General features: G+C 51.9%; 21 protein-coding genes across 47 annotated transcripts; 12 read left to right on the top strand and 9 right to left on the bottom strand.

Moving 5' to 3' along the window:
• Positions 1-44,511: 44,511 nt before the first annotated feature.
• On the top strand, positions 44,512-48,024 carry KLHL30 (kelch like family member 30; the record flags this gene model as incomplete). The annotated part of the gene is made up of 7 exons (XM_080350036.1): positions 44,512-45,300; positions 45,390-45,555; positions 45,762-45,848; positions 46,081-46,236; positions 46,331-46,519; positions 47,092-47,237; positions 47,773-48,024. The coding sequence occupies exons 1-7, from the start codon at positions 44,527-44,529 to the stop codon at positions 48,022-48,024; spliced, it is 1,770 nt and encodes a 589-aa protein (XP_080206162.1). The 5' UTR covers positions 44,512-44,526.
• A 1,066-nt stretch (positions 48,025-49,090) lies between these two features.
• Positions 49,091-50,940, top strand: ERFE (erythroferrone; the record flags this gene model as incomplete). The annotated part of the gene is made up of 6 exons (XM_080350121.1): positions 49,091-49,496; positions 49,668-49,855; positions 49,967-50,075; positions 50,154-50,244; positions 50,371-50,449; positions 50,781-50,940. The coding sequence occupies 6 exons, from the start codon at positions 49,091-49,093 to the stop codon at positions 50,877-50,879; spliced, it is 972 nt and encodes a 323-aa protein (XP_080206247.1). The 3' UTR covers positions 50,880-50,940.
• A 3,646-nt stretch (positions 50,941-54,586) lies between these two features.
• On the bottom strand, positions 54,587-67,302 carry ILKAP (ILK associated serine/threonine phosphatase). 2 transcript variants are annotated; one of them, XM_080350098.1, is made up of 13 exons: positions 67,218-67,302; positions 66,460-66,525; positions 65,994-66,050; positions 64,815-64,937; positions 63,753-63,879; positions 62,674-62,780; positions 62,102-62,195; positions 60,182-60,269; positions 58,817-58,938; positions 56,949-57,068; positions 55,473-55,554; positions 55,116-55,264; positions 54,587-54,949 (listed from the first exon to the last, which is right to left on the bottom strand). In XM_080350098.1, the coding sequence occupies exons 1-12, from the start codon at positions 67,261-67,263 to the stop codon at positions 55,124-55,126; spliced, it is 1,173 nt and encodes a 390-aa protein (XP_080206224.1). In that variant the 5' UTR covers positions 67,264-67,302; the 3' UTR covers positions 54,587-54,949; positions 55,116-55,123. The 2 variants fall into 2 exon arrangements, with proteins under 2 accessions (XP_080206224.1, XP_080206223.1); XM_080350097.1 differs by lacking the exon at positions 54,587-54,949 and having other exon boundaries at positions 54,983-55,264.
• Positions 67,303-71,134: 3,832 nt separating this feature from the next.
• KIF1A (kinesin family member 1A) lies at positions 71,135-103,118 on the bottom strand (the record flags this gene model as incomplete). 10 transcript variants are annotated; one of them, XM_080349341.1, is made up of 48 exons in its annotated part: positions 71,135-71,177; positions 71,845-71,963; positions 72,039-72,231; positions 72,308-72,454; positions 72,596-72,720; positions 73,018-73,095; positions 73,252-73,464; positions 73,748-73,893; positions 73,996-74,057; positions 74,187-74,320; positions 74,567-74,681; positions 77,596-77,622; positions 79,391-79,496; positions 79,848-79,932; positions 80,024-80,090; positions 80,212-80,320; positions 80,820-80,875; positions 81,057-81,175; positions 81,526-81,616; positions 81,959-82,127; positions 82,275-82,413; positions 82,731-82,816; positions 82,897-83,015; positions 86,322-86,549; positions 87,494-87,631; positions 87,711-87,889; positions 88,047-88,195; positions 88,326-88,419; positions 88,671-88,743; positions 88,826-89,006; positions 89,117-89,200; positions 89,799-89,905; positions 90,195-90,274; positions 92,466-92,541; positions 92,881-92,960; positions 93,453-93,586; positions 95,373-95,515; positions 95,792-95,870; positions 95,979-96,054; positions 96,428-96,445; positions 96,723-96,788; positions 97,110-97,187; positions 97,573-97,684; positions 98,042-98,220; positions 98,418-98,483; positions 98,979-99,158; positions 99,257-99,333; positions 103,013-103,118. In XM_080349341.1, the coding sequence occupies 48 exons, from the start codon at positions 103,116-103,118 to the stop codon at positions 71,135-71,137; spliced, it is 5,331 nt and encodes a 1,776-aa protein (XP_080205467.1). The 10 variants fall into 10 exon arrangements, with proteins under 10 accessions (XP_080205467.1, XP_080205466.1, XP_080205464.1 ...); XM_080349340.1 differs by having other exon boundaries at positions 86,322-86,573; XM_080349338.1 differs by lacking the exon at positions 77,596-77,622 and adding an exon at positions 95,013-95,039 and having other exon boundaries at positions 86,322-86,573; positions 93,453-93,661.
• A 7,884-nt stretch (positions 103,119-111,002) lies between these two features.
• On the top strand, positions 111,003-114,622 carry AGXT (alanine--glyoxylate aminotransferase; the record flags this gene model as incomplete). The annotated part of the gene is made up of 11 exons (XM_080349606.1): positions 111,003-111,257; positions 111,405-111,597; positions 111,923-111,987; positions 112,065-112,165; positions 112,395-112,465; positions 112,795-112,879; positions 113,140-113,235; positions 113,480-113,549; positions 113,661-113,756; positions 113,962-114,090; positions 114,515-114,622. 11 exons carry the CDS (start codon positions 111,003-111,005, stop codon positions 114,620-114,622), a joined length of 1,269 nt encoding a protein of 422 aa, XP_080205732.1.
• Positions 114,623-115,280: 658 nt separating this feature from the next.
• On the bottom strand, positions 115,281-120,126 carry MAB21L4 (mab-21 like 4; the record flags this gene model as incomplete). The annotated part of the gene is made up of 5 exons (XM_080349642.1): positions 115,281-115,373; positions 115,609-115,965; positions 117,200-117,353; positions 117,965-118,187; positions 119,643-120,126. The coding sequence occupies 5 exons, from the start codon at positions 120,124-120,126 to the stop codon at positions 115,281-115,283; spliced, it is 1,311 nt and encodes a 436-aa protein (XP_080205768.1).
• Positions 120,127-130,736: 10,610 nt separating this feature from the next.
• Positions 130,737-150,519, top strand: SNED1 (sushi, nidogen and EGF like domains 1; the record flags this gene model as incomplete). The annotated part of the gene is made up of 33 exons (XM_080349788.1): positions 130,737-130,940; positions 133,764-134,051; positions 134,663-134,803; positions 135,495-135,657; positions 136,545-136,670; positions 136,795-136,908; positions 137,648-137,761; positions 138,037-138,150; positions 138,284-138,400; positions 138,684-138,809; positions 139,092-139,196; positions 139,651-139,764; positions 139,899-140,015; positions 140,497-140,613; positions 140,699-140,815; positions 141,046-141,159; positions 141,242-141,415; positions 141,608-141,721; positions 142,607-142,720; positions 143,118-143,231; positions 143,316-143,429; positions 144,030-144,326; positions 145,400-145,583; positions 145,673-145,785; positions 146,309-146,587; positions 147,007-147,157; positions 147,441-147,523; positions 148,264-148,350; positions 148,557-148,673; positions 149,129-149,216; positions 149,713-149,796; positions 150,002-150,039; positions 150,420-150,519. 32 exons carry the CDS (start codon positions 130,737-130,739, stop codon positions 150,036-150,038), a joined length of 4,341 nt encoding a protein of 1,446 aa, XP_080205914.1. The 3' UTR covers position 150,039; positions 150,420-150,519.
• Positions 150,520-151,919: 1,400 nt separating this feature from the next.
• Positions 151,920-153,493, bottom strand: MTERF4 (mitochondrial transcription termination factor 4; the record flags this gene model as incomplete). The annotated part of the gene is made up of 3 exons (XM_080349836.1): positions 151,920-152,791; positions 152,898-153,082; positions 153,151-153,493. The coding sequence occupies 3 exons, from the start codon at positions 153,491-153,493 to the stop codon at positions 152,432-152,434; spliced, it is 888 nt and encodes a 295-aa protein (XP_080205962.1). The 3' UTR covers positions 151,920-152,431.
• Positions 153,494-154,751: 1,258 nt separating this feature from the next.
• On the bottom strand, positions 154,752-174,850 carry PASK (PAS domain containing serine/threonine kinase; the record flags this gene model as incomplete). Its single annotated transcript, XM_080349920.1, has 17 exons — positions 154,752-154,995; positions 156,026-156,172; positions 157,149-157,282; positions 158,742-158,941; positions 161,378-161,512; positions 162,132-162,257; positions 163,026-163,193; positions 164,060-164,241; positions 164,911-165,794; positions 167,423-167,594; positions 168,784-168,883; positions 169,227-169,520; positions 170,181-170,315; positions 170,880-171,020; positions 172,214-172,384; positions 173,425-173,660; positions 174,700-174,850. The coding sequence occupies 17 exons, from the start codon at positions 174,848-174,850 to the stop codon at positions 154,868-154,870; spliced, it is 3,504 nt and encodes a 1,167-aa protein (XP_080206046.1). The 3' UTR covers positions 154,752-154,867.
• A 1,163-nt stretch (positions 174,851-176,013) lies between these two features.
• Positions 176,014-192,994, top strand: PPP1R7 (protein phosphatase 1 regulatory subunit 7). 5 transcript variants are annotated; one of them, XM_080349789.1, is made up of 11 exons: positions 176,025-176,091; positions 176,769-176,846; positions 177,014-177,136; positions 181,295-181,350; positions 182,325-182,390; positions 182,984-183,114; positions 183,932-184,094; positions 187,539-187,655; positions 189,209-189,313; positions 190,228-190,314; positions 192,605-192,994. In XM_080349789.1, the coding sequence occupies exons 2-11, from the start codon at positions 176,804-176,806 to the stop codon at positions 192,779-192,781; spliced, it is 1,068 nt and encodes a 355-aa protein (XP_080205915.1). In that variant the 5' UTR covers positions 176,025-176,091; positions 176,769-176,803; the 3' UTR covers positions 192,782-192,994. The 5 variants fall into 5 exon arrangements, with proteins under 5 accessions (XP_080205917.1, XP_080205919.1, XP_080205915.1 ...); XM_080349792.1 differs by having other exon boundaries at positions 177,014-177,121; XM_080349791.1 differs by lacking the exon at positions 176,769-176,846 and having other exon boundaries at positions 176,014-176,091.
• A 1,508-nt stretch (positions 192,995-194,502) lies between these two features.
• Positions 194,503-200,400, top strand: ANO7 (anoctamin 7; the record flags this gene model as incomplete). The annotated part of the gene is given in 14 exon segments (XM_080350122.1): positions 194,503-194,556; positions 196,672-196,770; positions 196,862-196,964; positions 197,445-197,556; positions 197,939-197,993; positions 198,136-198,233; positions 198,347-198,483; positions 198,702-198,775; positions 198,779-198,907; positions 199,277-199,419; positions 199,856-199,946; positions 200,036-200,098; positions 200,102-200,155; positions 200,305-200,400. Coding segments are annotated over 14 exon segments (1,308 nt in total).
• Positions 200,401-201,141: 741 nt separating this feature from the next.
• On the bottom strand, positions 201,142-242,271 carry HDLBP (high density lipoprotein binding protein). 3 transcript variants are annotated; one of them, XM_080349887.1, is made up of 29 exons: positions 242,113-242,271; positions 233,346-233,516; positions 224,927-224,994; positions 224,269-224,381; positions 223,225-223,379; positions 222,454-222,669; positions 220,602-220,808; positions 219,925-220,140; positions 218,240-218,446; positions 217,934-218,041; positions 217,271-217,375; positions 215,630-215,708; positions 214,824-214,963; positions 214,412-214,516; positions 214,037-214,150; positions 213,654-213,740; positions 213,357-213,488; positions 212,832-213,050; positions 212,070-212,291; positions 211,621-211,839; positions 210,796-210,934; positions 209,919-210,055; positions 209,202-209,306; positions 207,298-207,432; positions 206,615-206,758; positions 206,246-206,431; positions 204,813-204,929; positions 204,221-204,349; positions 201,142-203,506 (listed from the first exon to the last, which is right to left on the bottom strand). In XM_080349887.1, exons 4-29 carry the CDS (start codon positions 224,342-224,344, stop codon positions 203,420-203,422), a joined length of 3,786 nt encoding a protein of 1,261 aa, XP_080206013.1. In that variant the 5' UTR covers positions 224,345-224,381; positions 224,927-224,994; positions 233,346-233,516; positions 242,113-242,271; the 3' UTR covers positions 201,142-203,419. The 3 variants fall into 3 exon arrangements, with proteins under 3 accessions (XP_080206013.1, XP_080206011.1, XP_080206012.1); XM_080349885.1 differs by lacking the exon at positions 233,346-233,516; XM_080349886.1 differs by lacking the exons at positions 233,346-233,516; positions 242,113-242,271 and adding an exon at positions 228,930-228,968.
• Positions 242,272-242,395: 124 nt separating this feature from the next.
• On the top strand, positions 242,396-263,477 carry SEPTIN2 (septin 2). Of its 5 annotated transcripts, none has more exons than XM_080349747.1 (13): positions 242,396-242,431; positions 244,550-244,582; positions 245,212-245,332; positions 248,159-248,245; positions 248,991-249,114; positions 251,343-251,477; positions 251,711-251,828; positions 253,731-253,832; positions 254,113-254,258; positions 256,031-256,114; positions 258,702-258,759; positions 260,078-260,190; positions 260,604-263,477. In XM_080349747.1, the coding sequence occupies exons 2-12, from the start codon at positions 244,574-244,576 to the stop codon at positions 260,180-260,182; spliced, it is 1,089 nt and encodes a 362-aa protein (XP_080205873.1). In that variant the 5' UTR covers positions 242,396-242,431; positions 244,550-244,573; the 3' UTR covers positions 260,183-260,190; positions 260,604-263,477. The 5 variants fall into 5 exon arrangements, 3 of the variants coding, with proteins under 3 accessions (XP_080205873.1, XP_080205874.1, XP_080205872.1); XM_080349748.1 differs by lacking the exon at positions 242,396-242,431 and adding an exon at positions 243,185-243,258; XR_013922517.1 differs by lacking the exon at positions 242,396-242,431 and having other exon boundaries at positions 244,494-244,582; positions 260,604-261,884; positions 262,678-263,477.
• A 16,119-nt stretch (positions 263,478-279,596) lies between these two features.
• Positions 279,597-350,422, top strand: FARP2 (FERM, ARH/RhoGEF and pleckstrin domain protein 2; the record flags this gene model as incomplete). Of its 2 annotated transcripts, none has more annotated exons than XM_080349921.1 (26): positions 279,597-279,800; positions 296,337-296,441; positions 297,848-297,890; positions 303,140-303,218; positions 305,088-305,185; positions 307,184-307,298; positions 314,648-314,795; positions 315,782-315,877; positions 317,245-317,408; positions 317,555-317,623; positions 318,740-318,797; positions 319,850-320,105; positions 331,207-331,385; positions 334,955-335,044; positions 336,276-336,409; positions 337,033-337,114; positions 338,268-338,505; positions 340,002-340,132; positions 340,939-341,007; positions 341,404-341,493; positions 342,155-342,237; positions 343,776-343,894; positions 344,565-344,728; positions 348,022-348,129; positions 349,090-349,241; positions 350,332-350,422. In XM_080349921.1, 26 exons carry the CDS (start codon positions 279,597-279,599, stop codon positions 350,420-350,422), a joined length of 3,165 nt encoding a protein of 1,054 aa, XP_080206047.1. The 2 variants fall into 2 exon arrangements, with proteins under 2 accessions (XP_080206047.1, XP_080206048.1); XM_080349922.1 differs by having other exon boundaries at positions 319,850-320,090.
• A 4,158-nt stretch (positions 350,423-354,580) lies between these two features.
• Positions 354,581-374,905, bottom strand: STK25 (serine/threonine kinase 25). The gene is made up of 12 exons (XM_080350099.1): positions 374,747-374,905; positions 373,832-373,958; positions 366,986-367,216; positions 365,750-365,806; positions 364,541-364,649; positions 363,135-363,292; positions 362,693-362,878; positions 362,344-362,489; positions 361,359-361,473; positions 360,998-361,069; positions 357,547-357,683; positions 354,581-356,616 (listed from the first exon to the last, which is right to left on the bottom strand). Exons 2-12 carry the CDS (start codon positions 373,880-373,882, stop codon positions 356,577-356,579), a joined length of 1,302 nt encoding a protein of 433 aa, XP_080206225.1. The 5' UTR covers positions 373,883-373,958; positions 374,747-374,905; the 3' UTR covers positions 354,581-356,576.
• A 14,958-nt stretch (positions 374,906-389,863) lies between these two features.
• Positions 389,864-410,855, top strand: BOK (BCL2 family apoptosis regulator BOK). Its single transcript, XM_080349607.1, has 5 exons — positions 389,864-390,013; positions 390,885-391,236; positions 395,064-395,192; positions 404,359-404,522; positions 408,907-410,855. The coding sequence occupies exons 2-5, from the start codon at positions 391,014-391,016 to the stop codon at positions 409,030-409,032; spliced, it is 642 nt and encodes a 213-aa protein (XP_080205733.1). The 5' UTR covers positions 389,864-390,013; positions 390,885-391,013; the 3' UTR covers positions 409,033-410,855.
• A 22,901-nt stretch (positions 410,856-433,756) lies between these two features.
• ETV5 (ETS variant transcription factor 5) lies at positions 433,757-444,762 on the bottom strand (the record flags this gene model as incomplete). 2 transcript variants are annotated; one of them, XM_080349838.1, is made up of 12 exons in its annotated part: positions 433,757-433,978; positions 434,150-434,251; positions 435,039-435,208; positions 435,533-435,601; positions 436,023-436,079; positions 436,783-437,042; positions 438,743-438,988; positions 439,121-439,250; positions 444,165-444,215; positions 444,324-444,371; positions 444,521-444,608; positions 444,718-444,762. In XM_080349838.1, the coding sequence occupies 12 exons, from the start codon at positions 444,760-444,762 to the stop codon at positions 433,757-433,759; spliced, it is 1,488 nt and encodes a 495-aa protein (XP_080205964.1). The 2 variants fall into 2 exon arrangements, with proteins under 2 accessions (XP_080205964.1, XP_080205963.1); XM_080349837.1 differs by having other exon boundaries at positions 435,039-435,228; positions 435,502-435,601.
• A 5,776-nt stretch (positions 444,763-450,538) lies between these two features.
• LOC308043664 (diacylglycerol kinase beta-like) lies at positions 450,539-472,858 on the bottom strand (the record flags this gene model as incomplete). Its single annotated transcript, XM_080349859.1, has 25 exons — positions 450,539-450,637; positions 450,988-451,048; positions 451,138-451,258; positions 453,129-453,330; positions 456,487-456,577; positions 457,942-458,006; positions 460,420-460,580; positions 461,476-461,565; positions 461,777-461,862; positions 461,953-462,027; positions 462,145-462,218; positions 462,294-462,407; positions 462,538-462,636; positions 462,755-462,871; positions 463,301-463,389; positions 463,552-463,669; positions 464,710-464,829; positions 464,933-465,007; positions 465,614-465,663; positions 466,000-466,170; positions 467,086-467,325; positions 467,662-467,724; positions 467,984-468,149; positions 469,277-469,353; positions 472,792-472,858. The coding sequence occupies 25 exons, from the start codon at positions 472,856-472,858 to the stop codon at positions 450,539-450,541; spliced, it is 2,691 nt and encodes an 896-aa protein (XP_080205985.1).
• Positions 472,859-493,216: 20,358 nt separating this feature from the next.
• PTTG1IP (PTTG1 interacting protein) lies at positions 493,217-503,156 on the top strand (the record flags this gene model as incomplete). The annotated part of the gene is made up of 7 exons (XM_080350100.1): positions 493,217-493,298; positions 496,650-496,702; positions 498,581-498,689; positions 501,162-501,282; positions 501,372-501,437; positions 501,829-501,875; positions 503,113-503,156. 7 exons carry the CDS (start codon positions 493,217-493,219, stop codon positions 503,154-503,156), a joined length of 522 nt encoding a protein of 173 aa, XP_080206226.1.
• Positions 503,157-511,066: 7,910 nt separating this feature from the next.
• Positions 511,067-514,970, top strand: LOC308043326 (small ubiquitin-related modifier 3). The gene is made up of 4 exons (XM_080349303.1): positions 511,067-511,227; positions 511,963-512,091; positions 513,584-513,655; positions 514,314-514,970. Exons 1-4 carry the CDS (start codon positions 511,207-511,209, stop codon positions 514,374-514,376), a joined length of 285 nt encoding a protein of 94 aa, XP_080205429.1. The 5' UTR covers positions 511,067-511,206; the 3' UTR covers positions 514,377-514,970.
• Positions 514,971-515,014: 44 nt separating this feature from the next.
• Positions 515,015-536,957, top strand: UBE2G2 (ubiquitin conjugating enzyme E2 G2). 5 transcript variants are annotated; one of them, XM_080349299.1, is made up of 8 exons: positions 515,121-515,585; positions 515,833-516,130; positions 520,709-520,823; positions 523,552-523,587; positions 523,676-523,721; positions 529,814-529,932; positions 533,151-533,291; positions 535,039-536,957. In XM_080349299.1, exons 3-8 carry the CDS (start codon positions 520,742-520,744, stop codon positions 535,149-535,151), a joined length of 537 nt encoding a protein of 178 aa, XP_080205425.1. In that variant the 5' UTR covers positions 515,121-515,585; positions 515,833-516,130; positions 520,709-520,741; the 3' UTR covers positions 535,152-536,957. The 5 variants fall into 5 exon arrangements, with proteins under 5 accessions (XP_080205428.1, XP_080205425.1, XP_080205426.1 ...); XM_080349300.1 differs by lacking the exon at positions 520,709-520,823; XM_080349302.1 differs by lacking the exons at positions 515,833-516,130; positions 520,709-520,823 and having other exon boundaries at positions 515,015-515,156.
• Positions 536,958-546,639: the final 9,682 nt, after the last annotated feature.

Consider the following 546,639-nt stretch of genomic DNA (forward strand, 5'->3'; position numbering starts at 1 on the left):
GGGTTTTCTCACTCTTTTGTCACCTAGTTTCAGCTCTATGTTTCCATTTGCCGATCATTCTGACATGTCTCTGTGCTGAAGCCAAACCTTTATAGAAATGGGGTCTTGGACACTTGGCACGAAGTTTCCGTGTGACTAATCAGAGCTTGACCTGGTGTTACAGCTGAGGTGCCACAGCCCAAATGTGCACTGATGCCCACAGCCAAGGGCAGAGCCAGATTGAGCTGGAGCCTGTTGCTTTGGACATCTATGACGTAGCTACCAAGGCATGATGGGACAAGTCACACATCTTGGAGTGGATGGATACAGTGTTTTCATTGGAGACAGGATGGAAAAATCAGGAGTTGGATTCCCTCAAAGTAAAGAAATTACTTGGATGTATGGAGCTCCTTAATAGGGTGACTGACAAGCTGGGTCATTAAAATGCCTCGGGCTGCTCCTCTGCTACTGAGTTGGACTGGGCTCCTGGGACACGGGGAGCTTATAGCAAGCAGCAGCACTGCAGAGAGACAGCTCTGCCCACGAGCAGCTCCTCTGCAAAGCGCAGCAGGGCTGAGGGCTCTGCCTGGGGATCTCAGTGAGACGAGCAAGGCAGTGAGAGAGCTTAAATGTGGTCAGGACTGACAGGATGACTGAGAGCTCACTGGAGAATGGTAAGTTTCTGGTTGCAAGTCAATGCAACTATGGTTCCTGGAGGCATCTCCTAATGCTGCCACAGTCACAGCTTATGGGATCTGTAAGGAGGGGGCTCTTGTTTGGCAATTTTGAACAACTGTGAAGCCACAGAGTGGAGCCAGGTTGCCCAGGGCTGTCCTGCAGAGCAGGGTCCCTGCACCCCAGGGCTGTGTGCCGGGGCAGGGACTCTGCCAACTGCCAGGGTCAGCACTCAGGCTGCCCGGGGAGATCCCCATGGTGCTGTGGGGAGAAGCTGTGGGTAGAAGGAGTGACCCTTGGCAGAACAGAGTCCAGAGGGTATGGCATGAGTGAGGGCTGCTGCCAGCTGCAGATCACTAGAGGACATTTCCAGGGGATGTTTAAAGAAGAATAGTAAGGAGGGGGCTACCTGAAATTGAGGGATTGTGTTCTTAGAGTCTTCTACTCTGAGTTTTCTGGATGGGCAATAGGACACAGAAACAAATGCGTTATTCAGGGAAGGCACTGAAATTCCAGATCCATTTCTCTTACAGGTGAATAAACCAGGAAGTATCAGAAGTCAACACACCATGGCTTACAGACAGCATCAGCATCACTTTCTAGCCTCATCACGGCTGGTCTGATGTTCCCATCAGAGCCGGCCCACACAGAGCTGCCCCTGGGCAGTGCCGGCTGCTGGGAGGGGTCTGCAGGGCAGAGCTGAGCACACAACGGGTGGAATGGGATCTGCAACAGTGACAGGAGGAGACCTGGGGACAGAGACACAGCTGCAGGCAGGGACAGCTCCAGCAGCAAAGCAGGGGGTGTTCAGGAGCTTTTTTGGTCTTTCTCTGCAGATGTCTGCTGGGTATTGTCTGCTGGGCAATGATCTGACTGTCCCTTTAGCGCATTCTGTCTTCAGGAGCCCTGACTCTCTGCTCTGCCTGTCCTGCTGGGCTTGCAAGCTGCCCCCAGAAAGGCCCAGCTCTGCTGTAGGACCCCAGGAGTGCTGAGCCTTTCCTTGGGGGTCAGTACTTTCCTCTCAGAGTCCTTTGCTTCTCTCCCCGAGAGGTTGTGAAGGGCTCTCTCCATCACATCTCTACCTCTGGGCTGGCACAGAGTAGAGTTGGTAGATCTGCCCTTTCATACTGTGCTCCCCCGGTCCCATATGAGTCAAGTTTTTTTTGATTTTTTTTTTTTTAATAATTTCTGTGTGAGGTCATCTTCAAGGAAACAGAAGTGAAAGCACAGGGCAAATGAGTAAAAGATTGATGGACACTCTTTGTGTCTTGATGCTGCACTGAGCCACAGAAAGTGAGCACTTCTGTGTCTCCTCTCACATTTTCAGTCACAAAAATGAGGGTTTCTACCCCTATAAATAACCACTCAGCAGATCCAGTGGTGGAAAATGCAAAGCACAGACAAAATTCTTTTAAAGCCGTGCTAAGTCTCTCATCTGCAGCCCATGCTCTGGAGAGTCATGAGTACAGATAATGAACTTTTCTGTTAAAGCTGGATTACACCTGACTTGCGCTGTGAATGTCAGAGCCGTCACAAACCAGCTCCCATGTTCCTACTACAGCACAGCAAAGCTGGCTGTTTGGCAGCACACAGGCAGAGGTCCTGTTGCTCACAGCACACTCAGCCAGCACAGACCAGAGAAAGGAAATGCATTTCAAATTGGGGGTGATTTCTACGGCAAATGGAGTGGCTTTGCTCAGAGGAGTCTGTCCTAATTTTAAGTTGTCACTTCCTTTTTGGAACAGACCTACCATGTCAAGAAACAGCAAATGTCCAACAGCAGCTCCATCACCCAGTTCCTCCTCCTGGCATTCACAGGAGCATCCTTACACATTAGAGTAATTGCTTATATTGTTAGAAAAGCATTTAAATTGTTAAAATGCTATGATAGATGTGAATTTGGAAGAGGTTGTATTTAAAAGTTGCTAGAATATTAACTGATTTGGATCTAGGAAAATAGAATAATGGATTTATATTTATTATACTGGTTTATACTGTTTTTTGACATCTCTAAATTGTGAAAGGTAAATGGAGCTAAGGAATGTAACTATTGCTGAGCTACTTGAAATTGCATATAAAGTGTATTATGGTTGGAATGAAATGGGTAAACAAAAGAGCAAAATAGGAGGTCATGGGCCACACTTGTATTTGGTCTGATCCTACATACTTGCAAAGTTTTTGTCGATGGTTTTGGGCAGTCTCATAAAGCTGTAGTGGTTTGGTGTGAAGATAACAATTGGCGTCATTCTGTAAAAATTATTGAAGGTTCAACCCAATTAGCAGAACTTGGCACAGCTTTAAATTACTTAGAGCTTTTTAAGGAGGAACCTTTAAATTTGATTTGTGATTTTGAGTACGTAGTCAAGGTCCAACGCACGTATCTGGTTCTGAAGTTTTGTTTGTTTGTTTGTTTGTTTGTTTTACAAAAAAGAAAAAAAAAAGGAGGGGGTGGAAGAAGGGGAAACACCACAAAACCAGTTGTCAAAAGCATTGTATGTGATGAAATACTTTGCAAGTATGACCCAAAACCATGCTAAATCAGAAAGAACCTACATTAGCTATGGTCAAATCACTAGTCAATTAAAAAGGCCACATCAATTGATAACATGGGGAAAAGGTTATGTTTGTGTCATTACAGGCCGAGGATTGAAGTAGATTCAACAAAGATTCAACGGATGCAGATGGGCAGGAGGGAGATAAGTTGTGAGGACTGTTTCAGATGTAAACCATGGATCCTAATTCAGTGTTACAGATGCTCGCAGACCCGGTGGTCTAGAAGCCTATTAGCAAGCAGGTGGCGTACCTTCTGTGGAGAATGGCAATTTGAACAATCAGCAGGAGATCCAAAAGGGTGATATTATGATTAGATAGTTAATGCATAGATAAGGTAAAATTATGAGATATCCCTACCATAGTAATCTAAGTTTAGCAACTGATAAAGTTTTAGAAGGGATATTAAAATTAAGCTATTGATCTTTTAAATAGGTTGAGATAACTTTTAAGATATTAATTCAATTATTAGTATATACTGATGATATTAAGTATGTTACCCTATAGACTGCGCAGTTATAAATCTTTTAGGAGTTTAAGAGAATATATTGTATTAACTTGTCTGGTTATTTTGAATCTATTAAAATAGTGTGATAATAAGGTTGTCATGATAGAATTAAGGTTTTAAGAATAGGCAGGTAGTTGTTTGATCTTATTAAGTAAGGTTTAACTGCATTATATGTAATTGTAATTATGTTGTTAATCACGTGTTCTATGTTGCAGTATATTGCAAAAATGATGCACCGTGCGGTTTAAGGAGCCTGACTAATTCAGGAAAAGAAAGGGGGAAGTGTGGATGGGTTTTGATAGATTAAGATCTGTTGCTGAATTAGTCAGGCTCAAAGGTATTTCAAGGCCGCTTCGAGAAGCTGAGGGCAGAGTCTGCTGTGAGAAAGAGGGGCGTTCCATGGTCGCAGGGCTCCTGGAGTGTCCTGAATCATCAGACGTATCATCAGTGAGACTCCAGAGCACAGACAGCCCACAATACTCATTTAACGAATCCATGCTTGGAGCATGGACGCGTGATTAGAATATAGTTACGTATATAAGGAGACTTGTTTCTGTAATAACTGGCTTAGCGTGATTCACATTGAATCGACTTGTTTTGCTTAGTCCTTATCTCGCTCTTACATGGGGGGGCAGGTGTGTGCAGCCCCTCTGTGACCCGTGGTCTGGTGTCATAGTGGGACAGCCACACGTCACAGTGGTGACAGCCCCCCTTTCCCTCTCGTGACCAGCAGCTGCCCCACTCACCCCGGTGAGGCCGAGTTGACTCCAGGCGCTGGGAGCTGCTCTCGCCACCGCTCTGCTCTGGAGTAGCTGCTCTGCAGTGAGGAGGAGAAGGCGGAGAGAGGGAGCACGACAGCACCAAGGAGGGTGAAGGTGGAGGAGGAGGAGGAGAAGGAGGAGAAGGAGGAGAAGGAGGAGAAGGAGGAGGAGGAGGAGAAGGAGGAGAAGGAGGAGGAGGAGAGCAGAGACGAGGAAGAGGAGGTGTTTTGTGGGAAGCAGGAAAGCCATCGTCCAGCCACTCTCTGCAGTTGTTGACCTGAAGCAGGAGTGGAACTAAGATGGCAGGACGCCTCTTCTTGCAGCCTCACCTGACTCCAACCATTGAGAAGCTGGAGCGTTATGGTAAGGCCTTCAGGTTCAATTTCGTGGGACCAGCGGGTTGCTGGCAGGGGGCTGCAGGGTTTCCTTCCACGGCGTCTGGAGGGGATGAGAACTGAGGTTACCCCAGGGGGCCTGGAAGAGGGAGAGGCTCCTCCTGTGACTCTCTGGACCCATCACGGTAAAGCTCCGGCCCCGCATCGTGGGACAAGGTCTCAGGACAGCCCTGCACCACAAAGGGCCATTGGGACTGCTGGAGGACACCTTCTCAGTGGCCTCCACTCCCTGCTTGTGCTGCAAACAGTGCAAAGCTCTAAGCCTGCTTCTTTCCATCATGTGCTCAGATGTCTCAGAAGCAGTGCCTGTGGAGTGAACCTGCTCCAGCAGCATATGTGTGTGCACGGGACCAGTGCAGCAATCCCAGAGCTGGATTCCCTTGAGCAAAATGACTCCCCTCCCCAGAATGACTCCTGGCGACCACCAGCTCTGCCAGGGAACCCCCTGTTTCAGCACAAGGAGGAGAGAAAGCCACCCAGACAGTTTTCCCCGGGAATAACGATGCACTGTAGGCACGAGGAGCTGGACAAAAAACCAGTGTCAGAACATGCCCAAGACCTGCCAGGAAACATGGCTTTCCTCCCAAGGGATGAAAAGGACCACCTTCCCCAGTGTTAGCACAGCCCCGAGCAGACCCGCACGTCACTCTCCTTGGAACTGGCACATGACAGGCACCCGGTTCCCAGAACAACACCGAGATGCTGTTCTGAAGAATTGTCTCACTTCCCGTTTCTAGAGGATGTTGCCGAGAAGTGCCTCCTTTGTCGAGCAAGGCTTTCTCCAAATCGGTTACCTGCGCTGACTGTGAAGCCGGAGCAGGGTCAGAAAGCTGAGGGGAGTGAGCCTCGCGCCAGGTGAGACACTTGCATAAACGGGTGAGCGTGACCCCCTGCTCTGGTCTCTGTGGGAGCGAGATGTTTCTCCCGGACACACTCCAAGTGCACTCACCCCGTGTCCCACTAACTAATGGTTTCTCGGGCATGGCAAGTGTCTCGCAGCTTCTTGGCAGACCCTGCAGGCAGCACTATTTCTTTCTCTGCTCCCGATGTGCAGATCTGTTGAGTCCCCAACTGCAAATGCTCATTCCGGGAGCAGGAGGCCATTTTGGCTTTCCCTTCAGATTGAAATGAGCCTGACCTTTCTCTTTGCTGAGAAGAGTGTTCTGCGGTTGGTTACTGCAGAGGATTGCCCTGAGTAACCAGGAGCCTCTTCTACGCTGACGCCTGTCTTAAGGAGAGCTGGGTGGCAGGATGGCTTTTCTCATGGGGCCGTGTCCTCCTCCCTTTGACACTGCGTCTCCAGCACCCAACCTGCCCGTACAGCCCATGAGCGCTCTGTGTTGCAGACCCAGGAGCACACTTCAGTGCACTGACCCGGAGGGCGTAGCGCTATCTCCGGGCACAGGACCCCGTTCCTCTGGATGCTCCAGCAAGAGAGGGCCGAGACCACTTGTGCTACTTGGAAGCACAAGGTGCAGAACCAGCTTCTCCTGCACTCCTGCAACACACCCTGTTGTGTCTTTGCAGGCAGCTACCAGCTGTCCAGAGGAGCTGCTTGAAGGAAAAGGAGGAGAAAGGAAAGCTGCCGCCTCTGGTCGGAGCCAGAACAGTGGACTTCATTGCCAGAGCCATTGAGAAGAGAGAAAAGGTACCCGACACGGGACGCTGCAGGAGCGCGTCGTACTGTAGAGCAGCGTTGCTCCACGCACGCCAGTGCTCACAAGATTCTTCACTGAGTGTTCATGGGACCACTGACCAGTTGCTTTGGTGTTTACTTGAAGAGAAGCGAGTCACTGTCATTTGAGAATATACCTGTCACTTCTAGTAGCCTGCAGGGCTGGTCTGGGCTCGCCAGCTGCCGGCTGGTTTGTAGCCCGGTGGTGGCTGATCTCCCTGGTCATTCCAGACGGGCTCTCCGGTGGAGCCTGCAGGAACCTGGGAGCGAACCAGCGTGGACAGCAAGGCAGAAGAGAAGGGAGGGAAGGGAGGAAAACAGCTCAGCCGTGGCAGGACAGACTAATGCTGCCTGCTATTGCATTTTGTTTGACCTCCAGAAGAAACAGGAGAAGAAGAAGAAAGAGGAGCAGCTTCCACAATATATCCGGAGGTTCCTGGAAGAAGAGGAAAAGAAGAAAAAAGAGGCGGCGGTAGGGGAAAAAAGGAAACGGCACTCAGGCGGAGCAATGAAAGCAAAGGCCAAGGCAGAAAAGGAGGCAGCCAGTGTGAAAGAAAAGGGAGAACAACCAAAGGAGATGCAGAGCATCCAGGTACTTGGGATTCCTGCAGGCAAAGAGCACTTTCTCCTGCGGGGCGGCTGAGCTTGCGAAGTACCTCTAGCACCCAAGCCGTCACAGCAGCGTTGCTGCAGCAGAGCCGGGCGGGTGATGCTGCCCTTCCTGAGCAAGAGCGGGGACAGGGAGTTGCAATGAAACCCTGGTGACACTCAGAGGTCACCCCAAGGGCCTGCTGAGCTCCTTCTCCCGGTTCTCCCCGTCCCGTGTGGTCCAGCCAGAAGTGTTCTGGGGTCTGCGTGCTGGGAAGCAGCACCCTCCGGGTGCGGGGCTGTTGTATGAGTCTCCTCTTGTGCAGGAATCCAGCTCCTCCGAGTGCTCCTCAGACAGCTCCCCGGGCAGCGTGGAGTCAGACGAGTCCAGCTATGACCTGCTGGAGATTAGGACGATTATGGAGGACTGGGAAGAGGCTGGAGACAACACCGTCCCCCCAAAGCGGTACGAGTGAGCCCGCTCCAGCCGAGCCCTGGGGCGATGTGGGGTGAGCCGGTGGTGGTGGGTACAGGGAGCCAACCCTTGAGCCACGGGGCAGCACAGGGTGCCTGGGGACTTCTGCAGACATGGGAACGGACTGGGTGAGATCCGACAGCAGGAGCCAGAGAGGGGCTTGAAACCCCTCCTGCCTCCAGGGGGCTGTGGGGCAGAACGGGGCCACGTAGGTGTGGGGTGGGTGTGGGAAGAGGCAGGACGGTCCCAGCTGCAGGGTCAGGGAGCCTTTGTCCTTGCTGTTGCAGGAGCCTTTCCCCACGGACAGACCGTGCCCTGCGGGAGGTGGTGACCTGCATCCTGGGGCAGGTGGCCCGCAAGAGAAGAGGGGAGAGGGACGAGCAGCTGGATCTGCAGGACAAACTCCAGTGGTAAATCTCTACGGACATGGACAGTGCTTCCTCTCCCACAGTCCCTTCCTCCTGCTGCCCGCAGCCCCGCGGGAGAGAGCCGCTTCTCCTGGCACCGGCCTCTCGGCAGAGCCGCTCTGCGGCCGCGGCTGGCGCCCAGCTGGGAGCCCGGCTGGAGCGCGCTCTCCTGTGCTCACACCTCCTCCTCCCGCTGTGCGTCTGCAGCGAGCTGGCAGTGCTGCGCTGGGAACGGTCGGGGAAAGAGGCGGGCAGCAGCCAACACCTGCGGGAAGCTGCACCCCAGGCTGCACCCCCTGCCAGGCCAGGGGAGAGGAGGGCAGGACCGGTACGTCTCAAGGCTTGATGTGGTGGTGTTGGTAATGGCAATGGTGCAACAGTGCTGCCAGGCACTGGGAGAGCAAGCAGCCGGGTTGCTTTCAGCCGCGCGCGGCCTTGGCTCAGGGGTCATTGCAGAAAGGCTCTGCAGTCAGGACCGTGAGCAAAGCGGGGCTGATGGAGAGGCTGAAAAGAAGGGGCAGGAGGGAGGGGAGGCGCTAAAATCCCCCCAGCCCCTGCCAGGGACACTAACACTGCCTGCTGCTGCATTGCCGTGGCCCTGCAGGCGCAGCCCCGCGAGTGCACGGAGGAGGAAAGACGCAAGCTCTGGGACTCCGTGCGCAGAAAGACAGAGCAGAAGTGCAGCCGTGGCACCGCCAAAGGCCTGGAGAAAAGAGCCAGAGCAACGGGAGGCCCAGGTACCGCAGGCAGTGAAAAGCAACTGGGAAAAGAGCGTTCCCAGTTGAGTGTTTGCCTTTTGGAGTGCTCGCCTCTGAAAAAGTGAGTGTGGGCCAGCTTCAGGCCAGAGCTGGGCAAAGAGGGTGTTTTCCTGACAGCCCTGGGGGCACGGAGAGCAGCAGGGTGGGACTGCATCCCAGGGTCCTGGACCTGCCCTCTCCAGACAGAAGCAGTTCCCACCACATGTATCCTGACCAGACTTGTTGCTCTGCACCTCTGTGCATACAAGTCTACTGAGCTTTGTATTCAACTCCACAGCTCTGCAGAGCACATCTGCTCCACGTCAGCCAGTGCCAGGAGACCGTCTCGGGCGCTGAGGCTCTCGAGAGAAGCGTCCAGCAAGAGCCTCCTCCGGCGTGATGAGCACCAGTGTCGGCCAGCCAGGATGCTCACACCAGCTCTTGCCCCTGATCAGTAAAGCCCCACCTGCAAACCGCTGGGTCTGACACTGTGGGTGTTTCCTTGGTGGCTGTGGAAGCTGCGCTGGGCAGTGGGTGAGCGCTGGTGGGGCAGGGAAAGGCCTGCAGGGAAGAGGACTGGAGCTTCAGCCCTGCTCCAAGGGCAGCCCTCCCCAAGGCTCTGCTGGACCAGCTCGGCTGCGGCCCCGCTCTTGGTGCCCCTGCGCCCCGTGTCCCTGGCACTGAGCCTGCCGCAGCTGCACAGCCCTGGCAGGAGCGGGGAGGAGGAGGAGGAGGGGAATGGGGAGGCTGGGCAGCCAGGGGAGCCGAGCTGCAGGGGAACACTTGGGGGCTCGCCCAGCCAGGGCACTGCGGGGCGCCCAGGCCAGTGCTGTCAGGGGCACCCAGAGCTGTGCAGGAACCACCGTGTGCCACGGGGACAGTGACAGCCCAGGCAGGAGCCGTGCCTGGGGACAGGAAAGCCATGGGGGGCAGCTGGGTAGCCGCACTCTGCCAAAGCTCGGCTGGGGCTCCCGAGCCTTCTGTTGGACAGCCCCTGGTAGGAAAGGCAGGCTGGAGCTGAGGGGGGATGGCCAGGCAGGCTTCAGCCGCGAGGGGAAGGATGGGGTTCCGCTGCGCCACGCGCGGGGCTGATCTCAAGTCTTGCTCAGTCACTCTCTTCCAGCTCACTGCTGTTTTTTTGCATTAATGATTCAGACTGTCCCTCGATATAAGGATATTAGGATCCCACCCTGGATCGGCCGAAGGACAATTTTGGCGAGTGTGGCCTCAGCCCCAGGTCCTGGCCCCAGCACACAAAGGGGGTGAGGCCGCATGGCCTGGTGAGGTGTGTCCTGGCCCTGAGCAGGCACCACTGCTCAACACTTGGCAACACCGGCTTCCTGCTGGATGGGGCTTCGTTTCCCTCTTCGCCCTCAACGGTTCTGCACGTGAGAAGCTGGAGGATGTGACTGAAATACATCTTTAATGGGAAACTGGGGGTTATAGATTGCATAACTAAAGTAAATTTGCTAATCACACCAAGAATATGTTAGTAGTTGGTGATTCACTGAGTTGTGTAAATGTTAAACCACCAGAGTTTGCCACATTCTGGTTTTGCAAGTTTTGGCGGGAAAGATGTTGTGTGCTGATGGGGGGGAATGTGCTTTGCTGTGCGGGGAACACTGATTGACAGCAGAGCAGCCCGTCTGACCAATCAGGAAGAAGATCGGGGGCGTGTACTTGCAGTCGGTCTATAGACGCCCGAGTGCTGCAGTTCAGTGTTCGTGCCTTTGGGTGCAGCAGCGACTGCTCGGCCGCCCAGCGCTGCTTTGCTCATTTATCTTGAATAAAAGTTATTCTACATTTCTTTGAGTCGTATTTGACTATAACACTGGGGGTTTACTTATGGGCCTTCTTGAACCCCAGAATTGGACAAGGAAACCATCATGGCTCATCTCATGGCGTCTCCTGTGAACGGGCAGTTCTTTTCAGTGTCTTTTTGAGTCCTTTGGACTAAACTGGCTTTGAACATCATGAGCCATTTTGTTTATTTTAGTGGAAAACAGCACCTACTGGTGTGTAGGAGCTGCCAGTTTCCCTCCCCGCACCTCAAAGTCCGCTGTCAAATTCCAAACCCCTGGGGCCCCGTCACGTCCTGGGGCTCCCGGCTCGGGAGCGGTGGTGCTGGCCCAGACGCCGGTGTCCATGGAGCTGGTGGCCACGACAGGCTGGTGGGGCAGGGCCAGGCCCCAGGCCCAGCCGAGCCCAAGCGCACTGCTCAGGCCAGGGGCCCCGGGTCAGGGTCTTTGTGTGTGGATGACAGTGGGGGTCTCTCCCCACAGGCCCTGAGCCCTTGTCACCCTTTCCCATCCCCCACAGGATCCTCACTGCCCCCTCCCACTGAAATGGAGAAATAACAGCAGAGTCAACGACCCTGTGAAGTGGCATTCTTTATTTTACCAGCTAACCCTGCACCCCAAACCCTGACCCCCAAATGCACATGTGGCACAGTCAATGCAGCAGGTTCATTGTCTTCTCTCACGCTCTGCTATCTCCAGTGTTTTTTCACTTCGTTACACTGTAAGTTCACCTTGAGGTTAAAGTTGTTTGCTCATCCCAACATACGTTAACAAGGGAAACAAGCCAGAGGCCGGGGAGAGCCAATTATTTTCCCTTTGTCATAGCTCTTTGTCTTTGGGGAAGACCCTCCATATGCTGAGGTGTTGTGTCTCCTTCCTCTTCAGCCTCTAAAAGGTATTTGGAAAAGAGCAGAGTTGGAACCAGGGGTTCCCATCATTTGGGATAAACCCTAAAAACTCATGAATCATTTTGGTTGGAAAAGACCCTCAAGATCATGGAGCCCAACCATAACCCACCCCTGGCACTGACCCATATCCCTGAGAAGAATTGTTTCTCTTGGGGTGAAATGCAGAGGTTGTCCAGCAATGTTGCAAAGCAACCCAGGAGTTCGGGGGGGACCCAGGAGTGCCCCAAGGGACCCAGGAGTTCTGGGGGGACCCAGGAGTTCAGGAGGGCCCCAGGAGTGCCCCAAGGGACCCAGGAGTTCAGGAGAGATCCAGGAGTTCGGGAGGGACCCAGGAGTGCCTCAAGGGACCCAGGAGTTCAGGAGGGACGCAGAAGTTCAGGGAGGGACAACTTGGAATTCTAAATGTGATGTTTTCTTGTTTCTAGGTAATAGACAATAAATATGGCTGTAGATCGTCCTCTGTGATCTTTCATGCCTGTTTATCTACTTCAGTATTACTGGAAATTTTTCTGTTTTGAACTCTTTTTAATGACATTTTGCAGTTCTTGGGATTCCGTACAAAACCGAGGTGTTTCTGTCAACCCCACCTGTTGGATATTTGTGTGTTTTTGTTACACAGGTCTTTTGTTGAATATTCATGCAGCCCTTATGCTTGGCAAAAGGAGAGCATTAAAAGCTTTTGCTAGTTGAAATCATCACTGAAATGTCATTTCAAGTGTGGGTCTTCAGATGAGAGAAGTCTGCCTTTCTGTTTGTAACAGGACAAAACTTTTGAGCCTGTTCCCAGGATTAAAAAGAGCACAGGAATTCCCAGGAGTTTCCTGATGGAGCTGAAAGATCCCAATACAAGGGACGCGATGCTGACAAACACCGGAAAATACGCTATACCAATTATTAATGTGTAAGTATGGAATTAATTGGACTGACCTGAAAGGCAATGAGAGAAAACACGTGAGCGTGTGAGCAGCAATGCCAGCAAGTGGCACAGCACCTGTAGTTATGGGAAAGAAGCGTTGTCACTGTCTCGTAACCTGAAAATTCCATCTATTATCTCCCTTTGTTGAAACTCAAAGCTTGGAGAAGCTTTCATTTGCCCATCTTCAACTTTTTGATTTTCCATCTCCCCCTCCAGGGAGAGGGAAGAAGGAAAAACCTTCATTTTTACCAGAGGACCTGCCCTCCTCCTCCTCAAACTACGACCCTGTTCCCGAGGAGTTGTTATGTCTCATTCGTAAAAACATAACGACCGATGCCATCATTATTCCCTGCTGTGGAAACAGTTATTGCGATGAATGTGTTTGTTAATGTCCAGGATCACACCTGCTCTTCTGAAAGTAGAAATATAAGAAGGAAATGTCATTTAAACTATCAGAAAAGAATTTTAAGAAATAAATATAATTTAATCCACATTCTTCTCCCTGAGAGGGTTGGTTCAGGCCTCCAGAACTCAAACCTATCTACTCATGGTTTTTGAGACGTGTTTTATTCGTTAACCTTGAGGTTGGTGACTTCTCACTGGATGAGAAGGTGGAAAAAACACCACTCAAAACATCCAGACACAGCCTCGTCTAATGAGACTAATTAGAACACCAGGACACAGCCCAGTCTACATCTTCAAATGTTGTAAGAACAAAATATCAAAACTCTATAGCTATTTGTTGCGTATGAGAAACTTTTTACACTATGGAACATTTAGAGCTTCCTGCTCTTCAATTCAGACCATATTTACCCATTAATCATCTAAGTGTTCTTATAATCGATTAGAACCCACAAAATGTCCTTAGTTTGGCTAAAAATACTTGGATGGCTCTAATTCTTCACAGGTATCAGGACAGCATTACTGGAATCTGAAGAACATAAATGCCCAACATGTCACCGGATGGATGTTTCTCCTGATGCTTTAGTTGCCAACAAGTTCCTGCGCCAGGTAACGCAATGACTTTTACATACGCTGTTTGTAAGAAAAGTCTGTTTGTAAAAAATATGGATTTACATCTCCTTAAGCAAGGCTGTATTGCTTAAGGCTGAATTTCCTGTTCAAACACATTATCTGTTGTTCCAGAAGGTCACAACTCTAAATTTAGAGGCAATTTGTCCAATTTGGGTTACAGTTTTGTTGAGCGTGATTGCCTCACATTCAAATTCAGCGTTAACACTGGAGGATTTTAAATACCTGTGGCAGAATGCAACCTCCCCCTCTCTCCCCATCTCTGCCCCCACTCTCCCCCTCCCTCCTTTAGTATGGAGGAGTGAGCACATCTCCCTCTCTCCTGGCTACTTGAGGCTAACAGCTTCTTTTGTCTGGCCCCAGAGCACCCTGACCAGGGTCATTAGCAACGGTAGGGAGTGCCGAAGCGACTGGGCGCCCACACCCAGGGTGGGGGATTTTTTGGGAGGCTTCGGGGGCACCCACAGCCAGTGTGGGGGGTGCAGAGGAACTAAAACAATGCCTACAGTCAGGTCTGATCAGATAACAAAAACGGGATTCTCGCTGAAACTCCACCCATTATCGCGGAGTTTCTCGGAGCACGAGCTTAGCCACTGCCGCCAGGAGCCACGGCCCCCCACCCCGGGATGGAGACTGCGCTTGCCTCGCCGCCACAGCTGTAAGTAAAACTTCTCGCAGGATTGCGAGTATATTTATACTTTCTGTGCACATATGCACGTATAACTCTCCGTGCTCCATATGAGCATGTGTAAAATTAATCCTCGCAGAATCGCGGGTGTATTTTCCTTCCGTGCACATATGCACGTGTACTTTAAATTATTTTCCTCGCACAATCGCGACTGTATTTTCATCCCGTGCTTCCGCATAAGCATGTGTAATTTACTTACACATTTGCACATGTAAGTAAATTAACCCTCGCAGGATTGCGAGTGTATTATAAATTTACCCTTGCGGAATCGCGAGTGTACACTTCCCGTATTCACTACAAGTACGTGTATCTCTTTAAAAATAATGCCGCAGCGGGTTTGGGCAAGTGTGTTCTTCTCCGGGACTCGGGGGCGACTCCGGCATTGTTTTGAGTGAAGCCACGTGCATGCACTCTGTGGATCGCCTGTTGTAGTGGTTGCTGCCCCTAAATAATTTTCCTCAACTGATATCCGAACCTTTATTTAAGTCACTTTTGGAGTGCTAAAACCCTGTTTCTCATCGGTTTAATAAAAGTTGTTTTGGACCCTGTTGTCCCTTAAATTAACCTCGGGGTGCATTCTGTGACAGAAAGGTTTGAAGGAATGATTTGGGGTGCAGGGTTTTGGGGGTGCAAGGTTTGGGGGTGCAAGTTTCAGATGTTCAGGACCCAAGGATGAAGGACTGGGTAGTGTAGGGCTTGGTGTTGCATTGTTTGGGGGGACAGGTTTTGGGGATGCAGGATTTTAGGGTGCAGGACTTTAAGGTGCAGGAATTGAACAGGTGTTGGGGGGCAGGATTTGCAGGTGCAGGGTTTCGGGTGCAGGGTTTCATGGTCCAGGGTTCTGGGGTGCAGGGTTTGAGGATGCAAAATTTGAGGGTTCACTGCTGGGGGGTGCAGGGTTTGGAGGTCAGGATCTAAAGGTGCAGGGTTTTGGGGTGCAGGACCTGGAGTCCAGGATTTATGGGTGCAGGGTGTTGGGGAGAAGGATTTGGAGCTTCAGGATGTGGGGATGGAGGATTCGAGCATGCATGATTTTGGGGCGCAGAGTTTGGAGGGAAATATTTTAGGGGTGCAGGTTTTGTGGGGCAGGATTTAGGGTGCAAGGTTTAGGGCTCTAGGGTTTGGGGTGCAGGGCTGTGGAAGGCAAGATCTGGGGGTGCAGCATTTGGGGTTGCAGGATTTGAGAGTGCAGGGTTCGAGGGTGCGGAGTTTTGGGGGTGCCAGGTTTGGGGAGAAGGATCTGGAGAGTCATGATCTGGGGGTGCAGCATTTGGGGTTGCAGGATTTGAGAGTGCAGGGTGTGAGGGTGCAAAGTTTTGGGGGTGCCGGGTTTGGGGGGGGGAATGGCCTGGGGATGCAGGGTTTTAGGGCTTAAGTTGTGGGGGAGCAGGATTTGGGGTATAGAGTTTTGGGGTGCAGGGTTTGGGGGTGCAGGATATGAGGGGGCAGGATCTGTGGGTGGAGGATTAGAGGGTACACAGTTTGGTGATTATGTACATGGGGGTGCAGGAGATTTGGGTGAAGGATTTGGGGTGCATGATTTTGGGCTGCAGGATTTGAGGAGCAGCATTTTGACTGCAGGGTTTTCGGGTGCAGGATATTGGAGTCCCGTATTTTGGGGTGCAGGATTTGAAATTGCAGATTTAGGGGTGCAGGTTTGGGGGGGTAGAATTTGACAGTGCAGGGTTTCGGGGTGAAGGTTTCTAGGTGCAGGATTTAGGGTTCCAGGACCTGGGCTTGCAGGATTTGGGGTGCAGGGCTTCAAGGTGTGGGGCTTGTGGGGCAGAATTCTAAGGTGCATTGTTCTGGGGTTCATGGTTTTGGGGTGCAGGATCCGGGGTTGCAGGATCTGGGAGGGGCAGAGTTTGGGAGGGAAGGATCTTGGGGTGTAGGGTTTGGCGTGAAGGGTTTGGTTGTGCAGGATTTGGGGGTGCAGGGCTTCGGGGGGCAGGATCTAGGAATGCAGGATTTGGGGGTGAAAGGTTCAGGGTTTTGGGTGCAGGGTTTGAGGATGAAGAATGTGAGGGTGGAGGAACTGGGGCTGCAGGGTTTGACAGAAAGGATTTGGGGCTTTTCAGTACTTAAAAGGAGCCTATAAGAAGGATGGGGACCATCTTTTTAGCAGGACCTGTTACGACAGGACAAGGGGCCTGAGCTGTAGCACACATCACACATCCCTTGCACTGAGCTGTAGTGCACATTCCCCATTCCCTGCACCGAGCTGCAGTGCAAGCCCCCCAACCTTGTCCTTGCACTGAGCCCTGGTGCAAATCCCACCCCCTTGCCACCCACACTGAGCCCTGGAGCTCATCCCCTGCCCCTTGGCCATGGTGCACAACCTGCCTCCCTCACCGACCCACCTCCCAGCTCACACTTTGCTCACACCAAGCCCTGTGCCAGCACAGGCTGCCCGTGCCCCTGCCACATCACCCACCACGGCTCTTGCCCCACCACGTACCCACTTTCCCCTGTCACCCCCCTTGCCAAGCTGTGCCATATGTCACCCTTCCCCCAGCGCTTTGCACAGTTTCACCGTTTCCTCCTCATTTTTGGCCCCAGAAAAGCTGCCAAGAACTGCTGGGCTGGGCCCAAGCCCCCTCCATCCCACCCCTTGCTGGCTGTAGTGCTGCTTACCCCTTCGTGGGAGACAGGGCAGGAGCGGGGCCAATACCCACTGCCCCACCAGCCCCTGCAGAGCCCAGGCCAGTGAGTAACAGGACACATGTAATCAAGCCCAAGTTTTTAAGAGTAAATTTTTCTGTGAGCAAGAATGTGATTTTTTTTTTTTTTTGGTAACTTATATAAATAAAATGGGTTTGTTTTTTTCAATAAAAGGACTCTTCCAGAGCTCGAGTCTGGCTGAGTGTGAGGGAAGGGCACAGAGCCTCGCAGAGGGCAGATCCACATCATGATACAGTGACCAGCAGGGTTGGGTGGGCCACACAGCACCCTCTGCTCATGTCCTGCCAGCCACAGGAAGGTTATCGCACAAAGGACACAGGGCACAGCTCCAGAAACAGGATTTAATGACCCGGCTCCAGGGCCCAGGAATCATCAGGGGCTTTGAGGCTGCAACCCTCTGCTTCAGGGGGATGATGCAGTTGCTGGTTTTGGCTTCTTTGATTCTTCACCACCGTCCGAGCCTGTAGATGACAGAGATAGGGGTCACCCTTTATAACTGAGCGTGATCTTATGTGGTACGGAATACTCCTTGGCTAGTTTTGGGTCGGTCTCCTGGCTGTGTCACACCCCCAGCTACCCATGGAAGTTAACCCTATCTCAGTCAACTCAGCACAGTCAGTGATGGGTTAATGATACAGCAATGACAGGTAACCAGCGCACTTCCCAAGGGAGAAGCAGTCAAGAGTGTCACCACATCACCCAGAGCATCCTGGAGATGGCTGCACCGCTCTCCCATCTGGAGATCACTCAATGGTGATGGCTCCACAGAGGGCTGCATTGTGTGGTGTGATCTTTTACCATTGCTCCTCTGACTTCCAACGTCCCTAGGCACCAGCGGTTGCAGGGCCGGTGGGGATGGGTAGTGCAGGCAGGATGGAGAGCTGCCCATCCTGTCGGGGGCACAGAGGGGACAATGCTGCTGGAGCTAGAGCGTCAGTGGCTTTGGAGCTCCCAGACTTGACCATATCATCCTGAGGCAGCGCAGGTTCCTCAGATGGTGGGGAGCAGAAAAAGTGATTTACCCCAGCATGGCCCTGGAGGGAACGCTTCAGCTTCACCTTGGGCTCCAGCTCTGGCTTGGACTTTTCCTTCCCTCTTTCATTGCCCCTTCAAGGACTGTGGGGACAAAGAGCAGAGGTGAGGTGACAGTCCTGTGTGGCCTCCAGGCAGGGCATATGACACCCTGTGACTCCCACAGCCAGGAGGGAGCAGGGGGGTGGGTGGCTTGGCTGGAGGCTTCTGGTCAGGAATAACCCACCTCTAGAAACACCCCTCTTCCCATAGACATGCTGGGAGCAGAGCTCCCCTCACCCATGCTTGAGTTGGGGGGGGAGGGGGCTCCACGGTGGGGTCCTTCCTCCTCCCCCCTGCCTTCACTCACTCTCTGTGATGTACTCCTGCACCTTCCGATCATCTGTCTGCCATTTGATGAGCCCTAGGGGGACATAGCGCATCGGGGACCCCACTGTTGGGGATCCCCCCCGCCCAGCCTGCCTGGCCACACAGCTGCCCAGGAACGGCTGACTCTGGGGTGCAGCATCGGGGAGGGGAGAGGTGAGCCTGCTGCCACCCCACCTGTGCAGGCAGGGGTGGGAGGGGGAGAACGGGTGCCCCATCGCTCCTGTGCAGGGACATGGGGACCACAGGAGAGGAAGGAACCCTGGGGCTCGAGGCTCACCAATGAACCTGACAGCCTCCTGCCGCAGGGGCTCCTGGGGGCTTTTCAAGTACAACTGGCTCATGCGCACATAGTTCCTGTAGTTGTGCTTTTCCTTGGACAGCTGGAGAGAGAAGGGCACCAGGCGGGTGCTGAGCTGCCCCTGGTCGGGCCCTACCCTCGCCCAGGACCACCTTCTTTCCCCCCAGCAGGACATTCCCAGCCCCCTGCTGTGCAGCATCAGGGTCTGGAGGGAGCAGAGGGCTCCCTGGTGACGCTGGGTTGTCATCCTGGTTGCAAGGTCCCCTTTGAGACCATGGGGGCAAGGAAAGCCTGGAGCAGAATCTGCTGTGGGAGGGTGCGTGTTCCTGTGGGGGCACAGCCCTCCGTCCCCAGCACGGGACACGGGACAGCGCTGGCCCGGGGCCAGATCTGGGACGTTAGGACTGTGCTTACCAGGAGCTCACTGATCCTCCACGCCTGCGCAGTCTTGGCCAGCTTCTGCAGCTCTTCCCACTTCAGGAACTGGCCAGCACGGCAGAGGGCTTCCTGGGCGGCCTGGCGAGCAGCAGAGATGCCACCATCACCACCGGGGGCATGCAACCCTATGTCACCCAACTTGGCAGGGCTCACAGCCTGTCCCAGCCCGTGTAGGGAAGATGCACCAGCTGGGGACTGATGCTGCCGGATGCAGCTAGACCTTATGGTGACACACACTGGAAGGGTGCAGTGCCATCATTGCCCTACCCAAAGGACCAGTCAGGTTGGGAATCCCACCTGGGCCACGTTCCTGTCCTGGTCGTACAGGTGGAAGAGCAGTGGCAGCAGGCTGTCCCACACCTCCTGTCTCATCTTCTTCTTTTCAGCACCCACCACAAGCTCCATCGTGTTTTGGAAGAACTGGATGGAGAGCTCCCGCACGATGACTGATTCCTGAGGGAGAAGGTAAGAAGACCTCAGCCCCAAGCCCATGGTGAGCAAGGGGCTGACATGGACATAAACATCGCCAAAATGACTGCAGGCAGGCCTGCTCCAAAAGGGAGGGAACTGCAGTGTGCAGAAGGTCTGCCCGGGGTGGGCTGGGTACCCTGGGGTTGGGGGCTAGAGAGGGAGACCCTGCCGGGAGGGCTGGGGGATGCTGCCGGGGCAGGATGCACGTCAGCGGGGCTCAGTGTGCCTGCTGTCATCTGCCACTGCCGTCCCCACACAGAAGGAAGGCCAAGCTAGGATGAGTCCACGTAGGTGGTTTGGGATGCAGCACAGAGTCACCAAAGGCAGCAGTGAGGTCTGGGGGCTGTGGGGCAAAGCATCCCCCTGAGCAGCACAAGGGCTGTGGCGGGAGGCACGAACGGAGGGGCCCGAGGAGGAGGCACAGGGCTCTGCACCAGCCTTACATTGTCAAAGAGCGGCCGGAGTGTGGGAGCCAGCTGCAGGACTGTGAGGCTGGTTGCTGCCCCCTCCAGCATCCGCAGCATGTTGCTGAGCACACACAAGGCCATGGCGCTGGCATCACTGGCAGCATTGTTATCAGTATCCCGCAGAAGCTCTGCGACATGCGGCAGAAGGACGAGGGTTTTCTTTGCCTGCATGAGACACGCCATCTCTTTTTCATGAAACAGCAGCCAACTGCAGGGGGGAAAGCCCTCTCCGCAAGCACTGGCTTTCTTGCTGGCTTCTCAGAGTAAGGTCCCGTCAGGCAGGGCTCGCCACCATGGTGGTGGGAAGAGCAGGGTGCAGAGGGGAAGGATGGATGGCACTGGCTCCTTGCCAGCCCCTCAGCTGCCCCCTTCTCCACCAGACCCCCTGGGCAAGCTGCTGGGCAACCAGCACTGCCTCAAAAGCTGCCCGAGCTGCCAGCAGCACCCACCACAGCTGCTGCATTTCACCCTGCAGCTCAGCATCCCCTGGCCAGGCTCTGCAGACCCCACGCTCACAACCCTGATAGGACATGCTGGCAGCAGGGGTCTGTTGCTGCAGGCACTGATGCCTCTCTCCTTGCAGGGCACAGGGCCAGACAGGCAGGAGAGCTGGCAGCAGCCAGCACAGCTCCTCGTGCCCAGAAAAGCACCAGCCACTGCGTCACCCACTGCTCCACCCTGGACCGCTGTCCCCTCCTCACCATGCTGGGCTTCGCCAGGAGCTTGAAGATTCCCCTGAGTGCCAGGCTGGGCATATCCAGGCACTTGCTCTGCAGACACCTGGGGAAGATTGTCAGTGCACAGTCCAGGTCTCCTGTTAGGTCAGAGCAGTCCAGCATCTGCAACACAGGCAGCAGGAGCTGGTGTGGTGCGGTGCTGGCTCTGACCATCAGCTCAGGGCAAGGATGCTGGAGCAAAGCCCAGCCTGGATGGAGGCAGCAGGGCTTGTGGAGAACCTCCGTGCCCCCTACCACAATGCACCGCTTGCTTGCCTGCTCCTGCATGGTAGCAGCTGAAGCCCACCCGCCAGCCCAGCTCCCCAGTCAGTGGTGGGCACGGGAAAGCCAAGTGTCTGAGGAAGCTTGGAACGGTGCCATTAGGCTCACCTCAACAAAGACAACCATGGCCACCATCTCCCAGCCAGAGTACTGCACGCTGAGGAGCTCTGTCAGATGGCAGAAGATCTTGGAGAGCAGGGTTTTTTCAACATTCACCATCTCCCTGGCAGGGGGAAGGAGACACTGTCAGGCCTGAGCCAGCCGGGCACACCTCTTCAGGGTTTGCACCAGGCTGGACATCACCAGTCTGCAGCAATTTCTCCAAGAAGTGGGGACCCCCTTGCCATCAACCCCAAGGGACGGGGTGGCACAGGATGCCCAGCCCCCCAGGAGCAGGGAAAAGAGGCTCTTACCTGGCCACAATGCCCACACCCATGAGGTGTCCCTGGGGGCTGAGCAGGACATCCCAGCCACCCTGCGCCTCAATGGCCAGCACATGGCTCTCCAAGCCCACGCTGCAGAGCAGCATTCTCAAGACCTGCACCGCAGACCTGCACAAGGAGAAATGCCCAGCTTGCAAAAGGACCCCTAAGCTTGGATCCGGGCAGCTGGGAAGGATGGGATGACAGGGATGCAGCACCTGATGGGACTGAGCTGAGCCTCTGGATCCTGCACCCAGAAGATCTGCACCTCCTCTTGCGTCAACTCCTCAGTGAACGACACTTGGCACAGCAGTGCCAGGAAAAGCTGGGGAAAAATCTCCTGGGCCTCAGCCTGGAAGGTGGGCTCTGGGAAGATCTTGCTTATCATTTGTGCTGCCTGCAGAAGACACCCAGAAACCGAAATGTTCCTGTGCCCCTGGGGAACTCAAGGCTTGAGGTGGGCAGGGAAGGCAAGCAGTGGCCCCAGAGAGCTGAGAGCAGCCCTGGAGGGTCATCCAGCAACCCACAGCCAGGGAGAGGATGCGCGGGTCATCCGAGGTGGTCATCTTGCGCCACGACTTGTTCCTCAGCCTGCTGAGCAGGTCCTGCAGCACCTTCTTTGCACTCTGGGGCTCAGAAACAATTGCCTTCCACATGACCACAGCAACACTGTGGGGACGCAGGGCTATGTCAGCGGGTATGCTCTGGAGAATGGCTGGGCTGAAGGCCCTCGGGAGGGTCTTGGGGCCCCTCTCCCAGTGTGAGAGGCGCCCCAAAGGCTGGAAGGCCCCATACCAGGTGCATGTTGGGGAGCACTGCAGCAGGCTGGCCACCACCTCTCTGGGGTGCTCATCCATCAGGCTCTGTAGGGCTTTGTTCAGGCTCTCGGAGGCCAGCTCTTCTGTGATGGAGGGCAGGTCCCTGTAAATGGCCCCCACGATGTTCTGCACCTGGAGGGGAGACATCAGTGGGAGCGGGGGTGTCAGCAGGGCGAGCATGGCTATTTCCCCAGTTCCCACTGGGAGCTGCTTCTGTCCCCATTGCAGTCTGCCAGCTTGAGATGCACCAGCCAGGCGTGGAGCTGGAGGAGGAACCATCCCCTAGTGGGCTGGAGCATTGGTCGTGCCACCCATGGGCTACTTACCTGCTCTGAGTAGAAGGCAGAGCCACTCACAAGGGTTTCCACCATGTAGGCAGCCAGGCTGATACTGTGGTCACTCCGGCTTCTCATGTTCTTGATGGCTATGAGAATGATGTTTGCTCGGCTAGAGGGCTGGAGGTATTTTGTAAAAAGCTGCAGGATGAAGAAGAGGAGGGGAGATTTGTCACCTGGAACGTCACCCAGACCATCGTGGCTGTGCAATGAGAGTGAGACACACTTCCAGGCTGCACTGGGGAGGAGACTGATGCTGGGGTCAGAGTCCCGCAGGGAAGCCAAGCTTGCTGTGGGCCTTTGCCTAGCCCCTGCTCAGAAACAGAGTGAGCCTCTCTCATGCCCATGCATCATAGAATCATAGAACAGTTTGGGTTGGAAGGCACCTTCACAACTCATCTAGTCCAACCCCTTGGCATGAGCTGGGACACCTTCACCCAGATCAGGTGGCCTTGAGTGTCTCCAGGGATGGGGCATCCACCACCTCTCTGGGCAAGCTGTTCCAGTATTACAGAATCACAGAATTGACTGGGTTGGAAAAGACCTCAGAGATCACCAAGTCCAACCCTTGGTCCAACTCCAGTTCATTGACTAGATCATGGCACTAAGTGCCATGTCCAATCTCAGTTTAAAAATCTCCAGGGACTGTGAGTCCAGCACCTTCCTGGGCAGCCGTTCCAATGCCTGACCACTCTCTCTGCAAAGAATTGCTTTCTAATCTCCAGCCTAAATTTCTCCTGGCAGAGTTTAAGTCCATGCCCCCTTGTCCTATTGCTGACTGCCTGGGAGAAGAGACCAATCCCCACCTGGCTAGAACTGCCCTTCAGGTAGTTCTAGAGAGTGATGAGGTCACCTCTAAGCCTCCTCTTCTCCAGACTAAACAACCCCAGCTCCCTCAACCTCTCCCCATAGGTCTTGTGTTCAAGTCCCTTCACCAGTCTTGTTGCTCTTCTCTGGATCTGCTCATATATTGTACCACTCTCATTAGAAAAAGTTGTTTCTTCATGTCAGATGTCCCCTCGCTCATGCTGATGCCCCTGGCCAGGAGCCAAAGGTACTTCTTACCTTAAAGCTTTCTCTGGCATAGGTGTTTAGCCAAAGCTGGTGGGAATGTCTCTCTTGCCAGTGCTCCAGGTGCTGCTGCTCCTCTGAATTATCCAACTGAGGCCACCTGCCTGTGGAGGAGCAAAAGCAGGGTGCTCAGAGAGGGGGTGCAGAGCTGGAGGTGCAGTATGAAAGCACTGGGCAGAAAAGTCACTGGCAAAGAAAGAGGGCACCCAGAAACATCTGGGGAGCAGACACCAAGGGAGGGTCCTGGGCTATGGCAAGCCAGGGCAAGGGAAAATGGCTTTTCAGGTTGCAGGCAGGCAGGTTTGATCAGGCTTTCTCTCAGCAAGGAGAGTGGCCCCTGGCTGCCTATGCCTGGAGGGACCCAGCCTGACATTTCTCTTACGTTTCTGCACCAGGATGAATTTGTGCAGGTGAAAGAGAGCTTGTGCAGCTTTCTCACGGGTCCTCTGGTTCTTGCAGGTGCAGCAGAGGGTGAGGTGCCCCACCAGCCTCCCCAGCATGGGAAACTGCTGTGCCTCAGAGCACTGATGTGGCAACGTTTTCCTTTGGATGGAGCAGTGGCATATCTGGGGAAAAAGAGGTAGTGCGGGCACAAGGTGAGCCCGGGCAGCAGCCGAGCCCCAACTGCTCCCAGAGCAGCCAAGCAGCAGCCCAGAGCAGGACAGGGCTGCTGGAGCCAGGTTCCCGCCTGTACCTGGGGCAGCCCTGCCCTGCTCTAGCAGAGAGTGTGGAGAGGACAGGGGCAGGGCAAAGCCCCCCACTCCTGTCCTCCAGCTGATGGGGTACCTGGCTTCCCTGGGATGTGCTGAGGCTCAGGGGCACAGGGAAGGGGGACTGAGGCTGCCCAGAGCAGGAGCCCAGTACCTGTATCAGGGGATGGGTGCTGATGAATTCGAACAGGCTGGCAATCTGCGCCACAGCCCGCTCCTGTTCCTCTGTTGTCTGGGAAATGGCGAAGGGCAGCAGGAGCTAGGAGAGAAGGAGAAAAGCTGCTGCTGTGCCAGGGAGGTGGCACGGCACAGCACGTCACAGCCAAGCTTGCTGTGGGGCAGTGCCTGGGATGTGGCATATGTCCCTCTTGCCCCTCACAGCAACCTGCTGTGGCCAGGCAGGTCACTGTATCCTGCTGCTGCCTCTGCTGCCTTCCACTTCACCCTGAAAAAACATCCCTGCACCCCCACCCAAGCACCTCAAGGCTTTGGGGTGACCACCTTCCTGGAAATCCATGGTCAGGGCTCTGGGATATGGCCCACGGTGGAGCCAGAGGGTGAAAGCCCCAGGGCTGCGCTCCCCTTGGCACACAGGCAGGTCCACCTGTGGTCGGCTGGGGCATGAGAAGGGGCTCTGGCAGCAGCTGGGAGGCATGGCAGGAAAGGAGGGATATTTCCTGCCTCTGTCCTTGCACCAGGCACTGAGCGGGCACCGCTCAAGCAAAGGGTCACTGCCTGTGGGGGTCCTGTGCCAAGGTCAGACCTCCAAGATGTTCTGCAGCTCCTGGAAGCCAAGGCTGCCAGCACTGGACACCAGCACTTTCAGCATGTTGTCCATCGTGGCCAGGGTCTGCAAGGGGGACAGAGTCTTGGGGGCAGCCCTGGCAGCCTGGTGGGGGCCAGCTGTGGCCACGCAGTGCCCAGAAAAGGGCATGGGGGTTGGAAAGCTCCCCATGGTTCTCCCCATGGCATACCTGGGTGCAGATGGACTCCTCGGTGGCCTTCTGTGCAGGCAGGTGGAAGATGCTGCCAAAGCAGACTTGGAGGAGGCTGCTTTTGTCCTCTTGAAGCAGCCTCACTTCACTGCAGGGACAGCGAGGTGCTCTTCAGACCCAGCAAGGGGGAGGCGGGCACCGGGGTTGGAGACCTGGCCTGATCCCCATGCTGCAGGGGCATCTCAGCCTCCCATGACACTGACACTCGCCTTCAGGGGCAAAACCCTGCAGAACCCCCTGCCCTGCTGTTTGCCTCCCTCTTGGAGCCAGGACTGGGGATGCCCCTACCTGGGACTGGTACCATTGGTGCCACCCAGCACCAGGGAGGCCAAGCTCCGGCCTGGGGCAGGTACCTCATGCAAGAGATGGCCAACATGGCTTGCTGCCGCACCAACATGCTCAGCTGGTCAGGGGGATCCTCTCGCACCAGGTCCTGGGGACCAGAGTAGGGTGGGTCGGGTTGCAATGGGGCAGTGTCCCTCATCCAGCAAGAGCTTGCAGGGCTGGCAGAGCCTGGGAGCGCCCATCCAGGCACCCTCTCCCCACCCAGCACACAGTGGTCCCAAGCTCCATGGTGGGAAGAGCTGTGTCCATCTCAGAGCCACACGCGCTGGCCAAGGGACCTGCAAACGTCCTTGGCTCCAAGTCCTGGCGCCAGTCTGGCCACTCCCCGGCCTGGTCAAGCCCTCTCCCACCCCCAGCCTGTGCCCGTTGCCGTTCCCCTCACCACAATCATCTCTACCATCTCCTCCTGGCAGAAGTACAGCTTGGCCCACTCCGTGGATTCAAGGGTGCACATGCCGATGTTTTGGCTGAGGGTGCTGCAGATGGTTATGATGGAGTCCAGGAACTTCATCTTCTGGTCCTCTTGCTGCCAGCCGAGGAAGGTGCAGATGGACAGGACAAACAAAATCAGGGAGGAGAAACAGTTGGGGAGAGCCCAGCACAGCCCCAGCACCTTGTGAGCACGGGATGAGGACAGAAAGATCGGCCAGGAGACATGGGTGCAGCCTCATAAAAATGGCCCCAGATACCTTTGGTCGGTTCTTGAGGAATGCCTGGATGGTGTCCAGGGGGTCTTCCTCCCCGGGCACAGCCAATGTGGACCCAGAGACAGCAGGCATAGCTGCGGGGCAGGCAGGGGACAACAGCTGACCCCTCTGCCCAGCTCCCAGGGATGTCACCAGCCCTGGCTCAAGGCCAGAACACCGGTGTCCCCTGTGCTGAGACAGGGCAGGCAGTCCCTGCCTGCAGCGCCTGCACACTCACCCGCTGGCAGCGGCTGCATCTCCCATGAGTCTTCAGGCTCGGGACTGGACGTGGGAGCTCGGGTCTTGCTGGGCTCCACCCAGGCCAGACTGGGGGTGTTGGGGGATCTCTCCACCATCCTATGGGAGGGAGGGATGCAGGAAAGTGGAGAGGGGCACCCCACACTGTGTGGGGCTGTCCTGCCAGGCCAGTGAGGCAGAGGTGGCTGCATTCAGGGGGGCTTCTCACTCCCACCTGTGAGGACAAGCTGAGAGAGCTGGTTCAGCCTGCGGGGGAAATTACTGTGGCTTGTCAGTACTTAAAAGGAACCTATAAGAAGGATGGGGACAGACTTTTTAGCAGGACCTGTTACAACAGGACAAGGGGTGATGATTTTAAACTAAAGGAGGGAGATTCAGGCTGGACATGAGGAAGACATTTTTTACAATGAGGGTGGTAAAATACTGGTACAGAGAGGTGGTGGATGAACCATCCCTGGAGGCATTCAAGGCCAGGCTGAACAGGGCTCTGACTAATTATGTTATACATATATATATATATTATTGATCAAATTACCATATTATATTATTCATGTTATTATATTAATATATTAATTTTATATAATTTATATTAATATATTAACATAATAAATATTATATTAATATTTAAACAATCCAACTTAAAGAATTAAGTGGGTTTAGGGAGGTCGCGACCAATCAGCACCTTCCTCTCCCTCAGAAACAGCCGCGTGGGGCTGAGCCAATGGGAGGCTTTCCCGCCAGACAGCACCAGCCAATCAGCGGGTGTCTCCTCGTCCTCCTCAGCTTGAGGGGGCAATGGGAGGGGAGGCAAGATGACGGTGGGTTAAAAAAGCTGAAATTGTTCCCTCTTAAATATTAATTTAGTAAATTATCAATAAATACATTTTAAAAGTTTTTTTTGAGGCACAAATCAGCACCAGATCTGGGACCCCAAACTTTAGATACCTTCATTAAAGTGAATCCAGCCCCAAAACCCTCTCAAAAGGCAACAAAATGCCCCTCCCGACTTTAAATACAATAATTTACACAAGTATTTAAACAATTATTTAAATTATTTGAACAATTAATAATGTAAACAAGCAGCTCTACGAGCCTCAAAACCGCCAAAAATGCTCAAAAAAAACCCAAACTCAATTAAAATAAAACCTCATAAATCCCCACTTAAATATAATAATTTCAATTAACAAGCAGTTAAAATAAAAAGCTGGGAAACAGACCCAAATCTCCCCCCGTGCTTGAAGTATTAATCTATTGAATAGATTCAGTATCAACGAGTAGATTCTAAAAGCTTTAAAGTCACAAATCAGCCCCTCAAACTTTAAATGCATTAAATAAACCTCTTTAAAAGCCAGTTTAGACCCAAACAACCCAAAAATGGCACCTCCCAGCTTTAAATAATTCAAGCAATTCAGCAGCTTTAGGAGCCTCAAACCGCCCGAAACTCCCGAATAAGCCCCAAAGAGCCATTCAAAATAGTTATTTACATCAATGCGGTAAAAACGAAAACCGGATTTGGACTCAAAATCTGGGCAAACAGCCCCAACTTCCCTCATCTAAATATTAGCTTGTTTCATCATTTAGCTTTCAATAAATATATTTTTCAATCTTTGAAAAGCAGCAATGAGCCGCAAAGTGGATCTCAAGCTGTAAATACTTTAAACGAACATTTTAAAAGCTGAAACAAAACCCTGAAACAAAACACTTTAAACAAACCACCCAAAACCCCGAACTCGGTAAAATAAAACCGCAAAAAGCCCTGCTGAAGTACAGGAGTTTAAATGAATAAGCCGGTTTAAAAAAATTTGGCTTCAAAACCCCCATAAAAAACGAATCCCCCCGGCTTTAAACTACTCAATAAACAGTTTTTAAAAGTTTTAAAGGCACGGATCAGCCCCAAAGTGGAATCCTCAACTTTAAATACGTTCAATCACCCTTTAAAACACGAATTCAACCCAAAATGCCCGCCCCCCCCGACTTTAAGTGCAATAATTTCAACACTAAGTTTAATAAATCAAACAATTAAATTTTAGGAGCCTCAAACCCACCCAAAACATTCCAAATAAAACCACAAATAAATCCTTTAATCATAATAAATAAGGGCTTAAAATAATAATAAGTAGCAGTAGTAGTAGTAGTAGTAGTAATAATAATATATTAATAAGTAATTAATTATTAATTGGTAGTAATATTAATATATTAGTAATTAGTAATATTAGTAGTAATATATTATTATTATTATTATTATTATTATTATTATTATTATTATTATTATTATTATTATTATTATTATTATTATTTATTGTTATTTATTGTTATTTATTGTTATTATTATTATTGTTTGGACTCAAAATCCTGAGAAAAAGCCTCACATCTCCTCCTGAGCTTTCAACATTAATTCTCCTGATAAGATGTCAATAAACAGATTTTAAAGGCACCATTTGGCACGGATCAGCACCCAAAAATATCTTAAAAAATCTTTTAAAAGCCAAACTCGACCCAAACCACCCCTGATTTCCGAGAAAAGCCCCAAACCGGCTCCTCCCACTTTAAACACAACAGTTTAAACAGTTCAATTGTCTTCAGGAGCCTCAATTCCTGCCCCACCCCAATCCACAAGCCCGCAGCTTTAAACCCCCAATTTCAACCAAAATTCACAAATACACCCAAGCCCGCCGGTCGCTCATTAACGCGCCGAGCCCAAATTAACACCCGAACAATAATTAACGCCCTAACCGGCCCCGGTAACTGATTCCAACCCCGTTCCTGCTGCTCTTGGGGGTCCCTGCGCGTCCCGCAGGGGGCGCTGATCAGCCGCACCCACAGCGCCGGCGGGCGCGCGGGGCCGCTGCTGTCGCCACGTGCCTGGACCTGCGCCACCCCCTTTATCACCTCGTTGTCCTGCCCTCCGGCCAATGAGCGAGCCGTTCACCTCAGCCGTGCTGGCCAATCAGCATCTTGTTGCTGGGGGCGAACATCAGCAGGAAGGCAGCAACCAATCAGCGCCTTCCTCCCCTCCGTGTCGCGTTGACCAATCAGCACCTTTCCCACTCCCTCAGAGAAATCTGCGAGGTGGTGAGCCCATGGGCGGCTTTCGCGCCGGGTGCCGGCAGCCAATCAGTGTGCGGCAGCAGCGATTGAGGAGGAGGGGCGGGGCAGTGGGGGCTGGGTGGAAAAGCGGCGGCTGCTCTGGCCGCGGCCAGGATGTGGCTTCACCAGCACTGAGGGTGCGAGACGGCACGCTGTGGGGCCGGGGAGCTCCAGGGCAGGGCAGGATGGGGCAGCTGTGGCGTTATCTGTGGGACACCTATGGGGCTGCTGTAGGGGCTCTTAAGAGGTGTGTCTGGAGCACTTATGGGGCAGATACAGAGCTGCTATGGGGTCACAGATGGGGGGCAGCTGAGTGTGACCTTTGACAGCCCACTGGGGGTGGGGATTCTGTGGGGCACGCCCAGAATTGCAACCTCAGAAGAAAAAGGAGCTGAATGTCATGGCCCCTCATGAGACAGGACTGGAGAAACAGAGACTATGCAAGTGCAAGAAGCCTCTGCAAGACCTAAAAACTTCAAGATGCTGATAAATGCCAGCCCATTAAACTGGATGGGTAGAGAGCAGAGCTGCCGACACAGCCCAGAACGACACTATAAAACACAACTGACTGCAAACGTCCAAGGCACGAGGACCATCCACACTTTCGGCTCATTACGCTTCATCAGCTGTATATCGCAATCAGAGTTTTTGGCGTAATTATACCAGTCCCAAGGTATCTAAGGCCACCAACATCCCTTTGAAATTCCCCCCAGGAATATTTTTAATTTGTGGCGATAGAGCCTGGCAAGAGATTCCCTCCCACATAAAAGGAGGGCATATGTTCTTTAGGGAGGTTAACCTTGTTATCTTTAAACACATCAAGCATTTAAATGCATAAAAGAGGAAAAAGAATTCATGCCTTTGACAAAGATTGTACGGATAACATAGAATTCTGGGGAACGGACAAAACTGTATTGGCCTCCGTTTTTGCACACGGAGTTGCAGTAGCAATTATATTTCCAGGGCAGAATGAGATGGCATGAAAAAAAGAAAGCAAGAAGAGAGAGAAAAAAAAAAGCATCTCATTAATATTATTATTAATAATTAATTATTAGTATCATTATTGTTAATATTGTTATAATATCATTCCTGTTACCTCCAAAGCCACCCCACGGTGGGACAAACCACAAAAACTTACAAAATTTTTTGAAGAGGAAAAAATGAACATTCTGCCAATGAGATTCTTTTGACAAATTGACCTGGGGTGTCAAAATTTCTACATTTTGCTGAAATTTTGATGTTATTAATATGTGCTGCTGAGGTGCCTAAAAACACCTAAACTGCCCATTTTTGCCCTTTTTTTTATTACTTTTGACAGCATTTTCTTGATCTCTGTCATAACTCACTTTCGTTTTTCTCACAAATTAGTAATAATTTTCTATTAGGTGAAGGACTATAAACTCCAATTAAATCCAGTTGAGGTATACATATTACAAATGTATTACATGAATTACATTATATAAAAATGTATTTGGATTTTATCATATACAAATTTTATTTTATTTAATATTATATTTAAATTAATTAAATTTAATAAATTATCTATATTATAAAATCCAATTAAATTTTAAACAATAAAATGATGAATATAATAATGCCAAATATCATGTAGTGATATAGTAATAACATAGTAATAACACAGCAACAGTTATAATAAAATATATACATGTATAAAAATGCAAAAATATAGAAATAAAAACTTGAATACAAACTTGAGTGTTTCATAAAATGTCTTCCAAGAATAATTTTGGAAGAAAGGCTTAAACTCCTTTCTGTCTTTTCTAGAAAATGTATCTGGAAGGATAAATCTTCAAGAGGCAACTGAAGGATTTAAATATCCAAGGTGATTTAAATCTCATGAAAAATGGATGCAAAACCAAATCCTCAAAAATTTAAGGTTCTTCATTTTCCAAAATTTCCTTTGCCTCAAAATTAAAATAGTATTTTGCTTGGCATCAATGCCCCAGAATCACCTGGATTCTGAAGTTGTCCATTTGCATAACTAAAAAAAAAAAAATAATAATAATAATTTAGCCTAAAATAAAGGGGTTTTTACTTCAGTTGAATTAAGTTCTGAATTTAGTGTCACACTAGCTTTTTTCTTAATGGTTGGCAAAATCTTTACATAACTCAGACTGTTGTGAAATCTGAAGAAGAAAAAATTTAAAAAAATAAAGGAGATTGCATTTTTCTACGTTGTCGAGGTTTAAGATTGCAGGGTGACAATAAAACCCTGGCAGATGTATTGTTAACCCCCTCTCCCCCCCCACTTCCCCCTTTTTGCCCCTCCCTCTCCCCCCTTCCCCCTTTTTGCCCCTCCCTCTCCCCCCTTCCCACTCAGGACAGGCGATCGGGAGGGAAAGAAGGACAGAGAGAAGAGAGTTGGAAAAATTAACAATGTTTTACTAATGCTACTAATAAGAATAGAGAAAATAATACAAAATACACAAAACCAATCTTGAAAGTCTCAGCAACTGCAGAGCCGGCAACCAAAGTCCTGGACTGGACTCTGCAGCCAACCGGAGCTGGATTCAGTCTGTCACTGGCCTCAGTTCGCAGGGACGACTCGCAAGGTCCTCTCCTAATGTCAGCCATAAGCAGAAGGGCAAAAGCAAAGGCAAAAGGGCCGAGATCCTCGTGATCTCCCACTTTTATATGAAGTATTCACGTGAATGGGATATTATACACAGATGGTCAGTTTCTTGGTCACCGGTTTCTCGTCGCCCCTCTGGCGAGATGTCCATCCATGCTTATCAATAAGTTTGCATTCCATTGCTAGGTTTACCAAAACATGTGTCTGGTTCTCCAGGAAAATGCAGTTAATATGAAGGCTTTAGCTGACAGGCAAAATGCACTGAAAGAGAAACTTGTTCTTAACAAAACCAGGACATACATGTAGTCATAATGGTTTGTTACAACTTTATGAAAGAAAAATTTAATTTAAATTTTAATTAATCAAATTTAAAATTAAATTTAATATTTCATTTGAGTATTAAAATTTAATCTCATTGTCTTAATTTAATTATCTTAATTTAATTTAAATTAGTTATTTTAGTTAAATTTAATTTAATTACATTTACTTTAAAATATAATTAATTTTAAATATACTTAAATTTAAAATGTAAAATTAACTTATTTTAAAATCATTTTAAATGAAACAAATTACTATTAAAGCTTAAAAATAATTTATTTTTTTTAAATTATGCTCCTCCCATGCAATCAAATCAACGATTCAAATCTGCAAGTATTAGTATTTGGATTTTCATAATTTCGTCATCACAACAGTCGACTCACCTGTCAATTCTCTGTCATCCCAGAATAATTCCGCAATGGCTTCATTAGCAACATCCAGCATGATTATGAGTCCCAGGGAAATCTTACGGCTATGAGGAAAAAAAAAAAAAAGCCCTTTAATATGATAAATTATAATTCATTTAAATTAAAGTATATTATAAATATCTAGATAGCCCTGAATTTTTTTATTAAGAGTTTAATGTTCAGCAGGGTTTTGAAACTTTGTGAATGTGTGTGGCAGAATGCAACCGCCCCTCTCTCCCCCTCTTTGCCCCCTCTCTCCCCCTCCCTCCTTCAGTATGGAGGAGTGGGTACATCTCCCTCTCTCCCAGCTACTTGAGGCTAACAGCTTCTTTTGTCTGGCCCCAGAGCACCCTGGCCAGGGCCATTTGCCTACGCCCAAGGTGGGGGATGTTTTGGGGAGGCTTCGGGGGCACCCACAGCCAGTGTGGGGGGGGGGGGGGGTGCAGAACAATGCCTACAGTCAGGTCTGATCAGATAACAAAAACGGGATTCTCGTCGAAACTCTGCCCATTGTCGCGGAGTTTCTCGGAGCATGAGCTTAGCCACTGCTGCCAGGAGCCATGGCCCGCCCCCGGCTCCCCGGGACGGAGTCTCTGCTTGCCTCGCCGCCACGGCTGTGAGTAAAACTTCTCGCATGATTGCGAGTATATTTATACTTCCCATGCACATATGCACGTATAACTCTCCGTGCTCCATATGATCACGTGTAAAATTAATCCTCGCAGAATCGCGGGTGTATTTTCCTTCCGTGCACATATGCACGTGTAACTTTCCCTGCACATTTGCACGCGTACTTTAAGTTATTTCTTCACACAATCGCGAGTGTACTTTCCTCCTGTGCTTCCACGTAAGCACGTGTAATATTACTTACACATTTGCACGTGTAAGTAAATTAACTCTTGCAGGATTGCGAGTGCATTATAAATTTACCCTCGCGGAATTGCGAGTGTACACTTTCCGTACTCACCTACAAGTATGTGTATCTCTTTAAAAATAATCCCAAACTGGGTTTGGGCAAGTGTGTTCTTCTCCGGGACTCAGGGCCGGCTCCGGCATTGTTTTGAGTGAAGCCACGTGCATGCACCCTGTGGATCGCCTGTTGTATTGGTTGCTGCCCCTAAATAATTTTCCTCAACTGATATCCAAACCTTTATTTAAGTCACTTTTGGAGTGCTAAAACCCTATTTCTCACCAGTTTAATAAAAGTTGTTTTGGACCCTGTTGTCCCTTAAATTAACCTTCGGGGTGCCTCCGTGACAATGTGTAAAAAAGATTTGACCAGTTGTGGCTGTAGGTCAGATGATACTAAGTGCAGAAATAAGGGTTTAGCTTATGGCCTGAGAAGTTGAACATTTGTCAATTATTTGGGACTGGCTGTGGCTCATTTCTGCTGTTAGGAACCTGTCTCAGGTCTCCAAAATTGTTGTGGTGTTTTAATCAATGCAGGTCTCTGAAAAGGCAGCAGAAACTTCCTCAAAACTGATTATAGGTTTGGGGTTTATTTTCATATTGCTTTCTCAGCTGGCTGAGAAATTAATTGTCAACTAATTGCCTCTTACACAGAACACTATTTGTGAACAACCATCCCTGCCCAAAGCAATTTTGTCTTGAAAAGCTTAATTGTCTCTTTTATAATTGTCATCAGGTGACTTTTTTTCTTCTTCAATCTGGAGCTTATAGGTGGTTATGATGTTAATTTTTTCCCTATCCTAGGAAATTCATAGCACTAAAATAATAAGCTGTTGGATTTATGAATGTTGGTCTTCATTTTATTGCTGGTGTTCTAAGTCAGGCTTAAGTTGAAGACTCAAAGTCAACTGAAGAGTGTGAAAACAACCTATTTGCACATTAGCAAGTATTGGGGCTTCTTTGTCACAAATACAGTAACTCTGTTACTGATGATATGTGTGCCTGGATTTCCTTTTAAAAATTTTCTTTTACAGTGTCAGTTTGTGTCCTGTAAAGCCCCACTTGGCAGTTTGACCTTCTCTGGGGCACTAAGCTTCTGCTGGTTTGTTGGTGCAGGTCAAGGTCCTTCTGGCTTGAAAGGCCCAAGTGCTTTAAAACATGGATGTTGGACGTGGCTGTTCAATATTGTGTGATATCAGAGCAGGGGATTGATCCAGCGGTTCCGCAGTGGTTAGTTCTTAGTGATGTTGCATTTGTAGAGTGATTTGGAGGCTTTTCAACTGAAAAGCGTTAGATGGTAAATTATTGGATGTGTCTGAGAGTGGTGCAGCTCTAACTGAAAATGTCATAGAACCCGTGTTGAAAGGAATAGAAAAGGTTTTGTTTATTTGGAGTTGGGCTGTATTACCAATTCCTTTAAGTACTGAGAAGCTTGTAATCGTGCTTAGTAACTTCTTGTAGAGGTATCAGTAAGTGAAGGAACTTTTATGCTTCAAGAAGTCTAATAAACCTTTCTTAAAATTCTTGATCCTAAGAAAGCATCCAGAGTTCTTGAATGGTTGGCTCTGTTATGAGAAAATGGTCAGTTTAAAAGCCAGTCGTAAGATTACAGCTTAAGCACAGAAACACTTGCCTATTTAAACACAGAAATGTCTTTCTTGTGTTTCAAACTTGGACAATTAATAAAAACAAAAAACAAACAGGCTGTGACTGATGCAGTTCCTTAAATTTCCAAAGTGTGAAGCTTTCGTAGAAGCAGCAAATTTCTTAGCTTTAAATTTAATATTAGACATCAAAGCATGGCAATCATAGGTATTGTTTTTGTCAGTAAACATTGAGTGAAGCTTTAGACTTGAGTCACTACAGTATTAGAAATAAACATGTAAAAATGGAAGCAATCCAGTCAGGAGTTTTGCACAACCTCTGTTGCCAAGATTCAAGGCAGACAGAAGTTCTCCTTCCCTGAAACCAGATGTTCTTGTGGTGCCTGGCAGTGTTTGGGGTTAGGTGAGATTCTGGAGAAGCAAGAGGTTAATTTTTTTTGAGCTCCTGCTTCACAGTCAGCCTTTGGCAGAGCGTGGGGAGCAGCAGGGCTGGGGCTGCAGCCAGTGCCCTGGCTGCCAGACTGGGAGGATCATTCCCCTTCTCTTCCCTGGGGCGTTTCCTGAGGAGCTCCCTCCTTGCCTCTGGGTTGCACTGCGAGTTCTCCAGCTGTGTGGGAAAATCCGAGTAGAAGATACTCAGTGCAATTCCTCAAGAACTCTGTGTGTGCTGAGCAGCCAGCAGAGGAAGAGCAAGCACCCTGGTCCCAAGCAGCTGATCCCAGGGAAGAGAGAAAAAGGAGGCCCAGAGGCCAATATGAAACGGTAGAATGGCAAAAAGCTGAGCTAAAAGAAATTCCCAAATGGAATTCCACTGAAATGGAGGAAAAACCTAGCCAGAAAATCCGATTCTCCTTAGATATGAAGCATGGTGCTAATGGCATGGAATATTCTCGTTGATCAGTCTGTATGTCAGTCACGGTCTGTCCCATCCAACTGCCTCACACATGGAAAGAGCTCAGGAAGACATTGGCTCCCAGACAACAACTAAGATAACAGTGAGTTCTTACATTCTCTTTGTTCCAACTCAAAGCCACAGGAGATGTACTTGGAGAAAAGCATTTAACTGTCTCGGGGTGTTATTTTACTATCCTCAAACTAAATCCAAATAACATCCATGCTAGCTAAAAAAAAAAAAAAAGTTTCTAAGTGCATGTAGAAAATCAACTTGCTTTCAGTCAAACCAGCGCAGTCCCGGGACTCTCCCAAGCATGTCCACGAAGGGGTCTGTGTCTTCTCTCCTGAAGGTCAGGATAAGGGAAGAGGCCGAGAGGGGAGGGACGCCGTTGTCTCCTTTTCTGGTCCCACACACCCCTGTGCTGCAGAGGGCTGCCATCCCACGGGGAGGCTCTCAGGGCTGGAGGAGTCAGCCTTGGCACAGCCCCTGCCAAAGGGCAGCTGCCTGTCCTGCCGGTGGGAGAAGCAGCCCCAGCTGGGGTGTGCCTTGTATTTAGGGAGCCTCTTCAAGGAAACCTGTAGACCTTCTGCAATCTGGGGTATCCCCAAGAGCTGTGCAACGGCTGCATGCCTCAAAGAGTGCCAAGCCCTCGCTGCTGCTACCCTGCTCCATCCGCTTCCATGGATTAGGTGGCTGGCCAGCTCCCAGCACGGGGGCTGAGCTGCTGCCCACACCTGCCTGCCACCTTGGCAGACCTTGCTTCTCAGTGAGCAGAACTAAACTTGTTGCTGAGAGTTTTGGGGGCTGCCTCTACCCCAGCAAGGGTAGCTGAGCATGGGGTGAGGCTGCTCCGTGTGACCACAGCCTCTCAGTGCCTTCTGGGCCCTGAAGATCGATGCAAAGATGAAAGTCTCATGGAGATTTAGGTTGGAAAGTGCTGGCAAGCAGAAGGTGGCTCTTCGGTACTTTCCAAAGGTTCTCTCTGAGTAACATCCTCTCACTGGAGGTCCCAGGCCACACCGAGCATCAAGAATCATAGAATCATTTCAGTTGGAAGAGACCATCAGGATCATCAAGTCTAACCATAACCTAACCCAACTCCAGCACTAAACCATGTCCCTAAGAACCTTGTCTAAACGCCTTTTAAACCCCTCCAGGGATGGTGACTCCAGCACTGCCCTGGGCAGCCTGTTCCAATGCCCCACAGCCCTTTCCAGGAAGAATTTTTTCTTAGTATCCAATCTAAACCTGCCCTGGCATGACTTGAGGCCATTTCCTCCTGTCCTATCGCTTGCTACTTGGGAGAACAGACCAACACCCTCCATGCTCCAACTTCCTTCCAGGCAGTTGCAGAAAGCAACAAGGTCTCCTCTCAGCTCCTGTTCTCCAGGCTGAACAGCCCCAGCTCCCTCAACCACTCCTCATCACACTTGTGCTCCAGCCCCTCACCAGCTTCGTCGCCTCCTCTACACTCTCTCTAGTACCTCAATGTCCTTCTTACGATGAGGGGCCCAAAACTGAACACAGGATTAAAGGTTTGTCCTCACCAGCGCCGAGTACAGTGGCACAATCACTTCTCTAGTCATCCTGGCCACACTATTCCTGATACCAGCCAGGATGCTGTTGGCCTTTTTGGCCACCTGGGCACATGGTGGCTCATATTCAGCCGGCTGTCAATCAACACCTCCAGGTCCCTCTCTGCCAGGCACTTTCCAGCCACTCTTCCCCGAGTCTGTAGCGTTCATGGGGTTGTTGTGACCCAACTACAGGACCTAGCACTTGGCCTCGTTAAACCTCATGCAACTGGCCCCAGCCCAATGATCCAGCCAGTCCAAATCCCTCTGTGTGGCCTTCCCACCCTCCAGAAGATCAACATTGCCACCCAATTTGGTGTAATATGCAAAGTTACTAAGGGTGCACTCAATCTCTTCATCAGATAACTGACAGAGAGATTAAACAGAACTGGCCCCAATACTGAGCCCTGGGGACACCACTCGTGACCAGCCACCAACTGGATTTGGCTCCATTCACCACAACTCTTTGGGCCTGTCCCTCCAGCCAGTTCTTTATCCATCATAGATACACCATCCAGGCCATGAGCTGCAGCTTCTCCAGGAGATTCTGTGGGATATGGTGTCAAAGGCTTTAATGAAGTACACAACATCCACAGCCTTTCCCTCATCTACTAGCTGGGTCACTTTGTCACAGAAGGAGATCAGGTTGGTCAAACAGAACCTGCTTTTCATAAACTCATATTGACTGGGCCTGATCACATGGTTCTCTTGTATGTGCTGTGTGATGTTACTCAAGATCATCTGCTCCATGACCTTTTCCAGCACAGAAGTTAGAGTGATAGGTCTGTAGTTCCCCAGATTCTCCTTCTGGCCCTTCTTGTAGATGAGTGTCACATTGGCCAACTTCCACTGAATTGAGACCCCCCCAGTTAGCCAGGATTGCTGATAGATAATGGAAAGTGGTTCAGTGATCATGTCTGCCAGCTCCCTCAGCACCCTTGGGTGTATCCCATCTGGCCCCACAGACTTGTGGGTGTCCAAGTGGTGTAGCAGGTTGCAAACCATTTCCTCTTGGATTATTGGGGCTTCATACTGCTCCCTGTCTCTGTCTTCCAGCTCAGAGAGCTGGGTACCTGAAGCACAACCGGTCAGACTATTAAAGACTGAGCAAAATAATGCATTTAGCACCTCAGCCTTTCCCTCATCTTCTGTCACTGTGTTTCCCCCCACATCCATCAGGGGATGGAGATTCTCCTTAGCCCTCCTCTTGTTGCTAATACATTTATAGAAACATTTCTTGTTGCCTTTCACAGTGGTGGCCAGGCTCAGCTCTAGTTGGGCTTTTGCCTTTCTAATTTTCTACCTGCATAACCTCACAAAGTTCTTGTGTTCCTCTTGAGTAGCCTGGCCCTTCTTCCAAAGGTTACAAATTCTTTTTATTCCAAAGTTCTAGGCACAGTTCTCTATTCAACCAGGCCGGCCTTGTTCCCCGCCGGCTCGCCTTCCAGCATATGGGTACAGCTGCTCCTGTGTCTCTAAGGTCACCTTCCTGAAGAGAGACCAGCTTTCCTGAACTCCTTTGTCCTTCAGGACTGTCTCCCAAGGGACTCTGCCAGCCAGCCTTCTGAACAGGTCGAAGTCTGCCCTTCAGAATCCAGAGTAGCAGTTCTGCTGACCACCCTTCTAACTTCTCCAAGGACAATAAATTCAGTCATTTCATGATCACTATACCCAAGGCAACCTCCAACCGACATGTTGCTCATGAGTCCTTCTCTATTTACAAACGATAGATCCAGTGGGGCTCCTTCCCTGGTAGGCTTACTAACCAGCTGTGTCAGGATTTGTCTTCCATACACTCCAGGAGCCTCCTGGACTGTTTCCTCTCTGCTGTGTTGTACTTCCAGCAGACATCTGGTAGGTTGAACTCCCCCATAAGAACAAGGGCTGGTGATGAGGAGACTTCTCCCAGCTGCCTGCAAAATATTTCATCTGCCTCTTGATCCTGATTGGGTGGTCTGTAACAGAGTCCACCAGGATGTCCACCTTGTTGCCCTTCGCCTTGATTCTTATGCATAAACACTCAACCCTATATATATGCATAAACACTCAACACATCACCCTCCTCAAGTTCTAGACAATCCAAACCCTTCCGAACATACATGTCTACCCCACCTCCTCCCTCGTCTACCCCTTCTGAAGAGTTTATAGCCATCTATTGCAGCACTCCCGTTATGAGAGTCATGTCACCATGTTTCTGAGATGGTAAATCATAGTTTCTCTGCCTCACAATGGCTTCCAGCTCCTCCTGTTTGTTGCCCATGCCGTGTGCATTTGTATAGATGCACTTCAGCTAAGCCATTGATTCCACTGGGTTGGCAGACTGAAGGGCCTTGTTAGCACTACCCTCAGATGCCCACATGTCACCCCTGGGTGTGCCTCTGCCAAACCTGGTTTCCTCCCCCTTCAAATCTACTTTAAAGACCTCTCAATAAGTCCTGCTAACTCCTGGCCCAGGATCCCTTTCCCCTTTTGAGACAGGTGCATCCCATTTGTTGCTAGCAGGCCAGGTGCCATGTAAGGTACATTCTGTCCTTCCCCAGCACCCCAGGGGAGCACGAGGCAGGATGATTGTGAGTGACTTTCTGGTACCTAGAGAAACATCCAACCCTCACTGGGCTTTCTGCAAAGTCCCTTTTGACCCAATAGTTGGCAAAGCTCCAGCCATCCCCAGCCATGCTGACAATGAGAAGGGAGTGGACTCGTGTCTCGGCTCACAACATCTGTCTGCTTAACCTGAGACGCACGGTGCCTCCGGCACCAGGCCACGTTCCCGTGTTCTGCACAGCGTCCCCATCAATATTGCAGAGCACTGCCCCGCTGCCAGCATGGCAACACAGCAGGGAGACATCAGCTCATCTCCCCACAAGAGCTGCTCTGTGCTGGATGTCAGCCCACTCCAGGGCCAGGGAGAGATCAAGAGGCTGAATCTGTAATGGATCCTCACCAGGCGACTGGTGTTTAAAAACTTTGATCTACTGCTTCTTGATTATATTCCAGCTCCTTGATAGAATTTCTCTTGTGTAAGCGAGCCACACTAATCCATCCTGGCCATATATAATGGATGGCAGCGGAGTGAAGGAAAACAAATGTGGCTGAGTATCGGTAACAGATGTCCGGGAAGCAATGCAGCACATCCTTCTGCCAAAGATCCCCCATTTCCAGTACCTGCCCTCGGTGTCAGCCAGCGCACACCCCCTCCCCAAAACCTGGCCTGGCAGTGTGCGGGGGCAGGCACCATGACCAGCTTCAGCCATTCTCCACTGGTCCGAGGAGTTAGTTGAGGCTGGGAGCCAAGCCACTGAGCTGCTATTTCCAGGACCAGTTGCCAGTGCCACCCACTGAGACCTGGCGCTGCCACTTGATGCTCCTGTCAAATATTAATGCGATGCTCACTGCACTCTCTGCCCTGTCCCAGTGCCGTAGCTGTGGCCCCTGCTCTCTCCAGGGCTGCGCGATCCCTCCAGCCTCCCCTCCTGTGTGCACTGATCGCTGTGCAGGGGTTTTGGGGGTGCACCTGCACCCACCTTTGGGTGTTGTCCAGTCAGTGCAGGGCAGGACCTGGCCCTCTGCACTCAGTAGGAGGCTCCTTGGTGCCTCCTGTCCCCAGTGGCTGGATCAGCCTCCCACGGCAGGTAAGGCCCATTGGGACTGAGGTTGCGGGTTCCTCCATCCCCTGGGGACAGCCAGTCTGTCACCTGCAGGAGAGCGAGGCGGGAGGGCCAGGGGCATGGGGAGCCTGGAGAAGGGCTGGCAGCGATGGGGGCGGCCCCAGGCTTGGTCCTCAGCTGCAGGGGCATTGCAGTGTCCCCTGGGGTAAGAGGGGGCAGCAACACTCTCTGCAGCTCAGTCTTGTTTTCTGAAAGAAAAGCCCACCAGTGGGTCTTTTGCGGGGAGGGTTCAGCACAAGGACTGGGGTGATGTGACGGGCATCCTCACGGGGCAGCCCTCACCCAGTCACGCGTGGGGGATCCTGGAGCTACTGGGGTCCCATCTCCCTTTGCCTGTCCTCCTCTAGGAGGAGGCCTGTGCCTCTTCCCCCGGCAGCGCCTGGCCTGGCAGAGGATGGAGCTTGGCAGGTCAATGCCAGCCGACCTGAAGCTCCACAAGCCCTCACAGCGGGCCAGGATTCCAGCATCCTTCTTCACCCACCCGGTAGGTGGCTGGCTCTGACCACAGCCCCCGGCTTGTCCCCTCATCTGGGCCCCCAGCAAGCCTCTCTTGACTCTGTCCACGCAGGATGGGGTGGCAGAGCCAGCAGACCCCTCCGGGCTGGACTCCACAGAGACAGATGCAGACTCTCTTGTGCCTACACATGACGAGCAGGGCCACCTCATACCTGAGTGGAAGCGGCAGGTGATGGTGCGGCGGCTGCAAGCCCGGCTGGCAGACGAGGAGGCAATGGGCACCCAGGTACAAGGCGTCCTGGGGATGGGGTCACAGGCTGGTGGCCCATGGGGATGCTGACCGCCTCTCTCTGCAGGGCGAGGGCTCCTGGCACTTCTCGTCCTCCCGCCAGGCCTTGCTGGGCCCCTTCGGGGAGCTGCTGACAGAGGCAGACCTGCAGCAGCTGGAGTGGGCAGTGGAGAGCCTGCGGCTGCGACGGCGGGGCGAGGTGTACCAGGGTGAGCTGCGGCGCCTGGCGCGGGAGCTGCGTGCCCTCCTGCCCGCCCCACTGCTCAACATCACTGTGCGCAGCCCGCCGCCTGCCCCCGGGCTACCCCTGCCCCTCTGGTGCGGCCGCCTGGCGGGCGCCGTCAGCAGCCTGACCGCGCTGCTGGCCCATGCAGAGGGGGCACGGCCCGGCTCCCCCGCCGCCGCAGCTGCCGTTCCCCCCGCCGCCGCTCACGGGCAGCCCCGGGAGCCGACAGGCAGCCTGGCGCAGCGGGAGATTCGGCAGTGCGGGGTCTGTGTCCGCAGCCTCCGCGGCGCCTTCGAGCCCGCGTGGAGGGCGGCGGGGGGGAAGGCGGCCGGGGGGAGCGGCGTGGAGGCCGCCAGTGACTCGGGCATCAGCTGCGAGGAGGCATTTTCCGACGGCGGCGGCTCCACGGTGCCGGGGCCGGAGTGGGGCAGCCTGAGGAAGGAGCGAATCGTGATGCTCTTCCTGAGCCACTGGAGACGGTCCGCCTACGGGCCCGTCCCGACGGCAGCCGGGGACCCCCGGGAGGCAGCGGGGACCGGGGACGGGGCAGCAGCCCGCCTGGCGCGGCAGAGGGCGGCCATCCAGCGGCTTCTGGGCGGCTGGAGGGACGCTGCCTCCCGCCGCCCCCCGCCACTGCCGCCCCCCGCCGCCGCCTGCGCCCCGCTCTCCCCGGAGCAGTTCGTAGCCAGGCCGGGCGGGGGGCCAGCCGACTACGACAGCCTGTCCCTGGAGCTCTTCATGCTGGGTTATTTCCGCATCCTTGAGCAGGAGCTGCCCCCCGAGGAGCGCCGCGGCCGCCACCTCCTCTGCTTCGAGGTCTTCGAGCAGCTGGGCCGGCACGGCTGGCGGGCGGTGCGCTCCTTCCACCGCGCCGTCACTGACGAGATCGCTGCCGGCCGACGAGGCTGGCTGGATAGCTTCGATGACATCAAGGCCAGGTATTTTGGATCCCCCCAAACCTCCGCCCGGCGGCCGGGGGAGGCCGAGGGAGAGGGGGAAGAGATCTGCCGCTACATCGACCGCAGCTTCGCCTTCTGGAAGGAGAAGGAAGCCGAGATCTTCAGCTTGGAGGGGTGATGCCCTCTGGCGGGGAGGGCGGAGGTTTGCGTGAAGCCGCGGGCTGAAATAAATGCCTTTTCGGGTCTGTTCGAGCTGAGCGAGGCTTGCGGGGGAGGCGGAGAAAGCTTTTAAGGGGGGCCGCCCCAGCACCCCGTATTCACCTTCCCCATGATCGGTGTCTTGGCCCCGGCTCCCTGCGGCGAGACGGCTGTCGCCTTTTATTTATCGCCGCCGAGAAGTGAGATAACAGTCCTATATTTAACACTCGGCATCGGCGCCACAGCCAGGGGGCGGAGGAACATTGTGAGGACCCCCGGCGACCGATAAGGCAGAAATGGGGGGCGTTGCTGAGGAGAGCCTTTTACCCCAGGCTTGCGGGGCCCGGCTATCACTTTATTAGATGCTTTCCAAAGAGCAGCAAAGCCGCGCGGCGGCGGGGATGGACAGCAACGGGCAGCTTTGCCCGTGCTGTACCTTTAAGAGCAGGGAGCGGTGTCCCGGTGCCACCTAAAAATAGTGTGTCCCTCCCCCGTCCCGGCTGGATCCCGTGTCGCGCCGGGGTGTCCCTTCCCAGTGCCGGGATCGCGGCCGCTTCCCTGCCGGTGGGCCAGCCGGAGGGCTGCATAGCCCAGGTGAGACCAGGAGGGAGAGAGCCGGAGCGACGCTCAGCGGAGCCCCAAAACGACCCCCACCTCCAGAAAACTGGTGGCAGCCCCTGAAGGGCAGCTCGGGATGTGGGGAGGACAAATCATGGCCACCCGTGGAAGTGGGAGTGGGGGGGTTCCTGCCCCTGATTGTGCCTGTAAATCGGGTGCTGGGAAGATGCAGTTGTGCCGGGGGGAGGGAGAAGGAAAAGGATGGAGATGTCATCACCTTTTCCTGTCAGGGACACCCTCGCCAAGCTGCGCTTGGGCTCTGTCTGCCGGCAAGTGTCCACGGCCATCCCCAGCAGCATGGTGAGGAATGTGGATGACTTCGACTTCTGCTTGCCTTCACACGCCCAGGGTGTGCTGGAGGGGCTGCAGCGGCTGCGCACCAACCCCAAACTGGCGGATGTGACACTGCTGGCGGGCGGACGGGAGTTCCCCTGCCATCGCAGTGTCCTGGCCCTCTGCAGCCACTACTTCCATGCCATGTTCTCTGGTGACTTTGCGGAGAGCATTGCGGCACGGGTGGAGCTGAAGGAGGTGGACTCCAGCGCGCTGGAGATGCTGCTTGACTTCGCCTACACGGGGAAGGTGACCATCAACCAGGGCAACGTGGAGGGGCTGATGCGGACCGCCAGCCAGCTCCACTTCCCCACTATCCAGAAGGTCTGCAGCCGCTACCTCCGGCAGCAGATGGACGCCACCAACTGTTTAGGTATCTGTGAGTTCGGTGAGAGCCACGGTTGCCCTGAAGTCTCCTCCAAGGCCTGGGCTTTCTTGCAGGAGAACTTTGAAGCTGTGTCTCAGCAGGAGGAGTTCCTCCAGCTCTCCAAGGAGAGGCTGGCCACCTATCTCTCCAACAAGCATCTGCAGGTGCAGGAGGAGCAGAGCCTGGCCGAGGCTGTGCTGCGCTGGGTGCGCCATGACCCTGGGCCCCGAGCCCAGTTTCTGCCAGAGCTGCTGGAACTCAGTCGCCTCGTCTCACTGCCTGACCAGTACCTGCAGAACCTGCTTGCCACTGAGCCCCTCATCCGTGATTCAGATGCCAGCAAGGCTCTAGTTGCCCGATCCTGCACCAGGGTGAGTATCCCCTGCCCCAAATGTGCCCCCTGAGCCAGCAGGGAGTCCCAGCTCAGAGCCTGACAGTCCTGCCCTGGCCTCTCCATCAGGGGCAGAGAGATGCCGGGGCCCAGAACCCCCCGAGCCCACCACAGAAGCTGGAGGAGGTGCTGGTGGTGGTTGGTGGCCGTGTGCTGGAGGAGAGCGAGGATGAGGATGGGGGACTGCGCATGCCAGCTGCCCCCAGGAACTTTGCCTTCTACAACCCCAAAAGCAGTAAGTGCACATGGCAGGGATGGGACAAGCGCTCACCACCCTCGCATATTCGTTAACCCTCCGATCCACCCCAAAGCCACCTCTTGCCAAATGATCTGGTGTCAGGAGGGGCACTGGGGAAGACGGGGGGAGAGGGAAGAGTAAAATGGGGCTGGCTTAAAAATGTCGTTGCTGGCCGGTCATCACTTGGCTCTTCTGGGTTTCAGGGCAATGGATGGCTCTGCCTGACTTCCCTGATTACAACAAATGGGGCTTTTCCCTGGTGGCTCTGAACAACGATGTGTACGTCACAGGTAGATGCTGGGGCTGCTAGTACAAGGTGGGAGTCCCCCAGGAGCAGGGATGGGAGATGAGGGAGAAAGATGTGGGCGTGGGGTGCTGGCATGGGCCGGGGGCTACCTTTGTCTCTGAGCAAAGCCTTCTTCTCGCTCCCCGCTTGGGTGGATTGGGCTGCTGGCACGAGATGCCCAGTGACAGCTGCACTCAGAGGGTCTGAGCCCGTGTGCCTGACCCATCCCTCCCCAGGCGGCTCACGGGGCTCCCAGAACGACACATGGTCAACGACCCAGGCCTGGCGCTTCTGCCTTAGGGACGGCGCCTGGAAGCCCATCGCTCCCATGCTGAGAGCCCGGACAAACCACACCAGCGCTGTCCTCAATGGTGAGATCTACGTCATCGGCGGTAAGGCTGCAAAGAACTCGTGCATGCTGCTGGGGCTGGGGTTCGTGGGTGCCCTGGAGCAGTGGGGTGGCTACAATGTGCCACCGCACCGCAGGGACGACAGTGGATGTGGTGGAGGTGGAGCGTTACGATCCCTACAACAAGAACTGGTGTGGAATCAGCCCAGCCCTCAAGTACGTGAGCAATTTCGCGGCCGCCAGCTGCTTGGGCAAGCTCTACCTGGTGGGCTCCTGTGCTGTCAAGTACAATGCGCTCACCCTCCAGTGCTACAACCCTGTCCAAGGTGAGAGCTGCCCTGCCACCATGCCCCGCTGATGCCTTCCTGGGGAGCAGGACTGAGGGGGCAGGCACGCAAGATCCTGTGCCACCAGGCATGGTCCCATGGGATGTGAACAGGTGCTAATGGGGGTCTGGTGACAGCTGCAGGACAGGCCTGGGGTCGGCCAGGAGCACGGCTGCCAGTAGCAGGGATCTGAGATGCAGACCTCCAGCACAGCCCAGACCTGACCCTCAGTTTAGCAGGATGCCTGTGGCAGGGGGATGGTGGAGGCTGCCTGCCTTGGGGAGAAACTAAACACCCATGACAGTGCCACCTCCTTGGGCAGCCTCTGTGCAGCCCATGGTGGTCTCCCCCATCCCACAACACCACTACAAACAATAGCACACTTACTTTTTTTTTATGCAAGAGCCTCATCTGGGATGGGGACAGTGACTGTCGCCCTGCCTGGCCGCTCTGTCCCCTCCTTTTCAAACTCCCCCTTAAATAGCCATGGGCTTGGCAATTCTTTTTTTGGTCACTGGCAGCTGCATCATGAGCCAAGGGTGGGACATGCTGCTGACGGCCGCTCCTTGCAGATTTGTGGAGTGTGGTCACGTCCCCCTTCATCCCCAAATACCTCTCAGCCCCGCGCTGCGCCACCCTGCACGGGCTCATCTACCTCATCGGGGACAACACCAAGAAGGTCTACGTGTACAGCCCAGAGGCCAACATCTGGCAGAAGGTAGTGGGATGCGGAACCAGGCGCAATCTCCCTCCTGGGAAGTTGGGGCAGCACCCTACAATGATACCCCACACCCCCTCCCCCTGGGTGCCAGCACCCCCTCTCCCTCTTGCCTGCTCATTCCTTGGTTCTTATTAACCCATGTAGAGCCAAAGATGGCCCAATCCTTCTTTCCCTGCTCCTGTCACACCAGCATGAGGAGCATGGCTTTTGCACCAATTTTAAGTGGCGTTCACACTCCAGAGCCCCACAGGATGCCCCCTTTTCCAGCAGAACCCTCCCACAGGGTGTGAGGGGCTCCAGCCTGTGCAGTCTGGCAGAATTCTGCCTGCCCCATCTGCTCTTCAGACCCCATGCTCCTTGCAGCACCCCCAACCTTTCTATCATACATGGGGATGCTACTAGAAACAAGACCCCCCCAAACCTCGCAGAGAGAACGGGGTGAGGGAACACGCCAGGTAGATCAATGTCTTCTGTGGTGGGAGCGAGAGGTACCCAGAGGGTCCCCACACATCTTGCCCTGCCCCTTGCACAGGTGCAGCTCCTGCACACGCTCCATGAGAATGGTGGGATGGTACCTCTGGGCGACCGGCTTTTTGTCACTGGCGGCCACTGGAAGGGCATGGATGGAGACTACCGTGTGGAGATGGAGGTGTATGACTGTGCCAAGGACCTCTGGACGTGGGAGGGCTCCCTGCCCTGCCTCTGGCTCTTCCACAGCTCCTCCTCCATCTTCATGGACACCTCCAAGTGGACGGAGGCTTTCCAGGGTGACCACAGGTGGTAGGAGAGCCTGCAGCGTCACCTGTCACGCTGCACAGCTGCTCTGCCCTCTTGTCTGTCTCCTTGCTGCCAGTTCAGCTGTGCAGGGCGGAGGTGGAAACCCCTCTGCAAGGCTGGCTGCAGCATCAGGAGTGTGTTCTGTCCCTCACCACCACTGTGGAGAAAAGCCTTTTCCTTTTAAACACACTTTGGCTCATGTTCTCTTTTAGTTTGGTGGACTGGTTTGTTTGTTTGTTTTAAAGAATTGTCTCTTCTTCCCCCTCCAAGACCCTCAAACTTTTAGGGTATTTTGAGGCCTCCTAAAGTGTGGCCCATGCTGTCAATGACTGGCATTGCTGCCTGCTGGCCATGTCCCTTTCCCCCATCATGTTGACCATCCAGCATGGGGAAACACAAGGGGAACTGGGGGAATCTCACTTTCCTGACACCTGAAGCTCTCTGTTACCTTGCTGACCCAGACTGAAGTGCCAGACCCACTCCAACACCCCATGGAGCAGCATGCCACGACATAAAACAGTTTTTGAATGCTTTGCATCCTCAGGCAGCACAGCATTCTGTGGTGGGGTGCTTCATCCTGGCTTCTCTCCTGGGATGTGCAGCACAGGCCCCTGCGATGTGAGCTGAGGGTGATGGTGAAGCAGCCAGCACCTCGGTGGCTCCTGGTGCAGGGACAGAGCGCGGTGGTGCCTCCTGCCCCATACCCATCTCCGCTGGTACTCAGTGGCAAAGGATTGCCCCAGGGCGCGACAAACACCCGGCAGCGCTTCCCCAGCGGCCGCTCCCACCACCGGCACCAGGACGTCGTAGCTCTGCCAGCGTCCTTCGACGGTTAATCTCTTCTGTGTTGCACTTTTTTATCACTTTGGAAGGGTCCCCCGCCCCTCGGAGCTCCGCGCTGCTCCCCACGGGCCATGCGGGGTTTTACACACGGGGGCGGGGATCCCCGCGGGGGAGGGCGGGGGCTCTCCCGAGACCCCCGCGCTGTCCCCGGCGGGACCCGGGCAGGCGCGGCCGCTGGGCGGGCCCCGAGGCGGGGCCGGGGCCGGGTTCGCCCTGCCGGGAGCGACACGATGCGGCTGCCGGAGCTGTGCCTGGCGCTTCTCTGCGCTGCCGCCGGGCTCGGCTCCCCGGGGGCGGCCCGGGAGCGGCCGCCGGGCCCGGGAGCAGCCGTGGGGAGGGCAGTGGAGGCGGGACGCGTGGGGACGGGGGCAGCTGGCGGCGTGGACCCCCGCCAGGCGTGGATGCTGCTGGCCGGGAGCCCCGGGCGGGCGAGCGGCAGCCGGCACCGGGGCAGGACGGGCACGGCACGGCATGGTTCGGGGGCTGGCGCAGCGGCGGTACCGGCTGGCGGCCCGTCCCCAGGAAAATCACCCCGGGCTGCTTTGCAAGTCGGTGCGCCAAGTGCTGCCCCTGCCCCTCCCGCCGCCCCCGCCGCGCTGGAAAAGCTGCTGAGGGAGCTGCAGCTCCTGCTGAAAGGTACCCGCTGCCCCGGGGAAGAACGGGGGGCTGAAGGGAACCCAAGGACAGAGGCAGGGGACAGCAGAGACGAGGCACCACAGGGCTAGGTGACAGATCTGCCTCATCTCGGGTCCAGGAAAAGATGAGGTTTCCTCCTAAAGCCAAGCCCTGGTCGGGTTTTTGTGTCAGGCATGGTAAAGGAACAGGTGAAGACATGCAGGAAGACCGGTGAAGAGTGTGAGGAAGAGGAGGAAAGTGATGAAGGCAACCCACAGGATCAGTCCCATCATCATGTGGAAGCAGCCTTCCACTGCCGGACACGTGAAAACATCTCTGTTGAGAAGAGAACACAGCAGGAGCTGCAATTCTACTACATCGTGAGTGCCCAGCCTGCTGGCTCCTCCTGCCTGCAGCACCCTGCTGCCCATGGGGGCACCTGCCCCGGCACGGGGTTTCATTCTCTAATCCAAGCCTTTCCCCGTGCCCAGCCGGAGGCAGAGCGGATGTTCCACCGTGGCTCTGGGCTGAACCTGACCAGCGGGCAGTACACAGCCCCCACTGCAGGGTACTACACCTTCACTGCCACGCTGCACATCGGTGAGCCCTCAGGCACCCCCCACACGACCCTGCTGGGCGGGGGGTCTGGGCCAGCTCTCACCCTTGCATCTGTCGCAGTGAGCGGAGGACAGCGGAAGAAGGAGCGGTCATGCAGGGGGAATCGTCTGCGGGTGATGGTTTGCGTGCAGTCCCGCTGCCAGCACAACAGGTACGGCAGGGCAAAGCTGGGATGGGAGAGGAACCACCAGGGAGGGCAGGAGGAAGGAGGCCAAGCACCCTTGGGGGAAGGAGGCACATGCTCTCCCCAGCACCACCCTCCCTCCCTCTTCTGCAGCAATTTGGAGACTGTATCCCAGCTGGAGAGTTGTGGTGACCTTTTCACCATCTCTGTCACTGGAGTCCTTTACATGCAGGTTAGTGGTGCCAGTTCCGCTCAGGACCGTGCCAGGCAGGAAGGCGCCTTCTGTGGCCCCAGCTCCCGAGCTGGGCGCCGGGTCTGTTTCTCAGCCCAGCTCCACGCCCAAAGGACACTCGGGGCTGAGGTGTGCTGGGACGCTGCAGCGCGTACCACAGCTGGGCTGCCCTCCAGGCCTTGATGGCATCCTTTACCAGAAGGAAGCAGGGAGCAGCCCCTTCGGCTCTCAGCTGCTGTGTGCAGGGGAGACCTCTCTCCTTTGCTCTGCCAGGCTGCGCCCTGTGGCAGGAAGAGCTGTCCCAGCCCAGTTAAGCCCTCTCTCCCTCCAGGCTGGGCAGTATGCCTCTGTTTTCGTGGACAATGCTGCAGGCTTCACCCTCACCATTCAAAGTGGCTCCGATTTCAGCGCCATCCTGCTGGGGGTGTGAAAAGGCACTGGGCACCATGCAGGAAGCTGAGCCTGTGCCAGGAGCAGCTGGACCCTTCCCTCTGCCAGCCACCAAGACACCTCCTCTGCTTGGCACCAAGGCCAAGACAACCTTTTGCTGCTGCAGGAGCTGCAGGCTGGTCTAGTACTGCTGGTGCTGCAGAACCACCTGAAGCTCGACAAAAGATTGAGGAGGAAAGGATAATAATAACAAAAATAATAAAAAGGCATGCTGACAAGGAGCTAAAGGGGTTCACTTTTATCTAAAGGCTAGGGCTGGAAGTTTATCTTGGAAAATGATGCTGGTTGATTTCTCCACAGGGCTCCGCTCCCACACCTCCATTTTCGCTCTCCGATTTCCCTGCCTAGCATCTCAGCAGCCCGAAACAGATCATCTATATCGCTTTAGCTTCCCAGCAATGTATTAGCAGTCAATGTTTGTGGCAGAAGCAAACAACCTTTACAGCCAATCTTCAAAGCAGGGCAGTGTCCGCACATTTGATTAAAGCAAATTCCTGTCCCATGGCTTTCCCCGCCAGGCGTTCTCTGCCCGTGGCACAGGGCCCAGGCCGTGAGCAGCGCAGATACACTCCTTGCTCGGCTCCGATAGCCGCCCCAGCTGAGGATGGGCGCAGGGCTACGTGCCCGAGCAAGGGCTGCGGGAGAGGAACCCGGGTGGGCCGGGCGTGGGGGCAAGGGAGATGCACGTTTTATTTCTTAGTAGCACGTAGCACTGGGTGAGCTGTGCCAGCAACACAGTGAGTGAACCTGAACTGCAGCCAGCCCCACCTTCCCCAGGAATCTGCACACGTAGCAGGGGGGAGGCAGCCTCCTGGCACTGGACATGGTCCATAGGGGCTTCCGTGGCTCTGCCTGCCCTCCTCCACACGTGGCGTCTTCTCCAGGAGCATCTCAGGGAGCTTGGTGAAGCAGCTGTTGCTGCAGCTCTGTGGGAGAGTGTTTGGATCCAGGGGGCTGGCTCTGACTGCGCAGTGTTAATACCGACTTCTTGCCCAAGGCAAGAGAACTTGGCTCTGAAAGGAAAGACATGCTTTTCCCCTGGCTGAATGGGTGGGCAGCAGGACCTTGGCAGAGACCAGGCTCTGCAGCTCCTGTTCAGCTAAGGAGCTCGGCCCAGGCACGACTGCAAGCCAGAGCAGTCTCACTCGCATCAGCCACCTTCCATTTCTACCAAACACACCTGAGAAGACACAAAAGGACTCACTGTTGGAGAGTGGGGCTTGACAAGCAGGGAAGTCCAGTGCATGTGGACAGAAAACTGCAAGAGCTGATTAAGTCAGAGCTACTGCGGAGCTAATCCAGGTGCTGGGAGAGGGCTGGAGGCTCGGCCAGCCCAGCAGACGGGACCTGCACAGACAGCACCCCTGCCCAGGCCACGCCGGCGGGGTCTCAGAGCTCCCCCAGCAGCAGGGCGCTGCTGAGCAACGAGGCACCGAGAGGTTATTTTCAGGAAACCTCTGGCAGACCCCACCCTACCAGGAAATATAAGCAAACAGTTTTTTGATTTCCACTAAAGTCAGAGTTGAACCTGCTTTTCTAACTGGCTGGCTACTCACAAGCATGGCAAAACCTGTTCCACTGTGCTTCCTTTTCCCCTTTGATCTGAAAAATGGATGATACAATCCATTTTATGGAAATGGATACAGTGTTAACTGTACCATAATGCTGTGCATTATGTTCCTAGCTAGAGTTGTGCTTTCAGTACTCTTTTCTAAAGGGCAGGGAAGAGTTGTAAGGGAAGAGAGGGCAGAGAAGACAGTCAGCGAAATACAAGCTGATATATCTCCCACCAGCTTCTGTGCTGGAATTAAGAGGGGCCTCCTGGGGGGAGCTCCAGAGCGACGGGTGCTTGGCTCAGCTCTCGCAGCACAGCACACAGCTCTCACAGTATCACAGTATGTTTGGGATTGGAAGGGACCTCAAAAGCTCATCCAGTGCAATCCCCCCATGGAGCAGGAACGCCCAGATGAGGTTGCACAGGAACATGTCCAGGCGTGTTGGAATGTCTGCAAAGAACGAGACTCCACAACCTCCCTGGGCAGCCTGGGCCAGGCTCTGCCACCCTCACTGAGAAGAAGTTTTTTCTCAAATTTAAGTGGAACCTCCTGTGTTCCAGCTTGATCCCACTGCCCCTTGTCCTATCATTGTTTGCCACCGAGAAGAGCCTGGCTCCATCCTCATGGCACTCACCCTTTATATATTTATAAACATTAATAAGGTCCCTCCTCAGTCTCCTCTTCTCCAAACTAAAGAGCCCCAGCTCCCTCAGCCTTTCCTCATAAGGGAGGTGCTCCAGTCCCTTAATCATCTTCGTTGCCCTACGCTGGACTCTCTCCAGCAGTTCCCTGTCCTTCTTGAACTGAGGGGCCCAGAACTGGACACAATATTCCAGATGTGGTCTCCCCAGGGCAGAGTAGAGGGGCAGGAGAACCTCTCTGACCTACTAACCACCCCCTTCTAACCCATCCCAGGTACCATTGGCTTCCTGGCCACAAGGGCACACTGCTGGCTCATGGTCATCCTGTTGTCCACCAGGACCCCCAGCTCCCTTTCCCCTACACTGCTCTCTAATGTCATTTCCCAACCTATACTGGAACCTGGTACAAGAGCTGTGAAAAGCAGGGAGCTGAGAAGGGAGGGCAAGTTGCCCTTCTGAGATCAGCCACCAGGGTGTATTTCGCCACAGATTGATTCAATTCCAGGCTACTCTGTCTTGGCTCTCCAAAAGTGGCTTTCAAGAGCAAAAGCAGCAGAGTGTGTTGTTAACATGGGCAATTCCCTTCCAGAGTACGCAGGAACGGCTGAGAGCAGAACAAGCTGGCAGAGGCAAGCACTAACCAAAATACGTGCTGGAGGCCGCTTCCTTCCTCGGTGCTCTGCAGAAGATGTGGAGAGTTAGCACAAGTTAGGACAAGTTAGCCCAAACGTTAGCACAGTTCCACGAATTCAAACTGACTTCTGCTGTAGTAGCAATAGATGAAAGGTGGACAAGCCATTTGTCCCTAACAACAGGAGAGCTTTTATGTGCTCAACAAAACAGATCAGCCAGGATCCAGGACCATCTCCCAAAGCTCCAGGGAACACAGGGAACAGAAAAGAGCCCAGGAAGTCACACAACCCTGCACAGGACTATGCACAAAGCAGCAGGCATCACCCCAGCGATCTGCCCAGCCTCCAGCGGGGACTGCACTGTTTCTCGTGCAGAGCAAGGAGGTGGCACAAGAAACACAGACACACTGACTCGTCTTCCTCACTGCACCCACAGGATGGGAAAATTGCATGATCTGGAGTTTAAGTGTTTTGGTAGCCCAATTCGTTCAGCTTTCACACTGTCACTTGGTCTTAAGCCAAATATTCTCTGGAAAACAGCACACAGACTCTTTGCAGCAACAGCTGGTAGAGGAATGGGGACGGGATGAGACACCAGACCTTAATAGCAACAAGTACCTAGAACCCGAGGTGCCTTCTCCTCAGGTAGCACATAGACAAGCACAGAGCCCGTCCTTATCACGGCTGCCTCACAGGTCCATTTGGTGAAAATGCTTTCCCAGTAAACACCAGGAGGAAACTTCTGACACTTTTGCCATATCAACGAGTGGGATAAAACCCCAATGTTTTCTGCAAGCAGAGGTAAGGTACACTGCAGCTCTGCAGGCGGTGTTTGCATCATTCAGCTGTGTGCAACCTCACAACCCAGCTTTGGAAACAGAAGATTTCATTCCCAGCACCAAAAGGACAGCCCATACAGCATCCCAAGCCTGGTATGGCACAGCCCAACCACGGTTTCCCCTGAGTCCTGAGAGCTCAGGACCCTCCCAAGGCCCCCAGGGACTCATACAAAGCTCAAAGAAACGAACAGCAGAACTGCACCGTGTGGAACAGCTGGCAGAGTTCATGCCACCGATGCCTGCTCTTGCTAGCACCTCTGCCAAATGGATTTATTTGGTTTGCCAAGACATTCATGAGAGGTTGACAGTACATGAGATTTCCACATAAGCTGATCCACTGTGGGAGCCACTTAGAAAACATCGCTAACCAAGTGAGCTAAAACTATTAGAAAAAAAAAAAAAAAACAAAAAAAAAAACAACAAAAACCCACTTTATTTACACTTTAGAGCATCCAGCAGGACCCTCCCTCCCCCAGCCACGCATGCACACGCACTGACTTCTCCCTTCCCTTACACCTGCTGCAAGCTGGGGATCCCACTGGCCGCACCTCATCTCTCAGTGCTCTATCCGGACCACCATGACCGTGACATTGTCTGCTGACCCTCGCTGTACAGCCTTGTTGGCCAGTCTGTTACATGCAGCTTCATATCTAGCATCTGCTTCCAGCTTCCCTTCTCTCGTCTGGATGTTCTTATCCTGTTGGGACGAGGAAAGACGACGCTGATTGCTCCCAGCAAAGCACGCAGGTACAAGAACACGGTGATTTCCAAGCATGGGGAAGCAAAACAAATAAGGACAACTAAGGGAGGACACCCTGACAGAGGTACATGTCTGCAAGGCAGAGCCATTCTACTTCACGCCCTTTGCACTGACAAACCCAGCCACCACACTGCCTTCTTCTCACCTCCAGGCAGGACACAATGAAGTTCACAGCTTCTTCTGGCGTAAAGACTTTGAAGAGGCCATCACACGCTATCAGAATGAACCTGGAAATCAAGAAGAGGCAAGTTCCAAGGCTGAATCTTTGGCTTCCCCCACTACAGCAAAAGCCCTCCAAGCTATTTTATGAGTACCCACACTCCAATCCAAAGGGGTGATGCCATAAAGCTCATATTAAAAGCTCTCGGAAGAACCAGAAGTCCTCTGGTGCTCTGGAACCTGACATTCACAGAGCTGAGGCAATTCAAAGTACAGGCCAAAGAGCCAGGCAAATAGTCTAAGACCTAGATTAGGACATCCTGTCAGTCCTGCTGACACTGCTCTGGTAGGAAAGACCATATACCACACCCTGCTGGAAAGCTTCATTATTTCTCTAGGAACTGCTTCTTTCCTTTGAGTCCTTTTCATTCACGTATCTTCCCTGTCATGTAGCTAATGCAAAGAAACAGAGAAATACAGCCAGCTGAATACCTTACGTGCATCCCTTTAAATCCTTTACTTTTCCATGCTCCTGAGGTATAGCGATAATTTAAATAGAAATATTCAAAAGAAAAACAAGCAGCTTAACCCAGAAAGAGAGGCGTAACTGTGACCAGAAAGCTCTGCCACAAGGTATTGCTGCAGGATGCAGAAGGCTGAGGGGATACAAAGCTCAAGGCAAGGAGAGCTGCCACCAGGGTCCCCACCAGAAGATGGGGAGACAGCCTGCTGTGCACTCCCGCCTGCACTGGGGATTGCGGTGACAAGGAGCCCTAACCAAAGTCACTGGACAAGGAGAAATACAGCCACCCTGTAGTGGTGGCCAGTCTGCCAAAGCGGCACATCTCTGAAGACATCGTTTCAGACCCTGATGCTCAGAATACCTTCAGAAATATTTTGGTGTATCACTTGATATGGAACTCTAATCCCAGAAGACGCAGCAGTACTGGCGTATGTTCTCACCCCAGAGAGCCTGCAGAGCCAGACTGACACGAAAGCTCATACCAATTTGTCACCACCAATCATGTATTAGAAAAGTATCCCAAATCTCCAAGTATCAGAGACAAATGCAACAGTATTCATGGGCACCACCGCTGCTAGAAACAACTCTTGGACACGATAGGAATCCAAGAATTAAAGCCTTAACCAACTGCCTGAACACTGGTGTGTGAACCTATTCAGAGCACAAAGGAAGTCTAAGGCTCATGTATGTTATCACTGCTGCTTCAACAGGAGCCTTCACACTATCCTGGCAGTGAGGCAGCAGCATTATCCCACTACACTGACAAGGAACAGGAGTGAAGAGAGATCAGCAGTAGGAGCATCCTCTGACCCTGGGTGATCAGTCTGAAGTGCCTCGGCCCTCACAACAGAGCATATGGGGTTGTGCAGCTTGTGCTACTCATGCTGAGCAGAGCCAGGACGCAGCCACCCCACTGTGCGTGGGCAATGCTTTCTTTACCTGTCGTTGTGCGTAAGTTGGCAGCGCTTGATATCTGGCACAGAGATAACGCCACAGCGTTTGTACTGGCCATCCCCAATGGAGCGGGAAACCTCCAGCACGCCTAGGACTCTTCCTTCCCTGCACAAGGAAAGAAAACATTGAGAGCCCTCCCCACACATAGACATCTCACTACACTGCCTGATGGGAACACTCTTCCTGCTGCCTTTAGCTACCTTGTACAAATCCTGATCCACCTCCCCAGCAAGTTCAGATCTTCCTGTCAAAGTCTCTTTGCCTTTCTGCACGTTTGTGTGAAGCTTTTGGAAGCAAGTGGAGAGGGGGAGGAAGAAATGAAATCAGGAGAATTTAAGGTTGTTTTCCATCTCCCTTCCCCAAATCAAGCCCTGCTCAGCCTAGCAAGCCAGGAAAGTAACACTTCTATGCTGAGCTGAACTCCTGGAAGCAGACGTTTGAATTCCTGGATTATTTTTTTGGCAAGGTATCTACCAAACTGCATTTCAATGGACTCACAGAGTGGCAGCAGGCAAGACCAGGTCTGAGCCAGCAGCCCCTCCTGCACTCTATCAGGACACCAGCCCCAAAAGACTGGCTCAACTGCGGGCAGTTCCAAGGACTGATAACCACAACACTTTCTCTTGATCACTTGGTCTTTTACTAACCATTGACTGCAGCAACCAGTTACATGAAACCCAAGTTATAATTCTCCTTAAGGAAGCAGTTTTGTTTGCTAAACTTTTCCAATTAGCTGAGAGCTGCCTCAATAGAAGCAGCTTCTCACGCTTCACCTCTCCAACAATCGAGCATCTTCTCCCCACAAAGGCTCTTCTGTGCACCCTGGAAAGACACAAGCTCATTCATCTCATAATCCAACCAGCCCACTTGAGATAAAACCAAGAAGCAAGGCACATCACAGAGAAGAGATCTGATGCCTGCACACTTTGCAACTTATCTCTTGGGTCCAAAATATTGAACTACAAGCAGTGGGAGAGGCTCTCGGGCAGCTGAGGACGTGTTCCCCAGTTCTGAAAAGAGCTAACAGACACTGGCCCCTCTCTTTCCTGTGTGCGAAGATATATGAGTGTGAAGCATAAGAAGCAGCAAGTGCTCTCCAGAGATAAGGGGAACAAGGCCCTCCAGACATGGCAGTGTGACAGAACTGAGCCCACCCTTCCCCACCCCGGGGGGCATTCTGCCTCTGCAGGGACTAAGATACTTCACCTGCACCAAGTCCTGTCTTGTGAGGATGCCATTAAATCAAGAAACAGCCTTCAAAGAAGGGAGAGATCCTAGCCAGGGAAATTGGACACAGGTACCCAAACAGCCACACACATGAACATTAAGATAACCCCACACTGGCTCCAGAAACCTCGCTCCTACTGCAGACTGCCCCAGTGCATCGGCTAACCCGCGGGGAAGCAACACCAACTGACCCCATGGACTTCTCATGCCTTCTCAAACTACCCCCTGCTCCGACAGGACAAGGACAGAGAGGTGGTGCTGCAAGCAAGGAAGTGAGTTATGTTCAATGCCACAGTGTACCACAAATGATAACTTCTTCAACAATGAGTTCCAGCTCTGTAGGTGAAGCTTCAGCATATCCATGGTTGCATCGCACTGCCAGGCTTTCACGTGGGTTCCCGCCTTTGCAGCACAGCCCCCACCCCCACTGTAAGCCCCTAGGAAAACAGCCCCCATCAACCAGCTCAAGCCACCAAATCCTTGGACATCTCAGCACCACCGTGCCTCCCGCAGGCAGCAATAGATCCTCTCACCAGCATGAGCGCCGAGCTGAGGAAAGCCCAGACACTCTAAACTCTGTTGGGCCAGGGTTTAGATTTGCTCACTCACACCGTTTAGGCACTTACCTGACATTTCCCCCAGCTTTCTGTATCCGCATGCGTTCCTCATATTGGGTGGGGTTGTGCTCCTTACTGAGGCTTAAGGCTGCATGTTTCTGACTCTCTTCATTATAACGACACAGAATCGCCTGCGCTGACAAAAGACCCTTGTGAGTAAACAACAAAACTGCAGCAAGAGCTTCTTGAGAGAGAAAGGCAAGTTGTGGTGAACGGGGCTACATCTGGCTGACGACTGGTCACCAGGGGTGTTCCTCAGGGCTCAGGCCTGTGCAATACATTTGCCAGTGATCTGGATGCAGGGGTTGAACGCACCATCAGCAAGTTTGCTGGGAGGTGCTGTGGACTCTCCGGAGGGACAAGAGGCCTGCACAGGGATCTGGACAGACTGGAGCGTCAGACACTCATCAATGGCATGACACTTAAGTCCAAGTGCTGGATTCTGAGCCTGGGAGGGAGTAACACCAGGCACAAGTATAAATGGATCGCTGGAGAGCAGCCCTGCAGAATGGGACCTGGGGATGCTGGTCAGCAGCAGCTCAGTAGGAGCCAGCGCTGAGCCCCGCACCACGAGGGGGCATCAAACCCAACATGGCCAGTCAGCCACGAGAGGGGCTTGTGCTGCTGTGCTCAGCAATGCTGTGGCCTCACCTCGAGCCCTCTGTACAGTGCTGGGCTCCAGCATTTCAGAGAGATGTGAAGGTCCTTGAATGCCTCCAGAGGAGGACAGCAGAGCTGGTGAAGGGCTGGAAGGTCTTGTGAGGAGCGGCTGAGGACTCCGGGGTTGTCTAGTTTGGAGGAAAGGGGGCTGAGGGGTCACCTCATGGCTCTGCAGCTTCCTGAGGAGGGGATGTGGAAAGGGAGGGCTGAGCTCTGCTCCCCAGGATTCAAGGACAGAACGTTCAGGAATGGTTCAAAGCTGGGCCAGGGAGGTTCAGACTGGACATGAGGAAGCACTTCTGTCCTGAGAAGGTGCTCAGACACAGGCTTCCTTCAGAGGTGGTTGATGCCCCAAGCCTGTCAGTGTTTAAGAGGCATTTGGACAACACCCATAACAACATGCTTTAACTTTTGGTCAGCCCTGAAGTGGTCAGTTGTACTAGATGATCATTGTAGGTCCCTTCTAATTGAAATATTCTGTTCTGTTCTAGATACTGTGAGATATTTAGCACCACCAAGAGAGTGCTACCATACACAATTGTTTCACACTACAGGAGACCACACAGAAGTACCCTGCAAGCACCCAAAACAAAATGCTCTGTAGAAGCAGCTGGGAAGCTCATGGCAACTGGGACATCCCACACAAACACCTTTCAGGGCAAATAAAGCTCTCAGAGGAAATGAGACACCAGCAGCTGGCTCAGTTCTGCTTACCCGGCTATCCCCGAGGTTGGCTATGTAGAGAATATTGTCAACAGCAAGGACACAAGTAGCTGTGGAGCCATCCTTCCATGCTGGCTTCCTGAAGGGAACAAAAATGCAATTACTATGGGGAGAAAACAACATTTAAGAAATCAGTCACAGAGTGCTGCTGGGACCTCCAGGAAGCGACATGTGCCAACACGCAGCAGTCAGCTGGCACAAGCCCCCAGGAGCTGCCTGCAAGCATCCAGGGAAACTGCTGGTGGTAAATACTGAGCTGGACAAGGACAGTGGAGATGCACAGAGTTCTGCCTTCTGCGTGCATGGCCAAGTCCTCGCTGGTTCAAATGCTGCCAGCCACGCTGCCCTCACAAAACTTTCCTCGCACTCCCAGAAAAGCTCATCTGCACTGGAACAGGCTCAGCCCCTGTGACTACCCAGAAACTCCAGTGTTGTGAGCAAACATACACCCCACACTCCGGGGAAGGCTCCTTCTTTGCAGCAACAGGCAGGCACAGTGAGGACTGCAGCAGAGTGGTCTTCATTTTTGCTTTCATTTCCCTCCATTTCTTCACAGTACCCCTGGCCCGCCCGCCGCCGTCCTCACCACCCACCTCGGCAACATTACCACTCCTTCAGTCACTCTCCCAATACTTCACCTTCTGTAGTTAAGCTCTAGAGCTCTGGGTAAAATGAGAGGCATTTCTTAGATTAGAGCTGCCAGGCTAGTCCTCCACACAATGCAGCCTGGCTACGATGCCACTCCTTACTGAAACTAGCTTTGAGAGGCTGATTTCCAGACATAGGCCATCCAGTTTTTCCGAACTTTGAAGGTGCAGCTGAATGAAGATCTTTCATTTTGTCATCAATACAGTGATCACTAGCTATCTTTTGTAGCACCTTTGTTGTAAGTCACACTTCTGACCAGAGCCTGGTTTGGGAATGACACTTTTGTGACAGACTCAAGGAAGCTTTTTCTGTTTGCCTGGTCAAGCTTGTTGACCTGATTACGTTAAGAGACTGAGCCAGTTTGCAGTTTACTTAAAATTGGAAGTTTGCAGGGAACCTTAGAATAAGATGCAGTCTCTCCATCTGTGTTAGGTATCAATACAAAACCAAAAAACCAAACCAAACAAATATGTAAAGGACTGGTAACAAAGTGACTGTATTTTAAACACAACCTGCATCTCCCCTAGGCCATATAGTTGGTGTTCAGCAGAGACTGAGAAGGGTGCTTGCACTCAAAACCCAGACCCAGCTGGGAGGCAAGCTGGTATCTATCCCACAGAAAGTAGCTGCTATGCTTTTCAGCTTCATTTTAAAAGAATCTGTGGAAACAAGCTTAAGATGAGGGACATTCTTCATTACCTTTTTTTGAAAATGGAGATGGTAAAGAGAGCAAGATTTAAACTTTCATTGGGAGAGGTACATCTTTCAACACCAGGCATTCAAAACTATCCCAGAGACGTGCTCCAGCCTGGCAAGCACACACTAACTCTAAGAAAGCTGCATGCAGCCACCTGCAAAGTGCTGCTCTATAGGTATCTCCTGCCACACTTTGATGCTGCCAACACAAAGATCCCAAGCCAGGCAGTGTGACATAAGTCAGTTCAGCAACTCGGTAAGCCTTTAAAAGGGAAGGCAAACAAGATGCCCTGATAAAGACAGAGGTGCATTCTTGGTCATGTTTTGGTTCCTTCATTTTCCACAAATGTGTATTTTAGTCTCAGCAAGTCGCACAGACCACTTACCACAGAGTAAGACCAGAACACGGCACAATCCAGCCCTAGCAGGCACTCAGCTGGCAGAGATACCACCTGGCACAGCCACACTGTGCAGGGTTTCACCAAAGCATAGACACAACTCAAGGTTTCCTTGGCCTGCAAGATGCAAGCTAAGAAATACAAACACACAGGCAGCATTTACACTTACTGGCTGGATGCCTGCTTTAGAAACTCATCATCTGTGTGTTTGAAGGTGTCCAAAAGGCATCTCTTCACTGTTTTCTCCACGCTGACTACCTCACCTGTCAGACACGGGAAAACAGCAAGTAAGATCCAGCTAAAATGTATCTGAGCTATCCCAGTCCCTCCATTCACTCAACATCCAATCAGGCAGTGCATCTCTCGGACCCTGCGCAGAGCAGCTGTGGCACATCCTATGCTCACGCTACCAAAAAACTGCGTGGTAGAGCATATGGAGAATTTACGACATAACCCTCTGCCCCATGGATGTATTTTCATGCTTGAAGCGGCACTGCCGAAACTTGCAACAGCACATCCCGCATTTCGCTTAGCAGTTCCCAACTGGCTACTTGTACCTGTGTACTGAAAAGACTCACAGCCCTCTCCCTCAGGAGACAGCATGGTCTCACAGACCCACTGGGAATAAGAGATGGGAACTGCAGAACTACACCCAAGCAGATCAGTTTAACAATCCACTGTCATAATGTCAAGGCAGAAAAGGTGAAGGTTGTCCTACAGCCCTTATTCCATTCCTCTCACCTTTAGGAAATTTCTTAATCAGGTTTTGGTGGAGATTCTGTGCTGCAAATTTTGAGGCTCGGACTCCCCCGTGGCCATCAAAAACAGCAAAGTACGAGACACGTGTGCTGTGAGGGAACAAAGAGTAGCAGAAAGGGGCTAAGAAAGGCTGTTAGCCAGAGGGTAGGATCAAATGTATTTGTCTCTGCAACACCCTGCCCTGTGTCAGCCAGACTGAATAAATACTGCATTCCAAGGCACAAACAGAGGTAACGAGTCTCTAAGCTCACACATTCAAACATTTGCGTGGTTTACATGTGCAAACTCTGAGCTGAGAACTTGTAATTTTCCACCCCTCAAGAAAAAGAAGGGCAGAAGAAAATTATAGACCACAACTTGGCATAAAAGCAGTTAAACATTTTACCCCCGGTGCAGTGCAACCCCCCAGCACCACAGAGACATTGGTCTAACCTATGCTATGGTGCCTTCCATGCCTAAACTTTTTGAAACCATGCTCCAGATGAGAAACTTGCATCCCTTGGCACACAAAGCTCTTGGGACAACATTTTTCAGAAGCTAAATCCAGTATCAGGATGATGCTTGAGAACATTCCTTGCACACTCCTCCTTGCACACACTTGTATGTGTTGATTTGCTAAGAGATTTAAACTTTTCAAATGAGAGAGTTCTGACATTTTCTTTGAGCATTCTCCATTGCCACAGTTAGGGTTTTACATACCATAAAATGCCCAGGGCAAGGCCTGATTACTTATAATTAAACTTATAATTAAGGGTCTCTGAACATTCACACTTACATTTAGGTAACAGAGGCTCAATATCCAGAGTTATCAGGCCCCCACAATCCTTGTGAAGTCAGTGACCTAATCCCCTAAGCATTGCTCCAGGGGATATATTGGTACATAACAGTCCTGTTATTTGCTCAGGAACACAGCAAAGAATTCAACCCAGGTCTCCCAATAACCAGCCCAAACCATGCAGCACCACACATGCGTAGTAAAGAACATCAGCTGCTCAACACAAAAAGGATCTTCTCACAGGCTTTGCACCCACAGCATCACTGCAGCAGCTGGGCCCACTTACATTTGGGAGGGCAGAGGCTGGCACTCCTCGGTGATATCGTTCAAGATGACATGTGCATCCTGCATGTCTTCTCTTTCACCCTTCCTCTCTGCCACATAACCCTTCAATCCAAGAATGCCCACTGACCCTAAAGGGGAACGAAGCAGGCACGCAAATCAAACTCTATCCCCTTGGCTAGACTAAAAACCAATACATCAGCAACCACTTTTCAGCTTTCAGAACCTGATCCTGGCACTGCAGCCAAGTGTGGCTCTCCTCCTCCCACAAAACATCTGGCACCTCTAATAGCTGGACTCAATGATCTTAAAGGTCTTTTCCAACCAAAATTATTCTGCTGAACAGGCTATATTTATCTTGTAACATGGGTTTTAAGTGCTGCCAAGGTCAGTAGCTACAAAAGCTACTTGCCCCCATTTTGGAGGCCGCTGCAGCTAAGCAGCACTGCTGGGCATTGGACAGGGCTCTCACCAAAAAGGGCTGGGGGGGCAGAGTAAGCATGTGGCCTTGAACTTGCAGATTAAACGAAGCATAGCTTTAAAAGGGTGCTAAGGTAGGGAAATCAGGGTCTGCTGTTTCCAGAACACGTCATTTCCTTTGTACCCCTGAACACTTCTTATTCCCAAAGCTGCAACATCACACATGGGCACCTGCACTGGCATCAAATGCCCCAAGTGTAACAGCAAATCTCTCTCTCTGGCTTTCTTAGCAGCCGCCCGGGGAAGAGATCTGTGGATGTGCAAAAGAAACTGGTGTGGTTCTGGCCTTCCAGAGGTCTCACAACCAACTCCCCTCTTGGCAGCACAGAAACTTATCCTGCAAACGCCAGGGTGCTCACTGCTCAGCTCTGCCACTTGAGCAGGGCTGCAAGGAGGCCCAGGTCGGGGAACCAGAGAGTGCCAGGGAGCTTGAGGGGCTTCCACAGACCACCCCAGCTATTTGTTCCCTACCAGAGGCTGAAAATGCAAGCAGACAAAGAACCAAAGCTTAGATTTGGTATGGACTTACTCAGCCCAACATCAAAAGTACAAATTGAGTACATTTGTTTTCAAACTGTCTGAAAACCTTTACAAACTTTCTTTTCCACAAGTTCTTCCCTGCCATTCTTCTCTTCCTCCTCCAAGGACTTTCTCTTCTCCCCCTTCCCATGGTTCCCTCCTGATGAGACCTGCTCAGCAGCACTGGAAGCTGAAAGAAAGCAAAAAAGCAGGCAGCTGAAGTCTTCCAGCTCTGTTTTACTTGCATAAATTCAGCAGCAAGTCCTTGGATGGTGAAGCACAAGCTCCCACACTCACACAGTATTAAGCGACCAGAATTATTACCAAACAAGACACACTGACTGACCACAACCACGCACACACGACTTTGCTCAGCACGTACAACCCGCAGCACACGGCACTGTCTGACCCAGCAAGTGCCAGTTTGATCCCTTGACGTTGCGTGACCCCACCTCAGGCAGAGCACAGCTGCGTTTGGCTGGCAGGCTGCAGATTCTCCCCACCGACCCACAGTTTGTTTCTTACCTACCAGCCTTTTTTGTAGTTAACTGATCAGGAAGTTAGCATTTCAGGTTGGAATACTCATATTTTTTTATTATTATAATTTTTGTCTACAAATTGTGCCTGCAGCAACGCAAAGAAGTGTAGTTTATTACTCTGAACGTGCACGTTTGTTAGACAGTTCAGAACACAGGTTACAAACTAAAACTAGCAAGCAAAATGTGATTCCCATAATAATCAGAGTTCCAGCCTTCTCCTTCCAGAGATTTATTCTTGTATGGTACAGTAAATTATTTCACCTCCTCCCAGGTGCTACCAAACCCTTGGCCACATGCAGAGAGCCCTGCCAGACCAGCAGCCTGGCTCTGAGGACATTTACAGCAGGGAACGAGGCAGTAGCCTCTGCCCACAGCAGGAAAGCAGCAGCAGCATCAGCCCAGCTCTGCCCTTGCTCTGAGCAAGCACACACATCCCTTCACTCAGAAAGTGGGGAGCTTTCAGGCACAGACAACGAGGGACCCCAAAAGATGTCTGACAGATGTGCTTCTGGGAACAGAACAAAATTTACTTTTAAACAGCCAGAATCTCCATTTAAACAATCAGGGCATAAACAGGTTTCCACAACCAGCGGGGGACCCTCGGATACCAGGTTAATGAGCCGTGTGCCAAACACGACAGACTATGCCAGTGGATTTTCCTGAGGGGCAGGTCAGCAGAGGGCTGGTGAGCTGACACAGCTCCTTACCTGTGTCACCACTGCTGGCTGGTGGGAGATCATCGAAAAGCAAAGAGCCTCCTCTTCCTGGAAGACAAAAAGAAAGGCATGAAGAACTCAATACCTTCGTCCCTTCAAGGAAACAGTGCTCCATGTATGCACCTCCTGAGGAAAGGAAATTGTAAAATGGCAGCTTACCGAAGCAAGCCAAATTTCAACCTCTGTTACTAGATGGTGGGGCAAATTCAGGCCTTGCATTTGTTTGAGGGAATATTTGTATGGAACATATTATGGAATGAACATATGTGAAACATCTATAACATTCTGGCTACCAAAAAAAAAACCAAACCACAAGAAGAGGAAACCAGCTGCTCTGCACACTGGTGCTGATAACCCTGTCTAACAAAGAAAAGGATTTACACAAGTTGCATCTCAAGAGATCCTGATGCAGAAAAGACTGGAAGTCAAACTAACGGCAGGAACAAAGCGGCCATACCTGAGCCAACACCGGTGGCTGGCGGGAGATCATCAAAGAGCAGAGGCTCTTTCTGGGCTTCCTTCCCTGTAAGACAGCAGGGCAGAGTCAGCACCCGCTGCAGGCACCGAGCGGGGTTTCTGGAAGAGCCCCCCCAGGTGGGATAACCAAGGGAGAGGCCTGGCCGCCTGCCTTCCCTCTCTAACGCAGGCAGCTCCCACATGAGTGAGACACCCACCTGCCTAGGGATGAGGCAAACATTCCTCTTGAAAACACCTGGGTTTTTTTCTTTGCTAGGAACCCACTCAACTTGTGTTAACACCCCTCAGCAGCCCCACCAAGATGTCAGAGGCCGGGAGGGGCTCAGAAGGCACCAGGTTATTTCAGGTAACACCATTACAGCTCTCCACGGACCCGCAGCAGCACAGGAACGGGAAACGCTCCAGCAGGGCCGGGACCGCAGGTAACACTGCACCTGAGCGGGACCCAGCGGGAAGGAAAACCGCAACAAAACCCAAACCCTGCAATTCGTCCTGCGATTACACCGCTCCCGCCTGCAGCCGCCCCCGACCCGCTGGCTGCCCCGTCCCTCAAGCGCAGGAGCCCTCAGCCGCTGTCCCGCGGCGCCTCCGCAGCCCCAGCCCGCCCTGGAGCGGCCACGCTCCGCAGGCCCGGCGGGGGAGCCTGGCAGCCGTGCCCGGGGAGGCCCCGCCCCGGGGCCGGGCGGGCCCAGCAGCACGGCCGCCATGTGCCCGCCCCGGGCTCGGCGGGGCCCTCACCCGGCACCGAGGAGCCGGGCTCCGGGAGGTCCCCGAACAGATCCATCCGCCGGCAGCGCCGCCGAGGCCGCTTCCTCTCGCACAGGCGCCGTCCCGCCCCCCAGGGCTGCCAATCTCCCCGCGAGGCCAATCAGCGGCGGCGGCAGGGCCGGAAGTAAGCGCACGGCCCGGTGGCGGCGGGGCCGAAGCGGAAGGCCGCCATTGCCCCGCCCCTGGAGGCCCCTGTCAATCCCGCTGGCGGGAGGCGGCAGCGCGGCGTCTTCTCCACCAATCGGAAGGCGGGGCCGTCCGGCCGGTCAGTCCCTTTGCTTCGCGACTGACTCCGCGAGGCTGACCAATCCCAGGGCGGAGTGCCCAGCACGGCCCTCCTGTGCCCACCAATCGCTGACAAGGGGCGTGGCGGGGCCCACCGCGGTGCCCAGTGGGGCGGAGAGGGCGTGCGGCGCCCCCTGGCGGCACCAGCGCGGTAGCGGCCCCGGCGGCGCACGGCCCGACCGCGGTCCCGGGGCTCCCGGGGTGTCAGGGGCTGGAAGGGACCTGGAAAGCTCATCCAGTGCAATCCCCCCATGGAGCAGGAACACCCAGATGAGGTTACACAGGAAGGTGTCCAGGCGGGTTGGAATGTCTGCACAGAAGGAGACTCCACAACCCCCCTGGGCAGCCTGGGCCAGGCTCTGCCACCCTCACCCCCAACAAGTTGCTTCTCATATTCAAGTGGAACCTCCTGTGTTCCAGTTTGCACCCATTGCCCCTTGTCCTGTCACTGGTTGTCACCCAGAAGAGCCTGGCTCCATCCTCCTGACACTCCCCCTTTCCATATTGATCCCCAGGAATGAGTCCCCCCTCAGTCTCCTCTTGTCCAGCTCCAGAGCCCCAGCTCCCTCAGCCTTTCCTCACACGGGAGATGCTCCACTCCCTTCAGCATCTTGGTGGCTGCGCTGGACTCTCTCCAGCAGTTCCCTGTCCTGCTGGAACTGAGGGGCCACCACTGGACACAAGATTCCCGGGGCTTCTCGCAGCCGGTGCTGTTGGTTTGCGGGGTCCCGCCATGCCCACCCGTCCCAGGAAGGAGCTCAGTGGCACGGGGCTGTTTGCGTTAAATGCCACATTTATTTCAGAACCAAACAAGCCTCATGTGCGCGCGGATGGCCGGGACTCGCGGTGCCAGCTCCCAGGCAGCGGGGGCAGGACGGCCCAGGGGCGCCGCCATGAACCAGCGGGCTCCCCAGCTGCAGGGCACAGCTCCCTGTCACTGCCCCCGGTGACATTTCCGTTCTGCTGGGGCTCACGGCCGTGCCTAACCCTCGGGGTTGTGTTCCTTGTCCCGGGCACTGGAGTGGTGGAGGGGAGAGGTGGACAGGGGACTGACCAGGGGGTGAGTGGTGCTGGCGAAGAGTGGAGCTGGTGAGCCGTCCAGGGCAGCTCGAGGGCCGGGGCCAGCCTGTGGGGATGCTGCAGGAGCCCAGCCGTGCCCCCTCGGCCCTGCCGCCCCCAGCTGAGCCAGCTGCTCTGCAGGTTTGCTGGCCTCAGGCAGTGCTGGCTCTGGCTGGAGGACACCAGCGCCACGGCCGCCCCTCGCCCGCAGCACAGGGAGCGCTGCCCAGCTGCGGCCGGTGAACCTGTGTCTGGTGCCTGGCAGATGCAGGTCCTGTGTCCCCCAGAAGCTGCCTCTGCTGCTGCCCTGGAAGAGCCTCCCCTTTCCCCCGGGGCACCCAGTGTTTCCACCTTTAGCCCCTTACACTGAAATTCGAGATGGTACCAAGTAGACCCTGCTCAGGCCACTGCTCCACCTCGGCTGCAGCTCTGCCCCTCCGCATCCCCAGGTGGGCACCTCTCCTGCCATAAAGGGCACGAGTCAGCTTCCAGGTCTCCAAAATGGATCATGGGGGTAAAAATCTCCAGTTTGATGGGCAGCTTGTCCTAGGCAGCCAAGCTGCCACCTGCCGGGGACATGGGGCCGGGAGGAGCAGCCCCGCCATGGCTTTGGGCTGGAGCAATGCAGTGAGATGCCCAAGGAGCTGTGGCGAGGCCGGCAGAACTGGCAAGGGCTCAGGAAGGATCCCAAAGCCCTTTCCGTGACCTGAAACCCAAGCTGAACGGTGTCTGACATGCAGCGAGGGCGTCCCTGCAAGCCTCTGCCCACCGGCCACATCCCAACCCATCCATGCCCCCGCAACATGGGTGTAACAAGAAGACAGCACCACGTCCGACACACATGCGCACACACAGACACACACACACCACAGACAGCGCGGGGAGGTGCGGCAGAGCCAAGGTGCAGCCGTGCTGTGCGAGGGAAGGGCAGGCGCGAAGGTGTGACAGCGAAGCTGGGGGTGCCTGGGAGATGCGGAGGAGGATGCTCGCCTGCTCGCCCAGAGCTGTGCCAGATGCTGCTGGACACTCGGGGAGCCCCGGACCAAAGCATCCCCACCAAGGGTGAGAGAAGGAGAGGAAGAGCTGCTGCTGCAGGAGGATGGAAGCAGTGAGGGTTGGAGAAGAAGGTCTTCTTGGTGAAGCCACCTCCGCCGTGAGAAGCCCCCTGGATTAACGTGCTGACAGAGGCAGGACAGGAAGGAGATGGGTGCTCACTTCTGCAGCAGGGGAAGAGGAGTGAGAAAATGGCAGCTGCAACAGGAGAAAACAGCCCTATCTCCACCCCAATGCCCCCACGCCAGCCTCTCCCCTGCTCTCATGAACTGCTTTGAGCCTGTCATCCTGCTGGGAGGAGAAGGGACGTGACAGCCCTTTTTGGAAAGGGTGACAAGCATCCTGTGGATTGGGATGGTCATTCCTAATCCCGTTTCCCAGAGAACTTCCGCATCTGGCTTTGGAAGTGGCCACCTGAACCTCCACACTCCCCAGGGGGATGGGACCCTTGGCGTCCCGCCCTAAGAGATGGGGAATGCCTTTGGACAAGGCCCCCCGGGGTTCCCAGGCCAGGACAGTGGAGGTGGCCCCGTGCTTTTTGTTGGGAAGGACAGCCCTGTACGAGGTGACAGGCAGAGCTGCCCCCGGAGTCCTTCTTTTCCCTCCAGCAAGACCAAGCTCCAAAGCAAGGTGACCCATCCACATGGATGTGGGTGCCCTGGCCAGCCAAGATGGAGGGCTCCCCCCTTCCAGAGGTAGACGGGGCAGGTAGGAATTGCCTCCTTTGGGAAGACATGGTGCGTTGTCCAGCCACTGCTGAGAGGAGAAGTAGTTTAAGCCACAGGGAGGGTAAAGCAGAGGTTTGGGGAACAGTGGGGAGCGAGGGCGAGAGCACCGCTGCTGCCAGGCATGTGCCAGGGATGTCCCCGGGAAGGCATCTCCAGGACCCCGGCCCACCACCAAGGCTCTCCCCTGCCCAGAGGAGGCTTTGTCCGGGGGCCAGAACCCAATTTATGGGATTTTTGTGACGTAAATAGAAATAAATACTTTATAAATATCATCTTAAGCTACCAACACCTGATCTTACCCTGCCGTCTCTTGCAGAAACATCAATAAACTAGGAAATCCCCATCCCTAAACTACCGCTTTCCATTCACATGGAGGCAATTCCTCCTGCTCTCCCAACTCTGAGCTTTACTGCACTCCCACCTTTGTAGATCAAAGACCAGCTTTCAGCCAAAACTGCCCTCCTTGCTCCCTCCCCTCCAACAGGGACCTTTCTGGAGCATTACAGATGGTGTGACATGAAGGTCACCCAAGGGATAGCAGGCGCATGAGTAATCCTGCACAGGCGGGTCCAGGCTTTTGCAGCTACGAACAGAAGTGAGTTTCCCCCGTGAAGGTGTGAATCAAGACAGATCCTTCCATGGAGCAGACAGCTGGGGCAGCAGATGGTGTGAGAGATCAGACATTAACATGGGAAGTCTTGAGACGGAATCAGCTATCTTGATCCTGTTGGCAGATGGATGAGGTGGAGGGTGTTTTTCAAGTTAGATTCTCATCTGGGCTGTTCTCCTTCTGGACAGCTTGGATCTGATTTGGAAAGCAAGAGACAAAAGGTGTCAGAGATATGGACAATCAGAGGTGTGGTCCCCTGGGTTCAGTGTCCTGGCTCCGGGCTGGTGCTTGAATCCAACTAGAGCTGGAGGTACGTGGGATTAATGTCTCTTTAGCTAGAGCACACAAATTTCTGTGCATTTACTCCTGTTCCCCCAGTCCTGCCACTTGAGATGGTCTCAGGAATTTTGTGATGAGATGCTCTCAAGAACTGCTAGAGATGCTCTCAATAAGTGACGGGCCAGTGTCCCTGCCACCAGGCATCGATGTTGCTTTGAACTCAGCACAGAAATGCCTCTGTACCAGCCGGGATCTGGGCCTAGATCATAGAATCATAGAATAGGTTGGGTTGGAAGGGACCTTCAAAGGTAATTTAGTCCAACGCCCCTGCCATAAGCAGGAACATCTTCAACTAGATTGAAGTACTTGAGTGGGGGAAGGAGCTGAAATCAAGATTAATACAGTCCAAGTTTTGCCAGCAAAGAGCCCATCCAGGCAGAGCTCTGCACAGGAGGTGCTCCCCATGCCTGGCCAAAGGGGCTGTAGCAGGGAGAGCCCTGGGAACAGGGCAGGGAGCCCATGGAGCCCACAGACCCCCCCCGACAGCCTCACTGCACCCTCCTGCCCCAGTTGCCCCCGGTACCTTATGGACCCAGCCAGGAGGGGGTTGAAGGCGTAGAGCCAGTCGTGCATGTCCTTGTCACTGCTTGCCTGCAGCAGGATGCCCCGGTGCTCCGTGCACACCGCAAAAGTGTTGGGAGTCTGCCAGGGGAGAGCTGGGGCTGAGAACCTCGCCCAAGGGGATGTGCAGAGTGGGGCTGGTTCCTGGCGCCCTACCTTGAGCATGGCCTGCTGGTCCTCACTGTACTCCACCTGGGCCTTGGAGAGATTGAGTACGGCCCTCTCGACCGCGTCCTTGTCCGAGTTGTAGATGTAGACGTACGGGCGCCGGACCACCACGAAGCGCTTCACCCACCCACTGGTATGGGGCTCCAGGAAGTGCAAGTAGCCCTTTTTGGAAACGATGGGGCTGCAGAAGGGACCGAAGTCAGGGTGGGACATGATGCCCCCCAGCCCCAAGGCATTCCCTTGCTGGCTGCTCCTACCTGACCCGGATCTCCTGGATGTCAGGCACCAGCAAACGCTGGGGCTCCTTCTCCTCCTCAGGCCGGCGGGCTGGGGACTTCTTCTGCTCTCGCTCTGCTGCAGGCTCCAGGTCAGGACTCTCCACCCTGGAGGAGACCTGGGGGGGCCTGGGGAGGGAGGAGAGGCTGGGGGTGTAGGAAGGGTGATGGCAAGGGAACACCCATCGATCACAACAGTGTCCCAGTGGTACAACTGCCCTGCTCAGAGGACACTGGGGCATCACCTGAACCTCCCAGCCACCTTCTTACCTGACCTCTATGGCATTGTAGCGTCCTTCCACCAGTGATGGGCAGGTCGAGGATGGGGTGAGAGTGGTGACCCCGAGAGCTGGCATGGAGGGGTCTCTCATCAGGGTCACAGACATTTCGGACAGCTGTAGAGAAGCGGAGGTGTGGACTCGAGTTTCTGCCCCAAGGTAGGCAGAGGCAAAGGACCCGGTGCCTGCTTATACAGGGAGAGGCAACACCTCTGGCCAGCAGGGTCTTCTCATGGCACAGTCCTGAGAACCACCAGCTCCAGGAGCACCAGGGAGAGTAGAGGGAGCAGGGACCCCAAAGCAAGAACCACTTGTGCCACGGTGCCCATCTGCCCCCACCCAGCCTGCTCCCCCCTGGTCACACATCCTTCCCAGCCCCTGCCAGCCCCGGGGAGCCTGGGGCTGCAACAGTACCTTGCTCTCGCTGGCGCTAATGCAGACGTGGCTGTGGCTGTACTCCCTGTTGAAGGTGTGCGTGAGCAGGCGCAAGCACTGTGGAGAGAGGAGGAAGACGGTGGGTCACGAGGCACCTTCATCCACCCTCCCGCTCCTCTTAGGCTTTCTCCTGCCACAAGCTCCTGCTGCCCCATGGAAGCCGCTTCCCAGCTTCATCCCCATGAGCTGGCTGGTACCTCCACGGACACATACCTTCACGGCCAGCTCCTTCTGCCTCTCACTGGGGGTCTCAGGGGGAGTGGTGCGGCCCTCAGGGGCTCCGTCAACAGAGAGTGGGGAAGAGACGCAGGAGGTGCTTCGGGACTCGGAGTCCTCACTGGAGCAGGGGGACAGGGTCTCCAGGCCCAGGCGCTGGGTCGTTTCCAGCTTCTCGCGCAGCAACAGGTAGTGCCTTGTCTTCTCCACCTGAACACAGGCAGCCAGGCTCAGGGGTGGCCCCTTCATCCTGCCCACATCCTTTCGGGGACCACGCTTCCCAGGCCTTATTACACTCCTTTGTGCATCAGCTTTGGGTCAGCTGTGCCCCCGGTGAGCAGCGATGCAGCGGAGAGCACAGCCCAACTCTTGCCTTCTCCCACCAGCAGGAGGGCTAAGGCACCCACAGTGGGGAATCCCACCTGCACTGGCAGGGTGAGCGGCTGAGCTGCAAACTGCACTATCTCGGCCTGTTTCTAGCCCAGACTCTTACTTCTTGCAGGAGGCTGAGCTTCTCCAGCTCCCACTGATGGTCGAGGATGAGGCTGTCGCTGCGGGGCCGCCAGCCAGCCAGGTTCTCCTCTCCTCGCACATAGGCTACGGAGGTGTCCAGCACACGCCGACGCCGTCTCTGCATGCCTGTGGGGACAGACACACAGCTGGGGGGACAGACGCACAGCCCTGACCCCAATCACCATGCCGTTCTTCCGGCAAACACCCAGGCAGAGGCACGGCACGCACCTGGGCTGCCAGCATCGGCCACACGGCAGAGGCTGAGCTCATAGACTCCCGTCACACGGTTGCTGCAAGCAAAGGGAGATGAGGCATTACCAGCTCTGTCTCATCCCCAGGGCCTGGCTATTTCGCCCAGGCTGCTGGGGTGCCTCCAGCGATGGCTTTCCTGCCCCAGAAAGGCAAGAGCGTTCCAGTACCTCTCAGAAGCCCGCAGGCTGCCACTGCCAAAAAGATTGCGGATGGAGCGGGAGGCAGGAAGTTTGGCATCCCGGGAGTAGAAAACCATGCTGAAGTCTTTGGTGATGACAGCGGGCTGGGTGCAGTTCTCCATCTGCAGCAGAGCGGGGGGAAGAGTGTCATGGGGGCTGCAGTTTGGCAGCCTAGCAGGTCTCTCCTACCCCTGGTGCCCAGCGGTTTCCACTCCCGGGGTCCCGCAGGGCTCCCAGTCACTAGGTTGAATCCTGCACCCTGTTAGCATAGGTGCCGGCTAAACAGGTGCTGACGGTGGCTGCACCCCGACAGTGGGGGAAATGCCAGACTTTGTTGGTGTTATAATGGCCCCGACTAAGGTCCTTGCCTCAATATAGGCAGAAAGGGTGATGTAGATTTTCTCCCGGTACGGGGTGACACGGTTGAGCAGCAGCGAGTTGTGCATGGAGCTATCCCACGCCGCCTCAAACTGGTAGAAAGTCCTGCCAAAAAAAATAGCAGAGCCAGTAAAACAACCTCCATAGGACCCCAGGCAAGCGAGCAAGGAGATGCCATCGTCCCTCCCGCAGCACTGCAGCACGCCTGCAGGGACACACAGACATGCACACGCAGGGGCACAGCTGGGGACAGCCACTCCAGAAGGCACAGGCTCAAGGCAAAGGGGGACAAGGCGTCCCAGGAGGGGAACGCGGCGCCCTTGAAACAGCCAACAGACTGGGGTTTTGGGTAGGAGGGACCGCGGGAGGAGTGGGAGCTCAGCTGGGGTGCAGGCAAGGCAGGGCAGGCTGGAAAGGCAAAGGAGGGTGCATGCCCCACCCCCATCCTTGGAGCGGGGGGCTGCCACCCCTAGCGCACCCGGGTCAGGTCCCCACCATCCAGTTCAGAGTACGCATCACCTTCTGGCCCCTGCCAGGAGCCACTGTCCCTGTTTGGGTGATGACAGCCAGAAGGGAAAGGAGGGAGGATGCTTGGCATGGGGGATGCTGCCAGCCTGCCCCTGGGAAAGCAGCCCCCCTGCCAGACTGGTGCCCTTTCCCAGGGCTGCCCCCATCTGGCAGCAGCACCTGGGGACCAGGATTTATTTGGCGGCTGGCCCCTGTCGAGCTGTCTCCCCCCTGGCTCTTGTTCTGCCCTGATCGCCAGCCCCATCCGTCCCCATCCCCACCAGGCTGCCTCGCTCCACTCAGTGTGTGTTCCACAGCTCCCAGCCTGCGAGCAGGAGCAGGGAACCCCCGACTCCACTCGCCTGTTGCCTGTGGGGTCCCACAGAGCGCAGCGCAGCCACCCAGAACAAGAGCAGCAACCGCACTCTTCAAGTCAAGCAATCAAGTGTGGTGGAAGCAGGAGGCGGCTCCAGCTCAAGAGCGTAAAGGATCCTCGTCTCACCCTCTGCCCCTCTCCTGGGCTCCCTCCTGGGCCAGCCTTGCGGTTATGGGACACCCACTCCCCAAAGCCACCCAGAGCTGCCCCAGCCCCACCTATTGCCTGAGCATCCTCAGGAAGCTGTGGCTCAGAGACTGTCTTAACATGGATGCTTTGGCAGATCCCCAAAGCAGCATCCAGGCGGCTGAGTGGCTCTTCTAATGAGAGCCAGTGTGGCCAGAGGCAGCAGGGAGAGGGTCTTAGCTGTGATTGCCCCCACATTGGAAGAAGAGGGAGAGCGACGCTTTCAGAAGGTGTATAAAATACATTAAAAAATCCCACATAAGACAGAACCAAGGCGAAGGATCACTTTGCAGACACGGGTCACTTGAGAAGAGAATGCTCCCCAGGGAGAAGGAGGAGAAAAGGAGCCTCAGGGAAGGGAGGAAAGAGCAAAAAGCAAAGGGAGGAGCCAAAGGAGAAAGAGAGAAAAGCAGGAGGGGCAGACCGAGCGGGTGCACGTGAAGTACCTAGTATCATTTCCAAACGAAATGCTATATGTTGAAGGCAACCCAAGGACAAACACACACACGTACACAGAAAAAATGAAAGGTCAGAAAGCATCGTCCATATGGGGCTGTGCGGGAGCAGGGCCGTGAAGAAGGGGAGCCCCTCTTAGGGAGACTTGCCCCATATTGGCACTGCTGGCCAAAGGAGTTCCTGTCTAGCTGGACCCTGAATCTGAGCCCAGCTCAGGGAGGGCAGGCAGGGGTTTACCCACTTGGGTGAAAACCCTCTGTCTCTCACCTTCCTCGTGGACCAGCAGCTGGGAAGTGAGCACGCACACACTCCCCATCCCCTTAACTCTGCCCTTGCTGCCATCCCAGGGCAAGGAGCTCCAGACCAGCGCAGCCCCCCAGGAAGGTGCCCATTAGGGGGAAAAACAGCTGTCCCACCACCACCCACACAGTGGCCGATAATTTCTTGGTCTGTCTCCTGGCTCACAGGGAGAGGATCCATGTGCTAAGGGCCCACAGGCAATGCCACCACGAGCTCACGCGTTCCTGCAGTGGGGACTGGATCCTTGCTGGAGCCACCCCCCCGCACCCTTAGGGGGACAGGGTACTGCTGGAGGGACAGCTCTGCCTTCAGGCATCTCTGAGCAGGGCCAGGTTCTAGCTACTGTAGGGACGGCACAAAGCTACAGAGCCCACCAGGTCCCAGGACACCTCATCCCCTGTCTCCCAGATACACGTGGGGCACAGCAGCAGGACGCCCCCTTCTCAGGGCCCTCAGCGACGCTTCCATCCAGATGCTGGCAGCAGCATCTGGGGCCGGCAGCTCTCGCCCACATGCTGCACACCAGGCTCACCCTGAGGTCCACGCTGAACACCACCCATACCTGAACAGCCACTCCCCCCAGTAAACAGTCTGTGCCATGCCTGGGTGTGCATACCCACCATCGCGCCCACATACAGATGCACACTGCCAGTTCACCACATCTGCACCCACAGGACTACCGTGCACAGGGTGCTGTGCGTGCCAGTGCACCACCCTGCAGCGCTGCCATTGTCACAAGGTGCCCAAGTGAGGGCTGGAGGGGTCCCTGAAGTCTCCACCATGGTCCACACCAGCCCTGCAGCTACTCCAAGCGGCACCGGGGGCTGAGCTGGGGCTGAGGTGGGAGACAATGGGGTATGGGGGGTGGCACGCTTGGCTCTGGATTCCGGAGAAATGGAAGAGCAGCAAAGTCAAAAAGCGAGAAGAAAATTCAAATCAGGCGATGGGAACGCAGGCGTGCGAGGGGGAGCGGCAGCCAGAGAGAGCGCGGCCCAAACGAACAGCAAAAGGGGCCAGGTGAGCCAGAGGTGCCAGGGCAGGGGGGAGGAGGGACGGGGCGTGTGGAGGGATGGGGGACTGGATGTCCAAGTGCTGCCTCCGGTGGGAGTGAGTGCGCCGAGGTGAAGGGGGAGAAAGAAAGAAGAGAGAGAGGAAGAGGGGGTGGAAAAAAAAAACAATGGAAACAAATAATACCTAGGCATATCCGAATCAAGAAACTGCCTGCAAAAACACAAAACAGTTACATGGTTAGTGTGGGCTCGGATGGGCCGCAGCAGCGGAGGGAAGCGAAGGGGGACCCTGGGCGTGGTCCCTCATGCCTCCTCCCTGGGAGCTCGATGCAGAGATGGATGAGTGCCAGGGAGGGAGCCAAACCCGTGCCCTGGTCTTCTGAGTGGCTCTGGGGGACTGGGGAAGCTGGGGAGAGGAGCCAAGGCTGCACTGGGCAATGGAGGCTGCGTGGTGTAAGGCAGCAAAGCAGGGAGCACAAGCAGCCGGGGTGGAGGTGAGGCAGGCCGTGGCTCTGCCCGCCGCCCTCCCTTGCAGGCTGCTGGGGCTAAAGCTTGCGCAACTGCATGCGGGATGGAAGCCGGGGGGGATTGTGGTGAGCGCCCCTCGGCACCCTGCAGCATGCCAGCCGCCCTGTCATCCTCCTGCCCAGCCCCGGACAGGCTCGATACAGGGTGGATACGGGGCAGATACAGTGTGCATACCTGCCTGTGCCCCCGACTCGGGGTTGGACCTGTGGCACAGACCCTCTGAGCGTGCAGCTGAGGTGCTTTCTCACAAAACATGAGCCCTGCCTCCCCATGCCCCGAGCATCCCACCCAGCCCAAGCAGCATCCCTTGCCCTGCAAGACCCGTGCAGGGAAGACAGGAGCAGGAGCCACATCCCTCCTGCCAGGCTGTGCAAGAGATGCTGAAGATCCGATCTGGCTGCACCCAGGACCAACCCACCAGATCAGGAGCTGACACAAAATCGTGCAGCCCCAGAAGCCCACAGGTGACACAGCCACCCAGCTCCCAGCAGTCCAGTGAAATCCACTGCAGCTCTGCTGGGCTGAGCCCTCAGAGCCTGATCATCCCTGCCTGGTATTGCCCTGATGTCCCCATGGCTGTACCAAAGTCTCCTGGTCTGACACGTGCATGCACACTCAACCCCATGATTCGGCTCTGCTGCCTGGGTACTGCGTGCCTGTCACTCCAGCATGCCCAGAAGCTGCCCTGAGAGCACTGCAAGGTGGCACCTCCCATCCAGAATCCCATCATCCCCCCTCAAAAACACCTTGCCTTGGGACAGGCCTCTTTGGGGCAGCAGTGACCCCAAAGAAAACAAGGGGAAAAGTGGTCCGCACTCCCTGCCAGGCTACTCCTACGCCAGCAACCACTACATGTACAGTCCAGGACTGGTCCCACTGCTCCCGGTGCTGCCAATGACTGTTCCCGCCTCATCACAGCTTCCTGCACACACACATTCTGGCCAGGGACCCCCACCAGCCCCCCAAGTTTTGCCAATAGCCCTGGCGCAGAGGAGAGCTCTGTGCTCCGCACCACTGCTTCCCCGCATCGCCACAGGACCCAGCCAGGGATATCTCAGATATAAAAACCCTTTGGTCCCGCTGCTGCCCCACCCATGCCAAATCCATGGTGGGGACACAGCCCTCTGGGACTGGCATCCCCAAAGTCACCCGGCAGCAATGGGAGATGGCTTTCCTGCATCATCTCCATGCAGATAGGGACTGACTCTCTGTGGTCACAGCTGCCACTGCAGAGCAAGACCCCCATCCAAATTCCCTGTAGTGCCAAAGCCTGGTGTGGAGAGGCCTCAAGGAGGAATGGGGCTGGCAGCCCTGAACCCCAAGACCCTCTGCAGCTCCAGAAAAGCCCCCCCAAGGCAGCAACAGGTCGGCAGGGGAGAGAGGGGCTCCCTATGTCCCCCTGCCAGCCCTCATCACAGCTGAGGAAGAACAAGAAAAGAAGTGGCACGCACCGGTCATCCTGGGAGGGGTGGATGTACCCAGAGGAGAGGATGTTCAGGGACAGGATGTTGGGGTCAATGAGAGACTCATCTGCTTCTGGGGTGTTCCGGATCCGACCTGCAAGCGCAGCACGGGGACACCACTCAGGCAACAGGCCTGTGAAGGTCCCCAGGAGGGACAGGGGCAGCCCATCTGCCTGCATCCCCAGCAGCCCCTGTCACAGACAGCAGCCGCCCAGCGCTCAGTCACTCCAGCTCCTAGACATGGTGCCTGGGACCGAGGAGTCCTGCCCACATGGCATGTCTGTGTCACCTGCTAGGCAGCCACTACTTTGCTATTGCAGGGTGGGAGGTGAGGCAAGGCATAAAGCCCCACATGGGAACATGAGCAAGAAACAGGCTGAGAGGATGCTCAGGAGGTCGGCGGGCTGGGTGTTGCTCACAGCCCACCCAACCTGGCTCGGCTTACCTACAACCAGCTCCCGCACCTCCTTCCAGCGGATGAGGCTGCCTGTTTCATGCACCAAGGTGACGGTGATTCTCCTTTGGATCCCCTGAGACCCGTAAGGCCACAGAGAAGGGGTAGTGGTTAGCAGAGCTCCCAGCAGGAGCCAGAGCCAGGATGGCATCTCGAGGAGAGAGTACCTGGTGGAGGAGGAAGGTCCCATGGCATGGCATGCCTCCACGGTGGTCCACAACGGCAGGGATGTAGCTGGAAGAGAGGATTGTGGCATGACGCAGAGCCACAGCAGCCTGCCCACAGGTGCCGAGCAGCAGGCAAATCACCGTGCTGCCTCCCTCTCCTTCCCATGCCTCTTTCCAGCCAGACTTACTCGCCATTTGCCTCCAGCTCACAGATCTCGAAGAAGACCATCAGGTCATACTTGCACTGGCATGGGCCGGCACTGGGCCGAGTCATGGTGCTCAGCTTTGTCGCAGGCACTGTGATGGGTCAAAAAGACAGCTTAAAGGGCGAGCTTGCCACTGACACTTGGAGTGAGGCACACGACAGCTGGCAGGGTAAGGACAGAGCAGGCAGGGACTGCAGGGAGACACTCAGAGGTGGCAGCAAGGCAGAAGAGAGTGATAGAGGGGGACACCCCCATCCGGGTGGACTTCGCTGACCACTGGCACAGCAAATCAAGACGCTCAGCCAAACCCCAACAACTTGGGTCTTGGCAGCCAGCGCACAATGGGGACCCTGCGGGATGGCGGGGCTGGGTGGCCAGCTGAGCTGTCCAGGGTGGGCAGTGTCCTCCCTGCCGCTCCGCAGGAGGTGAGAACAGGGACTTTGCATCCATCAGGTGCTGTGGGAATGGGTGCCAAGGGCTTTTGGGCACGCTGGCCTGCAGTACGTTTTCTGGTGCCCCTGGGGAAGGGGACTCTGCACCCAGCACAGGGACCACAGGTGGGCAGAGGAGTAGGAGGCCAGATTTCCTACCTGGTTTGGAGAGCGGCATCACACGGGGGAAGTGGCGCCGGGATGGCCTCAGCGGGCTGCAGAGAGACCTGCCTTGGTTAAAACACTCACAGGGACCACTGAACTCAGCCAACCCCACCTATGTCTTGGTGCCACCCTTTCCTGCCACCTGCACCCTCCGTTCTCTGGGTCCCCAGGAAGCTGAGGGTGGCCCCCCTGTGCCACCCAGGAGCCGGGGGTGGCCCAGGGTGCACCCACCTCAGGACGTCCTTGCAGAGGGGTGGAAAGGGGTGCTGCTGGTAGTGCCCAAAGACTTCAAATACAATCGGCTGGCTCTTGATGTATTCAATGAAGGACTTAGTCACCTCCACGGCAATCTGGAAGAGAAAGAGCCGGCAGTGGCACAGTTTAGCTGGGAAAGGGATGCAGCCAGCAACAGCACTGGGGAAGTGAGATGGTGCAAGCCTGTCCAGTGCCCTGCATCCCTCACCCATCCCCTTCCCTGTGAGTACTCTCCCCATCATGAAATCCTAGCCTTTTTGGGTAGAGAGCTGCAGCTTTTGGTATTTTTCCCACATATTCATCTTATCTAAGGCTGGCTCAGCTGGGTGCCTGTGATGGGCTGGGAGAGCCAGGAGGAGGCTTCTCCCCTGGGGAGAAGATCCAGCCAATGGCTCTGTGGGCTCTGTGGCAGCCGCAAAGATGTGGGCAGAGAAGGGATACATACATTTTGGACATGATAGAAGCCCAGCGGTGGTCCCCGTCCTGTGTTTTTCAAAGGCTCTGTCGAAAAAGCCTCATCATGGCGATGGATGAAGCTGCAGAGGGAATGAAGGTGGCTCAGCAGCTGCAGGGTGGCGATGTGCAGGAGCAGGGAGGGGAGAGAGGGCAGGGACCAGGAGAAGAGCCCACTCCCCAACTGCACCCTGGACTGGCTCAGCACCCCCCACATCCAACGGCAGCCTCTCCCTGTGTTTCATCAGTGACTGAACAAGGCACCATACAAGCGCGTGGGCTCATTCCGCAGCCTTGGTTTTGCCTCCCCACCCATGGAGGGCTCAAAGGTGGTGGGGCTGGGGCTCCCTCATGTTCACTGCCAGCCCTGAGGCAATGGCTGGAGCAGTGGGAGACATGCAGCCAAGGGGGCACCAGGGGCTCACTTGAACTGGCAGAAGATGTCTGCATATTCCGCAGAGATGCTGGAGGCTTGCAGGACTGTCACGCGGAATGTGAAGATGCTGCCCAGCCTCAGGTGGTCCAGAGCTGTCTCCAGTGGCCCATCTGGCGCAGGTTTCTCCGGGCTGTCCAGGAGAAGGTCCTCTGGGGTCACTGCAAGGAGAGGAGGGTCCTCAGCCCCTCGGTGTCCGCTGGCAGTGCTGCACCGGGGCAGCGGGCCTCTCATGCTTAAGCAGGCGCAGAAGACTGGGTGCAGTAGTGGGGGGGGCACTCCCCAACAGCTTGTCGCTATCCCCTCACCTGCACAGGTGTTGTTGTTGACTTCGTCAGCAGAGGGACCCACGTCGCTGACCTGGCCCTGGCCTTCAACGATGCGCAGCTCTTCCTGGGAGGTTCCCGAGCGAGACATCCCCACAGCTGGGCACGACTCTGACTGGAACTGCACCATGAGTGGGGCTCAGGGATGCTGGCAGTGCCCAAGGTGGTACTGCTTGTGCCACCAGCACTGTCCTGAGCACTAGAGCACCTCCAGCTCCTCCCTCCTACCCCCTGCCAGCCCCCCCCAGGACCCAGCAAAGGACAGGGCGCACCAATGGGTGCTGGAGGGCTGAAGTTGCCACGTGGGCTGGGAGAATGGCCCCTTCAGGATGATGTCTGCACCTCTGGGAGTCCAGTGGTCCCCATGGGGGAGCATCACCATGACAGGCAGGGGTCTGCGGTCTCTGGGCACCCACCAAGCGACAGCCACCATCATACCTTCTCAAAGTGCTGGTCATCAAAGGATATCTTGGCTGTCCCCGACTGCCGCACACCGGAGCCGTAGTCAGGGGCTTCCTCATCCGCTGGAGGAGGGATGGGAGTGAGCCCGCATGGGTGGTGCAGGGGATGCGAGGGGCATGTTTCAAGGGGGTCCCCCTCCTACCTGAGATCGCCTGGACAGCCACGCGCAGGAAGCCCTTCACCTCGCCCTTCTCGCTGACGATGGCCACACGGTGGACCAGGGGCACGGGGTAGAGGAGGTTGCTCAGATAGACAAAGGCCCTGCCGAAGAATGGTGGGGGAGACACAACAGAGGGGAGAGCGGTCACTGCTCCCACCCGTGGGTCTCCAGGCGCGGGTGGCATGGCCGGCGGCGGCCGCGATCCCAGGTCACCGGTCATGGTGCTACCGCGGCGCTGCAAAGCAAAACTAAAGAGAAGGCAGCCAGGGCCAGCCGAGAGGGGTGGGGAGCAGGCAGCGGGCGGGCAGCGTACTGCAGGCAGCACCATGAAGCAGATGGGGCTCGCATACCTCTCCAGCTGTCACCTCCGTGGCGGGCGGGGAGGGGAAGGGGGCTGTGCTGGTGCCATCATGAAGCTAGGAGGGAAGAGGACCTTCTCTGCGGTGGAGAGCCAGAGGACTGGGGCAGGAGGTGCTGCGACATGACTTGGGGGCAGCTGTGGAGTCACCATGGGGAAGACAGGGCAAGGCGGGGGGGTAAGGGAGGGTGACAAGGGAGGTAGAGGCCAGTGGGAGCGAAGGAAGGGAGAGGAGGAGGTCCTGGCTGAAGGTCAGAAGCCTCCGGAGATGAACCTGCCGGGGAAGTCCTGGCCCTGGCTCTGCCTGTGGCGTTGCAGGACCACTGGTGGCTGCAGGTGGCCTGTGCTCGGCTGGGAGGGAGGCTGCACGGCATAGCTGGTGGCATCAGAGATCTGTGTTCGTCCGCCACATCCCTTTGCAAACATGGATTCAGCGGCCCAGGCCACCCATCAGTGTCACAGGGGTGAAACAGCAGGCTGCTCCTGTGGGCGAGGAAGGAGCTGCCCGCTCCCCGTGCGGCAGCTCTGAGCCTCCCTGCCGTCCTCCTTGCGTCCAGGTCACCAACGCTACCACGGCAAGTTGCTGTGCCGGGGCTCGACATGATGGCCGCACCACATCTCTGCGGTACCTCCCAGCAGGCTATAGCTCCCTGCTTCACAAGCTGTTTGCCTCCGCTTGCCACCTTCCTCAACCTTGCTGCCTACCAGCTTGCTGTTCAACATTCCTCCTGGCACTCTGGTGATGGTGGCGTGCTGTGCCCTCAGTGGTGACGAGTCACCTCCACAGCCTTTGGCGCTGAGCTCCCTGCTGAGCAGTACAAACTGCCCTTGCCTGTGGGGTAGCACTGATCCCAGCAAAAGTGGGCGCAGGGTGCCTGGCACCCCTCCCTGGGGCACCCACTGGCATCTTGACGCACAGCATCTTCGGGTGTCAAGGGGCAGAATGGTGCAGGGGCCAGCCAGGACACTTCTGCTTCAGGGGACTCCCATGAGGGTTGCATCTCCAGGCAGCTGGCAGCGCTGCTTGCAATATCCCAGCCTCGCAAGTATCTTTGCGGACATCCAAGAGCACCTGAAAGTGCCCAGGCGGCTCTTGCAGGAGGCTCCAGCCCCACATTTGCAGCTTGAGCCCTGAAGTCCAGAGGTTTCCCTTGCTCTTGTGACTCCCATTTACCTCCAACTGCTTTTTTGTATCCAAAGCATCTCCAAAGACTCCAGTTGTGGAAGCAAAGGCGATGCCTCATCACCCTCTGCAGCTGGGCCTGTCTCACCCCGTCTCTTCCTGGAGGCCACTAGGGACAAGTGGCTGGACTGTGCCAGGGCTTCCCGGCAGGACCACATGCCCAGGGCACAGCCCCATGACCACAGGGGGGTCTCGAGAGCATGGGGGGTCTGGGCACCCCTGCCTGCCTGAAGTCACAGGGAGCCAGTGCTGAAGCCAAGGGAGTGGAGAGGGCAGGAAAGAGGGGAAGAGGGCGAGAGGGGAAGGGGAGGAGGGGAACAAGTGTGTCACTAGAGGAAGGAGGGCAGGGACACTAACCACAAGATTGGTGAGGTGCAAAGATGGCATGCTCAGACCAAAGAAAAGCCTTTCCAAAGGAACACAGAAGTGAAATAACCCCAATTTTAGCTAAAGCTTTGGAGAGATAGAGCCAGCAGCTTAAAAAAAAAATCAAAAAGAAAAAAAAAAAAGAAAGGAAAAAAATCAAAGACAAAGATCCAATCATAAACAAATCCAAGCACACTTCACAAGAAATGTGGCCGGCAGAGCTGCTGCGCGAGGAGCCAAACCCAGGGCAGACTCAAAAGAAGTTGAAAGGTGCCGAGCTCCGGGGAACATGTCCCCGGCATGGAGCGGGGCTGCTGCCACAGGGCCTAGCTTGGGTTTTTGACGTGCCTCCAAGAGTTTTGGAGTTTTTTTTGATGTTTAGTGGTTTTTGTTTGTTTGCTTTTTTAAATAAGGAAAAAAGGAAAAAAGAAAAAAAGGGGAAGAACCCAGCTCTTTCGGTCTGAGGCTGCAGGACTCTTACTCCACCTCCGCCCTCTCTACCTGCACTGGTCCCTTCTTCCCCATCTCTCTGCCTGCACCCTGCCTAGTAGGGATAAGCCTGGCTTAACATGCCAAGGAAGAGGAGCTCCAGCTTCCCCAGTCAGGGCAGCCTCCATGGGGGCAGAGGCTCCTGGACCAGCTCCAGGCACATATTCGCTTGGGAAAACCCCAGAGCAGAGGTGGCAGTACCGCATCCCATTTTGGGAATGGGTAGATTGCAACCAGCTTTGGTGTGGCTGGTGGGATTCTCCAGGCCAAGACTGATGGAGCCCAGGGGCATCTCCTGGCCAACAGATAGGAGAAATCAAAGCTCTTGTGTTTGGCTGGAGCCAAGGAGGAGTTGGAGCCTCCCTGAACATCTCCTGTGCCAAGCCAGCAGGGATGGCCCCAAGCCAAGTGCTGGGCACAGGCGGTCACAGAGCCCTCCTCCCCCTCCTGCACCCAGCTCTGGCCTTGCTGCCCTCAGCTTCATCCCCCCGACTGCCTGCGGACATCCAAGCCCCCGCCTTCGGGGGGGGGGCTTACGCTGACTGACGCAGCCGGGATGGCCAAGCCAGTGCCAGAGGCACATGTGGCTTCAAAGTGCCAGCAGCACCTTTGCGGTCACCCCGAGCTCAGTGGGAGGTGGCCCTCCCGGGACAGAAATGCTCAGGACCGAGACCCCTGTGCAGCTCCCCTGGCTCCTTTGGTGCTGGAGACATGGCAGAGCTCCCTTTCTCGGGGGCTGCCCTAAAGAAGGACCTACACAAAGGGCCTCCGGCCGAGCTGCCCCCATCCGCCTTCCCCTGCTGTCCCCTACTGCCGCTGTGCTGGTCACAGCCCTACCTCGCTGGCCACCTGCCACCCCGGCGGGCATCCCAGGCTTGGTGGCAGTCCCAGCCAGCCAGCCACTCCCTGCGCCTCCAGGACACCCCGGAGGTGGGAGTCGTGTCCGAAAGCAGTTCCCTCATGCGAAAGAGCTAGTTCCTTCCCGGCATGCTCTCCTAAAACCTCACCAACCTTCCTACTAAACTGAACAGGGGGGAGCGGTCGTAAAACGGATCCCGGCCATCACACAGCGGGCACTCCGGAAAGATGTCTTCCTCCAGGTCCTCCGCCTCCTCCTCCTCCTGCCCCTGGTGCTGCTCGTCAGCAGGCTCGGTGATGTCGGAGTCGGGGTTCGAGAAGGTAGGGGAGGGGGTGAGATCAGCCATGCGCTCGCTCATGCATGTGTTGAAAAGAGGAGAGCTGTTGCAGCCAGAGATATCTGAACTAAGGTTAGTACGACAAGATAGAAGACAGGTTAACACCAGCTGTTCCAAACAGAGAGAGCAAGAATAGGAATTTTGCTTTTTTTTGGTTTGCTTTTTTTTTTTATCAGTTGGGTTTTGAGGTGGGATTTTTTTTTTTGCTCAAACCAAGGGATGCCAGGAAATAAAGACCTGCCCGTCCAGTGTGTCCCTAGAGGAAGCCACCAATGGCTCTCGGCTACAAAGGGCAGAGAAAGAGCAGCCCAAGGAACTGGTGCGAACAGTGTGGATTTGCCTCACTGGCTTTGCAGGCAACGTGGGGACAAAGCAGGTGGCATGAGACTCCCCACCAACCCCAGTGCTGAAGGGAATCTCTCCACGTGCCATGGCACGGGTGGGACGCCTCCACAGCACGTGTGGTTGGTTGGGCCATGCAGCTCAGCCCCCCGCTGAGGCAGACCCCTTCTCTGGGGTGGCCCATCCTCGTTGCCGGCACCACATCCTTCCAACCAGCATGTGGGAAACGCACGGAGACAGGTGGCACGTACCATACAGACGGATGCTCGGACACCAACGCGTGCACACGGGCGCGTGCCCACCACAGTAGAAGTGGCAACAGCACAGGCTCTCGGCCCGCCGGACGGCCGCAGCCCCTGCCTCCCGCTGGCGGCAAGCCCAGAGCCTGCCCCGCACAGCACTGTGTTACAGCAGGCAGAGAGAGCATTGCCAGCGGCACACGGGTCCCTCGGGGTCCTGGCAGCCAACACGGAGGAGAGCCATCGCAGGCACAACAGGCCCTGACTGGCACCGGGGGGGCACAGCATCCTCCCACAGTGCAGCCCCAGGGGCCAAACGCCCCGTGCGTGGTGGAGCCGGCAGCTCCTCCTCCTGCGGGGCTGCTTGTGGGTCCCAGCCATGCCTGGAAGGAGCCAAAGCGCTCACCTGCCGACCAGCCTGAACCAGGGGAAGCGGTCGTAGAAAGGATCTCCGCCAGTCACCACGTTGTCGCAGTCCTCAATGACACTAGAAGGCACTTCTGCTGCACGGTCATACATTTCACGCATCAGGTCCAGGCGTTGCCTGCAGGTAGCGGGGGCTATGGTGAGAAATCAGGCTGAGGCCAGCTGAGCCCTTCCCGGCGTGGGCATCATTCACCCACCTCAGCTTCTCCAGGGTCCAGTAATGTGTCGCCCCATTCTTCTGGTCCTGCACTTCTACGGCCACAATGGTCCGGGGAAACGGCCGCTTCTCCCGGTCCTTGGCAGCATCGGGAGGCAGCAGGTCGGGAGGGAGAGGTGAGTACAGTGTGTCCGTCAGGAGCACGAACTGGAACTGAACCTGAGGAGGGGCAGAGGGGGACGGTGAGCCACCCAGGGGACAGTGGGCTCCGTGTGGTGCCTTCAGCGACCCAGTCCTTGGCACATCCTGGCTGCCCAAGCTCGTGGCCTCTGCCATGGGTGCTGCAGCAAGTGAGAGGGGAGCCCCAGGCACCCACCTTCTTCTTTAGCTCCACGCTGATGGCGTTGGCTTCCTTGAGGAAGATGGCGTTGCCCCAGAGCAGGTCACGGAGGGAGGTGAACTGGTACCACTTCCACTTCCTAAAGGCCCAGAGGGCCAGCTCAAACTCCCGCTCTGTCCACTGCACTGTGGGGACATGGAGAGACAGTTACCCCACCGCTGGGATGGAGGATATTGGCACAGAGGTGCCCAGAGGACCCATCGTCCACCCTTATGCAGAGAGCATCAAAACCCTGTGGTGGCACCCAGCCCTCACCTTCATCCTCAGGTTCTTCTTCTTCCTCATTTGCCTCAGGGTAATACCTAGAGTCCATCTGCTTCTGCAAAGCCTCCAATTTGCTCTCGTAGTCCTGGGGGAAGCAGGGAGCAGGATAATGCAACCCACAAGGTATGACCTTCCTCCATGTTGCCACACAGCACTTCTCCCCCGCTGCAGGAACCCAGCCCCCTCCCTCCTCTGGTTCCCTGTTTACAGGGACAACCCCAGGAACAACAGGTTTGTCCTTGTTTTTAGGACACACAGAGCCACCCCATGCAAACATCTGCCAGGACTCAGTCATGCCTGGGCAGCCTGAGAAGGAGCCAGGTCCTGGCCACCTACCAGCCTTTGCTGCTCGAGAAGGTAATTCGCCTCTTCCCGCTCCCTCCGATACTGGTCCTCCAGCTCCTGGAGCCTGGGAGGAACAGGGAAGGAGACGATGACCAACCTGGAGGTAGATACCCAACTCTCCATGGCTCCAGCCCCTGTGCCCTCACCGCTGCTCCATCTCCTGCTTCATGTCGATGCCCTGCTTCTCCAGCAGCTCTCTTTGGGCGAAAGCCCAGTCCACGGGCTCAGCGGGGGTCTCGGCACATGGGGTTCGCTCCCGCTCCTGCCGAGCCTGCTCAGGGTGGTTGAAGCGGAAGACGTGGCTCTTCCCCATGATTATGCGGTTTCCTACAGGGATGGAAAGAGTGTGGATTTAATGTGGGACAACCTGCAGGGCCCTTGTGGGATGGAGGGAGGCAGGCTAGAGCAGCACTGGTGCACTGGCTCCAGGGACCCACCTGAGCGCAGGATGCTGGGCTCTGTCACTTTTTTGCCATTCACGTAGGTGTCAGCACCTTCACAGGGCTCCAGGGTCACTATTACTGTAGAGACAGTGGGAAGGGGAGAGAAGAAGTAGACGTAAGGTGGAAGCTGCTCCTGCAGCCTCGGAAAGGGAGAGCTGCTCCAAGCAGCACCCCAGGCGCAGAGTGGAGGAACACTCACCAGCAGCACCCACACTCTGGGCAACCAAGGGGGCTCAGCCAACCTTGTTAATCAGAGCAGTCCCAAGGACTAAAAGCAGCTAGAGACTGGATGTGAGAGGAGATCAGAGCCTCCAGCATGCATCTCCAGCCTCTCCAGGTGCATCTCCCAAAGCCATTTCACCCCCAGGTTCCTGCTGGTCCACAGGATGGGCTCTGCTTCACATCTTGGGTGGGCAAATCATCTATGGTCTGCTATTCGCTCCCACCCCGATCTCCCTGGCTGGCCAAACTGTGGCAGCTTCCACGTGCCTTGCACAAGGTTCCCTCCCAGCGAAGGGAGCGCCACAGCTTGCTCTGCAAGCAGGGAAAGGCCACAGCCATGTGAGATAGCCTCACTAGTGTGAGGAGGGCAGGCCCCCCGCTGTGAGCAGGTGCTGGGGACATGTAGAGGGACTGGGGTCCCCAAGGAGGTAGAGCCTCTCCAGACAAGGAATACCTTCACCACCGGTTTTGGTGTCGCTGCGGAAAAGGCAGTGCTCTTCCTTAATGAAGTGCCCGCTGAGAACGATGTCTTGCCTCTTCTCTGCATCTTCCCGGCCAACCCTGCCAGGGGGAAACCCAGCTCAATCCTTCCTCAAAGCAGCCCCTCCCAGGGCCTCCCCCCAACATCACTCTTGGGGCTGACAGAAGCAGCCCTTGATGCACAGCAGGACGAACGTCCCTAATGAGATTGCCAGGCAAATACATTTTTCACACGTGGCTATGGTGCTTTGTGGATGCCCTGGCAATGGTGCCTAGCCCAGGAACACCTGTCACCTCCCTGCCCACCCAGGCAAGGCAGGCACTGAGGTGTGGACTTGGCTCCTGCCGCCCTGCCAGACTTGGCCCTCACCTTGTTATCCCATCCTTGATGTAGTAGAGAAGACACTCGGACATGAGTGGGTCCTCGTTCAGGTTGACCAAGTGGGGCGTCTGGCAAAAACAAACAAGTAGTCACTCCAGTGTTGCCCACCTACCCAGACACTGAGGGATGCTCCCGACGGAGGTGGGAACTCGGCAGCACCTCAGGCTGCCCCCTGCTTGTGGATGGGCTGTCCTGCCCTCCATAGCTCCAGGACAATATGCCTAGGCAGGTGCTTTATCAAGGGGACTGCAGAGAACCAAGGAGCCAGATAAGGATGACCTGCCTCCAAAATGCCTCCTTGCTTTCTTCCTCAAAGGGCTGAGTGCTGGGCACCCTTTCCCTGTTGCCTTTGAAAATTATTGTTGCAAACAGGCCCAATACAAAGCTGGACACTTCCCAGAGGGAGTCCCTGATACGATTTAGTATCTCCTGGGGCAGGACCCTGCTTGCCTGCACTGTGTGTCCATAGGTCCTTGTATCCTCATAGCCTCCGGCTCCACTGCGTACAGTGTAGCTAAGGCAGACAGGTCCCATGCAGCAACCAGCTTAGGATAAGAGGAACTAAAAGTGCCTGTTTTCCTACACTGACAGTACAAGGATAGATGAAGCATCCAAAAGAGCGGGTCCAAACAAAAGTAGTGGAGACATGAAACCGTATCTCCAGGCTGAATTTTACTCCCTGGTCTGCTTCCTAACAGTTCCCTCCCATCACTTTCTTCCTCTGGGTCACAAACCACTTTGTTCTTGATGAGAGGGAAGTTTCTCCTCTGGCCACAGACCTCTCCAGTTGCACCCAGCTTATCTCACCCCATTGCAAGCTGCTGTGATTGCACCTTCAGGCAACAGGCAAAGTCCTGGGAGTATCAGCAGGTGAAGTTCTGAGTTTCCCAGAAATGAGAATAGAGACGGTAAGAAACATCTTAGCAGCCCGCTGACACCTAGCATGCAGAGATTTCCACATCACGACAGTGCAACGAGCCCTGGCTGATAGGAGAGACTCACTCCAAACGGTTCAAGGGAAACACAGGCTCTTCTCCATGCTGGCTGGCAAGAAGGAGTTGGCCAGAACATTTACCTCAGGCCCACCTGGGCAAACACAATAGCCCCAGGGTCTGAGACGCCTTTAGCTTGCAGTTTTTCTCCAGATTTGCAAGGCTGATTAGTAGAAGGCAGATGCTCTACCCTCCACTGTGCTATTGGAGAAGTAACCACCCCAGCAATAGCATACTGCAGGACAACATCATGCCTTGCTTGTCCTTAACGAAATGGGGTTTTGCACACTATCAATGCTAACTTTCCTCACCAGCCACTGGAGAAGTCTGAGGAGTTTCCACCCACCAGACAGCTGAAGGGTAAGGAGGCAACAAGACCAGCACAGCAATGCCCCACCTCCAAGACCAACCTGCTTTGGGGAATAAACACCCACACTTTCTACACAAAGGTCTGGGGTCATAACAGGCAGTGGCTGAGATGAGAATAAGAAACAAAGACGACGATGTAGAAATTTATCCAAAGAGCCACAGCAAGGCATGCAAGGGGAAGGTCCCCTTACACCACCTCAGCTGGGGACACACACATCTACTAAAACGTGTGGCCAAGCTAACCAGCATCAGCTGCCAGGGGAGGTCTCAGAGCATCCCCCGGCGTAGTGGGAGAGCCGAGCGAGCGCACCCTGGTCATACCTGCACCTCGGGAGCCTGTGCCGCTCTGTGGGCTTCATGGGGTTGGGGCTGTAAACTGGACATCACTACACTCATGGTTATACAGACAAGTGAGGGGCAGTGATGTGCTGTAGCTGGTGCTTGGCACAGTTTGCTGGCACACAAGCTTTTTGGGGCGCAGCTAGTGTTTTCTTAGAAAATACTTTCCAGGAAGCTACAAGCAGTAGAGTATGGAATGCTCCCACATCCACATTTCTCAGCAAAGACACACTGGTTTCAAGGGCAGCAATTTCAAACACACCAAAGGATGGATTTTTATCAGCTGACACTCAAGTCCAACACAGTGATTAGTCAGCAAAGCCCCCCCTGAATGGGGAGAGCATCCAGGCAATGGGGGTTGGACTTGTAGCCATGTGTTTCAACTGATGTTCATACCCAGCAGGGGTCAACACTAGGATTTCCCCATAGGTTTCAGAGCCAAGAAAAGGCTAGTGAAGTATTTGAGGCTGGCCAGTAGCAACAGGGCAGGCTGTGAGGGAGCTGTGTGGATACACACCAGCCCTCCTTCACCAGGAAGAAGATAATAAGATGATCCTACCTTTTTAGGAGAGAAAACACCCAAGGTGCCTCCGTCCTCCCTCATGGCCACCCCCATTTCAGCCAGCAATGCTTCCCTGAAGGAGCAAGGGAAAGAAGAGCCTGTCAAAGCCCCACAAGCCCCTGGAGCTGGCACAGACAAGCCCAGGACAGGACCTGAGCCCATGGGTTTGCCCCATGGATCACAGCTGTAGTGCTTGTTTCAGCTCTCTCCATGCTGCAGGAGGGTTTCTCAGAGCAGACCACATCTGTGCAGGCTGACATGGTGGCCCTGGGGCACCCAGGAGCAGCCAGGCTACAATTGGATGGTCAAATTGCCAAACTGCCGCCAGGAGCACAAAGTGGAGAGGGGAGATACCTGGGGAACCCCATCCCATCCCAGCCCTACACATCCTATCCTGTACCAACTCACTCACCTCTCCATCCGGATTGCTTCTGTCCTCCGCAGCTTCTCCTCCCACGTCTCGTTCAGCTCCGCGATGATCTTCTCAGTTTCCTGGCAAGTGAGGGGTGAGCATGTGCTACGGGCAGCAGACCTGCCCGTTCTGCGGGCTCTGCCCAGCATGCTGCAGCAGGACACTGTTTGCAGTTTCAGGCTGGTTTAAATGAGCTGCAATAGCATTTCACACGTCTTTCCCTGTCTTCAAAGAGCGAGGCACGAAGAGCAGCCTCTCCATCCCCTTGCTGCCAGCCTGCCCCTGTGCCGTGCTGAGCCAGGAGCACCCACCCCACGGGGCAAAGGCAGCAGTCACCCCACGGGGAGGACGGCAGCACGAGGTGGACCCTACCACAACAAACCTTCTCCAGTATGGCAGCCCAGAGCACTGGGCAGCTCTGGGTCTGTCCATTCTGCAAGCGCACTCCCAAGCATTGCTTCACATAAGAACCATCCATAACGGGTTTCCAGAAAATACCGAGCCCCCTCCACAAGCCTGAGTGCAAAAGCGTTGAGCTGAGCCCTCCATCCTGCTGGGCACCGACCTCTTACCTTGAGCCTTTCAATTGCCTCTTCGCTACCCGGAGCAAACATGATGCGCTCGTGGAGGCTGGCGACAGAGGCGGCGCGGCTGGACAAGGCTGACAGGGAGGAAGAGGGGCTGATCCCGGCAATGGCGTTGGTCACTGTGGAGAGATTGTCATGGCGGTGACTCAGCTCTGCCCCTCTAGCATCATTATTGTTCTCAAAGTCGGACACATCTATGGGTAGGGAAGGAAGGATGGGCCAGATAAAGACACATCGACAGGAAAAGAGAGAGAAAGATAGAGACAAGAAAAGCTGTTGGGAAAAAAAGAAAAAAATAAAATAAAAAAAAAGAGTGGCTGGGTGCAGCAAGAAGAAAGCCAGGAATTACAAGGAAAAGGCACAGGCAACAGCACAGTGGCACAGGCAGCAGCAGGGCAAGGGCACTCATGTCTCTCCCCCAGCCTGGGCAGCTCCCCAGGCACACGGGGCTGTTTTGGGAGCCACAGGAACAGCTCTGGAGCCTTCCCAGGCTACCAGGGATGCTTTTACGCAATACCAGATCCTGCAGCCACCAGGTCTGGGATCAACCATCTTCCCCAAGAGCATGCCGCTGCCCCGGCATCCTCTCCCACCAACACAACCCAGGTGGTTTTCCCTGCCCGGCTGCCCTTGATTAGCTGAATTTGGGGGCAGAGAATGAGAAGGGAAGGGGAGAAGAGGCAGTGGCCCTCTGCCCTACAAAGGGGTCAAGGGGACAGAGCAGGAGGAGCCATGAGATTCCCTTGCTGGCACAGTCCAATCCCTCGGCCCGCTAGAGCAGCACCTGGGAGAGAGCAAAGTGAGGGCAGGGCAGCAGTGCAACCGATACAGGCAGCAGTGCTCGCCTGTCAGCACCCAGAGCATCACCCCCACCAGGCCCTGCAGCAAAGGGACCCAGGTATCAGAGATGCTCCTCCAGCCCTGAGAAGTCACAGGGGCTCAGCGCAGTATGCCAGAGGTGGGCCGGGCACAGGTCAGTGGGAGCAGAGTTAGTCATCCATCTCTATCAGCCCGCATCCGAAGAGCCAAGCCAGGAGGGGACGGGCCAGGTCCCCATCGCTTCAGCAGGCTCGCCACAGCCTGGCTGTGCTGCCTGGCCCAGGGTGGGATGGGGTGATAGTGCTTATACACAGGCAAAAGCCTCCTGGGTGTCACCTCGCACCCCTCCACCAGGAGAGGGCCGTGCCAGCCTGCCCAAGCGCCGTGCCGGGCTCCACTCCCGATGAACCCCAGCGCAGCAGAAGCAGCAGCAGCAAATTATGACAGCACGGAAGAAGGAGCTCTTATGGGGATCAGGCCCTTGGCACAGCAGAAGGGGAGAACATTGGTTCCTCCAAATGCTATCCTGAGCCCAGGTGCTAACTGCGACTCTGCCACCAACCCCTTTGCCAGCTCCCTGGGGACAGCCAGCCTGCTGGCAAGAGCCTCTTCATCAGCTAGGGCCGGCTACAGGAGCCCTCCCCATGCTGCAAAGGTGTTCCCAGGCGCAGCCTGCACCTCCCAAAGCCATGAAGCAACAGAGTACCGGTGATGGGGAATACACACATTTGGATCCTCCTGCAGCAGGATGGGCTAAGAAAGAGAGAGAGGGCAGGGAGCAGGGGTAAGACAGAGAGAACAGAACAAGAGTGGGTTCATCTCAGCAGGATCTCCCGCAGCACACAGAGGAGAGGCCACGGGCGGGTGCAGCCCCAGGAACATCTTCCTGGCACCTCTGCCAGGTGCAGGGGGCTGAAAATGGGAGGTGGAGGGGGAGGAGGGGAGGTCTGCTGGGTGTAAAGCAGCTCCTCCTGCTTACGAGAGCAGGCTGGGGGTTGCGAACACGGGACGCCAGCCCCCTGGGCAGCGAGGCTCCAGCCCACCTCTGCATGGAGCTGCTGTTAGAGAGCACACAGGGGTACCTACTGTCAATGATGTCCCCGAGGCCCTGGGCATAGAGAAGGTCACGCAGGCGTGCCACCTCATCCTTCAGCTCTCGGATGAGCTTGTTGTTGGGGTCCTCATTGATGACGGCATTGCAGCGGATCTGCTTGGCACGGTCAGCGTACCTAGGGACGAGCAGAGCTCTGAGCACTGGCGTGGAGGCAAACCCCCAGCTGCTGGGCAAGTAGGAGTGCTGCCAAGCCCCTCCAGCAAGTGATCCTTTGGAGAATGCCAGCATTGGGACAATCCTTCGGCCTCCTGTATGAGGCTGCAGGGTCCTCCAACAGCACTTCCCCATCCAGGGATGCCACAGAGGTGAGGAGAGCACATGGCAGGTGCTTGGGTTTCAGGGCCACCCCTGCCCTCACTCCCTGTGGGGAGACAAGGGTACTTCTTCCTACCTGAGGGTGCTGAGCGTCTCGTCATAGTTGATGTCAGCAGGACTGAGAGCAGCAACCATGGCTGTCCTGGAGTTGCCCCCTGCCCACAAAGATACACTTGCATCAGGGAGAAATTAATTGCCACGCCAGCTGTCCCCCACCATTCAGTGCCTGCTGCCAGGCCCGGAGCTCCCACTCATGTCCTCACCTAGGTTCTCCCGCAGCAGCCAGGTCAGCACTGAGTCGCGGTAGGGAATGAAATCTGTCTTCTTCTTCTTTTTGTTCTGGGGGATGAAGAGCAGATGGAAGGGCTGTCAGGCTTCCTGCTTGCCTCAGGGGGAAGATGGCAACCAGATCCCAGACACGGGGACTCAGAGGAGAATGGCCTGCCCGACTATTGTGATCTCGGGCAGCTCTGCTCAGCTTCACAGGTCATGCCTGTGAAGTGCTCTGCCTGGGCTGGGTGGGTGTTTAATGCCAGGTACCGAGAGCCACAGGGTGAGGAGGGTGATGAGTATACAGAGGGCTTTGTCAGCCCCCAGAAGAAGTGTGGCTTGGGTCTGGGCAGAGCCTGAGTCCCAAACCATCTGCAACACACTCCCACTCACCTGTGCTAAAAAAACAAACCCTCCTCCCCAGCCTGGCCAGGGTACCTACCTTGTTCGGCCCAGAATCCTGCAAAGAAAGTAGAAAGACTTTAAGTGAGCTGTTCCCTGCCTTGGCACCCACCACAGCTCCCCATCCCCCACGCAGAAAGTGGCTGGCGCAGGTCCCCATGGAGATGGCAGCCTCACCAGCCCTGGGAACAGCTTGGGAGGTGTCTGCCTGTCCCTGTATCTGCCTGTCCCATGTATGTGCCAGGACGCCCCATCCCTTGGTGCTGAGCCCATCCCTGCTGAGTTGAGCCCATTCCCCTGCAGGGCCATCGCTCGTCTGTGATCCAGCTACCTACCATTTCAGCCAGGGCAGAGATGACTTTCCCCAGTGTGGTCAAGGACTTGTTGATGTTTGCTCCTTCCTGGAGGAGAGAGGAAAAGCCCAGATGCTCAGGCCCCATTTCAGAGCGGCACTAAAGCCCAGCACACCAGGAAGATGGGGAAGTCCCAGTATGGGGTGGGCAAAAAGCAGCTGGTCTTACTGGATAACCAATACTTCCCAGCTGGGACTCACGGACCCCGGTGGAAATGGCACTGGGCAGCTTTCAGACAAAATCCTTTGAAGGATTTTGGCAACGTAGTGGGCAAGGAACCAGGCAAGGAAAGAAGACGTAACAGCTGGGGATGAGGGGGCAGGACACGGTGTCCCTGCCAGCAGAAGGGAACTTCATGCCATCTCTCACCTTTAGTCTTGTGCCCTTCGCACCGGTGGAGTCAGCTCGCTCACTCCCTGCCAGGTCCACCAAGCTGATTTTGCTGACCTACAGGCAGAGATGAGGCTGTCAGCCCCAGCTGGCACAGCAGACTGAGGCCAAGCACGTAGTGGAGGAGGGAATGGAAACTTCTTGCAAAGTGATACTGCTCTGAAGGCAGAGGTGTGCTCTGTGGGGCTGCCTTGCCAGGATTTGGCCAGGAGCAGGGTTAACATCCTTGCAGGCAGGGCTGGAGGGCACCAGCTTCCAAATACCCTGTCCAAGGGCCAGTCCCTCAAGGGATCACGAGCCCAGTGTGTGCCTGGGTCTTATCTCCATCCTGTTTCAACCCTCCATCAGGCTGCACCATCCCATCACAAATGCTATTGACAGCATACAAAGCCCTTCCTGGGCCCATGTGGGTTCCCTCAGGTGGTCCAGACTCTGGTCTCACCTTCTCAGTGGTGATGTCTGTCTCGGCATCATGCCGCTTCTGTGTGAAGATGATGTTGAACACGGCATGGGAGCGGCTGCTGGTCTCATTCATGTTGGTGGCAGCCACCGTGCTGCAGGGAGAGGAGGACAGGGAGGTATGAGACCCTGCAGGGGACACTGGAGTGGCTGGCACTGGGGCAGGGCTCATTTCAGGACAGGGTACATGATGGGAAGGCAAGTCTGGAGGACAAGAGAGGACTCTGGGAGGAGATGTACAGAAGTCCAGGCTTCCTCCTGCTGTCCCCAGTACGTTTTGAGAGCAGGAAAGAGGTAAGATGAAAATAAGTGGGAGGTACCCAGCGCTCAGACAGGAGGGGACTGCCACCTCCAGAGCAGCCAGACGGGCAAAGCAAGGAAGTTAAGCAGGACTTCCTGTAAATGTCTGCAGGCTCTCCAAATCCTGGCTATCTCCTGCTCCCCCAACTCACCGGGCCTTGTTCCCAGAGTCCATGAGGTCTTGGATGTCATTGTAGGAGGTCACAGCCAACTTGGAAAGGTCTTCAACATATGGACCCATAAGGGGATGCTCCCTCACACGCAGGTTCCCCTTGTTCTTGGGATTCAGGAGGTCCCTCACACGCTCACAGTATATCTCCATGTAGCTCACCTAGAGCAGAGGGCACGGGCAGGGCTAGTGGCCAGCAGGATGTGGACAGGCAGCATGTAGGCAAAATCAGGCCCTGCCCACCATTCCCACCCCACCCACAGGGATGGGACCCCCCAAAGAGAGGTCTGCACACCAGCATGGCTTGCAGAACCAGGTGGAAGCCTGGAGCCACACTAGGCAGGCAATGGGGTGCCTACCTCCACGGAGTAGGACATGTTGTCGTTCGTTGTGTCATTGATGCGGGAGAAGAGGTCCTCGCACAGCTGTGGACAGAAGAGCCAGAAGGATGCTCTTGCTTGGGGTGCCCAGGTCACAGGGATTTCTACCCTCTCACCCCAAAAAACAGAGCACCTGAGTGCTGGGACAGCCCCTGAGGAGTTGGCAGAACACCCCTCCGCACTGATATAGGTGGCTCAGCATCCCTAGAAACCCCCTGGTGCCCTGCTGGGCCAGCACACAGCAGCTCTCAGCAAGCACAGCCGGTGGGGGCTCGGCACTTCAACTACCGCTACTCACAAATACCAGCTTCATGTGGCCAGACTGGAGTTCATCCCATTTTAGAGGAGTCTGGCATGACCCTCCTTGTCCCCTCACCCTCTGGCAGGCCCTGCCAGCTCGCTGGAGCAGCAGGGCTGTGGTAGACACTGGTAAAGCCTGGCCCCACTCCCACCTTGCTCCCTTCTTCCCTCCACGCTCCACTTTTCCCTTGGGCATCCTGCTGGGACCAGGGAACAAGGCAGCTTTTCACCAGGGGGTACCTGTGGGATGATGCCTTGCTGGTCCTTCTCCTGTTTCCCCATCATGGTGTAGGATTTTCCAGCACCCGTCTGCCCATAAGCGAAGATGCAGACATTATAGCCTTCAAAGGCATGTTGCAACATTTCCTCGCCAATGTCTCGGTACACTTGCTTCTGAGATGCATAGTTGATGTCTGCAGGCTGCATAGAGGAGGGAGACATGGAGAAGCTTTGCAAAGAGGTTCTCCTGCCTCTCCCAGCCCAGTGCTCCAGGCGGGCTCAGGCCCCCTGCTTCTTACCGTGGTGTGGGACCAGTAGGAATAGTCAAAGCTGAAGCTTTTTGGTGTCTCTTTAGGCTGCTTTGGGTTCAGGATAGCTAGGGGAAACAGATGGGAACATGAGGTCACCCAGCTGCCTGTGGTATCCCCATCATCCGCATCCCACTCATGAGGGGAGAAGGGTGATGGGGTGCAGTCCAAAATGGTCCTGGAAAGCAGGACCAGCACCCTCCAGCTCTGCAGATGGGTCCAGAGACCCCAGACCCCAACAGACCCAGCAGAGGAGGCAGGTGCCACAGCCCAGTAGAGCCTGCAGCAGCCCAGGGAGCAGGGCAGAGCCTTGCCCAAAACATCCCGCTGGGCACAGCACGGGGGAAACAGCTCCTTGCCTCCAGCTCCTTCCTGCTCTGGCACCTGCTGTGACAGCTTGGCACCAGCACGGGAGAGGCACAGCTTCCCTCAGCCAGGGAGGCCGTGCCCACAGCGGCACACGTTGGTGCTGCGGGTGAGAGCAGCTGCCATCCCACCGGCCTCCCCCAGGCCCCTTCCAGCTCCTGCCTCTCCTCCCCAGAGGAGGGTGATTAATGCGCTACACTGCCAGAGGAAACAAGAGCCTGCTTTTTCCCATCCCCTGGTGAAAAGGACGTTGCCATGGAAATTGCAGACTGCATCGCTTCTCTTCCTTGCTCACCGCTTCCCCTCACCCCCTGTAGAGCATTTACGATGGGTTTTTTCCTGAAATAACAGATGCTTCAGAAGAAACCCAAACCAGCACAGTAATCACGAGATCCAGCCACCAGCTATGTTAGGCAACATTGAAATGCCCTTGCAGGCTGGCGCAGCACAGCTCCCATGCCCACAGCCCCCAGCTGCTCCCCGCCACTGCTGGGGGCGAGGAGGCCGCGCAGCACCAAGGCCGACGGAGCCCCCTCCACTGGAGCCCCAACCTGCCCTGCCCCAGGGCTGGGACTTGGCCAAGGCTCACGCCCGCTCAGGATTCAAGCTGGGACCCTCCCAGCAGCCCCAGGCATGGCACAGCCTGCTCCCCATGGGCTCAGATGTGCCAGCACATGGCATAATGAATATGGATGCTTTCTGCTCCAAATTCCTTCTCCATTGCCACAATGGATTCTCCCTCAGGAGCGACTTGCCACTTCTGTCCTGAGACCCATCCATCCCTGCCTGCAAAGGCAGCGAGGCAGCATTCAACAGGTAGGAAGGGGGGTCAAGATCCAGCCCTGACCACAAAACAGCAGCATGGTGCTGCTCAAACGCCCCTTTCCGTGGGCAGGAGGCCAGCTCCAGCAGCAAAGCGGGGCTGGGTGCTGGCTCCATGCCTGCTCTCCTGCCTGCTGGAGCCAGCGTGACTCAGGTGCTCCGGATGCCTCCTGCGTCCCAGGCAGACTAATTACCAAAGCCAGAGCTGCTCTCTCAGGAAAAAAGGGCTGGGAAATGACATCTCAGTAGCAATTGCCCATCCCACAGATGCAAACGGAGATCTGGAGGTCTGAAAGGGCACCAGGCCTTTCTGGGCAGCTCAGGCAGCCATAGGGGTGCCCATCCCTGCCCATGCCTGGCTGGTGTGTTGAGTGAGGGCATGTGAGCAGCCATGGCAGAGAGGCAGGCACAGAGGCCACGTGAGAAGTCAGGTGGAACTTCTGTGATGTCTCCTGGCATTCACCTGGCAGCTCTGTCATGCCATCCACCCCTCCCTGCCCTCTCCTCGGGTCTGTCTCTGCCCTGCAGAGGTGGCCCTTGCCAGAGCAAACTGGAGCATCACCCCACTAAAAATGAGTCCAACAGGGGTAAAAGCAGGAGCAAGCAGGATGTGGCTGCACAAGGCAGCTGTTCTGCATCCAAGTGCCAGCCCACACCGGGCACAGGGTGGAGGAGCAGCCGGGGATGGCGCCGAGCAGCTCCGGTCATCCCAGCTGCAGTCGCCCAGCTGGCCCGGGGGGCCAGGGACCAGGACACGGGGGAGAAGGGTGCACACTGAGAGCAGCAGACCTCCCACCCCTGAGCTGAAACACTCTCCCCATGCCCCTTCCATTCGCATTTATTTGCCCCCACATGGCTGGATGCCACTGGTGGGTTATCCTCTCCTGTGACCAGGCATCCCACAGCTTTTGCAAAGCTGCTGCAAAAGATTCATGCTACAACCAAAGAGGATTAAAAAAGCAGGGGTGCAGGAGGAAGACAGACATACAGACAAGAGGGGGAGGTGGAAAACATCTGGAGATGACCCTTGTCTTTGCCCTGAAGAGCCAGTGGCACGGCAGAGCATAGCAAGTGGGCAAGCACCAAGCAGGATGAAACCCAGGACCCACAAGAGAGAAAATAATAGCCGTATTTTAAGGCCTGCAGAGGCACGGCTCCAGCTGGAGAATACTAATGGCCTCGTGGGATGAAAGCCGGGGTCCCTTCCTCGCTGTCCTGGTGGGAGCTGGCAGAAGAGGGGCCGGGGGTGTCAGTGCCCGGGCTGGTCCCCACGGAGGAGGGACATCAGGGAAACAAAGCAGCAGTGTTGGCAGGTGGCTGCGGCACAGGGAGCCAAGGGGGCAGCGGCTGCAAGTCTGGGGGAAAAGGAGAGCGGAGAAGAGCTGACCCCTTCCTGCCCGGGCCCCCACTGCCCACCATGGGGCTTAATGAATTAGGCAGAACAACCTGCCCCACCCCAGTATGTGCAGGGTTCTCTGCAAATAATCCCAGGAAGGGGGAAACTTGCTCTCACTCCCGCAACACATTTATTTTTGGCTTCTATGCAAGGAGCCAGGAGGCCAAGACAGTCCTGCTCTGAGGAGCTGGGAGGGGAGAGCAGCCAGCACCACCAGCATCCTCCTGCCTCCCTCAGCCGGCATGAGAAGCAGGAACGAGTCCCGCTGCACCTTCCCCCCAGCCCCCCAGCCAAGGGGATTAGCCGAGGGCTTGTCCATTCGTGGAGATAAACCTCGCTGTCAGCAAAAGGCTGGCCAGGGCGCTGCCCCTGCCCACAGCCCTGCCAGCCCTCCCCAGCACCAGCAGAGGACAAGGGGCCTGGGGCAGGGCCTGGGGGCAGATTGGTCTGAGCAAACGTGGCCATAGTGGAGTTGGGGGATGCCCGATGCTCCTGACTTGGGCCTGGAGCATGGCAGGTCCCCTCCAGCCCTCACGGCCAGAAGAGAAGCGTCCCTGGTGGCACCCAGGCCCAGGCATGCGTGTAGGTCCTGCTGGGCCAGAAAGGCTCCCTCGCTGTCAGGGGAGCATCCCTGTGCACCCAGGCAGGGGGAGACACCCAGGACCCCAGAGGCTGGCAGATGCTGCCTCCAGACCCTGCTTCCATTCCTGCTCCCCAGGCCTAGGACGTGTGGGGGACCTGGCGAGGTCACAGAGCCACCCTGCACCCTCGGGTGCCCTCCTCGCCCTCCCTCCCACCGGGCTGTGGTGGCCACCTGGCAGAGCACTGCGGGGGTGGCTGGAGCTGCTGCTTCACCCACTGCCACTGGTGACGCAGGAAGCCCCGGGCAGGCAGGCAGGGAGGGAGTTATTTCAGATGTTGTCCCATCCGCAGGCTTCCAGAGCCAAAGACGAGGGATTCAGCTGCCTTTCCCACCCCATACTTCCAGTAGCCATTATTTAAGGAGGGGCAATGCTGGATGGGCTCATACGGGACAGGAAGCCCCAAGCCCCCATGCTACATCCCCCCTTCCCCAAGCATGCCGTTCCCTCTGCAAATCCCACTCCCGCCTCTCCATCCTGACGATGCAGTGGAGCCCCTCTACTCCTGACACCGGCACTCACTGGTGGTGCTTCCCGACATCTGGATAATGCATTTGGATTCCCGGCTCATCTCCCGGGAGTTGAAGGGCCGGACGCGCACCGCCACCTTCACGGATGCTCCCGCCATCGCGCCGGCCAGAGGTGGGTTCTGCTAGCGGGGAGCAGTGGCTGTCCTGCAAGGAGGGAAGAAAAGGGGGTTAGGAAAGCTTGCATCCCAATCCCCATCTCACGGCTGTTACGGAAAAATGAACAGAAAGCCTGTGCAGTGAAAACTCCTGGGAAGACCTTTGCCCAAAAAGATGATGGTTTTTTTCATCCCTCAATCTGCCCACGTTTTGCCTGTCCTGCCTCCCCTTTGTATCTTGGGTCAGAACCCTCTGCTTGGTCCCAGGGAAGCACCCAGAGCCTCTATCACCCTGCAGCATCACTCGCTGGGCACCCACAGCAGGGGACAGGGCTACGCAAGCACTGTCAGTATCAGCGTGACCCCCGAGGAGCAGTTTTTCCATCCCAGGGTGCAGAGGGCACTGAGCAGGTAGCCTCTCACTTGCAAGCAAGCCCACAACCCTCTGCCCATTGCTCAAGCTTCCTGCCTCTGCTCCAGCCCCAGCAGAGCAGGGACTGGGCAGCAGGATTGGGTAGAGGAGGAGTGGAAAACTATGGAATTCATGCTGAGAAAGGAGGCGGCTGTTGAACACAACTGCTGGTATTTGCCTCTCATTCAGCTCCCGGCAAAAGGAGAAGCGCAGCGTCAGCAGGAGCAGCACCAGCCAGCAAGTCAGTGGCGATCGCATTCAGCTCAAGCTCCCAGCTCATGTTCATTTTTCCACTCCTTTTGCTGATAAATTATTAATCACAAACCTTCACAACACAAAACAAACAGCTCTCTAATGTCTCCCCAGAACAGCTGCCCATCCCAGCATTAGTGTCTAGGCTCTCTGCAGCCAGTCCCACCTTTCCCAAGCCCCAGTTAAGCCTCACTAGCATTGGCCAGAAAACAATGCTGGGGTCCTTCCCTTGACTGCTGGGTCCCTCAATATCAGCCCTGAAGACATCCCCTTCCTGCCTTCTAACATCCCCTCTCCTGCCGGTTCCCTGCTCCCTGCCTGCCCACGCTGAGCCTGCCAGTGGAAGAGGAGCTGAGCACCTGCAGCACAGGCAGGCACTGGCTCCTCTGGCATCCCTGCCTGTGGGACTCCAGCTACGGTGTTTGCAAATGCCCTGGCAGGTTTTGAGCTTGGCCTTTGCCAGTGGGATGCTCGCTGTGGGAGGAAGGAGATCAGGAGCGAGCAACGGCATAGCTCTGGCTACATGGACCATGACCCAAACGAAGTGGAGCAGTAACGGGTCCTCAACATGAGATGGGTTTTCCCATGGTGGAAATGAAAAATACAACTGAATTTGTGGAAAAGGAGGAAAAAACAAAAATAACACAACAAAAAAGAAAAAATAAATCCACAGAATGGAAAGTGTCCCAAGAGAAGGGAATGGCTTCAAAACTAAGGTTTGACAGCAATGGTTTCATTTCTAAAGGGAGTGGGAGGAAAAACAACGTATGCTCTACCCAAAAACAGGTGTATTCATGGCACAGTGGAGAAATGCACAGCCAGAAAGTATTGTAAGCTTGGTGCTGTCTTTCAAAAGCACTTCACCTGTTTTAGAAGTGAGCCTGCATCCCTGACAGCAGGAGGACAAATGTTCTCCCACTAGAGTTCCCAAACCCTCCTCTTACCACCCTGCGGAGATGGCTCCAGAGCTCCCACAATTGCAGCCTTAAATCCCACCAGCTCCACAGTTCAAGCATGTGGTCTCAGGCTTTCTTGAGCATGAATTATTTTAAGTGGGCATTTAACACCACCATTGAGTCCCTGAGCCAGCGAGCAGGCCAACCAGCCTCTGTCTTCCCCACTCTGCTGCTTTCTCAGATGGGGGAGAAAGGAAATATTAAACAGGACTCCTTGCCAAAGGCAAATGTAAAAGTTGGTTTTCCCACAAAAGGGCAGGATATATTCCCCGGTGGAAGAGCCGTATCCTCACAAGGCCACTGGCTTGAGCTGCTCCACCCTGTGATACGGCTGGCACTCAGGGACAATGGATCCACCGCTGGGCTAAACCCCAAGCAGGACCTGACAACTGACCGTGTCAAATGCTTCCCTGTCTTCCCCCTGCCTTGCACTGTCTCCAGCTCTCAGGGCTGCACAGAGGTCGGCCAGGTCCACAGGCTCGCACCTTGTGGCACAGCCCTCGGCAAGAGCCACAGGCATGGCACACCCACCACCAACCATCACTTCCTGCAAAGAAGCACCGGTTTCTCTTCTGTCCCGCTTTTCCATGCACCTCGTCTTTCTGTGTGCTCTCCATGGGTGGCTGCCTGCCCTCCTCTGCCAGGAGTGCCCCCCACACCAGCACCCCCCACAGACAGCCCTTGCTGGCTGTGAGGAGCCTCCTCCTCCCCAGCAGAACCTTTCCTCTCTCCCCGCCAACTCCATGCTCACATCCCAGTGTATTCCCAGCAAGCCATCCAGCTTGCCCAGCCCAGCAGCACAGGTTCCTCTCCCTGCCTGCATTCCCTGCTGCAGAGCCACAAGCTTGGCTCCATTTTCTGTCTCCATCCATTTCCTTCAGCTTCCTTGGTTGGCAACGCCCCGCTTCCCTCCTGCTGCTCTGCAGCTCTCCAGTCCCGTCTCTGCCACAGTGACACAGGGACCCCAGACCCCACAGCCCCCTGGGGAACGCCGACAAGCCCCCGGCCCAGCTCCTTCCCCTGACTCTTTACTTTCCCACCTCGGACACGGGGAGGAATTCAGCTCGCAGCCCACGTAACGTGGTAGCACCGCCAGCCGCCACTGGCCACAGGCGCTCAGCATCCCGCAGAGCGGGGCCATGCTGCAGCAGGCAGGCCGCAGGCAGGGGCAGGCAGACGGAGCCCAGCCAGGTCACTCTGCCCGGGAGCAATCAGCCGCTGCCTGCTTAATCCGCCATCGAGCGAAATTCAATAACCCGCTATCAGCCTTTCACCGAGAGTCGGCCAGGACCGCGGCCCCGCTTCCCGCTCCCTCCCTGCCTCTTCCCAGGGCCATCGTGCACACAAGGGACTCAGCAGAGGAGGACAGCAGACTCCCTCGGGCCATGGTGCCAGCAGGCTCATACAGACCTGCCCCCCAGCTCTGCAGGGCATCTCTTCCCCCTTCACCCCGCTGCTCTCTGCCCATCCCTACCAGCACACCCGCCAGCGCTCGATGATGAGCGAAAGGCCTAGAGAGTGATGATTAACTGGATCAGCTAAGATTAATTGGGTAGAGATTAGCTAACAAGAGCTCTCTTAAATACGGGGCTACCGACTGGCAGCTACCCTGTCACTGCCGAGAGGTGACCAACGGGCCAGGGAGCATCATCTCCAAGTGTCACCTGCAGTGAACTCTTCCCCTAAGGATGCTGCAGGTGCACTGGGTGCTGCAGGACACAAGGGTTCAAGTGATGCTAACATGGGTTGGTATGGCCAGGATGTCCCATTCCCTGTCCCCAGCACGGGGCAGGAGCTGCCTTGCCAGGGCTGCAGGCAGCTGTGGCAGATGAAGAGCTGCTTGCACTGAGGGAAATCCGAGGCGAGTTTCTTCTTTTGTCTGCCTGCATCCCCACATCACCTCAGCAGTGAAGGGCTGCGTCTCCTGAGCCATGGTGCTCTCAGCTGCCAACAGGCTTTGTTTTAATAAGCCCTTCCCCTGCACCCCTCGTTGGAGCCCCCGGGCTCCATCTGGGACTGTGGGACCCTGCCGTCCCTCTGGGGACAACGGGGACAGTGGGGGACCCTAGGGGCAGCTGGCCCAGATGACGCAGCACCATTGGCGCCTGCCAGCTGAGCCCGGGGCTGCTCCCCACTCGCCTCCCGCTCCACGCAGGGCGATGGGCTGTGACGGTGCAGTTTTTCCCAGAGCAGCACCCATGAGTGTGGAAGCAGCTCAGAGGACAGCCGAGGGCAGAGGCAGGGCCCCCCCAGCCCCAGCTGAAAGCCCGGCCCTCGCTTCCCTGGCACCATTAGGGGCACTGTGCCTCCTCGCCCCGACGGGGGACATGGCTTCAGGGCAGCGGTTTTGGCTCACTATCAATGCAGATTAAATTTGCAGGTAGCAAATTTAAGGTCCTGGATGAGGGGGTTTGCTGCTGCAAAGGCAAGTCACCTCACACTCTGCCGCCCATTCCCTTCATCCTGTCTTCTGCACGCTAAAACCCCCAGTCGGGGGAAAGCCACACGGAAAAGGCAGCGAGCTCTGTCAGGTTACTGGTATGGCTGAGCACAGAGGGGTGGGCAGCTGGGGCTGGGGGGGGTAACACCAGGTCTCCCCCTGCCCCGGGTTGCGGCGCTGCAGCTCTGCCCACATACAGGGAGGTGGGGCGGTGGTGGCATCTGTGCCAGCGTCAGCTGCCACCTCCCAGACAAAATGGAGGTCAGCAGCGTGTGGGGATGGCACAGCCCACCACACCTCAGGCTGTACCCACGAGGTGGGTTCTGCTGCCCCCCAGCTCTGTGACACTGATGCCGCCTGCCAAGGGGCTGCTCTGGGCACTGGGGTGGGGAAGGATGGCCATGGGGTGCCAGGGGAGATGTTCGGCTGGCTCCTTGTCCTTCCTGAGCCTCACAGCCAAAGCGTGAGACCTGAGCAGGCAGGAGACCCCAGCACAGAGGGGGTCTGCAGGGTCTGGGGGAGGGGACGAGGAGGAGGAGAACAATGAGGCAGGTGCAGGGCTGCTCCCTGGGAGCCAGGGTGGCCAAGTGCAGGGCTCTACACCAGACCCTCCACCCAGGGACCACTCCCTCCTCCAGCCAGAAGCCATTGGTGCTGACTGGCAGTAACACGGCTGCCCTTGCCCAGCCGCCCCCAGGCACAAGGTCAGTAGCTGCAGCTCGTCCTTGTGGGGCAAGCGAGAGTCTCAGCTTTGCTGCGCCTTCACCAGCCACTCCCCTGCGGTGAGAGCCCCAGCCGAGGCACCCACTGCTCCCTTCAGCACCGTTGTTGACTCTGAAGCATAATGATGATGGCGCAAGATGGGTCAGCTTCGCGGCCAAAGCCACCTGCCTCGGCGGACAGAGTCCGTGTGCCCCCTCCCACGGGCTGCGGCGACGGCATCTTCCCCACCCAACCCAGGCTGGAGCCAGAGCCGCCGAAGGGTCGCCCCATGCCCAGACAGGCGCCCCCCGGCGGGATCTTTCTGGAAGCCGGGGTGGCACCCACCAGCCCCCGCCCGGCCCCCCTCCCCCGCGCCTCGGGGCGCCCCGCAAAATGGCTGCCAGCCGCAGCCCCCCGCCCCGCCGGACCTCCAGCGGGGCAGGTCCCGCGTCCCCCCGCCACGCCTCGCCGAGCCCCCGGCCCCGCCTCGGCCAGCGCCCGGGGATGGCACCCGTGTTGCCGCAGCCTCGCCCGGGCGCGCCAGGGCTTCCCCGTCCCGCACGGTGCTCGCCCGCCCCTACCTGTGCCCGTGCCCGGTTCGGCGGGCCGCAGCGCTCAGCCGTGGGCGGGGGGCGCCGGCATAAGGCCGAACCGCGCGGTGTGATGCGATGCGGTGCCGGCGGCGATGCCAGTGCCGGTGCGGGTGGCGGCAGCCCCGCCCCTGCGGTCCCCGCCCCGCCCCGCGCGCTGGTTGGCCGCCGCCGCCGCCCGGGAGAAAGGGGGGGACCGGCAGGGCGCGAGCGGGGATGGAGCGGTGACGTCAGCGCATCCCCCCCACCTCGGTCCGCGCTGCGGAACCGCCGCAAGGGCGCGGGCCGGGGCGGGGCCCCGCGTCACCGGGCAACCGTCGCCCGGCAACCGTCGCCTGGCAACGCCCCCCTCATCCCCGGTTTCCCCGGTTTCCCCGGGCGCGGTACCCCGTCCCGTCCCGCACGCTGTGACCCCTCCAGGGCTTCCCGCCGGCCCCGGCTCCAGCCCCCGGCGCTCAGCATCCACCTCGCTTACACACGGCAGCTGCTGCAGCCCCCGGGCTGCCGAGGCCCGAGCGCCGCAGCTCCAGGGCTGCACAGCCAGCTCCCGGTCCATCTGCACCAGGGAATTTAGACCCAGCACGGAAAGAAGATTATGCCTTTGCCACCAGATGTTTCCAGCAGCGCGTTCTCCTTCCCCCTCCGCACCAACCACAAAGCCATGTGTCCCCTCCCTGCCCCAGTCTTCCCCCGAAATGTTCCTGGAGCACAGGCAGCTCAGAGGTCATCATGCACCCACCTGCCACAGTGGTGCTGGGTCTCCAGCAGGTCTCTCCTGACGGTTTCAGTGATGCTGTGAGCATCCTGCAGCAATCCCAGCAAAGGGCAGTCAGCTCAGCCAGAGGAGCACACGACTGAGACACAGGATGAAGGGGCTGGCTTGGCACCTCTGGGGACACCAGGACTTCTTGTCCTCACTTTGGTAGATAATGACCAGGCAGCAGTACACAGGCTAACTATGGTTTCCCTCATCCAAGTGGTATCTGTCAGAGATGACCATCCAAGCCGCCTAGGCACAAATGTTCTTGGCCCCACATGCCTTCCTGAAATGGCTTCAGCTCCAGCCATTGGTGCCAGCTCTGCCAGGGGAGACTTTCCACCCCATAACCAGCACTGTGCCCTTGTGGCCAGGAAGCCAATGGTACCTGGGGTGGGTTAGAAGTGGGTGGTCAGTAGGTCAGAGAGGTTCTCCTGCCCCTCTGCTCTGCCCTGGGGAGACCACACCTGGAATATTGTGTCCAGTGGTCGCCCCTCAGTTCCAGCAGAACAGGGAACTGCTGGAGAGAGTCCAGCGCAGCCACCAAGATGCTGAAGGGAGTGGAGCATCTCCCGGGTGAGGAAAGGCTGAGGGAGCTGGGGCTCTGGAGCTGGACAAGAGGAGACTGAGGGGTGACTCATTCATGGGGATCAATATGGAAAGGGGGAGTGTCAGAGGATGGAGCCAGGCTCTTCTGGGTGACAACCAGTGACAGGACAAGGGGCAATGGGTGCAAACTGGAACACAGGAGGTTCCGCTTGAATATGAGAAGCAACTTGTTGGGGGTGAGGGTGTCAGAGCCTGGCCCAGGCTGCCCAGGGAGGTTGTGGAGTCTCCTTCTCTGCAGACATTCCAACCCGCCTGGACACCTTCCTGTGTAACCTCATCTGGGTGTTCCTGCTCCATGGGGGATTGCACTGGATGAGCTTTCCAGGGCCCTTCCCACCCCTGACACTCTGGGATTCTGGGATTCTGGGATCCTCAGCCTAAAGCTTTTCTCACTGAGTGGCTCCTCTGGCCAGGAACCTGCAACTGAACCTGCCACGAGCTGGCAGCAGGCAGCTCATTCACATTTCAGGGTGTGAATGGCAGAGAACGTGTCAGAGGATGGACATGATTCAGTGGACACGGGCACACAGGGCAGGTGACAGGCACAGCATATTGAACAGGCACATGTGGCCTGTGGCATCATCAGGATGAGCTGTGATGGCCGTGAGCCAGGCTGAGCCCGCAGAGCACAGCTCGCTGTGGCAAGCGCTGCACCCGTGTCCCACCCCATGGCTCTGCCCTTGTGCAAACCGTACTGATGGCCAACCTCCTCCAGCTGGCTGTCAGTTGGCCAGATGTTCTTCTGTAAGGCAAGTCCCTGGCCAGGGAGACCTGGCCAACAAGAGCTTTGTGCTGCTGGAGTGGTGGTGACTCTGGCAGCTGTGCTGGACCAGTCCCAGCACAACCATGGCACAGAAGCTGTGTGACCTAGAGCAGGGACCTCACCTGCTGGGATGGTGTTGGGAACCATCAACCATGGTGTCCTGGGAGCCATGGGGATGGAATCTGTGTGGGTGCTTGCCAGTCCCAGAGGCTGGCATGCCTGGGGAGCAACCCCCTCAGCACTAGTAAAGGGGACCCCTCAAAATGAGGAGGCTGAGACAGCAGGGACAGTTCTGGTGGCACATTAACCAGATAAGGAGGCGGCCAAGGGCAGAGTCCAGGCAGCAGGGCAAGCACTGAGCCACATGGTCAGGGTCCACGGGGACACTGGCCACTGCTGGCACGGGATGCGCTGCGCTGCGGTGCTGGGCGCTGCACAGGCAACCTCCACTGCTCCTCTCCCCCGTGCTCGGCTCCTGGGGGCGGCAAGGCACACCATGGCCACCAACCTGCTCCACGTGCCCAAACCCCAGGGGCTGCTTCGGCCCCTGGTTGTGCCAGAGAGGCTGCTGCTCGGGCCAGGGCCCAGCAATGTGCCCCCCCGCATCCTGGCTGCAGGTGGCCGGCAGCTCCTGGGCCACATGCACCCCGAGGTGCTGCAGGTGAGCTGCCTGGCCCAGCCTTCCTCCTCTGCCCTCCTCTCCCTTCCTCCTCTGCCCTCCTCTCCCTCACCCCCCAAGAGGGGCTGGGACAGCTCTGCCTGGGCAAAGAGGGCAATAGCAGTGCCTGTTGGGCCCCTGCTGCCGCAGGTGATGGACGAGATCAAGGCAGGCATTCAGTACGCCTTCCAGACACAAAACCGGTTGACCCTGGCCATCAGCGGCACCGGCCACTGCGCCATGGAAGCTGCCCTCCTCAACCTCCTGGAGCACGGTGACACTGCGCTGGTGGCTGTCAACGGCATCTGGGGACAACGCGCCGCCGACATTGCCAGGAGGTTGGGTATGCTGGGGACAGCCAGATGGCAATGGTGGGGCTTGAGGGGGGGATGCCAGAATGTGACCCTTGACTTGCTGCCCCCATCCTGGTGGCATTGACTGGTGACACAACTTCTGCAGCTAGAGAGAGCTCCAGATTTTTTGCAGGGTGACTTCTCTCCACTTACAGTGGTTTATGGCTTTTCCACCGGGCAAACTCACAGGAGGCCAGACCCTTGTGGGTGGCTGCGCTCCTAGTTCATGCATGAGCGATTCCCCCTTGGCGCAGGTGGCTGCCCAGGGAGACTCATGCCCAAACCTCACTCTCCCTCTGCCCAAACCCCTCTCAGGAGCCATTGTCCACGAGCTGTGGAAGCCCCCGGGTGAGTACTTCACCCCACAGGACATCGAGGAGGTGAGTGCTGGCCACAGTGCAGGGCAGTGGGTGTGAGACACCCCAGGAGCCGTCACCTTTCCCTCTGTTCCATGCAGGGCCTGGTGCGGCACAAGCCCTTGGTGCTCTTCATCACCCATGGCGAGTCCTCAACGGGAGTGCTGCAGCCACTGGAGGGGCTGGGCCAGCTGTGCCACCGGTCAGTGCACGCCAGGCACCTGCAGGTGCTGGTGGTACCCCACGGTCACCGCTAGGGACTGGGACATGGGGACTTGCATGCCTGGGCTCTCCTCTGCCTCTGTTGTGCTGCAAGTGGTTGGTGCCAGTGAGATACACGACCTTGGTGTGACCGGGTTGCCAAAGCTGGAGGAAGTGAGGTGGCAGGAGGAGGTGGCAGGGACACCAGGCTGAGCTCTGTCCTCCCACAGGCATGGTTGCCTGCTACTTGTGGACGCGGTGGCATCGCTCGGGGGAGCCCCCATCTTCATGGACCAGCAGGGTGAGAGCCACAGTGCCATCACAGACACCCAGGGGACAAGGGGGCTTTACAGCTGGGCCAATGAGGGAGGGCAGTGGGATCAGACCCACCACCCACATTTTGGGTTGGCAGCACTAGAAACTGGTCTAGCTGCAGCCAGAGAGCCTAATTCCTGCGGGGCACCATCAGCAGCACCAGGGTGTCCCCTAAAGCTGGCCAAACACAAGCAGGACCCACAGCATGTGCCACCCTGTGCTTCCCATTTGCTGCTTGCAGCTGGGCTGGGGAGGCTCAGTGTGGCCTCACTCAGAGCCCCCAGTTCTTAAGGAGCTTCCTCTCCTCTCGGGCAGAGATCGACATCCTATACTCGGGGTCTCAGAAAGTCCTCAACGCCCCCCCTGGCAGCGCGCCCATTTCATTCAGCGAGCGAGCCAGGTAAGGGCAGCCAGGTCCCACTATGGGGAAAAGACAATGGGGCTGGGGGAGGCTGTCACCCCACCCCCCGGCTTTGCCAGCTCTCTGCTCCTGCTCCACTCTGGGGAGCTCACCCAGCAGCAGCTCTATGGGGTTGGAGCCCAACCAGTCCCTGGGCAGTGATGGGCACTGGAGCCAAGCTTGGCATTTTTTTGGGTGGACCCCACCCTGGAGCTGGCAGGGTCAAGATCCAGCTCCACCCCTGCACTCTACTTCTCCAGGGAGAAGATACTGAGGAGGAAGACGCAGCCTTTGTCCTTCTACCTGGATATGGGCTGGCTGGCAAACTACTGGGGCTGCGATGGGGAGCCACGAAGGTGAGGGCCGGCTGTCCCAGGACACATGGATGCAGTCGCCCCCTCTACAGCCTCCACCCTGTTTCGGGGCCTGCCCACCCTGCGATGCTCAGGCCCTGTCTCCCCATTGCCCCTGGTCACAAAGAGGCCCTGGGGAATTTGCAACCCCTCTGCACTGGCTGCAGGGGAGGGAGCACACCGCACCCCGCTCCCCCATCGCTGCGAGCTCTGCCAAATGCACCCAGCTGCCCCTTGGGTTTTGCAGGTACCACCACACAGCACCAATCAACAGCTTCTTCAGCCTGCGTGAAGGCTTGGCCATGCTGGCGGAGCTGGTGAGCGGTGCCGGCCAGGCAAGGGGGCACCGGCAGTGCTGGTGGGGCCTGGGGGAGTGGTGGGTGCCAGGAGGTTGCAGGGACCTTCTGTGTCTTCCTCTCTGCCCACAGGGTCTGGAGAGCTCATGGGAACGCCACCGGGTCAACTGTGCACAGCTGTGCCAGGGTTTGCGGGACTTGGGGCTCGAGCTCTTCGTGAAGGAGGAGGTGGGTGTGGGGCGAGCACACCACCATGGTGTGAGGGCAGGGTGAGGACATGGCTGTGTGTGGCTGGAGATGGGCTTGGGTGAGTTTTGATGCTGCAGAAAAAACTCAACCCCCAGTGATATACTCTTGGCAGGGTGACAGGCTCACCAGGGGACACGGCCACAGGCAGGAAGCTGCATATTTACCCCATTTCTCTCTTCCCCAGAAGGCAAGACTTCCCACCATCACCACTGTCAGGGTGCCCAAGGGCTACGACTGGAAGGAGATCACAGCCTTTCTCATGGAGAACCATGCCATCGAGATCGCCGGGGGCCTGGGCCCCTCAGTGGGCAAGGTGGGCAGCATCTTCCCCCTCCAGCAGCCCCTGGCTGTGCACCAAAGGCAACTGCAGCCACATCCCATGATTAACTTGGTGCGCTCTCACTGCAAACAGCAAACCCATACTGGATGCAGCCCATCACCTGCAGCAATGCATAGTGGCTCCTAACCACACACAACTGACGAATGTAATTGAATAACCGCACACGTAATTAGCAGAGTGACACATCTTTTGGAGAACCATGTGTTAAACAGGAGCAAGCGGGGAGTTGGGCACATGCATTCATGCCTGGCTGTACACGTGGCCACTCCTCGCACAGCCCCTGCTCTATGCCGGAGCCTGCACTCTGCCACTGGCCACTCTGCCCAGAGGGAGATGGTGCTGAGGCACAGCCGCAAAGGTGGGTGCTGCAGGGAGATGCTTGCCCTTGTCCTCTCAGGTCCTGCGAATCGGCCTCATGGGCTGCAACTCAACCAGCAGCAATGTGGACCGTGTGCTGCATGGCCTGCGAGACGCCCTCAGGCGCTGCCACCGCAGCCGGCTGTGAGCACTCCTGCAAATGGGGTGTCCAGACGAGGTGGCGTGGCACTGCCCCCCGTGCCTGGCTGCAGGGAGCTGGCACACAGAGTGGCTGCGCCACCTCCCCGGAGTGCTGGCAGGAAACACTGCAACACCCAGCAACCCAAGCCAGAGGAGGAAAGAGATGTGGAGGTGAGGGCTGCAGCTCAGCACACGTGGGACATGGCTCACAAACCCTTCTCCCTGTCCCCACACAAGGTGACTCCTCACCCTGATGGCCTGCCCCCCCAGCTGCTCCCTTACCCCTGCCCACAGGGCATGGCACTCCACTGTAAGCTGACACAAGGGCTGCATGCAGAATCCGACTGCAGGTCCCTTCCTTTCCCTTCCCACCACTATCACCCTTGGCCATCCCCGCACCAGCCCCCAGCTGTGCAGGACACCAGCCATCCCCTCCTGATTAGGTACCCTGGTACGAAACATCCACCCCAGTACCCAGCTCTACCAGGGGAGCTGAGGGGCTGTCCAACCTCACCCAGCTGCAGCAGATGTGCACTTGCCCCCCCACCATGTACCATCTTCCCTCAATAAAGCAACATGGCAGTGTGCTGTTCCCTGGTCCTGTAGCTTGCCTTGCACCCCCTCGAGTTTTGAGGCACCTGGATGGGGTGGCAGCGGGGTCCTGCTCAGCTTTGCTGGGGGATTTCTTGCCGGATCTTGGAGAGGAGCTGGGACATTGCTGAGTGGCGCACGCTATCCCGGATCCGGTACACCTGGAACTAAGCAGAGGCAGACGGGGAGTGAGGGGAGAAAGGTCCAGCTCTGCTTGAGCCCCACACCCCAGCATCGCCTGTTGCGCGCTGGTGTTGGACAGCACATGCCCATGGCTCACAAGGGCCACGAGGGCTCTGGAGGGCAAATTCCAGCACATCCTGAGCTGCTCGGCCCTGGTGGTTTCTGGCACTGCTGCGGTTTGCCTCACGAGACCAGCTGAGCATCTCTGGTCCCAGTTACCTGGCTGAGCAGGATGTCAAAATAGGCTGTGTCCCAGTAGGACCCATCCTTGTCAGGGAGCTGTAAGAGGGCTTGAGTTCTGGGGTCTGCCTTCCAGCCCTCGGTGTGCACAGGGAGGTCAAAATGGAAGTGGAGAAAGCGTTGGGGGTCCCAGGCAAAGCTTTCCACTTTAGGGTAGAGCGAGGTGAAGTCTGGGTGGTCTCCTTGGAAGAGGTTCTCCTCCGGGTACAGGAAGTGGGGCAGGCGCTGGGTGGCCAGGCAGCGGAGGAGGATCACCAAGAGCCTGTAGACCGAGCCTTCCAGGTCCTGCCAGTCCTCTGGGGAGGGGAAAAACTCCGTGCTCCACAGTAGCACCATCTGTGGGGAGGGAGGGGAGTGTGTAGGATCAGACACTTGCTGCAAAGGCTGTGCCTCCACAGCCTGCCTGTCACTGCACAACCACCCGTGCGGCTAAGCCCCACTGCCATCACGTCCTCAGCAGCCTAGGACTGCACAGGTGCTCAGAGCTGCTGCTTCGGCTGCTGACGGTGTGGCCAATGCCCCACCACCCCTCAGTTTTGAACCTTTGCTTCACTCCACAAAGAGCTCCCATCTCAGCTCCAAGGCAGGTCCCAGCTCTGCAGCAGCTTCAAGACAACACGCCCAAGCTTTCCACATAGCAATAGTAAAAATCCTTGCTTGTGGTTTCCATCAGCCGTTGGAAAGGCAGGTAAAACCCCAGCAACTGCCATGCCAGCTTCTTCAGCACTGTGCTGGCTAACGGCCCAGCATGGTTGCCTTTAGGTGACATGGTGTAATAGGCATTGCACACAGTGGGCTGGAGCAGACAGCGCTTTTGTAAAGGACAGATGCCCTTTAAAAAAAAAAAAAAAAAAAAGAAAGAAAGAAAGAAAAATCAAAGAAAGCAACATAAAGCAAAACCCACAGGATCTGCGGTCACTTGGAGCTCGAGCTGTTCTCTCAGCCGAAGACAACTTGGCCTCTTTCTCCACCCCAGCCTGGAGAGCTGCCACATGGCAGCACCCACCTGGGTTGTGCCACCAGGTGCTGTCCCTGGCATGGCCCCTTTCCCAGCCGACATCACCAGCTGGCATGGGTCCAGAGTGCTGGAAACAGGTTGGGCAGGGAGAGAAGGAGGATTTTTCTCGGAGGAAACACCACCCTCAGCCCTGCACTGGCACCTCCCAGCATGCCAGGGCACAGGACAACGGGTGGCATGGCAGGCACAGCAGTGCAATCCCCAGCATGGCCCCTGCAGACACCAGCAGCCGGTGCCTGGGGATGCCTGGCACGTTGGCACAGAGTCCCAGCTCTTAATGCTCAGAGTGTTTAAGGCTAGAGGTTGCTGGTTCAATCCAGCAAGTGCCCACTGTTTGCCAAGAAGAAGGACTTAGCCCCTCTGATCATGTTCGGCAGCGCTTGTCCTTCCCAGACACAGCCACGGGCTGGTGCTTCCCAAAGCACTGTTGGCACTTGGGTTTGTTGTTTGGGATCTTCTTCCAGCAGTGACTTGGCCAGGGTGGCATGCAGGGAAGCAGCCTTGGCTCTGCCTGCCCCAGGAACCGCTGTCCCACCAGCAGAACCTACATACCTTCAGGTGCTTGAAGGTAAGACCACCTTTCCCACCCTCCTCTCCCCAGTCTTGGCTGCGTATCTGATTGAGCACGCGAAGGCTGTCCAGACGAGGTCCCTTCAGCATGTCCACTGCCTGGAGCAGCTTCAGGATGGGAAGGTGAGAGGAGGATCTGTTGAGAGAAAGTGGGTTCCTGTGACAAGGAGGATGGATACACAGCAGTGCCAGTGGGCTTGTAGTTCCCTACATGCAGCAGAGAGGGCTGCAGGCTGCCCTGGAGGGGAGGCTGAATGGGACCTCAAGGAGTGGCCAAGCATCTGGCTGGACCACATTGTGTCCAAAAGAAGCCTGAGCTGGTCCAGCTGGATGCTCAGCCCCTCCTTGGGGCCAGGTGGCTGAGCTGGCAGGAAGGATGCGTGTCATGCAGTCCCACTCCCTCCCACAGCCCGCCTGGGGAGGCACCTTGTCACCATGCTGCTGCCAGGTGCCTGGGCTCGCTCCTGAAGAGGAGCAGGGATCTGAGAGCTGCCATGTGGCCAGGGTTCAATCTGATAGCTGCTTCTTCAGTTGCATTCCACTCCCTGAGCTGCCCGAAATTTGGCTGAGGTTTTTCCTCCAGCACAGGGCGGCAGGTTTGAGCGCCACGAGGGAGTGACTTCACCCACTGGTTGACATGTCCCTCCACTTTCCCATCCCCTTTTTGCCTACACCCAGCAGTGATGCCAGCCAGGTGGGATCCCCAGGGCAGGGCTGCCCCACTATGTGTGCAGACGAGCTGCTCACCTCCAGCAGTGGGGAGAGGCCGGGACGAAGTGGGCCTCTTGGGTGGCCTTCCGGAGGCTGCCTGCAGGGAAGCCCCTGTCACTCAGCCGCCCCTTGAGCCGCAGCGGCTCCTGCCACTTCCTCACTACAGGGACAATGTCAAAGCGAATAGTCCTCCAGCCGCTGCAGATCAGCAGCGAGAGCTCCATGGCATCTTCCCGCAGATTTTCAGCGCTGAGATCACCTAGGTGCGGAGGGTTTGGCCACAGTTAGAGGTTCATCACAGCCAGTCCCACAAGCTGAACCAGGTATGTGTCACAACGCCCATGGGCACGTCCCACCCCACTCAACTCATCCCTTTCCAATGCTGCGGTTTGGCTGCGGTTCCCTGTCGAAAGCCGCTCTCCAAGCACTGCTGGGGTGATTTTCAGGAAGGAGCATCGCTCCAGCCAAACCCAGGGCCAGGTCAGGGGTGTGGGCACTGCAGGAAGCCTCGAGCAGCTGAGCAGGGCCGTACTACTGGATGGCTGAACGGTGCCAAGAAAAACAACATGATCCAAGAGGAACGGACCGGGAAAGGTCTCACGTTGTGGGGGCAGAGGAAGATGAAGGGCTGTGATTTGGCTGGGGAGGAAGGAGGGAATGGTGGGCTTGCTGGGGCTTGGTTAAGAGACTTTCAGACCTGCAGGTCCTCTCACATCACCTTTCCATCAGGGCTGAGATTTACTTTAAAAAGCACCTTTGGAGATGGAAATGCACGAAGAAGCTGCTAGGACCCCTACAGGCATTCCCAGGGTCCTTTCCCCATCCTGTCATTCCCAGGAACATTGCTCCTAGCTGAGGTCTGTGTGTGCGCAGTGTCAGACCCGTGCCCAAGGGGCCTGGTCCAGTCCTGATGTGCCTCCAGCTCACCCTCCAAACAGCCTCCTCCAGAGTGAAGGACACTCAGAGGCCAGAAGAGACGGGGGGAACACAGTTAGGGTGAGCCAAGCATGTCAAGACCCTGAGTGAACCCTTCCTGGGGACTCACAACAGAATCCCAGAATGTCAGGGGTTGGAAGGGCCCTGGAAAGCTCATCCAGTGCAATCCCCCCATGGAGCAGGAACACCCAGATGAGGTTACACAGGAAGGTGTCCAGGCGGGTTGGAATGTCTGCAGAGAAGGAGACTCCACAATCTCCCTGGGCAGCCTGGGCCAGGCTCTGACACCCTCACTGAGAAGTTTCTTCTCATATTTAAGCGGAACCTTCTGCGTTCCAGTTTGTACCCATTGCCCCTTGTCCTATCAGTGGTTGTCACCAAGAAGAGCTCCTCAGTCTCCTCTTGTCCAGCTGCAGAGCCCCAGCTGCCTCAGCCTTTCCTCACATGGGAGATGCTCCACTCCCTTCAGCGTCTTCACCCAGAGGAGTGGGTGAACCCCACGTGGACCTACCACTCACCATGGAGGCTGCCATCAGCCCAGGGTGAAGATGCCTGAGGATGACCCTGATGCTGCGGGATGGCAGCGAGTGGTTTGCATCTCCCCTTCCTTAGCTGAGGGCAAAGCCTGTCCCAGCACATGGAAGGGCACTGGCTCGCCGGTGCAGCCTTTGGGTCATAGGGACACAGGCACCAGCCTGTTTGCGCAGGGACCGGCACCCAGCTGGGCTCCCCAGCCGCACTGCGGGCAGCTGGGGCAGCGCCCCGCTGGCATACGCACCTGGCTGCAGCAGGAAGCGACGCTGGCACTGCACGATGGCCGAAACAAGAAGCTCTTTCAGGTGCTGGAGGACTTTGCCTGGAGCCAGGCACCCCGCACCACCACCCAACTCCATCACACTCACAGTGCTGGTCCAGTCCTCCAAGTCGGTCCCTGGAGAGGGCACTTCCAGATAGCAGGTGCCCAGCCCTGAATGGTTCCTGGCTGGGGAGTCCCCAGGCTGGCACGCCAGCACCCGCAGGGCATCGCCATCGATCCTCAGGGGAACCTCCACGGTGACAGCATCCTCAGAGGAACAGAGAGCAAATTCGAAGGCTTCCAAGTTCCTGGCATAGTCCACAAGGAAGCGGGGCTCCAGGGCATGCACACCTTCCAGCAGGGTCAGCAGGATGTCCTCAGCCCTCTGGAAATGCTCCAGCCGCTGCCTCTCGCGGGACACGATCACGCCGAGGCAGCTGTGCCAGTGGGAAGCGCTGGCTGCCATGGCAGCCCTGCAGCCATCCCAAGCCTGCTGCAAGCAGAAGTGAAAATATGCGGGCAGGGCGGGCAGGGCCGGGAGCCGCGCAGAGTGGGTGGAGGGAAGCTGCAGCTGGGCGTCAACAAGCATCGCTGGGCAAGAGCCAGGGAGAGGTGTCGGAGCACCGTGTCCCCAAGGGCAGACCCAGGGCAGGGGAACAGATCGCACCGTGGCCCTCTTGTCAACCCAGAAAGATGACAAAGGATGCTCAACCAGCTGGTCACACCAGGACAACGCTGTAGTCCCCTGCGCCACTCCCAGCGCCAGGGCTGCGCGCCGGCAGTGTCACCTCACAGCCAGCGCCACATGAACGGGAACCACCGACCTCCAGCCCTGCCCTAGCTCAGCCCGGCAGGCACCGCTGCCTGGGACTGCTGGGGCAGGTCTGCTCCCACCCTGTGCTGCGCCCACGGCAGCTGGGAGCAGGATCTCGTGCCTGGCCACGCTGCGGGGCTGTGGGCGGGCTGTGGGACACCACCCCCGCCATGCAGGTGCTCGACTCTGCCCGCACCTCCATCGAGCTCAGGCTCAAGCCAGCCAGAAACGCGCGGAGCCGCGCCCCGCACGCTGGCCGCGCCCCGCACGCTGGCCGCGCCCCGCACGCTGGCCGCGCCCCGCACGCTGGCCGCGCCCCGCACGCTGGCCGCGCCCCGCACGCTGGCCGCGCCCCGCACGCTGGCCGCGCCGTCCCCCTCCGCCCGAAGCGCGCAGCTGCGGCCGCCATGGTCGGCGCGCCCACCCCCCTGCCCCTCCCCGGCGGCATGGCTGTCTCGTGACAGTACCGTTCGCCACGGGGAGACCAGCAGACCGGCGCTTTCAGCCCCAAAACCTCTGGGCAGCGGGGCGGGAGAGGCCCGTGGCGGCGGGGGTGGCGTCCCTCAGCCTGGCTGTTGCCGGGAGGAGCAGATGCTGCGGAGCTGAGGGCTCCGTTTGGGTCCGTGCTCCCGTCCGAGTGGTGTCTCGGCCTCCTCCTGCCTCCTGGGAGCTGCCTGGGACAGACTTAGCCGCTGGGCTGCCCCCGGTTAGGACAGCTCCAGCCACAGCAGGGCAGAGCCTGCTGTTGTTTCTGCACAGCCTTCCTGGCTGTACCCTCATACCTGCCCTCAGCCCTCCAGCATCTCCCGCAGATCCTACAGAGGGGCGTGCATGCAAAGTGCTCGCTGGGGCAGCTGCCCCGGTTTCATGGACCCTGTGCCGGAGCTCTTAATAGTTCCAGCCCATAGCAGAAAGCGAGGCTCTCCTAGCAGGACAGCACAGTCCAGTAGTCCCAGGGTTCCCTACAAACCATTCCAGCCCTTGGTCAGAGCAATGAAGGGAGGGCTGGAGACATCATGGCAGTGGGACCCCATGAGGGAAGAGGAGTCACAGCCGAGCGTGGGGCCTTGGCACTGGGGAGGGGAGAGAGACCCACAGGGCTCACAGCTAGTTCTCCCACCTCCTGTGGCTCAGGCTCTGCATGGCCCTTTTATATAGCCCAAGAGACCCCCTTGGGGTTGTTTCCAGTTTGTCCCCGTGCCTCTTTCAGTCCCGAGTGGCTGAGGTGCCACCATCCAGGCAGGGGTCTGTCCCTCATGGCGATCTGTCCTTCCACCAGCTGAGCTCCAGAGAGCCAAGGCTGCTTTCCAGAAGGGGGCAGGGTCAGAACTTGAACCTGCAGAGCATGCTCATGCACCTGGTGTGTGAGCCACAGAGCTGGGCAGGAGCCTGCACCAGGCTCTTCACTGCTCGGAGGCTGAGTATGCCCAGGGTTGTGAAGCCCCAGCCAGATTTTAGAATCCCGACAGTGGGCTCTCTGTCTCCTCACCCAAGCCCTGCACTCCTGGTTTCACCCCACCTGAGCGGGAGGCCCTCAGTCCCCCACAGTGACTACTGTCCCTGCCAGGGCTGCATGTCCAGGTCAGCCTTGCTCTCCCCCATCTTGCAGGGAGGACAAGCTGGCTGGTGTCTTTGTGAGGAGCCGAAAGCAGCAGGACTCCCTGCTCCCAAAGCGGATCTCCTGGGGGCTTCACGCTCCCCAACAGAGGAGTCTGGGCTCATCCTGGAGGATGTTAAGCCCAAGCCAGGCAGGAGAGACAACCACTCCAGGACCCAGTGTGGGGAAGAGAGGACAGAGAGCTGCAGACCATGCTTTCCTTGGCATGGTGCAGCATGGCTCCCTGCTGGCGGGATTGCCGCCTACCTTAGGAGCATCACTTTGTCACAGATTGTGTCCCTGTTGTGGCAGCAGCCATGTGAGTCCTTCAGGCAGTGACTGGCAGGGACACTGTCGGAGGCCCTGAGGGTGATGCAGGAGCTGTAAGCGGGAGCAATGCCATTGGAAGGTCAGGCTCATCAGGGTGGGGAGACGGGTCAGTTCCCCTGGGCAGCTTGGTGCTGGTGGGGGAGCGGTAGCCCCCTTGGCAGGGTGCTGGCTGATCCCGCAGCACAAACCTGGCATCCTGCTGCCATCAATGCTGGAGCACTGCTTCTGGGAGGAGTGAGTGCCAAGTGAACCCCCCGGGCTTTGTCACCTGCGCTTGCCGGACCTCTGGGTGCCACTGTTGAGAGGTGGATGCTGCAAAATGCTGCCCTCTGCCCCTTCCCACAGGCCGGGCCCTTCCCTGTTCCCCTTCCTATTTTTCCCTTCCTCTTTCCCCATCCTCCTTCCCCTTCTCTTTTTCCCCTCCTGTTTCCCCTCTCTCCCTTCCCCTTCCCCTTCATTCCTCCCCTTCCTCTTCCCCTTGCCTTTCCCCTCCCTCCTTCCTCTTTCCCTTTCCTTCTTCACCCTTTCTCTTTCTCCTTTCCCATTCATTCCCTTTTCCCATTCTTCTTTTCCCCTTTCCGATTCTCCCTTTCCCTTTCAATTTCCTTTTCCCCTTCCCTTTCCTTTTCCCTTTCCCATTCCCTTTTCCCATTCTTCCTTTCCATTTCCCTTTCTTCCTGCCCTGTCCCCCAGGCAAGGCCCCAGCAGCAGCCCTGGGGGAGCAGTTACCCCCACAGGCAGCAGCCCCGCTGCAGGCACGGACGGCAGGAGGAGAAAGAGCTGGCCAGGGAGAGGTGCCGGCTGGCAGCACAGCTGGTGACGCAGCTGGTGACACAGCTGGGATGGGTGGGAGCAGCTGGAGACCCCCGGGGATGGGGGGCAGCTGGAGCCAGGGGGTGCTGGGATGCAGAGGAGGGTCCTTCTCAAAGCAGGGGGACAGTCAGCAAGGCCATGCAGGCAGCTCGGGGGTGGGCATGGCCCTGCCTGTACTTTGCCTGCTAGGGGGAGGTTTTTCAACACTGTGACCTTTACCTGGGGGCAGTGGAGTGTGTGGCTGCCCCGTGCCTGCGGGCATCCCTCCGGGCACCAAAGGAGGCAAAGGCAGATGCCACCAAGCAGGAGGGAAAGGGGCTGGTGCAGGTAGGGGCAGTGAGGCTGTGTCCCAGGGAAGCAGCAGAAGCTCTGTGCAGAGCATGGGAGGGTTGGGCCCTGCGCTGGGCTGTGCCCTGTGTGCGAGCGAGCGGCACCGCCTGGCATGGCACAGGGCTGAGCGTTCAGGGCAGCGCCAGAACAACAAACCATACCTGGTGGTAGTCTCAAACACAGCACATCACCGCTGGAGGCAAGACATGGGAACATTTCCTGGCAAGAAGGTCAGCTGGGCCGTGGAAGACATGGCCAGAGTGCACGGTGCTTGGTCTGGACCAGGCACTGGGAGGCTGGCGGGGAACAGCCTGGCACTGGCAGAAGGGCTGGGCTGAATGAGCTAATCGCTCATTTTCCATCCCGGCATTTTATGGTTCTATGAATTTTCTCTCCGTTAGAAACGGGAGAGAGAAAACAACCGCAAAATAAAGGCAAGAACAAGCGAGAGAGAGCAAAAAATGCAGGGGCATGGGAGCACTCGCCATGTCAGGCGCGGGTGAGGGCCGCAGCGAGCCCCCAGTGTCCCTCACTCAGCTTGCCCCTGTGTAGGACACCATGTGTGGTGTCACTGCCAACCCTGGGGACCCAGCGTGTTGCCATTGTCACCCAGGAGAAGGACGTCAGGGGTTTGAGCTGGAGCGTGGAGGAGCTGACGGTGGACAGGGAGACCAGGATCCAGGAGGTGGGTGATGCTCTGCCCAGCGCCCCAGCTCCATACTGGCCCCAGCACCGGCACCTCTGCACCCCGTGAGCCTCCAGCCTGGAGCAGCACAGCCCCTGGCAAAAGGGCTGGGATGGGAAGGGGGAAAGCAGCCAGGAGAGGTAGAGTGGGAGAGTAATTTAACATGACAGGCTGTTTATTTTGGCAAAAAGGGTTTCTTTTCAACAGATTTCAAAGCCTGGCCCCACGGCTGGGGGGGACCACACAGAGGAGCTGGAGAGCAGGGGTGCAAGGGGGGGTTCGATGGAGCACCTGGACTGAGAGCAATGGGGACGATCCCCTGCCTGCTTGTCCCCAGGGAAGTGGTGAGGTTCACGGCCCTGGGTGTGCTCGCGTGCTCCAGCGGAGCCCCCCTCCCCAGGGTACCCCCACGGGTGCCCGTGCACTTCCGCACACACGTGCTGGCCTGCACATCCGTGCACGTTCGCACGCTCCCCCTGCTCCTTCCTCTGGGCCAGGCCTCAGCTGGAGCCTTGGCTTCCTCCAGTGACATTTCAAAAGAGTGTTTATTAAAAAAAAAAAAAAATATCTAGGAAAGAAATAATTATTATAATCACATTAAGAGCTTTGGCTGTAAAAGCCTCGCGAGAGTGCAGGGAAGGAACCGAGGCTGGTAAGGGCAGGGAGCGCAGGGGGTGGTTTTCCTGCCTTGTGCTCTTTTTTCTTTTCAGTCCCCGTCCAACACCCCCCCCCGGCCTTTTCCTCCCCTTTATCCTGGGAAATGAAAACAATTTATTTAATGATGGATCATCCCTTTCTCTGGTCACTGACCTTCTGAGTGAATTTCTGCTGAGCTCGGCGGAAAACAGGAGGCTGGGTTGTGGATCCCATCTGTGAGTGGGGGAGGGGAGGAGAGGGGGAGCCTGCCCTCATCCTTCCCCAAAACCACAGCAACCGTCCTGGGGAGCGCGATGGGGCTAGTGGGGAGGGTCCTCACAACAGCGGGGGCTTTTCTGCAGCCACTGTGCCTGCAGCCCCAACCACAGGGCTTTGCGAGCAGACATGGGGGGCTACAGTGGCCCCCAGAGCCCCCCACCCCACCCCCTTCACTTTCCAGGAGACCCAGCGGGGTTTCCCAGCACCCAGCGGGGTTTCTCAGCACCCACCACCTCTTCCTGACCTGGCCTGGGGTGCCAGGGCTGGGTCCAGTGATGGGGTGGGAGCAGGGGACAGAGGGGCGGTACCCAGGGTGGGAACGGGGTCAGAGGAGTGGGGTCTCTGTCCTGCTGGCAGCCATGTGTCCTCTTGCCAACCAGTGGTGGGGTGACAAAAGGACTTTCTCAGCTCAGAGTAGCCACGGGAGGCATTTTTCAGACCTAGCCAGAGAAAAGGGCTCGGCATGAGGCTGGGCACCAAGCCGGGGGCACGTGTGTGGCTGCACGGGGCTCCCAGCAGCAATGTGCACACCACAGCAGGCGGTTTGGCACATGGACAGTGCGGTGCTTGGTCAGGCTCTGCTCCCTGGGGAGAGGAAAGCTTGGAGGAGTGATGGGAAGGGGCAGGATCACACCAACCAGCCACCCTTTTTTGGGGGGCCTTTCAGCACCCAGTGCTCATTGTCTCGGGGCCCCGGGGATGTGTGCAGCCCCGTGTCCCTCGTCAGTCTGACTCAACCCCCAGCTGACCTGCGAAGTAGGGATGGAGCAATCCAGCATCCAGCCCCCTCCCCTCTGGCCCTTCCTCTGCCATGGCCTGTTGCTGAAAGCATGGTTCTTGTAAAAACGCGTAAATATTTATACAAGAATAATTTAAAAAACATGGTCTGTCAAATAATCAAAGCAGCAGAACATCTGAGGAGCTTTCAGCTGGATTGGGAAATGCAGTGTTGCTTTCCGAAGGCACTCTGCGATGCTGGAGGTGCTTGTGGCTGCCCTAGCCCTGTGGGCTGCCGGGCTTGCCCGTGTGGATTCGCAGAAGGTATCAGGTCTTCATTAATGTGGTTTGGGGACCGCGGTGGGCAGCTTTCACTTGTGTCAACTCAAGCCACCTGCTGCCAGGAGCCCCAGCTGGGGATGGGGCTTCGCCAGCCACCAGTTTCAGCCTCACATCTTGGTTTCTGCACTGTCCCCTGCATTGGGACCGTGACAGGAGCTGGAGAAATCCTTAAATGAAGGACTGCACCCTTGTTCTCCCCCGAGCTGTGTGGTAAGACTGGGAGCTGGTGTGGGGAGTGACAGGGTGGCAGCTGAGCTGCCAGGGTGGCCCCCATGCTGAGAGGTGTCAGAGGCATAGCATCCGTACCCCTCCAGACCTGGCAGCGCCCTCAGCATTTCAAAAGTTTGGCTTTGCAGCAGGGAGACGAGAGCCTTGGGCCAGGGTTTCCCATAAGGAATGAGGTTTCTGTCTGCCTAAATGCTCTTGCATCTCTTTTTGCATTGGTGCCACAAGCTGCCAGCACAGTCATTGCTCCCCTCTTGAATCCTGCAGCACCACATGCCCCGGCACCCCTGAGAAGCAGAGCACCCCAGAGAGGCAGGGCAGCAGCCTTAAAACAGCAGCACCTGACGACCCCCAGCCCCATTTCTTTCTCCTCACTTGGGGCTCCCCTGGCTGGGCCAAGGCGGGGGCACAGCTGCCACTGAGCAATGACCCTGCCACCACCGCTCAGCCAACAAGCCTCTGCCATGTGGCTCAGGGGATCCCACGGTGGTGGGGGCAGGCAAGGGCGTGGCAGAGGGGAAGACGTCCCCCAGTTCCCACGACCCTGTAAAGCCGGAGAGCAGAGGTGGGCACTGCTGTGGGCTTGGGCAGCACAGGGGGAGCGGGAGCCTTGTGTTGCAGCAACCTCCATCCTCCTGGCTGCCCTCCAGCCCCTTCCCACTACCCGCATTTTTGCGCGTGATTCGTGTTCTTGCATTCTTTCGACCTGGGCCAGATAACGAGTTCAAACTCCCTCATTAAAACCTTGTCTTGGCCCCAAAGACCCACACACCTCCCTGGGCTACCTGGCTGCTTCACTGGCCCCAAGGAGGGGGCTCCGGGGCTGGTTTTCCCCCGCGGGAGGTGATGCTTGTGCCGTGCACGTGTTCAGCATCCACAGGGAACCCTCTCTGTGCTTGGCCTAATTAGCTGGGAGGGAGGGGGAGAGCCAAATCCAAACCATGTGCTGACCTGCAGGCCCCTCCGCTCGAAAGCATCCGTGCTGAACACTCTCTGGATCGTTAATTGCTCCTCGGGTCCTTTCTGCACGTCCTTCCCCCAAACACGCGGGGCCTGGCTGGGGGGTGAGTAGGGCTTTGTGCTCTTTCCCCATGGTTCTTCAGGGCTGCCTTTTGTGGGAGGCAGTGGGCAACCCCGGAGCTGTGAGTGGCAGCCGAGAGGAACCGGGAAACAACTGCCCACACACCTGGGTCAACCCTGGTGCTGTCATGCTGGGGAGAGACAGGCTGGGGGTGAGCTGGCGGACCTCTGCCTCCATCCCTCGCTCCTGGTGACAGCATCTGCCTGTCCCTCTGCTGCAGCTTGGCAGTGGGTGAGCTTGTCCCACAGAGTGGCCCGTGCCTGCCAGCCTCCTCAACCCGCTTGCCAGGTCCCAGCTGCTGCTGGGACCAATGCTGAAGTGTTTTGCTGAGGAGCATCGCTGGTTGTGGGTGCTGGGAAGAGCAGAGGAAGCCTGGGATACCCCCAAGACCAGCACGGTCCCCACCCCAGCATGGCAGCCCCACCAAACGCACCCTGAGGTGGGCGCGGTGGTCCCAGCCCCATGTTGGAGCCCACCAAGAAGCTGGACACCCTGAATGCAGCTGTGGGTGGAGAAAAGGGGCATTTGCTCCTTCAGAGGGAGCGGGTGGCAGCAGCCAGAGCTTGGCCAGATGGTGAGGGGAGAGGGCTGTTCCCCCAGCGCTCCTCCCAGCCTTCCCAGCACGGAGCCCAGCTCCAGCTCCTGGCCCAGAGGAAATGGCTGCTGGCCGTGGCCCACAGCTGTTTTCCCTGCTCAGTTTGCTGCTTCCAATTTAACGTCCTGGGGAGCTGGATTGAGGCGATGCAGAGGGAGCGTTGCCGTGCTTTCCCGTGCAAAGCCTGCCTGGAAGAAAATCCTTCCCTCATGCTCGGCATGGCTGCCGGCACGGCTGCTCCCCCCAGCCTGGCCCGCCCGTCCCGCAGAGGGAAAACCACCCACAGAAACCTGGGATGGCCCCTGCGGTGATGTTCACAGCAGGGGGGCAGGTTGGTGCCACCATGTCCCCATGTCCCCTGGGAGCAGAGCTGGCAGTGGAGCCTGGCATGGCACAGCGGGGCTTTTGGGAGCAGGAGGAAGGCTCAAGCCTGGGCACGGGAGCGGGGGGCTCACCCTCGCGTGTGTGAGGTGGTGGATGGCAACAGCCAGAAGGCTGTCTCCCCGAGTTGCTCCCCAAAAGAGATGGCTCTTTGCTGGCAGCCCTGGAGCCGTGCGTGGGCTGTGTGGAAGGGGTGGCAGTGCCCCCGTTGTGTCCCCCCCGTGGTGTCCCCTGGGCCGGGGAAGGGCTGAGCAGCCTAATGCCTTCCAGAAGATCAGCTGTAAATGGCTGAGGACGGTAATTCATATCAAACTCATAAAGCCTTTATTAGTGTCTCAGGGGAGAAATCCGGATGCGGCCGTTTATTTATTTTGGATTTCGCCTTTTTTTTTTTCCCCCCTCTGTTTCCTTTTAACATTTTCTTCCAGGAGATTCTTAAAGGGACAGGGACACCTTGCTGTGTTTGGCAGCAGGGCTTGCCAGGGGCCTGCACCTCATTTGGTCCTGGACCGCTGGTGCCAGCCAAGGTGCCCTGACATCTCAAGGAGTGAGGCAGATCTTGGGCTCCAGCTTTGGGACCACTGCGGGTGGGGGCAGGTGCTGGCAGTGCTGGGGGTGCCGTGCTGCCCCGGGGGTGTTTTGGAGCCCTGCAGCTTTGGCACGGGTGCTGCACCCCTGCTGCCTGCAATGTCGCTCCAGCGTCCAGCCCCACATCTTGGCCCTCCACCCCACACCTCAGTTTCCCCTGCTCTGCAGAGAAACGAGTCCTGCATCAATGCTGCTGCCCTCGGGGCAGCCAGCAGGGCGTGGGTAAAGAATCTGGGAGCACCCTCGCACCCGATGGCAGAGCTGGGGCCCTGGTGAGGCAGACTTTCCATGGCAGTGTCCGCGGCTGGTCCTAACCTAGTCCCACTGTTGTTTGCTCCTCCGCTTCGCTTTTTACATAATTTGTTCCTTGGCCCCTTTTCAGATGTACCTCGCAATCCTTACAGCAGAGGATATTTATGTAGCGGGGGTGTGGAATAACATGGAAAACCTCTGGAACTGAGGACCGGATCCTCACACCATCCCAGTGCCGTGGGCTGGTGACAACCCTCCCTGGTTTTGCTGGGACCCTGGACAGGGCTGGATGGGGTTCTCCCTTGTGTCCCCCCCAAGATGCACTCACGCACCCTGGATGCCTGTGCTGCGGGGTAGGTTGGGTGCAGCCGTGGGGGTGCTGGGAGGTGGGAGGGTGTGGGGTCACCGAGCCCCCAAGTCCAGCTGGATCCATCACCCCAGCACCTGCCCAGCCAGCATCCATTGTTCACTGTCAATTAACTGTCAAACCCCACGGGTGCTTTCTAGCAGGGTCTTCCACAGGGCAGCCCCTGACAGCTTTCTGGGGGGGCTTTTTGATAAAACCATTTGCTGATGATAAATGTAGGGTAGGTGTGTTTGTGGTTTTTTATTATTTTTATTTCTTTTTTTTTCTCCAGTGGAAACAAAGAGGCCTTTGAACCTGAAGCACAACTTAAAACATAGCATTCCTGAAAAGAATTTCCTGATAATATTTTTAGCACCTGAAAAAAAAAGGGGGGGAGAAAAAAAAAAAAAAGAGCAAATAACACCAGTTTTTCCTCTTCCACTATTTTTTTTGTTTCCCCTCCAGCCTTCTGTTTAAAGGAGCAGTGGGCACCCGCTGCTGAACTGCAGCTGGAGGGAGCGGGGTCACGGCTGGCCCTGGAGTGGGGCCTCTGCACCCACGCGTGCCCTCGGCTAGTGGAGACTGTTCCCCCGCGGGGGAACGAGGGGGCGGCGCGGGGTCCCTGCGAGGGGTCCCTGCGAGGGGCCTGGGGAGGAGAGCGCGGCACAGGGGTCCCCTGCCGCCCCCTCCCCCGCTTTATTTGCATGCCCCGCCTCACACCGCGGCACGCTCGCTGCGCCGAGCGCCCATTGGCTGGCCGCACCCTGCCTATGCAAATCAGCCGCGGGGGGCGGGCCTGCGAGGTGAAGGGGTTCGGCGCGGAGCTCCGCACTGCAGCGGGCGCTTGGTGCTGGGGCCGCGGCTCCGAGCTCCGGCCGCCATCTCCGAGCTCCGCGGTCGTCATCTCCGAGCTCCGCGGTCGTCATCTCCGAACTCCGTGCCCATCATCTCCGAACTCCGTGCCCATCATCTCCGTGCCCGTCGGCGGGCGCCCTACCCCCGCCTTGCTGCCATGCTGCGGTGGCCGGTGCCGGCGTGAGCGGCGAGCGGCGGATCCCCGCGGCCATGCAGGGCCTGGCGGGCTGGGCCGTCTTGGTGGCCCTGGGCGAGTGGCTGTGGGCGGGCGGCGTGGTGCCGTTGGCGGATTTTTACCCCTTCGGGCCCGCGCAGGGCGACGCCGCCACGCGGAAGCAAGACGACGGCGGCTCCGAGCTGCGGCCCCTCTCCATCCCCTTCCCCTTCTTCGGCGCAGGGCACACCGGCCTCTATGTGAGTACCGGGATGCAGCGGGGACAGCTTCCCCCGCGGCCTCCGATCTCAGTCGATCTCAGTCGATTTCAGTCCATTTCAGTCGATTTCAGTCCATTTCAGTCGATTTCAGTCCATTTCAGTCGATTTCAGTCCATTTCAGTCGATTTTTAGATATTACTATCCTGCTTGGCTGGACCTAAGTGCATGTTGGTTTCCACAGGTGCTCTTGGTGGTCCCCGTTTAACTCGGAGCATCAGCGGAATAACCGTGTGCTGAGGGTGGGGGGAGGTACGGCCGGGCCCCTGGCTCAGTGGGGCTGAGGCTGCCCTGGGTGCTGTGACAGGGGTCTTGGCCCTGGTGAGGGTCCTGGCCCTGCCATGCTGTGGGTGCTGGATGGAGCTCTGGACTTAGCCCTGGCTGGAGCCTGTGATCCCCACGCTCCGTGGAACCAGCCCGTGCAGGGAGCTGGGCATGGCTGGTGGGTGAGAGCCCTCTGGATTGTGTTGTAGTGGGCTGGGTTGGTGCTTGGCACATCCTGCTCCTTCTGCTCTTCTCCCTGTGCCCGCGGGGCAGCTGGGCCGCTGGGACCCCCACTAACGTGCAGCCCCTGAGCTGCGCGGAGGGGATTATGGCCAGAGATCTCGAGTCATGCCTGGCCCATCATTGTCACTCGTGGCTGTGACCATCAGGCAGAGGAGCAGCCCTAAGTTGCCCAGTTGTCCCTGGAGCCTTTTGGGTGTCTCTGACTACCTGCCTTGTGTCCTTGGGTGAGTCTGTGCTCCCACCTGGTGCAGTGAATCCTCTGGCATACTGGTCCCTTCTCCCTGTTTTGCTCTGGGCTGACTGATGATCTGGACCTGGCTGACAGAGGAGTGGGCTGAGTATTGCCTCAGAGGTGGGCTTGTTTACTGTCCGGCCATCTCAGCTAAATGCAGGAAGTCCTTGGTCCTCAATGATGTTTTTTTTCTCCTGATAAAAGCGCCAGCCCTGCTACCAGGTGGGAGGGACCTGGGCTGGGAGCTTGAGCCACAGTGGGAGGATAGAAGAGGCTGTGAGAAGCTAGGTGATGTGATGGCTGTCCTGTCCGGGATCCACAGCACAGCTCTGGGTCTCGGAGGGGTTTCAGGGGTCAGAGGATGGTACGTGCCCATCCCCTGAACCAAGACCCCTGGATTCAGCAGGGCCAGCTTGCCTGCCCCTGTCAGAGGGGTTCTTGTGGCAAGGCTGTTCCTCCCTGGGGAGCCACTGTCCTGGGGGAGTGGGTGTGAGGTTGGGCTCACCTGGAAACCTCCATCCTCGAGGGCTGCCTCCAACCACCCCCTCCTCCTATGCAAAAACCAGCAACAACAAAAAAGCCCTTCTTGGCTCTGGTTCTCTCCCATCTTGCTTTAATCAGGGGAAGAATGTTCCTCTGTGGACACTGTGGGGTTACAGAGGCTTTGGGAAGCAGGAATCCTCTTCCCCTTAGTCAGAGCAAGGACTGCCCTGGGTTCACATGGAGGGGCTGGGGACCCTCCTCGGGGGTTGGGAAGCCTCTCCAGGGGCTGCACAGTCACAGCCTGGTTGCCCACCCTCAGTCTGGACATATGGGCAGCCGGGACACAGGCACGCTGGCTTCGGCATGGCTCCTGGTGGGATGCTGGCTCCTTGCCAGCACGTGAGCGTGGTACCGCTGCCTGCCCCTCCCTTCTGTGTGCCAGCGCTGCTCCTTGCTCCACAGCCTCTTGCCTGCACCGTGAGCCTGCTTTCCCACTCTGCAGCCCAGGGGCTTGCGGGGCCAGTGCTGCCAGTGTCTAGCCTGTGCTGCTGTGGCTTGCAGGCAGCACTGTGGGCAGGGGAACGGAGTGTGTGGGAGCCCCATGCTCCACTGGGCTTGCCACTGTGGCAGGATGCTGGCAGTCTCCTCTCAGCAGTTTGGGGGCTGAGGACAAGAGCAGTTCCCTTTGACCCCTGCCCCCTTGCTACATGCTCAGGCAGCAGTGCAGGCAGGGGCTTTCTTCCCCTTCTGTACCTGCACTACATCCACAAGCCAGGAGGCAGCACTCCAGGCAGCAGCATCCCCCGTCTCCAGCTGCCTCCCCTTGGCTGAGGGCTGCCTGCGCCATGCATCCTTGGGCCAGGCATCCCTAGACCCTAGTTACCCCACTTAACTAGTGCTGAGGAAGGGCAGTGTCTTGTGTCGGGTGTCTGGCATCCTCTGCTTTAATGAGAGCAGCCAGCACCAGAGGCTTTTTGCATGGGATGGTGGCGCTTGGTCAACTGGGGACCGGAGCTCGTTAGCTTGACCGCTTGTTAGCTCACTTGCATGCCAGCGGATGGACTGCTGCCTACCAAGGCTCCTGTGCTGGTAGCCGCCTGTCTCGGGCATGACCCCCATGCCAGGAGGGTGGCAGCAATGCCTGGCCCTAGACCCCAGCCCTGCAGGCTGCATCTTGGCTGGGAGTAAGCAGGGAGCGAGCGAAACAGCCCCTTGGCCAAGAGCACTGGTGCGAGCCGGCCGAACATGCCGGGCGCTGTTTGTTTAAAGCACTGGGGCCGCTGCAGTTTTCTCAGCTGTTGCCCCTTCCCCTGGCCCAGCGCGCTGGAGAACAGGGCTGGGTTTGTTCAGGCGCTGTGTCCCTGCAGCCGCACTTAAGCGAGCGGCTGGGGCGGGGGCTGCAGGCGCGGGGGGCTGCGGGCGCCCAGACATGTCTCCACTTCCAAGGGCAGGAAGGGGAAGTGCTCCAATATTTGTGGAAAGGGGGGGAAGGGGAAAGGTGAAATGGAAAACGCCTTTAAGACATTCCTGCCAGCGGCAGGAATCAACTGTGGCTGCCAATTTCTTTCCATCCCTCTCTGCAGGTGAACAACAATGGGATCATCTCATTCCTGAAGGAGGTCTCCCAGTTCACGCCGGTGGCCTTCCCCATCTCCAAGGACCGGCGTGTGGTGGCTGCTTTCTGGGCAGACGTGGATAACCGGCGGGCGGGTGATGTGTATTACCGGGAGAGCACCGAGCAGCCCATCTTGGAGAGAGCGAGCAGGGACATTGTGCAGTATTTCCCCGAGTTTCCGGGGTTTTCCGCGCAGTGGGTCTTCATTGCCACCTGGTACCGAGTGACCTTTTTCGGGGGCAGTTCGTTTTCACCAGTGAGTAGCAGGGGCAAAGCAGCTGTTAGTTTAGGGGTAGTTTTTTTTTTTTAAAAAAGGAGCTTCCCCGTGGAGCTCTGGTGCCTTCCCCAGTGGTGGCACTCCTACCGTGTGTGGCACAGAGCCATCAGCAGGCCTAAGCAGACCCCAGTGGCTCTATCACGATGCCTTGTAATGACAGAGCAGTGCCAGCTTGGCAAAACCAAACCCTCCTCTTTGTGCTGCACAGAGGCTGTAAATTGCCAGCATCCCCCTTCCCATGCAGCAGCAGGGTGGCATTTGCTTGCCTGTGTTCGCCTGTGTCTGGCTGTGCTGAGGACCTGGTCACAGACAGGGTTCAGGGCCCTTTTTCCAGGGGCCTGATAACCACATTTCTCCATGTTTTTTCCAGTTCCCCAGGGAGCAGAAACGAGCTGTTCTGCTGGCTGTGGGGATCATGACACCTTAGGCTTAAAATAATTAAATGCAACTGCCTTTTCTAGCAGTGGAGGACTGGGCCTCAAAGAAACACCCCTTTTCTCGATGCTTCCTTTTGTTTTCTGACTGGTTTTTGGCTGGCTCACCTGTTCCTCTTCTGCCTGCTCAGCACTTTCTTCCCCTCTCTGCTGCAGGTAAACACTTTTCAGATTGTCCTCATCACGGATGGCAAGCTCTCCTTCACCATCTTCAACTACGAGTCCATCACCTGGACCACGGGTATGCACGCCAGCAGTGGGGGGGACTTTGCTGGGCTCGGCGGCATTGCGGCACAGGTAAGCGGCGAACGCGGCCCCTGGGGTGTCCAGGTAGCACATCTGCATTGTGAGCTCACAGCTCCTGGTTTGGGTTTTTTGGAGGTGGAAAGCTTTTTTTTATTTTTTTTAGAAAAAACCAAAAATGTTCTTAAATATCCATGTGTACTCTGGCTCCCAAAGCTAAGACCATACAGGGGGCTTTGTTATCCCGAAACTGGAGGTCTTTGCCTTGGCTGCTGCCTCGTAGTCCCTTTTCCTTCCTAACCTCAGCCGTAAGGAGCAGCTGCCACAGCCAGCACAGCTTTCACTCATATTTTTGTTTCATCCTTGTGTGTGTTGTTGTGTTTAAGGGGTGAAAAAAAGCCAACACCTACAAAAACCCCAGTACCTATTCAGATGTGTGAATTTCCCGGCAGCTGATCCGTGCTTGGCTCCCTGCCGCCAGCCTGCGGCAGGCAGGAGATTGCTGCAGGTGGAGAGGAAGCTGATGGGTTTGGAATTCCAGGGGAGGGACCGGGTGGCTGCTTTGCCCCAATGTGCTGCTTTTGTCCCCGCACGTGGGCAGGGCTGAGCGCTGGCTGGTGGCACATGGAAAGGGACAGTTGGTCTGAGCACTGCTGAGTGGCAGGAGAGATGAGCCCTCGTGCTCAAGCCGCCTTGCCCCATGTGTTAGTGATGTCTCTTTACTCTCTTGCCCTTGTTCTCCCAGGCAGGTTTTAACGCTGGTGATGGAAAGCGCTACTTCAACATCCCTGGATCCCGCACCGATGACATCGCTGACGTGGAGATGACGACAAATGTGGGTATCCCCGGGCGCTGGGTGTTCAGAATCGATGATGCCCAGGTGCAAGTGGGGGGCTGCAGCAATACAAGTAAGAGGACAGCAGTTAGGTTTATTTAACTCCCAACCCAACCCCACACTGTTCTCCAGCCCTGTCTTTCCCTGCCTCAACCCCCACCTCTGGGGGTGGAGGGGACAGCTCAAAGGGCTTGGGGAGGGAGGGGAGACAGCCATGGGGGGAACGTCCTCAGTGCCTACTGTGGCTGGGGATGGCACCCACAGGTGCCCGGGGCTGGGAAGGGGCTGGGAGAGAAATGGGGAGGGGAGGAAGACTTTTGAGACAAAAAGAGCCTGCAGGGAATGATGAGGGAGCCTGGGAAAGAGGTGATGGTGCACAGGCAGGGCAGGGCAGAGGGGCTGGCACCCTCGGGGGATGTCCAGCTCCATCAGTCTCGGGGGGCTGGGGCGAACCATGTGGAGGGCTGGATGCAGCCTCCCCTACGGGGCTGGGGCACCAGGGCTGGGCTGCACTCCCTACCGTGTGGGTCCTGACTTGTCCCTGTGGAGCTGCTGGCCTTGCATTCCTCATCCCTGCTCCCCACAGCTGTGTTTTCCCACCCATGATCTGTGTGTGCCTTGCATTACCAATGGGTTTGCTGTGCACGGGCTCTCCGGTCCCACTTTCCCTCTGCCCCGGCTGATAAATAAGGGCACATCTGTGTCCCCACAGCTGGTGGGACTGACCCTGTGCAGCTCCTCCCCCTTGTACAGAAGGCATAAAACTGCCCCCCCAAGTCCCAGGAGAGCCCCGGAGGAGCAGACCCTGCCCTGCCATGAGACAGGCAGTCCCCGTTGGGTTCCCTGAGCACCCCGGGGAGCCGGGCGGGCACAGGGCCGGGCACAGAACCTGGCACTGGTGTGGTGGGGGATGAGCCCTGCTGGGGCACGGGCTGACGGGGCGCACTGCCTGTCCCACAGCCTCTGTCTGCCTGACGCTGCGGCCCTGCCTGAACGGGGGGAAGTGTATCGAGGACTGCATCACAGGGAACCCCTCCTACACCTGCTCCTGCCTGGCTGGCTTCACTGGGAAGAGGTGCCATATCGGTGAGTGCCGGCCCCGCACTCTCAGTGCTTTGCCCTAGGGAGCAGGTGTCGCTGCTGGCATCACCGCTGGCAGTCTGTCTGTCCCTGCGCTGAGCTCCTGCCCCAACCTGGGGCTTTGTTTCAGATGTGGACGAGTGTCTCTCCCACCCATGTCAGAACGGAGCCACCTGCCTCAACGGTGCTGGCAGCTTCAGCTGCAGGTGCCTGCCCGGCTTCAGAGGCACCAGCTGTGAGAGTGGTAAGCACGGGGCTGCCGGCGCGGTGGGGCTGCGGCTCTTTGCTGCACTTGAAGAGTGGGGATCCCAGGCTTGGAGGGCACAGCTGCCCTTGGCAGGGCTCTTCAGGGCCAGGGCTCCCTGTGGCAGCTGCTGGGCTTGAGTGGTTGGTGACGGCCGGCTTGAATTTCAGCTTGCTGCAGGCAAAGGAAACTTTGCTCTGGCCGTGGGCCCTTCCGGCCGCTGGCAGCCTGTGCCTCTCCCACCACCGCTCCCTTAAGTGAGAAAAGCTGGCGGGTAGTGCTTAAACAGAAGGCTTGTAGGCCCTGCTTTTGCTGGGGATGCTCTGGTCCCAAGCCTTGCGAAGCCAGCAGGGAATCTCCCAGTCCCTGGCAGGGGCCATGGTGGCTGGTTTCCACTGCCACTGGCCTCTGCCCACTGGTGAAGTGCCACCAAAGCATTTGGCTCTTGGTGAGCCTCCACACTGGTGGAGAAGGTGAGCAGGGAGTTGACTTTTGGGGAAGGGAGGGAGAAACGCCCAGCACCGCATGCTGGCATCCTTGAGGTGCAGAGGCTTGAAAGGGCTGCCCATGGAAGGGCTTTGAGAAGAGCCGTGGCCAAGAACATAGCTGCTGCGTTGGTTGCTCTGAGCTGTGCTCTTTGCCTGGCCCCAGCGTCACTGTGTGTGCAGAGGATGCCATGTCCCAGTCCTGCACCTGGGTTGATCCCCTCTCTTTCCCTCTTTCTTTCACTGTCCTGCAGAAGAGTTGCCATGTGAGGGCAGGGAGTGCCAGAATGGTGGGAGGTGCCAGGCAGCAAATGGGACGGCAACATGCTTGTGCCAGCCGGGGTACACGGGGACGGAGTGCCAGACAGGTAGGTGGCAGGAACCGGTGCCGGAGGGAAATGGCAACGCTTCACGTCTTGCCAAGCTGCCTTCCTGCCCTGCTGCTCCCCCAGCCACGTTTTTGGGAGAGGAGCACTTGGTGTTGTCAGTGGCACTGATTTTGTTTGTTTTGTTTGTTGTTTTGTTTTGTTTTCTCCTGGCTGTTGTCTTCCTCCTCCCAAGCATCGTCTAGGCTGGGAGGTAGCGGGGGAACTGGCATCGCCTGTGCATGGCCTGACCCCCGCTCCCCGGCCTCTCCTTGCAGAGGTGAACGAGTGCGAGTCCAGCCCATGCCTGAACGGTGGGCACTGTGTCGATCTGGTTGATAACTTCACCTGTGTGTGCCTGGAGCCCTTCGTGGGACAGCGCTGCCAGACAGGTGCCTGTTCCTGCCTGCACACTGGCACGACCCGTGCCAGGGACCGTGTTCCTCGGGCTCCTGCGGTCATCACAACCCCTTTCCCAGGGCCAGGCTCTGCTCATCACTCGCTTCCTTGCTTTCTCCCACCCAGACTCGTCTTCCTGTGAGGATCGGAGCTGCCGGAACCGGCAGACGTGCAACTACATCCGCCCTGGCCGCTACATCTGCACCTGCTCCCCGGGTTATTATGGCAACAACTGCCAGTATGGTGAGTGGAGCCACAGCTCACACTGCCCAGCGCGGGAGTGGCTTGTGGTGGAGCTGTCCAGGAAGGGAGGAATGGCTAAAAAGGGGTTGTCTCCAGTGTGGGTAGTGCCAAAGTGCAGCGTGTTCGGGGGGGGTCGTGGTGCTGCCGGGAGGGAGCTCCTTCCATTGGGGCTGCTCAGCCGTGGTGGGGGCTCCAGCATGAAGCTGTAGCTTTGCCACGGCTCCCCTGGGACAGCGGCTCCCCAGGATGGGGTGGCTCTTGTTCACTTGTGCCCCCCCCACAGGTGGGCCCCATGTGCCCGGTGCCTGCCTCTCCCAGCCCTGCCAGAATGCGGGAAACTGCCTGGAGACGGAGCAGGGCTACGTCTGCGAGTGCCAGGAGGGCTATAGCGGGCAGGACTGTCGTGACAGTGAGTGCTGGGAGGAGTCTCTTCAGTGGGGTCTCACATCTCTAGGGGAGACCATGTGCTCCTGAGAGGGAGAAGCAGCCACCCTGGAGAGCCTGTTCAGGGGCTTTTGAACTGAACAGTGGGTCCATCCTGCTGAGGGATGCTGTCCGTGGGGGTCTGGGGGGCCTCATGGCTGCCAGCCACCTGAGTCCCCACTAGGGGTGGCATCTGGCAAGGCTGCTTGGCTGTCCCAGCCCTGCAAGCAGGAGGGGTCCTGGGAAGCTCTTATTTCCTCTCTTGCAGAGCTCTCAGAGGGCTGTGAATGTCGCAATGGGGGCAGCTGTCTGGAAGGGAACGTCACCATCTGCCAGTGCCTGCCTGGGTTTTTTGGTCTTCTCTGTGAATTCGGTAGGCGAAGGCTTCTTGATCACCATGTTTGTTCCCTCTGGCAGGCAGGCTATTTGGCAAGCCAGGAGACACCCTGCCCATGCCTGAGCCTAGCACAGTACCAGGGCATGTACTGGATTTGAGCCTGGAAATTTTGTTCCCTGCTGAGGAGACAACACTTGCGTCTCCATCGCTCCTCCTTGAGCCAGAGCCATGCCTCTCCCAGCCCCTGGCCACAGCCCGGCTCCCCTACATGGGGAGAGAACCGCAGCCTTCATGTGCTCCCACTCCGAAGCTAGCTGGGCATCCAGACTGGCCATTGCCATTCGCATGGTCTGTGCTGAGGGGTACAGAGGGTCCCTCCCATCTCATCAGACCCTGCAAAGTTAGAAGACTCCCGTTTCTGGCCAGGCAGCTGGCTGTGTGTCCTCCTGCCACCGGCTGATGGAGGTGCGCGCTGGCCATGTGTTTGCAGAAGTCACCACCACCCCATGCAACATGAACACCCAGTGCCCAGACGGCGGGTACTGCATGGAGTACGGCGGGAGCTACCTCTGCGTCTGCCACACCGACTATGGCACCAACCACAGTGAGTCTCCTCTGCGGAGTGCGGAACCAGCCCGGGGGAGGGGCACGTGATGGGGCCCGGGAGGATGAGCCAGGGAGCAGCTCTCACACCCCTGATCGTACATCCTCAGTGATGCCCTGTGATTGGCTTTGCAGCGATGCCGTCACCCTGTGACTCAGAGCCCTGCCTGAACGGGGGGTCCTGCGAGGTTCACGATGACTCGTACTCCTGCGAGTGTCCTCGAGGGTTCTTTGGGAAACACTGCGAGAAAGGTACCCAGACAGAGCTCCCTGCTGGCCCTGGTACCTGGCAGGGGGTGGGAGAAGAGCTTGGACCCTTGTGGGAGATGAGCAGCTGCTTGCTGAGCTGCAGCTGGAAGTGAGTGCAGGTCACCCCATCCCACAGGCTGGAGGAAGGATTGCATTGTTCTCTTCATGGCCTCTGATAGTTGCAGCAGTTGATCCAGTTCTTGTGTTTCCGACACAAACCCATCAGTGTTGGAGGGGTTTTTTTAATGTGCCTGAGCTTCTGGCCTCAGAAGCAGCCACCAGTTCCCTGGCATTGTGTGCCTGAGGCCCTGGCACTCGTCTGCAGGGGTGTTGTTTCCCAGTGTTGCTGAGCCCAGGGCTGAGCCATAGTGCACTCAGCTTTCCTGCATGCAGTGAGGGGTTTGTTGGGGTGCTGGTGGGAGGCAGCGGCTCTCATGGTGCTAGCAGCAGTGGGTGACCGCCGCTCTCGGTGGTCTCTCTGCAGCCAAGCCACAATTCTGCAGTCCAGGGCCCTGTCGCAACGGGGGCACGTGCCGAGAGGCAGATGGCGAGTACCACTGCAGCTGCCCCTACCGCTTCACTGGCAAGCACTGCGAGATTGGTATGATTGGTATGATTGCCCCCCCAGGAGGAGAGGCAGCAGTCATCCTCTCTCTGCTCAGCCCCTGCCTGCCCTGTGCCCCCAGGTAAGCCAGACCCCTGCGCCTCAGGGCCCTGCCAGAACGGGGGCACCTGCTTCCACTACATCGGCAAGTACAAGTGCGACTGTCCCCTGGGCTATGCTGGCCGGCACTGCGAGATCGGTAGGTGTGAGTGGGGTGTGCTGCTGCTGGGGGCTGCCTGGGGAGGTGTTGGGGCTGCCGGCAGAGCCGACAGCTGTGGTGGCAGTAAGTGAGCCTCACTGCTTGCTTTGAGCCCACTTCGCTCTAGTTGAAAGTGCTTCAACTCTTCCGCACATCCTGCTGGAGGAGGTGGCTCTGGTTTCTGGGCTCTGCCAGCTCCACAGCAGATGCTCTTTGCTCTGCTCTTCCAGTGCCCTCCCCGTGCTTCCCTAGCCCCTGTGAGAATGGTGCTACCTGTGAAGACCTTGGCAGGGGCTACACATGCACGTGCCCCGTGGGCTATGTAGGGAAGCACTGCCAGTCCGGTAAGGGCCTTGTGCTGCCCCTGCCAGCCAGGGGATTGGGGTGCCTCCGTGGAACCCCACTCACTTCCCCATCTCTCCTCAGAGGTCGACTGTGGCATCCCCAGCGAGGTGAAGCACGCCCAGGCCTCCTTCAACTCCACCAAGGTGGGCTCGCTGGCTGAATACCAGTGTGAGCTGGGCTACACCCTCAGTCAGCACAACCACCCCCGCGTCTGCAGCTTGCCAGGTGTCTGGAGCGACCCCCCCGAGTGCGATGGTGAGGAGCGCTGGGGAGTGGCTGAGCCCTGGGGTGCTGTCCCAGTGGGCTGCGGTCACAGCCATGGCTTGGTGACCCCAGGACGCGTACTCCGGTCCTCCCTTGCCCCCATCTGTAGTCAGAGCCCCCCGGAGACCCCAGCCCAGTGCTCACATCTCTTGCCTTGTCTCTCCCCTGCCCAAATGCCCGCAGAGATTGATGAGTGCCACTCCCAGCCCTGCCTGAATGGCGGCCGGTGCAAGGATCGTGTTGCTGAGTTCCTGTGCCTTTGTGAGCTGGGTTACACTGGCCAGCGCTGCGAGTTGGGTAAGAGACTCTGCCAGTTATGCCCTAGGGCTGCAGTGGGTGGCAGTCACCAACCCTTTTCACCCTCTGGCTCCCAGGGAACGGCAGCACATGCAAACCCCACAGCCAGAAGCTGGACTGCCCTCACATGTGTGCGCTGGCTTCAGTGTCCTCCTGGTGTGCTCGGATCAGCCTGCAGTGAGGGCTCCTCTCCTAGCGCCCCTGGCCGGCTGTGGATTTGCCAGCGGGGAGATGGTGCTCCCAGTCAGGCAGAGGAGCAGGCAGGGCTCAGGGGCATGTGCACCACTCGTGCCCCCCTGCTGATGGATGCTGGGTGGGCATCCCCATCACTGATGGGGCAGTGACTTCTCCTGATGAGTGTTAAGCCCGTGCAGAGAAGATCTTGGGATCTGGGTGTGGGGTGCTCTGCTTGGCTCCAACGTTATTGGCCAAGTGAAGGGGAAAAAAGCAGTTTGAGTTTGCATGTTTTTGGCCATGCTGAGCTTCTGCTTCTATGTGTGCGCATGGTTGTGGTTGAAGGGGTGCTGGGCAGCATGGTGGCTGGTGGGACTCTGTGGCAGGTGTGAGCCCAGCGCCTGGTAGGAGCTGGTCGGATGCTCACTGTAGGGACCTGTTGGCACAGCCCTGCACTGCCTGCTGTGTGCCCATGGGCATGTCCCCATGCCCAGCTCCTGCTGCAGCCCAATGCAGGGGCAGGTGTGGGGCAGGGGGGTCTCAATAGCCCCAGGGGTGGGGCTGTTCCTGGCTGCTGGACTTGGGGGTAGTGAGTGACCTGAGGAAAGTCTGTGTCCTGTGGGAGAAGCGCTGCCTCTCCGAACCCTCTGTCCCTTGCCTCTGAGCCTGTTGCTGTGCTGAGCCAATGCCTCTCCTCTTGCTGCTCCACAGATGTCAACGAGTGCCAGTCGGAGCCCTGTAAGAACGGTGGGACCTGCCAGGACCTGCCTGGGTCCTTTGCTTGCTTCTGTCCTGAGGGCTTTGTGGGGACCCAGTGTGAGACAGGTAGGGACTTGCCCTTCCCGGGGTGGCAGAAGGCTGGACTGTGGGTGCTGGGATGCTGGTCACTGTTTTGGGCACCTTGATCTCAAGCCATCAGCTGGGCACTTGCTGCCTCCTTGCCTGCAGTTTTGAGGGCAGAGCTGAAACTGCTCCTGGGGAGGAGGATGCAAGGAACAAGGTGTCTGTCAGTGATGGATCCCCTTTTGAAGCCATCTGCCCCCTGCCAGGGGATGTGGCTGCTGCAGTGCTTGGGTGGAATCCTGGGTCCAGCCCAGCTCTGCCGAGCTTTGGGCTGCAAGTCCGTCCTGCTGCCCCTTCAGGGGTGGTTGTTGCTGGCCCATGGGTGCTAGCTGGGCATGCCGGGGGTGCCTGCTCACCGCTGGCCTGCTCCTGCCTCCAGAAGTGGATGCCTGTGAGTCGGGTCCTTGCCGAAACGGAGGGGAGTGCGAGAGCTACAGAGGCTCCTACCTTTGCGTGTGCCCCGAGGGCTTCTTCGGCTACCACTGTGAGACAGGTGAGGCGCGCGGGGCGGCTCGGCGCGGGGCAGCCCCTTGGACAGCCAGCAGCACTAACACTGGCGGCCGGCACCTCTCCACAGCCAGCGACCCATGCTTCTCCAGTCCCTGCGGGAGCAGAGGCTACTGCCTGCCCAGCAATGGCACCCACAGCTGCACCTGCAAAGTCAGCTACACAGGCAAGAGCTGCGAGAAAGGTAAAGGCCCTCAGCAGCGGCACCAGGACGTGATGTGGGGCTCAACGCTGGCCAGGCGGTGACCACCGCCTGTGAGGGGCTCGACGCCATCCAGGACCATCAGCTCTCCTTGAGGCGGGCAGGGCAGGGGCCTCGCCTCTGCAGGGGCAGCGCAGGCCCCAGCGATGCTGTGGGCAGGTGCTGTCATGCTGAGCCACTGCCGTGGGCACGAGGATGCTGGGGACAGGTTTCCCAGGCCTTCTGTGGTGATGGCAATCCCTCGGGTGCGCTTGGGAAGGGAGGTGTGTGAGGGAAGCCTCTCGCTGCTGGCACCAGCCTTCCTGTGGCCCCATCTCACTGATGCCTTAGCCCTGGCATGTGGGGCGAGTGCTCAGCCATGGGTGCTGCCAGGTGGCGGTGGCCGGGAGCCCTCCCGTTGCCCTGGTTCCTGCGCCTGGCAGGCTGGTGGTGGCTGGCGCCTGCAGGGCTCTGCCAGGCACGCTGAGGGGAGAGCCAGGGCCCCATCCTCCATTGCTGCCACTCTGCCTCTCGCTCCCGGGGTCTGTTCTCTAAAGATTCATGGCGTTACCTCTCCCCTTTGCTTTTGCCCACACCCTGAAGAATTGCTGCCACCAACCTCATTAAAGGTGGAAAGGGTGGAGGACACTGGTGTGTTGATTTCTTGGCACCCACCTGAGGACGCAGCCGCCAGGCAACTCATTGACGGCTACGCCGTGACGTACGTATCCCTCGACGGCTCTTACCGCAGGACAGATTTTGTGGACCGAAGTCGTTCTGCCCACCAATTGCGGGCACTAGCCTCCGGCAGAGCCTACAATATTTCTGTCTTTTCAGTCAAACGCAACGTGAACAACAAGAATGATATCAGCAGGCCCATCATGCTCACCACGCGCACTAGTGAGTAGCGTCCCGGGGGGGTTGCGGTAGTGAGCACGCGTGGCCACGCTGGTGCCAGGGCTTGTGCCACCTCTTCCCTGCCACTGGCTCCAGTCCCAGCCCAGGCCAGTGCCAACCCCTGGCAAGGTGTGGTGGTGCAGATCCTAAAATCCGGCCAGGGACCATTGGAAAGCGCTTGGCACAGAGAATTGCTGTTCTCTTTGCTGTGAGTAAAAGGGGGCAGAATGCCCCGCGGCTCACTGGGCCCCTGCCCTGGGAGCTGTCAGTGGGGACCGCTCCTGGATCCTGTTCACCAGGTCACTCCTCACCTGTGGGCCTGTGGCAGCGTGGGTCCCCAGGGCTGGCAGCTGAGCTGGAGAAGCCCCCACGCCAGCTGGGCAGCAGGGCTGGGTGACCTCTGCCAGCAACGAAGCTCTATGAGCGAGCTTCCCCCCATCCCACCAGGCCTGGCATGGGGATGCGCCAGGGAGGGCAGAGGCTGGCAGGGACCTCCGCTCTGCGGGCGAGCAGGGGCACAGTGATGGCATGGGCAGGAGGGGTAGCTGCAGTCATCTATAGGGCAGGCGGGTGAAGAAATCAAGTGCAAACTGAGGATGGAGGGGATTAGACCTTGAAAAGCTGCCCTCTAATGAGGGGGGGATGGTGGTGGGAAAGCCTGTGGGCCACATGCCCCCATGTCAGGCTGAGATGGAGTGAAGCTCAAGGGAGAAGGCTGGCATGGTGCTGTGCACAGCAGGGTCTGCGCCCCTGGCCCCAGCGTTTCTGGAGGCCTTGAGCTGGGGGCAGTGAGAACTGGGCTCGGGATGGCCACCTCAAGTGTGCTGCAGGCTGAGCGCCAGCCTCAGGTACTGTGTCCCATTTGGAGCTGTGGTAGGGGCTGGGGCCAGAGAAGCACCATGGGTGGCACAAGGCCCTGTGGGCAGGCAGGTGGTTGTGCCTCCCGCCTGCCCACGGGTGCGGGTGCCGGCCGGGGGAAGCCAATCCAGAGGGGCAGGCAGGACACCTGCAAGGGTGTGGGAAAGGGACAGGGTGACCCACAGCTGACCGCAGTCCTCTCTGCTTGCTCCGGCCAGGACCGCGTCCGGTGGAAGGCTTTGAGATCACGAATGTGACAGCCAGCGCCATCACGGTGCAATGGGCTCTCCACCGGCTCAAGCACTCCACCGTCAGTAGGGTGCGTGTCTCCATCCGCCAGCCGGGGGATCTGGCAGACCGTACCGTGGAGCTGAACAGCAGCGTGGCCAAGTACACCTTCCTGTGAGTGGGGCTGCAGGCAAGCGCCCAGCCAGCTGGCCCTCCCTGGCTGCCCAGCTCACCCCTTCCCACCCTGCCTTCCTCCCACACAGAGACCTGCAGCCAGGAGAGAGGTACATTGTCCATGTCACGACGCTGAGTGGCCAGGGGACAGAAGACCACCCCTCAGAGAGTTTGGCCACAGCCCCCTTCCACGTGTGGACGAGTGAGTGGGGTTGTCTTGGCCACCCCCTGCAGCTGCAGGGCCCTGGGGCTTGGCTAGCACAGCGCGGCCGGTGGCCAGCGGGAAAGCTGCAAGGAGGGGAAGGTGTGAAAGCCGTCAGCCTGTCTGGCCAGCACGGCGGGCAGGAGACGTGCAGGCAGCCCTCAGGAAGGGCAGGCAAGGCAGCAGTATGTCCTCTCCTGCCAGATGTTGTTCACTACCCAAGACAAACATGAGCTCAGCCCCGTGGGGAGCCTGCATGGGCCTGATTCAATCCCTGCTGTATGGCAGCCGGAGCGGGGAGGGCCAGGCCTGAGAGCCAGGGTGCAGTGAGGCTCTGCCCGCCTTGGTGGGACCCAGTGCTGAGCATGTCCCGGTGCTGAGCATGGCTGAGGCCTCACTGGGGCACAGCCAGGCAAGCAGAGGCCCTGACATGCTTACAAGGTGGGGTGTGAGCAAGTAGGGTGGTTGCCATTCAGGAGTACCAGTGCTGACCTCTTGTCTCCCCTCCTCCTGCCTCCCTCAGGGCCTCTACCCCCTAAAAACCTCACTGCTTCCCGTGTCACCACCACCTCGGTGTCCATGGCATGGGAGCAGCCACCCACTGGTGCCATGGAGGGGTACATCATCAACGTCACCACTGCTCAGAGTGTGAAGAGCCGCTACGTGCCCAATGGGAAGCTTGTGTCCTACACAGTGCGGGACCTGCTCCCCGGGCAGCGGTACCGCCTGTCTGTGACAGCTGTGCAGAACACGGAGCAAGGCCAAGTGCACAGCGAGCCCATGCACCTCTACGTCACCACCTGTGAGTGGCTGGCTCGCTGCGGCTGGGGTGCTGCTGGCTTGCCGCAGCATGAGGCAGGCACTGGGCTAATGGGAACGTGGGGCATGGGGTAGGAAACTGGTTGACTGGTGGAGTAACAAGCCTGTGTGGTCTTGTGCCCTGGACTGGGTGCTTGCAGCTCTGGGGACAGGATGCAGGACTCCTGCAAAGGGAGGTGGGGGGGTTGCAGGGTGCTGCCTCCCTGAGCAGAGATCAGCTGCAGACTCACAGCTCGGTGATGTTTCACGGGGACTGGCACTTGCAGCCCAGATGTGCAAAGAGCGTGCATGTGTCCCCAGACAGCCTGAAATGGCAGCTCGGGACTGAGGAGACTGGCTGGGAGTGGGGTTGCTGTGCTGACTCGCAGCCTGACTCACTAAGCCTAACCCTTTGGGCTGCAGTGCAGAGGGATGGGGCTGGGTCTCCGGAGAGATGGTGGAGCCAAGCTGGACACCCCCGGGTCCTGCGCAACAGGCTGCCCCCAGCTTTCCTGCCAGAGCTCCGCTTGCTAGCAGATCACGACACAGCTGAAGAGCCCTCACCAGGCCCCAGGTATGCACTGTTCCTGTACTCCTGGCTCTTTTACCAGTGCTCGGCCCAAGCATTGGGTTGAGCAAAGCCCTTTTTCCCAGCTCCCCTGTCTGGGTGCGCACAGGCTTAGGACTCTTGCCCGTACCCTGGGGCCCTGAGCCAGGCAGCCCTTGTAAGCAGCTGAGCCCACGGGGCTCGCACTGAGCTTGATGCTGCCAGCAAGGGCTCCTTTGGCCCCAGCACGGGGCAGCTGCGGCCTGCGGTGCCTGCAGTGCCCCATACCCTCATGGCTCTCCTGTCGCAGGTTCACTGAGCTGGTGGATGGCAGAAGGAGGATCAGCGCCAAGTTAAGCACTGCATTGGGCAAATCCATCACTGTGAAGACAGGTGAGTGCTCTGTTGCCCTTCCAGTCTCCTCCTATCACCCAGTGCTGTCTTCTACACCTCCCCCAGGACAGGGTGGCAGTTGGGCAGGCTGCTGTAGGGCTGGGGGAGCCCTAGAGAAGGGCAGAGCTCTCTCACTGGGCAAACACCTGTCCTGCTTGCTGGACACCTGCCTGGGACATGGGGTGATCGAGGAACCCAGAGAGGGCGGTGGCACAGGCTGGCCGCTGTCCCTGCCCACCACACCAGGAGCCCAGGCAGCGACCCTGCACCCCCCCAGTGCAGCCCCTGCCTGCCCAGCAGCCTGAGCCCCCCTGCCACGCACAGCCTCGTGCTTGAGGAGAGCATCTGGGTGAGGAGCCCCTCACTAACCCAGGGCCAGCCAGCCACCCATTTGCCACCTCTGCAAAACCAAATATACAAATCCCAGCCCACAGGTATCTTACCAGGCCTGGGAGCCCCACGACATGGGGTGGGGAAAGGGGCTGGCACACGTGATGGCAGCCCTGGGTTCACACGCATCTCCACTCTGCCCCTGCTTCCCCAGGGCTCCCTGTCCCACAGCCTTCCAGGAAGGCAGAAGCAGTCATCCTAATTCTAGAGGTGCCAACTGGGAAGGGCTAAACCATTGCCTCAGGCCTGACCCACCCCCCTGATGCTGTGGGCAGGGTGGATCCCATCTGAAGGGCTGCCTTTGGGTCTGGCCCCCACTGGCAATGACACTTGACCCTCTCATTGCCCAGACCCAGAGGCTCCAGTGAAGCTGGAGAACGCGGAGGTGTCCAGCCAGGGCAGTCTGGCACTGCAGCTGAGCGAGGTGAAGAGCAAGAGTAAGTCTGAGGGAAGCACACGAGGAGCGGGGACCCAGCCCAGGGCCTGCAGGCGGGAAGGGCACATGGCAGCAGCTGGCCAGCCTTGCTGTAAGGCAAACAAGGGGCATGGCATCCCCCACAGCTGCCCCATCCCTGGGGGTTGCTGAGGGGTGGGACGGGCTGTGCGGCAGCCCTGGGCTCTAAGGGCTGTATGTGTGTTGCAGGTGAGGGGCAGAACTGCTCCACGAACCCCTGCAGGAACGGCGGCGCCTGCGCCAGGGATGCCGAGTCCTACCGCTGTGACTGCCGGCCGGGGTTCAAGGGCCGGCTCTGTGAGCTGGGTGAGTGCTGCGCTCCCTCTGCGAGTGGATGGTGTGTGCCCAGCTTGGCAGCTGTCCCAGCCGCAGGGTTCCCAGGGTGCAGGACACCAAGCGCACCCTGTCAGTACCCAGCTCCTCACCATGCGCAGGCTTCCTAGAGAGGGCTGAGCTGTGCCAACAGCAGAGGGAGGGGCTGGGCTTTGCTTTTTCCAGGTTGGGCAGATCTGGGAGCACAGGTCTGCTCCAGGCCCAGCCCTCTGCCTCTGCCTGGCAAGCCAGGCTCCTGCCCTGCCCACGTAGTTTCTTGGGCCCTGTGGGGCTGGGAGCTCACGGTGGGTCAGCTCTGTAGAGCCCAGGCCTCCAGGACAGCAGAGGAGAAACCTGGGGGGGGGCTCACTGGCCCCCTGCCATGGGGCACAGGCAGCCAGGGCCAGAGATGGGTTCGTTGATAGCTCCCTCTCCTGTTCCCCAAGCAGCCTGCAAGAAGGTGCCACACTCATGCACGCGGCTGTACTCGGAAACCAAGTCATTCCCTGTGCGGGAAGGAGGCACCTGCCACTACCTGTGAGTACTGCCTGCGGGTTGTACTCCCCCCTTCCTCTTGTGCTCGGAGCTGGGGACTGTGTCCCCACAGCTCAGCTCCAGAGAAGGGAGAGCGAGTGTGAGGCCGTCTCAGACCCAGGGTGGCAGCTGCCCCCTCCCCAGGGCAGGCTGAGCAGCCTCGTGTGCCCTCGAGCCCCTAGAGCTGCCCCGCCAGCTGCATTTCAGGGCACGGTCCTGTAGTGGTGTTGCCTCCCTGTGTAGCAGCGAGGTTGGATTTGATGTTTGTGACCCCCAAATAGTAGCGGATCCCCTGCCCGCTGCCTGCCAGCCCAGCTCCTCTCTACCTTACCATGTGCAAGCAGAGGGCTGCCACCAACCCTGCTGCAATACTGGGGCACAGGAAGGAAATACTGCAGCCTGGAAGGAAACTGCGGAGGCCCCAGCACCCTGCTTTGCACTCATAAAGCAGATCTGTCCCTGTTATTCCCTACAACTCCGCCCTCTGCTGTGTGTACAGGTACAGAAGAGTCTACAAGGTACAGCAGGACATCTGCTACAAGGAGAGCTGTGAGAGCACCGGTTCCAAGAGAACAACCAGCAGGTACAACTAGCAGCAGGATGCTGAGCGTGCTGGCCTTGCTGTGGCCTGGGGCAGCAGGACACAGCTGGCCAGAGTCACCCAGCACACCTGGGTGTGCCCAGGCTGGGGGTGGGCTGGGGGAACAGAGCCTGTGAGCAAGGCTCAGGTGCCAGCTCAACGTGCCCTCCCTGCAGGACTGAGAGCACTTTCCTCCCATCTCTTTCAGAAAACCAAGCAACAGTCACACACTGAGGAAGCCGTAGAGTAAGTACCTGCTCCAGGCCCTCCTGCAGCCACGCATGCCCCTGCACAGGGAGTTGGGCAGAAGGGTTGAGGCCAGAGTGCAGCCCAGGCTCCCGCTGCCACAGCAAGGGGCTGAGGGCTGTGCTGGTCCAGCTCGGCATGCGGCTGAGGGCTCCTGGTTGTGGCTGGGGTGCAGGAGATGGCAGTGCTCTGCAGCCCCATGAACCAGAGACCTCTGCACACAAGAGGCCCCAGGCACTGCCTGCCCGTGCAGGGCGAGCCCTGTAAGGGACAAGGCCCCTTTTCTCAGCCTGAGACGGGCATGCAGGGTGGGAAGAGGCAGCTGCAGGGCTTCTGGGGGACTTTGCACACCAGCTCATCCTTCTCCTGCTCCTTCACAGGATTCAAAGCAGTAGAAGCTTCGTCTTTCCACGTCTAAGGGCTTTTGAAACACCAGGAAGATCTGATCTGCTCCCTGGGTTGAACACAGCAGGGGAACCTTCCTGCCTGGCATCAGCCCCTCTCTTTTGTCCAGCCCGCTAGGGACACACAGCCAGATGGGCATGCCAAGCCGCGCTCCCCTCCCTGCACCGCACCAGCACTGCCTTTGCTCGGGCTTGCCTTGCTCCAGCCGCCTCTGCCCCTAAGGAGCTGAGCGCCCGTGAACCGCAGCAGCTGGTGCCTGTCCGCCCCCCAGCCCCTCCGCACGAGTGCTGGGCCCCCAGCTCTGCTTGGGCATGGCTGAGGCTGAGCTCAGTCCCTGCCAACAGCATCTGCACCAACCTGATTTTGTAATCCAAGGGTAGAAATTACCTGTAACCCCTCAATAAAACAGCCTAAAGCAGACCACAACGCCTTAGCTATCACCTGAAACATGGCCCACAACAATCTGCTTAGAGGAGACCTCCCCTATGTAGACAAGTTAGAAACGGTGAGCAGCAAGGCGAGCAGTGGACACACATCCCTGTTTCCTCTGTTCTCGCAGGGGAAACTGAGGCAGCTTCTACTGCCTGTCTTTTTCTTTGCTTTGTAAACAATCCCTGGTTTTAACCAAATTTCTAGCTCAGAAAGCAATAGAGAACCTAGAAAGAATTTTAAAAGTGACTTGTAGGGGAAGTTTGTCAGCTGCCGAGTTAACACCATACTTGTTCCGGTGCTCGTTGCCTCCAAGCCACAGCAGTGGCTGAAGCAAGACATGTACCATCCCCACACGCTGCCCGCAGCATTTGCCTTCCCTGTGGCACCCGCGGGCACCGAGAGGGTGGTGCTGTGTTTGTGGAGGAGAGGACCAGCATGCAGTGGCTGTCCCACCAGCTGCAGCAGGGCAGGCAAGGAAAAAGTGTAGCTTAGAAACGTTCCTAGTTTTTATGAGTTTGTATGGCAACACTAGTTAAACATAGATTTGTGTATTAACGTACACAGTGTATATTATAAATTAATACATACCAGAGATATATCGTAGTTGTGGTATAGAGTGTTATTTCCCCAGCAGCATGGGGGCAGCGGGGCAGGGCAGCCCTCCCCTCCCATGAGCATCGCAGGGGCACTTTTTGTTCAGCCGCATGTATGGAGCTGCAGCCTGGAAGGTGCTCTCGGAGCAGAACAGGCTCAGGAGTTTCAGCACTCCTGGCACCACCCGCCCCCTCCCAGGAGCAGCCGAAGAGCACTTGGCCCAGAGGAGCAGCAGCCTGGGAAGCAGCAGGGACTGTAAAGCCCCAACCAGCTGGCCAGGACCATGCTCCCCTCCTGCACATGCTCGAACTCTCCTCCCAGAGGAGAATCGGAGTTGGAGATGGACGTGCCTCGCTCTCTTCCAAGGCTGCCTGGCCCCGCTGCCCACACAGTGCGCACAGGAGTCCTGTCCTAGGGCAGGAGAAGCCAGGCCTGGTCTGGAAGAGCAGAGAAACGGGAAAACCAGAACAGCCTCTGCTGTCCACAAGGCAGGGGAGGTTTTGGGACCGCACTCAGAATGTGTTTGTACCCCTGCACTGTCAGCCACGAGCCGAGCGCCAACAAGGGCTGCAAAGGTGGAGGCAGCACAGCCAGTGCTGCCCCAGGGCCTGTCCCCACAGCAAAGGGCAGCAGGGCCAGCACAGTATGTAACAGCCAGAAGGTTTTAACCTCGCCTTGGAAATAAATTAGTTATTTTTGGTTTTGCCTTTTTTTTTTTTTTTTAATAAAAACACTTTATGGAAACTGGATATTTACTGAAGTAGTTGGTCAAGGAGGAAGAACAAGGGTTATTGTTGTATTCTGATACATGGAATTTATTGCTGCCCTGCACACAGAGCCCTGCAGCCCTCATGGCTCAGGCCTGTGCGGGCTGGGGGCCCAGAGGCCCCACAAGTGCAGTGCGGCGTGGCAGCGTGGCAGCGCGGGAGGGCTGGGGCACTGCAGCCTCACCTCCTCGCTCTCAGGCTGTGTCGCTTCCTTCGCTGTCCACATCTTCGTCTCCTTCCGCGTATCGTGCGTTCCTGTCCTCTTCGTCCTCCTCCTCCTCCTCCTCCTCCTCCTCCCGGGCCAGCAGCCTCTTGAAGACATCATACTCCTCCGCAGTGGCGCAGGCCAGGCTGGCCAGGAAGTCTTTCTCGGGGAGCTGAAGGATGTCCTTCAGTTTTGGGTTACTGGTTTGGGTCTGGCCTTTGTACGGGGTCTGGTAGAGCCCCCGGCGCTCCAGGAAGATGTGCCGGTTCCTGAGCTCGGGGAAGGGCATTTGGAACAGCCGGGCCTTCACCATCTCCTTCTGCGAGACGCCCATCCTGAAGTACGCGTACTGCGGAGGGACAGGGCGCTTCATGCACAGCCCCGGCCCCGCACTGCGGCCGCGGCCCCGGAGGGGACTCAGGAGCCGCGTCCCCGCGGGCGGCCGGGCCCCTCACCTGGAAGTGGTGGTGGAGGCGGTCCGGCTCCTCCAGCAGCACGGCGGGGCAGGTCCCCAGCACCTCCCGCAGCTGCTCCGCCGTGAAGAGGCAGCGCTCCCGCAGCAGCCGCACCGCCGCCGCCATCCTCCGCCGGGGCGCGCTGAAGAGCTGCGGGCAGCGGCCCAGCGCTCGCTGCAGCTGCCCTGCGAGCACCGGGGTGAGCGGGCCGGGCGCTGCCGCCCCGCAGCACCCCCCAGCCCCGCCGCCCTACCTCCGTCCAGCCCCAGGCGCCGCAGCTCTGCGGCGCGCTCCTGCAGCCGCTCCGTCGGCATCCGCAGCAGCGCCGGGCTCCGCTCCAGCAGGGCCAGGGCGGCCTCGGCGCTGAGTCCCAGCAGCAGCAGCTGCGCCGCCGCCGCCTCCCGGCGCTGCGGGCCGAGCGGGGCCTGCAGCCCCAGGAGCCTCCGGACCTGCTCCTCGCTGAAGCCCATGCCTCGCAGCGCCGCCGCCTCCCCGCAGCCGCAGCGGAGACACGGCCCGGGCGCGGCGGGAGGGCTGCGGGGCACTAGGACCCAGCCGGCCGCCCGCCCGCAGCCGCGCAGCAGCCGCCCCGCCATGGCCCAAACCACGTGGCTCCGGAGCCGCGGGAACCCGGAGCCGCGGGAACCCGGAGCCGCGGGAACCCGGAGCCGCGGGAACCCGGAGCCGCGGGAACCCGGAGCCGCGGGCGTGCTGGGACTCTTTCTCCCCTGTGTACATGCAAATGAGCCCAGTTTAGCAGACGGAGTCGAAATACAGTTAATTATAGAGCTGCCCAAGCCTGGATGCTGGAATAAAGTCAACACGCAATTATAGAGCCAGGTTCTAGAGCCACACCATATAGACCTATTATGAAGCCAGTCTTCTCAGTGACAACCAATGATAGGACAAGGGGCAATGGGTGCAAACTGGAACACAGGAGGTTCCACTTAAATCTGAGAAGAAACTTGTTGGGGGTGAGGGTGTCAGAGCCTGGCCCAGGCTGCCCAGGGGGGTTGTGGAGTCTCCTTCTGTGCAGACATTCCAACCCGCCTGGACACCTTCCTGTGTAACCTCATCTGGGTGTTCCTGCTCCATGGGTGGATTGCACTGGATGAGCTTTCCAGGTCCCTTCCAGCCCCTGACACCCTGGGATTCTGTGATATACAAAACCCTATCACTCTCAGGGAAGCCCTGAAGAACCAGTTGGTTGCACATTTGCATATTGGTTACATAATCATTTTAGCGTCTAATGAGTGACGTTCAGCTCAGGGACACTTTGTCCAACAGTCTCAAGATGTGTTAAAGCAAGACAGTGAATTGTGCAGCTCCAAAAGGTCTAAAGCTGCAAGGTCAGCAGTGCCTGTAGCTCCTGATGAGGTGTTTGCAAGTGCCTCTTTGTCATGTGACCAGACTGACCCAAAGCTGACAGGATTTACATACCTTTAGGTTAGCAATTGCTGACAGGATTTCAACTCTGTACCTCCTTTTCTTTCCAATATCTCTGTCTCACCAAAATCAAGGACAGAGAGAGGACTCTGCCCAAAAAGAAAAGAGGAAAAAAACCCTGCACCATGTAATTATGTGGCTGTTTTTGAGGCCTGTTCGTGCACACAAACTCCAAACAGGCAATCACCCGAGACAAAGGTGTTTATTCATTCACTTTCAGAGTGAAACTACATATGAAAAGTAAAAACAGCCAATAAAAATATATTCTGAGTTATGAACAATTCAAGGAAGATGTTAAAATCTTTGTTCTTACACAGGATGTGTTTTAAAGCTGTGAGGCAATTATAAATGCTTATCTGCCAGCAGCTTTTCTCGAGTGGCCGTGCCCAAGGCTGCCCTGCGCTGGCCATAGGGTCTTTCTCAAAGAGAGAAGCACTTACGATTAATTCCTGTTGGTTCCTGAATGACAGTGCATGTCCCGTGGCCAGGGAGCTTGGCTTGAGGGCTGCGCGGTGCCCCAGGCCTCAGCCCGGGCTCCCTGCAGCTGCAGCTTCCCTGCAGGGATCCACGCGCAGACCCGGGGGCGTCCAGGCACGGCTCACACTGTCTGCGTGGGCGCGCTCACCAGAACTGCTCCTCAATCTGCTGCTTTCTAGGGAGAACAACAAACAGTGAGGGGTGAGCCATAGGTCCCTCTGGACAACAGGCGTATCTTCAAACTGAGCACATCTGGCTGGCAGGAGAATCACAGAATCACAGGGACTGGAAGGGGCCTCGAAAGCTCATCCAGTGCAATCCCCCCATGGAGCAGGAACACCCAGATGAGGTTACACAGGAAGGTGTCCAGGCGGGTTGGAATGTCTGCACAGAAGGAGACTCCACAACCCCCCTGGGCAGCCTGGGCCAGGCTCTGCCACCCTCACCCCCAACAAGTTTCTTCTCAGATTTAAGTGGAACCTCCTGTGTTCCAGTTTGCATCCAGTGCCCCTTGTCCTGTCACTGGTTGTCACCCAGAAGAGCCTGGCTCCATCCTCCTGACACTCCCCCTTTCCATACTGATCCCCAGGAATGAGTCCCCCCTCAGTCTCCTCTTATCCAGCTCCAGAGCCCCAGCTCCCTCAGCCTTTCCTCACACGGGAGATGCTCCACTCCCTTCAGCATCTTGGTGGCTGCGCTGGACTCTCTCCAGCAGTTCCCTGTCCTGCTGGAACTGAGGGGCCACGTCTGGACACAAGATTCCAGGTGTGGTCTCCCCAGGGCAGAGCAGAGGGGCAGGAGAACCTCTCTGACCTACTGACCACCCCCTTCTAACCCACCCCAGGTACCATTGGCCTTCCTGGCCACAAGGGCCCAGTGCTGGCTCATGGTCACCCTGCTGTCCCCAGGACCCCCAGGTCCCTTTCCCCTACACTGCTCTCCAACAGCTCGTTCCCCAACTTATACTGGAACCTGGGGTTGTTCCTGCCCAGATTCAAGACTCTACACTTGCCCTTATTATATTACATTAAATTTTTCCTCCCCTAACTCTCCAGCCTGTCCAGGTCTCTGGATGGCAGCACAGCCTTCTGGCGTGTCACCTGATGAGAAGCGCCTTGCTAATCACAGCTCAGTCTGCTCTTAGAAATCATTCCTGCACGCTTGGCAGGCCCTGGGTGGAGAAAAACGCCTTCAGAACATTTCACCTGGCTCAGCAGAGATGTACACCTCTTCCCAGGTGTAGTCAGCCAGGTTCACAGGCTGCTTCAGCCAGCAATGCTCCACTAACATGGCCAGAGTCATGCGCTGCTCCGGAACAGGATGCAAAAGCCCAGCGATTAGATCCATGAGGCCTGGGGAGAGACAGTGGGCAGAGGAATGGCTCAGGCTGTATTTTAGGTATGTTGGGAATGCAATATATGGTTTATATTCAAAGAATGCCAATTTCAACGACTAATCCTCCCCTTTGATTCCTTGTGCAGTACTGTTCTACCGTGGTGTTGGTCACATGTGCTCAGCTCTGAGAACGATCCAAGATTTCCAAGTTGTGCAAACAGAACTGAGAGCAAGAGTTATCACACTGAAGAGCACCTAAGTGCCACAGAGGCAACCCTGACTCACTGTTTCCAAGCCCAGGCTTATCCTGCAGTTATCCCGTGTTTGATGTGTGGCTAAAGGTGCTCACAAGGGTCAGGGAAAGCTTCAAGGATTTACCAGTCAGCAGCACCCTGAAGCCTTCAAACTGTAGTGCTCCCACAAAGCCCAGAGAACTTGTTGAGGAAGACTTCGTTAGCCTGACATGCCATTAGTTTTCCATACCTCCAACAGAAAACAAGGCCAATGTATTTTACCTGTGAGGTCAAGCCATACTATTAATTCAGAAATAATAAATTAACACACTATGTATCCTCAAAGTGACTGGCAATAGTTCAAGTGAGAAAACTTGGATTAGAGTTGCATGAGTGCCATAATTGATCTTACAGAGTGAACCTTCCCATCAGGCATTATTTTTTTTGCTTTTTTTGGGTATAAACCTTAATGAAGCTTGACAAGCTGATAGGTTGAGTCATTATAATAACAGGAGGCCTGGAATTTGAAACCAATAAAACATACGACAGATAGCTGTATTCATCATAAGCATGAAGAACTGCATAACCTACCCAAAAGGATACCTCGGGTAACTCTGCTTCAGCAAGCAGCTTTTAAAATCATTGCAGAGTACATTTGGAAACAATTTTCCAGTCTTCCCTGTGATTTCTGGAGAATAAATACTGATCAGGCTTTCCCAAGAGGTCTGCTCTTTTAGAAAAGCAAATGAGAATAATTCACCTTTGGAGCCAGGCCGAGGAGGATTCAGGACAGCAGCCACAGCCTCCTCCAGCTCACAGAAGGGATTCTCTCCAAATAGCAGGGTATAAAGGGTGACACCCAGTGACCACATCTCCAACTCAGGGCCATGGTACCTGTGCAGAGATAAACTCAGATTGCAAATATATAATTGTATGCTGAACAAAGTAAAAAGAAAAAAGCCAGCTGATAGCTCCTGTTTCCAATTTTTATTTTAATATAGGAAGTTTTTGAGAATTCCAATAAGGTTCTCATGTGTTTCTGAGAAGTCTGTATTAACCTTCTCCATGAAAAAAAAAAAAAAACAACAACAAAACACAACCAAAGAATGGCCAAACAATTTCCGTTGATGAATATGTATAACATGCACCTAGACTTCCACATGCCTGAGCTGCTGACAAGACAACTTAAGCCTCCTCCTTCTTCACCATAAGCCAAAACTATCAAGTAAATATTTAAATGGAAGATCAGACACTGCAGTGGAATCCCCCTTGACTCTTCCCATCCCTTGCAAAACAAAAGTGATTTGGAAATAAATATTAACTATCTAGATTCCATCTGAGAAAAAGGGACAGTTTCTACACACAGTAAGAGCCTGAACTCCCAGGGCAGTGCTGCTTCATCTTCTATCTCATTCCCAGCAGGGAATTCCTCTCTTCCTTGCATTGTTCCTTCCCCCATCCCGGTTAAGAGGAGCTGCCTGAAGGACCCATGAAAACAGCTGTGAAATGAGAGCAAGCTGACATCCTTGCACATCCAATTAATGCTTAGTACCCTGTGATGGTGAGGCTTCCCTGCAGGAGTGGAGGCGAGACTGCCAGCCTACAGGTAAAGAGTGGAGTGCTCAGAGGAAGCGAGAACAGGGGAAAAACAGCTCAGATGTGGGTAGCACAGCAAGAAAAGCTGCATAAAGAAGAACCTTTGTGTCCAGAGGAGCTCAAAAAATAAAAAACCCACAACAAACCAAAAACCAGGGAGATGAACAATGGTAAAACTGCAAATATTCATATGAGGAAGCAGGTAGGAAAGAAGGGAACAGAGGAGATGAGAGTGGGAGAAGTACAAACCGCAGACATGGTCAGGGGCAGATGCCATACAGCAATACTTGCTTTTACCACCTCTCTAAAAAAGCAGCTTTTAGTAGACACGTTAATGTGTTCATATGCAGGTATGAAGAGAAGGTTAGCAAGCTGATGTACATATGAAAGATTACAGAAAAAATACACACTCAAGTAACAACAAAATTCATCCACTCCTCTAGCAGGCTGGAAATTAAAAGCACAGGCTTGTTCTTGAACTTGGCTCTGCAGTAGGACAGACATTAGTACAAGGCTTTGCAAAACATCTGGCCAGAATAAGAAAACCTGTCGACAGACTTAGTCAGAAACGACTTCGTTTGTATTCAAGCCTTTGCAAATAATTTCTGTCACTGCAGAGCCCTAAATCTCACTGCAGTTTTCTGTGGCTAAATATTCTAGCAGAATAGCAATGGCAAAGCTTCTCTGTTCCAGCCCTGCACACACATTTTTTTTTTGTGCAATGGTCACAAAAATTACTTTTCAGAGAGTGACTTACGGTTTGCCAGACAGCACTTCTGGTGAGCAGTATTCAATTGTCCCACAGAAGGTATAAAACAATTTGCCAGGTTCCAGGTAGGCAGCTGAACCGAAGTCCACTAATTTAATTGTGAAATCTTCAGCAATGACAATGTTTTCATCCTTGATATCTCTGTGAAGGATGTTTCTACAGTGGAGATACCCGACAGCTGATACAAGCTGGAAGAGGAGGAAAGAACTAGGTGTTACTACACAGCGGTGTCCTTCTGGGTAGTCTACGTGACATCACAGAGTTCCAATAGCCACATTTTGGCTTGTTTTGGCACTGTATAAACAAGATAAAGATCCTAATTTTGGTAACTGGAAATGAACACAGGCATGCCTGTCAGCCTTGCTGCAGCGGGTGTCGCAATGCTCTTGGAAGAGACTTAAAAAACCACTTTGCTTGTGTTCCTCTCACAAATGTGCAGGAAGACAGCACACTATAGTCACGGTGTGCTTGTTTTTTGGTTAGAAGCATCAGAGCTTACTGTTACAATCCTGCCGGTTACTCTATTTTTATCCCAGCTTCACTTGGAGGGTTCTTTGATTTCTCCAGAAGGACGTTACCGTGTGCCTCCGATACTGCAGGATGACAAAGCACTTAGACTGGTTTGGTATAAATAATATAGTCACTTCTAAATTCCATTCTTCTTTCTGCACGATTCACCCTACAGTGCTATAAGTAAGAACAGCATCAGAATTATATCACCTTAGAGACAATCGTGATCCCTACCACAATACATACAAGCAAGAAAAGCAAGTGGCTGACGTAGAAGAGTTTCTATTTATAATACAAAGCTCCCTTTGCAGAGGAATACTGTACAGGCCTGCAGTAACAAAGCACCCCTGCAAACTCAGAGTCAGCTCAGGAAAAGGGCTTGTCCATCAGAAGTGTAGAGGGGCTGCAGTTTGTGAATGCACACTGTGGAGCAGACACGGGAAGGTGCATCACTTTGGCTACCAGCTTCCACACAGGCAGGGGGAGCATGGACACAGTGGTGAGTTAACACGTGCAAAGTCATTCTTGCAAACCTTGGAGCAAGGAATTGACTCCAAAATACGTGAGGAGGAATTACTTGGGGACTGCTGTTGTGGTTAACTCAATGAACAAAGGACAATTTGGCTCTCAGGCAATCTCCTAACTCACAGTAACCTACCTTGAGTTATTTTCAAAGAATCACACAATCCCAGGTTGGAAGGGCCCACAAAGGTCAACTGATCCAACCTTTCCTGTCAAAGGCCCAGTCTAGACAAACTGGCCCTGCACACCATCCAGCTGAATCTTAAGCGTGTCCAATCTTGGGGAATCCACCACTCCCCTGGTGATATTAGACCAATGGCTGATTGTTCTCATCATGAAAAATTTCCCTCATGTCCAATCTGTATCTCCTCAGGAGTAACTTGTACCCATTTCCCCTCATCTTTTCCATGTGACTGGTTGTAAACAGGGAATCACAGAATCATAGAATCATTTCAGTTGGAAGAGACCCTCAGGATCATCAAGTCTAACCATAACCTAACCTAACTCCAGCACTAAACCATGTCCCTAAGAACCTTGTCTAAACGCCTTTTAAACCCCTCCAGGGATGGTGACTCCAGCACTGCCCTGGGCAGCCTGTTCCAATGCCCCACAGCCCTTTGGGGAAGAAATTGTTCCCCACATCCAACCTCAACCTCCCCTGGCGCAACTTGAGGCCGTTTCCTCTGCTCCTGGCGCTTGTTCCTGGGGAGCAGAGCCCGACCCCCCTGGCTCCAAGCTCCTTTCAGGCAGTTCAGAGATCAGAAGGTCTCCCCTCAGCTCCTGTTCTCCAGCTGAACCCCCCAGGTCCCTCAGCCGCTCCCATCACACTTGTGCTCCAGCCCCACACCAGCTTCATCGCCTCCTCTGCACTCTCTCTAGTCCTTCTTATGTTGAGGGGCCCAAAACGGAACACATCCCTGCTCTTGTACTGGAAACATTCAGACGATGCCAACCATGTCCCATTTTAACCAGTCACTGACCAGAGCTCATCCTCCAGCCCAAAGACTATGTCTGCTAGGTGCACTTTGGCAGAAGGTGTGTGGGGAAACAGTTCAGGGAGTCTCCATCTTCTTTGTAGCCACATTAAATTCCAAGATAATTTCTTGATTTTAAATTCCTTAAAAAGAGGAGAGCCCTTTATCCCCATAAGCAATCTAAACCAAGCATTGGTCTAAGTGAGAGTGTGGCATTTAGTGAGGCTTGGGGCAACTCCCATGAGCTTCCCTCCTCCTGCAGAGGAACTGTGAGGGCTCCACAAATGGGCATCCTGGTGGCAGGGGCAGTGTGCTGCGACAGGCACAGCCAAGACGGGACGGCGCTACAGGAAATCCTCATATGAAGTAAGGTCCTGTAAAGGCTTCTTTGTTACAGGTTTCTAAATAAACTTTAAAAACGTTTCTGCAGGCAGCATTCCTGTTAGCCAGAAATCAGCCCCACAGCATGATGAGGAAAAGTTCTGCAGGTATTGAGCATGACTCTGATTCAGCATGCCTGCTGATTAACGAGTAATTCTTCTGAGTAAAATAGGGTCCTGGTACTAATATTAACCAAATCTTACCTGCATGCAGCAAGTGTACATTCCCAGCTCTCACCTGTCTGAATATATAGCTTGCTAATGGCTCATCCAGGTTGGGCTGATTATCAATGAATGTAAAGAGATCCAGACCAGATCCATGCTTCTCCATCACCAGCTGGAAGAAGTGTTCATTTTCAAATACATTCAGCACCTATAAATAACAGACTTTTAAAATCATGTTCTTCAACCTCAAACTGCCTTTAAAAAACAAAACAAAACAAACACAAACACAGCTCTCCTCTTGGAAGTTTAATCAACACATATTATAATACTTGAAGGCTCGTTTCAGTGAGCACAGATGTTTCTTGAAAAGACAGCAAAATTGAAACTGAGAGCAGAATTAAAACAAAGAGCAATTCTCCTTCTGGGGGGGAAAAAAACCCAACCAGCCAAAAATGACGCAAACAGCCCCAAAACAAAGAATGGGAATCAAAGTATGTATCCAGATTATTTACTGAACTAGTACACGTTCAGATGTGACATCACATTTCCAAGATATGCACCCTATCATCTTGAAATGATGTACAGACTTTTTTTGTGTGAGAGTCACACCTTCAGATCTATGTTTACACCAATTGTTTGGGGTAAAAGTGTCAAAGCAGGTGATAGTCTGGTGTATATACCCTCCAAAACAAGATGGGATAGATAGGTTGTGTTCTTTCCTGAAGAGGTAAATTTAATACACTTCCTCACTCCTGAAGAGGAAGATGAGATGTGTTCAAAGGGACCATCTGATACAGTTCAAACTGCCCTCACCAAGTTCACTGTACCTTAATAATACTGGGATGCTGCAGCTTCAACAGGATTGCGATTTCTTGAGTAACTCTCCCCAGATCAGGATCATCTACCCAGCAGTCCTGAAGCACCCTCTCCTTCCAGATGAACTTTACGACAACCTACACAGACAACAGCATTCAGCATCACTTGTGAAAGTGTGACTTTAAGTGTTTGGTAAGTTAATTTCCAGGAAAAACGTTAGCGAATCACATTACTAGAAGGACAGAAATAAGCCAATGCACATTGCTTATTGTATTTTTAGATATATCTAAACTAATTTAGTCCTAGAAGCCAAATAATGCACAGACATGTATTTCCTTTTTATTGATGCTCCGAATTCCAAAGGGTTTGACAGGCCTGCTCTCTTATCAACCCAGTTACAGCAGCGGTGATGTCTGGCACAGGGGTCAACAGAGGGAAAACGAGCACTTAACATCCATGCAGAGAAACACCAGAACTTGCCTCTCAACACCCAAAGTACTTCCACTGATAAACAGGAGGGTCCCATAACCTCAACGTGTCTACTCCACATTCTTGAGTCATGGCATGATAAAAACTTTGAAGTTTGTCATTCTCTTTAGTAACAGAAGATTAAAACCTGTAATTCTGTTTAGTATGTACTTCTTTCAACAGGTTAAATCAGCTACATGGTCAGTCTCATTCTGTGCCTGTGGCCTTAGGTAACAGTTCATACACTGCATCAAGGCAAGCATTTCACTGTCCTGTTTTCATGAGGTTAGTGATTTCGAATTTCTGTTTAACAGGAAAACCCCACACTATCAAATAACAGCTTTTAACAGTGCAGTGCTGGCAGTATATGAACACTCTAACCTTTCAGTTTTCATCCTAAATAATCACTGCAATGAGATCTAAAAGAAATATTTAACCTCCTGGTGATCCTTCTTGCCCCTGGCAGTCCAGACAAAGCCAAAAGATCCTTTGCCAATAAGACTGAGAGTGCTGTAATTTTTTGCGTATTCTCCCTCACATGCCCTTAATCCTTCAAGCTCTTCAGCTCTTTGGGAATTCTCAAAAAGTGAAGCTGATCTGATGGCCTAGGTACAGATAAAGAAAAATAGCAAGAAAAAAATTATTAAGACAAAGAATCATGTTTATAAAATGAAGTAAATACTGAAAAGAACAGACACATCTGCAAGAATAGCTAAAAGGAGTGACCTTTGGTTTTGATAGCTGAACTGTCTGATGGTGTAACCATCACCCTACGAGACAGCCACCTCTCAGCAGCTACAAATACTGCTTAATTCAGAGAAAGGTAAAGAAAACAGCAGCATATGCACCTTAGATACTCGCACAAAATTCTCTGTGCAAGTAGGAAAATGAAGTCATTGTGGTCTATGACCGAATTATAATTTTATTTGATGAATAAAAAGTAGGTTACTTTCAATGTTGTAGTTTTTCCAGGTAAGTGTATTCTAGATGGATAGACCTAAAAGGATGCTGCTTTAAGCCCTGTCTATAAATTGGGCCATTTCTATTTGCCTCAGAAACTTTGAAAAGGTTAGTATATAAAAGATATTAAATTGCCAGTGTTTACCACACTTTCTGGTAAGACAGCATTTTAGTTCTGTAGACTGGTTTTTAGCAGACACAAAGAGGAAAGAAGTTTGGGGCATACCCTCCTGAATTTCAATACCCCGGTGTTGTGGTTTATGCCAAGGATGCACAGAGCACCTGGGCCAGTCACAACGGGCTGCTTTTGCCAGTCTTTCCCAGTTAAGCTCAATTCTAATGCAGTCAACTTTTCTTTTGACATAACAATAAGGAAACAAAGAAATAGCATTATCCACCCACCATCTTGTGACAATGTTTTAGTTTTAAAACTTTCTGACCTTAGCTTCAGTTTAACACTCAAACAAGGAAAAAAAAATGCTCAATATTATATAATGGTAGAATTTCTTACTTCTCCAAGACTTTGTGTAGAAAGATCTGCAATAGACTGGGCAGAGCTTGCTAGACTGGAGACCAAAAGCTGAGTCCTTGCTACAGCTTCCCTCTGGCTCTGTAGAAGGTCTTTCACCACATAGACACAGAAAAGTATGGCAGGGTCCTGCAGTTCTACACGTTTCACTTCAAAGAGTACGCCTGTAGAAACAGGTCAGGAACTTAAAATGGTAGAATGAAACTTTAGTGTTGAATGAGACCGCAGACATTTTAGGACAAAATTCTGAGCTCTTAACAAAGTGAATTCCTCCATTATTCTTTTGGGGAACACCTACTCAGCGAGGAACCATCAGAGGGGCTGACAAAAGCAGAGCTATTCTAGAGATACTTGGTGGCTACATCTATAGTTGCCACCCCCAGCAGCAACTTTTGTCAGTGTCCAGTTTTAATTATTGATTTCACGGTGTTATTCTAAATTACATAAAAATGGGGATTTTAGAAAATAAGCCACAGAATCCAGGCAAAGGAACAAAACACATTCCACTGCACAATTTAAATACAAGTTTACAATGGAGTTTATATTTTCTGTTCAGAAGAAGTTATCACATTCAAATCTTTTGATTGTGGTTTAAGAATATTTCTCACTATTCGGTCTGGATTAATTTCTTAGTAACTGTGTATTTTATACTACCTGCTTTCCAGTACCCTCTGTGTAGACTTAAATACCATTTTTTCTTCTAGACAGTAGAGCTTCTTCCTTCCTCTCCACTGCAAACTTCTAACCAGAATTTTCTGCCTTCTGCAAAAATGTGCGTGAAAAAGAGCATCCTGATAAGAGTTTTGCGAAAAGGAAAAATAGGTTTAACTTACTTAACTGTGAGCCATCTCTGTGACAGCAATTCCCAGCATAGCTGCCTTCCAGAATCTCCAGGGTAAAAGAAGCTGCTGGACTGGGCCTTCCTTCTTGTTTCACTGGGGTTGATGTTACTTGCAGCTCCATATTTTGCTGCCCATGCAAGTGACAGTCTTCTTCAGGGCTACCTCTGCTTTCAAGTGGGTTTCTGTTAATGTTGTCCCCCACAGCCTCTGCAAGAGTTTCCATCCTCTCAAGAAACGCTTTGGAGGATTCTTGAGACTTTTCTAAATGCCTTGGGGAGCCCAACCACACAGAACCATCTTCTACAGCAACACCATTCAACAGCTGCTTTTCTTGCCCAGTTGAAAAGGCACTGATTTTCTGAGTCAGCATGTTGCCTGCAGTGGAGTCCACTGCATTAGAGGAGGATGCTCCTACAAGAGCTGCAGTACTACCTGAACAATTATCTGAGTTTTCCTTGACACCAATATTCAGACCCAGCACATCAAGACCAGAGCAAATACAGTTCAGCCCAGTGTCTGATTTATTACCATCTACAGAAGTTGTGGCAATTCCTGGTGCAGAAGCACTGCAACCCATTTTATATCCTGAGCAAACATCATGGATATTATTTCTTCCCTTTGCAAAGAAGGATGAAGTATCATTTAGCAGGCAGTTTTCAATGACAAAACGCTCAAGGCTGGAATGCTTTGTATCAGACAACAAGTTTGTTTTTGACAACTGCCCTGTAACCATGTGGCTTTGAAAGTCTTGCCTGCAGTCCAGTGTTGTCCCAGACCATGGCTCATCTACTGTTGGTGTTCCAGGTGAGTTACACGTAACATCAGAAGGCAGCTTAATTGGGCCACAGGATGCGGTATCTAGATTGTCTTCTAGCCTAGGGCAAACAGGCAACCAGGCAACATTTACTGAAGAAGCTTGTCCCCAGGCGTCAGTGGTGTGCTGATGCTTCAGCATTTCATACGGTAAGCTACAGATCTGCTGACAATTTACTTCCTTGAGCTCTCGATGATGAACTTGTAATTGGTTAGACAAGCTACTAGTCTCACTGGTAGTTTGAGTCTCAGAGGGAGCAGATACTGCATTATCACTGCTTCTTGCTGGAATCTTCATGTTCTGACCTAAATCCAGCTGCTCTGAATCAGATGACATGGGAGACAGCCTTGCAGAGAGCATCTTCTGAGAATTATTTGATGCTGCAGTTTCCACTGTTCCGCACTGTTCCACTGATCTCATTCTATCAAGCCAGGTTTCAGGGTAGGGCTCTCTGCGGTGGGCTGACAGCCCAGCAGTAGCAACGCTGTCTTCACTGCAAGGATTCAAAGTTATTAGTGATATCATGATGACAAAAGAATGAGAAAATCATCAAACTGTATACCACCAACTCTTCTCTTACTATGGCCACTATTTGAAACATGCACCAATTGTTTTATTTTAAGTTTAGAAGAAAAAGGCAGAAAGCTGTTGGCACAGGCATCCAAAATTACAACAAATTCCATCTTGACCAAAGAGGCGCAGGTGCACTCGAACAGGGCTCTTGCTCTACAGATTACTTCCTTCTCTAGCTTAATTTCTAAATATATACATATATAGATCATTTACCACAACAAAAAGCCAATACATGTGGTGAGATGCTTCCAGTCACAAGAACAGAAGATCCCTTGTCTGTCCAACTGAAGATGGATGTCCCCACCCATCAAATTAACCATGGTTCACTGAAGCCCAGAGCACAAGGCATTTTACAAACATTCTATTAGTAAAAATGCAGAGCAGAAAAACAATCCATGCAGCAGAGCACTTACAATCCATGTATGATGTGAGAGACATAAGCCCAGGAGAGCACAAGGAAACAGTGAGACTATCAGTCTCTTTAAAAGGCAGCAAGAGCTGTGCTGTAATATTTTATATATTAAAAAGGGCAGTAAATATTTTCTGAGGGTTAGAATTGTTAATGTGGAAAGCTTAAAATTTGACTCAAACCATGTGCATCATATATGTACTTGTGCAGAATTTCTAACCTTGTAACAGGAAAAAGACCCAGAAAAGCTACAATAAAAATAGCTGGACTTAAGTGACACGGTAGTACTGTATTTTAATGGATGACCTGACAGTTACACCAAGCACCGAAAGGAGTAACATTTAGAATTCATTCCAGGTAACCTGGCTTCAGTGCAACACCAGCTGGTTGATAAACATCCACTGTTTCTGATCTAGCAAAGACAGAGCCTAATTACATTCCCTAGCCTGGGTGAAGCATTTGGTTGCCTCTAGAGATGGAATCCCTGTAGCTTTGCAACTGTAGGTTATACAGATCTAAACAAAAATCTCAGGTAGGCAAAACTCAACCTGCCTTGCAAGTCACACTGATTTGAAAGACAGCAAAGTGTGGAAGGCTCTTGTTACACCTTCCCATGGACATCACAGAGGTGAAAAACAGTTTTGCTACTGATTGCCACCATAGCTCTTCATTTCTCAGAGTGAATATGCAGTCCATGCAATGCCTACCTATTAGAGGGTGTGGATCCTGCTTCAGGAGGTAAGGGAGGAGGAAAAAAACTGGTCTCATTCTTTTGCTTAATCTCATCATGTATTAATTTGCCATCTTTGTGTCTTTGTTCCAATTGCTGCTCTTCATCTCTTGACAGAAGGCTTGCTAGAGATGCAGTCAAGCTGCTGCCTGTACCAAACGAGAAATAAAACCATACCAACTTAGCCTTTTGCGTTCACGCTTCAGAGACTACAGTGATTAAAAACAATCCTGGAACTGCCTTTGTCTGTCTTGTCCCAAAAATTGAATATAAGAGACTTGATTAAGGCAAAGTGGTCCAAATACGAGCACTCCACTCTACTTCGGCTTGAGAAGTCACCACATGCAGGAATCTAAATGTTTCAGATCAAAATCCACAAGTTTGTAAGAGGAAGTGAATCATCTATTGTTAAGGAGTCAACAAATCTCGATTTGAATCTAGAAGAATCCTTCCATTTATTAAAGGCTGAATGCCAACAATGCTCCCTCACTGAAGAACTGAATTAACTCCAAGATTAGAGGCATTGCCTCATCAAAGAATTACCTAAGAAACTGCACAGTCTACTAACTCTCCTTTGTTCCAGTAGTGTGCATAGCTTTCGAGGCAGATGTGCATTTCTAAGCAAAGAAAACAGAAAAAGAAAACAGAAAAAAAGCCACAAACCAACCACCAAGTAAATGAAGGAAACAAAACCAGCATAAAAGATCTCTTGCAAAATGGATGAAAGTATGCACTTGCTTGTGTTTGCTGTTTTGGGCAGAGCTAGCTGGAAAGGCAGATGTGGAGACATAAGGCCTTCTTGCTTCTGTTTACTTTGATAAATTCTTTGTAAATGCAGCAAACTGCATCAGAGGAATATGTGATGCTTCCTAACTGAAACACCACGGCAACATAACATCGAATATTAGCCAGCAGCATGAGTCAGTTCAGAAGAATATTAGAATTTTCCCTTAAAATATTAGTTGTAATCATCTACAGCTCTGCTGCCATGCTATCATAAAAGCTGTATTTCACTCGTCTTAAAATACTCAGAGTTCCTAACAGGGGAGGAAGGGGAAGTGCTCGTTAAGTGCAAAGCATCATCTATTAACAGTGTAATTTCTAACTTGGGATATTCAGCTTCATTTTCTTATCAACAAAGAAGCACAACAAGAACAATTCTGTTCACCTTAGGTTATAGTGGAAATCCAGTTTAAAAACTGCATGGAGGTACATTGCTTTTACAAAGTGTGTTCCCGTGTTCATAGGCAAATCTCTCATCTCTCTTTATTTTACCTTTCTTCCAGCAGCCAGAGCCAGTTGTACAGAAGGCAGGAACACCTTCAAATATGCACTCACTCTCTGTCCCCATGGAGTTGTCAAGAGGAGGTAATGGCAAAGAACAGTCACTGCTTCTCTCCATGTTGTTATAGAAACCGGGGATCAGGAACGTAATGTTCTAAAACACAGAAGGAAACCTCAGAGACCTAAGCTGACTCTCACAGGTTGGGGAAAAATGCTAACAATCCACGTTCATGGACCTGATTCTGATGAGTAACCAGGCAAAAGTGATCCATGTGACTGAACATGTACTTGAAACGCACACTAGGTCCTCAGCACTGTGAGAACTCGCAATTACAGCAAGGGAATTTGTGTATCATCCTACAACTCACTTGCCAAACACATGGAACACGGAGGTTTTGTGATAGACAGAAATGAGTGTGAAAGATGACTGTACAACTCCAATGGATATGCTGCCAGATAGAGCAGTCTTTTGGGAGGGATTCAAACTCCTATCTTACCTTTCCTAAGAGTTCTTTCTTCTCATAGCCAAAGAGCATCAAAGCAAAACTATCCTTGATGCCACAGATGGTTCCATCTGACCGGACAGTAATAAGACCACTGATGGTGGAGAAAACCAGGACTGTAGCAGAGTAATGACAGCCTGTGAAAGAGCTGCCTTCTTCTGTCTGCGAAACACCGTCCTTCTGCATGGCTGCTTGCTCCTCTTCCAGAAGGCTTACTTGCAGCTTTAAACTGAGAGGAAACATGTTACCCTCTCTGGATCGGCCTACAGCTCGCTGGATCCTGAGGTTCTAAATTAAAGAAAAAAAAAAGGACAAACAACCCAGAAAACATCTAAGCTAACCAAATGTTTTGGTTGTATTTCAGTATTCATAAAAAATTACACAGGAACATTATCAGGAAGAAGGAGCAGGAAAAGAAAAATGAAACAATCCTGTGAATACTGAAATTGGAATAAAGTCTGGTTTTCTAAGGATTCCAAATCCAGTGTTGAACTCCTTTATGAATGTCCTGCTGATGAAGACCAGGGAAGTCCACGCTGCAGCTTTTCGCCAAATGAGGCATTAATAATTTCAACTATCTAGCTGTTCGTTTTCATGGCATTGGCAAGATCTGGTTATTTCTTTAGACTTGCACTCCTCAGACAGGCATGACTGAAACTGGCTAAGGAATTCAAAGGAATTTTAGGGAGCTGACAGGGACAGCATGGTTTCCTAAAAAGCAAGGACTGGAGAAAAGTGTCTTTTCCACAGTGAGAGGTCAGGGCTTGGTCTTGTTCTTACTTAGGAAATATTCAGACAGCAGCTCCATAAATAAGCAACATACCCTTTTTCAGGGGACTTATGTTTCTCTCTGAAAAGGCTTTCTTCTGTTAGATGAGGGAAAACAGTATGCACCTGTGTTCCAAACCAGAAAGGTACGGAAGAACATGGTTGGTGTTCATACTATACCTTAGGGATCTTTTTGCCTAGAAGAGGGATCTGGACAGAAGGAATCAGGTCCTTTATGTGGAGCCCAACTACTTCTTCCAGTCTTGGGTAGCCATGGAGATGGGCAAAAAGAAGGTCACATGATATTATCTCTCCCTTGGAAAGAAAATTTACAGGATTATTTCAATTTTAGCATTTTAGCCACAGTTCACTCAATCCTTTCACAACAGTTTCGGCAAATACCTAAGCAAACGACAGGATGCTTCATTCTGTATTGTCTTTGTGGATACAACTACGTCAGCAAAAGCAGACACAGCATGACACAGTTCTCTGAGATTTCCAGGCAGAGCCCGCCCTTTGCCGTGGGGAGAAGCAGGGAAGTCCAATGCTCCCCACAGAACTTTTCCGCAGTGAGCTGATCCCTTCACAAGGGGATCACTGCCACAACTAACCAGTCCCTGCAAAACGGACGCTGCTGAAGTCTAAAGTGTCCCCAGGGGAGAGACAGAGTATTTTAATGTGACTTGGTGAATACATGGAGGTGAGCTGCATGGGAGATACATGCACAGCTCCTGCATGTGCAGTCCCAGTTTTGGGCACTACTATGTACACACTTCATGTTCACAAATGATAACGTGCCTGCTGGCTTTCAGACACGTTTCATTTGCACACAAACTCTCACAAACTGCAGGCTCTTTTGATCATTAGGAAAACACTCACGTCAGCCCTGAAGGAAACGGAAGCTGAAAGTCTCTCCACTGGTTCCAGCACAATCACACAACACTGGTTGTCCTTGCTTCTTATTCGCCTCAGCCAGACTGAGACAGGGATCTTCTCTTTGAGACGGCCTATAACATCCACCTTTCCGTAGGATTCAGAGATGTAGCCATAATTTAGTAAGATTGTGGTTACTTAGTAAGAATTTCAAACAAGAATAAGATATTAAGCCAAGATATCTCCCTGTTATTGTCAGAAAAACATTGGGGTTTGATTACTTATCATTTTTTTATTGGAAGAAACACAGTTTTAATACAGAAATGAAAATGCTTACAAATGATTCACGGATCATACACAAAATGTCGTGGTCTTTTCTCTCTCAGCCTCAAGAAGACTAAAGGCATTTCCTTCAGCATAATAAAAGTGCCCATTTAATACCTTACATTCAGTAAGAAGTACCTTTCTGAGATCCCATGGTGCTAGTGAATACTCTGCATTAGTAACATAGTTCTTACTTTCAGATGCAAAAATAGCAGTTTACCTTCTTACGGTAGGAGATGCTTCTCAAATCAGAAAATGTTTGTTTATCTTATAACCTGCATCATTCATATCAAGCCTTTTATCATTTTTACGAGGTCTTGACAGAATTGGTTTATGAATTACACAGAGATTCCCATAAAGTACTTAGAATGGCTGTAGCTTAGAATTAGTGCCTTTATCAGACTAATTTTAATCTTGGATTTCACCAAATCAATCCTAGATTTTTTTTTTCTCCATATGCAATTGAGGATTTAAGAAGATCAAGCTCTGAGATGCTGACATTTTCAGCACAAAAACAATACACCAGGAAGAACTTGAGCTCACCTTCCAAATATTTTCTAGTGACAACTCACAACAGCAACAAAAGAAAATAATTTTGAGACATTTATCTTATAAACAACCCCACTACAGGTAAAATATCAATTCCACTCTTTTGCACCAACTGGATATTTCACAGTATTTGACTGACTTGTAACTTCATAACATCCACAATGATAATTTTTAATTTTTTTTTTTAATCTAATGTCCTTTAGGTTGTGATTTGGTCAAGTCACACATGCTGGCAGCTGCAAAGCTCTCATGGTTGCCTCCCAAACCATCCTTTGCCCTTTGAATTCCCCCACCTGCAAATTTTTAAACAGAACAGTCCTATAAACGACATAATGGCCAGATGCCCACAAAGTTAAATATATCAGGAATTTATATTGAAAATGTCAAAAACAGCATCAAAGCCCCAAACCAAAGCCTACAAAAGTAATGTATAAGGTGGGGAATATTTGCTTGAACATTTCACGTACCACAGTTCCTGAAGTCACTGTTGAACATTCATCAGTTTCTAAGTACTCCTCTCCCACGGCTTCCCAGACCTCCTGGCTGGATTTGGATATGAAGTGGGACAGCTTTTGACCAATGAGCTCCTGACTACTGCACCCAAGCAGCTTGCAGGCTTTGTCATTAGCCACTAGGATCTAGAAAAGTGGAAAAATCCAAAACAAAACAAATCACCAAAACAAGAATAAAAGCTGTAAGTTTTGTTAATAGATCATCATCTCCTCAGGTTGTTGCTTTAATATCTTATAATATCCCTTCCTCCTGGTGGAAATGGAATGGCTCTTTTAAATTGTGAAATCTTCAAAACCAGTGCACAAAAGCTTCTTATTCTAATATATCCCTTGCACACCTGACTTCTTGGTTAAGAGGGTTTGAGACATTGCTTTCCTTTTAGGTTTAATGCTTTCTTTCAACTGCCAACCCACTGCCGCCTCTTGTATTGTTTAAATAATTACATCCACAGAGACAAAACTACCAAGTTATATTTGCTGGCAAAGACTGGGCAGATGACTAAATTTTATTCACACCCGAAGGCCAGTAATGACACCAGTCATTGAAATGCTTAGGCCTGTGTTACAGACCAAGTCAGGAATTAAATGCCTTTAAGATACGTAAGTCCAAACTGTCGGTTCAAACTAAAAATGATGCAGCTCTCTAAAGTCTTCAGTACTCCATTTTATATTAATGTTTACTCTCGGGACAGAAACAGAGAAATTCACTCCCTCCCAATGCAAAAGGCATATTTACTGAGTCAGATAAAGAGACCTTCTGCCACCACTAACCCATTCCAGGGTTGGCACCTAATAGACAGAAGGCTTGAAGCACATTCTGGATTTCCTTTCTTCCCTCATGCCACGTCACAGCTGCATTCTTCTTTATTCCCTTTTTCAAACAGAAAACCAAGACACCCGTGCTTTTGCTATTGTCTTGTACATTTTGCAAACTACAGTACGCAACGGAAACAAACACATTGTCAGTCTTTAGAGGACTGCTGAGCTCGAGCATACTATGAAATGAATTCATGATGCTCCGATTGCCTGCAGACACATGACAGGCATTTTAGAATCATTTCAGTTGGAAGAGACTCTCAGGACCATCGAGTCCAGTAGCCAATCCAATGTCATACAACCCACACCAGTTACAGCCTGATTAGTTTAGCAGTTTCTTCTGCAAGTACCTCTGTGGTGTTGACATCCACGGTGAAGATGGCTTTGTTTGGATTGCGTGCAGAAGTTGGGAGGTGCTGGCTGGATTCATCCACGGCGAGGGCATGCAAAAAGGAGGAAGAAGCAGAACTTCCAATGGAAGTGGAGAGAGAGGCAGAATCCCACCGAGCCCATGAGTTACCACTTCTGCTGGTACAGATGTTACGGGCCGCTAGTGAAGACAAACAGTAAGAGCTCCATTTCTCCCCTGTGAAAAGATAAAGATCAGCTCTGTAGCTTTAACAGTCTACTACAGGAGTTTGAGAGGAATGAATCAAAAAATTAGTTGTCAGATGAAGTAATTCCAAAATATATGCTCCTACATTTTTTAAAGAAATCAGAAGAAGATAAAAATCAATAAATAAGCTCAGTCCATAGGCTAGAAAAAAATTGCTAACATCCATAAGATTCAACCAGACTAGTCAACTTTTATTTTTCACTTAACTTATCAGAGTTTAAGAGGTTTTGAAATCTCTCAAGTTAAAACTGAAACCATTATTAAATATAATTACAGTAAGTGCTCAAGCCCTAATTAAATACTGCATTAGTCAGAAGCCAGTTAGTTAACTGCACGCAAGATGTGACACTGGAATACCTGAGCCCACACCAATGCTTTATGTTACCAAATTATTCCACTAAATGATTCTACTAAATCTTTCCAAATGATTCTACTAAAACTTTCAAAAGTTCTGCCTGTAAAAAATGTTTCCCTGGGAAGTGGCATCAGCAGCCAAGTGCCATTTCTCTCCTCCCAAAACAGTCCATAGCTTTGAAGGTTCAGCAGTACTGGAAGAAGCATTATGAACATTACGAGAACATTTCTGGACCACACACAGTAGGCATATGCTCACCATGATAAAACAGGGAGACCCATATCTGGACGCATTGTAAACAACAAAGTTCTTCCCCTCCTAACAGAATCCAGTGTAACAATATCTTTCTCCTCACTGGAAATTTCTGATGTTTTAGGTAATAATACAAGGTGGCGGGGCTGATCCAATGGCGGTCAATAAAGGTCACCCAAGGACAAGTGCAAGTGTAGAGCACCCATTCAGCAACGTGTCCCCAGTAAACTGTCCCCACCTGCAGTAATCTATGGCTCAGGTGCTTCTTGAACAAGTGTTTTCTAGCAGCTACTTATTGCTATTGCCTCTTGTTTTTGAGGAGGAGAGGAAGATCTGAAACGGTCTGAAACACATCACCTTCACTGATGACATGTGAACTCAGTCTCAAAATACTGTGCTCACCAGACAGAGATGCTCTAAGCCGGCAGAGTTCAGAGAGCTGACTTTTCCTGCCCTTGCTGGCCCAGGGGTAGGACCTATTGAGCTTATCAGAGTCATTCAAGGGAGCAGGGACTAAGCTCCCTTCAGAGGGGTTACAGGCCTCAGCTGCCATGATCACACTCTGGTTGCCATGCCACACCTAGGGAGCCACCATCTGTAACAAAAACATAGGAAATTCAGTCAGTCTCACAGCCAAGCATTAATGCTTGGGCCACTGGCAGGTAACAATGCCTTCTGACCCAAAGCACAGCCCTGTAAGTTACGGCAAGACTGCTGCTCCTTCTCGTGTCCTGATCAATGACTGGTTTGTGTAGTTAACACAAAGGAGACTCTACTGCCTGTTGTCCTGGCCTGGTGGTACGGGATACCTGTGATCCACAGGACACCACGTTTCTGTTAAGAGCTAACAAACGGCCAGCCAGCACTCTCCCCCTAATCCTACTTGCTTTAAGAGAAAAAGCTTTGCTATTATCATTTGGGAAGTAATTCCTAGTTTTGAGACAGCAAGTGTAGCACAGCCTCCCTCCCACCCAGGGTGCCGTCGCTACCACCCATCCTCCCCGGGCTGCGTCCCTAGTCCGCCAGCTGGGAGAGGAGAGGGGAGTCCAGTCCAGCCCAGCCCAGCCCAGCCCAGCCCTGCCCGGTACGGCCCCACCAGTCCCGGCCCCGCCGCGGCCGCTCCTCAGGGCGGTCACCATACAGCCGGCTGGCGCGAGGAAGTAGGAGGCGGGACTCAGCAGCCGCTTGCCCAATAAGCGAAGGCAGCGGGAGAGCGGCACGGAGGGAAGCCAATGGGACGCCAGCGCGGGAGGCGGTAAAACCGATCTGAAGTCAAGAGAATCTGCCGCTCCTCCTTCGGCCGCCACTACACACGGTACCTGCTTCGAGCCGCCGGCCCCAGCCGGTGTGCCCCAGGTGCCCCTCTCCGGAGGTGAGGGCTGCAGGTGGGACGCCCCTCAGCAGGATGACGGGTATTCTCCGAGGAATTTGTAGGAGGAAAGACGAGGCCAGAAGCAACTCGTAACGCCTCAGCCGCGAGGCGCTGGCGGGAAGGCAACAGGTTCCCCACCGCTGCAGCAGCGCCCGGCACCACAGCGGTTCCCGCCCCGCCGCAGGGAACTACAGCTCCCAGAAGGCCGCAAGGCTGACGCCGCTGCGCATGCGTGCGAGTCGCCAGGGTGCTGCCCCACCCCCTTGGCGCAGAACCTGTAGGTGTGATTGGCTGGGCCGTGTCACCAGCTGTGGGCTCTGATTAGCTGAGACGACAGCTGAGGCCGTTTCCGGAAGTGGCTGGTGGGAAGAGAAGCAATATGGCGGCGGGGAGCGGAGAGGGGCCGCAGGAGATGATGGATGGTGAGCGTCCACCGGGAGCCGGCACGGCCGCTGGATGGGTCGGGACGGCTCGTCTCTCCGCTCGAGAACCGCCGCTCGCGCACCAGCGGTCGGTGGGGCGACTGCCGGCTTTGTGGGCCATCCGCGGCCGCGCAGCCCCCGGGTGTCCCCCCGGGGGAAGCGGAGCCCTGGCCGGGGGAGCTGGGGGTGTTACTGGGCCATGGCGTGATGTCTTCACCCTCCCCGGGGACTTCACGCGTGAGAGGTGAAAGAAGTGGGTTTGTGGAGATCACGGCGAGGCAGAAAGTAAAGATGATGAGAAAGAAATCCCTTGGCATGGCATTGCTTTCCCTCAGCGACCCGTGCAATCGGAGCAAATGCTAAAGGGGGGCCGAGGACCAGTGAGGAGCTTCAGGTCCCCAGGGTCGGGATGGCCACTGGAGTTGTGGCTGGGGAAACCCTGAAGGGAACTCACAGGTTGTGCTGGGGAGACGATTGTTTTTATCTGCAGGGATTTCTTTTTTTTTTTTTTTAATAATGCCTTCACTTCTTTGTGTCATTGGTACTATTGTACATGATACCGATTTTTTTTTTTTTTTTTTTTTCTGAAAGCTTTTAAAATGTAATAGTTCTAATTCCATCTCCGTAATCTTTGGAATTGCACTTCATTGATCTAAGAAATTTCCTTTTTCCTCCAGTCTTCTTCCCAGATTGTTGATTTTAGGAAGATGTGATGGGAGGAAAAAGTGCATCCAAAATCAAAGTAGAAACAAGGGGTAAGAGGCCTTTTATTTAAGACTAAACCTTTAATTTAGCTAACTTAGGATTTTTACTAACTGCATAGTGCTATATGTGAATCCTGGTTATTATGTCTGCTTGCTACTTCTTCCCCCCACCCTACTGCTGAAAATAGCCTAATTCTGCTATTATGTCTCTTATGCAGTTGATAAGCGGATTGAATCGGAGGAATCAGGAGATGAAGAAGCGAAGAAGCAAGCGATTCGCTTAGTAACAGATCTCAGTCAGCAGAGCCTGCGAGACGAGCAGAATGGTGAGAACGCCGCAGGTACCTTCCCAGCCTCGGTGATCGCGTTAGGAAGTCTCGTCTCACCACGTTGGCATATGTGTGTTTCTCCTTTGTGTTTCTTGTGGCTACGTGATGCTTGTATCTGTGGTAGTGAGCAATGTGAATCAGCTCTCGAGCAATCTTATTTAAAAATAAATAAGTGATAGTGTTATCATTGCTAAAATAAAGCTGCCTTCTTTTTGTGGATCTGCTGATATTAGACCTTTGGTTTTTTTCTTATTTATCCCTCCACATTTCTCTTTGAAATAATTAACATCGAAATGCAAGACACCTTTATTGATACTTTTTGTGTGTGTGGAAAAGCAGTGACTTTCTGTGGAAAGATGCTGGAAATATTAATTAGAAATAAACACAAACAGCTCTTCAGAATGCTGCTTTAGTGTATGTAGTTTTTTACCTAAAGTGTTGCCAGATTACATTGGAAAGCAAAGACAACTATTTCTAGATAGACTGAAGAAAGCTTTCAATTTTATTTTTTTTTATTTAAAAATTCTAAGATATATCAAAACTGTATCTGTTTGGATCCTCTTGACTTTACATTTTTGCTCTTATTTTTACTGTTTGTTTTAGAACATTGGGTAGAAATGTTGACGGTGGTTTTTAAGCCTGTGCATGTCAGGTGGAGGGGTTTGCTTAGAATTTGTCGAAGCGGATAGCTGTATGTGATCTGGGCTTCTGGTGCTCACTAACTAATCTGAGGTGTACTGACATCTTTTGGGTAGAGATGTTCATGTGATTATTACTTGTCTGGAAATAGAAGTGAACTAATACAGCAAATTTTCTGCAGCAAATTTTAATCCGTTGTGGCTGTGCATCTGCTTAATTAGAATTTGTGAAAATATTTGCCAAACTAGTAAATAATTGTGAGAATTTAAAATCTCATCTTCTGACTATAAATGAACTCCATCTAGGAATAATTCATTGTTGAGCATAAAAACCCAAGCCTATATATTAATTAAAAGCTACTGCAGTGATGTCTGCAGAAGTATGAACACACACCTCACCAACCATGTGTCTCAAGCCCAAGGCCATGTGATCCACACGTGTTGTCACTCAGTTTGCCTTTGTGTCCCTGTAGCAGTGGGTGTTCATTTGGCTGACATAGTTTGTGTGTTTGAGGTTATATTTTGTATGTTGTTCCCCTGGGAACTTTTAACATTACGGAAAATACTTCAAGTGACACCCTTTTATTCTGATGAAAGCAAGAAAAACACATCCAGATTTGGTGGCTGAATTACATTGGATGCTATTTAATGTCATGTCTGTATCATTACATTTTCTTCTTCCAAACCATTAGGATTCAGAAAACCAATCAGAGGAATACTTTTGGAACATTTGAGTTCATTTCCACAGCCAGCTTTTGAGTTTCTCAGCTGAAAGGCAAATGAAGAGTTTTCCACCATTTTTTTTTTTCTCAGGAAAGATGTAAATAGAGCTCAAGCTGCTGAAATTTCAAATTCATCGTTTAGCTAATTCTCTGAGGAATAGCGCTTCTGTTTAGAAAGCTTACAGCTTAGTTATTTAGTCTATTTTTCATGCATATGCAGTTAAAAAGTGTAATTAGGTTTCTAGTTGCTTGAAGTGCGTGTAGTACTGTGAGCTTAAGTAACTGTAATTCCTGTTCTGTACTGTGGAATTTGGGTTTCCTGAATGTCGTATTTTTTCCTTCATCTGCAAAACTGTGTAGCTGATAGGCATGGGCTACACAAAAAATCACTGAAGTGACTTCACTGCCAGAGCACAATGTGTTTTCCCCTTGAGAAACCCACTGCATTAAAAGTTGTGAACTGAAGTGCTGTTTGCATACATGTGTGCAAGTGAAACTGCAGTTCTGTTTGTAAAGTGATTGTAAAAGTGTCAGTTTAGGATGGTTTATGTCCGCTTAGTTTGTAAATAAAACAATGGTTGACAATTCATAGGCCTGTAAATTTGCTAGGGCAATTTTTGTTTATTTTCCTTGAGAGAAAATATACTTTAACATTTTCATGCCAGTACTGATTTATCAGCGTGTCTCAGACTGCTGTATTGAGAGTGTTGTATACGGAGTACTTAAACTTTATGAGATTTGGCTTTATCACATAAATGCTAGTGCCTCTGTGTTCAGTTTTAAATTACTTTTATTTCTGTTAATTCAGTACACCTACCCTGTGTGATTTGGGTTTGCGCCTTTGGACTCGTGTGCCTTTTCCCCACACTGGCTCTGCCAGGACTGCTCACTCGATCACTGGCAAAAATACGAGGAGGGGATGTTGATGTTCTTGTATTGATGAAGGTCTCTCACTCTGAGCTACCCTTTGACAGACCCCGGAGTATTTAACACATTACCGAAAACTAATATGTATAAATGGTCTGTCATGGGTGCTGTGACCGCATAGAGAAACCTGCCAGCCAAACAAGGATTTTTTTGACTTAAACATCTTTGTTTGAAGATTTTTATTTATTTTTTTTTTTACTAAGTGCATGACTGACTTTACTGTTGGACAACTTTAAAGTCTCAAAAGGAGAAGTTCCTTTCCCATGAGCACTAACTTACTGCCAGTACAACTTAATACAAGGGCAACAGTTTGGGGTTTTAATGTGATTATCTCGAATAACTGTTGTTCCAAACTTGGGCTGCGTTCCTGTTGGCTGTTAAATTCAGCTAGGGTGCTTGTTTGGCCTGGAGCGCTTTGCGTTGGCAGCACTTTGGCCTCTAAAATAGGTCAAAGAGATGCAGCCTTGATAGCAGCAGAGTAGGGTATCACACTGCTGTGCTGAAGCGCATAGCTCCTGATCTGGAAGAAAAATAAGAGTATTCAAGTATTGCCCACTGCTAAAATACTGACAGGTACATGTGTGCCTGTCGGTTTTGGTGGCATTTCTATACCGTTGTGCAATGTCACCAAGCCAACAGCTCATTTCACACCCCCAAAAATAAAATGTATGCTTGTGGCTAATTAATGCTATAAGGAATATTAAAAGATGAGGGACAGAGGATTGCTTTTCAGTCTTAACGTCCATGAGTCTGTGCAGTTAGAGCAGCAGCCCAAATACAGCAAGGTCAACGATGGTGTGTGTAGCTATAAAAACCTTGGAGTTTGATGGCAGTATTAAAAACTGCAGTGCTTGTGCTGTCTGCTCTTGCAGTACTGCTTACAATGCCAAGCATCAGTAGGAAAAACACTAATCGTAGGGGATATTTGGCATTTATAAGCATGTTGTGACTGTGCTGGGCTACAAAAATAGTCATTTCTTCTGGGTTAACAGCATAAGCTTGCAGGATTTAATGCAAAGCCTTTGGGATTTAACTAATTGAAGTTCCTTGGGTATTTTTTGGTAGTACATTCAGAAGCTACTCACATGAGATAGAGTTTGCATGTTGAATGTCTGTCTTGCAAGTTGAATTAGACTTTCTGTGGCAATTGATGCAACCAGCACACCATCCTTCAACAAATGGGAGTTGAGTATGAATTATTCAGCGTGAATTTATCCAGTAAGCTTCACTCCCTCATGTGCTGTGACAGAAGCACAGCAAATGTTGGGCTGTCTTCCAGAGTATAAAGGCATTTCCCAAGAAAATGTATGCAGTGTGATAAACAATGTTTTTAGCGTATTGGTGAGTTCAGTCAAACCAAAGAAGGGAGATCCAGACAGCAGTGCGCACAACATTGACAGAAAGTGCCAGTGTTTATGAACGAAAAACTGAAGGGTGGGATTGCTGAGGTGCTTAGTCATTGCTGATGCTACCCCTAGACAGTTTAGATTCCCACCTGGCAACGTTGGTTTAGGTTGTTGGAGGAGCAGACACTTTGGGTGGTGTGTCTGTGGAGGGATCATGGCCCTGAGTGTAAGGAAAAGGAATCCTACCCAGAGCAGTCTTAAGCCAGCATTAGTCAGCGCAACACAGGCAGGCTGGGGATGGGGCTGTTCTTTCTGTCATTTGCAACTAGGCACGGAATTCTGTTGTTAAGAACGCTTTTTTTCACAACTTGTCGTGATGAAAGCTAAGTAGCTGAAGTGTATTTTTAAAGCAGCAAGCTATCTGAACTGTGTGTCTCATGTTTTTCCCCCATATTGTCTCTCTGGGTGTCAGCCGCTGTAATCGTGCCATTCGCTGTCAGGTAGCAGAAGTTTATAATGTATTTGCTTCTCCTGCAGGAGATGCAGAGACGCCGGTGGACATGGAGACTATTAGCCTGGACCCAGAAGCTGAGGTAAAGCCAGGTTTTTGTCCTTATAGGCTTTATACAGCAGCGAGAAAAGGTGGGCAAAGGCAAGCATTGAAACCTGGTTAAAGATCTGATCGTTCTAAAGGTGCTGGCTACTATGATCCTACCTGCAATTGATTGAGAGCCTTTAGATGAGGAATAGATGTGTTTTATTCTTGATATGTTTTGTTACTAATTTAGAAATTCCAGTTAAGCCTCGAGACACTGAAAGTGGGGCTATGCTGCAAGCATTATATACGGGCTGTCAGCTTTTGTAGAATATAAAGATATGAACAGAACCAATGGCTGCTGTCAGACCTGTGATTTGTAATTGGTGTGGCTGCTTAACCAGCCTCGTGCCTTGACATCAGCAGCCTCAGAGCCTGGTAGCTGGAGAGTTTTTGAGCTTGGGTGGTCAAGTGCTTTATTTCTCTTTGATTGCCTGACCCACAAAACTGGAACATCTGGGGCTGGATGGCACAGATGTGAAGTACATCAGGTGATTGCCAGTGCAGAATTAATGTTCATGAAACCACCAGATTATTTGAACTCTCAGTGGTTCCTGTTCACCTGAGGCCTGGAACTGGAAATAGCATAGTGTGTTCCAGTAAAGCCCTAGCAAAGTAGCTAAGAGAATTTTGTACAACACTGAATTCATACTGGACGTCAGAATTTGTCTGTCTTGGTAAATTCAGAATTTACTGCAACAGTTTTCTGATTGTGGTGAAACAATGCTCAGAGTCAGGGAAGGGCTGTTGCCTTTTCACAGATATTGTGTTTGCGGCAAGCAAGCTTGGGTCACGTGATTCGCCTGTGGTGATAAAATCGTATACCAAATGTGATTTTCACAAGCTCTTTGAAGAGAAGTTTTAAGGAACTACGCATTTTATAAGACTATAATTCTACTTAGAACAAAGTACCAGGTTGGTCTTCGAAAAATGTCTTGAAACAACTACTGAGTCTCTCCATTTCTCTTTCAGGATGTTGACTTGAATCATTTTCGAATTGGGAAGATTGAAGGATTTGAGGTGCTCAAGAAAGTGAAGGTAACAGTCCCAAGGAGCAGAGAATGCCTCCTTGGAGCAGGAGATTGTGCATGTCTGACCTGTAAGAGTCTTTTTTAATGGAGATTTTAACAAGGTCACTTCATGTTTAACTGAAGTAGGCAGTATTGACCATTGGTCAAGGGGTAATAAAAGTCTTGCAGCTTTACAAGTTGGTTTTGGAAGTGGATGAGAGACAACACATCAGGGCTTATCCTAAGAGATACATTCTGTACTTGCACAGCAGGCTTGACAGAGAATAACGTCGATTGGAAAGGACCTCTGGAGGTCTCCAGTAAACCCCTGCGCAAAGCAGGTCCAGTTAGAGCATGTTGCTTGAGGCCGCCTGCAGTCAAGCTCATGAGTATTTCCAAGCATGGAGATTACGTAGCTTCTCTGGCTTGCTGTTCTAGTGTCTGACCATCTTTGTGGTAAAAAGACTTCCTTCTGTAGAGTTGGAATAAAACAAGGCAAGATTCTATTTAAAACAAACAAAGAAAAACTTAACGGGGAAAAAAACCCAAAGCAAAAGGCATGATGTGCTGTCATTCATATCCATTTTCCTCTTTGTTTTTAAACTTTTCCCCAACTATTAGACTCTATGTCTCCGTCAGAATTTGATTAAACGCATTGAGAACCTGGAGCAATTGCAGACCTTGCGGGAACTGGATCTCTATGACAATCAAATTCGGAAGATCGAAAATTTGGAGTCTCTGGTGGAACTTGAGTGAGTCCAGGGGAATCACCAGGATGAGGTTGCGGGTGGTTTGCTGCTCACTGAGTTACTCATGCTTTGCTTACTCTGGTATTTATCACCTAGGCCTTTCTTATCATTCATTTGGGTGGTCTGTGGAGGATGATGTCTGTTCTCCATTGGTATTTAACCTGTGCTGTAAACTGGGACAGTCAGCTGGAAATGAAATGCGTGCAGTATAATGCAGCAAGAGCGACAGGCAGCTTCCGTGCAGATGCAGAAGCGCTCAGACACCCCTTGCTCTTGGCAGTGGGAGCTCCATGTAACAGGTTTTTATTCCTGCAAAAAATTATAAGATTTGAGGTGAGAGTAGGACTTTTTTGGGAGGGTGTTAGGGAAGGAGTGAGGCTCTTCCCAGTACTGGGCACTTGTCTGTGATGGCTCGCAGAGATGCATTACAAAACGGTTCCCACTGAGGCAGGAAGGAACTGACCTGCTTCCCACAGTCACGTCTCGTAGGCATGTACCTTTCCCAGGGAATGTGCAGCACTGAAGTTTGCCTTTCTCCCCTAGCGACGGCTCCACGGCTGGCCAACACCATGGCTATCTTCTGCATGCAACAGATTTTTCATTTTATTTTCCCCGCCTGACAGGCCATAGAATGATTTTGAAAGTTGTATTTGTTGTCATTTCTGATAAGAAGAAATGGCACTTATGACTCTAGCTTCAAGGCCTAGCAGAGTGGCTGATCTCTGCAGATAGCGAGGTTCCCCACCAATTTCCAAATGCCTTTTCCAGAATCATCCGTGCCTGGTGGACTGAAGAGACCTTTTCTTTTGTTTTACCTCAGGATCCTGGACATCTCCTTTAACGTTCTGCGACACATTGAAGGACTAGATCGGCTTATCCAACTTAAAAAACTCTTCCTTGTCAACAACAAAATCAGCAAAATTGAGAATTTGAGCAAGTTGCAGATGCTACAGATGTTAGAGTTGGGATCCAATCGGATTCGGGTAGGCTTGCTCTACAAGATGTTAGCTGGAGAGCTTTTTGCTCTCTGGTTTGGGATTAGCCTTTTCTGGAAGTGTGCTTCATTGACTTTTACTTGCAATTTTGTTTTAATCATTGTAGCCATTTACTGTGTAATTGCTTATTGCTGTTCATGCTGGATCCTTTAATTGTATATGCATGTAGTGCCTGGCTACTAAATTACTTTTTAGACATTTCTCTCTTCAGTGAACTCCTGCATCCACTGTGTGTTGCCTTTTGCAGATGATGGTTTTGTCCTGCTACAGAGCCAAGCCTATCAAAAGTAGATATTGCTGTTTTCTCTTTGCGTTCCTAGGGACTGTGTCGATAAAACCTATTGAATGCAAATTTAGTTCTAGTTTGATTTGTATATGTAATTGATAACCTGCTGCATCAGTCAGTCTCACTCAGGAAAAATATTTTCTTGAGACTTTGCCCTGAAATGCCTCAAAAACTGATACTGTACTGCTGATAACTTTTTTTTTATTGTGCAGTTTGTGACCTCTTCAATTTATGTCATTTAAAATCTATGCCACTTAAAGGAAAGCAGTTCTGGGTAGTCTCTGCTGTCCTTTAGGTATGCTTTTCTGCATTTTGCCCAGTTTATTAAGAGAACTGGTGAAAGATGACACAAAAGACCCGCAACATGCAAAGTAAACTCTGACTTTTTTTAGAGGCTTTTTCCAATCATATACATTTTAGAAAATCCTTGTTACAGGTGAGTGCATTGCAACCTGAATGTTGCCTAAGTTTGCCCTCCCCATTTACGATCTCTGAAAAATTACTTGTGCTGAAAGAGCAAAGTAGGAAAATAGCTGTTGGTCCTCTGTATTTCAAGCCTTGTGGAAGCACAGTTCTCTTTTCTAGAAAGGAGGAAGCTTCAGCTATTATAAACAGCCTTTTACAGCAGAAATGCTGCTGCTTTTATGAACGGCAAAAATTTTATTACGCTCCTAAAACTAAACTGGACAGACTTCTTTCCCATCTGAATGAATTTCTACGTTGGAAATGAAATTACTTAGGGGAATAAATCTGAAGTGTGAGAACATCAGTCAGACCAGATCAGGAATGATCAGGAACCCTGGAGTCTGTGTAGGTTGGAGGAACCCGCCTTAGAGGGATGCACTTTCCTTTATTCGGAAACGTAACAGGCTGAGCACACTGATCCTGACATTTTAAAAGCTGGGTTGAGCAAAACTGTTCTGTATTCTGTAGCTGAGCATCATTACCTCGTGCAAAAAAAAATCCAGCTAGATTTCTGAATTTATACTTAGGCGGTTCATTTGTCATGTTGTCAAGCCAAAGAATATCATTTAAACAATGAGGTTAGATTTATTTTACATGTGTTTTCTCAGTGTTCAGCCTGAGCTTATCATCAGAACAGAACAACCAAAAAACCCAGAGTTATCACTATATGGGTAACACAAGCTTCTTAAATTACTTCATTTTTAGTATGTTTTTCTTTTTTTCCTGTTGGTCTGTTAATTCTGTTCTGGCTTCTTCCAACTGCACTGCTCTGTGCTTTGAGTTGCTTTACTGGAGTGAGTAACCTGTGCCTGGCCTAGGCACAAAGACACACATCTGGTTATTTGGGGGCGGCCAGAGCTCTGTTTGTAGCTTTGTCGGCAGGGCGGCCCAGCCGTGTGCTGTGCAGGTCGGGGTGTGCTGAACCCCTCGCTGTGCGCGCTGTCCAGGCAGCGTTCTGGGCTCCGGGACGCCGCGTGTGCTCACCTCCTGTGTGTTAAAGCTTCTGCTGTCATGCTGGCTTACTCCTTTTGCTGCACATACCCTGGAGTCTGTCATGACTTACTAATCACTTGTAGTTCTGTTCCTTTTCTACAAATGGTGGGGAAGCAGAACTATGCTTGAAATGATGCATTTTTATGCTTTTTTCCCAAAGTTGGACTGAGGCATCTATAAGGCAAGAACTTCTTTATTTCTTGTGGGGCTTTTTTTTTCCCCTCATGTCCATCCATTTCATGCTCTCACTTCAGCGTGACTTTTTTATAGCTTTAAGTAGGTTTTTTTCCCTGATTATTTCTTCTCCGTATTCTTAGAGTCACATGTATTTCCTCCTCAGGGCTAGTGGAGCTGCCAACGAGCAACAAATCTATTATTTTCTTGCTAGGTCAGAACAGGGGTAAGTCCCACAGGCTCAAAGAAGAGTGAATCCAAATATGAGCTGATGCTGAATCTGTTGGCAATTGTGGGATGGAGATTGAGAAGCTTCTTTCCTTTCCAGAGTGTATCTATAAATTCATGTTGTGTGTGGTTGTGTCCGTCTTCCTCTTCCTTTATACACACACGCACACACAGAGTAATCTAAGTGGTGCTAGGACTGTCTCACCAGCACTGCTGGTCTCTGAAACTCTGCCAGGCAAGAAGGATGTGGAAAAGGTGAGATGTCACAAGGTACTTGAGCACAAATTCACAGCTGTGTGTGTATCTATATCATCTCTATCTTTATTAACTGTTCTTCTGTGAGCTGAAGTCTGTTTTTAAAATTCTTGTCTCTTTTAACAGCACCTCTTTTTTTAATTTAGAGACTTTCCTCTGAAAAAAACAAAACCAAAAAAACCCAAAAACCGCATTGTTTTCTTTCTTTCTGTTTCCAGGAGTCTTTTCTAAGCCCACCCTTTTCCCATTTTTTTCCCTTTTTTCTCTCTTCTGTTTATGCTTTCTGATGCCCCTTCCTTTGTAAATAAAGAATATGGTTCTTGATGCATCACAGAAATCTTTATTTTCTGCCACTGAAGACTGAGCTCAGGACCTAGACTGGTATAGCGTTATATGTTCTGCCAGTTGCATGTATATTTAAAACATGTACATCACTTAAATTAGTGTCTGTGTGTTCTACCAGTAGCGTGAATATATAGCCAATAGCTAAATATGTTAACACACACCTCCATGAAACAGTTAACCTTGCTTATGACAGAGAAACTGTTGTGCAGAGAAGCTGAATAGGTTGTCTCTGGCTGTGTTATGTAGTCACAGAATTTAAAAATTATGTTTTCTCCTCCCAGATTCTCTTGCCATTCACTAGTGACATGCTTTTTCTTGCTTCACAAATGAGTATCTCCTGCCTTGGATATACCTCATGGCCCAGGAAATGTTGTATTCAGTGCTCCCTGAGCATTTTCATTCTCTGCTCTTGCCTTCTGGATTGTGGAGGCAACAGCCGGGACAGAGTGATGTGACCCTTGCTGAAAATTGGTGAATGGGATTGCCACAAGCCAGCTGTCACACAGGGCCACTGTCACTGCACAGAGTCCTGCGCTCGTTCTGCCCTTGGGTCAGAAGGGAGCCCCTACCTTGTGGGCACTTTGTGTGCTGGTGTTAGCAGGCTTGTGTTTCTCAGGAGTGCAGCTATAAAAAGGTTGGAGTTTTGCGTCACAGCAATAACAGAGTCTCCTGTGATCCTTTTGCAGGTAATTGAAAACATCGACACCTTGGCTCATCTTGACAGTCTGTTCCTTGGAAAGAATAAAATCACCAAGCTCCAGAATTTGGATGCGCTGACAAACTTGACTGTGCTCAGCATACAGGTACTGGTTCTGCTTTGTACTGTTGAGTTTTGAACAGCCTTGGTTACATGAACCACCTTGTAATTCATTATAGGCTCTTCTGAATTAGCAGGTCTTCAGTGTTTGAGTCGAGCTCCTGTACGGGAAGAAAGTGTAATGCTGTCTGTGCTGTCTTTTCTCATCCTTCCATACTAAAGGAGATTGACAGACACTGTTAAAATGATAAAACAAATGTTGAAGAGAGAACAGGAAATTAATGTTATCCCAAATTTCCTTCCTGAAATGTTGTTTTCTAATATACTACAGTAACATCAAATGAGTTATGCCAGGGAAGTTGTTACAATGGCAGTGGGCTCAGTATCATTGCCTTCTTCCTGAAGAGGGAAGAAATAAAACAGTGTGGTCAGCAGGACAAGGGCAGTGATCCTTCCCCTGTGCTCTGCATTGATGAGGCCACACCTGGAGTATTGTGTTCAGTTCTGGGCCCCTCAGTTCAGGAAAGACATTGAAGTGCTGGAGCGGGTCCAGAGAAGAGCAACAGGACTGGTGAAGGGACTTGAACACAGGACCTCTGGGGAGAGGCTGAGGGAGCTGGGCTTGATTAGTCTGGAGAAGAGGAGGCTCAGAGGTGACCTCATCACTCTCTATAACTACCTGAAGGGCAGTTCTAGCCAGGGGGGGATTGGTCTCTTCTCCCAGGCAGTCAGCAATAGGACAAGGGGCCATGGGCTTCAACTCTGCCAGGGGAAATTTAGGCTGGATATTAGAAAGAAATTCTTTGCAGAGAGAGTGGTCAGGCATTGGAATGGCTGCCCAGGGAGGTGGTGGACTCGCCATCCCTGGAGGTTTTTAAACTGAGATTGGACATGGCACTTAGTCCCATGATCTAATAAACGGACTGGAGTTGGACCAAGGGTTGGACTCGATGATCTCTGAGGTCTTTTCCAGCCTAGTCGATTCTGTGATTCTGTGAAATGTGAACAAGCCTGTGCTAAATGAAATTCATCCTAAATGAGCTATGGAGAGTTTCTTCCTTTTTAAAAACTGGAATAAATGATACTGAACTGATTTCTGTAATTGAGTCTCCTCATCCATATGACAACACTAGTGCATTCTAAAATCTCTCATAACTGTCAGTAGGAAAGTCATGCTTGCTATGTTTTGTAGTACCTGTATGCATCATTATTCTGTAGGACATACAGAATTACATATCACAGAATGTATTTGGACTCAAGTGCTGTAACTTCCCTTCTGCCCGTTCCATTAAGAAACCTATACAATCAATGCTATTAATGTATAGGCATGTTGTTTCCAAACACACCAAGTGGAAAACTGTCAAGCTACAACTTTTGATGGGAAGGTCAGAGTCTGATTCTTCCAAACTTTGGCTCCCATGGAACTTCCTTGAGTGTCGGTGGTACAGAGATCAGACAAGCTGAGCTCATAAGATCAGTGTGGACCCAAGCAGACTGGTTCCGCTTCCCATCCATGTTTCAGAGAAATGGTTTTTCTCCAGTAACACACTTGGGCTTTGGTTTGTTTAGAGTAGACTTAAACCACTGTTCTGCTTTCAGAATAACCGTCTGACCAAGATTGAGGGGCTGCAGAGCTTGGTGAATTTGCGTGAGTTGTACCTCAGCCACAACGGCATCGAAGTCATCGAGGGACTGGAGAACAATGTGAGCAGGTTCTTGCTGACTGTGTGACGGAGTTGTTGCCCTAAGCTGCTCCCGTTAGTGCTTTTCTGGAAACCGTTGTTCCTCAGCTTCCCCAGTTACATGTGGGGTCCTGAGTCTTTTGAAAAGACTGCGAAGATCTTGAGTTAAAATATATTGCGTGGGTGAAACTCCTCCACATCTTCTGGAGTAGAATTGTTTGCATGACCTGGGGGGTGAAGCACAAGACGCAGTTAACGCAGCAGCCTGGCTGATTCTCAGCAATGGGAAGACTGATGGCCACAGCTGGCTGTCCCTGCCACAGCCTACCAGACAGGGCTTGGTAGATAACCTTTTCAATAGGACAACAACTGGAGCTGGAGTAGGAGACAAGTGTGGCACATGGCTTGCCTTCATGTTAGTATACATTTCTGGACAGGGCTGGTGTCACAGAAGCCTGTAGTGTTTTCTTCCTCACCCAGCAGTAGATGACATTGTTAGTGAGCAGAAACAATCTGGAACTTGGCTGTGTGCAAGACAGAAAAAAACTTTTTCCTAAAACTGTGTAGTTTCCTGCTGCAAAAAGCTTGTGCAACTCTGCTGCTTGAGAGGACACTTACAACCTGATTTTTAATGGATTCCTCTTCTTAATCTACTCTTAGGAAAGCTCACTTTTTGAGAGCCCTTGGCTGGCAGTTGCCATCCAGCCAGTAATTGCTTTCATTTTTGTCACATGGCTTCTGGGAGGTCAGTAACCCCACTTAATGAAAAACGGTCTTCCTCGCTATATTTAGGCAGTGAGAGCTCTTGTGCTGTGTGTAAGCAGCTGGCAATAATGTGTCTTTGCTTCTGACAGTTTCCAGCTCTGGGCCTGAAAAAAGCGGGACAGGGAAGATGAAACAAAGTCCAGTCTAATGTTCTTGTGTTTGCTTGTCTAGAACAAACTCACAATGCTGGACATTGCATCCAACAGAATCAAGAAGATTGAAAATATCAATCACCTAACAGAGCTGCAGGAGTTTTGGGTAAGTGCTGACTGGAGCTGTTCCCTGAAATACCTGTATACCAGTGAAAGAAACCCTTCTGATGGAGAGCAGGGGAGGGTGGTGTGCTGGAATGGCTTGGAGTAAACTCTTGTTCTGGTGACCAGCTTTAAGATCTTGATGGTCTGTATGCATAGAGTATGACAGTTTCCCCAAGGGAAAGAGCTGAGCTTAATTTTTTTTTTTTTGCAGGGCTCTGCTTAGTGTTAACAAAGCTGTCTCTGCCTAGAAAATAAGCCTTCATGCTCGTGATAGTTATGAAACAGCCCTGCTGTGTCCTATTTTTGCAGATCTCGTCTTTCTTTAAGTGAGCGTGACAATGTAATGAGGGAAGCTGATATCTCACCACTGCACTGGAACACAGAATCTGCTCAGGGCAGAGTCGCTATGTTCGTGTTGTTAGACATGGAGAAAAGGAAGCCATCTACTGGCTTACTTTCATTCCTATGAAGCAGATAACTGCTTAGGGTTGCTTCTCTTTCTTTCTGGCACCCTAAATAGGTAAACCCTTTGCTATTTCTAAGTCTGGTCAGGAAAAATGCAGCGATACGCCCTCCTGAACCATCAGTGCCCTGCCACGTGGGAGGGAGGTGTGTACAAATCTGCTCACGTTTGGGGGGAAAAAGCAGCAGGTGTTCATGGGTTGCCAGGGGCTTTAGCTCTTGTAGAGTTTCTGCATGTCAAGGCTGAGAATAAGAGCTGTGCTGCTTAATATCCGTCATTTGGAGTTCGGTTATTTAAACTCTTGGGATAAAAGGAGTGGGAAGCAGCTGCAAATGAAACCAAGCTAGATCCTGGAGTCGAGCCTGCTTGGACCATTTTCCTCATCTTGCAGTGTAGCTTGCAGGCAGATAGTGTTATTATCTGGCCAGGCCTATTCCATAATGAACTCGTTAAATAACAGGAGCTGAGAAGCCCGTTTAATGGGGGCATCTTCTGGGTGGTAAAAATGAGCCGGTGCAGCGTGGCTGGTGTGGGACCTGTTGTGATCCTTTGCAGTTTCCTCTCGTCCCTCTCTGCTGTTGCTCTGCTGATAGAGGGCCTTGCACAGCTGTTTCCACTTGTGTGATTATAGAAATAAAGGGGTGATCCTAACCTCATTGGACTTCTTTGCAAAAACACTAGTGTGTTTAAAGAGTCCTTTGTCAAAGCAGAGCACTGGACAGGATCTGTTAGCTGAACCCAGAAAATGCCCTCCTGGCTTTTTTTCCCACTTTAACACTGTTTTTTAAAAACGGTACTTTTTGATAAGGAGCTGGGCAGATTTTTTTTTCTGATGTGAATGAGTGTTGCATCTGCTGATGTATATTTTTTTCACTGCCTGTATTGTTGAAGCCACATAACAAAGTCCTTTAACACCTTAAGGAGGCAGAATTTCACATCCTAGATGCTGTGGGAATCTTGTAGCGCTTTCCCCAGTGGAGGGACTGGGACATCTGATGGCCAAGGGAGTTGCGTGGAGTAACGCTGTGGTGAGCTGTAGCAGAATGGAAGAGCTAGCAGGTTTTCTTTGGAGTTTCCAGTTTCCAGTGGGTGCCTGATGCAAGGAGGAGCAGTTGTTGAGGGGGGCCAGAACCAATCCATTGTTTTTTTTAAGGGTGGCGTTGCTGCCTCTGTATCCAAAAGCAAAGGGTGGCTGACGGCACTGGGCCACCTTGTGTACTTTGCTTCCTTGCCCAGCAGTGGGAGCATTCATCCCCTTGCACAGGGATTCCTTTGCACTCCTGCGCTGGCAGGAGAGGCTGAATCACAGTGCTTGGCGCTTTCTCTAGAGTGCAGAAGCAGTTTTCTGGAGGGAGCGATGTCACTTTTCACATCAGCTTGGCACCTATTTTTAATGTTTTGTGGAAAGTTGTGAAAGTAAAGGTAGATGTCACAGGGGAAGAAAGTCTTGATGTAAAGATTTCCAACCCTTAAATGAACAGCATATGGGCTGTGACACTGTATAAAGACACTGTCCCACTGCCTTACTGGGCCTTTCCCAGCGTACTGCTCGGGCTGGTTATGATGGCTGAAGGGTGAAGCATTTGACTCTTGTGGGGAAGCTGGAAACAGTGAGGGCTGGGGTGTGAGACAGGACAGCGCGTCTCAGAGGTTACAGGGGGAGAAGGATCATGTAGGCAGGGTCGTCTTATATGCCCATGAAGACTGTACAGCACTTTTGCCCCTGGGTGTTATAATCCTGAGCAGCGTTGATGTGGCTGGGCTCCTGCTAAGCAGGTGTAACTTGGGAGTGTCTGTTTGGGTGAGCGTGCCTGTGTGTGCTCTGCAGATGAACGATAACCTCGTGGAGAGCTGGAGCGACCTGGACGAGCTGAAAGGAGCGAAGAACTTGGAAACTGTCTATCTGGAGCGAAACCCCTTGCAGAAGGATCCTCAGTACCGGCGCAAAATCATGCTGGCCCTCCCGACTGTCCGGCAGATTGATGCCACGTTTGTTCGATTCTGAATGTCCTGCTGCCCCCTCCTGCCTGCCCTCCTTGGAGAAATGTCCCTGCTGGGTTTTTTATCCACTTACCACTCCCCAGGTCTTCAGTACACTGACAGTTGCAGTGCAAATGGTCAACAAAAAGCACTGAATACCAGATCTTGTGTACAATGCACTCATTGTTTTTGAAATGTTGCTATTATTATTATTATTATTAAATCTTAACACAAGAGACTTCCTTGTGCTTGCATCTGTTATTTATGGGGGAGATTTTGCCAGACAGTGTTTGCAACAGATTGAAGCCACTTGGAGGTGCTTGCTGGCTTTTGTTGACTGTGACACACCCTCAGGTTAGCAACATCCTTGGAAAAATATCCATCTCCAGGTCCAGGCTTGATGGTGATTTGTGAAAATGTGAAAAGACAATGACTGTGATGTGCAGAAGAATTTGAGATGCCCATCCAGGCTATAGAGTATGAGTCAGTGCTAAAGATCTGCTTGTAAAACCTGGGGGTGGGGGAAGCATTAGCCTTCCTGTAGCAATTTTTACTTTTCTTAAACAGCTACAAGCTCGTTAGAGGGTTGAGGACAAACAGCTTGAGATATGAAAGCAGCTTGAGGATGTACGTGCCTGTGTAAACTACCAGCCTTCGTGGAGCCGATGTTAGTCCTTCCATGTGTAAATAATGCTGGTGGGAACTGGAGAAGAGCTGAAAGGGAGTGAGATAAGGGGCTGTGGGTTCCTCTTGAGTAGGCGAGGGGGGCTAGTCCACCCTTACACATTCGTCGTTGGTTGTGGCTTCGTGTGCCTCCTGATGTCCCATGATTTGCCAGAGCACAGTACGGCAGAGCCGAGGCACTCAGCTCGTCCTTCCTGGGCCGTGCAGAGGCGCTCCCAGCGCAGGGCGTGCTGGATGCAGCCTGCGGCTCCGCCGTGGGCATGTCAAACACCCGCACTGCCCCAAGGGAAGCTGAAAATGGGCTGGACCTACTCCAGAGGGAGCCATTCGTGTAGTATGACTTCCAAGATGCCCTTCATCCTACAAACGTCATTGAGGTCCCTTGGTAGAGACTTGTGCTGAAGTCCCTCTGCCTGGAGTGGCAGGTGCTTGGACAGCGGTTTTGGCAGCGTGAATCTGGAGAGGAACGAGACACAGCCCTTGGCACGGGAGTCAAGTGGGATTGGTGCTGCTGTGGGAAGAGACAGCAAGATTCCTGGGGGCTGTGTGTTGCACTGCTGTACATCTGCCTGTTGTTACTGATCTGATCTCTGCTGAGTCACAGCTGTCACCTTCCAGCTGGCAGTGCCTGCTGGAGCTGGCTTTATCTGTGCTAGGAGTCCCTAAGCACTTCTGCAAATACAGCCTCTTGTAGTATTTGGGAATTAGTCAGGACTGCTGTGGCAAATGTATTCAGCTTTGTCTTAGCATCATCATTTGCTTGTTATTAATACTAAACTAATACAACTGATATTGATATGTTTATACTACGGGTTAGCAGGGTGCAGGTCTGGTGGCACTTTGTTACAGATGGCGTTTACACATGGGAAACGTGCTTCCACTAAATACAGCAATGTGCTGTTGCCATCCCTCTGCACCTGACTGATCTGGGCGACTGAACTTGGTACCTCCAGCGACTGGAAAACCTCCCTGGGAGCACTTGCCATCTGCCGCCGTGTTTGTGCAATGGTTGTGTCACCGCCGCAGGGAACAGCTGCTGCCCAGGCCGGGGGGTCGGCGTCAATGGGCAGATTTCCCCTCGTGCCAGCCTTCAGGAACCTTCTCCTCAGTGAACCTGTGAGTATCTGGGAGACATTTCCAGTGTGGTACAAAGCAATGAAATGTGTATTGTAAATATGAAAGCTGTTCAAGAGATGTGTAGGTTTGCAAGTTGTCGTGTACGTTTTCAAGTTCTCTGGCAAAAGAAGTACAATTTCTGACTGCTTTTTAACTAAATAGATCCCTTCCCTCTGTTAGGGATTGGACCAGAGACAACAGTGATGGGATGCAAGTGTGAGCAGGAGATGTGCTGATCACTGCACATCAGCCTCAAAGGTTTTGTTGGGCCGTTGCCCATCAGGGCTGTGTTCCACCCTGCTGCCCTGCCAAACTACAGAAAACCACTAGAAAAAAAATGGCAGGGGTGTTTGAAAATTTGCTCTTGGTGGTACTTTGATTTATTCTGAGCTGGCATGGGTTTGAATCTTTGAAAGAGTGGGCTGAATCCCTTCTTCAGCAGGAGACTGGCAGTATTGAGTGGCCAATGTGGCCCTGTGGAAGGTTTTGGAGGTTCCCTTTGCAGGCTGTGTTGCTTTTTCTCATCGGGCACAACTCTGCCACTGAGCACAATGCCACGGGAGCTGCTGCAGCGATTGGAGGGATCTGCACCCTGCAGTGCTGCTGAGCCGGGCTGGGTCACCTCATCCTGCCCTGGGTGCGGGTGGTTGGTGGGAAGAGATGCTTTGACCCCTGCACAGCTCCATGAGCTTGCCATGGCGGCTATAAAAGCAGTGTCTTGGCCGCTCAGTGGCTGTCACAACTGCACATGCCCCTTGTCCCCTGGGCTGCTGGCTGGCAGTGTGTCCCTTGGCTGGCAGCACCTGGAACGCAAAAACACAGCTGGGTGTTTCATTTTCGCTCCCCAAAGCTGACAAACCTGGCAGAAACTTTTCTCTTTTGGGTGTGAGGTGAGCACAGTGCTTAAAGTTGGGCCCCTCAGCTCCAGTAGGACAGGGAACTGCTGTGCTGCCATCCAGAGACCTGGACAGGCTGGAGAGTTAGGGGAGGAAAAATTTAATGTAATAGAATAAGGGCGAGTGTAGAGTCTTGAATCTGGGCAGGAACAACCCCAGGTTCCAGTGTAAGTTGGGGAACGACCTATTAGAGAGCAGTGTAGGGGAAAGGGACCTGGGGGTCCTGGGGACAGCAGGGTGACCATGAGCCAGCACTGGACCCTTGTGGCCAGGAAGGCCAATGGTACCTGGGGTGGGTTAGAAGGGGGTGGTCAGTAGGTCAGAGAGGTTCTCCTGCCCCTCTGCTCTGCCCTGGGGAGACCACACCTGGAATCTTGTGTCCAGTGGTGGCCCCTCAGTTCCAGCAGGACAGGGAACTGCTGGAGAGAGTCCAGCGCAGCCACCAAGATGCTGAAGGGAGTGGAGCATCTCCCGTGTGAGGAAAGGCTGAGGGAACTGGGGCTCTGGAGCTGGACAAGAGGAGACTGAGGGGGGACTCATTCCTGGGGATCAATATGGAAAGGGGGAGTGTCAGGAGGATGGAGCCAGGCTCTTCTGGGTGACAACCAGTGACAGGACAAGGGGCAATGGGTGCAAACTGGAACACAGGAGGTTCCACTTGAATATGAGAAGCAAGTTGTTGGGGGTGAGGGTGGCAGAGCCTGGCCCAGGCTGCCCAGGGAGGTTGTGGAGTCTCCTTCTGTGCAGACATTCCAATCCGCCTGGACACCTTCCTGTGTAACCTCATCTGGGTGTTCCTGCTCCATGGGGGGACTGCACTGGATGAGCTTTCCAGGGCCCTTCCAGCCCCTGACACCCTGGGATTCTGGGAAAGTTTCCCTGGTGACCAAAAATTCTTGTGCCTTGGGCAGACACTGCCCCTTGTGTTCTAAAAGGACTAGCTAGAGTTTGACAGCTACTTTGCAGGTCTGGGTCCATGCTCAGGTCTTCCAAAGCCTGCGTGGTTTTAGGCTAGTGCCTACGATTGTGGGGCTGCAGCAGCATCTGCCCACCGTCCGACCTGGGGCAGCAGGACATGGTGGGATGGGCTCCATTTGGGCTAAGAGAGCACAGGTTAAGCTGGGGATGAATACGGTTCTCCCTGGCCTGTGGTGGAATCTGTGTCTCTCTGCTTGCTAAGCCCACACCCCCCTGCTCATACCCCACATGCTCTTTGCAGATTGCCGTGGTGGTGATGTTCCTGGTCTCTGTTACCCTCTACCAGGCAGTGCTCGCCATCCTCCTCTCCAGCTCGGGGTACTTCTGGTTTGTGGCTTCGGTAAGAGGTGGCCAGAGCCACTCCCGGACCTGTTTCACTTGCTGGGCTTGCTCGCAACCCCCTGTGCTCTGCGTGTTGCTTTTCCCTGTAGGCATCCCGCATCGCTAGCATCACTGGCTCGGTCGTGAACCTCATCTTCATCCTCGTACTCTCCAAGATCTATATTTCACTGGCTCATTTCCTCACCAAATGGGGTAAGCTGGTGAGGGTCCTGCAAGCCAGACACTGATGGGAGTGAGCAGTCAGTAAGGGCAGAGCCCCAAATGCAGGGAAAGCTGGCTGACAATCCAGAGGATGATGGCTTTATGGAGTATAGGAGAGCTGCGAAAACAAGACCTTCAGGGAGAAGTGTTTCGTCAGCAGAAAAAAAAAAGAGTGTAGGGTTTATCTTCTAGGTGGTTTTGATGGAAATATCCACGCTAACTTTTGAGGTCTGGGGTAGAAAAGCATATGGGGTATTTTTGTTGCATTTAATGAGAAACGAAGGCTGTTCATATGGAGCAGAACAGAGGAAGATTATTTTTTGGTGCGAAGCAGACAGCCAAGCGGCAGGTGCATTGATTGGTACTGCCCCAGGTCTGGGGACGCTGGACTGTGGGGTGCTGCTTCGAGTCACACCACATGGAACAGCACCCTGGGGCAGCACAGGGCCACATCCCCACACTCCCCCGCAGAGATGCACCGCACCCAGACCAAGTACAAGGATGCCTTCCCCTTCAAAGTGTTCATCTTCCAGTTTGTCACCTTCTATTCCTCTCCCATTTACGTCGCCTTCTTCAAGGGCAAGTAAGGCCTTTGTGGGGAGCAGGGCTCTTCCCCATCTCCTGCAGCCATTGAGGCCTCTGGGCTTTGCAGGGCTGAAGGACGGGGCAGCGCTGCTGCTGTCGTGGGCCAGGAGCACCGCGGTGCGGAGAGATGGTCCCACCAGAGAGCGGAGCCTTCCCAGGGCCACAGGGTAGCGCCAGCCTGCTGTGGGCTAACAGATGCAGCTGGTCCCAGCCTTGACCGGGGGTCTCTCTCCAGCAGAGGCACCCACCACCAGCCCTTTTGTCCCCTGTGGTGGTGGAGACAAGGGCTCTGGGTGAACCAGAAGCAGCCCGTCCTCCCCAAGGGCTGCTCCAGGCACATCCCTGGGTCCCTGCTCACGGCTCTGCTGCGGCTCCTGCCGGTTCGTCGGCTACCCTGGGAACTACGTCAGCTTTCTGGGGGTCCGAAACGAGGAGGTGAGTGCTGGCGGGGAAGGACCCTGTGCCTGTTGCCCCAGCCAGGGCTGGTGCACACTGCAGGGATGCCTGCCCATGCTGGGGGGGCCTCTGATCCCCGCATGCCCGACCCGGCAGGATGAGGGACCCTCTCTCCCTGCAGTGCATCCCAGGCGGGTGCTTCATTGAGCTGGCACAGGAGCTGCTGGTCATCATGGTGGGGAAGCAGATCATCAACAACAAGCAGGAGGTGGCCATCCCGTGAGTATGGCGTGGCTGCCGGGTGCTTCAGGGCACGGGTGTGCTGTGGGGCTCCGCGGTGAGTGGTGCTGGCTGGCTGCAGTGGGGGACAGCGGCCACTCTTGTCTCCCCAGGAAGCTGAAGTGCTGGTGGCACAAGCACAAGCTCCTCTCCACCCAGAAGGCGAGGAAGGAGGCAGAGCAGCCACCCTGGGTGATGAACCACCAGCTGCTGGTGTTTGAGGGGCTGTTTGATGAGTACCTGGAGATGGGTAGGGACTGGCCTCGGGGTTGGGGAGGGCAGAAGCACTGGAGGAGAGAGTGCCTCTGGGGAGAGGCAGGAGGTCCCCAGAGGAAAGGACCCCGAGCATGCAGGGTGCTGGAGGGAGAAGGGCTGCCCCACGCCCCCAGGACAGAGCTGGGAGATGCCGCAGCTGCTGCTGCTGCCTCTCAGCCTGTTCCGCCCTGCTCTTCCTCCTCTTCCTCTCAGTCCTACAGTTTGGCTTCATCACTATCTTTGTGGCAGCTTATCCCCTGGCACCCCTCTTTGCTCTCCTCAACAACTGAGTGGAAATCCACCTGAATGTCCAGAAGTTCATCTGTGCCTACCGGCGGCCAGTGGCCGAGCGAGCACAGGGCATTGGCATCTGGTTCTCCATCCTGGAGGCCATCGCTCACCTGGCTGTCACCAGCAATGTACGCCGGGCAGGCGAGTGGTGAGGGGGTAGGGGAATTTTTACCGCTGTAAGACCCTGAGTGGCGAAGGGAGCTGCAGGGCCTGGGGTGCATCCACCTCTGCAGAAGGTGCAGCTCCAGCCACAGGCAGTGGGAAGCCGTCACCCTCCAGGGCATGTGGCCCTGCCTGGGTTTGTCTGCGGGGTGAGACCAAGACACAGAGCCATGAGCAGCCAGCTGCTGTCTAAGCCCAAGTGGCATTCGTGTCTGGTTTGTCAGGCTGAGGGCAAGGAGAAGTGGAAAGCTGAGGGCACAGAGGAGGTCCTGCTGGTGGGCCTGGGGTGTTCCCCTGGCTGCAGGACCTGCTGCAGCACATCTCCCTGCTCCCAGGCCTTCCTCATCGCCTTCACCTCCGATTTCCTGCCCCACATGTACTATGAGCACGTCCATGACAGCAGCTTGAGTGGCTATGTGAACTTCACCTTAGCGTATGCGCCGTGGGACTTCGTCCTGCAGAGCAACACCACATGCAGGTAGGAGCCCCTCTCCCTCCTTGTCTGCCTCTGCTCCTCATTTGATTGGACTTGGATTTGCTTTTCTCTGCTGCCACCACAGCAAACACTTTGTTTAGCACAGCAGCCTTTAGCCAGGTCCGCTGCCCTGAGCTCCTCAGAGCTCTGGCTCATCCCAGGGCTGAGCTTGTGCCAAATGTGCCCATTCCTGGGGCGATGTGGGAGGTTGTCTGCCCATCCTGACCCGGGGCTAGAGCAAAGCTCTCGAGTTGTGGTGGGAGATGGTTCTGTGAAGGAGCAAGGGAGAAAGTCCCGCCGGTGCTGGGCTGAGGTTGGCCAAGGGCTGGCTCTGCTCCAGCACGCGGGCTGGGGGATCGAAGCTCCTGCGGCAACGCGTGATGGCGATGCCCGCTGTGAAGGGGACAGAGGCAGCAACGGCTGCGCTTTGCTCTCACAGATACAGAGCATTTAGGGACCGAGAGGGCAACTTGACCTTGACTTACTGGCAGCTGCTGGCCATACACTTGGGCTTCGTCATCATGTTCGAGGTACCAGCCGCATGGCCTGGGCTCAGTGCTGGGGCAGGGGGTGAGGACCTGCCACCTTGGCCAACCTGCGTGTTCCCACTCACTTCCAGCACGTGGTTTTCTTTATTGGACATGTGATCGCAGGGCTGGTACCTGACATTCCTGAGTCTGTATAGGTCAAGGTGAAGCGTGAACAGTACTTGGCCAAGGAGGCCCTGGCTGAGAACAAGGTGGGCTGCACCGGCTCCTCCACCTACTTCTCTGAAGCCTTTTTTGCTTTAAACTTGTGCAGAGGCACAGGCTGAGCAAGGTCTGCCCTGTAAGGAGCTGTGGCAGCTCTTGCTAGTGCAAACACCAGCTTCCTTTTTCTGTGGTTCAGGTTCTTTTGGAGAGACAGGAGACAAGGAGCAAGGCCAGCGTCACGGATCAAGCTGCAGGCAGGGACTGGGAAACGGAGCAGCTGGCCAGCAGCTGAGCCGCGCAGCATGCCTGAGGCCCGTGGATGGTGCTGGGACCGAACAGCTGTCCCCGGCTCCCCAGTGGGCCAGCCTGGAGCCGCAGGGCAGCAGGCATGGGCCTGCCCTGCCTGCCTGGCACCCGCGGTTTGGGGACGTGGAGAGGGACGCCGCTGGCTCTGGGTGTTTGTCCAAGCTTGTTGGTAACCACAAGGTAACTCCAGCACCGAGTTAACGACCAGCACGGAATGAAGAGGCCATGCTGAGCTCACAGAGGGCAGTGCCTGCAACAGCTGCACAGCGCAGCCACATCTCTGCTTCCAGGGCAGGGCTGCAGCCTGCTGCTCTTGCCTCTCCTGCCTCCTCCTGTGCTGGCTGCAGCTACAGCTGGAGGGACGGGGTTACGGTGAGAGCTGCTGCTGGGGTGGAAGAGCTCCCATGGCGCCGGTGAGCTGGAGAGGCTGTGACCCCGACATGGCAGCCCCCAAAACTGAGCTTCGCCTCTCAAGGAGCAGCAGAGCAGAGGCTCTGGTTATGGTGGTGAGCAGGAGGGAGCACTCCTCCTCCCCTGCACACCTTCCCTGGGATGATGCCCAGTGCTGCCTCCCTCGGCCCAGCCACTCACCTCGGCACAGGCATGGCCGCAGAAGCTCAGACATGCACGCTGGAACTCCTCCAACTGGGCTAAACCCAGCCAAGCAAGGGCTGCCTTGGATCTTGTCCCACCAGTAGAAATAATATCCGTGACACTCCAAGCTGTTTCAGGTTTTATTTTAGAATTTATAAAATTCCAGTGTCATCCATACTCATGAGCCTTTTTACATGTTTGCATATAGTCTCCAAATTCCAAAATTAAGGCCAAGGGATCATTGCTATGGAAACGTACAATATGGAAGACGTCAAAGAGAGGGAATGGACACATGCCACAGTCTGCTGTGGAAGGAGGGTGGTGGGGGACAGTACTCGGTACAATCACTTCATTATGTTCTTTAGAGTGGAGGGTCGGGCTGTGGGGCACGAGCCCAGCTGGTGGTGCCCCAACTGTAACTCAGGCCGAGCTGTGCGACTGGTGAGGGCACAGGGGGCATAACAGGGGGAGGGCAACAGGCTTGGTGACAGGACAGACCTAAGCTACCGGGGTAATAAACCATTTTCTGACAGATGCAGATGGGGAGTGTCTGACCATCCTGTCCTTCAGGGGCAGCCAGGGGACCTGCAATGTGCTGCCCTCAGCTCCATCATTCTCAAACTTAAAGAGTGCACTGGGAGGTTTTGGTTCAACTTCTGCATATCAGCCTCTTCCAAGAAGAGCTGGCATGGGAAGGAGAAGCGTCAGCACGTCAGGCCTGCTGGAGAGGGAGAAAGGCAAGAATGCCGGGCTCAGCCTGCCAGAGTTCTGGGCCTTTGCTCTGTAAGCAGCACTAGAGAGGGTAGGGACTCCTGCTTGTTCAAGAGCTGAAGCAGCTGGGATAGAGGAATGGCTCAGACTACAACCTCTTTAGGACCGAGGCAGGGGAAGGAGCGACCAGAGAAGCCCCACGTTCCCTGTCTCCCTCCACAAAGACGTGGTTTTCCTCTTACAGGCTGGAGGAGCTTGGACACAGCCCCATTCCAGGAAGCCATGGCAGGGCCGGGCGCAGCGGCCCAGAGCACAGAGCATGGATCACCCTCTGCTGCCCATACGATGGAAGCCTTGGGGAGGGCTGGCTGCACCAGCAGCCCCCGTTGCCAGCAGAGCAGAAGCCTGGCTCACCACTGCTGCACCTACAGCCCTGGGGCCAAGCCCCATTCTAGCTCAGCAAGCAGTCCTGCGGCTCTCTCTGCTTCACAGCCTGACCATCACCACACTCAGCTTCTCTCTGAGGAGCTCCTGCAGCCACTTGGAGACTAAAGGCTCCTCTTGGTTCTCTTCCATGCTTCTGCTCTAGGAGCCAGGGCAAGAGCTGGAACAGCCGCCTACCCACCTATGCTGAGAGGTCACCATCGTACTGACTTTTGAGGTAGAAAGAAGGCAATAGTAATAGGTGTCCCTACCACTCAAGCCTAGATGCTGCAGTGCTAGCAGAGGACTACAGCTTCTCAAGGCCACGCTTCCCCCCAGCCTCTCCTGGGTCGTGCCACTGCAGCAACCGTGGCCAACCCAGATGCGGCCCATCCAGCAATACCGTCACCCGCTGGCTCGCCTGCCTGCTGGCGCTGCTGGGAAGGGTGGACGAGGAAACGCGAGGAACTAGGAGCGGGGTCTGTCACCGCGCGCTGGAAGACTCGTGGAGCGCGCGGGCTGGGGCTGTGCTCGGGGTGCACAGGGTGCGCTCGCTGCACTCGGAGGGCTTTACCTGACCAGGGCAGCCGCACGTTGTTCTGGTCCCTTCGATCTCTGCTGTCTCTACAGCCTAATGAAGATTTTGTTCCTTTAAAAAGCAAGTTTCTGACCTTCCAGATTATTTTAAGCTCTCCCCACAGTCAGCTCTCAGCATTAAATGAATTTTCGGCAGTTAAAAGGAAAAAAAAAGTTGATTGCACTCTACAAAGGTAAGGTAAGGCCTGGGATAAACACAAAGGAAAGAGGGCAAACGTTTTGGCTTTAGAAAGTCAAGGAAATTTATTTCCTGAGGTCATGAGACAGGAAGTAGATTCCTAGCCACAGTAAAGGAGGTCTCCTAATGAAGGCGAGAATGCCTAGTAAGACATGCTCAAGAGAGCGGATTGCTCTGCTAGCGCTTGGGAAGCTGCAAATCTTAGCCACTTTGAGTCAATTATGAAGTTTCTAACAAAAACACACACTTTTAGTGTTTGAATCGGAGTGGAAGTCTTGTTCCAAAGAAGGAAAGAATATCCATCAAGAGATGAGGGTTGGTCCTAGCCACGGTGATAGCTGAGGGGAGCAGGATGGGCTCTAGCACTCCAGACACCATTAGGAGACCTCTTGGGGCAATTGACTTGTGCTCCAGCCGCTGGGTCAGATTTCAGACAGGAAGTATTTGTGGCAGGTTAGTGTCAGGTCAGCGGGCTGGAGGAGATGTTTCTGCTTCCAGGTCATTATCGTTTGGGTCCCCAGGGAAGAGTCTTGGGGGCCACTTGAGCCCCAAAGCTGGGGAAGTCTTCAGAACTGCTCATATCAGGGGCCTAGAGCAAACAAAAAGGGAACAAGTTAAGCTCCTGCCCTGCTGCGAACCTGCACAGTGTCCCCTGAGCTAAGCAGCATTTCTGATGTGCCGTGAGCAGAGACAACGGGTGAGGAATGAAAACAATCGTGATGTCCTTAGGATGGTCCAGGGTGGATGGCTGAGATGTCATCTAGAGATGACATTTAGGAGGGTGCAGACAGGAGCAGACGGCAGCAGATCAGGGGCTCCGAGGGCCCAGTCTCAGTCAGTCAGTCAGTGGAGTGGGGTCAGGCCAGTCCCTCGGCAGCACCGGGGCAGCTGAGGACAGAGCTGCCACCCGTCCCAGCCCAGCGCTCCAGCCACAACAACTGTAAACACCCAGCTGGTTCGAGTGACAAACTCCAGTGCCCCATCCCACCCCTAAAACCAACATGACCTGGCAGGACACTTTCTGCTAAGGGTCCCCCATTCCCCACCAGCTCCACATCGTGGCAGTCAGTGCAGGCAAGAGACAGCAGTCCTTTGGAAGCTGGAGAGGCAGTGTCTGGGTCTGCCCTCATCCTGCATGGACCGCAGGAGAGCAGGACAACCCTCCACTGCTGTCTCTGCTCCCAAGGGAGGAGCATGCTTGGTTTCCCCAGCCAAGGTAAGCGGGCCAGACCTCAGAGCAGGTCCTTGGCGAAGGATGCCACACTCCCTATGCCCCCAGGCCCGCAGCACAAGCTGCACTCACCTTTTCATTGTTGACAGTGGCCCAGGGGGCATCTCTCACCACAAAGCCCTTGGACGGGGCCTTGGACTCTTCATGCGAAGAGGGCTTCATATACACCTGCATTGCCTCATTGTCCACCACATCTGCAAGCTGCAGCAACACGGCCAGGTTAGAGGGGGATCTGGATAGTTCCTTGAGCTAGTATAACACACCTCCTCCCCATATCTCACCACGCTGTAACCCATCCAAAGGTCACCAGCATGTTCCACAATGACCAAACACAGTGTTTCTGCACTAGCCTGAGGGCCACCAACTCCTAACTGATGCAAGTTGCAGGAAAGCCAGCATGTGCACATCCTGGAGGTGTCCTGCATTCACTGTCCCCTCCTGGACAGTGGGGCCAGTCCTTGCAGTGCTTCAGAGAACACTGACTGGGGCTCTGCGACCAGCTGGCCTGAAGGACAGTTGCAGATGAGGACTCACTGCCACCTGCACAGGGCTTGAGTTCTCCAATGCAGTGGTAGAAAACACCACATGGAAACACTTCACACATCCATCTCTGTGGCAGAGTAAATCCTTGCTGAGACCCTGCACAGATATGCCAAACACTTACGTATTCCTCCTCCAAGTTCAGGATGTGATCAATAGCTTCTTCAACATTTTCAGGGAGTCCTGTCACAGTCACACAGTTGGGGTCAGGAGCTCCACTCTGGGGAAAGCGAATATCCACCTACAACACAAGGAACGGGACAGGACTTACACCTGCACACGTGAAAAGCCACAGAGACTCCCCGTGACCCTCATCATTAGCTTCACAGAAGAGAAAAGCCCTGATCTATTCACCGCTGCGAGTCTGTTTAGGACCTCCCTAGTTCAGATGCTAGAGGTTGCACAGGAATATACCTGGCCTTGCAGCTCCCTGTGAACGAAGGCAGAGCAGGGTCTGCAGTAGGGACCCATCTTCCAGAGGGCTGCATGGCCAGTGTCCTTACGCTGCTGCAGGCATTTTCACCATGAAGGCATCAGCATGAAGCACAATAAGCTTTCTGTTCCTTCCACAGAGTCATCCTGGCTGACAAACACTTTATGGAGCTGGCTTGGTGCATCCCATACACAGCCACTGACCTCTCTTGCAGCTTGCCTTCCAGATAGGTGCAAAGAAGCCATACAAGACGGGACCAAAATCAAAGGCTGCTCTTTTGGGAACCAAACAGTTTGTTTCAGCAACTGCGCCCAGCCAAGATGCAAGTTTCCAAAGCCTTAACCGCTCTGGATTCACATTCATGACTGCACCGTAGCAAAGCATGCTGCTCTCCCTGGAGTCAGCTCACTTCACCAAATCTGAAGCCCTGAGAGCGGGCCAAGATTCCAAAAGCCAAAGCCTAGAGAGACAAAGAAATCCAGAGGATCTCCCCAAGTTAAGCTTGAGCTGAGTGCATCTGGGCACAGTCCTCTCCCAGAGCCCCCCAGCAACTGGCCTGACTGTCCACCTGCAGTAATGGAGCAGCTGACATAACCAGCTCCTCCCTTTGAAGACCACGTGGAACCCTGTCTGCAAGAAATCCACTGAAAGGGCTGCACAGTGACAGAGCGCAGTGCTGTCTGCAAAGCAAACGCAGCGCACTGAGGAAGCATTTCCAGGTTCCTCATCTGCCTGTGTTCCAGCAATACAGCAAGTGCTCAGGCTCCCCTCACCTGGCTCGGGGACGGGTGGCGCACAGCTGAGGTCCTTGCAGATGCTTCAGCTGGAGACTGGGTGCGGTGCCCACACAGCCCAGCTGCCTGGGGCACACCAGGGTGCTCTGGCCTAGGGATTCTGCTCACTTGTGGTGACAGAGCTGGAGGTGAGCGGGACAGCACCAGATTTTCTTTTGCACCTGTTCTAGCTGAAGGTGCTCAAAAGGCACAAGATGCAAGGACCACAAGGTGTGAGCCTCACGCTCCTGAATTCAGCTCCCAGCACCAAACTGCTACCAAGCTCTTAGCACAGGAACAAGTGGCACCACTGGCCCAGCCCAGCCTGTGCTGCATCACCCCACCGCTCACCTTGAACTCATCCATGATTTTGCGGATGGCTTTACCACGTGCTCCAATGATGCGTGCGTGAACACGATGGTCCAGAGTCACATCCTCAGAGACCATCTGCTCCAGCTCACCAACGATCTTCATGATGGCATCCCGGGCAGCCTCGGCATTCTTCTCATAGCCAGTGATGGTGATCTGGTCTTGGGCCTGGGGCACAGGCAAATGCATAAGAGACCAGGCTCATAAAGCAGCCAAAGGCATAAAGCCTTCTCCCTGCTAATCACCTCTACCCTCCACCTTATCCAAAGGTAGCACAGTGAGGTCAGAGCCACAGAGAAGATACTGTGCTTCCTGTGCTCAGAGACAACCAGCAGCCCTCTAACTTCTCACCTGGCTTTCATCATCCTTGTCAGGGAACTGGATGTTGACCTCATGCTCTGTGCGTATCTGGGTGATCACTGCTCCCTTCCGCCCAATGATTTTAGGGTGATACTTGGGATCCACAGTGACTGTCAGCTTGAAGCTTCGCAAGGCCTGGAACAGGAAAAGCAGAGTGAGGTATGACAGGGCATACACCACAGCTGGTCCAGTGATGTCCACCTAAGTCCCAGTGTCTCCTTCTGGCTTCTGAGATGCATGGAACAGATTCTGCAGGGTCATGCCAGAGTGTACGTGGCTACAGAAGAGTCTGTCTGCTGGGGCCCTGTGCTTTCAACAAGTTCAGCAAGGAAACTACAAGCAGCTAACAACCATGCAACTAGTTCCTCACCTGTTTATTCAGAGCAGTGATAAGGATTCAATGAGAACAGGTATGGAGACCCCTAGCACAGTAAGGTTCCCACCTGGCAGTGTCTTAGAGGTATGTGAAAGTGTCACAGAGCCCTGGGCAGTCCAAAACTCTCTTATCAGTTCATGTAAAACGGGTTCCATTTGGGTAACTCCACACCCACAGAGTAGCTAAGGGTGCTCTCAAAACGAGAGCGGTTCCAGGAGTCTGTGCAGCTTCTGAAAGAAACACCCAGAGGCCAAAGCTTTGTTTGGCTGCAAGAAAGGAAGACAGGCACAGGCCTTACCCGATCCTCTTGTTCGGCCTGCAGTTCCTTCACTCTTTCCAGCAGCCCAGCCTTGGCACGGTCCAGGTTGGTAGCCAGCCCAGTGATGGTGATGATATCCGACTGCAGCTCAGGAGCAGGGACCTGGATGTTCACCTGAGTAACAAGTACCGATGATTGTTTTGTATCACTGCATCTCGCTGCTCTCCCTTGCCATCAAGATCAGCTCCCACCCAGACAGCCTTAACCACAGTGGAAGGGACCTCTGGAGGTCTCTGGTCTGACCTCCCTGCTCAAGCAGGGCCATTTAGAGTCCGTTGCCCAGGACTGCATCTAGATGGGTTTTGCACAGAACCCTGTTTCTCCAGCTGTTATCTATATCAGATTGCTTTGCTGCAGGGCTTCAGCCCCCTGCAGTCCCTGTGACAGCTTTCTGGGGAGACAGACAGGTGCAGCAGAGCTGTTTCGCCCAGCCTAGGAGAAAAACAACTCTCCCACCGGTGGGGAATCCCTGTAGGCACCAAACAAGCGGTGCAACCTTCATGGCATCAACACCGATCATACAGCTTCAGCACAAAGCCACAGAGCCAGGGACTAAATCAGACAGGTCTTATTTTCTTATTACAGAACCTGTATTCCATGGTCAAGCCACAATGGTCCTGCATGTGTCGCAACTGACTGACATCACCACTAACATGGTTACTTACAGATTCTCCAGGACCGAGGAGATGGGAGGAAGGGCAACACTATGACGTGGAGCAACTACATCAGTGGACAAAGGAAGGGCTATGGATGTCGTCTATCTGAACTTCTGTAAAGCCTTTGACACGGTACCCCACAACATCCTTCTCTCTAAATTGGAGAGGTGTGGATTTGGTGGGTGGACTGTTTGGTGGATGAGGAACTGGCTGGATGCTAAAACCCAGAGAATAGGGGTCAGTGGCTCAATGTCTGGATGGACACCGGTGACAAGTGGTGTCCCTCGGGGGTCTGTATTGGGAATCTTCATCAATGACATTGACAGTGGGATCAAATGCATCCTCAGCCAGTTCGCGGATAACACCAAGCAGAGTGGTGCTGGTGACACACCTGAGGGACAGGATGCCATCCAGAGCAACCTGGACAACCCAGAGAAGTGGGCCCACGTGAACCTCATGAGGTTCAACAAGGGCAAGTGCAAGGTCCTGCACCTGGGTCAGGGCACCCCCCAGTATCAATCCAGGCTGGGGATGGAGGGATGAAGAACAGCCCCCAGGACAAGGACTTGGGGGTGCTGGGGGTGAAAGATTGACCATGACCCAGCCATGTGCGCTTGCAGCCCAGACGGCAATTGTATTTTGGGCTGCATCAGCAGCAGCTTGGGCAGCAGGTCAAGGGAGGGGATTCTGCCCCTCTGTTCTGCTCTGGGGAGACCCCCTTCAGTGCTGGTCCAGCTCTGGGTCCTCAGCACAGGACACATATGGACCTGCTGGAGAGGGGCCAGAGGAGCCACAGGAATGACCCGAGGCTGGAACAGCTCTGCTGGGGACAGGCTGAGAGAGTTGGGGTGTTCAGCTGCAGAAGAGAAGCTCCGGGGAGACCATAGTGCGGCCTTTCCATACTTAAAAGGGGCCCATAAGAAAGATGGGGACAGACTTTTGAGCAGGGCCTGTTGTGATAGGACAAGGGGTGATGGTTTTAAATTAAAGAAGGGAGATTCAGGCTGGACATGAGGAAGGAATTGTTGCCCTGAGGGTGGTGAGAGCCTGGCCCAGGTTGGCCAGAGAGGTGGTGGATGAACCATCCCTGGAGACATCCCAGGCCAGGCTGGACGGGGCTCTGAGCAATCTGAGCTGCTGAAGATGTCCCTGCTCATGGCAGGGGGGGCACTGGGGGAGCTGGGAAGGGCCCTTCAACCCAAACCATCTGTGATTCCACAAACTTACTTCAAACTCATCCATCATTTTGCGGATCCCACTTCCTTTCTGGCCAATGACGTAACGGTGAAGATCAAAGGGAACTTCCACCTCAATGGTGACAGGAACCAGAGCCTGCAGAGGAGGAAGCACAGTTTATCAGTTGAAATACCTCCTGTCTTTCAGCTTGCCATACATTTGCCCAAAAGAACATGTTGTTGAACTGAGGTACTTCCCCTTGTAATCAGGACAGAAAGAAAAAACAACTGTGAACACCAAGATAACCTGTTGGGCCTTAGAGCATTTCTTCCAAGCAAGTAATCTTAAACCCCACCTCTAGGGACAGGCTGTTTTCATATCCTTGGCTTCCATCTAGCAGAGACTTGGACAACAACACTAAAGGAGGATAGCAAGGTCTGCTAAAGCTAGAATGATTCACCCTCAATCAGACTTTCTCTCTTTCCAGCTGTAGGCAGGTCATGCTTTTACGGCAAGTAACTTGGTGCTACCTGTAAGCTCCAGCAATTGCGACATCAAGCACTATGATTCAGGTCATCAGGCTACATGATAGAGCAATGAGAGACTTCCCTTGAGTGGCACACACCACCTTTCCAGTTAGCATCAGAGACCACCTGGATTGCAAACTTGTCTGAGTAGTTTTTATTACCACCACTAAAGCCTGCAGTGAGGTTCTTGCATCAGGGTATCACTACATTACAGGGCCAAGGGGCTCAGAAAGCCACGTACCTGCAGTGCCTCCTTTGCTGCCTCGCACTTCTCCCTGCGGCCAGAGATGATGATGATGTCGCACTTCTTTGGAGAGCTGGGATCCGGATCCTTCCCATCCCTGCCTTCCCCACCTTCCTCGCCATTCTCTTGCACAGCTGGAAGCACAGAAAGTCTCATGTTAAATGCACAGAGCTCCTTCCTTGCTCATTAGCTCCTCAGGCTCAGCCTGGGCTTTGCCACAAGAGGTCAGACACCACAGACTGCTGTGGAGGTTACTCCTAGTATAGGCAGTTTGCCATAGCTTAGCCTGGAATGAGCAGAACAAGATCATTCACTGAGACAGTCTCTTCTCCTCCACACCTCTCTGGACAGCACTGACATCGCCTTTGCCTGCACAGAAAGGACCTGCAGTTGCACTATGGGAGTGGAGGCTGCTCTCCGACATCAGCAGAGGCAGCGAGGCTGGCAGTTTCTTTCCTGGCAGGGAAGTTCAGCAGCACAGCCCTGGATGGTACAGCAGGATAGCTGGTGCTGGGTCCCAGCTGTGCTGAACTCAGTACACCTAGCGACGAGAGCATGAGAGCTCAGAGGGACCTTGGCAAGCCTGTAGAGCCATTTTTGCCAGGGCAGGTCCTCGTACTCCCTGCACTCTGAGGTGAGAACACATCCAGAATAGCCAGGTCTGCGGTTTTACCTCCTAAAACTGTCCACTCTTCCCAAGAGGGCATGATTGATGCTAAACTCAGATTCAAGGACACCCCAGGGAACACCTGGGATCAGTTCTCCAGAGATTGTGAGCAGGACATCTCTGCTGATAGACGCTGTAGGCTACATTACACTATACTCATTTGATTACCCTAACTACTATGAGAGCATGCATCCATGGGTATAATACCTGGGTTCTCCTCCCTGTCAGGGAATTTGATCTGGACACCATAGTCCCGGGTGATCTGCTGGATTCGGGATCCTTTGGGGCCCATAATGGAGCGGTGGAACTTTTGAGGGATGGTGCATTCGATTGTCACTTGAGCTTCCTGTGAGAAAGCAGAGTTGCTCTATTGCAATGCAGCCTCTTTCACACCAGAAAACAGGCTGCTTGTGTATGGTCAAATCCATAATGGCCAAAGCAAGGAGTTACAAAAGGTAAGAGCTGCTGGGAGGGGAAAAACTGAGTTTCCCAGAATCTTTCCTCTCTAAGAGAAGTTAGCAGAGGATTTCTTAATGAAGGCTTCCAAGACCAAAACTCAAGCTCTTTATTACCATGAAGAGGAAGCACTAGAAGAAAGGAAAAATATGAAGACGGAAGGAAAGAAAGAGAACAGGTTTGACAGTTGTCTGCTTCCAAAAGACAATACTAACAGCAGAGGAAACCCCACAGAGCAACCACTGCCCAGGGCCAGGCAGGGAAAGGCACAAGGTGGCTCCACTGTTTTATTTAATGTCTAGAAGTACACCATGGAAGGGCCTCCTACTTACACTCCTAAAAACTAGGAAGATAGTCAGAGGAAGCAATTCCTCCAGATAGCATTGCTATCTTGGAGCCAGCTGTCATTCCTCAGGCTGAGATCTAAAATCTGCAGACCTTATGTGTTGACAGCAAAACTTCAAATCCCACAACTACTGTTGGACTTGTTCATGTAAAGCGTGGCTGTGCAGCGGATTCAAGAAGGGCACTTTTGAAGCAACAAAATATAGAACAAACAGCTTTCCCATAACATACCAGGTCCTCAATGATCTCCTGGATGCGTTTCTTGGCTGCCTCCACACAGTCCTTGGCTCCCTTGAGGGTGACTTTGTCGCTCTGGGTGCCAGAACGCGGGAAGCTAACCATCACACCGCCATACTCATCTGCAATCTCACGCAGAACTTGCCCTCTCCGGATGACAAAGTGGCGGTGGTGCTTGGGATCAACCACCATGGAGTCTTCAACCACATTATCCTGCCAACAGACGAAAGCCAGTCAATCCCACCTGTCTCAGTGATAAGCACGAGTTTGCTGCACACAACAGCGATCAGCTTACAACCTCTCCCAACAACTGATAGTAAGGAGGAGCTTCCTGATCTCCCATGAAGGGCAGTAGATGGTTTCAGGACAAGTGGGTCCTCCATGCTGACTCATTACATCTTGCTACAGTGATAGGCATGGAAGTAGGAAAAGGTAGTTCATACCAGGTTCTTGATGAGGGCCTCCAACTCCTTCTGTGCTTCTTTGACAGCGTCCTCAGTTCCCATGATAGTAATCAGCTCCTGATCTTTGTCGTCAGAGGTTGGGAAGATGATGCGGGCCCCGGTGTTGTCACGCACCTTACGGATGTTGCCACCCCCCTTACCGATAAGGAATTTGTGGTACTCTGGCTTTGCACGGAGGTCCACGGTGTAACTCTTTGTTTGCTGAAAAGAGTCAATTAACCATAGAACATGTCAATATATAGAAAATACACATCAGCATCAACAGCAAGCGTGTAGGTATGTAATCTGCACCCACACACAGTGTTGCAAGAGCAAGGTAGATGCAGCGTGCTGTCCAAGTCAAAAAGGTAAACTGTGTCACAAATTAAAATCACTACCCGAAAGATGTTCTCAGGGCTGGAAGGCTAACTCTACACTCAGCACAGCTGGTAAGAATACGAGCAGAAAAGACATCGCTGGTAGAAGGGTGACACTCCCACAAGGCAGCATAACCATTTGCTAACTGACTGGTGCAAGCCGGGCAGCAGCCACAAGCAACCAATCAGGAGAACGTGTTCACATGCTGCTATTAGAAAGGGGTTTTTTTCTTGCTATTAATGACCAGTCAGTCAGTCCCAAGTCAAAGCAAAGTCTTGTAACCTAAAGTTCTCAAATCTGAATATATGCAGGGTGCACTTCAACCCCAGAAAAGAAACAGCTGGCCAAAACAGTCTGCACCTTCCCCTGCGAGACAAAGCTCACCTTTTCCTCAGCCAGGTGCAGCAGCTGTTTCTTGGCTTTCTCCACATCCTGGGCTGGGCCCCTGATGGTCACAGTGTCACTGCCAGAGCCCTCGGTGGGGAAGTGGATGTGGACTCCACCACACTCCTCCATGATGGAGCGGATGAAGCGGCCTTTGGCGCCAATGAGGGAATTGTGCAGTTTGGAAGGAATAGACACCTCCACCTCTGTGATGTTGGCCTAAGAGAGGACAATACCAGGCTGTTAGTCAAGATGCAGAAACCTGTGTGCACCCACTCTGCTCACCCTCCAGCTTCCCCACTGCTGGGAGCTTTACAGAGCTGCGTGTAAGAAATGCCCAACCAGAGGAGTTTGAGGCTGGCTACTCCTGACACGACCAGCCACAAACTTCAGTGTAAGAGTCACAAATACTGACACATTTGTTTCCTCCCGGCCTTCCCACACTACAAGCACTTTTTCTGTATTTATGTCTTATAGCAACATTTTCAATCCCCTCATCTGCAACAGGCCAGTCATTTAACTTACCAGCTCCTTCTGGATGGCAAGAATTCTGTGCCGAGCAGCCTCACAGTTTGCTTTCTTGCCTGTGATAATAATTGTCTCCGAGTTGCTGTTCTCTGCTGGGAGATCAATTTTGGTGTTGCTTTCTTCACGGATCTGCCAAAAAAAGGAAAAAAAAAAATAGTCTCAGAAGTGTCCGTGTCAGAAAAAAGCCCCTGGATGTCGTATTTGACATCACCACTGAGCAGGTGAGAGCAGCAAGCGAGGTTTGGTTGCAGGCAGTGACCAAAATGAGCACTAGAGATAGTAAAGATATCTCACTTTCTTGATGTTGGCACCTCCTTTCCCAATGATGTTCTTGTGGAATTGTTTGAAGATGGGGACAGAAATAGAAAAGCTGTTTTCAACCTAAGGGAGAAAGGAAGGGAGAACTGAAGATTACACACTGTCAAACGAAGCTCCATCCCAGGAACTTGATAAACAAGCTTACACACAATTAAGTTCTCTATATGAGAGACTTGCAAGAATAAGCAAAGGCAAGCACTTTCTCCTATAGCCCTTAAATAACAGGTATCACTCCCCTGCGCTCCCATCCAGCCAGAACAGCATCTGTAGCTCCCTCATCTTGAGGTGCTTCAGCCTATCTGAGCCTCCAGGGTTGGCCAGGCACGTAGGAGAGAACAGCAGACACAAGTCTCCCTTACCAGGTCTGCCACCATCTTCTGCATGTATTTGGTGCACTTCTCCACCTCATTTTTGGGACCTCTAAGTTGGACGATGTCACTCTTGTGCGCAGGGTCTGGGAAATTGATGATAACCTGCAAGAGGTGGGCATCTATAGTTAACTCAAGATAACACAAGAATTGCCGTGTCAGACACATGCAAAGGTTGGGGGATTCTACACATTCCCTTTCCCATTCATAAAAGGGTAACCATGTTAGCAGCCTCTGGCCAAAAGAACAATCTTCTCATACATATTAGGTATAGAAGACACTAAATTTATTACTTCAGTGACGATGTGTCTGCTACCCAAGTAGGAAATATCCCTTCTGGGTTCCTCATCTCCTAGAAAGCCTCACCTCTGGGAATTTCTCCCGAATTTCCCGGATCCGCTCACCCTTCTGTCCAATGATGGTCCGGTGGAATTTCTGTTCAATTATTAGGTCCTTGGTGCGTTCATTTTCCTGATGAGAACAGAGTTAGACTGAGTGTTCCGCAGGAGGGCCACATACATTTATTTACCAGTTTGCTGCCTGACAGTTTATTTGTCAGCATTGTCCCTCTTTTCTCCTCTAAACAAAATTCACTCCAGGCTGACTGACAGAGAAGGGGTATCCAAGAGACTAGAGGAACATATCTGTGAAGAGGAACTCACACTTGTCATAAGATCCAAGTGCTTGGTGGGCAAGGGGCACACACTTGCACCAGAAGGTTATAAGGGAACGTAAGAGCTCAAACCCTGTGGCCTCCCAGGCACCACATCCTACTCACCATACGGGAAGCGAGTTCCAGCAGCTCTTTCTTGGCCTGTTGGACCCCCTGTGGGTCTCCTTCAATTCTGATCAGGTTGCTCTTCTCATTGTCCGGGGGAATGCGCACAGACACCTTGTAGAGGTCCTTAATCCTGTTAACTTCAATGCAAGGGCCATGGTGACACAGTCTGCTAGGCTAAGACTAGGAAGCAAGGCTTGGAGGCTGTTTATGGAGTAAACCAGCCTCTGAGAAGGGGTCAGTGGGGTGGGGTTGAAGCAGGGAGAAGTGCCTTTTCACCCTGTAGTTCACTGGGAGCAGATCTGTGCCACACAAGAACCCGTACAAGTAAATACTGTGGCATCTACAGAGCAAACTGTTTGTTTGCCAGAGTGAGGCCTTTGTTTCTTCCCCAAAACCAGCACCACATTTAGATTAGAAGATGATAATTCATTTCTAATCCCAAATTATTTTCTGGGGAGAAACTCCTCTAGCAGCTCTCCACCACCCCCAATCAGCTGCTAAAATGTAATTCACATAGAGCAACTTAAAACCAAAACAACCACACAATTCTTCAGCTAAAAAACCAAAAATTTCTTCCAGAACATGGCAAAGTAATACTACCACTGTTCAATTTCCCAAGATTTTCACACATTAAAGCCACCCTAAGGCCTCACTGCCCATTTACCTCCTTGTGCCAACACCCCTTCAGAAGCACAGAGGAAATGTGATGGAGGTGGCACCCTGGATGAGCTACAGAGCCCCTGATACGATCTACTCAAGATGGGGAGTCCAAGCACAGTAAGGATTTGAAAGGCCCCACTTACTGTTAGCTCCATTCTTGCCAATGAGGTGTCGGTGGAATTTGTGGTCAACATTGATTTCTGCATAATCCATCCGGTTGATCTATAAAGAATGACACAGGGCTGGGTAGGGTAGGCCACCACTACTTCTGTCTTGTGTCCAAAGTAACGGCTACTGCCAGCAGTGGCACTTGCTCTCCAGCTACTCGCGATCAACTACAAACACTGCGCACTTGTTCCCCCCAGCCAAACCTGCAGCAGTTTGGTCCAGGCTCCAGAGGAGGCAATGGTTTTACTACTCACAGGTCAGTGGATGAGCCCAGTTCAAGTTCAATATTAATCATTTAGTTTAAGTAGATGCACACCAAATGTAATAGACTATTTAGAGATATAAGGCTGTATGATTTTTAATATACTCTTTGATTCATGTTACTTAGTAGACTAGATTTGCTAAAATTTTAAGCTTGTATTTACCAAAAGCAACTGCAGACTATGCTAAACGCCTGCAAGATAAAGTCCAGCTTGTGTTCTGCTGGGAAAAACGGAACTGACTGGGAAAACAACGATCCAAGGCCAACACAGAGACACCGCAGACATCTGCAGAGCAAGGCCTATTTTGCACTTTGCTAAGAAAGGATTTATCCAGACAAAATGGCACCTGCAAGGTTATGGACCAAAACCAATGTCTACAACTGCACAAAACAAAGGCCCACGTGGAGTCAGGGAAAAAGGGTCCAATGGGGAGCAAAGGACCTGGTGGTGAAATTTTGCTATTGGAATGGATCTTGGAGTGAATGGTTTGTAAAGATATGAAAGTTCCTCATTTTCTATGCTTGGGTGGACATCCCCGCAGGTATCCAGCTTGAGCCAGCCCTTCTGCACTTCTGCTCCATTAAATTTTTATTTTTCTAAGAATTTTGGCTCCTGAAATTCTGCTCTGCATATGGTTATCAGGCCTTGCTTGAAAGTTTGCTACTGGAGTTTTAAAATACAGACTCCAGAGCGAATGGCTATCAGGGAAAGAGGAATCCTGACAGTTTGCACCGCAATGGATGCGGCCTTACCCGAAAGTTTGTCTCTGGAGCCCCAAGACACATACTCTGGAGTGAACGGTTATCAGGGATGGAAGACGCCTGAAGGTTTGCTTTGTGAACAGATATCAGGCTCCTGGAGAGAAGGTCAGCAGCATTCGGCTTGGCATATTTGCCCCATGCAGTAAATAACAGAGTGAACCTGCCACCAAACTCTTTAAGTTACGCTTCTCTCTAAGAAATTTAAACATTGTTCTGCAGCAAGCAGAACCCGGAATTACTCCCCCATGACAAGCACTCTTCCTGCCATTAAGCAGAGCAGAAGCACGACTCTGGTTCAAGCTGAGAGCACCGTGGCTGCGAAACATTTAAAGGGACTTATCTCCCTCTCCAGTTACGACTGAAAGAGAATCCTTCCTTCTCTGCATCAGAACAGTTAAGATCTGCTGCTGTTCTTTTAAGAATGCTATGGATGAGCTTCCTAAAAAAGGGCTTCACCCATCTGCTGCACAACTTGCCTTCTGCAGGCGCTGCTAAGCATGTCAAGACATCATATGTGGATGCAATACACACCTCTGTTGCCCCTTGTCCCCCACTTTCTTCTTATGTACTGGAACTAGTAATACCAACTTACCAGATCCTTGACCATGACTTCAATCTGTTCCTGAGCCACATTCACATCTTCTGTAGGTCCTTCCAAAGTGATTTTATCTTCTCCTTCAGTGAATTCGATGTGAACCTTGAGACAGAGGAATGAATCCAGTGAGAATTTTCCAAGACATAAGCCAGGTCAACGCTGTTAAGTCAGGCTGACGCCATCAATCCCTGCCATTAAGAGATGGTTTCCTTCCCACAAAGTACACACATCATTCCCATGGTTTCAGAAGTGGGGAACTTACAGTTCAGGCCATATCACAATGTCTAGAGCCCAAGGCTTTGGTGCTGCCCTGGATTCTGCAAGGGCTTTGGAGAAGTCACTCACCCAGCCTCTCTCTAGATCTCACCTAACTCACTAGGGAGAAGCCTCATTGAAGTCAGTGTTTGCAGGTATCCTACTACATCAATTCTCAACATAGTACCACATAAATCTTCCTTTGAAGGGCTCAACAAATGAGAACTACAGAGGATTAGTGGTGTTCGCAGCACTAAGAGAGAGGCTCCTCTTAATATTAAAATCTGCGTCACTCCGTCTCTGTTTTTACCCATGCTAGAATACATTTCTCTCTTCTACAAAGAGTGACCTGGACTAAACCATATTATAGATCAGAGGGTGCTAAGCTAACCAGCTTATCCATACCTTTGGCATCTGCTGAGTTATTTTGGCCAGGTTTTGCCCTTTCTTTCCAATAATGAAACGATGAAGCCAAGAGGGGGCAGAGACCGAGGAGACGGTAAAACTGTTGGCCTGAGAGACAGAAAAACAGAAGCTGCTTGATGGACAGACTGGAAGAGGTTTGCACAAGAATACAGTTCCAATTCCCACGTTGCACCCTCAGTACTGGCTTCCAAGCTGCATTGCTAACAGCATAGAGAGCACCCCCCTGCACCTCTCAGCAGTCATGGATGCATCTTTCAAAGACGGCCTAACCCATCTTGTCAGTACCTTTGCATAGACTTCAGTCAATGCTTGCCCAAGCTTTTCAGGCTCGCCTCGCAGTATCACCGTCTCCGAGCTACTGTCAGTGGGTGGGATCTCGACAGAGACTCCAGTTTTCTCCAAGATCTCCTGCAGGGAATTCCCCTTGGGGCCGATGACATACTTGTGCTGGGACTTCTTCACCTCCACCGCAATGGTAGTAGTCTTCTTCTTCTGTAGGGGCAGAAGCACTGGGGCATCAATCACAGGGGGTAGCGAAGGAGAAGAGTGAAAGGATGAGGCACAAGATACAGTGAAACTCTGCACCCAGGGAAGAGCAAAGCAGTACAGGTTGGGGGCAGACCTCCTGGAAAGGAGCTCTGCAGAGAAGGACCTGGGAGTTCTGGTGGACAACAGGTTGACCATGAGTCAACAATGTGCCCTTGTGGCCAAGAAGTCAACGGTACCTGGGGTGCAATAAGAACAGTGTGACCAGCAGGTCAGGGAGGTTGTTCCTCCCCCTCTACTCTGCCCTGGTGAGGCCCCATCTGCAGTACTGGGTCCAGTTCTGGGCTTCCCAGTTTAAAAAGGACAAGGAATTACTGGAGGGAGTCCAGTGGTAGGACACAAAGATGCTGAGAGGTCTGGAGCATCTTTCTGACGAGGAGAGACAGAGAGAGCTGGGGCTGTTCAGCTGGAGAAGAGAAGCTGAGAGGAGATCTCATCAATTTTTATCAATATCTCAAAGGTGGACAATAGGATGAGAGGCAACAAGCACAGGAGATCACATCTGAATATGAGGAAAAACTTCTTTTCTTTGAGAGCGCCAGAGTCTGACCCAGGCTGCTCAGAGTGGGTGTGGAGTCTCCTTCTCTGAGACATTCAAACCCACCTGACCCGACCCTGTGTGATCCACTCTGGTGACCCTGCATTAGCAGTGCGGTTGGACTGAGGGATCTCCAGAGGTGCCTTCCAGCTCTAACCATTCTGTGACTCTGTGGAAGGTGAGCCCAAGGGTTCTGCAGTACCCCAGCACCCTTTGGGCCCCTGCCTTGTGCTCAAAAATTCGCAAGTGAAGTACAAAACCAATATTCTGTGTCAAGCTCCTTGGGACACTACACGGAGGAGACCACATACACACACACACTTTTGCACAACAGGGCTCAACGCCCAGCTATCGCCCAGGCAGAGCTGTAATGCAACACCATGTAGGCTACTGGGCTATAAGCTGATTATCTCTGTTGAAATCCAGAGTGGTAAAAATACAAACCTAACCATGAGCAAAACCAGCTCAACAACATGCAACAAGGATGTTTGCAGTAATGTTGGCTGTGGAAAATAAACTGGATTGAAATTCACTCTTTGCAATTTGTACTTATGTAGCAACTTTGATACTGTCAGCTGGCCACCGCTGTAGACTTCACACTTCCTTCTCTCGCTTAGTAGCACCTGTGTGAACAAGAGTCCAGGGAGCTCTTTGTGCTCTGCTAGTTCCCGTGACACAGAAAAGAGATAAATCTGTCACCTCCCTGGTAGTATCAGCCCAACCTCACTCTGCTGAGTGAGGAAATTGTAAGATCCAGGGCTATGTACTGCATGGGTTGCTGAGCCAGAGCTGACATGAGGAGGATGCAACTAAAGTAGAACAAGAAGGGAAAAGGAACTATGAGGAGGGTGTGGGGAAGACAGGAAGCTTTATAGACCATCCATACCTTCTCCTCGTAGATCTTCTTAACACGAGCCACAGCCTGGGCCAGCTGCTCCTTTTCTCCTGTGAAGACTATCTCTGTCTTGTTGACGCTGGGTGGAGGAATGTTGATGCGTGTCCCTGTGTCCTGCATGAGCTCACTCACCAGCTTGTTGTAAGGACCAGCAATGAAGGGATGGTACACTTTCTCCACATCCAGCCGCTCCACAGCACGCTTATCCTGGAAGAACGCAGAACAGAGCTTGGTGAGAACTGCCCTCCATATTACAGTGTCTGCCGGACACAGCTAAGCTCCCAATGCTGCCTCGCTTCACACTCTGGCCCAAGAACCCTTTTCAGTTTGTAGACTTGTAGATCTCCATCCCTTTCAACCCACAAATACTGCTGTTGCTGCTGATGCGTTACGATATTCACCTCTAATCTCCTGCCTTATCTCAGCTGGCACCTAATATGTTCACTTCAAATACGAAACACGTGTATCTGACTTCAGAGATTGAAAAAATGGAGAACTAGAAGCTGCTGAACTTGGGAGTGGTGCCAATGGCCTAGCACATGTCTCTGTTCAGACTAACACATTAGCCACTGACTGTGGCCGTGGTGACTACAAACATTTAATATACCGAGGAGATACAAAATGGCAGTCCAGCTAATGCCATGAGAGACATTACAGTACTCACGTACCTGCTCAGCAGAGATCAGCAGGATCTCGTGTCGCGCTTTCTCAATCCCTTCTTTAGTGCCGGTGATCTTGATCTGGTTGCTGGGGTCATCTGGGCGGGGGATCTGGATTTTGGTTGCAGTTTTGAGCTCCAGGTCCTGCAGCTTCTCGCCATTCTTTCCAATGACAAAACGGTGATGCTCCTTAGGGATGGCAACTGTCGCTGAAGCCTGCAACACAGGAGCCAAGCATCTGTGAGGACCCTCGCCTGCACTGGCAGATCCACGAGAGCTGAGTCAGGGAAAGCAAGTTAGGTGCTACTTGGCAGTGCTAATGAGGAGCAAACACAATGCTCTCCCAGCACGTTCTGTCTGAGAACGGATACTGCACCAGAACAGTTGATCTACAGTGCCTGTGTACCAGCAGTCTAAAACCCACCTTTCCCTTAAAACTCTTCTGTTTGTACAGGACTAGCACTCTGAATCACCAAATGCCTTTAGGCACAGATGAGGAGGTGCCTGTCCTCCAGGACACTGGGGCAGCACCAGACAGCAACTGAGATGATGGCTCACAGGCAGAGTTTATCTGAACTCTGACATCTGCTACCAAGGCTATGGAGAACAAGACACGCAGTCTGACTCCTAGGAAACAGAAATTCAACACCAGAAACCTATTCCGGCAGGCAGACAGCTAGGAGATGCTTACCACTACTACGTGCTAAGGTGTCTTTAATGTAGCAGATGCTGCTCCTGAGACAGCCTCTACAATGCCCCTCTTGGAAAAGATGTCCCAAGAGCTTCTCTCAATCTACCATTAAAGGGCTGGTTTGTAACAGGGATTCCCAACTTCTTCCCTTTTCACTGAGTTTTTACTGACCTGGTAGCTTATGATTGCTACCACGCTCCTGATCCCTGTGAATACGTAACTACTAAGCATAATTAGACACTTAAAATTCAAGCTGCAACAGAAAAAAAAAAAAAAAAGATCATTTTGTGTGACTTTTCAGCTCTGTGTCCCTGTACTGAAGCCAGCCAAGCCTAGAAGAAGTTGGGACTGCAGACATGCCTTTCTGACCTGGGGCCAGGGCAGTAGGAGGTGTATTTGAGGACAGTGGGTCATGGATCTGTGGCAGTACAACCTGAACTATTTTTTCAGATGCACATTATGCAGGGTTTGTCCCTCTCTCTTCCCTCTGGCAGAGTATGACACACAGGCTGAACAGCACTAGGCAGACATGGTATTAACTATTGCATTAAGTGCCTTTGACATTACACTTTAAAACACGCCATGAGACCTGGCTGTGGTATATCCCAACAAGAACTACCATCTTGATTATGAACTCAAGAATCTGAAGGGAAGAAATCAAAACTAGGGGACTGAAAGGAGAAGCAAATGAAACAACAGGGCTGTGGCTCCTCACCAGTGTGGCTTGAGTTACACAATCCAGCACCCTGACCTGAAGCCTTCAGCTGGACTTCCTCTTCTCTACTTTTCTTTCTCCCATCCCTCTGCGTTCTCCTCTGAAGAACTTCAGAGCAAGCACAGTCCTGTTCTTGCACCCTACTAGCCTGGCGTGAGGGGCCTGCGCCCTCTTGGGCACCAGCACAATGTCACTGTTTGCAATTCAAGTGGTCAGAGATTGCAGACTCCACCCTTCATGTACCACCATGGCCTGTAATTAGCTTTGAACCCTATTTTAAGCCTCATTTCCATTCCAAATTGCCAATTGTGTGCTTTGAAAATATATGGCAAAGCTGACTTAGTCATCTAATAACACCTCTTTGGCTTATAAGCACACACGCCCAAGGGTCTCAACGCATTTGCGAGTCTTAGGGAAGAGCAAAGCTGAAGTGAGAAACAGTTAGATGCCCTCACCTGAGTCTGCAGCCGAGCGACAATCTCCTTCCGAGCCTTCATGACTGCTTCCAGTTTGCCAGAGACCATGATCGAAAGGCCCTGGTCCTTTGCGAGAGACAGCTCCAGGTGAGCTCCTGTCTTCTGCATGATGTCAAGGCAGATCTTGGCCTGCTCGCCTTCTCCAAACTGATTCATGTCCTTGTATTTCCTCTCCTCCAGTGGCACGTGAAACACCTGCTCAGCCACAGAATAGATAAAAGAAGGGCACAGCAAGCAGTCAGTGTGCTTTTGATCACCAGTGCTTCCTTCTCTTATTGCCATACGGGACTCTTCTGGCATACTAAGTTCCCAGGTTTGTGCAACTCATCAGCCTTTCCAGTGGCGACATGAGCTGCGAGCAGAGGAAGTGCGAGAGCACGGCAGCAGGCAGTCTCTCTCACATGAGGGTGTCTTCCTAAACTACACCAGGCAGACAAGAACGGTAAGATATGGGGAAATATTTCAACAGATTAGCGCTCACTACTTGAATTCTCCAGTCCTCCCTTTAGGCCCGTTCCAGCTATGTGTGTAACGGATGCAGAGCTCCTTCCGGACAGTTTTCCAGCACATCCCTCCCCTCCAGAGCAGCTCAAGCTCTCAGCTGCAGTCCTCCTCATGCCCCAGGGTGAAGTATGGCAAAGAGGCCACCGATCTGACACACCCAGCATTTCATGCTCCAGGGAAAGATCCACTTCACCCACTTTTTGGAGGGAGGAAAAGGACAGAGATAAGACACCCACTCCCACCAACCTGAGTGATGACAGAAGCCTTTATGGGTCGGATTTTGCTCCAGGGCCCAGCAGGTTCCTGGGCAGCTTCCAAACATGGTGCTTTCTCAGGGAGCGGAGGGAAGGCTTCCTTGTAGGTTGGAGGATCATTCTCTTCTTCAGAGTTTAAAGCTGTAACTAGGGTGAAGCAAACAGAGTAAATGAGATGCTCTCTCTGCAGAAATGCCCCTATTCATAGACAGTGCAATTGTATTTAGGCACTGCTAACAATGGAGAGCAAACGACTTGGGCGCTACTATTAGTCCTATTATGGTTATGCTTGTGGAGCAGCCAAGTCTGCAGCACAACTGACCTCAGCACAGCACAGGCTGCAGTAGATGCCATGAACAACCAGCCTTGTCTGAGCGGGCACTATGGATGCAGGAAGTGTACATGCAAGTGAACAGTGTCAGCAAACAGCACATTACCCCCAGCTTTGTCAAGAGGGGCTTAATTAGGGGAGAAAAGGCTGGGCAGAAGGAAGTGAAAGGAACAGAGCTAGGCTGCAGGCCAAAAGGTGATAAGACAGACAAACACCCTGGAGGAAGGCAGAGAGAAAGAAGTGCTACAGTTAGGGCTGAGCCGAGGGAAAGCCTCATGTTTGACTCAGTTGTGCACTGAGCCGTGCCAACGAGGCCAGCTCACAGCTGGAGGACGGGCACCAAAACCCATCAGTGAGTCAGTTAATACCGTTATACTGACTTTCCCCAGGACCTGGCTGAGCAAAGGAAAGGGATGCCAGCCCAGCACACTGCTTCCACGAGGCTCTCTTGTAGCCCAATGCCCTGTCCCATGGCTGATGGCACTGCAACCAGAGCTCTGTACGGGTCTGGGGCTTGCCTCCTCCTGGCGCTGCACAGCATCACCACTGCGCTGCTGGTGGTGCCGGTAAGCCAGAGTTTGGTGGGCCACCAGTCTAGGAATGGGTGAACGGACATGCGGACTGAGCTTGGGTAACAGCAAGGAACCTTGCCTGTGCATTCTGCATTTAGAGGCATATCACAGGAACTCAGCTGCGTTTTCTCACCTTTCACCTGCTGCTGAGCCAGGCCGCTGCGGTGTTCAGCGAAGCTCTCCTGGGTCAAAACTGCCACGGAGCTCATTGTCGACTTCCCACCCACACACAATCCGGGTATGCCACTGGAACAGACAAAGGCGGCAGCACTATTACCAACACCATTCGAGATGCACAGAAGTCTCTCCAGGAAGACAAAGTATGTGTTACTGAGCACCGTTCCAGTCTCAGACTCTTGAAAAGCCCCTACAGTGCCAGTCAGTTGCCCAGTTCTCTTGCTGAACCAGACAGGAACTCTGAGGGGATATTTCCTCACAGCAAAGTGGTCACCAAAACCAGAGCTCCTCAGTAAGGAGGCAGAGGATGTTCAACCCAAGAAGGCCACTGGAAAGGTGGACAACAAAAGTTGTTAAAGCCTATTCTAATTAATCTATCCGTTAGTAATGGTGTGCAATTTTAAAATAAGTATCTGAAGGCCTGGAGAGTCAGTCCAAGACCATTGTGTAACCCTGGAAAGAAAACAAAAAGGGCCCTGGATGATGCTTCCTCCTGAAAAAGACTTAACTAGGTGCCTGAACTCCTGCTGACTTACAGGTGCACTCAGAAAACCACTCTGATAAGCAAGCTCAGCAACAGCAAGATCTTTGGCTCTCCCAGAATAAGAACTTACCAGCTAAATGGTCAGTAGCCAGAGAGTCCGTCCTGTAAGCTGCCCGTTTGTCAGCCTGCCAGCTTTTGCTTTATAGGAAAAAAAAAGAAAAAAAATATTTATGTGACTGCTCCAAGACAACAGGAAAACACGACACCCCCGTTACTGTAACTTTCAAAAGAGCAACGCTTGTACCGCGTTTAAAACTTGCACCCTCTCCAAAACTGACTCATACTGAGTCACATGTCAATGTGCTTTACCTGTCATGTTTCACTAGAGCTACAGCAACACCACTATTTACTTAAACTTCACAGCAGGAAGCTTGGGGTAGCGACTCTTTCATCACACTGGCTACAAGAGCAGCCATCCAGTATCAGGCAAAAATACAGTCAATTAATAACAGATGTGCAAGATAGACATGAAATTTCAGGGTTGCAAGCAAGAGCATCAACATCTAGTCAGAGGAAACTAACAACCTGAAAACCTGCCAACACCACTGCCATCAGTCAGAAGTTAGGAATGTAGTTCAGTGGAGCCTGGGTGAATCAAAACAGACATCCTCACAAACTAAGGCAAACACTCAGGGCTAGCAACACACAGCTGCTGGCCAGTCCACCTCTTCATTTTTTTTATTGTAATAAGATCATGTACCAGGCACTGAACTCTGTCTCCAGGCCTAAGTCTGCAAGTCGGAAGAAAAAAACCCACACTGGTTTACATGGACTACTTTAAACACATACACAAGATGGAACCAGGAAAAAAAATACTCTGTTGGTGGGAGCTTTATATCTCCTGTGCCTGGATCTGCAGATTTACTGAGAAAGTGTTTAGGAAACTAAGTAAAAATGTAAAAGATGGTACAGTACACGTTCTGCCAGATGTAAAACAGTTCCTCAGCGCTGGAGCCTCCCTGGCAGCCACGTGTGCTCTTGTACTCTCCTAAAACACCCAGTGCCTCTGACTGCTCGTGGGATGAGCGGCCCCTCGCACACAGTGCTGCTCGCACACTGCTCAGTGAACGGACAGTTGCCATTTCTGACCTCCCAACGCACCAGAAAAGGCTCCCAAAAAACATGGCATCGCTGATGTGGCACCTTGCATCATGCTTATGTTGTGACACAGTAAGGGAAAGCGACACAGTCAGAAGGAAAAGAAGGAAGAACAAGTGATGCAACTGGGCCACACAGGCCCGATCTGCGCCCAGCGAAGTCTGGAATATTTTCCCCTACTTCAACATGCCTCTTATCAGGTGCAAGGCAACACCGTCTGCACTACCAAAGCAGCAGAGCTAATGTTGCAATTAATCCTGTAAAGATCCGCTCCTAGGAGGTGGCAGGCACACGCAGCCGTGCTGTCCGAAGCGCAGCACGCAGTGTGCGGAGGCTCTGCAAGGCATTTGCTGCTGGACACGAAAGGGTGGCTTGTAACCTAATCTCAGAGAAATACCCAAGTTCTTCTCGCTGTCCATGGTTACACCATGGTGTAACATATGGTTACGTGTCCGTGGTACATGACTGCTGCAGAACCAAGGAAAGCGCGTTAGTGGTATGGCACCTGTCCCAGGCTATTTCAGCGGGGCCTGCAGACTCGGCCATTGGCTACTCCAGCCCCTCGCGTCGCTATGGAGGTAGCCAGCACCTCACAGAAGCTGCAAACAGGAACGACGGCAGGAGCGAGAAGCATTCTAGACATCACAAGCAGCTGCCAGGGTCTGGCTGGAGCCTTATTAACAGCATGGATGTGCTTGTAACTCTCATTTCTCAGGGAAACGCCACCTGGCTCATCTTGCACATGCTCTGCTCCTTAGAAGAGGGTAAGAATGAGAAGCCAGTGAACAACACCCAATATAGTGCCTGCCTGTGAGCCGCGACCTCAAGGCACAGCTGCTGGTTTCATCGTGTCCATGCCAGCTGCAGACATCTTCCTTGAAGCCTCCATCTCAGAAAAGAGCTGAACATTCAAAGAGACATCGAAGGGCAACATTTCTCTGTATGAATTTCTGCTTTGTCACCCATACAGCAAGCTAAGAAGAAATGCTCTTCTTCTCCAGCAGCCTCAAACATCTGGTATATCACAAGCCTAAGGGATTCATCTCTGGCCAAAATTGGAGGCAGCCATCAGAACGGTATTTTAAACGTAATGTTAAAACCAGCGGCTCAGGCATTGCCTTTGGAGCCTACATCTCCTTGACTTTCCACTTGAGGTTTTGAAACTAAGGTTACAGCTATGTCATGCTAGCATGTGGCTGACTGGGTCAACAGGTTTTAAACTGCCTAGTTCATACACCGTCTGTAGCACTGGCTTTGTGTGCCAAAAGAAGTTTCAGAAGTCTAGATCGTGCTTAAAATAAAGAGAATTAAATCATCCTAAAAATAACCTCCAGCAATGGCCAGACCTAACCACATGGGAAACATCTGTATGAAGAGAAGCAAAAGCAAAGCCATGAGCTACACTGCCAATAAGATCAGCATTCGTGCACAGGAATATCAGTTACCTGTTACTTAAAAGTACATTTAATAACAATATTAGCATTTTTTAATGGGGGTAACTAAAATCAGATGCAGCTAGGATCGCACCCAGCAACAGGGCCGGGCTGGCTGGGGCATCCGCTGTGCTGTCTGACACCCAGCAGGGCAGGGTCAGCTCTTAGTAATGAGTGGTCACACATGAAAATGTTTTCTGAAAACCAACCAGCTCTCCCAGATAACAAAGGGCAAGGCCCCTGGGTTGTGGAAGGTCACACAGCTGCTGTGTGGCAGGACAGGGTCTTTCATATCACACTGATTCCTGACTCAATACACCTCGTGCCTTACGAGACACAGCCAGGCTCACACCTGACCTGCCCCCTGTGTTTACTCTTCCATTACACCATGGCCCGCCGTCCCTGCCTGCCCTCACCCTTGGACAGAAGCTGGTTTTGGCCTGTCCAGCACACAAGAACCTGCGTCCTCCCACGCAGCCCCAGCGGGACAGGCCCTGGTGGTGCTTCTCACCAGGGCCAGGCTCCCACGGCCACACACCGAGAGGGGCAGCGGCCTCAGGGACCACTCACTGCCCGCCTGCTCCTGGACACCGGCACGGGCAGGCGGGGAGCTGCCGGCCGCTTCCCCCCGCCGGGCCCCGCGGCCCAGGCCAGGCCGGGGCGGGCGGCGCCGCCAGCGCCACCTCAGCACTGCCGGCACCGGGGGCGGGGCGGCGCCCTTAAAGGGCCCGGCTGGGCCCGCTGTCACCGCGCGGGACCGGGGCGCCGCCCGTGCGGGCCCGGCAGCACCAGCCCGACGCGGTTCTCCGGACTGCAGCCCGGGGGCGGCCGCGTCACGCAAGCGGGGGAAAGGTGGTCCCGCGGGAGCCCGGTGACAGCCCCCGAGCACGGCTCCGCAGCCGCTGGGAAGCTGCCGGTGGCGGCAGCGAGCTCGGCATTCGCACCTTCCCGCCGCCCGCTCGTTCCCGCCGGCGGCGCAGGGAGCGGGGCCGGGGTGCTCGCCCCTCTGGCCGCGGCAGGACCCGGGCACGGCTGCCCGCCGCCGGCGCTCCGTGGCTGATCCGGCGCTGGACGAGCGCCCGCCGCCGACCGTTCTGGCTCGTACCAACCGCAAACCCTCCGGCCGCCGGGGAACGACGTGGAGCCGTCTCGACCCGCGCCGCTGCCCGTCTCCTCCCGGCGAGAGGGACCGCGCCGGCCCGGGCCGCCCCTCCCCGCGCACCCAACGGGGCCCAGCGGCCCCATCAGCTCGGGCCGGCGCTACCGGCCGACACAGCCGCGCTCGCACCGGCCGAGGCCGCGCCCGGAGCTTCCCCCCCCCCACCATCTCCCGCCGTTGGCTGCCCCGAGCGCCCCGTTTTCCGAGTCGGCCCCCGCCGGACTTTGCCCGGCCCGGCCGGTGGGAAGTTGGCCCAGAGTTTCCCGGCGGCGCCGACACGTCGGTGCCCGGGGGAGGACGCGAGGCCGCGCCGGGCCGCCCCCCCCCCGCCCCGCCAGCCTCCACGTCGGCACCGCGATGGAGGAGCCGCCCCCGTGACTCACTCCGGCCGGTGCCCGCTCGCCCGCCCTGCTGGAGAACCGGAGCGCTCCTGGGAGAGCGGCGCGGCGCCCGCCCCAGCGCCTATATAGGCCGGGCCGCTGCCAATCCCCGGCCCGCACGTCAGCGGGACATGCCCCTTCCCGGCGGGGCCGGCCCGCCACCCGTGCCCCACGCCACCGGGGCCGCCCCGCCGCGGCGGAGCGGAGCACGGCCCGGCCCGCGGGGCTGCCCCCGGCCCGCGGGGCTGCCCCCTGCCAGCAACCCCCGGCCGCCTTCCCCCACACACCGCACCGGCCCGCAGAAAGCGACTCCCACCCGTGAGCCGGCGGCTCCGGGGGACGCAAGGGCCAGAGCTGCAGCAGAACCGAGTCCCGAGAGTCACTTCAGCTCCCCAGCGATGAGCATTACCGACTGGTTTTGGCTGAGGCCGGTTTCACGCAAGGTTAGCGAGCTAGAGCGGCTCCTGAGGGCCCCGATGAGTCTGAAACCGGAGGGCAGCACCGGAGCACGGCAAACACCCAGGGGGCCGGGCGTTCCTCCCCCCGCACAGCCTGTGCCAAAGCAGCAGGTACCTGATGCTGCAGTTGCAGACGGGAGAAGGGCAAGGTAAGACTACAACAAACCAACCAACCAACCGACCACAACTCCCCTCTGCATCCCAAAAGAGACCCTCTCCTTATTCCAATCTCTAATTCAGAATAGAGTGTAGAATGGGAAAGAAAAGCCAGTAAGCACAATACTCTCCTGCAGAGAGGATGTTTGTTGAAGTTTGTGCAATATAGATGTTTTTAATTATTAGTTCTGCACCCTCAGGGAACTGAGGGGAAAAAAAGTCACATCAGTGTAAAAATACATGGAATTTGAACCGATTTTTGCATTAGCTCAGTCTCTGCCCATTTTCCTACACAGGATTAATTTTCCTCATCCTTCATAACTTGTGTTTAGTGACTGGTTTTCTCATTCACGCCCTGGTCTCTCCTAGACCCTGGCAAACTAAGCGCAAGAACCTGCTTTGTGGAGCTCTGACGACAGAATTTCAAGCTTTTTGGAATAACTGCTTTTGATTACATATGGTAATTTTTAGAGGCATTCATGTGATGTATTTATGGACACAGGGATGGTATTTAGCTTTCAGTAAAATTATGATTACTGAGTATTATTGAACAAGAGTAGGAGGTTTTCCGGTTTTGCTCTGTTGATCCTGTGGGTGGGCAGATATCATTAAAGCACTTGAACTTTTTGACACAATTTATCACTGAAAATAAAAATGCACTTGTGGGTAAAATCAGGAAGTACGTTAAAGGGAGAAGAACAATCATCAAGAGTTCACACACTGCCCAGGCACCACAATGACCCATCTCCCCCGCTCCCACCTCTCCTCAAAAAGTCCGTGAGTCTTTGCAAGGACGCAGGGACGCTGCTCTGAGCACAAGGCTGCCGCACAGAAAGGCAGCGACCGCTGCTGCCACGTCATATACGCTCCAAGAGCTGGCTCAGGCTCCTCCGACAAAACACATCAAGGCTGCGGATACCAGCAGCACCCTGCATGGCACATGTGAGCAGGCTGGTGCCGACCCAGCCAAAGGCAGAGCTTTGGGACCTGCACAAAACACGGCACCTCCAGACTTGGGACACTTCTGCTTCCAGGGGCTGTAGTGTGGCACATGGAGCCCAGCGCCCTGAACCTGGCTAGAGGTGCACGGTGAGCTCTGGTGCGTTCACTCCCTTGTGTTTATCTCCCCAGCGCAAAGCAAGTAGCCTCCTTTCAACACTCTAACTTCACTGCATCCAATTAACTCCGGCAAGGGTAAGTACTGCCATGCCCTGCACCGGGGGACCAGAGGAGCACCACAACCCCCAGACTAGAGCATCTTACTGACACACCAACATCCTTCTCCCTCAACTCCCTCTTATTATCCAGTTCAGCAGTGCCCTCTGTGGGGACACACTGCCTCATGCCCACAGGACAGCTGTACGTAGTAATGCTGCTGCAGTCACTGGGGTTGCTGGGACATTATGGATTTCTAGTTTTTTATCACAGCTTCCTCTCCGGGACTGTCTAAGAGGGATCTTCCCCATGTGTTTCTGCAGCTCTTCCTTTATTTGCAGCTGCAAGGGGTGGGAGGGCAGTCTGCCAGGCCCAGGAGTCACCGGAGCACCTTGCTGCGGGCCACCCTCAAATCACCATTTCTGCTAAAGAAAACCTGTCACAGGCTGATCTCCTTAGAGGAAGATCTTCCATATGGGAAAAGGATAGTGAGGGGAGAGCTCACTTTTCCTACCTCATCAAGTTCAAAAGTGTCCTGCATGTGGATAAAAGCACATCAGGAGGATGCTAGGAGGCACATTTCAACCTGCTGCTCCTCCTGTCAGCACAACATTAACCATCCATGTCCCACCCTGTCCCTCTTCTTCAGTAAGACCTTTGTGCCTCCGCTGTCTACTTGTCCATGAGTGCAACCTCACATCAAAAAAAAAAAAAAAAAGAAAAAAACCACCCATGGAGATGTGTGTAAAATGGCTCCTCAAGAAGCCAGGCATAGGAATTTTTGGTAGTTGAGGAGAAAGGAGACAGAAGGTACCCAACCCCTTGAAAAACAATCTGCCCCTCTCCCTCTATCATCCCATATTTTGGCAGCATTACAACAGATCCTGGTTTCATGACTTTGGAAAACAACTGAAAAGAAAGCCTCGCAAAAAGAGCACCAAAGTGAGACAGAAAGGGTGAAGGCTTGGGCAATATGTAGTTTCCACAGCTTATCAAATTGGCAGCTTATATCACCAGTTTGAGAGAGGACACAGAAATGGGACCAGCAAAAATACAGAATGCACACAGAGTTAAAACCAACGGTGAACAGGTTTGGTTTTTTGGAACATATGTTCACCAGTATGAAAGCAAAGGTTGAGGAGTTAAGAAGTTTTCCATAATCATACCACCCCAGGACTCGTGGGGAAGAGAGAGGAAACTTTCAGCTCCCTAAATCACTGGAGCAAAGACACAAAAAGGTTGGTCTTTCCTGGCACGGTCACCCTCAGCTTAGCTAGGATTTTGCAAAGGATTTCTTCTAGCCTGTTCTTATTTTCTGTTCTTATAAGAGATCCCTATTTTTCCTGCCAGAAACTGCAAGCCTTATTTGGAAAGCAAGCCAAGTATGCTCCAAAGTGTGTACTGTGACTTTATTTCCTGTTAAATATAACTCCATATTTCCAAAACGGTACAAATAAGCACCCTTTTTGTACTCTGGGTGCTTATCCCACACACTGAAGCCAGAGAACACCACAAAATAACTGCCCCTGAAAGCATCTCGGCACATCCTTCACCTGCAGCATGACGAGAAAAGGGGCTGAGGGAATCCCTTCCATCATACTAGAAAAAGCAGTGGAAGAGGATTCAGGACACAGGGCACTTGTATATCAGAGAGAACCTGAGTTCTCAGCCAAAGCAAGGAAGATGTTCTTGGCTCTAAAGCTATCACCACGGCTTGCCATGGGATCTTTCAATACTATGTCTACAGGAAAGCCTCTATTAAACAGAAATTAAGTGTTGAATTTTATAGATCACTCTGCTAAGAGAATGAAAAAAGTTTCATAGCAAAAAAATGGTTGAATATGAGTCCACATCACTTATGTCTCAGTGACTTTGAGACCAGATTTTCTTTATTTGTCATGAGGAAGGAAACTCCCAGGGATGTGCATGTCAGGCACCTGTCTTCTCCATTCACACATCAGTACCAGGAAGAAATGATTCTGTAGGCTAAATTCCGCCTTAATGCAAGCTCACCATCTCTAGAGGCTCACTGTGAACATCCAAGGAGAGAACTGCTGCTAGAAAAAGTCCACCCAAGCCTAGATACTAAACCTAGATACTAAACTCCAACCATTTAGTCATGTTGCGAAGAAGGGAGGGAGGTGGAAGAAACATGCAAGGCTGCATGTGTTTGTCTCATGAGACCCAGGTGGCAGAAATAAGGGGTCCCAGGGGAGTGTAACACCACTTGCCTTTCTTCTGGTAAACCAACATTGTTTGTTGAGGGCAATTCTCTTGCACAAGCAGAAAAGCTGACCAGACTTTGAAGGAAGGTGGCTAACCTCAGCAGGCTGCTCAGGCCAAATGGTTGTTTAAATGACTTATTTATTTCCTGGCACCCTAACAATAAAATTATGTAACTGTCAGCTAGCAAACAATATATACACCGCTCTTCCTAAACTATGACAGGGTGCTCTATAAAAAAGAGCAAGCGAAATAGGTAGGAAGAACAGGAGCAACTTAGTGGTGTGGACAGAGTTCTAGTGTGAACAAGTAGCTTTAAGCTATCTGACTGCAGAAAGAGGAAAAGCTACTGGTTAAGGGGTAGATACGTATGCTTTACACAGAGACACAGTGAGAAAATGAGATTCAGTGGTCAATGCAGACAAACCAGTCAAGAGACTCGAGCTCTACTCTTAGTTTTGCTGCCGATTCGATGAATTGACCAGTGAAATTCTCTCGGTTGCCCTGGCTGTGCACATGCAGCAATCTTGGTATACTCTGTGGACTCATTATTTCATTTCAGGTCGTACAGAATGCTGTGATCCTTGGACGCCAGGTGCTATGACAAAACAAACACCATTTCAGAGATGTGGAAGAAAGTCAATGGACAGTTTAATAAAATCAACCCAAATGCAAAGCAAAAGGAAGCCACAGAGGGCAGCTCAGAGTCTGTATTTCCACTTACACTGGGAGAGAAATCTGATTATTTAATACAAACTTGGCTTTCAGGAGAAGTTAAGATTTCACATAGCCAAGATAAAGTGGAATAGATAAAATGGAATGAGATTAAAACAGAAGTAATACATTCAGACCAAAAAGGACCAAGGCGAATTTCCCACCCGTATTTCGGAGAGGGTTATAGGCAAATTTAGCAATTGTAAAGGTTGTCAAATAGATGCAAATTTCAGGTTCTTGGCCTCGGGGAGCCCATAAAGATTTTGAAAAGGAATACTTTTTAACGACCATGGACAAAGTGAAATAAAGTATCTTCCTGTGTTCCTTTAGAGTTTCACAATGAAGCAGAACACTTAAGGTTTGGAAAACAAAGATTCCCACCGGGTTGACTAGAAAGTGGGAAGAGCACAGAGGTGCAGAAGTGAAAGAAATGCTGGAGGTCCAAATCCCCGAGCGTCCAGCTCAAGCTCCTGCACGACACAGGGTCAGACCAGAGCATTCGGGGATTTCTTCAGAAGGTCTTGAGAACTTTCAGAGCTACACAAGCTTTCTGGGCAACCCATTCCAATACCTGGCTATCCTAACAGCGAACAAGGTTTCTCACTTGCAGTCAGAACCTTTAATTTCAATTTGGGCTCTTTACGCAGATATGAACTTGCTTTTTAATGTCAGTTACCACCTCACTGTGTGCTCACCATCCACAGGTGAGGGAGCCGTGGCACTGCTCTCTGTCCCACCTGCACTACTGAACAAATCTCCCACAAACAACTAGCTCAAAGTTACTCCCCAAAGCCAGCTCTGACACTTGCAGTTCAATATCAGTTACCAAAGCAGTGCGGATTGAGGAGACACTGCAGAACAAAGCGCACTCTATTTCCTTTCTGCTCTTCAAAAGCAAACTTTTGCTTCATCCTCCTTTGGCTACGAAGCTGGAGTTTTTTGTTCACCTTTCAGTGTCTCTTGTTCCCTCTGCCTTTGTAATTGCAATATAAAATGAACATGTGACCAGGTGGGGTGTTCTGTTTTTTTTTTGTTGTCAGAAGCTCTCATGCGCTATGTATCACGTAGCTTGGAAAGGGAAGGGACTTGAAAGTGCTGAACCCCTTTTCACATTAACCATCTTATATATAGAAAATTCAAAGCTGATTGTGTCCCTTAGCTTGGAAGCGTCACCGTGCTTCCCAAGGCCCTCAGCAGGTACTTGCAGGCTGACGCTTCACAGGGCAGAATTTAAGGAACTGCTTATGGCTGTTTATAAAGACGACAACCACTTCTTTGTTCACAGACTCAATTAGGTAAATATACACAGCAAATGGAAAAAATGGGAGGAAAAAAAAAAAAAAAAGGAAAGCAAGGTTGTTCATGGCTCCTTAAAAGATTTTAAAGATTCCTCAGTTACTGGCGTTTATTGGATAACAAAGACTTAGGAGAATGTTGGAGCTTCATTTCTACAAACTTCCTATGCACTCTGATAACTTTTCTCCGAGTTCCAGTTCCCCGGGTCACACGGCTACACAAGACTCTCCAGTTTTGTAGATCTTTTCTCTTTACTTCTACCTTTCAGATACAATAAGCAGCTTGAAAATATGATTCAGAAGAGCTAGAATTATTATGACAAACAAAACCCTCAAAGAATAAAATAATGAAACTTGCAGGGAAGCTAGTGCTTTCTTTGGAGAGGGAGAGAACAATTTTAAATTGGGAAAAAAATCTTCGGTTTGGCAACAATTCCTCTGAAGAGGCATTAAAGTAAACATTTGATTCCAACTGCCACTTGTTAAGAGCAATGACAGGACTCTTGCTGTTGAAGCACAACCCTCCCTTTGTCCTTTTCACAGCACATGCAACAGGGGCTCAGCACACCCACAGACAAACACTAATTCCTGATCTCTACTAGGCCAAGCAAAAGGCTCTTGGTGTGTTAGACAAAATCACATCACGGTGATCTAAACTGACAGTGAAAAATCCAGACGGTCTTCTCTTCCAAATCTGCAAGGCCACTCTAAGCCTGCTATAAAAGAGGAGAGAGATAGCGAGAACTCGGAGTAAAACTATTTCCAATAATTGTTACAAATAATATTACACTTAAAACCTCTTTTCATAACCGAATCATTGGCAGTCCCACCCTGCTCATCTCTGGGCTGAACTAGAAGGGTACATGTGCCATTTTAGGTACACATTTCTTCCTTTGATACCTTGTGCTGTACAGTCCTCCACTCACACATTGTTATTGTCTTTTGGATTAACAGACTAGTGACCTGAGCAATACGAGTTTTCAAATCAAACAGAGGGGTTAGAATTTCTCAAACTTCTCTAAATACTCACTGCTTGCTCTCATTTTTAGCCACAACTCTGACACAATCAAGAGAGCCATCAACTCACTATCTTAATTTCACGAAAGTATTTATGAAAGGAGGTGTAGAACTTCACTTTTAAGTTTCCCCGATGCTACTTAACCAGCTCTGCTTTTAAGTGACGGTCACACATGTACACCTTGCTTCCTCCAGAGATTCCAAGGGTCCTTGTAAGACCACACACCTAAATCCCCACAGGCTACACCAATTGCTGAAGTATTTATTCCTTTGGAAAACAAAAGCCTATGCAATAACAGGCTAACCATAACACCCTCCCATCTGTACTCTCACCCTGCCTGCTTCACGACCTGTTCTCGGCTTCCCTTTCAACTGCTCTGCTGCAGGTTTACAAACAGCTTTATCACTTGAGCAGAGATAACAGCCAACTTTCTACTGCGCAATGGAACCAGTCAGGGACTGGTTTGCAAAGAGCAAAAAGCTCTGGGAAGGGCAGGAGAGGCCAGACAGTCCCCAGTGCCCACTGGAGAAACACAAACACCCTTCTCCTCGCCCAAGGCCGCTCCAAGCAGCAGCAAGTCCACGTCCCCTGGTCCTGCCCTACTAGGGCTTTCTCTGGCTTCCCTGCATTAACTCCAACCCTTTCTCTCTTCCTTGCTCCTAACCTGACCCACATATCCATCCCATGCTCAGCATAGACTTCGTTCATCCCTTATCCTTGGCAAATATCCAGTTCATTTTGTGAAATATCCTGTTTAATTCTCAGTGCCAGAAGCGCAGAGATAGAAACAACAGGGAGAGAACCAGCAGGTGGTACTACTGTAAGCAGTACCACCTGAATTAAGCAATGGACATCAAGGTGTTCAGAGTTCCTCTAAAAAAGAAAGAAAAAAAAAAAAAAGTAAAGTCTTTTTCAGGCAAACCACCGCAAAACCTTTGAAATATCAGTCAGGCAAAACTAGCAGGGATGGGAGAAAAAGGACAGGAGAGCGATGCCCATGCTACGTGCCAAAACTCTAAACCAAGCCTGACCTTTGAATGATGCAAGACTACTCCAATTATCCAGTCCCCAAAGAAAAATATGCCAGAGGTTAGCTTTATAAAAACCAGCCATACCTGCTTCATGACAGTTATTGTGAGATATGACACCAGTAACCTTCCTTTCAAACAGAGCCCCAATACATATGGGTCAGACAGCACCTTCATGGAGACCCCAACAAGCAATTATCAGCTTAATAACACGGGGACAAGCTGGGTCCTGCCAGCTCCACACTGAAATGGAAGAGTCAAAACACCACAGGGCTCCAAGTCCATCCTCCTTAAAATCTAGCCAGTTGCTGGGATATCTGACTACAAAATGCTACAGCAAATGAGTATCAACTGTCATCGTATTAGCACTCGCTTCCAGAAATTTTCAATCACAGCTATTTCTGACGCAGGTACCAGGCCAGGTGTGCACACCAGCTGTGTGCATGGATGCTGTCACCAGAACCACCCCGAGCTCGGATATATGCTTATATGCAAGTCACTTGTGCAATTTGGTTTGTTGGGGTTTTTGTTTGGGTGTTTGTTTTCTCTTCTTCCATTAACGTTAAAACAAAAAAACCACAACTATCAGTTCCATCCCCAACCTTTTCCCAAATGGTTCTTTCTTGGTGGAAAACAGTTCCAGACACTGTGCTGCTGAGTGGAAGAGAAGCTGGTACTACTGCCATTTTGTGTCAACAAGAAAATCCATTTTACTTTACAATTAAGTTAAACAGCGTCATTTAAGGGAGTTTGCATAAATATTACTGTGCTATATTAAATCCTCTCAAAGGCAAAACTTTTCCTGTGAATCATCATTTCTTGGTATTTTACAGCTACTGAACCAAGCCTTTCCCTTCTTCCAGGGCTGTTTTTCCATTCGAGTTAAACTCATGATGATTTCCTCTAACCGAGCCTTTCGTGGTCCGTCTTTTCTCTCGGGTTTCTCCCTGTTTTTTCTGCCCGCTTGACAGTTCTGCCAGATGCAAGATTCAGCAAAACTGAATTGTAAGAAACAACTGAAGTCTACCAGCAAGTTCAGAGAAAAGTGTCTGTATTATATGGTAGCTGCTAGAAAGGATATTCATATTTCTGAGAGACTCCTGTGAAAACACCAGAGCTTGTGTAGGTAGAAACGCCAAAGATCACCTAAATCAAGGAAAAAAGAACCACTTCAGCTTTAACACACATCAGTTTCTTATGAAACAAAATAAACCCAGAACACTCATCACAGCCTGACTACTTTTCCTTGTTAGAATTAAAACCTTAAACACATAAATCTTCTAGCAACCCGAAGTCTTCTATATACCTAAAATATTCTAAATAAAGCAGCTTTTTTTCCCCCTGCTTTGGCTAGAGCTTTTCCTCCTCGTTTATTGATACATCTTCTTTCACGCTGATCCTCTCCTGCTGAAGTCACACGAGAGCTACAGGGCAACGTGAGCTCAGAGAAGGAAGACAATTAAAAAGGTTATTAGATTTTTTAGGCATGCAGGACTTTTCCATTTATGATGGCAATGTAAATCACAAGATCTTAACAGCAGATTTTTAGTCTTTCTTTTAAAGCTAAAGGACAGCTAAATATAAAGCCACATGCTGTATTCTCTCAGGTATAACTCCACCTCCAGGATAAGCCTGTAACCCAAAATTATTCTTCTAAACCTAGGAATTTCTGAAGTGAAAAGAGCTCTTGAAACAAGCCCCAAACCTGGGACACTAGACCCTTGCCTTAATAAGCAGAGCACAAATGCCCAGGGTCCACAGACCTGCTCTGGTGCCTCCTGACCCCATCCCCCACCAACCGCAGCCCCAGAGCCCACAATAAACACCACATCCTCCTGGAAACACGAACTCCACTGCAAGAGCTTCTAGACCAAAGCCCCAGCAAAAACAATAAGCAAACCAGAAAACCACCAGCAAACCCCAGGACGCTCTACAACACAGCCCAATGCTCCCTTCTTGCAAGGTTGGGGTCATCAGGAAGAGGAAAAAAAGGCCACATCCTGCAGCTGGGTTCTGCCTTCCCATCTCCTCTTCATCTGTTCTTATATTTAATACAAGTAACACCTACTTAATTCTTGTGCAGACCCATGTTGCAGAAGTTTTAGAGGTTCTGTGCCTCTCAGTAACATGCTCTTAGACCAGTTACCCTCATTACACCCTGGGCAAACATACCTTTTCCAGCCCCCTTTAAAAACTCCCATTGCAATTTCTTCAGCTGCGCGTGTCTTTGTCAAGAGTATAACAGCATTTCTGTAAAGGTAACACTACAGAGGGGTGTCATTGTGCTAAACAGCATGTATTTCTTGTGCTGTCTGCTACGGACAGGACTGCCTGACCTACAATTTCTCTCTTTCTGGTGGCAAGGAGAGTGCAAAGGCATTTCCAGACCCCATCTGTACTGCTTGGAAGTTTCAAAACACCCATGAGGACACTTGCCAGAGTCTTGCTGTTTTGCTTTAAGGTTCATTTTATAAGATTTGCATAGTACAGCTCTGAGGATTTCCTTCTGTAGAATTCCTGAATACAAAACCAAGTTGAACCATTTTTGAGTGACTTAAACAAACAAACAAAAAAAAACCAGTGATGTTTTCACATAAATCTGATATTCCATAGAAACTCATGGCTCAGATTGTCAGACACCCTCCCAGTCGTGGTGAATGAACTTTTTCAACCACACAGCTGCATTCAGTTTGAACACTCAACACCACTGCCGACTGCTCTGACCATCTGACTAGTAGTAACCCAGGTGAATTACCTACATTCTCACAGTCCTAAGTGCACTTCTAGAGGCTTATCACACTTCTATATGCAAAAGGAAGAGTATGTTTTGGGAAAGAAGGTATCAGCTGAAGTACTGTAACCAATAAAACATCCCAGTTGTCTTTGAAAAGGTGTAAACAACACAGGCTGGCTTGTCTGGGTGGCTCTCCACTGATAACAGCTATGAAATCCAAGGTTACAGATCTCTCTTCTAATGGACAACACTGTCATCAGAAGCAGCTCAATGTGAACTGGAAAAAAAGACTTGCTACTTGACTGAGAACAACTGCCCTTATCCTACCAAAAATAAATTACTATTATTGCCATTATGCTACATAACTTCATGAGGTTATATTCCAATTCCGGATCAAAAGGAAATCTCTTCCCTGATCATCTCAGTCTAGAGAAGTCAGACCAATGAAAAAAATGAGGAACATAATAACCTTTAATACATAAGAAGCAGTGTCATCACGTTTTCACCTTTTTCAGGCAGAACTGAGGGAGATGACGTAAAAAAGGACAACAAGAAATCAGCTTAACTTGCAACAAAGGAGAAGACAGGAGTATGTGTCACCATATCAGGAGTGAAACACCAGAACAATTTATATAGGACAAACACAGAGTAATATTTCTTAGCTGCTTCTTGGAAGACACTTAGAAAACTGTCTTTTGAGAATGATCTAGGCTTACTGTATCTTGCTGCAGTGGCAAAGCTCTTCCACTCTGCATTTACGGGCCTCCAGATATTGCTGCATCCACATCTAGCAAGAGCTTTTCCTGTGCCTGTCACTCCGATCTGTGAAAAACTACACTACTGTGGACTTTTTTGGAAGGAAAAGCTTGAATTTTTTTTGCTGCTTAAGTATGCAGGTGGCCCTGCCTACAATTTGGGCCATGCTGCATGAAAAGTCAATGTACAAACAGGAACATTGCTTTCTCTATCAGCTTAAATCTAAACAGACAAAGGGCTGGAGACATAGAGCTTTAGCAGATGCGTACCTACAAATGACAGTTTCTTTTCCTGCCTTGCCTCTGAGGTATATTCCTCTACCAGAGGGAAGAATATCCAATCCACCTAAGAAACAATACCTGCATCACCACTTTCCAGTCTAGTTTGGGAGGCAAAAAAAAAAAAAAGTGAAAGCTGTTACACTACCCGTTAAATCATCTTCTAAATGAAAACAATTGTGTAGCATTTGGACAGCAACAATAGGAAAAATGGAGATTAAATCATCAGGCAGCTGTTTCATTTGCCTTACTAAACAAAAAGCATGCAATAAAGGAATTCATCACATACCAACGTGCAGAATTTTCTCTGTCATTGCACAACAGTACAGGAAAATAAGCAGCTCCTTCACACTCCTTGGGACTGTGAACGTCTCTAATCTTCACTGAGTTGTGAATTGGATTCAAATTCTAAACTAGAGGCGTGAATTCAAGGACCCTAGCTCTTCTCACTGGTTCTGAGTGAACTGCTGTTGCTATTACCAACATTCCCAGCACAACCTGCTCTCTTCTCATCTTTCAGGGGCAGGAACTGGGAATCCAGCTGGGAATCCTTCCTGCCGTCTGGGGAAGGCCAGCATGGGAAGTTCCCACATGCCAAGCTGTTTTAGCTACAGCCACGCTGGGCCCAAGGATCACAAACTCTCTACACTTAACCCTCGATCGCTGGATTGTGTTCTATAAATAACCTTCAATAAAACCACACGGCAAGTGGGTGAAGAGGCAGAATTTCCCCACTGTCACGCACAGGCGTCTCCCTGCAGAGCCACAGGTGAGGCTGAACCGCTTCTCCAGAGCCCCGGCCTGGGGGGCCACGGGCGGCAGCTCCGACCCCGAGAAACCGGAGCAGACACAGCCGGCATGTGCCGCCGTGCCGGAAGCGAGGGAAGGCGGCCGTGCCCTCAAGGGCAGCTCGGGAACTCCCCCTGGCGGGTGGGCGGCCGCCGAGGGAGGAGAAGTGGGGCCATGACTCATGGGTTTTATGTCCGCTCCGCGCTCCCCACCGCCAGCGCAGAGCAGGGCGGCCGCCGCCAGGAGAGGGGAAGGCCGGGGCGGCGGGGGAAGGCCGGGGCGGCCCAGGCACGAAGCGCGACCCCCGCGCAGCCCCCGCGCCCCGTGCAGATCGGGGCCCGGCGGCACGTGGCCGCCCCGCGCCAATGGGAGAGGCCGAGACCATAGAGCGGAGCCGGGCGCTCGCTAGACATTCCGCCCCCGGAGTCCGTCTCTCTGCTGCCGCCATCTTGTTGGAGGCAGCGGAACCCGCCCGGGCGCACAGCCGAGCCCGCGCCCGCCTTCCGCTTTACCGGAGGCACTCCCCATCCCCCGCCGCCCTCCCCCGCGGCCGGCGCCACTGGGCGCCGGGACCGGCTTTACCTCTAGTAGGCCCGCAGCGAAGCCTATGCTGGGTACGAGGCCGAGGCGCCGGCCGCCATCTTGGTGAAGCAGAGGGATATGCGTGACCTACCAACATACGGGTGGTCCCTCCCCACGTACCCTTGGCCGGCGGGTTGCTATGGGAACGGGGCGGGCGCATGCGCACCGGCCCCAGCGCCGCACCTCCCGGCAACACCCCGGGGGCGGGGCATGAGGGGCGTGGCTTGAGGGGCGGAGCGCCCTGGCTCCTCCCCTTCCCCCTTGGCGGCGCGCGCGCGGGAGCGGCGACCGGGGTCGTCGGTTGAGTGTGGGGAGGCAGGTGAGACGGGCGGGGGACGATGGGGTGCGGGGCGTCCCACTCCTTCAGGGGATCGCCGCCCTCCCTCGGGGGACCGCTGCCCTCCCTCGGGGGATCGCTGCCCTCCCTCGGGCGTCGGGGGCCCGTCTGCGCGGCCCCTTTCCGGGGGGTGAAGCACAGCCCCTTCCCCAGGTCTTCGGGAGACGGCTCTGGGCGGGACGCGTTCGGCGGGCCGGGCCTGAGGGAAGGCGGTGGGGCGGCCGGGAGGGGTGCGGGGGAGGTGCTGGCGAGGAGGAAGCGGCCGATGGCGGTGTCGCGGGGTGGGCGGGCTGGAGCATCCGCAGGCGGGGAGCCGCGGAGCTGCGGTTCCCGCGCTCCAGAGCGGGCACGGCCGATGCCCCGGTTCTCCTAGAAAACTCCAGCCGGGTGGGTGAAACCGGAGGGAACGGAACATGACCGACCAGCTTCAGAGGAAGATCCGGGCTGCTCCGGCCTGCGTGGGAGCGCTCAGCCGCTCCCCGAGGGGAACGCTGTGGGAAAGAGTTTCTGAGAAAGGTTTTCTGTGCTTGGTCCATGTGTTAAAACACAATGTAACTGCAGCCATCTGCATAAATAGCTCTCCCACATTTCATGGTGGCTGTGAGAAACTTTCCTCCGCTCTTCACCCGCCTCCGAGGTGATAGACGAGCTTCGTTAGTTAAAATAATGTTCTTCAGTGTTTTAGCGGGATCTGGTTTTGTTTGTCATTGAAAAACCTTATGGGGAATGGTTGTACAGGGATCAGTGACATCCCTTGGAAGGAAGAGTGGCTACTGGAGCGATCTGGAATGATGATAAAAGCCTCACAGGTAACCCCTTCAGTGGGTGAACACTCCATAGGTAACAGACCAGCTTATTGACTGAAACACAGACCTTGCAGACCCTGTTATTTTATTTTCAGCATGACATTTCATTTGGGAAGTATGTTATCCAGATTTTATTCCGTGTGTGTAATCAGGATGCCAGATTTTTGTCAGCAAGTTCAGCTTCACATGAAATGACACCAAATTGCTTCCGTGTTTTGCACCTTTACTCTGTCCTTCCCATGAAAAACTCCCCTCAGAACTAACCTCTCTCTCTGCAGGTCACGGTGAAGTAATCACGGTGAGCTAAACTTTGGTGTCATTTCATATGAATCTGAGCTCACATTTTTGTCAAAATCTGGAAGATGGAAGAAATCAGATGGTGATAACTTCAAATCCGCAGGATGAAGGTGGGAGCGAGCCAGATAAGGGCTTTGTGAGTGGGAACAGAGACCTTTTGGTGAGAGGGCAGGCCAGGGAGAGACGAGAAGGAGGACTTGGAGCACTCAGCACTTGAACGTACAGGAGAATCTGGCATTTTTATATTGCCATAGTAAATTATATGAACTCTTGAACAAGTTAGCGTGATAGAAGTGTTGGCAGGTCTTTTGTCAAGAGGCTTTTTTGCATAGAGGTGTTAGATGAGAGTATAGGATCTTGTGTTTGGTGTTTTGGTTTGGTTTTGTGGGTGCTTTTGTTTGTTTTGGGTTTTTTTTTCTGTCTGTTTTGTGTTTCAAAGCGATGCAGCCACGTGTGAAAATCTTACCTTGACAACAGAAGTTAAAATGCCTGAGTTTGCAAGCATCCAAATGAAAGAGGACGAGGAAACGTTTCATTTTGAATCTGTCAGCTCGTTACAGACCACTTGAGCATTAAAGGAAATGTTGAGGGGAAGGAGGCTTAAAAAGAAACAATAATACATAGGTTGGTTTTTCGAACTTTGAAAAAGCTGTTTCCTGTAAATAGTGAGATGGCTTCAAGTGCCGTGTGCTTGGTTTGCGTGGTTTCCGGTAAGGATGTGAACTTTTCTTCCTCAGACTTCAAAATGGTTTATCTAGTGCCTTTAGTGCTCTGCGTTCGTGTTAATTGAATTTATTGTCCAATTATCTTAATAGGAACAAAGGCTGCTGAAAATTCTGCTCCTCGTTAATACCAAAGAGTCAATTCAGAATCTGGACATCCAGTCAAGAACGCTTCTTTTTTGCTTTAGTGTGCAACAGTGGGCATTATATTGTTTGGTGTTTGGTTTTTATCCTACAATTTTTAATAAGCTAAAAAACACTATTTTTTTTTCCAGATTTGTTCCTGACTTTCCATAAAAATGTCTAAGGTAAGAATAACATTTCTGCCTTCTGATGTAATAATGTGAAACTGACATTTCTTTTTTAAATATTAATCTGCGAGTGTAGAATGCGTAACTTACCTTGTGTTTCACAGTGCATCCGTATGCTAAATTTATGGGTCATAAATAAGCGAGAATTCACATATATAAGACATAATGTTGAAAGATCGAGTGATGAAAACATATATTAGTTTCCTGCAAGTATAAACCTCTGCAGTTAACTTATACCCTTGGAAGGATTCAGTTTGGTCACAGAGCTGCGTACAAGCTCCCTGTTGCATTTTCATTGAAACTTCCATTCTGCTACTGTGTTTTGAGCAGGAATCATTTACGAAAAGGATTTTCTTAGATTTAATTCCTTCATTTGCTAATAGAAGCAACTGGTCTTCCAGCAAAATCCTTCAAAAACAATGTGGTGACTGAAAATGTTATTGACATGTTGGGATTCATCTAATTCTCGGTCCCTTGCGTTTGGTAGAACAGGTAGAACACCCACGTTAGCTTATTGGAGTGAAATGTGTTTGGAGAAATATTTGAAATAAGTGAGAAAAGCAGTTATACAGACACGTATGTCTTGAATGGTTGCTTATTGTTGTCTTATTTTATTATATTTTTAGCAACAGCCCGCTCAGTTTACCAACCCAGAAACCCCTGGCTATGTCGGGTTTGCAAACCTTCCCAATCAGGTTCACCGCAAGTCTGTGAAAAAGGGCTTTGAGTTTACTCTGATGGTGGTTGGTAAGGAAACGTTTTATTGTCTGTCACAAAATTACTGTTTGCTCACTGGGAATTTGGAAATAAAGTTAATATTAGTTCCGCTATTGTAGGGCTTCAGCTCATGACAGAAAACTCTTCTGTGCTGTAGCATTTAATTTTCTTTTATAGTTTATGAACTCATGCAGCAGTTGGTTTTGACACTACAAGGTGTGTTTGAATACATTAATAAGTTTGTGGGTGAAGAAATTTTGTGTGCTCCAGTGATTGTTACTTCCCTCCTTCTGTCTCATAGGATTCAAGCATTCCATTTCAAATATGCTTTAAAACTGGTTTCTCATTTGAATACAATCTGTTTGCTTGCATGTTTTGGTTGAGAGAATAGTACTGAGGAGACTATTCTACTTAAAATGTTCTTTATGCTTCTGTAGCTCAAAAGAATCTGAACTCTTTCTACCCCTTCTAAATAGTCTTGTAAGAGAAGAATGAGAAGTGGATTAGATGGTTTTCATGTGAGCTGTTACTTTTTACGTTGATCTTGATTTTCTTTTAGCAGTTATAATTTAAAGCTTAATTCTGTTTGATATTTCATTGAGAAGCTGTGTTGGTCTGGAACAGACAGAAACGTCTCGTGTGTCTGCAGAAATACCTCGATCCTCTAAGAAGTTGGTGTCATTTTTGTGAATGAAGTAGGTTCTCCAATCAGGCTGGGGCATCTTTTATCTCTCTCCTCGTCACACCGCTTGGGAGCTGAAACTTCCAAGTTTTGGTGTTTGAACTCTGTGATTCCTGCTTTTAAAATAGGCTTTTGCAAAAAGTAAGCCTAATAGAATTAGATTCTTTATTGCCTGGTGTCACAAAAAGTAAATCTCATTTGTGTGTTAGGTTTGTCCAAGACAGACAGTGGAGATGAGCAGGAGAGCTGAGGCGACGCGTGGGAGCTGGTGTTTAAGTTAATTATTTTGGCCTCTGGTAGTTACAGAGTGAGTCTGTCCTCAAACCTTCCATTAGTTTTGCCAAATGGCAGCTTTGATCCTCTTTCTGGCTTTTGTAGTTCAGTGTCAAACCGTCGGTCTTTATTTTTGTCTTCCTAGAGTTTTATCATAGTTGTTTACTGTATCTTTCGGTGGGTTTGCATAGGATAATATCACAATGGATATCTTATAAAATCTAAGGGTAAAGCCAAACTGTAAGCAGATGGCTCACATTATGAAATCTGCTCTAACTCTTCAGAATGTACTGTTCAGCGATCTGAAAAATCCGAACAGTTCTGGGAAACGAAAGATGTGCTTCCTCTGCTGCAGCTAAACTTAATTTAATTAATCTTTGAGATTAATTGCCAGTAGTGCTATGTGAAACAGTTCTAGCAGAAGGCTGTGTAAAATTATATAGACCAAACAGTTGTTTGTAGCCTCTTGTGAAACAGAAAAGAGGGAGGAAATGCCACATTATCAGAGTAACAGAAAGGCCCATGTCGCGAGTAAAATTTAACTTCACAGCCATTGCCTGCCGGTGTTCTACGGGGTAAATGAAAACTACAGGAAGATAACTTGGAGAAAAGTAATTTCATTAAGATTTGGAGTGATATTTTAAGATACACTGGCAGAGGGAAGCAGCTGATGTAAGATAAAATAAACTGTGCTTCAAACTGTTGATTATTTCAACAGTTTGGAATGTGAATTCTTTCTCTTGAAATATGCATGGGGTTAAAGTATGTGGGCTAGATCACAAGGCCTCTGTTGAGCTATCCTTCATTAGGTTGCCATGCTGCTTAGTTTCTGAGCAGGAGACTGTTTCTTTAAAAGCTCCCGGTGCTGGCATAGTCCTGATCAATGGATTTTCTTCTTCACCTTGTTTTCTCTGCTATTGCTGATTGTGGTTTGTGAAAACATGAGCTGGAGTTGATAACATTTTGGCTGCTTGGCAGTGTTGCTTCCAAAGAAATTCTAACCCCATGTATTTATTAGCAGTTTCGTGTTCCTCTCCATGACTTCATCTAAATAGTTATTTCACTCGAGAGTCGTTAGAATAACTCTGCATTTCATTAATCCTTAACAGCAACGATGAAACCCGGTTTATTCTACATGTGATATTTACCCAGACTGAACATATGGAATGTGCCACTGGTTAGAATCGGACTTTGGTTGGGTTTTGCTCAACAGATGCCGTGTGAGTGGCGAGTTCTCCGGCTGCGTGAGATCTGGAGAGATGCACTCTATGAGGCGCGAAAAACTGGCGTCTCCTGCTCAAATCTGTATTTCAGAACACCATTCCGTCTCTTTCTTTCTTTCCTTCAGGTGTCTGTGTCAGACTCCTTGCAGAACACTCCGTGTTACTCAGTGAGCGGGTACCCTGTCATTTTTTAGATCTGATTTTTAAAATTAATTCTGTCAGCACCTCAAACAAAACAAAAATTATAGAGAAGGATTTTTTCAGTCAATTCAAGTACTGAGCATTTCAAGCTGCTGGTCTTCTTTTATGCAGTTAATGTTTGTTCTGATTAAGATCTTGATGAATTAGCTAATGAGTTGGCTTTTGAACTTTTCTCACGGGTCAGTCTGTAGCCCTAGAGCAAAAATATGTTTGCTAATGCCCAGTTTCATCAGTGAAAAGGTGCTCTGTGTGTGTGCTCTGTAGCCATTCCGTTTCCCTTGGGTTCTTGTTTACCATTTTGACGTATAAAAGCAGAGATAAACCCGCTTTCTGATGGCAGGCCACGCAGAAGCTCCACAATGCCTTTTGCATTGGTTAAGTTGATTTAGCGTGAAAAAAAAGGTTTAGTCAGGTGGTACCGTCTGGATACAGTTGAAATTAATTATGTCAATATGTTGACTTTATTTTGAATCATAGGTGAATCTGGACTGGGAAAATCTACATTAATAAACAGCCTCTTCTTGACAGATCTCTACCCAGAAAGGATAATCCCAGGAGCTGCTGGTAAATGAACATTCATTCGAGTTTCTCTGTTCTCAATGCTTTTTGGAGCTGAATGCTTTTCTATTTGGATGTTAGTAACAGCCAGTAGTGATTTCTAGCTGTAATGATTTCTAATGTATTTCCTGATACCTGAACTGATAGAAATGGTTCCCTCTGTAGCCTCTTTGTTGTTTGGTCCTGGGGTGAATTCATATTGGCCCCTAGAAAGTTGATCCTTTCTGCTTAAAAAAAGTCATTGTGCCGCAGCAAGACAAACAACCAACTAAACCCATCAGGAACTTTCTTTAATTTTTCGGCTATTACGATTCCAAGCGTATGCATTGTTTATGGCTGCTTGGACTTGCAACTTGATTCCTTTGCTTAGGGTTGATATTTAGTGAATCTGAACTTCACCTGCTTTTCTTATTCAGTCCCTTGTCCCTATTTTATTCTGTTCACCAAGGCATCCAATAGTCCAACAGAAGGTAATATTGTAAGAAAATAGAGGACAGTGGTATTTTTTCCCTCTTTGCTACTTGTGGAATGACTTGTGTTAGTAATTTATCGTGTTAGCTGATGATTACTTATCACTTTCAATGTTAAGAACAAATTCCATTACATATAATTTAGTATTGTTCTCCAAATTGCTGATTACCTCTGTTTTTTTCTCAGTCCCTTTTGCCTTAGCTTCTACATCATATATATCTCTCAAAATTACGTAGTCTTAGAAATTCTATTCTGAAGGACCGTGGTTATTGTCTTTTAGAGAAGATTGAACGCACTGTGCAGATTGAAGCCTCAACAGTTGAAATTGAGGAGAGGGGTGTGAAGCTCCGTCTGACGGTTGTAGATACACCAGGATATGGGGATGCCATCAACTGTCGGGACTGGTATGTACACAGCGGATCTGTTGGCCTAGAGATATAGATATTGTTCTGGGGACAGATTAGGGAGGGAATAAGTAACTGAAGTGGGGCTCTATTATTAATGATATACAGCTCAAAGTCAGAAGGTCCAAGTAGCAACTCTATCTCTTTTAAACATTTCTATTCCAAAAGTGATGGAAACTGATTATACTGCTAAGTCATTATCTTCCTTTTATTTTTTATTTGGTGTGTTATGTGAAGTGCTGAACTTGAAGTGTGATTTTTCAGAGATGGGCATGTTTTCTAGTTTTGAGGAAGCTTGATTTAAGTTTTAGGAGTTCATTAATTTACCTGTAAAGAGGCATCAATAACAGACAACTTGAAATAAATTCTGTGACACAGATATTTTGATTTATCCTTTTTCTCAGTTGACTTTATTAAGTTTGGAAGGGTTTTAAGTGAACAGCGTCCTGAACTTTTTTATAGTCGGAAAGCTATGGAACCATTGGGACACAAGAAATTCAGCAGTACTCTGATAAAGCAACTTATCTAGTCTTTAGTGCAAGTAAAAATCCGCCTTTAGATCTTGTCCACATTCATTTGAGCATTCTCACATTCTGCATTTTCATCTTTGGGTTTGATTATTTGGGGTTTTTTTTGAGAAATTTACATTATAATAAGTACTGGGAAATAATCTTGAAATCAATGGCAGTCAGTTTTTGATGGTAATCCCTCTTCCCACATCTCTTAAGACCCTGAACCTCAAGGCAGGAACCGAGGGAATGAAATCCCTCTAATTGTAAGTAAAGATCAGGTTTGAGACCACCTGAGGAACTTGAACTTGATAAGGTGTAAGTCCACGGCACCCACCAAGCTGCATCCCCTCTTGTCGGGTTATCTGTGGCAGGTGTGGTTGCCAAGCCACACTCTACCTTATTTCAAAAGTCACAGCACCCAGGCAGAGACCACGGTGGCTGGGAAACGGGAAACATCATGCCGGTTTTTAAAAAGGTGAAGAAGGAGGATCCCAGGAGCTGCCAAGCAGTCGGCCCCACCTTCCGATCCTCCTGGGAGATGTTGTGGAGCCTGGGAGGTGATTAGACGCAGCCAGTAGCACCTCAGCAAGGGCAAATCGTATCTGACTAATCTTGTGGCCTTCTATGATGGAGAGGATAAAGGAAGAGCTGCTGATGGACTGGGAACTTGCTGAAGGGAAGAAGCCAGAGAGTTGTAGTCAATGGGGCAGAGTCCAGTTGAGGCCTGTATCTAGTGCAGTGCCTCAGGGGGCAGTGCTGGGGCCGGTATTATTCAATATATTCATCAACGACTTGGATGAGAGAATAGAGACATTCAAATGCAGACATTCCAACCCGCCTGGACACCTTCCTGTGTAACTTCATCTGGGTGTTCCTGCTCCATGGGGAGATTGCACTGGATGAGCTTTCCAGGTCCCTTCCAGTCCCTGACATTCTGGGATTCTGTGATACTGGGGGATGAAAAATTGGGTATGAGTTGGTGAACGCACATCCCCGAAAACCATTCTTATCCTGGGCTGCATTAAAAGCAGCATGGCCAGCAGGTCGAGAGAGGGTATTTTCCCCCTTTACACTGCTCTATGAGACCTGGGTCCTCAGCACAGGACACACATGGATCTGCTGCAGAGGGGCCAGAGGAGCCACAGGAATGATCTGAGGCTGGAACTGCTCTGCTGGGGACAGGCTGAGAGAGCTGGGGTGTTCAGCTGCAGAAGAGAAGCTCTGGGGAGACCTTAGTGCAGCATTTCAAAACTTATTACTAGGGCCTATAGTAACAGGGCAAGGAGCAGCAGTCTTAGACTGAAAGAGGGGAGATTTAGATGAGATTTAAGGAAGAAATTCTTCCCTGTGAGAGTGGTGAGGCCCTGGCACAGGCTGCCCCATCCCTGGAAGAGCTTAAGGCCAGGCTGGACGGGCTCTGAGCAACCCGGTGCAGTGAGAGGGGTCCCTGCCCATGGCAGGGGGTTGGACTAAATGGTGTTTGAAGGTCCCTTCCAACCCAAACCATTCTGTGATTGTAAATCAACTTGGAACAAGTAGCTTAGATTATCTTGAGTGTGTGTCATTAGTACTAGTCAAAAGATAAATACTAACCCAAGAGAAGTTTCCTGTATGAGTTAAGATGTGTGTTACATGTATGTATATTTTATCTTAATACTAAAACTATTGACCATTTGGGACCGAACGTCATTTCTTGAGTCCGTATTTGTTTTACAGTTTTAAGACCATAATATCTTACATTGATGAGCAGTTTGAGCGATATCTTCATGATGAGAGTGGTTTGAACAGAAGACACATCATAGATAACCGAGTTCATTGCTGCTTCTATTTCATTTCACCGTTTGGTCATGGGTAGGTGTTTCTCTGTCATTTTGGTTTTTAAATGATATTACTCTGAGGAGTTGGTTTGCGCCTGTTGACTTAAATGTTCACAATCAGATTGCCATTACTTACAGAAGTACTAGAATGCTGGAATTAATTCAGTGTGTTCTTTCTGTGTAAGGAGAGAAATCTACATTGGTGTGAACATAAATTGGTCATTTAGATTAAAATTAAATGTAACTTTTTCCATATTTTAATTTTAGCCTTAAGCCTCTGGATGTTGAGTTTATGAAGGCCATACACAACAAAGTAAATATTGTACCAGTGATTGCAAAAGCTGACACTCTTTCTCTGAAAGAGCGAGAAAGGCTAAAGAAGAGGGTGAGTATTCTTCTAGCTTGCAGAAAAGTGTTGTACTTTGATTCTAGCAATAGAGCCATTCTCATTTGGCCTTGCTGTGGCCTAGCCAAGAAAAAGATCATCACATGCACAGTGTAACATCATTTAACATGTAGTTTGATGTCTTGTAAATTCTTGTATTATGTATTTAACTGAGAAATTGTCCTTAAAAGGTTGCCTGCAAAATGGCGGATTGGCAACATTTACGATTATGTCATGAGTGAATTTTGAAACTGTGGAAAAATACTTAAATGCTTTTGCTACTGGTAATTACTCCCTTACTCATCCCAAAGCAGAGACACTATCTGCATCTATAACGTGCATATATTTTGTTACCCAGTCAGAATTCTGATGATTGAAAACCAGGATTTTTAGAGATTTTTCTGATTTGGGGGTTGCTTTGCTTCCTCTCTGTCACCCTCTTCTAATACATGGCAGTACTTTCTTCTACAGGCAAGACCCCATATCACATTGAGTCTCACAGAAGTTGATCCTGTATTTGCTGAGAGGGGAAAATCGCAACAAACCATCATGAGTGAATAACAGTTATGGAATCTAGGAAGAAGTGTTAAATTAACTTGCCAGAAGGCACACTAGATCCAATCTTGGCTGTTATATTTAAAACTTTATGTCGAGGGTTAAAATTGCGGGGTGACAATAAAACCCTGGCAGATGTATTGTTAACCCCCTCTCCTCCCCCACTTCCTCCTTTTGCCCTCCTCCCTCCCCCCTTCCCACTCAGGACAGGCGATCGGGAGGGAAAGAAGGACAGAGAGAAGAGAGCTGGAAGAATTAAAAGTGTTTTACTAATGCTACTGATAAGAATAGAGAAAATAATACAAAATATACAAAACCAATCTTGAAAGTCTCAGCAACTGCAGAGCCGGCAACCAAAGTCCTGGACTGGACTCTGCAGCCAACCGGAGCTGGATTCAGTCTGTCACTGGCCTCAGTTCGCAGGGACGACTCGCAAGGTCCTCTCCTAATGTCGCCATAAGGAAAAGGGCCGAGATCCTCGTGATCTCCCACTTTTATATGAAGTATTCATGTGAATGGGATGTTTGGTCAGTTTCTGGGTGCCCTGTTTCTCGTCGCCCCTCTCGCGAGATGTCCATCCATGCTTATCAATAACTTCACATTCCATTGCTGTGTTCACCAAAACATGGATCTGGCTCTCCAGGAAAATGCTGCTGATATGAAGCTTCAGCTGACAGGCAAATTCACTAAAAGAGAAACTTTTTTTAACAAAACCAGGACACTTATCTATGATTTTTTCCAGTTATTCTGAAAATCCTTTTAGTTATCTTCCGCACCTTGCAATAAAAATAGAGAAGGGTACTTTAGTTTGTACATATTATGTTTGAATTCTGCAGAAATCAAGATTTTTTTTTTTTTAAGAGCAAAATTTTGGTTCATGGCAAATGGGTTCCAGCTGCAGATTTCATTCTTAGAGGTCATGACATAGAAACAAAATTACTTGTCATGTCAGTAGCTCTGTAGTTTAAAAACTTCTACCCCTGCTCTCCAAACTGCAATTCAGAGGCAAGAGCAAGGAGTTTTAGGCTATTCAAATTATGACTTCTGAGTCAATGTTTGATAATTAAAACCAAAATGCAGATGTTTTAAAGAAACCTCAATTTCTTATGTGTAATTCACAGCGGACAGTGTTTATTTGAGCTCTGTTTATTGTCTGGAAGTCCATGGCAAGTAGTTGTTGGATATCACAAAGAAATAAACAAATACTTGCTGAGTAATTTGGATCGGTAAGACAGGCCCAAATTTCTCCAGAGATTGTGTATAAGTGATTAAGTAATTTTACCTTCAGATTTAAAAGTATTGACTTTACCTGCGTATTGTCTCAATTTCTTATATTATAAATCTCAGATTCTGGATGAAATAGAAGAGCACGGCATCAAGATTTATCACCTCCCTGATGCTGAATCAGATGAGGATGAAGATTTTAAAGAGCAAACCAGACTCCTGAAGGTACGGCTGGCGTCAGGGTGTCCGGACTGCAGCTTTTTGGGCTGCTTGGGTGGCTTTGGAACAAGACACACACCGAGACCTTGAGTGAGTCACCATGTCTCTGCCCAGGCTTTGCGGTCTTGAAAGACATTGGTGACGGTGCCATTCTTTTTTAACAGCTTCAAATTACAAGCATTACAAACTTATTATCATAATATGCAGTGCTGAGCAGAGCAAGAGTTGTTCTTGGAGTTGTTTGTTCGGGTTCATTATTAGTAATTTTTGCATTCTTGGGTTTTAGGCCAGCATTCCGTTTTGTGTAGTGGGATCCAATCAACTCATTGAAGCCAAAGGTAAAAAAGTTAGAGGTCGACTCTACCCGTGGGGGGTAGTTGAAGTGGAGAATCCGGAACATAATGACTTCCTGAAGCTGAGGACCATGTTAATGTAAGTTAGAAAATTCCAATTAAATTGTAGTTTGAAAAAACAAATCACCAGGAAGCTACTCCAACAGTGAAAAGGGGGTTGGAGCAGCTGTGGAATCCCTGGAGGCATTCAGGTTTTTTCTGGAGAAGGCTGTGAGCATCCTTGGCCTAGCTGGCCTAGGCCTAGGCCAGGGTCAGGACACTTAGGCTCCATAGGTCCTTTCCAGTCCAAATTATTCAGTGATTCTGTGAAAATAATTTTTTGTCTAATTCTTTTGTTGAACACAGCACTGTGTGGTTATTCAGATCTCCAAGAACATAAAATGGGTTGCTTCTCACCTTGTGTGCTTGTTTAAATATATCTATCTGTAGATATATATCTTCAAAGGACTGGACTTGGAGAGTCCACTGGTTGATTTTTTTTTCAGGCTTTGCTACTCTGCTTCCCCTTAAATTAGCTTCTAAATTAGCATGTTAAATGGGTGCACGCGCTGAGCACGATGACCCAGTCCAGTGCTGAATGTGAGAGTTGGTTAAGCAAACTGATGTGACCCAGCCATGTTTTCTCTTAAACTTATCACAGACTTTTATGAGGGCATAACCAGGTGGATAGATGATGGCAAAGCAGTGGATGTGGTCTGCCTTGACTTCAGTAAAGCATTTGACACAGTCTCCCACAGCATCCTCACAGCTAAACTGAGGGAGTGCGGTCTGGATGACCGGGTAGTGAGGTGAACTGGGAACTGGCTGAAGGGAAGAAGCCAGAGAGTCGTGGTCAATGGGGCAGAGTCCAGTTGAGGCCTGTATCTAGTGCAGTGCCTCAGGGGGCAGTGCTGGGGCCTGTATTATTCAATATATTCATCAATGATTTGGATGAGGGAATAGAGTGACTGTCAGCAAGTTTGCTGATGACACCAAGCTGGGAGGAGCGGCTGACACTGGAAGCTGTGCTGCCATCAGAGACCTGGACAGGCTGGAGAGCTGGGCGGGGAGAAATTAGATGAAATAGAACAAGGGCAAGTGCAGAGTCTTGAATCTGGGCAGGAACAATCCCAGGTTCCAGTGTAAGCTGGGGAACGAGCTGTTGGAGAGCAGCGTAGGGGAAAGGGACCTGGGGGTCCTGGGGACAGCAGGGTGAGCATGAACCAGCACTGGGCCCTTGTGGCCAGGAAGGCCAATGGTACCTGGGGTGGGTTAGAAGGGGGTGGTCAGTAGGTCAGAGAGGTTCTCCTGCCCCTCTACTCTGCCCTGGGGTGACCACACCTGGAATATTGTGTCCAGTTGTGGCCCCTCAGTTCCAGCAGGACAGGGAACTGCTGGAGAGAGTCCAGCGCAGCCACCAAGATGCTGAAGGGAGTGGAGCATCTCCCGTGTGAGGAAAGGCTGAGGGAGCTGGGGCTCTGGAGCTGGACAAGAGGAGACTGAGGGGGGACTCATTCCTGGGGATCAATATGGAAAGGGGGAGTGTCAGGAGGATGGAGCCAGGCTCTTCTGGGTGACAACCAGTGACAGGACAAGGGGCAATGGGTGCAAACTGGAACACAGGAGGTTCCACTGAAAGAGGAGAAGCAACTTGTTGGGGGTGAGGGTGTCAGAGCCTGGCCCAGGCTGCCCAGGGAGGTTGTGGAGTCTCCTTCTCTGCAGACATTCCAACCCGCCTGGACACCTTCCTGTGTAACCTCATCTGGGTGTTCCTGCTCCATGGGGGGATTGCACTGGATGAGCTTTCCAGGGCCCTTCCAGTCTCTAACATTCTGGGATTCTGTGATCTTTTAATTCTTTTCCTTCTCACAGCACACATATGCAAGATCTTCAGGAGGTGACCCAGGATCTTCACTATGAGAACTTCCGCTCCGAGAGGCTCAAACGAGGCGGCAGGTTGTCATCTGCTCACATGCTGTTCTTCCTCTTCTGAATGTATTTTTTGGTTTCTCTGTCTCTCCTACTATTTCATTGCTAGGATTTGATAGATCATGGGCAGATCTGTAGCTCCAGTCAGCACCAAATTCCGTCCACCCACTCACACTGAGTAAGAAAAAGTATTATCCAAGTCTGAAGAGACATTTGTGCCGTTAAAAGGATATAGTTAGACCTCTCCTTTGGCTTATGACTCTAACATTGTTGTATTAGAATGCTTGAGGTACATAAGTAGAGCAGATGTCTATGATAAATGTTGTCTTAGATCTGGAAGTTAGGTCAGTGTTGATATGTTAAAAAAGTGGATTTTTTCAGAATTGACTGAATTAACTGCTGGAATATTTAGACTGTGTCTTTAATAAGAGAAACTCAAGTCCTTCTGCAGTGCTTTGCTGAACATGGCAGTCACAGGATAATGCCTTTCAACCCTGTTTTGAGCTGTGGTGGCTCAGGTACAGCTTTCCTGATAAGGGATATAGGCAGAACACCCCCTTTGTAACTCAAACAGCCAAGCTTGTGAAGTTGAGTTTGTGAGTTCCTTGTTGAAAAGTGGTGTTTCGTGGTCTAGATTTTTGAGTTGCTTCTCTTATTTCAGCCACTAGAGGGTTTCATAATTGTACATTTCAGCAGGTTTGGTATTTTTTGCAGAGGTTTTCCCATCCTGCTGTTGACGTAGGTTTTGTCACGTGCCCCGTCAGCTTTCAGGAAAAGGAGTTTGTCTGTAGCGTTGGCCCACGAGTCCAGTTTTCCCTTCGGCAAGGTGACGTGCTCTGCCCCTTGATTTTTAAATCCTGTCTTCTGACTTTCAAGCTAAAAAAAATCAAACTTGTGCCTGTTATCCAACAAAGGTCTTAGAAGTAAAGTAAGCTAAGGTCGTCCAGAGCTAAAATCATGTTTACCGATTTTTAGAGGATTTAAAGTTGCCTCTGCCAAGGCGCTGACAGTGAGTTGCTGTCAGGTTGGGGTACCTCCCTATGGGAAACTAAACCACAGGCTTGTGTCTTGTCTGGGCAAGTGGCCTATATCTTTATTGTCACGTTTCTGAAGTGGAGCTAGGTTGTAGTTCAGTTTACTTATAGTAAGGGCAATTTGTGTGTGAATTTACTTCAAACTTGCACCAACCCCACCAGCAGCACTTGGGCCCGTATTCACTAACGGTAGAGGCTTCTTGGCACAGAGGATTTTTGTACCATCTGTTTCTCTGTTAACCTTTTAGCAAGCGTTGGTTTGCTCGCTTTGCACTTTTGATGGCACTTGTGTGGTTAGATTTGTTAGCAAATCTTCCCCATTGCAACATGGGATGGGAGAAATCTACTAGCAAAGTGGTAGGTAATCTGGAGAATACAGTAGGTGAAAATATTCTTACGTTGGTTTCTCAGTGTAAAACTGGAAGGTTCCAATTAAGCAAGAGTTTGCTGAGATACTGATTGAAAGCGTTTGCCTAATTTTGACAGGAGTAATTAATGCTGGTGCTATAACAGGTTATACAAAAGAAATCTTTTGGACTTGCAGAAAAAAAAGAAAAAAGGTGACTATATTAGAAAAATAAACTTTGAAGTTTGAAATGAAGCACAGGATAAAGGGATCCTCCAGCTGGAAGGATTCCAGATGTGGACAGTGGGTTTATGTTAGTTTTATGGGTTTGGTTATGAGCCTTTCAGAAGTTTGGTAGCCAAACACGGTTTGTGAAGATAGAGCTGGGATAGAACTGCGTCAAAGGAAGGTTCTGCCCGCGGGTAGCCGGGTTTCCAGCACAGAATTCCTTAGAACTCTGGTTATTTTAAAGGTAGCTCCCATATTTTTCTGAACATCTTGACCAGCATTACCCTGAACTTTTCATTTAATTGTATTGATCTCTTGCACCAGTGAAAGAGAGGAATGGAGTATGTCTTTGCAGTATTTCTCAATTTGCTGTATAGGACAAGGGGGCATGGGCTTCAACTCTGCCAGGGGAAACTGAGGCTGGAGATTAGAAAGCAATTCTTTGCAGAGAGAGTGGTCAGGCATTGGAATGGCTGCCCAGGGAGGTGCTGGACTCACCGTTCCTGGAGGTTTTCAAACTGAAATTGGACATGGCACTTAGTGCCATGATCTAGTCAATGGGCTGGAGTTGGACCAAGGGTTGGGCTTGATGATCTCTGAGGTCTTTCCAACCCACTTGATTCTGTGATTCTGTATGTGATGCTCAAATTGCAACCAATCAAGATAACATTATGCTCAGGCAAACGGCTGGACTCAAGTACTGCTCAGAAACAGCTCCTGTTGGTACCTACACACAAAGATGTGTCAGATTTTCAAGTCACAGCTAGAACTCATTCTTGGCAGAACTTTGTGAAGGAGTAAGGGATAAATTGGTGTCTTAAAAATAACTTAAAAACTTGAATTGCAGCCATTTGGGCAACATGTTTCAATGAATTTAGTTTGTATTATGAAACTGTGGCATACGAGATGTGTTCTAATAGCCTTTGGTTTTTTTAACAAAACATTCTCTGGAAGTTCAAAATGCAGAATGCATGCATGTTATTGAACAATATTCCTTTTCTTTTAGGAAAATAGAAGATGAAGAAGTAAATAAAGACCAGATTCTACTTGAAAAAGAAGCTGAAGTAAGACGACAGAACTCTGTACTCTTGCAATGGGGGAATTTTTATTCTTGTATCACTACTTTAGGGCAAATGATTTATATGATGTTGGTAATTGTAAAGGAAAGATGACGTTAATGTTCCCATTGGGAAGCAGATGATAGAGAGGAAGGACATAGTGAGGGGTTTACATAATCACAGACGCCAGGATGAATGGGAATCTGCTAGACAAGGAACAGGTCACGCTTCATGAGATTAATGGGTGGCTGATTTCAAATAAGAAAGATACTTTTAAGATTGTCTGTAAATTGTGGAACTCATTAGCATGGAATTTTGTGCATAGCAAGAATGCAGATAAGCTCAAAAATGAATGCAGGTAAGCGCAGGGACTGGAGAGTTTGACTTTCTCCATGAATGTGCTCACTAAACACAAAGGTGGAATTTTTTTGTTTAGGAAGTTCAGAATTGACAAATGGATAGAATTTGAGAGCATATGTCAGGAAATACTGGGTGTGTGCACATGGCTGCGTTTGCTAACAGGCAGCATTGGAGAGAGGCTGAGTTAGGCCGGGTTGCTGGTCTGCCCCAGCACAAGCAGACATGCAGCGTTCCAGTGACTTTAGCTGGAGTCCCAAAGGGCGACTGGAGTGAAAGTGGAAAGGGTCATTGTTTCAAGGAATATGGAGAAAAGAACGGTGTGAGCATTTCACACGTTTAACTGGTCATTGCTAAGCTGAACAGTTTAGTTTGAGTTTAAAGTGTAGGCGCAGAGAGGCAAAGACATCCACGAATATTTTGGTAGTGAGGTTAACTTCCAACCCGACAGAGTTGGGTACAATACAAATTATAATATTGTACATGCAGCATGGCTGAATTAATCTTATTAGCTCAGTTACATGATTACCCTGTGTGGAAAGGCTCTAAATGCTTCAATGCTCTGAAACAGAGCTGCGACCATTTTCAATAATGGTTCTGTCTCCGTGGGTAGTTTGCTTGTTGGACTGGCTGCCGCCTGCTCATCCCCAGCAAGGGAGCTGGGAGGTAATCCTGACCATTTTTGTTAGTGACAGAGACAGGTGGGTTTCTTCTTCGCCTTTAGTAATTGTTTGTTCAGCACTTCAGCACCACCCTCTTTAACTTCCAAGGAAGTAAAGACTTCCATTAAGGAAAATCTCATCCCAAATTACAGCAATAAAGTTTCTTTCAGTCAGTAAATTTCCAACCTCTTGGTGGATGAAGAAGAAAGATGCCATAACCTGAGATCAGGATAACGCAGATGTGTGTTCCCTCTCTGATATAAACAATTACTAATGTGGTGGATTTGCCTGTGCTACTCTTGCAGCTCCGGCGCATGCAGGAGATGATTGCGAGGATGCAGGCGCAGATGCAGATGCAGAGGCAAGGCGGAGAAGGGGACGGCAGTGCCGTCCACGGACACCACGTGTAAAGGCTTTGGTATGATGTTCCCATAGCCACTGAAAGGGCTTCTCTTTTAACCGGTGGTCATTGTGGTTGGTATTAAGAAGTTTTGTAAAAACGTTTGCAGGATGGGTTTGCATAGCTTTCAATCTTAATTTTAATTTTTAAGGTTTAACTACTGTTTGTGAAGTTAAATGGCTTAGAGCCATATTGGTGTGGTTCTGGTGTGTGTATATCTCTATGTCTTTGTCTATATTGAAAATTTCCAGAAAGTCAATGCAATATATGTTGGCAGGAACCATGGCAGGAGTCTTTGACATTGTGTAAACAGGTGTTTCTCACACTCCTCATTGCTTCGTTGTGCCTTTTAAAATGCGTGTGGTTCTGAGCGGTTTCTAACTATAGGGAGGTAGCTGATCTCAAATTGTATTTTGCTGTCTTGTTTCTAGATGACTGTGCACCCGGATCACAGGAGACCTCCTGCCGTTCAGTTTCAGCGCTGTTGTACCAGCCTTTTGCTCAACATGTGACTTGGAGTTTGCTTTAGAGTTTAACATGGAAATGCATTGTGGTAACTCGTGTGATGCGTATTTCATAACATGTAGTCAGTTGGTATTTTGTGTAGTATACACATTTGACTTCAGTTTTGTTTAGTAATTCTTCTATTGAGCTTATTTTTGGTTTCCCATTGTACTAGGGATACAAAATAGACGTTGAAACTTTTCGAGCCTGATATGGCGTTAGATAATAATGTTTGTTTTGGTTTGGTTTTAATATGGCTTATTAGTTCCCTGCTTTTAACTTTGTATTAGGTGTAGAAATAAGCAGCTGTCAGTGGTATCTTGTGCATGGCATGTGACAGTCACCTCACCAGGCAGCCCTGCAAGGTTAGCCCTGCACTGTTACACCAGTGACAGTGTGACAGATACCAGGCAGCCCTGCAAGGTTCCTTTGCTATTTTTTGCAGTGTTTACAGGTGTGTCTGTGGGACCTTCAGCCCTTTTCTGTCTCTGCTCAGTGTGGGTGGTTTCCTTGGCCTCTGCAAGTATCACATTAAAATTCAAGCATCCCTTGTGTCTTAATGAAAGAAATAAGAGGAAGCGCCTCTTTCAGAGGTACGCTATTTTATGATAGGCGTTATTTCCTTCAGATTTAACCTTGAGGGACATATATTCTTTGTTGTTTGCCTGAAGTCTCTTACTCTATTGCAGATAATTTTAAAGAGTTGCTTGTAGGTCAGCACAGATCAGTCCTGCTATTTTCTGGCATTACTGTAGCCAAATAAACTTGAATAATGCTGATATTGTTAAATATGGTAAACCCCAGAGAGTAGTTTTCTATGCATGGGTGTTTCCTATATCCAAATGCACAAGCAATTCTATAATTCCTAATGAGTATTTTCATACTATTTTTAGGGCATTGTAAACTGTTAATTGTAGTATAAAATACTAGCACACTTTTCTGGTTTTTTAAGTGATCTGTGCCTGACAGGATCAATGCAAACCGATATTTAAGGTCTTGCTCCGAGCCGCAGTTTGCAGTATTACTTTGGAACTGACACCGTTACGCATTTTCTCTTTAGGTCGAGGTCCCTTCCCTTGCCACTGGTAGTAAAGGGGGCTGGTGTGGAGCTTGGCTGGGCTGGTGCTCCACGGCCCGCCTGGTGCTGTATTTACTGTATCTGCGGAGCAAACAGCTGCGCTGGTGTCCGTGAGCACTGATACACCGAGGTTGGTGTTTCTACCGCTTCTGGTAAAGCCATCCATCATATCTCCTGATCTCATCTGTTACAAAGCGCTACCTAAGCAGCTAATATAAAAGACAGAATTGCAACTTTTTTATCTTCTTTGAGCTCAGGTGCAGCTGTGGCTTTTATAACTTTTTTGTAGCGTTTCTTTTAAACAGTTAATGGGATTTCTACAGCTAGTGTATGATTCCAGTGGTCCTTGAGAGGCTGGACTGCATGTAAACCTGCTAAGCGGTGGAAATTTTTACCTGCCTGAAACTACTGTTATCAATGGTTTTCTATTTAAATCTTTCTAAAGATGAGAAGTTAAATCCTGCGTCGTAGCCTTTGCTTGAGAGCTCCAGTTTTCGTCTCAAAAGCAATTATTGTTGAAGTTCCGCACAACTCGTTTGCCCTTCCCTATCCTTGACCAACGTGAAAACGAGAACCTTTTTGTGCACTGAGATGCACAGAAACGTCAAGTCCCATTTTGTCAAATATTGACGTACAAAACTTAGATGGAAAAACGTGCACTGCTGAGTTCTTGTCTTGCTTTTTCAAAATAAGGCGTAGCAACAAAGCAACATGGCTCTATTGTCAGAAGACGCTCCGCACCACCTTATCTGTTTCTAAATCCGATGCATTTTTGTGCGTCGGTCATCATAAATTTGCCAAAAGAACTTAGCGTGAACTCACATCCCTGAACTCTGTGCCGTCCCAGGCCGTTCTGCAGTTGCCACAAACGTTTGGTTTGTTGGGTTTTTTTCTCAGTAACACAGCATTTGTCTATTTTTAAGCTCTTTGTCTGATGTCTGAGCTGCAGCAGCACTGGGGACCCCGACTTGAAGAAATACTGTGAAATCCAAAGCGTACGCACAGGAGACGGGTTGAACGCGTCACTGTCTCTCTGGGTATGTTGCTGTGATAGTTTTTTCCTGTATTTTCTAAAACGGGAACACAAGCAGATTGTCCATGTATTTAGTGCTGTTCGGTCACTACCCGTGGAATTGTTCTTATTCTTGGAAATATTGTGTGTCTATTAAAATACACGATCAGGATAAAGTATTCCGTCTGGTTCTTAGGCAAAGAATTTTTCATCTACAAATTCCAGGAGGAGAAATATTTTTGTATGTTTGTTTTGTTTTTAAACAGGTAAAAGCAAGTTAATGGCACTTGCCATTTTAACTGAAATACTTGAGACGGTTAATTGCTTTTTCTTCCCGAGTGGGACAATCATTCATAGTGTGCCTGATGTCTCTGAAGGTCTATTTCGCCTTTTCTTGTGATGGTCTCGCAGTTAATGGTTTTGTGGTAAGACGGGAAGGGTGAGATCATCTTCCTCAGGTTCTGTTCCACACAAACTCAGCCACAGGTAGAAGACTTGGAGACAAGAGGTCGATGTTTGGTGGCTCGCTGAACTGGCCACAAGTGTTTCTCCATTACAGTATTGTTACGATTTTTATTTGAAGAGTCAACATACTTCTGAATTTTATAGTTGGTAGCAAAAATGACTTGCTTTTGGTACAAAAATCTGTTATATTCAGTTTTATGTACTGCCACTAGCCAAACTGTAATAAAAAAATGCTAAAATACCTTATATTTTTTGCTATGATTCTTTATTACAGTCAGCCCTGGCGATATAAATTAGTTTGTGGTTATCTATTTTAAACATAAAGGGGGAATGAAGCTGTGGTTGGAAGAGAACACGTGGATGTACTTGTGGGAGGTCTGGTCATGAGGAACGGGGGCGCCAAGTGTGCGGGTCCAGCACGTGTCCCTGGGGATCTTGCTTTTTCAGCAGCCCTCGGCAAACCCACCTGTCCCTTATTTGTTGTGGTAGCACAGAATGAAGCCACTTGTTGTTAGGTGCTGCTTTAAATAGGAAGGGTCCTTGTTTTCTCCAGCGAATCGTGCTTCATTCCTGGAGCAAGTGAGAATGCGTTTGTTCTAGCTATTCCAAAACAACTTAGGGCTCACCCTCCTGTGAAACAACTCGAAGGAGCCCAAGGCTGTTAGCGATGGAGAGCAGCAGGCTGTGTCCTTGCTTTGGGTTCTGGAGCCGACTGGTAATGCCGGAGGGTTTTCCAGCAGCGCTTTGAACTTGGAGTGTGTTGCTTTTGCACGTGGTCGCTGTCCCGATCGCTCTGTGTGGACATGCATGGTGCGGTCAGACCTCTCCACAGGGTAAAACCTCTGCAGGTTGTGCTTTCAGAGTATGTTCACGTTTCATTTATCACAAGTATTTAGTGTGGAAGTGGCGCATTAAAGGGAGATTCACATTCAGGCTCTTGTGAGAGAAGAGGTGAGGAAGCAGCCTGGGTACGTCTGACCTGCTTTTGCAAGGCGGGCGTTTCGTACGGACCGATGGTGATTTGTGGGTGGCGTCCTTTCTGTCAGCTGTAGAAAACCCAGAGCTGCACAACTAAACAATTGCTGGAAAACTTCTTATAAAAAAATCTTTCAGGTTTGTTAGTTTTGTGCGTATAAAGAAAAAGATGGTAATTGTGGACAGGGACTGGAATAGCGCGTCAAAACCGACGCGTGATATACCTTGCCAAATGGGGTGAACATACTGTAAGCTTTCTATGCAGAACTGTGTTCTAGATATTCCAAAAGAAGTGAGAGCTCATCTTCCAGGATTCCTGTGGCTGTTGGAGGTGACGAGCACCGCGCTGCGGCCTTGGGCTTGGATTAGTGTCAGTGCTCTTCTCAAACCTTTCTATTATACACTGGTATGTAGGGAGAAAAAGGAAGATTGGGATTGGAAAAAAGTATGCTGTTTTAGTAGAAATATTCTTAAAATAATGATAAACCTAACTATCCCCATTTAAATGCCCTTTGTAGGTTGTTTTGCCGTTGACAGGGCCAGAAGGAATGTAACACTCATGCATTTATTTTAAGCAGCATGTTGACTTATGCGCTCACATGCTGGGACAAGTTTTATTTCACTTTAAATCTGCTTAATAAAGCTGAGCTATGACATTATTTAGGAGGAACGGGAGTGCATTGTTAGTAGATGGCTATGCAGATAAACTCGTATGGTTTTTACATGCAGTAGCATAACACAGCTGAATATATTTGGATGTAGGTTTTCTATATAACTGTATGTGTATCTTTTTAAACCGTTTTCTCCAAAGGCATTTCTCATCCAATTTCTGCCTGCCCTTCTATGAATATTTCTCTTCTAGTCCTTCTTGCTCACTCATGCCGCTCCTCAACACACTTAGGGTTTACTGTCTTTTGAGCGTCTCTTTGCTATTCAGTAGATTTCTCTTTTTGCCCCTAAATTCCTGCCCTTTCTTTGCTTCTTCCGTTTGTTGTCCTGCGAGTTCCAGCTTTTTTTCTCATGTTTCCTCTGTAACTTTGGGGTGACATTCCTGGTTCCATTTGTCCCAGCTAGAGCGGGTTGTCTATGGGGGAGAGTCATTGGAACTTGCTCCCATGAGGAAGGGGATCCTTGGGCATCTTCCATGTGCCTGTTTCAGGTCCTGCTGATCAGCCGGCTGGGCTGGAGGTCACATTTCCACCACTTGTTGAGTTGACAGCTGGGAGGAGCTGGTCACGCCTTTCTCTTCACGAACACGCGAATGACCTCGGAGAAAAAGGCTGTCTCGCGATGCCAGCAGGAAAGAATGTTTGGCATTTCGTTAAATTCTGCCCAAAGTGACTATAGTCAGCCTTTCTCTTTAACAACGTCATGTCGGTTTACTGCCTTGATGTGGGAACCAGCACAAGAACAACCACAGGCCACGAATGCGATTGCAAAGAGCAAGTTCTATTTTAGTTACCTCGCTACCGGGGGGTCTCTGCTGCAGCACCTGAGCTCCCAGGCAGAGGTGGGGCCGCAGGCACTGGTCAGTTCAGCCCTGCGGGAAGATCCTGGTTCTGCTGCGCTCACCTGCATTTTAAGGCTTCAAGCAGGCGCAGCCTTGTGCTTTCTCACTACAGAGCAGGAATCTCAGGCACAACAATAAGTTGCCTTAGAGTTTCTCACAGGCATGTGTTATTAAGGGCAAGTGCAGAGTCTTGAATCTGGGCAGGAACAACCCCCAGGTTCCAGTGTAAGCTGGGGAACGAGCTGTTGGAGAGCAGTGTAGGGGAAAGGGACCTGGGGGTCCTGGGGACAGCAGGGTGAGCATGAGCCAGCACTGGGCCCTTGTGGCCAGGAAGGCCAATGGTACCTGGGGTGGGTTAGAAGGGGGTGGTCAGTAGGTCAGAGAGGTTCTCCTGCCCCTCTGCTCTGCCCTGGGGAGACCACACCTGGAATCTTGTGTCCAGTGGTGGCCCCTCAGTTCCAGCAGGACAGGGAACTGCTGGAGAGAGTCCAGCGCAGCCACCAAGGTGCTGAAGGGAGTGGAGCATCTCATCAATTATTTCTTAGTATGTCAAAAATTTCAAAAATTGTAACACATATGAAATAATTATGTGAAGATAAGCAACGCAAGAGCATCCAGTGTTTGGAGCACTTATGGAGGATGACCCCCAGCACTGGTAAAGAATGACTCTGAACAGTATAATTGGCCCTGCTATTAAGTTTGTTTCTTGGTTTCAGAGGGGTGTTAGGAAGGGGTTTGTCACAGGATGGTTTGGTGGCCGGCGTGGCAGGGCTGCCCAGGCCCGACTGTGGCCCCGCCAGGGAGTGTCGGGCTCTCGGGCGCACTGGGGAGTTTCTGCACCATCTAGCAAGGCTGGATCTTCTGATGTAGCTCCAGGCTTGCAAGTTGAGTTTCGGTGCTCGAAACACGCAGCAGACAAACGAAGCCGACTGCCACCCACGGGAAGGGGAACCTGCAAATCTCGCAAGGCGGAGGAGGCGCCCAGCGATCTCAGACAGGGAACAACATGCTTTTTGGAAATGAGCTCTGGCTGGAGCAAGGGCGCCCTGCACACAGCTGCTGCGCTCGTGAGAAACAGGTCTCACAAAGTGCAGCACTTGGGTTGCGGTGGAAAAGAGAATTTCTTGATAGGAAAAGGATGAGGAGCACTGTGGACTCTGCCAGCATCAGTGCGTCAGTAGGACAGGTGCAGCTCATTGTTTGTGCTCTATTCTCAGCCCTCCTTGGATCCTCAGTGTTCCACACATCTCCTGTATTTGGCACGTCACAGTTAAGCTGTGGCTGTGTTCCAAGAGCGCTCCACATTGCCAGGTACAAAATTCTGCTCAACTGCTTAAGTCACATAAAGGAAGATCACAGAGTCACAGAATGTCAGGGGTTGGAAGGGACCTGGAAAGCTCATCCAGTGCAATCCCCCCATAGAGCGGGAACACCCAGATGAGGTTACACAGGAAGGTGTCCAGGCGGGCTGGAATGTCTGCAGAGAAGGAGACTCCACAACCTCCCTGGGCAGCCTGGGCCAGGCTCTGCCACCCTTACCATGAAGAACTTTCTTCTCAAGTTTAAGTGGAACCTCTTATGTTCCAGTTTGTACCCATTGCCCCTTGTCCTGTCACTGGTTGTCACCCAGAAGAGCCTGGCTCCATCCTCCTGACACTCCCCCTTTCCATATTGATCCCCAGGAATGAGTCCCCCCTCAGTCTCCTCTTGTCCAGCTCCAGAGCCCCAGCTCCCTCAGCCTTTCCTCACACGGGAGATGCTCCACTCCCTTCAGCATCTTGGTGGCTGCACTGGACTCTCTCCAGCAGTTCCCTGTCCTGCTGGAACTGAGGGGTGATATGGTAAAAAGATATGGCAGAAGGTCAGAGATAGTTGAGTTGTAAGACATGCCAGCCATTGGCAACTTCACCGTGCTGAGGTATCATGCTTGCAGTGCCCCAGGCTGCCTGGCCTCCTGGTTTTGACTGAGACATGAATTGAGGCTGGTAGGGCGAAGAGAAGGAATCACTGCATTTTTATAAGCAGAAGCCAAAAATTCATGGGAAAGTTGCCATGTAGGAAACAGAGGAGCTCCCAAGTTATGTGAGGATAACTTAGTGTGTTCTGTAGAATAAGTAAATAAACACACCCTGAGAGCTAATGCAAAACACTCATTAAAACAGATGCTGTGCCGCTCCAACAGTGTATTTATGAAAAAAAGGGAAGGGTACTGGCTAGTCAAATACTTTGTTCAGAACATGCCCACTCCTGTGTGTCGTCATTTGCAATTCTACCCTTGTTTTAATGCTTTTGATTCATTTTTACTTCTAAGAAGCTTTTGCACAGAGGAAAGCCTAAAACCTAGGCCAGGCTGTTCCTGCAGCGGGACTTGCTCCAAGTTCAAGCTTTTCGCCCTGAGCTGAACACACGGTTTGGTTCTCCGGTAGTGTTCTGGTGAATAGTTACCTTGCTCTGCCTCCTGGCACAAACAGCTGGAGTAAAGTTACCTTGCTCTGCCTCCTGGCACAAACAGCTGCAACAATTGGTTCGGTTTTGCGGGCAGAGTGGGGAATCTGACAGTTTACTGTTTTGGGGACACTGTACCGCTGTTTTAGAAAATAACTTCATGTAGCACAGTCCCTTGGCGTCATCCAAAACCTCAAGCCAGGCTTATTTGGCAGTGAAATAATCACCACGCTTATCTGTGCTTAGTGTTTGTACATCCTTGTTTTTTCTGTTTATTCTGAAGTATGCGCTAGGACTAGACCTTTTCCTCCTTTATATTTAAGATACTTGAAACATATTCCTTACTACCTGTGCAATTCTTGTTGACTGAAGTTTATCAGTATGTGAGCCAGCCACGTGAAAAGGAGGTGATCTTTTTTCTTGTTAAAACACCAGGTTTGGGAGGAGCGGTGGTTTCTGTTTGGTGGTGTCTGTTTTTTCCCCCAAAACACCCAGAGCGGTTTTGATGGAGATCTTTGAAGCACCATACAAGTTGTGACTGGATTGAAACCTTGTGCTCTCCTCTGAGGTAACAAACACCAGCCTGATTGTATGGATAGGGAAATTAGATGAACATCAGCGAGACTTAAAATAAAAGAGAGGGGAGGGGGCGAAGCTTCTGACACTCCCAATTGTATGGGGGCTTTTCCAGGCCTTGCAGTTTCAGACATTTTTGGTTAACCTCACTGTGCAGATTGTGTTCAGTTAAAAAGAGAAATAACTTGCGTAGCTGTAGAAAAAGCTGTTTCATATCTGCTAAATGTTTAGGGTGTTACAGTCAAAGAACATTATAACATCTATCGAAACATATGAGGCTTCAGTTTAAACACAAACATAGGGGAATTCTGTGGATCTTGATGCTCTTCTGCAATGGGGGGTGAAAAAGGTTATTAGGAAGGCGCTGGAGAGAGACTCGAACTCTCGTGGGTTACTCTGAGCAGTATCTATTGTAGAAGATTCGCAGGAACAGCAGGGTTGGATCACCTCCTCAGAGAGTGACAATCGTACAGCAATACAGCTAGACATTATATAGGGTTCTAACAGGTATTATGCAACTAAGCAAAATTTATCACTGTCTATCACTGTCAATGTCTTTAGGTTCCTTCCGTCCCAGTGGTCTGCAGGTTTCACTTCTTCCTTCATGTTCCACTTCGGCAAGTACCGAACAAAAAGTCCTCGGGTTGCAGGGCTAGCTTTGAAGTTCTACCTGTCTCATTTGTTATCCATAGTTCATCAGTCTAGTACAGAAATCAGCAAACCTGAGAATAGCATTTATCAATGTCTAAGGGTACAAAGCAAGCATAAGGTAACCACACTCGTGGTTCTGGGCAAGGGCTATACAGGAGACAAGCTGAGACTTGCAGCCTTAGCAGCACAGCTTATAACACTGATATAGGCCTAAAATCCTAATTCCCTATTTTCCTACAACAGGGGGTTTGCCACATGGGGGCAATATGTGACGGGACTGTGTCCGTTCTTTGACGTCTACCTATAGATCAGGCAGCACAGCTGGCAGGTTTTGCCTGGACTTCTGTTTTGGCGCAAGTGGCTCAGCAGCCGTATTTCTTTGCAGCTCGTAGCTTGTGTGTGCTCAGGTTCCGTCTGTCCGTCCGGCTGCAGCCGGGGCGTCCTGGGCAGGCAGAACGTGCTCGGGCAGGCCGGGCGGCGGATGGAGCAGAGCTGCTGGGCAAGTGCCGGGGGGTGTGTGTGCACAGGGACCGACATGGGCCGGGCTTCATGTGTTTGTTGTAATTGCCACTTTCACCGTGAAATGCAATTGTGAAAGGCCGAGTGGGTGGTTGCAAAAATCGGTTGCGTTCTCTCGTTTTTTCAGTTCACCAATGAGCAGAAGTTTTTCCTGTACAGAAGTGCCCACACCTGTTCTAAAGAATTAGTCAATGTCGAAGGTTTAATTCTAAGTCATAGTCTGAGGCGAGTGGACTTTGCACTTTATACAAGACAATGTAATTGCTAAGTAGACTGCGTGTAGAAGGGCTCCTGAAAAATCCTAGAATCATAGAATCCTTTGGGTTGGAAAAGACCTTTAAGATCATTGAGTCCAACTGTAAACCCAAGTCCACCTCCAACCCACATCCCCAGGAACCTCATCTCCATGTGTCCTGGAGGGGAACAACCCGAAAAGCCCTGAGGACGAGCCCTGTAAGAAGAGCCATAGCATGGCTGCAGGGGCAGGAGGCACGAGGGTTGGAAGTGGAAACCACCCCCCATGGAGTCTACACGTTCCTGGAGCTTGGAAATTAGTTTCTCCGGTTGTTTTTGCAAGATGCTGCTAATGGCGAGTGCCTTTGACATTGTATTTCTACCAGCAGAACAAGGTGCGCTCTGCCAGTCTTTGAAGTGTCTTCATTCATCGCTATTGAAAAACAGGATTTCTCCTGTGCCTCCAGGTCAGTGTTAACAGTAAGCAAGCCTGCTATAAGAAAGTAATTCTGGAAAGTGGGATGTACAGGTGTGTCTGTGTTATTCATTCTTTGTGCTGATCATGAGGATCAAACCTCTGGTTATCCAGCAATTCCTGTTCACTTGGCTTGAATCTTTTGCCCTTTGCTTGTGACAGTCAGTGTGTTAATCAGTTCTGTCATTTCACTGCCTTTTTTTGTTGTTTTCCTGCCATTTCTGGTACAAGTGGCCTGTAAGTAAAGAACAACACCCGACTATAATTGCTGAAATTGGCTTGGTTTTCCTATTTGAGATGCGGTCTGATGCAGTTCTGAACTGTTGGGTAGATAACTTCTCGCCGATGAGACAAGTTGAGGAATGTTTCAGCAATCCAGAGCGTGGGTTGGTGACAAGGCAACTTGGTCTCCTGTCTGGTTCCGCTGCACAGACCATTACAAACTGCTGAGTACTCGACAGAGCTCTGCTGGGATTAAGCACTTTCAGATCAGGAATATGACCAGGGGAGTCACGATTCACCTAAGATGTGAACACATTTGTGGAAATGAGAGTTTTCCTCTTGGTGGACGCCAGAGGTCCTCAAAGGCGGTGGGAAAGAAGAGCGCTCATCCTGTGGAGAAAGCCAGCAGCCCTTGCGGTTAGTCCTTACTCACACTAGGCTTAGGTTAACAATGTCTGAAGCAAATTGTTGAATCCAGGCAGTACCTGATGGGAGAATTGTTCCAAGCTCTCCCAGGGTTCTGGTGCTTTGGTTGGCCTGTGATGCTCATCTTGTGTCTCAGCCTTGGCACGTCCTCACGAGCCGTCATTGCAGAGCCGCAGGGTGACCCACTGGAGAGGTGACCGTGGTGTAAAACACTGCCTTAAGCGGCTGTACCTATCTCTGTTCTCAGTTGTACCCATCTTCTGCTACAGACAGAAGGGGGAACAAAATGTAATGTTTTGGAATTGCTTGCCTCGTTATTATGAGATAGGAGACCTCTAAGAAACAGAACTTTGTAGTATGTATTTGGAAAATATGTGCTAACAAAGTGAGCAGTTGGTATAACTTTTCCATCTGCAGAGTTTCTCTTTGCTGTGAAGAAGAATTTGAACAGGAAGAGCTTATCCAGTTGCTGTTTTTCTTGGTTGATAAGAAGTCTGCTTTGAAGAGCTTCCTTCACCCTCATCCAGAGTGTGACTATAGAAGACGACATCATAGTGCAGTAAAAGGGTAATTCTGTTTGTCCCACTCATGCCAAGACGTGAATGTGGTGTAGATTATCTGTAATATTAGTTGAGTGAAGTGAACAAGTTACACCTCATTATCAGTTTTTATCTCACAAGGGTGAAGTCGTACTTTGTCCTGACACTGCATTCTTCCAATAGCAGCAGCTGACTTTCCTGCATAATGACATTCCTCTTCTCCCAGCTTGGTTCTGCGGGGGATTCAAACACAGCACCCAATGGGCAGAAAGTTTCCCTTCATGGGGGCTGATTTGGGGCTCTGTGTGGGTAGCTGTGAAAAACACATCGCTGAATGTGTGTGGTGGGTTAGATAACCACCCATTCCACCTTTTCAGTTCCAATTCACCAGATGCCGTGTCTCGAGCACGTTTTGTGTGTTCCAGTTGTTTTGTCAGTGACAGAGTGTGCAGAACAGAGGTTCTGTTTGATAAGGCCTTTCCTATTTGTCCCCTGGGAGTAGAAGTCACATCACCCGTTCTTTGTATTAGAAAGCAATGCTTTGCAGAGAGAGTGGTCAGGCATTGGAATGGCTGCCCAGGGAGGTGCTGGACTCACCAGCCCTGGAGGTTTTTAAACTGAGATTGGACATGGCACTTAGTGCCATAATCTAGTCAATGGGCTGGAGTTGGACCAAGGGTTGGACTGGAGGATCTCTGAGGTCTTTTCCAACCCAGTCGATTCTGTGATTCTGTGATTCCCTGCCAAGCGATTCAGTGAGCACAGGGCTGTCCCCAAGCTCTTGTCTTCTAGCTGGTACGAGTGGAGTCTTGTCCCTTGTTGTCCCTTCCCCTGCCTGTGGTGGAAGGCCCTGAAGATGGCAGGTGGTGCCGTGTCCCTTCGTATCCTGGTCCTAAGCACACAGGTGGAAATGTGAAAATGTGGGGTGACTTGTCTGATAGGGAAAAGTCACCTGTTACAGTGACTGATGTGTATGTTATAGTTCTCTTATGTACACGAGAAAACCTGTTACAGAAAGGTTTTAGCATGGAGGTACTATCAGCATGGATGGGATTGTCTGCCCTGAAGAATTGGCCAGGCGGGCATGAAAAGAAGAGACTTGTTAAGGCTCAGGTTCACGGCAGCAAACGGCTCTCGCAGGGATACCTGTGCATCCCGCCCGCATCCTCATGCGGTGATGGAAAAGAACTTTTTGTTTGTGGTGAGTATAAAGCGCAGAAATGAGCTGCGTGTAGAAACAGGCACTGGGGATGGGGACACTTGAACACTTCAGTGCCTTTCATTGCTGAATTGTTTTATGTTTTGTGTGAACGATAGACAGCAAAGCATGGACAGCAGGGACTACACTGTTTTCATCACCTATGGAAGTACAATGCAAATGGCAGGCAAAACAGGTTGCTGAAACATTCATTTCAGTAGTGAAAGCACTTCAGTTTATTGGAATCACAAACATTTTTACGAATGGAGTTACTAAAATGCTGCATGTACTTTTACATCTTTCTTAATTTTTGTGTATGCCTGAGATTCTCCAGCTCCATTTCCCTTTTTAAGGAGAAGAAATAATGGGACATATTATTAAAACATTCTGTCTAATTTCTTTTTAAGGAATGAGAATGTTGCTAGTCAGGAAGTACTCATTGAATTTGTGAGCTCCTTCTTTCTGTGGGTGAGAGTGGTGAAGCTTCTCCCAGTTCAAAGAGCTGTTCTGCATGATTTCTGCATTTCGTTAATACAAAAGTCATATGCAATGCTAATATTTTGCTTTTCAAATGGTTGTGAAAAGGTCAAGTTCTCAGAAACAAGGTGGCTCTTGGCATTTCTTGTGCTACCGGCCATCAGTCCTTCCCCAGAGAAATCACAGCGTTTCTCCCATGCCTGTTGCAGACTCCAGTGCGGGGCTGCCGGGTGCGATGTTGCCCTTGGTGCCCCCGGATCCGTCAGCCTTGGTGGCTGGTTTTGAGCAGACTTGGAAGGCAGGAGGTGCAGCATTCTGCTCACCCCATGCTCCATTTCCTACAGTGTTTGGTTCTTGTCTGTGCTCCCGAGGGAGGAGGATGAGGAGGATTTTCTCATGGTTTTCAGCCCCTGGGCCATGGGCAGTGGCCGGTGGAGCTCAGCATGGAGATGTGGTACCTGCGGCTTCTCTCCCACTCCATAGTGCTGTGGCCCCTTCTATCCTTATTTAAAATTTGTCTGTTGGTGAGAAACAAAGGCAGACCTGCAATGATCGTTATTCAAAGCAAAACGACTGAGACTTTTTGCCTTAATCTCAGTGGCTGGTGAAGAGGCTGGTGCCCCAACCACAGCAGCATTCACCCCCGCAAACAGAGTGTGTTGGTGTTTGCTCCCCTGGACAGGACACTTGCGGGATTTTGTGTTTCTTACTTTGAGGCAGGACGACAGGACAGCCCACCTGGGAGGCAACTGCCCCACAGCTCCAGCACCAGAGGGTTTGGCATCCATGTTCTTCTAAAGCTCCCAGCGCCCTCCTCATGCTGGAAGAATACACTTTGGGTTTTACTTTATTTTTGGTTTTATCATCCTAAAAGCCCCAGGGGGACGGGTAGAGTATGGGATGCTCTCCCGTCTCTCTGCCGCTCCGGATGCCCCGTGCGCAGGGGCCTGGAGTCCCCTGGACCCCGCACCCGGGGCACGGGCTCCTCTGGTCACACCGTTTGCTGAGGCGCTCACACTGCGGCAGGAGCGGGTTGGGGTTCCGGGCTATCCTGGGGCTCCCGTTTGTCCCGGGGCTCTGGGCTGTCCCACGGTTCCGGCCTGTCCCGGGACTCTGGGCTGTCCCGGGGTTCTGGACTGTCCCCCAGCTCTGGGTTGTCCTGGTGCTGCGGGCTGTCCCGGGGTCCTCGTTTGTCCCGGGGTTCCCGTTTGTCCCGGGGTTCCCATTTGTTCCCGGATTCCCGTTTGTCCCATGGTTCCCGTTTGTCCTGGGTCCCTGTTTGTCCCAGTCCCTGTTTGTCCCGGGGTCCCCGTTTGTCCCGGGGTTCCCGTTTGTCCCGGGTCCCTGTTTGTCCCGGGGTTCCCGTTTGTCCCGGGTCCCTGTTTGTCCCGGGGTTCCCGTTTGTCCTGGGTTCCCGTTTGTCCCGGGTCCCTGTTTGTCCCGGGGTTCCCGTTTGTACCGGATTCCCGTTTGTCCCGGGTTCCCGTTTGTTCCTGGTCCCCGTTTGTCCCGGGTCCCTGTTTGTCCCGGTCCCTGTTTGTCCCGGGGTTCCCGTTTGTCCCGGGGTTCCCGTTTGTCCCGGTCCCTGTTTATCCCGGGGTTCCCGTTTGTCCCGGTCCCTGTTTGTCCCGGGGTTCCCGTTTGCCCCGGCTTCCCATTTGTCCAGGTCCCTGTTTATCCCGGGTCCCTGTTTGTCCCTGCTCCCCGTGTCCCTCCCGCCGCCGCCGCCGCGCGCGGCCCCGCCCCCGCCCGCAGTGGCCCAATGGCGGCGCGCGGCGCGGGGCGGGGCCGGCGCTGGGTCAGTGCGCGCGGGCTGCGCGGGGCCGGGGCCGGAGTGGCGGCGCGGCCGCGCGCTGAGGTGAGTGAGGGGAGCGAGGAGTGGCGGGGCAGGGGGTCCCCGAGGGGTCCCCGTTCCCGGGCGGGCCCCGCACCGGGGTTGCCGGCGAGCGGCGCTCCAGCCCGGTGGCTTGGCCCGGCCCGCCTCGCCGCTCGGCCCGCCTGCGCGTCGAGCTGTTCCGCCGCCCGCGGCCGCTGTCGTGTGGTGCGGCCCCGGCCGGGGGGCTGCGGATGGGGCCCGGCCCTGCCCGCGCCGCAGCGCTCGATCCTCCAGCCCCGGGGGCGGGGGCTGTGGCTCTGGCTCGGCCATGCCTCCCGGCGCGCTGCCGGAGCCCGGCCTGGGCGGCTTCGCCACATGGTCCTTAGGCCGGGGTGTTTGCGCACCTGCGGCCCGGCCCCTCCGCTCCCCGCGGGGACCCGCAGGAGCCCGCCCTGCGAGGGGCCGCTGCTGCGCCGGCCCCGCGACCCGACCCCGCTCACCTGCGGGACCCGCCGCGGCCCTTCCCCGCCCCGCGCACCGGCTCCTTCCAGGGGCCGCGCTCCCTGCGGGGACAGCCAGGAGGGGCTTCCCCTGCCCAGGGACGGGGCCGCTTAACGGGGGCGAGGGGTCCGCGTTTCGGGGACAGGCGTCTCCCGGGGCGGCGGGGGCACTCGTGGTCTTCATCTGTCTTCATTGCGGTTACATTGCTGATGTGTGAGTTGGTGCCAGTTTGCTGTAGCGATGTTAACTGTTGCCTAGCGAAACGGGTAAAAGAGGAAAGATTGCATCTGGTGGACTGAAGGGACCTGATCTGGGAGCTCCTGCTGAGAGTGCTCCCGTGCTGCTCCCTGTGGGCTCTCACCACACACGGGGGATCCCCTCCCACGGGGATCCCCCTGCTCACTCCAGGAGCCTGACTTCAGAGCAGCCTTTTGCATGGGTGAGGGATGGAGTGTCATAGTGACCCTGTCAGGGACCAAAAGAAACTGTACTTGGAGGAGTTCCTTTGAAAGCCCTGGGTATCTTGCATGAGCATATGCTCAGGTATAAGCTGCCTTTCCAGGTTTGCTGCTAGCTGAAAAAATGCTGTCTTTCTTTTGAAAAATAAGTTTGTTCTGTCCCGTAGAAGGTAAAACTCATTACACCCTCAAAGCTATTTCAGAAAGGCAACAAAAAGTACATAGGTGCCTTATTTTTGTAAGTTATTCCTGCCTGCTTCTTTAGAATCCCTTGGGGCTGAGAGCAACAATCATTCTGTCACTGTGCTTCAGGGAGCTGATTTAGCTTTGGTGCTTGGTTACTTTATAGGAAATTATTGGGACGAGCTCAATGCAAAGAAGTTCAGAGTGGCTGAATGCAAGGAAGATTTTGTTTTTCTTGAAACTGCTAATATTGCAGTAACATTGCATTTTAGTTTTGCATTGGCGAGGAGGTAAATGAGACCTTGTTCTGGCTCTCCTGGGCTGGGAGGCTCCCTGTGCTGTTGGATGCTTTCTCCCTGCTGCCCATAGAGCCTCTGGTGCTTGCAGCCTGGCTCATGCTTCATTCTTTCCTCTTCCTCCACCTCTCATTTAGTCACCCCTTGACTGGATTGCTTTCTCAGTCATGGCTTTTTGTTTTTTGTTAAGTTTTTTGTTAAGAAACATCATGTAGTCAGCTTAGGTAAAACCTAATACATAACTATAATCAGTGGTGAAAATGGAAATAGTGCTTGGCTTGGTTAACTCTCCTCACGCTTTTGTTTTTTGAGGCATCTGGAGCAAGCCAGGCTCTTTGGGGATTTTTAGTAATTGTACCAGCATTAGTGGTGTGCAGCTGGAGGGTGCTGGATGTGGCACAGGTAGATGCTCACAGCTGCCACAGGGTAGACAGGGCTCTGCTTTCCAGGGAAACACGTCTTGCTTCTGCTCTTGGTGACAACCAGTGACAGGACAAGGGGCAATGGGTGCAAACTGGAACACAAAAGGTTCCACTTAAACATGAGAAGAAACTTTTTCCCGGTGAGGGTGGCAGAGCCTGGCCCAGGCTGCCCAGGGAGGTTGTGGAGTCTCCTTCTGTGCAGATATTCCAACCCACCTGGACACCTTCCTGTGTAACCTCATCTGGGTGTTCCTGCTCCATGGGAGGATTGCACTGGGTGAGCTTTCCAGGTCCCTTCCAGTGTCTAACATTCTGCAATTCTGTGTGTGTTTTCTGCCCAGGTGCTTGTTAGACCTTAAAAATCTGCGTGTGTGCTGGCCAGGGACTAGTCTAGTGGTACATATTTTTAGGAATGTCTTAGCAAGATGTGAGGCCAAGCCCTGTTGAGTTCATTCTTCCTGTTAACACTTGTGAGGAAGGACTTTGACATCTGCAGTTTCTGTTTGATGTGACTTTGGTCTCTGCTGGCCAGTAACCAAAGCTTGTAAAAGCAGCCGCGAGCTCCTGGTTTGGTCTGGGGTGGGGTGGCCAGGCAGCCTTGCCCTTGGGCACTGGCTGGAGGGGACGCTGCATCGGCTGTCGCCACGTATGGCTTTTCCTTTTTGAGTAGCTGCAGTGTCTGTCCCTTCCAGTAGCTGTTCTTTCAGATCAGGATGATTGTGTTCATGAAGTGCTAATTTTAAGAGCGGTTGTCTAATAAATAGCCTTATGCGGAGTATAACTGATTCTGGGCAACTTCAGTTGCTCGTAAGCTCCTGAATGGCAGTAACAAAACCCTTCCATAGGGTTAAGTTATAATGGACACAATATTGAGGGGATATAGGTGACACCCACTTGTGGTTTCTCTTGAGCTTAGCAGTTAGTTGTGTAACCTGGGCAACTGTCTCTGCTGATTTTTGCTGTTGTGTTGGTTTTAAAATCTGTGACCTAAAAGTTTTTCTCCTTGGCTGCGTGATCACACAAGCTGGTTAAGTTTAGCAAAAGCGTATAGACAAAATGGTCTGAGAAAGAAACTTGCTGCTAATATGTCACCTAAAACTGGTAGGTCAGGTACTGGACATTGCACGGACACTTTCATGGATCTGCAAGCATAAAGAGAAAAAAGAAGAGTGATGTTGAAGCAAGCTGGTCTAAAAGCCAGCAAAATGTTTCGCCAGTCTCAGTGCGTGCAAGGATTAAAACCGAAAACCTCTCCCTAATTTTTAACAACATATAAGGCTGGCTCCATTTAACTCCCCAGAGCAGGCTGCCTACCTACTCAAAGCACAGAGGGACAAAGGACCGTTGTCATGATCTGCCTCTCTCCTTTCGAGACAAAACACGTTTATTACAACACAATAATCTAACACTTCATTGAATTGTTTGTAGTGCGGTGGCCACGCAAAGGCCGTCCCAGCGGCAGGATCCGCATACTTTCGATTGTTCAGACCTAGCGTGGTATTTGGGAAATGCAACCAGCAGCAGCCAGGAGCCTGGTGGTTTCCATGTGCGTTGCTGCTGAACGCCTCGCACGTTGTTGGCAAATACTCGGTGCCTGTGGTGAGCGTGGGGTGGTGGCTTTGCTGGGCGCGTTGTGTCCTGTGATCGCACAGACCCTGCTGCAATCCCCCCGCATGCACCTTGTTGGTTTGGGTCTTTTTTCCCCATGTCAAATCAAACATTTTCTCTGCAACAACTGCCACCAGACCATGAAAGTAAGGATTGAGATGCAGGAATCGGCCTCCTTGAGCTAGTGTAGATTTCTGTGATTGAGATTTTTGCCCGCTGACTTAATCTGGGTACAGCACCGGTTTGTTAAGAAGGTGAAGAACTGTTATCTGTGGCACAAATCTGTTATGAAGGCTCCAAGCTGCCAGCATTGGTTGGAATAGTTACGGTTTTGTGTGAGTCATCATTTTGGGGAATGAAGAAAGTTAATTGTTCCTGTTATCTCAGGGCGCGGTTTGACGTTGAGCAGAGTCAGTGGCATGGCTGGGTACTGGTGAGAGTCTTCCCTTAGCTCTCCCTGCCAGTGGCCTTGCTCCTGCTGCCAGTGGTGCCTGATTTAGGGAGCTAAATCAGCAGAAAAATTAATCAGAAAGGAAAATGTCAGTGTGTAAGGAGGGTGGAGGGCACAGGTTTTACTACCCTGTTTCCTAACCATGTTTCAGAATATCTTTGGGTTTTTTTTGCCACCAATTTTTCTTTCCAGCAGCTGGATTTTTGACCAGACTTTTATCAACTTTAGTACTGCTTTTGGTAGTGGGATGAAGAGCATTAAATAAGGACTTTGTTTGCGATTGGGCTTCAGTAGGTAGTATTTTCATATGGGATATCAGTGGAAAACTATCTTTCAGGTTGTAATCCTCTGTTTTCTTCCAGATTTCTGCTCATCGTTGAAAGATGGGAGAGATAGAAGGAACATACAGAGTCCTGCAGACTCCTGGCTCTCGTTTGGGCGTCCAGAAGACCACGGGAGTGAGTACCTTGGAGCCGGGACAGAACCTCTCCACTGCGATGGCATCGTCGCCTGCCAAAACGCACGAGCGGGACCTGCTGATCAAAATAAAGATGCTGGACAACACAGTGGAAGTACTTGACATTGAGGTAGGAGAAGTTTAAACCCATTTCGAGCGTGCTTAGCCTCTGGTAATGCAAAGCTCACAGGATGCGCTGTTGTACAGAGCGGGGACGTTTATTCATTGTCTGAATAGAGATTCCTGTAGGGATTTTACCTGCTTACAAGTAGTGAAATGAATAGCACATCTATTTTTTTTTAATCTTTTAAGCATAACAAATGTTTTGTATTTGTAACAGACTTTAAATGCCAGCACATACTGTAACAAGAAGCCTTAACTGTTATTTGCTTTGGGGGAACACCAACTGTCTTCTGCCAAACTGTTCCTGCTTCCTGAGCCACATGCAGCTTTTTCGATTTGGCAGTTGGGAGAGCAGAAGAGGTTTTTTTTAGTTACTGCTTTCTATTAATTATTTTAGTGGTTTGTGTCCTCTTCAAGTAAACTTGCTTCTGTTTGAACATTTTTGCTTGTTGCCACACTTTGGGAGGGAGGCGCCGGAGGGATGACAGCGTTTCTGAAAATTTGTATTTAAAAGTGAGCTTGCTTAGGAATTAGGGAAATCTGCCTTAAGAAATACAAACCATGTTCAGATTGGAGTGGTTCTGTTTTTAAACAACTGACAATTTTTGTTTTTCAAATTCTTATTTTATTCTCAGCATTAACTTCAGACTTTAATTTTAGCTTGCCTAAAGATTCGTTGTTGGCAAACAGCTCCGTTCTAGTGAAGACACCCAGCTATCAGCTATTCTACATTAGTGTCGAACTGACTTCATGATTAGCACTTGTAGCCTTAGTTTGTTGCATAAGCAGGTTTTTCCAAATAAAGTGAAAAAGATGTCTGTGGAGCGCTAAAGAAATAGTGACTTTTGGGGATGCCTCCTCCAGACTGCAGGCCAGCTGTTCAACTCGCAAACATGAGCTCTGATTTTGTTTTTGTTACGTGTGAGGCTGTGCCCGTGTCCCCTCCTGAGGACATCCAGCCCTCATTTACTGCATAGAACACAAAAAAACCCCCATATGCTGACTTTGGTTCTTTTGAAGTGTGATGTTTCCCCCTCCCCCACCAGCTGATGTAGACATTGGTGCTTTTGTGTTTTGATTCTAAAGATTTTTTAAAAAACCACAACACCCCCCCTCCAATTTTTTAAAATCAAGAATCAAGAATAGCTTCTAGTTCCTGCTTTATTACATGAAGTCAATGACCAGAAATCTCCTATATATTAGCATAGATGCTTTCCTTATTTTCCTTGTCATATTTGTACCAACTCCATCTGCCCTTCTCTTGCAAACCATCTCCTTCCCTCAGGAGTCCTACTCTCATCATCTTTACTTGGAAACTCTTCTCTGGCTCTTCTGACACGGCCAAGCCTGCTTTCTTGTCTTTGATCTGCTGCTGGAGGGAAATCCTTTGACCGTGCTCGCCCCTGACAGCCGGGGATGCAGGTTCCCCTGCTCCCCGAGCCTCCCCCTGTTTCCCCTGTGCTCACTATGGTTCACTGCTTGTTTTTTGAAACTCTCTTGACCTGGTTCTTCTTTGCCTACCGGAGCAGTCTTGACTGTACATCGTTCCAGCTATCTGCATTTCTCTTCTGGCAGGTCCAGTTTAACCCTGTGTCTTATCCTACAGCACTTTGTTAGTTTTTCCACCGAACACAAATTCAGCTGTGGCTTGGTTCTTTATGATGTCTCAACTCTTGACTGTCTTTCGGCTCTAAATAAAATCAGCCTTTGCCTTGTGACACCTGGTTTTGATATTGATGTGTCAACATCAAGCTTCACATGTAAAAAACCCATAAATTCCTCACTCATGGTAATTTTTTGACCACTGTGAGTCAGACTCCAGTCTCACCTGACAATAATGTAGTTTGTGTTCACTTCCGATACCTTCCATTCCTTCAGCAGCCACCTCCTGCAGGTATAACTAGGGTGGTGCTGTTTAACTAAACGCCTGAAACTCATCCCATCCAGGACCACCACTGCATTTCACACCCCCATTGTGATCACCTTCTTGTTGGCTTTAGCCTCTCTTGCTGAGTACGTACCACTTCACAAGTCGCACTGAGAGTCTCCCTGCTCAGTGCTTGCTCCCCACAGCAGTTCCTGTGGTTTTTGCGTTACTCCTTTCTTTGTGGCTTCAAATGTAGTTGCTTCTCTCTGCTTCTACCTGGAGTCTCCTGCGAGAAGGTACTTGGCTTCATCCCCTGACCGGCCCATAATGCAGTGCTTTTGTTGTTTTTTCCCATCACAAGACTTTTCCCATAATTAGGAGCTATCTTAGTTTTCTCTTTTGACCTGGAAAGCTCCCTCTGGCTACAACATCCGCAGAAACACCTGAATTTGGCTAACTATAATAGCATGCTGAGGCCATAGTTAATATCGTACTATTCTTCTTTGCAAGGTCAGTCGGAACCAGAGCAACTTAAAAACTTTTGCCTGGTGTTGCAAGCAGTGAAGAGAAGGGATCGTCCTTTGTTCATCTGTAGAGCGTCGAGTGCAAAAAGGTCCATAGTCAGCAACTCTAGCATTAGTCCCACTAATACATCGCCTACATCTCCTTTATTTTTGTCTAAATGAGGTAGCAAACAGGGATGAGGTATTAAATTGTAACCTTCAGCCTCCTAATTTATTCAGTGGACTGGAGGGATAGCAGTAACTGCTGGCTGCTGTTTGTGATGGAAAATGAAATTTCTCTCTCAGGGACTGAGGGCAAGAATTAGGCAAAGTCAGGTGCTTTGCTGAATAGGTCCTGTGGGCTAGCACAGATGTTTATTAAAAAAGCAATGAGAGAAATTCATAATTAAGCAGCTGTCGCAGAGGGATGAAGGCTCTGATTGCAGTGCTGCTTGCCCGTTCCTCTTTGCTTTTGCAATTTTTTCCACTGGTGTGGAAATGAGAGGTGGTGTTGTCTTCATTACCTGCTTCATGGAGCTTGTTGGGATTGACCCAGATCAGCAATAATTTTTCAGTGTAGTGGGACACTGAGGTGTTTCTTATAGGTCACTGTCTTCTAATGGAGATGTAGCTTATGGCAAAAGGTGTTTTCTTCCCTCTTCAAATAATTTTCCCTTCAGTCTGTGAAAAATGCTGCAAATAATTTTAACTGGAAAAGAGAGGTGTTTGGTGGAAGAGGCTGCCAGGGCTGAGTGGTCAGTGCCGCAGCAGGGGGGCTAGTGCCAGCGCCCTGCTTAATGCCTTGCTTGTGAAGCCACCTAAAATGAGCCCATCAGCAATTTTAACTGTACAGGATGCACAGGGGAGCTGCGATAATGGTTTCATCCATGTGGCTTTTCCTTGTTAGCCGCTCCTTTCTCCAATATGCATTTAAAACACTTGCTTATCTCCTGGTAGGTGTGGGTGGATACTCTCGTTTGGTAGCTCTTCCCCATCATTTGGGTTTTTTAACTCGCCGAAGAGCAAGAAAAGAGACTGACACAATGGCGTAACAGATGGGATGAGAACAAAATTGGGAAGGATGGTCTTTCCTTCATGTTGTTGTTGTACCTAGAACAGCATGTTAGAAGTTCCATATAGCTACATTCCAGTGTCTTTTGTCTAAAATCTCTGCTCTCACCATCTGTACTGGAAGGTTTTCTTTCCATCTATGAATTCTGTTAATCAGTAAGAGGGAGCTGTTTTTAAAGGATGCTGGGGCAGAGTTCCTCTCTGGGGAATCTGTTTTGAATGTTAGGGGATGGAGAAATGCTCACATGTTTCTAGAGTTCAAATACTGCAAATTAGGTATTTATAGTTTTTCCTTTCCCTCCCAAAACAGAAAAGAGAATGAAACATATCCATCCAAAGCTAGACTGGAATATTCATTATTTTTATGAGCTGTGTTGTTTTTTCTTTTACTCCTTTTTACAACCAGCTTGTTTAGTTGGTTCAAATCTTGCATGTGCCATATCACAGGTTATCTGTCCTCTTCCCTCCACGCCAAGTCTGTCCCAATGGGTGGTTTTGCAGACTACTAAGTGAATGATCGGAAATTCAATTTAATTCAGACCATGGGCACACTTCAAAGTAATCAGGGTTTTACCATAGAATTTCTGCCAGTTTTCCTGATTTTCTTAAGAGATTAAACTTGGAGGCCTTTGATCAGCATGAAAATGTGGCAGACTCTTAAGCAAAAGGTACTGGGCTGAGTTAAATTTGCCAAAATGACCACTTGATGGAATTATATTTGTCTGAGGCTGGTTATGGAATGTGCTGCAACAAAGGACAACTTAGGCTATAGGAATTTAGGGTATAGGAGGTTGTGTTTTACACTTGCTGAAAGCTTTTCTGTTGATTTTTGGTAGAGTTGGAGGTTGAGGGGCTGTAGAAGACAAGGAGCGCAGTGTGTGAGCATGGTTAGAGAAAGCGGGTTTGTTTTGCAAGGCATTGTTGGCAGGAGAGTGATGCTGGTGATAGGTGAGAGGCTGATGCTGTCTGAAAATCCCAGGCGGTGAAACAGCAGGTTTGGTCAATAAGGAAGGGGTCAGACTAAGCACGTCTTGCAGTGACGTTCTCCAGTGCAATACTTTCCTGCAGCCTGCGGGCAGGCACACTGTAAGCTTTGCCTCTCTGACCCAGTTCTCTCTTTGCACCAGCTTATAAAACATTTAATGGAATTGCTGCCATAGTATGATGTTTAATATTTGATCAATCCATTGTTCCTCATGTAGGAAATATGTGTGCTTACTTTCATGTGTGAATTATGCTCTGTGCTACAAGAAAGTGCCCCAGAAAAAGAAGTTTAGATTATTATGCTTCAAGTTTATTAAACTTTGTTTGGGGAAAACTTGACACCTCTTCGGTTGTGCTGACTTCCACTTAAACGTAAAATCTGTGAGTGAGAAATGCTTATGCATTGTATTGTAGTAGATTTTTTCTGTATTTTCACCTACTGGAGAATGAATTCTGTTGAACTGTAATAGGCATCATGAAATCATAGCTCAGTTCTTAGCACTCAGCAAAGCCAGGTCTGCCTGCCTGCTCTGCTCAGTGGGGAAACTTCACCTGGAGTTTTCCTTTCATGCTGTTGTCATATTGCTTTGAGCACACAAGCCTGTTCTTTCCTTTTTTTTTTTTAATATAATAACGTGCTTCTCAGTAAAATGTTGTCTTGGTGTTACATATGTGTTGGTAGTATGAGTTGGCTTTGTTTTTTGAATTTGCCTTAGATTTCAAATATATGGTGTTTCTTGTGCTGGGATCGTCTCACCGTGCTCTGAAGTTAATTATCGTTTAAGGCTTTCTCTGTTCTTCCAGTGCAAGCATTCTCATGCCTCCGATGGAGAAAATACTTTTCCCTTTTGTCAGGATTTTTCCTGTTTACTCCATTTCTACCAGGCCTGTTGTTTCCTTGGGCCTGACTCAGTTTCTTGAAGGTGGCTGTTTCTTTTCTCATTTTCTTACCAAGCAAATGAAGGATGGAGCATGTTCCATGCTGCTGTAGCACTGGGCGATGTGTCCCTGTCCCCCACCCCGGTGTGTGGCCGGGGGACACGCTCAGCCCTGCTGCCACTCGTGGCCACAGGCCTCGGAAACAGGATTGCCCTTTGTTTCTCTGTATTTTCTTAGTAGGTATTTTCTTCTCACTGCTCCTGTCTATATCAGAGATTACTTATGTACCCTGTGAAACTTACTGTTGTATTATTACAACATTTAAGTGGCTTATTCCATACAAAGTTGAAAAAAGCTACTTGATGATTACCCCGTGCAATAGTGATAGTCTCTCCTGGCCACCTATATGACTCTTCACCGAATCCCAGAATGTCAGGGACTGGAAGGGCCCTGGAAAGCTCATCCAGTGCAGTCCCCCCATGGAGCAGGAACACCCAGATGAGGTTACACAGGAAGGTGTCCAGGCAGGTTGGAATGTCTGCAGAGAAGGAGACTCCACAACCTCCCTGGGCAGCCTGGGCCAGGCTCTGCCACCCTCACCCCAAACAAGTTTCTTCTCATGTTTAAGTGGAACCTTTTGTGTTCCAGTTTGCACCCATTGCCCCTTGTCCTACCATTGGTTGTCACCCAGAAGAGCCTGGCTCCATCCTCCTGACACTCCTCCTTTCCATATTGATCCCCATGCATGAGTCCCCCCTCAGTCTCCTCTTGTCCAGCTCCAGAGCCCCAGCTCCCTCAGCCTTTCCTCACACGGGAGATGCTCCACTCCCTTCAGCATCTTCCTTGGTTTCTTTAAATTTACAGATTGCATTATTAAAAGTGCAAAATTATTTTCCATCCCTATGTTTAGAATAGAATAACTATGTTTACATATTGTAGCTTCTGTGCAGCTTGGAGGCATTGGTAATTGAAAAGGTGCCATGAAATCGGCAGCTCTGTGCTGCCTGTTGCTCCTGTTGGGCCATGGGGGCCGTGGCTGTGACTCCGCAGTCGAGGGCGCTGGGTTCTGGAGCTGGGCTGGGACATGGGAGGGTTTTGGGTTGGTGGAGGCAGCGGTCTGACAGCTTGTACGTGCCTCCCGACTTCCCGTGGTTTGCAGAGGGTGTTTTCAGCTTGCGCACACTGGAAAACGCTGCTCATCGGTAAATTCTTAGGACAGCATTAGTACCCTCTGGAACTTCGTTAGGGCTGAAGCAGAAGTAATGCACCTTAAAATGCTGGTTTTGAGCAGTTTTAAGTAAAATACGCATCTCTTAAAACTGGTGAGTGTGCTGTGGGCACTGAAATACTTGCTCTGAAATGGTTTTTCAGGGAGGCTGTGGCGAGGCCTGAGCCCAGTGCCCGCCTTCCCTGCTGGGCCTGGGCCGGGGAGACTGCGGGGGCTCTGGCTGCAGCTGCTCCCCTCGCCTGCTCACACCCCCGTCCACAACGGCTTTTTTCCCTCTGTGCTGTAAAAGTATTAACAGCTTAAATATGTGGGAAGTGGGAGGACAGGCTGCTCCTGAATCCTATTAAGCGCTGTGCTGAAGGAATCGAGATGCTGTGTTAGTCAGCTCAGTGTTTTTCTTCCCTGGCCTGGAAGAAATAGTCAAAATTCCAGAAAGAATCATAGCCAGATGTTTGTCATTGCTCTGGTTTGACTCTCCTAAATATGGCAAATAAGCTGCCTTAGGACTTATTTTTGTCTGACCTCAGAAGAGAAAGTTAGTAATTCACCATTTAAAATCTGAAGTTATTATAGAGTTTAAAAAAGAAAGTAATTGAAGCTTTGCAATTTGTGTACTGTTTGATTCAACTCTCTATTTTTTTAAACCTGTATTTTGTGTTTGGGGGTTTGACTTTTTTGATGCCATGTAGGAATGTGGTATTGGGTGGGGAAAGGTAAAACTGCAGCCATTTTATTGAGAGACATTTGGTATGTGATGTTTTCTTTGTATGTTTTTTAAGGGAAGATGTGAGCTTAAATTGTACTATAAAAACAATTTACTACTTTACCTTTTCCTGGACATTAGGTATCCCAATATGCGAAATGAAAATAGAGCTATGCGACAGCAAAGGAGAACAATCTGAATATTCCTGTAGGAAAAGTCTCTTAAATGCATGTATTGTAACTTGAAACACAGAAACCATTTAGTAAAATTGCAACCAAGTGTTATCACAGTCCATGGAATATGAATGTAATAGATGTGTATGGCTGTGATGTACCATAGTGAATGTGCTTCACCATGGGATGTGTGTAGATGAAAAGCTTCTCACGGGCGGGTTCAGAAGAGGAACAGTACAAGGGCTGCGATGACTTGGCTCAACGCTAAGTTGCTGTAAAACCGAACTCTTTCCGAGCTCTCTTCAACAGCACACGGAGAACTTCCAGCAGAAGTTGTTTTGTCTGGATGAGATCTAATAAAGGAAACCAATGCGTAACTTAATGGGCTTGGCATGCGTGCAGTGGTACAATTCTTGTACTTAATTCCTTTCAAGTGCCTTCTGAAGTACCCAATACACAACCTTGTAAAGAAAAAGCTGTTTCCTGTTGGCTTCCTTACGAATTCCAATAATGAGTCATCATCACTAATAAAGAAAGGAAATACTATTTGTTTCTTAAACACTTCTGCACAATGCAGCTGTTCATTTATTTTTTCATAATCTAGCGGTGAAGGATAGCCAAAATCCACTGAAATTAGTCTTATGCTGTTCTATCAATATAACGGTAAGAAATGCTATATCAAAAAAAAAAAATCTTTTGGACGCCTTGTCTGGTTGTGGATGATACTTAAAGTTGGTTCCACAGATGGATAATTCCATAGACTATATAAAGCGCGAAAAGGAAAACCGATCAACTAAGAAACAACCCCCAGTCAGCTAAAAACAGCTGCAGAAATGCAGTGTGCTCAGAGAGGCGGTTCAGAGAGATTTCAGGTTAGTGCCTGCTGAAAAAAGGGACTTGATGTTGAGCAAGGACAGCGGCTCCTGGCACCCGACTATGTCACAAGCAAAGCCTTGTGAACATGCATTTAAACGAACAGGGTTGCAAAAGCATACCTGTGTATCATCTGTTTCTCCTTGCAACAAAACATGTTTCTGGCAGGGGCAACGGTGCCTACTTGTGCAAGAGGGAGACCATATAAATTGCATATTAAAAAAACTGCGCTGTGGTGACGGTACTCGGTGTAAAAGATTTACTTTTTAAGGCTGTGATGTTGGATGTGGAAGGGAGAAGACCTGTCTGTGTGACAGAGCAGTCGAATGTGAATAAAAGTAAGAAATTTAAAAGAAAATAAGATAGTACTGAGCTGCCAAGTAGCCTATATTGTGAGTTCAGAGACGCTTCTGGAAGTCTTTGAACAGCTTCTACATGTGCTGCTTCTATGGTGGAAATGCGAAGGGGAAGCAGAAGTCAGGTTCTAAACTGGAGTGTATTGCTGTTCAGTCGTCTCTTTGTGCTTGTGGTAGAACTTGTAACGTCCTTCTGACACGTTTGGGGCACATGCTCGGGTTTTGCACACGTGCGTGTATCACTGTCGTGATGGTGAAAGCAGGTTTGAGTACATCGCTTACAAAACCTGAAGCTATGAAAGATGAGCATCCCTGTGCCCCTCAGCCTGGACCAGAGCTGTAGGAAAGGCTCCTGATGGGAGGGAACACGTTAACAAAGCTTTGGCCTTATCTAACCTGGCCTGTAGGTATTTATTAACTGATGGCTGTGGTATTGAAGCTCTGCTCAAAGTACAGTGGGGAGTGATGTTAGGACAGCTGATGCAATTTCAGCTTTGCACAAAACAGAAGGTAACTTTGGCCTTTCCTTTAAAAATACCCAATCTGTGTAAAGAATCTTTCATGGTCAGCTTATTTCCATAATGTTTTAAACTGTTTCCTTCGGAGAGGCTTCTTCAAGTGGTGTGCCAGCCTGGAGTACCGTAACACCTCATAGGGAAAGCCCAGATCAATGGGTGATGTGAGCATGGATGAAGGTTTTGAGGCAAAAGTATAATTAATGGAGAAGGACTAGCAATTTAAGTGTGGGCGCTTTTTTTTGTGAACAAAGGGAAACAGAGGAGTGTCTCTGTTTAAAATGGCTTAAAAACTTAAAATTGTATTTGTATACATATACAGACACGAAATGGTGCTGTGTGAATTCCTGGAGTGCCTGCTGTGGTTTGCACGGCATGGAAGGCCTTGGAGCAAAGTGTCTCCTAGCTTCTAGTTTCTTAGCTTTGTTACACTATTTTACAGCTCGTATGAACAAAGTAGGTGCTTAGTCGTTCTGTTATGAACCTCAAGGCTTTTTTTGAGAGTGGCTGCTGAAGGCGTACTGCCCGCATTGGCAGCAGGCCGCTTTAGAAGTAGGCACTTGTATCCGTCCCCAGTTATTTGAGCCACCGAATCGTTTGAAGGCATCAAACAGTGCAGGTGTTGAATGGAGTGTGAGCTCTTTCGCATGCAGGCTCCATGCCTCAGGAAGGCTTTGCCGTGGTGGTGCTGTGGCCCTTCGCAGGTTATTTGAAATACTACGTGTTGTAAAAACTGTCCTGGCATCACCATTAGCGCGATTTTCTGGCATTTTAACCGCCCCAATCTTTGCGTGGGCCTCACCTCCACAAAGCAGCTGCTTTCCGTGCTGCTGCCACCACTGTCATCTGCATGTTTCATTATTAGCAAGTGTCAACTCTAGTGCCAGATTGTCACAGAGTGGTGACGTGGTCCAGGGTTTTAACTGGGGTGGCTTCACTCTTCTCCAGGTAGTCTAGAACAGAGTACGAACCAGAGGTATCGGGGATGTACATGGGTATTTTTCTCTCTGGGTAATAAAAGTGACTGAGAATTTCTCCTCGATGCCTTAGAGTTTTTACATGAATTTTGTGTGTGCTGTTTGTACACAGGGCTCAGGGCCCCCATGTTGGTTGAATGCTTAACACGGTGGTGGTTTGTTTTTCTCTGGGCGCAGTGTGGTTTATTTCAAGTGCTCCAGGTATTTCAGCACGAGAGCACTCTGGAACTTGGGACCATTTTTGTCCCTACATGCTCTCTACCTAAGTATCCATTTCCCAGTTTCATTCGCATAATTCCCTCCCTCTTGGGGATCTTTTCCCATGTCAACAAATTGTTTTCCTCCTTTCAGGCATCTGGCAAGTCTGGCCGCTCTGGAAAAGCGTGTTTGTTCATTTGGCAGTGAAGTGCTTTAACACTGCTTGAACCTGTACATGGCCACAGGTTTTAAAGCTAACCTTAATTATACGAGCCAGAGACTTGCACTTCTGGAAAAATTTGTCTGACTGGATTTGTATTTTTTTTTTTTTTAATTCACAACAAAAGCAACCACTAAAATCTCAGGATTAAAATTAAAATCTTAGGATAAAGAATCTTGGGGGCAAGTCTTAGATTTATTTTTTTTAAACAAAAAATTATACCGAATGTACAGTGTAATAATGTGATTTAAATCAGCTCAGAAATTTGTATTTGGCTTTACAGCTTCTGTATTTGAGTAGACTGGATTTCAGTGCCACGTAGAAATACCATGACGCACAACATTTAAAAAAAGAAGTATATTTTCCACGTGAAAATATATGCTATCTAAATTAGTGAAGAAGTTCTGAAGTGGTTTTCAGGGTGCTGGTGTGTTCCCAAAGCTCAGTTTGTGACGGTGTATAACGTGCGGGTGTCTGTGCGGTGACTGTGCTCTGTAGGTTGGTATGTGCTTTGCAACCCCTTTTTGCTGTTAGTAAAAGAACCTGTAGTTGGAACCTGTCAGCATGTAAGAGTGAATAAAACAAATCTATTTATAATTAAAACACAATTTTCCTCACAAAGTATTGAAATAATTGAAGCTGAAAGTTCTTGTTAAGTGTTCAGATTATCAAAATGAAATAGTACATAATCAGTTGCTGGCTGAGCACGTGAAACCGGAGTTCCACACATCTGTTGTTACCAGGTACCCTTTTTGTGGGGAGGCAGGGACTGTTTGCATTTGAGTCAGTTGTTCCAGTCAAAATTGAGGAAATTAGAGGAGTACTGAAAAAGTTACTTTTACTTTTCCAGCCTGCAGATTAAAAACTGTATATGGAGTTGTAAAGTCATCTTGTTTGAGCCATGAAAAGGTAATGAAGGGTATTCCTTGCCATCTTATGTGATTTCCTTCTTTAAAATAAATATGGTTTGAATGTACGTGCTGTATTCCTAAGTGCAGTTTTTGTTTACACGTGGCATTAATGATCGTTATTAACAGGGGGTTTTAAAGGCATTTTTCTGTATCACGCTGCGTTTGGACGGAGATCTGAGAGATTACACAAGGGCTGTGGATAAACAGAGCGATAAACTCACCGAAATGTTTGTGTGGTTCTGGGTAAGAACGGAAATACCAAGTCCAGTGTAACCACTGTGTTTACTTGCTGATTGTCATTTTTTTCATTTGCCAAAAGATAAGAAATCACGTTTTCGTTAGGAAGACCACTCCAGTGCACAAAAGGCAAATTGGTGAGTGCTGCAGGGCTCTGTATTTCGGTCAGTTTTTGCTTCTTGTCAGCCGCTCAGTGTTGGCCACTTGATGTCAAATCTCGACTTGTTCTCTCGTGCAGATTCCCTGTTCATTGTCCCAGCTCTGCAGCTTCAGTAAAGCAACATGCAGGGTTTGCTGGGGCGGGGGCCGGCGGCTCCTCCAGCTCTGCGTGCTCAGGAGGTTCCATTCCACACCTCTGATTCCAACTCTCATTTTTCTCCAAACTATTGACTTTTGGAGTGACTTTTCTTTTTGTCTGCAGCCTAACTGCTGCCAAAAGTGGATTTTCATGTTTGGAAAGTCTGAGCAGGGGCAGTTTGTCCGTTTTGGAATATGAAAGTACTACTCATTATGAAAATACTGTGTGGGTGGTTTGGGTTTTTTTAAGTTGAAATACGTGGAAGCAGAAAGTTATGACATTCTGGAAGACAAGTTTGGGAGTTAGGAAGGGAGAAATGGTTTCGATAATACTGAACTCCGCTCTGCTGAAAATCACAGGCTATGCGCTCCTAGTTTGTTTTCCTGTCTTCCTAAGCTCGACCGTTCCGACAGAGGGAGGCTCTGCCATGGAGGTGGTGGTTGAGGAAACAGGAAATAACAGTTGGGATGATAAAAGAAAAGCAGCTGTTCCAGCTTTATTCTTTTCAATTTACATTTTTACTCCTCTGTCCTAAAAATTGCTCACACTGAATATGTTTCCTTTTCTGATGGAGTGAAAAATACAGATGTCTCCTTCAGACAAGAAACTTCAGCTTAGAATTTGTGAGCTGGTGGTCTCTTCCAGCTTCATCTGAATATACAGATCCATTAAAAATATATATAATTGGACTGAACAGCTTTCTGATGATGACTTGTTAAAATAGTCCATGGCACAGTTAGGGCTGGGTCAGCAGGGAAAGCTTTGGCCAGCTCTCCACTTCGTTCTTTTTACCCTGTTTCTTTTCTTTCTTTTTATACGGAATAATTCCGTAATATCAGTAGTCGTCGTCTTGGCAGCGTATAAAGAGTAATTGAGAAGTCTGGAATGGAAAGCATGCCGTGTGGTGAATTTGTATTGAAAACAGGACCTTTCTGAAACGCATTCATGCAGCTTCTTGCCCTGACGTCAAAATCACAGTAATTAAGTAATTACTTCAAAGATTTTGCTTTGTGCTGCTTTTGTGCAGATTAAACAATGATGTGGCGGCACCCACTACATAACTTCATTTTTGTTGACTTCAACATGTTAAGCTTTTCAGAAAGATGGTTATAAATGTAACAAACAGTTTGAGGAACTAAATAGCTCAAATTTTTCCCTGACAGCACTTGAGACATAGTAATAAAATATTGTGTTCTGTCTCAAGCTGTTGTAACCTGTTTTTATTATAAAATAAACCTATTACTGTTCTTTTAAAATGTTACATTGTTATTGTTGCTTTATAGCTTGAAGGAAGTGCTATGAAATGACATTCAGCTTAGAAAAAGGTTTTTCTCAGCTTGTTATCATAAGCGACATTTAAAGTTACAGTAGATAGCCCAGTCAAAATAATTTTACACTTTTACCATTTGGGTGGCACCTGGATAATTTAATCAGGTGCAAAGTGCTCCCATCTCCGACCGTCTTAGTTTCTGCGTGGGTTTCTCTGGCCGGGAGCGCAGGGATGGCCGTGGCACGAGGTGCTGGCGCCGTGTGCCAAACAGACGCTTTTTTGGGGCGAAATGAAGGCAGCTGGGCTGCCCACGGGGCCACATGAACGTAACTTGGGAGAGACCTGCGTATCACAGTCTGATCAGGAGCATTTTAACACCTGTGTATAATCAGCCACAGACAGGACTTGGTTTCACTGTAAAGCTTGTCTGACTCTTATCAGACATCTTTCAGCAGTGAATCCGAGTTTAACGATTCTAACAGAACTAGAATTCCTGCTTATTTCACAGATAAGAAATGCGACATCTCCTGGGCTGTGGCTCCTGGAGGTGGCCACGCGGAGCTGGCGCAGCCCATCTTCTGCAGAGGGAAGTTCATGAGGCCCACCAGAGCACCACTGTATCTCCATCTCTGCATCACTGCCTTAGAAGCATTTCTTTCTCGAATGAATGGTGCCTGTGAATAGTAGGCATATTATAATAATAAATGCATGTGTATCTGTACCATAAAATATATTTAAGGATATATTCTGCTGTTACTACTTCAAGATTTATCCACAAGTGCAAACCAAAAAATGGATTTCATTTGAAGTTAAAAATTTAATTTTCAAAATGCATTTCTCCAGGAGCATGTGGGCCCTGTGGCAAGCGACCCGTAACGTGTCTGAGAAACGTGTCTGTACACAGACGAGGAACAATGGGATTTACTGAAGAGGTGGTTTACCATTACCTGTGCCATTCCTTATTTCATTGTCGTCATTTAAAAACCCAAACCCACACCCACAGAGTCTTCTGCAGGCACAGATTTTGGCTAAAAAATAATAAAAATCACCTGTGTTCTTACAAAGAAAATGCCCTTTTAGCCATCACAAAACTCGTCCTGAGAAAGAGGAGAGTGCTCCTTCTGTGTCATATCCCACCCAGGCATCTCTATATCGCTGAAATGCTGAACAACTGGATTGTTTCTCCTGACTTGCAGTTTTATTTGGGAGTTTTGACATCACTGGCCTGACCCACCGTGACACCAAGAAACATTCAGAACGAATGGAGTTAGGGCGGGGTGCATTCGCGCCCAGGAAAGCGTGCCTGGTGAAAGTGCGAATTGGTGCTGTCCTGCTCCCCCTGTGCTTCCCTGGGTGGCTGCAGCGCTGCGTTCGGCTCCGCTCCCACGCTGCACTTACCGACGCTGTTTTCAGGTTTGCAGTACTGCACAGCTGCTGTACTTTTGCTCACTGAAGTTTGTTTTTTGGAGTGGTACAGAGGTATTTAGCCAAATGGCAGGTTTTTAAACATCAACAGTTAATCTCTTTTTCCTGTAAGCTGCAATTACTCTTGAATTTTTATGCATCTCAGTAATGTGAAACAATTTCCCCAACTTTCCCCGTATTTTTACCTTTTTAAACCCGCTGTTTTTAAAGTGGCCCATTCTTTCTGTTAGATATTTTCATTTGCATTTTATTAAATTATTCTCTCTTACAAATTTATTATAATGCCTAATACTTTTAAAGGATACAGCGTTGTGTGTTTAAAGAGTCAGTTACAGAACTGTGTTTGGATGAGGAAGGCTCCGGGCCTTCTGACTTTTCCAAATGAGCCAGCCCTGATGAGAGATGCCAAAGCCCTTTGGATTCTTGTCTGTGTGATCTGGGTGGGCTGGGGCGGGTCCATAAAAGCCGTTTTTCCCGTGGTGGCTGCTGCAGTCGTGCAATAATAGTTGGTGAGAGCAAGCTTGGATGTTTTCACCAGCAGACCCAGGTGCGGTTGTATTGGGTGTGCTTTGCAAGTTTATCATTTTGTGCTGTGTTACCACAGCCAGGTATTTGTTTTGTGGCTTTGCACCTAACCTGGCTCTGAAGGGGCTGGTGTGAGAGGTTCTCGAGGAGAGAATCATCACAAACGCCTTTGCACAGAAGGTGTGGCGTGGGGAGGGTGTTTGGGTTCCAGCTGGTTTCTAGGGCAGGGAACCGTAGCCTTCCTGTTTATTTCTTAATGAGCAGAATAAATACTATCGCCTTGGGTTTTCTTGAACTCTGTTGTAAGAAAAAAGGTAGACTTAGGGTTTTTCGAAGATGTTGCTTTGTAGAAAATGGATTAAAACCCATTGGATTAGAACCCTTTGCAGTTTTATCAGCAAAGGCCTTGGCTGTGCAGACTACGCTGGGTCAGTGTCGTCCTGGCAGGTCCTGTTCATGCAGCCCCTGCTGTCCTGTGGGGCCACCTGGACCTCCCTAGGCCAGTCCTAAATTCAGGTTGGGTGCGACCTGCACGCACCATCTTTGCTCAGCCGGCATGGACTCGCATCACAGAATCCCAGAATGTCAGGGGTTGGAAGGGCCCTGGAAAGCTCATCCAGTGCAATCCCCCCATGGAGCAGGAACACCCAGATGAGGTTACACAGGAAGGTGTCCAGGCGGGTTGGAATGTCTGCAGAGAAGGAGACTCCACAACCCCCCTGGGCAGCCTGGGCCAGGCTCTGCCACCCTCACCCCCGACAGGTTTCTTCTCATATTTCAGCAGAACCTTTTGTGTTCCAGTTTGCACCCATTGCCCCTTGTCCTGTCACTGGTTGTCACCCAGAAGAGCCTGGCTCCATCCTCCTGACACTCTCCCTTTCCATATTGATCCCCAGGAATGAGTTGCCCCTCAGTCTCCTCTTGTCTAGCTCCAGAGCCCCAGCTCCCTCAGCCTTTCCTCACACGGGAGATGCTCCACTCCCTTCAGCATCTTGGTCGCTGCGCTGGACTCTCTCAGCAGTTGCTGGAGGAGCTGCAGGTGGCTGCAGCTGATCTGATCTGATCTGGTGTCCCAGCTGACCCTGCTGTGAGCAGGAGGTTGGACAGAGGTGACCTTGACCTCCAGCAGCCCTTTCCAGCTCAAGTTCCTTGGCTTCTGTGGAAGCTGTTAGTGGAGCCATCTCTGTGTATGAGGTGTTTGTGTGTTACACTGACAAGAATGATGGTGAAAGTCTTTGAGGTATTTTTCTATGGTTTCTAAAGATGACTTTTTTTTTCATTTGCTGTAAACTTATTAAAATATATTAATCTCACTCTTTTACTTCCTTAGTCAAAATATTATGGCCAGACATTGTTGACAGAAGTTTACAAGCATCTGAATTTGATCGAATCGGACTACTTTGGGATTGAGTTCCAGAACATCCAGTCATATTGGGTAGGTACAGTCTCCTGACCCATTTGGTATAATTCTTGGCAGTGCTATGGTAACAATTGAATTTTAAGATCTTAAAGGTCTTTTCCAACCAAAGCAATTCTATGATTCTATAATAAAAAGATCGGGTGAGTGCAGTTGCCTGCATGGCAAAAGTTTCAGAGTCTGCTAGAGGATTATCTCTTTGATTCCTGCAAATCTGCTTTGCTCACCAGAACAATGGCAGCTAATAAAGCAGAGGGGAGGAATCAGATTCTGCTTCTTGTTAAATCTCAAACTATGTATAAAGCAGCTAAATAGTTGCTGATGTTCCTGCTTTCAGGGACATAAACTCCTTCCCTCTGGAAGGAGGGACATCAACTCAAAGTGTAGTCTGTCGAACGCTTACAAAATCATATTACACGAGTAATTTTGATAGTGTTCATATTCAGTTAGTTCAGTATTCAATTAACTTCCCTGAGGAGTCATTATGAACCTCTTTCTAATAAATATAAACCTCAGCAGACATACAGACCTGCAAACTTTTAAAATCATTGATCTGGATAAGTACTGGTGCTCTGTAAGTGTCCTAGTCGCTTATCCTCTGCCTTGTGAAGAGGACAATGTGGCTTCTAAACTAGAAAATGTTAACAAAACTATGTCTTTGTTATTTTTTTTCTATTACGCACAAAATATGACTGAGAACACAAGAACACGAGTAGCACTAATACATGCTGCTCTTCAGTGAAGCAAATACAGTAAAGCTTGGTTAGTTTCTGTTCTGCAAAACCTCTAAAGTGTTTCTGCATCTAATAAGGTTCTTATAATCCTCAACTCTCTCTCAGGCAGACAAGTAACTAGTAAGGACCAAACTTCACTGTCTTGTTACAATTCTTTTTGGAGGGGTGGGAAAAAAGAATAGTTGAGCATCCACTCCACTTTGCATTAGTTTTATGGATACTTTTACTAGAACAACAGAAGTCTGGCTTTAAAAATGTGCTTGTCAAAAGAGAAAACTTTGTGGGAAATTGATCCTGAGTAAAAATCCGTAGGTAGGTAAGAGAGATGGACAAAGCACTGAAGGGGAAAAAAGTTGCACCGTGTCATTTTGTACGGACCTCGTGTAGCTCTGTAGCCTGACTCCTGCGTGTGTTCTGTGTCACTTCTGTGTTCTGGTGGCTGCTTTTACTGTTGTGACTCCTGCCCAGCTGAGCTTTAAGCACAGATCAGTGGTTTTTCTATTGATACACAATAAATGTAATTTCAAATAGGTGAGTATATTTTTTAAAAGCAAAGGAGTTGCTGTGTCACTTCAGGGAGGAAGAAATGTATACTCATAAATTACTGCTTTATTTGAATTTACTTTTGATGTGTTCATATTGTATTCAAATATGAATGTCGGCTTGTAATTCTTTTTTCTTTCATTTCAGATTTGGCTGGAACCTATGAAACCTGTTATTAAACAAGTACGGAGTAAGTACCTTTAAAAAAGGAAGTTTTCCTTCATTTGCATCTGCTTTTATGTGGGTTGCTTTCACAATTATGACTTGATTTACTGGTTATGCTTCCCTGAAAATGGTACTTGCTGGGGGTGATGGCGGTTCCTGTTGGGGCATGCAGACCTGACGTTTTTAATGTGTAATATGTGGTGGGTAGAATGGAAACGCGCTGAAGCCGTGAATCTCTGTGATAAATATCTAGACAGGTTGGCTCAGCTGGTGTCGAGTTGAAGTGAAACATGACGTGCTGGTTGTGAGCTTTTGTAAGTTGTGTTGTCTGGTGATGGAAAGAAAAAGGAATGTTCTGATTTATTGCGCCGGTTGCGTCTCAGAGCTTCTGCTCTGCGGCCAGGAGAATATTGCAATAGCGACACTATCTTTGCTTTGTGCTACTCTAAAAGCAACGTGAGAGGCACTCGAAAGGTTAAAAATAATTGAAGAATACAGTATGGTAGTTCTTCCGACACTGAAAGATTAGATCAAACCCTTTTTTTTAACCTTTAGAATTAATTTAATCCGTTTGCTTATTTATTTTCCTGAGTGCAAAGGCTTTGTGAAAAAACAAGATCCACAAGGGTGTGGTGGATTCCTGGTCCTCTCAAAATCTTTCTTGAAAAATGTTGACAATTAGTACTGGGAGGTAGTTTTTAGTTACTCTTCTGCCTGAAAGTGATTTCCAGAAAATTAGAAATCACCAACTCTAGTGAGATTTGTTTAAGGTCATGGTTTTAACCTTTACCAACATTGGGTTTTAAGCAGAAGAGCCAAACCAGCTGTAAAAGGCGGCTTCCTCAGAAGGCTTTGTCATGCTTTCAATTCCCCCCCTACCCGCCAGAATATTGTTGAGTGCCATTATTTTTTACATTCCATGTAGTTTGGTCTTTTCCCAGTGTTCCTGGCTGGAAGGAGTTGTATCTTAGTCACAAGATCTGGTGGAGCACAGGTGCTCCTTGGTTGCTCCTTTTGTATCCTCTTCTGTAGCGGATCCATTGGGGAGATTTGCCCTTAGGCCACGTGTTCCCCGCTGGTGCTTATGTTGTTCTAAAATGGTTTAAAACCATGAGACTCTGCTAAGATTTATGGCTCTTCTGTTGTTGAATCTGGCACTGACATGATTGCTCAGGATTGTCTTCCTGAGAACTCCTGAACAGTTCTGCTGAATCCACAGCCTGCAGAGGGAAATTAACGTTACCATTTGACAATGTGCACATTAAGAACTAAGGGACCTTTTCCAATATTTGCGCTTTCAGAAGTTTTGCTGAGGTTCTTTTTTGTTGTTTTCTCGGTCGGTTTGCTTTTTCAGAACGGAATGATTTTGCAGTTCACCTTGTAACTTTTGGTATCATGTGCTTTGAAGAACCACAGCCCAGACCTGGTACTTTGTGTTGATGACTCTTCATGTTTAATGCAGTTCTGAGTCCAAAGACAAAAGCTCTAAATTATTAACGTTTACTTCAAATTAGTCTTGGCCAATGACCTCTTTGGAGATGTGAAGAACGTTGTGTTGTATGAGACAGATTTTATTTTTGATTCATTTCAAATGAACACAGTCAGTTTTACTGCTGAACATCTCCGGAGGCCGAGGGGTTCAGATCCAAATGCTTGACTACCTGATAGGCGTACAATATCGGGTTGGCATGTGGGTACCTTCTCGGGGGTGTTGCCAGTTTATATAGTGCTATGTTCACCATACCTGCATGGGTAATTTTGCCTGATGTTTTTGGCGGTGTTCATGGTTTTGCTCAGATTTGGTTTCTTACAATGTATTCTGTAGCTTCGTTCAGACTGGCTCAGTGTTTCTTCTCCTAATTCTAATGGGACTTACAGAGGAAAGGCAAGATTAAAAAAAAAAAAAAAAAAAAAAGAGGAGGAGTTGTGCTGCAGAAGCAAATATGCAGTATTATGTACAAATATGCAGCGTTATGTATTTAGTTGGTAGTTGGTAATATTCATTGTCATTTGCTGTAAGCGATGCTCAGAACACTGCCCAGAATGCTCTGGCAGCAATACTTTCCTATTGATGGGCAAGAGTAACGCACAGATCTGTTCATAACCTTGTGGAACTCCCCAAAGGCTCTGAGTATTTTCAGAAATTTGACGTAAAGTTGTTGTTTTATTGGTGGTATTTTCCTGCCCCCCCTCTCCCCCCCCCCGGAGTAATTAAAACTATTTATTTTCCCCAATTGGTACATCTCAGGAACTATAGAATCACACAGTATCACAGTATGTTTGGGATTGGAAGGGACTTCAAAAGATCATCCAGTCCAATCCCCCTGCTGGAGCAGGAACGCCTAGGTGAGGTCGCACAGGAACATGTCCAGGTGGGTTTTAAATGTCTCCGGAGAAGGAGACTCCACAGCCCCCCTGGGCAGCCTGTTCCAGTGTCTGTCACCCTCACTGAGAAGTTTTTTCTCAAATTCAAGTGGAACCTCTTGAATTGCCCCTTGTCCTATCATTGTTTGCCACCGAGAAGAGCCTGGCTCCATCCTCATGGCACTCACCCTTTATATATTTATAAACATTAATAAGGTCACCCCTCAGTCTCCTCTTCTCCAAACTAAAGAGACCCAGCTCCCTCAGCCTTTCCTCATAAGGGAGATGCTCCACTCCATTAATTATCTTCGTTGCCCTGCACTGGACTCTCTCCAGCAGTTCCCTGTCCTTCTGGAAGTGCGGGGCCACAACTGGACACAATATTCCAGATGTGGTCTCCCCAGGGCGGAGTAGAGGGGAAGAAGGACCTCTCTTGATCTACTAACCACCCCCCTTGTAATACACCCCAGGTACCATTGGCCTTCCTGGCCACAAGGGCCCAGTGCTGGCTCATGGTCATCCTGTTGTCCACCAGGACCCCCAGGTCCCTTTCCCCTACACTGCTTTCCAATATGTAATTTCCCAGCCTATACTGGAACCTGGGGTTGTTCCTGCCCAGATGCAGGACTCTACGCTTGCCCTTGTTAAATTTCATCAGGTTATTCCCCGCCCAACCCTCCAGCCTGTCCAGGTCTCTGATGACAGCACAGCCTTCTGGCGTGTCAGCCACTCATCCCAGCTTAGTGTCATCAGCAAACTTGCTGATAGTATGCTCTATTCCCTCGTCCAAATCGTTAATGAATATATTGAATAATATTGGCCTCAGTACTGACCCCTGAGGCACTCCACTAGATACTGGCCTCCAACTAGACTCCGCACCATTGACTACCACTCTCTGGCTTCTCTCCTTAAGCCAGTTTGCAACCCACCTCACTACTCTATTGTCTAGACCACATCTCCTCAACTTAGCTGTGAGGATGCTGTGGGAGACTGTGTCAAAGGCTTTACTGAAGTCAAGGTAGACCACATCCACCGCTCTGCCATCATCCTTAGTATGGTTTTAGTCTCTGCCAAATGCGAGCTTTGTGTATCGTTATAAGGTGTTATTTCCAGCTCCTTTCATTTTCGGATGTGGCACTGTCATTTGGGTGAGGATTTGGGGATTGTGTTCACCAAAGCTGTGGTAATTCTGGGCTCAGAGGCTAGGAGCTGCTCCTCTTGCTGCTGTGTGAGCATTAGTTCTCCAGCTACTTGGCAGGAAGCAGAGTTTGTTATTCCCCTGTTAGCAAATAAGAGCGTGAGTGAGTGGAGGAATGTTTGGGGTGTGGGAATCGGCTATTCCGGCCAGAAGAAACCAGTGTGCTTTGGGATGGGCAGGGTTAAACTGGACTTTGTCAAGCTGTAAGAGATCTTGGAGCTTAAAATAAATTAAACCAGGCTGGTTAGTGCGCTTACCAACACGCTCAAACAAATTTGATTATTATTTTTGTTTTAATTTGGCTAGGCTTGCTTTGGAACTGCAGCAGCTGGTGGAATCCCAGGGCAGGCAGGGCTGGAAGGCGTCAGCTGTGGTTTTTACTAGAGGCCAGCAGGGCTGGCCTTGAAGTTCGCTCGGGTCATGAAATCCATGGCCAGTGATGTAGCAAGAAGCAGGGCTGCAGTTTTTCCTCTTCCCACTTCTTCCCCTGTCTTTTAGAGGGAGTCCGTCTTTCCAGGGTTTGTCCTGCCTTGTCCAGCTCTGCACACTCCAGGCGGCCTGTCCTTGCTCCTGGGGACAGGTCCGGGTCCCTGGCAGGTGGCTGGAGATGCCATGAGTGGGGCTGTGGGATGAGCAGCTCCTGTCCCAGGGGGTCTGCAAAGGGAGCTCAGCTGGCTCTGGAAGCAAAGGTGGGTCAGTGCTCTGCCTGCCAAACACGCGGCTGTTCCTGCTTGGAGCCGGGAAAACCCAGCGGCAGAGCGGTGCTGCCCAGTCGTGGCGATGGTGGTGCCCTGTCACATCCCTCTGAAAACCCTGCTGACATGGCTTTGTGGGTGTCACAGAATGTCAGGGACCGGAAGGGACCTCGAAAGCTCATCCAGTTCAATCCCCCCATGGAGCAGGAACACCCAGATGAGGTTACACAGGAAGGTGTCCAGGCGGGTTGGAATGTCTGCACAGAAGGAGACTCCACAACCTCCCTGGGCAGCCTGGGCCAGGCTCTGCCACCCTCACCCCCAACAAGTTGCTTCTCATGTTTAAGTGGAATCTCCTGTGTTCCAGTTTGCACCAACTGCCCCTTGTCCTGTCACTGGTTGTCACCCAGAAGAGCCTGGCTCCATCCTCCTGACACTCCCCCTTTCCATATTGATCCCCAGGAATGAGTCCCCCCTCAGTGTCCTCTTGTCCAGCTCCAGAGCCCCAGCTCCCTCAGCCTTTCCTCACACGGGAGATGCTCTACTCCCTTCAGCATCTTGATGGCTCTCATTGAGGCAGCCAGAGTCATGACACTGAAACTGATAATGTGGTCCAGTCACAGTTGGGTTTTCTTGATATAAAACGTTACACGGAGCATTATGGACTATACCAAATAGTTACTAAAGCTTCTGTTTAGATTTAAATGTTGAATTTTTTTTCCCCGTTGTTGAGATTGACAAGAACAGCATTAAGAAGGGGATGAGATGGGTATTGGCAGGCATGCCAGGACCAGGCCGCAGATTCACTTGTGTTCAGAGGAACTGAACAGCCCTGTCTGCTGTGTCTCCGTTGACATGGGCTATCTGTACCCCACGAGCCCTGCTGTAGGTAGCCAGCAAGCTGAAAGCTGGCCAGACTTTGTGTGCACTGTATTGCTCTGCGTGTTGGAAAACGTAATCTGCACTTGCTGATGAAGAACAAGAGTTTGTTGTGAAATGACTAAATGTTTTTTACAGGACCAAAGACTACAATGCTTCGTCTAGCGGTCAAGTTTTTCCCTCCAGACCCGGGTCAGCTGCAAGAGGAATATACCAGGTAAAGTCTTGTTTTGAAGATTTGGATTTGCATGACCTACTGAAACAATAGGAAGGTAAGAATAGGAGGACATGGGTTCTGTTTCCAAACCAAACTGACATTGAAGATGAGCAAAAAAGCACTTCTCATTAGTGTCACAGTTTTGGAAGACACACGTCGGCAGATGAATGTTATTGGAAAACCTATTTTTCAAGGCAGAAAACAGCGCAGGTTAGGGGTTGCCAGACATCACAGTGCCAAGAGACAGGCTAGAGAGGAAATACTCAAATTTATAAACAGTAACTAGATAAAATAACCAGTACATACTTTGTAAATGATTGATCGTTTAAAATTCCTAAGTCCACACTTGTAAGTGTTCTCCGCCTGGCTTTGCTGTGCACATTTTTCACCGGTGCTCCCCATGGGTCGCTTTGGCCAGTCACTCGCTGATCATTAGTAAGTCAAGCAGACACTTGCTGGCACCTGCGAACGTGCTTTGAAGTCTGTGCCTCTAACAGGCACATTCCCTGGGATTTTAGTGTTTGAAGAGCTCATTTAATGCGTTTCCTCTTTTAAATGGAAATCCTTGGAGACATGTGCAGCGTTCCTTATTTCACAGTAAACCAGCAGAACTGCTGTGATGAGATGCAATTGTCTCTTGTAATGATGAATACTTTCTGAGTGTTTCCTTTGCTCCCCATTTTCCTATGTTAATTGCAGGCTTTTGTCGGAATTTCATTAGGAATGCATCTTTTTGGAGCAAGAACTGTATTTTTGCCTATTTATGGAGTATTTATTGTGGAATTCTGGTCTGCACTTAGAGCGTCTTGGTATTTCATAATGCTATTAATGATATGTACACTTTATTGTGACTATATTGAAGAAATCAAAGTAGCTCAGTCAGATATGCAGAAAACAGAGCATACTTTGTACAAGTTTTTAATGCATACTTTCAGTACTTCAAAAAACCCCCCACACATTCAAAATGTATACCTTTTATTATCTTTTTGCCTCAAGAATATGATACATAATGTTTTAAAATCAATTATTCTTTTAGAAAAAGTTACTGTGTCTTTCAGGGTGTAATTTCATAATGAATATTAATCAGTCTCTCAGTTCAAAGGTTTATAGTAATGAGCTGCCTATTTACTGGAGTCCATATTACACCGTCTTTCAAGTTAAAAGGAAATCACAAAAGACTTGCCAGCATTACTTTCATAGAAATAGATTAAGTTTGGGTTAGGTTGGTCCTTTCAAGGTTGGTGCTTTCAAGGCTGCCATGTTTTTCCTTCTACCCTTGTATGTTTTGCAGGCAGCTTATTATACAAAACTGTTAGATAGAAATCTATTCCTCTTTAACAACTGATTGGAAAATACTTTAGTTAAATGAGTATAGCAGTATAAGAAAGCAAATTGAATTTCTTACTGTCTTTGTAGGCTGCTAGCATAGTCCTGGAAAATACAACCACTGCATAAACAGAGTGCTAGCAGAAATGCTCGTTATTTTTCTTAACAAGATATTAGAACCAGCAATGTTCCTCTGTCTTTTCTCTAATATAATAAAACCACTTGAAGTATTCAGTACGTTTCTTTCCAGCTGAAAATGACAGCTGCTCTTACTTCCCAAATCCGGCTGTTCAGTGTGGTTTTCCTTCTGCCCGTGTTCCTGTGTGTTCATTTGTACCGATAAAACTGCACTGCAATAGTCACGGGCTGTTTGGTTTGATTTGACTGCTGTTGGTAGCCAGGCTTCTGTGTTACCATGTTTGGAGAGGGGAAGAGCAAGGAGATGCTGGTTTTATACAATCCTGCTTTCAGAAAGCCCTTGTCTCACTGTTTGCTCTGGTGCCGAGGTGGTGTTTTTAACTCCAAGCTGTGGCTCGCTCTCAGGTACCTGTTTGCGTTGCAAATCAAGAGGGACCTGGCGGAGGAACGTCTGACCTGCAGTGACAACACGGCCGCCCTGCTGGTCTCGCACCTCCTGCAGTGTGAGTATCGCGCCTGCGGGAGCCGAGAGCGTTTTCCATCCTGCAGTATTTCCCTCTGTGTGTGCAGTGAACCCCTTGTTTTTGAACACTGCGATTATCCCCAGGGCTAGCTGTGGGGCAGAACAGCTGGTGCATACGGATGGGATAACTTTGGCTTCATGGACGCTGTAGAAAACCAAACCCCCTGCGTGCTGTCTGTGAACCAGCTCACCAGCACTCCCTGGCCTGCTCCCTTCTGCCTCCTGGCTTCCCTACCTTGGTTTCACAATTTCCCCGTGGCTGGCGGGACATCAGTGTATAGAGACTGGGCTGAAATAAAACTAGTAACACGCCAGAACAAGTCCAGCAGTGGGGCTGTTCCTCCTTGGAAATGGGAAGCAATTGCTTTGGAAGTTCTCCATGTTGCTGCTTGTTCAGTCTGTATGTGCCTGGAGGCCTAAAAATGTGGCCTTGAAGATGAGCAGCTTGAAATCCTGGAATGTGTTCAGACACTGAATCAGCTGGAGCAGCAGCCACATTATGAGAGTGGTTACAGATCTGTAACCTGAGCTACAGAAAGGGGGTTTTGTGCCTCCCCACTGGCCTGGAACAAAAACCGTTAAATGATATCTCTTCACACGTGCACTGCTAAATAGTTCTTAGTTATGTAATTCTGCATTGTAATATAATAATACAATTAGTTATGGTGATTTTATTGGAAGAGCGAAGCCATCTTGTGCGTGATGTCGGTGAGTGACACAATTAACATTTGCTTGTGGTTTCCAGCAGTGCCGTGCAGAGCTGGTGAGCGAATCTCAGCATCTCCCCTCGCTTAACTTGCTTCTGTTCTCCTAGAAAATCAGAAACGAGAAAGAATATGATTATTTTTAACATAAACGATATTACAAAAGTATCTTTCAGGTTTTTTTCCTTGTCATTTCATATGCTGGCGTGATTTTAAACTCTTTTTAAGAACAGCTGCCCTGGATGAGATGATTAGTTAGATGTTTAGTTGCCCTTGATGAGCTTTGCTTCCAGGTATTTGTCCAGTTGTTGAATTTGCTTATATTTTTGGCAACCTTCCATGAAAATGAGCTTTACAGCTTAGTTTTGGGGAATTTTGTAGGGTGACATCTACCCTTTTGTCTTTTTAAAACTTTTTGTATTTTAATTTAATATTGTAACTTCATAGTTTATTATCAGAAAAAGTAAATAATTTTTAAAGTGTATTTATTCACATATGTATGTAATTTTTACATATGTCTGCATAGGTTCTGCCTGCCTCATGCTTTTCTTTTCCAAGCCAAAGTCTGCTGGTCGCTTTGTGTCTTATCACATGAAGCTGTTCCACACTTGGAATTAATGCTTTTTTCTTCTGTAAATCTCTTCCTAAATCCACAGCATCATTTCTGAAAGGCATCAATATGTGAAGGAGACACCAGAGGCTCTGAGGGGATTATAGTCACATAACACTCCTTTCTTGTTTTGCTATGTATTTATTTTTGACAGTTCCTAAAATGTCAATTCCCCTCTTCCCACGTAGGCTTGTCCATAACTATTTTACGTATATTTGCAAAAATTAAACTGAAATATACTGGTTTGGTATGAGGTATTTGTAAGAAAGGAATATTTATAACTAGTCCTACATTTATACTGTCCTAAAATGAGATTCAGCCCTTTGAAGGCAATCACGAGGGTGATGTGCCCCCTTGAAAATGAGTTTGACACCCTGGATGAGGCCACCTCATGGGCCTGCTGCACAAGTCTTGTATCTTAGACTGTAAAGACTGCATTTTCCAAATGGTGTTCCAATAGTGCTATAATCCCCAGGAAGTCTGCTTGGAATAAACATGAGTATTTTGTAAAATGAAGCCGGATACAAAGCGTAATGCACCAATTTGAAGCACTTAAAGGAAAACGCATTCTGGCGCTTGGGGTCTCTGTAATTCCTTACCAAGTATTTTCTGTCATTTTCCTTTGGTTCTTCCTATTCTAACGTTGTTTTCTTTTCTGTAATAGCTGAAATAGGGGATTTTGATGAATCAGAGGATCGAGAACACCTTAAAACAAACCAGTATTTGCCAAACCAGGAAAGAATTGAAGGAAAGATTCTGGAGTTCCACAGGAAGCATGTGTAAGTGAGGATGAATGTACACCCCTAACGTTTACTCCTGGGAGCAGATGGACTCACTCGGTAGAGCTTGACCACGCTGTGCAATGGCATGATGTGAAGATTGTATAAGTTAAACACCGTTTATATCTAACAAGCAAAGTTGGATGCAGCAGTAGTTACATGGTTAAGCCAGAATTATTGGGCAATAGTTTTTCTCCAGTGATTTTTCAGTGCACCTTAAATAATGGGCCAGAGAAAGCTACTATGAGCTTATAATAGTGGTTTTAAGCAAAATCATTCTTCAGAATTTCCAGTCTACCAAGTTTAAGTTCAGCTTGCCATCAAATGCATAGGTCTTGCTTTTGTCTAAATAATTATAGATCAGTTGCATTGTACTCATTCTGTACTCGTTAAGCATAAAGGAGATGGGGAAGGGTGGAGGGAGTGGGGGAGAAGTCACTTTCATCAGAATCAGATCATTTTTTAAATCAGTAAAGTTTATTAGGGACAAAGAAACTATTTTCCACAAAAATAAAATTAATTGCAGTACACAGTCAGGAAGTCCAGAAACAAAAACTTCATTGTTTGAAATGCTTGCTTCTGTCCATTTGATGTACAGGGAGGTTGTGTGTTTTACAGTCTAATGTGTCTGCTCTTAAAATGTGAAGATCTACCCTGCATGCACTGTAAAATCACAGAATCATTTTGGTTGGAAAAGCCGCTCAAGCTCATCGAGTCCAACCATAACCCACCCCTGGCACTGCCCCATGTCCCTGAGAACCTCATCTCCATTTGTCCAACCCTCCAGGGATGGTGACTCCAGCACTGCCCTGGGCAGCCTGTTCCAATGCCCCACAGCCCTTTGGGGAAGAAATTGTTCCCCACATCCAACCTCAACCTCCCCAGGCACAACTTGAGGCCGTTTCCTCTGCTCCTGGCGCTTGTTCCTGGGGAGCAGAGCCCGACCCCCCTGGCTCCAAGCTCCTTTCAGGCAGGTCAGAGATCAGAAGGTCTCCCCTCAGCTCCTGTTCTCCAGCTGAACCCCCCAGGTCCCTCAGCCGCTCCCATCACACTTGTGCTCCAGCCCCTCACCAGCTCCGTTCCCTTCTCTCCACTCGCTCCAGCACCTCAAGATCTTTCTTGGCATGAGGGGCCCAGAACTGCCCCCAGGATTGGCGGTTTGTCCTCCCCAGGTCCCAGCACAGGGACGGTCACTGCCCTGGGGCTGCTGGCCACACCAGTGCTGGTACCAGCCAGGATGCTGGTGGCCTCTTGGCCACCTGGGCACACGCTGGCTCATGTTCAGCCACTGTCACCAACACTCCCAGGTCCTTTTCCTTTCCAGCCGCTCCTCCCCAGCCTGCAGCGTTCATGGGGTTGTTGTGACCCAGGTGCAGGACCCAGCACTTGTCCTTGTTGAACCTCAGATGATTGACCTCAGCCCATTGATCCAGCCGGTCCAGATCCCTCTGTATGGCCTTCATACCCTCCAGCAGATCAACACTCCAGTCCAACTTGGTGTCCTCTAAACTTACTGAAGTTGCACTTGGTTCCCTTGTCTAGATCCTAGTTAGCCAGGGTTGCTGATACACAATTGAAAGTGGCTTGGTGAGCACCTCCAGCAGGTCCCTCAGTACCTGTGGCTGGATCCCATCCGGCCCCATAGACTTGTGTCTCGGTGGTGTAGCAGGTTTTTTGGTAAGTAAAAAGATTTGGAGTAGATTCAACATGGTGGTTGTAAAGGAGAAGCCAACCTACAGGGAGGATCTGTCATGACCAAAACACTGCTCGGAAGATCAGGGTTTGCAGTGCATGATCTGCATTTGCCCTGACTTTGTTCTTTTAGGCTTGTAAGCACACCGTACTAATATCCCTGCGAAATTTCAGTGTGCTACCTGCCATCACGGTCCTAACCTCATGTGTGCAGTTCAGAGCTGATGTCTTAAACCAGGAGAAGCTGTTTGATAAAATGGTGCTAAAGGTTTGATTTCACCTGATAGGTCTGTCTTTTCTGTAATTTTTGAGACCTCGAGTGTTAGAATTTAGTAACTTAGAGTGCTTTTATTAGTTGGAAATATCCACACATACATTATATTAAGCATGGTTATGTGTTGTAATGCAAATACTATATTAGAAGTTTAACTTTTCCTTTTGCTCTGTGTGGGGACTTGGGGATCGTTGCTGACTGACTTTAAGACAGAATGGAGATTTTTCAAGGCGGCATCTGTGTTTAAGGCATGTATTTTCTAATAATACATATCCTTCTGTATTAGAAAAATCAGTTCCAGAGCATTTAAATAATTAACTGTGTGCTTTTTATGGTCACTCTTTTTTATTAGTACTGAAATTATTGATAGTGATGGAGTTGCGGCTTTGTTGATTCTTAATGAAATCAGATGTTTTTTCTGATTTTGAACCTTTGAGGTGCGTGTGGAAATGATGAAGGAACATATTAAATGCTGTTTTGAAGTAATTTGAGGTAATTTTGAAGAAGATTAATATGTTTGCTAGGATTCTTCACCTTGGGAGAATGTAGTAATGTAGAATGTAATTGCTCAGAAGTATTTCATCGTTTTTCTCATGTCAGAAGAAAAGTACTGAAACAATTAGGCAGTAACTTCAAAGAAAATGAAAGGAATAGGGGGAACGTCCTTTTCATACAACTCGTAACAACATTGTGAAACTTCAGTGCTGCAAGACGCTGAGCAGTCTAAAGCTACAGATGGCTTCAGGAAAGGATTTGATGGTACCATACAGTAGAGGCTGATGGCTTCCAAACTGGAGATTTCTTTCGAACGTGAGATGTGTGATGTTGTAGTTGTGAGATACGTCCATCCAGACCCTGCACAGAACAGCCCGTCGTTAACCTCGTGCCTGGATCCCTCTGAGTGGCTTCTGCTCGCGGGGAATTTTCTGGGTTTACTTTGCTTGATGGGAAGGTCGTGACTGACTTCCCAGTGAGTCAGGGACTGCTCATTTTATTAATTAGGCTTGAACTTTTTTCAGACAAGTTACTTCTAATCATTCTTTACAGTAAAGGAAGTTTGTATTTTTGCCTGCCAGGAAGAATTCAGAGGAAGATTAACAGGAAAAGATTCCTTACTTCATAAGTATACTTTTCATTAGTTGAATAAGAACTGCATCTAATAGAACCATTTTATTAAAATGATGGCAAATCCTATTTTAAAACAATGTTCTAGAACTGTACGTTCAAACCACGGTAAGATGCAAGGCCAAGGCACGTGGTTAGAAAAGATTCCAGGTGAAGGTTAGTGATACCCGAGCACCTTGGACATGTGCTCTAAATCTCCCTGTGCCTTTGGAAAAACTGTTGTTAAAGGACGTGTTGTTTTGGAAGCGCTGCAATCCTAAAACCAGCTGTGACTTCCTTCTCCCTTCCCAGTCCCTCCCTGTTCTGTTTGCAGTGGGAGTTGTGACGGTGCTGCGTTTTTGCAGAGTTCAGACACATTTTTCCTTGTTTCAGTTCCAAAGAGCAGGCGGGAGCACGGACCGTGGGCCCTGTCTCCTTCCCAGCGATGCACAGTGCAGTTCAATGGACTAAATGCTTCTCTCTCCCATCATCCTTCTTCGTCATATTTTTATTTTTGTGGTTTATTTTCATTTTTTTATTTCCTTAGCGGACCTTACTATTCCCTTGCTTACCTGTGGCAGGCTGATGCTATGGTTTCTTCACTGATGATTGCTTTTGACAGAGCCGTCTAAAAGCAGAGCCTGCAGGAGAATCCCGTTTCTGGAGGACGGCTCAGCTTGAGTGCCCTTACTCAGAGGCCAGTTTGCAGGGTGTTTCTGTGTCATATCAGCTATTCAGAAAGATGTATCATCATTTCCTTGTTCAGGTTGCAGTGTTTCCTCTTTTTTTGTGTGTGTACATGTACATAATTTGAGAAAGAAACAGAATCTTTGATATATGTATATTTATGTTTACTTTTATGCCTTGTGTCCTTTCACAACTTGTGAGCCTACTTGTCAGTGATTTAAGTTCTTTTTGCAAATAGACTGTTCATAAATTGTGTTTAAATTAGAAAAACTGTAACTTTAGGTTGCTACGTAGTCTAAACAATTTCTACCCATGCAGCGTCTTGATATGTCATCTTTAAAATTCTATATGAATCGCTGCTTTTAAATGCTCTGTAAATCAGCTAGCATTTAACAGTGTTTATTTTGAATCGATCACCCCGATTGCCACATGAATATTGTAACACGCTGCCAGTATTTGTCTAGATGGATGTGCATAAGGAACCTTTGCACTAAAGCCTGTTGTACTGACAGCAGCTTCTACCAGAGAATACTTGTAATAGATAGTGTGTTGTCCATTGACCTGGTGAAGACTAAGTAGATTTATCTGCTTAGTGGCTGAACAAAATTAGAGCAGATTGTTTTCAGGCCGGTGTGTGCGGCTTAGTCTGCAGCAAATGTCTGAGGGACCGGCCAGCACATTGTGTGCATGAGAACTAGCGTCCGGTTATTGCTTCGGTTTGTTTTATTCATTCTGAGATGTGCTGTGCTTTGGGTCATACCTGACGGAACATAAAATAAGTCTCGGTGGTTCTGCATCAGTTACACCGGACTGTTCGTGAGGATTTTTCAGGACTGTGTAGCTCTGATTTCCTAGTTGCCATTTTATGCTGATTTTTGTTTCCCTTCCAGCCCTGATTCCCAACCTCCAGCAACCTCAGCATCCTTTTTAAAAGACAAAGCGCTGCTTTCATGCTTAAATGTGCTCTGCCCGGAGGAATTACAGCAGGAATTAGTGTGGGTGGGAGTTACACACAGTGCTCAGAGTGTGATGTGGGAAATGGTGGCCAAAATTAATATTGGTGATCTATGGTTTTTTTCTTGTATGTGTTTAATGAAGAGGGACCATGGTATTTTGATGCATTTAAGGAATCTATGGGTGAAGTATTAGTAGCACTTAAAGCCAGTATGAAAACACTTCTTCCAGCATTACTCATTTCACTAAGAGAAATTTGCTTCACCAGTTTAAGCTTTTAGACGTAACTAGAATATGTGTTGGTAACACTGGTAGAAATGCAACTACAAGACTCTTTATGTAGTTTGGCATTTCTTTTTCCATTTGAAATCAGATTTTTGTTCCTCTGTGTTTGTTCTTTACAATCCATTTATACATACCTGGTCGTATAATACTGACATTTGGGCATGGTTGGAATTATAGACTGAACTTATAAAGTCAGGAAGTCCCCTCAATCCTGCTTTCTCCAGATGGAAAAAAAAGATTTCCTGTTGTAGTGGCTTAGGTTGCTTTTTTTTCCCTCCAGAATGAATAAGGCAATAGAAACCTGTTGAAATCCTATCGTCAAATATATGTGTGTTCAGGCTTTACTTTCTCAGTGCGTTTTTGTGCCTGTGTGCGTTTCAGTCTAAGGAGCATTTTGCTAAGAATCAAAGCAGCGTTGTTTCTTCTACCAACTTCCACTTAAAAACGTTAGCATACTTAAAAAGTTTCCTAGTTGCGCTCTGAATTTTAGAGACAGCTCCTACATGCAGTTTATAGATATATTGTCCCCATTTCTGATAAATTCAAAAGAAGTAATCATCGACTTTAATATTATAAATTTATGTTTACAATAAATCTATATGGAGCAAAAAGGTTGTTTCATGTAGAGCACGGCTGCAGGTAGGTGGGAGGTGGTATGTTTAGGGAGCACGCCTGGCAAGGGGAGCAGGAGAACTTAGTACTGATGTTGTGGTTGGCACTGCACAGTACACCAAAATAGATCGTGCTACAAATAGCCTCTCCTCTGGTTTAATTAAATGAAATCAAATACAGATTTATGGAAGGAGGGCCATTCCTTGGAAAACAGGGTTTATAAAATTTGTCTTCGACCGTGTGTGTAGGAGTCTAATCTGGTGTCAGCACTAGTTGGTTGTAAATAGAATAATAATAAATTGTTGTCCTGTGTCTTCTTTATACCGTTACGTTTATCCCAGTGAACTTGTGCCTTGCGGGAGCAGTTCATTCAGTGCACTAGCGAGGTGGCTCATGCAACACTTGCTTGGAAGTCCCGTAATATCTATTATTTGTAACAGTTTGCAGTGGGGACGCGGGGGTCACTGTATATACAGCTCATGGGTCCGAGTACCCAGCATGTCCTGCGCTGCTCGTGTTTCCGTGCGGTCAGCACGGAGAAGGGGCTCCTGCCTCAGCCAGGCCTGCTGCACCATACTTAGGCCTAAAATTGGTGTTGTCTTGCAGTATGTTTTTAGTTCAGGCACTACCTGAAACAACAAACCTGTGTTTGTCTTAAGGACTTTTTTACTTTGCAGCATGATTGGGGCATGTTGAGAAGCAAGAACTCTCCTGCATTTTCTTGGAATGCCCTAAACTCCCCATCAGGATCCCCAAACTGACTCAGACAGATTTGACTTGTAGGGAAAAGCCCTCGTCAGTACAAGTACCAGTGCTTCAGTAGGTCATTTCAAGGCTTGTGAAATTACTTATTTCAGGGTGGTCTGTGTTTTGGGGTCATTGCATGTCTTGGTAGCCTGAGGTCCCTGCACTGCCCTGTGTGTCCTGGGCAGGGTCTATGGCCACCCCTGTTCTTGAGAGCCAGCCCAAACCTGCACTGTAATCCAAGGAACTCCCCCTCCTGGAGAAAAATGGGGGCGAGAAGATGCAGGAAAACAAGATGTCAGGTTCTTGTCTTCAGCAAACTTGTGAAGAAGTAGATGGAGGCTGAATCTGCGAGTGGTGTGTGCCAGAGTCTGTAACAGCCTCTGTATTTCTCACCCGGACTTTGTGCACGCTCCAAAAGGAGGTGCTCCGTGCGTGTACATCTTCTGCGTGGTTTCAGGGCCATTTAAACAGCAGATGATGCTTCCAAAAATGTGTTTGAAATCCTCCTCTGGATCCCGTGGCAAGGAGGAATCCATTGTGCCCGGCAGCACGGGGAATAATTGCGATGCGGTCCCGAAACCCACCCGAAGTGGGGCATTCTGGGCAGTGTTTGCTTTGTTTCTGTCGTGCTGACTGTGCAGCTCTTTCATCTCTTGCTTTCTATCTGGTTAATATTAATGTGTATACAAGCAAGCAGGAGAAGCATTGTGGATTGAATTCTGATTTGTTGAAATTTATTGTTTCGAAACTGGGAAAGTTCTGAACTAGCTGACATTTGTTTCAGTGCCTCTGTCTAGGGGATGCATTTTGGGTCTGTTATCTGCCCCTAACACAGAAGTTTTGATGTAATACTTGGGGTGAAACTGCCCAACTAAATGAGGCAGAGAAGTCTCACTTAGTGCCAGAGTTAAGCTTTAAGTTTCTTTGCTGTGTTGGCAATATTGTAGAATCAGATTGTTCTTAAAACTTTATTTATTTTTCTTCCTCACTATAGAGGTCAAACTCCTGCTGAATCGGACTTCCAAGTGCTTGAAATTGCTCGGAAACTGGAGATGTACGGCATCCGATTTCACCTTGCGTCTGACCGCGAGGGCACCAAAATCAACCTGGCTGTGTCCCACATGGGCGTGCTGGTGTTCCAGGTGAGGGGAGCAGCCTGGGCACGTCTGTCTGTCTGTCTGTCTGTCTGTCTAGTAGCGTGTCTTGGGAACGAGCCTCTCATTTTAGCTTCAGGTGCTTCTGATGACACCTCAGGTGTCTCTGATTTTCAAACACAGCGCATTTTTGCGGTCAAGGGAGTGTCCTTTAAGGCCCTTGAATATTGTTTGGTGCAGTTTACTATTGTTGGTGCAGAGAGAAGAGAACCAAACCCATTTGACACTGAAGTGCAAAGTTTGTTGTTGTCTGTTTGAAAGTCACATGTGTATTCGGAGGAGATCATCAGTTCATTTGGTACAACCCTGGAGTGGGCTGTAACCCTGGAGTTTTGGCTCAGTTTTCTTTCTTTTGATGTGACAATGTATTTTTGCTTTGATAGCATTGCTTTTAGTGTATAGAAGTGCTGTTTTGTTGAAGTGATTGGACCAATTAGAACGACTACTTTTGTTGTATTAAGGAAGCGACTCGATGATCAGAGTTCTGTTTCTGAATGCGATCATATTATTTTCTTCCCCCAAACCACACAGGCAGCTGACCTACTGATTTTTTTTTCCATTTGGGCACATTTTCCATTCTTTTGGGTCTCACCTGTTCTTTTGTTACTGCGGGGCAGCTTCTCTCCAGAGATCCCTGCAGCCTCCGCTTCCTTAGTCCTTACCAGTGGCCTCTCAGCCCCTGAGGTTTCCATCATTTCAGTTCATTTGGGTCTTTTGAATGACCGAGTTCTGTCTCCCTTTTCATTGAGTTCCCTCAGGTGTGCTCAGAGACAGCCATTGCACACTTGTAGCTATCCCTGTCCCGAAAGATAAAATTGTCTAAGTGAATATTGTCGCCAGAAATAAAAATGCAACAGAATGGGTTGGAGAGGTTGGTGTGTGCGCTCATGTCTCTGTACCCACAACAAAATTTAGTTTGCTGCTCTTACTTGTGGAACCTTTCCCAACTTTTAACTGTTATCATTTTAATTCAGGGTAATACGAAAATCAACACCTTCAACTGGTCAAAGGTCCGTAAACTAAGCTTCAAGAGGAAAAGATTCCTTATTAAACTCCACCCAGAGGTCTGTGTAAGTTTTATCACAATAGCAGGCTGGTCAGTGTTGAAAATAATATGTATACTTAATTTTATTATGAAATATTCTAGAGTTTATAGTTTTAGAAAACAGCTTCAGCGGGGTGGGCTTGGCTTCATCATTCAAGTAAAATCTTTCCTTTCTTGCCCCACGTCTGTCATCTTAGATTTTTACATTATGGGTATCAGGCTCATGCTTGACATAGGCATACATGTGTGTAACATTCAGATAGAAAAATAAGATAAAATGCCTCTTTCCTGTGTCCTGTCTCAGTACTTTTACTCTGGAAGATGTTACATTGAATATTTCCCTTGCATATAAATGGAGGGTAGCGCTCTCATGAACTCTCTGGTCCATTGTCATCAAAATGAACCTAAGTAACCTAAGCATTGAAATAGTAAATCTCTGTTGTTTAGGTGAAAGTGTATTACGAAGGTGCTTTTGGCTGTAGCTCCTTAAAGGAACACTGTAGTCTACTGCTGATACCAACAGTGGTTGCTCTATATGGCTGTTTCCTCCAGGAACTTGTTGAATATGTGCTGCTCAAATGAAAAAGCAGCTAGAGATTCCCTTGATCCAAGTGAGAACAACCTGATGCACTTCAGGAAAGAACAGGTGGCTGAGATTGTATTGTTGGAGCTGAATTTTAGAGACTGTGGGATGATCATGCTACAGCCTTATCTTTTTTTGTACGTCTGTATAGCAGGAGGGTTATTTTTCGTGCATGGCTGATTTACTGCAGATGTTTTTGATTGTAGTTAGCAGCAGAGTTGTTGTTGTCTCCATGCTGAGTGACTAGATTATATTCAACATGAGGTTGCATTAAAATGGGGGGAAAAAATGTTTGGACATAATAGAGTTGTGTATATCAAGGAAACCTGAAGCAGGACACACTGTCTGCATGTGTAGTAATGTGTCTAACAGAGAGACCCTCACAAGTTTCTTGTGATAACCGTACTCTGACATATATGGTGTTTTCCAGTCTCGTCTAAATCTCAGGAAGTAAGCATCAGAAATTATTAGGAAAAATTTATGTTTTTTTAAAATTGCTACCATTTCACTTAAGTGTTTTAATTTCTTTCACATTACTAACATGATGATCCATATTTCTCAAGGCAGACTATACTAACCATGTTTCTAAAGTCAAGCACTCTTTAAACATTTTTACAGTTTGAAGGTAAACAAATATTTTTGGGAGCTATTAAATGATTAAAACTGCATTCAGAATCACTTCCATTGCTGTGGGGCATTTGACTTGTCAAAACACTGCATCTCCCTGAGGTTCAGCTTTGCGTTGGCACCTGTTTGTACTTTTCTCCTTCATTGCCATTTTCTGTTCTACTTTTGTGTTTTGTTCCCAGGGCCTTTATCAAGATACACTGGAGTTTCTTTTGGGAAGTAGGGATGAGTGTAAAAACTTCTGGAAAATCTGTGTTGAATATCACACCTTCTTTAGGCTCTTTGACCAGCCAAAGCCAAAGGCTAAAGCCGTGTTCTTCACCAGAGGCTCATCATTCAGATACAGGTAGGGAGAAACACAATGGATTTATTAAAGCTGAATTCCTTATCTCTTAGAAAATGAGATCAAAGGGAAGAAGTATTCTAAAGTAATTCCATCTCTAATTCTCATCCACTGCATTTCATAACATTTCTGCTTTTGTGGATTCACAGTGGCCGAACACAGAAGCAACTGGTGGATTATATAAAGGACAGTGGGATGAAGAAAACCCCATATGAAAGGTGAGTACAAATAATTATGTAAGGTGAAATGTAGTTGAGTCTTCCACAGTGTCCGTATGTCCTTAATTTCAGTGGTTTTAAATGATGCTTGGAGGCATGGGCATTTCCTGATTGTTCAGTTACCTGTAAACGGATATTTGAGATATTCGTCTACCTCAAATTCAAGGTAGCTGAACTAAATCATAAAAAATATATAATTCTGTCCTGATTTAATAAGCTTAGGAAAGTTTTAGTATTGCATTTCAGTGTCCGTGGGTAATGTGTGGCTTACCCATCCTAAAGCACAGTGTAATTCAAAGATTCACCCAAATGACTGAGGGCTTGTCTGGGTGTCACTGTAGCTGTGCCAGTGACAGAGCACGTAATTGAACGGGGGATCTGCAATCTGTGGCCTCACATACTCATTCGTTTCTAAACATATCCAGAAATACATTGAAAATGTACGTTTTCATTATGAAACCTTACTTGACTATGAAACCATCCTGTCAACCTGTGGGAAACTCCTCGTAGTCTTTCATCTGAAAGATTATAGTAACTTACTGGAATTTTTAAAAGTTTGCAATTATCTACCATTAATGAATATTTTTAATGCCTTCAGCTCCAGTTGAGCTCTTTTTCTGTAGGAAAGATTGATTTTGTGGTAAATTATTGACATAGAACGAGTCTAACCACAAGTGTGATGTGGGATACCACTTTTGGGCATGCAGCCTATGGAATTTTATACACTAGAAGTTATATGGTTGACCGAATTGTAAGTCGTTTGTAAAATTCTCACAGCTTGCTTAATTTTAGTTTTGAAGCCATTCGTTTGTAGATGTTTATACTGATGACAAAGGAAGAAGTTAAACTATTTAGTCTCATCTTCTGCCACAAGCTGCTCTTGAGTTCTGCTTCAGTGTTACAAGTGATCTGGATCTTGCTTTATTCCATTTTCTATATGTTTCTTACTCATGTACAACTGTTGTGACTTGCAAAATCTTGAGCTAGTTATTAAGAAACTGTGGTAAAATAAAGCTTGAGCTGTTTATAGTGGTGGCTGGAATGGAAATGGCCGAGTGGGGAAGGGAGAAGGCTGCTTTGTGTCCTGGAAGCTCACGGCTGCTCTCTGTTCCGCAGGAGGCACAGCAAAGCCAGGGCGTCCACTCGCGCTCCCAACACCGACGTGCCAAAGCAGGTGAGTGTGGCCGCACAGCAGCATCCTGAGGTGCTGAGCAGAGCAAACCCTTTGTCTGGAGTTGCTTTCACTGTTCAGCCTTTGCTCCTGTTCTGTTTGTGAGTGGTACCAGCTTTGCTAGTTGTGAGTAATATCACAGAATCACACACAGAATCCCAGAATGTCAGGGGTTGAACGGCCCTGGAAAGCTCATCCAGTGTAATCCCCCCATGGAGCAGGAACACCCAGATGAGGTTACACAGGAAGGTGTCCAGGCGGGTTGGAATGTCTGCAGAGGAGGAGACTCCACAACCTCCCTGGGCAGCCTGGGCCAGGCTCTGCCACCCTCACCCCCAACAAGTTGCTTCTCAGATTTAAGTGGAACCTCCTGTGTTCCAGTTTGCACCCATTGCCCCTTGTCCTGTCACTGGTTGTCACCCAGAAGAGCCTGGCTCCATCCTCCTGACACTCCCGCTTTCCATACTGATCCCCAGGAATGAGTCCCCCCTCAGTCTCCTCTTGTCCAGCTCCAGAGCTCCAGCTCCCTCAGCCTTTCCTCACATGGGAGATGCTCCACATCACAGCTTAACTGTGAAAAGAAAATATCATACTTTCTAGTATGTTATTATTTCACAGGATTAGTTTGTTTTCAGGCACTACCTACCTGCTTTCTCTGGAAGTCCTGAGTTCATTTTAGAGGTGTCTGCTACAGTCAATGGCAAGAAGCAAGTGTTTCTCTGAATGCACTTGCTTTACATGCAAGAGGTTAAGGACACATCATGGGCTTTTGCAAGTCATTGTTTTGCATTGCTTTTCCTTATGGATGCTTATTCAGCAGAGGCTATAAAATACATACCTGTAATTTTCCATCCAGTTATCAGAATTCAGGAAAAAAAGATCTTGCCTCTTACTAGAGATTCTGGCTCTGTTTCTGTATGCAATGTTTTGTTTGCTGTAAAGTGAGCTCTTTCTAAGCAAGTATTCCTTCTGCATCAGGAACCGGATGGTGCATTTGGTTTTATGTGTTATAAAACCCATTTTATCTGTTGTGTTTCTACTGTGTTTCCTCTTAGAGTGTCCCATTCCCCGAGGGCTTGAGAGCCCCAGAGTCTCCTGCCTCAGCAGCCACCTCCTTCCACTCAGTTCACTCATCGGCTGCTCCTGCTCCTGTCCAGCCCATCTTTGCAGAAACCAGCCCTTCCTCTGTGGACCCCCGCCCGCCGTACACGAGGGTTCCAGAAAAATCAACTGCGGTGCCAGCAGAAGAAGCGGGGAGGAAAGCAACGCAGCAGCCTGGATCTCCTGTGCTCCAAGGTGTTGGGTTTGGTAGTGTTGCAGGAAACTGTAACCCTGCTTGTCCTGTTGGTGAGAGTGGTTGTGGTTTAGATGTAGATGTAGAGAAAAGTAGTAAGGAGAGCAGGGTGGCTGTTTGTGCAAATGACAATGATGAGGATGACTTTACCACTGGTGGTTTCGTTGCTGAACAAGAGCATCAGCAGGACAGTCGAGGTGCCCCTCTTTTCACATTACCGAATTCCCAGTTACAGGTGTCAGAGGAATTCATTGATGATGATCCAGCAGAAATCTCTTTTTTCGCTGGGGGCTCTGAGGCGTTTTCCTACGTGTACAGTGGTTTAGAGTTGAAGGGCTCTGATTTTTCTAGGCTTGTGTCAGAGTCACCTGCCTTAACTACAGATGCCCTTCAGCAAAATACAGTCTCTTCCCAGTCAAGCCCTGACAGGTACTCAACTGAAGCTGTAGATATGAATATGGAAGATGAGTTTGAGTTTGAAGGAGGGAGCGATTTCAACGGCAACGAGAGACCGTCGGATACCTCGGAGCTGTTTGAGGTGAAGGCGCAAGCGAGCAGAATGCAAAGCCTCCTGAGCCCCTCCGAAACGAGCTCGCTCGTCAACAACCGCTCCGAGAGCAGCTCCCTCAACAACCTACCACTGAACGGCACGTCCTCCTTGCACACGTACAGCTCCGCCAACCACTCGGAGGCCAGTTCCATGGTGAACTTCCCCGCCTACTCGGTCCGCTCCGAGTCCAGCTCGGCCTTCCAGTTCACGGACATAATCGACCAGCTGGAGCAGCTGAGCTGCCCGCCCACCGCCACCGAGGACTCCAGCAGCACCGACACCGACTCCTGGGACTCCGAAACCGCTGCGCCGCTGGATGTCAACCTTTACTTCAGTAACCCTTTTGCCCAGGCAACCAGTGACAACTTAGCTTTTGACTTTCAGAATAACTTGAAAAATCTCACGCAAGAAGACTGGACAGAGAAGGCACATGTCAATTGATTTTTGTTTTTGTGATGGATCCTTCTTGTGCTGGAAAGTCAAAAGGGGGTGATGGCGATCACTTTACGCAACAAAACTCTAATCCGGTGGCTGGATTTTAAATCACATAGCATAGCTGATTTTTTTTTTCCATATATCTCTTCAGTTTCCCTCCAAACTTTGGTGCTGCGTTATATGCATCACAGTGCATTCTGAATGTATTGTAATAGGCTACGATGTTTGCAAAATACTGCGGTTAGGAAAAACCACTGATTTCAGAGACGTATCATCAGCTGGCTCCTGCAGACATCACAGATTACAGTATTCTGAAGGATTTGTTTGGCTATACATGTATCTGTAAGAGTCCCATATAATATGCTGTTTCTCCAGCACCTGAACTCAAGTCACTTTTGCACATGCTTGTTAACAAGCAGCTGCGTCAGTAAATGAGCTGTTTTCCTGCACTGAGAGTTCTCTCTTTTTGTTTCCACAATCAAAAAAACAATCTTCTAATCAGATATGAAGGAAAGTTTTAAAATATCATCCTATGCAACACATCTGTGGTATACGGGGAAGAATAAATAACCTTTTTGGTAGTTTAGAAGAGAGAATGTATACAGAATCGAATGAAAATAGCGGTCACCAAAACTTCTTCTGAAGACAATCAGATTTTTTGACTTCCAAGTGCCTTCAGCAGCCCAGCAGCAAAGTGCCTCCTGCTTTGTAGAAGTTTGGAAATATATGCATAGACTATAAAAGCACTTAATCCCTGTTGCATTCTATCTCACTTTCTTTATTTAATCACTCTGCATAAAAGTGCTTACAAATTAATTCATACAAGTGGCCTTTATCTGTGGAAGGCAGGTAGTGGTAAACCTGGTGATGATAGCTTTAGCTTTTCCTATAAAATATGAGCAGTATTCAGGAAAATACTGTAATCTTTCTGACAATGTTAGGAGAAGTGAATACTCTAGACAACAGTTAGAGCTTCACTGTTTTATAATTGTTTTGTAATCAGGTGGGTCCAATGTGAGACTCGATCTGCAAGTTTGAAAGTGTAATTGAAAGACCAGTTACTGAACTGGTCACGTGTGATTTAGCAACATTTATTGAACTGAACCAGTCGAAGTTGTGAACCATCCTTCCTCTTTGCCAGCCTGATGTCTTGGGAGGGTGACATTCGGAGCTTCAGCTCGTAATACCATTTTTTAGGGTATTTTGCTTTTGTGGGAGCAGAGAATTTGAAATACATAACAGCGAGTGGAAGCTGGTGCTGGGAGCAGCAGCTCTTTGTGTTCAGGTTTCGCGTTGCCCAGTTTTCAGTCCTGGTGCAGCCAGCGCCTCCAGAACAAGCAACTTACAGCCTGAAGCAGAACTTTATGCTCCGTATTACTCATATCTTAAATGTGGTCTTAATATATCATGTAAAGACCTTGATTCTTTACTCAAACATTTAAAAAAATACTATTATTTCTCAAAATTCTGATAACGAAGACCTCAAGGGAATTCTTCTCAATGTATGTCAGAACACGGGGAGATAAAACCTCCTTTGGTCGCATGTTTAGTTTTTACAAGCGCTTGTTTTTATGTTGTGGTTACTGTATTTGAGCGGAATCGCTCTTGTCCCATAAGAACCCTGTTGCCTTCGCCAGTGACACAGAAAGTCAGAGCACATTTAGAACACAGGATTAGTTTGGACCTACAGGAACGCACAGCAGTTTGATTGCTGTTGCGTTATTTATAGGTGCTATACGTCATTTTATGTTTTTTCCTTGTGCTGAGTATACGTTGTGGCTGTTTGTGTGACTTCATTCGTACCTGTGGAGATGCCGTCGTGGACGTGTAACGTGGAATTTCTAGACAGGCGCTCGGGAGCGGTCTGGAGTTGTGTGCAGAGCTGGTACTTGAAGCACGTTTTGAGCTGGTTTGGTTGGTTTCCTCCCCACAGCTAATTACATTATGTAACTTTAAAAAGGAAAATGAACAACAGCAAAGTCTTCTGTCTGCAGCTCTTACAGGTGGTAGAGTCAGGGACAGATACATAGGTGAAGGTTTCTTTTAAAGAAAGAGTCAGGATTCAGCTATTTACATATAACTGCATCTGCCTCCATTTCACGCTCTGTGCCTCACTCACAGGCATTCTCTCTAAATGTTGTAGAATTGCTTGACCTGGCTATAAATCCAACAAAATTTTCTAGGTTTTCAAAGATCTTAGGAAAGAGCTGCCTGTGTTTTAATAAACACCCCCGAGAGAAAGTTTGCCGATACGTTTTCTTGCAACGCAGTTAATTTGAAAAGGCGTCTTCGAAGTTTGTTTTCTCTTTTATTTTGCAGCTATGCCCATCTTTTATTGGGAATTTGAAATCTCAGGGATTAAAAAAAAAAAAAAAAATTAATGAGTCTTAATGTAACGCCCCTTTTGTTTTCTGAAGGAATGGAGAGACTGGGATTCCAGTCCTTCAGCTTAGAGCGAGATGTGCGGAGCCACAGGTGGGGACGGGCTGGGGGCTTTGTCCTGGGCACGGGGCTGGTCGGATGAAGGTGGTGTCACCAGGAGCATGGGTTGCCCATGTCACCCACCTGCTCTGTGTGCCGGGACTGGGGACACTTGCCCAGCACCACCAGCCCCTGTGGTGTGAGGCTTTGGTGCTGCCGCATGGGCCCCAGCGCCTGCTCGGTATATCGGTCCTGTTGCTAATTAATATAGCACAGAGCTGCCGTGGTTTCTTGCTGGGCTTTTCTGATTTTCAAAGATATATTTCTTCTGATGATCCAGTTGCATGCTTAGCTCTGTTGGTTTGTTTGTGGTTTCCAAGATAGGCACAATAGAGGAGAAAACTTAGTTTGCAAGTAGAGTGTTTATTAGAGCAAGAAAGCTGTGAGAAAAGGTTCTTCGACATTTCCTCCCTTGCCAATAGAGGGAGGAGACCAGCAGAGGTGGAGACAAAACCAGCTTGCGTTGGAGGGCGTGGGGACGGCTCCGTGCTCCACAGGGAGTTATTTTAGTGCGTTAGAGCCGTGTCGGACACCCCAGCGCCCCCGCTGTCCCTGGGCGGCAGGAGGAGATGAGGGAAGGGAGAGTTCTGTCTGTCCATCCACAGCGTTTGTCTTGGGCTAGCGTAGGGAACTTCAGCACGGTGTGGTTGTGGCCCGAGTACCCACGATGCTGCAAAGCTTTCTGTGTTAATCGTGGAGTTTTGGTTGGTTGTTTTGGTTTAGTTTGGTTTTTTGTTTGGTGTTGATACTACTCAAACTTAGTTCCTGGTACCGATATCTGTTTTTTCCTTTTCCTGAGCACACAAATTTTGTGTTCATAGGATGCTGGAATTGTTGCCAGCCGCCTGACGGTGAGAGCCGAGGCCCTTGCAGACCCCGAGCGGCAGAAGCTGCTGCAGGAATCATATGCTGTGAAAAGGGGGGAATTCTGTAGGAAAAAATCAGAAGATCTTTGAGTATCCCATGCATACTCGTCTTGAGAAGGCAGCATTTGAGGAGCTATGGAAGCAGGATGGTAGGAGCAGATGAAAGGCGAGGTGTAAACCTTCTCTTGCCCTCTCCTCCCCCTGCCAGTGTCACTTCTGCAGGTACATTCTTTCCCATTTGCTTTCCACCCCCATCTGTAGGAGGCTGGGCGGACGTACATAGGTACTTATATTCTAGTTGATGTCCAGGTTTTAGTGCCGTGTTTTTCCTGTCTGGAGAAGCAGAGGGGTTCCCGGGTTTGCTCAGAACCGGTGGTTCCATCCTCCTGCTGGAGCAAATCCATGCGGCCGCAGGATGGATGTCCAGATTAGCGGCTTTCAGAGCGAGTTAGGCTGGGTTTAGCTCTTTCGTAGTACTCAACTTGTGTGTCGCAGTGCGACTAAAAGGGGCTCAGAAATGTGTGTCTTGAGTGGGGAATTAAATCGGCACACGTGGTTCTGGTATGTGTACTTATGCTTAAACACATTTATAAAACCTAAGGCACTATATCAGAACATTTTTGATCTTTGTGTATGCGGTTGCTGGAGCTCTTAAATTTGCACAAAACACAGGCTGTAGAATATTCTCTGCCCCATCCAGCACCCAGTTAAACTCTGGTAAACTTTACCAGCCTATGTTATCTATTGTGTGTACACTCTGTAATTTTAAAGTGCTCATTCATTATTCAAGTAATACCTGCTGTATATTTCCCAGGACTTATATTTTATCTTAGCATGGAATAGGGCAATATATTGATCTGCTCAGCTTTCACTTTAATTTCCAGTGAATTTCAGAGTTGCTGGATAATACCAAGTATTGATCTCCTTTTTCCTGTGTATATTTATGTTGTGGTCGTAGGTGATTCTGTTTAAGGGAATTTTCTCGTTGATGGTGGCTTGGTTTTGGTTTGGCGTTGGGGTTTTGGTTTGGTTTTGGTGGTGGCAGTCCTTAGTTGCAAATCTTGATAAGGGTAACATTTTGTGGAGACACTAATAAAAGTCATAATTTCATGCTTTTTGGTGCAAACCTCTCGGTAAGTCATGCCCATTATTGTCATTTTGCAAAAAGTTTTAAGCCATAATTATTCAGTATTGATTGAGTATACAAGATAATTTCAATTGTAGTCTTTTAGCTGTAGTTTTCAGTAGATCTTGCATGGCGCTTGTCACAAATGCTGTGTGTATATGTATGGGTGTACATATACACTGTCTGTATGAATATGGGGAGACTTTACGGTTCCAAATGTGTCCTAAAATCCACTTAATTTATTATCAGCTATGGTGGGCTGGGTCCCCGGGCGAGCTGTAGCTTTGCAGGTTTCCGGTTTGGAGCGCGGTTCATTGAACCTGGTTACTGGGGAAGGTGTTGCTATAAATTTTTCCAAAGTCCTGTAATTTGCTGTTGCTGGGCCACACGTGGGTGAGGAACACGGAACGCCGTTTATCGATGCGCGCGGGGACCTGCGCGCAGAGCGCAGAGCGGCTCCCGTCCCGTAGGTGCTGTTCCGTTCAGGAAAGGATCATGGTAAGACAACAAAAGATGGCTGGAATTTCTTAATCGCTCTCTTGAACGTTCGTCTTTTATGCGGTAAATGTTTTGTTGAATTACATGTTGGGGTTTTTAATATTTTTGTGTCTGTTCAGATTGCCGGTTATGAACCTATAGATTTGTACTAATTCATAATTTTAATTGTTTATGCAATAAAATAAGGAAAACTTTGATATAAATGAAAACGTGGGCTTTTTAGCTTTATTTTTCATTCCATTGTGTTTGCGATAGAATAAATACTTGTTATTGTAGCCAGGGCATCTTAGACTTTCGCTACCAGGTTTTTCCAGGCAGTTTTCCTCCTGTACCCCTTTGCTGAAAGCAGAGCACAGCTAGGGCAGATATCCATGTGTGCTTTTCACATTACTGCTTTGCGCAGACCTTTTGCTTGGGATACAGATGGACTAAAAATTCTACTATTACTGTAGGAATTATGTTTCTTGTGGAGTCATTTTCTTTTAAATTGGGCACGCCCCTCAAACTCTCTCCCCTGTATTTGTTTGTATTGAAGCCCGTCCTTTTTTGCAAACATAGGATGTGGAGGCAATTGCATGTTTTCTAGGTTGAAAGCTCTTCTTCAGGAGTCTGTGCCCCATGTACGAGTAAATTCTCTTTTCCTGAATCGTGTAAACATTTGCCTGTAAGAACTCAGTGGCACTTGTGTAAGTAAACCGTGGTCTGGAACAACACAGACATGTCCTTTCTCACCCGCAAATAGTGTGACCTTTACAAGGGGGAAAGGTGGCAAAAGTCGTTTCAAGTCCTGGATGTAACCATAAAACCAGGACCAGCATTAGGACTGTCCTACAGCATCACGTGCAGGTGTAACTGCCCACGTACACGTGGTTGCAGTGAGGTGTCATCTGCTGTGAATGTGCTTGAATGTTTACTGTCATCTGTGCCCATTGCAGGGGAAGAAAGAAAAACGAATCTTGGAATTTGAAGTTTCTTAGATGTTTTTTGTAAGCTTTTTCAAAGTTCTCTGTATCTCCCAACCCTCCTTTGTTATTTTAAAGGGAAGATTTGCAGGGGAAAAATGTGTCAGTGGTGATATTTGGAAACAAGGAAGGTTGGGGCTATTCCAGGGTTTCAGCTGCAGTGCATTAGCTTGCAGAACACTTTTCACTATAGAAATAGTGATTCGGTGTGTGCACGTGGTGGTTCAGCAGCCACCGCGGGCGCTCAGCCCAAAGGGAACCTCCTCTGTTTGAAGCAGTAGTAATAACGAAGTTCCATCTTTCCAGGGAATCAGCCAGTGAACTGCAAGGGACGCTCCCTTCTGATGAGGCCTCTAATTGCTGACATGGCTTTTATTACATCCAGTAATGCTCTTTGTTATTGGGACACTGGTTTTGTTATCTGCCTCTGAATTGCTTGAAGCGTTCGAGTGTAAAGCTTACAGAGCCAGTACTTGCGTTTTATTTTTGTCAAGCTTTGCACTCAAATCTGGCTGCCTATGTAGAGATAGAGTTTAGATTGAAGGATGGAAATATCCTCTGAAAAATAACTGAGAAGTGAAGCTTATTACCTTACTATTAAGCTTGTCATCTAAGTGTAAACCAAATGAAGTCTGCTTCTACTTAGAGTTGTCGTAAAAGCTCGTCCATATTAACATAGTCAGCAAAACCTGTATTGCGATAAACCGGCCTAGTTGCCTAGTGGGAGCTCTCCCCATTTGAAATGGTGTTAATCTAGGATGAAAGCCCCCAGAGCCGTGGGCTGTGTCTCTTTCCCTGAAACAGGAGGTGGGCAGTGTTGGCAATGTCAGGTATGACACATCCTGCAGTGTGTATTTCAGACCTAAAAATCAAACTGTCACCTTTCCAGTGAGCGTGCCCACGGCTGCAGTGACGTTGTAGTCCAGTTTCGGACCTGGGCCACCTCCCTCTTCCCACTGGAGTTGAACGTTTCTCATAGACTAGAGATTTTCCAAAAGAAACAGCATTTTGCTTTGCAGTTCTAGCAATGGGCAGCACTGACAAGGAGGTGGCGGGGAAAGGGAAAAGCTGACGTGCACACAGGAAAATGAGATGTTGGGGGCCGGCACGCCGGCTTCCCAGAGCCGCTTTTGAAATTAAGGCTGCAATTGAAACTCAGATACTCAACTTTTAGGTTGGGGATAGTTTTCCAAAATTTTCCTTCGCTACCTGCACCTCTGATGAAGTTTGTGAGTGTATTCCCTGCACAACGCCCCACAGGTTAGAGAAGATCTCTGCTGCATTTCTGTTAGCAAGGCAAATGATTTTGGGATATTGGCCACTAAACAGATGTATTGAGAAATAAAAAAGGCAAGAAAGAAAACACTTGTATGTTAACTGGAATAATGTCAGTGAGAGGGATGAGATTCAAGTACTCTTGAAGAAAATAAAAGGTAAGGTCATGGCTACAGCATCTGGCTTAAGGTTGTTTTGTAATCCCATAGTGAACTTGTTGTGGCTGGTTTTCTATAATATTTTAAACGCATTTCCTTTTCAAACTTGAGTATGAATCTTCACACTTGTATAGGCTGAAGATCCTTTCAGTAAAATCTGGAGTGAACAAACACTTGTATTAACTCATACTTTTATATATTAGACAGAGGCTTTTGCATTTTTATACCTGGACAAAAGAAGCACCACAAACAGTAATAAACCCGTTTGTCAATATTCTGCAGTAGCTGTGGAAGATAAGGTGAACATCCTCACTGAAGCCCATGGCCGTGTTCATGCAAACTGCTGTCCTTTTGCAATGTTCTACGGTTAGAATTGATTGGTTTTCTCCCAATTATATGCATGCTGATCTTTTCTGAACCTGTGGCTTTGTTTGCTTAAGGATAGCTGGTTATAACGACATAGTGTAATTAACTAAGAAGTATTGATGTTCTTAAAGATCTTGAAGTATGTGGGATGTTCCACCCAACTGTCACACTTTTGGATGTTGCACTGAGTTCAGTGTATGCGCGTGTGCTGTGAGAGCAGAAGTTTGCTGTGTAGAGAAGGCAGCCGTGTCTGGTTTCCATCGCTCAATAGCCACGTCATTGCACGGAAACCCTGCCCGCTGCTCACAGCCACCTTTGTGGAGAACAAATTTCCCCTTCCCGCAGAATGCTGAGGCGTGGAAACGTTCCTCTCCAAGAGCAATGAGGACGCTGCTGCCCGGGCTGGGCACACCATGGTGCACCACGGTTTGATGGCAGAGGAATTCATTCACGTGTTTTCACCTTTGCACCAATATTTCTACCTCATTAGGAGTTTCTGTTGCACGGCTTTTCCTTTACCAGAGAGCAGAGAGTGGCTGGACGTCTGACCTGAGCCTGGGAGCTCCGCTCTCGCTGCTCTAGTGGGGAAATACTGCTGGGTTATGCAAAGGAAAATTTCAGCACACGCTTGTACCGTCATCTGCCGAGGAAAACAAAACCACCCAAACAGAACAACTCCGTTGAAGCAGGCAGGCAGTGGAGTTTGTAGCAAGTTATATCCCTTTCACTCCCCTTGTATCTGACCATTCAGTCTGTCCAGAAGCAATTCAAGTGACAAATTCTGGAATGTGTTGCTACATCATGTTAAATTCCAAGCATTTAAAGAAGCTCCTCACCCCTGTGAGCCTGTGGCTTGTTTGTTTTTAAGCTGTTGTTTGAGCATCCCTGACATGTAAAAGAAAACTTCCAATAAACTCCTGTCCCTGGTAGGTGAAGCGAATGCCAGACGTTGCTTTCCTGTGCTGATATCAAAAGCAGCTGGAATGAAGAGAATGCTCAGACAGAAACAAAAACCCGCTCCAGAGTGACTAGTGTATTAATAGTTAACCCGGCAGCCCGGAGGCTCTGAATCTCTTCCAGGTGACCGAGCGCAGCACTGTTTTGCTTCCTGCATTTGTCCGTGTGCGATCCTGCGCTCGGGCTCGCTCAGCTCAGCCCTGACGGGGCTTTGCGGGTTTTCCGAGCCCCAGAGCGACCGCTCGGGCCCGGGGACGCGGCAGCTCCCACCCTGCTCCCCACGGTGCTGCCCACATAGCGCCTGTCCACGGGGACCGGTCGCTATTATGTTTTTTAAAGCCTTTGGGGGTGATCTTTAAGTAGCCTGGGAATGGATGAGTTGGCGCTTTGGGCTTTGTTGTTGGTGTAGGTGTGATGCAGCCCTCGCTTTCTGCTCGTGGCACACAAGGGATGGCGCTGGGAGCGCGGCCGAGGGTTCGAGCGCCTGGGTCAAAGCGGCAGTTCTGAAGTGCTTGGTGCCCGCTCAGCTCCCTGAGCTGCCCAAGTTTGACTGTCTGTCTCAGGGAAGAGCAGAAAAAAAATGTAGATGAGGTTAGGTAGGAGTTTTGCGGGCACAGTGAAATTGGAGTCTGTTGCCTTTGTTTGGTCCCAAAAAGCAGAGCTGCTCACTGAACCCCGTGGAGTCTGCAGGACACAGGAGAGCAGCTGCTTCTCACAGGCTTCAGGTGACTGGGATGGTGCCTTGTATGTCAGAAAAGGCCTACAAATGAAATAATAGAGATAAAAAGATTGCCGGTTAATATCTAAAGCAAAGCAGTGCATGTTACTCCTGCTTCACCCAGGTTTTGTTGTGCAAGATTGTGTCCATCCAGTAAATACTCACTGTTGCAAAATTGTTTTCCTTTGAGATCAGTAGGTGATTGATAAACTTCCCTGATTTCTGAATGCATTTTTAAAGAGCTTTGTCTTCTGGATTTTTTTCTGGAGTGGAGAATAGTGGAATGATTTGTCATAGGTAAAAAACAACTCTTATTTTGAAAAGAAAAAATGGAAAGCTGTATTCTCGTTAGTGCGGTATAATCCTATGTTGCAAACCCTGCTACTACTCAACAAAATCCAATGGGATTTGAGCACTTTTTCTGAGACACTGAACAATGTATCTTTTCCCTTAGGTGCACTTCTAACTGTGTCTGTCCTTATCGCGCTGCCACGCAGCAAATGGGTTGTGGGGAACGTTCCGTTTTGGTTGGAGATACACACTTAGTCTTTGGATTTATATATGCCCTTTTTATTTCTTTTCTCTTTTCTTTTGCCTTTTTTTTTTTTAAATAATGCGAGATGGTTTACACTAACAGCGGGTAATGTTAATAAAGTCTTAGATGCGCTGTCTTCGAAACCATTTTCTCTCCTTTTCCACTCCATCTTCTCATTCTCTCCTGCCCAGGGCTCCCAGAGGAACACGCTCCGCTCGCTGCCCTCATGCTCAGGAGTCCCCTGGGCCTGACCCCGGCGTTCCAGGTGAACTTGAACGCAGCTGGCCAGGGTTCATCTCCTCTTCTGAGTCCTGTCCTCAGCGACGCTGGCGGTGCCAGGATGGAAGAGGATGAGGAAATGAAGCGTAAGGTAAGGAAATGTGACTGGGAACGTGTGTACCGCAAACAGGGGTGGTTTCGGGTGAGGAGCTGCTCTTGCTGATCACTGAATGTTGATTGCACTACGTTTTGTGGTAGAACAGATGTGTTTGGTGGTTAGTGTTAAAATCTCCGCTGCAGAAGGTTTGGTCGGGTCTGTTTCTCTTGTTGTTGTGGCCGGAGCCCCCGCTGCCCCCTTGCCGTAGGGCTTTTCTCAGCCTTCAGCTGCCAGGACCACCTCCTGCCCTATGTGCAGGAACCAAAGGTCCCAGCACAGCAGGGGCTGTGCTTGAAATCTGCCTTTTATACCCCAGAATGCACACAGGAGTTCAGACAGGACATCAAGAAAAGCCTCTTCACCGAGGGGCTGGTTGGTTGCTGAATAGGCTCCCCAGGGAAGTGGTCGTGGCATCAGGTCTCTCAGAATTCCGGGGGCATCTGGCCGGTGCTCATAGTCCTGTGGTTCAGTGCTGGGCAGTCCTGCGAGGAGCAGGGAGTTGGTCTCAATCCTCTCGAGATGAGCGTTGAGGGGGAAACGGTGGATATGTATGTGAAGTAAAACAGTGGCAGTGCACTCGGTGCCTTTTGGGCTGTAACTGTTCTATTAGAATGTAAAAGACCCTGTTGTCTTTGTGCCGAGACTGTTGAAGACACTGCAGAGCAGGCGAGTTGTTGAAGGTGGTTCTCGCCAGGGTGGTACGCTGAAAGGCTGCTGGGGGGGTGGCTCTTGCTTCTGGAAATCAGTTGCATTGGGCTCATTCAGTGATGAAAAATTGTGTCACATGATGACCTTGAACCTGGCCTTGTCTTTGCTGAATGCTGTCACGTTTGACCCACATCATCTCACTGGGCTGTGCTGTGTGTCGTTACGTTCTAAAATAATTTCATTTACCAGCGTAGAGAATATAGTGCAGAGCTAACATTTGTTAATATAGAAGGTGCATTCTTCTTAGGTTCCTTTCTTCCCACGCAGTCACACCATGGTTGCATTGGTCCAAACCACCACTCGCTGGTCCTCCAAGCCATTCTTTTTGATCACAACAGGACCTTTAGAGTGGTCCTCTCACGCAGTAGAAGACCTGACCTCCACTGCAGTTTTCTCAGCAGCAGCCGTCACGGTGACTCCTCTGATGCCGTCAGTCACAGGTGGTTCAGCAGAGCCTGATGGCTGGGGCTGCTGACTCTCCTGTCCGTGGGAGATGGGCAGTGCTCTGGCCTGGCGGAGGCTTGAGCTTGTTTTCTGAAACGCGGGACACAAAAATGCCGCTGACTTTGAGTGCGACAAGTCTCAAAGCAGCAAAGACTTTGGGTCTTCAAGGTGTGCTTATGTCCAGGTCCTGACCTTTAGCCTAGCCTGCTTTCCTCTCTCTTCCCTTTCTTTACTGAGAACTCCCCAACATTACCACAAAAAGCTGCAAAGTTGAAGGAGGTGACCTTTCCTCACCTGCGGAGCTCAGGATTCACCCTTGCTTTCTCAGGTAATACCGATTATAAAATGTTTTTGTTCTGGAGGTGGTTCCACCTTTAGTCCTTAAGACAGGAGCTTCAGCTCCTCGGTCTGTGCTTCAGCACCACTCAGCAAGGCTTCTCTGCCCCAGAGCTTCATCTGTCCTCTGGTGCACTGAGATGCTGCAGAGCCTTTCTGAAAGGTGAAGTAAGTGGTAGTAATCCACAAATTCTGACCCACATCTCCCAGGACCTTCTCCAGAGTCTTCCACCCTCTGTGCACCAAGGCTCCTCTGGTCTGCGTGGCAGAGCTGACCTCCCGCTTCATACTGACATGCCATTGTGTGCTCTGGTAGGTTAGCGGCTTTGCGCGCCCCCGTGGTTTTTCAAAATGACAGAGACAGCCAGATGTCATGGTGAGATTCAGGTTTTCTTTTTTAGCCCTGCTGCACTGTGTTATCCGGCTTCCACCGTGGCTGCTAGCAATAACAGCCTGCAACCACAGAATCACCGAGGTTGGAAGGGACCTCTTAAAATCTTCTAGTCCAGCCAGCTCCTCTTTCTTCAACAATGACTCCAAGCATTTAGTTGCACTCAGGAGAAATGAATGTGCGCGTCTACATACGCTGACACATGCGTTCTTTGTATGCTTTTCAGACGTGGATAACAAATTACCAGACTTTGCCTTGGCAGGGGCATGGTATATAGTATCTGACAAACCGCACTCACAGAACGCTGCGTTGCTCCCGGTAAGGTAGAGAAGTCCACCTAGCAACAGACTTGTGTGACCATTTTTCTGCAAGCTGCTTTGTCTTGCCTGCTTGCAGAAGGGTAATGAGAGCAGCCAGGTTTGCTCACTCTTTGGTACTTGAGAAGGATCCAGGAGCTTCCATTATGGTGCAAGGCAGGCTTCATCACCCAAACTCAGTTCTTTATGGAGTTAGTGTCCACACCGTAATTTATAGTTTTCTGTGCAGCCTCAAAGAAGAAATTGCCTTGTGTGCCCTTCTGATCTTCTGCTCGCCCCATCCAATGTTCTGGTTGTCTTACTTCTGTCAGGAACCTCAGACAAGAAGGTCACAGGCCTTGCTGTTTGCTGTCTTCACCATGTCTTTGGGTCCCTCTTGTTGCCAGCTTGCTCACTCTTGTTTCATCTCGGCTGATCTCATCCCGACTCTCAGCTGCTCAGGGAACGCACAGAAATCCCACCACGAGCAGAGGTGCCGCTCTGGATCTGGTGCTTCCAAAGCTCACTTCTCTTGTGATTGCTCCTGAACACAAAGGGACCCCCTCTGCTCTGCCCTGGAGAGACCACACCTGGAATCTTGTGTCCAGTTGTGGCCCCTCAGTTCCAGCAGGACAGGGAACTGCTGGAGAGAGTCCAGTGCAGGTTTGCTGGAATTTCTTTTCACCAGGCAAGGATTTGGCACAAAACCGTGGCATGACATAGTGAGCTAAGCAGACAAAGGAGCATCTTAGCTTTAAACTGGTTAATTCCTTAATATGTGATTTTTTAATAATGTATGTTTTCAGGCTGTCTCTGATTTTGGTTCATTGCAGCTGCAGAATATCTCTCTTGACCATTTCATTCCTTTGTGCTTCCACATCCATTCTGTCCACTGTTCTCTTTAAACAGCAGCCCTGGAGCAGCCATGCAGCCAACAGTTGATGTAGTTACATTTTCGTGTTTTCTTAACTAATTAATATGATCTTAAAAGAATTTGAGTAAAAGCTGAGTGGAAATACAATGGTTTTGGAAAAGGACTGTATTGCAAATCTGCTGTGCTTCGTTTGATTAGGGATGTGTTTAAAACCTAGGAAACTTGAAATAACTGTTTCCATATTTTTGTAAAGTGCTCTCTTTTTGAAATGGAAGTTCATACAACTGACATATAATTGACATTATTAAAAAAAAAAAATCTTGAAATACAAATAGTATGTAGCAATAAAGTCAGTATTTGAGAAGACGATACTGAATACAGAGGTGCCCTGTTAGTGACCAGTTGCTCCATTTGCACGCAGCAAAGGGAGATGTGTGGAAGGTTTGAGCTTGTCCTTAGTAATCAATAGAATATTTATATTTAAATGCTTTTCAATTACTATGTGTTCTTTCAGCGTTATCCAACTGACAAGGCGTACTTCATAGCAAAGGAGATCCTTGCTACAGAACGGACATATTTAAAGGACTTGGAAGTTATTACAGTGGTAAGGGGTTTTAATGCTTTTCCTTTTCTTAACGGATTTGTAATTGTTAATTTGGAAAAACCTGGGACTTCTCCCATGTAACAGAAGAAGGAAGTCCTATGATACAGCATAATCCATGGGCCGTGTGGCTGTTTCCTTCTCTGGTACATAGATCCTTGTGTGGGAAGGCAGATGTCTTCTCTGCACTTCTGGTGTTAGCTCCAGCAGCTACATCATATGTCATTTGGATGTTTTAGGCAAACTTTTGCTCTAAAAACTGTGATCAGGAACAGCCTGAAAATGTTTTGCATTTTGCTGCCAGAACAGTTCGTGCTCCCCGCTCTGCTGCCACTCCAGCCACTCTGGGAGGCTCTAGTCTCTGTGCCTTCAGCTTGGGAGAGCAGATGGCAATTGCAGAGAGTATTAAGGATCCATAGGGGTTTAAGGAGTTCAGTCTTTTTTTTGTCGTTTCTTTTCCTTTCCCCTCCTTTCACCCAAAGTAGACATGGGAGTCATTGTTTGGAAGGCAGCTTGAGTTTCCAGGTCTTTTTCTTTAGGAGCTTTTAGTTGATTTACTCCAGGTTTGACCACGGTCACTGTTAGGTTCCTGTAAGCCATTCTTTTCCTTTGATCAAAGGGAAGTTTGGGTCCTTCAACGCTGTACATCTCCAGCTGAGCTGTTTGCGAGCTCAGCGAGCTCCATCTCATTCCAATTCCTCCTACAGGCCTCCCAGCACTTCTCCTAAAAGATGGGGGAACACCTGGCACCCCGGAGGATTTTTGTGCTATTCGCCTCCCTGCCAGAGAGCGGGGAACCGAAAGCGATAAAAAAAGTGCAGTATGTGACATGCAACAAGATGCCTCCAGCTACTGAATAACTTGCACAGGGCTCCAGGTGTTAAGAGCGAGCAGTTGTGTCTGCGTGGAAGGGAAAGCAGCGGTGTAACATCAGCTGCGGCAGCCGCTCGGTAATTGTAATTTAGAGCCGTTACCAACCATCTCATCATTGCATTAAGAAACATGCTTGTGCCCACAACCAATAATAAGCCTCATATTTGTAATGTTTGGCAAGGAAAAAAATTACATCTTTTCATCTTTCCCAGATTACGTCTTCCCTAAAGATTTCCCCTTCCTCCTGTTTCCCTGCGCACACACTCTCTCCTCCTCCATTGCTGCAGGAGCAGAAGTTTTTATGCTAGCAATTAATTTCTGAAGTAGAGAAGTTTATCACAGTTCATGATTTTCCCGGCAGTGGTTTCGGAGCGCAGTCATCAAGGAGAACGCTATGCCAGAGGGCCTGATGACGTTACTCTTCTCTAACATAGACCCAATTTATGAGTTTCATCGAGGCTTTCTGAAAGAGATTGAGCAAAGGCTATCGCTCTGGTAAGTGTTAATAGACCTTTTCCTACATCCTCGTGTCAAAACCCTACTTAATCTATATTAAAACTGGTATTTCTGCATAAGCAGAGTCAAGGAAAAAGTCTTTAATAAATTCAGGTTTTAAAAACGTGCTCAATACGTTTTGCAAAGCCTATTTTTCAAGCACCGCCTTGAACATAGTATCCTGTAATCGAACGAGTTGCACACTGCACCAAGGTTTGTGTACTCACAGAATCATTTAGGTTGGAAAAGACCCTTAAGATCACTGAGTTGAACCTGATGTTGTCTCTCCAGCCTTGGAAAAGAGAAAGAACACAAGGTCAGAAAGATAGTGTGTGTGTTTTTCAACAACTTCCACTTAATGAATCTGCAGGTAAAAATCTAGAAAACACACACTTTCTTGTAGTTAAGATTATAGTTCAGTTCTTGCAGCACAACTTATTTCAAAGAGCTTGGTTTTAGTCCCTTAATTTTACTAAAGCAGTCCTTAAAATACACAGATACCTGGGCAGCATTTCTTAGTGATTATTTCTTGAAGTGCAGGGGAAGGTGGAGGTAGGACATTGAAATCTCTTGGTCTCCCATGTACTGCACTGTCTGTCTTCACCTGCTTGTGTGTGTTGCAGGGAAGGAAAAACCAACGCTCACGTGAAAGGAGATTATCAACGCATTGGAGATGTCATGCTCAGGAATATGCGCACTCTAAAGGTAGATAAAGGAGTTAAATAATGGAATCTCAGGTCATAGAGTCATTTTTGCCTTTTGTCAAGGATGAGGGGCCAAGGTTTAGTATTTCCACTGAACTTGAAGTGACTTGCAAATAATTATTGTTGATAAACAAATTTAAAAGCAAACATAATAAAATACTTACAGTAAGGCTTTATACCACTGTTGCTTATTTAACCACCTACATTTACCTTGAGTAAAGGTTGTTTGCTTATTGGTTATTGAGCAGAAGACAAAGAAACATTATTTAGTTAGCTCCACCATCTTTCCTCTATTTGCACAACTCTCCCCTATGGAGACACTGTTTCAGAAGTTGGTTTAATTCCAAAAGAGACATATTTTTTAACTGCGGAGCAGGTTCTGAGCTGACGGCACCTTTACTGGGAGTAGAGTCCCTTCCATAACAGCCCGCCCGTGTCTTTAGTGTGTAAACCTGGCTGAGAAACCCCCTCAGCACTGGCTGTCCCGACTCGGTCACCGACAGGCGTTGGCTTGGGGGGGCCGGGATTGGTGGGTGGTGCTGCCGCCGCTCATCAGAGGCACAGGGAGCCGTGGCTGAGGTAAATGTGAACGGAGGACAACCAAGCAAATATCTTTATTTTTAATACCTTTTTAAAAACGAAGCCATTGAAACATATAATGTTAATGCTATTTTTTCATCATCATTTATGACAATATATGCAGTTTTGGCTTATATAACCATGGTCGGAGACAAAAGCAGAGTGAGGAGAGGTGAGGGATTAACAGCACAGACTCTCAGTGCCGGTGAACCAAGAGACCTTTTATTTTGGCAAGGCACTTACCTTTATAGTTAGTAGCTGTTGTACACGTGTTTAACTTTCTGTTTTAATTGGCTTATCTTGCGGTTGGTCTAATTGATCTTTCACGTGCTCTAGCAGTTTGGCTAACACATCGTAAGTATCTTTTCCTAAACTAAAAACATTCTGATTTCTCGTTCTATTTTAGTTCTATCTCTTCTTGTACTAAAACATTCTGCTTTCTTATTATGTTTTAGTCAAGGTCATTCCAGTGACTCAAGGTAATCGTTTGGAAGACATTCCACAGAGAGGATGTTTCTTTTCCTTATTCACTGTGAAATCAATTAAAGACCATTATCATTTGTATGGTTCAACAGGAGTTCACTAATTACCTGCAGAAACATGACGAGGTCCTGACAGAACTGGAGAAAGCAACTAAGCGCCTGAAGAAGCTGGAGATGGTTTATAAGGAGTTTGAACTGCAGAAGGTTTGCTACTTGCCCCTCAACACGTTCCTGCTCAAACCCATCCAGAGGCTGATGCACTACAAGCTGGTGCTGGGGCGGCTCTGCAAGCACTACACGGCGGAGCACCGCGACTTCGCCGACTGCCGCAGTGAGTGAGCGCGCAGATGGATACACGCGGGGCACAAACCCGTTCCCCCCGCTACAGACTACATTTTGCCTGTACCTTTTGGGGAACAACAAGCAGATACAAATTCAATGTAACTTAAATATCCGGAAAAAAAACCCACAGAATATAGCAAGTAGGTCGAGAGAGGTTCTTCTGCCCCTCTGCTCTGCCCTGGGGAGACCACACCTGGAATATTGTGTCCAGTGGTGGCCCCTCAGTTCCAGCAGGACAGGGAACTGCTGGAGAGAGTCCAGCGCAGCCACCAAGATGCTGAAGGGAGTGGAGCATCTCCCGTGTGAGGAAAGGCTGAGGGAGCTGGGGCTCTGGAGCTGGACAAGAGGAGACTGAGGGGGGACTCATTCCTGGGGATCAATATGGAAAGAGGGAGTGTCAGAGGATGGAGCCAGGCTCTTCTGGGTGACAACCAGTGACAGGACAAGGGGCAATGGGTGCAAACTGGAACACAGGAGGTTCCACTTAAATCTGAGAAGCAACTTGTTGGGGGTGAGGGTGGCAGAGCCTGGCCCAGGCTGCCCAGGGAGGTTGTGGAGTCTCCTTCTGTGCAGACATTCCAACCCGCCTGGACACCTTCCTGTGTAACCTCATCTGGGTGTTCCTGCTCCATGGGGGGATTGCACTGGATGAGCTTTCCAGGGCCCTTCCAGCCCCTGACATTCTGGGATTCTGTGAAATAGAACAGCAGAAAGCAGGCAGGAGGCAGCTTAATTAAAAAAAAAAAAAAAAAGAAACAAAAACCAGTTTAGCTTACGTTTTAAAATTAACTTTGTTTTTCTTTAAGGTTTTTGGTACCAGGTTTCATTACTGTCCCACTGTGCTCTGATGTGGGGCTCATAGACTTTCTGCAATATCTAGAAATTGTCTTTACTGCTTGTTTAGAAGATGCAGAAGATAACATAGGTGTAGACTGTTCTCTGCATTGATTGAATACTTTTTGTGGCACTCCAGGAAGTGTTTTTTCTCATGGTAATCCTGATGGATCTTAATGTTTCAGCCAAAGCTGGAAAATTAGTCCTTTTCTTGTCTTCTTTTTCAGTGGGGAAAAAAGTAAGTTTTTTAGGAACTCTTCATTATTTACAAAATGTGTGAAAATATAATTGCTTTGTAGCACCTGAGGCTTGCATAGTAAATTCCATTCATTTATAAAGTAATCTTTGGTAGAAATAGTTGGCTTTAATTTTTTAATTTACTTTTGGCTATGTAGTAAAATACTTCTTGTATGCACAGAAGCTGAGATAAGCAATAGTCTCCCGGAGCACGGGCAGTGCTATGAAGTTGGTCGGTGGTCTCCATTTTGCCCTTGGGTAGCTACAGAACATCCTTTACCAAGCTGGCGCTGGGTGCTGGCCATAGGTCTCTCCTGGCTGGACTGCTCTGTCCCGCTCTCTGGCTGCGGTTCTGCAGGGACGTTAGCGGTGGGTTCGCTCTGTGCCCTCACCCGTGGTGCCGTTTCCCTGCAGGTGCGCTCAGGGAGGTCACCGAAATGATGGCTCAGCTGCAGCACAGTCTTATCCGCCTGGAGAACTTCCAGAAGCTGAGCGAGCTGCAGCATGACCTCATCGGGATAGAAAACCTCACAGCACCCGGCAGGGTAAGCACCTTTGCTTTTAGAGCATTTCTTGTTTTGATTATCAAGGAGGTGCCTTTCAACCATGTATAATATTTGCCTCTGTGTTTTATGGAACAACTGTAAAGGCTTTGTAGAATTGTCTTCATAGTAGGTCCCATGGATGTCTTGGTGATGTCCTACAGAACAGATCAAAAATGCTTCTGCTTAGACTCTGGCTACAGTCTAATGTTTCGAGTACCACAGAGGCCAGTGTGCGGGGGCATGGTGCTGTGTTCACGTGGGAGGCGGTTTGCCGTGTCCTCGGTAGGAAATCCACGGCCAGCTCTGCTCACATCTCCGGTGCAACCTCTGTCTGTGGACTGGGGCTGCGCGGGGAACAGAGTGACGGCGAGAGCTGCGCCACTGGGCAAAACTGGTAGAGATGACTGTTTTTCTGGGAGGTTGTTTAGTTCCTGCTTGTTTTTTTGTTTCTTTGTTTTCGATAGATATACTGAGCATAAGTGCAGGAGCATCGCATATGCTTGTGGGATGCTATGGCATCACTGCGGTGGGATGTAAGTGCAATAGGTGAACTGCTGGTGTCCAGCAGGAACTCTGCTCCTTTTCCTTCTCTTCCTTCACTGATTTAAATGCTGGCTGCAGCAAGGAGCTGATTCAGGTGACAAAACAGGAGGAAAGTTGTCATCTGCAGTTCAACAAATCTGTTAGCAATCATCGCTGGGCACCAATCAACATCTGTATACTCTGGGATGAAAAAAAAACCAACCATTAAAATTATCTGTGATTGGAAAAGACCAAGCTTTGCCTGACTTTGTTTTCTGCTGCAGGAGTTCATCCGGGAAGGCTGCTTGTACAAGCTCACTAAGAAGGGTCTGCAGCAGCGGATGTTCTTCCTGGTGGGTGTTCCTTCTGCTTTTCATAAACCCAAAGTCTTCAAGATGAAGTTGTTGTGAAAGTGTGTTTTCTACTTGTGATGAAAATCAGCAATTATAACTGAAAACTCACTCTGAGGGTATTTTAGATAGAGGGTGACTGTGACAATACACTCTCTTCAGCTTGTTTCCTTAATTACATGTAGTTTAAACAGGATATTAAAAAATAATTGCCTCTTTTGTAAGTAAACGAAAGAGTGGTTTTAAGGAAAGTAGGTCAAATTGGCTGAGAAAGGGCATTTTTTTTTCCCTGCATGTACAGTGGCCTTTAAACAACAGATTTTAGAAACTATGTCAGAAAACACTTGGGTCTACCTGCTATCTTGGGAATGTTGATTGTGTTCTTCCTGCCTTTCGCAGTTCTCAGATATGTTGCTGTACACGAGCAAAGGGGTTACAGGGACAAATCAATTCAAAATTCATGGACATCTTCCTCTGCACGGCATGTTGGTAAGTGGTTCCCAATTGCATCCCAGCGTAAAGGAAATGGCTTTGCCTGAAGGCAGGTTGAGGTAATTCCTTCAGGGCACAAGGACCCAACATGTGGCCACTCCGGGGCAGTGACAGCCTGCGGTGCTGCTGCCCACGAACCCGGACCTTCACCTGTCACACACAGGCTCGTCTGTGTGATAAGCTCATTCCTTCTGTGGCATTAGCAAACCAGCCAGAGCTTGTTCCTTGCCCTGCTGCTGCACAAGGCTGCTCTGGAAACAGGATTTGGTGGCGGCGTTTCTCCCCTGGCAGAGGATCAGTCCTGCTGCCTCCCCACCCCTGTTCTAACAGGACTGTTCTTTCTGTCTTTGGTTTGCAGCTGATAGTGCTTGACCCACCGGTAAGTTACCAGCTGAATCCTGCTCAGAACCCTCCTTTTCCTGCCCTGCTGGATGTGGTGCTGTGCTGCTAGACGTGCGGCCGTAGAAACGCACAGTATAGATTATTGTATAGAGCAAACATAGACTTGAAGTAGGTGGTATTCCTAAAAGAGTAGCTGTTTTGTACTTAACTGCCACCGTGTTGTAATCGCATCGCGACTCAAATTCCCAGCCAGCCGAGGAGGACAGATTTAGTGGTTTTCAGTCGCTGTAGTGATGAGAAAAACCTGTTTCCACAGGTGGAGGAGAGTGAGAACGAATGGGCTGTCCCACACTGCTTCACCATCTATTCAGCACAAAAAACCATCGTGGTGGCAGCAAGGTAATATTAATTTTCCTCAGTTGCTGGTAGGTGTAATAGATTCTCTCCAAAGAGTTCCTGTTGGATTGTGTGGTTGCAGAGCCAGGGGAGTGTTTCATGCGCCCTCTGGAAAGCATCAAAACAAACACTAGACACTTCACAGCTCCTTTATCAGGGTTGTATTTTGGGAAGGAGCAGTTTATCTCGCTGAAGCCTGTGTTGTTAAGCACACAGCAGCAGCAATAATGTGGCCATTGTATTGTTTTCTAGTTAGCTGAGCTGCCAATGTCACCGCCATGAAGCAGGAGACAAAACAAAGTGTAAACATCCAAATCTTTGAGATGCAAAAAGCGTTAAAATCCAGAACATGCAAATGTGTGTCAGAAGGGGAGAGTTCCTGCATGGATCTCATGGGAGAAGAAAAATGAAAGGGCAGCTTGGAGAAAAAACTGATTTCTGTGTAATGTGTCCCTGTGCAGCGAGTTTGGCGTTTGTTGTTGGGGGGGTTTGGTGGAGGGGTTGTATGGTTGGTTGGTTTGGGTTTTTGCTTGTTTTGTTTGTTTGTGGTTGTTTTTTTTTTTTTTGTGGGAAGGGAGAAACTTGGATTGAGATAAACACAGTTTAATAAAATTACAAAATACTAATACAGTACTAGTAAATATGTATATAAAATAGAAATAAAAGGTGCTCAGGACAACCCCCCATGAACTTCATCCACGAGCAGCCCAGGAAGCAGGGCCTGGTCCTGATCCCAAAGAGAGGAAAAAAGGAAAAAGGCAGAAGGGCTCTGAGGCCTCTGGAAAATGGCAAAAAGCCAAACTAAATGTCCTGCACCAAAACTCCCCCGGCCCTGGCAACAAGAAAACGAGCAAAGGAAAGAAACAACATGTGCAAGAGAAAGTGCCCAAGAACCAGAGCAAGAGCGAGAACACCCGAGAGAGAGAGAGGGATCCCGTCACCTCCTTAAATAATTGGCATGAGGCTAATGGGCTGGAATACTCATACTGATCAGTCTGTGTGTCAGTCCAGCTCTGTCCATCCATCCCCTTCCTCGCTGCCTCACACCTGCGGGCAGAGCTCAGAGTGGCCTCGGCTCTCAGGCCAGAGCAATTACAAACAATAACCAAGTGCTGGGGTATTATCTCTTGTTCTCACACTAAGTCTGAATAATGACAGTGCTAGCTATGAAAAAGAAAGCTTTCTAACTGCACAAAGCAAATGAACTCATTCTCTGTCAAACCAGCACAGAGGCGAATCCCAGATCCCTTTCCGGATGCGCCGTCTGTCAGGTGGCCTTTCATCCTTTGAAAAAATAATTTCCAGTACGGTCATACCACCCATCTCCAAAATGTTTTTATGAGGGAAAACACAATTTGATGTTTGAAATTCCCCATCAGCTGTGAAGCTTTCTGTATGAAGAACAGCGATGGCCTAGACCACGTAATTCTTCTGCTGAGCCCGACAGCTCCCGAGGGCGATGCCACATGCCCTTCTCTTTGCTGTCAGTTCCAAGTTTTTAGGGGTTATTTTAGTCTCTGTTTGCACTGCTTGTCTTGCAGCACCCGCCTAGAGATGGGCAAGTGGATGGAGGACCTCAACGTGGCAATTGAAATGGCCAAGAAATCTACTGAGAAATCTGACATGCTGCTGGAAAACTCAGTGTGCAACCGCTCCAACAGTAAGTGATGTTCCCTGCCGTCCTGAAGAGCATCGGTTCTCCTGTCCTTTTCATTTTTCCTTTTGTGAATTTGCTGACGTAAATGGAGTATTTTTATAATTCATATGGTAATGGAAAGTTATTGTGCTTTTGGTTTGTTTTCCTAGACTGGAGTTTCCAGTTGCTTTGGATGCGGCAGAGATGTTCCAGTTGCAGAACTGTTAATCTGATAAAGTCCTTATTCATTTCCTACATAGATTTTTTTTTCTCAATTTCACCATGCAGTGTATTTTCTTGTCCAGAAATTTGGTGTCTTTGGAGATCCACAAGTTCTTTTATAGCCCAGCATTCTTGTGCCTGTCTTCCGTGGTTTTATGGATGTGTGAAACTTGTAGTATCCCTCCTTGGAGCACTTCTTCCTATTCCTCACCAAGAATCGACTGAAGCTGAAGTGTGGGGATTTTGGTTTGTTTTACACAGAATTGGGCCAGCTGCCCTGAGCAGAGCACAGTACTGACAGCCACAGCAGTCTGCTCCGAGCGGCCTTTGGGAGCTGTGTAACAAATCCAAGTTGACGTATTTTAAAACAGGACCATTGCAAGAGACGACAGTTTTCCTCAGGAATCCCTGCTTCTCTTGCTCTTTGCGTTGCACACTTTTCTTAAACCGCTGCCGAATTCTCCTCCCCCAGGATCCTCTGATGAGGTCTCTCTAGAACAGGAGTCCGAAGATGACATACACTCTTCTCGTAGCTCCCTGGACAGGCAGAGCCACCACCGTGCCAACACCACCATGCACGTGTGCTGGTACCGCAACACCAGCGTCTCCATGACTGACCACAGTGTGGCTGTCGAGGTACCGGGCGCAGCTCTCGCCTCTCGCTCTGTCCCTCTCGGCGCACTCGGCTGCCCCTCAGCCTCCATGTCCCCCGGGAGGGCGCGGGCCGCTGCATGTCTGCCTGTGCATGTCTGTGTGTCCGCGTGCATGTCCTGGCAGCGGGGCTTGGCTTTGGCAGAGGCGCTGGAGGAGAGAGACCTTAAAGGAAGCCCATGATATCCTCGAACTGAGTTGTTCTTGGGTCTCTTTAGCTTGGAGAAGAGGAGACTGAGGGGTGACTCATTCATGGGGATCAATATGGAAAGGGGGAGTGTCAGGAGGATGGAGCCAGGCTCTTCTGGGTGACAGGACAAGGGGCAGTGGGTGCAAACTGGAACACAGGAGATTCCACTTAAATTTGAGAAGAAACTTGTTCCTGGTGAGGGTGGCAGAGCCTGGCCCAGGCTGCCCAGGGAGGTTGTGGAGTCTCCTTCTCTGCAGACATTCCAACCCGCCTGGACACCTTCCTGTGTAACCTCATCTGGGTGTTCCTGCTCCATGGGGGGATTGCACTGGATGAGCTTTCCAGGGCCCTTCCAGTCCATGACATTCTGGGATTCCTCTGGGTTTCAGCAGCCTCACTGGAGGATAAATTAGATATCTGTGATGTTTTCCTTTAGAGAATGCCTCTGCTGTGCTGGGGTCTGGCTAGCTACTCTACTGCACCTAGAATTACGAAGAGTGTGTTAACTCAGCGGGAACACGACTCTTCTGTGCCCTTCCCTCGCTGGCAGGGCAAGCAGCAGACATTAGGAAGTGCCATTCTGGGGCACTGGTGTGTCGTACTGAACAGGGGCTTATTAGGTGTCCCCTGAGCTGCTCCTACCTTGGGTCTCACCGCTCGACATGGCTTGATGCAGCACTGGTGGCACATTTTGGTACTGAATGCTGCAGATTTTGAGACAGCTGCCTGTTGACCGCTCCTTACACACAGCGCTGCTTGCAGCAGCACTACGGTTTGACTTCAGGCGACAGCTTGGCAAGGTCAGGTGGGTAGGACACCTTCTTGGAGGCTGGGATGCTTCGAAGACTTTCAGAAGCGGGGAGGACCATAAATACCGAGAGGAGAACAACGAGGTCACTAACTAGACAAACAGCAATGGGGTAGAGTGCTGCACCTCTGTGTTTGTACCCTCCTGCCTTCCCTCCCCTGCTCTTAAGGCACTTTTTGTTTGATGGAGAGAGTTAAGAGTTGGGCACTGAAGCTCCTGGATTTCCCTGATGTAAAGCCCGTATCGATCATCTCAGTAAAGGGCGCCCTATAGATGGCACCCTGGCTTACAGTCCAGATGTTGGGCACTTTAGCTGGCAAAGAAAGTGGTTTCTATCAGAGGGGACAAGCCTCCTTTTCCCTGCTGGTAACTGTGTGAAAGGCACCATCGTCTGTACGCGGATAATGAGGCCTCCCTGCGCCACGGTCTGGGACTAAACATCTGAGTTCTTGCAGCTCCCTCTCACTTTGGTCTGTTCCATGTTCTAATACCATATTTTTTTTTTCACAATCCATTTTCCTTTAACAGACGCCTTTCTTGCATCACTTCTCTTATCCTAATATTCCATTGTTCTCTTTCTCTCCCCCTTTTCTCTGCTCAGTTTTCTGCTCTCTTGCTGTTTCTCCAGAGCTTCCTCCTCGCTATTTGCTGGGCCAGGCCCAACGGCCCAACACAATCACCCATGTTTGTTGGTACCGGAACCAGAGCCTGTCCCTGTCTGATTACCTGTGCATGATCCAGGTAAAAATGCCTCTTGAGCTGTGCTGGTGGGGAGGAGCATTGGGATGCCCAGGAAAGTGTAGAGTCTTGAATCTGGGCAGGAACAGCCCCAGGTTCCAGTGTAAGTTGGGGTATGAGCTGTTGGAGAGCAGTGTAGGGGAAAGGGACCTGGGGGTCCTGGGGACAGCAGGGTGAGCATGAGCCAGCACTGGGCCCTTGTGGCCAGGAAGGCCAATGGTACCTGGGGTGGGTTAGAAGGGGGTGGTCAGTAGGTCAGAGAGGTTCTCCTGCCCCTCTGCTCTGCCCTGGGGAGACCACACCTGGAATATTGTGTCCAGTTGTGGCCCCTCAGTTCCAGCAGGACAGGGAACTGCTGGAGAGAGTCCAGCGCAGCCACCAAGATGCTGAAGGGAGTGGAGCATCTCCCGTGTGAGGAAAGGCTGAGGGAGCTGGGGCTCTGGAGCTGGACAAGAGGAGACTGAGGAGGGACTCATTCCTGGGGATCAATATGGAAAGGGAGAGTGTCAGGAGGATGGAGCCAGGCTCTTCTGGGTGACAACCAGTGACAGGACAAGGGGCAATGTGTGTAAACTGGAACACAGGAGGTTCCACTTAAAGATGAGAAGCAACTTGTTGGGGGTGAGGGTGGCAGAGCCTGGCCCAGGCTGCCCAGGGAGGTTGTGGAGTCTCCTTTTCTGCAGACGTTCCAACCCGCCTGGACACCTTCCTGTGTAACCTCATCTGGGTGTTCCTGCTCCATGGGGGGATTGCACTGGATGAGCTTTCCAGGGCCCTTCCAGTCTCCGGCATTCTGTGACTCTGTGGAAGCGCAGTGCTGCTCGCTGTGCCACTGCCCCACGTGCGCTGGCGCGGGGATGCGTTGAGACAGGATACCTGCCTATTTCTACTTCCCGAAATGGTTCTCTGTGTAATTCTGCTGTGTATCCTGCTTTTTCCTCTAATTACAAAACTCGTTTGCTGTCACTCCGTGCCGTAGGTTTCTTTATCCCGCTGCACAAGCTCTCAGCGACTCTGGCCCCGAGGCAGCGATGTTCAGCTTCCCCGCAGCCTGCTTGCCGTGCTGGGCTTGGCTTTGCGTAGCTGCCACGTGGAGCTTGGCACAACTCTGGCACCCTTGGTTTTCTCTTGTGCTTTATTTTCCATCTCGCACAGTGTGTTCTACCTGGGTTTTCTGCCTCTGAAAAAACGTGGCTAAAGGCTTGGACACCCAGGGGGCTGTCACTGTTCCCCTGACCACGGGCTGCAAGAGGAGAGCGGTTGCTGCAGGGATGGGTCGGTGTAGCCCCTCCTGTGCGCTGCCTGACGCTGCCCTGCACTGCGGCCAGCGCTTAGTCGTAAAGGCAAACCTGCTCTTAGTGGAGAGAAATTACTGATTTGTTCATCAGAAGATAGCTGTGAGTTAGTGAACTGGAGATCCAAAGTCACTCAGTCACCACGTGAAATATCTGGAAGGTCTTTTGCAACAGGGGAGCGAGGGCAGGTTTAATCTGCGCCAGTGACCGGGGGTCTCACCGCAGTTTTCTTTTCATTCTGTACTAGAACCAGCTCTCTGGATACTTGCTGAGGAAGTTCAAGAACAGCAACGGCTGGCAGAAACTGTGGGTCGTCTTCACCAACTTCTGCTTGTTCTTCTACAAAACGCACCAGGTGGGCGAATGCAGCTGCGGGGCTGCGGTTGGGGGTCAGGGCGCCCAGGAGCCCTTGGTTTCTGTGGCTCGGTGCTGCATGGAGGAGAGTGGGACAGGAGGTCATGTGAAGCTGGTCTCTCTAAGGCTGTGGGACCTTCTTGCAGAATTTAATCAGCGTTTTCAGTTCTGTTAATGGTGCTGACCTTGTGGTGAGGGGGAAAATGTCTCCTCGGTCAGTGACTGCTGGAGGGGAGGCAATTGGCAGCCTGTGCTGGGTCCCTGCTCAGTCCCTGCTCAGTCCCTGCTCGTCTCTGCTCAGTCCCTGCTCGTCTCTGCTCAGTCCCTGCTCGTCTCTGCTCAGTCTCTGCTCAATCTCGGTTCAGTCCCCGCTCAGTCCCCGCTCAGTCCCTGCTCGTCTCTGCTCAGTCCCCACTCGGTCCCCATTCAGTCCCTGCTCGTCTCTGCTCAGTCCCTGCTCAGTCTCTGCTCAGTTCTCTCCCTGCTGGGCATGGGCAACAGGGATTTTTCTGCCCATGGTGCATTCAGTGCCTGCTGGGTACTGAATTCTGCTGCAGTGCAACCCATAACTTTTAATCTTTTTAACCCAATAAACCTTGTCTATTTCTTCAGGCTTCTTGCCTTGAGTGCATGTTTCTTTTGGGAGGGTATTTTAACTTTCGTGTTGGATCTGTGCTTGGAATTACGGAGAGAGGATGTGGAGGGGGAAGAGGGGAGCCCGAGGAGGCAGCGACAGGCAAGGGAACAGAAGCAAATAGCTCTGTAAAAACACTGAAAGGAGTTGGGGAAAGGTTTTGTTATCAGCTATTGGAGGCTTCGCAAAACATAAAGACCACTCCTCCTGTTCTCTCCTAACAAACCCACCGAGCCCTGAGCTGTGTGGTACAAAGCAGCGAGCGCGTGTTGGGTGAGCGCTGACCCGGACGGCCTCGCTCAGCGCTGGGCTCTGCAACTCTTCCAGGACGACTTTCCCCTGGCCAGTCTCCCGCTGCTGGGCTATGCGGTCAGCTCCCCTGCCGAGGCCGATGGCATCCAGAAGGATTACGTCTTCAAGCTGCAGTTCAAGTCCCATGTGTATTTCTTCAGGGCTGAGAGCAAATACACCTTTGAGAGGTAATCTTCTGTTTTCTCTATCTGTCTTGGTATATAACACGCTGTTAACTCACTGATTGATCACCCAGAGCCCTCCCTTTGGACTGCCTCCTAGTCTGAGTGACCTTATGACGTTCCCTCCTCTTCCTAATGGCCATGTCTGGGGATCCGTCCTCTCCAGAACCGTCCTGGTGAGGCAGAGCCGGTGGCTGCACCGCGAGCTGGAGGCTCTGGAGCCAGGCGGGTTCCCTGGAGCTGGGGGCAGCGCAGTGGGGCTGGGACACGCTCAGCCCCACCAGGTCCTGGGACTCACGTTTCTAAGTTAGAGTTCTGGTGAGAATACGGCTTGTTTGGTTTTGTTTTCCTCTCTCGATCTCTGGAAAAGGGAGTTATAACACAAGGCTGAGAGCAGCAAGTGCAGCGCTGCTTTTCACTTTCCTGCTTTCTCTAAAGTTACGTTTAGCAGCGCTGTCAGGGGCTTCAACACATGGTGCAATGTGAATCATGTTTCAAATGCATCACATCCTAAACTCTGCCGTTGAAAGCGCTTGCGCTGTGTCCTGCTGTGCAGGGTAGTGTTGCTTGTTTTGGAGTGTGGTATTATTGAGGTGCCCGTGCTCCTCGTGGCCTTGGGTGGTGGCTGCAGACCTGGGAGCAGCGCACGGACCAGCTATGGGGAGTAGTTGTGCTCTTCAATCCCCTGAGCTCGTGGTGACTTCAAGGAAAAAGGTGTCTAATCCACAATGGATGTTTGTCTTGCTTTTTTCCTCCTTCCTTTGCTTTCTTCCATATGATCAAGTTTATTACATAATTTATTGTAAGAAAAGCAATCCATCGATTAAGGAAAATTTTTGTCAGCCTGTCCTCCTTGGTGAACACTTTCTGTACACGTACAGGAGAACAGAGCAGCTGTTATTTGGACAGGCAGCCATGTCCTGCGGTGTATGTACCACATCTCAAGCTGCTCATTTGGAGAATTAGTTTCCTAAAAGAAAGGTAGAAGATGAATGTGTTGGGAGGTTTGGTGGGGGGAGTGCAGCTCATAAGCGAAGGACAAGATGGTGCGTCTGTGGGTGAGGGGTCGAGTGTTTATCCTGTCTGTTGTTGCCAGGTGGATGGAGGTGATCAAGAGAGCCACCAGCTCTCCGGCCAGGTCCAGCCTGCAGCTGCCAAAGGATGACAAGGACAGCCACAGCGACTGAAACGGCAGAGCTGGGTCTCTGTCGCCATCCGCAGAAGAGGCAGGTGGAACCAGGAGTCTCTGGACTTGATAAAGCAAAGAACCAGGAAGCTCATTTCCACCTGGGATGGAGATGGGAGCGAGGGAGTTGCACCCGGGGATCACATCCATTCGCAGCGCTACGGAAGAGGGTCAAGTCTGTTCCAGCTGAACCTACTTAGAGAGAACCTAACAACCACAGAGCTCCGGTGTGCGCACATTGCGGAAGGTTTATGTTCCAGTTGTACCTGTACAGTAACACCCTTTTGCTTGCCCTGAAGGCAAATGCCACCTTGTTTTTACATTTTACGGGATGGTCAGCATATACGGGAGAAAAATAGCAGCTGTCTGGTGTGACGGGCTCCCAGCTGCTGTGCCAGGGCTCGTGGCCGCCCAGCCGGTGTCTCCCCGCTGCTCGGCACGGCCACTGCATCGCTGCCGTTAACGTCCTGCTGGCACCATGGGCTTCGACCAGCGGGACCCACAGACGTACTGGCTTAAACACCATTCATTTTGAACTGAAACTGCAGCTCTGCTAGAACAACTGCTCTTCAGAACTGCCGTGGGACACTCTGCTAAGCTGTGGAGGTTTCGGTGTATGTGGGTTGGTACAGGTAGGGTGTGCGGTTTTTTCTCAGAACTCAGCTACAGCATGTGTGAGAGGGTCGGTCGCTGTTCTCATATCACAGCTCCAGAGTTTCTGTATCCTGTAGTAGGCGTTACTTAAGGCATGGGATAGCAAACGCGTTCTCCACCCCTATGTGGGTGATGTTCTCAAGGCATTTAGGCAATACAGGGAACAGTGACTTTCAGAGAAGTTTGTTCTCTTGTGCTTGTGTCACGCAAAGACTTCTGAAAATCCCTATTCTTTACATTTGGGGTGGGATCTGTCTTCTGTTTCTCATGAAGGTGTAGAAGTCACTGGATTCCAGATGGAGCATTGCCGTCTGTGGACTCCATTAAATCTCTGCATTAAATCCAAAATCACTGCAGTTGGTTCTGTTTTTCTGAAGCTGTCCCCTTTGGTTCTCCGTGGAAGGACTGCCGTAAGCTGAGCACCGCAGAGGCTGCTGGACGTGGCTCGGATGGGCTCTAGGGACTCTGCTTTCATATTAGATAGAGAAGTGTTTGTGTGCTAGGAGGAGGCACAATGAAGTGGTGTAGCGAAAGAAAAAGGCAAGTGCTGCGTGTAGGGAGGACGGGCAGTGTGGAGACCCCGGGAACGCGGGAGGGGCCGAGACCAGCGTGTGCATCCCCGGGGCCGGTTCGGGTGCTGGTCCAGAGCACGCGCGGGATGAGGACGGAGGGACGTCCAGGGAGATTGTCCAGACCGCTCGCTTGGCCTTTGCGGCACAGAGAAGACGAGTGACTGCAGATCCAGCCTTCACTACCACTGTCACAATCACCGGTGCCCCAGCCAAGTTCAATGTACTTAATTTATTAGTGATGTCATTTTTTTTTTTTTAATTGTTGTAGGTATACACATGTAGATTGACTACATCATGTTATAACACAGCTGCATGACTGTTGAAAGTAAATAGCATCTTGGTATAAAACTATCTCAGCCTCTTATTCCTGAGCCCACTATCCCATCCGCAGAAGGTGGACGGCGTCTGCACAGAAGCGTCGCTTTTCCTCAGAACTGAGAGGTTGGTTAATGGGTCTTTGTGTGCTGTGGTTTTCCTGGATACGTGGTGGCTCCTCTCCAGGGCTCTTTCAGGAGGGCTCTCCCCGGGCTGCTGTCTGGGGGGGCCGCTCCGCAGGCCCCGGCTGAGCAGGAGCAGCAGAGCCCCTGGCAGCACCCGTGGTGCCGGCACTCGGCCGCAGCCGTGCCCTGCGCTCCCCCCCTGCTGCCGGGCCCAAAACACTTTAAAGTGTTCGGGATACTCAGCAGTTTTCCAAGGCTGTGGCTTTCAGCTTCATCCCCAGCAGAGACAGCACCGGGTCAGAGTGATGGGGAGGAGGTGGCAGAGCCACCAGTGGAGCCTGTGCGTGCAGCTGGGGCGGCTCCGGGGCAGGGGATGGGGCTGACGAGCACCGCTGGAAGTTCCACACAGATCAGTGCGAAGTCGTGCGTGGGGGAGCACGTTCCCTGTGGCGCAGGCGCTGGGTCCCCACAGAGCCGCGGTGTTTGTGGGAGGGCTGTGCGCCAGCTCTGGCACCTGTGTTCCGAACACCAGACCGGGCGATGGCCGGAGCAGCAGGAGGAACGTGTGTTTCTGTGTTTTCTGCCTGGGGTGTAATAGCCTCGTATTTGGCCCTGGGGTTTTTAATTATTTGTCCTTCGCTAGCTGACAGAGATAGTTCGTTCTCTTAACATCAGCTACACTTGTCTAAATTGCCTCCATAAATCAGCTGCGCTAAAGATCAGACTGAGACATTCCGGGTGTTGCGGAAGGAAGGTACAAACAGCGGCGCAGAGGCCGGGCTGGTGTTTGCTCCCCTGCAGGCTTCTCTGTCCCAGGAACTCTGCTTCAGCCTTCAGTGCCTCTGACATTTCGCAACGTGATCACAGAGCACTGTGGCAGGGCACAATCTGATGGGGTCAGCCCATGGCTGATCCATCCTGTGTGGACATGAGCCACCAGTGTCCCTGGAGCCAAGAGGGACCCATGTCCTGGTGCATCCAGCACAGCACGGCCAGGCGGGCCGGGGGGGGATTGTCCTGCTCTGCTCTGTGCTGAGGGGGCCTCACCTGGAGCATTCACTGTGTGCAAGGCTGGGACACGGGAGAAAAAAGATATTAACCTACTGGAGAGTGTCCAGAGGAGGCCACGGAGTCGTTGAAGGGTTTGGAGGGGAAGCCGTGTGAGCAGCGGCTGGAGCCCCTGGGTTTGCTCAGCTGGAGCAGAGCAGAGCGCATGGGCTGCAGGAGCAGGAGGGGCAGGGTGAGCTCTGCTCTGTGACAGTGACAGAGCCCAGGGAACAGCAGGAGATGTGCCAGGGACGGTCAGTGGGACATGAGGAAAAGGTTCTTCACCCAGAGGTGCTGGACACTGAACAGGCTCCCCAGGGAGGTGTCACAGCCCCAACCTGACAGTGTTCAAGAAGAGACTGGACAACGTCCTCAGACACACGGGGTGACCTGTGGGGTTGTCATTGCAGGGACAGGAGCTGGACTCACTTCTCACATGGTGAACAGCAAGCTCAAATATCTCTGCATTTAGATTTCAGGAGCACAGGCTATAAAAGCCAGAAACATCACTACTCCAGGCAAAACCTGCCTGCCTCTCCCCTTGGCAAGCTTTCCAACTGCTGAGGATTTTGGTGGCACATCAGTTCTGTGACACACCCTGCAGGATTTTTACTTTACCAGAATCTGCAGGACTATTCTTTTTGTCTTTGCTACAATCATGAGCAGTTTCCTTAACAAGAGCACAAGGAAAGAACAGACACTTGGTCCTAATCATTAGTTTCTTGCTAGCAGGACATGAAGGGAGAGACGAACCCATGCTCTTGGTGCCTGAGGGCTTCACATCTCTGGTCTCACTTCAAGAAGCCATCGTTTCTGGTGAAGGTCACCAGTTCTCCCTGCGTCCCACTTACAAGAGCAGCTCCTGTTACACCAGATTAATTCAGGTCCTTCTTTCAAAGCGGCTTCATCTCTGTGAACTGTCACTGACACCACGGCCACTCCTCCCACACAGGTGCAAGTGGATCAGTGCTCTTGTGCAAGTTAAACACACTGGGGGGAGCGTTTAGAGAGCTGGGAGAAAGCTAATTGTCACCATCCATGGGCTGTTGAGCAGAGGTGACATTTAACTAAATTCAGCAAAAAAAAGCACACAAGTATGTTTGTCAGTCTCTCCTTTTGGCTCTTGGGAGGAAACAGCGAGCAGTACTGCCCGGCTTCAGTGCAGACCCAAGCCCAACCTTCACCTTGTCTTTCTGCTTGGGCAAGGACAGGCACAGGTGAGGTTTTAAACACAGGCTTAAAATGCCTTTCCCCACACAGGATTTAAGGGGTCTGGCTCACAGGTCCCTGTCAGACGCACACGAGGCAGAAGGTGCGTGGAAAGACCAAGAAGAATCCAAAGAAAGTGCAGCTTGAACAAAACCTTTTTCCCTAATAATACCAAGTTACACCAACCGCATTTGTTTTGTTACTTTATTGAAAGTGGCAGATCCCTTGCAACAGTTTTAAAAACCTAAAACCATCGTTGCTTTGAATACTGGACAAAGTTTGTGGGAATTGTTTCCTTTAAAAAGTTGACTCATTACACTGCAGTGCATGTGAGTACTAATACAAGGTACCTTATTGACACAATTTGCTACCGTCACGAACAGCAACTTCAAAAGCAGCAGGAGCCCCTCAGCCGCCTGTGCCGGCTGCAGCCTCCGCCTTCCCCCAGGACGCTCCTGTGTGCACCTCCACCCTTCTCCTGACCAGAGGCAATGGGTTTGTTGTGCTCCTCACGACCGCAGGCTCCGGACATGCTCCGGACGGCTCCCGCAGCCGATCCAACAGCAGCTCCTCTTCCCTGCTGGAGACGTTTGCGGAGCGGCCGGGCCTGGATTTATCCACCGGAGAGGAAGAGCAAGGGAGGCTGCGAGCTGGAGCGAACGCCGCACGCTGCCAGGAGGGGACGTGAGGTCTTTCTGAGCTGCTTTTAGCCCAGCGCTTCCAATCCGCAGGTCTGAATCAACGTACCAAAAACCAAGCCTTGTAACCAACCGAGTGGCCTGTCTTTTAAAAACCTGCTGAACAGCCGGAACCTTTGTTCGGGGTGGCTTTGGGGCGAGCACCAGCATCCACACAAACACCCAGGCACAAAGATCTGCCTCTCTAAGGTCTTGCTGACTTAACGGGAATATCTTTACAGTTAGAGAGCAGATCTCTGAGCAACCAACTACCATAAGTTATTTTCATAAGTCTATTTTTCTACACCTTTAAAGTACAGGTTTAAGCTCTGTGCATTTACCTGGATTAAAGATTTGCTTTATAAACTAGTATTGTACAGAAAGCAAAGCTGGTTGGGGATGGCTCTGCTGGAATACCTTGAGCAGCCAACACGGCAGCAGATGCTTTAGCCTCTGCCAGCAAACAGCAGCATGGCTGGTGAAGCCGAGCAGAGCCCCGGCTTCCACGAGCCGAGATCCCAGACTGAAAGAAGAACTGGAAAGAGACAGCAGAGAAGAAGGGGAAGGAGCCTGGGTCGGCTTTTGTGACCCAGCACCCACAGCACAGGGACACCGTCACTGCCACCCGTTCAGACCTTTCTGCAGAGGGCTCTCGCCTCAAGAACTGCTACACAACGCTGACCTGCCGTGGAACTGAAGCCCCGTCAGCACCTTCGCCTGGTGTGGTTTTTTAATCCTGCAACATTTGGGCACGCGCTGTGGGGCACGTACTCAGCTTAGAGACCCCACCTGCCAAACCTGCGCATCCAGTTGCTTCAGCTGCAGAAAGCAGCAGCAAAGGAACTCCACCAGCTCCCAAAGCAGCCGCAACCCCTTTGCCTTCCAGTCCCTGGAGACACAAGGCAAGTTCTGCTGTGGCCTGAATTAGATGAACCAAGGCCTAACAGAGAATGATGTCCCAGAGCCATAAAAAGAACAGTCAGCAAACCCCAAACCTGTCCTGTGAACCCACAAGCTGGGAGAGAGCAGCAGTGTGGGCTGCTCCACTCCAAAGCTTCTTGTTGCTAGTGCGTGAAGGGGTTGGATCAGTCCTCCAGAACAACGAGAGAGCTGCTCTAACGTGCGGAGAGCTCAACCGCACCTGCGCTCGCACGCAGCTGCTCACAAACGCTTCTTCAGGAAGGGCGGGAGGCCAGACCCATCAGACTTGCCTTGGAAACATATCTCAGTGGAAGAGTCTCCCTCTTTTCCAGCAGCCAGGCATTGACCAATAACAAGCTGTGAATCAAACCAAGCCAAAATGGATACATCCATAGGGTAACAATTAAAAACTGCACTGATTACATGGTAAAAACAATTAGACCACCCATCTCGGGTTCTGCAAAAGGTCTAAATTGTACTTGCGTTGCAAACCCCACCCTGGGTTATCATGGAAACACGTATAATATGAAGGCTCTGAAATGTTCTGGAGTCCGTAACACAACGTTACATCCAACAGCAGATGGTGGTCGGGATTAGAGATGTTGTTCTCATGAAAGAGCGGCAGGGAACGGGTGTCAGCGGGCAGAGCTGAGGTGGTTCCGACTGTGTGAAAACCTGCAGGGAGGAACAATGGGGGGAAATCGGTCACACTGGTGTGGCTGGACCTGTCAGTCCTGCTCCCACTACCAAACTTTCTAGATAAAGAAGCCTTGAAAGAAAAATCCAGTACTTGAGCAAAAAGCCAAGGCGGCACTTTTCTCACGCCGTTAAGATTCAATTTTAGGCTAACGAGAAATTCTGAGTGTAGTGCTTTGCAGTAAGAAATCACCCAGGGTCTCTGAGGTGTTGCAAGGCTCCAAAAACCAGTCTCTTGCCCGATGCGCCGCTCAGCAGCGCTGTTTCCAGGCTGACCGACGTGAACAACGCTGAAACAGCTGCACCCCACACACATCTGTGAGTCCCTCCTGCTCAGAGGCTGCAGGCACCACCAGGACACTCTCTGTGACCTCTGTGCCTCAGCCAGAAGAGACAAGAGCATTCTCCTTCCAGCTTTAGGCGATTATTTGATGAGGGTTCTAACCACTCCTTCACTGGTTTAGTAAGTAATTCACTTCAGGAAAGGGAGTTTCCTGCTCCCCGAGGCTGGGCAAGCAGTGACTGGCTGCACATCGTGCTGTAGATCACATTTCTTGCCATGAAACGCAGAAGCAATCCTGATGACATTTTGCATAGTCCTTGCTACCTGGGCCATGGGACCAGCAGGATGTCATATACAGATATATGCAAGAGGAAGGTGAACAACAGCATCTTTCTGTGCTCTGCAGCATTCATCTACACTACAAAAACCTGTTCAGTGTGAGAAGGGACTTCTGAGGCAGGAAGAACTGCTTCTGTTACATGACAAGCAGTTCAACGCAGTGATTTAGGGACTGTCAGGTCAGCTGTCATCACTATTCGCTTTTTGGGTGTCTTCAGTGCTCCATGCCAACCTTACGCAGCCACGGGGTAGGAGCGCGGCGCAGCTCCGCCCCAGAGGACGCTCACCTTTGTACCCGCTCCACCATGTGTGCGATCAGCTTGTCCGAGATGCCTGGGCAGGACTCCTCGGCCAGGCTGAACGCGTTCTCCAGCTCCTCCATGGCTCCCACGTTGCCCCCGGTCTGCTTGTGCTTGTCTTTCAGCTGCAACCCAGAAACAAGGCGTTAGCTCCTTGCAGAAAGACAAGCAGTGCAGGACAGACGTGGAGTCCCTTTCAGTGGGACCGCACAAGGGTGCAGAATGACACCCAAGTTCTTCTTTAAAAAGACACGAATAAAGAAGAGATCTTTTTGTAGGTCAGGAAGACAGAATTCCAATGTCTGGAGTTCAGAATTTCTTCCAGGTGCTAATAGCGATTCAAGTCCTTAACAAACAGGTCCTGGAGTACTCTTAAACAGCATAAATTATATTAGAAATGGATCAGCAGCCCCAAAAACCCAAAAGTAGTAAGAGAACAAAAAACTCCAGCTATATCTGAACCAGTGTTGTCACCTTCGCTGCTAACAACAGCAGCCAGGCACACACAAAGGCTTGCTGACAGGCAGGGCAGAAAATACCATAACACCGGGAGTTAGTTACCACCACTTCTAATAACCACAAAAACGTCTGAGTTGCTTTTAGTGGCTGGAAGGCCAAGGGAGACTACAGCCACGCTGCAGATCTGGAGCCACTCGGCCTCAATTGCTCCTCCCCGAGAAAGAGCTTTTCGCAGGGGAGCAGGGAATGGAACCACGCTCCAGGACCTCCACGGGCAGCACCCGACCCGGGTGAAAAGTCTCCACTTGCATCTGTCACGGTCAGCACACCCCAAGCCAGCCATGAGTCGGCCTGCACATGGTTCCAATTGGAACCAGCTAAACCTCTGGCATTAAGGAGCTCCTGACAGGTCACGGATGCTGAGCCTGAATGATCTCTCATTGAAAACACCAGTCCCATCCTCTGCAGCATTTCCCCAACTCCTTCACACAATCAGCTGGTGTGACAGCCCCTTCCTGACCGTGCCTCATTACACAGCGAGCTGAACACAAATCAAACCTTTTTGTTGAACAGGCAGTGTCTGCCAGCTAACCACTGTCCAGTTCAATTAAGCTCCTGTTAGGCTGTGCTGATTAAAGGGCTTTACATAAGCCTCAGAGTTGTTTGCCTACAGTTCTGGGATCAGCCTTTCCTGTTGCTGGAGCTCACCTTTTCTCCATGGTGCAAACAGCAGGACAATGAGAAAGCCGGTCCCCAGCTGGAGCCGTCCCTGTGCTCCATGCCCTCCGCTGGACACAAGAAGAGCTGCTGCCTCTTCAGTGGGGTAACTGCTGACTAAGGCAAAGCTGTGGGAGCAACTCGCACACACCTCTGCTCGGCCAGAAGTGGCCGGGGCCATGGAGGGCAACTCAGTTGCACATCAAGGACACAGATTTCTTAGGCCAAAAATAGCTGTGATGCTAAAGCCAAGGATTTTATTTGATGTCTACCTGATCAAGGACTGCCTGCCCCAGAGCAGAATGCAACACAGGGTCCGTCGAGCAGCTAAGCTGCCGGTTTCTGATCAGCCTTTGATGCCGAGCCCTGACCTTTAGTTGGCCTGGCAGCCTGTGGTGTGTGCAGTCTGTGTGATCTGCTGCTTTCCAAGGCAGAGCAACTTTCTGGGGACGAGCAGGGGCTCGAGAGCAGCACTGCACACAGCCTGCAGCGTGGCTCCTATCCACTGCCCGGCCCTCTCCCCCCGCCCCTGAGCGGGCAGACACATTTCCAGCTTCACAGTTGCCCACATCTCTGTTAATGACCCACCATGGGTCATTTTCAGTATTAACACACACAGGCAAGGCATATAAAAGACTATGAACAGCATCTCTGTAAGATTTCAACTCAAAAAGCCTATGAGGCACTAATGCGATGGTGAGAAGGGGAAAGTCTGCTGTTGGTAGGAAACTCACACTGAAAAGAACAACAAGTGTGACCAGCAGTGGAGCAGATTTCCTTCCAGCCCCCTCCTACTGCATACAGAAGGCAGGTTATTTCACAGACTGCCCAGAACCTTCCCTGCACCTGATTCTACTGCGTGGGATCAGCGGAGAAGTCTAATCAAAGGAAAGGAAGACCAGCAAATCTGGGGCAAGGGAGTCAAACTAGCGGAAATGAAAGGCCCAGGAAGCCACTTCCCGCCTGGAACTGGCGCAGTGAGTTGGAAATGAGAAGCACGAAGATATGCTCATTGGTTTGAGAACTCACAGCTCTGAGAATCTCCTCCCCTAGAAGGCTCCTACAGAGAAAGGACTGAGAACCAGATGTCAGTGATTACGCTGCACGGACAAACTGCCTGCATCAGGAACCAACAATATTTTTATCCATTTTTATCTCATAGTAGACCAAGACCATCTGCCCTATGCTCTGACCTCTGGAAGTCAAGCCCAGTGGAGTAGAGAAGAGGCCAGTTAGCTAAACTCTCAATTTCCAAAGCGGTGCTGTCTCAAGAGTATCGCATGCCTGCTTTTCGGAACAAGCTCTGCTTCCTGCCCTGCAGCAAACTCTCTTTCTACATAGCACTAAACCTGAGGAAAGAAATTTAAGTCCAGAGACTATGCCTGAAAAAGCACAGCTCTCTGCTCTGGAACAGCATCGGAACTGAGAAAAGAGCAACTCGTCAGGAGCAGAAAAAGGGCTGCTGTCTGGGTCAGCTATTTCTTCTGAAGCAGAACCTCCTTTCCTACACTCCTACTGGAAACAGCAACTGAACTGTGTAGCCAGTCATCCCCTTATGATTATCATCCTCTTCTCCTCCCTTTTAAAACATCACCCAGCTGGAAAAACAATTAGCTCTCTGCTGATACAGACACTACCCCATCACTAATGGTAGCTTCTACAGCAACTCCACATCCCCACCCAGAACACAAGGAAGGGAAACAGGGTGGATTTTCCAAACTATTTCCTGTGTCTCTCTTCCACAGGCCATGCAGTAGGTCACTCCTTGGCATGCCAGCAATAGCAGGCATGCACAAATTAAGAAGGTGGCCTAACAACGGGCAAAGCCAGCTCCTGTTTAAATCCACCCACGTTCCCCTCAGCAACTCTGCTGTGGGCAGCAGCACCCAGCGTGGGGACAGGGAACAAGCAGAGCCACAGCAAACTCCAATTCCTGCCCACCCTGACATGAGCTGCACGTCAGCCAGGGACACGAGAGGCCAGAGCTGCCACTGATAAGAAACCAGTTCTCTTAGGCCTTGTCCTCGCCAGCAGACACCGCAGTAATGCAATGCTGCTAGGAACACGCTCGTATTGGAGAGGACACTCAGGGACATATTCACTTTGCTAACACAGGGCATAGACCTTTGAACAGATGCACAACCCCTTAACCCCACTACATACCTTACCCCACCTCCCTTCTCCAAATCCTTCCCAGTTGCTTACCCATATCAGGCATCTCTTCATCTCCAGCCACCACAGACACCAAGAAGGTTCTACTCACCTCCCCAAAAACTGGGTGAACAAGCGTGGAGAGACACTGTGACCGTGGTTGCCTCTTGATGGGCTCAGTAGGCTAGAAAGCAACATGAAAAATGTTACAAGCACAGGCCAAGGCTCCCAGGGCACACAGACTGCCAAGCCTTCAGTAAATCCGCAGCACGTTGGCGGCAGTGCCCCAGCACGCCTCAGGAAAGGCACAAACCGCAGTACCCTGACAATGGGGAAGAGGCAACTCTGGGCCACTAGCCCTTGATACCAGACTAAAGTAAACTTTAGAGCACAAGCGGCTGGTAGCTTCCACGAGACCCTCAAGAGCTTGTGTTAGTTCAGTCCACTTCCGAAGGCACTGATGGCAAACAAACCTTCTGGGAACCATGAAGAGCCATTCCTTTGTGCAGCTTGCTTAAGGAGTTGGGGCGAATCGTTGGTGGGAATGTCCAGATTGGACCTTGGTCTCCATCTTCTGTGTCCACATCACTGCAAATGAAAAGGCGATGGTCAAGACAAAGCCTCAGCTCCACACACTGGGTGTTTTACCCGCGCATTTCCACAGCCACAAGCTCTCCCTCCCAACTGCCGTATCACCGCAGGGCTCCGGGCGTTTCCCTGTCCCAGAAAAGATCCTAAAGAGAAACCACTACAGCACCACAGAGATCTAAGCCAAGTACTACAGCGTATTTCCAAATCACCACAGCTACCTTTCTGCTCTAGCCAGCATAAGGACAGTTTCAAGCAGTAGTTAAATTTAGGAGAACTTCAAGACAATCCAAGCTCACAATTTGAGGGGCCAGGCTTAGATGTTGCAAGCCAGCTTCCCAGAGTCCTTGGTCACTTGAGTCACTGCCACTACAGATGAAGAGAAGCTCTGTGACACCAGCCAGGCAACAAAGCGCCCTGTCCTCACCCGAGGAACATATCCTCCCCACCAGTAGCAAAGCTACAAAAACTACAAATACACAAACACACACAGCTGTTGCAACAGCTACTAACACCTGTAGCTCTTTGGAAAGTTGATGTGTTTAACTAAATGTGCACCAAGAGCCTTGTTTTACTAGTTATGCACAGTCTAGACATTTCTTGTTAGTACTTCTGATTCCTTACACTCAGCAAAGAGGCTGCGCTGCTTAAGGCTAGAACAGAGTGCCAGGTCCCAGCGCACAGGAGGTCACAGACACACTCTTCAGTCACTTGCTCCCACAAGCAGACACTCACAGGGCTCCCTGAGCTTCCGCAAGATCCCCAGCGCAGGCAGGAAAAAGCACAAAAGGACCCGTGCTGCTCGCAGTGGGCTGTCCCAGGGCGTGCAGCGTACAGCAGGGACACCCCACGCACAGAACACGTACGTACATATCTGAATCGCCAGAGCTGGAATCTTCTCCATGGCCCTCTGACTTCCAGCGCTTGAATCGATCTATCAGCTCCATTAGGAATGAGGTTTTCTTGGTGTAGCGTGTGATGAACTTGTGCTTCAGCAACTCTTTAGCTGTCGGCCTCTGGAGCAAATAAGGAAAGCATGCAATACGTAACCATCTCTGTACATGAACCATGCAAGCGTACTGACTTCAATTCTTGCCAGACTTGCCCGCCCTTTCCACAAGCTCAGTACTTTTTTCTCTTCAGGAGCCTTGCACCAAAAGCTCTTCCTGCTAAACGAATCTTTGGCCTCTGCGATTCACAGGGGGACAGCAATACTCACAAATCTAGGATCCTTATTGAGGCAGGCTTCCACAAACTCCTTGAAGGGCTTGCTGTGGTGACCCTCAAGTGTTGGAGGGTTATTTTTGGGGATCAGGAAGAGAACCCTCATAGGATGCAAGTCAGAATTTGGAGGCTCTCCCTTTGCTAACTCAATGGCTGTAATTCCGAGGGACCAGATGTCTGCCTGAAAGAAGAGCAAGAACAGTAACAGCACAGAGCGGCAAGGAGCAATCTGCAACATGGAAGCATGCAGCTTTAGCACAGCTGAAGGGCTGATCGCATAAAATCATATACGGAGTTTCACATCTCATAGGCAAACGTCTCCATCAGACCTTGAACTGTAACAGGAAAACATCATTCTTGCAACAAACAGCACTTACAATCCCTATATAAACCCTAGCACCATCTCATACACAGTAGCAATCCTGCTCCCAGCTCACCTTGAAGTCGTAAGCAGATTGTTTGATGACCTCTGGTGCCATCCAGAATGGAGTCCCAACAAAGGTGTTTCTCTTGATTTGCGTGTCCGTCAACTGTCCAGCCACCCCAAAGTCAGCCAGTTTCACATCTCCTTGTTCCGAAAGTAGCACATTGGCAGCTGTTCATGCAAATAAGCATTAAGGCCACTGGTTTCTGAATCATCTCCAGCCCACACAAAACTGAATACTGAGAACAGACCTCCCGTGGCATCCGCCTTTGACCCAGAGAAAACCCTCAGCTGGGATTTCCAGCCTCAGACTCATTCTCGTGCTCTGACCTCTGCTGTGTAACATGGAGCAAGTTCGTACGCCTGGCCAGATCAGAAGGGGAATATTTCTAGGGTAGGAGCAAGGAGCAGATGTGAAGGGCCACACAGTCCACTACATGTGATTCACGGCCCCACAAAGAAGAGAGGGTAACGTGGCCCAAGGCACCTCAAATGGTCTCAATTTTTTTTCAGAGCAGCATTCAGCACAGGTTAAATAGAAGACGTTTCTAAATAGCTCACAAGTCCTGGTCTTGTACCGATTCCCATTCACTCAGGTTAATACAGTGGCATTGTTCAGTTTTTGGGATGCTTGTTTTTTTGTTTGGGTTTGTTTGGCAGGACTTTTCATTCCAAGAGAGACTCTACCTACAAACTTTCAGCACTTCCCTACTCTGCTGGCGGCCAACAGTCCTGCACGGCCTGCAGCACTAGACACCTGGTGTCTCACACACACAATGGAGTCTTTTCTACCCATCTCCCTGCATGAGGTTTCTCTGCTTTGCTTGTTCCCACTTCCTGCAGAGGGTCAGAGCAGTTGGCCACGTCTCCGCAGCACCGTCCCCTCATCCTCCCGCTGTCCTTCGATGCTCCGTGCTCTTCGGGAGGCAGATGCCAGGTCTCCCTACACTGCACACAGCCAATGACTATAAAAATCAGGCGCGGGATAAGCTGAGACAAGCTGCCCTGATTTTCTAGGGCTGTGAACCCTGTGTGAGGACAGCTCACCTTCATGGTAAGTTACAACCTCGATAACCAGCACACACGGGCTCCAGCACTAAAGCAAATATCCAGACATAACTGAGAGCTAACATCTGAGCGTGCCCTTCACCGACTCCTTTGCTTTAGCCCCCTGCCTGTCCAAACTACAAATATCAGAAAAGAGCTACAGATCCCTACTGTTACTTAAACTCTAAAGACATGAAAAACATGAGTTGCAGTAGACTGACAAGCATCAGATTTAGAAACAAGCAACCCAACAGGAAAAGCAGCACTAACAAACAGCCTTTGAAACCTCTCATATTATTGCTGTATAATACTTCTGAATCTTATGGTAGTAACTTCTCTTACAAGAAAGAGAGCCCAGCTATCCACTCTTACCTTTGATGTCCCTGTGGATCTTCCTCTCAGAGTGTAGATAATCCAAACCTTTTAGGATTTCTCTCAGGATAGTAGCTATGTAAGTCTCCTCAAGGGGTCCTGGCTTCAGCTGATAAAGAGGAGAAAGATGATTTTTAAGGAGGGTGACTGATGCCTTGGATTTTCCAGTCTCTCAGTTTGTTACTTGGGAATCTTGGCTGAACAGGTCACACTCTGCAGGAAGCACCTATTACACTCCTGATGCACATTCCGCAAGCAGAACGCTGGACTTTGCACCTGGCAACACTAAATGGAAAACTTTTGGGGGATTTTCTGTTAGTCTATTAAAGGCTTCCCCAGCAAACAGCAGGATGCTTATCTCTCGCTTTGGCTTGGAAATACAGTGGTGAAGAGAATATCTGAGCAGATTCTCTTGTGCAAGTCTCTGCTAGCATGCAAGAACTGAATTTTAGCCACTGAAATAGTCTGGAGACAACTTCTTCCCTCTGGCTGCGGAGTATTGTGTTAAAGCTCTTCTCCTTTCAATCCCTTCCCAAAGCAAGCTCAGCCTTCGCAGTGCAGTAACTGAGGTTCTGACACTGAGTTCTGCTGCTGACAGCCTCCCACACACGCTTCCTCCAGGTCAGTGCAGGCTCGGCAGCTTTCACTATATGACCTTAGTTACTGCTCTGGAAAAATAGGCTTTATTATCCTAAGGAGAAAAGCAAAATTCTGTGACAGAATACAGCACAGCAGAACTTTGCCCATGTGTTTATTCTGCATTTGCATTCCCTCAAAATCTGGAGTAAGTTGTATTATCAAATACCCGAGAATCCTGATTGTAGACCAGTTCCCTGCTGAGCTTGATGCCACGCAAGCACTAAACAATATCACAAACTCTTTGCAGGCACAGAGCTTTGATTAGGGGAAATATGGATTTGCACTGCTCAAAACCAACTGGTTGCTGTCACACATCAATTCACTGGCTCTTCCCATTGTAAAGCAGCAGAGCGTGCTAGAGAGGAGTGCTTTGACAGCTGAGCGCCGTGCAAACATTCCCTCTGTCCTAGGACACAAAACAGCAGCTTGTCTGTCCTGCAGTGCCTACCCTTCCAGCACAGGGCTGTCAAAAAGATGGTATGTGGCAAGTGAGTGTCTGGCTTAAGGACATTTCACAAACTAAGGTTCCAGCCAACATTTTTCATGGTCCAGAGCTCACCACGTACTTACCAAATCCAGGGCTGAACCTCCTCCTAGATACTCCATGATTATCCACAGCTTAGTGCCCTGCAAGCAAGAGCACAATCAAGAACAAAGACACTAGCAAAAGCAGGGAGAAAAGTGAAACACTCCATAGGCAGCAAGACACACGAGTAGTCCTGTACGCAGTCCAAGAGAGGCTGCACACTACAGCTCTCAGAAGCTTATGGAGGGAGCTCCCAGCTCTCTCTTTCCTGCTGACACATCACTGTAACAGCAGACCTGCCACCAGTACATTTCTCTCTCTTGGTCTGCAGTTTTATCTGAGCAAGCTTAGTGCCCCTATAGGCACCAGACTACACAGCCCAAAGATATATGCATATTCTCAGGTTGGAGACATTTAACTTCACTCCATCAGATCTAGCACATCTCATTCTTGACAATGACAGGGGAGCTTTGGAGCCTTTGATCTCATTAACACAACTGCCAGCTTGAAGGGCATGATAAACAAGACACTCTTGTACTCCTCAAGAGAAGAGATTTCCAGACTGAGATTCACAGTGTCCTGGTAGGAGATCAGAAGCAGATCCATGCAATAGCTTGCATTATGGCATTATGGCCTTTGAAAAATACGTAGGGAATAATCGGGATCCAAAGAGGTCAGGAACTGTTTGCTACAGACCCAGTGTTACATGCACCTCCAGCAGCCGTCGTGCAGAGGCCGCTGCTGGTCATCACTACTCGTGGCTTGCATTGGGGACTCCTAAACAGCAGCTCAATGGCAGCAGTATCAGCCCTCCCACAAAGACTCGGGTCCTGTTCTCATCAGTTCTGACAAAATGATGATCACAACATCACAAAGTACAGTTTCAAACTCCTCTTTTTTCCAGAGGCATAAAGCCCTCAGTGGTACTACCTTAAAACTGTGGCATTTTGGGAAAGTATTCCACAAACTTCCTTTCAAGAATGGTCAAACTGAGGAGAGATCAGCATCTTCAACAAATAATTTTCTCTCCAGTGAAGTGCCCTCCTCCTGGGATCACACTGTACCAGGCACCTCATTTCCATGTGCTTGGTGAGTGTCTTAAAGCCCAGCTTCCTATTAAGGCCACAGAAGGGCAGTGAGCAGAGCCACTGCTGCTCCTGCTGCCACTTGCAGCTCGGGCACCTTTCAGCGCTGTGTGCCACCATCAGCTGCAGCACCCACAGAGATGCCGACCCCATTCCCAAACTGCTGGCAAAAGAGTTGCCATGGCTTTGTCCTACCTTCAAGTAGGAGCCATAGTACCGGGTGATGTAGGGACTATCACACTGGCTGAGCACCGTAATCTCCTGCTGAATGTCCTCAATTTCATCCTCAGCCTCCTCCAGGTCAATGATCTTGATAGCAACTACTTCCTTGGTGCGGTTGTCAATCCCTTTATATACTTCACCAAACGATCCTTTGCCGATCCGCTCCAGCTTGGTGAACAGCTCCTCAGGATCCACCCTGGAGTGCTACACCAGAAAGCAGAGATGAGAAAAATCCACTAAGTCTCACAGCACCTGCAGAGCACCAAAAATACCCACCTGTACAGCACATCCCCCTACCTGCGCATCTACTGCAGCATTTAATTCACCCAAAACTCACATATCCTAAAGGGTCTCCATGTGCTGAGAAACTTAACATAGAACACATGCAAGATGGGAGGACCTGAAGAAGTCTTTTACACAGGCTTTCTGTCCCTGCAGACAGTAGTGAGGGAGGAATGGGAGAGAAACCCAGAAGAAGAAAATCAGCAAGAACCTCTATGGAATGTAGCAGCTCCTTTGGGACAGGACTGCTCAACTGCGGGCACTAAACTTGCTCCATGAGTAAGCACTTGCTCACGCTTGAATAGAAGGGCAGGCATGGTGTACCAGAACCAGCCTTCTTTGGAAGATCTGGATGAGAAAATGGGCACCAGCAAGAGGTCATCAGAAGTTCACATAGATGTTTCCCTAGTCTGCCTTCCTGCACTCAAAGACTGGAATGATCTGAAAGATTTTCACCCTTGCCTACTTGTTTGGAGAGTGAAATACTCCGGTAATATAAACACCAGTTCACGTCAGCCACTTCTCTGCTGCAGCCTGATGGAAACCCAGCACAGCTCTCTTCAGATGTTTGCAGAAGGAGCCTTGTGTTTTTCGGAAGGTCAGCAGCACAGAGGTCAGGTACCCGCCTGAACTAGAGAAGACAGGAGAGCTGAATGGACACCCCACCTGCTTTCCTGGAACAGCCTCTCCTTTTGTTGTCACGCCCAGATGGAAAAGAAAATATTGTTAGATAAGCACATCAACTGGGAAGACACTAACATGATCATCAACAGAGAAATACTGAGTCTTCAGAGTAACTCTTTATTAAGATGACTATGGCCAAGAAAAGGGAGAAATGAAAATTATCAAGTTCATTCTACTCAGCTGCAGGCCAGGAGGTCTTGCTCTGCTTCATGCTACTAAAAGGCTCCTTGTGCTTAGTTTCTCTGACTTTTAAAAAAATCAGTCTAGTTTAAAAAAAAATAAATAAATCTGGAAAATATGGCCTGACCTAGAGGAAGCAGCCAAGCTGTTACAGTGAGGTTCACACACCCAGAACTACCTGTCTCACCTCCAATACATCACCCAGAGGGACCACTCCCTCACAGGGGCCTTGAGCTGGCAGGGATTTTATCCGAGAACAGGGCAGCTGCATTTTTCCATCTAATACCGGTTCTAGCAGCAGGCCATCACTGCTTAATGATTAAGCCAGCCAGTCATTACAGGTTGTTTGCCCTCTGTGCCCAGGGCACTGCTGTATGGAGTTAAGCCAGGCCCAGAGTAAGCTTTACAGTCACAAAATCACAGAATCACAGCCCAAGATACAGAAGGATAAGCAAATATCCTTGTGCATCCATGGCAACACCCAAACAGGCTGTACTTCAACAAATGCAATGGAAACAGAGTGGAGGGGATACGCAGAGATGAAAGGAACTAGAGATACATACCAGGCACACTGGAAAGGAAGAGGATTTCAGCTTGAGAAATGCCATGAGCCAAGGAGAACGATGCCTGCAGCACAGGGAAGTCTTGCTACTCCAGAAGCAGCGCCCACCTCCTGACCAACTAACAGGAAGGGGCAACAAGCTGGCTCTGCCGTTCCCTTGCACAGTGGCCTACCACCCTGTAAAAATGCCACTTGCCACTCCACACACCATAGGAAGGGAGAAAAAGAAGATCGTCTCCTAGAAGCACTTGGCTCAGCTGGTAAAGGAAACGCTATCCACGTGAATTCTACAGGGAAGCAACCCTGCAAGAAAAGCTTCCTCCCCTCCCATGTAAGCAATTTTTTTCACGAGAAATGGCAAGGTGTAAGTTACTGCTCCCCTCCTCAGTCTGGCATGGCACATCAAAGAATCAGGACTGATTCTTCAAGAACAGGACATCAAACAGAAGAGCACTGGCTACTGCAGGCAGCTTTTTACCTATCAGACTCTGCAATCACAGACAGCTTCGTGAACAAGCTTCCATACCTTGATGTCAGATTATCCCATTTTCTGTGGAAAAAAGCAGCTCTCGTAGGGACGGTGAGGGAGACAAACCTTCCTGATGAGCACATGGAAACTTTGCCCAAGGGACTCAGGAAAACAATACAACTCTGTTGAGCAGAAGAGACAGGCCTACTACCTTAGGCTGGAACACGAAACTTCTTTTGTAGGTACTTGATTTTCCTTCCCAGTACCTGTCACTTCAAAACTGATCTGGAAATGCTTCAGAGCTCTCAGGTGCAAGGACAAGAGTCTGACTCCATGGAGGGCCTGAGGATGTTTGCCAAGTTGCCAAAAATCACACAAATCATACCTAGCAACAGGCAGAACCTAGTGAGTGAGTATGGAACAAAGTGGTAGAGAGTCATTCCAGCCATGGCTCCAGTCTGCCGGACGCCTGCCACAGACCAGAGGCTGCTAAAAAATCTCTTCACTTGCTGCAAACACGGAGGAGGAAACAGGCCCGTCCTTGATTCAAGCAAGCCAGTGCCTGCCCAGTGGAACACCTTGTGAACTGCCACTGAGGGCACCACAGAACACACTGCGAGCTGGCACCTTCGTGCAAGCAATCCTGAACTCCCATGACAGACTAGGACAGATAAAATTATGCCAGTCTGCAGGACATCTGCTCTGAAGCTCTTGTCCATCAAAAGAGTCCTGTCTGAGCTGCCACATAGTAACTCACTGCTGATGAGCAGATGTTCCGATTCATGGGCAAAGAAGCCTCAGCACTCAGCAGAATAAATGCAGTTCTGGCAGGAGAATGTATTCTGTGTAGCCTGACTCTCCCTTACCCCAATAAATCGGCATCCATAGAGCACTGCAAAGAGGGGCGTAACACGCAGGATCTGCCCCTTTTCTAAATACAAACTGCTCTCACTGCCACTCATTAGAGAATTATCCTGGAAATGCACAGCTATGAACACACCTGAAAAGCTTCATTAGTACAAAGTAATGGCAGCCAGCTGAAATTCTTTACACCTGCATAAATCAGCACAGGTGTCCCAAAGAATCATTTTGGTTGGAAGAGCCCCTCAGGATCATAGACTCCAAGCATTCCCCCACCCCTGGCACTGCCCCATGTCCCTGAGAACCTCATCTCCGTCTGTCCAACCCTCCAGGGATGGTGACTCCAGCACTGCCCTGGGCAGCCTGTTCCAATGCCCCACAGCCCTTGAGGAAGAAATTGTTCCCCAGATCCAACCTCAACCTCCCCTGGTGCAACTTGAGGCTGTTTCCTCTGGTCCTGGTGCTTGTTACTTGAGAGAAGAGGCCAGCACCTTCCACACCACAACAAGAAGAAGGGTTGTTGCAACAGGACAAGCGGTGATGGTTTTAAACTAAAGGAGGGAGGTTCAGGCTGGACATGAGGAAGAAATTGTTGTCCCAGAGTGTGGTGAGAGCCTGGCCCAGGTTGGCCAGAGAGGTGGTGGCTGAACCATCCCTGGAGACATCCCAGGCCAGGCTGGACGAGGCTCTGAGCAACCTGAGCTGGTGAAGATGTCCCTGCTCATGGCAGGGGGGGCACTGGGGGAGCTGGGGAGGTCCCATCAACCCAAACTATTCTAGGATTCTATGACGCTTATCAGCAACTGTCAACTTTGCAACTGCTCGCCAGCTTAGGATCTTTCCATCTTCTTCCATATTCACAGAACCCACCAGAGGTGCAAAACAGAGCTCCAGGACAGAGTGTGAAGAGCTACTGCTCCTTGTTCTACTACAACACGTAAAGCCTTTAAGGGATGGTCACCTCACATTTTACTTGACTGAATGTCAGGTACACCGCAGTTCTGGAGCAAAAAGCCTCGTGCTATTTCTCCCCTATGAGAGCAGTCAGACACCAGAGATGGCTCAGTCAGGCATGAACAGCGCACAAAGTGCTGTCTTGGTTGTATGTGCAGGAAGGGGAGGCAAAAAGAGGGATGAGGACAATCTACTAGTAAGGTACTCTGCTTCTGCCCCCCAGGATTTAATCTCATACCCCAAGAAAGGAGGATGCTCTGTCATGACAGGTGTTGGGTCATTTGTCATCGCAATTAATGATGCCATGTTTTAAAACAGAGCAACTCGCTGCAGACATCAGGAATTAAGAATTGCAGTGTGTTATGAGACAAGTCTGGCAGTAACACCAGCTGCTCCACGGGGAAAGAAAGGGTTCGGCAGCTCTGCCACCTCCAGCTAGAGACCTGATAGCCACAGCCTGTGAGAGGAGACTAGGGAAGGAAGGTAAATATCTACCCTCATTTCAAAGCTGTTAATTGGAAAGATAAGCTGCATATTGGGAACAGAAGCAAACACCCTTTGAACCAGCTCAAGGTCTTCTCTCTGGGCTGTGGCTGGCTGGAACTCGCTCTCAAAACAGTCACATTCAGCATCATGAGCAAGAGTCACACCTGCATCTGCTGCATGAAACACGGAGAGGTGCTTAAACCCTTTTGGAAATGAGAGTTCCTCAGTCTGAAGTAGTCAGCATCAGAATCACTGTTCTATGTGGCAGAAGTTTGTAACAGAAAAAGACTGTCAAGGTCTCAATACTTTAAGAGCTGAAGCAGACTGGGAGTTTGGCAGCCAACAAAGGTTTATATGGAACTACAGCAGCATTTAGTGCTACTTCTGACTAGAACACTTTCCAACCAGCCAAACAAACATCATTTTCCTCTGCCAAACACAGTGGAAGGAGGAAGTTGGTTTTAAAAAACCTCAGCTACTGACCTTCTTTCCTCCACTGGCTCCTCTCCTCCCCAACTTCCCATCCATTATTACCCACTACACACTCATCTCTGGGCCACCACCAGAGATACCTGCAGCAGGCACTGTGCTCTCTTGGGGGAAATCAGCTTTGTACCTGAAAACATTTGAAAGCTTCCCTGGTTACAGGAAATCTGTGCACAGCTCTTTTCGACTGCTAAACCTGAGACAGTTTTCAACTTCTGTAGCATAGACAAGAGGGAAATTTGTGTTCAACCCTTTGAAGAACACCAATTTGTCTGAGACTCCCAACTGGCTTCACAGATAGTATTCTTTTGCTTCAAACGAGGGAAGCGTTACATAGCCAGAGACCTGAATGCCTCCTTCAAGGTCACATAAGGAACAACAAAACTAGAAACAGAGCTCAGGTCAGAGCTTTAAACACTGCAAATACATCATCTAGCAGAGAGAGCTCCCAACAGAGAGCAGAGGCCCACTGTGTGCTATGTACAAAGGGCAGCCAAGAAAAGAGAGAGACAACTACTGGAGGCAGGGAAACAGAGGCACAGAGGTAAAGCAGCTGGGGGATTTGCCCAGGGTAATCCTGCATGTTAGCAACAGAACTGGGAGCCAAAGCCAAGTCCAGCACCTCTCAATTTTCACAGCGCCTCCCACCACTCCCCAGCCTCTGGTGAACAGAACTGCAGGCCTGTTCCTCCTGCTCTTCCAGCAAGCCCCAGCTGCAAAGGCTACAAGGTCCCAGCAAGGATTCCTGAAGAAAGGACAACACAGGCTGCTTTCCTATTCCAGGTTCAGACTGAGAGTCATGGGATGACAGAACCAGAGAATGCCCTACATTTGCATAAAAAATTATGAGATGAGACCACCAGAACTCTGATTAGCTTCATTAGTGAACGTTGGGTACAAAAAAGCTTCAGAGCAACCTCTGCTGTAGCTACAGAACGCAGTTCTCAGCCCTAACCAGACAGTATCCTTTCCTATTCCTTTCATTTCCCTCCCTGTACCATGACTCACTCAAGCACTATATTTGCATTTAATTCCATACACACTGCAGGGAAACAGTTTATGTGAAAGACAGCATGCAAACTAAGATGCATTGCAAATCACTTCTAAATCAGAAAAGGCTTGGTGAAAGCATCATCTCAAATCACTAAGGCTTTTAGTATTAGAATTCTACACCTAGGAGCAGAACAGAAAAATGCCAAAAATTCTCACAAAACATGGTTTAACAAGACGTACATTCAGAATTGACATCTGCCAATAATAAAACACACCCCACAACCAAATTCAGAAGAAAGAAGATTCAATCCAATACTATTAATGTGGTTTAGCTTCTAGTCCCAAGCCATGACATCATCCTTCCACATTCCTCTTATGAAAATGTCATCATGACAACGGGATTTAACCGCATCCACTGAGGCTCACATCTCTCTCAGAATGGTTAAACATTCAGTACCAAATATCACTACCTTTTATGCATTAAGGTTACAAGCAACCTGAGGCTACTGCTATGAACACTCCAGTAAGGTATGTCTAGCACAGCCTGCACACACAGCTTTTCTGTTCCCATTTCTAGACTTCCCCCTCCCAAAAACAGAGAACAAATTATTCTGGTCTCCCTTAGAAGAGCAAAGTTAACTTCAGAGAAAGGCAGCACACCGGGCGAAGCATTCCCTTTCTATTTGGCTGGCAACCTAAAGCTGTCAGTCCAACGCCACCACAGACTAAGACACAAATCAATTGGCTAACAGGACTAAGCCAAGACGTGTGAAAGAGAGATAAAGAGTGGCAAAATGTGATTTTCTGGGGGTGTTATGTTTGTTCTTGATACAAGAGTTTAAAACAAATGTTCGCCACTTACCTGGCTGGCAAATTCTCTCAGGTGAGCCATGCCTACGGGATGGTCAGACATCCGCTTTGGCAAAACCAGGGAGGGTTGGGATGTCGTAGCACAGCGGGAAAGCAACGCTTTCTCATCCACCGGTCAACTGTGACAAGCAAGAACACAACAGCTCTGACTCAAGGTTCTTGGAGCCTGGCTCATGCCCCAAAAGAGCTACTTGCATCGTTTTTCACCTCGATTTGCAGTTGTCCTTGAACCTCAGCCCATTTTAAGTATGCCAGCCCCTCCTTGCAGACCCCATTTCTCAATTCTTTCCAGACATGCTCTCCAGATGTATCAAGAAACCCACTTTAATGATGTATTCTGACAGAGCCTCAGGCACCATCACCTCAGCTTGCTCCCAGTATTACAGTTGTCTCTCCAGCACCATCTCCTCGTCACCATCCCCAGTATTATCTTGACACCCCCTTCCTCCTCGTGCTCCCCAGCAATCCTCTGAGGGTTCCCCTCTGCTCCCCAGTACATCCACTTGCATAGCTCAGTTCCCAGCACCCTTCCTCCTCCTCCTCCCCAGGGAACCCCAACCCTACCCCACCCCGGGTACACCCGCCAGTGCTCCCCGGTTCTGCCCCGGGCCCCGTGCTCCTCAGCAACCCCCTCCACAGGGCTCCACAGCCGAAGAGCCCCGACCCAGCGCAGTCCCCTCAGGTCCTCTCCAGGGCTGCCCCACCTCCCCACAGCCCCCTCAGTGTCTCCCTGTCACGCTGCCCCACGGCCGCCCCCCGGCCCCGCTCTGCCGCCCCACCTCACGGACCCCCGCCCCGCCACGGCCTCCTCGGAGCGCCCCACGCCAGCCCCCTCCTCAGGGCCCCTCAGGCGGATCCCCGCCCCGCACGGCCCCTGGGGCCCTCCCGGTCCCGGGCGCCGCCGCACCTACGGCGAACGGTCCCCGCCCTCAGGGCGGCGCGGTGCCATGCCGGGCCCTGGCGCACGGAGCCGCCGCCGCGCCCGCTGCCGCTCCGGGCTGCCCTGAGACACCGAGCTCGGGGCGGGAGCGCCGGGAGCGGGGTGGGGAGGGCCGGGCCGCGCCGGGCCGGGCGCAACAACACGGCGCGGTGGGGGACGCGGGCCGGGAGAAGCCGCGCCGCGCTGCCTGCCGGGAGCTGTAGTTCCCGCGCAGTGCCGGCGGGCGGCGGGGCGGCCCCTGCGGACTGCAGCGCCCAGCAGGCGGCGCGACAGGACGCCAAGGGAGGGGAGGGCGCGGCGCCCGCGCGGGGGCTGCTGGGACGGGGAGTCCTCCGACGCGGGCGGCAGGGACTACCCATCCCAGCGGCCCCCGCGGCGCGGGCGGGGCCCCGGTGCCCGCGGCTGGGGGCGGGGCCACCGGGTCCTCCGGGCGCGCCCGCCAGCGCGGGCCCCTCGGGCCGGGGCTCACCCGGCAGCCCGCGGGGTGTCCGGGCCGCTCCGGCCTCAGCCCGGCGCGGGGGGGGCTCCGCTCCCGCCCGCTGTCCCCGTGAGGAGCCGGGAGCCCCTCAGCTGCCCAATTAATGTGCACTGCGATACAAGCTACAAAACACGTACCCGTCATTGACCAACCGACGTGATCAGTGCTTCCTGACCACCTGCGAAACGAGGGGATATTTCTCAAGTTTTAGATCCTTCCACACGACAAGAGGGACACAGAAGGTTAAGTGACACGTTGTTTAGCATCACAGAATCCCAGAATGTCAGGGGCTGGAAGGGCCCTGGAAAGCTCACCCAGTGCAATCCCCCCATGGAGCAGGAACACCCAGATGAGGTTACACAGGAAGGTGTCCAGGCGAGTTGGAATGTCTGCAGAGGAGGAGACTCCACAACCTCCCTGGGCAGCCTGGGCCAGGCTCTGCCACCCTCACCCCCAACAAGTTGCTTCTCCTCTTTCAGTGGAACCTCCTGTGTTCCAGTTTGAAGCAGAGTTTTTAGTTCATATTTAACTAATAATTAATAGATGTAAATAAGAAATGCAATAATTACAACTAACATAATCAATTATTTCTTAGTATCGATCTATGTCAAAATTTTCAAAAATTGTAACGCGTATGTAATAATTATGTGAATATAAGCAACGCAAGAGCATCCAGTGTTTGGAGCACTAATGGAGGATGATCCCCGGTGCTGATAAAATAAAGAATGACGCTTAACAGTGTAATTGACTCTGCTGTTAAGTTTATTTCTCCATTTCACCAGGGTGGGCTTTGCAAGGTTGGTTTGTTCTCCACATTAATTTTTTTCTCCGCGTTAAATGTCAGTGACCAATTCACGTTTTTAAACAACAACAAAATAATTCTCAGCAGCCCAGTTTCCAGTCAGCTTTAGCGCCAGGCTTGACGTTTCTTCCCCACAGCCGACAAAACCGACACAACTTTTTCCCCAGCTCCGGTGTGTCTGTCTGCACACAAATTGTTCTTCATCGGCTGCTGCTTCTGGTGATGAATTTGTGCTGCTTTCCTGAAGGGCTGTGGCAAGAGGAAGAGCCCTGAGAGGGCTGGGCCACGGCAGCAGCCCCTGGTTCTCTGCCCCCACCAAACCACCTGGTACTTGAGTGAAAACATCAGTCAGAGACTGGTATCAAATACCTCTGTAATGGGATAATACCTTAGTGTTTAAATGAACCGTATCTCGGCTGGAAGGTTTTCAACAAAGGGCTTACCTGTTGGATCCCTGGGTTGCTTGAGGTTTGGGGTTATAGCTGCAGGACCAGTCTTCTAGCCCCACAGACGCATCTCATAAACATCCCTATTCCAACGTCACAGCTCGTCTTAGGAGGTCCAGGAGCACATGGAGGAATCGAAGCTTCCTTGCGAAGGGGAAAAGGCAGGAGAAGGGAGTTCTGCTCCAGCAGGGGCCGAGGGCTGAGCGCTTCCCTCTTGGTACCACACAAGCCGCCTCAGAGCGGGGACGTCGTGAGTCCCTGTGTTTGTTACCCAGGAATAGTTCCACCCTGACAGCCCAGCTCTCATGAATTTAACGACGTAATTTCTTTCTTGGCATCAGGCAAAAGTCTCACAAAAAATACTTATGTTAATTAATGTGCCAAGGTTGACCACACTCCAAAAAGCTGCCTCGCTAAACTCACTCATAGATTTTAGGGCTGGTTGTGCAGTGTCAGGATAATTGTCTGGAGCTGCTAACAACTGCAGGGAGGAGCAGAAATTAACTTGTTTTGTCAGCTTAATTTATGTAAGTCTTTAATAAGGGTGATTAGCATGTAGGATTAGCATTGCAGACCCATCTTAAAAGGAATTGCAAAAGCTGACCAGCTGTTTTAGAGCTGGCCCAGAAGCACAGAAGACTGAGGGGGGGTTCAAGTGTAGGCTGATATTCCCCCTCATGTGGGACCTGTGGGCCACCTACTTCATAACAACAGGGTCCATGGATGGGCAGGAACAATAGTGTGGGAATTGTCCTCTGGTCACCACCTACAAGAAACCACATACAGGTCAGTACCTGGTCAATTTGGTTTGGACAAGTTGTATATATATATGTGTATATATAGGGCTGGAGATGATTGCTCTGGCATAAGGCAGTTATTTCTGTGACTTCCTTGTGTGAGGAGAGGATTTAGTAATCCTAGTGTGCTCAGAAGAGTGCAAAACCAAATTGCTGACCATGGAGAAGCAGACTTCCCTGGCTTCTCTGTGGCTGCCATGGCATGTTTGTGTCATCCCCACCTCCATTTGATTCCCAAAATCCAGGAAAAGAATACAGAAGTGTCTTCTTATGCTCCCTGCTCCTCATATTCAGTTAGTGCTGTATTTCTAGTAGTCGAGCCCTTTCTCTTTTGTTTTTTTTTGACATTAGCCATTGTGGTTACAGAACTATCATCATACAAGTTGTGTATATGTATATATCTAGTTGTTGCTTCAGCATCCAGAAGCTTCTTGTGCTAACAGCTGGACCTTCAAAGAAAGAAACCCTGCCCCTGCCTCCAGGAGACCTATGTTTAAAAAGAGCCAGCGAAGCAACTGCAAAAGAGGAAATATTTCAGTTGGGGGAATGCAGCAGAGGATTCATGACACGTTCCCAGGCCTACAAAGTGCCTGTCACTTGCTGTTCAGGGTTGAAGCTTTCCCGACAGGGCAGCTTGAGCAGCGAGCCGGCCGCACCGTACCGCCCTCCTCTTCTTCTGTGCCAGTCCCAACGCTGCTGTTAGTCTTTTCCTCCATAGCAGGGTTAGTAAGTTCTTACCTTTTGCTTCCCAAAATTGTAGGAACACCATGTTTTGGGAGTTCCTGCTCCTTTTCACACACAGGTTAAAACTGGTTGAAAACTGAGCAGGGAAGAGTCACATACGTACCCATGTAGGTGTGTGTTAGCTGTGTGTGCTGTATGGCTGCCCAGGCCTGGAGGCTGTGGGGAAATAGAGCCAAAAACCAAAGGTATCTGTCTATGTTGTTGGGGTTTCTTCTCACAAAAGATAAGAAATAAATTATTAATTATTATTTTAAAGGGGATAAGCTGATTTAGTTGACTTTTTTTCTTCTCCATGTTCTAGTTTTGCTTTTTTTTTTTAATTGTTAAAGCAGAAATATAAACCTAAAGAATGAAAAATAGATTAAAACTGGTGACAAAAAAAGAAGTAGTACTTAAACAAGCCTTCTGCTCACCTCCACCATGTGCCCCCCCAAACCTCACCTCGGTTCTGAAAGCTGCTTAAAGAAAAGCGGTGCTGCGGTCCCCATCCCCCGGTCAAGCGCTGCCTGGCAGTGGAACCTGCTCTGTTCCTGTCCACAGAACAGGAGCCTTTGTCGGAGCTGAGCTAAAAGTAATTATTTCATAAAATTGTTATATTCTGCTGGCAGTGTGGCATGAACGCTGCTTGAGATAACACATGTAATTCTCTCGTGGAAGAGAAATCTTAGCAGAGATGTTTACAGCTCAATAAGCTGAGACACCTGGCTGTGTTTCGGCAAAGTCCAGAGAAGAAGGTGAATAGTTGTTAAAGAAACTTTGACTGATCTGTTCTTAAATGTTCCACCTAAGCGGCACAGCTTTGATGTTTTGCCAGGCAGCGTTGAGCCCATCACAGCCTGCTCTCCCGCTGCTCATTGAGCCCATCACACCGGCTCCTGCTGCCTGCTCTCCCGCTGCTTTTGAGAACAAGAAACTCTTCAGTGAGACGGCTCAAAGTCACTTCCTCGCCTGAAGGAAAAAGTGCTGCAGTTGTATTACTTTATCCCCACCTGTTGTGGACTTACCTGGGGGATATACGTTCAAAAGTGTGATAAGAGATCCTAAGGAGGGTGATCCGGAGCCCAGAATGCTGGTCTGTAGACAGGATCTGCAGGCTTGCCAGGGGCTGTAGCTGTTTATGGCCAAAACAAACCATGAGGAAAGGACCTCAGGAGCTGTTGCTCTATGTTTTACCTGCTCTGGCTTATGGGACTTTTCCAAGGAAGTGTCTGTTCATGGTTGCTTCAGATTTTTCTTTATGAATTACCCAACACACCCAGATTTACACTGTTCAGTACGTCTTGAGAAACCTGTTGCAGCACTGCTGTCAGAGAGCGGCATGGTGTGAATGGAAATATTTGGAACTCCTGGCGGGTTAAGGTTACGCAGACTAATTTCTCATGGCTTTATCTTATAAATGCTGCTACTTGCATAGTTCTGTTATCTGTTCTAGTCTTACTGAAGTTTTAAAAATGATGGTAAAGCTGAATTTAGGCTGCAACTCAACTATATACTAATCTGGCTACATGAGTTGGAATTTAAGGAATTTTGACAGATCATATTTACTCATTAGTCTAGAAATAGCTTTTGAATTATTAGTCTGTGTAAGTGAGAAGTATGGCTGTGCTGTGCTCTCTGAAGCTCGGTTTCACTTGTGTGCTGTGGATCAATATTTTGCTGCTTTTGTTCCAAAATATAAACAGAATGAGGTAAGAAAATAGAGCAGTGTGTGCGTTTTTAAAAGTCTGGTGGCTCTAACTTTTGGATAGCATGACTGTCTAAAAACTGAAGCCAGTTGCCGATACTTTATTTATCCACGCTATTCAAAAGAAGTCATTAGGAAGTTAAGGCAATATCTGAGAACTTCTGAGTCGTGTCATTTGGAACCCTCCAAGTTTGATGAACAACTGGTTTCTTATTCTCTCCTCTAAGTCTTCTAGGTGACGCAAACTGTTCTAGGACTTAAGAAATATCTAGAAAAATTGTTTTGATTTGAGTGTTTGTTTGCCTTAGAGGATCTCCTTTCTAGGCTGTGAGGTGTCCTGCAGTCCCTGGGCTGTGCAGGAGCTGGTCTGACCTCAGGGCAAGGACACGAGCCTGGTGCTGTTGTCCAAGTCCTGGGGCTGGAGCAGCTCAGGGCTTTCCACCCTCTGCACAGACCATGCTGTCTGAGAGCTTTTCTGCTCAGCGGTTTTAAAAGCAAACCCGGGCCGCTCTTTTGTTGGTGTCGGCAGGTGGCAACAGCGCATTGCAACCCCACGCTCCTCGCAGGAAAGCGGCACATGGCGGCTCCCACCCCTGCCAAATCCCCCTTGCTCTGGTGCTGCTCTTTCCTGCGTGGGTCGTGCTGGAGCATGAAGCAGCGCTCCAAGCCAGTCACCCCACGCTGTTTGCTCAGCTTTAAACCACACATCGCTCGCTTGCGAAGGGGAAGATGGGGAGCAGGGGCGGTGGCCGCATCACTACGCGGGGGCACCCAGGTTTCGTGCTGTGTGGCCCGAGTCTGGTTCAGTTTCAGTCCACTCCGGGTACAATAAAAGCAATTCAGGCGCGGGGAGGGTAAAAGAGCAGAGAGTAAAGTGTGTCTCACAGAGGGTGACGATGGAAACAGCTGTGAATGGACTGGATTATGTGGTGGCTGGATGATATTGGCTCTGGCATCTCAGCTGCTTCTCTACCACTCTGTGGAGTCATTCTGGGATGTTATTTGCAGCTTGAGTCTGGAGAGCCCTGAAAAGCGGCCGTGCTCTCTGAGCCCAGCGGTGAGCCTCGGAGGCTGCGCTGGAGGGTGAGTGCTCTCCCTAAGTTACGTGGGTTAAACTTTACTGTGAGAAGTACAGCAGAATAACTCCCTCAGTGCTGCAGTGCTTGTCCACAGAGGAGATATTTCTAGCTCCATTAGTACACAGAGAGGCTGAAGTAGTTTTGTGTATTGTACTTCTGGAGATCAGATTTGTGGAAAAGTGCTATTGCTGCGCTATGCAGTTAAACATTAGCACTAGGGTAACAGAAGGCAAGTTATCTTCCTGACAAGGAGGTCCTTTTGAATTTGTGGCTTTCCCAAGGTATATCCTTTTGCCCAGTGCAAAGTGGAGCTTTCAGGCCCACGGAAAGAACACACTTGTACAGAGAGAAGCAAGAGTTGGCATTCACCTGCTGTTTTCCTCTTTGCCAGACTGGACTTGGCCACTGAGCTTCTCTATACCAGATGCTACATGAGCTCATGCCAAGCAGTCTCTTCTTGAACTTGCAACCTACACTGACAGTTTAAAATGTGGATGTTCTTCCTGCTCACCTTTCTTTTTGGTCAAAGTTTAGAATTGCAACATTAAGTATCTTACCTGCATTTAGCGAAGTAGTAGCAAAGAGTGCTCTACATCTAAACTGCTCTTCCCTTTGGTGAGAGGCATAGGGCTGCTTAGTTCTGCTCTACCTGGGCGCATCACAGCTACTGATAAACATGACGCGATCAGCTTTGTTTTGGCACTAATGTACCGCTCTGGGCCTTAAACCTTGGTCTTTGTAGGAATGCAAGAGGGGATTCAAAGAGGACTCCACACCCTTACAGGATAGACCCAGCTGGACTGGTACTGTAGAAATCCACAATAGCTCTTCAGGAGATCCCTGGAGACCAGAGCAGACTGTTAAAGCCAAAGTGCTCTTGTTCCTGCAGTCCGACTATTGCTACAGACCTTGCAATATCAGTTGCATGGGGCAGTTCTGCTGTCTCTTAAGGCTGTCTTAGAAAAAGCCTTTATCTCCCAATTCTGCTGGCAAAGTGGAATAAGCAAGAGTGACGCTTGCAGCTGCAAAGCTCAGAGTGCAGCTGACTCTCCCGTCTCAGCATCTCTTTGCTTTCCACAGTGACTAACCCCTAAATTAAACTAGGGTTCTTTCAAGCCAAAGGCATGGAGTACTTGTTCTTCCTCTTTAGCGGTAGGGGACAGTTGAAGATGATATGAATCCTGGGCTCTGTGCTGTGCTGAGGCAGGAATGGATGTGCCCAGTGTCGTTCTTGGAGAGATTTTTGCTTTCCTGCTAGTGTGTTCTGACTGCCCTGGAGCTCGTAGGCAGATGGGTGCATGGACTCCTGTTTAGCTGAGTGACAAAGGGTAGGTGATCTGAGGATGGGCCTGGCACTCCCTGAACTCTTCAGGAGAGAGTCCTGTCTGGAACCAGGAGGGATCTGTGGAAATTAGAATAAATGCTCCTTGAAACAGAGAACAAAATGCTCTGCTGGAACTGAGAGCATGACATTAAGCTTCACTCACCTACCTGCTTTTAAGCTGGAACCCCTAAATGTGGTTGAATCCAGCTGGAATTATCCACCCAGGAAAATTAGGAGAAACAGAAGGCACTATCCAGAACTGCTGGAGGAAAGAAAAGTGTTCTAGTTATCTGCCTGTTGCCTCTGCAGATCGGTCAAACATCTGCCTTCTCACCCATGTCTGAACCAGGAACAGGAGTACTCGGCTAAAATTCTGCTCAAACCACAGTGTGGTCACACTCGTGTTTCCAAGTTGCTCGGCAATTCAAAATGAGCACCGGGCTCCTCCTTCTGAGCTGCTGTTACTCCCTTGCTCATGGATTTTATTTTTTTATCAATACATGGTTTTTGTACCATTAAACTAAAATATAACAGTAAATAAAACCCATAGCTAGGATGTAGGTACTTCAGAGAAAAGAACTCCCATATTGTGCATCTGAGACACCTTGTGGAAGGGAAAACTAGCAGTCCCTGTTTCGTTGAGGAAAGACTTCTCTTTGCTCATATTTGTCCAGAAGCCTTTGTAAACAGGCAAATGCAGAGTTAGGCAAGAAGCCAGAGAGTCGCCAATGGGGCAGAGTCCAATTGAGGCCTGTATCTAGTGCAGTGCCTCAGGGGTCAGTGCTGGGACCTGTATCATTCAGTATATTCATCAGTGACTTGGACAAGGGAATAGAGTGACTGTCAGCAAGTTTGCTGATGACACCAAGGTAGGAGGAGCGGCTGACACTGGAAGCTGTGCTGCCATCAGAGACCTGGATTTCTGATTTGTATCAGCTGTAGAATTGTTTAAATACACATCACATTCCTTCTTTGTAGCTGAGAAAGAAAACGTAGCATTGAGCTGTGTTCAGATGCAAATAAAACCAGGTCTTAATTCCTGCAAGTCTCAGACTCGCCCTCTCTTAGAAGCAAATATAAACCCAGATTAAAATCAGTGACCTCAAACAAGATTTCCAGCTTGCTGATTCTTACATACAATTAAAATTGACTTGAATCACTTTGAAGTGGGTCTACCCTGAGCATCTTTGGGGGTGGCTTTTAACACCTGGCCAGATGTTGGCGGGTGTCCCGCTGATGTGCAGCGCTGGTGTCTGACGCACGGGAGATGTGCAGGTTCAGCAAGAGGTGAAGAGCTTCCTGGCTCTTGCTGGAACCTCTCTTAGCTGGTCTCTTCCACCACAAGCCCTGGAAGCAAGCGGTCATCTTCACAGTGCTGGGAAACACAGGCGTGCTGAGCACTCGCTCCCGCAGAAAGACCTGTTGATTACCTTCTGTCGGCATTTCCGTCTCCTGCAGTGCACTAGGAAGCTCCAGATCACCACAGCTGCATTTTTATATGCCAAAGTAATGCTATAGTTTCATGGCCATTTGATGGCAAAGCTGAAATTGTTTCCTTCTGTTTGTAGCTGCCTTGGTTGTACTAATGCAACTCTGCCTGCAGACGTGCTTTGGATGGAAGGTTGATTGCATCCGGATGAAAAATAACCAGCCAGCTCCTTGAACCAGTCTGCAGTGCCAGCAAACACAAAATTATAGCAGTGCAATTAGGAAGGACAATTTGGGAATGGGTATGAGCAGCTGGAGGTGAAGGTTGCTTTAGCTGACCTTGTGCTGAAGAAAACAGCCCCAAGTAAGAGGGTAAATCTTGTTAACCAAAGCAGCCCTGAAGAAAATTTTTGTCAACATGGAGTTCCACAAAGTCCAGGGGTGTATTGTGTATGCAGAAGCATTTTGCTGGCAGTCAGGGTGGAACTGTGCATCCTAATGGCCGAAATGCTGCACAGTATAATCAACCACGCTTGAAGGAACCACGCGTTCCGAATTTGATCTGTGCAGACTACAGACCTCAGCCTGGCCTCCTTGTCTGTCAACTTGAAAAGACAGATCCTTTGCTTGTTTGTTTGTTTTTTAAACGTAGCTTCTGCCCTGCCCAGCACTAGAGGCTGAGACTGAAAGTCAGGAAGGGCTTAATTGAAAGTAGGGCTACATTCTGGACGTGCAAAATTGGAGTTGAAATCCATTGGAGCGTGTTGAGGGCTTGCCAATGTGTGGCTACCAGATCCAGTGACCTGTTTGCCCATGGAGGACGTGTCTGTGCCTCAGCATGTGTCTCGAAGCAGCAGGCTGATGTGTCAGAGCTCACAAATGCTGCCGAGCCGGTGCAGAAGTGCCTGCAGCCACCTCGGGCTCTCGAGATTTCAGGATCGCTGGGGCAGAGGCACCTGCCTGTCGTCACCTGTCCCGTGTGGAAGTGTGAACTGATTCCCAGTCCTTGTGGGCGATCAGTCACTGGAAGAGACAAAGGCCCATCCTCTGCCTTTGTGGCTTGGAGCTTGAATGGGAAGAGATGATTCTATGATTCTAGTCCTCTTTGCTCTCTTGAGGGTAGAGGCCTCATTAGGTGTCTTCTTCCTTTTCTGTTTTGGTGGTATGGCATATAAATATTTTACCTGTGTTTCAAAACAAGGCTATAGGCGTTGAACTACTTAAAATCTCTGATTTCTTTTGTGCGTCTGCCGTCTTTTTGATTTACAAGATGATCTGTTCAGCAGAATGCGTCGTGTGGAAGCATATTAGAAGATAGGAAACAACCAAACCAGTTTTATGTACTCAATTAGGTTCTGAAGCTGATGACACAGTCTCGTCCAAGTCCTGGACTTCGCTAGAAACTGCTGGTTTACGGTGGGCAGCTCTGCCTTGCTGCTGAGCAGCAATGTTTGGTTAAACTTTTCTCAGGCAATGTTTCCAGAGTAAGACTCAGGAATACTGATAGAGAGGTTCTATGATTCAGCTCATGGCCCTGCTTCCTAACATGATTCATGCTACACTTTCCCCTTCAGCATGTTTGTATGTCCTTTCTGGAGTCCGTTTTATCTTTTTCTGCCCGTGTCAAAACATACGTATAACAAGGAAGTTGCGTTCACAGTGGCAGAGGGTTGAGAGAAGAAAATATGGGGACCAGTATTATTCAATATATTAATCAATGACTTGGATGAGGGAATAGAGTGACTGTCAGCAAGTTTGCTGGTGACACCAAGCTGGGAGGAGCGGCTGACACAGGAAGCTGTGCTGCCATCAGAGACCTGGACAGGCTGGAGAGCTGGGCGGGGAGAAATTTAATGAAACAGAACAAGGGCAAGTGTAGAGTCTTGAATCTGGGCAGGAACAACCCCAGGTTCCAGTGTAAGTTGGGGAATGACCTATTAGAGAGCAGCATAGGGGAAAGGGACCTGGGGGTCCTGGGGACAGCAGGGTGACCATGAGCCAGCACTGGGCCCTTGTGGCCAGGAAGGCCAATGGTACCTGGGGTGGGTTAGAAGGGGATGGTCAGTAGGTCAGAGAGGTTCTCCTGCCCCTCTGCTCTGCCCTGGGGAGACCACACCTGGAATCTTGTGTCCAGTGGTGGCCCCTCAGTTCCAGCAGGACAGGGAACTGAGAGAGTCCAGCGCAGCCACCAAGATGCTGAAGGGAGTGGAGCATCTCCCGTGTGAGGAAAGGCTGAGGGAGCTGGGGCTCTGGAGCTGGACAAGAGGAGACTGAGGAGGGACTCATTCCTGGGGATCAATATGGAAAGGGAGAGTGTCAGGAGGATGGAGCCAGGCTCTTCTGGGTGACAACCAGTGACAGGACAAGGGGCAATGGGTGCAAACTGGAACACAGGAGGTTCCACTTAAATCTGAGAAGCAACTTGTTTGGGGTGAGGGTGGCAGAGCCTGGCCCAGGCTGCCCAGGGAGGTTGTGGAATCTCCTTCTCTGCAGACATTCCAACCCGCCTGGACACCTTCCTGTGTAACCTCATCTGGGTGTTCCTGCTCCATGGGGGGATTGCACTGGATGAGCTTTCCAGGTCCCTTCCAACCCCTGACATTCTGGGATTCTATGGGTATCAGTGATAACCTGTGTTAGAAACCTAAGTAATGGATTGGTTGCTAAATTGGATGTGTAGAAGCCACTATCCCTGCGTCTTCATGAAGGAGAACAGCCTGATGGCCGTGGAAGATCAGGTCGCTGTCATGCTGCCCTTTTGGGTGGCATGTGCTGCTTGGCACTGCAAAACCCTCCTTCAGGGTAGGTGCTCCAGGGTGTTCCCGGCAGGCAGAGAACACAAAACACTGCCTGGCTTTCAGGAGGGTTTGAGTCAAGCCCTTCAGAAATGAGAGAAAGGTTCAAAAAGCCCTGGTGTTTTGCTTGGGTCCCATTCAGCTGCTACTTCCATGTATTGTTTTCCTGTAGCAGCTGGCAAAACATTTCTGTTTAAAAAAAGTGTTTATTCTAGCCCCCCTGCCCCTATTGTATGGGTCTGCAACATAAAGCCTGACATCCAAGGGGTTTTCACAGGGGTAAATGGTAACTTCACCAGCATAGAACTGCAAAAATGGGAGATGGAGAGGCAGTGAGGAGCAGCTGGGATGTTAACTGGGTGAGATGCTGCAGAGGAAGGTTCAGGGATGGTTCTGTAGAAGGCTTTGCTCTGGTCACAGTGTTTTGGCAGAGCATCTTCTCTTGGAAGGAAAAGCTCTTGCACAGACAGGCTCACAGGGCTGGTTCCCCGGCTCTCTGGCTGTTACTGGTGCCTCTGGCATCGCTTCGGTGTCTCTGCCTTCCCTAAGCCCTCGCTCTGCAGGTGTTTTAGGACACTGCCCAGTGTGGAGTTTCTGCTGGAATTGGCACCATGAGATGAAACAAAACAAGAGCTCTGATGGAAACCAGGCTGGAAACGAGCTCTGAGGGATGCAGGGTTATTCCCATGCTGCAGCAGGAAACTGTATCATGCAGACCCTTCATGAGCTTCGTAGGCTCACAATTAGCCAGCTATTTTGCTTCCACTGCAACTATTACAAGGTTCTTCCAGAGACTGACTTCTTGAATGGTTAACATATTACAAGGTGTCCACGTTTGGGCTGTTGCTGTGTTCTCGCTGATGTGGTTTCCCCAGGGTTCGCTTCCAATTGAGGTACTTTCAAAATGTAGTCATGTGTCTGTGGTCCCCCAGTTTTACTCAATGAATGCTCCAAGCTCTTTTGGTCACCCCATTGCAGACAGGCAGGACCTGTGGTGGGAATCCCATTGTTCCAGCCAGAACACTGGCAGGGTCAATAATAGCTATACCAGGAACTGTGGGTTTGGGTGATAGAAGCTGTTTCTGCACTGTTTCCTGAGGTTTTTCCAGTATAGAACTAGTCTCCATTGTTGTAGCCTACACATACTATGGAAAAAGGGGCTCAGATTCCACTGGCAGCTCCTTGGATTGTAACACCCTGTTCTTCTGCAGTCAGCTGAGCACTATGTACTGCAGTTTCATCTATTTTTACTTATAGAGGTATCTTTCAGTGTGAAGCTGTATTTTTAGTGTGTAAATAATATAGGTAGAATACCGCACACTGTTTTTCTTTGTTTTTAAATACAGAGGTTGGTTTATTGCACACAGCCTTCACGTTTCCATTTTTTCTGTCTTCCTGCAGGGTGGAAGTTGAGGGGGTGACAGCCGGGCAGGGTACACGTGGGACGGGCTTGGCACCCCTGGAGGGCTGGCAGGCACTGTGGCACTTGCGTATTTGCCAGAATTCTGGAAAATGTTATCATTAGTTAAGCAATACTGATATTTAAGCACTCATTTTTGTTCCAGAACTCTACTGAATAGGCACAGTTTAAATAGGACTACTGTTTCAAGCTGTCAGCTGTTGCAGGAAGCTAAGACATAGTTTTTAGTGATTTTTCAGCCATCGGAGTTGCAAGGGCAAAAATATGATTTTCCAAGAGCCCATTGGGCACACTTTGCGGAGACGGGGTGAGTTAGGGATGAGCAGTAACAGCAGATCTCTGGAGTCTTGGTTTCAGCTTCTGTGGGACGGGCCTCTGTCTGTAGTGACTATTTTCACACTTGAGGAAGGCTAGTGGATAAAAGCAAATTTCTGAGAGAATCTTTGAGCGAATGCTTGTGGCGCTGGAGACACACAGTCACTATTGCCGTGTTAACATGATGGTATCAAGCTGGGCCAGGCGTCCCTGTCACAGAATCACAGCATCCCAGAATGTCAGGGGTTGCAAGGGACCTGGAAAGCTCATCCAGTGCAATCCCCCCATGGAGCAGGAACACCCAGATGAGGTTACACAGGAAGGTGTCCAGGCGGGTTGGAATGTCTGCAGAGAAGGAGACTCCACAACCCCCTGGGCAGCCTGGGCCAGGCTCTGCCACCCTCTCCGTGTGTCCTCAGCCCCGCTCCCTCCCAGAGCAGCCAGCTCCGGAGGAGGATCCATTGCTGGAACGAGGACGGTTTTGCTGCAGCCGCCCTCCCCGCGCAGCAAAGCTCTCCCCAGTCCACCCAGTTCACCCAGTTCACGGCAGACCAAAGCACATGCTCTGCATTAAGCCTGTGCGTGAGATGTGTGTTGGATGCTGGCCAGAGTATTTGATACATCATATAATAAGGCTTTTTCATGTGGTTCATTTGTGCCTTTTTATCCCTCCGTTTTGAGACCAGCAGTAGTGCAGGTCGTGCTTGGGGTTTTTGTGTGACCCTCACCTTGGGGCGCTGTTCTTGCCTCTGTCTTTTCTCAAAGGTGACAAGCGAGTGATGGCAATGGCAACCTCTTGCTTCTGACCTGATTTTGGAAAGACTGTGTTTTGAACATCCCACCTACCCAGTCATTAATCTACAAATTCTTATTTGCTGGAGAGAATTTGAGTCTGTGCTGATGGAATTTCTTGTCTGCAGGAAACCTGTATTTCTAAAACTTCTTTTGTTTCAAATCAGAACAGAGGAAGCCAACATTTGCATGTGGTCTGCTGATTTGAAATAGTATTACACACAAAAAGCTGAGTGTTGTGGCATCAATATGATAGTGTTGCAGCAAAAAGTTGATTTTGAAATTAATTTCTAAGTATGTTGGAACTGATTGAAATGTTATCCTTAAACTTTCTTTGGTAGTTTTCTAAATGGACAGCTCTTCATTCTGGACAAACTATTTCCTATCAGCAAACCCGCTTCATTTTTTTAACCAGAGTACTTGATGTTTGGGGAATGCAAGCACCCCTTGATTTAGCCCCAAGCTGTTTGCGAATCTCATCCATCACAGAATCATTTTGGTTGGAAAAGACCTTTAAGATTGAGTCCAGCTGTTAATGTAATATTCCTAAGACCCTCACTTGGGCATAATTTTGGATAGAACTGGTATGACTAGCCCAGCGCTGAGTTGTGACATCCCACAGATCCCCGCTGAAAGTAACTGGACTCTGCAAAAGTCGCCTGGGGAATTCACCAGGACCTGGTGCTATTTCAGCAGCGCCTGCATCGCTCTCTGTTCCACGGGGTGACCTGCTCCGGATATTCTGCTCCTTCCCTCACCCGGGAGACCCTTGAACAAAGCCCCTGTGCGCTGGCAGGAGAACAACAAAGAACCTCCTTAAGAGAGAAGAAAGGGGAGGAGAAAGCTTTGCTCCCTGGCTATAGCAACCCCACCTCCCAGTTATTTCATCTTCCTTACAAGGCCAAACCAGACGCTTTCCTCTCCGCCTGGGTCCCTTAAAAGCAGCAGAGGATCCCGGAGGAGCGAGGGTACCGGGATGCCAGGGTGATGGAGCGAGCGCGGTGCAGGCGGCTGGTGCGACAGTGTCCTCTGAACCCCAGCCCAGGTGTCCACTGATGCAGACCAGCCAAAGCAGCATGAAACCAAATGCAAAAAGAAATCACTGAGGGGGGAAAAGTGCAAGATGAGAGGTAAATATGTTTTTCATCGGGAAAAATAAAATAGAAACAACTGGCTTTATTTCATTTGAAAATCATTATTGTAAGTAGATGTCTAAAACTGGGGGCTGAAAAATACTAACATCTGAATAAAGACTGGTCTGACTCAAAAGCAGCACTGTGCTAAAAAGTCATATCGACAGAATTCAGGTGACTGAAGAAATTCCGAATTTTTTCTTTAGGCATTCACACCTGAAAAGAAATGTTAAATCTGCTCTTCTGTTTTGCTCTGTGCTGTTAGTAAGGTTGTCGAGAAGTAGCATGCATGCTCCTTTGGGGGGAAAAAAAGAAAGAGAAAAAGAGTGGCAGAACTGAAACCTAAACTGAGAATGTGGTAAACTGTCTGCAGTCAGGCATTTCAAATGCTCCCGCACCCCTGCTCTTGCAACTGTGCCATTTCTGCAGAAGGATTCATGACCTACTGAGCTGGAATGTCTGTTGACATCTGGTTGAAGTTACTGTAGCTGGTATTTGAGATTCAGGGTTTTTTTCCAGTTTAATTGAAACAAGCTGAGATTGTCTACACATTCTATGAATTGTTTCCACGCTCTTGACCATCCAGTCTCTCCAAAGGGTAATTCTAGGACTGCTGAATCTGAACGGGAAAAGAGGAAGCGCTTTGATAGTTCCAAAGTGCAGCCCTCCTGTGTGGGTCCTGCTGCCAGGGACAGTCAGAGGGGCTGGAAAACGGGACACGCTGCCTCTTGTCTATAAGACGCACTGAGACAGATGCTTTCCAACTATGATACTACTGATGTTAGTGTAACTGTAGGGTAGAATACTTGGGCTTCTGATTTACATCCTTGCAATGCTAGAGGACTTACAGGTGCTTTTGTTCACCCAGGTAAAATGAAAAACTGGCCTTTTGAGAATAGCTGCCGGGAGCTGTGACAAAGCAAGGGAGCGGAGGATCGCTCAGCAGGTTCTCAGCCGTCCCGAGGTGTGCGCCGAGGTGGGGGCTCAGCGACCGAGGATGGAAGTGCTGCGCCGTTCCTCGGTCTTTGCCGCGGAGGTGATGGAGGTTTTTGACAGGTCTCCCACTGACAAGGAGCTCGTGTCCCAAGCCAAGGCTCTGTGCAGAGACTACATCAACTCCAGGCTGATCCGAGCGGGTGTGAGCTGGAGCAAAGCCGAGCCCGGCACGCTGGTGCCTGGCGGGAAGCTGGCCGAGGTGTCCACCATCCTGCTGCGACTGGGTGAGTCCCTCAGACCTGGGGGAGCAATTCAGACCTGGAAGTGATGGGTGCCAAGAGGCTTTTCATGTGATGATACAGAGGATTTTATTCTCTGCTATTAGTGGTTTGGTTTTGCTGATCTTCCCTAAACGGCTCCTTTACCTGCGTTTCCCCAGTCCCTTGGAACACCGCTCAGCGCAGTGTTTCCGTAGAGCTACTTTTTCCTGAGGACTTGCAAGAACTTTAAAGTATGATGCAGTCCAAGAAAGCCCAACTGCAAACTAATATTACCTGCATAAGTTTTCACAGTAGTTTCAGTAGTCTTTCTCAACTTGGCATTTTAGCGGGTCTTGCAGTGTCTTCTCCAGACGCAGGTGACTTGGCTGCCGTGACACAACCCAAGTTTGGAATCTAGTAAGAGTACTGCTACTTCTAGACCTGGGCTTCATCCATTCCTCACCCAGCTGCAAGGACATTTAATTTGGAGGTAGTTGCTTAGACCATGTGCGTTAGAGATCTTATAAAAAATACTTTCAATGACAGTGTGCTTAATTTTCCTTTTGCCTACCTTAATTGCTCCGGAAGACGTGTGTTTCTTGCTTTTTGCTGGAGCAAGGAGGAGTTGGCTGACGTTGCCTGGCAGACTCTGTGCCAGCCCCTGTCACGGCCAGGTTAACGCCGAGGCTGCGGGGAGAGGGATTTGCAGGTTATGCCTGTGGGATGCTGTGTGAAGATGAGCTTGTGCCAGGAGCACCCTCTCGATGCCAGTGCTTGCCAGGCCTTTTACTGTAGGTTTGAACCTCCTGCCCAAGCCAAGCTGTTTGTCTTTTGGACTCTCGACTCCCTCATTCTTGGAAGCTGCTTCCAACATCCCTCTTGCCTTCAGGTATTAGCTGACATCTGGCTTGGAAACTACTGTGAGCATTTGCATCTGATTTAATTACATGAAAGCTCAAATAAGTCTGTTGAAGTAACCTTTAGCTGGGCCTAATCAACTCAGGACCAGGCTGAGCTCCCCACTTTCTTCCCTTTATTTCTACTTCTGTTTGATATTAGCACAAATTTCTTTTCAAGGCATAAGTGTGTTTCTTTTAGCTGACTTTTTTTCATTCATTCTTTTTCACTTTTTCTCTCCTATGCTGACTTCTGTTTTTGTTTCCAGTGGTTGTTTGGTTTCTTGGTTGGTTGGTTGGGGTTTTTTTGTTCTTCTCTCAGTCTCACTCCGTCTTTGTCTTCCATTTCTTCTCTGCCTGGGTTGGGGGTTGAGATTTGTTTGCTTTCAACCAGATCTCCTGTGGGTGGCCAGGAGCACGTTAAAGGGCAAGCAGGTGGCAGACGGGATCTGAAGGCGTCTCCTGGATGACTCTCCTGTTCCTTATTCATGTCCAGATGGAAAGCTTTGCCTGACAGTCTCAGGAACTTGGCACTTTCCCTGAGCAAATCTGTTTGGAGAGCGCCGTGTGGCACCCATGCCACAAGATGGGTGAGCAGTCCTCCTGATTAGGACAAAATGTTGTTTCTGAACTGTTTGTCCAGAAACGCTGCCTGCCACATGGCCTGTCATCTTCTTTTCTCCTTTGCTGCTATAACCTGTACAAGGCCAGGGGTATCCAGCCATCTGCCAGGAAATCCTTAGCTGCTCGCTAAGCAGTGCAACAAGCCAGGCCAGTTTTTTCTCCATGATAGAGTATTTCCGAGCCCTTTTGCACATGCCACGGCTGATGAGTCCGATGCGGTGGCCAGGGGGTTGGCAGAGGTGCTGGGCCCAGGCGATGTAGTTACAAAGTCCTGGGGAGGAAGACCTTGTCAGCTTAGGGAGGCTTAGCAGCTAATTTGTGCAATTAATGAGTCAGAGGTGGTAAAACCTAATGGTATGGCCACCCCAGATCAACCTGCCGTGTGTGACGGAGGTCTGGTTTATCTGAACTTGTCTCTCCTGTGGCCGAGACCCAGACAAGCATCCTTTCACCTCTGCACCGAGCTGCTGCGTGTGGGCACAGTCATTGCTGCCCTGCTTGTTCCTCTGCAATTACTGGAGGAAGGAGAAGCACAGAAATTACTCTGAATATAGCAAAGTGCACGGTTGGGCATCTGAACATGAGCACAGAAGACTGCCACCGAAATAACAGCGCTGCTGGAAAGGTCCTGGGGCAGAGTCACTGTGAGCCTGGAGCTGCTTTTCTTGCCCCGATGCTCTTGTCTGCCCAGTTGCTGCAGGGCAGGGCCTGCTTTAACAGCATGTGCGGCTCCAAACAAAATGCAAAACAAGTCCTGATCTCAGCCTGGGCCTGCAGGCACTGCTCATTAAAAGCTTTGTCGGTGGCAGGCTACCAAGTGCTGATCCCAGCTAACCACGGGCAGGGCTATCCCCGTTTCCTTGCGTTCACAGGGAAGCCTGTGTGCTCCCTGTGAGAAGAAAACAGCTGGTGAGTAGTGCAAGTCATTTTCCCTCTTATCAGGGCTGACCATGTGTTTGCAGTGTTTCCTCTTGCCATCACACTGTGTGGGACAATCCCACACACACAAAGGGCCCAGAGAGCTCGTCTATGGAATCCTGTAGAGCTGGGGTTTGCCGGTGCTGTGCTGAATGCCAGTTAAATGAATTAAGGATCAGTAAGTAGCTAATGACTCTGTAACAAGCTCCTGGCTGGCGTGGCATCTTTTATGTTCTCATAGAAATGAAATTTTCAGGAGGATTAGCTGCCCTCTGACGGCGACAAGCCGTCTGAGTCTTGCAGCGGGATGGAAGGCTGTTGTGACAAGTCTCCTCTTCCCCCAGGTGCTCCAGAGCATCCTTGTGCAGGAGAAGGATGCAGAGTGTCACAAATCTAAACCAAATAGGACTCTCCGTGCACAAAGGGCCTTGGTCTCATGCAGTGTTTGCACTGTGTAATGCTCCTACAGCAGCTGTGCAGCCCTCATTAAATATCTGTCAACACCTACAGAGAGATAAATCTGTTGGAAACTGGGCTTTATTAATTCTTCTGCTTAAAAATGGTTTGTTTTGCTACAGAGGAAAAGCTTTACCACTCTTGTCCAAGCTCCACAGCTCAAACATGTGGGAGTAGGTTCTCTGCTTGTCCTTGGTATTTCTGTCTGGGTCTTCAAGCCAGCCCAGCACCTCCAACCATTTCCCAGCTGGGGAGAAAACAACCTGGAACTAGAGGCACATGCCTGTGTGTGTTGGGAACCTGGGTGCTGGGAAGTCAGCCAGGCAAATGAACATCCCTTTAGTAATTTGGACAAGAGAAATAACTCCAGATCATCACTCAGTGCCTGTGCGAGCATAAAATAGCTGAGCTGATAGTCTCTTTGCTCAATTAATGCTGGGCAGCTCTGGGTGGATCCTTGCCTTTCATCAGCCTCCAGCGTTCTCGAGTCGCTCTCATCTTGAGGCTTTTTTGTACAAGTCTGATGGGGTGTTGAGAAAGGGCGTATCTCTCAAAAGCTTACGTAGATGTACATGCCTCCTTTTCACTTCTGAAGAAAAAGAGATGGCTTTGCTTGTCTGAGGCCTGTCTCATGTGCTGGAGGGAAGGCAGGCAGCCAGCCTGGGAACTTCATTTATATCCTGGATTACTGCAGCCGCACCACTGGTACGGGGCCACTGCCTGTCCCCAAACCCCTTAGGAGTCCCAGGCACAGGGGATATTAGGACGGCAGGGCGCTGGTGGCAGGAGGTCATGTCTAAATGACCTGAAACACACTGCTGCCTGTTTAAAATCCTGTGGAGCTGGGCCCAAGTCCCCTGGGCTGGAGGGATGTGTGGAGCGGCCCCAGCTGTAACTCTATACGATGAGAGCAAGACTTGGGGTTCTGTGTGCTGACTCCTGACTGTTTGTTTCCAGGGGATGAGCTGGAATACATTCGCCCCAATGTCTACCGGAATATCGCCCGCCAGTTAAACATCTCTCTGCACTCGGAGACGGTGGTGACGGACGCCTTCCTGGCAGTAGCCGCGCAGATTTTCACCGCAGGTACTGCGCCCTGACGGATCTGCAGACAGGGCTGGGTGGAAAGGAATGGGATGGAGCCACGTCTCCCAGAGAAGGCGTGTTGCTGGGATGGCCTGCAAGGTGGGGCCTGCTTCTGAAAGGGCCGTGGGCAGTTTGGCAGCATGCCCTGCTTTAATGGTTTAATGAGGGCTCCTCTGTGCTCTGTTGTTCTGGCAGGGAAATGCCCTGTTTTATAATCCTGACAGGTTCTTGCTCATTCCAGAAGGCATCTCCTGCCCTTCCTTGTTAGGAGGTGGTGTTATCTCATTGCACAAGGAGGTCATTCATTCCAAGCTCCTTTGCTCACCATTGGCAGCTGGAGAAGATACATTACATGGGAGTCTCCCCTGTTCCAGCTCACGCCACCGATGCCGGGAGCCAGAAGCAACTCATCACAAGGGAGTTCCTCTCTTCCTGGCTGTCTGTCCCACAGCAACAGCCACGGCTGCGATGGAGCTGCTGCTTCCAGTTGCTGCTTCTCTTTTCTTGTAGGCAGAGAGAGCAAGCCTCGGCCTTCAGGGCTCGCTGTTCCAGACAAGCAGGCGTCTGAGCTTTCTCACTGCTTAGGCCTGAATCACAGAATCATTTTGGTTGGAAGAGACCCTTGAGATCAAGTCCAACCATAACCTAAGTCTAGCACTAGACCCAAGAACCTCGTCTATATGTCTTTTAAACACCTTCGTGGATGGTGACTCCAGCACTGCCCTGGGCAGCCTGTTCCAATGCCCCACAGCCCTTTGGGGAAGAAATTGTTCCCCACATCCAACCTCAACCTCCCCTGGCAAAACTTGAGGCCATTTCCTCTGCTCCTGGCGCTTGTTCCTGGGGAGCAGAGCCCGACCCCCCTGGCTCCAAGCTCCTTTCAGGCAGTTCAGAGATCAGAAGGTCTCCCCTCAGTTCCTGTTCTCCAGCTGAACCCCCCAGGTCCCTCAGCTGCTCCCATCACACTTGTGCTCCAGCCCCTCACCAGCTCCGTTCCCTTCTCTCCACTTGCTCCAGCACCTCAAGGCCTTTCTTAGTGTGAGGGGCCCAGAACTGCCCCCAGGATTGGCGGTTTGTCCTCCCCAGGTCCCAGCACAGGGATGGTCACTGCCCTGGGCCTGCTGGCCACACCAGTGCTGGTACCAGCCAGGACGCTGGTGGCCTCTTGGCCACCTGGGCACACGCTGGCTCATGTTGTTCTGCTGCCTGTTCCCAGAGATAGTTGTGGTAAGGAAAGGTACACTCTGCACTGGGCTCCTGTGAGGGAACCTCAGCCTCCCCTGAAAGCATTGCCTGCCTGCCGTGGGGAATCAAGGGAAGAGAAACATTTGGCATGAAGAGATTCATGTCAGGCAAGCCCTCACACAGTTGTGGGCTTTCTGCAATGTCTCGTTGTATTGTCCATGGAAGGGACAGCAGGCGCTAGAGGCTGGAAACAAACAGACCAAAAATCCCTCCCCCCTCCTCCATAAGCCCCCCCTAAAAAACAACAAAAAAAAGGGGTGGGGAGGAGAAAACAAAGACAGTCACTTGCTGGCAGCATAGTAGTGTGAAAACACGGGATCCAGTGACACTGACATGGGAATGTCCCAGGAGGTCATGATTCTTGTTACGCTGGGAGTAGCTGGTATGGGATAGAAATCCAGGTTTCTGTTGTACCTTCAAATAGGCTTTGTCACCCAAATCCCTTGTATCTTCTCAATCAGCTATGCATCTGTATGCATCTGAACTGCATGGGAACCACTGACACCCCGGAGAAGCCGTGTGCTGACGTCCTGGACTCAGTTCTGAAGTGTGTTTTGGTGGGGAGCACAGATCCTCTCCAGAAACACAAGAGAATTGACCTCTGAGAGCTCAAGCAGGGCTCCTGGTGGGTTGAGCAGGGCAGATTCACTCCATGGAACAGGGAAACGGAAGCCGTGTCATAAGAAATAGATGGAGTTGGATTCCGCAGGTAGTAGTGCAGCCCTCATCCCTTCAGGACATGCCTGGAATGCAGATCGCCTTTTCGCTGGGCTGGCTTGGGAAGCTGTGGAGGCTCAGAAAGGAAGAGCTGGGCGAGTATGGCAGGAATGTCCAAGTGTGGCTCATTCAAAGTGCAGGCGCCCTGTCTTGTCACTTGGTGCTGAGCTTTACTGGCTTCAGGGCTTACAGGAACACAGAGGTCAAGTTTGCAGGCTCTGGTATTTTTGTTGCAGGTAAGTAGGTGATCTTCTTAGATGACTAGGGGTGACTACATCAGAACTGGCCCACCTCTGAAGCTGAAGGGGCACAGGGAATCAAGCCAGAAAGGCGAGTGGCCGCAGGTGCAGCAGCCTGTGGGTGCTGCTGTGCTGCATAGACGTGATGCCGGGGAGAAAGCTCTGCTGGCCTCTGCAAGTCCTGCGCTCCCCCGTGTATATTGAGAGTTAAATTTTTTGATGTTCTTCAGCTTCTCAGCTCAGGAGTCAAGTGAAAAGTGTGGATGGTTTCAAATACTTTTGTTGAAAGTAAAGCTGGAAAGTGTAACTCTTGGTTCTAAACTTGAGGTTTTCAGGGTAGTAAGAATGGGATCTGGGCTCAGCCTGTTGAGGCTGGTGATGCTGGAGATTTTAGGAACATGCTAGAAGCCCAGGCTCAATATCTGCTGCTGGTGCTGCCCCTCGCCTGGGGATACTGTGCTGCATAAACAGCTGGCAGCTGGCTGGCTGCACTGGGGGTGGATTCAATCCTTCCTGGTGCTCTATATGCTCTGTTTTTTCCTCTTCCTCATCTCTGCCTCAGAGCAACTAACAGGATAACCCGTGAGCAAGAAGCTGGAGTTGTGTATTCAACTGCTTTTTTTCAGGTCTTTATTGTGATTTCTCTTGCTAGAAGGCTGTTGAGTGGCAGAGGAGTTCGCTGATTTTTAACATTCCTGGATCCCAACTGCGGTCTCAAGACTCAGCATTTAATGCTAAATCCAGCAAATAGGAGTTGGATCTGACAGCAGACATTCATTCCTATTTTTTTTCACAGTTCAGAGAGGCTCTGAACTCTCTTCAAAGAGGCTCTTTTTGTGCAAAGAGAAACAGGAGACTCAAGTGCAGCTGGAGTTTTTATGCCAATTACCAACAGCTAAAGCATCTCATACTGTTTTTCACTGTCCAGTTTATTAAGAAAACAGCTACAGTCTGACACTGCAGTGCTTAGGCAGTTTGGGGAGCCCCATTAGTCGCTCGCAATGCCTTTCCAGCAAGGGAGTGTAGCATTTTGACCCTATGCTGCTGGTGAGGTTTTCTCCTTAATCTTTTACGTGACCTTCTTCCATACTCTGGTCTGGTTTCGAGTCTTCACACTGTAGCTCTGGCTGTGCCTATGTCCCGTCCTCGCTGTGTTCAAGTCGTGACTAAGCACAAGACCTTGCTGGACCTCTCAGGAAGGCGAGACTGAGGACATCTGGCATCCTTATTGGTCCTACTGCATGAGTGCATGGTGCCGTATTTGACTTTACAGCATTGTCTGTCCCAGTTATCTCAGGTTTGGCTTTTCTCTGGTGTAGCAAAGACAGCTTGAATTCCTATTACAGCTGAGAATATAGGCAGAAGGTGAGCAGCTCACAGAGCATGGTAAGGCTCAAGCAGTATCTTGCTTCCCTGTTGCTATATGATGTGTTAGCTATTCGGAGTGAGGAGAATCTGTCTGTGTGGAGCCTGGCACCGCAGAGCCCCAACCTGCTTTGGATGGTGAAGGATCTGCAGCAGCATCACCTCTGTGACAATAGCCCTGGTTCTGGTGTGGGGTCCAAAGCTGCTCTGCAGCCAGCAGAAGACTTTCCACTGACTTCAACAGGCTTTGGATTGGAGTCTGGCTGAGCTGGCATTCACATTAGCAGTTTAATTAAATCCCAGAGGGAAGGCGTCACTTGGTGGAAAAACAGAAGAAGAAAAGGGAGATGTATTTTCCTTTCCTAAAGCAAATAGATTCCTCCAGTTGGTAAAGGCTGCTAGGCATGAGAGCTCTCCCAAAGCCTTCATGTTGCGTTTGGGTGGGTTTGGGTGCTTCTCGGTTTTTAATCATGAGTTCTTGGGCTAAAGTGAACTTTGTACAGTGGATGTGCATGGTTGATGTGTTCTCAGGAGGAAACACTTTCCTCTGCAGGAGCAAGTGGTGTCAGAAATGCATCCCATTGCTTCGTCATCGCTTGGGCCTTATGAGTTGAGCTTCCTGCCTTGTGAACGTCCTTCTTGGCTTCTTTCTTTCTACCAGAGGAAAGTATATTGTGTCTGGCTGTATCCTCCCAGCAGCTGAAATGCAGCACTTGGTCATGTTTGTCTTAGGTCTGATTTTCAAGTTGAGCTCTGATGCTGAGCGGAGCAGAAGGAAGTCTGTGTGAGCAGCGCTGGCAGCGCAGTGCTCGGAGGCTCCGCGCACTCGAGTCTCGTGGCTTCTGGAGCTGCCAGGCAAGCTGATCTGCAGCAGCACCACTTTCAAGAGCGGTCTTCTCCTGCTAATTCATTTTCCCCTGGGCTCGCCAGTGTTTACATACCTTCGGCTCCATGGCTGGCATTCAGACTGCAACTTGTATTTCTAATTTTTTCAAATGTCAGCTCTTCATATTTTCCGTCTCCTTTTGTTCCATCTCTGTGAGCAGAATTATCAGAGCTTTCTCTGTTATGATCATTCCTTTCTGGACCAGTTTTCCATTCCCTCTTGTTAGCTCCTGTGCACAGTGGGAAGCTGTGGATAGGTTGTTTCTCTTGGTGATGAGCGCCTGTTTCACCCAATGTGGATGGCAGCTAGACCTGTGGAGGAATTTGCAGCAAGACAATGTGTCTTCTCATCTGCACTGACCACATGCAATTCCACCTTACGCTGAGGGATGCATCAAGCAAGTCTCACCCTGGCATGGGAATCACAGGGGGCAGAGGCACTGCCTGCTCAGTAGGTTGTGCTCCTCTACCCCTGCCAAGGGAGTCATAGAGAGAGAGAAGTTAACAGTCAGTGTCCTGGAAAAGAGTAGCTGGGGCTGCTTGGCCTGTTCCTGCCTGGCCTGGGGCTGGGTGGCTGCTGGAGCCCCCTGGGGCAGAGGGACCAGGCGTGGGCATTCAAGGTGAGGCCCAACCGCCAATACTGGGGGCAGTTCTGGGCCCCTCACGCCAAGAAAGGCCTTGAGGTGCTGGAGCGAGTGGAGAGAAGGGAACGGAGCTGGTGTGGGGCTGGAGCACAAGTGTGATGGGAGCGGCTGAGGGACCTGGGGGGTTCAGCTGGAGAACAGGAGCTGAGGGGAGACCTTCTGATCTCTGAACTGCCTGAAAGGAGCTTGGAGCCAGGGGGGTCGGGCTCTGCTCCCCAGGAACAAGCGCCAGGAGCAGAGGAAACGGCCTCAAGTTGCGCCAGGGGAGGTTGAGGTTGGATGTGGGGAACAATTTCTTCCCCAAAGGGCTGTGGGGCATTGGAACAGGCTGCCCAGGGCAGTGCTGGAGTCACCATCCCTGGAGGAGTTTAAAAGACACATAGACAAGGTTCTCAGGACATGGTTTAGTGCTGGAGTCAGGTTATGTTTGGACTCGATGATCCTTAGGGTCTCTTCCAACCAAAATGGTTCTGTGTATGATCTCGTGATCTCTGCTGTCTCAGGTGAGGAGCCCAACCAGCTGTCTCTGTCTTCTGCCTCCAGCAATGGCTGTAGGAGTTTCCATACAGAGAAACTGGGAGGGGATCTCCTCCTCTCTCACACCTGTGGCTCTGCCAGCAACAGGAATAACAGACTGAAAGATTGGCTTGACTCTGATAGTCATACTCTGTAAAGCAGAGGGTAATGTGAAGTGACTGCTGAGCCCTTCGCATCCATCACCATGATAAGCATTGGCCAACAACTTGCCCTCTTTCTGCTGTCTGTGTAAGAGGGAAAGGAGCTCTGTCCATTTACTGAGGAGTGTTCACCACACGCAAGTCCTGCAGCAGGTGCCACTACATAGCAGCTGTGACAGACAAGCTAGAGCTGAAGGGCTTTCTCTCCATCCTCTCTGGGAGGAGACACCTGGACCAACAGGTCTGTAGAGAAAACTGCTTTCCTGTGTTTTAGGGAAACCGTGGGTCTATTGAGCTTTTATTTTGCATAGGCTGTGGATGCACTTCTCTGTTAGGAGGAGAAACTTGGGTTTAAGATAAAGTTAGTGAAGACTGCAGCAGTCTTTCTCTACCAGGGTAGCCTCAACCCCCTATCAGTTTGTTACTACCATGTAAATATCTTAAAGCTAATGGACTTGCTTAGAATCATAGGATCATTTTGGTTGGAAAAGGCCTTTAAGATCATTGAATCCAACCTTTAACCCAAATACTGCCAAGCCCACCTCTAAGCCATGTCCCTAAGGACATCATCTATGAATCGTTTAAACCCCTCCAGGGATGGTGACTCCACCGCAGCCCTGGGCAGCCTGTTCCAATGCCCCACAGCCCTTCGGGGAAGAAATTGTTCCTAATATCCAATCTAAATCTCCCCTGGTGCAACTTGAGGCCGTTTTCTCTTGTCCTATCACTTGCTGCTTGGGATAAGATCCTTAAGAGCGAGCGCTGTCAGTAGAAGCTTGGGAAAAAGTCAGTGAACTCTTCCCTGGATTTCTGGGTAACTTTGGTCCACATAACTCCAGATGCAAGGAGCCACATTTCTGCAGGGATGGATGATTGTAAAAACTGGCTCACACTAAAGCTGCATGTGAGCCAGCTGAGGCTCTGGTCCAGGAGGCTGTGGTCAGCAAGAGGTAACCCCTGAAAGCCTCTTAATTGAGTGGAGAGGTATTGACCTGCAGGAGAACAGCCGCTTTCTTGCCAGGAGAAGGCCTCTGTCTAGTGTTTTCTCATGTGGTTTCATAGCCTCTTCCTGGCTCGTTCTGCTGGCTCTCATGGTGACATGCAATGTGAGAAAGACAGATAAATGGTGTGAATACCACACCGGCAGTGAACTTCCTGAGTGACAGCTCTGGGGAAGGGACACCGCAGGGCCTACTTGGAAAATAAAACCAGAAAAAGAATAGCAGCCAATTTAGCTATATTAATAACTTCCTCTGATCTTGGAGATAGTGCTGGTGAAGGACAGAGTATCACAGGAGACTCCGAGCTACTGCTGTTCCTGTTGCTACAGAGCCTCACAGAAGGATCATCTGTAGCTTTTGATCTTCCGTCACCCAGGAGTGAACAGTGGCTTTTTCAGAACACTGAATTGTTTTATTTCGGTATAACAAGCCATTCCTGTGGCTGACGTTTGAACAGCTTTTCTAAAGTTTAGGAAATGCCTTAAAGCATTACTGTGAGTGTCCCTTTAGAGGCAGTAAGTGGAAGGATTGTGTAAAAGCTCTGAAACCTGCAGTTGTTGTAAATGACTGCAGTGTGAACAGGCGTGAGGAGTCTGGAGCTCCATCCCAGACAGATGGATCGGAGTATGTGGGAGTGCGAGGAAGGAAAGAAGGAGACCCTTCATTTAAATTGTAGCTAAGGTTTTGCTTTCTTAGCTCATGGATTGCTGAGCACATACAGTGTTTTGGTTGTGTGTTTAACCCCTTCTGGTCTTTAGATCTAGTGACTGAACTAACCTTTCCTTTGTCTCACCTGTTTGTTTATTTGTTGCAACTCAGCACAAATGGTTTTGTGTGATTTTTAAATACTGAAACTTCACCTGGCTTCTGGCTACATTTGGGAAAGGCCTTGGACAGACTCCATAGAGACCTAACACGGTAAAATGCTTCACAGTATGCTTGTCAGGTACGGCAATTTTAGGCTGAAAGAGTTGGGGGTGTCCAGCTGGAGAAGAGAAGCTCCAGGGAGACCTCATTGCAGCCTTTCCGTACGTAAAACAGGCTGATAAGAAAGATGGGGACAGACTTTTCAGCAGGGCCTGTTGTGGTAGGACAAGGGGTGATGGTTTTAAACTAAAGGAGGGAGATTCAGGCCGAACATGAGGAAAGAATTGTTGTCCCTGAGGGTGGTGAGAGCCTGGCCCAGGTTGGCCAGAGAGGTGGTGGATGAACCATCCCTGGAGACATCCCAGGCCAGGCTGGACGGGGCTCTGAGCAACCTGAGCTGGTGCAGATGTCCCTGCTCATGGTAGGGGGTGCACTGGGGGAGCTGGGAACAGCCCTTCAAGCCAAACTGTTCTGTGATTCTGTGATTCTATAATGAAGTAAGGGAGGGAATTAAACTTCCTAGTGGATCCAAAGCAAATCCAGTGCTGTTGTTCTGAGATAGTTCTTCAATATGGGTGCAGAAGTGACATTTCCATGTCACTGGGCCTGACAAAAGCCCAATGAGAGACTGCAGGCTGCAATGTTCAAGCACAGAGGATTTATGCCCAGTGGTGTTGGCAAAGTCTGAGGGAGACCCAGGGATGCTGGCTGGTATCCAGAACTGAGCTGGAGCGCTTACCGCCAGCACTAACAGGGGGATGACTGCTGCTGGGACAGCTTCCATGGGGCGTTTGCTGCTGACAGGTCAGTCTAGTAGGAAGACTGTTTTCCAGGAGATTAGATGACTGACTGACACCCCATCCCTGTGCTGCCTTCCATGGGATAGGACATGCAACGTTAAGTATTGTAGACAGAGTGGCAGAATTCTTGAAGCCACCTGGTTTTCAGGTGGAGACTGAGATGTACTTCTCACATCAAGGAGGAAGCCATCCCTCTTGGCCCTAGAGCCTCCCCTCCCTTGTTTGCTCTTGTGTCATGGTAGAACCAACTGAAGATGCTTATCTCATCTGCTCTGTGTTCCACATTGCTTTGTTTTAAGGGTGTTCAAGAGTTGTGCTGGTGACAAAAATCCTAGGTTGCTCAAACTCTTTGAATTCAATCACCTCCTGTGCTGCACATGCATGGCTGAAAGTTACCGGCAATATAAACCGTGGTGCTGCACAGCTTCCCAATTTTGGTGGTGCCTTTGGGCTGCTTTCTCCAAAGCTGTGCACCCAGTGCTGAGAGGGGGTCAAAGTGTGCCCAAGTCAGACTGTTTAATCCTGTTTCTCCAGCTGGAGAGGTTTCCCCAGTCCTGTTTCCATCATATTTCTTTTCCCCCATGGTGCAGAACTGCGGCTGCACCTGAACCAGAACTGCATGCATGTGGCGTGGGCATATGTGATGAAGAAAAGCTGTTTCCCTTGATTATTCAAGACTGAGCTCTGTGCATGTGTAGATTTGAATTACTTTTCTTCTTTCCACAGGCATAACGTGGGGCAAGGTGGTGTCCCTGTACGCTGTGGCAGCGGGGCTGGCGGTGGACTGCGTGCGGCACGCACAGCCAGCCATGGTTCACACCATCGTAGACTGCCTGGGAGAGTTTGTCCGCAAGAGCTTGGTGACTTGGCTGAAAAAGAGAGGAGGCTGGGTAAGAGATGCTTTCTGATCAAGCTTGCTTCCACACATGCAGACCAGAAAACATGCCAGTTGATGAAAGAGTGCCCTCTCTGCAGCTTTATGCAGAAAAACATTGAATAAGATTCTCTTCCGAAGCCCCATGGCCACCACTGTCCTGCTTACACCTGTGTTAGACTCAGCATAACTCCGCTGCTGCCTCGTGGTCCCGGCCTCGGCAACATCAGCCACTCTGGTCCTCAGACTAATTCAGTCCTGACCCACCAGAGCCTCTTCTGTTCCTGACCTGAATGTCTCTGGAGCTGCCAGCCAGCCATAGTGGGATACTGCAAACAGGGGTCACTATCTCAGGGAGTTGTTTTCTATAAACTGAATGAGGCCTGCCAACTTATTTCCGTTTTCATCGACTGCCCCACAGTTCCTCAAGTCTAAGCTTAGTATATTAATGTGACTTCCCACTTTAAGGAATTCTAGAGGGTTTTAACAACCCTGGTGGTTTGTGCCATTCCCTGACCTGATCCACGAATAGCTTCTTGTGATGTAGCTCAAACTGTAGCTTATCTATGGTTTGAAGGGCACTCATCACACCCATTGAGAGTAGGAGGGCTCGTGGCTCTATCACTGCTCAGAGACCATGGGTGAGGGAGGGTGCTGCTCTGCATTGGAGGGTGGCTCCGTATCATGTGGCTTTAAGCATCTAATCTCTTTGGTGCTCTCTATACGCAACGGCAAATACACTGCTCCTGTGAAGGATGGTTCAGAACAAGAACTTTGCTGCTGCGCAATAGCTGAGCATGTTTCTCATGGCCTCCCCATAGCCTGAGGTGATGGGCTATGGCAGCGGCTGCAGCCAGGTGGTGGGGGTGTGTACCGGGGTCTCTGTGCCCGCCTGGATCCAGATGCACCTTGGAGCGACGCACCTAAAAGCACTTTGGTGTGCGGCCTGGCAGATGCTGCCTGGAGCTAAATATCGCCATATGACACCACTGATCTCACGGGACGTCTTGTTCCCAAGGCATGTGCTCTTTGCAGATGGAGCCACGGCAGCAATTTCCTGCCTTTCCAAGAAGGGATATTTATTCCTGAGCTGTTGGGAACCAGTCAGGCTCCCCACCCCACACACACCGGGGTGGCTTCTTCCAAACCAAGTATTGCTCCTCTGTGCTGAGACCTCCCTCTCACCTGTGCCTGTAGCTGATGCAGCCACCTAGTTTCTGCAGGAGTGAAGGCACCTTTTGGATGGAAGGCAACTGGAAAAGTAGCTTTGTTCTGATTTTGCATCTCTTGCATTTACAAAGCGTCATTTCCACCTTAGATCATCTCTAAAACTCTGCGACCTTGAGGCCAACTGGGTCAGGGAGCTGTTTGGCTGGGCCAAAAAGTCACCTTTGACTTGAATGCCCTGACCTGTTTAATTTTGTGTCCACACAAACAATCCTACCAAAGTAGGTGAAGGAAATCCTGGGAAAGCAACTGATTAAGTAGCACTGTTCCTGCCTGTGAAATCTCTGCCTCAGTATCATTTGAGGTTTATTTTAACTGGGTACCTGTAGAGCTGGTTGAAATGTATTCTCTAAAACATTTTTTCCTTTGGAAAAAATCTGGTTTCATTAAAATTGAAATGTTGCACAGGAATGTGCCTCTTCCTAGTCTCCAACTAATATTTTTCCTTTGTTTTGGTAAAACATGCATGTTCTGCTAAGTTGACATCTTGGTTTAATTTTTGTATCACATTATCAGAGTTGAAAACAGGGCGTTTTGGTAGCTCCAAATGGGTATTTCTGCAAAGTTTGTTGCATAGCAAACAAACCACAACCCCTGTCCCCAGACCAGAAGTGGCTCTTTGCAGCTGAGATAAGCCCCGTCCGCTGCAAACTCCTCTGCCCGTCGTCCCCTTTGGGCAGCAAACGCATTTCGACTGGAGCTGCGGAACCGGTGCCGCTTGCTCTCAGGATCTGGCCCTAGGAAAGGGAAGCCAATCTCACTGCCACCAATCAAACAAACCGACTGTAACAGCTGCCGGGTTGTGCTGATTACAGCCTGTCTCCGGTACCCTTATCCACAATGTTAGGCTGCAACAAGGAGATATTTTCCCTTGAGAAATGAGTGGTTCCTTCAGTCTGGTGAAAGGCTGCTTAATTATCTTGCCATCTTGTGCTGTGCTTCCCTGAGTGTTCTTCCTCTTGCTCCAGGCACTGCAGCGTGACACTTCCCAGCCTTGTTCACAAATGGGCCGGAGAAACCAGCTCTGCATGGGGACCCTTTCATCTGCTGCCTGCCTGGCTGTTGGCAGCTTTTCTTGGCGTGGAGCCCTTATTTCCCCCGTGCACATGGCCCCCGTCTCTTACACATCAGCTCAGGTTGTGGCTGCCAAGAGGAACCACCTTACCCTCTGAGGTTTTCCTGAAAAGCCGCTGTGGGGACCTTGGAAAGGCATTTGGAAGTCTCCACTCAGCAGCAGGTTCCCATACTTCTTCCATAGGGTGGAAAAAGCCTCTACCCCCCAAAGCCCAACCCAAAACAAATCTCCTAAGAGACACAAGAAATTTTCAACCCTTTGAGGCATCGTCTCTCCCTGGGGAGAGTTTGCAGCCTCAGAAGTGGCTTTACAGTAGAACAGAACAATGATTATCTTTTTAGCAGCTGTTACATACATTTGCTAGCAAGAAGAGCATGTGACTTGAACTTGTTTGAATAATTAACAGCCAAAGATCAAACTGCTGTTGCAGGAGTTTATCAATGCCCCGCAAGACTCAAAGACCTGCTTTATTAACTAGCTTTGAAATGTTCAATTCCAGTGCCTTATCAGGTATGCTTTATTTGGATAACAATAGCTAAGGCGATTGTTAAACAGCTGAGCAGTTTTGTTTGTCTAAGCAAGCACCATACACATCTGTAAGTGGTTCTGGCTCCAGCTCCTCTGGAGAGCTGCAGAGAGGTTGTTGCCTTTGGCAGGGCATAGCGCAGCTCTAAGGAGTTCACGTTTTCTCAGCTGGAAGTTAACCCTCTGCACCTATAATCAATCCAGCGTGCATACTGGGGCCTTATACTGGTTCACGTGAGGCACTCAAGCCCTTCAAAGCTTAGGTTTCTTATTGATCAGCTACGCTAACATCTGCATATGTTATCAGACAGCTTCTTGCACGTCATGACTGAAAAGGCAGCTTGACATAACCCTGTTTTAGGGACATGCTGGTCCCTAAACTTGGACAGATTTAATCAGTTCAGACATTCAAAAATGCAAATAGGGTGAATTTGCTAAGCCATCACTGACAGGATTTAGGCAGACCCATTTTGCTTTCCTCCACAGTACAGATGAAGGACTTGTGACCACCAGTACCACATTGCAGCATCTCCTGTTGCTGCGTGGGAGCTGCTGGCAACAGATCTTTGCTCCAGCTATGACAGTGGAGTTGGTTAGCGTGGCTGCATTTGCTTATCAGACACAGCAGTTTGTCCTTTCAGTTCCCCTTTTGTTTTCTTCCAGTTATTCCCAAGGTCAGTCAGGCTCACCCATATCTTGAACACAGGCGGAAATACTGGAAAATATTATTGGAGTATTCAGCAGCTCGTGTCCCGTTCTAGGGGAGGAACGTCCTAGATTTGAGAGCCTGACTTCCTCTGCTTTTGTTTTCCCCACCAGAAGATGCAATTTTCTATCATCTGCTTCTGTCCTGTTCACTTTACCCTCCAGGTATTTTCCACCTTCTCCTCCCAATGCCAGCTGAGATCCTGTCTTCATTAATCTGCTGGATTGTTATTGGTTTGTATTCATCGCAGACCAGCTCCTACTCTTGTTAATACTTGAAACCAGCTGCCCAAGCAATCTTTAAATCTGGCCCACACGTCTGGGAGGCATCTCTGCCAACATACATATTTCCACAAACAAAGCTTGCATTGCTTTAAATTTAAATTGGGGGTTGGCTTGCTTGAATGAGTTCCAAATAAAACATTAAGGCAAGAGAAAAAGTGCAAGAAACTTGAGCTGATATTAAACAGGACAACCTCTGGGAAGCATCTTGCTTTACAGAGAAGGATGAGAATGCTGGTATTGCCAAGGCTTCCTAGCTCTTTTGAAAAGGGGAAGAATGGGGTTTTTTTATTTAGCTATTCAAAATGCAAAATGCTTGACAATCTTCCCATAGAGCTTCTTTCCCCAGAGGTGGCTAAAAAGGGGGGTGCTTCACCTTGTTAATGCAGAATGAAGCAAGTGTGTTTCACAGAGCTCTTGAGCCTGATTTACTAACTTGCAGGGTATGGACGTGTCAGAGCAAGTGTTTGTGGCTGCTAGCGGTGCTGCGGCAGTGGTGGCATAGGGCTGTGGGGTCGGGAGAGTCCCCAGCGGTGGCTGGTGTGGCTCAGGGCATCTCTGATGATCTCTGTTCCCTCCTCATTAGGCAGACATCACAAAATGCGTGGTGAACACTGACCCCAGCCTTCGCTCCCACTGGCTCGTGGCTGCTGTTTGCAGCTTTGGGCACTTCCTCAAGGCCATCTTCTTCGTCCTGCTGCCCGAGAGATGAATCTGAGCCTCCAGCTGCAGCCCCCCGGCCCCATCTCCTCCCTGGCTCCAGAAGCAGCGGTGATGACAATCTCCGAAAAGGAGGAGAGAAGAACTGGGACAAACACAAGGCTTGTTCTCCTCTCCCTTCAGCTGGGAGCAGGTGACCAACCCCAGGCTCCTTTTTGCAGCCACAGGAGCCTCTCTCACCATTAATTCCTTGTTTCCATGGGTCGCCTGTGTGTGGCCTGGACACTGCCGGTCCCTGGGTGCACTGCCTGCAGCAGCGTGTCAGACATCCTGGGCTGTCGGACATCTCTCTGTTCCTTATGGTTGTGTTGCATGCTTATCCTCATGCCAGGCAGAGGGGAGGAGGGAAGGGATATTATTTGAAATAGGATAGAAAATAGGAGAGGGGGAGAGTCCCTCCTTCACTCCATGTGAGTCCCTTTTCAGTCCTCAGACTCGCTTTGCATCAGTTCTTGTTACATTTGTGCTTAAGCCCCATCTCCTCCTTTATACCCGACTCCAACGTGGTGGGCTCTCCCCACAGCACGGTGGAGGTGATAATGCAGCCATGGGTTTTCCACGTGATAAGAACAAACACACTGTTGTCAGATGCTTCTCCCCAGTGCATCTTGGACATCAGGGTGATGTGCAGGAGGGGAGGGTGGCGGCGTGTGATGCAGTCTGCAAGTGTATTGCATTGATCCCTCTTGCTGTGCCCACACGCCGTTCCAAACAGCAGAGCGAGGTGCCATTGCCTTCAAGCAACAACCTGGGACAGATATTTGTAATGAAGAAAAGCCTTTTCTCCTCTGAGATTTCGTCAGAGCTCAGCACGTGAGTAGGAAAGGCCGGGGGCATGGGCAGGAATTAGGGAAACAGCAAGTGAACTGTCTGGTGGTGTGAAGCGGAAAAGCTGTGTCAAAAGTAGCTGATTTATGTTTCTCCTTTAATGTGTTCAGAAGTACAGCTCGCAGTTATCTTTGCGGCAAACAATAAAAGAAAATAGGTGGTGTTTCACTGTTGCAAAGGGTATTGTATTTGTTTCCAGAGTTAAAAATTCCAAAAAAGGCCAGAACAGTGCTGAGACAAACACTCAGACCATGCTAAAAATACTTCAGCTTTTCCCCTGGTAGAACATGTTAATGTGTTAAAACCACAGCTCGCCTGGGTCATGTGAGTTTAACCCACGTTGGTACCATGTCAGAAACGTACTGTTTTCACCGACAGAGCCAGAGCTCGGCGGGCAAACTCGTGGAGCTTTTTCTCTGCCAAAGCCTTGCGGGAGACACCTCGTGTGTTGCCTTGCTCCTGAGAGCGTGGAGTCACAGGGATACACTTCTGGATTAAGAACATGTGGCATTATATGAGCTTTTTTATGTTTTATTTGGTTGGTTTTGTGGTTTTTTTTGTTGTTTCATTTTTTTCTATTGATTTCCCTCCCTGTATTTAGTGGAGGCTTTACCGTTCCCATCCAGAAGTTACAAATGGGTTTGGCAATAAAGCAAAGCCCTTGCTTTTGGGTTATATCGTGTGACAGGTTTCAGCTAGCAGCTGGTAGTGCTGTGCTGACCAGCGAAGGATGCGGAGGGGTTATCCCCTTAGCTGTCCTGCTTTTCCTGGGCAAGCCTTTTGCGCTTTTTCAGATGCCTCGACACGTGGATACCCAGCTCAGCGTTACCCCTCGTGCTACATCCGCTTTACCACTTCAGTCTGCTAGTATTTTTTCAGTAGTAAAGTAATTCTTGTGGAGCAGAACCTGCCCCGCTGTTCCCAGTCCCCCAGCACTAACACTCACCAAGAAGGGAAAAGCCTCCTGTTCCGGATCGAAGCTGCCTGTGCTGCCTTGGATAGTGTCTAGATGGACTCTGGGTACACTATTAAAAGTTGGGGGGTTTGTACTGGCAAAGTTCCCCATGTGGATGCAGCTGATGGTGCCCTGAGGTTGGTGCATTTGTGTGTGTGCGAAGCTTGCAGCAGTTTCCCAAGTAAAACCAAATTGCCAAAGCTATATATATATATATGTATATAATTTTTTCTCTTCCTGACTTAATTACATTAGCACTAGGGGTTTTGCTGACACCTCTCCCACTTGGGATTTTCTTCCTTAGATTCCTGATAGATCCAGCTGTGGAAATTTAAACCAGGTGCAGTGTATGTGGTGAGCTAAACCGGTCACGCTTTGAGCAGCACAGAGGGCTCTCCCCTTGTCTGCAGTGCATCCAGCACAGGCAGCAGAGGTTACTGCAGGGGGATGCAGCTGTGTCTTCTCAAAGGAGCTCCTCAGAAAGGAGACATTGGCTTTCTAGAAGTACCCTGGTTGTGTGCAGACTTTGGGACGGTTTTGCAGCTCGCCAAGTCCAGCTTGCCTTATCGTGCCTGGTGTTTTGTGAAGCGCATGTGAGTGCATGGCACGAGCTCAGCTGGACACTGGAGCTGCCAAGACCTTTCTCAATTTAGATGCTGTTTTGAAATGTAATACTTAAGGCTATGACTGCTTTTTCAGTAAACAAGTGATATCAGAGGGACTATTAAGGAACTTAAATAGTTAAATGCGCCAATTAAGTGAGTTTAACAAAAAGATAATGATAAGCCAAGTAAAGCTGCATTGGTGGAATGGAATGTGTGTGGGTGGGAAGGGGCTTACAGAGGCAGACAAAGGCTTGGTCTGGAAACTGCTGATAATGAAGAGGTGGCGGAGCTCCCCACAAACAGGTTTTAGACTTCTCTGGCTTTCCTCTCCTTGCAGTTGTTAGTCCCTGCAACGTATATATTGGAGCTGAACAGTGTGCTGCTTGTCTGGCACTTAGTGTTCAACCAGGATGATGCTTTTACCCTACTCACTCCTGCAATAACCACGTCGGCACCAGTCCTGCTACCAAAATAAACAGCAAGCAGAATTGTGCACACTGCTGTGCATTTGGGAGACAAGTCTCGAGCCTGATCCAGCCAAGTATTTATGTTGTGTTCCATTTTAGTCGTAATATTTAGGCATTTCAGAGTACTTCCAGAGGCCCTTTACAATCTCAACAGTTCTGTGGCTCTGTGATTCTTCTTTTCTGTCTTCTCTTTTGGCCAGTCGTACTTGATGTGAGACATCGGGGTTGGTTGTTTATTGCCCCAATAAACATTTTCCTTTTATATGATGATTGGTGATGGTCCTAGGAGCATGTCTGATTTATTCAGCTGTTTAAGAAAACCAAGAGTGTAAGTACCAAGGTTAGTATTATTATGCTTCTTCATATTAAAAGCCTGGCTTTTGTTCCTCCTCCAGCATCAAAAAATGAAAATCCTCAGACTAGCCATCTCATACTTTTTTCTTTCCAATTCTCTGCTTGAGAAAACTGCTGGTAGAGAAAGTTGCCTTAATTTGTTTTTAAGCTGTTTTGCTCACGTTTAACGTTCTAAGTGAGCCTTGCCTGTGCACAGACTGTCTCGGGGGGTTGCTCCCTGTTGCCTGTTGCCCACAGGGGTATGGCAGTCACTTAGGGGGTAGCAGGAGGTGGGAGGAGGGGTTGGAAATGGGTAAACAACATCTGAGGTATTTTAGTGGATGTGGAATATTTTGCAGATGGGAGCAGCCCATTATTGCAGTGGGGATTGTCGAGGTCAGAGAGTTGAGCCTGGAGGAACCTGAGCTCCAGATGAAGAACTTGCTTCAGTAAGGATTATCCCACTCTCCCCAGGCGCCGTCCTCATTCTCCTTTTGTTTGGAATAGACATACATTCCGCCAATGGAAATACTTGCTTTATCAAAAAGGTAGGGAGCAGAAACGCTGTCTTGGCTTGGGTATTTCAATGACGGGCGTTTGAGCAATGCTTATCGTGTCCTAGATGTGACATTGCTCCAGCCACTGCCTGGCTGAGACCTCTCCCTTGTCACACGTGGGCAGCAACCAGAGAAACCGAAGCGGGCTCAGTCTCGCAGAAGATGTCACTTGTGTTCCTGCACTGCTTTTTCTCCTGTAAATGGAAAGAAAACAATCTGTGAAGCCCTTAATTTATCAGACTTGCATTTGTATAACACACTGAGGTGCAGGACAATAGTGTCAGGGAGTGACATTGAGGCTGCCTGGAAAGTTGTAATACCAAACTTCCTCATGTCCAGACTTGTTGAGGCCCTGAGAAAAAGCTTTGCCTGTTATTTTTTTTTATCCTCCTTTTAATGTGTAAAGTCCGCAAGTGGTTGTTTGGGGTTTTTTTTGTGCACATTAAACTGAATATGAAGCAGGTTTTGAGTCTCTTAGGCGACTTTCTGAAAAGACCAGGCCCAATGGCTTTGCCAAGAGCCCTCTTGATGTGTCTCTTGTCAACATGTGACTCCTTCGATTTCTTCACTCTTGTTGCATTTTAAAATCCCTATATATCATTTTTATGGGCATGAATTTGCCACAGATTAATTATTCTCTTAAGGCAACATGAAAACAACGCATGCTACTAAATTAAGGACAAGAAAACAGCGATTTAATGTACTTCTGGCAGAGCCTATAAATTTCTTCCGTGCAAGTTGTTTGACAGGCGGAATTTAAATACTCCCTTGGAAAAGCCTGTAACCTCTTTAACTGTGAGCATTTTGACCCACTGGGATTACATGCCCCTAGCACAGCTAAACAGAGTGATCCTTGGTTGAACTTTACACCGTCACCCAGGACCTGGAAGTGCATTGCACGTTCAAGCAGGGGCTGTGGGAAATAGGGGCTCCCGGGTCAATCACACGACATGCGGCCCGTGTCCAGGCGAGGTCAGATGGGAAAAAAGCTTCCTCTCTCACAGAAAGGGGAAATAAAAATATAAAGTGTTGGGAAGGGAATTTCCAGCTTCCTTACAAGCATATTTCAGAGCTTTAGCTGAGAAGAAACTTCATTCCTCTTCTCTGCCCATAGACCAACAGACAGCAGTTGAGATTGTCTTCTCCATCACTGCGGGAAGGCGTGATGATACAGCTCTACTTATGTCAAATACTGAGTTGTGAAGCCAAGCTCAGAAAGCAGCACTGAAGAGATCACTCCCCTGTTGTTTAGAATTTCCACTTCTGGCCCTATTTCATGACCTTCACTCACACTTTTGTTAAGCTCCATGTTTAAGCAAGATAAGGTATGTTTGGTGCATGTTCTACCTCCAGAACAGCCCCAGCCACTGCGGGAACAGGACTCGCATTGGGCTTGAGTCCCTTTCAGTCAACTGAAGGGCAACTAGTTTGGACTGGGAAGGACTATGGGCAGTACCAAGGACCTTCATCATCATCACTAATCTGGTGGGATCTTTGTCAGCTCTCTCTGTCCCGCAGCACCAGGTATCTCACCCAACTTGCATGAGGCAGGAGCTGGAGTTGCTGCTGCCAGTCCCTGCAATGCAGGCTCATCCTCCTGATGCTCTGTGACATTGTCCAGGTAATGTAAAGCCACTTGAAATTTGAGTTTGAAGCCCTCTCAGTATCACAATGTCACCTTCTGTGAGTCAGGGAGTGCACAGCTGCCGCCATGGGACAGTTTGTTCCTGTTTCCCATCAGAACTGAGCCTGGATTTTCTGACAATCCAAGAAGGGAATTAAAAAAAAAAAAAAAAATTGCCTTTTATTTTGATCTCCTTGACACTTCAAAAGAAAAGTTATACCACCGGTAAGCTGCTAGAACATACTTTGCTCTCAGTTCCTCAGCCAGGAGGTGGCCAGACTGCCCTTTTTAAGCCCGGTGAGCTTCTGCCAGCAAAACCCCTTAGCCGTGCTGTCAGACTTTCCCTCTCAGTGCTTGAAGTGCAGGATTGCTGCCAGAGTTCCTGGGGAAGGCTCTCTGACCCCCCCAGAGGGAGTCTTCCCCAGCAGGTTGTTCTCTCTCCCAGAGAAGTCACCCCTTTCCAAAACGTTGGGTGCTGTGGCACAGTTGGGTGCCGCAGAAAGTACAACCGGCATTAGAAAGAGAGCAAACAACCCCAAAAGTCTTGTACTGTGTTGTGTTCAAAGCCTCTCCTGTCTGCTGCAAGGGCTTGGGTTCCCGCCGGTACTCAGCAGGCTGGTGCATGCTGTGACCCTGTAATTTGCGGCTAATCATAGATTACTCGAAACTGGGAAAAGTTGCTTTGAGTGTCTGTGCCCTTGGTTTTTATGGCTTAACTGGAGAAGCAGAACAGCACTACTAAAAATACTTACACGATCAATATAACATTTTGTCTCTGAGGGAGAACGATGGATTCAAGAAGTTGAGCCAAGGCTGTATATTATTACAGCAATAAACCTACTAGAGTCCATAACTAGCTAGATCTAAATTATGAGACATCCTTCTCAAACCCTACAGCACATCAGAGGGAAGACTGGAAACACTGCACAGCAGCTTCGCTTAAATTTAAGCACTTTAATAATAATAAAAAAGTACTCTGTAGAATTCCCTGTGGTATTTTGGCATTACATTCACAACCTTGAGGTTTTCTGTTGGGGTGACGGCTGGATGGAGCAAGGAAGCTGCGTGGGGCAGCTGAGTGGGTTGTCTCTATGTTAAGCACATTAATTTCTGCTATAATGAGCTGCTGTGAACTGGTTACATGTCTGGTGCTGTGAAGGCCATGTAAGGGGAGGTAAATGTCACGGTGATATTGCTGCTGCTGCTGGCAGGGCAGTGCCTGAGCTGGCCATGACAGCCTGGGCAGCACAGGGACCAGCAGGGGGATGCTCTGTGCTGGGTGATGTTTCCAAATCAGCCAGGGTCTGTGTGCTGTGGGGTAAGAGCATCTGGCAAGAGTGGCCTTTGCGGGTGCTGCGGGTAAAGAATGGGACATGACCCAGCCATGTGCACTTACAGCCCAGAAGCCAATGATGCCCTGGGCTGCAACCCCAGCCCCGTGGGCAGCAGGTTTGGGGGAGGTTGTCCCCTCTGCCCTGCCCTGGTGAGACCCCCCTGTAGTGCTGGTCCAGCTCTGGGTCCTCAGCACTGGAGAGGGGCCAGAGGAGCCACAGGAATGACCCGAGGCTGGAACAGCTCTGCTGGGGACAGGCTGAGAGAGTTGGGGTGTTCAGCTGGAGAAGAGAAGCTCCAGGGAGACGTTTTAGTGGGGCCTGTTATGATGGAACAAGGGGTGATGGTTTTAAACTAAAGGAGGGAGATTCAGGCTGGATAAAGGGAAATTGTTGGCCCTGAGGGTGGTGAGAGCCTGGCCCAGGTTGGGCAGAGAGGTGGTGGCTGAACCATCCCTGGAGACATCCCACGCCAGGCTGGACGGGGCTCTGAGCAACCTGAGCTGGTGCAGATGTCCCTGCTCATGGCAGGGGGGCACTGGAGGAGCTGGAGAGGGCCCTTCAACTCAGACTGTTCTGTGATTCTATTCTGAGTGACCTGGAGCCTGAGGTTGCACCTGCAGCCAGGTGAGGTTCAGCCTGGGGCAGGAGGGCAGATCGCTGCTGTGCATTGAGAGGGATCAACAGGTGACATTGTCCTCATCCCTCCACCCGAGCAAGCTGCCACTGTCTGTGCTGCACAAGGACTCGAGGTGGCCTGAACTTGCCCTCTGAGGTTGCCACTTTGCAACCTATGTGAGTTAATGTGATTTCCAAAGCAGAGGAGAGCTGGGCTGGGGTCTACAATGTTCAGTCTCAAGCTTAGCACAGGCTGTAAGTCTGCCCTTAGCCGGCAGAAAGGTTGCCCGGTTAGTTTTAGGGGTGGGTAAGGGCACAGCAGCTCCCCAGCAGCTGCTGCCGTGGGCTGGCAGCTTGGCACTCACCTCGGTTCTTTGGCTCTTCACGTCGTGGCTGCATCTCATGCCAAGAGGCTGTTTATATTTCTACTTTCTGGGGCAACAACAGCTCCAGGGCTGAGCAGAAACCAAGTCTTGGGGACATCAGGAGCCTGAACTGACAACGTGCTAATATTAATTTGCAGTGACTGAAATCAGCCCATTTAGGAGTTCATAGAATGCAATGCACCGGAGGCAGGGAGAAGGGGAAGCTGTTTGGAGAGCAGTGTGGTCCAAGAGCATCCCAAAGATTCACAATATGTGCTTTTCAAAAACCAGTTCCCTTGCAAAGATGGTATCTTACTGAGATGCGTTTGTTGACTGCATGTATTTATGTCTGCAGACATAAAAATTGCAATCAGCCTCTCTTTTGAAGGGAAGAAGAGCAGCTGAGAAAACATTTTCCCTTTTTCAAAGAGCTTTATTTACTTTGGGATCAGAGTGATTCAGCACAGAGGCACCAGTCAGGGCTGGAGGAAACACTACACTTCCCTTGAAGATACCATTGAGGATTATATCAAAAGTGAAATTTAATCCTGCTTTCACTTAGAAGATTTAGCGAAGTGCCGCTGATTGACTTCAGCAGCTTCTCCAAGGACAGTGATATGCTCAGGCTTTGAAGGTGTGAAACACCGGGCGACTTGTGTTGAGGAAACATTTTGGGAGGTGGCTGGGGCTGGCTGGAGAGCAGCAGTCTTCCCTTGCTTGCCACCCTTTCCCAGTCTCCGTGGCCATCGGCTGGTGTCCCAGCAGGGCTGTGGGGACCGGAGCATGTCACCAGGAGCTGCAGGACGGTCAGCCTGCACCGGAGCTGTGGGGCAGCAGGAGCAGCAAACGCTGTTTTCTGCAGAATTTCCTGGCTTTTTCAGTGGCTAGTGATGAAACAGCTATGCAGGAAAAGGCCTGTTAAAAAGAACACAAAAGGCACTTACCTTAATCTCTCAAGCTGAAATGATTTCATGGTGCCGTGGTTTGTACACGGCACACCCTGACCCATTACACCTGGTAGCGCTGAACTGCTCCTATCCCACGGACAAAAAAACAAACAGCAAAAGAAGAAATGAGCACTAAAGGGGCAAACAGGATGATTTAACACCCTACAGCTGAGCTGGGAATGACCTGGCCCCTCGAAGGCACCAAAGAGGACAGCAGAGCCCACCTCTGCCTTTGCGGGCTGCATCGTTCCCAGGCTGCCAACAGGGGACAACGACCTCTCAGAACGAGCTTTTTGTCTCCTCTGCCTTACCTGACTTGGAGTTTAACTTATGGAACTGCTTTAAATGCTTGGGCAAAAGTTATGCGCTCCAGGCTCTCAGTGCTGGGCTCTGTGGGTCTGCTTGGCTTTGCACAGCCCTGGGGTGGCCAGCAGCCGCAGCCTGCGAGGTTGGACCAGGCACGTGGCAAAGCTGCTCAGAGGAGAATGAGTCCCAGCAACTTCATAGCAACCAGGAAACAGTTTTTAGCAGAGAAACTGTCCTTACACCACGGCCATGCTGTGTGATGAAGAGCTGTGGTGGGTTGGTGGCAGGCACAGAGCTGTATGGAGGAATCAGGGTCCAGCAATGCTGCAGCACAGGAGCCTTGAAGTGCAGGGGAGCATCAAAGACACCGGTGCAGCAGTTCCGTACAACAGCGACAGCACAAAGCAGCCTCTCAGATGAATGCTACATATAATGTAAAAGTGCGTTGGCTCTTCCACGCCGATTTACCGTCCCTGCCCTCTACAGAAAACTGTCTCCCCTGGGTGCTTTGAGGGAGCTGCTCGTTCCACCACATGTTGCTGTGCAGGGGAGGCGCGGGGCTCATGAAGGCTAGGACGTGCTGCTGGGATGTTAAACCTCTGGGTGATGCTGAAGAAACAGCTCTTCTGTCTTACTCCTGCCCAGCACTGCGCCGGGTTTGCCCAGCACCTGTAATGGGCAGGCGAGCAGGGAACCCTCTGACAAGCGCTGGGTACTTTGGGTATCGTCACCTACGCTATTAAACCAACCACTTTGGGACTGGGTTTGGAATTGGACGAGACCAAGCAACCTCTCCCATGCCAGGAGGGGTCATTGATCATGTTTTACCCTGCAGACTCACTGTCTCACCACCGTTGTCCTCGGGAAGGCAGCAGCACCAGTCCCCGACAGAGGTGTCTATACACAGCACGGATAAATGGGACTTACAGCCGCCAGCTTCCTGGCCTTCCTTTCCAGAAGCAGGAGCATCAACAGCACACAGAAGAAAAAATAACAGCTCGAAAGAGTAAAAACATGAGGAAACGTGCCTGTTCTCTAGGCACTCCTGGGAGAACATAACCAGCATGTTTGGAAAAAAAACCCGTTGCCTTCCTCTCCTCCTTTAGTAACAATTCGACCTGCTGAAAATATGTTATTTGACTTAAAAAGCAGTCTGGGAACCTAAACATCACCCTCATCTGTGCAGCTTCAGTGCTGAAGCCCGTGGGCAGGAGGGCAGCAGCAGGGATGCTGAGCAGACCCCTCCCGCAGCGAGACGGGACGTTTTCTTTTAAAATGTTTGTAATTAAGAACTCTGGTTCCCTGCAGATGTGTGTCCTATAAAGCACTAAAAATAAAGCTATTAAATAAAGGAGGCACCGTCGCCACTCTTAAAAAACAAAACAAACCACGGAAAAAAACCTGTGCACCAGAAGGAAGCAGAGTTTGGGCTGTTTTTCCAGGTGCTGCTTCTGCTGATACAAACACACACGGGCACGCGTTTGTGGGGGCAATTGAATCCACGGAGCTGAGTTACCACCCTGGTGCTATCTGCACAAACTTGTACCCTCAATTAAATCTGGGGTTTGTGCCCTTGGGATGGCCACCACCCCTCCTCCCCAGACAATTCCGTGCTCCATAAGCAAAGCAGATGCAAGAACAGACTCCTGGCTGCTTATGGTGCTGCCCCTCCAGCTTTTCTTCCAGCTTTTCTCTGCTGCTGCTTGGCCAGCACAACCTCACAGGCGGCTGCTGGAGCTCCAGCTGTGCCCTACAGCTGTGCCCGCTGCACAGACGCTGGCAGTGGCACCGCAGTGACAGCCGGTTCTCCTGTCTCCAGCATCCAGCAGAGCTCTGCTCGCTGTGAGCAGCCGGGCTGCTGCTGGACTCTGTGCAGACGCACCGTTATCACAGAACACAGAATCCCAGAATGTCAGGGGTTGGAAGGGACCTGGAAAGCTCATCCAGTGCAATCCCCCCATGGAGCAGGAACACCCAGATGAGGTTACACAGGAAGGTGTCCAGGCGGGTTGGAATGTCTGCACAGAAGGAGACTCCACAACTCCCCTGGGCAGCCTGGGCCAGGCTCTGCCACCCTCACCCCCAACAAGTTGCTTCTCATGTTCAAGTGGAACCTCCTGTGTTCCAGTTTGCACCCATTGCCCCTTGTCCTGTCACTGGTTGTCACCCAGAAGAGCCTGGCTCCATCCTCCTGACACTCCCCCTTTCCATATTGATCCCCAGGAATGAGTCCCCCCTCAGTGTCCTCTTGTCCAGCTCCAGAGCCCCAGCTCCCTCAGCCTTTCCTCACCCGGGAGATGCTCCACTCCCTCCAGCATCTTGGTGGCTGCGCTGGACTCTCTCCAGCAGTTCCCTGTCCTGCTGGAACTGAGGGGCCACAGCTGGATACAAGATTCCAGGTGTGGTCTCCCCAGGGCAGAGTAGAGGGGCAGGAGAATCTCTCTGACCTACTGACCACCCCCTTCTAACCCACCCCAGGTACCATTGGCCTTCTTGGCCACAAGGGCCCAGTGCTGGCTCATGGTCACCCTGCTGTCCCCAGGACCCTCAGGTCCCTTTCCCCTACGTTGCTCTCTAACAGGTCATTCCCCAACTTACACTGGAACCTGGGGTTGTTCCTGCCCAGATTCAAGACTCTACACTTGCCCTTGTTCTATTTCATTACATTTCTCTGTGCCCAGCTCTCAGCCTGTCCAGGTCTCTGGATGGCAGCACAGCTTCCAGTGTCAGCCGCTCGTCTCACCATCCTCGCTGCTTGCTCTTCCTCAGTCTCCCTTAAGTTTTCCTGGAAGATGCCTATGGTCATGATTTACATCTCCTGCCTCTCCACCAGCTCCCTCCGTGACTGCATTTCAAGGGGACAGGAGCCATCAGTGCGAACACCTGGGGCAACCTTCCCTGATGAGACGAGCACCTGGTGGCGCAGGCAGAATCCAGATGCCGTGAACGCCCTCGGTGCAGCTCTGTAGCCCAATTCATCTGAAACCAACAGTGCAACCCCACTGAAACCTTTTCCCACAGCAGCATAACAAGACGTAACCGGCACAGTGTTATAAATCTGCTTCATTTGCAAAGAACCAAAAACCCATAATTAAATGACATAACTTATTTTAATGTCATTGGCCCTGGCCAGGTTGGAATATTTCCAACTCAGATAATACAAAGGGAATTTAAGACCCTCATTCTGAAGTTAGCGGAGTTTTCAGCCTCGAGGAGCTGCTGATCTTATCAGGCTGGTTCTGCCACTCCTTCTTCACCGGACCTTTCTTCAGATGTGCAGATGATTTGAGGCAAAGAAGTGTCTGCAGTGCCCCAAAATGGGGTTCACTGTGTCACCTCCAGCTGCTGTTGCATAAGAGGAAATAGCAGGGATGGACAGTGGGGGTCAGAACTGGCAGCAAGATCAGAGCTGCCAGCCCGGACCAGCCGCCACCGGTGGGACGTGGGCCAGGAGCAACATGTGAATGCCCTGGAAAGCCAAACAGCTGCCACAGCTTTCAAAGGCTCAGGGGCTTCTGTGTGAGGGGAGGGAGCAGGCGGGAAGCACGGGATAATCCTGCTGATCAGCCGCGGGAAACAGCAAGAAAAGTTTGAGAATCTCTGAAATTCAGGATTTTGTTTTAAGATCTGCCAGAGTTTTCCAGTAACAGCTGTGATTGCCTTTGAAGGCCAGATCCAAAGTCCAGTAAAAAGCTAAACAAAATGTTAAAATCCATACCAAACGATAAAAAATACAATACATGCCCGTGAAAGTGTGACTGCATTCCTGTAGCTATGAGATTAGACCAGGAGGCCGAGCTTGTTCCTGGGCGTGTACAGCTCCCGCGTGTCCTACAGCAAAGCAGTCAGCAGGGAATCCTGCCGTTTTCATTTTTCCACAGACACTATTTATTAAAAGAATTCGACAACCACTGAAAGTTGTTTCTGAAGTGGAAGGACTGGTTTGCAGAGCAGAATCTGGATCTGCAGGGGAGGCGAACGCCACCCGACACGGGGACCACCGGGTGTCCTGCCCGCGGGCAGCGTGTCCCAGGGACAGCCACCTCCTCCCTTGACTTGGAGTCCTTCCAGACCAGCGCTGTCAAACACTCTCAGCTGCCATACGAGGGTATTGAGGCAAGACTTTCCTCTTCTTTTTGCTAAGGAGCTGCCGCTGACCGCTGCTGGAGATGGGCCGGACAGCCCTTTGGCCAGACTCAGCATGGCAGCTCTTGCTTTAACCATCCTTCCTCATCTTGTAAGCCACAAAGCTGCTTCTGAAGACTGTTATAGATAAGATAAGCAAGAACGCTATGCAATATTTCCAAGAACTCTTGAAGGCAACATGTAATTACATCCGAACTTGGGCGCCAGCTGGGTCTGAAAGTTCTTTCCCTCGCAGCAACTCAGATGGAATCTTTACCTTTGTCCAAGGCGCCACTTCCAGACAGTGCGAGATTCTCCTAGTTTAGGACACAAAACAAAAGGACTGTGCTGAAGTTAGGTTACTGTCCAATGTTGCTAAGGCTGCAGCGGAGGAGTCCACCCATCAGAGCAATGTGGAGGCTCTGGGTAGTGGCACAGCCGGGGAAGGGGCTCCAAGAGGGAATCTGCTGCACAAGTCACACCAAACACTCCTGGAAGAACAGCCTGCAAAGGGGCTTAAAACCACCACAGCCCCATCCTGGCAGGGCTACAAGCTCTACCCTGCAGTGCAGAATCAAATACAGTGAGCGCTGACAAGAGTTCAGTGGGGTGTTAAATCTGAGCCTGCTCAGATGGAGCAGCTGACCAAACGTGACCCTGCAACAGGAGGAGGATTCCAGACAAAGAGCTCACGAACCACAGCACGCATCTCTCTGTTTCTGCCACAGGGGCCACATGCTCAGTAGTTTTTTTGTTTTCAAAACTATTTCTGGAGATACCAACCTATCATTTCAGGAGAGGAGACCCCCCCCATGTCTCCTGCCAGTGGCATTTTCATTAATTGTGACCAGAGAGCTACTGAGCCAAAAGCTCTTGACAAAGGCACACAGTCAGTCCTGGGAACACGAGGCTTTGGCCATGAGGTTGTTGGTGCCAGAAGGGAGCGCTGAACCCCCTGACAAGTTGTAGGGATGAACCCTTTAGAGCAGCCCAATACATTTTCTGTATCCTGTAAAAACAGGACTAGAGAACAACAATCACTCTGCTTCTCCTGCAGCATGGGTCGTGAGGATGCTGGGCTAGTAGTCCCTGGGCACTGGTGGTGGCCACCTTACTTGTGTCAGGTTTTACATGGAGCAACCTACACTTTTGGTGCATTGCTTTGCCGGTGTCTGGCTGGATGCACGGAATCAGGTTACAAAAAATGCTGTGGTGCTGCAAAAACCTTATGGTGCTCAGCCTGGTCTTGTCTCAGAGGAAACGCTGTTTTATTTAAGCACACGATCATTCATAGTACTTAGATAATGAATGCAGGATTAAAAGAAAAATCTCCATGTCTGGATACAGCAGTGCTTTAGGCAACAGGAGAATAATATTTCAAGATTGAAAGACATGAACGTGCAAAAAAGAAGTCCTCTTTTTTTGCATAGCCAGTGCTTGAAGCCAGGCCTAGTTATTTATGTTCAGGCTCGAGACACTCCATAACTCTGGAGTCTCTGGAGCAGCTGCTGAGGAGCTCCCTTGGGCAGCCTGGCCTTTCCCTGGCGCAGGAGCTGCACTCTGTCCCAAATACTCCCTTTTCTCAGTGCCTTGGGGTCATTTTAGCGGCAAAGCTGGCCTTTTTCATCTCTCACTTGCTGGAGGCAATAGCAGAACCGACTTCTTCTTTCCCCTCAAAACCAGAAGCTTTCAGCTCAAATACGTGACTGTCTCACACCATCCTCGGAGCTGCTGCTCCTAAATCTGTGCCCAGGACTCCCTCATGCAACAGCAGTTTCTATACGTGCTTCTGTCATGCAACGGGGATGTTCCTGCAGAAAAGGGCTGATACCAGTCCCCTTGGCCACCAGGACCTGTCCCGGAACTGGGGATGCGCTGTATTATCAGCTGCCACCCCAATAGTAACAGGATAAATGAGCAACAGACCCAAGAAGAGCTTGACTAAAGGGCTTGTCCAGGTGCTGCCATACGGCAAGCTGGGTGAAATTATCCATTACTGAAAAGTTCAGCGCTGGAAAGTTGAAAGAATATGTTTCTTATGTGAACTAATGTATCCCACAGAATCAATGTCTCCTGAAGACTAACAGCTCAGGTCTGGCACAGAGTGCCCAGAGGAGGAATTGGGGTGCCTGTAGCTGTCACGGATTCTCCTGGGGCAAACACACAAGTCTGGCTCCTGTTTGGCTTTGCCCATACATGAGGGATGTCTCATCCTGACCACAGCCACCTGGTTGTGCCAAGGGAGCGGAGGAGCCGTGCTGGCAGTGCCGGATGGCAGCTGCGCTGGGTGTCCCGGTGAGACTGTTCCCATCCAACACCGGGTGAACGTCCATCAGGGGAGGCAGCACCAGGTGCCCGGGTGGCAGCATCTCCATGACTTTGGGCCAGAGGGGTTTCTGCCTCTACTCGGTTACCTGTTTTCCTGGCGCTTATGGGTATTTGATGTTTTGGAGCTATATCTCCCCAGCCAACAAAAAAAACATCTTTAAAAGTAGGCACCATTCAAAAGTTGCAGGGCAGGGAGTTGCCAGACTGAGCATGGTGGTTAAAGCTTTGTTTCCTTTGGAAACCAGGCTAAAAATACCCCGTTCCTGACTGACAGCTCTGTCACAGCCAGCAGCGTGCAGGGGGAATGCAGGGCAGCTCCTCCGCAACCCGGCTCTTGGCTGATCCGTGCAGCCGTGCACACCGGATTTCAGCTGAAGAATCACTGACCTTTCAAAGACCCTTACCCACTGCTTGCTCAAGCAGCAGCCAAGGCTCTGATACTTGGCTCCTGATTTTTGCACTATGCCATTTTTGGTGGCGATGCCATTCTGGCAGCTTTGGAATTGCTGGAAGATCCGTGTGATGCCCACAGAGCTGCAATTCTCAGCTCCCTTCCAACACCTCTGTTGCCTGTCCCATCCTACTTTTCACCATATAATGCCCCAGGCTGCACCTGCATGCTTCAAATTACAATCACCTTGCTGATCCTGTCCATTTTTGTCTCTTTCATGACAAAGGTATGAGCTCATTTCAAAATGCTCAGATACGTGGGCATGCTCTAAACCAGCGAGCCTTTGCTGCCTGCAGGTGTGCAGCCTAGGACACGTTTCAACAGTGCTGCAAACTGTCAGCAGTTTGAAAGAAAATTCAAATTATTAGGCCAGATCTTGTCAAATCCTCTCACCTGGTGGAGGAAGTCTGTTTATTGTACTGGGGAACTAAGAGCACTCATGGAAAGTAGGTCTAGTTTCACATGTGCTCTTAGTCTCACACTAGACAAGCTTCTAAATGACACGTATCTGACTCTTGTCTCTAGTATAGACTTAAGAAGAAAAGCTCGTGCATGCTGGGGAGAAATCCAAAACCTCAAGGTAAGGAACTAAACTCCAAATTGCATTTAAGAGATCTAATATAGTGGGCTGGCTTTTCTCAAGCAGCAAGAATATACTGTTCCCATTGACTTTGCAGACTTAGGACATGAGACGTCATCTTGGGGGAAAAAGAAAGTCAGGCTGTACATAGGACATCAATCTGGAGGCCCTCATAGGTTCAAAAGTTTGGCTGTGATTTTTGTAATGTCTCCCAAAAGCTGATGTGGATGCAGGGTCAGATGTGACGATGTTACTGCTGCTCCTTCCTTCCCTGGCCTCACCTCCGCCACAGCGATGGCTGGAAGAGGCAACGCTGAGTTTGGCTGAATGCTTTGCTAAATAAAAGAACAAAAGCTCTGTTTTGCAGGAGTGGCGGACACAGCGGTAGCTCCCCAGACAAGCTGCTAGGCTGGTACAAAGTACGGCATCACCAAAATGTCACTGCACCTACAAGCATTGGGGACCGTTGCGCTCATCAGCCCAAGACTTTCCAGTCTGGTGGCTCACAGAGGCTTCCCCAGCACACACAGCAGGACATGTGGATGATCTTTGCAAGACCCCCACGATGAACATCCCCTGTGCTTCAAGGACAAAGAAAGCTAGAGGTCCTGGTTGTGCAGACAGTTCATGGAATGGAATCAGAGCCAGTGGACAGACATGTGGAGTCTTCACCCAAAAATGGGGTGGAAAGGGCTGGTCATCCAAAGAGGTGGGAATAATGCAGGAGTTGCTGGTGACACCTGGGGCAGGTCAGAGCCCAAAAGGAGCAGCAAGCTGTTCTCTTGCGTCAGTACATTCAGAGGAGCAACCAGGCTGTGTCTGGCAGAGTGACAAAGCTCCTGCTTTAATGACTCATTTCAGAAGAACAGCTTCAGTAAGCAACAATTTTGCACTTTGCTGTGATTTCAGAGGGTGTGAACTGAAAAAAAAAAAAAAAAATCAAAGGAATGAATTGAGCCCAACTGAGAATTGAGGTCACTTGGTTGCAGGCTTAGCCTTATGCCGTGAGCCAGGGGAGGGACACGGGGAAGACCAGCGCACACAGGGTTAGGGTCCGAGACAGGGTTAGGGTTATCTTAGGGTTACCCTTATCTTCTAAGTGTTCAGTGTAGTTTGTAGTTGCTTTTGGTAAATATGAGCAGATCTTTACAGCTTAAAACTTTAGGAAATCTAGCTTACCATGCAACACGAAGCAAAAGTATATTGAAAATCATACAGCCTTATATTCCTAAATAATTCATTCTATTTAGTCTGCATCTACTGAAGCTAAATGATCAATATTCAATTTAAATTGGACTCATCCACTGACCTCTGAGTAGCAAAACCATTGCCATACAGCTCACTTATTTAGCAGGCTCCAGAGCAGGTCCTCATGGGCTTTTAGCACTTTTGCAAGAGCGTGAAGCGCACGCACTGCATGTAATTGTCTGTGCTTACCTTCCAGCTCTGTTGGGAACATCCCCAGCATCGGCACCTTATTTTCCGGTGCTGTAAAAAGCATCCATTCAGTGATCACCGACATCAAAAGGAGGAAAGACAGCCATGGAAAGCCATGGCATTCCCATTTGCTTTCAAAGAAACACCATCTTCTTTCCACTTCCAGCTTGAAAGCGAACGATTTTGAAGCCCAGGAGAGTACCACCAGCCTACCCACTGGCTTTTTGCTTTTTGTTTGCTCCCTCCATACACGACTTTTCTTCCTCAGCTTTCTCTGAGCAGCTTAGGAGTTGAAGATGAGCTTCCGAAGGGGTAGCTGAGGCTGCAGCCTGGGCTGCTGCTGCCCTCTCCTGGGTCCGACACAGCCAAGAAGCCAAGAGCTGCCTTTTTTGTTTGTTTTTAAAAAGATTACTGCAAGCCTGGGTGCAGGTCACCCTCAGCAGGTCCCCTTGCAGGGAAGGCATGGGGGCAGCCGCTGGGGACCAGTTCTCAGAGGGTGCCATGCCCAGGGACGCTGCCCAGGTTGGGTTGCCTGGCTGTGCCATCTGAGGATCTTCTTTCACCGCATCCCATCACGACTCCTGGCACAGTCCATGGCAGGAAGGTAGATGCCCGGCTTGGCCAGCCCTGACACGGATAACGGCTACACTAGCCCAGTATTGTGGGAACTCATGGTTTTTGGCTACCTGTTCTCTCTAGGATGGTTTTATTTATATTAAACTAAAAAGCCTTCAAAATCAGGTGCTACAGCTGATTATTTGTATGCCAGACAAGTCCCTGGATCCCTTCTCTGGTCACTTGCCCTGACTTCTTCATTGCCAGCTGAAATGGAACCTCCCACTCACACCCTGGCTTGCCCCACTGTGGGTCTACCCCACTCAGGACATGGCCGGAGGGGTGGGCACCCACCGCTGCAAGAGCAACCTCACCCCAGCTGCAATGGGGAGGGGACACCCCCGTCCCACCCCGAGCCTTTGGGAAGCTTCTTGTTGGTGCTTCTCCAAAGAAGGGGCTGAGGAATGATGGAGCCTCCCCTGTGGCACTGAGAGCGTTTAATGCAGCAGTTGGCTGACGGTTTCAGAAGGTGCTTAAGTGGCTTTATTACAGTATTATTGCCTTGTGAGTGGCTGGAAATTCAGCACTGGAGGACTCAGACACTCCAAGGTACCTGTGTAGCTCCTGCTTTCTTTTCAATAGGAGCAGAGGAGAAGGTGGTTTCATAGAATCACGGAAGGGTTTGGGTTGAAGAGCCCTCCCCAGCTCCCCCAGTGCCCCCCTTGCCATGAGCAGGGACATCTTCACCAGCTCAGGTTGCTCAGAGCCCCGTCCAGCCTGGCCTGGGATGTCTCCAGGGATGGTTCATCCACCACCTCTCCGGCCAACCTGGGCCAGGCTCTCACCACCCTCAGAGACAACAATTCCTTCCTCATGTTCGGCCTGAATCTCCCTCCTTTAGTTTAAAACCATCACCCCTTCTTCCGTCATAACAGGCCCCACTAAAACGTCTCCCCGGAGCTTCTCTTCTGCAGCTGAACACCCCAGCTCTCTCAGCCTGTCCCCAGCAGAGCTGTTCCAGCCTCGGGTCATTCCTGGGGCTCCCCTGGCCCCTCTCCAGCAGGTCCATGTGTGTTCTGTGCTGAGGACCCAGAGCTGGACCAGCACTGCAGGGGGGTCTCAGCAGAGCGGGGCTGAGGGGACAACCCCCTCCCTTCAGTGTCTCCCTCTTCTACCTACAGCCTGCCTTGAAATGGGAGACTTGGAGTCAATGATCTGGACCAACATTTCCCATGAAAGTCAGCCCACCTGTAGCCTAAAACAGAATAAGGCCCCAGGACCAAGGCTGGAGCTGATATCCTCCCTGCCACACAAGTGCTCCATAAACAGGATCGCACTGTGGATACCAAAGATCCTTCCCGCTGTGTCACCACATGGTGCTCCAGGGCCCCACGAGGCCATGGTGGCCAGGAGCAGGAGAAGGACACCCACGAGGTGGTGCCAGACCGGTGGGAAGGGACTTGGGGCACAGCACAGTGCCTGGTGGGTGGATGGGCCTCGCTTTTAATTACTCACCAGACCAGGTTGGTGGGGTTTTTTTGGTTTGGGTTTTTGATTTCTGGAGCTCACCCATACTGAAGTTAGCTTTGCACAATACTCAGGTATTTAAAAGCCAAATCAACCCACTTGAGAAAAATCGAGTGTTTGAAGAGCTGAGGAAGAGAGGCCAGGCTTCACGCACAGGCGGCAAAGCCCAGGTGTGAGAGACAAGGGGACATTTGTCCTGCTGGCTGCCGTAAGAACAAGCTGAGGGGGCAGTAATTCTTCCCACAAATGCTCTTCCAGTCAGGGATGGAGAACTCCATCACGGGCTATTAAATATGAAGCCCCTGAGCCACAAATCTTGCCCCAGACGGAAGTGTTAAACTATTTATGTACTCCTGTGTAAGAGTCGCTGCAGACCTTTGGCTGTTGCTATTGCTTTTTGAACGTTTTCCAGTCCAGCTATATCCTTCTCAGACAGGGAGAGCAGAAATGCATTCAGTGAATTATGGATGTGTAGAGAGCCATGATGATGCTCTCCCTTTTACAGGGTTCTCTATTTCCAAATGATTTTTAACACGAGCCTCTCCTTTGGACAGCTTTGGACTGTCAGGTAAAACCATGCTTTTATTCCAAGGAGGTAATAGCTTGGTGCACATTATAAGACTGTAAAGAGAAGAAAATTAAAAAAACGCATTTATCCCCATTCAATACTAGCTGCCATTTTACTATCTGCTCACACAGGATCTCAGATTGTTCACCCTGAATTACTAATAGTTTTGCTACCCCATGACCTGGGTAGGAGGTGGAATCTGTGATCTGGAGGGTTGTAGCACCAGGGTTTTGCCGAGCCTGGATGGCTGAATTCTCCCCCAAAAGCTGCTTTGTCCTTCCCATTGTCTCTGTTCACTCTTCACTCCCCCGCAGCAGCCAGAGCAGGAGGCAGAGGGTGTGCGAGGAGGGGACCGAGGTGGCTGGTCCTGGGGAGGGAGCAGTGGTGGCCCCAGCCTTTCCTGGTGCCGGAGGCAGCTGTGGTGGCGGTGGCCATGGCGATGGAGGCAGCTGTGGTGGCGGTGGCTTGTGGCAATGGAGGCAGCAGTGGTGGTGGTGGCCATGACAATGGAGGCAGCAGTGGTGGCAATGGAGGCAGCAGTGGTGGTGGTGGCTGTGGGGATGGAGGCAGCAGTGGTAGTGGTGGCCATGACAATGGAGGCAGCAGTGGTGGTGGTGGCCATGGCGATGGAGGCAGCAGTGGTGGCGGTGGCTGTGGCAATGGAGGCAGCAGTGGTGGTGGTGGCCATGACAATGGAGGCAGCAGTGGTGGCGGTGGCTGTGGCAATGGAGGCAGCAGTGGTGGTGGTGGCCATGACAATGGAGGCAGCAGTGGTGGTGGTGGCTATGGCGATGGAGGCAGCAGTGGTGGCAGTGGCCATGGCAATGGAGGCAGCAGTGGTGGCGGTGGCCGTGGCGATGCTCCCCAGGCCGTGTCCCCATCCTGCTGCACATGAGAGTGTGGCTGAGGCGGCTTGTCTGTGTGCTCTGGAGCAGCGGTTGATGGGGCACAAAGGGTGCAAGGAGTGGGGAAGCTTTTCCACCTGCTTGCCCTCCATCTCCCCCACTCCTGGCAAATGCCAGCCCAGCCTCTGGGCTGCCTGGGAGCGCTTGTCCTCATCCCCAGGAGCTGCAGGCAGGACACTGAGCAGCAGCGGCTTGTCCCTCACCCTCGGGATGGGGAACGAGTGGGACCACACACCCACAGCAGCTCCATTCCCTCTGAACGAGCAGAAGCCTCCCGTGTGCAGCACAGGGAGGTGTGATGCACAGCCAGATCAAACAAGGAGCAAATTCTTAACGCTCTTAGTATTTAAAAGCTGGTGTGGTATCAAACCCTCTGGGATCTGATACCTTTTGTCCCGCACTGATGGAGTGGAACAGAACAATGTCTCTTTTCCTCTCCTCACCCCTCGGCAAGAACAGTGTGTGCGATACTCTTGCACCCCCCCCCGCCCTGCCTGCAGCAGGATTTGCAGGGCAGGTCATGTCGTGGTGTGACAAACTGCTTGATGAAGGCTTGGGGAAGCTTTGTCTTATCTGCTCATCCTTGCTGCCCACAACCGGTCCCGCACTCTCGCCATGCCGCTGGGTCGCGGTCCCGCCGCGCCGGGCCATCTGCTGCCGGCAGCGCTGCCGGTGGCCCCGCGTTCCCCCTGCTTTGTCCCGAAAACCAGGACTCAGTCTGCTGCGATCCCCAGTGCTGTGGGATTACCGGGCACTGGCATCTGGAGCTCAGATTGCCAGCAGGAATTTGCACATACCCTCTTGTTTTAACTTGATTTTCGTGCTGTTAGGCAGAAGACAAATCTTTGTAGAAAATATAAATGGAGTATGGTTGGGAGGCTGGCATGAGCTAGAGGTGTGTGCCCAGGCTGGGGGGGTTTCACTATATCAAAAGTGCGTTGTGGGTGCAGGGTGCGGAGCCCAGCCCAGCCCTGTGGCTCCTTCCCACCGGAATATCTCTGTGCGGGTTTCCCCACACAGGAGAGCCTACCTGAGCACCACCGAGAGGCTCGCTTGCCAAACCACTGAGACTTGGTGCCACAGAGCTCCTTAGAAGGGAGAGGAGATGCCTTTAGGGGCTGAGCAGCTGATTTAAGCCCTGGAAGGCTTCAGGCAGGCTGAATTGGTTTTGTTCAGTGTCTGGGGGACTGCTTTGCCCTGCTTGGGCTATGAGACAGCCACACTGCCCAGCCTCATGCTTGAGGCACGGTCAGCAAGAGCAGCTCAAGGACCTGTGAGCAGCGTGGCTGGTGGCCATGCCTGGACTGAGGTGAGGTGCTGTGTATAAAGAATGCTAAGGACCATCCATCTCTCCACTGCCATATCTAGGGATGGAGTTTGGCTGGGTTGGGAGCAGAGCCTGCAAGAGCCATCAGTCCATTGCTGTCTCCAGCAGCATCATCCCTCCCCCGGCATGGGGACAGGGAGGGACACCCCAGCTTGCCCTGCTTTGGCCAACTAAAATAGAGGCCAACCTGAGTGGACTGTTCAAGGGTGTTGGAGCTTTTCTCCAGCGCACTGGGGGAAACACAGACCCTTCAACTGAGTCATGTCCTCACAGGGCAGCCCTTGCTCTCCACTCCCCTCCTGCAGTCTTTTGCTCCGTGGGGATTCTTCCCAGCCTAGAAATGGGTGCAGTAATTGCTGGGGGACCACTGCCAGGAGGTCCTGGAAGGGCCTTCAGCACCCTGCACCACTTCGGCCCCCACAAGCACACCCAGAGGCTCCCCTACAGCATCCATGGGGCAGGCAAAACAGCCCTGGCCAGGGAGGAACAGAAAGCAAGATCCTTTATTGTACACAGTACAGAATGTAATGCAGCTTTGCAGGAGATACATAGCCCTGCTGGAGTAGATTATTTCAAATCAGTCCTCAGATTAACCCCTTCTGCACTGTAGACCTGCCACACTGAGCAAATATTGAAAACCCTGGCCCCAAGGTGGGACCAAACACTCCCATAGTTACAGGCCACTGCAGACCCCATAGGGAGAATAACCCAGTCTACCCAGAGTTAATCTTCATACTTTCCCCCCCAAAAAAAGAATGAATCAGTCAAAAAAAAAAAAAAAATTCCAACCAAAGCTAACTAAGGAAGAGAAAAAATTTCCTATACAGCATTTACAACAAAATCATGTAGCCAGTGGAGGGGGACAGGCAGGTGTGGATATATGAGTGGTGGAGGAGTGTTAGGAGGCGCAGCGGGTACGGGGGAGCTGGAGGAAGGAGAGTACCCAGGACGGGGGACAAGGGACCCCAGCGTCCCTGCCCGCCGCTGCCTCCCGGCCCAGCTCCGCGGCTGTGCCGAGCAGGGGCAGCGCAGCCCCAGCTCCCCGGGGAACGAGGGCTCCAGCACTGAAATGGAGTGGACCAGATACTTCAGCAGCCATCCTGGTGAGCCAGGGTGCCGAGGGCCCCCTGCTGCAGACGTGCCACCAGGAGAGGGGGGAGGGTGGCCCCAGGGGCGCCAGGAACAGCAGCCAGACTGCTAAAAAGAGTTTTGCCTTAAAATACAAAAAAAAAAAAAAAAAAATCTACAAAAAATCAGTTTAGAAACTTTTTTTTTCCCCTAAAACATTAAAAAAAAAAAAAAAAAGAAAAAACAGGGTGTTAGTGTTGGTGTCAGGGCCTTCTCCCCTGAAATGCAACTCATGGCACATAGCCGGAGCTGGGGAGGAGTGAGAGGGGCACGGAGAGGACCTGGTGGGGCTGGGAAACCGTTATATCAGGTTATATCATGAGGGTGAGGAGGGTGGGTTGGGGAAGGCGGTAGAAGGCTCTAGGGGGTTGGGGTAGGATGCTGCATACATCAGCTCCGGGGTGCTGGCCCCCCCGCATCCCTCCTCTGTGCAAATCAAAGCCCTTTCCACCACACAAGGCAGCTACGCAGATCACGCTCGATGCAAAGCAGATTGTCGTGACAAGTGGCCCAGTGCCGGGGTGCTGCCGGAGCCCTTGCGGTGCTGGCGAGGAGCGGGGCCCGGGGCAGAGACTGCGGCTCCAGCTCCCGTCACCCAACCCAGCGCGCCGGTGCTTGGCAGGAGGTGCCAGCCACGGGCAGTCCTATGCACTAGCCCTTGGACAGTAAAGGATGGGAATTCAGTGGTGACACACACAGGGCAGTTTAGATTCCTCCGATTTGTGTGTGCGTGCATGCCGGGTTTCTGTTGTTGGGTTTTTTTTCTCCTTATGAACAGCAAAAAATATTCTTTAGAAAACCGTATTTGCCCCAAGTGGATGCGCTAGTGCTGGTGGCTCTGCCGGCCGGTCAGTAGGCGAAGGCCTCGGCGTAGGGCAGGCTGCCGCAGGGCTCCATCTCCAGCAGGAACGCCGGGCTGTCCTCGAAGTGCGTCAGCGGCACCGTCTCCTCCTCGGGCACCGGGCAGTCGGGCTCCGTCTTCAGGAACGGGCGCTGGTTGTCGGGGTAGGCCATGGAGAACAGAGCGTCGGGGTCGCAGACAAACTTATAGACGTACCGCTCGCCAGCCACCTGCGAGGAGGAGGAAGCGTGAGAGGTGCCCCCAGCCATCCCCCTGGGGAATAACCACTCCAGCACAACTGACACCGGACCCAGCCCAGTCCTGCTGTGCCCTGGGATGCTGGGGTGACAGTGGGGGACAGTCCCAGGCTCCAGCCGCCCCCCGGCAGGGTGGCCACTCACCTTCTGCATGATGCCCTTCTCATAGTAGTAGCGCAGGGAGCGGCTGAGCTTGTCGTAGTTCATGGCTGGCCGGTTCTTCTGGATGCCCCAGCGCCGCGCGACCTGCAGGGAGAAAGGCAGCAGCTGTGAAAGGTCCGGCCAGGGCTTGGACATGGGTCCTCAAAGAAAAGTCACCACCGAAACACGGGGCAGCGGCTTGCTTCTGGGGCTCGAGCAGCCGAGGTGAAAGCAGCACCTCGGCCCCAGAGAAGTTCCCTGCCTGCCCCGAGCACCAGCTGCCACAACGCTGCCACTGCCAAACCGGGGGCTGAATCAAAAGATGCTTGATTAGGGGAACCTGCCAAAAAAGTGGCTTCAAAAAACCACAATTTCCATGCATGGCGTAAGAGATATTATGGGGAATTACCCACAATGCGCAGCTCGGCGCTACAGCTGCTTTCAATTACTGCCCAAACAGCTTCTTCCTCTGTGTCACCCTCCTGCGGAGCCGCACGGCTCCGGCACAGCCCCGCACCAGCACGGAGCCGCCGCGGCGGCGCGGGGAGAAGCAGCGCAGGGGTCCGGGAGGGCGCCGCGGCTGAGCACCCCAGGGACAGCACAGCAGCGGTGCCACCGCAGACGGTGACCACCAGGAGCGGAGCACACACCGTGAGGCAGCAGAGGAGATTAAAGGCACATTTCCCCCGCTCTTAGCACAGACAAGCGCCTGGCGCTTCCCTCTCGCACTCAAAAGCTGCCCGGAGAGTAAGACACGTGTCTTACTCCAAGTGCGAGCGTCACCCGCTGTGTTTGGTGGGAAGGATGTGGCCTCCCCCACACCCCCAGGCTCTCCCCATGGCCCAGCCCTCGCTCTGCCACACTGGACACCGGGGTGGGACAGCCCCCATACCTCCTCAGGCTCGATCAGCTTGAACTCCATGCCCCGGCCAGTCCAGGCAATGAAGTGAGCATTGGCGGGGTCGTCGAGGAGGGTGACGAGGAACTGCCAGAGCTGCAGGGACCCGCGGCGCTGGTAGGGAGGGCCCTCGCGGTACAGGGTGGGCTCCTGCTTCACTTTACCTGCCCACACCGAGACACGGCTGGTTAACACCCTGGCTCTGCTCCTCTCCTGGGCTGTGCCAGCCAGGAGGGGACACATATGGTGACACCAGGCTCACCCCTGTGCAGGAGGCCACAGAGTCAGAGAGGGGAGAGGCACAGGGTAGCAGGGACAGGGCACAGCAATGGTGCCGAGCACCCATGTGGGACGATGCTCAGCAGCTCTCAAGAGCATCGTCCCGGCAGAGTGTGGCCAGTAAAGCTGGCAAGTGTGGTCCCTGGCCATGAAACTCCCTGCCACCAGCCCTGGTCACCCCCAGTCCTCTTCTGGGGCCAGATTCTTACCCTCCAGCCTCTCTGGTACCACGCACGTGTCATCAAAATACAATCGTGTGTCCTTTTCATAAGAAAATCCTAGGGGAAAAGATCCTCAGTGAGCACAGGGCTCCTCCATGAGCCCGGCCAGATCCCAAAAATCCCATGGCTTGGCCCAATCCAGCACCAAGCCCCCATCCCCCAAGCTGGCAGCAGCCCCATCCCCAGTGTTTTGGGTGGCATCACACTGTTTTTCAGGCTGAGCACTGCACAGTTCTGTCCCGCCTTCCTTTCCCCCAGGGGGCTGGGGGAACCAAAACCCTCTCAGCAGCTCTGCGTCGTATGTCATCCCAGGTTACGCAGCAGTGCCGGTGCTGCTCACACGTGGGCTCTCATGGGCTGCTCACGGGCACTTTTGGGGTGCCCAGCGGCTCTGCCAGCTGTGACAGGGGGTCTGCCTGCCTGAGGGAGGGACGAGAAGGCACATCTGTGAGCAGGAGGGGGTTGGGGACTCACTCACCGTCATGGCTGCTGGGGAACGGCCCCCGCAGGTAGGAGGACTGGCAGTTAGGCACTTCTGCGAGGGAGATGAAGGTGGCATTAAGGACACGCATCCCATGGGTCCCACACAGTGCTCAGCAGCATCTTTCCCCCTCCCCGAGCACATCCCGTGGCCAAGCTGGGGCAACCCGCCTCCCAGGCCCACCCTGGGTCACTGCACCCACCCCCAACATTTGAGGGAAAACCAGTATGATTTGGGCACTGGGGTGAGCACTGGGAACAAGGTCTAAGTGAGCTCAGATTTTCCCCACGTTACTGGGGCCCTGCGGGAAGGGAGGCATCGCCGTGCTTCCCCTGCCATCTGCTCAGCCGTGCCACCCTCCATCCCGAGGTCAGGGTATTTTTAGGTCCTAAGGCGATTAAGAGGATTTTTTCCGTGATGCTGGTGGGGTCCAGCAGCCAGAAATCACAGCTGGCCCCAGGCCAGGGCTGCGGTGGGACCCAGCGGGTGCTGCGGGGCACCCAGCCTGTGGCAATGGCGCAAACCACACCATGCGGCATCTGCTCTATGCCCCACACTTTGGAAAGAAAAGGGGGGAAAAAAGGAAGAGATCATATGCTGCTGCAGGTGGAGTGTGGTGTTGCCGTGGGGAGAAACGGCCCGAGGCTCAGCCCTGCGGCCACCCTGCTGCCCATGGCAGAGACGGCTCCGCTCCCCCGGGTGCCGCTGGTGTAACCAGTGCCCCTGAGCACCTTGCTGCCCCCCGACCCGCACCCACCTGAGTCAATGCAATAGTCCCGGGGCTCCTGCTTGATGCCCATGGGGGGCTGGAAGCTGTGGCTGGGGGGGCCAGGCAGGCTGTGGCCGCTGTGCTCGTAGAGCGGGTCATGGTACTCCTGCTTGAATCCCTGAGGGGGGCGTGGGCCGGGGGGGCCCAGCGGCTCCGACAGCTGCCGCTGGTAGACGGGGCGGCTGTCCCCCCCGACCCCGGGCTGCGGTGGGAAGGGGTGGCAGGGCTCCGACAGCTGCCTCTGAAACCTGGAGGCAGAGGGACATGGCGTTACTGAGGGCTGGGGGTCAGCCCCAGAGCAGGACCCCGTGCCAGCTCGGTGCCCTCAGCCCAGGGTGCTCCCAAGGTGGTTTGGGTGGCTTTGTGTCCCGCCCACAGCGGGCTGGGACGGTTCCTCAGGAGCACAGCCACCACGAGGGCTCATCCCGTGGGCATATTATATTTGCAAGGTAATTGTTTCCTACGTGGGAATCCAGGGAGGTGCTGGGGAGCCCCAGACCCCTCTCCACACTGGAGACCCCCGTGCTGAGGGAGCAAGACAGAGCGTGCGCTGCTGCTGCAAAGCACCGTGCACCGCAGTGATGGGGTATCTGGATAAGAGTGGGAAAAGGAAGCAAAAAGGCCCCCCACAACAGGAACACCTCTGTAAAGCAGTAACCCACCTGGAGTGGGGGGCAGAGCTGTGGGGCCTGGGGGATGCTGCGCTCAGGCCGGTGCTTACGCAAAACCAAATCCACCCCACAGCTCCAGCCCGCTGCTAATCCGCCTGCACGGCTGGGATTAAACCTTGAACTCCAGGGTAGGGAGCACTATTTTTGGCTCGGGAGTGCTGCCACCACCAGCATGGTCTCTCCTGTCCGTGGTGTGTAAAGAACCATCTCAAGGGGGTGCTGCCACGTTCCCTCGCCCTCCAGCACCTTGAAAGGCGATCTCTGATCCGGGCGCCCGGCTCCTCTCTGCCGGCCGTGCGCCATTTGGCTTTGTAACCGGAGCCCCGCCAGCTGCCGGGCTGGGATTACTCCATTTCCGAGCCGTGTCCCTCTGCCCTTCCTGAGTGAAACCCAAGCCCTGCGCTGGCACGGCGGTTCCCGCGGGGTCCAGGCCAGCCCCCCGCATAGCTTGAAGGTCGCCCAGAGCCGAGCCCCACTTTGCTGGGGAGGGATGCTCGCCCACTGCGGGCATGTCCCAAGGGTTCCATGGCCCCACCGTGTGGCGTTTGCTGGGCTGCCATGTCCAGCCCTGTGTCCATAGGGGACATGCTGCCACAGGTGACATGGCAGCCCTCAAAGCAAAGGGCATCCAGGAGGCCACAAGCAATGCCAGCGGTTGACTGTGACCTGCGCCATGTCATCAATGGCATGAGCAAAGGCAAGGGAGGGGACTGGCAAAGCCTCTGGGGACACAGGGGTGATGGGGCATGAAGCCACAGCTTGAACTGGAAGTGGGGAGCAGAGTCTCTCCCTCCACAGCCCCAAAATCCCAGGGATGCTACGTGATGCACAGCGGAGCTGAGGACCAGCCCCCAGCCCCGTGGGGCTCAGCTCGGCCGGCAGAGCTGCAGCGGGGGCAGGGAGGAGAGCAGGAGCGCTGACTCAGCACCAGCGCCCGCTGCCACATGGAGGGATGCAGGTGGCAGCCCCTGCCTCCCTCGCCGCTCCCGAGGGGGACGTGAAGGGGCTGCTCAGTGCCCCAGGGCCAGGAGCAGCAGGTCCTCGTTCATGGGGAGAACAAACCCAGAGATCCCAGGGGGAAGTGGCAAGTTTTGCCACGTTGCTTTCCACGGGCCTCTATGCAGCAGGATCTGCTGCACAGTCCGTGACCACAGCAACGGCACGGGCATCCGCCTTCCCTTCCCAAACTCGGAGGCCACTGATCTATCTCGACCGGACCAAAGTCCCCAGCAGCACCCGCACTATGCCAGCGCTCACTTTCGCGGAGGCAGCCTTACCTGTGCTCTGCGGGATACTGGTTCTCAGACATCATCTTTGGCATGTGCATGGGCGGGTGCGGCGGCCGCGGCACAGCAAAGGTCTGCGGCCTCTGCTCCTGCAGCGGGGCTGGGGCCGCCCCATGGGCAGCTGCCGGCACGGCCGGGGCTGGCGCTAGCAGGGCTGATCCCTGGTGCGCGGGGGACACCGGCGTGGCGGGCGGCGTTAATGGCTTGAACCCGGCGGGGGGCTTCCTGTCGTAGGCACTGCAGAGGGAACAGGGGCAGGGGCTGATGGCCACGCTAACCAGGGCACCTCCGCAGGGCACACAGTGACACGCAAGTACCCGCGCTGTCACCCCAGGAAGCTGCAGGCAGCGGCTGACCCACGATACCTACCAGCAGTTGTAGAGGCACTTGTCCCCGTAGCCAGCACAGAGAGCCTGCTCATGGCTGCAGGATGACAGCTCCGAGGAAGGGCTGTGCAGCTCCCGCTTGATCTTGGCCGGAGGTGGGGCGTGCAGGACCACTGCAGTGAGAGAGAGGAGGATACGGGCTCACCCGCATGGGACAAGGTGATGGGGGATGTCACCCCGGGCAGCATCTGCTGGGGTGTTCTTTGTTCGGTAATTGGGTGCCAAATCAACCCCGCAGGAGCAACAGGCAACAAAACCATAGAATCACAGAATCATTTTGGTTGGAAAGGACCCTCGAGATCATGAAGTCCAACCATTCCCCCACCGCTGGCACTACCCCATGTCCTGAGAACCTCATGTCCGTCTGTCCAACCCTCCAGGGATGGTGACTCCAGCACTGCCCTGGGCAGCCTGTTCCAATGCCCCACAGCCCTTTGGGGAAGAAATTGTTCCCCAGATTCAACCTCAACCTCCCCTGGCACATCTTGAGGCCATTTCCCTTTGTCCTATCACTTGTTATGGCAGGACGGTGCCTCAACAGACCCTGACATGCCAGTGGGGCGAACCAGGGTAGCAAGGCTGACTTCTGCAGGGGAAAACCAGAGCTCCCAGGGCTGGGACAGTCCCTCCAGCCCAGGACATCACTCACAGAGTGGGAAACGTTCTCTAATGGGATCTGAGAGGGGAACAGCACACGGTAAGAGGCGCAAAGCAAGGGCTGCCAGAGGGGAACGGGCAGCAGCTCAGTGGGATTCACCTTCCCCCAGCCAAGGGGACCCAGTTCCGGGGTGCCACAACTGTATCAGTTCAAGTGGCAAGCGTCCCATTAAACACAAATCCTTCCCAGGGCCCCCAAGCCCACTCGCTATATATAATTTTAAACCGAGTAATATACACTTAAGCTAATTAATTTCTAAAAGCAGGCACTCCAGGAAAGGGAAAGCGCCTCAGAGATCTTTACCTAAATAGTGCCTGCAGAGAAGAGCCAAGACTAATCGGAAGTGGAGTATTAGCTTCACGCAATGTCTAAACACAGCCCAGCTACAGTGGAGAGGAGCAAATAGCTCCAGGACAACTGGTCACAGCTTGCCAGGTAATTAGCTGCTCCCCTAATTTGTCAAAACCTTTAAAGAGCTGCTGACTCCCCCCTCAACGGCCCAGCACAGCTGGTACCAAGGGCATAAAACCCCCCCAACCAAGGAGGATTTGAAACATGAAGCGCAGCGCTGAGCCAGCACAGCCCCCCGCACGCCTTCCACCCGCTCCCCAGCCGGATTTACCCCCCTCCTCCGTCCCCCCGCCAGCGAGCTTTTGCCGCTCTCAGCATTTCCAGCCTTAACGGGGGGCCGGCGCGGCGGCGGCAGAGCCCGGGCTCCCCGCGAGCCCCGGGAAAGCCAAGTGGAACGGGTTTTGGAAGGGCTCCAGCTGCCTATCGCAGGCATGTTTCTCCCTAACAAGCTCCGTGTTGTTGGAGCTGGTTGTTTTTCCGCCAGCCGTACAATGGGGTCTGGTTATTCATTGAAAAAAAAGTCTCTGAGCAGGCACCACCCTCCATTCACAAACAATTTGGAGCGCTCCATTCATGCGGCCAGGGGAAAAAAATAAAAAGAAGAGAAAAATTTCCCCAGAGCTTTAGCATTGCCATTCAAGAAAGCCTTAAGATCCTAACAGAGACCAGCTGGCCCAGCCTGGACTTTGTGCAACATTTGAATTCCTTACACAAACACGGCGGGGCCGGCCGGGGCTGCTCGGCAAGACGCTCTTGCTGCCGAGCTCATGGCTGGCTGGGGCAGCGAGGCCGGAGCGCTTGGCAGCGGGAGGCTCGGGGGCACCCCGGCTGGTGGCGTGGCTTTTTGGGGGGTAAAAGAGCTGGTTTTGGGTCCCCAGTGGCCAGGGGGGGGCAGAGGAGGCAGCAGGAGGGTTCCCAGGGAAGGGGCTGCCCTGCCCAAACAGCACTTTGAACCTTTCTGGTCCTGTGCTCAGCGCTATAATTAAAAGCTAAAAAAAATTACAAAAATAGGCAGAGGGCACAGCTTAACTATAGATGGGGCCAGAGAACAAACCTCGGCACACCCGCACCGGGCCGGAGCTGCAGGAGTGGCGAGAGCACCCACGGGTGCCGGGCAGCCCCTCGCTGGGGGCAGGAGGAGGCTGGGCAAGGGGACCAGCCACAAGTGCCACTGCTGTGCCCAGCTGGCAAGGTGGCACAGACATCACACCCCAGCCACACTGGAGATGCCCCAAACATCAACCTCTGGCCAAGAGGTCTCCTGCGAGAAAGGTGCCACCCCAAAGCTGGTTGGGGATGCAAATTCCCACTGAACCCATCGGTGGGGGACAGGGCATGTTGTTGCCAACCATTAGCGCAATTGGACCTGTAAGAGACCAAGCGCCAGGACCAAACTCGCTGGCTTGCTGCTGGTCGCACCCGCTGCCCGAGCCATGGGAAAGGCGGCCAAACCACCGTTTCCAGCCCGGCCACCGGCTGGGGACCTTGGCACCTGCTCAAGCCGTCACCTGGGAGCCGAGCTCCCCGCCTGCCCCTCCATCCCCAGCGCTACAGGGCGCACCCAAGGTCACGCCAGGAGAGGAGCCAGAAATAGAAGCCAGGCTCCTGCTTTCCTTTGTTTAAACAACCCTTCCTCAAAAACAAACCTCCTGCTTTCATTGTGGTATGTAAGAAACCCGCTCTGTGCCCTGCTCGTGGCTTCAGCCATGTGTCACCCGTGCAGGGTGCCCAAGGTCCCCAGGGAGCAAAGCCCTGCAAATGGCAAAGCCTCTCACAGTGCTCGATCTCCCCAGCACGACCTCATCGCTCCTCAATTATTTAAAAATCTGACTGAGATAACACATTGTACATATTCCCTTCTCACCAGGATCGTGCCGCCAGAAAACCCACCCGGATCCTTGGCCAAGGCTGCGGCACGGTGAGCTCTGCACAGTCACCCCGGAAGGATCTGCCGCTTCTCCGGTTCGCTATAAAGCACCAAACCCGGCTGCCGGCTGCTCAGGTGCCAAGAACAACACGTCCCTCTCGCAGAGGAGCCCTGCTTTCCCCAGCCCCACGGTGAGATTTCCTCCAGCTGCTGTGCGGTGAGGGTTTTCTAGCAAGGCAAGAACGATGCTGCGGTTCAGAGCGTGTCCGAGACTCAACACGGCCCACGTGGCAGCATTCCCCACACCAACAGCGTCAAAACTAAGCCTGGTTTGTCCCTTTCTGCTGCTCCGCCGAGGAAGCTTGGCCTCGGGGACCCCAGGGCCATGGAGCTGGTTTGCTCAGGGTAAAAGAGAGCAGCAGCTTCCTCAGGGAAAAGGCACAGAGCAACACAACTGCAGAAACAGAGTCCAATGTGTATTCGCAAACATCTGTATGGGCTAGGGAAAGATTTCCTTTCCCCTGGGAGTTATGGGGCGCTGAGCCCCACTGTGACCCCCGCCTGGGAAAGGCACATGTTCCTGCTGCATGTAGGGGGAGGCTGCACCAGATTCATCCCTCTTTTTCTTTCTACACCACACACAGTTCAAAACGAGAGCGAAATGAGAGGATAGGACCACAAAGCTGTAAGCTAGAGACTTTTCCCTCTTTAAATGCTCTCCAGTGCTGGTATGGAAAAGCTGGGCTCCCCATCGCCCTCCACCCTGGTCTGAGTCCCACCCCAGCTGGCACGGCCCCTTGTGCAGCACTGAGGGAAACCTTTGCTTTGTCCCTGCCAGAAAGTTAAGGAAGGTTATCACAGCAGGAATATCTCCTTTCAAGTGACAAAGTCCTTTTAACATCGGGTCTACAGAGGCCAAGCAGGTCAGGAGAACATTTTAAGTCTCGACAAAATACCTTTTTTCCCCCTACCCCACCTTCCTTTCACTGCATCACCCAGAAAAGTTTCTCTCTTGTCTCTGAGTTCTCCAGGTTACAAGGAAACAAGAGACTGCCAAAAGGCACTGGAAACAGCTTCAGCTCTAAGAGCCACCCTCCCACGCACGCTGCAGTTTCTACCGCTCCAAGCAAGAGCTGCCGGGCTGCGCTAGGATGTCAACAGCCAGTTGCGTTTCTGACTCTGGGCTCGCCTTTTATCTCAGGGGAGACAAGGGAAAAAAGAGCATCTGAAACTTGGGCTGTCTGGAACAGTTTAATGGCAAGCTTCCCACTCAGAAGTAATCAAAGAGCAATAATTAACATGCGTTTGCTGTAGGAGAAGATACCCTGCTGCATGCTGTGACAAAGCTGGAATGAAAAAATCTGTTCGACTGCAGGCTAAATTTGATTTCCTTTAAGTTCTGGAGCTGGCTGGCTCAGCAGCAAAACCCAGCCACTAACAACAAGCTACCACTTCTGTTTGCCAGGTAACGACCCAAAACATCCTGATCCCCGCCACCTTCCCCTCCGACCCAGCCTCAGCGCCCAAGAGCCAGCGCCCGAGCACCACCCGCCGCTCCGCAGCCCCAGCCCTCGCCGCCAACCCGTTCCAGCAACAAACCGCGGCTCCCAACCAAGTCTCGCTCTTATGCAATTCAAGAGGGACGGCATTTTCACTGGCCTCCTTTGAAACGCGCTCGCTTGCCAGTGATTAACGCTGCTTAAAGCGGCTCAAGTTTCACCGCTCAGGTCCGCTCTTGCCAACAGCGCTGGGCCAGGGCTGCAAAAAGCTCCAGAAACTGCAGAGATTGTGGCTAAGCAAGGAGCCCAGCACGGGCTCTCGCATCCACTTGAAAAGGAAAAGGAGCTTTTATAAGCAAATCAACACTACTATGAACAAGCAGCGAGTCTCAGAGGAGCCCAGAGATCAGTTAGAGACATTTCCATGCGTTTGGCTATAATTTTCCATATTTACAAAAGACAAGACATTGCAAGTTTCACCTCGATGAACCCAAACCGCACGTGCTTTCTCCCGAAAGTCCATGATTTCATGGTTTCAACCCCAGCAACAACAGCCTTCCCAAGGAACAAGCTCCAAACCCAGCACAAGGTTTTGCACAGGCACCCAAACACGTCCCCCTCTGGAGAATGAAAACCCAGAACAATCACTTACAGTTGTCAGACTGGAAATCTGGGACAAATTGTTCATCATCAGGGACCTGAGCTAAAAAAAAAAAAAAAGAAAAAAAAAGTTGATTTATGCTGTTTTCAGTTCTCAAAAAAGTGCTCAGGGAGAGATTTTACACAGCTAAAGGCGGAGGTGAAGACTTGCCTTCAGCTAGCCAGGCCTCTTGGAGCTGGCTGAGATCCTGGAAGAGCTCTGGAACAGAGAGAAAGACTTATGCACGCCACAGAAGAATAAATAAAACTGCCATTATTCGCAGGATTATTTCTGAACAGACCAACGCGAGGAGAGCGGTCTGCCAGGGCTGCAGCGAGGGCACGGCCGCCCGGGCCAGCCCTGCCTACCTTCCGAGTCGTGCGCCAGGTCAGTCTCCAAAAATTTCCTTTTCCTATCGGAGCCCGGCCGGCCTCGGCCCTCCTCTGTGCAGGACTTCTGCGGGGAGCAGGGAGAGTGGCTTGTGAGGGCGCCAGCCTCCAAGGATGGGGGGCGCACCCAAGGACGGGGGATGTCCAAGCAGAGAGGGGGCACAGGGAAAACTTACCCCGGGGCCCATGAAGGGAACCTGCTGGTCGTAGAAGCCGTCCATGGTGCGGGGGAGGCGGGCAGTGCCCCCGGCCCGCTCAGCATCGACGCCGGCCCGGGAAGGGGGGTCCCGCCCGGGCTCCGGCAGGTGCGCGGCTGGGGGGGGGGGGGGAGGGGGGGGTGCGGAAGAGAGGGCGGGGGGGAATCAGGCCCTGGCTGGTGCCACCCCCGAGGCTGGCTCGATCGGGGTGCGCTTCCCCGGGGAGCCGGTCGCCGTTCCTGCCGTGGCGGGTCGCAGCCCCCCGGCTCGTGATGTCACTCAATTTCTATAGAAACGGCCGTGACATCACGCGCCGTGAGCCCGGGAGGAGGGAGCCCGGGAGGAGGGAGCCCGGGAGGAGGGAGCCCGGCCGCGCCGCTGCGCCTCGCCTCCCCCGGCCCTGCGGCTGCGTCCCGCCGCCCCGGCCGGTGCTCGGCGCTGCAGGGCCGCACCGCAGCCAAAGCCGTTCCCACGCCGCCCCGCGCAGATCCATTCATAAACTCCGCCCCCCCACACCTCCTACCCCGCGCGCGCTCGCGCGCGCCCCCCGCCATTCACACCGCGCGGCCCGCGCCATTCATAAACAACGCCCCCGCCTCTGACCGCACCGCTCCGCGCCGTCAGGCCCCGCATACCCGGCCGAGGAGCCGCGAACTCGGACCGGGACTGGGGCTCGGCCGCGGCGGGGCCCGGGAAGGCGCCGCCGCCACCGCTGCTCGCCCGGGGACCGCGCTCCGCTCTGCGCCGGCCCCGCCGCCCCGAACCAGCGGCCTCCGCTGCGCCCCGCCCCGCGCCGCTTGTTTACCCTCCGCGCCGGCCAATGGGAAGCCTCCCCTCGGATGCCCCCGCCTTCTCATTGGCTGCAGCGCCGCTAGGCGCCCGCCCGCGCGCCGCTCCGCCGAGCACCATTGAGGCCGTTGGGTGGGAGGGGGCGGCGGCAGCCAATGGGCGCAGCGGGATTTGCATGGGCTGCGGAGAACGTTTTTCATTCATAAAAAAATAGAAGGGGGAAGAGGCTGGCGGGTGGGGCTGGGCCAGCTCAGGATTTAAAGGGGCCGCGGCCTTCTCCGGGGGGCGCCTGTGCGGGGGTAACGGGCGATTTTAGGGGGCTGGTGGGACATCCCAGGCGGCCGGATCCGGGGGAATGGAGCCCAAAAACCCACCACCCAGCAAGCTCAGGAGATGGAATGGACCTTGGGCCTCACACGCCAAGGGGTCCCTTCTGCACATGTCATGGGTTCCCTTCTGCTTTCTCCAGCTATTGATTCGCACAAGCAGGACAGTGTCACACGGGCCCCACTGCGAACCTGGGGCTAATCCGTGCCCGAGTGCTGTTTCTGGCAGCCTGTCCCCTGCAGGGATCCTGCGGGCAGGTTTCCCTTTCCAAAAGACTCTTTGGCCATATAGAGGAGTTCCCACTTTCAGGGGCTTTGGGGCTGCCCTGGCCGTGAGTCCCCCTGAGTGGGTTTATGGACACACAAGCACTTGCAGGGCTGCAAATGGCTCAGAGGATTGGGAACGGGTTTAGGACAGAGCCCCGCTGCCAGAGGCCTGTCAGGGGTGCCACCAAGGCAGTGCTCTGCCAAGTGCCTCAGTTTCCCCATCTCTAATGGACGGTGGTGAGACCCTCCATGAGGACCTGCCAGTGGCTGCTCGCAGAGGATGAAGCGGTTTGCACAGGATAAATGGCCTATGTAGAGGCCTTGCTGGGAAAATCTTGCTGCAGAGGGAAAAAACAAGGGGCAATGCTCAGTTAAATGCTGTTCTGCTCAGCTTGGGAAGGAGTGGAGTCCTCTGCTTGGATACAGGGAAGATGCCCAGGGCTTAGGAAAACTGGGTTGTCCTCAGCATTTTGAAATCCTCTGCCTCTGGTCATGGGCTTGCCAGTGTCCTGGGACCGCTGCCCAGCATGTCTCTGGGCTTCTGGTGGGAATTTCTCTGCTGATGTTGGGGTATTGATGGGCTTCCAGAGACCCCCAGGGCCACGACTGTCCCCCAAGGCCACCATCATCTGCCAGGGATGATGCTGGTAATGGCAGGTAGCTCATCTCCCATTGTGTCCTAGCTGAAATGGGGAGAGGCTGCCACAATACACCGCCCACTGGGTGCCTGCATGTTGGCAGGGGGAGCATGCAGAGGGCACAGGGTGTCCTTGCGTCCCGGGAACACTCCTGGGGGGCTCTGCAAGCACTGGCATCTCACTTTCCCTCTGCATGCGGGCAACCGGGATTAAATCACCGCTGGTAAAATTAGCAGATGACACACGGGCGGGCAGGTGGCAAAACCTGGGCTGGGGAGCAAGGTGGGCTGCTGGGGGCGAGCCGGGCCATCACAGAGCTGGGCATAACTGCTGACCCAAGGCGGCCGTGGCCCCAGCACTGGCCGGGGGCTGCTCAGTGCCCCTGGGGCCTTGTGCTGCCACCCGGCACGGCGACAGGCGACGGGGGGCCAAGCACAGCCGTGGGGTGGGCAGGTGGTGGCTGCAGGGGGACCCTGGAGAGCCAAGGCTGGAGGGGGGATGGTGACCAGCGCCTGCTAAATTTAGAGCCTGCTCAGGGAAAAAAAAAACCAAACATAAAATACAAAATGGCAGTGTCCAAATTTAGCTGGTGGCAGGTCCTGTTGAGTGCTGCTCCATTGTGCTGCACTGACAACATCCCTTCGGCCCCGGTGCCCGGAATTGTGCACCCGCCGTTGGAGTCCCCAAAGGTGGGGATTGCCTGGGAATTGAGGATCCCTGGTGCACTCCAGGACCAGCCAAGTATTTCATCACCATCTTTATTTGAGGCAAGCCCACAGCAGCCCAGGTGTACACGGCAACACGCGCTACGCTACGGACATTGCCATTTCCATGCAGGCAACCACGGCGACGCACACGGTGGGGAGTGGGGCTGGAGCCGGCACTGGGCTGGGGATACCCTGGGGATGGGATTCCCCAGCTTTTGGGGGTCCCACAGCACAGTGCTGGCTCAGCAGGGTGCTTGGGCACCCATACTGGTGCCTGCAGCTGGAGGGAGGTGTTTGGGGGCTCCTGCTCCATCCTGCAGCCTTTAGAGGACAAATGGGCTGAAGCAAGAGACAGCAAGAGGGACAAGGGGTGTCAGAGCCTTGAGTGCCCCTTGGCTGCACGGTGTACTCCTCTGGGGAGCTGGGGACAGCTGGGCCGGTGTCCCAACCCCTGTAGGTCCCCTCCTAGGCTGGAGACCTTTGCACCATTGTACTGAGGAGGTCATTAGCTGCCAGGCCCGTTGAACTGTGCCTTTGGCACTGCAGGAGCGGGTGGAAGCTGTGTCCCCAGGGGGAGGTGGCAGGGACTGTCTCACTGATCATCAGAAGGGAATGTCTCTGTTGCAGCCCACCACTCTTGGCAGCCTGCTGCTGGTCTGTCATGGTCCTGCTGGCCCGTGCTGGTGGCTCTGCAGGACACGTCTGAGTGCTCCCCCTGGAGCTCCGAGTGCTCCTCACCCCGGCACGCTGCCGGACCCATGGCTGTGGGTATGGGCACAGTGCCCAGCTGCTTCCCCCGGCTCCACCACCACCGATGGCAAAGCACAGCAGAGCCCCGTGTGCTGCTCTTTGCTTGGAGCCCAGCAAATCGTGACCAGGCCTGTGGGGAAAACTGCTTCTGACTCCACACAGGCACTTTCTCATCAGAGCCCTGGGATAAAACTCCGGGTGGAGGCCAATCAGGCAGGGAAACGGAGTCAAACCTGCTGCTGACCTTGTTCGTTGCCATCCCACAGACCAAGCCCAGCACCTGCCTGCCAGCAAAGCTTGGGAGATGGCTGAAGTTTTTCTTTCGCCCTCCCCAAGCACAGGAGCCGTGAGGCACAGAACCCATCTGTGACACCCAGCGGTTATTTGGCTTCGCTCCCCTACACTTTCACCTGGCTACTCATTAACAGCGGCCCGGGGTGATGAGGAGGAGGGTGGAGATATATACGGTGGGTGCCGGTGTGCGCAGGTCACGGCTCTGCTGAACTGCGGTGACCTCTGCACCTTCTGGACGGGTTCTTGAGGCGGCCTGGGGGTCTGGAGCCCGGCTGGGCTCCTCTGGGGACCCGCTGCCTCCTCCCGTGTTGCAGAGCCAGCCCAGAGCTACAGCTTGGCTGGGGGCACAACAGCACTGTCCCTGCCTGGGGAGGGTGACAAACCACTCCCTGTTCACTCTGAAACATAATGACAGCAGCACTCTCTGCACTGCTGGGGTGATGCTATTGAATGGGGACCTACAGCATGAGAAGGGACCGGGTTCTGGGTCACTGGGGAGGGCAGGGTGGCTTATCCCAGATGGGGGTTCCTGCAGCAGGGGCAAAGCAGGGACAAGCAGTGGTTTTCCGGCCTGCAGCAACATCCACGGGGCATACGCCGCTCCCAATGACACAGGGGAGCCGCCTGGGAGCCGGGGCTGGTTCGGGAGCTGGACGTGCCCCCACGCAGGGCAACGGCAGGAGGCAGCGGGCGCCTGCAGAAGCAACCAGCGGCCCTTTCCGTGGGCCCCCAGGAGCACCGTGGAGCAAGAACACATCCAGCCCCACCGCCTCCTCCAGGCAGGTGGCCATTTACTGGTCCCCATCTCATCCCAGGGTGAAGCTGCGTCCTGTGGTCTGTCCCCTTACACCTGGTTGGGGACGCATGGGTGAGGCCACCAAACCTGCCATTGCATCCCGGGCAGGCTCTGGCAGTCGGCTGGGCGAGGAGAAGAGGAGCAGCCAGGCGGCAGTGTCGGCAGCAGCGTCTGCGAAGCTCCTGGGCTTTGGGGTGGGCTGGGGGGAGACGTGGCTGCCAGCTCCCCCCGCTCCCTGCAGCCATCCGGGGGCATCAGAGGCAGCGTCAGTTGTTGTGAGGAGAGCATCGGGCTGGCAGAGCACAGGAGGAGCCGGGTAAAAAGGTGAGGGGGACACTTCCAAGTGAAAAGAGCTTCTGGATGTCTGTCCCCAGGGTCCCGAGCTGCTGGCACAGTCTGGCAGGCTTTAGGAGAAAGGAAAGTCCACATGGATGGAGGCGCCGTGGGTGCAGGTGGGAGGACAGCCAGCAGAGAAGGGAGGTGGCGTTTGTGTCCAACCCAAGTTCAAAAAAAGAAGGTGACCCCCAAAGTCCCCCCAAAGTTTGCTAAATAAATACATAAATATGAATAAGAAGCCCGGAGTCGGGGCACAGGGGTGTCCCAGGGTTGGCAGCTCCCTGCTAAAATCTCTTTTTTATCTGTTTCCACATCAAAACACAGTCTCCTCCTGTCCACCCCACGCTTGTCCTTGTGGCCGAAGCACCACATGTCCCCAGCCCGTCCCACACCTCGTGGCTCCCCGGAGCAGCAGTCTTTGCATCTGGTTCAAACCCACGGGAAGGCACGGCGGAGAGCACCTCCTCTGTGCTAAGAAAATAAATCACTTCTCCAAGGTGCAAGGGGGTGGTGGACACAAAGCCAGTGCAACAAAACATCAAGTGTCCTTCAACAGGTTTAAAAATAAATAAGTGAAGCTTGGCATTTTCTCAGGAGCACGTTTGTTTGCAGCATTGCCAAGGCTGGGGGGAGGAATTATTTAAATAAAGGGGAAAAAAACAGTAGTCCTAGCTCTGCTCCAGCAAATGGTTCCCTGTGTGTCAGCCTGCCTTCGCCCAACGCTGCCATCCCGGCTGGAGAAGATGCTTGCAGTGGTTGGGAAGGAGCCTCTAAGACCTTCCCAGGACAAATCGTCCCTGCCGGGCTTGGGGGGTGTTTTTTCTCCCCACTGAGGGCTTTGGGGACCCTCTGCAAAGGGACAGGGTGCTGGGTGCCTCTGGGCTCCTTGCACGGTGCTTAATCTCGAGTTCGGTTTCTCCTCTTCAGGAAAAAGAAGCTGCTCTTCTGTGGGGGGCCCAGCAGCATTGGCACTTGGCTTTTATGTGTAATTCTGACCTAAAAAGAAGTGAAAACCCCAGCTCAGCAAGGAGCTGCTGGGCTCTGAGCCCTCCCAGGCATTCCCCAGCCTGGAAGCAACCCGAGCAAGTGGGGAGCAGCTCAGCCCTGGGCGAGGAGCTGCCTCCCCGCAGACCGGGGTGCTAAATGCTGTGCTGCACGGGAGGAACAGCCCCGCAAGCCCATCCAGGCGGCGCTGGGACAGGCAGAGGATTCCTGCTCTGGGCAAGCTGCCTGCCAGCTGCTGGGGGACCCCACTGCCCCCACCCACCCGACAAAATATGAGCGTGTCCCTGTCCCCAGGGCCCTGCCTGCCCCGCTGCAGGGCTGTACCCGCCCTGGGGACTCACGGTGCAGGCCGGCTGCATCCAGGGCTCCCCATCCACCTGCATGGGCAGCAGCTTGGATGTCCTGCAAGGCACAAAGAGAGGGAGCGCAGGGTGACACAGACACCAGCTGTGGCCATCGGTCGGGCACTCAGCCAGGACAGGGACAAATACCTGATGGTGACGGATGAACACTGCGCAAGTCTCTTCCCAGCGCTCTTCAGCCCCGTGTAGATCTGCCCCATCTCCATCGCGCCCTCCAGACCCACCACCTCCAGGAGTTGGTCACTGAGGTCTGCAAGAGAATCATAGAATCATAATTTTGGTTGGAAAAGCCCCTCAAGCCCATCGAGTCCAACCATTCCCCCAGCCCTAGCACTGCCCCATGTCCTGAGAACCTCATGTCCGTCTGTCCAACCCTCCAGGGATGGTGACTCCATCACTGCCCCGGGCAGCCTGTTCCAATGCCCCACAGCCCTTTGGGGAACAAATTGTTCCCCACATCCAACCTCAACCTCCCCTGGCACAACTTGAGGCCGTTTCCTCTGCTCCTGGTGCTCGCTACTTGGGAGAACAGACCAACACCCTCCATGCTACAGCCTCCTTTCAAGTAGTTTTAGAGAGCGAGGTCTCCCCTCAGACTCCTTTACTCCAGGCAAGAGAAAGGAATCCGATTTGGTTCCCCCATCCCCAGAGATGCTGTGCCTTCCACCAGCATCCAAAACATCAGGGCCAGTGCACTGGGGCTGCTGGGTGCCCTGCAGGGCAGCCGGGTTGCTGGCACCTTGGGGACATGTCCCATTGTCCCCAGTGTTTGGACACTGCCCAATGCCACTGTTCAAAATCCCTGAAGCAAAAATACTCCTGGTCCAAAACTGCCCGGTGCTACGTGTCTGCAGAGTGGCAGCTCAGATCCTCACCAGCCCTTTGGCCACTTGTTTGTGGTGTTGCATGAAACGGTGGCAGAACCATGTGGCACCTGGGAGCTGGGATGCACAGGGGAAACCCTCCCTGGGAGGGATCTCCTCAAATCCTAGGACATCACCCCTTTTGCCAGCTCCTCCTGCTCTTCTGGGACACCTGCAAAGGCTCCCGGAGCCAGCACGACTCACTCCATCTCTCACTCCTTTCAGGATACTCTTTCACCCTAGTGGAAACCCCCACCAGAGAAGCACCCCACCCATGCACAAGTGGAGATGTGCCCAGGGGACAGACCCCACGGCCTCTTGCCACCTTTAGAACTGGCTTTTCCTCTGCCCTGCTCCCTGCTGGTTTCACCTGGGGAGGGACAGCTGGTGACAGCCTGGCATGGCTGGTGGCACCGTGGCTGTTTCCCACCCCAGCCCTAGGCTGCGGGAGGTGGAAAATCCGGGCACTTGGGCCTATTTTACTACCCGTTTTCCAATGCCTTGCTCTCTGTTGGGGAACCCCACCAGCACTTTGGGGTGTCAGTGCCCTGTCTCTGCCCAAGCCACCAAGATGCTGAAGGGAGTGGAGCATCTCCCGGGTGAGGAAAGGCTGAGGGAGCTGGGGCTCTGGAGCTGGACAAGAGGAGACTGAGGGAGGACTCATTCCTGGGGATCAATATGGAAAGGGGGAGTGTCAGGAGGATGGAGCCAGGCTCTTCTGGGTGACAACCAGTGACAGGACAAGGGGCAATGGTACAAACTGGAACACAAGAGGTTCCACTGAAGTACGAGAAGCAACTTGTTGGGGGTGAGGGTGGCAGAGCCTGGCCCAGGCTGCCCAGGGAGGTTGTGGAGTCTCCTTCTGTGCAGACATTCCAACCTGCCTGGACACCTTCCTGTGTAACCTCATCTGGATGTTCCTGCTCCATGGGGGGATTGCACTGGATGAGCTTTCCAGGGCCCTTCCAACCCCTGACATTCTGTGAGTCTGTGGGGACAGCACTGGTGGCCGCAGCAGCAGGTGTGAGATGATGGCCGGAGCACAGCGCAGGTGTCTTGCTGTTCCCGACCCCCCCGCCAGGCTGGCAGTGCTGTGAGGAGTTGGGGAGAATGCTCCCAAATGCCATCGGTGCCAGCTCTGCAGCTTTGCTTCCAGCTCCTCCTCTGTGGCAGCCAGCCCCACTGGCACCAGACAGGCACCCCCCGAGCCGTCACCTCCCCGTGCGAACCCCGCTGCCTCCCCCAAACCCTGCTCACCCTGCACGCAGAACTTGAGCTCCTTGGCGTCGGTGACCACCGTGGCGGGCAGCTTCTCCGGCGCTTTCTTGCCCAGGCGGTTGTAACCGCGCTGCTTCTTGGTCTCGCCCCAGAGGTTGGAACCACCGTACATGCTGGGGATGTTGAGGACGGCGATGCCCTCCAGGGATGCATTGCTCAGGTCGAGCAGGGTCCCGTCGCACTGCCGGGCACATGGGCAGTGTCAGGCAATGGGCAGAGACAGCTGGTGCCCGGTGCAGGGTGCCCAGCACCATGTCCCCAGCACCGTGTGCCCATCACCATTTCCCCAGCGCCGTGGTGTACCCAGTCTCCTCTGCCCACCGAAAGAGTCCCCAGCAGGGTCAGTCCCCAGAGCAAACCTGCCCCAGGGTGGCACAGGCACCTAAGGCCTGGGGGTGCAAACAAACACCGACCCCTCCTGACTTTGCTTTTCTAGGGCTGCCAACCAGCACCTCCGCTTTCTCTTCCAACCAAGATGATTCTATGATTCTGTTCCTTGTGCTGCTTTCCCCACTGTCACAATATGGGTTTTACTACATATCTGAGATGGCAGTTTCGAAAAACAAATTTCCTATGAGAGCACATAAAACCTCACCAGGCTCAGTGATGTGACCCTGAAGAGGATGCAATCCCACCTCGGCCCCAGAGCGACCTCCAGCCACGTTCCCCCAGCACATGCTTCCCCACCTCCCCTTGTTCAAATTGACTTCAAAAACTCCAGAAGTTTGTCTGCCCACAACCTAACTCGAAATAGTTTGTCTTCAACTACAATTTGGAAATGAGGCTGGAAGGAAATGACAGGAAAGTTGTCAGAGGAAAAAATGTCAGTTTTGGGAGGGAAAACCACAAGCCAGCACACAGGACTGGTATCCTGGGCTTTGCTGCTGTAGAGCGGGACAGTTCCTGCTGAAAATTCCCTGTAAAAGGTAGAACATCTCTTGTCTGCGGCTTTCCCACAGGACTGGAAGCAGCAGCCATGGAAATGCATTTCTTAACTTGAGGTCTCCTCCCTCTCATGCTGCCCAGACAAGGCTGGATCCTCTTTCTAGATAACTCTCCAGCCCATTCAAACCCAAAATCCATTGGAATGGGTTTTCTCTAGAGCATTTGGACATCCCTTTCCGCATCTGTTCTCTATCTGCCACACTACATTTCGGCAAATACCAGCACATTTTTTTCCTTGCATTTCAGGGATGCGATGGCATTTCTGCCCTCTTTTGCTTTGCCAAGAGGAACGCAAATGTGTCGATGAACCCCCAGCGCTGCTTTGATTTCAGTTGCTTTCCTCTAGCAGAGAGGGAAGGTCTTGAGCTTATTTTTAATGCCCTGAGCATTAAATGAGCAAAATGTCTCTTATGTTCAGATCTGCTCTGCCTCCCCTGATGCCCCAAGATTGTATTTTCAGCCTTGTGTTGAAAGCAAAAGGCAGGAGTCTGCTTGTTTGTGAGTGAAGAGCTGCCTCTCCAAGGCTTGTGAAGGATGTAAATCCCTTATTTCTCAATACATTTTAAAGATATTTGTAGGAGGAGAAAAAACCCTAACAGTCTGAGCAGTGGGTACCAAGTGAGAGGGCTCTGATTCCTTCGTGGGATGGACCACACATCCCATGCCCGGCCAAGCTGAGCATCGCCCCCGATCGCAGGCATCATTCCTGCCTCCTGCATCTCCCCTGCCCACTGCATCTCCCCTGCCCACTGCATCTCCCCTGCCTCCTGCATCTCTCCTGCCTCCTGCATCTCCCCTGCCCACTGCATCTCCCCTGCCCACTGCATCTCCCTACCCACTGCATCTCCCCTACCCGCTGCATCTCCCCTACCCACTGCATCTCCCCTGACCACTGCATCTCCCTACCCACTGCATCTCCCCTACCCACTGCATCTCCCTACCCGCTGCATCTCCCCTACCCACTGCATCTCCCCTACCCACTGCATCTCCCTACCCACTGCATCTCCCCTACCCACTGCATCTCCCCTGACCACTGCATCTCCCTACCCACTGCATCTCCCCTACCCACTGCATCTCCCTAGCCACTGCATCTCCCCTAGCCACTGCATCTCCCTAGCCACTGCATCTCCCCTAGCCACTGCATCTCCCCTGCCCGCTGCATCTCCCCTAGCCACTGCATCTCCCTAGCCACTGCATCTCCCCTACCCACTGCATCTCCCCTGCCCGCTGCATCTCCCCTGCCCACTGCATCTCCCCTGCCTCCTGCATCTCCCCTGCCCACTGCATCTCCCTACCCACTGCATCTCCCCTGCCCGCTGCATCTCCCTACCCACTGCATCTCCCCTGCCAGCTGCATCTCCCCTGCCAGCCTGCAAGGCAGCGGGTACCGACCCGGTCGCAGTGGGACAGGAGTGCGGTGGCTGCCTGGGCTGCAGGATTTCAGGGGATGCTGGCTGGCTCCTGCCTGAGGACACAGGGGGCGGGCAGGACCATGGTTGCCCACGCACATGGGTGCAGGGACTGATTTCTCCCCCTCCTCGCTGAGCGAGCCAGCGAGCTACAATGGGCTCTTTGAGCAGGGGCAGCTGACGGCGCGCTGGCAGCGCTGCTGGAAGTTAGAAATTTGCAGCTGGGGGAAAAAAAGCAAATTCATTTCCAGGAGCTGGAGGGGAACGAGTGCCAATTTCCAAAACAAACCTGCCATTTCTCTGCAAGGCTGACAGTTGCCTGGGAGCCGGAGGGAGGACAGGCTGGCGCTTTCAACTTCAAATACTGCGGGATTAACGCTTTCCTGCCAACGCGGCAACTCGCACCCATCTCTGGCAGCATCCAGCCCCGCAGACACGGACTTTGCCCGTGCTCTCTGCCTGCCGCCCTGTGCCCACCGCCTGCTCTGACTCACGTTGGCCCTTTGCAGCAAGTGCTGGGTTTTTCCCCTCATCCTCCAGCCTCAGTTATCAAAGGCTCCTTTATCAAGTGATAAGGAGAGGTGGAAGTTTACAGCGAAGCCCCAAACCCCCCCAGCACCAGCGGAGAAATGACAGTGCTCTTAGCAACCATGGGCCCTCCTCCCCACTCTAATTAAAGGCTGTTTCCATGTCATCCAAGGAGGACTGGGAGCAGCCACAGAGTTTACACAGAGAATATTCCAGGCACGCTCTCGAATACAGCTGGAAAGGGGGGGAAATACAGGGCTATTATTCTGCATGCAGCTGGCTGGCTTTGCAGCAAGAGCAGGTCCTGCCAGCCATCGTTTCCTGTGCCTGCCGCGAGGGGTCAACGCTGCCCTGGCACCCTCTGCCCGAACAGCCCTGTCTGTCACCCACGGGTGACATCTCCCAAAAAGCCTTTGTGCTGAGGCTAGAGCCAGGGACCATGCTGGGAAACCCACCTCCACCTCCACGTAGTCATGGAGCTTCTTGCAGGTGGCCGCAAAGGTCTCCGATGTCCCAAATTCGAAGTACCACAGTTTGTTCTTCATCCTGGGACAGAGAGCTGCAATTAGCATCCCGCTCGGGATTATACAGGGTCCAAGAATGTCAGGGACTGGAAGGGCCCTGGAAAGCTCATCCAGTGCAATCCCCCCATGGAGCAGGAACACCCAGATGAGGTTACACAGGAAGGTGTCCAGGCGGGTTGAAATGTCTGCACAGAAGGAGACTCCACAACCCCCCTGGGCAGCCTGGGCCAGGCTCTGCCACCCTCACCCCCAACAAGTTGCTTCTCCTCTTTAAGCAGAACCTCCTGTGTTCCAGTTTGCACCCATTGCCCCTTGTCCTGTCACTGGTTGTCACCCAGAAGAGCCTGGCTCCATCCTCCTGACACTCCCCCTTTCCATATTGATCCCCAGGAATGAGTCCCCCCTCAGTCTCCTCTTGTCCAGCTCCAGAGCCCCAGCTCCCTCAGCCTTTCCTCACACGGGAGATGCTCCACTCCCTTCAGCACCTTGGTGGCTGCGCTAGACTCTCTGCAGCAGTTCCCTGTCCTGTTGGAACTGAGGGGCCACCACTGGACACAAGATTCCAGATTGCAATGGCAACACGAGTCGTTGATGGAGACATGAGCCATCCTGTGCGGGGCCCACTGGTGTCACAGCTCTGAGACAGGGGTGGCTCGGGTGGCTCTGACATCCGCGAGGGGAAGGATGCGGCATGGGAGGTTCCTCAGCACAGAATCGGGTGCAAAGCTGTCACCTCTCAATGGGGCTGTCAGGAATGGGGGACTCCAGGGAGGGGTCGTCACCTCAGCACCCTGCCTCGCGTCCTCCCGGTAGCCAGGCCGGTGACCGCTGCTCATCCCCTGCACCCGCCGCTGTGCTGCCCTTCCAGGGGCAGCTTCCAGCTGAGGGGAGATGAGTTTCCAGAGCAGTGCTGGACACTTGGGTCCATTTGGGGTTTTTCTGAACATGGGGACGAGAGGTCGCAAGCCACGGCTCCTGCTGCTGTTACACCATTTCCACATGCTCTGAGCACAGCAGGAGCGAGCTGCGACCTGCTGCCTGCCCTGCCATCGCTGTCCTGCCCGCTCCTGCCCGTCCTGGAATTCTGTGTTGATTATAAAGCATGAATGAACATAATTGGGTGCGTGGCCAAGTACGAGCAGCCTGCCATGCTGCCTGGGGCCTGAAGGGGCACCCAGAGCCCTGCTGTGCCTGGCCCCTGCTGCCAGCCATGCCCTGCGTGTCCCCTGCCTGTCCCCTAAGGTTGGCTGAACACCAGGCCACCTCCTCGGGGCTGTCCTGCGGGGAGAGGGACAGGATCCGGCACGTCCCCTTGGCGCGGTGCATGGTGGCAGCAGGACACCCCCTCTGCATCCAGCTTTCGGGGTGACCACAAGCAGCCCTCACCTGCTGTTGAATTTCTCAGGGTGCTTTTCTCGCATGACGTGGAAGCGGTGGGCGATGGAGGCGTCCTGTAAGGAGGGGGAGAGCGGAGAGGTCAGTGACGCAGCAGGGACATAGAAACCCCCTCTCTGTGCCCCAAGGACATGTGCCAGGGTATGGGGGCTCAGCTCTTGGCCCTCACTGGCAGCCCCTGGGGGTCAGGAGCACAGCACAGAGACCACGCCGAGGTGACGGAGCCACCCTCAGCCAGGCTGCTTACAAAGCGCTGAATGGGCTTGTTAAGTGAGACGTAATTAGTGCACTTGGCTGCCTTCCCTCATCGCAGGGGCTCTGTGGAGGTGATGCTGGGAGAAGGAGGAAGGGCCACAGCGGGGCTCTGGGGACACACTCCACCCCGACAGCTCTCTGGTAGGGGTGCAGCTCTCCTGAGCCTCATCACAACGCCTGCCATGCGGGGTGGAGGGTTGTTTGAGCCCGACTGGGAAGCTGTCACCAAATGCCGCCCGAGGTGACATCCCCTGGCATTAGCAGGAGCTGATGTGAAATTAGAAGCATGCCGTGGTGGGACCACAGGCCCCAGCCGTGGGTGGACAATCCCAACCACAGACCCAGCCTGGGCAGAGGATGGGTTGAGAGCAGCCCTGAGGAGAAGGACTTGGGAGTGTTGGTTGATGAAAAGCTCAACACGAGCTGGCAACATGCACTCACACCCCAGAAATCACCCATGTCCTGGGCTGCGTCACCAGCAGCATGGCCAGCGGGCCGGGGCAGGGGAATTCTGGTGAGACTCCACCTGCAGTGCTGCCCCCAGCTCTGGAGCCCTCAAAGTAAGAGGGACATGGACCTGTTAGAACAAGTCCAGAGGAGGCCATGAAGATGATCTGAGGGCTGATGCACCTTTGCTATGAGGACAGGCAGAGAGAGTTGGGGTGTTGAGCTGAAGAAGAGAAGCTCTGGGGAGACCTTAGTGCGGCCTTTCCGGACTTAAAAGGGGCCAATTAGAAAGATGGGGACAGACTTTTCAGCAGGGCCTGTTGTGATAGGACAAGGGGTGATGGTTTTAAACTAAAGGAGGGAGATTCAGACTGGACATGAGGAAGGAATTGTTGTCCCTGAGAGTGGTGAGAGCCTGTCCCAGGTTGGCCAGAGAGGTGGTGGATGAACCATCCCTGGAGACATCCCAGGCCAGGCTGGACGGGGCTCTGAGCAACCTGAGCTGGTAAAGATGTCCCTGCTCATGGCAGGAAGGGCATTGGGTGGTCTTTAAGGTCCCTTCCAACCCAAACTATTCTATTGTTCTGTTCTATGACTCTATGCTGCAAGCCCACAGGTAGAGAAGTACTTTCTACTTCGCCATTCCCCCAAAGCCCTGCTGCTGCCAGGATCGACCCTCAGTGCTGGGGAAAGCCCGTATGGCACAGGGCTGACATCCTCCCAGGCTCCCTGACTTCCCTGCGTTAGGAAAACCTGGGGGAACGCAGGTCCAAGCACCAAAGACGGGCTTCGCCAATGGCTGCCATCTCAGCAAAGGCTTTGGACAGCATGTCCAGCAGATCTCAACCCGTCCCTGGGACCTCCCTCATCCCTGTTTAAGGTCCTCACATGGTTGCTTTTGTAACGTTCCCAGCTGGGAAGAGAGAGAGTCCATGCCTGTTTATGCATTTAAGTGCTGCCATTACAAATGACAATAAAACCAGAGAGACAATGCCAGGAGATGGAGGGAGGTTGAGAATATGAGCAAGTAAGAGTGAGGAGGGAGAGTCCCTGGACTGGGAGATTCAAGCTGAAATGTCGATTTTGACTAAACATTTAGAAAGTTTATTATCATCTCCAAGAAACGTCACAAGGAACCAGCCCCTGCTCCTGGGAACTAACTCGGGGCTGGCTCAGCAGAGGGCTAAAGCTGACTCTAGGAGGAGATGGGGGAAGCAGTGGGGGCTGGCACCCCTGGAGCGCACCCGCCGGGCTGGATTGCTGCAGCAGCTTCACGGCAGCTGAGGCATTTCCCAGCGGCTGAGCAGAAACGTCCCCGGGAATCCCCTGCTGTGCATGGTCTGGGGCTGCGGCTGGACTGCAAACCCTGGACACAGCTCCTGCGCCCCGCTGGCTTCCCAGCTCTTCCCTCTGTGGCTCCGGTGGGTACAGCATGCTCTGCGTACCACTTACTAAATGACCTCAAGTTGCACCAAGGAAGGTTTAAACTGGGTATTGGGAACAATTTCTTCCCCAAAGGGCTGTGGGGCATTGGAACAGGCTGCCCAGAGCAGTGCTGGAGTCACCATCCCTGGAGGGCTGGACAGACGGACATGAGGTTCTCAGGGACATGGGGTAGTGCCAGGGGTGGGGAACAGTTTGACTCTGTGAGTTTCAGGTCTCCTCCAACCAAAATGATTCTGCAGTTCTAAGACTCTACTAGCGCTGTGCTGTGCGTGCTGTGCTCTAGGCTGTCCCCAGGACCCATCCCTGCCCCGCAGCACTCACCACCCCAATGGAGAAGTAGTTGTTGATGATGGTGGATGGGACAGGGTCTCCGTTGGCCTCTCTGTCACTGGGAACAACATCTATCTGCCAGCGGTCCAGCATCACCTCTGTGCTGTGCTCAATGTCTTTCAGGACCTTCATCAGGTTGCCTCCTTCATAGCCTGTAGGGAAAAGCAGGCGAGCGTCTGAGAAGGATGATGGAGGAGGAAGAGGAGCACAGCCATGTCACGTGGCGATGGAGGCAGCTGGGTGCTGAGCAGCTGGCGCAGCCCAGGGTCACCAGTGAGATGCCTGGCTTGTCCTTGCAGCAGTGGCAGAGATTTCAGCTAATGGCACAGCTCTCCCAGGTGTAACACGTTGTTGGGCAGGACCTGGCTGACGGAGGTTTAGAAAGCAGCAGCTGCTTTTTTGGAATCATAGAATAGTTTGGGTTGGAAGAGACCTTAAAGATCATCCAGTGCCCCCCCTGCCATGAGCAGGGACATCTGCACCAGCTCAGGGTGCTCAGAGCCCCGTCCAGCCTGGCCTGGGATGTCTCCAGGGATGGTTCATCCACCACCTCTCTGGCCAACCTGGGCCAGGCTCTCACCACCCTCAGGGACAACAATTCCTTCCTCATGTCTGGCCTGTATCTCCCCTCCTTTAATTTAAAACCATCTTCCCTTGTCCTAGCTCAACAGACCCTGCTAAGAAGTCTGTCCCCATCTTTCTTGTGGGCCCCTTTTAAGTATGGAAAGGCCACACTAAGGTCTCCTGGAGCTTCTCTTCTGCAGCTGAACACCCCAGCTCTCTCAGCCTGTCCCCAGCAGAGCTGTTCCAGCCTCGGGTCATTCCTGGGGCTCCTCTGGCCCCTCTCCAGCAGGTCCATGTGTGTCCTGTGCTGAGGACCCAGAGCTGGAAGGGGGTAGAGGCCCCATCAGGAGGCACCAGAGCTGAGATGTAGCCCCGTCCCTCGTCCTGGGATCCCTCCCTCGCTCCCCCGGGACAGCACCCACCCAGCTGCACCTGCTGGTCCCCACAGGCTGGCTACCCCGGGCGATGCTCGCCTGGCCTCACCTCCTCCCCAGCGCAGGCACCGGGCCAGGTCGTTGCCTGTTCCCAGGGGCAGGACAGCCACCGGTGGGTGCTTCACCAAGTTGGCCTTGTCTGTAATGCAACGGGAAAGAGAGGTTTGGGGCTGCAAGGGCTCATTGTCCGCTTCTCTCCATGTCCCCCTTCGGCTGGCACCCCAGGTGAGAGGACCCTGACAGTGATGTTGTTGACCCTGCTCTCACTGGGGAATATTGGGACCCCATCGCTGACTGCCGATGACGCGGGTGCACGATGCTCTGTGGAAGCGTGGCCACCCCTCCCTCACCTATGCAGTCCAGGATCCAGCCCACCGTGCCGTCCCCTCCGCAAGCCAGGATGCGGAAATCCGGAGTGTCCCGAAAGAAGCTCAGCCTGGAGAAAGCCAGGAGAGACAAGGGGTGATGCGGGGGAGAGCAGCGGTCGGCGAGAGGGGGCAGAGGATCAGCCGCAGCATCTCCATACCCCGGCGCGGGCCCGCCGCGGTCCAGGTTGTACACTTGGCGTGGGTTGAGCAGGTAGTGAAATTTCCGAAGGACTCTGGGGAGCAAGAAGAGTGAGGGATGATGCTGCAGGGGCTAGTCCCTCCCAGGAGAGCTGCCGGGGCAGCCCCGACCTTCTGGGGACGATGCTCCCCCAGGGCAGGACCCCACCTACCGCTCCCCTTGCCGTCCTCCGCTCTTGGGGTTCACAAGCACCAGGAGAGGATGCGTCCCGGGCCGAGGGGTGATCTGGAGGTGGAAAGCACAGATGCAAATGCCTGGCTGCTGCAGGGCTGGGCACAGCAGCCCGGCACGGGACCCTACCTGCAGACCTTGCCCATCCACCGTGGTGGAGTTGAACTTGAAGGCCTGGTTGTCCTCGGGGCTGGTGCTGGCAGGGGAGTCACTCTCCGATCTCCGGCAGTGGGACTGCCTGTCCTTTGGGGAACAGAGGTGTGGATGCACCCACTGCCCCAAGCCGGCAGCACCAGCAGCAGGGGGAGGCAGGTTGGCCGCGGTGACCCCCTGCCTGGCCCTGGCTGCCCGCCAGCAGGAACGGGACACTTACCAGGACAATGGGACAGATGTAGGAAGGTAGCAAGATGTGGTCCCGCAGCGGGCCCCCGTCGCACTCCGGCTTCACGTGGGAGGCACATTTGTTGTGGAGCTGGAGCGGGCAGGAGGACAGGATGTCAGGCAGGGGACACCAGGCTATTTGTCAGCCCCGCTCCCCTGGGGCTGGCCGCGCGGGGCGCACCCCGGTCCCCCCATGCTTGGATACTCACGGTGACTTGGCACCAGACGCAGTGCAGGCCAGTGATGCCCTGGTAGCACTTGATGCTCTTGTGGCACCTGTCACATTTGACGGGGGAATTGCCCTCGATCCAGGTGTGCTGCATCACCTGCAAGGCACGGAGCAGGGCACTGCGGGCACAGCCACTGATCCGCGGGCATCTCCTCTCCCCTAAGGGCTTCTACCGTGATTTTGGAGGGTGGTCTGTCATGCAGGGATGCTGACTGATCCAAATCGGCCCCTCCCACAGCTGCCTGCCCTCCCTGCAGCACATTGGGGACACCCTTGTCCCCCTTGCCTGGAGCTGCAGCAAACCTCAGGGCTAGGGCTCCAGTGGGTCCCTGGGGGCTGGGAACAGGCACTGTCCTGCCAAGATCTGGATGCTGGGAACGTCTGCGAGCTGCTGCTCAGGACCCAAGGGGCAAATCCCAGGGGAAAAAAATGAGGGGGAGCCGTGCATGAGGTGGAAGGGGCAGCTGCTGCCAGCAGTGCTGCCTCTGGGGGTGCTCCATAGGAAACATGATGACTGCCTACTCACACTCATGTTTCTCTTGGATTTCACGTAGGTGCTGATGCAGGAGGCGATTTCTTTGGACACGCACCTCTCATGGACAGTGTACTTGCAGACTGGCAGGAGAGAAGCAAGTGGTGAGCATCACACCCTTAGCACAGGTGTTGCCCCCTCCCCACTCACTCCAGGCACCGACGGCAACCAGTCCTCACTCCCCGGGCTGCTGTGAAGGGTTGGGAGCTGGGGCTGTGAGGGTCTGGCAAGGGTCCGTGACTCACAGGAGCAGCAGAGGCCCTGCTTGCGCACCCCGAGCAGCATGGTGCGGCAGAAGTTGCAGTAGGCAGGTTTCTTGAAGTGCTTCAGCCTCCAGGCGTGTTGCCCATCATCCTTCACATTCTGCAGGGCAGGAGAGGGGGGTCACTTCTCCACTAGGGCTCCCAGCCCACTCAGCTTGCCACTTTTTTCACCTTTTCAGCCCGTAAAAGCCCCCAGCGTGGCTGTAGGAGTTGGCTCCCAGCAGGACCACAGGCTCGCCCTGCTCCCCGGTGTCCCCCAAGCACCCTGCCGCCACGGCCCTTGCTCCCCAGGCACGTCCAGCTCCTGGCACCCAGCTCTGGCTCCCCACAGCCCCTCGGCACGGCTCGGATGTGGGGACGCTCTGCTGGTGTTTGACGAGAAGGAGGTGACTTCACAGATGGGGCCGGGCCAACCGTCACCACGCAGTGACCAAAACAAGTCACTTGCATCTGGGTCCAGGCATGAGTGCTTTGCTGAGGCCATGGAAAATTCCCTGTTTTCTTCAATCTTCCTGCCAGAACCCCAGCCCCCACACACCCCTCTGTGAGGAGCAAACACCAGGATGAGCACCAGGGAGCAAAAGCCCAGATTTTTCCCTGCGGATTATCAGCCGATGGCCAGGGATGCACCTCAATGAAATAAAGCCCAAAAGGATGAAAAAAAAATAGCACAGGCAAACAAGGTGGGGTCCCAACCCTCTCCACTTCTGCTCTTTGAAGCTCTTCCCAGGAGAGGAGCTGGCATTTTAGATGCTCATCTTATTTTTGGATTAAATATTTATTGAACCAGAGTGTGCTACAATCCCAAGAAGTGAGCGCAGTCTGCCTGGGCACGGTGACTGGCAATGACCACAGTTCAAACGGGGCTTGTGGAGATGTGGGGGGGAAGGCTGGTCAGCAGAGGTGGGGCGGATGTCTGCAGGCGCCAGGGAGCTTGGGGCTGGTGTCGAGTGGGTGCACGGCCCATTGCTGGGGGTAGGGTGCCCTCCCATGGTCCCTGGGTGCCCTCCCATGGTCCCTGCACGCCCTCCATCACCATCCTCCACTGCTGCCCTCCCCTCCCACCAGCCCCAGGCGTCCTCCCGGGAGCAGGCAGCGCGGCTGGATGAGACCAAACCAGGTCCCCACACGGGCACTCACCGTCTCCATCCCCAGTAGCACCAGCAAAGGGATGGTGGTCATGCCGCCCCGGATCCACTCCTCCAGCGTCACGGTCCCATCGTGGTCATAGTCGATCTCCTCCATCATCGCCTTCAAGATCTGGAGGAGGGAGGAGCCGCAATGGCATGGCGATGCCACCCAGGAACCTCTCTCCATCCAAGAGCCCCCGTGACCCCCTGGCTGCCCCAGCCCCGGCACTCACGGGTTTCAGCTCGGTGGAGTCCCACTCCAGGTACTCGGCCACGTGCACCATCTGGTTGATGATCCGATCCAGCTCCTTAGCACAGAAAGACAACAGCTGTCCCCGGGCGCTCAGGGACAGCTTTGGGTGCCAGCGGCGCATCCAGCCTCACACACCCCAACCAGGGATGTCTCAGCTCTGTGTCCCCACATACCCAAGGCTGCCCCAGACCCACCACCACATGGGGGGACAGGACACCCCACTTGTCAGTGGGTGCTGTGTGCTGTTTTATCCTCTGAAAATCTGCCAGAAAATCAGCATTGTGTTTTTCCTAGGAAAAAAACACTCTGATAAAACAGGTTTTGGTTTGCAACAGGTTGCAAGGGGGATATACCCAAAGGACAAAGAGAAAACACCCTGGGGGGGCAGGGGGATGCTGTGCACGATTTTTCCTTTTCTGAAACAGCGTGATCTGATGTAGAGCTAAAATGACTGGTGGGCAGACTTTCTGGAGTTGCTGTGTGACGCTGCAGGGCTCAGTGATCCCACAGCTCCACAGTCCCAGCAAATGCTGCTGCCTTCCTCCTCCCTCCCCACGTCCTGTTTAGCCTGCAGCACCTCCCTGAGGGCACGGGCATCCTGACAGGACCCTGCACGTCTCTGCCAGCCCCCCCTGGCTTTCTCTCCCGAGGGAAGGCTTACCGAGCTGTCCAGGAGGCCATTTCCATCAGTATCGTAGAGGCGAAACATAACTGGAGGGAGAAGAGAAGGCGGCTGCGGGTCAGAGATCAGCACTGGCGCTGCTGGGGCTGCCGGGGGGGCAGGAGCAGCGTTGTGCCTGCTCAGCCCCGCAAGACGTGATCTGAACGAAGCCCCAGCCCCCCTGGGACACAGGTTCTGGCAGGCAGGAGCAGAGGGACAATGCTGAGCACTTTCCTGAATGGTTTTAACCTTTCAACATTAAAAAGTGAGCAGGAGAGTCCAGCCCCACACCCCTTCTTGGATAAACCCCTAGGCAATGCCTGAGGCCACTGGTTCCCCCCTCCACACAACCGACCAGCAGCCCATGGCCCCAGGGTCCCACTCACACTCCAGCTTGTCCTCGGCACGTCCCCTCTCCAGCAGGGACAGGTAGCAGACGATGTCCTTCAGATGGACCACCTGGGCCAGGGGGGTGGGGGGCGGTGGCGGGGCAGCTTTCAGAGAGCTGTGGCTCTTCCGCAGGCTGAAGGGCAACCGTTTCTCCACTGTCTTTGTGCCTGCGGGCGGGGAGAGGGATGGCAGCCATGCACAGGGAGGGCAAGAGTTGTCTCCAGCCAGGACACAGGGCTGGCAGCATGTGAGCTCGGGGACAGGGACCCATTCAGTGCGGGGCAGGCAAGGTATGGAGCATGTGGGGCTGGGGGACACTGCAGGAGTGGGGCTGGGCACTGGAAGGGGACACAGGTCTGGGCACAAGAAGGGGACAGGGCTGGGGGACACTGCAGGAATGGGGCTGGGCACTGGAAGGGCACATAGGGCTGGGCACAGGAAGGGGACAGGGCTGGGGGGACACTGCAGGAGCGGGGCTGGGCACAGGAAGGGGACACAGGGCTGGGGGACACTGCAGGAGTGGGGCTGTACATGGGAAGGGGACACAGGGCTGGACACTGCCAGCCAGTTCCCAGGATGCAGACGGTAGCACCTGCGGCACTGCGGATGTGAGTGGGAGGAGCAGTGGGAAACAACAGGGACGTGCCCTCCCGGGGATGTGACCTCCTGGGTACAAGCACCCAGCCAGAAGGAACGAGAAGCTCGGCTGGCGGCGGGACGGCTTGCCGGTGTGCCAGGACACCCACGCTGGTGGCTGCCCGTGCCGGCAGCAGATGGCTGCTCCTGGCAGGAGCTGGGCTGGAGGCAGCCGTGAGTCCCCGCTCCAGCCCTCCGCTGCTTGGAGCTGCTGCCAGGTAATTAAGATGTTGACTGGCAGGGGCTCTGCGGGATGGGATCAGTGGCTTCGGTTTGCAAAGTGGAGGTCTCAAGGCACCAGGAACCCGCTGAGTTTGGAAGGTCACCACCACTGTGCCAGGGACCTGAGCAGTTGCACTGCCAGGGCAAGGGATGGCCCCACAGTGCGGGAAAACCTAGAGGGCTTGTCACTCCTGTGTCCCCCGGGGAGCCCCAGCCAAGCTCACCTGGTGACTGAGGGCTGAGCAGGGATCCGGACGAGATCTTGGAAGAGCCTGAGGAGTTGTGAGCAGAAGGGGTGCCAGCGGTGGACTTCTGGGACGATGACCTGGACCAGCTTGGGGAGGCATTGGGGATGGATGCTGGGGTGAGGGACGCCGGCTGCGGCTCAGCCACTCTGCTGGGGCAGCTCTTGGGCTCAGGAGTGTGTCGTCCCAGGGCACTCAGGAGCGTTTTCCCATTGATCCCTGCAAAGCAGACACACCCCCGTGGGCAATGTGAGACCAGGGTCCCTGTGCCCGGCAAGACTCTTCTTCCAGGCACCCTGCCTGGGTGCCAGCTGCGTGCCCTGCGATCACAGAATTACGGAAGGGTTTGGGTTGAAAGGACTTTCAAAGCTCATCTGGTCGCACCCCTGCCATGAGCAGGGACATCTCCACCAGCTCGGGTTGCTCAGAGTCCCGTCCAGCCTGGCCTGGGATGTCTCCAGGAATCCCCCCGGGGTGGCCAGGGAAGCAGAGGGTGGGTGGGCGACACACATCCCCTGCTCCGGCTTATACCACGTGCTCAGTGGCCACTCACACCTGTGACAGAGGCACAGGCCGCCTCAGTCAGGATGGAGACGCTGGCATGGGGTGACTTTGGCACTGAATGTGTGGAGGAAAGGGAGGAATCAGTGCGATGGCACCTAATGGATCCCCTGCCCCAGGAAAATCCCTCTCCTCCCCAGAGCTGCACAGGGTCCCCGGCAGCCCGTCCATCGGATGGGACAGAGCTGGGCTGCGTGCTGACCACTGTGGGTGCCACCCCACAACCTGGGTCCCCGTGGGGTGGTGTGGGAGGGAGCCCAAGGTGCCGTGGTGCCAGGCGGTGCCTGGCTGGGTGGCAGGGACATGGCTGGCTCACCGCGGGCATGGAGCTGTGGGACGCCGGGGCTCTGGCGCTGCGTCTCAGGGGAGGCCTGGCATATCTTCCGCTTGAAGGAGGTGAAGAGGTGTTGGCAAAGCTCTTCGGGCACATCTGCCTCCAGGTAGGTCTTCATGAAGAGGCGAAAGCCCTCATAGTCAATGGGCTGGGAAGGGGACAGAGGGTGATGGAGGCGCCCAGGGAGGGGGTTCTGTGCCCTCCCCTCATCCGCTGCAGAGTTGTCCGCTCCCAAAACCACCAGCTTCCCAAATACTACTGGTGGGATATCACCTAAATGGACCCAGAGGCCAGAAACGCCCCGTGCCAAGGTGTCAGGAGAGGGATGGAGCAGCGGCAGCCGGAGCAGGAGCCAAGGCAGCAGTGGGGACATGGTGGCATGGCGCTGGCGGGGGCAGGAGGGTCTGATGGAGCCAGGTGCTCAGCTCCTAGCAGATGATGGAGGAACTAAATACAGAGCTTCTGGCACTGCTGAAGGAGGCTGGAGGCGCTGGAGGCAGAGGGGTGGAACAAGCAGTGCTCTGAAAGCCTCCTGCTCCCCTGGGGCAGGGCACGGAGCAGCGGGACCCTCCAGCCCACCCCCAGCCCCCGAGCACTATTGTCCTCCGCGGTCTCCTCACCTCCTCCTTCTCCGCTGGGCATCCCCATCACATTGGGACATTGCTTTCCCGATAGATTTTGTGGCCCCAGCTGGACCAAGGGTCCTGTGGTGCCCTTGAATAGTGGGGTAGATTTGCTGCCCCTCCTTACTGCATTTAGCCCACGGATTTTTTCATGTTTCACCTCATTTGTAGTGATTACAGCCCCTGTGAAAGGCTCTGTCCTGCTGGCACACTAATAGGTCTCTGAAAGCACCACTTGGAAAAAACAACCCTGGCAAGAGCGAGAAGGCACAGGGTCATCCCCTGTCCCCGCACTGGCAACAGCAAAATCATTTGCTTTGGTAAGAGGGAGAAAATCCCTCCCAGCTTCTGCCTGGCAAGGTGATGCCCCAAAAGACTCTCAGCGAGGCAGCCTGCAGCTAACATGGGACGGCAACGTCCCTGCGATGGGGTGGGATAGCTGCACAGCAAGGCTGGCCCCCTGGACAGCAGGGGGGACACAGCTCCCAGCTGTGGGGACACCTTTCTCAGTCCCAGGAGCACAGCCATGGGACGGACAGACAGACCTGCCTTCTCCCACTTGCTTTTAATTGTGGGAGCTGGGCTGGGGGAGTCCTGGGAGGACCAGAAGCTACCGGTAGTATGAGGGAGGCTGGAGGGGACAGGGCCATACCTGTTCGGGGTTGTACCTCGAGAGGACGCCGTCCCCGTGGAACTCCTCCAGGACATCCTTCAGCTTCTTGGTGGAGTCTGGGGAGACAAAGGCATCGCACTGAGCAGGGCACTGCTGAGCCCCCTTTGCTGTTAGCCCACCAACAGGATGGTGGAGATGAGTTTATCTGCTGGATATACAATGACTGGTCCCCTTCGCTTCTGGGAAGAGGCCACCCATGCCCTGCTTTCCCTCTCCTGCTTCAGAGGGGGACAGAGTGCTGGGCAGTGCGCACATGTAAAGCTGGATGGTTCCTCCTCCTCCTACCTATAGGAAAATAAATGCAGAGCCAGAGAGAAGCTGCAATGCTGGGCAAGGAAGAGAGAGTTGGGGCGTTCAGCTGGAGAAGAGAAGCTCCGGGGAGACCTTATTGTGGTCTTTCGGGACTTAAAAGGGGCCCATAAGAAAGATGGGGACAGACATTTGAGCAGGGCCTGTTGTGATAGGACAAGGGGAGATGGTTTTAAACTAAAGGAGGGAGATCCAGGCTGGACATGAGGAAGAGATTCTTGCCCCTGAGGGTGGTGAGAGCCTGGCCCAGGTTGGGCAGAGAGGTGGTGGATGAACCATCCCTGGAGACATCCCAGGCCAGGCTGGACGGGGCTCTGAGCAACCTGAGCTGGTGCAGATGTCCCTGCCCATGGCAGGGGGGGCACTGGGGGAGCTGGGAAGGGCCCTTCAACCCAAACCATCTGTGATTCTCTGCAGCAGTGCTGGTGCCGGCTGCTCTGTGGGCAATGTAGACTTCAGTAAAGCCTTTGACACCGTATCCCACAGCATCTCCTGGAGAAGCTGCAGTTCATGGCCTGGATGGTGTATCTGCAATGGATAAAGAACTGGCTGGAGGGACAGGCCCAAAGAGTTGTGGTGAACGGACCAAATCCAGTTGTTGGCCGGTCACAAGTGGTGTCCCCAGGGCTGAGTACTGGGGCCAGTTCTGTTTAATCTCTTTATCACTGATCTGGACGAGGGGATCGAGTGCACCCTCAGTAAGTTTGTAGATAACATCAAATTGGATGGGAGTGTTGATCTGCTGGAGGGTAGGAAGGCCATACAGAGGGATCTGGACTGGCTGGATTGATGGGCTGAGGCCAAATGCATGAGGACAAGTTCCGGGTCCTGCACTTGGGTCACAACAACCCCATGAACGCTGCAGGCTGGGGAGGAGCGGCTGGAAAGGAAAAGGACCTGGGGGTGTTGATGACAGCGGATGAACATGAGCCAGCGTGTGCCCAGGTGGCCAAGAGGCCACCAGCATCCTGGCTGGTACCAGCACTGGTGTGGCCAGCAGGCCCAGGGCAGTGACCGTCCCTGTGCTGGGACCTGGGGAGGACAAACCGCGAATCTTGGGGGCGGTTTTGGGCCCCTCACACCAAGAAAGGCCTTGAGGTGCTGGAGTGAGTGGAGAGAAGGGAACGGAGCTGGTGAGGGGCTGGAGCACAAGTGTGATGGGAGCAGCTGAGGGACCTGGGGGGTTCAGCTGGAGAACAGGAGCTGAGGGGAGACCTTCTGATCTCTGAACTGCCTGAAAGGAGCTTGGAGCCAGGGGGGTCGGGCTCTGCTCCCCAGGAACAAGCGTCAGGAGCAGAGGAAAGGGCCTCAAGTTGCGCCAGGGGAGGTTGAGGTTGGATCTGGGAACAATTTCTTCCCTAAAGGGCTGTGGGGCATTGGAATAGGCTGCCCAGGGCAGTGCTGGAGTCACCATCCCTGGAGGAGTTGAAAAGTTGCATAGACAAGGTTCTTAGGGACACGGTTTAGTGCTGGAGTTAGGTTATGGTTGGACTTGATCTCAAGAGTCTCTTCCAACTGGAATGATTCTGTGACGTGGGCACAAAGCTGTCCCTGCCCGGCCCGCCCCACGGGCTCTGGGTGGCTGTTCCTGCCCTGCTGGCTCCCCCTCAGCAGCCCCCGCCGTCTCCAGGAGCTGCCAGGAGGGAGAATGAGAAGGGTATTGCTTTGCGTAAACTTCCAGACAAATAGTATATGGCCCATGAGTTTCCTTGGCTGTGTGTCCTCAGGGGTGGAGCGTCTGGAGGGACACTGGTCCTTCCAAAATTGAGAAATAAGGGAAAAAAGGATTAAAAGATCAGGGGAGGGCACGTTCAGCCCTAACCTTCAGACTTGTATCTCCGGGCATATCCATTTAAAAGGCTCTTGAACACACCAGCCCTGTAAAAAATGGCCAAATTCTTCTCTCTAAGCTGGGGGCTGTGCTGGCTTCTGCTCCCCCCAGCCCTCTGTGCAGGAGGCTCAGGATGGGGCTCAGCACCGTACCATGGCTGTCTGGGACAGCTGGGACAGGTTTGGGGGTCACAGAGCACAATGGGAGGCCAGCATGCACTCAAGGAGGGGGCTCCTGGCCCCAGGGCTGGGGAGGAGATACAGGGGGACCCCCCAGGCATGACCCCCCAGGCAGGAGCTGCCCACTCTGTGGGGAGGAGGCAGCTGCCTGCACTGCGGCCTCGCTCATCCCAATCTGACTAATGAAACGGAGACGCTGTCTGTGTTCTGAGCTCGGTGTTACAGATGGTGTTTTATGGTGTGCGACTCAAGAAAGCAAAGCGTTGTCCAGAGAGACAGGATGAGGTGCAGACAGTGATGCTTCGCACACTCCTCTGCCCGCAGTGCTGCTGGCGGGAGGCAGGGAGCTGTGGGCATGGGGACACTGCGCCCCCCGCGCTGACAGCCCTCACACGCTTCCCCTCACCCCTACAAAGATCAGCAGCCTCGGGGGGCTCACAGGGTCCCCTTTGCCCCCCAGTCCTGTTGCAACCAGAGGAGCGTGCCTGCCCCGGGGCCATGCCACCCTGCAGAGCAATGACTTTACACCCTTGCCCCTTTGTCCCACAGGTCCAGCTGGGCTGTCCTGCCCTGCTCTCAGCACCCGCCTGGGCTGCACCGCTTCTCCATCACCTGCCAAAACCAGCACACCTGCTCTCCAGCACACAGGACCTCCAGGACCTGGTTTTGGGCCCCTGGGCTCCCTCTCCAGCTACTCGCAGCCCCAGGACTCTGCAGCACCCGCCACCAACCTCCTCTCCTCGCCAGAAGCTGCAGGAGAGGCTCGCTCTGCAAAAGCACTAAGTAAAATTACCGCAGAGTGTTGTTGGCAGCCCGAGGCGAGCGGCGGAGCAGCTCGGCATGTTTGGGAAAAGCCAGTCTGCTTTCCTCGCTGGCATTTCACTTTGCTAATGAACGTGGGAGCCAGCCGCCTTCAGAGGGACCGAGCTGTGCTCACATGCACGTCCCCCAAAGCAGCGAAATCCTCCTGGGCATGTGGGCACGGGGGCCCTTTTGCTGTCCCTCACCAGCCAGTGCTGGGGGTTGAGGACCTTCCCAGTCTCTCCATCCAAAACCTAAGAAATCATCTCGTTGCCTAGGAGGACACCAAGGACATGTGGGATATCAGTTCAGCACAGGTCAACAGGGCTTTTAAAATCCCCTCCCTGTCCCGGGAGGGTGCACAGGGTACTCACAGTCTGTGTACTGCTGGAGCTGAGCGAACTCGGCGGGACTGAGCGAGATCCACCCACCATCGCTCATCTTCGGGTGGCCAGGGCCCGCGTTGGGGGGCCACGAGCCGCTGCGCTCCCTGTGCCCGGCTGGGCACCGCAGATCCCGCTCGGCTGTCGGTCACATCGGCACGGCCAGGGGCGCGGGGGGCTCTGGGCAGGCTGGCATCCTCCTGCTGAGCCCCTGGGCAGCCAACCCCACAGCAGCCGCTCAACACCTTCCTCCCTACAGAGGGGATAGAAAGAGGGGCGGGGGTCAGCAGTGCCCTGCCCGCAGCAGGCAGGGCTGGCTCCTGCCCACACAGGCGGCCCAGCCACGGCTGCGCACTGGTGGTCACCGGGGCTGGCACAGGGGGTGCATCAGCTGGGAAATGGGGTGCACGAGCACTTTTGCAGCCAGGGAGAGCCCCCGTGGTGGATGTGGGGGGCTAGGGGGCTGGCAGAAAGAGGGGCAAGGAGGAACAGAGAGCCCCTTGCTGTGTGACCGTCCCTGTGGCTCGGTGTCCCTGGAGCAGCCCCTGTGCCACCCGCAACAGCCGCAGTTCCCAGCAGCCAGAGGATGAGGCTCCACGGAGGCAAGAGAAACACCACAGGGAGGGAAAGGAGCCTGTCATCCTATTTACCCCCATTGTTTTCCAGGGGAACCCAGCGGGACAGGAGCAGAAGGAAGGACACAATTAATTAGAGAAGAAGCCGTGCCTGGAGGCAGGGGATCTGAATGAGTGGAAACTCCCAGCTCACACCTCCATCTCCAAAGCTGGTGGTGACCTTTAGCTGGCTCCACCGCCGAGAATCATTATAAATGAAAATCTACATTCAAATTGGGCAAGAGGGGAAAACCTGCACCACAGGGGAAGTGTCAGAGAGCCTCCAAGCCAGCGGCTCTCTCCAGCCCATCCATTTGCTGGCTTCAAAATTCATTAGCTTTTTCACTTAACCATCATGAGGGGAAAGGGCAGCATCCCAAGAAGGTGGTTGCTCTGCAAGGAGCAAGTGAGAGCAGTTTGATTTTGATTTTAAGGCTGTCTCTCTGGTAAATACTGGCTCCCTGTTTCCAGCAGCCTGAGCTGGGGGACTGGGGGAAGCAGAGCATGGGTGAGCTGGGAAGGGCCACGGGATTTGGGGAGCACCCACACCCCTGCGGCTGGCTGGCTGTGCTGCCCACAGCACTGTGTCATTCATGGGAAAAGGCATTTGATTAAGACAAGCACATCATTTCAGCGAGCTGCTGAGTCCCAGTGCCGCACCGACCCAGACAGTGTCCCTAGGGACAGTCACACACAGGGTGCAGCAGGGACAGGCACCATCCTCAGGATTTCCCCCCCAGCCTGTCTTGGGATAGACCTTCTCATCCGGCCCAGCTGCACAGGGCAGCCCCCCTGCAGTGCTGGTCCAGCTCTGTCCTCAGCACAGGACACACATGGACCTGCTGGAGAGGGGCCAGAGGAGCCACAGGAATGACACGAGGCTGGAACAGCTCTGCTGGGGGACAGGCTGAGAGAGCTGGGGTGTTCAGCTGCAGAAGAGAAGCTCTGGGGAGACCTTAGTGTGGCCTTTCTGGACTTAAAAGGGGCCAATTAGAAAGATGGGGACAGACTTTTCAGCAGGGCCTGTTGTGATAGGACAAGGGGTGATGGTTTTAAACTAAAGGAGGGAGATTCAGGCCGAACATGAGGAAGGAATTGTTGTCCCTGAGGGTGGTGAGAGCCTGGCCCAGGTTGGGCAGAGAGGTGGTGGATGAACCATCCCTGGAGACACCCTAGGCCAGGCTGGACGGGGCTCTGAGCAACCTGAGCTGGTGAAGATGTCCCTGCTCATGGCAGGGGGGGCACTGGGGGAGCTGGGAAGGGCCCTTCAACCCAAACTGTTCTGTGATTCTATAAAGCCGTGCCCTGCTGGGGATGCTGCTGCTGGAGGATGCTGCCTAGAGAAGCTCCTGCCCCTCTCCCCATTGGTTCTTCTGTCCCTTTGCCAGCAGGGACAGCCCTGGTGACACAGCCCATCCCATAGCCTGGGACTGCTTGGCTGCAGAACAAGCCGGGGGCTAAGCTGGCAGTGCCTTGGGGACCCCCCTCGAGATGACTGTGCCCGGGTTGCAGAGGACAGCTGCTCCAGGGCTGGGGGTGGCAATGCCACCTGCCCGCACTGTTCTGTCCTTGGGACACTCGTGTGGGGAGAACAGACAACCCTGAGGGAAATATCACCCCCACACCCTTGCCAAGGCCCTGCCAGCCCCCTGGCAACTCATCTTCATCCCTTTAGCGATCCCAGGAGCTCTTTGTCCCCATGTCATCAACTGGAGACAGGCTGGACACAGCAGTTTTAAGGCTAGGAAAAAACCTACCCCGTGTCTTCCTACACTGGCATTGCTTTCCTTCTTCATCTCAGGGAAAGGACAAGCGGGAATAGAGTGTTTGCACCTTTCCAGGATGAAGGGTTTGTCTCGAGGTATCTCCAGGCTGCTCCAGAACTCGGACTGCAAGAACCCCTCCAGAACTGCACACAGGGTTTCTCTTTCCTGGCAAATGAACTGCTTCATTTGACCTTTGACCAGAACCTCTTTTTTATCTGACGTTTGTGCATTTATAGAAGGAAAGGCTGAGAGAGCAGAGATAGCTGGGCCTGCATAAGAAAAGGTGAAGGGGGACCTGGCTGGCTCCAGCTGCTGGGCCACACGGAGCCCTCCCGCGATGGACGGCAGCAAAAATGTCCCCCAGCAGGTTATGGGACTGCACAAAGCAATAGCAGGAAAGCAAAGCAGAGCTAATTCGGCCATCCCAAGGGGCTTTCCCCCAGCAATTGCAATAACAAATGCCACTTCTGGCACGTTAGCCTTGGATTTCAGGAAGGGCAGGAAAAAGCCTTCTCTGGAATCCAGCTGCTGCTCGTTTGGCCGGCATCTGAATTGTCAGCGGCAAATTATGTTCTATTAAATCAAATTTGCCTCTCTCTATAAATAGCTCCCCTACTAGTGTTACAAATAACACCGGATTACCCTGCCTGAAAGCACTTAGTGAGATGCGGCCCCTCTCCCCTCCTCGCCCCGTGCTCGCCGGCCGTGTGCGTGGGCTTTGCCATTCTGCCTGTGACTCAGGGCGCTGGAGCGGCTGGGAAAGGGTGGAGGGGGGTGCCAGGAGGGCTTCGAGTGCCTCCCGAACTCTCCCAGAGGATGAGCTGGTGCCAGAGCCCTGGGGAACCCCCCGCAGGGAGCATCCTGCCAACCCCTGGGGTGGCAAGGTGTGATGCAGGAGGCACTGTGGGGAGCATCGCTGGGCAAAGGCGCAGCCCGGGGGGAGCCGTGTAGGGCCTGAAACATGTCAACAAGGGAGATGCCAGGCTGAAGCTGGCTATGGGCCAGTCCCCGTGGGCGAGCAGGGCGCAGGGAGCCAAGCCATGGGCAGCGGGCATGCCCGGGACCCAGGAGAAAGGGCTGCCCATAGACACCCCCAGTGTCCGCAGCTGAGAGGCTCCTGGGAGCAGCCCAGAGATTTGGGTTTTTGCAGAGGAGCTGTTTTTCCAAGCAGCCACCCCTGCCCACCAGCCTTCAGCCATCCCTCAGCCACCCGGCACAGCCGAGGCCCCACGGGGCTCACCATGGCTTTTGGGGGTGGCTCCTCCAGCACCCACCTGCCCTGCCTGGGACCAGAGCTGGTGATGGAGACCTGGTTCTGCCCACGCTGGGGCAGAGCAACCGCTCTGGTGGGAGCGCATCCTCCCAGCCTTCGCCCGGCTCCGCAGGGGCTGCAAGCGCATGCACTACCCACAGGAGATTTCTGCTTCAGATGCCCTTTGGGAAGGAAAAACGTTGGTTCCTCGGGCTCCAGGGGATGGTGTGAGGAGGGAAGGCTCCTGCTGTGGATTTGCACGCTTGGACACACGGGGGCTACAGCTTCCCCATGGCAATGGGTATGGCACTGGGCTGTTCCCCGCAGCCCTGGCTGGGCTTGCTAAAAGCCACAGGCACTCACGACATCTTCTCCCAGGCCAGAAACACGGTGGGTCCCTACAGGAATAGCATTTTCCAGCCCGCCTGCCCCATCTTTTGGAAAGATCAGCCTATTTTTGTGTTGGGTTGGGGAGAGGCCCCTGAGGCGGTGGGTGGAGTGTAAATCCCTCCTGTCCCACTGCAGCAAACAAACCCCAACCAAGTCACGCTCAAACTATTTTCTGCAATGACAGGAGAACGCGCTTTTCTGCATTTTGCCAGCCTGAGAGGACACTCAGGATCTGCTTTTTCCATTTTCCTTGTCTGTTGCTCTCTACACAGTCTTCCAGCCCTTTGACCACCCACCCACCCAGAGCCAGGCAGGCTGTCTGGGTACCTTGTGTCAACTCCACTTTGGGTGCTGAGCACCCTGAGGCACCAAAGCAATTAAACATGCTGGCAGGGGTGCCCAGAGCAGCCAGTCAGGCAGCTCCCCTTGACCCTGTGCCCATTGGCCACCTCTCATGGGAGGACAAGCTGTTCCTCCCCACCTGGAGCAGCTGCTTTGTGGCGCGCTGCGCCGCCCGCCCACTCCCCTGCCTTCAGCAGCGCTCCAGCAAACACAGAGGTGCACAACCCCAAACAAACCCTGCGCACACACATCTGCCGGGAGCACCTTGCTGGTACAGCTTGTAAGCAAGCGAGCAGCACTTCGCTGAGAGCTGATTCCCTCCCCCCGACCAGCAAAGCTGGGGACAAGAGCCATCTGCCACCACCGTGACCAGCTCCCGCCTGGTGGGTGCTCCCTCCCATGCAGCTGGGCAGCCACACGGGAAGAGGATGGTGGCCACGGATGGCCCTTGGCCCCCACGTTGGGCTGCGGATGTACTGACTCCCAGCTGGGAGAGCTCAGGGACAGTGGGGACCCAGCACAGCCCCCGCCGAGCTCAGCACCCCTGTCAGCCTGCCAGGGCCAGGACAGCTCAGCTCACACCCTGGGGACACTGACAACTTCCCAATTTACTACTTTTGCCTTTTTAGAGAATGATTTTTCTGGCTGCGTACGGAGCAGACTGGATCTGAGCTGGGGTTTGAGGGACACCCGTCCCCTCGCCATCTCCCCTGCAGGTCCCAGCCAGACCAGAGCTTGTCTCAGAGAAAAGCCCCTTCCCACGCTGCACGGGAGGCAGCAGCTGGCCCCGGAGCGGCATCCTCCCGGGGATCCTCCCCGGGCTGCCAGCTCCATCACCTCACACCTACGAACCCAGGGCTTCCCGCTGCCGGCACAGGGAAGCCCCAGCTCCCTCTCTCGTGGCAGAGAATCCCCCAGGTTAACTGCACCTTGTGTGGATAACGCTGCTTTCCAGGTGCTCCGAAATATGTTCTTCTCCCCTTTCATCCCCTGAAACAACCTGAAGAACAAGTTGCAGACAGCCTCTTTCTGCAGGCCAGGCGTGCTGAACACCTCCTCGGTCCTCCTGCCCTCCAAGAAAACTGCCCCAGCGATTTTTACTTAACAGGAAAGACACTAACGAGCTTTTCCAGCCTGACAACGCTGGGGAACGGCTGACTGGGGCTGGTTCCCTGCCCATCGAAAGGGCGTGTGGTTTTATAGCACAGCTGAGAACTGACACACGCTGAGACACCAGTGAAGATCACGGAGCCTCCCCGGGCTGGGTCCAAGGCTCGCTGGCAGCCATCTTCTCACCCTGGGGGCCAAGGGGATGCTGCTCTGTCGCCCCCCACCCTGAGGGCAGCTTTTCCCAAGGGCCGAGCCCCCCACCCGGGGACCCCCACTCCGCACCGTCGCGCTCCTTGTTTGCACATCCCTCCTCCCCAAACCCTGCCCGAAGGTCCCCGGCGTGGGCACCGGCCCGGGGGACACCGCGTGGGGCACGGGGATGGGGTGGCAGGGGTCGCCCAGCCGGTGCTGGCCGGGGCGGTCCCGGTGACGCGGGGGATTCTCCCCGGCGGGTCCGCGGTCCCCAACCCCTTGTCGCAGCCCCGTGTCCAACCCCCGCCGCTGTCCCCTTACTTGGAGGCGGCGGCACGGGGCCATCGGCGGCGGGACCGGCCGGGCGGCTCCGGTGGCGGCTCCGGTGGCGGCTCCGGTGGCTCCGGGACTGCCAGTTGCCGGTGTCGCTGGGCAGGTCCCCGCACCCTGGCGAGGCGGAGCCGGGGGGACGAGGGGGGATGCGAACAGGCCCAGCCCCACCGCTCCGCTCCGCCCGCCTCCGCCGGCACCGGCGGCCGGGAGGGAGGAGGAGGAGGAGGAGGAGGAGGAAGAGGAGAAGGAGGAGTTGGAGGGAAGAGCCCGGCGGTCCCGACCGCGCCCCCGCCTCTCCCCGAGCCCGGGGCAACGCCGGGAAGCGCCGTGGCGGGGAGCAGCCGAGCTGGGGGAGGACCGGGAGCCGCGTTTTCATCATAAAAGTCATTTATTATGAATTATTATTAATTGCCACCCCCACCCATAGCGTCAGGAGTTTTCGCATCTCCCACTGGCCCCGCAGCGTGTCCCGCAGCCCCGCCGCTCCCCGTCCCCGTCCCCGTCCCCATCCCCGTCCCCATCCTCATCCCCGTCCCCATCCTCATCCCCGTCCCCATCCCCATCCCCATCCCCGTCCCCGTCCCTCTCTCTTCCCTGGGTTTTTTTACCCTCCCGCACTCCGGTCTCTCCTGCTTTTGAGCAGTTTCACCCATGGCAAAGGTTGCTCTTTCCTAAGGAACGGAACAAACCACCGAAAACAAACAAATAAAAAAATGCCAAAACAGATAAAAAGCATTTTTATTTTCTTTCCATGACGCGTGTGCCTGCTTTCTCGGGGGTGACACTATTTCAGGCATGTCTGTTATTTATGTTTTGCTATATTTATATTAATTAGAGACGCCATCCGCGTATGTAGTTCTCCAACTTCAAAAAAAGCAGGAGAAGGGGACTGACAGCTGAGACTGAACTTTCTTTAGAGAAACAGGCAGAGAGGAGCAGAATCCACAGCTATAGATGTGCTCTGTGCGCTGGTCCTGTATGACGCTCCTGCTCCGTGCCTGGGATCTCTCCGGTCCCAGCCCCACTGGGACCCCAAAGAGATCGGTGGGGGCTCTGGGCTGGGAAGCTGAGGATGCCGTGGTCCCCAGAGTCACACCGTTTTTAGTGGAGATGGTGGCATTTGTGCCATCTGTGCCCGCATCCCTTCAAACCCACCTTGGTGATGGGCTGTAGCAAAGCACAGAGTCGTTTCACCTTGCGGAGCGGTGGAAAGAGGGTCCCAAGCTCCCCCACTCCTGTCTGTGCCAACAGGAGCTGTGACCTGTGCCCACACCCAGCCAGAGCGGGTCACCTCTGCTGTCCCCTCAGACAAGTGTCCCAGCCCTGTCCTCATCCTGTCCCATGGCTCTGGATCACTTCTCCCCCATCTCAAGGAGTTATTTCTGCAGGGAGGTGGTGTTTTGCCAAATATATGGGTGAGAGGAAGAGGAGGAGGAGGAGCAGAATGAGGAAGGCTCCTGGCTGGACACTCACCATTGTTTGTACCCAGGGTACCAGGGCACATTGGCTGACACCTGACCAGAGCTGGTGAAACCCTTCCTGCAAAGAGCTGCCAGACACAGAGTTATTTTCCCAGAAAGAAACCTTGCACCAGACGAACCCCTGCCCAGCTCCAGGCTGACCCCGGGCCTTGTGGGAGTGACGCGCTTGGGATGTTCCATCGCCTCCAGCACTGCTTGCTGGCCAGTAGCAGCCCCCAGGGCTTTCTAGATGGCTGGGAGCTGTCACAGCTTTTGCCAGTTGTTGGAAATGGCCCTCCATCAGTGATGCAGGAATATGTTTTTCTGGTTGGGAGTCCAGCTTGTCCATGAAAAGCCGATGGCCCAGCCAGGATGCTGCATTCCCTCCCTCTGCGCTGCCTTTGCTAAAGCCCTGCCCAGGCTGCTGGTGAAACATGCCTGGATTGAGACAGTTTCATTCTTTCCTTGCATCCAAGTAGATACTCCTTCCAGGGATTAATTAGTGAATTAAAATGGTAGAAAGATAAAATTGCGATGATTAGGCACAAGCCCTGGTGATGACGTCTCTCTCCTGCAGATCTGTGTGCTGTGTCCCAGCACATCCGCACATCCCTCGAAGGGCTGCGGGCAGCGGATTCACCCCCCAGATTGATTCCCTTAGTGGGAAAGACGCTGGGGTTGTGCTGTGGGTGAATGACAGCTACCTATGGGTACCTTAAACACCCCTCCCCAGGCCCAAAAGCCTCGACCACTGCTCTGCACCCGCGAGAGATGGAGGGTCCCTTTGCTGGGGCACCAGCAGCCGTGGGCTGGGGCTGCGAAGCCCCCAGGTGCTGTATCCACTTATGTTGGAGGTGAAAAATTCAGGTCCAGATAAATGGGAAGAAAAACTTGCCAGCATGGGGATGCTGCCCTATTTAATAATCTCTCCCTCCTGGGAATTTGTAACTTGTCCCTGGTCCCCATCCGTTCACCAGCACCCTACCCGCAGACACCCACGCTGCCCGAGCACAGCGCTCCTGCCAAGCCCTGCGGCTCCGGGCTTTGCTCTCCAGATTAATGCAAGCGATGTGCTGAAAGCTGGATCGATTAGAGCTGCAGCCCGGTTTACTCGCCTCGTCCAAAAAAGCTGTCATATTTTGCCTGGCAAAAAATTGTCTTTCCTAAACCTGAGTCACTTCTGATTCCTTGTTCTGATGCTCAGTAATTTCTTCTTTTTCTCTGGTTCCCCCTGGCAGGACCCGGCAGGGTGGGCAGGTGAGGCAGCAAACACAGGGACCTGCAGCTTTGGGGGCTGAACCTCCCCTGGTGTGCGGGCAGAGGCACAGGAGGACAAACCTCATTGTGGGGCTACTCAAAGGGAAGAGGATGCTTCTATCCGTGCGACAAGCAAGAGAGAGGTTTAAAGTGTCTTTTCATCATGTTGGCAGATTTGGGGCATTTTAATCAGCTTCTTTTCTTGCTTTAACTCTGGTTAGTTTGCTCTTGAAATATTGACCCAAGGCAACAGTGAGGTTTGCTGCTAACTCAGTTGTGGTGCCTCCTCCCCTGCTCTGTTACGTAGGGGAGAAGGAATCCCCAGCAATCATAACTTGATTATTTTACTGAACATGCGGTTACAAGTGGGAACCGCAGAGCCCGTTAGGGCTGTGAGTAATGAGCACTGCAGTCACGATACAATTAAAATGAGCCCGGGCTCCCCTGGCCTCAGCTCTTGCTCCAAAGATAAGGAAAAGCTGTTCGCCTGCCCTTGTTATTTCCCAGTGATCAGAGAAAAGGTGACAAATTTCAGAGAGGGGGAAAAAAATTCAAACAACACCAAAACCAAAAAATAGCAACAAAACAAATTAAAAACAAACAAACAAAAAAACCCCTCATCCAAACCTCTTGAGAAATTCTAGGCTAAATTATTTTTTTTAGAGTTTTTGTTCTGCTTGGTGTCAGTGATGTGCGGATGGGGGGGATGAAGGACAAAGCTCTGCTGCTCCTGCCTGCGAGCGGTCAGCAGCATGATATTGAGTTGAGGTGAACCTGGAGAGCGGCAGATGAGGCTGGAATGAGAAAACCCAGCAGGGATGGGATGTCCTCACGAGGGACTCATCGGCACAGTCGGGAGATGCCACTGTGGCGGACTGGACCCATCCCAGCTGCTGGTCACGGTGCTGCGGGGTGTTCCGGGGCACCATGCTGCGCAGGACAGTCACTCGGCCACTTTCCTGCCTTGTGTTTTCTCGAAGAACTCGGTGTGGCTTTTTCCAGCCTTTTGCCTGGGGGTGCTGAGTGTCTTGGGGGGAAAACAACATGTCCCCTGCTGGTTGACTCCATCCCTGCCTCCTGTGCCTGGAGGCAGGACTGTCCGGCTCTCCTCCAGAGTGTGGTTTGTAGGCAGGGTGACATTCTGGAGAGTGAAATATTCCTGAAATACTCCTGACAGCCTGCTGCTGGGGAAAGATGCTGTGAGTCAGGGGTTTGGGTGAAGCAGCAATCTCCCGGAGGCTGGAGGAGGATCCAACATTGAGACAGTGACCGGCGGCACCGGGTCTGCAAGTCACCAGCTCCCTCTGAGCTCAGCAGGGACTGGGGAAACCTGCGTGGAAGGAACCTGGTGATGGAGAGTAGCTGGTGAGGCCAAACCGTGAATCCTGGGGGCAGTTCTGGGCCCCTCAGGACAAGAAAGGCCTTGAGGTGCTGGAGCGAGTGGAGAGAAGGGAACGGAGCTGGTGAGGGGCTGGAGCACAAGTGCGATGGGAGCGGCTGAGGGACCTGGGGGGTTCAGCTGGAGAACAGGAGCTGAGGGGAGACCTTCTGATCTCTGACCTGCCTGAAAGGAGCTTGGAGCCAGGGGGGTCAGGCTCTGCTCCCCAGGAACAAGCACCAGGAGCAGAGGAAACGGCCTCAAGTTGCGCCAGGGGAGGTTGAGGTTGGATGCGGGGAACAATTTCTTCCCCAAAGGGCTGTGGGGCATTGGAACAGGCTGCCCAGGGCAGTGCTGGAGTCACCATCCCTGGAGGGCTGGACAGACGGACATGAGGTTCTCAGGACATGGGGCAGTGCCCGGCCTGGGGGAACGGTTGGACCTGATGGTCTTGAGGGGCTTTTCGAACCAAAATGATTCTATGATTCTAAGGACCAAGCCAGAGCACCCATGGGTGCTCTGCTAACCTTCAGCCCTTCCCTGTTTCCCTTTGAGTGACCCCGGTCTGCGGAAAATGCTGACCACAGTGACAATGCCATGGCTTGAAAAGGGACGGCATCACAGCATCACAGGAGCAGAGAGCACCGGGGATGGCCGCACACCCAAAATGCAGAGTGCAACGTTACACATTCCCATCCGTGTCCCAACCACGGTGCTCCCCAAAATCACATTTTGACAGTGTAAATGTGGAGTGAAGACACGATGGATGCTTCAGCAGAGCCGTGGGGGAGGTGCTCTGCCTGTGTCTGCCAGGACACCACGTTCTGGTGTTACTGAAAGCTGTAGAGAAGCGTGCAGCAGGATGCTGTGCCTATGCTACCAGTGGTGGCTTTAACCAGAGTAAATAGGAGAGTGGAAAAATCCCACATTCAACCAAATATATGGAAAACCACTCGTGCAGAGATGATACCGATATACCATCTGCAACCTCCAGCACCAGCACTGTGGGTGACGGTTCATCACACACACCTGGGTGCCTCCAGCAGGACCAGGAGAGTGGGGGGAGGAGGGCAGGGAGGAGCACGGAGCAAATTTGGGGTGCAGGAGCCGGTGTCCATGCAGAACCCCAGCCCTGCGCCCTGGGGCCAGGGGTGGGAGCAGCTGCTGCGTCCCCTGGGCTCCAGGCTTGGGCTCCTGCGTGGCTGGAGCGTGCGGAGCCGAGCAGGGAAGGGAGTCAGAGCTGTCAGGTGTTGTTAGCTCTGTGACATCTCTTAATAAGGCCCATCTGGTGGGAAGGCAGCGGATCTGGCAGGATTTCTGCAGACCTGCTGGTGAATGCTTTTGCCAAGGTTTTACGATCGGCATTAATAAACACGCCAGGGTGGCGTTTGGCGTCGTGAGCTCAGACTTCCCAGGCTCAGACTGAGAAAAAAAACCAGAATTACTGCAAAAATCCTTGTTGCGCAGCAGAGCTCCTGGGCAACTCATTCCACACCCTGGGATGTGCGGATCCCGCACAGGCTGCGAACACCCACCTGCCTGGGGTCACCTCTCAGGGGGGGAAGCTGGTCCCACAGATGCCCCATCTCACTGGGACAGCATCCACGAATCCCACATCTTTAACCTGGGCTTCTCAGCTTTTCATCCACAAAGACCTTTACCCAAACCTCCATCCTTCTCGTCCTGCATTGCTGCAGCACAAGGGACATGAGTGGCTGCATGGGGTGAGAATCACAACCTTCTGGGATTGGGGGGACACTGCGAGGACCAAACCTGCTGGGGCAAACCTGTGTCTCGCCTAAAGGCAGCTCGTGTCCCACGGGCAGTGAGGACTTGTAAAGCAGGACAGCGCTGTATGGAAAGTGCCTGGGAGGGAACAGCTGGACCCGTAGGTGTGTAATAGCGGCAGAAAAAGCCCACACGATTTAGGGAAATGCCACATTCAGGGACGATGAAAGGGTAGAGCTGAACCGAGTGGCTGTCGATGAATCACAGAGCTTTAGGGAACACGCTAGCGGGTGTTTAAACTACTCTGCAAAGCTTGGCTCGGTTCTGGCAGGCGCTTGGGTGTTGTGGGAATGGGCCCTGCCACCTGTTCCCACCAGAGCCGAGGAAACAGTGCAGGGCAGAGATGGGAACCAACGCTGCGGTGCCCAAATCAAACCGCCTGGAAGGTGCTGATCCCACACATCCCTGCAGATGTCCTTGGAGTTATTCCCACAGCTGGTCTGGACCATGTCCCCGCTGCGGCTCCTCTTCCCCAGCACCGTGGTGCTGGGTTGTAGGTCTGTCCCCAAAGCCTATCCCACTGTCCCTGAGCACTTCTTGCTGTGAGTGAAAGGAATCGCTTAAAGTATATACTTCCTTAAATCCCTTGAACTCCTGAATTAAAATAAGGATGTGGGACTTAACTTGGAAGGTTTTGAAGCAGATATTTTTGTTATACATCATCACGCATGTCAAGAGCCTAAAATATTTGGAAGGACTGTATAAATAGCCGTTTGAGCACCTTTTCTCAGCTGGCTCCTGCTTCCCTCTATCTCACAGCTGCCACGGAGCAGGGACACGCACGTGGCGCTCAGGAACCTGCTGCCTGACTTTCGGTTATTATTATTTCCATGAGAGATGCTGTCACAAGCCTTGTTTCATCCACGATGGAGAAAAAGAGAGAAGAGTGGGGAGGAGAGGACCAGGATGTTGCTTCCCCGAGCATCACTCAGACACCCGCGGGCTGTCAGGACAAAAACTGTTGGCACCAAAACACCATCACATTGCTGGGAACTGCACCGTGCACTGGACGACTGTTGTGTCAACCCCAGAAATGCCAGCATGCGGAACGGGAGTTTTCATGACATTTTCAGTGGAGAGCGGGGCAAAACAAGCTAGAAGCTGTTTCCCACCTTGACAGCTGAAGCAGCCAGGGAGGCCTGGGGGCACGGTTTGGGGTGCTCCACATCTTCCTCCCCATTGCCCTGCTCCCAGGGGGGATGCCCTGGGGTCTGCAGCCCCCAAAAAACACCTGCCAGGCACTGGGGGCAGGGGCAGGGGACAGCTCTGACGCTCCTGGGGTTTATTTTGTAAAGCTGCGTCAAGAAGATGTTTCCATAAAAATACCTCCTGGGTTTGAGATGTGAATCCACAGCCAGCTTGTCTCGGTTTCGGCTTAAACCCCTCCACTGCTGGGCTGCCGGGGCCAGCGCCGCAGCCACCGGGAGATGAGAAACATTTGCCATATGCTGAGGGATCACTGTCTAAAACGGAGATGCTTGGCCGCACGCCAAAGTACAGGGTTTCCAAATAGAGTCTGAAACCTGGACAGAAAAGTTCCAACTAAATATAGCCATGGCAGCCTCAGAGTTGAACTTCTTTTTTTCTGGGGGCTTGAGTCCACTTGAAATCGCCCGTTTTTTATGTTTGTTTGTGTGATTTTGTGCCCTGCCGAGGGGGCGGGTAGAGGCGTGATTTACAAACCCAAGGAGATGGTGAGAGGGAGAACCTTTTCTTTCCTTCTGCTCCCGAGGGATGGAGGGGATGCGGGTGAAGTGCCCCCAGACTGACCGCAGCTGTTGAGGAGGAGGAGGACAAGAACCAGGGGAGGCAGCTCTGGCCTCCTCTTCCTCACACCCTGTCAGATAAGGGCTATCTGCCCAAAAACCATTGCAGGGAACCAAAAAAGTGTGTGGGGGAGGGGGTGCGGGCACAATGACATGGGGACAAGACAAGCGGGTGGCCTCAGATGAAGGCTGGTGTCTGCGGGGGTTTGCTCACATGGAGCTCAGCAAGAAGAAGCTCTGCTGGGTGGTTTCGTGCTGCCGGGAGCCAGAAGCGATGGGAGGCTGAGAAAAACTCAGCGAGGAGATGGTGTTTTCAGTTGGAAAAGGGGATTTGGTTTTTCTGAGCTGCCAGCTCTGCTCACACCTTTCTGAGCTGTGGGCTGGATTACTCAGCCATAGCCCCATCGGCAAATGCAGAAACACAACCAAAGCCCAGCACCATGACGGAGCGAGGGGCAGGGAGTTCATTGGCACTGCCCTCGGCTTTGGGATGGAGCAGCTCTGGGTGCAACAGGGGAAATGCTCTTGCAGGAGTCCACAGGAAAAAACAACAAAGCCTAAATATCTGGGCTGGGAAAGCAGGAGCCGGATGTGCTTTTCACGCTGAGCACAGTGTGCAAGGAGGGAGCGCTGGAGAGAAAGCGGTGTGAACTCATCCTCGGCAACACCGACGGCATCGCTCCCGCTCACGAGCCGGCCACGTGCACTTGAGGCAGCAGGATGCTGGAACATCTTCAAAGGGCCGGGAGAGAAAACTCCCAGAAAGCTATAAGTCATTGGATATATAATGTCATATATATATATATATAAAATATTGTTAATAACCTTGACGAGAAAAGGGAGGCAAGACAAGCACCTACATGTAGGTTGGCTTGCACAATGTCTGTAAGAGCTTTCCAACACATTTGCATTGCAGGTAGTATTTTATTTACAGGTTCATACTCCTAGGACAGCTGATAGGGGCAAAAATTAAGCAGATGTCTGAGACAGGCCTTAAATGAGAGCAGCCCTAGAAAACACAGGCAAATATCAAACAATCTGAATTTGTTCAAAAGAAAAAAAATAGCTGAGTTTGCAAATTCATATAAAAAGGCAGGGAAGTGGCCTGAGGCGTGATGCACGGCAGCATGGAGCTGTTGGGAGGAGAGGTCTGGCTCCGCAAAACCCATGTTCCTAAACAGCGGCGTTGGGGAGGCCGGTGACATGGGGGAGGTAGGGCTAATAATAACAAATACCACCGGAGTTATACCTTACATAGATAAAACCGCTGCTGGAATCAGCTTTCTGAGAGCCCTGTGAAAAGCTTTTGTTTAATTTATGGGGCTCAAGCTATATTTAGCCAGCAGATCCTTGGGGTTTTATCTGGGATCACTGCTCCGAGCCAGCAGCTGGAACATTTTAATTGTTTGCTCTGGGTTTGTAGCTTTTGTTTTGTTTTCTTTTGTGGTTTGCTTTGTTTTGTTTTTTTCCCAAATGGAGAAAAAGGAAAGCAGGTGCTGGGGTCTGACCCTCAATGGCATGACCTGGGGTGGGGGGAGAGTTTTTGGGGTGATGCTCATGGGCTTGCAGGACAAACCCCCACCGAGACCCCGTGTTCATCCCCAGCCCCTGCTCAGAGGGCAGCGATCAGCAGGCAACAGTGCGGGGTTGGTACCTGCTCATCCCTGAGTTGCTCAAAAAATAGCCTGCGCGGTCCAGTGAGGCAAGAGCATCCCCGTCCTCCAGGAAAGAAAGAAGTGCTGCTCCAGGCCTTGGAACACGCCTGTGTTCGGGGGGGTGTGTTTGCTGGGAAAGCCCTGCGGTGTCTGCCTGGAGCGGGGTGTGAGAGGAGCCATCTGCTCGGGGACAGGCGGTGGTTGTGCCTCCGTGCCAGCCCGGGCACAGACGGGCTCTGCCGACGCCTCATCCCGGTGCCTCCGGTGATGGACATGGTGACTCTGTTTAGGAAACACCCACTCAGCAATGTCGGGAGCTCCCACAGAGGCTCAGAAATCCCACTCTGGCCGGTGGCCGGTGGCTGGTGTGAGGTGTGGCAGTGGGGACAGCTCTGTGCCAGGGGACGGGAGACAGATGTATGTTGGGGGACAGGGGACAGTTCTGTGCCAGGAGACAGGGAACAGTCATGTGTTGGGGTACACAGGACAGTCACACGCCAAGAGACAGGCGACAGTTGTGTCCTGGGGGATGGGGAATAGTCATGTGCTGGGGGACAGGAGACAGCTGTGTGGCGGGGTACATGGGACAGTCACGTACTGGGGGATGGGGGACAGTTGTGTGTTGGGGGACAAGGGACAGCCATGTGGCAAGGGACAGGGGACAGTTGTGTGCCAGGGGACAGTAGTGTGTTGAGGGACAAGGGACAATCATATGCCAGGTGACAGTCATGTGTTGGGGGACAGGAGACAACCATGTTTTGGGGTACACAGGACAGTCATGTGCCAGGGGACAGGAGACAGTTGTGTGTTGGGGGACAAGGGACAGGGGACAGCTGTGTGCTGGGGGACAGTGCTCTGTGGCACAGCCCCGGTTTGGGGGCCGCTGCAGCACAGAGGGTGTTTTGGGGATTCCTGCTCCAGCACCAATGCTTGGGGCTGCAGGCACCCCAGGCTCAAGTGAAGCTGTTGGTGAGTTGAGGAGATGGAAAGGAAGCAATTAACAGCCAAACGAACCCCCCCCAGTCCTGCACACGCTGCCAGGAGAGGCCATGGGGGCTCAGCCCAGCACCCGGGGTGCTCCAGGCTCCCCCTCTGCCCAGAGGGGATGTGGGGTTGGGACTAAAGGGAAAACTTTGAGGAAGAATAAGAAAAAGTGACTGTTTTCGACCTTTTTTTTTCTTTCCCTCCTCTGTTTTTCTTTTTCTCCCTGCAGAGTAAATCTTTTTCGTTTAGACCCCACTGACACAAACAAACCCAGGTTTTGCACTGAAACACTGGCAATCACCGCTTTCCATCCCCGACCCGCGTGGTGAGCTAATTTTATCCTCCTGGTCCCCCCACCCCCCTCATCTCCTGGAGATTGTCCTGTTGCAGCCAGGGAGTGCTAGAAAATAGCACATCGCCCACTCATCCAGCCTTCTTCAAGGGAAATATTTATATTATGCCAAAGAGAGGGTTTCCATGGCAGTGATGACTACAGCAGCGTCACCTTGGAAACCACTTGAGGCCGTCTTGAAGGGTTTGAAAATACCCTTCAGAAACAAATAAGGAGAGGGAGTGGAAAGGCCGGCGGGATTAGCACGGCGTTTGGGTCTCCCCAGCACCTCGCCTGCACAGGCGCTCGCTCTGGGGGTGCTCCGTACCCCAAGGGTTGCTTCATGAATGAACCCAGGACAAACAAACGAGGTGCTTTGCAGAGAAAAATGGTTCGGTAAAGGCTTCCTTGGGCCTCCCAAGCTGTCTGCGGCGGCTCTGGTGTCAGGACATGGCTCAGCACGGGTGAAAGAGCTGGCTGCAGCTCAGGGAGGCTCCCCAGGGCCTGCCGCTGCCCAGCCTCAAGCATCAGCTCCTTTTGGAGGAACAAACACTCAGGTCCCATGTCTTTTCGGCAGCCCCTAAGTCCCTACAACACACAAAGAGCCTCATGTTTCTCCGGAGAAGCTGCCAAAGTCTGCACCACCTGCAAGAGGCAGCTGCTGGCGTCAGAGCGCTCGTCTGCGCCGCAACATCACGAGAGGCCCGTTCCCTCCTCTGCGTGACCCATCTCCCGCGGCTTAGCCCCCACATCCCGCCCTTCAGCCAGCCCGATGCCAGCAGCCGGGCGCTGTCCCAGCCCGCAGGAGCTCCGTCACCAGCCGCCAGCCCATCTGACTCTCAAGGACACCAGGAACACGAAAGGGAGAGAGAGGCTTTCAGAGCAGATGAAGCTGGCGGAGGCAGGGGCAGCCAGCAATGCTGCCGGCGCAAGCTGTGGGATCACTTTCTTCAGGTTTCATTCTCCGTTTTGCTGAAAAATATCAGTTGTCTTCTTAATTTAGTGTAGGGCAATCCAAAATACTACATCCAGCTCTGGGGTCCTCAGCACAGGACACACATGGACCTGCTGGAGAGGGGCCAGAGGAGCCACAGGAATGACACGAGGCTGGAACAGCTCTGCTGGGGACAGGCTGAGAGAGCTGGGGTGTTCAGCTGCAGAAGAGAAGCTCCGGGGAGACCTTATTGCCGCCTTTCTGGACTTAAAAGGGGCCAATTAGAAAGATGGGGACAGACTTTTCAGCGGGGCCTGTTGTGATAGGACAAGGGGTGATGGTTTTAAACTAAAGGAGGGAGATTCAGGCTGGACATGAGGAAGAAATTGTTGCCCTGAGGGTGGTGAGAGCCTGTCCCAGGTTGGCCAGAGAGGTGGTGGATGAACCATCTCTGGAGACATCCCAGGCCAGGCTGGACGGGGCTCTGAGCACCCTGAGCTGGTGAAGATGTCCCTGCCCATGGCAGGAGGGGCACTGGATGAACTTTGAAGGTCCATTCAACCCAAACTGTTCTGTGATTCAGCGATTCCTCCTCCCCGAGGTGCCTCCACACCCAGCAGTCGGTTATTCACCAAGCCAGGGTTCTGCCCTTGGCCCCCATGCTCAGCTCTGCAGAGTATCTCCTGCCTCCCACCCATGGGCTCCTCCTGCTGCCCCGCGGCCAAAACCAGCCAGCCGTGAACAGCTCGGCCAACTTTCCCACAGAGGAACAGCTGCGCGGTGCCGAGTCCCTCCACGGGATCCCAGGGATGTGCCAGCCCCAGCGCTGGTGCAGGGGCAGCTCCTCTCCCCGTCCTGCTGCCTGTGCTGGGCTGCCCGCTCCTGCCTGCACCTCGAGACAGGCAGGTGCTTCTCAGGGGTGCAATAGGTACGGGCCGATGGTGTCAGGGCATAATTCCCTCTGGGGATTTGCCTGGAAAATCTTGGTCTTGTTCTGAATTAGCCTGGACTGAGTGTGCCTTTATGCTGGAGCCCAATGTCTACCCAGCTTCAAGGGACAGTGGTTTCATTTGTCACCATGGGTCAGGGGAGTAGCAGCCGGGGGGTACAGCACCCCATAGCACCCATGGGGGCCCAGGAACAGGATTGCAAACTGGGACAGGTGCACTGGGAGGAACAGCAGGTTTGCCCTGCCATATGCATGTAGTGATGCTCTTGTCCTGTTCCTGATAGGTCTAGGTTAACACCAGATCCCAGAGCTGGCAGCTTTGCAACTCTCCTCACAGTGACAGTCGGAAACCCATTTCTTTTGGGCTGCCGGCATCACTCGGGCATGAATCAAGGAGTGCGAGGCTCTCTGGCTGCAGCACAGGAAAGCACTCAGCTGTATTCTTGACCTACAGCACACGAAAATCCTTGTTTATATTGATGCGGCTTCTCACATCTCGAACAGTGAACACATGGCCTTGAGGACAGCAGGCTTCTTGCTTTGCCTGGGAGGGAAAGTCCAGCACTCCGTGTGTCAGGAAAATTCACACTGGCCCATACCGACCAAGGAGAGAGGCTGGGATGCAAAGCGTGGAACCACAAGGGTAAATATTTATTCATGGGCATGAGGTGTCCCAGACAAACTGGGGCATCCGAATGTGGTTTTACACGGGGTTCTTACACCGTTCAAACAGGTACAGCACAACCAGACTAATCACCCACGCTGCCAATTGCTAATCACAGTAAAACGTTGCAAAGTGGCTCTATTTTTGCAGTTCTTGCTGCTTGTCTATTGATCCCGGCGTCCCTGCAGTCAGTCTTGCTCGAGTTGCTGCTCTGTGACAGCAGACGATGCCGGGAGGGTTTCAAAGATGTGTCAGGGGCACTGGGATGCTGCGTTATCGTGGTTGTGCTGGGGTGTCGTTTACCCTTCATGGCTTGCTCTAAGCCTCCACAAAGCCAAGTCCCCCTTTGCAGGGCTGGGCTCTCCTTTACAGAATCCCAGAATGTCAGAGGTTGGAAGGGACCTGGAAAGCTCATCCAGTGCAGTCCCCCCATGGAGCAGGAACACCCAGATGAGGTTACACAGGAAGGTGTCCAGGCGGGTTGGAATGTCTGCACAGAAGGAGACTCCACAACCCCCCTGGGCAGCCTGGGCCAGGCTCTGACACCCTCACCCCAAACAAGTTTCTTCTCCTCTTTAAGTGGAACCTCCTGTGTTCCAGTTTGCACCCATTGCCCCTTGTCCTGTCACTGGTTGTCACCCAGAAGAGCCTGGCTCCATCCTCCTGACACTCCCCCTTTCCATATTGATCCCCAGGAATGAGTCCCCCCTCAGTGTCCTCTTGTCCAGCTCCAGAGCCCCAGCTCCCTCAGCCTTTCCTCACACGGGAGATGCTCCACTCCCTTCAGCATCTTGGTGGCTGCGCTGGACTCTCTCCAGCAGTTCCCTGTCCTGCTGGAACTGAGGGGCCACAACTGGACACAAGATTCCAGGTGTGGTCTCAGTTTGTTTAACTTCAGCACGAACAAGCCCCAAGTCCCCAGCGCAGTCACACCGCCCCATCCCGCCGCAGTGACCACGGGAACTGATGTATCAACAGAACTACGGCACCTCCGCTCTGTCCGGGCGCGGAAGGGGCCCGAGATTGGCACAGGGGCTCCCGCGGGGCTCTGGCCCCCTCCTGCGGCCGGGCCCGGGGCTGCGGTGTGTCCCCCCGCCCCGCTGAGCCAGCCCCAGCCCAGCCCGGCCCTGCCCCGCGGCTCTCCCTTCCCGTCCAGCTCGGTGACCGCCGGGGCCGCCCCCGGCCCGCCCCCGTGCTCGGCCCTTCATAGGCGGCGGCGCCCGGCGGCCCAGGCCCCCTTCAGGCCCCGCCATGGTCCCGCCGCTGCCGCTCTGCGCCGCCCTGGCCCTGGCGCTGCTCCCCGCCGCTGCTGCCGCGCAGGACGGGCCGGCAGGTAAGCGAGACCGCGGGCCCGGCCCGTGACAGCCCTTCCACTCCTCCCCGCGGGGACCGGCGGCTCCGAACTCTCTGCGGTCTCGGCCCTGCCGCGGCTTCCCCACTGCGAGGGGGACGGACACCCCGAAACCTCGCCGTGACTTGGGACCCCGCTTTTGGGGGTCCTGGGGCCCTGTGGCCACTGGGAGCTTCCCACAAGCCCGGGAGGGTGGCTGGACTGGGCCACCGTGTCCTGTGCTCAGACCTGGGCTGTGCCCTCCGTGTGAGGAAAGGCTGAGGGAGCTGGGGCTCTGGAGCTGGACAAGAGGAGACTGAGGGGGGACTCATTCCTGGGGATCAATATGGAAAGGGGGAGTGTCAGGAGGATGGAGCCAGGCTCTTCTGGGTGACAACCAGTGACAGGACAAGGGGCAATGGGTGCAAACTGGAACACAGGAGGTTCTGCTTAAAGAGGAGAAGCAACTTGTTGGGGGTGAGGGTGGCAGAGCCTGGCCCAGGCTGCCCAGGGAGGTTGTGGAGTCTCCTTCTGTGCAGACATTCCAACCCGCCTGGACACCTTCCTGTGTAACCTCATCTGGGTGTTCCTGCTCCATGGGGGATTGCACTGGATGAGCTTTCCAGGGCCCTTCCAGCCCCTGACATTCTGTGACTCTGTGATTCTCCTGCCGCGCTGACCCACATCCCCAGGATGCCATCGTCTGTGGTGGCTCTGGTGCCAATGTGTCCGTAGCAGCAGGGGCTCCCTGTGCCAGATGCGGGGAACTAGGTCCTGACCATGGGCACAGATTTCAGCTATGGTGCTGCTCCCGTTGCCTGCAGCGTTTCCTGTGGAAGGAGGGCTTGGACGAAGCAGCTCCAGGCACGCACAGGGTGGCCAGTGTGGCCTTGGGGGTGCAGTTGGGCGGTGGGAGCGGGAGGTCAGGTCACATCCTTGTGGGAGCTCAGCAGGGTATGATCCTGCCCGGGGCACTGGTGTGTCCTGCTGTGCTCTGCAAGTTGGGTGTTGCAGGAGAGGCTTTACCTGTGGCTTTTCCAGCTGCCACCGTGATGGTGCTGTGCGTTCAGTGGTGCCAAGGGCTCAGGTGGGAGCTGGGTGGCTATGCTGGGCAGGGGGGACATCCCCAGCAGTGGCCCTTGGGAGAGACTGTCCTTCAGCACAGGGGACACTGGCTGGGGGAGCGGGGAGACAATGGGTGCTGTCAGGGCTGGGTGAGGAGCAGTAGGTGCCCGACAGCTTCTCCTTGGTGGGGGTAGGATGTAGCGTAGTCCTGTGGGTGCCATGCCAGGGAGAGGAGAAGCTCTGGCAAAAGGTGGGGACAGTCCCCTTCAGGGGTGTCCCGAGAAGTCTGCCCGCTCTCCTGAGGAAGGAGCTGCTCTCCACGTGATGACCAGCCCTCTGACGGCTGCATGGTGGCTCCGGCTGGGCAGAGAGCAAGGATCTGTGTGTGTTTCGCTGTCCTGTGTCCACCCCAAGCCATTCACTTCTTCTCTTGTAGCCAAATGGTGAGAGGCTTCTAGCACAGCAAGAGCTGTGCTCCACCTCTGTCCCTGGGGATTGTGGTGCTTCTTGCACTATCCTGTGCAAGTGGGCTGGTCCCTTGAGGTCGGGGGTTCACACAGAACCCCAGTCCTGGAGCAAAACCCCAGTCCTGGAGCAAAACCCCGATCCTGGAGGGATGCAAATTCCTGGAAATGGCCCATTCCCGTGCAGCTGTAGGGAGATGACTTTGGCTTAATGGCTCAGAGGGTGAATCCTGGCTGGGGTGCCAGGAGAGGGGACACCCTAGGGGAAAGTGGAGTGTCAGTAGGAAGCCCGGTTACAACCACAGGCTCTCCTTTTGCCTGCTGGCGGCTTCGGAGCCGTGAGTGGCGGTTCCGTGACTCAATGTAAGCAACAGTCTCGGGGCAGTGACGCTTCTCTGGCCTCGATTGGAGAAACAGGGAAGACGCAGCTTCCTGAAGTGCTTAAAATCTGCAATCTCGGCCTCTCCGGGGCGGTGTGTAAACACCCTTATCTGAGCTATGTTAATAAATTGCCCAGTTGTTTGGAGGGCTGCGCAGAGCATGTGACAGTGGGTCACAGCTGAGGGTTCCTGCCAGCTGGAGACAGAAAATGCAGCTTTGCTGCTTGTGAGTGTGGAAAACAAGCACCTCTGGGACTGATTTTTTTATTTTTTTTCCTGATTAAGGGTGCTGTGAAGCAGTGATCCTTCTTCTATCAGTTACTGAGTAGTCCAGCAAATTGATTTGTGTTGTTTTGGTTTGATTTTTGTATTCGAACCACAGTCAAACAAGCTGCCTCTAAGACTCTTTAGGTGGGGGTGAGGTTTAAATGGCTGATCCTCAAGGGCTGGCAAACCACCCTTCCTGAGGATCGGGGGAGCACACCAGAGAAATGGCAGGTGAGTATTCTGTAGGAGGACTTGCCCAGAGAGCTGGCGGGGCTGGGAGCTGCCCGCTGGGCCACCGTGTCCTGTGCTCAGACCTGAGCTGTTCCACTGACCCACATCCCCGGGATGCCATCGTCTGCGGTGGCTCTGGTGCCACTGTGTCTATAAAGCAGCAGCTTCCTCTGCCAAATGGGGGAGAAACGGGTCCTGAATGCAGGTGCAGATTTCAGCTGCAGTGCTGCTCCCATCAGCTCACAGAATCCCAGGATGTCAGGGGTTGGAAGGGACCTGGAAAGCTCATCCAGTGCAATCCCCCCATGGAGCAGGAACACCCAGATGAGGTTACACAGGAAGGTGTCCAGGCGGGTTGGAATGTCTGCAGAGAAGGAGACTCCACCTGGAGCGTTTCCTGCAGAAGGAGGGTTTGGGGAGTTGGCTGGGGCAGGGCACAGCACTCACGAGCACGGGGTGTGGGCTCCTGTGGGGACTGTAGCTGCGTATCCCCCCTTGTGCTCCTCTGCTTCTGCTTTCCCTGACAGTAACTTCCTTGTCTGAGGCTTGTTTGCTTAAGCTACTCCGTCATATGGGACTGCACTGCCTGCCCGGTGCTTGTCCTTGTCCTTGCAGGGTCCCTGTGGACCTACCCCAGCTGTGTCCCCAGCTGTCCCCCTGCCCACCGGCCACAGCAGATGCTCAGGCTTTTAGGGAGATACAAGCTCATAGCTTGGTGCTTTGGGTTTGCACAGACAAGGCAGATGACTTCCATTTGCCTTTGTGTCCCCCAGTGTGGCACTGAGTGTGCGGTGACGCTGGCAGCTCCCACAGTGGCGTTCCCCAGCACTGCTGCCGCTCCGAGGGGAGCGATCGCCTCCCGCAGCGAGCAGGACCCGGCTCTGAGGAGCCTGGAGGTTTAAACCACTGAGAAGTACTGAGGTGTCTTTTTGTTTTCCTTCCCGTAGAGTGTCACCAGTATACGAACAGGAGCTGCGAGGAGTGTCTGAAAAATGTCACCGTAAGTAGCAGCATTAAACTCGCAACCTCTCACACTGCCTGAAAACACAGCATGGGCTTTGCGAGGCTGTTATGGAGCAGTTTCCTCCCTCCCCTGCCATTGTCCCCAGGACACTGTGGGTGCCACCCACCCATGACAGGGAGAAGGCAGCCCCGCTTGGTGCTCTGGAAAGAGGTTGCCAGAAACCGTCTGGGTTTTATTGTGTGCTTTTTGAGTTGAACACTGGAATTGCAAAGCTCCTCCTCAAAGATGGGACAGGGGGACATGCAGTGACAGAGCTGAGAAGGCTGGAGTGGCTGGTCACACTGCCCCTCCGCTTGTCTGTGGGTGCAGGTTGCGTCCCCATGTCCTGCCAACCTCCACTGCCTTATCTCCGATATCAGCAAACTTGAACTTGAGTCAGATCTCGGAGATCTCACCAGAACCAGTTTGACCAAACCCAACTGAATGCCGGCATTGGGTGTTGGAGCCACTGGGAGCGGAGGGTGTGGAGCTGCTGCAGGTAGTCTGGCTGGGAAAGGCTGGTGAAGGCACCCACAAACTCTTCTGCCCATCAGCTCTGTGCTGAGCGCCTGCATCAAAAGCTTTATTATTTTCCCAAAAATGCTGCATGCAGGTAAACAGGTAAACAGTTTCTCTCCTGGGTGGGAGGGTTTCTGGCGAGGCCCCATGTTTTCTGCAGCAGCAGAATTTCTTATGGAATACATATTATGGCAGAGTATTTCTTCTTAAACTGCAGAACTTCATTCTTCAGGGAGTAACATTCTACTTTAAGGTTGCAGTGAAACCGTAAAATACCAAACACATGTAATCTAATGACACACTGTCCTCCTGAATCCATGGCCAACACAAGAAGCCTCCTCTACTTTACTCTTCCAGGGAGGTTTTATGCCTGAGCCAGCTCTGTGGCACTTCAGCACTTTTAAGAAATGCATAAAACCCTCCTTTTTCCTTATTAGCATCTAATCCCAATTAAAACAAAAATATTAGCTGTATTATGTTAACTTAATGGAGAAAACAGCTAAATGAACCTGGGGTTCCTTAGCCCCAGTACAGTGGCCGATTTACCAAACCCCAAGTTACCATCACTTCTTTCATTGCCTTCCCAGTCAGCTGGTTCAGCAATGACCTGAAACCACTGCAAAAGCTCATTCCATGTTGAAAACAGAGAAGTTATGCAAAACAAATTCAATGCAACCTCAATATTGTTAAGGAGATGGTGACTTAGTGATTACCACCATCATGCAAGCCAGGAGAAAGGTTCTCAGGATCTTTGCTTGCTCTGGAAACCTGCACTCACAGAATCCCAGAATGTCAGGGACTGGAAGGGCGCTGGAAAGCTCATCCAGTGCAATCCCCCCATGGAGCAGGAACACCCAGATGAGGTTACACAGGAAGGTGTCCAGGTGGGTTGGAATGTCTGCACAGAAGGAGATTCCACAACCCCCCTGGGCAGCCTGGGCCAGGCTCTGCCACCCTCACCCCCAACAAGTTGCTTCTCAGATTTAAGTGGAACCTCCTGTGTTCCAGTTTGCACCCATTGCCCCTTGTCCTGTCACTGGTTGTCACCCAGAAGAGCCTGGCTCCATCCTCCTGACACTCCCCCTTTCCATATTGATCCCCAGGAATGAGTCCCCCCTCAGTGTCCTCTTGTCCAGCTCCAGAGCCCCAGCTCCCTCAGCCTTTCCACATAAGGAATGCCTCTCCTGCTGGGGGCAAGCCTGTGCTGACTGAACACAACTGTTACTCCTGAGCATCCTGGTACTGCTGGGTGGTACCTGGTCCCTGGGAGCAGGTGGCCGGGACCCTGTTGCCATGGCGAGCTGGCAGTGCTGCTGTGCACCAGTAACGCTGTGCTGCCTGGTTCCTGTGTCCCAGTGCCTGTGGTGCGCCAGCAGTGGGAGGTGTGTGGAGTACCCTGTCCGAAGAGTCCTCCCACCGTCCGACCTCTGTGAGCTCCGTTCTGCGCGCTGGGGAGTCTGCTGGGGTGAGTAGATTGCACTCGAGCAACGGCTGCTAAACGGCACCGCCTGCCGCTCACACCGGTGAGAACGGGAGTTTTCCCCAGCCTCCCTTTCTCGCTGCCGGTGTAGCAGTGACAGGCTGGAGTCAGTTTCTGCAAACTTCCTGAAGCGTGGGCGAGAAGGCGCAGTGTGAGCAGTTTCCTGCCTGCTGGCAAGAAGGACCTGCTGGGCTTAATGCTGCTCTAAATAGGTTCCTCCTGCTTTGGTGTGATGAAGGCTTCTGCATGAGACTGGCACCTGGGAACAAGGACCTGGGGGTTTTGGTGACAGCGGATGAACATGAGCCAGCGTGTGCCCAGGTGGCCAAGAGGCCACCAGCATCCTGGCTGGTACCAGCACTGGTGTGGCCAGCAGGCCCAGGGCAGTGACCGTCCCTGTGCTGGGACCTGGGGAGGCCAAACCGCCAATCCTGGGGGCAGTTCTGGGCCCCTCACGCCAAGAAAGGCCTTGAGGTGCTGGAGCGAGTGGAGAGAAGGGAACGGAGCTGGTGAGGGGCTGGAGCACAAGTGCGATGGGAGCGGCTGAGGGACCTGGGGGGTTCAGCTGGAGAACAGGAGCTGAGGGGAGACCTTGTGATCTCTGAACTGCCTGAAAGGAGCTTGGAGCCAGGGGGGGTCGGGCTCTGCTCCCCAGGAACAAGCGCCAGGAGCAGAGGAAACGGCCTCAAGTTGTGCCAGGGGAGGTTGAGGTTGGATCTGGGAACAATTTCTTCCCCAAAGGGCTGTGGGGCATTGGAACAGGCTGCCCAGGGCAGTGCTGGAGTCACCATCCCTGGAGGGTTGGACAGACAGACATGAGGTTCTCAGGGACATGGGGTAGTGCTGGAGTCAGGTTATGGTTGGACTCGATCTTGAGCGCCTCTTCCAACCACAATGATTCTCTGATTCTCTGGAGGCCTTGCTTAGGCTTCTAGTGCTGAGTGTGCTGTGGTCCTGCTCAGCTCTTTCCCACCTGAGAAAACACCCCCTTCCAAAACTAGCCCTGCATGAGCTGCCTGCAGCCAGGTCACCTGCAGGACCTTTTTCCAACCAACAGCTGGCTGTTGGCTGCTTTTCCTCCTTGGTGCTCCATTTCCTGGTGGGTTTCTGCAGAAATGAGTGTCTTATTTAGACCGGCGTTGGTGTGTGCCTGGTGAGTTCAGCCAGGACTTAGCTTTTGGGGGCTGGGGCTTGATTTTTCTTGCCTATCCCCTTGATGGGGAGCTTGGAGTTGAACTGTGGTCATCTGACATGTGTTGTGCTTGAGGCTGCGCTCTCTTCTCTACCCACAAGAGAGTTGAAACCACTCCCATACCCTCTGGAGGAAGAATCTCCTCTTTGTGAGCACTACAGCATGCTTCTCCGAGCCTTGGGTAGGACCTTGAAATACTAGTTTGTATGTGAGTAGCTTCACAAAAGAATGCATTCCTTAACTTGTGAAACTCGCTTTAGAGATTAGTCCTGTGAGAGATTAGCTCTTAAATGAGTCTGCATTTTTGGCATGTATGACTTCAGCCTTTATCATGAGGTAGCGAAGCTCCTGGTGATCTGAACTCCAGGCTTGCCCTGAAAGCCAAGGTTTCAGAAGCACCAATACTCCCTTTTGAGCTGAAGAGCCCATTTGGGTTTGTCTTGGCCCCACTGGGCTGACTTCTGGTCCTGGGGTCAGACTTGGTGGGTCTGTGGCAGTGCAGCCAGGGGAAGCTTCACCTTGCTGCAGGCTGAGACAGTGCTGGGGACAGGCAGGTCTCCAATCCCATCTTTGAATCATAGAATAGTTTGGGCTCTCTCAGCCTTTCCTCACAAGAAAGATGCTCCAGACCCCTCAGCATCTTGCTGGAATCTCTCCAGTAATTCCTTGTCCTTCTTAAACTGGGGACCCAAAACTGTACACAAAACTCCAGATGTGGCTTCACCAGGGCAGAGCAGAGGGGGAGGATGACCCTCCAACCTCCCTCGACCTGCTGGCCACACTCTTCCTCATGCACCCTAGGTACTGTTGGCCACAGGTCACACTGGTGGCTCATGGTCACCCTGTTGTCCACCAGGACTCCCAGGTCCCTCTCTGCAAGCCTGCGTTCCAGCAGGAAAGGATCCCGGCACTGCAGGAACCCTTCATGGGTCACTGTTTACCTGGGTTAGTGATTAAGAGGGCTTTGCTCCTGTTCCTGCTGGAGGAGTTTGACCCGAGTGTGTCCCTTCTTGCCCTTCTTCATCGCCAGTAACTGAGCACCGTGCTCTGCAGCTGCATATACTCAGCTGGTGTGTATGTGGTACGTGCTGGTGCCAACATGTGGTCTCCTTGTAGGTAACGATGTCCATCCTGCTTTCCCAGACTGTTACATGTCTCCAGCCCAGTGACCGAAGCTGCTGTTACTGGAGCTATGTGCCTGTAAATATTGTAACTCCAGGCAGCCATGCATTTGTGTGCTAAATGTGTGTTGTCAAATCTTTTAGTGAACTTCGAAGCCCTGATCATTGCGATGTCTGTGGTGGGAGGAACAATCCTCATCACGCTGGGCGTCTGCTGCTGCTGCTGCTGTTGTAAGAAAAAGAGCAAAAAGCAAGTATCGGAGGGGTTCCCTGTTTTCTCAGAGCGGCTCAGCTGCAGCCATGTGCTGTTGCAGAACTCCGTGCCAAGCGCTAACAGGCTCTTCTGTCTGTCAGGCCAGACAAGGATGAGGAGAGAGCAGCCAGGGAGCGGGAGAAGAGGCGGGTGCGGCAGGAGGAGAGGTGAGCTTGTCCCGCAGCCACGCCGCCTCCGGCTACAGAAGGATTTGGCTCCTGTCTGTGCCATCAGACGTGACGCCAGGAGGCACGTGGGGCTCGACACGTGGTCTGTGGCTGCTTCAGCCCTCACTCAAACGTAAAGCTCACCAGCAATGTCTTTCTGGGGTGACTCGTGGTTGCAGCATCACAACAGTGTTGTGTATCCGACATCTTGAGGGTTGCTGGTGTGTGTTGGGTGCTGGTGGTCCCCAGTGTCTTGAGGAGGTGGGGACGCTGAGCAAAGCTGGCAGCCTGCGGCTCCCCAGGTTGGAAAGAAGCAAGGAGCTGTAGCTTCTCTTGCCTGGTTTTGTATCACCAGTCACTAACTGGTGGTTTTTCTGTTTGCTTCTTGCAGGAGAGCGGAGATGAAATCACGGCATGATGAAATCCGAAGAAAATATGGTACAGTGCTGACATGAGCGATTCAAGCTAAGCTTTAGAGGGAGCAGCCTCGGTAGCTGTGTTCCTATCTGTGGTTACAGCTGCAGAGGAGACCTGGAGATTCGGCTGTGTGTGCCTGAGGGGAACAGCAGCTTGGAAGGAAGGGGGAAGCTGGGAAGGAGTCCCATTGTGGAGCAGGGAGCAGCCAGGCTCACACACGCTGAGCAGGGTGATCTCTGGCTTTGAGGGGCCACAGGGGAAGTTGGAGACCCTTCCTCTGCCTGCAGCTGCTGCCCGCTTGTTGGAGGAGTTCCTTTCCCTGGGTTTCCTGCAGACTCGGGCATGGATTCCAGAAATTCCTCTAAAGTCAATAATTCATTCCCAAGGCGTAGCGTAGAGCAGCTCGAGCTGCTGGTGCCTCCTGGAGAGGGACCCTCAGCAGGAAAAGACTTGGACAATTCTACCCCCCAGTCCCAGCCCCTGCCCCTCGTGTGTCACTTGGGGCCAGTTGCAAAATTAGAGTCTTCTCTCCAGGGCTGCAGCTCCCCTGATCTTCCAGCTTGAAGACTCTGAGGCCTTTTTAACTCAAGGAAGCAGAAAGTTCAAAGTTTCACAGCTTGCAGAAGTTACACTGAGCAAACTTACTTAGGAAAAGTGAATTCTATACGAGCAGTTTCTGACCAAGTTCTATCAGAAGCGGCACAGCAAATGATTCCATAAGCTCAGGTGGTCTGGAGGGTCTTTTGCAACCAAAATGATTCTGTGATTCTAAAAGTGTTGGGCTGGGGCTGGGAAAGCAGCCAGTGGAGTGACACGGGGGCTTGTCACACACCACAGGTCAGCCCCGTCCCCTGCCTTGCTGTCTCCTAGTTGTGGATGTAAGAGCAGGGGAGCAAGTCTAAAAAGAGTGTTAATTTAATTTGGGTCTGTGTTCTTTGCTGCTGATTCAGCCCAGCAGACGGAGCGTGCAGAAGGGGTGCTCTGGGCGATCAGTCCTGCTGCTTTACCTAGACTTTGGACTGCATGGGAGAGGAGTTTGCCATGAGGCTGAGCTTCTTAATGGCTCTGTCCTCTTGTGCAGAGGAGGAGAGCGCAAGAGGGCTGACCGCGTGCACAGCTTGAGCAAAAGCCGTTCTTTCGGGAGGGCTGCAGCGCTGGATGAAGCACGAATGACAGAGTTGTTACCAAGAATGAGGTTTCTTGCTGGCTGTGGCTGGCAGGGCAGCTGCTGTCTGAACGATGCTCTTTGCTCTTCTAGGCCTGTTCAAGGAAGAGAACCCTTATGCGAAATTTGAGAACTAGCATCTCTGGACCTGCCCACCCGGGTGAACACTGCCTTCCGCAGGGCCACAGGACTCCATGCTTCCCCTGCCACGAGGAGACCACAGTGGTGCCACAGAAGATGAGCCAAATGCTTGGTGACACCGTTGTCCCCACTCCAGATGCTTGGTTTGCTCCGGAGCTTTGCTCTTGCTCTGCTGGTGCAGGAAAACGTGGTGGCAATGTTAGAGGATGACACATTTCTTCTCACTGACCTGTGGGGTGGTAACGGAGTCCTAAGCAACGCAAATAACAGTCCTTGTCCCCAGCCAAGGGCTAAAGCAGCCTTGTGCACCTCTCTTGCTCCTGCCTCTCCAAATACCCTTCATGCACACAGCACCAGCCTCTTCTGTCATTCTGTCACCCTTTTTCTTTCTTTTTTTTTTTTTGTTTTAGTATAGGCAAAAACCAGCAAGAGTTTCTTGACTCATTGGTCAGCAGGAGGCCTTGGCTGTCACTCCAGGTGCCTGTACAGCACATTTACGTTCCTTGCACAACGCACAAGTTTCTGATTGTCTCAGGCCTCCAAGAGGAAGGTTCCATGTGCACGTTCTCGCTTGCAACTAATCTGGGGAAATGCCCCAACTCTCCTACCTCTCTGTGCCTTTCGAGAAGGGTGGTCTCCCAGGCGCCATGGCGACGGCTGGTAGCAATGCTGTAGGATTCGATTGCATTTACAACTTATTGACTATATATTAAAATGATTCAATTACTATCCTAACTTGAAAGAGTTTAATTCTGCGTCCGCACCAGGTACGGGTTGGCAGCATTGGCTGATGGAGTCATCACTGTGACATGGCCTCGACGGGGTCACTGGAGGAGGCAGAAGCAAGGCCGCACAGAGCTCTTGCTGGGCTTGGAAGGAGTCTGTCTGTGGAGATGTTGAGGTGTTGGGAAAACTGGGTCTTGGGAGTAACTGCTTGGCCTGTGTCCCCTGGCACCCAAGAGCCCTTCTCTAAGTGGGCTGGGGGCAATTGGGGACACAGCCAAAACTCTGCACTGTGCAGCCTCTGTGAGGGACCTGGGGATAGGGAAAGAAGGATGGGAGCTGACTGTGCTTATGTGGTCCTCTGCTGGACCAGAAAGGCTTTGCAGTGTGAGGGAATGCATCTAGCTTGATAGTTTTGTCTGAGAAAAGTTGACCGTTGCCTTCTGCTGGGGGGTGAGTACCTCTGGGCTGCAGCGTTTCTGTGGGTGGGCTCATGTGAAATGCTGTTTGCATTGCCAGGCGTACGGCCCTTGCACACAGAGTGCCCGAGCTGAAGGTAACCTGGCTGTGAACCCGGCTGCTGCTGGGGTCTGCCCAGTGATTGCAAGGATACTCAGAGACACAGGACCTGCAGGTCATAATCTTCACTGGGTAAAGAACTGGCTGGAGGGACAGGACCAAAGAGTTGTGGTGAAAGGAGCCAAATCCAGTTGTTGGCCGGTCACGAGTGGTGTCCCCAGGGTTGAGTACTGGGGCCAGTTCTGTTTAATCTCTTCATCAATGATCTGGATGAGGGGATCAAGTGCACCCTTTGTAAGTTTGTAGGTAACATCAAATTGGATGGGAGTGTTCATCTGCTGGAGAATGGGAAGGCTCTGCAGAGGGATCTGGACCAGCTGGATCAATGGGCTGAGGCCAATCATCTGAGGTTCAACAAGGACAAGTGCTGGGTCCTGCACTTGGGTCACAACAACCTCATGAATGCTGCAGGCTGGGGAGGAGCGGCTGGAAAATGCCTGGAGGAAAAGGACCTGGGGGTGTTGGTGACAGCGGATGAACATGAGCCAGCGTGTGCCCAGGTGGCCAAGAGGCCACCAGCATCCTGGCTGGTACCAGCACTGGTGTGGCCAGCAGGCCCAGGGCAGTGACCGTCCCTGTGCTGGGACCTGGGGAGGCCAAACCGCCAATCCTGGGGGCAGTTCTGGGCCCCTCACACCAAGAAAGATCTTGAGGTGCTGGAGCGAGTGGAGAGAAGGGAACGGAGCTGGTGAGGGGCTGGAGCACAAGTGTGATGGAGTGGCTGAGGGACCTGGGGGGTTCAGCTGGAGAACAGGAGCTGAGGGGAGACCTTGTGATCTCTGAACTGCCTGAAAGGAGCTTGGAGCCAGGAGGGGTCTGGCTCTGCTCCCAAGGAATATCTAGTCCAGCCCCTGCCATGAGCATTCTCCATGACCTTTCTCCACTGCACCACAGTGACTTGCTCCACAGGCACAGGACAGCCCTGTGGATCCTCTCCTGGGGAGCCCGAGGAGATGTCAGGAGATGTCCAGCTCTGGCTCGCTCCAGCAGACACCCCACAGCTGCAGAAGGAGCAGCACGGCTCCAGGACACCCCCCGGGCTCTTGGCAGGGAGCAGGGACAGCTCAGAGCTCCCTTTGCCCTCTCAGGATGGAGCCCTGGGAGGTGTGGGCTGAGACCTGCGAGTGTCTGGAAAGTTGATGCACTCATCTCTCTGCCAGTTCTTCATCCGTGGGCCAGATGGTTTCCAAACCACATCTCCTCTCGCTCTGCTCCATGCTCCATGGGCACTTCGGCTTCTGCAGAGGCCTCTGCGCCTTTCTGCCTGTTTTTCTCTCTCTGGGCTGTTTGGGACCAGGTGCTGCTGCCTGGGACGGGCTGCTTGGTGCGGATGGAGGTCATGAGGAACTGCATTGAGTATCTTTTATTTCATATTCCATTTTGATTTTATATATATATATATATGTACATATATTTGGTAGTAGGGCGCTTGTATTTTTTAATTTTATTCAAGTGTGTTCATCTCATTCCAAGTTTCTCCCTTCCCTTTCAATTCTCCCCCCTGTCTGGGGGGTGGGGGGCACTGAGTGAGGGGTTATCATGGTTATATTGCTAGTTTGGGTTAAACCACGACACTCCCAAGTTCACCAAGGGACATGCACAATCCTGCCCTGGGGAGGAACAGCCCCGGGCCCCAGGACATGCTGGGGTGTCCGGCTGGAGAGCAGCTCTGCAGAGGAGCCCTGGGGGTCCTGCTGGACACCACGTTGAGCCTGAGCCAGCCAGGACGGCCAAGGGTGTCCTGGGCTGCACAAGGAGGAGCATCAGCAGCAGAGCAGGGAGTGACCAGCAGTGCTGAGGCCACCCCTGGAGCCCCTGCCAGGTGGGCTTTGCATCACAGGGTCTGTCTGAGGCTGGGGAGCTCCTGGGTGCGTCCCCAGGTATGTCCCCGAGAGCTCTGTGACGTCATCAGAGTCACAGTCACCCCATGACGTCACTTGCGGTGGGCGCCAATAAAAGCCAGTGTCACATGCTGCCAGCGGCACACGAGACGTCGAGTCCTGCGGGCAGCACCCGAGCCATCGAGTCCTGCCAGCGGCACCAGACGCTGTGACCGGCCAGCAGCCGAGCGGCCACCGAGTCCCGCCAGCGGAACCCGAGCCCTCGCGTTGCACCAGTGACAGACATCAGGTCCTGCCGGCAGCAGATGAGACATCAGGTCCCGCCAGCAGCTGAGAGGACATCAGGTCCGGGCAGCATCGGGGAGGACACAAAGTCCCAGCAGCAGCAGAGAAGACACCAAGTCCTGCTAGTGGCAGAGACACCAAGTGCCTCCAGCTCTGAGAAGACACCACGTACCAGCAGCAGCTGAGGTCACCAAGTCCTGTGAGCAGCAGAGAACACACCAAGTCCCAGGACACCAAGTCGCACCAGCAGCAATGGAGTCATCCGGGCCTGACCCAGCGGTGCCACCAGCTGCCAGGCGGTGCCAGCGGGGGGACACGTGCCCCATGTGCCGGGGTCCCTTGGCAGCCCCCGCTGGCGTGGCCCCGTGCTGGCACGCGTTCTGCCGTGCCTGCATCCAGCGCTGGGCTGCCAGCTCCGTGGCTGCCACCTGCCCGCTCTGCCGGGGGCCCGTCATGGCCATCCGCCTCCTGCAGCTGGAGGATGACGGTGACGGGGTGGCCGCCCGTCGCCACGGCCGCTTCCATCCCTACGCGGGACCGGGGCCGTGGCGGCAGAGGCGGCAGCAGCAGCAGCAGCAGCAGCAGCAGCAGCAGCAGCAGCAGCGGGGCCCCGGCGGTCCCCGGCGCCGGACACTCTCTGCTGGCAGTGGGGAGCGCAGCCGCCCCGGTGTTCGCCAGCGTGTCCAGAGCCCGTCCGGGCAGAGGGACAGGGACGGGCACAGCCGGCTCCTCCACCTGCCAGAGCCCGCCCAAGACCCGTCGTGGCTGCGCAGGCTCCAGGAGGACGAGCCGGGCTCAGGGGACCATGCGCAGCGTCTCCTCTGGCTGCGCTCTGAGCGGGGCGGCCGGGCCCCCCGGGCCCCTCTGCAATAAAAACACCAGGACACTGAGAGGAGCCGGGGCTGGTTTCTGCGGGACGGTTGCTTGTTGCTGCAGAACTGGGGAGCGGGAGGGATGTGGCTGCGGCAAAGGTTATGGCTCAAGAACCAGCAGAGAGGGAGGAATGTGGATGTTGGAACTGGGGGAGAGGGAGGGATGTGGCCCTGTGAACTGGGGGAGAGGCAGCCGAGTGTCTGTGGACTTGGGGAGATGGAGGGAAATGGCTCATGGGAAGGAGAGGGAGAGAAGGTGGGATATTGCCCAGCAATTGGGGGAGAGGGAGGGATATGGGTGTGGGAAATGGTTCAACACTGGGATACAGCTATGATGTGGGTAAGAGGGAGAGATATGGCACCCATGGAACTGGGCTTGGGTGTCAACTGCGGAGAAACTGTGTGGAAAATCTGACGACCCGTCAAAAAGCTGTTGCAGGAAATCAAAGCTCTTAGAGAGGACAGGTTGCATTCACCACCTGTACCGAGCAATGTTTCTGCTATAAGGAGAAGGTGATTCCAATCACAAGAGAGAGGGCAGCAGAAGTACACAAAGAGTACACTGTGGTTTCTCCTATGTGATTGTGGAGAAGACATGAGAAGATGGGATGGAAAACCCCCCTCAGCACTTCAGTACATGAGTTAAAAGGAAAAACTCCTGGGAAAATGGCTGCTCCAGTCTCCAGAAGGGGTAAAAGTGATTCTGAACCTCTTGAAGGAACCTCTAATTTGTACCCACAGAATGTGCATAACACAAATTAGAGGGGCCCTGCCTCCAGCCAGTCAGAGAAAAAAGACAACAGAAGTTACTGGACTGTGCAGATCACAGAATCCCAGAATGTGAGGGGTTGGAAGGGACCTCAAAAGCTCATCCAGTGCAATCCCCCCATGGAGCAGGAACACCCAGATGAGGTTACACAGGAAGGTGTCCAGGCGGGTTGGAATGTCTGCACAGAAGGAGACTCCACAACCCCCCTGGGCAGTCTGGGCCAGGCTCTGCCACCCTCACCCCAAACAAGTTTCTTCTCATATTCAAGCGGAACCTCCTGTGTTCCAGTTTGCACCCATTGCCCCTTGTCCTGTCACTGGTTGTCACTGAGAAGAGCCTGGCTCCATCCTCCTGACACTCCCCCTTTCCATATTGATCCCCAGGAATGAGTCCCCCCTCAGTCTCCTCTTGTCCAGCTCCAGAGCCCCAGCTCCCTCAGCCTTTCCTCACACGGGAGATGCTCCACTCCCTTCAGCATCTTGGTGGCTGCGCTGGACTCTCTCCAGCAGTTCCCTGTCCTGCTGGAACTGAGGGGCCACCACTGGACACAAGATTCCAGGTGTGGTCTCCCCAGGGCAGAGCAGAGGGGCAGGAGAACCTCTCTGACCTACTGACCACCCCCTTCTAACCCACCCCAGGTACCATTGGCCTTCCTGGCCACAAGGGCCCAGTGCTGGCTCATGGTCACCCTGCTGTCCCCAGGACTCCCAGGTCCCTTTCCCCTACACTGCTCTCCAACAGCTCGTTCCCCAACTTACACTGGAACCTGGGGTTGTTCCTGCCCAGATACAAGACCCTATGTCCAATGGCCTGGAACAACAGACCCCAGGAGCTTGGGCAGAGACAGGTGCTCAGTGCACAATAACCCCATCGAACCAGAATGAAGCAAAACCCACCAGTATTTCTGGAGTGACTGGGGGATCCCAGGAACTGAGTGCAGTGGAGACTGAAATGAGCCCTACTGGCAAAGACGGGCAAAAGCATCCCATTGTGACTGGCCCAGTTGCTCCATGCATCCTTAGCACAGACTGAGCCAGGAGAGGGTATTTTAAGGACCCAAAGGGGTATGGCTGGGCATTTGGTGCAGCAGCTGTGGACACTGAGAACATTAAATAACTGTCTACTGTGCCTGGTCTCTCAGAGGACCCTTCTGCTGTAGGGCTGCTGAGGGCTGACGACCAGCAGGTGCCAGTTGCTACCATGACAGTGCATCGCCAGCAATATCGCACCAATCGAGACTCTCTGATTCCTGCCCAGATGTTGATTTGTCAACTGGAGAGTCAGGGTGTGATCAGCAAGACTCGCTCACCTTTTAACAGCCCCGTTTGGCCAGTGCGTAAGTCTAGTGCAGAGCAGAGGCTAACAACAGGCTGTCGTGTCCTGAATGAAGTTACACCACCCCTGAGTGCTGCTGTGCCAGACGTGCCAGAGCTGCAACTTGAAGTCGAAGGCAGCTCGGTGCTGAGCCACAACTGACATCGGTAATGCAGTTTTCTCTGTTCCTTTGCAGCAGAGTGCAGGGCAGAGTTTGCTTTCACACAGTGGGGGGGGGGGGGTTGATTTTAGGTGGTGTCACGGAGGCACCCCAAAATCTGTTTTCGGTGGAAAACAAGTTCCAAAACAGACTTTATTCTTGTAAGGAACGTTTAACGAAGAGCTGTTGTTTTTACCTAACTGAGGACCTGGCACCTGACCCCAGCAGGGGAGAAGGACCGAGAGACATTGGACTATGAATCCTTAATGTAAAACACAGTCTTTTCCCAGAATATATACTGATACCTGTATGCATACTGATACCTGTATTTACAGGTTAATTTAGTGGGAAGGGTAGCCAAAGTACCAGGAATCCACATTTTAACTAGATTGACAAGGGGAAGGGTTTTGTATGTAAACTGAGGCAGGTGTCGGGAGGTCTGTAAACCCTGCAGTACCAACCAATGGGGAACAGGGGAGGGAAAGAACGGCCGGGATTTTGGGAGATATAAGCTGGGGATTTTTGCCCTACTATGTGTGGCGACCTTTAAGTAGAACACCAAATCTTGCAAAATCATTATTACAATACGCTTTGCTGAGAGGTCCTGCCTGGGACTATTATATTTGCAAAATAACTGTTTCCTACATTCTAGGCGGAAAAGCGCAGCAATTTTATTCTGCAATAAAAACACCGTGGCACCGAGAGGGCCGGGGCCTGGGTTCTGCCCTGCTGTCTGCTCCTGCTGCAGAGAAGCGCCTGGGAAGGCAGAGCCCTCTGCGCCTTTTCCCAGCAGCTGCCCGAGGGGCACCGGCTGCTCTGCTGAAGGACGACAGGCTGAGGAGGAGGTTTCGGGAGACCCCCCCTCACACCCCTGTGCTGCCGTCCCACCGGGAGGCTCTCGGTACGGGGGAGGCAGCCCTGGCACAGCCCTGGCACAGCCCCAGCCGCCATGTGCCTCTTATTTCGGGAGCCTTTTCCCCAAGGACACCCGGTGTGCTTTCCGCGCCCTCCAGCCCCGCTCGGCTCCTGCCCTCCGGCTGCCCAGGACAGGCCCGACCTGCAGACCCTCCCGGGCTGCGCTTTGGGGCTGGATGGCCTCGGGCGCGGTGCGGGGCGGGCGGGCCCCGGTGCGGAGCGACCCCGTGCGGCTCGGCGAGGAAGCGGCGGCGTTTGGCCCCGCCCCGCCGGCCCCGCCCACAACTCCCTCCCCCGGGGGCCCCATCGCGCGCCCCCGCCCGGGGCCCCGCCCCTCCGCCCGCGGGTCTTCCGGTTCCCCGTGACGCACTTTCCAGAACCGCCCGGGGAGCTGCGCGCGGTCGCTTCTCCCCCACCCCGTCACGTGACCGGGCCGGGCCGGCCAATGGGCGCGCGGGGCGGCCGCCCGAGGGGCGGGGCCGAGCTGCGCCCTGTCTCGCGGACGGCGGCGGGAGCCCGAGCGCGCGGGCCGCTCCTTCAGCGCGCGCGCGCCGTCCGCTCCCCTCCCCCCGCGCCGGCCCCGCCGCCATGTCTGAGGAGAAGCCCAAGGTGAGGCCGGCGGCGCCGGGGAACAGCGGGGCGGCGGGACCGAGCCGGGGGCAGCACGGCGCGGGGTACAGGTCTCTCCGCCGGACCCTGGGGCAGGGCTGCCCGTGCGGCCCCGCCCTCCCCGCCCGGCAGCGTGCGGCGCGCAACATGGCGGGGGGGCCGGACCGGGCAGGGAGGAGGCGGAGGAACAGGCACCGGGAGCCGCGGGCCCTGGGAGCTCCCCCGGGCGGCTCTGAACCCAGCTCGGGGCCCCTCAGGACAGGAAAGACCTTGAGGTGCTGGAGCGAGTGGAGAGAAGGGAACGGAGCTGGTGAGGGGCTGGAGCACAAGTGTGATGGGAGCGGCTGAGGGACCTGGGGGGTTCAGCTGGAGAACAGGAGCTGAGGGGAGACCTTGTGATCTCTGAACTGCCTGAAAGGAGCTTGGAGCCAGGGGGGGTCGGGCTCTGCTCCCCAGGAACAAGCACCAGGAGCAGAGGAAATGGCCTCAAGTTGTGCCAGCGGAGGCTGAGGTTGGATGTGGGAACAATTTGTTCCCCAAAGGGCTGTGGGGCATTGGAACAGGCTGCCCAGGGCAGTGCTGGAGTCACCATCCCTGGAGGGCTGGACAGATGGACATGAGGTTCTCAGGACATGGGGCAGTGCCAATGTTAGATTAACATCTGGACTCACTGATCTTGAGTGTCTTTTCTAACCAAAACACTTCTCTGATTCTTCCTTCTGTTTCTCCACTCAGGAAAGCGTGAAAACAGAGAATGATCACATCAACCTGAAAGTGGCGGGGCAGGACGGCTCCGTGGTGCAGTTCAAGATCAAGCGGCACACGCCGCTCAGCAAGCTGATGAAGGCGTACTGCGAGCGGCAGGTGGGGCTGGGGAAACTGCTGCTTCACAATCTGGAACATTAAAAATATAAACACTAAAAATACCAGGGTGTTAGGGTGAATGTGGCCAGGGGTGAGGAGAGCAAAGGCTCAGGGTGCTGTTGCCTCTGGAGTGTTAAGAAATTTCTCTTCAATTCATGAAAACGACCTCTTCCTCACCAGGTGCACTAAAAGTGTCCCATGATAGCGTTACCAAAATTTCACAAGTTCTGATCCTGGCTCTGAGACCAACTCACTGTGAATTTTTAGCCTCATATCCCTCAGTACTGTCATCTTTAAAAACTTTACCAACTGCATACAGAGGGTGTTTTCTCTTTGGAAAATGGCCCAAACCAAATTCTCCTATGCCCCGACTTGCATTTGGGGATTGTTTTTCTCTTTTCTTCATGTCTCCCATTGTGTTTGGAGCCTGTAGCCCTCAGTGCTGGTTTGCACCCCGTACCAGGTGGTGCAGAGCAGAGCGTGGGGATGCAGATGCCTTTCAGAAGTGGAGCCGGATTTTATTTGCTGGCATTTCCCCTTGTTCGGTGCTTGCTGGATTCTTTCCTAACTTCCATGAACCTTGTGCTCAGTCCTGTGCCTGACGTAGTGTAAGATTTCTTGGGCCAGGAATGGAAACTGAATCCATAGGGTCTTTTGGGAGGCGTGTGGGGTTTTTTTGTTCGTGGGGCTCCAAGTGTGAATCGCGCAGCCATCATGAAGGCTTTCAGAGGGCAGAGTAAAGATCTCGATCCCTGAGACAGGGAGTAAAGGCTACTTTGTGTGATTAAACGCTGTGAAAACAGTTGGGATTTCAACTTGGATTTTAAAGGTAATGCAAACTTACTAAAGTTAGATCCCAGCATTTTTTCTAATAAACCTTGCTAGTAAAATATGCATCAGGTCCTGCAAGTTCTTGTTTCCTCAAACAGTTGTGTTCATGGTGCCTTTCTTCATCAGAAGATAAAGAGCCAGAACTGGGAGCGGTTGCCTGGCATGAGTGAAAACTTGTCTTGACTGTGGGTAGGCAGGGCTGGTAGCTAGTTACACAAAAAAGTAGTTTTTTGAGATTATTTTACATGTTTTCCTTTGAGTCAACTTTACCGTTACTTCTCTGACTGCGAGATTCAATTGCTGCTCTTTCCTGACGTGTCCTTCAAGTCTGTATGGAATGGTGCATTGATTGATCTCTTCTTAAATTACCTTTGTAAATTAACTTGTGATATTTGTGCCTTGCAGAGCAGGGTCGGAACTGGGTGCCAAACCCACACCTGTGGTTCCATATAGTCCGTGCTGTGACTGCAGCCCCGCGGGACATTGCTCTAATGGCTCTGCTTCCTCAGTTTAACAAGACACACACGCCAAATTTCCTGTCTGATTAAAGCTTTTGAGTCTTAATTTTGTTAATATTTATTCTGAGGGTAAATCATTAACTGTTTTGTTTGGATTCAGAAACAAGAGCGTGGTTCTCATGTTAATTACCTTTGACTTGCAGGGCTTGTCGATGAGGCAGATTAGATTCAGATTTGATGGACAACCAATTAGTGAATCAGATACACCTGCACAGGTAGGAAAAACACATTTACTGCAAAGTATTTTAATGTCTGTGTGTGGATCAAAGGGGTTTGAAACCAAAAAGATACTGGGGCTGGTGGGGAGCGAAGGGGCCGCTCGGCCGGGGATTTGTGGCGGAAGGCGCTGAGCTGGTATTATACCATTTCTGTAAGTTGTGAGCACGGTTGAGACTTTTATTAATTAATCCATGTGAGAAGTGTTCACAAGGGTAGAGAAGTTACCCATGCACCTTCAGAGCTGCTTACTTGGTGCTGTGTCTGACCGTGAAGTTTCACAGTAAATTCGTTCCGAATTAAGCAGTCATTGCAAGTAAAGAAATCCATTTTAATGCTTTGCATTAAATGCTCCTTTAATTCACAGCAGTTTCTTTTTCATAGTACTGCATGTGCTGTATGAGGACAGCAATGCTTTTATTCTGTAATTTCAGCTCAGGGGTGAGGGGGAAGCAACAATATTTTGATCCCTATTTCAAACTACTCTCTAGGAAATAAGTTTTTCCCAATATAAATTAAGGTTTATAAATCAAGCATTTCACACATTAATTAATTAAAATCGCACCTCGATCACTGGTATGGGTTAGGAGCAGAGAGTGAAGTGCTTATATAACCACGTGCGTTTCACATCTTGTGTTTTCCATGTTGCTCCGACAGCTGGAGATGGAAGATGAAGACACTATCGACGTGTTCCAGCAGCAGACGGGTGGGGTGTGTTAAGACACCAGGAGCTCCGGGATCCTCGTCACACCTCGCTCTCATCTGTCCTCGGGTTTGCTATGAAATAGTGAACAAATTAACACGCCAATCACACGGGGCTCTTCGAAACTTTAGAGGACGTTTCCCAAAATCGCTTGTTGTCTTTGACGTACTGCGTGTGCGAGTCAAAACAGTCTCTGCAGGGATTAATCTATATCTTAAATTGGGCCAATTTGATTTAAGTTTAGATTAAGTAATATGCGTTGTCTCTCTGCTGTGTTGTTTTTTTTTCTTTAAACCGGTGGCCTAAACATTCATCCATGTGTTGGGACATGGAGTGTTCATTCCTGGCTCTTGTCTTACCCCTCTGTTTAATTCTTATCGTGTAAATAATTCAGTATATTTTCATGCCACTTGTGAGCGTAAAAGTTTCAAGATATGCCTGGGAGAAGGAGAAAAGATGCTGATTTTAAATTTTTAGCACATTTTGCAGGCACAATTCCTTCCAACACAAGATCCAACGCTGAGATAGGGCTGGAGTTTGAAACATTTACACGTGCTTTGTCATATTATGATAAAGTCATCTGAAATATACCTTTTTTTTTTTTAAATGCAGGGGTGAGATTTGTGCTGAATTATTGTTGGAACTGGAGTTAGCAGAGCAGCTGGTCCAAAAACCACCGCTCGCGATGGAGCGGCGGCGTTGTTTTGTTGCGCGAGTTTATAAAAAGAGTTTATAAAAAGCGAAACCTGCCGCTGCAGCTGAGCTGAACCTGTCGCCGTCCTCCTGCTGCCTTTCATGTGGGTCTTTATTCCTCAGCGGCAATTAGAAGCGTGCAGCCTCCACTTTATTTTAATACTTGCTTTTGGTAGAGAAAAGTGATAAATGGGGGGGGGGGGCGGAAATAAAAGCACCTTTCAATATCCACAAGCTGCGCAGAAGAGCTGTCACGAACCCAGTGAGCAGGGAAAGGGATACATGTGTGCCTGTGTTCAAAAAAAACGTGATTCTCTGTGCTGCTGCCTCCCAAAAGTGAGTTTTAAGTGCGTTTCTGTGCCAGGTTTGAGCCCTGTGCTGCGGTGGAGTCTGTTGCAGATGACCTTTTCCGTCCTGTTGTCACTCCGTAGCTTGTTCACTGCTCCGCGGGATCGTTACCTGCCCCTGTGACCATTGGATCATCTCCTGCTTGCTGGAAATCTTGCTGGAAAAGCCCTTGTTTTCATTTTCTTGTACGTCTGTTCACCGATTTGTACATTTATTTGTCGTCCTTTCCTCTTGTACACAGTAAATCTAGTTTGGTACTCTAGCTCCTGCCTCACGCTCCCTGTGCCCCGACCCTCCCGTCCCCCTCTGAGACTCCCGAGGTGGCAGAAGCACCTGCAAAAATAAAACCTTTTTAGTTTTTTTCCTGCGAAACAGAACTTTTTGCTGCAAAACACAACTTTTTTGCGCTCTTTTCGCCTCCCTTCCCTGCAGAGCAGCTCTAGTTTCTGCAGCCGGGTGTTTCCCAGCGCTCCTGCAGCCCTGACGCGCCCGCCGCCCCATTAACCGCTGCTGCTCTAACCGACTTCCCCTGCCCACGGGGGGTGCTCGGCGCTGCGCATGCGCGGCCCAGACGGGAGCTGGAGGACCGGCCGCGCACCATAGAGGAGGAAGGGGCGGAGCGGCGCTGCGGTGCAGGCGTCCTGGCCCGTGTAGCCGCCCGCCCGGAAGTGGCGGCGGGCCCGCGCCATGGCGGGGACGGCGCTGAAGCGGCTGATGGCCGAGTACAAGCGTGAGTCGGGGAGCGGCGGGGCCGGGGTCACCGCGGGCTCCTCACGGGATCCTGTGGGAGGGGTCGGCATCGGGACAGGCCGCGGGCCGCTCCCTGTGCCCCGCAGCGACACCAGGACGGGGGCTACGGGGCAGAGGCGGCTCCGGGAGCGGCTGCGGCGGCACCAGGCCCGGGGGAACCGACCTGCGGTGTCCGGTGGCGGGTCCGTGCAGCGCGGACACGGGGCGGTGGCGGGACCGGGCGGAGCGGCCCACTCTTTTTGTTTTTTATTCCTGGCTAAATTTTCCATGTGGAACAAAGTGCAGGCACGGCAGCCCCTGTTACACCGCAAAGACAATTAGAGGTGTTCGTCAAGACGTTGATGCGAACGCGGCGGTTAGTGACTGTGTGTAAACTGGGATTTAGCGACTTGTTTGTTGAGATGTGACCAGGTAGTTGTGACCCTGGCCGGCCCGGGAGCCCCCGGACACCCCGTGTCCCCCTGTGAGCTCACGAGGTGTCCAAAGGTGCCTTTTTTTGGCAAGAATATTGTTGTTTGTTTGTTTACCTAGTTGCTTTTAGTCTCTGATATTCTGGCTTTTATTTGAGGCAGGGAAGTAGAATGGAGAGCATAAGAAATGTTTGGTAAGGGAAGGATGGAGTTAGGCTGTAAGAACTGGCCTCTTGCTCCCATGAAGGGTGTTCACAGAGCCCCCGAGTTGTCCAGGATTCGCAGAGCCCCCGAAATGTCCAGAGCCTCTGACGTTTTCCAGGGACAAGGAGTTCTCTCACACTTTCCCATCAAGTGGAAGACTCCAACCTGTGCAAAATCGAGGATTTATCAGTGTGCTTCCCGCGTTGATTCTTGCTGTGCAGAGCATGGGTCTCTGAGTGGCACCATCCGATGGGTGTTTGTTTGCTGGGGCTCAGCTCTCAGGGTGCTGAGCTGGCCCTGCTGGGGCCATTGTCAGCTCTCAGGGTGCTGAGCCGGCCCCGCTGGGGCCATCGTGCCAGTAAAGCTGGTGTGAGAGCGTGTCCCAGAAACCTGTGGTTTGCTGTTGTAATCCAGGGCGCTGACCAGAAAGGCGGCTGCAAATAGACTCGGCTTTTATCTAATTCCCTCTAGTCCCAAAAAGCGTTGTTGTTAGGAAGCGCTGAGATCTTACTAGAATGTCTTGTGTGGCCGAATTCTGGAGCAAAAAGTGATTTTTAAAGAGAATAAAAAAGTATTTGGCTTAATGCTACAGGCAGATGTTACGTGAAGCTTCTCTGCGTGGTTTCCCAGGGTAACACACGAGCTGAGGTAACGTCTCGCTTTTGGTCTTCCTTTATAAATACTTCCCTGACTCTAATTAAACATAACGTTAGAAATGAACGTGACCTACAATGACTAAGAGTATGATGCTTTGATTTCTGGAGCGCCACGTTGCGGAAGCGCAACAAGCCAAACTTTTCCATGGCTATCGCTGTGCTACGTGTGCGGCTCCAGGGCTGTCACTGCCCTTTAGTGGGTGCTCTCGTCCAGCTTTGCTACAAAACCCAGAACTGAGCCTGAATTATAACCCTTCCTTAGACTGGGCGGTTCATTATAGCTCTTCAGAAGCTTTTTTGTCCGTGTTCAGCAAAAGTTATTTTGGAAAAGAGAATCTAGTTTCTAGTTGTAGGGGGGTGTGCTGCCTCTTTTTGCAGAAAAAGAGCAAGTCCTGTCCAGGGCTGGGGCTCAGTGAACTCCTCACCATGTGTATTCCTGATGTATTTCTTTTTTTCGGTCTGATTTACTCTGTACGCACACACACATGCTTAAATCTTTAAATAAAGGTTTATTGTTACCTTATATGAAAAATGCCGGACATTGTGAGGGGTTGCTGCCTGTTGGAGCCCAAATACATGAATCCATTTTGGGAGAGACTGTGAAATGACACTATTTTCCCTTCCTTTTTTGTTGTTCTCATTCAGATCCCTGCATGTTTAGAGTACGATGACTTTTTGCTGTCTCATTTTTATTCAAGTTTATTTTTTTTTACTCTGCCAGAATTAATTTAGATAAAGATTTCCAAAATATCAGGTATAAAAAAGGGGCATAATTTGTGTTAGAGCATATGTTTGTTCTTAATTCTGGATTTAGAATAGTATTAAAGCCTGAAATTAGTCTCTCAATAGCAGCTTATGTTTGTGAGAGTTAAGAGATGGAAACCTCCTTTATCTACATTTATTGTTTCCTGGCTGTGTGATCTTATCACTGGCTGAGCTTTTAAATCTAAAATGGGTTACTTTGAAAGTGTTAAATCGGTAGAGATGCAAGAATTTTAGCACCTATTTGCACTTTATTTCACTTCTGGTACAAACAGGCAATAGAGCAGCAGACTGTAATGTCAAGAGGTATCACTGGGAGTGCTGTTGCCTCTAAAAAGATTAGATTTGCGTTAATTCTGAGATTTGAGAATTCACGTACAGAACCTGGCAGCGCTTCGGTGGGTCCTTATTGCTCGGAGAGAGCTGGTGCGGAGCTGCGGGTGTGGGTTGTGATGGGGAGGAACATTAACCGCTTCCAAAATGCCCTTTCCCGAGCAGGATGCTGAGGAAACATCCCCAACACCCCCTGCGCCCGCCTGAGCTCAAACCACCTTGTGCCCTTTGGATGCGTCGTCAGAGAAGAGAGGAGAAAACAGAATTTCTGACAGAGTAGAAAGAAGCAGATTCTGGTTTCTAAGGTCTCAGTCCGGGTGCTGTCAGACACCAAAGTGTGTACGTGCCCTGAATATTTCCTGAGCCTTGTGTGTGTAATTGCCTTGGAGATACACTGAATTGATGCAGTTTTTAGGAAGCATGCTGTTGAACTTCTCTTTTAAGAATGTGATCAGTCTTTTTATTAACCTCTTTAACCAGGAGGTGCGGTTTTCAGTTCCTTTTGGCCATGGCATAATTTGCCTTATAATAACCCCATAATGAGCAGTGGAGTGACAAGGGAGGCGTTGATTGTGTGCGCACTCAAATCCGCCCCAAATTTAATAGGAGTGTCACACTTCACTAGCGACAGCCTCAGTTCATTCAGTCTCGGCTTATAAGCAAAGCTTTAAGGTGAAGCGTAGCTGTGGTTCTACAAGCTGGGACTTCGTTGTGTTAGAATTTGAAAGCAAATCCCCTGACTGTGTGCAGCAAAAGCACCCAGCGAGCCCAGCCAGCTGCCTCCTGGAGGATGCGGAGATGGAACCCGCTCCAAATGCTTGAGAGAGATGTTGCTCTGAGTCACCGGCACCCGTCACGTGTGAGCGGTTAGAGAGGCCCCCCAGGGCCTCGGCTTGAGGTGATGTTCAAGTGCCTTTTCTTCCTCCCAGCAGCAGCTGCCAGCCTCAGCTTCTCCTGACTCTGCTGCTCCTTTGTTTTCCACAGAGACTTTTCATGGCCTTAGAATCACAGAATCATTTTTGTTGGATGAGACCCTCAAGATCATCGAGTCCAACTGTTCCCCACCCCTGGCACTGCCCCGTGTCCTGAGAACCTCATCTCCGTCTGTCCAGCTCTCCAGGGATGGTGACTCCAGCACTGCCCTGGGCAGCCTGTTCCAATGCCCCACAGCCCTTTGGGGAAGAAATTGTTCCCCACATCCAACCTCAACCTCCCCTGGTGCAACTTGAGGCCGTTTCCTCTGCTCCTATCACCATCTCCCTTTACCTCTTTCAAACCTGATCCCTTATTTGACCTGCTGTTTTAACCTTTTTTTTTTTTTTCCATGTTCTCATCCTTCCACAGCTTGGAATCCCTTAATAGGATGTTGCTGCTCATGCAGTTGCTCCGTAGGAATGCCGAGGGCTTTCCCACCCGCTGTGTGCTCCAGGGGCCACTCTATCCTGTTAGCACCACGTGTGGTACCAGCCCAGGACAGTGCTGGCCTGGCTCTGCCTGCCCATTGTTAGCAGCTCCACCCCCGCCTTGGCTGTCACACGGATCACAAAGTTCCACTCCTTGGAGGTTTTGTGCCTGGACCCACAGTCACACCTCGAATATTGTGTCCAGTTGTGGTTCCAGCAGGACAGGGAACTGCTGGAGAGAGTCCAGCGCAGCCACCAAGATGCTGAAGGGAGTGGAGCATCTCCCGTGTGAGGAAAGGCTGAGGGAGCTGGGGCTCTGGAGCTTGACAAGAGGAGACTGAGGGGGGACTCATTCCTGGGGATCCATATGGAAAGGGGGAGTGTCAGGAGGATGGAGCCAGGCTCTTCTGGGTGACAACCAGTGACAGGACAAGGGGCAATGGGTGCAAACTGGAACAAAGGAGGTTCCGCTTGAATATGGGAAGAAACTTCTTCCCAGAGCCTGGCCCAGGCTGCCCAGGGAGGTTGTGGAGTCTCCTTCTGTGCAGACATTCCAACCCGCCTGGACACCTTCCTGTGTAACCTCATCTGGGTGTTCCTGCTCCATGGGGGGATTGCACTGGATGAGCTTTCCCGGTCCCTTCCAACCCCTGACATTCTGGGAGTCTGTGAAGTAGCTGCTGCACCAAGGGCTCCCGCAAAGTCGTTCTTGCCACTTGGAGAAAAGGGATGGGGGGGTGGCTCTGAGTTTGTGCAAGCTTCCTCTCTCAGGTAACTGGTGTCCCTTCAGGATGGACATTTCCCCATCAGCACCTTGTGTTGGATGTTGTCCCCACTCCGCACACGCAGAGGCCTCAGCTCCTGCTGTTCCAGGGAGCCAGCCTGCGCAGGAACAGCGGTGGCAGGTCGGTGTTTGAGGCTGTGGGGTGGTGTTGGCCGGAGTGTGACCGTGCGCTGGCACAGTGTGTCCTGAGGGGCCAGCCCAGGGGACAGCCTGGGATGGCACTTGCAGGAGGGACAGCTTTCTTGGGAAACGCTTCCAACCGTGGGGGTTGTGTCTTGCAGACCAGGAGGCCAAACTCAATGCAGACAGAAGTGTGGATGGGTTCCCCTGACACGGTCCTTTTGTGCCATGCCGCTCGCCTGAGAGGGCACCACGGAGGGCCGGGGTGGCCGAGGAGATGGGGCAGGACACTGTTTGGCCTAGCTGACTTCAGCAGCTAAAGGTTAAAATAATTGCAGTGATCACATGCTCTTTGGAAAGATCCACCCTGCCATTCCGTTAAAATTACCCCATTTTGGAGGCTCTGGTAAGACTGAAGAGGCTGGTGCTTTATCAGCAAGTGGTGATTCCTGCTGTGTAGTTCCCGAAAGCTGTGCTCCCAATTTCCCTTGGAGCAACTCTAGAGAAATCACGGGGTAGGATGTCACCACCCACGTGGAAAAGGGACTTTTTCCTTCCTCACTGGCCAAGTATAGCAGCATTCACTCGAAAATCAAAGCTCATGTGCTCCTGCGCTGCCCAGTTGCCGCTTCTCTTGATTTGTAAGGATGGTAACCTCTCTCTCCTGTCTCTTGAGGGGAGAGGTGGGCAAGGCGGAGAATTGAACCTCCATCCTCATACAGACCCCGAGCTCAGCTGGGTTTGGCTCTTCCTTCTAGAGAGAGCCACAAGATGGAGCAAAGTGATTCCAGGAGCTCCTGGATTTGACATCTCCCTCTTTCTGTCTCTCAAAACATCAACACGAAAAGCTGGTGGAGACCTGCTACCAAGCTGGAAAAACCGGCTCCTTAACGTCGGGAGAAACTGTAACAGCCCGTTCCCATCTGCTGCTGGGCTCTCGAACAGAGCTCTGTGGCGCAGCTCCTGGCGCTCTGAGCAGACCGAAGAGCTTTGCTCTCTTCCCTTCCAGCCTATCTCAGTGAGTTGCTGAATCCAACAGTAATTTAGCTGCTTTTTCTGCAATGCTACCAACAATTTTCACATATAGCTTAACAGAAGTGAGGCCGAGTGTCTCTTTATCGGTTTGTGACTTCCCGTGTTCCCCGGATCTGCGTTTGTGCTCATTTTCATGAGTGGGAACACGTGTGGTGTTTCTTGCAGCTGCAAGAGGAGACTTGAGGAGGCTGAGGGGTGACTCATTCATGGAGATCAATATGGAAAGGGGGAGTGTCAGGAGGATGGAGCCAGGCTCTTCTGGGTGACAACCAGTGACAGGACAAGGGGCAATGGGTGCAAACTGGAACACAGGAGGTTCCACTGAAGTATGAGAAGCAACTTGTTGGGGGTGAGGGTGGCAGAGCCTGGCCCAGGCTGCCCAGGGAGGTTGTGGAGTCTCCTCCTCTGCAGACATTCCAACCTGTCTGGACACCTTCCTGTGTAACCTCATCTGGGTGTTCCTGCTCCATGGGGGGATTGCACTGGATGAGCTTTCCAGGTCCCTTCCAGCCCCTGACATTCTGCAGTCCTGTGTTGTGTGGTACGGGTCACTAGCGCTCCACAGGCCACCGGTTAGGAAATACTGTTCTAGTTAAGCAGCTCACAGCCCTTAATTAAGTTGACCTAATTACTGCCACCTTCTCCGATCTGACACTCTGGGAGTGTCACCTCCTGCCACCGGTCCCACCAGCTGCCCCGTGTCTGGCTTGGGGCTGTGAGGCTGGTGTCCAGCCCCCTGGACCTCAGCTTTAGGGGTTGCCTGTGCATGCCTGGACTTTAGAATCATAGGATCATTTTGGTTGGAAGAGACCCTCAGGATCATTGAGTCCAACCATAACCTGCCCCATGTCCCTGAGAACCTCATCTCCACGTCTGTTCAACCCCTCCAGGGATGGTGAGTCACTTCCCCTGGGCAGCCTGTCCCACTGTTTCACAACCCTTTCAGTAAAGAGTTTTTTCCCAATATCCCATCTAAACCTCCCCTGGTGCAACTCGAGGCTGTTTCCTCGCTGGTTGCTACCAGCCCACAGGACTTTATGAACTGGAAGTTGATGGTCATTGCACTAGACATTAGGAAAAACTGGTTATTATTTTATCAGAGCACTGAGCTTCAGCAGGCTTGAAATGAGGTGCTGATGCTGGAGGCGATTGTAGGAATTGGGAATTTTACCAGTTTCCTACAGAAAGTCAGGGTTAATGGACACGAACTTGCTGCGCCTGCTTTGTTGCTGCTGCTTTTTTTACTGATGCTTTCCAGGCCACCCCGGGGGAGTCGGGTAGAATTCAAGGAACAGAACTGCTAATACCTCTTGCTTCTGCTTCTCCAACTTCTTGTGTTGTTTTGGGGTTTGTGTTGAGATGCTGTCAAGTCCGAGGTGGTGCACAGAGGTTACAGGAACACAACCCATCACCTGCAGATCTCCCCGTGCTGTGTGCAACGAGGATTTTTTCTTCCTTCTCAGTTTTAAAGTGTTCCCACAAAATGCCAAATGTTTTTACCCAGAAAAATGTCTTGCATGAAGAAGTTAAACTGTCAGCAGTGAGATACTTGGGATGTGGAGCCTGCCCAGTAAAGCATGGCCAGAAAAATCCTCCCATGGTGTCCTCGGGCTTTTCTCCAGGGGTGTTTTCTCCAGCTGAAATGCTCAGGTTTGCAAGCTTTGTTAACCTTCCTTGTGCTTTTGTTTCCACAGAGCTGACGCTGAACCCGCCAGAAGGGATTGTTGCAGGTGAGGAGCTGAGCGGGTTTGTGCTGGGTGATGTCGCAGCCCTGTGTTCAGGCAGCTCAAAGCGTTGGTTTTGGTTTGTTCTCCGTAGGTCCCATGAATGAAGAGAACTTCTTCGAATGGGAAGCTCTGATAATGTGAGTTGATACTGTTTTGTATCTGAAATCAGCACTTGCACGCTATGATTGGCTTCCAGGAGAACTAGAATGTAAAAAGTAATAATATCAGTTCTGCGTGACATCGACCTTGGCCTACCTGTGGTTGGGAATTAGATTTGTAATTTAAACAGTGTGCCAGAGGCAACATTGGGACTTACGTGACCATTTGTTGCACAGGAGTCTGCCCAACACTGGGCGGACTTAAAAATTCGACAGCAAACCTCATTTGAGCTCCCTTGCATATACATCACATATACTAACGCAACAGGAAACAATGAATTGCCTGTAGATCACAGAAAGCTGTTGGGAACATTACTCGAATGCAAATACAGGGCAGGTTTTTCTCATGTATGAAGTGCAGCAAAATACGCAGATTACCAGTGACAGGAGAAAAAAATCAGTGTCTAATATTAGGTTACTTGCTATTCAATTTTTTTCTAGGAAAATGGAAGGGAATTGATCTTAGGAAATATTCAGATTTAAAACAAAAAATATTTTGAAATGCTTTACACTTCCTGCATCAGCTGGTGGTGTAAAGACCTTGGGTGCAGTGATTCCATGTAGAAAGCTCTTATGTTGGTGAAGAGCTGTTGTGTTTTTTGGGGGACAAAGACTTCTTTACAAATCTGTGTCCTCACCCTTCTGCTCCCCAACGGATGGGCACAGCTGTTCATAGCAAAACCAGAGAACTATAGAATCATTTTGGTTGGAAAAGCCCCTAAAGATCATCGAGTCCAACCATAACCTGACTCCAGCACTGCCCCATATCCTGAGAACCTCATGTCCGTCTATCCAACTCTCCAGGGATGGTGACTCCAGCACTGCCCTGGGCAGCCTGTTCCAATGCCCCACAGCCCTTTGGGGAACAAATTGTTCCCCACATCCAACCTCAACCTCCCCTGGCACAACTTGAGGCCGTTTCCTCTGCTCCTGGTGCTTGTTCCTGGGGAGCAGAGCCCGTCCCCCCTGGCTCCAAGCTCCTTTCAGGCAGTTCAGAGAGCGATATGTGCCTTGAATCTCCATCACAACTCAACTGCAGCACATCTGATTGTAGAACTTGCCGTGAAAAGACAAAATCTTGCCCAATATCTTAGGAGTTATCTTCTCTCTTGTTTGTACTCCCTTACTCATGCTGTACCCTTCTTTGGGAGCTTTGAGTACATGGAATAACTGGTGATTTTTACAAAATAAAGCTCTAAAACAGGAGAGGAAAAGAGACCTTTGTTAAGTCAGTTCTGACAATTTCCGCAAATGCTGCAGAATTAAAAGATGAAGAAGCTCCAAACTGCTAAGGGTCTCTTGAAGCTGCTGGTCGGTTGTCAGGTTAGATCCAGGCTCTAGATTTGAAGATTCAAGTTGGGTGGGGAGAAATTTAATGAAATATAACAAGGGAAGGTGTAGAGTCTTGTAACTGGGCAGGAACAACCCCAGGTTCCAGTGTAAGTTGGGGAACGAGCTATTGGAGAGCAGTGTAGGGGAAAGGGACCTGGGGGTCCTGGGAACAGCAAGGTGACCATGAGCCAGCACTGGGCCCTTGTGGCCAGGAAGCCAATGGTACCTGGGGTGGGTTAGAAGGGGGTGGTCAGTAGGTCAGAGAGGTTCTCCTGCCCCTCTACTCTGCCCTGGGGAGACCACACCTGGAATCTTGTGTCCGGTTGTGGCCCCTCAGTTCCAGCAGGACAGGGAACTGCTGGAGAGAGTCCAGCGCAGCCACCAAGATGCTGAAGGGAGTGGAGCATCTCCCGTGTGAGGAAAGGCTGAGGGAGCTGGGGCTCTGGAGCTGGACAAGAGGAGACTGAGGGGGGACTCATTCCTGGGGATCAATATGGAAAGGGGGAGTGTCAGGAGGATGGAGCCAGGCTCTTCTGGGTGACAACCAGTGACAGGACAAGGGGCAATGGGTGCAAACTGGAACACAGGAGGTTGCACTTAAATATGAGAAGCAACTTGTTGGGGGTGAGGGTGGCAGAGCCTGGCCCAGGCTGCCCAGGGAGGTTGTGGAGTCTCCTTCTGTGCAGACATTCCAACCCGTCTGGACACCTTCCTGTGTAACCTCATCTGGGTGTTCCTGCTCCATGGGGGGATTGCACTGGATGAGCTTTCCAGGGCCCTTCAACCCCTCACATTCTGGGATTCTGTGAATCCTTTATGAAGATCTGGGGATTTCCTCCGGGCAGGGTCAGGGGTGCGGGGGACAGCATGACCTTCTGGCAGCTTTTCCCTGCTGACTGGGGACATTCTCAGCTCGCATGGGTGCTGGTGGGATCCTCCTACACCGCTTTGCTCCGAGCGTGTTATCCGGAGCTGAAACCCCAGATTTCTGTCTCTTGGGATCAAGCACGCAACCAACACAAAAGCGTCCCGAGCCGCAGCACATCATTTATTCCACACAAGCTGCCCGCGTGGGTGATCCTACTTCAGGGCAAGCTGAGCTATTTTAGGCCTTGGTAAGTTTGGATTAGCGCTGCTCGTTTGCTGACTGATATGAAGAGTTGGCAAACATCTCGCTTGTGCGCAGGGATTTCTCTGTGACGAGCAGCTGGTGCTCCCGGTAGCGCAGTCCTCTCAAAACAAACACTTAGCAGAGGTAATTTACTGCCCGACACCAAAGATTTTTGGCTCCAGTGTCTTGTGCTTTCTCTCCCTGCAAATGGGATAGTCGTCGTTGTTCTGAAACACGTGATGATGTGCCAGATTTCAGTTCAGCCAGCTTGGAGCGTAGAATTCCCGGAGGATTTAATGCACTTATGGAAGGAAATTCCTGCTTATTGGTGCTTTCTTGTAGCAGATTGAGTGGAGCTTTTGTGAGGGGGACACAGAATACTTTTGGATTTGATTCGTTGAAAAGACTTTTTCTGATGTTTCCCATAACAGATTCTTAAACACAGAGGAGCTGCTCGCAGACTTGAAAGCCCTTTAAAGTGCTGAGTATTGAGCTTCAGGTCTTTGTCAGCACAAAATGAGAGGCGGAGGTGCTTTAATTTTGGTTTCTGTATTGTGTGTGTGTCATAATGAAATTATATTTGAAGATCTGCTATATTCTGAAGCTGTGGTACAATAGCAACATGTTTACCCTAAACACGTTGGGCCACTTTCATCTCTTTACAAAACTCCATGAGCAGAAGTGTTTACGGACATTTGGAAAGCAGAGCTAAATGACTTGTTTGTATTTGTGATAATCTCAAATGTTTTGTAATCTCAAATGTGCTGTGTGAGATTCTGGGAATGGAAGGGGTGCAGATGAGGGAATTAAAGGTGGCTTCCAATTTGCAGACAGATGAAGCACAAAAGGTAAGTAGTGTAATAATGAAGAGAATGGAGTACTTATTTTTTTCCCCTCGATTTAGGTAAAACTAGAGCACATGGAATGGCAAATAAATGGAAAGAAAATAAGATAAAAAGGAGACCTAAGAGAGACAAGACATTGTCTGTTTATCAGTTCAGGAGTGGGCTGGTTAATGTTACACAGAGTGATGCAAGAGCTTGGCTCGGAGATAAAAATAATGCCTTTTATAATAATTATAGTAATAATTTGTATTTCTGGTGTTCTTGCCTGCAGCAGCAGTGCTGGATAAATGTTCAATATATAAATGTTAAGGCTGTATTGACATGTCTAAACGATAGAACAGTTCCTGTGCTCCCAAGGTGAGTATAATAGATCCAGAACTGAAAATACAGTGTGAAAATCTTCCTGAACAGCGTCGGCTCGGAGCCTGGTGTAAAACACACCCTTTTGGTAAGACCTCAAACAGTAGCTGGATTTGAGTATTTATGAAAGCCATGTCTTTGCAACCGGGTGGCTTATTTGTGACGATAAATATCCCCAGCACGTCAGGAGCGTTTAGCGCGGTGCCCTCGCTTCCTTGGTGCTGCATCGTATTGTGCAAATTAGTGAATTTAACGTTTCAAGACCAAGTTTTGCCGCCTTTGCTTGGCATATACAACTGTGTGTTGCTATTGAAGTTTCTCCCCAAAAGACGCAAAACCACGTAATTGCTAAAAACTTTATTAGCCTTAAGATTGTTTGAAAGCTAAATGGTATAAATTGAAGTCTGCTTATCCAAAACCTGTCTAGAAAGGGAATTAGATCTATAATTAGGCTTGTGATTTTTGTTTAGCGTGGAATTCCCCTTTTTGGGATCTAATGACTGGGGTTTGGGCTTTTTACAAATAAGAATCCATTAGCAAATAAGAAGCCCTTTACAAATGTATGTGAAGCTACGATTATAGAATTAATTGTCCTTGTCAGTGCACTTTTCCCTCCTAATTTGGGCGGATACCCGCCTAAATAATAGCCAGCTTATTTTCCTGCCCTGTCTTAGATCTCCTGCACGACTGAAGCGTTTGGATGTCTCACGAGTCCTCAACAGGGCCGTTACATGGCATCAAATGTCCTTTACGAACCGAAAGTGATGCTGTCAAGTTTAAATGTTGCAGCCTCCTGAGCGCTCTGTACTCGCAAATGCTGTCTTGGATTAGTTGAATAATCTCTTTGAAGTTGATCCTGAATGGCTAAAACAAAAGCATTTTTCTCGCATAATACGGGGCGTAAAATGGAGCGTGTTGGGTTAACGTATTTGACAGAAGAGCCCTTAAGGGCTGCGTGTTTGCTCTCAAAACAGAACATAAGACACCCACCAGCTTTTCAATGCGCGTATGTACATACTCTTAGAAGTTCAACAATAAGCCTTTCAAATGCAGCTGCAATTAAAATATTTACCAAAAAAAAAATGCATTCAGTTTACTCTCAGATGTGAACTGAATCCCAATTAAATTAAGGGAAAAGGCCAGAAAGGGAACAAAATGGTTGAGATGGTTTAGCTTTCATTTTTGCAGGATTTTGATGCATTTCTCTCATCTTACCTGCCAGTGTCAATATTCAGGTTTAAATCATGTAGTTCCTGTGTTTATCTACCAGCCAAGTCTTTTGAATCCCAAAGTTTAAGAGAGTTGAGCCTCCCAGGGCTTTGGGTTTTGCTGAACTTGATTTTCTGTAGGTTACCCATTGCAGTTTTAACTGTTCGGAGTCCTCGAACTTTTATGTTCTCTCTGGTGCAGAGAACATGGATTGGGAGGAGGAGGAGACATGAGTTATATTCCTGAACCATATTTCCCAGGCAGCATAACCCTTGCCTGAAGAGCTTTTTACTAAATACATGAGGTTTCCTTGGCTAAGATTTTCAGTGATGAAACTTGTTTGGTGATCCTTCCCATCAAGGGAGATCATGTTTAGGGTGCAACTTCCAAATGCCTCCTCCTTCCAACCCGCATTCTCCATGCCAGAAAGAACTTTAAAGTGTGAATAAATCATGCCTAATAATCTTTTTTGCTCACCTTCCAAAAATATTTTATGTAGGGGGGATAAAATACTTGCCTTTAGATTCTCAGCTCGATTGCACTTTGAACTACGTGATGAACACAAGAAGGAAATGTTTCTACAAGAGCCTCGATGAAGCCGTTTGTTCTCTGCGGGCACTCACGGGAGCGCAGACTACAGAACCTTCAGTCTGCAAAGAAGCATCTCGTCCTGCATCTCTCTGTTATGGTCCCCGAGCTGTGTTTGTTATCTTTACAAAGCATCACCGTGTTCTTTGCATCAGATTGCGAGAAGTGTTTACGTGTGGTTACGCTCGATACCGACAGGTTGAATCTCTGTAGGTTTTATAAGTTATTTTGGAGCTACGGCATTTGACATCTCTGTCTTGTGCGGCATTAACAGCATCTTCAAAGGCACCGGGGTCCCACACCTGCCTCTGCTTTCTCTCGACGTGCCGATGCTCAAATCCTGGAACATGCCTTGGAGCCAGATACTCCAATTATATCCAGACACACCCTGCTAATTAAGCAGTGTTGTGACCTTCCTAGTAATTTAGCGTGCAAGCTTTGATTTTCCCCTTCCCTCCCAAACCCCATATTTGGATTTAAGTTTACAGGGTGTGGGGTAAGAATGTGTTAACTCTTTGTCTTCTGGAGAAAATGATATAGTCCAAACCTGAAATGTCTCATTAGGCAAGAATTTGAGTGAAAAAACTGTCTAAATCTCCGGTGAAGAACTTTTTATCTGTTTCTAGGGGTCCTGAAGACACCTGTTTCGAGTACGGGGTTTTCCCTGCTATTCTGAGCTTTCCGCTGGACTACCCGTTAAGTCCTCCGAAGATGAGGTTCACGTGCGAGATGTTCCATCCAAACAGTGAGTCGATGCAGCGGGACACGTGGGGGAGCGGGTTGCTCATGCACCTTAAAAACAAAGGCTTGCACCCATACCAAGGGTGGTTCTCTCCCTTTCCAACCTTTTGTATGTCATAGGAGTGTTCAGCCTCCCAGCAATTATGCTCTGTTAGGGTCGCTTTCTCTTTATCACATTATTCCTAGTATAACTTTTGGTCATAGTCCACTAAAGATTCCAACAATTTCCCTGCCTTTCAGGAATACTTGTAACTATTGTGCAAATAGTCTAAAGATAAATCTTCTGGACATGGTGTGAGGTTTGATGAATTAATACAGACTCCAGCCTTGCTCTGCGGGTTGTATTGAAGTAGTTTGATGTTATTTTAACGAGTGAAGAGTTGCTCCTATTCACCAAAGCGTGGTGGATGCGGCTCCATTAGGCAGCGTGGCTTTTGCCTCATTAAGCCCAGTAACATTTCTGATGGGATCTTTCTGAAACACAGAGTGCTCTGTCCGAGCAGATGACACATTTGCAGGCGTTTAATATTAAGGCTTTGCTGGCCTTTTCCCTGCACTTCTGATGGCGACAATATTATCTTAAAACTTGTCAGCGAAAGTTAATGAAGGAATGACAAGCACAGCTAACAAGTTTGAGCCTGGCTCAGGTGAAAGCCTTAAAGCCGCCTTTTGCAGCCTGGAGCGCTGCTTTCTGGGGTCAGGCTTGGCGTTCTTTGTACAATTGCTGCTAAATCAACAGGGATTGTGTAAAGGTTGTTCATCATCACCCAGATTTGATGGGCTGGATCTGTGTTCAGGGCTCTTATCTCTCTGCCACTTGAGAGCAAGCAAAGTAAGATGCTGCCTTCTTGCCTAGTCCTTCCTTCCCACCTGATGTTCCTCCACCCGCAGGACACAAATCTTAATCTCAGCTGGGAATCGACGTATTTCATCCTATTCCAAGGAATTTTGCAGTTTCTTGAAGTCGTTATGTTCTTCCCGCCTCGAAGCACCACTCGCGCAAATTCTTGCCTGTTTAATCCCCGTCTTTCTGCTCTCCTGTGGAAGAGGCACCTGCGTGTCACAGCGCAGAACCGTGTGGCCGGGGCACTGTGTTGTCACCTCTGCAGCGTGGGGCACCTGGCAGCAGCGTGGCCGTGTTGGCACCTTGCTCCGGCTGTGCTAATTCACCTGAACATCTTGGCAAGACCTGTCCCCATGAGCAGATCCGTGTCCCTGCAATGCTCTGCAGCTCTGGCTGGGGTCTTGGCTTGAGACTGGCAGGGCGCTGCCTCCGTGGGTTCACTGGAACATGCTGGATGGCCAGCTCAGCTCCCACAATTCTGAATCACAGAATCCCAGAATGTCAGGGGTTGAAGGGCCCTGGAAAGCTCATCCAGTGCAATCCCCCCATGGAGCAGGAACACCCAGATGAGGTTACACAGGAAGGTGTCCAGGCAGGTTGGAATGTCTGCAGAGAAGGAGACTCCACAACCCCCCTGGGCAGCCTGGGCCAGGCTCTGCCACCCTCACCCCCAACAAGTTGCTTCTCATATTCAAGTGGAACCTCTTGTGTTCCAGTTTGCACCCATTGCCCCTTGTCCTGTCACTGGTTGTCACCCAGAAGAGCCTGGCTCCATCCTCCTGACACTCCCCCTTTCCATATTGATCCCCAGGAATGAGTCCCCCCTCAGTGTCCTCTTGTCCAGCTCCAGAGCCCCAGCTCCCTCAGCCTTTCCTCACCCGGGAGATGCTCCACTCCCTTCAGCATCTTGGTGGCTGCGCTGGACTCTCTCCAGCAGTTCCCTGTCCTGTTGGAACTGAGGGGCCACAACTGGACACAAGATTCCAGGTGTGGTCTCCCCAGGGCAGAGTAGAGGGGCAGGAGAACCTCTCTGACCTACTGACCACCCCCTTCTAACCCACTCCAGGTACCATTGGCCTTCCTGGCCACAAGGGCCCGGTGCTGGCTCATGGTCAGCCTGCTGTCCCCAGGACCCCCAGGTCCCTTTCCCCTACACTGCTCTCTAACTGGAGCATACTGGACGGCCAGCTCAGCTCTAAGTTTTACACCCCGTGACTCTGGGTCATGTTAATCTTGAGTTGAGATCACTTGGAGTAGACACTTGAATCTTTCTGATTGGATGGGATTGCGGTGATCTGGTTATCTTGAGAGGCTGGAGAAATGGCGGCTGTGATGTGCTTTTTCTATTACTTAAGTACTTACTCCTCCACTTGAGAGGAATTGAAAGGAAAATGTGTTCCTTTTGCAGTTGGAATTAGGTGCTGGGGGAACAGAGATACCACAGAACTGCCTTCTCTTAAAAATAAAATTGTGTTATGGATGCTCTCGGCAAAAATAACTTCAAAGTAGCGACTAATGGCAAGTCTTGCATTCACACTTAGTGACAAAGTGGGAAGATGCGCACATCTTCCTGGATTGGCCTTCTCTGTCTTGGCTGTGCTGCTGTGATCCAGCTGTTTTGGCCTCGTTATCCAGTCAGTCGTTATTTCTGTGGCCTCATTATGCCATCAGTGGAGTGCTGTGTCTGTGAGGATGACTGGTACTGTTGCAAATGCTTTGCTGACGCTAAAGGTGGGAGGGGAAGGTGTCTGCATCCTTATTTGATCGGTTACCTTGTCTCCATGCACTTTAATGCAGCTGAGCTTTAAGCGATATTAAAAACAACTAGTGCGAACTCTTCTGGTTGCACCCCGGTAATGTTCAAAATAAGATCAATTATGATTAAAAACAACTAGTGTGAACTCTTCTGGTTGCACCCCAGTAATGTTCAAAATAAGATCAATTATGTTGTTTGGAACGTACCCTTTTCCCTCCTCGCTGCAGCACAGCAAGTTTTCTTCGCTCTTTTTACGGTCACGGTGCAGGGGAGGACTCCAGCGTGCATTCGGCACTGTGCGACTGTTACCCTTTGATTTAGGCAGGACTGGTTACCTCCTTGGAGCTGTGTCTGTGCATGAATACTTGCCTCTTTCCACCAGGCTGCATCTCGTTATTTTTCCGTGGAGCCTGTTGCTGGTTACTGAATGACACGGTGCTCCCAGCAGGCATCTGTTGGGGAAGGATTTTTGTCTTTCAGATTTTGTATCCTCTTGCCTTTGGTAGAGGAAATTTAAAACCGTGTTTAGCTTCAGCCCAAGTCCAAACATTCATCTGTGCTAAAGATCTGGAGAGGCCACATGTTTCCACTGAGTAACAGTTGATCCCCTGTCCTTCTGCAGTTTACCCAGACGGGAGAGTTTGCATCTCTATTCTTCATGCTCCCGGGGATGATCCCATGGGGTACGAGAGCAGCGCTGAGCGGTGGAGCCCCGTGCAGAGCGTGGAGAAGATCCTCCTGTCGGTTGTGAGCATGCTGGCAGGTAAGGACCGCGCTTTATTAGCAGGTGCTGAGTTAGCTAGAGCTGCTTCTTGCTGCTTGATTTCTGAAGTGAGCAAAGGATATTTAAAGCTGCTCAGCAGCAACCACAGTGCTTGAAGCCCTAGTATTTATTTAGTAAACCAGTTCTTCGAAAATAATTGGAAAAAAAACAACCCAAGAGTGAATTAGTAAGTGAATTAGTAAGTTCTTGCAGGTCAGCAGCAACTGAGTGGGTGGTGATGGTCTGGATGCTCAGCTGGCTCCCTGCTCCTGCACAAAACCTGTCCTCCCACTTTGCATTTGCTCTGATGTCTGTTCAGCTCTCGCGAATCGTGGTGCTATTGATTACAGCCTGTGCTGGCTTTGGCTTTGGCAGCTGAAGGGTTGCCAGCCAGACCTAACCAGCACGGTAAACTGGAGGCCACGGCCTCTGTGTTTCACAAGCCAGCACCCTCCGTTTCTGTTATTGCCTGGGAGCGGACCCCATTCTGCTGTCTCTGCTGCAGAGGAAGGCTTCTTGAGAAGAAGGGTGGTGTCAAAATCTTTTTGCACAGCTTTTTAAATGGCTTTCCCTAAATCCAGCAAGGGCTGTGGATCAGCTCTCTGAAAGATGGATCCTTTTCCGCATCGTGGACAGAGCCACCAAACTGCCTGAAAAGGCCAGAGCCAGCTCCCTTAGAATCGGTTTTGAGCGAGAAAAGATTTTAGAGGGTTTAGAAGCAGCAAAGTTGATCAGAGAGCGAGCAACAGGTTCTTCCATGGGACCATTTGAGCTTCAGTATAGTAACCTACTCTTGGGAGGTTACAAACAGCACCTCGCTGGGCTTCCCTGGCCGCTGAGAGCTGCGTTTGTGGGTCAGCCTTACCTAAACCCACCTGCTCTCTCCTGTTGTCTGCCTGTGCGTCCTGTTTTCCCACAGCTTTTGGGGGAATTAGTCCAAAACATCAGTGGTCGGTGCGTCTCAGGCTCTGGCTCCGCAGATCGTGCGAGCCTGCGCTCAGCAAGCTGGGTGACCTGCATGTCTGCTGGTTTTTAAGGGTGTCGAGACAGACGTGAGCCCGAGAAGTCTGGGGTGGATTTGGACCAGTATGAGAAGCAAACTGGGTGGAATGTGTTCTGCCTCAGTGACTCGAGTGATCCCGTGACGGTTGTCCCGCTGGATGCCGGCCACAAACCTGAGGAATCCCGTGTTTCGGTTTACCTCTGTGCAAAACGAAGCGCTGGAGCTGCAGGGGCTTAATGTGCTTTGTGAGGCGCTCGGAAATCCTCAGATGAAAGACGTTGCAGAAATGAAAGCATTCTATGGGTTTCCTTGGTTTGTTTTGTTGTTTTTTAATAGAACAAGCCATCCCAAAGAGTGACAGAGCCTGTTTGGGTGGCCTGGACGGGAGGGCTTTGTGTCTGCGAAGCCGCAGAACCAGAAAAAAGCATTTTGCAGGAAGCAGCGTGCAGTTTGAAAACCCGTTGATGGCGCTTCTGGTGCCACATTGTGTTACCCCATGTGCGCGCCAGCGCTCGGCTGCTGGGGCCGTGAGCAAAAGAAATTGCGCTTCGTTTCTTACCTTGTGATATTCTCTTCCCACCAGTTAAATGGGACCGTTTGGGAATCCAGCGGCTGTTGGGGGGTTTTTGGTGGCGTTTCTGCAGTCCCAAGCGGGGGAAGCGGCACCATGGGGGCATTTCCGAAAAAGCGCGCGGATCTGGCTCGGTTGCCTGCCCACCTACCTTTCCGTCTTTCTCGTTTCAGAGCCAAACGATGAAAGCGGAGCCAATGTAGACGCCTCCAAGATGTGGCGGGAAGACAGAGAACAATTTAACAAGATTGCCAAGCAGATTGTGCAGAAGTCACTTGGACTTTAAGCTCACAAAGAGACAGGTGTTTTGTATTTCTCTCCACCTGAAAACGAGCAGTGCTCAGTGCTGGTACCAAAAAGGAAAACTTTGCAAAACTATCGGCCTAGTTCTTCTTATCATTTGTTATTTATTTGCCATCTCCTTTCTTTTTCCGCTGCTCCAGAGAAGCCTTTAGTTCACTCACTAAATTGTGTGGAAAAGGGATTTAATATTAGGGAAAAATATGGAGACAATGCTGTTTCAAAGGCTGCTTGTTGCTACCTCACTTCATGGCATGGAAAACTCGGAGACTTTGCAATCTGCAGCCCGCCTTCGCCAATCTGCTGTTTGAGAACAGAGCTGCTTTGGATCACCTCCTGCAAGGATTAGTTGTGTGTTTTTATAGGTAGCATTGCATCTGGAGCACCAGTAGGCAGGAAATAATAGATCAGTTTTATGATACTCGATGTATTAAGGACAGCGCTTGCAGTCAGAACTGATTTGAAGAGAATAGGTAGCTATAAAACAAGGTGATAGGTGGGATGTGTTAGTGAAGAAAGTAATTGTGCAGGACGTAACTTCAAGAGAAGATCTAGAGAGTTGTTACCGGCGATGGGCTGAGGGTCTAGAACAGGCTGGAGCTCCCACGGAACGCTGTGAGTTTGTATTGAGCCTTTGAGTCAGTGTTCGCTTGGAAGAAATCCCAAGAGCTGCTTGATTACTCCTTAAAGACACTTAATTGTAAAATTCACACTCAATTAGAGGTGTGAGATGTTAAGACTGGATTCTTAAACACTTTGACTGGGTTCGCCATGGGCGAGGCAGGTCGTCGGCAGCCTGAAAACCCCTGTGAGAGCGTGTCTGCTGCGAGCATGTGGAACAGCACCGGCTCCTCTTCTCTGGATGTGCGCGTCGCGAGGATTTGGCACCACTGGCCTTTGCCGTGACCGCACAGATCACCTGCTTTTCAGGTGAACCAGCGAAGACTAACGCGATGGACTTTGTAAAATTAACCGTAACACTTCTTTACACTGACTGCTTTTGTGCGTTTAAATACGATTGGGAGAAGACGCCGCCTGTGCTCTGTAGAGGATGGTACGACTGCAGTGTGGGGGGTGCGGGACGTGCCAGCCGCAACCACCCGTTTGTAAAACCGCGTGGGGCCACCGGTGACCTTGGTGCTTCGCGAGCGAATCGCTCGTGTGGCTCCACATCTTCTCCCATTTACTACAAGCAATAACATGCCCATTGATAGCACGCGGAATCCGATGTTATTGGCAGCTTTAAATGGGCTAAATCCGAGAAGGGCTTTTTTTTTTTTTAAACCGTGTGAAAAGCACGTGGCATAGAAGGAGTTGCAACGTGCAGAAAGCTTTCCGGAGGTGACGACGTGCATGTGTACAACTAGCTCATCAGTGTTTGCGTCTTGCCGTCCGCGCCGCAGATCGCAGCGTGCCATCGTTCTGCCTCTCAACTGCTGCAACTCACTGGTTCTTTCACCTCCTTGCAGAAGGAATTCTTCTTGCTTTGGCGCAAGGGCGGGAGCAGGACGCTGACATAGCTTGGGAGCAGAGATGATGAAGTAGTGTTGTACCTAACTAGTATTTTGAGGCATACAGGAAGATGGAGCACTTGGTGTGAACTGGGAGCACGTTGGAGTCGCAGGGTGTTGCTCCCGGGAAGCGGCGCTGGCACACAGGGCAGAAACGGGCTCTTTTTCAGCGCAGGGTGTTTTATTTGTGTGTGCTCACTCGTTATTTTATGGTGGGATTTGGTCTGTATAGTGAAAATAAAGTGATTCTATTTTCTCCTTTCATAGATGTATGAAAATAAGTCGCAGTGAGTGTTTTATATGGGTAACCGACTGGTCAAGAGTGGCCAGTTCTGACTTGATCTAAAGGAGTCGAAGGGTTTATTCTAACACGACGAAAACACAGGGCTTTCCAGGTAAGTGTCTTGTCTTTAATGGTGGCAACGCCTTGAGAATTCAAAGAAAACTGAGAATCGGGCAGTTGTGATGCAGTTTGCATCTTACGTGGATCATAACAAGACCTTTGCATCTGGTCTTATTGTGGCAACAGGTGAATCATGAGCTTTAATACATCACTCCAAATCTGGTGATGTTAGCTCTTGGATTTGAGCAGGACAGGTGCCCAGTTTGTACTGAGGATTCCCATAGCCCCCAAATCTCTGTGCTTAGAAGGAGAATCATTGCTTTTTAAGTCCCAGGCTTGCTAAGGCAGGTGTTTTAGGCCGCTTGGTGAACATACATTGCAGGTGAGAGAAGGCAAGCAGAAATCCGTCTCTGAGGACTAAACCTTGCCACGTGGAAGTGAGGAGGACTGTCCTGAGCTGTGTTTGCTCAGCGAGCGTTTTTGTGTGTTGAAAGGCTTAAACCTGGCACCGCCGTCCCGAACGGACCAGCGTGCAGGACACTGCCCGGTAGCAACATTTTTCTGAGCAGTTGCCTTTTTCCAGCCTGGAACACTGTGGAACCCGTTCCTCGGGGGGTGGTGGAGCTCTGCAGGTGTTATGCACGCAGCTAGGGTATTAAAGACGAAAAACACCCTTTCTCTGGATTATATTTGCTTTAGGCTTTTATATTCAACAAAACACCCTTAAACAAAGCTGCAAAAATGCAAGCAAGGTCCTATTTAAAGCCTTTGTGTATACACACATCCACACGCATGGGGTTTTTTTTTCCCCGGCAAATGAGGCAGTGTCAGAACACACACAGCGGGATGCGAGACGTTCGCTAATTGTGTTTTGTGTGCACGCCGGCGGTTCTTTGAAAGCGCGAGCGGCACTGGAGCCACATGAAAGGGCTGCAGCTTGGCAGAGCCAGCCCCAGGCTTCTTTCCAGCTGGTTTGTGTTGGGTTTTTCTGACTTGAGCTGTATCGTGGCTGGAAGGTGCGTGCGGCCTGCAAGATGAAATAGCGAGAGCTCTGCTCTCTCTTGTGTGTCGCTGAGGGTGCTGAGTGTGTTTCGCCCCATGAGACTCAAGGGAAAGGCCCGTAAATGTCCATCTCTGGTGCCAGCCGTGCTGGGATGGTCTGGTGTGCTGCTTCACCGGGGTCCCTGTCCTCTGCCATCAATCAGCACATCGATCCCTCTGAGCTTGGTCAATGGCAGCCAATAGGTGCTGTGGGCATCACAGAATCATAGAATAGTTTAGGTTGACGGGACCTTGAAGGGACATTCCCAGCTTCCCCAGTGCCCCCCCTGCCATGAGCAGGGACATCTTCACTAGCTCAGGTTGCTCAGAGCCCCGTCCAGCCTGGCCTGGGATGTCTCCAGGGATGGGATTATACTGGGGTGGTCTCAGCTGTGGGATCGGTGCAGCTTTGGGGGGCAGCTCAATGAGAAGCTGGATGCAGGAGCCGCCGTGGTGTGGGGCGAGGGCTGTGTGTGCCGGGGGACAGCAGCCTGGCATGGAGGGGTGAGATGTGGGAAGTGATGCTGCCCTGTGTCACTTCTCTGAAATTTCCCTCGACAGAAGAAGCAAATCCCTCTGCCTGCAGCGAGTTGGGAGCAGCACGAGGTGAGGGACGTGGGGGGTCTTGCTGCCAGCTGGGGGTGGCGCGGGGACAGGGCAGGAATCGGGAAAATCCCTCTGGTATCTGAGGGTCTGGTTGGGACCAGCTGCTGGAACAGCAGCCCCAGTGATGGGCTCCCGGTGCCACCTGTCGTGCAGCCAGGTCCCACGCGATGTCACCGAAAGCCCTGTTGCGGTCACGATGTGCTGCAGGGGCGACACCCAGTGCGGGGGAGGGAATTGCTCCATGCTGAATGCTTGGTTGTCATGCACAACGTGCTCGGGGCGCTGGGGGACCCTTGTGTCCCCGTGACTCCAGCTCCCGTGACCGTTGTGCCCAACCCAGCCCTCACCCTTGCAGCTGGATCCTCATCCTGTAAGAGCCAGAGGAAAACCAGACCAGGTGGCTCTGGAAAGCAGCTCACACTCCCCAGATGGAACTTTGCAGATTATGGGGTGTGTTAAAATATAATTAATGGTAATGATACAGAGGGTGGGTTATTACAGGGTAGCCGCAGCTGTCAGCAGCCTGTGCGTGAGCTCTCCGGGAGCCATTTGTGAGGGGGTCTGTCTCATCATGTTGATCCTGAAGGGTGTGTGGAGATGAGCCCAGTCCTGGGCTGAGTCCCCTTTGTGCGTGGAGCGCTGGACGAGTGTCTTTAACCAGGGGATGGGGGCAGGAGTCGTGTGTGCGTGGCGCAGGGAGAGGTTGTGGCTCCATGCTGCTGTCACAGCTCCAAGAGGAGCTGGGTCATCCTGGCTGGAGGGGCTGGGGGTGTCCAGGAGGGTGGGTGCCCCGGGACAGGGCTCATGGGGCTGTGGGACCCATCTGGGGCTGCAAGGTGATGCGTGAGGTGGGTTCAAAGCAGCAGAGATGCAGGATGCAACACGCCAGGGGACACCCACACACTTGGATGCTGGGCCCAGCATGGGGAGGCTCTCCACCCACGGCTGCGTTGGGAGTTTTGTCCCAAAACAGCTTTTCCCGTGCCAAAATGGTTTGGCAAATTGAACCCAAATTTGGGCTGGCATGATGACGTTAGATGAATCGGGTTTTCTTTGCCGAGTCTGCCTGCGATGGGTTCGCGTGGGCTCCTCTCCTGGTGTGCTGCTTCACCAGGATCCCTGTTGTCCTCTGCCATTGATCAGCGCATGGATCCCTCCGAGCTTGGTCAACAGCAGCCAATAGGTGCTGGGGACATCACAGAATCGTAGAATAGTCTTGAGTTCTTGAGTTGAAGGGACCTTGAATGGACCTTCCCAGCTCCCCCAGTGCCTCCCCTGCCATGAGCAGGGACATCTGCACCAGCTCAGGTTGCTCAGAGCCCCGTCCAGCCTGGCCTGGGATGTCTCCAGGGATGGTTCATCCACCACCTCTCTGGCCAACCTGGGCCAGGCTCTCACCACCCTCAGGGACAACAATTCCTTCCTCATGTCCAGCCTGAGTCTCCCATCAGCCCTTGTCCTATCACAACAGGCCCTGCTCAAAAGTCTGTCTCCATCTTTCTTATTGGCTCCTTTTAAGTCCAGAAAGGCCACAATAAGGTGTCCCTGGAGCTTCTCTTCTCCAGGCACTGGTGCTCTTTGGGCAGGTGTGTTTGAAGAACAAGAGGTTTGTGCATCTCCAAGCTGACACCGAACTGCAGAGGTGATCCCCAGGGCTTTATGTTTTGTACGGCTTCCCCACGTCACGCGTCCCGGGAGCTGGCGGAACGCAGGGCAGCGGCCAAGGCAGGAGCAGTTTGCTGTGACGCAGTGTCTCGGGCTCGAGATCCTCCCGCTTGGTGTGCACACACTTGCTGCAAGGCTGGCTCAGGAGGGACCTCGCTCAGCCAGAGCTGGGCTTTGCTCACCAGTTCCTGCGTGGAAGGACGGATGGTGGAAGGACAGGGGTGTTCAGATCCACTTTGGCTGGAGGGTCATTAGGAGCTGAGTTTTGTCCTTGGCCAGATCCTGCTTTGACTCAAGATCTGCTTTGCAGTCTGGGCATGGCCTTGGTGGGAGTGCTGGTGTTTGAGAGCCTCGCTAAGGCCTTAGGGCTCTCGATGAAACTTGGGTTTATGTTGCTGAAGCCACCTGCCTGAACTGTCCCTACACAAGCCTCACTTTGACCCTTTGATGCATCTGTCCTGTTAAAACCGGTCAGTAACCAGGGAGCATCTGATTTATTTTACCAATTAATTACAATCCCTGTCAAACAAGACTCAGGTTTAATTCCTTCTCATGCATTAGATACCTTCTTCTGCAGGTGCCCTTTTTTTGCAGACACCCTTCTCTCCCCCTGCAGCACCCATGGAGATGGATCAGCCAGGGGTGATGCCACATCCTGAGCACCCTGGCAGTGGGACCCAGGCTCCCTGTCCCCCAGCAGCCTCCATACCACCCTCGCCTGTCCTCGCCTGCCTCTAATCCCTCCTTGCTCTGGCAAAATGCGATACAGAGCAGCCTTGCGGTGGCTTCTGCAAGTCCAGACTTCAAAGGCAGCAATCGCTGTTTGCTGTGGCGCTGGGCTGGGGGAGGATCACAGGATCACAGAATGTCAGGGGCTGGAAGAGACCTGGAAAGCTCATCCAGTGCAATCCCCCCATGGAGCAGGAACACCCAGATGAGGTTACACAGGAAGGTGTCCAGGCGGGTTGGAATGTCTGCAGAGAAGGAGACTCCACAACCCCCCTGGGCAGCCTGGGCCAGGCTCTGCCACCCTCACTCCCAACAAGTTGCTTCTCATATTCAAGCGGAACCTCCTGTGTTCCAGTTTGCACCCATTGCCCCTTGTCCTGTCACTGGTTGTCACCCAGAAGAGCCTGGCTCCATCCTCCTGACACTCCCCCTTTCCATACTGATCCCCAGGAATGAGTCCCCCCTCAGTGTCCTCTTGTCCAGCTCCAGAGCCCCAGCTCCCTCAGCCTTTCCTCACCTGGGAGATGCTCCACTCCCTTCAGCATCTTGGTGGCTGCGCTGGACTCTCTCCAGCAGTTCCCTGTCCTGCTGGAACTGAGGGGCCACAACTGGACACAAGATTCCAGGTGTGGTCTCCCCAGGGCAGAGCAGAGGGGCAGGAGAACCTCTCTGACCTACAGGATGGGCTGTAATTAGGAAGCAATCAAGGGGATGCTTGTCCTGCTCGTGCGTGGTCTCGCTGCCAGCAAGGTCTGCTCTCCAGGGCTGTGCAGCACCAGTGAAGGGGAGGACAAGCCAGGTTCCCCGGGACAGTCTGCTTCAATTTTCTCCTTCCCTCCTGCTTGGCGCCGTGGGCTGAGCTCACCTCTTCCCCACCACAGGTGTTGAGCCTCAGCGGGTTGTGGGAGGCTGGATGTCCTGAGCATCTTGGGGACACCCAATGGTGCTGGGCAGTGGGGCAGGAGCTGCAGTGCCTGGGGTAACCCAGCTGAGGATGCTGGCTCCTTCTGTCTGTGCTAGTGGGGACCAGGCTCCGAGGGCTGGGTGACAGGAGCCTGTGGATGGGGACTGTGTCCCTGCCGGCGTCTGCACAGCTCCGAGCGCAGCGAGGCCACCGCGCCACAGCCAGAGTAGCTGGGCAGCAGCACTGGCCCGAAGAAAGTCTTGAGAAACAATAGCAATTGTTCTCCGCCTTTGTTCCCTTCCCGCCCCGGATGGCGCAGGGGATGGAGCTGCCGGCGGGTGGGCAGAGCGAGCGTGGCTGCCTGCGCCCGGGGAGCCCCCTGCGTGCTGCCCGCTCTGCCACCCTCCCCGGCTCCTCAGAGCCTGCATCATCGCTAATTGAATCATGAAAGCTCTACACTGTCGCACGGGCGAGTCATAAAATTGGCCTGTGATTCTCTCCGTTGTGGGGCAAGAGGCTTTTGTTCCGGCTGCAGAGCAGAGCGGTGCTGGAGCTGCCGTTCTGGCCGCGGGGCGCTCGGCCGCTGCCGCAGGAGCCAGGAGCTGGCCGGGCCCTGAGCAGGATCGCTGGGGGCTCTGCTGGTGAGGGGCTGGTGCTGCCCACAGCTTTTCCTGCTGCCCTGGGTGCTCCCGGGTGGGTTTCAGCTGGGAGAGAACATGCTGGCCAGTGCCTAACTGGGCAGCCATGGGATCATGTCTGGTCCCAGCAGCATCGTGCAGCCCCTTTTGTGTCCTTGATGGGCCCAAGCATGTGGGGACAAGTGCCCAGGCTTCCCTGCCCTGGCTTTTTCTGCCGTTTCCCACCTGCTGTGAGCTGGGGCCTGCGGTCACTGCCGGGATCAAAGGTGGGGGGAGATTCCTCTCGGTGTGGGGGGCGGCCGTCCCTGTCCCAGAGCTGGGGGCTGCTGGGAGACCTGCGGCACTGGGCACAGGGTTTGCTCAGTCGAACCCTCCTGCTCACGGGTCCCCACACGGAGCCCTCAGGTTTGCATATTCAGCTGCCTTAAAGCCCAACTTTTTGCTCCTACTTTTTGCACCCTTCCCGGCCTTCCTGCAAAGGCCCTCAGCATTATCACTGTTGCAGACCTGATTGCTCTCAACAGCTGCCTCAAAGGAGGTTGCAGTGAAGGAAGTTGGTCTCTTGCCCAAGGAACAAGCACCAGGATGAGAGGAAACAGCCTCAAGTTGCGCCAGGGGAGGTTGAGGTTGGATCTGGGGAACAAATTCGTCCCCAAAGGGCTGTGGGGCATTGGAACAGGCTGCCCAGGGCAGTGCTGGAGTCACCATCCCTGGAGAGTTGGACAGACGGACATGAGGTTCTCAGGACATGGGTTAATGGTGGACTTGGCAGTGTTGGGTTAATGTTTGGACTTGATGATCTTAAAGGTCTTTTCCAACCTAAATGATTCTGTGATTCTGTACTGGCAGGAGTTAAGTGGCCACTTTTGGGGGGCCCTTTCAGAGCCTGCCAGCTCAGCTGCCATCTGTCCTCCAAATGCGAGGCAGGATGCTCGCCTGGCTCTGGCTGCCCGCGCAGGGACCGGTGCTGCAGGTCGCCGAGGCGGCCGCTCCCGGCTCCTTCCGTCCCCGGAGGCCGCGGGTGTGCGGACACGCCGGGCACTGGGACGCGAGCGATGCTGGTGGCTCATCGCCGCTCGGCGGGGATCACTCCGAAGGGAAACTGGCAGCGCGACTTGCAGCGCCGGGGCAGCTTTGTGCTTTTGTTTTTGGTGGCTTTCCTAAAAAACAGTGTCTTTTGCAATCCTCCCAGTCCTTCGACAAAACTTTCCTGGCAGAGCCTCTCCAAAGCTTCTGGGAATTAAGTTTTTGAAAGGAGATGGGGTTATGGACATTTACACTTCTTGTAGGACGCTGACAGGTTTCCTGGCATGGAGATTTCTTGCTGTGACCTCAGTTTGTGTCAATGCGTTGGGTTTGGGGAGCTGAAGTGGGTCCAGGAAACATGGGGAAGATTTTCAGCCTTGGAGAAAGGACGGAGGTGACGAGGGAGGGACCTCGGAAGCTGCTGGGGACGGAGTCCCCATCCCTCTCCATCCAGCCATCCCGGGAAAGGCTCCATTCCCAGTGCCCTCGGAGCTTCACCACGGCCGGTGCCGGGATGCGTGCTGCGTTTGGTGGGAGAAAGCTCTTGCAGACATCAGGAATAAAGGCTGAAATGAATAGGGCATAACGAGTCCTGAAACACGACTTTGTGTCTGCAAATAATAAGGAATGAGTTACAGTCTTGGACAAGCAGAGACGTTACCCTGTGTGCGGGGTCCAGCCTGGCCCTGGTGTTGATTAGGTGCCTTCCTCACACTGTCCTCTTCATGGAAGCTCTGCTTGAAATGTATTGTCTACAGATGGGTTTCTCAACCTTTTCTAACCCAGGGATGGCCAAATCTATTTGGTGGAAATCCAAGGATCATTTTGTTCAGAGCCGCCACATGGTTTTATTTACGACCCATGCGAATTAGGCGAACGTCTCGCTGTTTGTCTCTTTTATTTCATCCTCTTGCGCTCGCTTGTGCACACAGGAATGTGCGCGTGTGTGCTAAGGAACAGTTTTGCAAACTGCTTCCTCGTGTTGTTGACACACGGAGCAGGTCCCGGACCCAACGCCACAGCCATGGGCCCCTGTTGGATCCCATCAGAGGTTGGTTCCCCAATCAGGTCCTCCTGGGAAGGAGAAAAGCACCAGGCACTGCCCAAAGCTGTTCCACCACCTTCTGCCGTGCCAGGGTCCCCAGCCCAAGGATGGAGAAAATCCCTGAAGACCATCCATGTCCCTGTTCTCACCAGGAGACCGTTCATTGACAGCACGTGGCTGAAAAGCAGCCTGAGCCCGCTGTGCTGGGCTGAGTCCGCCTGGCATGGACATCATGCTCATTGATGGGAGCTTTGGTAAGTTCCCAGATCCCCCTGCTTCTGGAGGGGACACACATGGCTGTGTCCTGGGCTCTAGAAATGTCCTCACCATCCAGCTTTTTGGCCAAGGAACCACTCAAAGGTGGCCGTGTCCTCTTTGGAAAACCCGTTCTCCCCAGCAGCCCCAGCAGGACATTTCCTCCCTCCCTGCGAGGAGCCGCGTGGGCCCTCGCAGCAGATTTCCCCAAATCCATCCATTTCCGCAAGCCCCCTGCTCGGGACAGCGCTGCCAGCTCCCAAAGCCACGTTTAACTTGACACATGTGTGCGGCCCTGGGAAACGCTCTGATTCTCATTTGTGCCGCTGTCCCCAGTGCCAACCTGCCGGGAGGCCGGGCCCCGCTGGCGGCCGCGCTCGCTCCGCGCCAGCCGCCCTCCCATCCACCGGCCTCTCCACCGCATGGTCCTGGGGGGCGGCAGGCACGGCATGGGGTCCCAGCGCGATGGCTGCTCCCAGCTGGTGGCCGTGGGGAGCAGCACAAGGGGCTGAGATGGGATGGTTTGCACATCGCGCATCCCTCACCGTCACCGCCAGCTGCCACTTGGGTTTGGGGGGTGGCCGTAGTGGTGGGGATGGGGAGCCAGCGGTGCCTCGCATCTGCAGCTCTCTCCCGAGACTAAGCTCCACTTAAGCTCTGCTTAAGCATGATCCTGGTAGAGCCCCAACAAGAGGCTTTGTGGGGAGGGGAAGCTCTGTGCAGCCCTGCATGGTGCAGAGCATCCCCAGAGACACACAGCCGCCCTCCGGCCCTCAGGGGTGTTTGACTCCGAGACAGGGGCACTGATGCCTTTTGGGTGTCTCTGGGCTCTGGTGGCAACTCCTCGCAGGATTTGGGAGCGAGGTGCAGGGCTGGGCTCCACCATGTGCCCGCACCCTATGGGCTGCGCCCTCCCGCACCCCGCATGGTGGGTTTCGGGCCAGCGAGGCATGCGGACAACCCAGCAGCGGCGCTGGCTGTTCCCTGCTGATGAAACTCCCGGTTTGTGACACGATTTTCTGGCATTTCGTACCAGCCATCCGCTTTCTATTCCGGCGTTCGCCTTGCGGGAAGGTTTTGGGGGGATGGGAACCCGTTTCAATTGTTCGGGACATGGAAGTGACTTGTTTTGCGGCTGGAGAAGCCCCACAGAGCTTGCTGTGCGCAGGGAGATTTTCCACTGCTGTGTCTCCTCGGGGGTTTCCGAACCAACGCTCAGCACGCTGGAGCCTCACTCCTGGCAGCCTCTGTGCATCCCCTGACCGAGGCCATTTTGGGGGAGAAAAGTGCACCTTGTTGAGTGTTGGGGTTTGTTTTTTGGGGCAGGGTGGAGCGGACGGGAGGGAACAGAGGATCCCCCAGTACAGGCTGGGATGTTGCTCCTGAAAGGCCAAGGCTTTTAGGAGCAGGAAGGTTCCCACCTTGGTCTCTCCAGGCAAGGGTGAATGTCCCACCTACTCCCACGTGATGCTGGAAAAATGAATCACCAAAAATTAAAGGATAAAAAAAAATGTAAAAGAATCCCTCCCCAAAGCCGCCTTGCAGAGGGCTGGGCAAAAGATAAAAGCTCTCCAAGGAGCCGGGACTCCTCCTCTCCCACCACCAACTTCTCATTTAAATGTCTGCTCCCCGGCTGCAGCCGGCACTGCCTCCGCGGCCGCCCCACGGGACCCCCGCCCGCCCGCCGCCCCCGCCGTGCCCCCAGGGACGA

Source organism: Nesoenas mayeri, assembly GCF_963082525.1.
Source record: "Nesoenas mayeri genome assembly, chromosome: 9".
Taxonomy (NCBI): domain Eukaryota; kingdom Metazoa; phylum Chordata; class Aves; order Columbiformes; family Columbidae; genus Nesoenas; species Nesoenas mayeri.

Coding starts and splice junctions, on each gene's coding strand:
- ILKAP (XM_080350098.1), bottom strand. CDS start 67,263: ATGGATCTGTTCGGGGACCTCCCGGAGCCCGGCTCCTCGGTGCCGG. Junction 62,781..63,752: donor CAGCCTCTGCCCTCCCAAAT/GTAAGTGGGCCC, acceptor GTTCCCTCACAG/CACACGTGTCTCGTACTTTG. Junction 55,555..56,948: donor CAACTTACGCACAACGACAG/GTAAAGAAAGCA, acceptor CTTGATTTCCAG/GTTCATTCTGATAGCGTGTG.
- PPP1R7 (XM_080349791.1), top strand. CDS start 176,049: ATGGCGGCGGGGAGCGGAGAGGGGCCGCAGGAGATGATGGATG. Junction 176,092..177,013: donor GCCGCAGGAGATGATGGATG/GTGAGCGTCCAC, acceptor TCTCTTATGCAG/TTGATAAGCGGATTGAATCG. Junction 183,115..183,931: donor GAGTCTCTGGTGGAACTTGA/GTGAGTCCAGGG, acceptor GTTTTACCTCAG/GATCCTGGACATCTCCTTTA.
- HDLBP (XM_080349885.1), bottom strand. CDS start 224,344: ATGAGCTCCGTGGCAGTTTTGACCCAGGAGAGCTTCGCTGAACACCGC. Junction 220,141..220,601: donor TGCTGATCTCTGCTGAGCAG/GTACGTGAGTAC, acceptor GCGTTCTTCCAG/GATAAGCGTGCTGTGGAGCG. Junction 214,517..214,823: donor TGGAACTCGCTTCCCGTATG/GTGAGTAGGATG, acceptor TGTTCTCATCAG/GAAAATGAACGCACCAAGGA.
- SEPTIN2 (XM_080349747.1), top strand. Junction 245,333..248,158: donor GTTTACTCTGATGGTGGTTG/GTAAGGAAACGT, acceptor TTTGAATCATAG/GTGAATCTGGACTGGGAAAA. Junction 251,829..253,730: donor GAGAAAGGCTAAAGAAGAGG/GTGAGTATTCTT, acceptor TATAAATCTCAG/ATTCTGGATGAAATAGAAGA.
- STK25 (XM_080350099.1), bottom strand. CDS start 373,882: ATGTCTGACCATCCCGTAGGCATGGCTCACCTGAGAGAATTTGCCAGC. Junction 364,650..365,749: donor GAGGTTCAGCCCTGGATTTG/GTAAGTACGTGG, acceptor CCTCTTTATCAG/CTGAAGCCAGGACCCCTTGA. Junction 362,490..362,692: donor TCAATAAGGATCCTAGATTT/GTGAGTATTGCT, acceptor TATTTGCTCCAG/AGGCCGACAGCTAAAGAGTT.
- BOK (XM_080349607.1), top strand. CDS start 391,014: ATGGAAGTGCTGCGCCGTTCCTCGGTCTTTGCCGCGGAGGTGATGGAG. Junction 391,237..395,063: donor CACCATCCTGCTGCGACTGG/GTGAGTCCCTCA, acceptor GTTTGTTTCCAG/GGGATGAGCTGGAATACATT. Junction 404,523..408,906: donor TGAAAAAGAGAGGAGGCTGG/GTAAGAGATGCT, acceptor CCTCCTCATTAG/GCAGACATCACAAAATGCGT.
- LOC308043326 (XM_080349303.1), top strand. CDS start 511,207: ATGTCTGAGGAGAAGCCCAAG. Junction 511,228..511,962: donor TGTCTGAGGAGAAGCCCAAG/GTGAGGCCGGCG, acceptor TTCTCCACTCAG/GAAAGCGTGAAAACAGAGAA. Junction 513,656..514,313: donor AATCAGATACACCTGCACAG/GTAGGAAAAACA, acceptor TTGCTCCGACAG/CTGGAGATGGAAGATGAAGA.
- UBE2G2 (XM_080349298.1), top strand. CDS start 529,155: ATGAACACAAGAAGGAAATGTTTCTACAAGAGCCTCGATGAAGCCGTT. Junction 529,397..529,813: donor TACCGACAGGTTGAATCTCT/GTAGGTTTTATA, acceptor ATCTGTTTCTAG/GGGTCCTGAAGACACCTGTT. Junction 533,292..535,038: donor GGTTGTGAGCATGCTGGCAG/GTAAGGACCGCG, acceptor TTCTCGTTTCAG/AGCCAAACGATGAAAGCGGA.